At 42.1% G+C, this 432,500-nt stretch overlaps 12 protein-coding genes across 13 annotated transcripts in view; 4 read left to right on the forward strand and 8 right to left on the reverse strand.

Annotated features, from left to right (window-relative positions):
• Positions 1-1,579, reverse strand: part of LOC311055935 (OX-2 membrane glycoprotein-like) — a 4,953-nt gene extending 3,374 nt beyond the window's left edge. Inside the window, exon 1 of the mRNA XM_084072210.1 lies at positions 1,491-1,579. Coding sequence (XP_083928336.1) covers positions 1,491-1,557 — 67 coding nt within the window. The 5' untranslated portion in view covers positions 1,558-1,579. The remainder of the gene's footprint in view (positions 1-1,490) is intronic.
• A 65,559-nt stretch (positions 1,580-67,138) lies between these two features.
• Positions 67,139-70,122, reverse strand: LOC311055931 (N-acetyllactosaminide beta-1,3-N-acetylglucosaminyltransferase 3-like). The gene is made up of 2 exons (XM_084072205.1): positions 70,101-70,122; positions 67,139-68,373 (listed from the first exon to the last, which is right to left on the reverse strand). Exon 2 carries the CDS (start codon positions 68,361-68,363, stop codon positions 67,164-67,166), a length of 1,200 nt encoding a protein of 399 aa, XP_083928331.1. The 5' UTR covers positions 68,364-68,373; positions 70,101-70,122; the 3' UTR covers positions 67,139-67,163.
• Positions 70,123-100,145: 30,023 nt separating this feature from the next.
• On the forward strand, positions 100,146-171,392 carry LOC311055920 (uncharacterized protein). Of its 2 annotated transcripts, XM_084072190.1 has the most exons (5): positions 100,146-100,172; positions 103,608-103,706; positions 105,242-105,343; positions 169,485-169,739; positions 169,996-171,392. In XM_084072190.1, the coding sequence occupies exons 2-5, from the start codon at positions 103,640-103,642 to the stop codon at positions 171,102-171,104; spliced, it is 1,533 nt and encodes a 510-aa protein (XP_083928316.1). In that variant the 5' UTR covers positions 100,146-100,172; positions 103,608-103,639; the 3' UTR covers positions 171,105-171,392. The 2 variants fall into 2 exon arrangements, with proteins under 2 accessions (XP_083928316.1, XP_083928317.1); XM_084072191.1 differs by lacking the exons at positions 100,146-100,172; positions 103,608-103,706; positions 105,242-105,343 and adding exons at positions 148,369-148,603; positions 158,527-158,626.
• LOC311055696 (uncharacterized protein) lies at positions 139,456-144,993 on the reverse strand (the record flags this gene model as incomplete). Its single annotated transcript, XM_084071962.1, has 4 exons — positions 139,456-140,888; positions 141,144-141,389; positions 143,602-143,703; positions 144,924-144,993. 4 exons carry the CDS (start codon positions 144,991-144,993, stop codon positions 140,266-140,268), a joined length of 1,041 nt encoding a protein of 346 aa, XP_083928088.1. The 3' UTR covers positions 139,456-140,265.
• Positions 159,680-164,132, forward strand: LOC311055697 (uncharacterized protein; the record flags this gene model as incomplete). The annotated part of the gene is made up of 5 exons (XM_084071963.1): positions 159,680-159,827; positions 162,158-162,430; positions 162,665-162,892; positions 163,571-163,653; positions 164,109-164,132. 5 exons carry the CDS (start codon positions 159,680-159,682, stop codon positions 164,130-164,132), a joined length of 756 nt encoding a protein of 251 aa, XP_083928089.1.
• A 2,420-nt stretch (positions 171,393-173,812) lies between the features above and the next one.
• LOC311055928 (nuclear factor 7, ovary-like) lies at positions 173,813-175,779 on the forward strand. Its single transcript, XM_084072202.1, has one exon. The coding sequence runs from the start codon at positions 174,318-174,320 to the stop codon at positions 175,710-175,712; it is 1,395 nt and encodes a 464-aa protein (XP_083928328.1). The 5' UTR covers positions 173,813-174,317; the 3' UTR covers positions 175,713-175,779.
• Positions 175,780-181,687: 5,908 nt separating this feature from the next.
• Positions 181,688-326,154, reverse strand: caskin2 (CASK interacting protein 2). The gene is given in 24 exon segments (XM_084072176.1): positions 181,688-187,533; positions 188,362-188,665; positions 190,009-190,579; positions 190,989-192,262; positions 193,694-193,832; positions 194,966-195,067; positions 196,107-196,217; positions 196,853-196,956; positions 197,849-197,915; positions 198,380-198,525; positions 200,492-200,566; positions 202,708-202,920; positions 208,274-208,391; positions 211,325-211,359; positions 211,362-211,418; positions 215,834-215,942; positions 218,991-219,099; positions 230,019-230,149; positions 233,404-233,499; positions 238,204-238,349; positions 241,312-241,409; positions 263,368-263,419; positions 313,345-314,014; positions 325,915-326,154. Coding segments are annotated over 23 exon segments (4,248 nt in total). The 5' UTR covers positions 313,439-314,014; positions 325,915-326,154; the 3' UTR covers positions 181,688-187,436.
• A 24,557-nt stretch (positions 326,155-350,711) lies between these two features.
• On the reverse strand, positions 350,712-361,358 carry LOC311055826 (butyrophilin-like protein 1; the record flags this gene model as incomplete). The annotated part of the gene is made up of 5 exons (XM_084072092.1): positions 361,225-361,358; positions 355,842-356,186; positions 354,644-354,919; positions 353,588-353,707; positions 350,712-351,385 (listed from the first exon to the last, which is right to left on the reverse strand). The coding sequence occupies exons 1-5, from the start codon at positions 361,340-361,342 to the stop codon at positions 350,712-350,714; spliced, it is 1,533 nt and encodes a 510-aa protein (XP_083928218.1). The 5' UTR covers positions 361,343-361,358.
• A 7,967-nt stretch (positions 361,359-369,325) lies between these two features.
• On the reverse strand, positions 369,326-375,024 carry LOC311055827 (E3 ubiquitin-protein ligase TRIM39-like; the record flags this gene model as incomplete). Its single annotated transcript, XM_084072093.1, has 2 exons — positions 373,522-375,024; positions 369,326-370,330 (listed from the first exon to the last, which is right to left on the reverse strand). The coding sequence occupies exons 1-2, from the start codon at positions 374,899-374,901 to the stop codon at positions 369,326-369,328; spliced, it is 2,385 nt and encodes a 794-aa protein (XP_083928219.1). The 5' UTR covers positions 374,902-375,024.
• Positions 375,025-376,984: 1,960 nt separating this feature from the next.
• On the reverse strand, positions 376,985-387,794 carry st6galnac2 (ST6 (alpha-N-acetyl-neuraminyl-2,3-beta-galactosyl-1,3)-N-acetylgalactosaminide alpha-2,6-sialyltransferase 2; the record flags this gene model as incomplete). The annotated part of the gene is made up of 8 exons (XM_084072094.1): positions 387,711-387,794; positions 386,642-386,813; positions 384,223-384,385; positions 382,186-382,324; positions 380,961-381,064; positions 379,734-379,814; positions 378,704-378,806; positions 376,985-377,164 (listed from the first exon to the last, which is right to left on the reverse strand). The coding sequence occupies exons 1-8, from the start codon at positions 387,711-387,713 to the stop codon at positions 376,985-376,987; spliced, it is 945 nt and encodes a 314-aa protein (XP_083928220.1). The 5' UTR covers positions 387,714-387,794.
• A 12,122-nt stretch (positions 387,795-399,916) lies between these two features.
• Positions 399,917-414,048, forward strand: LOC311055250 (uncharacterized protein). The gene is made up of 12 exons (XM_084071373.1): positions 399,917-399,978; positions 401,145-401,183; positions 401,752-401,820; positions 403,105-403,243; positions 403,352-403,491; positions 404,076-404,417; positions 404,580-404,933; positions 405,676-405,912; positions 409,028-409,168; positions 410,616-410,742; positions 412,288-412,388; positions 413,772-414,048. Exons 2-12 carry the CDS (start codon positions 401,150-401,152, stop codon positions 413,783-413,785), a joined length of 1,698 nt encoding a protein of 565 aa, XP_083927499.1. The 5' UTR covers positions 399,917-399,978; positions 401,145-401,149; the 3' UTR covers positions 413,786-414,048.
• A 12,235-nt stretch (positions 414,049-426,283) lies between these two features.
• The window catches only part of LOC311055831 (uncharacterized protein), a 32,779-nt gene continuing 26,562 nt past the window's right edge, over positions 426,284-432,500 (reverse strand). Inside the window, exons 10-13 of the mRNA XM_084072097.1 lie at positions 429,726-429,899; positions 428,094-428,237; positions 427,875-427,921; positions 426,284-426,884 (exon numbers count right to left, since the gene is read on the reverse strand). Coding sequence (XP_083928223.1) covers positions 426,301-426,884; positions 427,875-427,921; positions 428,094-428,237; positions 429,726-429,899 — 949 coding nt within the window. The 3' untranslated portion in view covers positions 426,284-426,300. The remainder of the gene's footprint in view (positions 426,885-427,874; positions 427,922-428,093; positions 428,238-429,725; positions 429,900-432,500) is intronic.

Genomic DNA, 432,500 nt, shown 5'->3' on the forward strand with positions numbered 1-432,500 from the left:
TGACGCATCATTTAGAAGCTCCAATCACTTTTTGGCAGCTGGTAAAATGTTTTTCTTTCCATGGGTTGTAGGTCTACTGGCACTTAAAAGGTATTTAAACTAGTAAAAAAGAACTGGTCAAAATAGTCCTACAAAATTGAGAAGTATTTCTTTATATTATGCACAACTTTGTTTATTAATCACATTCAACCAACTAAACACATAGAAACAATGAAAACAATACTACAGCCAGTGGTGGAGTAAAAGTAAAACAAATAATTGGTATCAAAATGTACTTAAAGAAAGTAGAAAGTACTCATTATGCAGGATGTGCGATTTCACAAGTTTTCAAATATATAAAACGTCAAAAGATCTTTTGAAAATAGCAGATCTACAAGCTCACAATGCGTCACATCGCGACGCATTGTGAGCTTGTAGATCGGCTATTTTCAAATGGCCGAAATGTATATAGGGCTGAAGTGGTTAGTGTATGTTTTGTAATAATAATCAAAATCTACAAAGTAACTAGTAACTAAAGTTTTCAAATAATTGTAGTGGAGTAAAAGTACAATATTTAACTCTGAGATGTAGTGGAGTAGAAGTAAAAGTGTGGGAAATTGGAAATACTCAAGTAAATTACAAATACCTCAGAATTTTACTTAAGTACAGTACTTGAGTAAATGTACTTAATTACTTTATACCACTGACTACAGCATTGCCTATGATCATGTAAATGTCATGCCTGATTGTTTGACCCAGATAAAAGCAGCTGCTGACAAGCTGCATGGGTGCTGTAGCTTGACACAGCCCGTGTGCACTCTTGCGGTAACACTTTTTGGCAGAAAATCACTTTTGGCCGCAACATCTGTTTCAATCCCATATCAAATGACACAAACATCCTGGCAAATGACACAAACATCCTGGCAAATGACAGATGGCATACAAAGGGTTGTCAGAGTGAAGATCAGACCCCATGGCTCCATTGTGCATGCGGGCCACTAGTACAATTCTATTTTATTCTGTTCTAATCTAATCCATAAAGTACTATTATATTCTATGTTACTATATTCTAATTCATAAAGATGTAATCTAACAAATTGGTGGATAAACAATGTTTTTCTTTCAGATGAGGTTCTGTAAGAAAGCTGGGGCATTACAGATGTATTCATCTGTAAGCAAAATAGTGTTTGTGTAGTGTAAACTATTGTACTTTACACCAGATGGCTCTGTCTGACCAAAATCTAATTAACAATGTCATATTAGAGCTCTCACATTGTAACCACTCATATATGTTTTTTTAATTCATTAACTTTCACCCATAGTACTATGATAGATAATGCTTTGTAATTTTCACAAGTAGTCTGAATGAATACAATACAGAAGTTACTATCTGGGATAATTATACAGTCAAATTTAAAAGCTATTTATATAAATTGAGCTCTATCTAACATTAACCTCATACCTAAAACAATGTACCTATAAGATAAGAACATGCAATTATTTTAACATACCTTCTGAGACGAATACCAGTAGAAAAACAGCATGTGTGTGAGTGAGGTGAGCATTTCTATGTAACATTTCACTGATCCGAGATGCGGCTGTGACTTGACTGAGGCTAATAGGTCTGTGCAGTGACACAGACCTTAGAGCAGGGGCTGGCAAGTAAGTTTGGCCTCGGGCCAATTTTTAAGCCATTAGATGGTGGACCAGGACCTGCTTCTTTCCACTTGACAGTTATTTGTGGCGTGTGTCACCGTAGTAGTACAGTAGAACACGATGGGATAGCTTTAGAAAAAAAAGAAGAAAGGAAACATTTTAAAATACCATAGGCCATATATACCACAGATGATGCATAGTTTTTTTTAAAGTTTTTCTATCCCCAATAATTTCAAATTATTATTTAACAGCTAACAGTTCATAAATGGAACATTTTAAAAGTTGAAAGAAAAGCTGTCACTTGCCTCGTGAGGTCACAATGGTGGCTGCCATGCAGAGCAGCAGTAGGAGGAGGAGGGACCATGTCAATGTAGCTCCTTGACTAGACTGACACAGAGGAGTCATCACAGTGGTACGCAGCTGGAGGGCCGCCCACAGAAGACTTTACCGTGTCGATCATTTCATTTTGCCTCATTTGTTCCCCTTCTAGAATTTGTTGTGAGCAATGGTACGCTGAACCAGTCTGACCATCCTCATATGATAGTATTTGATATTACAAGGTTCTAACTTACTGTCTGGATTCCTACTGACATTGTTTTTGTTTCTGACCGCAATAAAATGTGACGTGTCTGTGTGCAGCAGCCAGCTGCAACTGCTCATGAATCCGACGAAATGGCATGCAACTAACATAATCAGATCAACCGGCTCAAGGGTGCAACCATTTTTCTAACATCGAATAATAAAGTGTTTGAATTGTGGCGATTTACGGGAGTAACTCGGTTACATTTCTTCCACGGTCCTGTGAAAGTTTAATTCATAATAAATAGCCTAAAATAAAAACATATTGTATTGTATGTGCATTTGAGGTGACGGAGCACCTTCTAGATTTCCCGGAGCGCAGCAGGTAGGTACCGGAGCTCGGCTCCTGCCCGCTCCGGCACAAATTAAGCCCTGGCATGTGCCATCACGCAAACTTATGATGTAGGCCTCTACGTGCAGGTCAGGGGTCTGGCGCAGGTCCGGCACGTTGGATAATCACGTGACTCCCATAGGAAATGAATGTAAATAGCCACGTCCCTCTGCCTCCCCACGTTGATCCCATCGAAAATGAATGGGCCAGCGATTAGTTACAGAAATAATTATTGTTGCAAAAAGGCCAATGTTTAATAAAGTCCTTAAAGCTGAAATAATGCAACTGATGTACTTTCCTAGAATTACCATGATTCAAGTGTTCTCAGTTATAAAGATAGTAACTACACAAACATTCACAGCATTGTTCTTTAAACATACATGAAATATTGGAAATTGAGTCATGTGAGGGTGCATCAATTTTTTTTTGAGGTGTGTTTTTTCCTGTGAAGCTGTGCATTGGGGCAGGTGGATGTGGGTTACAGGGAGTAGATTGCACCTCTCTGAGTTTTTAGATGTGTGCAGTGGTGTAAAGTAACTAAGTACATTTACCCAAGTACTGTACTTAATTTTGAGGTAGTCCACTACATCTCAGAGGAAAGTATTTGACTCCACTACAATTAAACTGATTTTGATACAAAGAATACAAAAGCCCTATTTTATACTTAGGCAATTAAAAAATAGCTGGTTTATAAGCTCACAACGTGTCGCGTTGTGAGCTTGTAGATCTGCTATTTGACAAAGTATATTTGTATGCCAATACCTTTGCAGGGTTCTTTTTTAGGCCTTGGTGGTTTCATGTCATTAAAAATGTGCAGGTTGGAGAGAGCAATGTGTTTACATCTGCAATAGAGAGGGGAAGTGATACTTGGTAAGTGATACTTGTGCCCCCTGGTTGAAAAGCTCCTACACTTTACTATAGAGACTGACTGTATGATCTAACAAAAAGTTGTACTGCTTATAAATATGAATAACTCAACAAGACAAGTCTAATCTCTAACCATCCTGAGGCCACATGATTCTGTTCTGTTCTGTTCTGTTCTGTTCCATGTCAGAGTTGTGTGAACCAGTGGTTCTCACACTGTGTGTGTGTGTGTGTGTGTGTGTGTGTGTGTGTGTGTGTGTGTGTGTGTGTGTGTGTGTGTGTGTGTGTGTGTGCGTGTGCGTGTGTGTGTGTGTGTGTGTGTGCGCATGTGTGTGTGCGTGTTTGTGTGCCCGCCCACTGCATGTGTGTGTGTGGGTAGGGTGGAAAAGTGTATTAATGCCAGTATGGACCTTTAGAGCAGCTGTGAAGCAGAGGTCACGCTAGGGTTTTAAACTGCCTCACAATATCCAAAATGATTACAGTTTACTCGGACATCTGCAGTTGTGTAAATGTACTTGAAGCATTGTATTTTGAATTGAAAACTATTAACACACAAATTGAATATAGCCAAACAGCTTCTTGCACAAATAGATTAATTAGACTACAAAGTGCGCATTTTGTGCGTGCTGCATGCGTAATGATTTCTCAATAATACTGATGCATCATCAGTTTATGAGAACACATTTTCTTCAGAATAAAAAACAATCAAAAGGTATTGCACAACAATGGCCACTTCAGAATAATCATTCATAACGTTGAATCTTGGTTGGTTAAAGTTGACTCTGATTCAGTTCTAGGACATAATACTGTCTAGTCACTCGATCATTATGAATATTGGGGGGGGGGGGGGGGGTATATTTTTTGATAAACGGCAGGAGGCAGTGTCTCTGTAGGTAGATGCCACTTGGGAATTGGAAGGTTCCCAGTTCGATGTAATGCACCTAAAAGCGCTTATAAGCTGCTAGGCCTATAGATAAATGCACCATTTAGAAATAAAGGGTGGCAAAGGATTGTGTACAGTTAGATACTGTATGTCAGCATTGTGTTTTACTAAAAGACTACATTTCTCAACTGTTTAAGCCAGATCTGTTGCTGTCTCAGAAACAAATAAACATTGCCACCCTGTGGTAGATCAACAGTTTCTGGGGTTACCGGGTTGTCAACCTGGGAAGCCATCGGCTAAAAAAAAGAAAAGAAAAATCTGTCTTGAGAGATTACTTTAACCCTGACATCCCAATTTTGGCCATGCCATTATGGGCCAAAAAAAGAAAACAAGATAGCTGATCTACAAGCTCACATCATGTTGTGAGCTTGTGTTTTATTGTGGTTGAGTGGCTATAAATGCCTAAATACTGTTTTAAAATGTGTACCACAGTGGAATAGACACAATTGCACATTAGTAGTCCATTAGTTGCCTATGCATTTAGGGCTAATAGGCCTATGTGCTTCTCGTAATATTATTGACCACTTATTTTGCATGTCCATGGCAAAAAATAAAAAATATTGACGAAATCACAAGCTGGCATGGTGCTGACCCCAGGTTTACAGATGTAAAAAATCAAATAAAAATAAGGCGGGTGAAATTCTTTGTTGCAAAAGCCCCAAAATAGCAGTGGCATGAGGCAGTTAGACGTAATGCCAGATACATAAGGTGCATGGTTTAAGTGGGAGAAAATATTATGAGGAATATAAGTACAATATAAAAAAAAGTCATAGTAGGCCTATTTAGTCAAATTAGTCATATAAATAGAAGAATAATCCTGTGGTGGCCTGTGTTGTCAGGACAGCCTGGCAACAGGCGGTGCTCAGCGCTTGTTCAACAGTCATGGTATGCAGTGAAATATTAAATAAAAGTACCATGAATCAGTGGTGGAAGTTTGTTTTTAATTACTTATGTAAAAGTAGCAATTCTACAATATAAAAATACTCTGTTACAGGTAAAAGGCCTGTATTAACATTTTTACTTGGTAAAAGTACAAATGTATTGGCATCAACACATAAAGTACCAAAGTAAAATTACCAAGAAATCTTTGAAAATATGTCAAACTTTTTCAAAAATAGCCGATCTACAAGCTCACAGCACGTCACATTGCGTAGGGGTGCTTGCTATATTTAGGCTAAATCACTTTTGGAACCAAATGGTTTGGTTCCATTTGTACACTCTCAGAGTTATACCCTCTCAAGGAACCATGAGGGTCCCTGGACCACACTTTGAGACCCACTATTCTAGTGAGCCAACCTGCACAATATCAGCACCCTGACTCTGTTTGACCAGAATGGAACAGAGCCTTCATTAGTATCATTGGTAACACCTGTGAAGGAATTAAGAAGAGGCCCAATTTCTTTCCAATATGTCTGCTGTGCATAGAGCCCATTAGTTGCGCTTCAGCTTTGAGGACAGAAATGTGGTGCACTGGCGCCCTGATGTTCTGCCATTCTCATGAATACAAAAATGGTAACGGAGGAAGCCGAGAAGGTTCCCCACGTGTGGAAAACGGTCAGGTCTTAATCTCCCCGTATAGAATGAACCGGAGACAATAAGGCAATTAACTCCCCTTCTCTCTCCCATTCACAGCTGTCCCATCACTCTGGCATCAAGTCGCCACCTTACTGAACATAAGGGTACAAAAGCAGCACAAAGTAATACAAAAATAATGCAAATAATACAAAATAAATAAATATGGCTGGCCGTAACAGTATTGCATTGCATAGCTGTGTTCATGACAAACAAACCATATTATTATACAGTGAGTAGCCTATCATCCTTGTGCCCACTAGATGGCAGTACTAAACCACACATGGCAACCTGTTGAACTATGAGTAGATTGTGTTCTGCAAGCCATTGATTTATAAAGACCCTACCTGTGTAACTGTGACATATCTAGTGCAGTCAATTCTCTTTTGATTTATTGAATACTTTATTAATATGCTTATTAACAGTACAGGTAGTACAGTCAAAGGTTATGCTAAAATGATAACACAAAAAGCCCCAGGGGCTTGTTCCCATTGTGGTCCTTTGTTTTCAATTCATCGGTAACAGGCTACATATAGGATAATACAGACAATGCAATCCAAAAACACTACAAAACATCATGGATCATAGGGTATATTGACAGAGAAATTGGGAGGGTGCGGTGGTCAGGGGATTCTACTAACAAGGTGTTCCGGGAGTTAAACTGTGTTCACTTGTATTTTTCTTCTTAATGTAAGGGTTGTATAAATTGTATTTTACATTATGACTATTATGTAAAATAAATCAAATACAAAAAAATACAAAATGTATCTAAATTTAAATAATTTGATTTAACTTTTGTCCTTTCACGACAGAAAAACATTCGTGAAAGGGTTAGTGTTTCCTGTCTGCCCTAGTTATTTTTACCTGTCTTGTCTCATTTCCCTGTAATTGATAGAAGGTAGAAACATAGAAACAGTCTACGGGCCAGGCAGGCGCCATTGATGCGTATGGGAGGCAAAACTTGATCAGTAAATTCGGTGAAATACATTGGAGTCAATGAGAGCCAGTTGGACCAGCTTGTGAACAAACACAATTTCTTAACAATTGGGACTTTGTGCTCTTCTATACCTCAATATAATTACAAGGTTTACACATCGAAAAGCAACACAGAAGAAATCAATGTGTCATATGTCTTCTTTTATTTTCCTGCATGGGCCGAGTATTTCACAAAGGTCTCAATTGTGAAATAGTGTGTGTTCAGAACCTGGTCCACTTGGCTCTCATTGACTCCAATGCATACCAGGCCTGCAGTTTGCCTCCCAGTGCGACGAATCTGCCGGCTGGAATTGCTGGATAGCGAAAATGACGTCGATGGCCGTATCTTCTTTTTATTCAACTTGTCTCCATCCTCAGTTGTCCTGCTAGACCCTATTAGCCAATTGTGTCTTAGCTGTCTGTTGAGTTCACCTGTGTCTTGTTAATTGATAGATTGCTTGAATATTTTTAGGCAAAAAAATGTAAAACAGCACAATTACATTTATAATACTTTGTAAAAGGTCCGTCCAAAAAAGTCCTTGCGGTCTTGTTTCCATTGGGGTCCTTGGTATTCAATTCATAGACATATATAGTAGCAACCAAACAGTTCAAATATCAACACAAAAATACAGAATTACAAATTATGTACAAACAAAACAAAAATGCAGAAAAGAAAATAACATGTACAAAAAATGGGGCGGGGGGGGGTGGGTCTGTCTAACAGGAAAATGATACCTCCTCTTTTGGCCTTCAGAAAGGTGAGTTTTTAAGGCTGTTTTAAATGAGCCCAGCGAACTGATTTTTTTGAGGGAGGGGGCAAACCTGGGTGGCAGTGCTGTAGAAGGAGAATTTGCCCATGTTTGTTTTATGGGTGGGTGGTACCAGATTGTTGTTAACGCTCCCTCTAGGGTATATTTAAACCCTGTGTTTCAGTTGGCTCCTTTTTTGTATCATGTTATCCTGTGTCATCCTCATGAGTTATTCATCCGTGTACTTGCCTGCCTGGACTGAGGTTTGTGTGTTTGATCTGCAGGGTTGAACAGTTTTTGTAAATCAAAACCCTTATCAAACCATTTTTTGTCTCACTCCACATTTTTCATCTCACATGTCACGCATTCCTGACATTCTTCAGCTGTAAGGCTGTTAATAGCAATCGCTTTTGTGTTGTCCATAATATCCATAGTAAGAAGATGTGCACGCTAACCAGAGCACAATAGGTGACATTAACAAACGAAAGTGTAGGTAAGTGCAAATGTGTGTGGTTTCAGGATCCCTGAGGTGTGGCACTTTTTTCTGGCCAAGTCACATTTGTGTTCCTCCTCTTTTGTCCATCTTTCTCCATTTCCTCCTTTTCCACTTCCACTTCCAATTGCCCGGCCCTGACCATTGCTGTAGCTACAGCAGCTATAATTGATAAGACTACGGCAATTCAACTGTGATGATTACACCAACACACAATGACAGCAACAGCAGCACATAGCCAGTAACCTGTGAGGATCGAACAGATGATAAATAGTCATATTGCATGTAATGAAAACACTGAGGATAAATGGCACATCGATGAACAAGAACTTACTGCAACCACTCTGATCTGCTTCACATTTCTCCAACACATCTGGGAAAAGAAAGTATCACAGTAATAGGCTCCATGCACAGCAGCCATATTGGGAATTAATTGGGCCCCTTCCTTACTTCCTTCACAGGTGTTACCAATAATACTAATTAAAGGGGAAATCCACCCATTTTCAATATTTAACTATGTCATTAATATAGCATAAAGGAGTTGTGTGGAAATAAGAAAAAAGTTCCCCCCTTTCTGTGTTGCCTTGAACTGGAGGATTGATTGTGGGTTTAACATTGCAAATTACAACATGATGAGTCATCACGTTGTAATTTGCAATGTTAAACTCACAATCAATCCTCCAGTTCAAGGCAAAAAGAAAAGGGGGGAACTTTTTTCTTATTTCCACACAACTCCTTTATGCTATATTAATGACATAGTTAAATATTGAAAATGGGTGGATTTCCCCTTTAAGGCTCCTTTCCATTTAGTGTAGCACAGTGGTTGTCTAATTTTCAAGGACCCCCATAACTCTGAGAGTTACACACCCACCATAAGGGGCCATTTGGGAACCAAAATGAAGTGTTTCTAGTGACCCAACATGCACAATATCAGCACCCTGACCAGAATGGAACAGAGCCTTCATTAGTATCATTGGTAACACCTGTGAAGGAAGTAAGAAGAGGCCCAATTTCTTTCCAATATGGCTGCTGTGCACAGAGCCTATTAGTAAGAAACATCATTTATCTTTCCATCTAACAATCTCTATGCTTTTGATCATGAACCTTAAATGAAATTATGGAAATTACACCATTTCTCACCATGTTTGTCCTTATAAATGACCCTGGACGCCTCCTTGACAACCCCGGAAGGCAGACGCACCAAACAGCGGACCTGTGTAGCGTTGCTACGGAACCTTTCCAGAGAGACAGTGCTGGTCACTGAGAAGGTACCGTTAGAATTGGCTGTATGGACGGTGGTGTAGTTTGAAGATCCTACGTGTGCGGGGACCTCCAGAGTTACTGTCGGAGCAGAAAGGGCCACAGCTGAGCAGGACACAACCATAGGCTCTGTGCTGTTGGGTTTTGTGACGTGTAATCTGGGCTAAGGTTGCTCTGAAAAAACAAACACTAATTTAATCACAATTGCAGTGGTGGTGGAAGTGATATTTCACTCAAGTAAAAGTATCAATACCACAATATAAAAATACAAGTAAAAGGCATGTGTTCAAAATGTTACTTGAGTAAAAGTACAAAAGTATTGGCATAAATATATACTTAAAGTACCAAAAGTAAAAGCACTAAAATGTTTGAAAATAGCAGATCTACAAGCTCACAGCGCGTCGCATCGCGACGCGTTGTGAGCTTGTAGATCGGCTATTTTCAAATAGCCTATGTATAGAATAGGGCTGAAGTGGTCAATGTATGTTTTATAATATAAAAATGTACCGTATATCTGCAAAGTAACTAGTAACTTAGGTTTTCAAATAATTGTAGTGGAGAAAATGTATAATATTTGCCTCTGAGATATAGTGGAGTAGGAGCAAAAGTACTGCAAACTGGAAATACCCCAGTAAAGTAAAAGTACCTCAAAATTGTACTTAAGTACAGTACTTGAGTAAATGCACTTAGTTACTTTCCGCCACAGTACAATTGATGTTTTTAGTTCTTGCTATGGGGTTCAAGTCAAGAGACTGTGATGGCCACTCTAGAATCTTCCAGGGCTTCCTCTTGCACAAATGCACAGACTCATGCATGCACACACGCACACACGTCTTACCATAAACTGTCAGGCAGGTTTTCCTAAAAATGGCTCCTTCAGGATAGGCGTTAAATAAACATCTGTAACAGCATTCATCTGCTTTGGTTACATTTCTGATCACTATGGTACTATTCTGCAGTCCTCTGTCTTCAAACTGCACTTTCTCCTGAAAGGGAGGATTGATCTTGGTGCCAAATCGCTTGTTACACGTGGCAACATTATCTGTTCCTCCTGGTAACATTTTCTGCCATGTAACTTGAAGGACGTTCTTAGATTGTGTGAGTTGGCAGGTGAAACGGGCGTCCTCTCCCACCATGGTCCTTACAGTGTCCTGTGTTTTTATCATCTCTGATAGACCTGTAGAGAGAGGAGGTGACAGTTATAAAAACATACCATTGACTTTATAAACAGGTAGTGCAAAGCTGATCTACAAGCTTGTAGATCAGCCATTTTCAAATGGCGGAAATGTATATAGGGCTGAAGTGGTTAATGTATGTTTTGTAATATTAAACAAAATCCACAAAGTAACTAGTAACTAAAGTTTTCAAATATGTAGTGGAGTATACAATTTGGATCCGAGACGTAGTGGAGTAAAAGTAAAAGTATTGGAAATACTAAAGTAAAGTACAAATACCTCAAAATTGTACTTAAGTAGAGTACTTAAGTAAATGTACTTAGTTGCTTTCCAGCACTGGAAAACATACGCACGAAAGAGATATCACTGGAGACAATGTGATATTCTCTGGGATCTGAGAGGCGTACATGCACAGACCCTGACAAAGCAACCGCAAACTAACCCCTGAGGCTGAGGGAAAAACCCAACCAATAATAGCAGCCTCTGGCTTACATTTGAGTATAGGTTGTTGTGTAGGCCTCACTAGCTGCAGATGCCAGCTAGCCCACCAGCTAAACATTTCCCAACAAACTCCACAGAGAAGGCGTTGTCTTTATGGAGTTTACTGGTTCATTTTGTGAAACTGTAACAACAATACAGACATTTCCAAATTACTGTTACAATACAGAAAGCATGAGACAAACAGAGCTAATCTACAGACAGAAATAACTTTTGCTGCTGTAAAATATATTTGGATGAATGCAAACATAACATAACCTGTTATCACATAATCAAACATTCAAGTTACACATAACCTCCTATCACATAATCAAACATCCAAGTTACTCACAGACATTGCTTTTAGCAAGAGGGGAGACAAACAGCATGTTCACTGGAGCTGGAGACATGACTACTGACTGCAGGCAGCAAGGGTGTAGTGTATTGTACCTTGATTGAGCAGCACAGGTGTAATATATTGCGCCTTAATTAGTCACAAGAAAATCAAGAACATAAGAAACCCTGCACATAAACCACAGGGTGGTCCTGTTTCACACAATTATCAATTAAACATGACCACTACAATGTAGGGGGCAGAACACTCCCCGCTGGGGTCTTCAAAGATCCCACACTAATTAACAGAATCAGTCTTTGGACACAGAAGCAGGACTACTTCTGTAACAGGACGAGAGAAAGTCTTTTTAGTTCCGTCGTTGATGACTTATGCTTCGACCCTTCGTACCAGGCTATCTCCTCCTGGAGAGGTCTTTGTGATGATGGCCATGGGCCATCCATTTCTCTTCGCTTGCTTGTCTCTCAGGGCGAAAGTGTGTGCTATGTGGATCAGGTGTGCCACTGCTGTGATGAGCGTGCTGTACTTGGAGAAGCATTCAAAGTGTTGAGGGACTACCACATCTCTGGTAACGTGTGTGAGACTCATCACCTGGGGATGTACCTCAGAGTCCGAGGCAGGGGCGATGAGGTTGTAAGCCTCGTCAGGCTCAAATGGGTGCATGGATGATTTCTGGGGAAAGGCTGGGCCTGTGAGTAGGACCTCATTTAGTGACACTCCTCCACATTGCATGCTGGAGTCGAAGATCACACAGATCTTATCTGGCTTCCTGGGGTGGTACACGTCGAACAGGGGCAGGTACCAGCACTCCAGTCCTTGCTGTAAGGGTGGTGCAAGCGGTGTTTTTTCCTGTGAGACAAGGAGGTCGTGTGCTTGTTTCCGGTTGTTAGGCAGCCATTGTCTAGGCGACCGGAAAGGTAAAGGTCCGAACCAGCTTTTGGAGCTGTCCCGCTGGAACTCGGTCTGCAAGATCTGAAGAAACCATTTGTCCTCCATCGAGGGTGCAAGTTTGTGATCGTCAGCAGCACGAGTGAAGATCGATTGGCCCAGGCTGGCTCCTACAAGCGCCATTGAGCTGTATGTGGAGGTTAATGCTGGATGGTGTTGATGCTTAGGTGCTTGACTGAACATCTCCTTCTCTTTAATTTGGCTGCTGCACGGCTGTAGATGACCTGTACGCCCGTTCTCTAGGATGCAGGTCTTGTAGCTGCTCACCTGTAGTGTTCTGTGGGCACCTCCAAGGCATAGATCGCCGATGACGACCCATCCTAGGTCGAGCCTTTGGGCGAACGGTGCATTGTCCGGACCACTAATCTGCTCGCGGACCTTGTGTACCCTCAGGATATCTCTGCCCAGTAGGAGGAGTATGTTGGCGTCCGGATCGAGCTGTGGTATTTCGTCGGCGATGCGCTCCAGGTGAGTAAGATGACGGGCTGCATTCGGGGTAGGTATCTCGGAGCGTTTGTTAGGGACTTGGTTGCACTCGAGGAGTGTAGGTAGAGGAAAGCTTAGCTTTTGGTCGGCTGACTCCACAGTGTAACCACAGGCTCTTCTCCCCGCAGTCTCTTTAAGTCCAGCGTATGTCTTCAGCGTGTATGGGTAAGAGCACCCTGAGATCTTGAAGACATTGAAGAAATCGGACCTTACAAGAGAGCGGTTGCTCTGCTCGTCCAATATAGCGTACATTTTCTTGGACTCCTCTCTGCGACCGGTTGGATACACACTAACGAGGCATATCTTGGAACATGCTCTCGCACTGAGTCCTCCACCACCCACTTGTGTGCAACTTGAAGTGACCTCCTCGGAATCTGCTTTGTCCTCCTCCCCGCCATACTCTGAAGAGGGAGGGGACGACTTAGACTCCCAGGTGGCTGGTCCTGGGTGGAGCGCAGCTACATGGCCGGTGCTCCCACATTCCACACATTTCACCTCAGTTGAGCAGTTCCTGGCAAGATGCTCAGTAGAGGAGCAGCATCGGAAACAGATAGAGTGTTCTTTCAAGAGCTGTTTGCGTTCTTCTAAACTCTTTTCCCGAAAGCCTCTGCATCTCTTTAGTGGATGCGTTTTTTTATGTATGGGGCAATGTTTGTTTGGTTCTATAAGTTTTTTAGCTTCTCCAGATTCAGGTTTTGCTGTTGAGGACACTTGAGTCTTGTGAACATTCACAGATGTCTTCACAGGCCTCTCCCACTTGTTCTTCCCCTCAGTTGAAGCTTGAGTGAAGAAGTTGAAGCTGGGATCTGTGCGAGCTTTAGCTTCTGTGCGAATAAAATCTACAAAGAACGGGGGGTAACTGACACGATGTTCCCGATTGAATCTTGACCCGACACTGATCCACTTTTCTTGAATATTGTGCGGTAGTTTCTCAATGATTGGATTAACCCCTCTGGAGGTGTCAAGGTATGTCAGGCCTGGCAGGTAGCCATCCAGCTTGGCGGCTTCCAGCTCTGACAGCAGGTCTGCTAGATCCCGAAGTTTCAGTGGATCTTTCATTGTAACATTGGGGAAGCTCTCAAGCTTGCTGAAGAGAGCCTGCTCGACGGCCTCAGGTGCACCGCATGTTTCGTCGAGTCGCTCCCATGCCATCCTCAGTCCAATATGCGGATGTCTGATGTTGACTGCTTTGATTCTTTTTACCTGTTCTTTAGAGTCTTTCCCTAGATACTTGGCCAGCAGGTCAAGTTCTTCTTCGGCAGACAGGTCTAAACCAGCGATGGCACTGTGGAACGATGTCTTCCACGCCCAGTAGTTCATCGGCTGGTCGTCGTATGCAGTGAGTCCTGAGGTCACCAGGTTGCTGCGGGCGAGATACCTTGCAAGGCCACTGGTTTGAAAGTGGTCATAACTTGGTCCATTGGGCGTTCCATGAACAGGCTGATATGTGGGAGATGGGGACTGCTGATTGAAGCTCTGTTGTTGCGGTACCCAACTTTGCTGAGGAGCCTGATGTGCATAACGAGGTGTAGTGGTGACAGGAGCAGCAGCTTGCACATGGCTATGTTGAGGAGCATGTTGTATATGCTGAGGTGTAGTGTAAACAGAGGCAGCACCTTGCATTTGGCTGTGCTGGGGAACATGTTGTACATGCCGAAGTGCAGTGTACACAGGGGCAGCACCTTGCATTTGGCTCTGCTGAATAGCATGCGGTGCGTGATGAGTTGTAGCGTTGTCGGGAGCAGCGACTTGCATCTGGCTTTGTTGTGGAGCGTGAGGTGTAACATGGACAGAGGCAGCGTTTTGCATTTGGATAGCATTGTGTGACTGGTAATGTTTGCGTCACACCATCTCTCTTAGCTTGGATTGACACCTCGCTCGGAGGAGGGCCCTTTGGAATAACATTGTCAATTTGTTCTGTGTCAGACATATCACCTGTAGTCATCCTGCTGGCCTGGTCTTCCACATAGGCAGCGGTGCGATGGTGTTGGCTATTTTTCAGCGACCTGGATACCTGACTGCGTACCTCAAAATCCATTTCAAATAAACCAGCCTGCAATGACTTTGCCTCTGCTATGGCAGCATCCCTTTCTTTTTCCTCATCTAATGCTTCAAGAATGGCTTGAATGCGTGCCGACTCGACCTTTAGTGCAACTGTCCTTTCTGAATGAGCTGCCCTGGCTTGTGCTGCTTCAGCTCTTGCATTTGCCATGGCAATTGCTAGATTAGCCTTTGCACTGGACGTTGTGCGACCTGATTGTGAGCCCACAGAGCGAACATCTTCTTTTCTTTTGCTTGTGTTGGTTAATTCGTCCATTATGAAGATGTGTTATGAATGACAGAAGGAGAGTTAAAGCTGGCGTGAAGGGTATCGACTGTCCTTTTGTTAGCCACTTAGCTCTTTGGATTGTGTAGCTCCGATTGACGGCTGTCCGCTTCTCCACCACAGGCTGTGATGCTGTCTTTTCACTGTGTAGGCCTCACTAGCTGCAGATGCCAGCTAGCCCACCAGCTAAACATTTCCCAACAAACTCCACAGAGAAGGCGTTGTCTTTATGAAGTTTACTGGTTCATTTTGTGAAACTGTAACAACAATACAGACATTTCCAAATTACTGTTACAATACAGAAAGCATGAGACAAACAAAGCTAATCTACAGACAGAAATAACTTTTGCTGCTGTAAAATATATTTGGATGAATGCAAACACAACATAACCTGTTATCACATAATCAAACATTCAAGTTACACATAACCTCCTATCACATAATCAAACATCCAAGTTACTCACAGACATTGCTTTTAGCAAGAGGGGAGACAAACAGCATGTTCACTGGAGCTGGAGACATGACTACTGACTGCAGGCAGCAAGGGTGTAGTGTATTGTACCTTGATTGAGCAGCACAGGTGTAATATATTGCGCCTTAATTAGTCACAAGAAAATCAAGAACATAAGAAACCCTGCACATAAACCACAGGGTGGTGCTGTTTCACACAATTATCAATTAAACATGACCACTACAATGTAGGGGGCAGAACAGTTGTCATCTAAGTGTGACAGGGTCAAAGCAGGGGGGTGAAACCAAATTGTAACATTTTTTATTGATGATGAAAAACCTGTATTACGCACTTAAAAACATCATTATCTTAACTATATTTCTGCACTGCATGTTTTATGGTTGACAATGTATTTCCCCCCGGTCCCCGAGCCACTTGACATTGGACTCCCCTATAGGCTGTGTGACATTGGCCTTGTGACAGCGGACGGCCAATGTCCCCAGGTCACGCTGGTGGCAGAGCGAATGAGGGCGGAGTAGGGTGTGGCCCACCTTATTCAAAAGTGAGCGCGAGCCACTTGGACAGCAGAGAGACAGGCATACAGGGCAGTGTGGAAGTGACAGCCAGAAGGGACGGTTGTGCACAGGAGGAGCAGACATACCACGGAGCAGAGGTGGGGAATACAGTGATCGCGGCACGTACCAAGCCACCAGCAGCGGACGGTGAGCAGACGGCGCAGTAGCAGCAGAGACGGGGAGGACAGACAGACGAACCAAGGAACGGAGGAGAGGTCCAGTGGCGATAACGTTGCGCGCTTCACACCCTCAAAGCCAGACGTACAGTCTGGCGGGCGAGTAAGTGTCCTTCTATGCAACGTTACCTTTATAAACCCACGGTCCTAAACCTCATATGTGAAATATACCTGAACAGATGAACTGGTTCTAGTTTCTATGATTGCAGGCAATACGCACGAAGACAAGAAGAGACAGTGATTCCTGGCCTAAACCCCCGCTCCAGTTAAACCCCATATAAGGACATTCCCACCTTTTGCATTGAACCGTGATGAGTATATGACATATAGCAATTGAATTGGCACTTGGCACTTTACTGCTTCAGTAATAGTTGGCACTTTAACGCTAAATTCATTATTTATTTGCTATAGTTTGCACAAGCCCTGTCTGTTTTTAGTGTTTGGTGATTGTCTGTATTCCTGTATTTTAGTTAGTTAGTGGGCGCATTAGGAGGTTGAGGTTTTAGAATTAGTGTTATATTTTGTTTATGCTTTTCAATATTTTATGGCTTATAGACGCCACTGTATTAGCTTAATAAAATAGATTACCTTTTTATACAAACCTGTTTCCGTCCAGCTTTCTCCAAGGGATATGTGTTGAAGTGTTGTTCTCATTTAAAAGTATTGTACTTACCTGGGTAAACTCGAACCTGTGAATAGCCTAAGAAAGAGTGTTACAGAGGACCCTACCTCTTAAATAAAAAGGTGGCGTAGTCTTGCAGTACCTAACAAACAGTATTATTCTCACAGTAATTACGCACCCCGCACTTTACCGTGCAACTGATATTTTATTGTTGTGAGTTTAATGTGTATTGTTATTTATTTATTATTGAGACAAAGTAAAGAGTGTCAGCATTCTAAAAAGAAGTGGCAAGTTACATGTGACAACCTGGCCACCGTCACATAAGGGCGGATTCAGACTATGGTCCCGGGTGCGCACCCCAGACCACAAGGCAGATGTTGTGGTAGTGTGAATGTAGCGTACCGTTCCCCGTAACGCATCACCGTACCGTACCCGAAACCACCTGGGGAGGTAGTCTCGGGTCTGATTGCTGCGGACTGGGGAGCGGAACGCTGCAATGTGAATCCATCCGTACCGACAGGAGGAAGTGGACTGCTAATCATATATCATTTATATATTTTTATAATGACACATTATTTTAGCTGGGTTATACCTTCTCATAGTTCTACTTGAATGTTGACAAGAAATAATAATCCCGCTAGTGTTTGAGTAGCGCGAGCCGTGGAAAAACATAAACAAAAAACACATGTGTGGCGAACGTGTATATAAGGATAAATACCGGTATACCAAGGATTAGTCCTTGACGTCACTGCTAAAATACCAAGGATGCATCAGTGACGTCACGATCATCATCATCATCATTCGTGACTACTAATTGAAGCCGAGGCCGAATTGGGCCAAATCGCATGGATGAGCCCTGACAGCACATGGTTGGTGCTACAGACTCCAAATTTCGCACACAGATAGCTCAGACCTTTGCCTACGATCTTAGCTAGGCCTCGACCCGACCCGATATGCGGTTTTCCGGAACCAACGCGAAAGGTTCGGAATCTCCATATGCGGAGTCCTGACTACTAATTGAAGCCAATGGACGCCGAATCCAAATTGGCCCGAATCGCATGGATGAGCCCTGAAAGCACATGGTTGGTGCTACAGACTCCAAATTTCGCACACAGATAGCTCAGACCTTTGCCTACGATCTTAGCTAGGCCTCGACCCGACCCGATACACAGTTTTTCGGATCCGGCACGAAAGGTTTGGAATCTCCGTATGCGGAGATGACTGACATCGGGCTGTTCCGGAGCAAGCGCTGACTCATTGTGACATCACTTCATAAAAGGCATCACATGCACTAGATGAGTCAACAAAAAATCTCTGAGTGTGGCATAAACTATAGTCTTTCTTCCTCTCACTCCGAGGTGACAGATGAAAGTATATAAGCCGGCTTCTAAGCTAAGTCCAGCACTCTTGACAGACCTCTGCATATAGTCTATAAGCAGCTCTCAAAAAAATGAGTACTCCAGAAAAGCTACCAAAGCTAAACAGAGATGTCCATATATCACAGACACAGATAGCTCCATATATGGGCATAAATGCACACACAGATGGGCATAAATGGACACAGGCAAACAGATGGCCAGAACGGGTCCTATGACAACAGGTATAATGGGGTTTGATTTAAAGGGTGGAGCATTCATTCCCTATTTACATCGTTCCTGTGTAGGCCGGTCCCCGACTAGACCCTCGGCCACCCGAAGGGCTAGACCCTCGCCCGACCGAAGGGCGGCCGAGCTTCTAGTATTGATAATAATAACAGAGACGCGAGAGACAACGTTACATTTTGAGGTTTCAAAGACCAACGTACACACTGCTTTGGTTGTGTATTGTTGTTCTGTTATTATTATTATTATAACTCAAGACAACGTCAGGAACACAGTCAAACTTTATTATTCACTCTTAACTCTGACAAGTGACTCTTCTTCTGTGAATGACATTCTCTAGCTCCCAAAGCCCCATAGTCAACAGCGCCCCCATGAGGCACATATTTACCATTACTGTTAAATTAAATGGTCTCGGGTGCGCAAGAATCTTGGCCAATGTGAATGCTGCCCAGCTGGGAGAGGCCAACCATACTCGGGAACGATTCGAATCGAATCAATCGGGCCCAGTCTGAATCCGCCCTTAGTTGCTTTCCACCACTGGAAAACATACGCACGAAAGAGATATCACTGGAGACAATGTGATATTCTCTGGGATCTGAGAGGCGTACATGCACAGACCCTGACAAAGCAACCGCAAACTAACCCCTGAGGCTAAGGGAAAAACCCATCCAATAATAGCAGCCTCTGGCTTACATTTGAGAATAGGTTGTCATCTAATACCCTCATATCAAACCGTCCCCCCATAAGTACTCTGATAATGAGTACTACACTATGTGTCATGCTATAGAACAGGGGTCGGCCAACTTTGATGATGGAGAGGGCCACTATATTTCCACACTCACTCCAGAGGGCCACATTGCATATACTGTCTCTCCGTATTCAAACGCTTTTCACACAAAAGTAGCAAAAAGTAGCAAAAATTGCCGTTCTACAAGCTCAAAACTGAGCTTGTAGATCTGCTATTTTTGCTACTTTTGAATTGGAATCCAGAATTTTGTTTTTGCTATTTTTTAATTGGAATCCTGATTTCTTTTTAATTTAATTTCAAATGCATTTAGTTATACTCATGTTAACTTTCTGAACTTAAATACAAATACATTGGATGTCAAAAAGACAATAGAATTTTAATACTAGTCATAAGCTTGATTTCTGTTTCTTACAATCTATCCTATGAGGGGCCGTTCAGGCCATAAATAATGAAACACTTTCACACACGCTAACGAGACAGTCTTATACTTACTACTGAAATGCTTGTACATTCAATTTTGAGACACTTTCACACACGCTGATGAGACACTCTTACATATACTACTGAAATGATATACGTTCAATATTGAAACACTTGCACACTCACTACTGAAACACTCTCACATACATACATACTTTGTAAATCGATGCACGTTCATATATGAAACTTTATACATACTCATCTGAACACTTACGCATACATATGAGAAACACATACACATACATATATACTTCTGTGTCATATACACATGCATACGAAATGCTTGCACGCATACAAGTTAAACATTTATACATTTATATCTGAAACACTCACACATACACATATGAAAAGGCTGCATGTATATTGCTGAACACTTGTACATTTACAACTGAATTTCTTGTATATTATAACAAACTAAAATGAAAACTTTAGATGCATGTGCAAGCCTTTCACATGTATTCATACAAGTAATTTCAGTAGTATGTATAAATACATTCAATAATATATATACACATAATTTCAGTGATATGTATAAGTGAGTTCAGTATAATGTATAAAAGAGTTTCACATGTGTTCATACAAGTGATTTCAGTAGTATGTATAAATGATTTCAATAACATACATACACATAATTTCATTATAATGTATACAAGAGTTTTACATGTATTCATACAAGTGATTTCAGTAGTATGTATAAATGATTTCAATAACATACATACACATAATTTCATTATAATGTATACAAGAGTTTTACATGTATTCATACAAGTGATTTCAGTAGTATGTATAAATGATTTCAATAGTATATATACATTCTTTCAATAGCATGTATAGATCATTTCACTATTATGTATACAATAATTTCACATGTATGCATACAAGAAATCTCAGTAGCATACGGAAGTGATTTCAGTAACACCGGAAGGCACAGGCAGGTAAAGACGCGCGCGCACACCAGGAAGTCCCAGAGAGAAGAAGAAGCACAAAGGCAACATGGCGGCGAACGGACTTGGAGACAGAGGACTGACTGATAGTACAATGGCCCTTATCAGGGCTATTATACAATCACCCACTTTGATCAATTCGATATCGAATAGTAATACTAATATATCACCCGCGCAGCAGTGTAACAGTGAGGCAGTGAACCGCGAAATAACCTCTCTGTTAACACCAGGTAGCACTAGCAGTATGATGCTAGGTAGCAATAGCAACATGCTACCGGCGTTTGGATCAACAAACCGCAGTATGCAACAGCCTGCGTCCGACATGAGGACCTACGTTCCCCGCTATGAAACGAGGGCAACCTTTAGCTCTTGGAAGTCTAAGCCAAGACAACGGTAAGAATAGTCGTTTTATTTGCCATTTTTTTTAAACCGAAGTACAGTACTTAAGCTGTTTACTTTTCCAGTTTTTCCTTCGTGGATATAGTCTACATGATTCTCTGGTTTAATGAAACAGGCTCGACTTCTGACGCATTCAAGATCATACTTGAATATTAATGATAAACGATTGATAAACCACGCCTGAACATGTTTAATGCATTCCTCATTTGTATGAAGAGCTTCCGTGAGTTTTCTCGAACGCTCTGCCAGCCGCTCTGCTAGCCCCATAGACCGAAATTCCACTACCATGCGAGGTCTCCAACTTTAGTCAAAATAAACAAAACTATTTCACCATTCAATGAAACAAAGGCAGTTTTGTGTTGTTAAAAGTCTATTCTCCAGGGTGGCAAGGTTCTTCTATTTATTTAATTTTTTTTCGTTAACTAAATTAAATAAAAACTATAATAAAAGAAAAACGATAACTAACTGAGACTGTATTGTGTTTTAACAAAACTAACTTAAACGAACTGAAATTATAGCCATAATGCCCCCTTTGTTTTCCTTTTTCTCTATATTTATAAGATTGGATTGAAATTATTCGATTCATTCACCAGTTTAAGGGTGACGGAGTGGGTTCGCCCCAAAACACAGTCACCCCGGGGCAAATCCGTCGGTATTTACATGGTATGGTACGGGGGGAAATGTGGTTGAACGTGTTTAGGGGCGAGTGTTCCGGTCATTTGTTGTTTGCAGCATCACCGTGTTACCCTGGGGATATGGCGACGGTGGAAAAAGTTGGGAGAAAGTATCAGAGTCGATATATCATAACTCTATGATCAGAGTCCTATATGGGATTTATTTGATTTAAACTGCAAGAAAAACAATAACAATATGTGGAGCAATTATCAAGGGGAAAACCCCCACGACGAATCTGAAGCGAGTAGTGGTGTAGAGTAACTGAGTACATTTACTCAAGTACTGTACTTAAGTACAATTTTTAGGTACTTTTACTTTACTGGAGTATTTACACTTTTCAGTACAAATGTACTTATACTCACTACATCGCAGAGCCGCTAAATATTGTACTTTTACTCCACTACAATTATTTGAAAACTTTAGTTACTAGTTTCTTTGTAGGTTTTGATTATTATTATAAAACATTATACCCAATTCAGCCCTATATACATTTCGGCCATTTGAAAATAGCAGATATACAGGCTCACAATGCGTTGCATCCTGAGCTTGTAGATCTGCTTTTTTCAAAAGATTTTTATACATTTTGAAAACTTTTAAAAACTATAATGAAAAATCCAAAACTATTATAACCTTGCAGAGCCTCTCAGCACCCCACCTTCTCTGTATAATACACTTTATGGGCAGAACATTTATTTTATTTACTCCACTGCGCCCTCTACAGATCTGGTCAATATTAATTACCATTGTCCAGATCTGGAGAGCGCAGTGGAGTAAATAAAACTGCTTTTGTTTCGGTGAGTATCTAAATAGTTTTGTTAATAGTTAATGTTATTTAATAGTCCCCCTAGGTAAAAGTATTTACACCAGTGGGATTATTGCTGGATGGTAGATAATGTCGAGCTGGTCATTTTAAAAGTTACATTTAGGGTCTGACACTGATCCTAGATCAGCAATTAATGCAACTTTTGCCTACCTCTGTTGACATGAAGTGCCACGTTTTTTTTTTGTGATAGTTGGTGTGCCTGCTGTCCCATATCAACATTAAGTTTAATTATTACACCACATCAAAATGTAATATTTCCATCAGATTTTTATTGTCCATAGGCTATAACAACTTTTCATGTTATTTTCTTTCACATCAGGATGTAATAATCATTAGTCTCAGAGCAATAACCCCACTCTCTCCCCTGTCAATTAGCATATCAGACTGTATAGGATCTGTCTCTCACAAACTCAATGCTGATATGTGTTTACTTTGCACCTAAGACAATGGCATACTCAACCTCTATGCTTGTCTCAAACAATGCCTTAAGGCAGACAGCTTCTCGTGTCATACTGCACCTTTGGATCCTAACAAAGTCACTTACAAATGCATCACATTGCAAATAAATATTAAACTACAGTGCAATATCAATAGTCTTGTGTTGGCAGTGTAGCCAAATGTAACTTACTCATCTGTGCTGTGAACAAAACGAAAACTTTTTTTCACGTGCATTGGCCTTGGCTTGTCACAATTATTACATTTTTGCCTTATCGTGATTACTTGAGAGATAATCATTTATCTTGTGTGATCGCCATTCTTGAGCTTGAAGATCAGCTATATCCACTATTTTAACACATTTAGGCTCGGCCTAGTAGAAACTACTGAAATATCCTACTTAGATAATGATAATGTATGTGTTTGACTATTGTTTGACTATTGTATACATGCCTGTCATGATTCCTCATGTTTTTCAGAAAGACACCAAAAACGCCTTTTCACCGCACATTCAACAAAGATATAATTCTGCTTCATGGTCCGACAGACGACGTAGTCGTCAAGCAGGCGACCAAGGAGAAATTATATGAAAGAGGACACATCCTGAACGCCTTTGAGTTCGATAAAAGCTGGGACCATGTGGACGTTCTGTGTCAGATAAGGGATGGCTTTAAGGGGAAGATTCCCGACCTTGTGAGGTAGGTAATGATGTGATGATACAGGGCTCCTACACAAGTATGGAAAAGTATGGAATTTGAATACTTGCCAGGTGTGGATGAGTATTGAAAAAAACTGTACCATTACCTACCCTCAGTAATCAGTGATGTATTCTGTGCACAGCTGTGAAATATTGATGGCTTGTGGCAACAAGCTCATAGCACCAGCGTTGAGGGACGGCCAGGAGTTGGATGCGAGTTTGATCCATAAGGTCTTCAAATTCAAGACTCTATATGTGAGGCCCTCCCAGGCACTTTGGGTATGTATAAAGGTGCTATCTGAAACTTAAGAGCTTTAACATTTTCCACTTGGTCATATACAGTTATTATTATTGACAAGTTGCATTTAGGCTATAAGTTTTTTACCAAAACCAATTCTGGGGGGTAGGGGGGTGTTTTAACATCTATTTTACATCCTGATTAGACTGAACATGGATAGATACTTCATTTGTCCTTGCAGAAATTCATTTTGTACCAAGCAGCCATCAGGATACATAAAAACACAATACATAGACAGATCACACAATATTACACAGCTTCTCCCTTAAAGAGAGGACAATAGAATATTTACATTACACATTTTATGCACAGAACTGAGATGGCCTGTTTGTTCAGAAGTCCTATACATCGGTACATCGTACCGTCGTCCTGATGGTAGAAAACGGTATGACGGTGCGCTCTATCCCTAGCAATAGCTTTCCCCTTCCCAGGTTTCCAAGTACCCAGGTCTCATACATTGCTGTCATACTCCAGCTATCTTGCTGAATACATAATGATTTTATGGAGTTTGTTCTTTTGCCCTCTTTTAAATGAGTTCTCTTTTAGTGAACCCAGTAGAAATGACCAACATGGAACACAAAACAAACAATTCAATCTTAAATATATAATTTTTGCAAGTTAGCACAATATTTCATGATGTAAAACACCACAGCACGTTTGTTTATTAACTGCTGTGACTTCTATCCATTTGTCATCCATTTGTCAGCCTGAAGATTCAGACAGAAGTTCCTCCGAAGAGGATGAGGAGGTTACGATGGCGGTGCCATCAGTCACCACCAGAGCAGGTCACAAGCGTACCCACCCTGTCGGCGACCACCCAGATCCCTACAGCCTTGCACCAGCAATGGCCAGCAGCCTGGCATCGTTCAGCACCACACCCCCTAGCCCTAGACTGATGAGCAATATGGCCGGCAGCCTGGCATGGTTCAGCACCACACCCCATAGCCTTGGACCGATGAGCAACATGCCATCGACCAGCACCGCGCCCCCCAGCCCTGTAACGATCAAGACCCCAAGCCCACCATCGACCACCAACCTCTTTGCAGAGAGTAGCGATTACAGGGCTTACTTATCAGTTCTCAACGTGTCCAGTGATGATGATGAAGAGGACGAGGGACTCTATGCTGCCTGTGTCGCCAGCTTGGAGGACCAGATGTAAGTAATATAGAATATTGCCTTTTAACCCATTAAGACCTGAGGCCGATTCTAAAAAATCTTAGTTTTCGGACATGTCAAGGATCCCCAAAATGATATGTATTTGGGGGTGCAGTACGTTAGTCCGACAGCGCATTCCTCCGACAGCGCAGCGCTCCGACGTTTCAATACTAAACCCGAACCAAACCCGCACCCTAACCCTAACCGCACGCGGATGCCACATAGTCGGAGAAAAGGTCTGTCGGATTATCGCATGCCTCCCTGTATTTGGCCGCGGGCCCCCATGTCAAAATATTTAGTTCCAGGGAGCCCCAGAAGCAAAGATTTGAGTTACAAATGTTTGCTTGAAAAATATACATATGCAAAGATTTGCACGCATTTTCATGATTTTTCAAAGATAGCAGATTTACGTGCTCGTAGTGCCAGGCTATGAACTTTTATATCTGCTATTTTTTAATAGCCAAAGTATAAAATACTGGTTAAAGTGGTTAAAATGTGATGTTACACAGATGCTTTCTAGGTCTTAATGGGTTAATAAAGACTTATTGCTGCACTGATTAAGCAAAAATAAATCTTTTTAGAGTTACTTGGGATCTTGATGATATCTCTAACTTAATTTTGTAGGAATATAATTGTATCTATATCAAAGGTAGTGATAGGTAGTAAATTATATTTAATATGTCTATATTTACTAGATCGGATTAAGATATGCCAATATTTTACTGTATGTTTTTATTGTATGTTTGCTTTCAGACAAGGAAGTTCCCCTGGAAGTGTCCCTATTAAACAGATCTTATCTGAGCTCGGTTTAAAGATCAACAACAAATTAATCAGCCGTTTCAACATCAACCGTGCCAGTGTGTTGGATGGTGCCATTCGGGGGTTCAAGAGAATATCCTATGACCCAACACACAGGATGAGTGTTCGATTTTCTGACGACAAAGGTAGAAACGAGGAAGCTGTTGATCTGGGAGGTCCTAGAAGAGAGTTTCTAAGACTAATGACAGAATCGCTTATCCGGTCACCAATGTTTGAGGGGAACTTAACAGAGGGGAACTTGAACCTGGCTCTTGATGCATCAGGTATATCTTTTTGGAAATCAATGACCACTAAATGCTGTCTTATATAGGCTCATTTTGTAAGCTATTTCAAATGGCATCATTTGAAAAGGTAAGCCCACTAACTTAACTTTTTATTTTTATATATAGCTGACAAAGAAGACCGTTATTACATCGCAGGAAGGGCTATTGCAGTCAGTTTGGTGCATGGAGGACCTTCGCCAAATTGCTTTTCCAAAACCTTGTTTAACTGCTTAGTCCGTGGGCCCGGGAATTGCAGACCAATCTTGGAGGATGTTACCAATTCTCGAATCCATGACATCATTGAAAAGGTTTACATTTTCTTTTCATTAGTAAAATTGTTGTTACTGAGTGTCTCACATTGCATCAGTGGAAGGGGACAGTAAGCAAGGATTATGGGGATAACATTTGTCAAAAATAGAGCATCTCCAAGCTCACAACGTGTTGCATACGTGACACGCTGTGAGCATCTATGTGGATGCGCTATTTTCTTATAGATATTTAGTGTAGATTAAAAGGAGGGAACTAAAACAACTGATGAACTAAAACAAGCATTTTTAGATTTCAGAATCGACTACTCAGGACGAACTCACCCAATCAACTGAGCCACACCACGACTTCCTTGAGAATGCAGGCTGTTTGAACAACCGGCTCAAGATTGATGACAAGGACAGACTTGTAGAGGACATACTGAGGTTTCAAGTAATCAATCGAGTGCGCGCTCCGTTTGAAAGGTATTTTAAATTGAAATAATGTTTCATGTCCAAGACACAGAAGAGTGTACTCTTCATTGAGTCGTCTTTGCTCTTATGCTGTGTCATTTAGGTTCAGAGAAGGGTTGAAAACACTTGGAGTCCTTGAAATGATGCAGAATCATCCCGATTCGTTCAGACCAGTGATGTGCTTCAGTCCAAAGCCCCTCACCGCTGACGACGTTGATGCGTTGTTCCAGATCCGTTATTCAGAGGTGGGGAGCAACAAGAGACCAGCAGAGGAAAGAGTGGTTGCTTGGTGGAGGGACTACTTACAAGATGTTGAAGGTATGTGCGTGTGTCATATGTGCAGTTCTAAGAAAAGGTCTAAAATGATCTAACACGTTTGGTCTGTCTCATTATTTCCGCAGAAGAAGATGGGGCGAAGAAGTTGGGGGACATCTTGGCGTTTGCTACCGGATCTGATGCAGTACCACCGATTGGCTTTTCTCCTCAACCATCATTGGACTTTCACCCCAGTGGTGGAGTACAAAGGTTCCCTGTTGCCAACACCTGCATCAACTGTCTCAAGCTGCCTATCTACAGCACTTATAATGATTTTAAGAGCAACTTCGACTATGCACTAAGAAACACTCAGGGCTTTGGCATGGCATAGAATTTCATTAGTCTTTCATTGCCAGATGATCAGAGATCTCCAGCTACTTATAATTGGTACATTAATATACCTCTAACAAACCAACGCCCACTGCTTTAATAGAGGTTTCTGATTTATGATGAACAGTAGAGGTTTGAATAGACTTGGATTGTGATTCAGTTGTCTTCAAATTTCCAAATTATTTTCCACACAATTTTGGTCCCCAAGTTTTCGATGTCGCCAGACGTATCACTAGGCAGAGATTTCTGATCATCCCGCTACTCAATACTATTGTATGAGACTAGCTGAGTTGTTGTTGTTTTGGAATTGTTATGTCTTGTTTTAATCAGTTTGATGTATTAAGAAGAGATCAAGAAAACTTGTCGCCTTCCACTTCCACCTACAGCCAGCAACGGCCTTCCAGGTCAAGGCTGTCCAAGATATGATCTAACAATTGATCAATTTAGTCAGTGCATGAGACTTCAGACATAGGCAACGTCTTGATGTCGGGCCATTGGAATACACGTTAACCAATGAAGAACTAATATCAACAATAAGGGAGATATCCACGAGCACCCCGAATGCTGGTGAGAGATGTTATAGGAAGTCTACGTGCACGTGGAATTCGTATCTGAATGCTGGTGAGAGATCTGAAAAGATATTAAAAACATCAGGACTCAAACTCTTATCAGGTCCTTCCTTAGAGCAAACCAAAGACAAAATGTAATTTTGGCTAATGGTGTGGTCACCAAGCTCTCTAAAATATCCTGGGTTTTGCTGTATGTGTTGAATACTGTGAAGCACCTTAATTTTACTTTATCTTTTACTTACTGTTTACAGCCACAGTTTGATAACGGCAAAGCACAGCCGTTGCCATTGTCTATGTTTTCCATTGTTGAATGAGCAGTTGTTCAAATCAAATTTGTTCAATGAGTTGAAGGGTGGGTATTGTTGCATACTGTATTGTAGTGCACCCTTGTGTCAAGGGCTCCTCCTTTTGCACTTAACTGCACTAAACCTTAAGTATTGGAAGAGAAGTGTTGTCATATTGTTGGTTGAAATAAGTGTTCCATAGCTCTAGATTCAAATGATAACCATTAGTCCTGCAGTGTTTGTTCAGTAACATGGGTCTCACCAGCTCTTTGGTAAACAATAAAAATACATTTTCAGATTAGGATACAAGTGAAATTGGAAGTGGTAACAACATTAGCAGACAAAAGTTGGAACTGGGACACTAAATTTGAAGCTGATGAATATTTTTTGTGCTGTGAGACCGCAGTTACTGAACAAACACTATTGCAATGATGAATGTTGGAATGAAGAGTTTAACATTGAAAGTGTTTTGCACAAAAAAGTTTATTTTATTTTTATTTTTTTTACTTACAGATGATGCTCAAAGCGTTATTTTTCTAACTTTGTTTGAAGACTGTTTTATAACGCCACTGCACAGCAGCTGCCATGTTCTTTGTCTGCCATTTTTGAATAAGCACTTTTGTAAAATCAGTTTTGTTCATTGAGCTGAAGGTGGTATGTTACATACTATACTGTATTGTACTGTAGTGCACCGTTGTGTCAAGGGCTTTTGCACTTAACTCTTAAACAACCTTAAGTATTTGAGAATGTTGTTGCACTTTAACTCTTAACGAGCTTAAGAATTTGAGAATGTTGATAGAAAAAGACAAGTGGTGTGATATTTGTTGAAATAAATGTTCAATAACTCTAGATTCAAATAATGAATAACATAGTTATAACATAGTGTTTTATTTCAGTAACATGGGTCTCACCAGCTCTTTAGTAAACGCAATCAAAAATAAGTGTTCATGTCGGGATACAAGATAAAGAAGTGAAACTGAAAAAAAAAATTGTAATTGGGACATTTGAAGCTGTTAAATTATCTTTGTGCTCTGAGACCCCAGTTACTGAACAAACACTATTGCAGTGATTACTGTTGTAAAATAGTTTGAACGTTAAGTGTTTTGTTAAAAAAAGAAGAAAAATCAATTGCACTTATTGAATGTTTATATTTTATTTTTCACTTGCAGGTAATACTCAGTGTTTGCAGTCACTCAATTTATTTGTTGAATGAGCTCTTTAGTCAGTTGATCAGCTAGTGCCGGGATATGAAGTAGAAAAGCACCTTGTGTTACTTTATACAGACTCATATCCACACATTACATGTTTATTAAATAATAAGATCTGCCCAATCTCTTCATTCACTCTGTCCTCTTGGATGTCTTGCATGCAAAAATTGTAAAACAGACAGGAATAATTGAATTCCATGGTTTCCATCATCCAATAAGGGGTCAAATAATTGTAGCATTTCGTGCATAGTAGTGTTGCTTACATGAATGCTGTTTTCAGGAACCTCAACATTGTTCCTGCTCTCCACTGCAGGTAGTGGTTCATCATTAATTCCTAAATATTCATCTTCATGAAACACACCACCTATAGCTGTGTTGTTCCTTCCAACGTGCCTGACAACACCTCTATGCCACAATTGCAAAGGAGTTTGACCTCCTTGGGTAGAAAGTCCATGACTATTCCACTGGCTCCTGAATTCTCTGACTGCCCTTTGAACCCGAGGTAAATAAATGTAATGCAAACAAAATAAATGAATATCACAGAGAGAGTGAAGTATGCCTTCGTTTTCCATAAAGGTAAACAAGTCAGAGAAGGTATATGATGGCGCGACTGTACAGTGGTCCATCTTTATGGGACAGTAATATTGTGAGATCATGAACCCTAAGTATAGTAAATGTTATACTTTTATTATTTGTAAATTAGCTTCAGTGTAACTGGCTATTAGCAGTGGTTGAAAGTAACTAAGTACATTTACTTAAGTACGGGTTTGAGGTACTTTTACTTTACTGGAGTATTTCAAAAGTTTACTTTTACTGCACTACATCTCAGAGGAAAATATTGTACTTGTACTCCACTACTTTAACATGAAAACCTAAATTACTACCGGTAGTTACTTTGTAGATTATTATTACAAACCCCCCCCCACCCCCACCCACATTAATAAAAACAGAACGTGTTATTAAATAAGTTTGAAGAGGCTTAATGGTGATTATTTAGTGAATTATGGTTCATTTGTTTGTTTTGTTTTGTTATTGTTGTGTTATAACATTGTATAATTTAATCTCGCAGTAATATATTTGTTTTAAGTTAAATAGAGAGAAAAACTAAAATCCACTCTATATTAATTATATTCATATTTATACATTTCAGAACAAAAGCTCAGGTCTATCATAATAGACCATTGTTCCATTGTAAAACAAGTAAAATAAAATATTCATATAAAAAAAAAAAAAGTCCATTAGCCTATGCATGTTTGTGGATCTTTGGTAATGCCTCATGAATCATTTCAACTGAAAGCGGATAACACTCTCTGATTTAAATAAAGCAAACCTTTATTTTATTTTACTTTGACTTTAGCTGTCAAGATATGTGTTCTTATAAATATTATCAGTGACCTAGGTTTCAATTTATGGAAATGGAACAATATACAATTTAATATATATGTTTAATATATGAATGTATATTTATTGCATAATATTTAATATACCATTTTATGTCATGTTATATAGTATTAGTAAATGCTACACTAGATGCATAAGAATATATAATATACAATGGATATATCGTATTTATATAATATATTCTACTCTAGTTTGGGTTCCCAAACTTTTCAGCCCACGACCACAAAATAATGCGGCCATTGACCCCACTTAACCCTGGAGGTAGTTTATGCACATAATGACCCAGAATAATTTCGCGACCCCACAGTCATAAAGTCAGTGTCCCGCGACCCCAAGTGGGGTCGCGACCCCAGCTTTGGGAACCCCATTGCGGGAGGTCTGACCTAACCCGGAAGTGTGGCATTTCCTAACTAAACAAAAACGTCTGCTGAACAAATTAGAAGTCATAAGGTTGCTACAGAAATTAAATATGAAACTGCAACTTTTGTATATTTTGATCAGTCTGCAGGCCTTGTTAGTAATTGGCGATCGCGATGATGTTATTGCTTTTTTCAATAGGGTGCTGAACTGTATTCAATGCCTACAGCAAGACCCAGGAGAGCAGAGATATTTTAGAGAGCTTGGTGACCACAGCATTACCCTAAATTATTATTTGTCTATGGTTCACTCTAGGGAAGGACCTGGTGGAGAGACTGTTGTTGTTTTGGAATTGTTATCTCGTCGTTTTAATCAGATTATTAATCAGTTTGATGTCTTAAGAAGTAGAAGAGATCAAGAAAATTGTCTTCTTCCACTTCCACCTACAGCCAGCAACGGCCTTCCAAGTCGAGGCCGTCCAAGATATGATCTGACAACTGAACAATTTAGTCAGTGCATGAGACTTGGTTTCAACTGGCAGGGAATTGCTTCTCTTTTTGGAATTAGTCGCAGGACTGTCTTCAGACATAGGCAACGTCTGGGTGTCGGGCCATTGGAATACACGTCGTTGACCAATGAAGAACTAATATCAACTATAAGGGAGATATCCACGAGCACCCCGAATGCTGGTGAGAGATATGTTATAGGAAGTCTACGTGCACGCGGAATCCGTATCCAGCGCTGGAGGATTCGTCTAATTCTGCAGGAGATTGATCCCATCGGACGGGCATTGAGACGTGGTCAAGCCATTCGCCGAAGGGTTTACAGTGTGCAAACTCCAAACGAGTTATGGTATGTGTCTATGACGGGTCAGGGGTGTTGAATTAACTAATAATAATAATAATAAGCCTGTAGGTAACCCATAGAAGACATCATAGACTCTATGATGTCTTCTATGGGCTACCGACAGGTTTATTATTATGTTATGACTCGCCTATACCTGCGGGCGTCCACTCGTGTCCACTACAGAGCGAGTGTGTGGTGGGCATTAGTCAGTTCAACCCTAAACTGGCGTTGACCAGACCAGTGCACTGTTGACAGTATTCTTATGGGCTCACACTAAATATCTTTTCCAACAATAGAAGATCTACAAGCTTACAGAGCTACTAGATCGGCTATTTTCAGGGAATGTTACCCCCGCCCAGAATAGGGATAGAGTGTGACCCCATATTAAGTCAGACGCCTGTTGATCTATTAATGTTTTTTTTGTGTGAAAAGCAGTCTGCTGCAAGCCAAATAACAAATTCATATAACCAAATGATGAAGCCACTATTGTCATGGAAACGATCTTAAACTAAACAAATCTGACCTCTGAAGCTTGGTGCTGAGGGTGCAAGATGGAATTAACTCTTAATTAATAATAGCACTAATAGCCAGTGGTGGAAAAATTACTAACGTGTTTTAATCAAGTAAAAGTATCAATACTGAAATGTAGAAATACACCGTTAAAAGTCCTGTATTCAAAAATGTACTTGAGTAAAAGTACAAAAATAATCGGCATCAAAATATTCTTTAAAGTATCAAAAGTAAAAGTACTCATTGTGCAGAATGTCCCATTTCACAACTTCAAAGTGTATAAAAAATATTTTGAAAAATGCAAATCTACAAGCTCACAATGTGTAGTGATGCATTGTGAGCTTGTAGATCTGCTATTTTAAAATGGCCGAAATCTATATAGGCTATATATATACTATATATTGGCTGAAGTGGTTATTGTATGTTTTGTAATAATAATATACAAAGTAACTACCGGTAGTAACTTAAGTTTTCATGTAAAGTAGTGGAGTACAAGTACAATATTTTCCTCTGAGATGTAGTGCAGTAAAAGTAAACTTTTGAAATACTCCAGTAAAGTAAAAGTATCTCAAACCTGTACTTAAGTGCAGTACTTAAGTAAATGTACTTAGTTACTTTCCACCAGTGCTAATAGCCAGCTACACTGAAGCTAATTTATAAATAACAAAAGTATAACATTTACTATACTTAGGGTTCATGATCTCAAAATATTACTGTCCCATAAAGATGGACCACTTGTATCATTTGCCATGAAGATGGACCACTGGTATCATTTGACCCTACAGAGCCTGCTTCTCCAGGATTGTAAAAGCTGTCTCTCCTTTCTTTTATACAGGCATATGGATGGGAACCATAAGTTGGTGAGGTGGAGAATGGTGTTCCATGGCTGTGTTGATGGGTACAGTCGCGCCATCATATACCTTCAGTGCCTGGACAATAACAGGGCATCAAGTGTTTTGCACCTGTTTCAGCAGGGCGTATCTGATTTTGGTCTACCTTCGAGGGTGCGTAGTGACCATGGTAGAGAAAATATAGAGGTAGCCCGATTTATGTTGAACAGTAGAGGTTTGAATAGAGGAAGCATGATCATGGGGCGCAGTGTACACAACCAAAGAATCGAGAGGCTCTGGGCAGAACTAAATAGAGTCTGTTCATACTACTTCTCTGACTTGTTTACCTTTATGGAAAACGAAGGCATACTTGACTCTCTCTGTGATATTCATTTATTTTGTTTGCATTACATTTATTTACCTCGGGTTCAAAGGGCAGTCAGAGAATTCAGGAGCCAGTGGAATAGTCATGGACTTTCTACCCAAGGAGGTCAAACTCCTTTGCAATTGTGGCATAGAGGTGTTGTCAGGCACGTTGGAAGTAACAACACAGCTATAGGTGGTGTGTTTCATGAAGATGAATATTTAGGAATTAATGATGAACCACTACCTGCAGTGGAGAGCAGGAACAATGTTGAGGTTCCTGAAAACAGCATTCATGTAAGCAACACTACTATGCACGAAATGCAACAATTATTTGACCCCTTATTGGATGATGGAAACCATGGAATTCAATTATTTCTGTCTGTTTTACAATTTGTGCATGCAAGACATCCAAGAGGACAGAGTGAATGAAGAGATTGGGCAGATCTGATTTAATAAACATGTGTGGATATGAGTCTGTACAAAATAAGACACGGTGCTTTTCTACTTCATATCCCGGCACTAGCTTATCAACCGACCAAAGAGCTCATTCAACAAATAAATTGAGTGACTGTAAACACTGAGTATCATTTGCAAGTGAAAAATAAAATATAAACATTCAAGTGCAATTTTTTTTCTTTACTTACAAAACACTTAATTTTCTTTTTCACCACTTCGAATTTCACTTGTTCATCTTGTATCCGGACATGAACACTATTTTTGATGTGTTTACGAAAGAGCTGGTGAGACCCATGTTACAGAACAAACACTGCATAGCTATTATTTGAATCTAGAGCTATTTAACATTTCAACAAATATCACACCAGTTGTCTTTTTCTTACTCTTTGTTACGAGTTAAAGTGCAAAAGGAGCCCTTGACACAACTGTGCACTACAGTATAGTATGTAACAATACCACCCTTCAGCTCATTGAACAAAACTGATTGTACAAAACTGCTCATTCAAAAATCGCAGACAAAGAACATGGCAGCTGCTGTGCAGTGCCGTTATAAAACAGTCTTTAAACAAAGTTTAAAAAAAACAAACACTTTGAGCATCATCTGCAAGTAAAAGGAAAAATAAAATATAAACGTTGTACTTTTTTGTGCAAAACACTTTCAATGTTAAACTCTTCATTCCAACATTAATCATTGCAATAGTGTTTGTTGAGTAACTGCGGTCTCACAGCACAAAGATTATTTATCAGCTACAAATGTAGTGTCCCAGTTCCAACTTCTGTCTGCTAATTGTGTTACCACTTCCAATTTCACTTGTTTATCTTGTATCCTAATCTGAAAATGTATTTTTATTGTGTTTACCAAAGAGCTGGTGAGACCCATGTTACTGAACAAACACTGCAGGACTATGGTTATTATTTGAATCTAGAGCTATGGAACACTTATTTTAACAAACAATATGACAACACTTCTCTTCCAATACTTAAGGTCGTTAAGAGTTGAAGTCCAAAAGAAGGAGCCCTTGACACAAGGGTGCACTACAATACAGTATGCAACAATACCCACCCTTCAACTCATTGAACAAAAATGATTTGAAATGGCAACGGCTGTGCTTTTCCGTTATAAAACTGTGGCTGTAAACAGTAAGTAAGAAATAAAGTAAAATTAAGGTGATTCAACACCTACAGCAAAACCCAGGATATTTTAGAGAGCTTGGTGACCACACCATTAGCCAAAATTACATTTTGTCTTTGGTTTGCTCTAAGGAAGGACCTGATAGGAGTTTGAGTCCTGATGATGTTTTTAATATATTTTCAGATCTCTCACCAGCATTCAGATACAGATTCCGCGTGCACGTAGACTTCCTATAACATATCTCTCACCAGCATTCGGGGTGCTTGTGGATATCTCCCTTATTGTTGATATTAGTTCTTCGTTGGTCAACGACGTGTATTCCAATGGCCCGACATCAAGACGTTGCCTATGTCTGAAGACAGTCGAAGTCTCATGCACTGACTAAATTGTTCAATTGTTAGATCATATCTTGGACAGCCTTGACCTGGAAGGCCGTTGCTGGCTGTAGGTGGAAGTGGAAGACGACAAGTTTTCTTGATCTTTTCTACTTCTTAAGACATCAAACTGATTAAAACAAGACATAACAATTCCAAATCAACAACTCAGCTACACTAGTCTCATCCTATAGTATTGAGTAGCGGGATGATCAGAAATCTCTGCCTAGTGATACGCCTGGTGACATCAAAATTGTGTGGAAAATAATTTGGAAATTTAAAGACAACTGAAACGCAATCCTAGTCTATTCAAACCTCTACTATTCATCATAAATCAGAAACCTCTATTAAAGCAGTGGGCATTGGTTTGTTAGAGGTATATTAATGTACACATTATAAGTAGCTGGAGATCTCTGATCATCTGGCAATGAAAAACTATCTATGCCATGCCAAAGCCCTGAGTGTTTCTTAGTGCATAGTCGAAGTTGCTCTTAAAATCATTATAAGTGCTGTAGATAGGCAGCTTGAGACAGTTGATGCAGGTGTTGGCAACAGGGAACCTTTGTGCTCCACCACTGGGGTGAAAGTCCAATGATGGTTGAGGAGAAAAGCCAATCGGTGGTACTGCATCAGATCCGGTAGCAAACGCCAAGATGTCCCCCAACTTCTTCGCCCCATCTTCTTCTGCGGAAATAATGAGACAGACCAAACGTGTTAGATCATTTTAGACCTTTTCTTAGAACTGCACATATGACACACGCACATACCTTCAACATCTTGTAAGTAGTCCCTCCACCAAGCAACCACTCTTTCCTCTGCTGTTCTCTTGTTGCTCCCCACCTCTGAATAACCGATCTGGAACAACGCATCAACGTCGTCAGCGGTGAGGGGCTTTGGACTGAAGCACATCACTGGTCTGAACGAATCGGGATGATTCTGCATCATTTCAAGGACTCCAAGTGTTTTCAACCCTTCTCTGAACCTAAATGACACAGCATAAGAGCAAAGACGACTCAATGAAGAGTACACTCTTCTGTGTCTTGGACATGAAACATTATTTCAATTTAAAATACCTTTCAAACGGAGCGCGCACTCGATTGATTACTTGAAACCTCAGTATGTCCTCTACAAGTCTGTCCTTGTCATCAATCTTGAGCCGGTTGTTCAAACAGCCTGCATTCTCAAGGAAGTCGTGGTGTGGCTCAGTTGATTGGGTGAGTTCGTCCTGAGTAGTTGATTCTGAAATCTAAAAATGCTTTTTTTAGTTCCCTCCTTTTAATCTACACTAAATATCTATAAAAAGAAAATAGCACATCCACATAGATGCTCACAACGTGTCACGTATGCAACGCGTTGTGAGCTTGGAGATCCTCTATTTTTGACAAATGTTATCCCCATAATCCTTGCTTACTGTCCCCTTCCACTGATGCAATGTGAGACACTCAGTAACAACAGTTTTACTAATGAAAAGAAAATGTAAACCTTTTCAATGATGTCATGGATTCGAGAATTGGTAACATCCTCCAAGATTGGTCTGCAATTCCCGGGCCCACGGACTAAGCAGTTAAACAAGGTTTTGGAAAAGCAATTTGGCGAAGGTCCTCCATGCACCAAACTGACTGCAATAGCCCTTCCTGCGATGTAATAACGGTCTTCTTTGTCAGCTATATATAAAAATAAAAAGTTAAGTTAGTGGGCTTACCTTTTCAAATGATGCCATTTGAAATCTCTTACAAAATGAGCCTATATAAGACAGCATTTAGTGGTCATTGATTTCCAAAAAGATATACCTGATGCATCAAGAGCCAGGTTCAAGTTCCCCTCTGTTAAGTTCCCCTCAAACATTGGTGACCGGATAAGCGATTCTGTCATTAGTCTTAGAAACTCTCTTCTAGGACCTCCCAGATCAACAGCTTCCTCGTTTCTACCTTTGTCGTCAGAAAATCGAACACTCATCCTGTGTGTTGGGTCATAGGATATTCTCTTGAACCCCCGAATGGCACCATCCAACACACTGGCACGGTTGATGTTGAAACGGCTGATTAATTTGTTGTTGATCTTTAAACCGAGCTCAGATAAGATCTGTTTAATAGGGACACTTCCAGGGGAACTTCCTTGTCTGAAAGCAAACATACAATAAAAACATACAATAAAATATTGGCATATCTTAATCTGGTCTAGTAAATATCATATTAAATATAATTTACTACCTATAACTACCTTTGTTATAGATACAATTATATTCCTACAAAATTAAGTTAGAGATATCATCAAGATCCCAAGTAACTCTAAAAAGATTTATTTTTGCTTAATCAGTGCAGCAATAAGTCTTTATTAACCCATTAAGACCTAGAAAGCATCTGTGTAACATCACAATTTAACCACTTTAACCAGTATTTTATACTTTGGCTATTAAAAAATAGCAGATATAAAAGCTCATAGCCTGGCACTACGAGCACGTAAATCTGCTATTTTTGAAAAATCATGAAAATGTGCAAATCTTTGCATATGTACATTTTTCAAGCAAACATTTGTAACTCAAATCTTTGCTTCTGGGGCTCCCTGGAACTAAATATTTTGACATGGGGGCCCGCGGCCAAATACATATCATTTTGGGGATCCTTGACATGTCCGAAAACTGAGATTTTTTAGAATCGGCCTCAGGTCTTAATGGGTTAAAAAGCAATATTCTATAATATAATAACTTACATCTGGTCCTCCAAGCTGGCGACACAGGCAGCATAGAGTCCCTCGTCCTCTTCATCATCATCACTGGACACGTTGAGAACTGACAAGTAAGCCCTGTAATCGCTACTCTCTGCAAAGAGGTTGGTGGTCGATGGTGGGCTTGGGGTCTTGATCGTTACAGGGCTGGGGGGCGCGGTGCTGGTCGATGGCATGTTGCTCATCGGTCTATGGGGTGCGGTGCCGGTTGATGCCGGGCTGCCAGCCATATTGCTCATCAGTCCAAGGCTAGGAGGTGTGGTGCTGGTTGATGCCATATTGCTCATCAGTCCAAGGCTGGGGGGTGCGGTGCTGAACGGTGCTTGGCTGTAGGGATCTGGGTGGTCGCCGACAGGGTGGGTACGCTTGTGACCTGCTCTGGTGGTGACTGATGGCACCGCCATCGTAACCTCCTCATCCTCTTCGGAGGAACTTCTGTCTGAATCTTCAGGCTGACAAATGGATGACAAATGGATAGAAGTCACAGCAGTTAATAAACAAACGTGCTGTGGTGTTTTACATCATGAAATATTGTGCTAACTTGCAAAAATTATATATTTAAGATTGAATTGTTTGTTTTGTGTTCCATGTTGGTCATTTCTACTGGGTTCACTAAAAGAGAACTCATTTAAAAGAGGGCAAAAGAACAAACTCCATAAAATCATTATGTATTCAGCAAGATAGCTGGTGTATGACAGCAATGTATGAGACCTGGGTACTTGGAAACCTGGGAAGGGGAAAGCTATTGCTAGGGATAGAGCGCACCGTCATACCGTTTTCTACCATCAGGACGACGGTACGATGTACCGATGTATAGGACTTCTGAACAAACAGGCCATCTCAGTTCTGTGCATAAAATGTGTAATGTAAATATTCTATTGTCCTCTCTTTAAGGGAGAAGCTGTGTAGTATTGTGTGATCTGTCTATGTATTGTGTTTTTATTGTATCCTGATGGCTGCTTGGTACAAAATGAATTTCTGCAAGGACAAATGAAGCATCCATGTTCAGTCTAATCAGGATGTAAAATAGATGTTAAAACACCCCCCTAACCCAGATTTGGTTTTGGCAAAAACTTATAGCCTAAATGCAACTTGTCAATAATAATAACTGTATATGACCAAGTGGAAAATGTTAAAGCTCTTAAGTTTCAGATAGCACCTTTATACATACCCCAAGTGCCTGGGAGGGCCTCACATACACAGCCTTTAATTTGAAGACCTTTTGGATCAAACTCGCATCCAACTCCTGGCCGTCCCTCAACGCTGGTGCTATGAGCTTGTTGCCACAAGCCATCAATATTTCACAGCTGTGCATAGAATACATCACTGATTACTGAGGGTAGGTAATGGTACAGTCAAATTATTAATTGATCAATGATGATGAAGCCGATCAATACGATTGTTTATTGTGCCTGTTAAGAGTCAAACATGTGCGATGTATACAGTAGGACCATGCACACATTCCAGTTGAAACATACCTCTGTGCTAATTGGAATAAATTGATAGCATAACCCCAAAGTAGTGAACGTAAATTCATTGTGATCTGACAGGCTTCTATCAACTTAAGTTCTCTCCATACTCATCAAATTCCATACTTGTGTAGGAACCCTGATTTAATAACTTTATACATGTCTTACCCCTTTCAATACTTATCCACACCTGGCAATTATTCAAATTCCATACTTTTCCATACTTGTGTAGGAGCCCTGTATCATCACATCATTACCTACCTCACAAGGTCGGGAATCTTCCCCTTAAAGGCATTCCGTATCTGACACAGAACGTCCACATGGTCCCAGCTTTTATCGAACTCAAAGGCGTTCAGGATGTGTCCTCTTTTATATAATATCTCCTTGGTCGCCTGCTTGACGACTACGTCGTCTGTCGGACCATGAAGCAGAATTACATCCTTGTTGAATGTGCCGTGAAAAGGCGTTTTTGGTGTCTTCTTTCTGAAAAACATGAGGAATCATGACTGGTATGTATACAATAGTCAAACATACATTATCTATGAAGTAGGATATTTCAGTAGTTTCTCCTAGGCCGAGCCAAATGACTACTTACTGCAATTCAAAATTGCAAAAAGAAATAGGCTAGATCTTACTGGTTCGCACAATGTTGATTTAACCACTTGAACACCAGCATCCATACAATTAAATTAACCTCAATTCCACAGGGCAAATACGACAAATAACTCTGACTGAAAATGGCTGACAATGACCAATAGCAATAATCAATATAAATGTACTATGGCCAGCTAGGCCATATTTAATCATTTTATACTCTAAATGTGTTTAAGTAGTGGATATAGCTGATCTTGAAGCTCAAGCATGGCGATCACACAAGATAAATGATTATCTCAAGTAATCGCAATATGGCGAAAATTTAATAATTGTGACAAGCCTAGGCCATGTACGTGAAAAAAGTTTTCGTTTTGTTCACAGCACAGATGAGTAAGTTACATTTGGCTACACTGCCAACACAAGACTATTGATATTGCACTGTAGTTTAATATTTATTTGCAATGTGATGCATTTGTATGTGACTTTGTTAGGATCCAAAGGTGCAGTATGACACGAGAAGCAGTCTGCCTTAAGGCATTGTTTGAGACAAGCACAGAGGTTGAGTATGCCATTGTCTTAGGTGCAAAGTAAACACATATCAGCATTGACTTTGTGAGAGACAGATCCTATACAGTCTGATATGCTAATTGTAGGGGAGAGAGTGGGGTTATTGCTCTGAGACTAATGAGTATTACATCCTGATGTGAAAGAAAATATGTCTAAAGAAGAAGAAAAACATGAAAAGTTGTTATAGCCTATGGACAATAAAAATCAGATGGGAATATTACATTTTGATGTGGTGTAATAATTAAACTTAATGTTGATATGGCACAGCAGGCACACCAACTACCAAAAATAAAAACGTGGCACTTCATGTCAACAGAGGTAGGCAAAAGTTGCATTAATTGCTGATCTAGGATCAGTGTCAGACCCTAAATGTAACTTTTAAAATGACCAGCTCGACATTATCTACCATCCAGCAATAATCCCACTGGTGTAAATACTTTTACCTAGGGGGGCTATTAAATAACATTAACTATTAACAAAACTATTTAGATACTCACCGAAACAAAAGCAGTTTTATTTACTCCACTGCGCTCTCCAGATCCGGACAATTAATATTGACCAGATCTGTAGAGGGCGCAGTGGAGTAAATAAAATAAATGTTCTGCCCATAAAGTGTATTATACAGAGAAGGTGGGGTGCTGAGAGGCTCTGCAAGGTTATAATAGTTTTGGATTTTTCCTTATAGTTTTTGAAAAGTTTTCAAAATGTATAAAAATCTTTTGAAAAAAGCAGATCTACAAGCTCAGGATGCAACGCATTGTGAGCCTGTATATCTGCTATTTTCAAGTGGCCGAAATGTATATAGGGCTGAATTGGGTATAATGTTTTGTAATAATAATCAAAACCTACAAAGTAACTAGTAACTAAAGTTTTCAAATAATTGTAGTACAGTAAAAGTACAATATTTAGCGGCTCTGCGATGTAGTGAGCAGAAGTAAAAGTACTGAAAATTGGAAATACTCCAGTAAAGTAAAAGTACCTAAAAATTGTACTTAAGTACAGTACTTGAGTAAATGTACTCAGTTACTTTGCACCACTAATCGTTTCAGATTCGTCGTGGGGGTTTTCCCCTTGATAATTACTCCACATATTGTTATTGTCTTTCTTGCAGTTTAATTCAAATAAATCCCATATAGGACTCTGATCATAGAGTTATGATATATCGACTCTTCTCCCGACTTTTTCCACCGTCGCCATATCCCCAGGGTAACACGGTGATGCAAACAACAAATGACCGGAACACTCGCCCCTAAACACGTTCAACCACATTTCCCCCCGTACCATACCATGTAAATACCGACGGATTTGCCCCGGGGTGACTGTGTTTTGGGGCGAACCCACTCCGTCACCCTTAAACTGGTGAATGAATCGAATAATTTCAATCCAATCTTATAAATATAGAGAAAAAGGAAAACAAAGGGGCATTATGGCTATAATTTCAGTTCGTTTAAGTTAGTTTTGTTAAAACACAATACAGTCTCAGTTAGTTATCGTTTTTCTTTTATTATAGTTTTTATTTAATTTAGTTAACGAAAAAAAATTAAATAAATAGAAGAACCTTGCCACCCTGGAGAATAGACTTTTAACAACACAAAACTGCCTTTGTTTCATTGAATGGTGAAATAGTTTTGTTTATTTTGACTAAAGTTGGAGACCTCGCATGGTAGTGGAATTTCGGTCTATGGGGCTAGCAGAGCGGCTGGCAGAGCGTTCGAGAAAACTCACGGAAGCTCTTCATACAAATGAGGAATGCATTAAACATGTTCAGGCGTGGTTTATCATTCGTTTATCATTAATATTCAAGTATGATCTTGAATGCGTCAGAAGTCGAGCCTGTTTCATTAAACCAGAGAATCATGTAGACTATATCCACGAAGGAAAAACTGGAAAAGTAAACAGCTTAAGTACTGTACTTCGGTTTAAAAAATGGCAAATAAAACAACTATTCTTACCGTTGTCTTGGCTTAGACTTCCAAGAGCTAAAGGTTGCCCTCGTTTCATAGCGGGGAACGTAGGTCCTCATGTCGGACGCAGGCTGTTGCATACTGCGGTTTGTTGATCCAAACGCCGGTAGCATGTTGCTATTGCTACCTAGCATCATACTGCTAGTGCTACCTGGTGTTAACAGAGAGGTTATTTCGCGGTTCACTGCCTCACTGTTACACTGCTGCGCGGGTGATATATTAGTATTACTATTCGATATAGAATTGATCAAAGTGGGTGATTGTACAATAGCCCTGATAAGGGCCATTGTATCAGTCAGTCCTCTGTCTCCAAGTCCGTTCGCCGCCATGCTGCCTTTGTCCTTCTTCTTCTCTCTGGGACTTCCTGGTGTGCGCGCGCATCTTTACCTGCCTGTGCCTTCCGGTGTTACTGAAATCACTTCCGTATGCTACTGAGATTTCTTGTATGCATACATGTGAAATTATTGTATACATAATAGTGAAATGATCTATACATGCTATTGAAAGAATGTATATATACTATTGAAATCATTTATACATACTACTGAAATCACTTGTATGAATACATGTAAAACTCTTGTATACATTATAATGAAATTATGTGTATGTATGTTATTGAAATCATTTATACATACTACTGAAATCACTTGTATGAATACATGTAAAACTCTTGTATACATTATAATGAAATTATGTGTATGTATGTTATTGAAATCATTTATACATACTACTGAAATCACTTGTATGAACACATGTGAAACTCTTTTATACATTATACTGAACTCACTTATACATATCACTGAAATTATGTGTATATATATTATTGAATGTATTTATACATACTACTGAAATTACTTGTATGAATACATGTGAAAGGCTTGCACATGCATCTAAAGTTTTCATTTTAGTTTGTTATAATATACAAGAAATTCAGTTGTAAATGTACAAGTGTTCAGCAATATACATGCAGCCTTTTCATATGTGTATGTGTGAGTGTTTCAGATATAAATGTATAAATGTTTAACTTGTATGCGTGCAAGCATTTCGTATGCATGTGTATATGACACAGAAGTATATATGTATGTGTATGTGTTTCTCATATGTATGCGTAAGTGTTCAGATGAGTATGTATAAAGTTTCATATATGAACGTGCATCGATTTACAAAGTATGTATGTATGTGAGAGTGTTTCAGTAGTGAGTGTGCAAGTGTTTCAATATTGAACGTATATCATTTCAGTAGTATATGTAAGAGTGTCTCATCAGCGTGTGTGAAAGTGTCTCAAAATTGAATGTACAAGCATTTCAGTAGTAAGTATAAGACTGTCTCGTTAGCGTGTGTGAAAGTGTTTCATTATTTATGGCCTGAACGGCCCCTCATACTATCCTGTGAATAATGAGTTATATACCGCATGTGCATGACTGAATTACGTGTATCTGCCTGGGCATGTCATTGCATGTTTACCGCATGTGCATGTATATAATGTCTGTAGCTCCTACTCCTGTTTTTGTTCTCTAAGCCTTACATGTCTACATTATTAATGCATGAAGTCTGTTAACTTGTTAGTACTCAGGCGGGGTGGGAGCGGCCAGTTTCAGGAGAGCATATGTCTTGTGTTTTGTTTTGTCACGTTTGTTTTGTCCTGTTTATGTACAGCTTGCATGGATGTATCTGTTGTATTGTATCGTCCATTGTATTTCTTTGTATTTCTGTAAAGAGGACCCTCTCTAAAATGAGATGAAACATCTCAAGGGGCTATCCTTTCAATAAAAGGTACTATATATACTATGACTAGTAGATAAAAGAATTCAGGATTACAAAAAAAAGCAAAAATAACAGATCTACTAGCTCAACATGTGTGGCACTGCGACGTGTTTTGAGCTTGTAGATATGCTATTTTTGCTACTTTTGTGTGATATGGAATGACGAAGTAGGGCATTAATTACGGAAAAAGTTAAAATACAGAGATAAGAGGTTTCTGCCCGACAGTATATGCAATGTGATCTCCATCATCAAAGTTGCATCACCCCTGCTATAGAACATGCATACATAAGGACTGCTGAACCACACACTATTGGCCAGTATCCTCCATTGTCCCAGCATCCAACTGTATACAAAACTGCAACTACTAGATGCATGCCATGATTGGGCCTCAAGGAGTAGGGCATCAATGTTTTTGCTTTAAAAAATAATATGTCTTTAACAATTTAGTATATACAAAACAAATATTTAGATTATGTTTTCTAAGAAATCTGGGCATTAAAGATGTGTTAATCTTTAAACAAAATCATGTTTATAAAATAAAGTACATGGCTTAACATAGAGCTCACCGATTGTAATCATTCATATATTTATCATCTATCATGTGGTGATGCTGCTTAGTACGTCTCATAAGTCACTATATTATGGATAATTATATTGAGACAAATTTGGAGGCTATCAATATAAATAGAGCATCATCTACCACTGTTATGAACTAAATCAATTTAGCTACAGTGGGTGACCATTGACTTTGTCGCTTTTCATAAGAGAATCACTTCACTCATTTGCCTCACCCGCTTTGCAGTAAATTTAAGTTCCAAATACTACCACAAGGTGCCGCTTTGGAGTCACTTTTTTTGTGACAGAGAGACAGACAGACAGACATACATACAGACAGACAGACAGACAGACAGACAGACAGACAGACAGACAGACAGACAGACAGACAGACAGACAGACAGACAGACAGATAGATGTCTTATATTAATAATAATAATAATAATAATAATAATAACTAGCAATAATTACGTGTGCTTAGAGCGTTTAAATTGGGTTTTCTGTTCAGCGTCGGGCAGTCAGGAACGCATCTCTGTCATTTTAGAAATGTTCAGACACACATTGGTTTCTGTCTGTCTGTCTGTCTGTCTGTCTGTCTGTCTGTCTGTCTGTCTGTCTGTCTCAAAAGTCCGTGGAGAGAGAGAGAGAGAGAGACAGACAGACAGACGTCTTATATGTTTTTTTTTCTCGCATCAATTTCTGTATAGTATCATTGTACCTCTTTCCTCTATAAATGAAATAGTCTAGTTAGTGTAGCGGTTAAAACTGATGTCGCGTGATTTTACGACCCGGGTACGAATCCCACGCTATAAGCATGCTGATCTGCTATTTTTACTTTTACTTCTACTCCACTACATCTCAGAGGAAAATATTGTACTTTTACTCCACTACCATTATTTGAACGCTTTAGTTACTAGTTACTTTGCAGATATAAATCATTACATTATAAAACATACATTATTTGCCCTATTTCACATAGTCTATTTGAAAATGGCCGATCTACAAGCTCACAACGCATTGCGACGCATTGTGAGCTTGTAGATCAGCTATTTTCAAATATTTCAGTACTTTAAGTATATTTGCCAATACTTTTGTACTTTTACTTTGATTGAACTCAAGTAACATTTTGAGTTCATCCATGACCGTAACAGACGACCGTCACGAGGCGTTTGTTTTCATTCTTATAAAACCGCGTGGCTCATTTATATGCACGTGAAAGTAACTAAGCGGAAAGTAACTAAGTACATTTACTCCATGTCCACTTGTTGCTGACGGTGCGTGGTAGTGTAGGAGCAGCGCTGTAAAAGCCCCAAGCGTCATCGGTGCAGGAAAGATGCGTATTTGGTTGTACACACGGAGACGCAAGGGTGGCGTTTTCAGTCGGAATTCAAATCATGATGCAACACTTTGTGAGCTTTTATGGGACACTGTTGTACAACAAAGTAGAATTCATTTGTGAAGAAAGAAAAACCCATTAACAGTTGAAAATAGCCTACACCCTACACCATTTCTGCCCATCCCTCTAACTTCATGTAGGCGCATTAAAAATATCAAAATTGGCCGCTCTGAATTTGTATCTGAACAAATACTTTGATAGAAGAGATAGGCCTACAGAGGTACTGTAGGGGGAGGGGGAACCTGATAGCAGAGTTCCTCACTTGGCTTATTTGGAATAGGCTGCATACATTAACATAACCGGTTTGGCAAGAGACTGGGCCAGTGTTGTAGGCTAGTGCTAATTTTGGAAGTGGGGGAGCGCGGTTCTTGAGCGGATTGGAGTTTTTTTTGTTACTTTATTTCGGTTTTAGGGTTAAGCTCTGATCCACCCGTCCCCCCCTCCCACGAAAGCCCCCCGACCCCCCGCACGCAACCACTCCGCCGCGCTGCGCCAGGCCGCGCTGCGCTAAAACGCACTGTCTGTGCCTGTGGTGGCCAACTGAAAGCTATAATAACATAGTAGTATGACAAGGGTGCCATTATATTCAATGATATTCAATTGTTTTGTGGAAAACACATGGCTCATCATGCTTAATTAAAGAGAGACTAACTTGCCTTTTCTAAGTGCTTTTCATTGTTTGGACAGAAGAAATTGTAAACATTTAGCCAATATTCGATCATCATTAAATAACAGACAGTGAACTGGTAAACTGGTGACAGCATGGATAGCACATTAATTCTTAAACAATATTGAGGAGGAAATAATTATAAACGAGGAAATAAAATAAAACAAACCAAAAAGACGCCAATAACCCCTGTCTTATAAAAACTGCCAAAGTGGCTCGGGGTTATCTGACATGACAGGCTGTGCCACTTTGGTTTTTGTGCTTTCTGCCGTGCGATGTGCTCGCAGCCAAGTCTTGACATAAGGCTCTGGATTCCAGGACCTGAGCGGAGGTCCATGCTGTCTAATAAACATCAGAGCCGACACACGTTCTGTATGCAGTCGCGAACGGAGTGATGTTATTATGAGGTTCAATGTTCATCAAACTAAAGAGAGAGAGAGAGAGAGAGAGAGAGCAGTGTCCCATAAAGTAGTAGTGGAAATAGCCGATCTACAAGCTCACAAAGTGTTGCACCATGATGCTTTGCGAGCTTGTAGATCTGCTATGTTTTAAAATAAAAGTCTGTCTGTTGGTTTTATGAATATTAATCCATTATACATACATTATATATATATAACGCACTGGCCAATACAAACTAATAGACGAGAATGAATAATTTGTATGCTCATCGCGTGGGATTCGAACACGGGTCGAAAAATCACCGGACATCAGTTTTAACCGCTACACTAGCTGGGCTGTTTCATTTATAGAGGAAAATGTTGGAATATTACTACACAACAATTGATGCGAGAAAAAAAAAACATATAAGACGTCTGTCTGTCTGTCTCTCTCTCTCTCTCCACAGACTTTTGAGACAGACAGACAGAAACCAATGTGTGTCTGAACATTTCTAAAATGACAGAGATGCGTTCCTGACTGCCCGACGCTGAACAGAAAACCCAATCTATTGGCAAGAGAAAAAAATACGTTTATTTTCCCGTCTCGTTTTATCAATTAAGACGTTAAAATTAAACTAATGTTAAGCGCAGCATCATGCTATCTAACTTTATTTGCTTAATATTTTGCTTAATATAAATGTCACATCTTGTACTGTAAGCAACATACAGGATCTTTCTCTGTCTTTCTAGGAAAAACAGTGCCTAAAAACCCCAAAACAAACAATTTTGCTATTCAAATGAGCTATTGGCATGATAAAACATACGTTTACATTTTCCAAAGCAAGTGTCAAAACATAATACAAAAGTGTAAAGTAATGTATGTACAGTTTGGAGAGGATATACAGTAACTAGTAACAAATATATTCTTGCTGTCTGCTGTGGGCTGTAGGCAGTAGACCGCTGCTGCCCCTAGTGGCACAGAGTGGAAATCATACATGCCCTGCATGAAACGCATGAGAAGAATGAAAAAAAACGACAAAGTCAATGGTCACCCACTGTATAAGTCAATGAAATGTAATTCACTTAACTCACCTTCTGAGAAGAACACCAGTAGAAAAACACCACGTGTGTGAGCGAGTTGAGAAATATTAAACATTTTACTACCCGGGAGTTGTGACTTGAGGCTACGTATCCTTCTGTGATGTAGCTACACAGACCTGAGAGTTTATGACACAGATCTTTCAGTGTGTGACCAATTCATTCATGTCTTTGACACACCTACACGTCCCCCTCGAGGTTCAGACTCCATTGAAGCATTCAAATGTGCTGTTTGTATTACTTTAACAAATAAATATGCGTGATAACAAACAAACAAATCTAAACTAACACATTTCATGTCTTATTTTTAATCAAGATAGCCAGTTATGACAATTTGAGTTACATCGTTGTGTTAGAGGGTTACAGGGGGGTTTACTTGTTCGTGCAAATATCAATGACCCAGCAGCAGCTGAGTCATACACACTGTATTTGAGCAAATTACATCTCTTGGCTGATTAAGTAGATAGCCTACAATAGCCGCGGAAGAGCCATAACTATATATTGTGCAAAGATTGTATAAATATTCTCTCTCTCTCTCTCTCTCTCTCTCTCTCTCTCTCTCTCTCTCTCTCTCTCTCTCTCTCTCTCTCTCTCTCTCTCTCTCGTGTGTGTGTGTGTGTGTGTGTGTGTGTGTGTGTGTGTGTGTGTGTGTGTGTGTGTGTGTGTGTGTGTGTGTGTGTGTGTGTGTGTCTCTGTCTGTCTGTCTGTCTGTCTGTCTGTCTGTACATCTGTCTGTATGTAGGCTACTTCTCATCTGTGGCTCTGTCTGTCTGTCTGTCTGTACGTCTGTCTGCACGTCTGTCTGTCTGTCTGTATGTCTCATCTGTGGCTCTGTCTGTCTGTGGCATTGTCTGTACATAATGTAAGCAGACTGGCCGCCCAACCAGAGTAACCAGAGACCTGTTCTCAAGCGTGAACTGCTACGTCCTGCTAAACCGCGCCCCTCCGGGTGAAACACCTGGTTTCTGTGAGTCCCATCCCCCTACCCTGACGAAGAGTACTTTTTCCACCACTGATTCTCACTGACATCATCACATGTGTTTGTGAAACAAATGGGTAAATAGATAAGATTGCGTGTATCATCAGATCACGGGAACCACCTGGATACATCATGCTGCACAATATCCAATCTGAAGCCTACTCTGTCCACAATAACAAGGTTATCAAATACCACATCTGGGTGATCTAATGTCTGTCTGTGAGTCATTTGTTTTCTATCCTGAAGTTAGGGCATGAGATCAGAGCACTGGCCTTTTACATTGCTTTGTTTAGCCATGACACGCACGTCATATTTCATTAGATAATTGAAGGCGAGAGAGAGAGAGAGAGAGAGAGAGAGAGAGAGAGAGAGAGAGACGCACGCACGCACGCACGCACGCACGCACGCACGCACGCACGCACGCACGCACACACGCACACACACACACACACACACACACACACACACAAACACAGAGAGAGAGAGAGCATGTTTATACAATCTTTGCACTATATATAGTTATGGGTCTTTTGGCTATTGTAGCCTACTTAATCAGCCAAGAGAGGTAATTTGCAATTTAATTGCTCAAAAACAGTGCGTATGGTGCTGGGTCATTGATATTTGCACGAACAAGTAAACCCCCTTGTAACCCTCTTACACAATGATGTAACTCAAATTGTCATAACTGGCCAAACCTTTTGTTCAAATTATTTTGGGGTCAAACCATATTTACACCATACATTATATTATTATATTGTATTTATTTTTTTAAACTGTGCACTGTAGCCTATATTCTCCATTCACATTAAATAAGTAAATTACAACTTTTATGAATATGATTAATATGGGTCTGCCTCCTCCTTGTCATACAGTACCTTGCTTCGTGACATGAAGTCAGCACTCCATGATACGTTGCATGAAATACAAATAAGCCCAGACAACTGGAACCACAAGGAAGCCATTGCATTTGCTGCTCATCCCACTGGCTTTCTAGCACACAGACATCAGCAACATCGTTTCACAGGTTGAATTATTTTGATTCGAAATGTTTGAAAAGTTGTTGTGTGGCCATCAGATGTCACCCCTATACCATGAAGGGGTGGGGGTGAAATCCAATGGTGTAAAGTAACTAAGTACATGTACTTAAGTAAAAGTTTGAGGTATTTTTACTTTCTTCGGTATCATTTACAAATTTCAATACTTTTACTTCCACCCCACTTCACCTCAGAGGAAAGTATTGTACTTCCACTCCAATACAATTATATGAAAGCTTCAATTACTAGTTATTACTTCGTAGATTTTGATTATTGTTACAAAACACACTAACCACTTCAACCGAATATATCGTCGCTGTCTGGCGGGAACCAGCCAACTCCATTTCTTTTTTTTCATAAATCAACGCTATTGAACACCCTTTACGTCTGTGTAAAAAAAAGAAGAAAAAAAAAGAAAAGTATTAAAAAGCGCTTCTGACAAAACCTCCCAGCTCCATTGGATCCTCAAACCAACCAACCAACTCCACCCCCGGCCTCTCCTCTCCGTGCTGCTGCCGTCGTGCCGTGCCACAGCGCACACAGAGAGGACAGAGGCAGAGCTGGTGCTGCGCAGCAGATAAACAAAGTAATGAGGCAGGTTTTTTTCCCCGTAGTCTGTTAAAACTATGCATGCAGTGTACCTGTCAAGCTTAGCACTGACGCTAATGTTATGAAAACAAGTCATTCTATTTCTAAAATCTAGGAAGAGTTTTCTGAGGAGATCAATGTGACAAGAAATTTGTTCATGGCATTTCTCTCGCTTGTTCTACTGAAACTCCAACTCTGTGAAACCCTCTTTGCAGAAGTTATTGTAATATTTAAAGTGCTGTTTATTACTGTAGGCCTATAAAATAAGTGTCATGAAGCATCAGGGCATTAATTCACACCAGGGGTGCAATGCTCAGTGGACGGGGTTGCACGCCGAGCAACCACTTATTTGGCCAGGGGGACGCGCAGGCACACGCATAGATTTAAAACTACTTTAAATTCACACTTCATCAAAGTTTACAAAGGCTCCCGACTCACGCCAGACATTAACATAGGAATTAGCCTATCTGCATATCAATTATCCATTGTGTGACCACCTGTACTGTAGGTGTTAAGCGACGTGCGCGTCACGTCATTAAAATAGAGAGCAACCACTTCTCAAATGAGCATAGCATCACTGATTCACACGTTGTGATGCATTGTGAGCTTGGAGATCCATTTTCAGCTTAGCCCCATTTGGAACCTCTCCCTCCGCAGCGATTGGAGTTATTGTCAGCTGTTCTTATCAATGACCGACAAAACTCCTAACTCCACTTGAGCTGGATTTGGGTAAAGCGGTGATAATATAATGACACATGCAAATATCTGACAATGTATTAAGTCATTATACCAACTTTGATGATTCAGTATGCTTTGTTTTAAAAATATAAGGTTTTCTTGATTCTGAAAATTCCTGAAAAGTTCATGAAGTTAACATAAGTTTGAAATTAAATAAAAATGTTACTTTTCAGGATTCCAATTCAAAAATAGCAAAAATAGCCGATCTACAAGCTCAAAATGTGTCGCACTGCGACGCGTTTTGAGTTTGTAGATCTGCTACTTTTGCTACTTTTGTGTGACAAAGAATGGCGAAGTATGGCATTAATTTACAGAAAGAAAGTTAAAATACGGAGATAAGAGGTTTCTGCCCAACACCTCCCTGAGTATAAGCAATGTGGCCCTCTGGAGTGAGAGTGGAAATATAGTGGCCCTCTCCATCAACAAAGTTGCCCACCCCTAGATTAGATCCTTCTGTACAGTTTTAGAAACGTTTTAAAATTCTGCAATCGTTTATCTCTGAAGAATTGATTAATATGAAGAAATTGAATAGTTTAAAAAAAACTATGATCCAGTAATTTTCTGGCGAAAATTTACTATTACTTTACTTTACTTGTTTATTTGGTCGGGACAATGTGTGTTAATGTACAAGATGAAAATTATCTCATGTAACCATGCCGGATTTAGCTGGAAGCTCATTTCCATCCACAGTCCCCGTTTTGTTTGTTTATGTAAAATACCTTTGCTTTGGTTATAAATGAATCTGTGATCTGCAGCCATTTGGAAGCTGCAGAAACCATTACCCTCTGACAGCTTTGAAATCACAGTGTGGTTGATGGCTGACAAGAATTCTAAACTGAAGGTAAATGATGTTTTCATGGTGCATACTGTAGTCTCATGTGTAGGTTAAACTGGATTGAGCTCTGATTGGGATCAACACTTTTAGTTCTGTCATGTTTAACTGTTGATTATATTACTTAATCTTGCGAATGTCAATTTTAGCTTCTCCAGCCATCAGTCCAGCCCTTTGGGATTTGGTGCATCATTACCATCAGTGTCATGAAGGGTAAGGAGTGGTCTTTTAATATTGATGCTTCATTTTTGTTATCTTGCTCCAACCACCACCCCAGCCAGGGGCGCAGCCATGGGTGGGCCTGGGTGGGGCCGTGGCCCACCCACATAGAAAGCTGGCCCACCCAATCGATTTAGCAAAAAAATAATGTTTTGGGATTTTTTTTTTTTTTATAATATTTTTTAAAAGGTAAAATCAGGCAAAAATATGAATTAAATAACATAACCCTAACCTAACCCTAACCCTAAAACCGAAATAGAGTAACAAAAAAACACCCCCAAATCTGCCCAATAACCATAAACTTTCGCATGGGTCGGGGACAGGTCGGTGACACATGCACGCGCATGCATGCGTGCCCACCCGCTCCTGCCTAGGCCCAGCCTATACTAGCGTTCCCAGCATCCACCTGTGGGCTCTAATTCTGTATGAAAATGTTCAGAAATAATAGCATTATCTACAAGAATCAATGTGGTTTTATTTGTAACTAACTTATAGTTAGTATAGTAGTAGCAGTGGAATGTTGTTGGGACCTGTTCCGCAAATTGTGCTACAATCACACAGGGGTCGGCAACCTTTTGACATGCAAGTGCCATGTTTTTATTTTCTTGACAGTCAGTGTGTCATGTCAACATTAACCCATTAAGACCTGAGGTGATTCTTAAAAATGTTTTCTAAATCCTAACAGTTTTTTGAAAAAAATCTAAAAGAAAGATTGTTCAAGATTTTTCAAAAATAGCAGATCTACAAGCTCTGAGTGCCGCGCTATGAGCTTGTATATCTGCTATTTTTGAATAGCCAAAGAAAAAGTGACACAGATGCGTTCCGGGTCTTAAGAATGATGACACCACATCAAAATCAAATATTTCAGATGTTGATTGTCCATGTACATGCTGTAGGAACCTTTATTTATTTGTCTTCTTTTGAAATATTTTCAGAATTAGACTCCAACCCGATGCACCCAATCTCCCAGACTCCCTCCCCAGTCAGAGTTCGGAGTTTGAATGAATGTAAAATTACGTGCAGGATGTAATTTGCATACAGATGTATGAGGGGACTTGATTTAATTGACAACATTGTTTTTTTTTTAAATATTTAACTTTAAGAAAAATCCTCTTTCACACTTGTGGCAGTGTGCCAGTGTCCAGTGACCACCCTGCCCTGTGCCAATGTTGGCACCCGTGCCTATAAGATTGCCCACCCCTGAAATAATAACATGATATATTAAAGCCAGCTCACAATGTGTCCCAATTCACCATGTTGTGAGCTTGTATATTGGCTATATTCAGCGTTCATTGTACAACCAGGTATACAGGGTTTAAGTGGTTAATCAGTTCACTTAAAGCAGGGGTCTTCAACGTTTTCAGGCCAAGGACCCCTTGGCTGAGAGCGAGGTAAAGCAGGGACCCCCATTATATATTGTATAGATTTTTTTTCTCTTGCAGCTTCATAGACTTGTTTCACAGCACTATCATGTTGAATTCATGTTAATGTGTATTTCCAGTACTGAGTATACCTGACCTTTCACTCTGTACTTAGCCTGCTCTTTTCCCCCCTATACTAAACCACTTTGCCGAAAATAGCAGATCTACAAGCGCGCTGCGAGGCGTTGTGCGCTTGTAGATCTGCTATTTTTGTCTAAAGTTCTCCTCAGAATAGGGATGCTTGGTTGAAGTGGTTAATGTAAAAATCACACAAGGATTTGGCAGACCCCCTGTAGTAACTCTGAGGACCCCCTAGGGGTCCCAGACCCCCTGTTGAAGACCTCTGACTTAAAGTCAGTATGAGAACACATAACCATAGCATGCTCATGACCAGAGTCGTCCCACAGTCCCATGTGACGGTGCCATCGTATTGAACTGTACGCGTCCGGATCCCCCTGCTCTCCTGGAGGCTCTGGGACCTGTCTTCAAGCTGAGCGCCATACGACCCGTCATGAACGTGTCGACGCCCACCTATGTCAACACATCCTTCGCCATGTTCGGTATTCTCGGCGTGGTATGTCCTCTTGCAGTGGTGGGAAAAGTACTCGTAAATGTTTTACTTAAATCTATACTAGGTCACTTTTTCAAAAAAAACTCAAGTTAAATTGTATGTCTTTTGTGAGTGGCACATGTTTCACAACACCCACTCCATGAATTCCATGAAAGCTCCACTGGCTAAGAGAAACGATCCGCAGATAATATAAGACAATTAAAAGAACGTTTTTTGAAACGCTTCCGTCTTCCGGTGAAAACAAATGGAATTCTGGGTAATGCAGGATGCTTTCACTGTATTGTGATACATATGCCGTCTAAAAGTGGCACAATTATGTTTAATTTCTGCAAAATGTAATTATTATGTAAAGAATCATATTTCTTAATTATTATTATTTTCTTTTTTTATAAAAACAAAAAACAGGATGAAAAAGCTCAGCTTCTGACTACATACATCTACATAACTTTAGTGAGTATTTTATCTTAAACAATGCAAAACAATTACTTGTGGCCGACCACTATTTGGACGTTACTTAATTTCTTTCACTGTGTTCTACTCTCTGACAACAATGCAACATTCCAAAACTCAGTGATTACAATACAAATGCAATACTGCATTGTCTATGACTTCATTATTAAAGGAGTAGTTCACCCCAAAAAATACTTATTTTATATCAATTACACACCCCATGAAGCATTTTAATTCATGGACATTTCAAAGTTGTTGTCGCGTTCCTGAGCCAATGATTTGATTACCGGGTCATCGGTCAGTAGGTGGTCATCAAATGATTGGCTTGGAATGCGACAAAAACTTCATCTCCATGAATTCAAGGCTTCATGGGGTGTGAAATTGATAGAAAGTAAGTACTTTTTTAGGTGGACTACTCTTTTAACCCTTTAAGGCCGGGAAGGGAACGCATGTGTGTCATTTTAAGATTTCTTTGGCTATTCAAAAACAGCAGATCTACAAGCTCATAGCGCGGCACCGAGTGAGCTTGTAGATCTGCTATTTTTAATCTTTGCATCTGGGGGTCCCTGGAACAAAATATTTAGGAAAATATATTTAAGAAAACTTTAGGATTTAAGACATTTGTAAAATTCCCAGAAGCAAAGATTTTAGTTAAATGCAGGCCTGCTTTGTGTACAGCACTGTAACACTGGTTTGTTGTTTTAGTCGTGGATGAATGAGTTCTTCAGCTGGGACCCGGTCCAGTGTGGCGCCGACAGCATTACTCTACCCAGAACAAGGTTTTGGGTTCCAGACGTGGTGATCAACGAATTGTGAGTCCTGTTACATGTACTACATGATTGTGTCTTAACAAGTAGAGTCGTTCCAATACCAATACCAGTATCGGAGAAGCTTCCGCCTGCCGAAACTGCCCAAAAATGCTGGTATCAGTATCAACGAGTATGCCAGTCTATGCCAATCCGATACCATGTCATTTATAACATGATATTTTCATTTTGCACTGAACAATTATTTTCAGTTGATGTTGCAGTACTGTTTTATACTCTTACTGCACTATTTACATTAGTATTCTACTAACTTGTGGCTGCACTTTAACTATTATTATGGAATTGTTATGTATTCCTAGTTTGTTCTTTTATTACACGTTGGTACCGTATCGGATCAGTACTACTCGGTAATGATAGCCTGGCATTGGCCAGTGAGCCATTGGCATCCAGGGTGTGTTTGTGCACAGTTTCGCAGCGACCGGGCCAACGGTGCCAGAGATTAGCTGCTAACACACAGACAGGACACACACACACACACACACACGGACACACACACACACACACACACACACACACACACACACACACACACACACACACACACACACACACACTCACACGGACACACGGACACACACACGGACGGACGGAGGGTAAAACATACTCTCTCGCCATGCCTTCGGCCTGGCGGAGACAACTAAGCACTAAGACAAAATATATTGACAATTTTGTCCACACTTTTCGGGATTCAAATTCAAACGCATCAAAAGTAGCAGATCTACAAGCTCAAAACACTTCGTGCCGTGCTTAGAATGAGCTTGCGGATACGCTACTTTTGAGTGACGCTGTGGTATGATCACGTAGGGCGTTAATTTGCAAAAAAAAAAAAAAGTTAAAACGTGGAGATGAGAGGTTTCTGCCCGACAGGAACACATCATAACCTTACCCTTTTCCTCTTTATTGTCTCCGCCAGGCCGAAAGGCATGGCGAGAGAGTATGTTTTGCACCCCGTCTGTCTGTCCGTCCGTCCGTCCGTGTGTGTCCGTGTGTGTCTGTCTGTGAACAGCTAATATCCGACACCGTTGGCTTGATCGCAGCGAAACTGTGCACACACACTCCCTGGATGCCAATTCAGAACCTCTGCCCCAAACTTTTCACATGGGCCTGTTATAGCCCAGCAGGAGGCCGCTTTTTCCAAAACACAGATTATTTTTTTTGACAGTACTCCTACAGATTTTGTCCAAACATCACGCAAATCAGTACACAGTATCTCTAGTCATTAAACAAAACCGTTATTTCCGATTTCATTCATATTCCATCCTGATTGGCTAAAAATAGCTTCCAAAGTTTGCAGGAGTGCTCAGTAATTTCCCTGAAATTCTGCACGCACATTCCCACTATGCCGAGGAAGAAATTTCTATAACCCAACCTATAACCTATAACCCAATTATTACCCCATCTGCATAAAACTTTTTCACATCTGCCTTTTATAGCGCCACAAAGAGGCCGACTTTTGTAAAACACATTTTTTTATATTAGGGGAGAGTGGGGTAATGCGAGACATTTTTTACATTTTCTCCCCTCTAGGTGAGCTAAAATGATATATCAGTAAAATGTTCACATTTCCCATACATTTGGGATGTTTCCTAACAATGGAAATTATCAGAATGTATTCAAGACAAAGGGCAGTGAAAATATGATTGTTTAAAAAAAAGTTTTTTGGTGTCTCACTTTACCCCAGGTCTGGGGTAAACCGAGACAAACCAGAAACATCAGTGGGGTAAACTGATCCACTTACTTTTTTCAGTTTAAAACTACCATAAAAACACATGTTCTAACAGTTAGAATACCGACAGCTAGCTTGACAACCACACATTCCAGAACTAATGTCAGATAGTAACAGAATCATGGCAATTGGTCATTAAGCACATTTTGCTCTACACAATTGGAAGGTGTCTCACTTTACCCCAACCGAGACAAACCAGTTTTAACCAATCAAACCAATATTAGATTATCAAACCAATTGGATTATCAAACCAATATTAGATTAAACTATGTTTAAGTACTAAACTTAACTTTGAGACAGTTTCCCACTGTACCCCAAGCCATTTGTCTCACTTTACCCCACAGCCACATTTTGGTGAAAAGGACCACTTTTAGCAATTCTGGCTAATCTTCAATTAGCATTAATCACATGGATGTATAGGTTTGTAGTTCATCAACATGCATGACATACGTTTTTCTACCTGAATCAATTTTCTTTGACACAACAGCTGATTATGTTGACAGCCCAAAAAATTACTTTTACATGCAAAAAACATATTTTAGTGAAAAAAACATGCTTACTACAGCACAATGAGGTCCTCTCCTCCATGGTAAGTGGGAAATGGGAGGGGCTTCAAAATCTAATGGTCATATGACCACACAGGTGTTGTGGTCAGGTGATAAGGGGGGTGTCTCACTTTACCCTGTGTCTCACATTACCTCACTCTCCTACTCCTTCCCATTTTATCCAAATTTCACGCAAATCGGTCCACATGATCTCTATAGTCATGCAATCAAGACGGATCTGTTTGATTTTTCATATTCCATCCTGATTGGCTAAGATTAACATCTAAAGTTTGCAGTAGTGGCTTGTTTTGAACAAAATGCCGCAAATCATGAACGCAGCGTCTGATTGGGGTGAAACCTTCCACGCACATTCAAACTATGTTGAGGAACAAATGCCACCCTTTTAACATTGGCCTGTTGTAGCGCCACCAGCAGGTCAAATTTAGCAAAACACATTTTTAGAACAAAATGCCTCATATCATGAATGCAGTGTCCGATTGCCGTGCACGGCCTAGGAAGAAATGGCACCCTTTTCACATTGACCTACATTATTATAGTGCCACCAGGAGGCCAAAATAACCTACCTGACCTGGCGGAGACCTGTGCTCCGAGGAGCACTTTTTCTAGTTTCCTTGTATAATCTCTCCTTTGGTCCCTCTTCTCCTCTCAGAGAATGAGGTGAGATTGACACTTGGGAAACCACTGGAGGGAATTCTGAAGCTTTCCAAGGAGGTGATGACAACCATGGGAGAATGGGAGCTGATGGACATCACATGCACTAAATATGTAATGCATGGCTACGATAAGCTTGCATTCCATGTACGTTTAAATCTTATATCTTTTTTTGTTGTTGCTTTTTTCCCCTCCAGTTTAGTCGTTATGCCAATTAATTCCTCCCCACGGACATTTGTGTGTTGTCACTGCTCTTGTATACCACTAAGTAATCTCTCAAGAACAGATTCTGCTCTCCGCTTGAATCTGTCAGGGGGTTCGTCATATCGCGTACGCACTGGCCTACAAGTGGGCGTGCCTTCAGTTCAGGAAGCAGGCCGCGCTTTACCCAATAAAATGTAGTGGGCGGGATTTATGTGTGTGCCGATCCTTCCCCACTAGAAACAAACCGAAACTCATTTAACAATAGCGTCCTCGGAGCAGACAAAACCACGGAAAGATATTCACATTTTAACTTGCTCTTTCATCATAGAAACAAGTGGGCTTATAACCAAAACGATCCATGTTCTCTGGGAGAAGTGGTGTTAGTGTTCCGTGTAGAAATATTGTTAGTGGGAATGAAAACATAGTCGCACCACCGGAAGTGAAAGGCTGAAGGCAGACCAAAACCCTGGTTTCCTTGCGCACGGGTGCTCCATTTAGCTCCCCCCAGAGCTAAGAGTAAAAAACAGCAGGGAGCGCTGTTTTTCCTTTTTTATTTGGCGAAGGGTTCCCAGATTGGTATACCACTGACTCAACTGCCAGCGGGGAGTCCCCACCGGGAGGACGTAGGTCCCGCCCCAACACTCCCTCCCGACAGGTGCCGCCCCCCAGCCCGTAGGAATACGTGCAGTGATCGCCTTCCCCGCCCCGGCTTCCCTCCCCTGAAAACGGGCCAATTGTGTTCGTGTAGAGACACTCGCGGTGGTGGGCAGGCATTTTACCACTGCGTCACCGGAGCACTTTAAATCTAAAACCTTAAACATAGTCTATGCCTGGAATATACTGATTGCAGAAATTATGATTTGCAGTAATAATATCCTGAACCCGGAAGCAGTGAACCTAGAGGATTGGTTTGTTCTTTTCCCTTGTAGTTCAGACTGAGACGCAGGGCTACTCTCTACGTGGTGAACCTCCTCCTTCCCAGCTGTCTCCTCATCACGGTGGACCTCTTCAGCTTCCTGCTGCCTCCCCAGAGCATCGACCGCTCCTCCTTCAAGATGACCCTCATCCTCGGCTACACCGTCTTCCTCCTCATGATGAACGACCTGCTGCCGGTCACTGGAAGCAGCGTACCTCTCATAAGTCAGTATAGTGCAAGCTGTCCAGGCTGTAAAGGCCAGAGGACTGCTGTAGCTATAGCCTTCTGTACGGCTTAACTGGAATGTCATGTTTCTGAAAGATCATGGATTGTGTGTGCGTGCATACGTGGAAAAAGTACTCAAATTCTTTACTTAAATAGGTGGTGCCATGGTTTTGCACCTTTTCTGTTTTTTATGTGTCTATGAAGTTGATAGAAGTTTATTAAGCCCCCTGGTGGTGTTTTTATGGTGTTTTACATTACGTTACATTACGGTCATTTAGCAGACGCTTTTATCCAAAGCGACTTACAATAAGTGTATTCAACATAGGTAGGGAACGAAAACTACTAATCACCAGAAGTTTTAAGTACATTTCCTGCAAAAACAAGCAACCAAGAGTATACCTAGCGCTAAGGTAAAAGTGCAATATATCAGCTACCTACTTTCTTAAACAGATGAGACAAAAAATGGCAAAATCAAATGAGCACGAGCTAAAACAAATAAGTGTATCGACTAAACAAGATCCAATAAAACAATACAAAAATAAAACAAGAGTTCGTACAACTCGTTTTATGTCTTCTCTGACTACTTTGAGTTTCTTCCTGGAGGCTGAAACCTTGAGGGTCAAACGTGCCAATAGAAAAACAGCGCTTTAGTGACATAGTAAAAGCGTTTTTATTCTCAAATAGCCTAGGTATGAAATAGGGCTAAAGTGGTTAATGTATGTTTTATAATCTAATAATTTATATCTGAAAAGTAACTAGTAACAAAAGTTTTCAAATAATTGTAGTGGAGTAAAAGTACAATATTTGCCTCTGAGATGTAGTGGAGTAGAAGTAAAAGTATAGACAATTACTCCAGAGATACTCCAGTAAAGTAAAAAGTTCCTCAAAATTGTACGTAAGTACAGTACTTGAGTAAATGTACTTAGTTACTTTACACCACTGCAGACTAGACAGCATTGTTAACAAAACAATGCTTGTCTGTAAAACACTAGAAATACTCTGTTAGGGCGCGCTCCCACCGCACTTTTATTTTACCTCTGGGGTGGAATCTGCCAATGCTTTGTCAATGCAAATGCGTGGATTCTTGGGAAAAATCCGCAAGCCCAGGAGTCCACGCATTTGTATTGACAAAGCATGGGGCGGAATCTGCCAATGCTTTGTCAATGTAAATGCGTGGATTCACGCAACAGCGGATCTTTCCGCATGTCGCTCAGACCGTGCGTTTAGCCGCTCTACACGACTTGTCCATTTGAAGCATAAAACTGCTGGAGGCAGGAGCTGATTTTCCCCCTCTGTCCAATCGGGTGAGTCGAAGGCGGACCATCCCAAGACTCAGGAAGCACCATGGTGCTCAAGGCAGAAGGCGGTGGGGCTGGGGGGCATACGTTAGTCCGACAGACCATTACTCCGACTATGTGGCATCCGCGTGCGGTTAGGGTTAGGGTTCGGGTTTGGTATAGGGTTAGTATAGTAAACGTCGGAGGCATGCGCTGTCCTACGGGGAGGGTCTTGAAAGTGTGTGACAGGCGCGTCACTCCCGTTTTTTAGAATCCGCTGGCTGCGCACAACCTGCGTTTAACGCTAGCCGACCATGTTTTGGTGGGAGCGTGCCCTTACAAGTAAAAGGCCCATGTTCAAAATGTTATTTGAGTAAAAGTACAAAAGTATTGGCATGAAAATATACTTAAAGTACCAAAAGTAAAATTACTAAAATGTTTGAAAACAGCTCACAATGTGTCGTGGTGCAACACGTTGTGAGCTTGTAGATCTGCTATTTTCAAATAGCCTATATATAAAACAGGGCTTACATGGTTAATGTATGTTTTATAATATAATAATTTATATCTAAAAAGTAACTAGTAACTAAAGGTTTCAAATACATGTAAATGCACCATTTACCATTTTGTATTTATTTTACAAGACAGTAACTATGAACAGTTAGAATAGCATTCACCTAAACTCTCATTAGTATTGATGACAATAATATTTGTACCAGCATATATTCCCTGCTCCATAAACAACCCCATACAGAAATATACATTAAAAATATATATTACACATATATATAATACATTTCAACTTAAATTAAAAATAAGGTTTTACAGAGATTGAAGATAGTTTTATAATTACATGATGTTATCATGGTTATATGCTTGAAGCGAACCTGTGAATCTAGTTACGCATTCCATTGTCCTTCTACAGATTTGTAGTTATCTTCTTACAGTATTTGAAAAAAATAAAACATCCTCTCACAGTAAAACATTAAGAGTGGACACAAAACTGACCATGTAGTCGATCATTCTAAGGCACATTAAGATATGAAAAAAACAATCATAGTACAACATCATTTTAAATTGCTCCGTGAGCAACCATTCTTATTTCACTTAAACCCTATATACTTCATTGACCAGAGTCCACCGGGAACTACTTTTTTCCCATGTCCATCAAATATCTTTGGAAAATATCTGATCTACAAGCTCACAATGTGTCGCAACGCAATGTTGTGAGCTTATAGATCTGTATTCTTGACACACACACACACGCACGCACGCACGCACGCACGCACGCACGCACGCACGCACGCACACACACACACACACACACACACACACACACACACACACACACACACACACACACACACACACACACACACACACACACACACACACAGCTCATGGTTCAAGGATAACAATAAGTGCCATCCAGCAGTACCATTCATTCACTACAGCAGTGATTCTCCAAATTATTAATTGACTAATTGACAAGACAGGTTTGACACACCCTTTGCCCAACCCTTAACCTCACGAAACACTATGCCTAACCTTACAGTAACCAAATGTTTGTTGTGACTCGTGACATGCTTTGGAGTAAAAAAAAATAAAGGAAAAGGACATCCACGATTCCACGGTAGGATTTGAACCTGTGATATTGGGAACCAGGAGCTAATGTCTTCACACTCTGAGCCACACAGCTCACTGTTCAACCCACTGTTTTGGATGTTATTTGAAGCGCTATCCATTGATAGTGCTACAAATAATTTGAAGCACTATCCAATGATAGTGCTACAAATAGTACTCTATGGTGATGATTTGGGGAGGAAACATTACAGGGCTGCAATATGTGACGAGTTGCGAGTGAAAAAACTTTACCCAGGCCACGGAGGCTCATAGCAAGGGACCCCCTAAAGGACCCCTGGGAGTCCCCAGACCCGACTTTGAGAACGACAGCACTTCATCATCGTTTACATTTAAGGAACAACTAGTCTCGCAGTAGACAGATTATGGGCACAACTATGAAAGAGTGGTGAAGTACCAAAAAGAAGAGGAGGGGCGAGATCCCAAAGTGGCGGTGGCGGGCGCCGCGGCGGTTGTGGCGGACGCCGCGAGCGCCGCGCCGGTTGTGGCGGACGCCGCGAGCGCCGCGGCGGTTGTGGCGGACGCCGCGAGCGCCGCGCCAGTTGTGGCGGACGCCACAACCGCCGTGACAACCGCCCAAAGCGCCGCGAGCGCCACGTAGGGTCCGCCATCCGGGCGCCGCGGCGGTTGTGGCGGACGCCGCGAGCGCCGCGCCGGTTGTGGCGGACGGCACAACCGCCGCAACCGCCGTGACAACCGCCCCCCCCCCCCCCACCTGTCCCCCCCCCCCCCCCCCCCCCACCTGCGTGCCCCCCCCCCCCGCCCCGGGACCCCCCCCCCGGGACGCCCCCCCGCCCAAGGGGTGGATAGTAATAATTGTATATTTTGCGCATTTGATCCAGAGCAGTTGAGATTTGATTCGGCCATATCTTTCTGAATTTAACTTGTATTTTTATAATTGTATTTTTTATATGATCTGTAAAGTTTATATTTTCATTTGCTACCAGGCATGAATTTATTATAATTTATTATGTTTTTCCTTATTTTCTTTCTTTATTTACACGTGCGTAATAAACGAAAATGTTGAGATTTCATCCGCCCAGATCTTTCTGAATTTTTCTTGAATTATTATAATTTTAATGTTTATATGATCCGTAAATTTTATATTTTCATGTGGTATCAGGCATGAATTTATTTTAATTTATTTTATTATTTTATTTCATTTATTTACATGTGCCCGTCCGTCCGTCCGTCCGTCCGTCCGACAGACAGACAGACAGACAGACAGACAGACAGACAGACAGACAGACAGACAGACAGACAGACAGACAGACAGACAGACAGACAGACAGACAGACAGACAGACAGATATATAGATCTGTCTGTCTTCTTATTGACGTAACCATGGTAAATATAATTAGCTTGCATAATGTTAATAGCCTAATATAATAATATAGCCTATCATAATTATGTTTGGTTATAACCGTGTAGCCTACAGTATAATATATTTATATTATCTATCTATCTATCTATCTATCTATCTATCTATCTATCTATCTATCTATCTATCTATCTATCTATCTATCTATCTATCTATCTATCTATCTATCTATCGCGCTGCAGAGCTTGTTGATCGGCTGGCTGTCTGTCTGTTGCATTTAACCAGTGAAATGAATGAGGATGCGATGAGTTGTGAGTTTATAGATCAGTTATTTTCTGACCGACACACCAGGTTCATTGACCAATGACCCAAGCTTAATTTATGCACGTAACATAATATACAGACAGACAGACAGACAGACAGACAGACAGACAGACAGACAGACAGACTGTTTCTGTCTGTCTGCCTGGAGAATAAGTGTGCTTATATTATTAAGTTCTGCAAGCACTTAAGTTGCTCTAACATATATGTTGCAAGGTCTATTAACAATAATAATAATAATAATAATAATAATACTGCCACCGGTGATAAAAACACAATGTATTGACACAAGGAATTAACAGTCAGTCACACTTTTGTGGATTAGGCTACAGTAAAATTGTAATGACACATTTCAAGGTGAACTCTGCAGCCGCACCGAGACCCTCCAAGCCATCGGAGAGAACCCCTGCTCGTAAAGCAAATATATAAGAGATTAATTTACACTTTGCATTTGTATATATCGCTTTCTATGAGGACATTATCTGAATATGACTTATGACCGATAAGAGCTATAGAGCTAGCTTATAAGAGCAAAGAGCTGAGTCCAATAGTTAGATGCGTGTGTAATTGCGCGCATGTAAATAAATGAAATAAAATAATAAAATAAATTAAAATAAATTCATGCCTGATACCACATGAAAATATAAAATTTACGGATCATATAAACATTAAAATTATAATAATTCAAGTAAAATTCAGAAAGATCTGGGCGGATGAAATCTGAAATGCTTCGTTTATTACGCACGTGTAAATAAAGAAAGAAAATAAGGAAAAACATATCTAATAAATTATAATAAATTCATGCCTGGTAGCAAATGAAAATATAAACTTTACAGATCATATAAAAAATACAATTATAAAAATACAAGTTAAATTCAGAAAGATATGGCCGAATCAAATCTCAACTGCTCTGGATCAAATGCGCAAAATATACAATTATTACTATCCACCCCTTGGGCGGGGGGGCGTCCCGGGGGGGGGTCCCGGGGTGGGGGGGGGGGGCACGCAGGTGGGGGGGGGGGGGGGGGGGGGCTGCGCCAGAAGAGCGCAGATATGGTCGATGGATCGGATGGCGGACCCTACGTGGCGCTCGTGGCGCTTTGGGCAGTTGTCACGGCGGTTGTGGCGTCCGCAACCGCCGTGGCGCTCGCGGCGTCCGCCACAACCGCCGCGGCGCTCGCGGCGTCCGCCACAACCGCCGCGGCGCTCGCGGCGTCCGCCACAACCGCCGCGGCGCACGCGGCGTCCGCCACAACCGCCGCGGCGCACGCCACCGCCACATTAGGATCTCGCTGTCTCTCAAAAAGAAAGTGATAAAAATATGAATTGACCAACCACAGACCTCTTTAGACAAATCATGGACCAACAACAGACTTCCATTAAAGCCCAGCCAATCAGAGGCTTACCTGAGTTTTTCACTGGTAAAACCTGGACTGACCATGTGGGACTAAGGAAAACCTAATAGGTGAAATCCAACCCACATTTTATGTTAGGGTCACGTGCTTCGTCCCACATGACATATATCTGAGGTGGCATGAACCTGTGTACCAGTAGAGTCTCCCTGTAAAAGCAGGGGTGATATGGATCTAGACTTCGTGCAGGGATGCGTAGTCCTGCAGTCTTAACACCCATATGGGAAGCAGGTTTGAGCCCTGCTTTGGCCAAACACATTCCAAAGTACACATCGTCAATGGGGAGAAAGGTAATGGTCTTGGACATGTTGTATATGACCGAGGCTGTGTATCCTGACAGGAGGAACCCACCACCACCACAGTACGGAGGGTACGATTCTGACTTCTGCACCTGAATGGGGATGTAATATTTGCTCGCTGGCGTCCGGATGGGACCCGCGATCGGGATTAGGTGCCCAACAAAGAGGTGCTTGCTGTTGTCTTCCTTGTTGTCATCCATGGTGCCCAGGAGGTACTGCACCATGTTGTCTGTGTTGGCAAAGATGTCATCATCCCCGTTGAGGATGAATTGGACATGTGGACAGTTCCTGTACATCCACTCCATGAAGAGGAACTGCTTCAGAGTGAGGTTGAAGAAGGAGTCGTTGAAGTCCCACTGCACAATGTCTCTGTGCTCGTGTTGTTCCAATTCTAGCATCCGATTCAGCCTCTTATGCTCGTACCCCCTGCCTGTTGTTCCCAAGAGGAACACCCTACGGATCTTCTTGCCCCTCACTGACCTCTCCTCTCCCCAGGTCTTACGTAGGACTTCTCGTCGGTCGTAGTTTCCGGGAGAGCTCTTAATGGCGAGCAAGAAGAAGACATCCTCGGATCGTTTGCCGCCCCCGCATTTGTCAGGGACATCCAGCAGCAGTGGGAAGTGACGGCAGTGTCGGTAGTACAGGAAGTCTTGGATGTGACCGGGAAGAGAGGAGAAGCCTGTCACGTTGTCGGCCATGGATTTGTTCCTCTCGCAGGTTGGCCAGGAAGGTTGAGAAGAGGTCCTATGGCCGGCTGTCGTTCTGCTGTCAGCTTCCATCCTTGTCGGAGCGGCTGTCAGCTGTTCTTCCATTTCCACCTGGACATACTTGGCAAGATGGTGGACGCCCTGGACGGTGTCTTCTTTCTTGAAAAGGATGATCAAGCATAACGTCCAAAGCAGCACTAAGGCTATCCGCTCCACCCTGCAACACAGCTTCCTTCTCATCCTCGACACTCTACAATGGGACAGACAAAACAATGTCACACCACACTCACCACAGAAAAGGCTGTTCTGCTAAAAACTATAAAAATAGCAGATATACAAGCTCATAGCGCTACGTGCTTGTAGATCTGATATTTTTTGAAAAATAGTGAACATTTTGGCAAATCTTTGAATATTAAAGATTTCTCTTTTACAAGTTCTGGGGGTCCCTGGAACAAAATATTTTGAGATGAGGTCCACGGTCGAATACATTTAAAAAAAAACAAAAACGGTTAGGATTTAGAAGACATTTGGAGAATCCCCAGAAGCAAAGATTTGAGTTACAAATGTTCGCTTTAAATATATATATATTCAAAGATTTGCACAAAATGTTCACAATTTTTACAAATAATAGCAGATCTACAAGCTCATAGCGCGGCACTCGGTGCCCCGCTATGAGCTTGTAGATCTGCTATTTTTGAATAGCTCAAAGACATCTTAAAATGACACGGTGATGCGTTCCCGGTGTTAATGGGTTGGCCGGTGAAACTGGCATTTTACCCAAACATCCGTGAACCTGTGTGCATGTGCATTCACTTTTAAAAGAAAAAGAGCTTGTACATCTACTATAAAGCAGGTAATCTACTATAAAGGGCACAATAAAGTGACCAAAGCAGGTAAAAATACACATGATGTAAAAGTAACTTAATCCCGGTCAATATAGTTTGTTCATGCTTTGACAGACAGGTCTTCTTCTGAAGTAGACCTGTTGGTCGAAACAGACTGCAAGGAAGTTATTTTACAATGCGCGCGGACTTGTTTAACAGCATGGCTTTCACAGACTATTAGATTACCGGACATTTACTTCAGTGGCGTCAGTTCAGCAAAAGCTAGGGTATGGCAGCATGCACGCGACCTATGGCAGCATGCACGCGCGCCGGGGTGACCTCATGCACGCGCGCTGAAATTTTTGTGCGGTTCTGGGCGGGTTGGGTTCGTTTTTTTCCAGTTTTTGGTTACTTTATTTCGGTTTTAGGGTTAGGATTCGGGTTAGGTTAGGGTTATGTTATTTAATTCTTATTTTTGCCTGATTTTCCCGATTTATTATCAAAAAAGTACTTTTTTTTTCTCCCCTGGAGCCAGGGTATGGCAGCTGCAATAGCCTGCCATACCCAATTGACGCCCCTGATTTACTTGTAACAGAGTATTTCTACATTGCAGTATTGATGCTTTTACTTAAGTAAGATATTTGAGTACTTTTTCCACCACTGCCTACATGGCTGGACTGGAGGCTCAAGTTGAACTTTCTTAGAGCTGTCATTTCTGTAGAAAACAGGAACTAGGCTACATGGCCATATCTAGTGTAATTTGACATCATACACTGACAACAACTTAATTTATGCTTCTATTTTCCATAAATGTCATGAAGTTTTACGTACTGTCCTGTCCTTAATATTTGTAATTGCGAAATGATATATTTTTTTAAATATTAGACGGTATAGGCTATATAGGTATATTTTGAAGAAGTCAATTCCGGCTGTATACAATTAATAATAAGTCTTAAGAAATACACTGACATTATGTTGTTTTGACATTGTGTGATTGTAGTGATCATTATAGGCTACAGTCAGAATAGCCTCATTAATTGTCGTCATCTCACCATCACCCTTCTAAATTAATTGGAACATAATCTGCCTCTTCTCCTGACAGATTAAACTAGATTATAGCCTGTTAAATAGTTGTAAAGAAACTCGTCCTTACCGTTAACAATGTTTAGTGGTCCCGAAGGTGTTGTTCCTCTGTAGGAAGTATAATGATCTATCTCAGCATAATGATTGTGTGCATGTGGAGCCAGAGCCAGCCCAGCTCGCCTATGTGCGTTGTGCGTTTACTCCTGCCGTCCTGTCGCTGCCGGCCCGTCGACCCCAGTAATCATATCGTTTTAAAGATTACCAGGTGGAATGCAACCATACAAGAATCGCAGTATGCAAGGCATGCAGTGCTAGAATCGCCAATGGAATTGCAACTACTTTGAACGTCAATCGACATTTGAAGAAGGTGCACACAAACAAGTCGATCCAGATATAAGTGACATGTAGCTAATGCTACAAGAAAACTACTCTTCTATGGCCATGCATGCAGTATCTCATAATAAATGAGTTTCATCTGTAATTCATGTAGGTCTACAAGGCATTTTATGACATCTGTTAAACCCATTAAACCGCTGAGTGCAAAGTCACCCAGGCTAACTGAACGCGCAAAGAAACAGTACAAGGTGAAAGACTTAGAGGTCAAGAGGAGTGCCCGAAGGGATAAGAGAACCTTTGTGGAGAATCTGGCAAGTGAAGCAGAGACGGCTGCAGCTAAAGGACAACTCAGTATAGTGTATAGGATCACCAAACAGCTAAGCGGTCCAAGGAACATCTACACTAAACTAGTTAAGGATAAGCAAGGTAAACTGATAACAACTGAAAGGGAACAAGCTGAAAGATGCGCTCAACACTTTGAAGAAGTGCTCAACGGACCAGAACCTGAAGAGCCTGCAGATCCAGAACCCCTGGATGACATCGCTATTAACACCGATCCTCCCTCCCAAGCTGAAGTACAAACGGCAATCAAGGTCATGAAGCGGGGAAAAGCCCCTGGAATCGACATGCTACATGCAGAAATGTTGATGGCAGATATCACCACAGCCTCCAGGGTGCTGACCGATCTCTTCGCCAAGATATGGGAGCAAAATGCCATACCAAGGGAATGGAGCAAGGGCCTCATATGCAAGCTCCCTAAGAAAGGTGACCTGAAAAACTGTGACAACTGGCGAGGCATAACACTTCTGTCCGTCCCTAGTAAAGTTCTTTTGCAGGATCCTTCTTAAGAGATTTGATAGTGCCATAGATGTCAAGCTTAGAGAGGAACAGGCAGGATTTCGCAAAGGTCAAGGTTGTATCGATCAGATCTTTACCTTACGCAACATCATCGAACAGTGTATTGAGTGGAACGCACCCTTGTATATTAACTTTATAGATTTTAAGAAGGCATTTGACAGTATTCATCGCGAGAGCCTATGGAAGATCCTACGGGCATATGGAATACCTTCCAAAATGGTCAACATCATTGGAAAATTCTATGAACACTTTGAATGCAGTGTCATCCTTGATAATACCTTGACAGAGTCATTTCCCATTAAATCTGGAGTAAGACAAGGCTGCATCCTCTCCCCTATTCTGTTCCTGATTACCATCGACTGGGTTATGCGTCAAACTACATCAGACCGTCCCCGTGGAATCCAATGGACCCTGTTCTCCTTTATGGAAGACCTTTGCAGACGATCTGGCAGTCATGTCATCCACTCGTAACCACCTCCAGGAGAAGTCTGACCGGCTAAGCAATTATGCAAAGCGAACTGGTCTGTACATCAACCAGAAAAAGACCCAGGTGATGTGCATCAATGCCCCAACAGCACCTCCAATCACCATCGATGGAGAGCCGTTGGAATGTGTAGAAGACTTTACATACCTCGGAAGCCTCATAAGCAGTGAAAGTGGAACGCAAAAAGACATCAAGACGCGTCTCAACAAAGCAAGAGGTGCTTTCAGCCAACTTCGCAACATCTGGAAGTCTAAACAATATAGCCTTAAAACCAAACTCAGGCTCTATAATAGCAATGTTAAGTCTGTCCTGCTATATGGCTCTGAGTGCTGGAGAGTAACAAAACAGGATATGAGAAAGGTTGACGTCTTCCACAATAGCTGCTTACGTAGGATCTGCAACATCTTTTGGCCAAATAGAATCTCAAATGAAGAACTTTATAAGAAGACAGGCAGCGTGCATATGTCCCTTGAGATAAGGAGACGGAGGTTAAGATGGCTCGGTCATGTATTGAGGATGCCCAATGAAAGGCTACCCAAAGTTGCCTTGAGATGGACCCCAGTTGGGAAGAGAAACAGGGGTAGACCAAAGATCACCTGGCGAAGGACAGTGATGACGGAGCTGAAGGAGATGGGTCTTTCCTGGGACGAAGCACAGGCCAAAGCACGAGACAGGATTCAGTGGCAGTGTATGATTGCGGCCTTATGCCCCAACCGGGACGAAGAGGATAAGTAAGTAAGTAAGTTAAACCCATTAAGACATGAGGCCGATTCTAGAAATGTCAGACACACACAAACAGTTTTCTAAAAACTATATCAGTGGTGCTCAAACGTTTTTCATGTCAAGGACCCCCGAAATTATATGTATTTGGCCACCGACCCCCATCTCAAAACATTTTGTTCCAGGGACCCCCAGAAGCAAAGATTTGAGTAAAAAAAAAAAAAAGCTATAGCTATGAGCTTGTATATATGCTATTTTTTAATAGCCAAAGAATAAAATAATGGTTAAAGTGGTTAAAAGTATTGTGATGCTATATTAACTCAAATGACACGGATGCTGTCCTGGTTTTAATGGGTTAATATGCTATTTTACAGATGAGGCCCAGCACAAGCAACACTTCACAACAGCCTCCAATCTCCCAGTTCATGGACACCGGTGTACATCAGTACAGCTCCACTCATCCAAAGCAAAAAGCTATCACCAATGCCATACTGTCCCATTTAGTAATAGGCTCGATGCACAGCAGCCATATTGGAAAGAAATTGGGCCTCTTCTTACTTCCTTCACAGGTTTTACCAATGATACTAATGAAGGCTCTGTTCCATTCTGGTCAGGGTGCTGATATTGTGCATGTTGGCTCCCTAGAAACACTCCATTTTGGTTCCCAAATGACCCCTTATGGTGGGTGTGTACACTCTCAGAGTTATGGGGGTCCTTGAAAATAAGACAACCACTATGCCACACTAAATGGAACAGAGCCTTAATTAGTATCATTGGTAACACCTGTGAAGGAAGTAAGGAAGGGGCCCAATTCATTCCCAATATGGCTGCTGTGCATAGAGCCTATTGACTGCAACTTGCCCTTATAGACAAATTGTTTGGTTAAAACTGCTACTATGTGACTTTCCTCTTCTACCCCGGATTTGAACGCGGCTTCCTGTGCAAGTGCCGACATTTTTACCATTGTGATAAATTCTGATAATAGAGACTGCCTGCTTGCTCAGGGGATAACATGAATGTGTGTCAGATCCTGTGTCTAGGTTGAGACATGGCCTTTTTACATGATCTAAATGGCTCAATAGAAGAGCAGGGAGACTAACTACAACCACTCCGATATATGGTATTAACATACTCTACCATACAGATGGAAAAAAATAATTTTATTCATTACAAATGTTACAGAGTACAGTACAGTATCTGCTTTCTGTTGGCCTGGAAGAACCCTTGTTTCAAAATAAACGCAAATTCTGATTGGAAACAAAACGGTTAGGACTTGGACTTGATTTGGGACTTGCCTGTGTTGACTTGGACTTGACTCGTGACTTGAGAGCAAAGACTTGAGACTCTACTTGGACCTGCAACATATCTGATTCAACCTGTTGCTGTTTTGTTGTCATGTTGTGTTCTATTGTTGCATACTAATGTGATTCAAGCTGTCTATTGTGGTCATATTGCGCAGTATGTTGTGTAGGCCTACTAATGTGATTTGTGTTCTATGTTGTCATTAGGACCCAAAGGCTGTTGTGTTGTGACTGCTGTTGAAGGTAGTGAGTTGTGACAGGGTACAGCAGTATACAAATACTAGGCTGTGTATGTTGTGTTGTGCTGTTGTTGAAGTTGTGAAAGGGTGCAGTATACGTATGCTAGGTAGTGAGCTGTGACAGTGTACTACTGTAGGTTGTGAATTGTGACAGGGTGGATGTATTGTTTCATATGATTGGCTTGGCGGCAACATCTCTTGTTTATGTAGGCCTTTTCCTCATGAACGTTATTCCTCTTTCTTTCTTTCTTTCTTTCTATTCAAGCTCTTGTTCTATTGTTGTCAAATTAGGACCTAATGACTGGGTAACTAGGTTGCTTATGTTGTGTTGTTGAAGTTATGTTGTTGTTTTGAATATTGGAAATACTCCATTAAAGTAAAATGACTTAACATTTGACCTAAGTACAGTACTTGAGTAAATGTACTTAGTTACTTTACACCACTGGCTGCATGAGAACAATGCCATGTTGACTTTCATCATTCATTCCGCTCTCCTTCTCTCCCTTGTGTGTCTCTCTCTCTCTCTCTTCCCAGACGTGTTCTTCTGTCTCTGTCTGGCTCTGATGGTGGCCAGCCTACTGGAGACCATCCTCATCACCAATCTCCTGTGTGACTCCAGTTGGAACATCACTCCGGTCCCCGATGGGTCCAGGTGTTCGTCCTACATATCCTGGGTCCTCTGCTAGGCCTTCCTCCAAAGCCCAAAGAAAAAACAAACTCAGGTATGGGAATAGTATGGTCAGTGGTGTAAAGTAACTAAGTACATTTATTGCAATTTGTAGGTCTTTTTTTTACTTTACTGGAGTATTTCCAGTTTTCTGTACTTTTACTTGAAAACTTTAGTTACTAGTTACTTTGTAGATTTTGATTATTCTTACAAAACATGCATTAACCACTTCAGGCCTATATACATTCCGGCCATTTGAAAATAGCCAATCTACTCTAAGCTCACAATGCGTCGCATCGCAACACATTGTGAGCTTGTAGATCGGCTATTTTCAAAATATTTTTTATACATTTCAAAAGTTGTGAAATGGTACATTCTGCATAATGAGTACTTTCTACTTTTGGTACTTTAAGTACAATTTGATACCAATACTTTTGTACTTTTACTCAAATATATTTTTAATTCCGGACTTTTACTTGTAGCAGTATTGATACTTTTACTTAAGTAAAACATGTGAGTACTTTTTCCACCACTGATATGGTAGTAGTTATATGATCATAAAACAGTTTTATTCTACTATAGCACCCTAACCAAGTCCACATTTCTATATACATCTGATTCTGTTCGTCCTCAATGGAACGGCGACGTTTACAAACTCTTCTCATGAAAGCAACACAATGCATAGCATCCAATGAAAGGAAATAGCCACGTACATTTCTCTTTTTCGCTGAGCATACATGCACTGAATAGACACCTTAAGAGACGACGTCACACTGATAAGAACCAGTATGCACGCGCAGGTCGGCAGCAACTGAACCCCACCGCTCATAAGATGCAAAGTGGTCACAGTCTCACGTGTAAAAATGCATCCCATCTAACATTCAGATGCTGTTTTTCTCCCCGTATGGAGGCAGAATGCTTAGGATTTTCACTGTGATCTCTCGCTCTTGAAATATAATCCTTGTTTTCTGTTGTGTGTAAACAATAATAACAATTCAAAGCAGTTTTCCCACAAACCCCACCTCCAGTGGTGGTCATAAGAACGGAGGGAGCACTCTATGATCATGGCACCAGAACCTGCTTGGCTGGCGCAGCTGCAGCCCGTCAAACCTAATTTATGCTCCGTCCCGCTAAGGTGTCGCGCACAGAGAACAGCCGAGAATAGCAGACGACCTCCAAGCTCACAGCGTTTGCATCCGCGACGCGGTTGTGAGCTTGTATCATAGAGGTATAATAAAACTAGAGGGCGGATTGCCCCGCCCCCAGCTATCATTTCAATGAATGTGCTCACTGGCGTTTTGAAGCACCCGGAAGCCTGCCGGAAGTAGAATTATTGGTTCGATTTTGACCACACGTAGAATTATGAGCATGCGCACTAGTGTCCTTTTTGCGTTCTACGGCAGCCCGTGTGTCAAGGATTGAACGCGAGATATTTATTAAATACTCTCGAGATGCCTATGTATATGTAAATGCATATGTATTTATGTATAATATGTTTACATATTTATATCTATATATATAAATATCTCTCAGTATGTTTTGCTCGCGCATGTATTTTCCCGCCTGCAGTTCCAGCTTTGGCCACTGGGGTGGCAGCTTCAATGTTTCTCAGCAACTCTGGGGGCTTGGCTTGTATGTCAGCTGTTCTCGGTGCGCAATACCGTTGCGCGATGAAGTATATATGTCTCGCTAGGGCGCACCTCACTAGCCTACACACAGAGGAGGTTGAATGAAGTGAAACCAGCGCACCCCAAAACAGCAGGTTTGGGGATCTGTTGGGAATTGATTACATGAAACAGTCACCTGTGTGTCCAGTCTCAATGTTTGTAGACAAATAATTGGTCTATTAGGAGTAGGCCTAATGTACCTGCATGTGCCAGAAGGGCCAGATGATGTCAGTTCAGAACTTTGCCGTTTGTATACACCCCGTTCACTCAAAGCTAGTGATATTTACCTCCCATGACCAGCTATTCTACACTAATGTCATGCATGCCTGTTTCCTAGAAGTGAACGCCTGCCCTCTGGTGGCAGTGGAGGACATGGCTGATGGGAAAGCTCCAGAGGAGAGGGGGCCTGAGGTGGGGGATAGGGCCCTGGAGGAGATGAGGAGGCTGGGTAAAGACCTCCGGGCCATCCGCCTCCAGGTGGATCGGCAGCTGACAGGGAACCAGAGGTCTGAGGAGTGGGTCCGGGTGGGTTTCATCGTTGACCGCCTGCTCTTCATCTTCTACATCATCTTCATAGCGGCCAGCTTCATCACCATCATCTGTATCTGGGCCAGCCCACATGCAGCTGATGTGCACTAGATGACCACTGTTTGTTACAAGGCCCATTATAGGCTCTATATGCACAGCAGCCATATTGGGAAGAAATTCACAGGTGTTGCCAATGATACTAATGAAGGCTCTGTTCCATTCTGGTCAAACAGAGTCGGGGGGCTGATGTTGTGCATGTTGGCTCACTGGAAACTCTCTCCTACACCAGTGGGTCTGAAATTGGGGTTCAGGGACCCTCATGGTTCCTTGGGGGTGTTCCAAATGGCCTCTTACGGGTGTATAACACTGAGAGTGTACCAATGGAATTTGGTTCCATTTGTACTTTCTCAGAGTTATGGTAGTTGTTGAAACTAAAAAATCTGAGAACCACTGTGCTACTCTAAATGGAACAGAGCCTTCATTAGTATCATTGGTAAAACCTGTTAAGGAAGTGATACTATGGCTGCTGTGCATAGAGCCTATAGAGTACAGAAGTCCTGATGTCACTCGTTCATCCCCTGGGTCGTAAAGTAATTTCTCTATGGAGAATAACATTGGTAGCCTGGGATCCAGCCTGCTTCGCTACGTTCGGCGGACTTTGTTTTCTCTCTCCGCTTCTCAGTCTGGAATGCCTCCTATCTCCAAGGGAGGCGGGACATGCCAAACGTCTCGAATCGTGCCGTGGCTTCTGATTGGTCTGTGGTGCGGGGCGGGACAAAAAAAACACTGTGATCGTTGTGATTCGTCATTCATTTGAACAACCTCCAATCAGCAACGACGTTGCCTAACGTAACATTATGTAGTTCCAGTGTAGTTCTACAAAAGGAGTCAATAGGAGGCATTCCAGACTGATAAGCGAAGAGAGAAAAAAAAGTCCACCGAACGTAGCGAAGCAGGCTGGATCCCAGGCTATAACATTGGGTCATCTTAGAATTGTCTCATATAAGAATTGTGGTCCAAAAAAAAAATAATGTCTCGTGATATTGTTAGGGAGGAGGCTCTGAATCGTTTATGATAGCCAGTCACTCATATTTGATACAGTCTGTTTCTGGCGAAAATGTAATTAATTCGGCGTAAATAACATTAGTGTTTTCTCACCGTCAGTTGATGCTTCATATCCATAAGAGTAAAATCATTTGTTTATTTTTGGAACACAGTTCTTATATGACGCGATATTAAAGACGTCTATGGGAATTCAGAATGGGGGTGGAAAACCGCAACCCAGGTAGGATGCATAAATTACGTCAGACATCGGTGCATTGTAGACCAGGGGTCTTCAACGTTTTGCAGGCCAAGAGGACCCCTTAGCTGAGAGAGAGAGAGATGAAGCAGGGACCCCCCACTACATATTGGATTCATGTTAAATGGGTTGCTAGACATTTAACGACTTAACCCCTCAATACTTTGTAAACTTGATCTTTGCTCGGTACTTGGTCCTTTTTTTTTTTTTGAGGGGCCGTACATAATTGTAACATCCGTGGCCATGGGGTCAGCACTTTATATTTGAAATATGAACCTTATAGATGTTGTTTGACGTCGACATGCACGCACGCACGCACGCACGCACAGACAGACAGACAGAGAGACTTATAATTTAAATAATGTTATCTGCTATCTAATGTTATCTGATTTGAATAAAGTATTCAATCAATCAATGCGTGCATCAAACATCTGTTCCACATTGTGTGTAATACAAATAAAACAGCTTGATGTTGCTTCTATTGCTCCGGATTCGAACCCAGGATCTCACGCTAGGAGAAAAGCCTTAATTAGCAGTAAACCGCTGGACCACCAAACAGCTGAAAGACAAGATGAGAGATGTGTGTATTACCCCAAAATGTGGCTAAGTATACAAAAGGAATACAATACGCTATGATTTATAGCCTATTAGGCTGTTTCAAGAACTGTAAATGCTTAATTATTCTATTCCCTCAGAGTCAAGGTTTTTGCTGAACCTGAACAGAAAACTCTTGGTTAAAGATGAATGTTAATTCCGCGTAGCGGCCCGCATTTCTAGTTGTATACATTTGAAAACTTGTGAAACGGGACATTCTGCATAATGAGTAGCATACTTTTTACTTTTGGTAAGTAGGCTACGTTTTGATACCAATACTTTGGTACTTTTACTCGACTTTCACATTTTGAATTCCGGACTTTTACTTTTAACAGAGTATTTCTACATTGCAGTATTGATACTTTTACTCTTAAAAATGTGAGTACTTTTCCCACCACTGCCTGTGACCAGGTCAGTCTACACTGATAAACCAGCAGTGCTTCCCAAATGGTGTGTTGAGGCACACTGGTGTTCTGTGAGACAAGTCCAGGTGTGATAACCACACACTATTATTGCATTATACGCAATACAACTATACAAAAATATTTATTTTATACTAAAATAGCAGATCTACAAGCTCACAACACATCGCAGTGCCTAACGTGAACTTGAAGGTCTGCTTTTTTTGCTATATGGACACAGGTGTGCCTTATGATTTGGACTTGGGAAACCACCGTTCTACCACATCATTTCACATGCCAAGCAATTGGTGTCTCATCAGTCAAATGTATCCCAATGAAAACTGCACAGTAAAATCATCTGTGTTCAATTTAGTTTTCCTAAGATTGTACAAATGTAGCCAAATGGACCCGTACGGGTCAGACAACACTGATGTTAGTGGAGTAGAAGATTAGGCTTAACACCTTATGTTGCCCCCAGATGCATCTAATATGGGACTATAGCTTGGAAGAATTCCACTGTTTTTTGAGTTGTCTCCAAGAGTTGCTGTGCAGTTTTGGCTTCATAGATGTGTTTGACAAACACTTGAATCTTTGCCTGCCATGACATTTTATGACAGGGACAGAATGGTTGATTGAAAGTTTTGTGAGATTGCTATTATGGTTCGGGTTCAAGTCGTACTGGCATCACCATTTCCTTTACCTCTACGAACAACCTACAGCAGACAGCCTGTTGACACACTCAAGCTATAGTAAATAATATCTCAGACGTCTTGTATCTCCATATATCTCCGTAATACGACGGTTTGATGCCTCGGCATGCGTTGGCCAATCCCCAGTTCAGTCATGCATGTGTGACCATGCCTTTATACTCTAGGCTAATATACTTAATGCATATGATTAAATGTTCAAATTATGGACATCTACTTTGATTACCAGAAAATCAAAACACAATGTCAGAGCCGGCTATCTCTATGGTGCCAAAATGAGGCCTATTATAAAGAGGCACTTCCTTGGCTAATACTGTCTGCACATGCATAAGACATTTGGTTGATGATCTGTCCAGTGGTTTCCAAGATAAGTCCTAGAAATAAACATACAGAAACACACAGAAGCGGAAACATAATCTCCCTTGCCGAGCACTAGCAGAGATAATGGGCCTCTTCCTTATTTCCTTCATAAGTGTTACCAGTGATACCGAAGGCTCTGTTCCATTCTGGTCAAACAGAGTCAGGGTGCTGACATTGTGCATGTCGGCTCACTGGAAACACTCTTCTACACCAGTGGGTCTCAAAGTGTGGTCCAGGGACCCTCGTGGTTTCCTGAGGGGGTTTCAAATGGACCCTTATGGGTTTGTAACTCTGAGTGTACAAATGGAACCAAATGGACCCGTAGGCTACAACACTGATGATACGTGATGTATGATACGTGTTTTTCTTTATTAGTTATTCTATTTGTAGTGGCTCATAGGAATAGACTATGTGACAACCAGGAATAGTTTGGTGACCACAGGAGAGACTGGTGACAGCCGGAATGTAGACGGCATCCCGGGAGCAGTATGGGTTAGCGCCCCAGGCTGTGTCTTCCGTGAGGAAGAAGCCCAACAAACCCACGGTGAGGCCTTTAGGAGGGCCATTCAATCAATCCGCAAGTGGAGCCTGCAGTACCACCACGGCCCAAGGAACCATCACACCAGAAGGAAATGTTTGGATCGGGGCGGTGCACCTGATCTGGCGCAGCGCTCAGGTCCTGGACCTGGTGAGACGAAGGAGGAGCCCGGCCAGGAGACAACCCACAGAGCCTAGTCCCTCCACGTGCCAGAGCCTCCCCGAGTCTGGACTGAGTGGCCCTGTCTTGCCCTATAGGACTGACCGTGGGTAGCTACTGGGACGTAAGTCGGGGCTTGATCAACCCTGGCTGGGTCACCTGGCGAGGGTGTATGTTCTATGTTGCGAGACCCGAAACACCCGATGACCCCAGGCTACAACACTGATGATACGTCCCAGTTGCATCCATGTGATGTTTTTCTTTATTATAAATCATTACTTAATATAAATGATTGCACTGACTGTGGCGGCCAACCATTGTCTAATTTGGATGGACCTGGGTCCACCCGTCACCACAGACCACCCTAGAAGGTCTAGGTCCACCCATCACCTCAGACCACCCTAGAGGGTCTAGGTCCACCCATCACCTCAGACCACCCTAAAGGGTTTAGGTCCACCCATCACCTCAGACCACCCTAGAGGGTTCAGTTCCACCCATCACCTCAGACCACCCTAGAGGCTTTAGGTCCACCCATCGCCTCAGACCACCCTAGAGGCTCCAGGTCCGATATCACAGGTCCGATATCACAGGGAAACAGTGATATCATAATGATTGTAACACATGAATTATCACACATTATAAATGATTACATAATAAATTACTTATGGTCAATTATAAAATAATAAAACCTCTTTCACAAACATGGCTGACTGACTTCCAGTCAGATGGATATTAATACTAATGTTATGAGGAACTCTGAATGTGTGTGTGATCATTTATTTAATGTTTCAATATAGTATAGAACTGAAAAATTATGTTTGTGTTTTCTGATAACAGAAACTATACAAAGTAATTTGATGAACCGCCCACACTAATTGGGAATCCCTCTTCCTTTGGTGTGTCGCCCAGGTGGCCCTAAACCCTGACCTTTAACCTAAAAAAAACTATGGCTATAAACCTAACCTTAACCCTAACCTCAAAACCATGTCAACCTGGGCAAAACACTGGGAAAAGACAGAGTCTGCACACTAATTATTGTTAGCCTTGGCTATGCAATTAGCATTTTTCATTTGTGAACACATTTGTCAAAAAGGTTAATGATGTCATCATTGTGCTGCTGTTATGAGTATTTAAAACCAAGAGGCAAATTTCTCCTCTAGTGGCTCCAATTGAGATTGTATATCTTCCTATATTAACAATCTTTGTCTAAAAGCTGAATGGACAAACATGTATTTCCTCCTCTCTCCACCAAGGGGCAGCGATGACTCTCTGCTTCTCTGAAAACACTCCCAGGTGTTCTGTGAAAAGACAATAAACCAATAAGAATCAGAATGTATTAACTGTGTGAACATGTTAACACTTAATAACCCTTAATAACCTAAAAAAAACGTAATAACCTTCCCTTATAATAATAAATTAAACATTCCCAAATGATTAGTTAATGTGTTATTCATAACTTGTTAAATGTTTGTTAATGGTTATTGATTTAATGATGAAAACTATGCTATAAATAGTTAATAGATCATGAACAAGCCTCCCAGCACCCTCCCTGCAACTACAGTAAACATCAAAGCAGAAACAACTCAGTCCATTCAAAAAACGTTTGACCAATACTTTGTCAATAGTTTATCTTAGTAGGAAGGGCCGCTCAGTTGGTAGAACACTCTCCTTTGGACCACAAGGTTCTGTCTTTGATCCTGCTGGTGATGGAATGATCAGTGTTTTCAATGAACTGAATCATTGGGTAGGCTACAGTTCATTGAAATGTTTAGTTCAATGAACTTTAATCATTAGGTACAGTTCACTGAAATGTTTTGTTCAATGAACTGAATCATTGGGTACAGTTCACTGAAATGTTTAGTTCAATGCACTGAATCATTGGGTACAGTTCATTGAAATGTTTAGTTCAAAATAAATTATTGGTTCAGAGTTTGGCTGCATTGTGCCGTCTCTTCCCTGAACTGAATCGCAGGCACTTCACTTCCTGACTGGATCACCTTGATGTCCTCTCAGGCTATGGGATCTAAACTGTGTCTGTAAAACATATTTATATTTGATTGATGATGAAAGGCCAAACTACCAGTACCTATCAGTGTTGTCTGACAACAAATCATTTGATTATTAAATATGATTATTAAATTCATTATTACAAGAAATTAAGCAGAAGACAAATGATAATGTGAATTCACACGACCGGGATGGTTTTCTAGTTTTATACATTTTTATACATAAAAAAACAAAGTTTCCTTAAAAGAAAGAGGAAGTGAACCTGGGTGTGTGGGAGGAGTCTAAAGATTATCATTTGTTGTCGACACCAGAATACGACCTGATGGAAGAAGAAGAGACAATTAAAACACACAAATAAATGTAATGTATTGTGTGTATTCCTCCATAAAATGCATAAATGTACACACAATAACACAACAACACAACAACATTATGGTTCAGTCATCAGGGTCACATGAGTTCTGATGTTGCATCAGAACTCATGTGAACATTTGACACTGATGTATGAAAGATAAATGTGACAACATAGAACACAGTTTGACCTCTAGGTCGTCTAAACTGGTCTAAACCGGTTAAGCTTCTAAACCAATATAAACCAGTTTAGGTTGTGGCTTTACATGTTTGTTTGTTTGTTTGTTTGTTTGCATTTATGTGAGGGTTCCACATGGCATGTGATCCTCAGTTGATCTGACTTCATTTCTTCCACTGGTAGTATAATAATTAATAATTAATTACACAAGTCATGTTAATTAAACATGTTAACTAAACATGCTAATCACCTTGTTTCTTCCACTGGTAGTAGATGAATCCAGACAGGAACAAGACCAGACCCAGAACCAGACTTGATGCTCCCATGGCGACCTTGTTCTTCACTGACTCTGGCATGGAGTCATCTGACAATACAAATATTATATTAATTATATTATATTATATTATATTATTACAGTAGATAAAAACACCTTGATCCTCACTGACTGACATGGAGTCATCTGACAATAATATGACAACAACCAAACACTACCTCATCGGCCTACCTCATCTAGACAAGACACTTAAGCTCTAAGTAGGTGAGGCTCCTGTCATGACCTTCTCATTAGAATGGTAACTTTTTTATGATGTTTTAATGTAGGCCTATTTAGGTATTTGTATTGTGTTTTTTTTGGAGTGTTGTTTCTCCTTTCTGCAAAACAAATATCTTACATTTTTTTTTTTTTTTAAATCATTTTTGTCCCACGATTTTGTAACCCACATTTTTTCACCCAGTGCCAATTTCCTATGTAATCCTGGGCACTACCTACCCTCTGCCAGCCTAGGGAGAGCCCAAGCTGAAGCTCATGCCTCCTTCAATGCATGAGGAGCAAGCAGGCCGCTTCTTATCACCGGACAGGGGGGAGTTTCCCTGGTTGGACATAGCGCGTGGAAGGAACACGTTATTCCAACCAGTTCCCTTCTCCTCCATCAGGCGCCCCGGCTGACCAGGGGGAGGCAGTATAGTGACCAGGATTACTACATGTTTTTGTGAGGGTATTAACTACCCTAGGAGACACGGGGAGAACATGCAAACTCCACACAGAGTAGGCCCTTTCAGCAACCCCACCTAGGGTATGGGTGCCGATGACGTGGAGGAAAGAACACGCCCACAGCGTCCCTGGCGGGAATCGAACCCAGGACCTTCTAGCTGTGAGGCGACAGCGCTACCGACTGCGCCACCGTGCCCCCGAACAAACAAATACCTTACAAATAGAGAATAATCCTTGAACCCTTAAAACAGAGTGTAGTTTAACACATTACAGTATATTACAGTAACTGACCCCAGTCCATCATGATAGGTGCAGTCAGGCTGGGATGTTTCACCATGCATGTGATCTTCTCTCCTGATCTGTAACACACACACACACACAGACACAGACACACACACACACACACACACACACACACACACACACACACACACACACACACACACACACACACACACACACACACACACGATCACGCGATTCCTCCCGAGTCCCGACCATGTTTATACGTGTGTTCGTTCATGCGTGCAACCAATTAATGGGCCCTATTTTTTAAAGAATATAATAGGTGTCTATTAGATGTGTATTTCTATGTATTCAGTAGGTGTCTATTAGGTGTGTACCTGGGTGTGTACTCCAGGTAGGAGTGGTACTGGTAGTACCAGTCTCCATCAGACAGCCCATCGGTAGAGGAGAGACCAGAGGTCAAAGGTTCTTCGTCTCTCAGCCAGGTCACCAGGATCACTTTAGGATAGAAGTCGTAGCTGCTGCACCTCAGTATATGAGTGTGTTTACCACGACCAGGGGGAGTCTCTGACTTCAGTCTCACTTTAGGCTCCACTAGATAAATAAGATTATTATTATTATTATGGTTTCGAGGCCTATCAGGCTCGAAGCCTTATTGAAACCCTTGGCGTTCTTCTTCCGCCGTTTTTTCAGTTCTGGCCTAACCGTGTGGTCGCTTTTTAGGAAACTCTGCAATATGGTAGAGGGCTATGCCAAACGGTAAACGAAACCACAACTATCGGCCAAAGGGTGGCGCTATTTCACTCAATTGACTTTGAACAGGTACAACTCATGCCCTGTTTGACCTACAGCCATGAAACTTCGATACTCACATGCGTCTCCTCATGCCTAACAACTTCCATACTCTGACTTTTGACCTCTGACCTTTAGATTTCCCACCATTTTGAATTATATGAAAAACAGTAAAAATCTATCTCCTCCTGGGATCTTTGAGCAATCTGCACGAAACATTTTACACATGAGCTTTGGACCTATGCCGACAAACTGGCAAAGCGGATTTTCCATAAGTGAAAAAATGAAGCTTTTATCACTCATCACCAATCACACCTGTCTTCACTCACAACTCATTAGTGGCCTGGTGTCTTTTTCTTTGAAATAATGTTTAGTTTTTCAAATATTTAACTTTAAGCGCCCAATGCTACACTATTGGCCATGGCCATTTAAAGGGTAGCAACATTAACAAACAAATGAGTCTATACCTGTAACAATGCTCTATACACCAGGGAACCAGATTACTCATATGCAGTGTTGCCTTTGCCAGGATTCGATCCCATGACTTTGCGGTTCAGAGTCAAGAGCTCTTCCAAATGAGCTACCCAGACACAAGACACGAATATACATTGACATTTCATGAACGTGCAACTTTTACACTACAGATTTTTTTTTACATCACTCTCCGATTTAATCAAAAAATCTAAGCTGTGTGATATATACATTTTGAGTTAATACCATTAATATCAACCCATGTCCCTCTGCACTCTAGCAATTAGTGCACCTGGTGATACCTAGCCTGTCAGTCATTGGCTCCTCAATGGTGCTGAAAAGTGTACATGTACATTTATTCAAGTACCAATACAAGTGCTTAAGCACAGTACAATTTTAAGGTACTTTTACTTTACTTTCCATTTGTGTTACTTCTACTCTACTACAATTACAGCATATGACAGCTTTAGTTACTTGTAGATGTAATTATTAATACAACACCTACAGTAACCACATACAGCTGATCTACAATGTGACGCGTTATGAGCTTGTATGTGTATATAATAAGCAACCCATGCTGTATGATAACTTACATGAAATCCAATTCTGTCTATCCAATGGCTCAGTCAGTACACTGTCTACCCGCAAGTCTGTAGGTCCCTGGTTCAAACCCCAATTTAACCAGTCCAAATGTAATTTACTGAACAAAAATCATGACTTTGTTAATTAATGCATGTTCATATATCTCTCTCTGCCTCTGCCTCTGCCTTTTCCCTCGAAACCGCTTATTGCTGCTTGCAGCTATATTTATTATTATATACCAGTCATAGGAAAATGTCATCATCATTAATAATTGTATATCATCCAAATGATCCAGAAAGCCGCAACAAGCTTGGTCTTCAACCAGCCAAAATGTTCACGTTTCCTGGCTCTCCCCCCGTTCTCCACTCCCTACATTGGCTCCCACTTGCTGCCCTCACACTGATGTTGGCCTACAAAGCAACCAAAGGTATGACATCCCCATATCTTCAAGCCTGATCCAACCCTACAACCCCTCCCGCTCACTCAGATCAGCTAACACAGGGAAGCTGTCAGAATCTTCCCTAAAACACCCTGGACAACGCTCCACGCGTCCTAGACTCTGCTCCCTTATCTAAAACACCCTGGACAACGCTCCACACGTCCTAGACTCTTCTCTCTTCTCTAAAACACCCTGAACAGCGCTCCACACGTCCCAGACTCTTCTCCCTTCTGGCTCCCAAACTGTGGAACAAACTCCCCATTGCAATTAGAACTGCAGACTCACTCCCAATCTTCCATCGTAACCTGAAGACTCTCCTCTTCAGACTCCACCTCAGCCTGTAGCACTAGACATAGCCTCAACTACCTTGCAGTCTTATGCAAAGGCTAAAATGTAATTTATATAGCATGTTATGTAGACAGATGCCAGGTTCATTGTAGACCTGGCATCCTATAGTGTGTATAGTTTCAATGTACAGAATATATCTCTGCTGTCCGGCAGGAACCAGCTAACCCCAAAATGTTTTTTTTTTTTAGGAAATTTCAGGAAATGAAAAAAAGGGGAAAAAATGGAGTTAGGAGGTTTTGTTTATCATTGATAAGAACAGCTGAATGGACTTTCAAGCTCACAATGAGGTTCGGGGTCAAAAGGGGGTGGAGCCTGGAGTCAGCAAATCCAGCTAACTCCACCCCCCTTTGCTGGAGTTTTTGTCAGAAGAACTTTTTAATACTTTACATTGGTTTAATATTGGTTTTACCAACACAGACGTAAAGGGTGTTCAATAGCACTGATTTATGGAAAAAAATGCAAAAGCTGAGAAATGGAGTTAGCTGGTTCCTGCCGGACAGCAACGATATATATTATACTGTTTAGACTGATGATAGATTCTTGGTTTACCTACCGTATGATCCTAGATGACTATTTCTATGCATTTGATGTATTGCCTTGTTTTCCTTGCTTACTGTGAATCTCTCTGGATTAAGAGTTTCTGATAAATAAATGCCTACATTGTGAATTGTAACTGTAAATGTCAGTGTTTGGCCACCAGATGGCACCAGAGAACAATGTTTCATAGAATACTGGACATTCTACAATATTCTAGTTTTTCTACAAAGTAGAATGCAGAATAAAGCAAGAAATATCATCTAATGAAAATAGCTTGAATGAACAAGTGTAGAAACAAATAAAACAACACACATAATCCTGTAGAATATTACTAAAGTGATTAAAAACATACAAAACAAACTAGTAAAGACAATAATTAAAATGTAAAATCAGGTGGTGTAATGAAGTGTATAGAGGTGTGTTTTAGCCTGCATGGTCCTTTTTAAAATTCTACGTTCTAAGTAAGTAAAAACATTAATCCTGGTGTCTCTATTTTAGGCAGGTCATTATGTAGGTGAAAACATGTTTCATGTTATAGTTTAAGAGGTGTCGAGTGTTGAGTGCTGCTCTGAGATCAGCTCACCTCTCTTGTTCAGAACATTGGAGTAGTCGATCTCAGCGTTGTGTTTGCAGAATACCTCTGGTTGTGCTCTCATCACAGCCAGTGGACCTTTATTGAGACGCTCTGCCTGCTTCACACCAAGCTCAGTGTATCCAACCCACTGATCTACTCTGCTGTCCCACCTGATGAACTCATCACCATCGAAATTAAATGACTGTATGTACTGTATGTCCTTCAGCTCACTGGAATTAAACACACAGTGGCGAGCCACATAGAACACATATCCATCTGGAAATAGACAATTAAAAATGTCATTAATGTTCACTCTTATTATCATCTTATTAATATTATATAACTGCCCCCTATCGCCCAAATATGTCAATACATAAAGTCTAAAATAGGTTCACGCTTGCGAAATCTGTCAATACATTTTTTTGAATATATTGAATATCTTAAAGGGACTACACCATGAATTTAAAAAATAATAATAATATTTAATATCATATTGTTTATGTCCCTCAAACGTTTTTCAAAAGGTTTGAGCCTAAATCAAGCCTCAGATATACTCATTCCAACTAACTTCTCTCTGGCTTATAAAGTACTTTCACCTGCAATACCACATTGTCCTGTTTGGCTGTTTGGGGCGCTATTGAGACAGTTTGTATGCATGTTATCTCCTGGTTCTGTGTGGAAAGAAAAGAAAAAAAAGATTTTATTTTTATTTTTTTTAATATATATATTATTATTTTTTGGTTGGAACTGAAAAACGGGAGGAATTGTTCCCTGATGTAACGTAGGCACAGGGACCAAATCAGTTTGGCCTGTTTTTAGACCAATTTACAGAAAACCCCAGATTTGCTGTGAAAGCCTGAGTGTTCAAACTGGGGTATTTTTGAGGATAGAAGAGAGGTAGGGGAGACCAAAAACACACACAAAAGAAGAAAAAGTTAAAATTCATGGTGTAGTCCCTTTAAATACAATGCATTTGATTGAGCTACCAGTTAAGTTTTGTTGTCTGTCTGTCTGTCTGTCTGTCTGTCTGTCTGTCTGTCTGTCTGTCTGTCTGTCTGTCTGTCTGTCTGTCTGTCTGTCTCTGTCAGACCCCATCATGTATTCCAGGATAAGAGATACTGTAACATGTTTTATTTTGATGATAACTGTTGTCTAATCGTATATCTGCGCACCTCGAGCACATATTCATGTTTACTAAAAATACATATTATATAGAAAATATTTCACCATAAAAAACACAAATGCTTAATATACATGTTTGAACATTTTCATTCATGTTAAATACATTCAACCGTTTTAGTTAATAACTATTGTGTTAATAGTATTCATGTACCTTTCACTGGTGGTTTCTTCAAGGCAGTGCGAATGTCGTTCAGCTGGGCTATGCAGTATGCTTGATCATTCAAAGCATATTCATAAGCTCCTGGGTAGGTCATTGGATCTACGAACGGAGGCTGAGGCTCCACCATCTTCCTTTTGTTGTAGTCTGCGTACACCAACACTTCACCATCCAGTGCAATCATGCTCTCTTTATACGAGTCTTTAACTGTGTCTGAACAGCCAACGATTTTAATGTCCTCATGGAACACTGGGGAAAAAAACAAAGATGACATTAAATTCAACAACAAACTTTGACATGTTTGCAGTGGTGGAAAAAGTGCTCAAATATTTAACTTAAGTAAAGGTATCAATACTGCAATTTAGAAGTACTCTGTTGTTATGTAAAAGTCCGGAATTCAAAATGTACTTGTGTAAAAGTACAAAAGTATTGCTATAACTAGAAAAAGTGCTCCTCGGAGCATAAGTCTCCGCCAGGTCAGGTAGGTTGTTATGGCCTCCTATAATAGGCCAATGTGAAAAGGGTGCCATTTCTTCTTAGGCCTTGCACGACAATCGGACACTGCATTCATGATTTGAGGCATTTTGTTCCAAAAATGTGGTTTGCTAAATTAGACCTGCTGGTGGCACTATAACAGACCAAGGTGAAAAGGGTGGCATTTCTTCCTCGGCCTAGTGGAATGTGCGTGCAAAATTTCACGGAAATCGCACACTACGTTCATGATTTGAGGAATTTTGTTCTAAAGGGACCTATCGTGCAAACTTTGGAAGGCAATGTTAGTCAAGTCGGATGGAATATGAAATATCGGACACATCCATGTTGATCACATGACTATAGAGATACTGTATACCGATTTTTGGACAGAATCTGAAGGAGTAAGAGCAAAAAATGTGTATTACAAAACTAAAAGGTGTGAAAAATGCAGGGCAAAGGTTTTTCTTTGGCCTCTAGGGAGTGTGGGTGCAAAGTTTCACACAGATTGGTGCAGTTATAGCTAAAAACGTGAATCGGCCTGTTATAGCGCCACCATGGGGCTGATGTGGACGTTTTCAAGTGCCATTTCTTCCTGGGCCAAGTGGGAATCTCTGTGGAAAATTTCACGGAAATCGCATGCTGCGTTCATGATTTGAGGCATTTTGCATAATGTACCACTCCTGTAAACTTTGGAAGCCAATTTTAGCCAATCATGATGGAATATGGAAAATCAGACAGATCCGTGTTGATCACATGACTATAGAGATACTGTGTACCGATTTGCGTGTTTTTTTTGACAAAATCTGTAGGAGTAATAGCAAAAAATATGTTTTGCAAAAGTCTGCCTCATGGTGGCGCTATGACAGGCTGATCTGAAAAATGTAGGGCAGAGGTTCTGTTGTGGCATCCAAGGGGTGTGTGTGCGCAGTTTCACAGCGACCGGGTGGCGGAGATTAGCTGCTCGCAGACAGAAGGACGGACACACACACACACGGACGGACGGACGGACGGACGGACGGGGGGCAAAACATACTCTCTCGCCATGCCTATCGGCCTGGCAGAGACAAAAATGTATTTGAAGTACCGAAAGTACTAAAATGTTTGAACATAGCTGATCTTATAGCCTATGAAGTGAAAGGTTGGATATTAAAAGTAGCTTCCCGTCAAACGTTTTACTCACACTGAAACAGATTCAAATGTTTATTTTATTATTCATTATTATCATTCATGATATCTGTTTTAATGTTTATGTATTTGGACCAACATTCAAGATCCAATACTGTGTGTGTGTGTGTGTGTGTGTGTGTGTGTGTGTGTGTGTGTGTGCGTGCGTGCGTGCGTGCGTGCGTGCGTGCGTGCGTGCGTGCGTGCGTGCGTGCGTGCGTGCGTGCGTGCGTGCGTGCGTGCGTGCGGCGTGCGTGCGTGTGTGGCATTTGTTTGTATTGTGCATTGTTCATATTTGTTTTTATATAACATCTGTAGATATAAATGTATAATACTAGAAGTTCGGGCCGCTACGCGGCCCGAACGTCTAGCGTGACGCGTCGTTCACTTTGCAGTGCCACCTTACAGGCACCTCACAGTGTGAGAGAGAGTTTTGTGCTCTCCTAAATCCACGGCAGGCTTTGAAAGTACCCACTTCAGAAAGAGGTGACGTGCATCACCTCTCCAATGACCAAAACCCACTTTGTGATTACTCAGACCTGGTATGGCAGACCTGTGGGGAGTGTGCAGTGGTGTACAATGTGAAAAGATAGTTGAAATCGCAGGAGATGAAGTTAGCAGTTTATTTGTGTAAAGGGTCGTCGGCGTGGGTTGTGTTGAGGATGGAAGCCGTCGAACTGGTGCATCCTACCTATTTATAGGTAGGATGTGATGTCATGCTGTCGTGACATTACGTCACACTGGCGTGTCTCATCGTGATGTCACGACCGTGATGTCATATGACGTCACACTGGCTACATACAACGTTACAGACAACCGACATGGCGCAGGATTCAAATTGTATATATAGATTATATAATAACATAAATATAATGTACTTACTTCCTGGGATCGCTTTGACATGAAGTACAGAGGAGAGGATGAGGAGGGTGGCTGTAATCTTCATCATCACTGATCAAAACTGAACTGAATTGAATAGATGAGAATAAACAGTCGTTTACTGAAAGTTCTGGAGTCGCATTTGACCTCACAACTCAAGCCAGGAGGAGTCAGGGAGTCCTGAAGCCAGGAGGAGTCAGGGATCAAAACGGGAACCTCTAATGAACTCACAGACGCTTCTCTAATCCAAGCCTCACTACATCTCACTGATGAAACCATCAAATGTCTTTAAAAACACACTGGTCATATGATCAAAGTGTCACATGTGATCTGTGTGTGTGTGTGTGTGTGTGTGTGTGTGTGTGTGTGTGTGTGTGTGTGTGTGTGTGTGTGTGTGTGTGTGTGTGTGTGTGTGTGTGTGTGTGTGTGTGTGTGTGTGTGTGTGTGTGTGTGTGTGTGTGTGTGTGTTTGTGTGTGTGAAGCTTCTCACCGGAAACTTCCCAAACGTTAATTTCACTTCATGATTCACTCAGCAGCCAATCGGGATTAATATGTTATTAAACATCACCACAACCTGACAGACAGACTGTACTTTTTATTGTTAGGGACTGTTTTTTACCCCCCCTGAGTGACTGGAGAAAATGCAATAAACCATATGTTTATATTCACACCAACAGTAGGAGATAAAATGAACTAGAAAATAAAATAAACTAATAATATGACTCTTGTACTAATAAATAAGATACATAATAAACATTCATTCATTTGAATGAATGAATGTTTATTATGTATCTTATTTATTAGTACAAGAGTCATATTATTAGTTTATTTTATTTTATTTGGTTCAACATTGTAGCAGCAATAACAACAACATCAGGTCTGGCAGGTGAGCCAGTAGGGTACAACAGTATATCTTCCCGGTGGGGGCTCCACACTGGCAGGTGAGCCAGTATAAAGTACAACATTATGTCTTCACTGCATAGTATATATGATCCATATGTGTCACAGATACATTCAGTGATAGGTTTCTGTCACACATTCTGAAGAAGTTTCCTTATACTTTTTAAACTTATTGTATTTTATATATAATGATGTACAGTATCTATCTATCTATCTATCTATCTATCTATCTATCTATCTATCTATCTATCTATCTATCTATCTATCTATCTATCTATCTATTTATCTTTCTATCTATCTATCTACCCACCCACCCATCTATCTACCTACCTACCTACCGACCGACCCACCCATCCATCTATCTACCCACCCACCCACCTACCTACCTACCTATCAATCAATCAGGTGCACTGATGCTCCAATCCACACCAAACGTGGCACAAACACTGTTCAGATCTGTCAAGAGATAAAAAAGAATGGAAACCGTTGCTCTGATCAGCGCAAATTAGGACTGGATTTAGTCTATAATTAATTTACTTTTAATCATTTTAAGCTAAGGTGTTCTACATTCTCACATAAATGAGTCACATTTGACCTTACAACTGAACAACTTATTGGTCAAAGGTCAAAGGTGACATCTTGCAGCATCGGAGTGGTTAGAGGTACACACCACACACACACACACACACACACACACACACACACACACACACACACACACACACACACACACACACACACACACACACACACACACACACACACACACACACACACACACACACACAGATCACATGTGACACTTTGGTCACATGACCAGTTTGATGTCTTCCTCCACCGTGTGTGTGTGTGTGTGTGTGTGTGTGTGTGTGTGTGTGTGTGTGTGTGTGTGTGTGTGTGTGTGTGTGTGTGTGTGTGTGTGTGTGTGTGTGTGTGTGTGTGTGTGTGTGTGTGTGTGTGTGTGTGTGTGTGTGTGTGTGTTTGTGTGTGTGAAGCTTCTCACCGGAAACTTCCCAAACGTTAATTTCACTTCATGATTCACTCAGCAGCCAATCGGGATTAATATGTTATTAAACATCACCACAACCTGACAGACAGACTGTACTTTTTATTGTTAGGGACTGTTTTTTACCCCCCCCTGAGTGACTGGAGAAAATGCAATAAACCATATGTTTATATTCACACCAACAGTAGGAGGAGAACATAAAATGAATGAATGTTTATTATGTATCTTATTTATTAGTACAAGAGTCATATTATTAGTTTATTTTATTTTATTTGGTTCAACATTGTAGCAGCAATAACAACAACATCAGGTCTGGCAGGTGAGCCAGTAGGGTACAACAGTATATCTTCCCGGTGGGGGCTCCACACTGGCAGGTGAGCCAGTATAAAGTACAACATTATGTCTTCACTGCATAGTATATATGATCCATATGTGTCACAGATACATTCAGTGATAGGTTTCTGTCACACATTCTGAAGAAGTTTCCTTATACTTTTTAAACTTATTGTATTTTATATATAATGATGTACAGTATCTATCTATCTATCTATCTATCTATCTATCTATCTATCTATCTATCTATCTATCTATCTATCTATCTATCTATCTATCTATCTATCTATCTATCTATTTATCTTTCTATCTATCTATCTACCCACCCACCCATCTATCTACCTACCTACCTACCTACCGACCGACCCACCCATCCATCTATCTACCCACCCACCCACCTACCTACCTACCTATCAATCAATCAGGTGCACTGATGCTCCAATCCACACCAAACGTGGCACAAACACTGTTCAGATCTGTCAAGAGATAAAAAAGAATGGAAACCGTTGCTCTGATCAGCGCAAATTAGGACTGGATTTAGTCTATAATTAATTTACTTTTAATCATTTTAAGCTAAGGTGTTCTACATTCTCACATAAATGAGTCACATTTGACCTTACAACTGAACAACTTATTGGTCAAAGGTCAAAGGTGACATCTTGCAGCATCGGAGTGGTTAGAGGTACACACCACACAGACACACACACACACACACACACACACACACACACACACACACACACACACACACACACACACACACACACACACACACACACACACAGATCACATGTGACACTTTGGTCACATGACCAGTTTGATGTCTTCCTCCACCGCGTGTGTGTGTGTGTGTGTGTGTGTGTGTGTGTGTGTGTGTGTGTGTGTGTGTGTGTGTGTGTGTGTGTGTGCGTGTGCGTGTGCGTGTGTGTGTGTGGTTGAAGCTTCTCACTGGTAACTCCCCAAACGTTAATTTCACTTCCTGATTCACTCTAATCAGGATTATTATTTTATTAAACATCACCACAACCTGAGGAGAACATAAAATGAATGTTGATCTCTTCTGACGTTTATTATAGGTGAATCTATCGCCCTATTTCACGTCATTCATGTCAGGGGTCCATATGTGTCCTCTTGGGGGTACAAAAATACCCTTAACGAAAGAAAGATTCAGCTACTATGTTTTTTTGTGTATTTTTCATATTAACTACTAGCCTACTTGTTTACAATCAAGCTGTCAAAAACACAGAGTCGGGCGTGAGTTGTTTTCTCTCACTCTCTGTCTGTCTCTCCCCTTTACCTCCTTCCTCCGATCAGAGAGTCAGTTTCCATATGCAACGGAAAACACTGTATACAAAGCTTCATATCTGCATGAAAGCATCAAATGACCAATGTAGAAAAAAATAGTTAAAGTGGCTAACTAACCACAGAGTGCAAAGAAAGTGTAGCCTGTCAGACAACCCAAAATGCGACACCTCTGGCAAACAATGATCATACTGGCATGAAATGTGACACAAAAAAACTGTGAACAAGTTGAATTTCTAGTCTGCAGTGCGGGAAAATGTACTCAAATGTTTTACTTAAGTAAAAGTACCAATACTGCAATGTAGAAATACTCCGTTACAAGTAAGAGTCCGGAGTGAGTAAAAGTACAAACGTATTGGTATGAAAATATACCTGAAATACAAAAGTAAAAGTACTCATTATGCAGAATGTCCCCTTTCACAAGTTTTCAAATGTATTAAAATCTTTGGAAAATAGCAGATCTACAAGCTCACAATGCGTTGCATCGCGATGCATTGCGAGCTTGTAGATCGGCTATTTTCAAATGGCTGAAATATATATAGGGCTGAAGTGGTTAATGTATGTTTTGTAATAGTAATCAAAATCTACAAAGTAACTAGTAACTACATTTTTCAAACAATTGTAGTGGAGTAAAAGTACAATATTTTCCTCTGAGATGTAGTGGAGTAGAAGTAAAAGTACTGAAAATTGGAAAGTTAAAGTACCCCAAAATTGTACTTACTGTATAAAGTACAATACTTGAGTAAATGTACTTAGTTACTTTACACCACTGCTTGTCTGGGAGATCATGCTCTCAATGTAGGTGGTAAGAACTGGTGGAAAAGAGCAGGAAACTGGCACCAATAAATAAGTCACACCCAGTGTTCTATCATGGGAACACACACACACACACACACACGCACACGCACACGCACACGCACACGCACACGCACACACACACACACACACACACACACACACACACACACACACACACACACACACACTTAGAATTAATCACTACTGATAAACTTGCCGCGCTTCTCTGATCGGTAGCTCACACTGTGTTCAATATTAGGTTTTTTTACATGATGTAAAGATGAGAAGTGTTCAACACTCTGGTGATGCCATTACAGTTTTCCAACTAAGATCTAATATGAATCTGGCAACTAGGGGATACATTAATTCACGTGAGGTCAGCACGAGATCTCAAACGTTCCTCCGCTCTCCTAAGGAAAGTGTCTGTGACTGTGCGTGCATGTCTCAAACACCAGCAGACGGCATGCGTAATGTGCGTAATAAGCGCATGCATCGATAGACAACAACATCGTTTATTAGACATTATCAAAATGATTAATTAGTGCTTTGTAATTCAATCAATCAATCAATCAAAGTGTATTTATATAGCACGTTTCTTTCTTTTAAAAATGTCGACTGATTCGGTGACCTGCAGAGAGTCCGGCAGGCTGTTCCAGAGGCTAGGACCATAGTAGCAAAAAGCTGCTTCCCCATGCCTTTTTGAGCTATAGCCTCCGGAACATCTAGGAGACCGGTGCCAGAGGACCTAAGGGTTCTGCGGGGAACATACCAGGAAATCATTGCAGACAGGTAGGCCAGAGCACCTCCATGTAATGATTTAAAAAACAATAAAAGGATCTTAAAATCAATTCTAAAACTAACAGGCAGCCAGTACAGGGATTTTAAAATAGGTGTAATGTGTGCTCTCCGTCTGGTCTTTGTCAGCACACGTGCAGCTGTGTTCTGAACGGGCTGCAACTGACTGACTGCTTTTTTGGGCAGACCCAATCTGGGAACCCAGAGCCAAATGAAAAATGAAATGGATCGTTTTGGTTATAAGCCCACTTGTTTCTATGATGAAAGAGCAAGTTAAAATGTGAATATCTTTCTGTGGTTTTGTCTGCTCCGCGGACGCTATTGTTAAATTAGTTTCGGTTCGTTTCGAGGGGGGAAGGATCGACGGACACGTGAATCCCGCCCACTACATTTGATTGGGTAAAGCGCGGCCTGCTTCCTGATCTGAAGGCACGCCCACTTGTAGGCCAGTGTATACACGTTATGACGAACCTTCACGACAGATTCCAACGCAGAGCAGAATCTGTTCTTGAGAGATTAGGGGAGACCAGACAGGAGAGCATTGCAATAGTCAAGCCTGCTAGTAATAAAACAGTGCATTAATTGTTCTGTATCAGCCTGAGAAAGAAATGGTTGAACACTGGCGATGTTTCTCAGGTGATAAAATGATAGTTTTGTGACGTTTCTGATATGGGCCTCCATGTTTAGCTCAGAATCAAATATGACCCCAAGGTTTCTGACGGCAACCCGGGATGGAGAGGGTTGGCAGCCATAACCACTTCTTCTGAGGCCACATTCAAGAGGGTTTAAAAATCCATCAAGGCAGAATGAGAAGCGGCAACGACGACACAACGCATGGAAGTCACTTCTGGTCAGACGCAGGAGGAGCCAGGCCCGGAGGCAACCCACAGTGCCCAGAGCCTCCTAGTGTCACCAACACCTGCTGCCAACAGCTCACCTGCTACCCTAAGCCCCCAAGAGACAGTGGGGGCAGTAGCATGCCACTTGGACACAGGCCGGTGTCTGATCAGCCTTGGTTGGGACTTCTGGAGGAGGGTGCTTGTTTCAAGACCCGAAACACCCAGTGACTCAGGAAACGACACTGATGATGTGTCCAAGTTTGTGCATCAGTAGATGTTTTGTGAACCTATATAACATTTGTTAATATAACAGAACCATACCTGCAGACAGGACTGATGAAATAGGATTGTGGGTGTGTTTTTATACCTTTGTGTGGCCCTAGATCTTGGCACACAATAATATGAAATCTCATGATTAGTTACACCATTTTAGGTCAGCCTGACACAGTCCAATTCATCCATTACAATCAATCTATCTTCCCAGAACATTATGGTACAATAACCATAATGGGAAACTATTTGGAACATACATTGCTTTGAAATAACTTGTGATAATCTTACTGTGTCACAGTCTGAATATACCATACAGTCTGGATTTATCATAGACATATTGATATAGTTACATAGTTTGAAAATTATATGGATATGTTTAATACAAGGTATATGTTGCATCCTATAACATGGTATAATGTTAGTTTATGTTGTATCCTGCATTTCTATGAGAAGTGATCAGACCTGTGCAGCATCAATGTGCACTGATGAAAGCTGTGAGGGCTGCAACTACTATCCATGACTTTTAAGCGATTCATCTGATTACTTTTCTGATTAATCAAATAATTGAGAAGCTGCTTCACCACTTTTCAACATATCTTCATATAATAGGGCCTCACTAATGCTCATGATAAAATTATTAAAAAAAATTCTAATCAGTCTGTGTCTCAGAGGAGGGCTGTAGACAGTTCAGAAACCCGTCTACCAGTGACATCATCGATGGGGAATCCAAGCTAATAGAGACTGCAGGCTTTGTATTCCTGGAAAGTTGCAATGCAATAATAGATTCCATTGTTCTCGCCTTAATAAAAATCTGTAATCTGTAATCTTTTTGGAAAAAAGAATCCTTCCTAACGATGATGTCACTGGTAGACGGGTTTCTGGACTGTCCACAGCCCTCCTATGAGACACAGACCAAGTAGAAAAAAATTGTATCATTTTATCATGAGCATTAGTGAGGACCTATTATATGAAGATATGTTGAAAAGTGGTGAAGTCGTCCTTTAATAATGTTTTTACTTCTCAACAAATTGATTGACAACATCAGCCCTATGTTATACTATGTTGCACAACAGTGTCTGTGAGACATGTGAAAATAGCTGATCTATAAGCTCAAAACGCATCGCACTGTGACGTGTTGTGAGCTTGTAGATCTCCTATTTTTAATATTTTTGGATTTTAAATGTGTGGGAAGATTTTGCCTATAATGACATATCCAAAATAGGGATTGATTATTAATTGGTTAATTTATCAAATTAATGATAACAATTATTTTTCAATAATCACTTAATTTGATTAGTTGGATGAACTGTTGTACTCCTAGGTGGATGTTCTCTTGTCTACAGGTCAGGAAGGTCACATAGTGTTACTGTATATAAACAATGGACAGTACCCATAGAGTTAAAAATGACAGTACCCGAGACCAACAGCAGGGGGCAGCTATACACCAACTGGCGTCTAGACAAAGTGGTCGTCAGAAGAAGAACATACCCACAATGCAGTAGTGAAAACAACATGGTGTGTTGACTGACTGTTGTTGACACTTTAAAATACCATAGATTTATATAAAAGTAAAATACAAAGAAAAGTAAAAACGTGTCGTTTCTAAACAGTGTCGTCGTTAAGCAGCAGATGTTTGTTAGCAGCTCAACCACTGAAACACAGCAGGTAAAGATCAACTCATTCATGTTGGGTTTCATCTATCACCTACTATATTATACCTCTATGCCTCCACCCCAGATTGTTCTGAAATGTCACCAGTAAAGCCCGTACTTCTCCAAACATGTACAAATGCAAAATATAAGGTGATTACCCGCTTGCCCCAAATGTTAACTTGGTGTCCGTCGTGTTTGTGCAATGTATTAGTCCATATTCTTTGACAAAGAAGTGTTTTAATCCCGTTTGTGGCCGATTCTGCCGGAATTATCAATGGGCGTTAGTGAGGGGGCGCACCCGGTGAAAGCCGGAATTACACTCGATGTACGGGATTAAAACACTTCTTTGTTAAATACATTGCACAAACAGGCCGAACACCGAGTTAATATTTGGGGCAACTGGGTAAACACCTTATAATTTGCATTTGGAGCTTACATTCCAGGGTAATCTAAGTAAGATTCTCGTAGAGATAAAAACATGTAAAAATCGATAAAATACATCTACGAGAGTCCTTATATAAGGCTATAGTTCCATAGCAGCAGCAGCAGCAAGACATTGATATACGTTGTTTTGTAGCATGTTGTTGTTGACGTCACTATTATCATTGTAACCCTATAGTTACATCAGTTTTATAGCATTACTGTGGTTATCTCCATAATAAGCAATGAGGTGTAAACGTATCTTGTAAACCAGTAGGATCTTTACTCTGTCCACAGTAATGTTGATGTGATAGTTTCCCTGTCTTTCATGGGCTGCAAATTGACAGTTTAGCTCCAAACTCACCTTTAATTGACAAAGGTTTTCTCCTAATTTCTTCAAATTATATAGCGTGTATACTTCATAAGTTTATTGTTAAATCACAATTTTACAAAAACGGCAAACACGCCAAGGGAACATTGATTCAGCTCTAAATACTGAAAAGAAGGGAACAAAACTGGCACTATTGTAATTGATTTTTCATGAAGAATAAGGCATTCTAATGACATATGCAAGCTTTGGTCCTATGTAAGTCTGCCTCCGAGCAGACGTGAGAAAGAGCGTGCCTCCCGTCAAAAAAGATGAATGAATCAGACTATTTACATAAAAATATGAGCGTAAACAGCTTAGTGAATCATGCCCGACGGGTCTAATCGGAATGCATCATTATTCAATACGTTGTAGATCTGCTATTTTCAGATCACCTACGTTTTATAGGTTTAAACTGGTTGCACTGATTTTGATGCTGTACATTTTGCTGGGGCTCCCCTGGAACCCCCTCAAGGACCCCTGGGGGTCCCCGGACCTCAGTTTTACAACCATTGTTCTCATCTAATCTGTAAACCATTGGTTCTCAAAGTGGGGTCCGGGGACCCCCAGGGGTCCTTGAGGGAGTTCCAGGGGTCCCCAGCTAAATGATAGATTTAGATTAGGCACCAAATGGACCCTTATGGGTCTGTAACTCTGAGAGTGTACATTTGTACACTCAGAGTTAAATTGACATAGATTTTACAATATAAATTGTGGTCCAAGTGATAGAAATGCCTTTAAATGGGGGTCTGTAGCCCTAATGCATGTCAAACTGGGGGTCCTTGAAATTAAAATGCTTGAGAATCACTGCTAGAGACGTAAAATATCTTCTCTTATGGGGGTCCCTGGCATATCTTTTGAAATGGGGGTCCGCGGGCTAATAAGTGTCAATTTGGGGGTCCTTGACATGAAAAAGTTTGAGAACCACTGCTGTAAACAACTGTGCAGAGCCATGGGCGGTCCTTTCATGAGGAGGGAGGGTGGGGACTAGGATAAGTGGGTGGTCAGCGTGTGTCGTGTTCCTATCCAATCGTGGCAACGCCCCCTTTTTTGATGTAGTAGGAACCGCATGGTTCCGCGGCGTGCAACGTTAAACATTGGATTTACAATCCCAGCGCCTCTGGATTGAATCCCTCACCCGCTGTTGTTTATTTATCTAATCTAAAATGTGTCACAAATTATTTTATTAGGATTAAGGTTAGGTTTAGGCATAGTTTTTGTTGCTCCCCGCGAAGCGGACCACTCGGCCCACTTGGTGAGAAGACTACAGCCCCTAATATGAAATTAGGAAGTAGTTAGGCAAAAACAATGTTAGAACGACGCACTGTCTCTAGTGGCTCTACGTCCACTAGAGCCGACTCAGCGCAATTCGAGTCATGTACCGATAAGGACAGAATCGTAATTTAAAAATGTAAAATTTAAGAAATATTGTTAGTGGGAATGAAAACATCAGCACACCACCGGAAGTGGAGCGCTGAGGCCAGACCAAAACCCCGGTTTCCTTGCGCACGGGTGCTCCATTCAGCTCGTCCCAGAGCCAAGTGAAAGAGTAAAAAACAGCAGAGGGCGCCGTTTTTCCTTTTTATTTGTCGATGGGTTCCCAGATTGTAATTGTCCATACGTTTCTCCTTCACGCCCACTGCGTGGGGTTCCAGTCCATGAACATAAGTCAGTGTCGGGTCCTATGTTGCCTAGAACAGAAACACTATAATTAGACTCCAAGTTATCACTAAGTGGGGAGGTTTGCTTACCGCCTGTGCACCTGTCTGGTCAACGTGGGACCGGCTTCGAATGCTATCAATGCATTGAATGGGAGATTATCACGTTTTATCAGACCATTGAATGGGCGAGTAGGCGATATACGGACCTACCCGCGATTTGTCAGACCATTCATTGGGTGTAATCAGGAGCTACTGACCTACTTGGAGGCGGAGCAGTCCCCACAACAAGACTTACGATTCTGTGCCTATCGGTACATAACTCCAACGGCGCTGAGTAGGCTCAGGCGAACGTCGCACCATTCAGGACGGCAACTCGTCGCTTTAGCACCCTCGGTGGTCCTTCACGGGTCTCCAGTTCGCCTGAGACTGAGCGCCTCCGTCATGGTCCGAAACCAAAACCGAAACTGAAGTATTTAAGTCATCTCCGTTGGTAGGTCAGTATGTCTTGATAACACCCAATGAATGGTCTGATAAATCGCGGGTAGGTAAGTAGGTCGCCTACTTCGCCCATTCAATGGTCTAATAAAAGGTGATAATGTCCCATTCAATGCATTGATAGCATCCGAATCAGGTGAACGTGGAGAGTCAGGCCACACTGGGGCAGAGACGGTGCTTTTGTTCTGCTGGTGCGCTCCCCAGCTGGGCAACGCAGGTACGCTCAAATCAGGTTGATTCCATTGGTGGATTGGCAGGTAGTGTCCCGCGATGACGCAGCCCAGCTGGGGGCGTGGCCTGCTTGGCCCCGCAGCGCCTCTGCCCCACTGACTCTCCCTGTTGAGGTGCTTACCTGACAGGCGGTTGCCTAGCGACACTCCAGTTTACTGTACAAGTTTTGGAAAAACATTCTTTCTCCTTATATTATATTGATACCCAATGATCATGTTTTAGGGGAAGTAGAACCATGGAACCCTAAAGTCCTTATTCAATTCCTTCATTTCAGACCAGTGTGTGGAGTCCAGACTGCAGGTGAAGATGAACTCTCCAGACTCAGCCAGGGACATTTCTATTAAACAGGAACCTGAAGACCACCCGCACCTCAGTAAGTTTAATGTTCTCTCTTTCTTAAAATGTTTCTGTTCTATTGTAGAGCTGTCGCAATATAATTTCTTTACTCTGCAATAATCATGACAAAATATATCATGGTGCATCGCAGGAGTCCATCTTTTGACACATTTCCATGTTAGTCCAGGGGCCAACACTGATATTTTTACAAATTGGTACCACCTAAGGTGACCGTAAAGTTTTTGTATTTTTGTCTTCCTACATGTCTCTAGTTTATATTTTGGTATGATAACCCTTCCAATCTTGTAGCTTAATGGCAGTTATCACTACCTACCGGCTAATGTATCCAGTAGGAGACACAAAGCAGAATCTTTGTGTCTCCTACCGGAAATACACCCGGGCATCAAATTATTGTGACAAAAAACAAAATATATCCATGTCTTCAAGGCTTCATGGGGTGTGCAATTGATAACTTCTCAGATTGTTGGTGTTTGCAAAAAGACTGCTTTCCATAAGCTTGTATAAGTTGACCCTCCTTATAGGGTGGTCATAGCTGAATGGGTAGAGAGTCCCCCTGGGAAACTTAAAGGAGGAGTTCACCCAAAAAATGATTTATTTTCTATCAATTGCACACCCCATGGAGCCTTGAATACATGGATATATTTTGGTTTTGTCGCAATAATTTCATGCCCGTGTGTATTTCCGGTAGGAGACACAAAGATTCTACTTTGTGTCTCCTACCGGATACATTAGCCGGTAGGTAGTGATAACTGCCATTAAGCTACAAGATTGGAAGGGTTATCATACCAAAATAGACATGTAGGAAGACAAAAATACAAAAACTTTACGGTCACCTTAGGTGGTACCAAAATATGGCTTGGCCCCTGGACTATGTGTAGTCTTAACTCATTCAGTGCTATTGACGTGTAACACGTCCATTTTTTCTGAAGCCGAGAGTGCCAATGACGTGTAACATGTCCAAACAGTGTTTACGCTAGATGGCACTGTTCCCCAACCTGTGATCCACCATTTCACTCTCAGGCACACAAAGAAACAGGAGATCACGTCATTGCAAAATCTCAGTCACCATACGCTTCCTTGTTATTCGATTTGGGAAAACGTCTGTATCTTGCCTCCCTTGTTCTCGTCTGAATTTTTGGCCAGACATGCTATATTAAACGGCCAATAACTAGAGAATGGACAGTCGAAATGAGACGTTTTGATTTTAGATTTTTTTGCGGAAGCACATTAAAAATCTCCGTGTTTAGCAACGATCGGGGGATCGATCATACTGGAGATAAATATTCTGTGACTACTTAAAAAGGTGAGACAAACGAGAAATCGCACTACTGGCCATTATTTATTTATTTACTTGGCACAGCATGAGTTAAGTTAAGCATGAATGATTCCCTAATGTGAATCCTATAATCTTTGCACCCAAGATTCATATGTTGGAGAGTTGGGCTTATTTTTTTGGGCCATTTTGCCTGTAGCGTCTGCAAATATTATTGTTATTCTTGACACCACTAGGTCTCCAGTTATTAAAGTCCTTATTCAATTGCTTCATTTCAGACCAGTGTGTGGAGTCCAGACTGCAGGTGAAGATGAACTCTCCAGACTCAGCCAGGGACATTTCTATTAAACAGGAGGAACCTGAAGACCACCCACACCTCAGTAAGTTTCATGTGCTCTCTCTTTCTTTCATATTGTCTGTTCTGTTGTAGAGCTGTTACAATAATAACACAGATCTTCAATGGGCTTTTTCCTCAGTACGTATTGTCACTATACGATACTCTCGGCAAAAAAATATAATGACAATGATAATATCTGGATATTCATAGCCATCATTAAATATCACTCAATATTCCTTTTTAACATGTTTTATTCTCATTACAATATCCAAAAGCACGTCCTCTTTTTCACAAATGCAATACAAAAGAAAAACTGCAACAAATTGTACATTTTTCTACAGAGTGGCCGTAGACCAAAGCATAGATCACATACTTTAAATCACACATGTTCGCTGTGTGACTGTTATAAATATTGAGCTCAAACTCATCTGTGATTGGCTCAGAGACACCCAGCTCCTGTTTCACTGGGTATTACGTTAAGATATGGTTGCAAAAAGCTGGTCTATAAAGGACGACTTCACCCATTTTTAACCTATCTTCATATAATAGATCCTCACTAATGCTCCTGATAAAATGGTGTCATGTTTTTCCTACTCAGTCTGTGTCTCATAGGAGGTCTGTGGACACTTCAGAAATCCATCTACCAGTGACATCATCAGTAGGAAGGTTTCTTAGTTTTTCTTCAATATTTTTTATTTTATTTTTATTAACGCAGGAACAATGGCTTCCATTATAGCATGCTAACTTTCCAGCAATAGAAAGCCTGTAGTTTCTATTAGCTTGGATTCCCCATCGATGATGTCACTGGTAGACGGGTTTCTGAACTGTCCACAGCCCTCCTCTGAGACACAGACTGAGTTGACAAAAATGTTGCCATATTATCATGAGCATTAGTGACATTCAATTATATGAAGACAGGTTGAAAATGGGTGAAGTCGTCCTTTAAGTGGTTAACAACATTTAAATACGTATCTTCTTCAACTATTTCCAGATTTCAGTGCATTGCACGTCACTTGAAAGCTTACAGTCTGCACTTTGGTAATATGTAAAAAAAAACAGAATAATATAATGACCATGACTTGCAGCACATTCTATTGGATGTGGAAAGAAACTTGCTTGACCTATTGGCAGCATGCACAAGAAATGTGGCGCTGATCGGTACAGTGGTTTGTGAAATTAGCCCTAGACACACAGACAGATTCACAGACTCCTTTATAGACATACTCTACAGGGCCTGGTCACGAAAATAAGTGTACATACATTTGAAACTACGACCCATTAACTTTCACCAGACATGTCAAGCTTTTGTGTTTGGAGGTTCTTCTGTTGCATAACGTCATGCACTACATGGCATGAGCTATGATTGGTCTACTTTGGAGGTGACACACATACATACTGTACATAGAGACAAATACAGTTGTATATAGCTTGGCCTACAGCCTCACTTACTCCCAAATCAGAGCTCACATATTGATTGATTGAACACTTTCGAGCCTGCTTTAGAGTTTCCAGAACCACCTGCAACAACCTGTACTTATTTAATAACTGTTTTGTCAGTCTTAGTAGGTAATAGCTATTTACATGGAAGATAGAACAATAGATATACATTTTAGGTGTTCACTATCATGTTATTTTCCTGCTCCTAGCCATCCTGCACATGGTTGTGTGTAAAGAGGAGGATTCTCCTGAACAGAAGAGGAGCCCCAGTCTGCTCCAGGAGGAACCAGAGCCTCCACAGATTAAAGAGGAACAGGAGGAGATACTTCAAAGACCAGAGGAGCCTGATGGATCAGTGTTGACATTACTAGCAGTGAAAAGTGAAGTTGACGATGAACACATCTCTTCACACTGCTCTGAAGTTGAAGTTGAAGTTGAATCTGACACTGAAGTCACTGAAGACAGTGATGATTGGGGGGAGACAAGTGGAGGTGTTCACACTGGAGAAAAACCTTTCCTCTGTAAACTGTGTAACAAGAGTTTCAGCCGTTCATCTAACCTGAAGCGACACCAGCGTGTCCACACTGGAGAAAAACCTTTCCACTGTAAACATTGTGACAAGAGTTTCAGTGAGTCAAGTACTCTGAAGACACACCAGCGTATCCACACTGGAGAAAAACCTTTCCACTGTAAATATTGTGACAAGAGTTTCAGTGACTCAAGTGCACAGAAGATACACCAGCGTATCCACACTGGAGAAAAACCTTTCCATTGTGAACATTGTCACAAGAGTTTCTTTCAGTCAAGTCATCTGAAGACACACGAGCGTATCCACACTGGAGAAAAACCTTTCCACTGTAAATATTGTGACAAGAGTTTCCGTGACTCAAGTGCACAGAAGACACACCAGCGTATCCACACTGGAGAAAAACCTTTCCACTGTAAACAATGCGACAAGAGTTTCATCTGGTCAAGTACTCTTGAGGCACACCAGCGTATTCACACTAGAGAAAAACCTTCCATTGTAAACATTGTCACAACAGTTTCAGACAGTTATATGACATGAAGTGACACCAGCGCATCCACTCTGGAGAAAAATCTTTCCACTGTCAACATTGTGACAAGAGTTTCCGTCAGTCACGCCAACTGAACACACACCAGCGTGTCCACACTGGAATAAACTCTTGTCACTGTGTTAACAGTGTGAGAAGAGTTTCAGTCACTTAAGTGCTCTAAAAAGATATCGGTGCATTCACACCAAGGGGGAGGAAAAACACTTTCCACTATAAATCAGCTCACTGGGAGGATCAAATTAAACAGCTGCATGTTGTCAGGGAGTTGAATAGACAAGCAAAAGTATCATGGAGATTTATAATGCTCCTGTCAATAGAAGTCTCCATTATGACTCATCTTGTGGAGTCTTTCTCCATCTCTTTAGGGGTTCTTATTTTAAACATTAATACAATTAGTATAGTGTTAACGATTGATTGATTGATTGATTGATGTACTTTATTTAGTAAGACATGAGAACAACAGTATATGGAAGTACTAATTCACAATACAAGATCTACTAAACTGGAAGACTCATTAAAGCACTAAGCTTGTTTAAAATGAGATACTCATGCACACAAATCATGATGACATATAAGAGACAGACAGATATACACACTACTATACAGAACGTCATACAATCAGCTTACAATCAGGTTGCTGGTATGAAAAATGAAAAAACCCGACCCACGCATCACTAGTGAGTAGGGTTTTACACTCCTTTACTCCTTTTGGTAGGGCATTCCACATTTTTGTTGAATAGCATGAGAACGAGTTCATTCCCTTTGTTGAGCCAAATCTGGGTTGAACATGATTCGTGGAGCTGCCTCTGGTGTTATGATCGTGGACTTCTTTAACGTTTTGGACCCTTTTCCAGGCCCATTGTAAGTTGCTGTACCCCTATCCTCAACCCGAAGCCATCCAATCCTAGCAAAATGAGCAGGGGTTAGATTGGTTTTGTAATTGAGGTCAAGAATTAGCCTTGTTGTTTTGGGATGTTTGGAGCCTTGTTTTTGGAGCCTTTTTTTCTTTCTTCTTTTACTTAAAGGCATTCCAAATTATTGTGGTGTTATTTATTCATATTATAAATGACCATGTAAACCATATTGATTGTATAAGGTAGGACTGTTTCTCCAGAATTTGAGTTTTATATCATGATTTGAGGTCATTGTGCTGTGTGCTATTACATGCTCAATGAATGGGGCACCATTTCAATTACCTTTCTTATTTAATATCAGTTAACTAAGGCTAAAGTACTTTGCATGTATGTTTTATGAATTATGACAGTAATTGTTACACTTAATGAAATAGCTATGATCATTATTAACTCATTGAGTGCCAGGATTGCCAGAATTATTTCAGAATTGATTCTGAAAAGTGCCAGAGTTTTTTTCACAGAAAACAAAAAGTGCTTAGGAAGCGAGATACTGCCTTTTTCAGTTCTAAGTTAAACAAGGAGTGGATGGAGCTGCACACCTTCAGATGATGATATCTTGGGTTCTGAACATGTTTTTCAAAAAAAAAAAAAAAAATCATTTTTATGCTATTTTTTTAAAAACACGTCAAACACGTTAATGGCACGTTGAGCCATAGCGCTAAAAACGCGTGAAACACGTTAATGGCACTCAGTGAGTTAAGTTGGATTACATTATTAAATTGTGATCTGAATCGGAATCAGCTTCAGCTTTATTGTCACATAACCGGTTTAGACTACAGAAATAAAAAAGTGGGTGAAATTATTTTTTGTGCAAGTTCTATCGTTTGTATTTCCAAAAATGAAAGGGTAGAAGAAGAAGAAGGGGGAGATCAATCAAAGACACAAACAATGATCTACGTATTTACACATAGTACCTGGGGTAAGATATAAAGGTGTGTGAGCATAGCAGCAGATGTATACTGTACATGATATACTATGGAGTGGACGTTAAGGTCTGTTAAGTATGTCAATCAATCAAACCATTTAAATCATTTTAATTGTATGCTGGTTAACTGAGGGATGTATTTTTTTTTTATGATTCATGACTAGTAATTACACTTAATGTAATGACTATGATCACTATTAAGTCGTATTACATGATTAAGAGTGTGATGTGATGGAAAATTAAAGCCTGTGCAAAGCCCTATAGCACACACAGATGTGCAAGATGTTTTATTACTATGCTATAAGCCTAATGGATTATTATCAGGAAGGTGAAATACAAGCTATGATCTCTTAACATTACTACACTGCTCAAAATAATGAAGGGAACACATTGATCCCTTCATTCTTTTCAGCAGTTTTTGTTAGCAGTATGTACACAGTTCCTGAAAACTCAAAATAATTAAGGGATCAAAGTGTTACATTTCTTTGAGCAGTATATTTGGGATGTGTGGAAGTGTGGTGACATCTGGAGAGACAGAGGACGGCCGGAGAGACGGCAACCCGGGGTGGAGAGGGTTGGCAGCCCTAACCACTTCTTCTGAGGGGAAGAACCCAAAGCAAGCTACATACTGAGGTAACACTTTTTGATGTTTTAATTGAGGCCAATAAGTAGCCTTAGTAGTTTGTTTTGGGATGTTTGGAGCCTTGTTTTTTTTAGCCTTTTCTTCTTTCTTCTTTTACTTAAAGGTATTCCAAATTATTGTGATGTTATTTATTTATATTATAAATGACCATCGTTGCACGTGAAGTCAATGAGTCCCCTGCTCCTCCATTCTCAAAGCCAGCAACCAGCAGCTTGTAGCCGTCCGCCTCCGAACCCACATAGAAATTGGAGTTAAAGGCAAACACTGTGTTTCCCTCAAAGTCTTCATGGCCACCCTCAGCTGGTACCTTTTGTTCTTGGTCAGGAGATGCATGTTCTCCAGTCCCAGCCAGTACTCGCCTGATGCGTCTCCAGTGACAAATACCACAAAGGAGTGTGTACTATATTATAATCATTATAATTATTATATAGGGTTAGGGTTAGGGTATGTTCTGATTTTCTGAATAAACATAAAAAAGGTAAGTAACCCATTTTCACAAAATAGATGTATCATGACCGTCTGCCTAGGATTCTGTTCAAACAGTCTCAGTAATAAAGTGATATGCACAATTATGAATTATGTGAATTCATATTATTTATTCATTTTAGAGTTTTGGGGGGCTTTTTATGCCTTTATTTTAGAGAGGGATAGGGAAAGTAGGCTGGCAGGAAATGGGGAGAGAGATGGGGGGGGTGACATGCAGCAAAGGTCGTCTGAAACGGGAGTCGAACCCGCGACACGCTGTCAGCATTGCATTGCAGCCTAGGGTGCCTGGACAGCCACTTTACGGCACTGCACAGACCGTGAATTTTTTTAATTGTCTAAGTGGGTGAGGTTCCTGGCAACACACCAAGTTTACGATACTGAATCAACTTCCTTACTGGAAACTAGCTGCTGTCTTTGGAATGTGAACTGACAGAGGATTCCTGTAACACTGACTGAGAGGAACCAGGATTGACAGCTCGTCATGTTGCATTGTGACTAGTTTAGAGCATACATGGGCAACTGGCGGCCCGGGGGCCACATGCGCCCCCCACCTTCACTTAATGTGGCCCGCAGGTTAATATAGGATTACTGATATATTATTGATTTCAGCTGTTACAATTCCAAACATGCAAACATGACCAACTTTAATTACTTCAGTCTATATTAGTAGCGTAATGACTATTAAAATGCATTTTTCACATACTGTGTATTTGTATTTAAGTTCATAAAGTTAACATAAGTATAACTAAATGCATTTGAAATTAAATAATAATGTCACTTTCCATGATTCCAATTAAAAAAATAGCACCAAAACAAATCTGGATTCCAATTCAAAAATAGCAAAAATAGCAGATCTACAAGCTCAAAAAGCGGCAGGCTGCGACGCGTTTTGAGCTTGTAGATCGGCTATTTTTGCTACTTTTGTATGACATAGACTGGCAAAAAAGTTAAAATACGGAGAGACAGTATATGCAATGTGGCCCTCTGGAGTGAGTGTGGAAATATAGTGGCCCTCTCCATCATCAAAGTGTGTGTGTGTGTGTGTGTGTGTGTGTGTGTGTGTGTGTGTGTGTGTGTGTGTGTGTGTGTGTGTGTGTGTGTGTGTGTGTGTGTGTGTGTGTGTGTGTGTGTGTGTGTGTGTGTGTGTGTGTGTGTGTGTGTGTGTGTGTGTGTGTGTGTGTGTGTGTGTGTGTGTGTCCAATCCAGCAAGACAAGCAAGCAGGGCATGACTTGAACGACCAAACTAGACATTCAACTTGATGTTCCTGTCTTGTTTTATGTCCATCCCAGAGGAAAAATCTGCTTCTCATTTTAATCTCAGATGCTTCTCTTGAGCAACCAGCTTTTATTTCTCATTTGAAGATCACTTAAAGATCACCTATGGATTTTATGGCTCCTAACTTGAATACTAGGATCCGTAAGCGAGACATAGGGGGAGACATTAGTATATACATTAGAGCTGTATTTGAGAGATAGATGAGGAATAGACAAGATACAATAAGAGCTGTATTTGGGAGATAAATGAGACATGGGCGAGATACATTAAAAGCTGTATTTGAGAGATACATGAGACATAGGCGAGATACATTAAGAGCTGTATTTGAGTGATAAATGAGGCATAGGTGAGATCTCCCTATTGGCTTTGTTAAGTCTCTTTAGCTTCTCATTGAGACATACATTAGCAATAATTGAGATTTAATTTCCCATTTCTCATTGAGGTATAAATGAGTGAACATGCTAATAAATATTTAAAAAACAGCATTAATTGTGGCAAAAACACATTTATTGAAGTATCCACAAACAGCAGGCAGCTTTAACATATATTTATATGTACAAAAACAAAAATGTATTGGCATCAATTTACATAAAAGTTGAAACTTAGGTATACTGGGAGTGGGGAGACTAAAACTAAGACGAAAAATGTTCTACCTTTTTCCACTGACAAACTAAATGGAAACTAAATAAAAGCTATGATGACTAAATATACTGACAATTTCGTCAACAAATAACTAGACTAAAATGTTAGGAAGGGACTAGTGGACAAGCGATCTAGTATATGTCATCTTACAATTAGTTGCATGCTGAAAATTGCAGATCTACAAGCTCACGTGTTGCGGTGCAACGTGTTGTGAGCTTGTAGATTGGCTATTTTCAGCAAGTGTAAAAACAGTCATTACGACGGCATCAAGGCCCGACAAAATACATTTTTAGTCGACTAAATCAACTGTAGATTTAGTCGACTAAAATCTTATGACATTTAGTTGACTAAAACTAGACTAACACTAAAACATTCCAGGTGACTAAACTAAGTGAAAACTATTCAAGAGACTAATGACTAAAACTAAAATCTGCTGCCAAAAACACTGGGGAGTACATAGTCCTTTGCAGCACGGCTTCGGCACTTGTTGGTCATGGCTTTCTTCAAGCCCTCTTCACTGAAACCATTGGTCCATGATGCCAGAGAGGAACACCGCAAGACGTAGTCTGCAGACAGAGAATGACATGACACAAGTCAGTCAACATGGGTTTCCCCCGGTTAAATATATACATTTTAAAGACTATATGACTCTACAGACTGAGCACAGCATAGCCACAGACGAGGCCAACCTGGTTCAGAGTGTACTGTACGTCCCACCAGCGCAACATGTTGGAACATGCATTTTTTTTACTGCACAAAGGCAGCCAAATTGCCCAATGATAATGTATTGGTGACATCATAAATTGAGAATATAATTTACAAAACCAAGATTTGTCAAGGATCAAGTATATTTATATGTCCCAAGCTGGGCCTTTCACAGCAGATAATAAACGCCCTAAAACACAATACAGTAAGACAGACATGTGTATATTGTCACAAGATACCCCCAACAATCTTTTTAGCCCCCTTAAAAGGAGAATTCCATGCTAGAATGCTTTCTTACCTTTCTTTGTAGTTGTTACGTCCCCACCAAAGAGGTCCAGGTGTTTATTTTGTGCAAAAACTCCTTATTGCCTATTTCCCCTACCGTAGGCCCTCAATGAATTGCATTGAATGGAATGGGAATTGAATGGGGCTATGGGGTGTTGTGCTAATTCGCTTATTTCCATCGAAATAAGTAGTAAAGTGTGCCGCTTGGGATATTATTTACATTATGGAAAGAGGATATATACAAAAATAATAATAATTTTGAGCAAAAGAAATAAGCGAATTAGCACAACACCCCATAGCCCCATTCAATGCAATTCATTTAGGGCTCATGGTAGGGGAAATAAGGCCAATAAGGAGCTTTTGCACAAAATAACACCTGGACCTCTTTGGTGTGTACTTAACAACTACAAAGAAAGGTAAGAAAGCCTTTTAGTATGGAATTCTCCTTTAAGGGCATTTTTCTGTCTAATACCTAGATTATCATACCAGCAAATAGCAGCAAAGTATATGACAGATTCAATGAAGGCTCTATATCATTGATTTGTTTACCTGAAACCTGGCTAACTTCCTTAAACAGAAAAGGCACTGCTGGCCTTTCTTGCAAACAATTTCAGTATTGGAATCGAATTTCAGACGATTGTCGATTATGGTCCCAAGATATCTATAAGTGGTTACCAACTCCACTGACTGGCCATCTATAACACTACTCTGAGGAACTAGTGGTGTGACAAATACTTACTGAACAGTGCATCCCTCTTCGCCTCATCCAGTTTGTTCTTCCCCTCTGGGATGACACCATGCTTTCCGCATATGACGGCATTGCGGCACTCCTCATGGGTGAAGAACACCTCGAACAACGCGTGGAATAGCCTCTTGCAGTCCTTCCTGGCACGCTGGTGTATGGCTGCCAGCTGCACAGAGGAAATCAACTGTCCACAGCCTGTGAATAGAGAGCGAGCAATTAACCAACTGCATTTTAAGACATCAGTTTTGCACTTGTAAGGCTCAGCTACATTGACCCCTTTCTGCGCTCAGTGCACCATGAAAACAGACAACTGTGACCTTCTGAAAACTTCACTATCTAGTTGCAGCTCACAACACGGATCACTCGCTACCAAGAACGTCAGGTTCAGTGTGAAATGTATGGCAAACGTAAACATCCATACCTGGATATAGCTCCTGCTGCCCGAGACTGGACACTCCAGACTCTAGGTCACCAGGGTGATAAAGCCCTTCAGTGCGTCTAGTTGCTCAGAGCCTAGAACAAAGACAAAAAAATCTGAGTCTACTGAGTGTATTTGTAAAACAATAAGATTGAGTACTGTTCTATATAGCTCTACAGTATATTCTGATAGCAGTCATTGATGAGTATTTGTTCAGTAGCAGGGGTCGATCTCCCCTGCTCTTCAGTAAACAGAAAATGTAGGGATATTTTGGGATACCAAAGTTTTCCAGTCATGTCAGAGAACTCACAAAAGAGGTACAGGATAAAGTAAAGTTTCAAGTGAGACAAAGACATTAGCAGACAACTGAAAACTGCAACATTACAGGCAATAAAACTTACTGATACTGGAGAGCACAGTGGTTATCCTCCTCAACTGGAGCTGGAGCTTCTCCACCTCAAACCGACAAGAGTCGCAAGGCTGCCACCCTTGACCCTCTGGTATGCTCTGGTCCGATGGATTTGGTTGACCTGGAAAGATTGAAAGCACGTCAAAAACTGTAAAGAAAAGTAAAAAAAAAAAAAAAGTAGAATGCAAAACTCATCTATGAATCCTGAATTTGAAGGACAACAGTGCCAAGTCTGCTGACACTTAGCTGAGGAACCACACCTTCTACTGGAGCATCACTGGACGGAGATGGAGGTTGCAGTACACTGGGTGTTTCTTGGTTCCACTGATCCAAGTCCATATATGTAGCTGCATACGGCTGTGCAGAAAAGAGAAAAGGCCCTTAATTGTACTTGGTCAAAAATCATCAAAACTATAGGCTACTATACAAGCTCATAGCGCAGCACCGAGTGCTGTGCTCCGAGCTTGTAGGTCTAAATGGGTTAAGAAAGACATACCTCATCAACAGGTCGGCAGGCCTGTGTAGAAGAGGCTGGAGGGTATGGCTGTAGATCGGGGTAAAAGGTATCACAAGGTTGCAGAGACATAGAAAAGTAACCTTAGTTTGTAGTCTGTCAAAGATCTTTAAAAAATAGCTATGCCTTTATGCAATGCATTGTGGATTTTAGATAGACCAATCAAAAGCAATGTGGAATGTAATACAAGTCACAAATAAATTCAATCTAAAGAAAACATACCTCTTCAACAGGTCGACAGGCCTGTGTAGAGGCCGGAGGGCATGGCTGTAGACCATAGTTAAATGGGTCATAAGGCTGAGAGACAGAAAAATGACATTAGTTTGTAGTCTGTCAAAGATCAGTACAAATACATTTACTAAATGAAGTTGTGTTCAATGGAGTGTTGTGTTCATCACATAACATTCACCACAGTATAAATACACCCGAGATCAGTTGACTCAAATTAATTCCCCCCTCCTCCCCAACAAACCTTCTCATCCACAGCTTTGCCCTGCGATACTGTTAAATTTGAGCAGAAGTTGTGGTCTCTTACTACTAGTGAACCAACACTTACAGTATATCTGAAATATTACAAAGTCACAACTTAAATGTAGACATTAAATGTATTGAAAACATTTTACCGTGTCAAGAGCTGGGCCTGGGGAAAGACCGGTGTGGCCCAAGGGCTAGCCCCACTTGAAAACGGATCATAAAGCTGGAGACATAGCAAAATAATATTAGCGGTAGTTTGTAGTCTGTCAAATTGAAAATCTACAGCCAATTGTAGATTAACTAACCAACACTTACGACATTTGTATCTTTAACCCATTTTGTACGGGACTCCTTTTGGTGTTTTAAGCATTATGTTATACTTTAGCTATTGAAAAATAGCAGATCTACAATCTCATAGCCCGGCACTTTTTGAAAAAACGTGAAAATGTAGTGCAAATCTTTGGATATATTTTTTCAGAGCGTTTTTAACTGAAATCTTTGCTTCAGGGGGGTCCCTGGAACAACATATTTTCAGATGGTGGTCGGCAGCCAATTACATATAATCTTGGGGGTCCTCGACATAAAAATGTTTGAGAATGACTGACATAGAAACAGGGTTTTTTCAGAAAACTGTCAGGATTTAGAAGACATTTGTAGAATCGTTCCCAGGTCTAAATGGGTTAAGTAAAGACCTTACATAGTATTGAAAAGAACATTGTACCGTGTCAGGAATCTGTGGACAGAAGCCCTGGGTATGGACTGGTGTGATGGCCTTAGGGCTTGCTAGCTGTGGTGCAGACCATTGAGCAGAAGGCTGGAGAGACATGAAATCTAACATTAGAAAAAAATATCTGAAAATAAACCAAAACAAAAAAAGAGAAAAAGGGCGTGGAACCAAAACTCTTGAGGCATAAAACTCACACGGCAAACAAGTCCGTTAAGGAGATGTCAAAAGTCCATTCAGGCAGGATGTCTAAACCAGCAGGCATCCACCGGGGTGAGGAACTCATGGTTGGAAATCAGTGACATGACAATCTGGAAGGGCACAAAAAAGAACAATATAAGTATTGAAAGCTGATTATGAGGTGTAGGTGGGAAGACAAGCAGAGAAGGTCAGGTATCTACAGGGCTGAGAATTGGGGACAGTTGTCATGTGAGACAGGTGATGAGGAAAGGTGTGTGGACAGTTAGAAGATGGCAGGTCTGGGGAGGTGAGGGGCAATCCAGAAACTGCCCTGTGATCCTTTCTTCTTACATTAGTTGACTTTCCCTTTTCTGAACAACACCTAATAGGTAAAGTCCTTTTGCACACCTACTTACAAAGGACATGCAGTTACACAGGAGATGACAGCCAACGTAGAGAAGAAAATAAGTGGTCCTGCACACCATATTCAATTACTTAAGATTTATTTGCTTAGCTACCTAATGAAGGTCAGCTAATCGAAACGTTCTTACAAATAGATAAATAAAATGTAACTTAAGACAGTGTTCTGACCACTTCTTTACTTCTGAACAACTCCTAAAATCAGAGCCTGAGATAGAGATCTAAAAAAAACTAATTAAGTAATAAAACTCTACTAAAATATGACCATGACAATGTCATTCATATAGTGGGGAAGAGAATGGTCCAAATGTTTTGCACATAACTTACACTCAAAGCCAATCGAAGTCCATCAATTGCTTCAGGAGGGAGGAGACAGGAGGACAAACCCACTTTTCTGGCTGAGCAGCTTTGTTGTTTGGTGCCACCGCCAAATTGCGCCAATGGGTTGATCCCAACGAAACATCTGAAATCACAAAACACATATGGAAAAGGTGCACTCACAGCTGTTCTACAAGAGAGCACATCTTTTGAGTTACACATGATGGTTCTACTTCAAGCAGAAAGTTACCTTTGAATGAATTCCAGTGTGTAACAGGCGTGCTCCTCCTGGTACACCAAAGTTGTAATAACTGGAAAACTGCCATTCCAGCCAGGAAGTTGATCTGTGGAGCCACAACGACCGACCTCAATGCTCAGCATCCATTGTGTAGCTGTGAGAACTTCACCTAAAGATAATTTGACATATATGGTTTGCATGTTAACAGTGTTTGTCTGTTGCTTTCCACATAACAATAGACTGTTAAACTAAAACATGACCTCCATATAGTCTCCGTATTTGCAATGCTTTAAAACAGATTAGAAAAAAACAGTAAAAAATGTGCAGACTAAACTCAGTGTTAATTTAACTGTCTTAAGCAGGGGTCTTCAACAGGGGGTCCGGGACCCCTAGGGGGTCCTCAGAATAACTACAAGGGGTCAGAATTACTACAGGGGGTCCACCAAATCTTTGTGTGATATGATTATATGTTAATTTAACTGTCTTAAGCAGGGGTCTTCAACAGGGGGTCCGGGACCCCTAGGGGGTCCTCAGAATTACTACAGGGGGTCCGCCAAATCTTTGTGTGATATGATTATTTATTTTACCTTAACCAATTGAACCTTAGCATCCCTTTTGTGAGGAGAACTTTAGCCAAAAATAGCAGATCTACAAGCTCACAACGCCTCACGCTGCAAGCTTGTAGATCAGCTATTTTTGGCAAAGAGGGAAAAAGAACAGACCAAGTAAACAAAAAAAGTTGAATCTGAAACACAATTTTATACAATATAGAGGGGGTCCCTGCCTCATCTCTCTCTCAGCTAGGGGGTCCATGGCCTGAAAACGTTGAAGACCCCTGGTCTTAAGGATCCATTCATTCCATTGGTACATTTGTACTCTCTTTCCCTAAATTAAATGATTTTACTTTGTACTGTAGGTTCAAAACAAAATTCATAGATGTAATAATAATAATAATAATAATAATAATAATAATAATAATAATAATAATAATAATAATGAATTACAGTCAAAACAAATGAGGCCAACATTAGCTCTCACTGATGTGGTCTGATTTATACCTGAAATAAACAATGACATCATGCACCACATGGACATTAATATGCTAATGCCATGTCTAAGACTGTGTTGCATGCCCCAAAAAAACTGATTTGAAAGCTCACAATGCGTCGCTGTGAGCTTGTAGATCAGTGATGTTTGGGCATGCGTGAGTCTGTATAACCCCCTGTATTATGACAGTCATGACGAAACGTCAACCTGGTGTTTGCACGTTCTCCATGTAATGCCCTACATCTACATTAACGTTCAGATTTCAAATATAAAGTGCTTACCCCATGGCCACGGATGTTACAATCCACTTCGGGTCGGTGTAAGTACCCGTATATTCCGGATTGTTAAAAAAAAAGCATTTTAATCCGATCGGTGGCCATTTTGTCATAGAGTTATAATATAACAGAGTGCAGTACTCCTCCCAACCGATAGGGTCAAGTAGTTGAAAGCGTACAGAAATACGGAGAAAATGGCCATCGATCGAATTAAAATGCTTTTTATTGAACAATACAGACGATACGGGTATTGCCGAGTGCCCGAGTAGACTTGTAACATCCGTGACCATAGATTGAGCACTTTATATTTAAAATCTGAACGTTTATGCAGATGTACAGGTTGTAAATGGAGAAAGTGCAAAGAACTGGTTGAAGTTCGGCCGTGACGCTCGTGATGGACGAGCGTCGTGTGATCCATAGCTAATACACGACAAATGCACGACGTTTACGATACTAACAAGTTGGATAACACTTTAATTCCATAAAGTAATTCATCTTACCTGTTATCTAGTAGAGTAGAAGCACGGAAGCAACTGGTTTGTAAATACATGTTCTCTTAGCCGACGGTTAGTTTCTCTGGCTGAACCCGACCGGCCGTTTCAAAACTGATAAGCTCCGCCTTGAACAGCTGCGTGACGTAATGACGTAATGTCGCACTGTAGGTCTGGTCAGGTTCTCAACCTGTGGGTCGGGACCCCCAGGGGATCCCCACCTGATTGGGGGGGATCTGTAGGTGGCAGTGACAGTGAAGTGACAATTTAAGTAACCCTTTTAATACCTAAAAAAAAAAAAAAATACTGCATCAAAAGTAATCAACAAACTATATTAAAAAAATGGTCGAAGAAAAAAAAGAAAATAGCTGATCTGCAATAAGAAGTTATAGATTTTTGAAATAGTTCAAAGTTAAGCTTTTCTCACATTTTTCAAAAATATATTTTTTAAATTAAAAAACATGTTTTCAGACTCAAAAGAGGACGCTGAATCGAATAGGCTAGGTCTCGATTTTGTATGACCCTTATAAAGTGGTTTAAACAAGCGTTAAAATGTCATAAACTTGGAAGCTTTTTTCACAAACATATTATTATTATTATTATTTTATTTTGACCCTTCCACCCTCTTATTTAGATCATTTTGAGTCGAATGGTAGGTTACACAATAGTCTAGTATTGTTTAATAGGGAAGTTATAGATTTTTGAAATAGTTCAAAGTTTATCTTTTCTCACATTTTTTAAAAATATTTTATTTTTAAATTTAAAAACACTTTTTCTGACTCAGAAAAGGACGCTGAATTGAATGGAATAGGTCTCGATTTTCTAGGACCTTGGGAAATACAAAAGCTCACCAAAAAGATTGGACGTTGACTTTTGTCACAAAAGTTAGCACAAAATCTGGAACTAATCGCTCCAGATATTTTTAAAAAATCTAAAACTTCTCTCCATCCATATTGAGAGTAAGCCGGATATTTTGGCACCAGCCCTGATTTTTTTTGACACTGATAAAGCTCAAAGTTCAGCGAAAAGACTGCAAAGGTCAACTCTTGCTAAAATTTTAGAAATTATATTTTTCTTCGAGACTCTGGTTTTAGACAAATATGATGACACTGATTCCAAATATTTACGTTTTATTTTTCTCGGAAAACAGGAAGTGCCTCAAAAGGCCACTTCCTGGTTGGTTTTAGGGTGTTCCAGGCCCGTGATTTCCCCGATATATTTTTTTCCTAAATCTACACGTAAAATAATGCCAAAAGTCGAGATGATCAAACCCTGATATCAAATCATGATTTAATTATCCTTTAATTGGCTATGGTTACGGCTTCGCTATCTTGCTCAATATCTCGAATACGATAAGGACTTAGGGTCCACTTTTTGGATATGTTGTAGAACTGGCTGAGACGCACGCATGGATGTCTTGTTTGTCCCGTTACGGCACTTTTTTTTTTTTACTTTGTCCTTTGGTATGGTCTTAAGGTTTAAGACTCTATGAGCCTTCCAAAAGTATAGAAGGTCAACTTAGGAGTGTCGTACCGTGACAAACAAGTAGATCTGCGCTGAAAATAGCAGATCTACAAACTCACAACGCGTTGCGATGCGACCTGTTGTGAGCTTGTAGATCTGCTATTTTCAAATAGCCAATGCAGCCATACAGATCTGCAAGCTTAACCGAATGACTGTTAAAGAAGTTTGTTTAAATTAGTTTATAAAATGATATATTTTCACAGCGATTATTTATTAGTGTAGATATACATTTATGAGTGGATTATGTGTCCAGATGCCTCTCAGTCAAACAATGCTTGCTCCGCAGGTCTAGGATGGAATAAACGGGTGCAGCCAACGTCAACAACTGGTCTCGACCAGACGTGAGATTTCAGCCTACCGTAGGATAAAGCCCACGTCAGGATATATTGATAAATGCCGAAAGGTGCGGTGATCTCGCCGTACGCCCATTATTTGGGCTGCACCGCGTTGATAAATGAGGGCCAAGGTGTGGGCCAACATGCATGCTGTTCAGTTTGTCTTTCAGAAGGGGGGGGGGCTGTATGGTGTTAAAGGCGCTTCGAAAATCAAAAAATAATATCCTCACAGCACCACTTTCCTTGTCCAGGTATGTACTGTGGTCGAAGCTATTGAGGTCAGAATTAAAATCCCTGTATAAGGTTGCAGGCACCCCAACTTTAAGCTGGTTCCCTAGGCCTAGTAGAGCCTAGGGAAGTTGTTTATGATACTAGTCACCTATTTCTTGGATTATGAACGTTGTCCCAAACGTTCATAATCTATCACGTGGTTTCCCAGTTTTTGTTGCCAGACCCAGGGGGTCGGCCTACATGAGGCTTTGTCCGTCCCCCTTTCGTCCATACATGGGCATAACTCGGTCCCTTTCGTCCTTACATGGGCATAACACGGTCTGTCCCCCTTTCGTCCATACATGGGCGTAAAAGTCTGTCCCCCTTTCGTCCATACATGGGCATAAAAGGGAATTTATTCTGGGTCTGGCAGAACCAGGTCTCCTGGTCTTGTTGTATTTGTATTTCATAGTAAGTCCCAGAAATAATGAATTAATTCCTTATTGGTGTCAAATGAGATATCCTGAAGGCTTTAACAAATTGTTAATAATAACTGAAATTAAATCACTGATACTGGACATTTTGTCTTGTGGAAAAAGGAGAAATGTCCAATTACATTGGACTTTTTTAGATTTGAACATAAATGGTAAATGGTGCATTTATATAGCGCCTTTATCAAAGGCACTTTACATAGATTGTGCATCAATTCACCCATTCACACACCGATGGCGGCGGAAACCAAGCAATGCACCAACCAGCACATCAGGAGCAATATACTGTAGAGGTTCAGTGAAACCGGGTTTGAACTGGCAACCTTGTGGTTACCATCCAGCCACAGTGAGCCACTCTACCCCTGAGCCACTGCCACCCATAAATATGAATAAATATGCTTATAATGACTTAACTATTATATAATTGATATGTGCTAATTGGATCACCAAAATGATTTGTCTATGATGAATAATAAATTAAGGAGTCTTTTGAGTCATTTCTAGTGGTCAGACTTTGGTAGACCTTTGATATGTTATGAATAATTAAGGTCTGGTGCCTATCTGAGTCTTATGGGATTTGATCGATCTCAGTATTAAAGAGCTCTAAATGAGATTATGTTGAGCTCTCACTCTGAGCTATATTTGAGAAGCAACAATTCTGCTATACTGAGCAACATTTAAGCCATTTTTGATATCTCCTGTATAGCTCAACAGAGCTCCATCTGAGACATACTGAGTCTATTTCTCAGGAGAAAACAATGAGAAACATACATTTGAGATGCAACAATGCTGCTACATTGAGCAACATTTAAGCCATTTTTGAGATATCCTGTATGGCTCATCAGAGGTTCCATCTGAGACATACTGAGTTTATTTCTCAGGAGAAAACGATGAGAAACAGGAGCCATAAGCTGAAATCTCCTTTTTGCCTCACATTTATCTCATTTATGGCTTAAGAAACAAATGAGCCAGAGATGAGAGCTCAAACTTGGATTATGCTTTCCTCTGGGATGTTTCTTTTTAAATATTTGTTTTGTTTTTTTCCCATGATAGAACACTGGGTGTGACTTATTTATTGGTGCCAGTTTCCTGCTCTTTTCCACCAGTTCTTAACACCTACATTGAGAGCATGATCTCCCAGACAAGCAGTGGTGTAAAGTAACTACATTTACGCAAGTATTGTACTTACAGTAAGTACACTTTTGGGCTAACTTTCCAATTTTCAGTACTTTTACTTCTACTCCACTACATCTCAGAAGCAAATATTGTACTTTTACTCCGCTACAATTGTTTGAAAACTTTAGTTACTAGTTACTTTGTAGATTTTGATTACTATTACAAAACATACATTAACCACTTCAGCCCTATATATATATATCAGCCATTTGAAAATAGCCGATCTACAAGCTCACAATGCATCGCGATGCAACACATTGTGAGCTTGTAGATCTGCTATTTTCCAAAGATTTTAATACATTTGAAAACGTGTGAAAGGGGACATTCTGCATAATGAGTACTTTTACTTTTGTATTTTAGGTATATTTTCATACCAATACTTTTGTACTTTTACTCAAGTAAATTTTGAATTCCGGACTCTTACTTGTAACGGAGTATTTCTGCATTGCAGTATTGGTACTTTTACTTAAGTAAAACATTTGAGTACTTTTTCCCGCACTGCAGACTAGAAATTGAACTTGATGGGTAATGGGAGAGGACAAGTGTCTCTTGTTCTCAAAAAAGTATGGTTACATGAAATTAATGAATCTCTATATACCAATACTTTTGTACTTTTACTCAAGTAAATTTTGAATTCCGGACTCTTACTTGTAACGGAGTATTTCTGCATTGCAGTATTGGTACTTTTACTTAAGTAAAACATGTTCACAGATGGAAGAAGGCAGAGGTGGGGGGATGGGGGGGGGGTTACAATTTCCTTTTGGCAAACCACCAGTATTTAAATATTCTTCTGTTTTCTTCCTCATGCCTTCAACTCATTCCCCATAGAACACTGGGTGTGACTTCTTTATGGGTGCCAGTTTCCTTCTTTCTACCACAAAGTTATTTAGCAACAGTAGGAGGTACACTCCAACAGCTGTAGCCAAAAGAAATAACACCTGTGCACATCTTATTTGAAAGGTTATTTGAAGGTGTCGTAAGCTCTCTAGGTATATCCGTAATAATCATTATAGGCAGTGGTGTAATGTAACTAAGTACATTTACTCAAGTACTGTACTTAAGTACAATTTTGAGGTATTTTTACTTTGCTGGAATATTTCCAATTTTCAGTACTTTTACTTCTACTCCACTAAATCTCAGAGCAGGCAGATATTGTACTTTTACTCCACTACAATTATTTGCAAACTTTAGATACTAGTTACTTTGCAGATATAAATAATGATATTACAAAACATACATTAACCACTTTAGCCCTATTTTATACCTAGGTTATTTGAAAATAGCCGATCTACAAGCTCACAACACGTCGCGATGCGACGCATTGTGAGCTTGTAGATCTGCTATATTAAAAAACTGTTAGTACTTTTACTTTTGGTACTTTAAGTATATTCTGATGTCAATACTTTGGTACTTTTACTGAAGTTACATTTTGAACACAGGCCTTTTACTTGTAACAGAGTATTTTTATATTGTGGTATTGCTACTTAAGTAAAATATCTCAGTACTTTTTCCACCACTGATTATAGGGTGTTTCAGTATCAAGCCCCCCCCCCCCCCCCCCCCCCTCATGCTAGAACTGCTACCGAACAAAAAATTATGGTGGATATGAAATTGACCCACGACATGAAAGAAAAAAAGGGGGGAAAGCCTTTGATATGTTTTCAATTTTTTTCTTTAAAAAAAAAAAAAGTATATAATGACTGAGAGCTTGAACATCCAAACTAGATATTCTGTCTTTCCCTTTCTACAAATGTTTAAAAGACATAAAGCAATGAAGTGTGTTATATCTGATTGATGATGAATCAAAGTACAAATCATGTTTGTCTTTGCGTACATCTCTTCATTCATAGGAATATGACAGTGAAACGATATGTTACTTTCCAACACCTTCAAACTAAATGGTTATCATTAAAAATACCCATGAGAACCATGACAGGTCACCATTGTAATAATATGAGACAGACTTGTGATGTATACTATGAGTTAAACCATTTAGACCGGGAAAGAATCTGTGTCATTTTTAGATTTCTCAAAAAATAGCAGATATACAAGCTCATAGCGCGGCACAGAGTGCCGTGCTATGAGCTTGTAGATCTGCTATTTATTTATTTTAATTTGTGACAATCTGTGCAAATCTTTAAATATATATATATGTTTAAAGTGAACATTTGTCAAATATTTTGTTCCACGGACCTGCAGAAGAAAGATTTCAGTTACAAATGTTTGCTTTAAAAAATATATATTCAAAGATGTGCACACATTTTCACATTTTTGCAAAAATAGCAGATCCGCATGCTCATACGAGCATGTAGATCTGCTATTTTTGAATAGCCAAAGAAATCTAAAATGACAGAGATGCGTCCACGGATTGAATGGGTGAAACATTATCAAGAGTCCCAAAAAGAAAAACTATTTCTTCAAACCATGAAAAGTGTAAAATGATATATACATTTTCATCGCTACAGCTTTCAGGGAGTCATCATCACTCTCTCAGGTGTATAATAGATGTTCAACAATGAGGTGTTTTCCCCAAAAGTATGATGCACCATTAACATTATACAGTTTCATGCATGATATGGTTAGACTAACTAGATCAAGATTAGATTCGATTAGATTAACATTCTCGAAGAGAAAAGATTAAGAGCAAATATTGCATCATGTGTTTTATATTTCAAAAATGTATCCTAAACCTAGACATGTTTAAGAAACATGATCTTCATTGCGACGGCTTTCAGGGAGTAATGATATTCCTTCCAGCTGCGCCAGATAACACCTACTGCAAAACGAGGTGTTGTCCCCCAAAGGTGTAAGTGGACCCGTCCCGAAACGGGACTGAGGCAAACTGAACCCGGTCGGAAAAGAACAAAAGGACAATTCAAATGTATAAGACCCGGTCCGAACGAGTCTCCAGACCCGTACTGGACCCGGAGGTCATTTATAACTACAAATCACCGTGGTATCCATATTAGCCATGTGTGTCAGTCACCTCCTGTCGTACTCCTGCTCCCTCCGCCCCAACAGAGTAATCACAGGGGAGCAGTGGTGTAAAAAGTTCTCCATTTTTTACTAAAGTAAAAAGTATCAATACTGCAATGTAGATGTAGTAAAAATCCGGAATTCAAAAGTTACTTGAGTACAGTACTTGAGTAAATGTACTTAGTTACTTTAAAGTTTACAGTATCACAACTGCAGACAAGCTGTGTCTGCTCTGTTGTTTCAGACACACAGAGAAAAACCTTCACCGACTTTATACCGCCCGTCCCAGCAGATAATGTCCATAAACATGCTCCACACAGATGACGTTCCAACTTGCATCTTCCCGGTGGCTTTTGTAGCTTTTGTTTCACCTGCTTAAAAAACTCCATGGTGTTCCACTTCAGCAGCAGCGCAGTGCGCTTGAGATTGGCTGCGTTTCAAACAGCTGTTAACATTAAACGGGGCTCATTCAATATGCGAGAACAGACGATATGGATTTGGAAGCGTAATTACAACGCATATGTTTCATTTTAAAACCAAAGGTTAACGAGACTAACCCATTAAGACCTGATGTCTTCTAAATCCCAAAAGTATTCTGAAAAACATATGTCTCTATATCAGTGGTGCTCAAACGTTTTCATGTCAAGGAACCCCAAAATTATTTGAATTTGGCCGTGGACCCCCATCGCAAAATATGTTGTTCCAGGGACCACCAGAAGCAAAGATTTGAGTTACAAATGTTTGCTTTAAAAATATATATATTCAAAGGTTTGCACAAGTTTTCACGATTTTTCAAAAATAACAGATCTACAAGCTTGTTGTCCCGATCTTTGTCAAAGGTTGAGAATTTCTGTCCATTGTGATATGCCAGTGAGTGGGTCCCCTGCTCATCCATTCGTGCAGCCAGCAACCCCAGCAGCTTGCGTAGCCATCAGCCTCAGAACCCACAAAGAAAGTGCAGAAGGAAAGCAAAAGGCTGTGTTTCCCTCAAAGTCTTCCATGTCCACCCTCAGCTGGCACCTTTTGTTCTTGGTAAATAATCGCCATCCAATATTCTCTGGATGACTGTCCACTTCCCTCCATCTGTGTCCATGTCACGGTAGACCTTGACAGGTGTAGCAGTGGGGTAGATAGAGATCTACATCAGAGTCCAGAAGCAGGTTGAGATCACAACGAGAAGCAGAGTGTGACTGTTACAGCCAGTAGCATAACTGCAACGAGTATCATTTTGAAGTCTTTGAGTTGCACCTTGTTTTTCAGATCAAAGGACTTCTGAGTGTGCTGAGTGTGTGTTCAGCTCCAGTAAAAGTTCAATGCAGTCTGAGTTTGAGAACCGTCCTTTATAGTTAAGAATGGTATTACAAATATTCAGCCACCAGACAGGTCTGACGTATGACTTGTGGTTGCCAATCTATTTTAGTGATGAACAATGTTTTGTTCATACATTGTCACGCAAACACACCCATACACACACACACACACACACACACTCACGCATGCGTGCACACACACACACGCACGCACGCACGCACGCACGCACGCACGCACGCACGCACGCACGCACGCACGCACACACACACATACACACACACACACACACACACACACACACACACACACACACACACACACGTCATTCAAAACATATGAGGCACAAGGGGGAGGCCATAGCTGAATGGTTAGAGAGCCTGCCTCTACCAGAGGGTTCGATTCCAGGCCTCAGAAATGTGTCGAAGTTTCCCTGAGCAATACACTTAACCCCTAACTGCTTCTCGAGGCACTGCCCCCAAGACCATGAAGATGACCTGGAACCAACTGGAGAGAACAGCTCAAGACAGAGATGCCTGGAGATCACCTTGTTGACGGCCTAATGCCCCAGAAGGGGTAGTAGGCATAAGTTACTAAGTAAGTGAGTAAGACCTGTATTGTTAGGGGGATGCATTCCAGATCATGTAAAGAGTGCTGCGTTAATCCCTAGATGTGCAGAAACCTGTTTATTAATTGCAATGTGCTTGCACAATGCACATGCAACTGCCATGTGAATGGCACGTGGCATAAGACTTTCAGAGGTCTTTTAAGTCCAGTTTGTCGCCTCCCATTCTCTCTCTCTCTCTCTCTCTCTCTCTCTCTCTCTCTCTCTCTCTCTCTCTCTCTCTCTCTCTCTCTATGCAGGAGATAATGAAACACCTTCCTGCTATCTACTTAGATAACGCCCAAAGCAAATTCATTCATAATTGATATTTAATAGTTTTGTTTTCATTGCGTGTTATTTAGACAGATGCCTTGTTGACCTGGCATCCTAATAGTGTGTATAGTTTCAATGTACATATAATGTATTTTCTGATATTATAATAATGTTTAGACTGATGATAGGTTAGGCGTGAGACCTATTCTGAACCTGAAGGGTCTGAACAGATTTCTGAAGGTCTTCAATTTTCGAATGCTGACAACGGTGACGTTGTTACGCTCGATTCGACAGGGAGATTGGTGGACAAGCATAGATCTCAAGGATGCCTATTTTCACGTCCCAATCTACCCTCCACATCGGAAGTTCCTACGCTTTGGCTTCGAAGGCAAAGTGTACGAGTACACGGTGCTCCCTTTTGGCATGTCACTGAGCCCCCGGGTTTTTGTGAAATGCACAGATGCGGCCATAGCCCCACTGCGGCAGCAGGGTCTCCGTCTGGCGACGTACATCGACGACTGGCTGCTGGCAGCGGGCTCGAGGGAGCAGGTGGCACGGCACACGGAGATAGCCATTGCGCACCTGACGTTCCTGGGGTTCACGATCAACGCTCAGAAGAGCGTGTGGATCCCATCCCAACAGGCCACCTTCGTGGGGATCTCACTGGATTCGAACACACTGGTGGCGCGCCTGTCTCAGGACAGGATAGCCGGCTGTAACCCCCATGTCAAATTAGGGTGTACACATTATGACATAAAATACATAAATATGAACCAGTTCATTAAAATGAATAAATAAGTCATTAAAATATGAATGAGTAATTCATTAAATGCATACATGATAAATAAGGATTGAAATGAAAATGGTTTGATAAAGTTTGGAGTCAACAGTAAAACTGTACATGTACAAAAAAAGAACACATCCCTTTAAGGAAGACAGGTTACTTTCCCTTTAAGGACACAGTAATAGGAGCTGAGAGTGGAAGGAGAGAGAAGCAGACACAGAACGTCAGAAAGTAACTGAAATTAATTTGAGAAAGAATAAATTGATAAAAAACGTTTGATACAGCCATAAAGAGTGTCTAAACACCTTTTTGAAGTGGTTGGTCAGACTTAGAGCAGCACCTGCCTGGTTTGTGCTGGTGTTTGTACAGACCAAGTGTTTTGGTGAGTTAAAAACAAATGCATTTGTCACTGCTGAATATTTGTACTTGCACCTTTTTAAATGGAAACGTTTTGGATATTTTGTAAGAGTAACTGTGTATTGTGTACATTTGATGGTAAAATGTAAAGACTTATTCATGTAAAAAACGAATTGTTTGGTCAATGGGCAGCTTAGCTGGGCAGCCAGCTGACAGCAATCAGTCATCAATTTGGGTCTAGTTGTCCACTGCAGCTAGTGTTAATTGGCCCACAGTACCTGCAGCCCTTTGTTGTGTGATCTGAGTCATTGCTGATTGATAGTGATTTATTTTCTTTATGACCAGGTTTTTTGTCCCTGTTGAAAAACAGGATAAGGATATTTCTTGGAGATACAAGATGGCGAGCTAGGAAGCCCAGGATTCAAGGAACCGATCTACACCTCAGTGCAAGGGTCCACTTTGCACTGTCAGACCACTGTGAAACTCACTGCCAGAGCGGTAGGAGTGTTGGGATTTATATTGGATTTTTCCAATCTATTATTTTTATTTTTGGACTGAACACAACTGGAAAGCACAACTTGAACTGAGAAAAAAAGACAAGTGTCAAAGTGCTACGTTTTTTGGATTTAAGACACAAACTGAACTGAAAAAAGACAGCTACAGTGTCACATATTTAGTTGATACAGATTTTTGAATTGATCTCTATAACCTGTTGAAATATAACATTGTTTTATTTTATGGTCATAACATCATGTGATGTAAAAGGTATTGAGAACATTGTATTTTGATTTTTGAAACAATTACTTACCTCTACCTGTGGAATTGAAATACTGGTTTTAGGTATTATTTTACCAGTGGAGAAAAGGGAAAGAGAGTTAACTCGAGAAGAATAGTGACCAAATAGGAAACTAAAATAACTAAACTTAGTTATAAAATAGGACACTAAATGATCTCTAATTAGAATAAAGTAAATAGAAAAGGGAAAGTGAGAAACTTACCTTTAGGATACCTGCAGGATATTATTATTAGATTTTTGGGATTTAAAGGTGATTGTTATGTGTATGTTGTATGTTTTGTCTAGTTACAAGTCAAGTTTGCCGGCTTTTCATTCAAAGTAAGTGGTCTCTGGTCTAATATTTTATTGTTCCCCACTCACAAGAACCTAGAACTAGTCCAGTGGTCAACCTCGGCGATACGGGTGCTACACGGCTTCTTGGCATGTGTACGATCTCTGCGCTTGGGGCATCGAGTAACGTACAGGACATGCATGCAAGCAGCGGGTCTCATGGCTTCGGCCATACACCTGATCCGGCTGGGCAGATTCCACATGTGACCTTTTCAGATGTGGATGCGGGCTCTAAGGATCCCGCACACCATGGGTTCTCGGAAGGTGGTAGTGTCACCACGGTGTGTGGTGGCACTCCGACCATGGTCACAAGCAACCTTTCTGTCCGAAGGGGTCAAAATAGGTGCAGTGGTGGTTGGGGGGCTGTCCACGAAGGCTACTCAGCCAGGGGGAAGTGGGACTCCGTTTTGAAGGAGGCCCACATCAACTACCTGGAACTGCTGGCGGTCTTCCTCGCTCTCAAGCACTTCGAGAGCCGCATCGTGGGGTGTCATGTCCTGGTCAGAACAGACAATACCACAACGATGTGCTATGTCAACAAACAAGGAGGCTTGGGTTCCCTTGTTGGGCTTCGTCTCCAACAGGGGCTTCGCCATCAGCTCCTTCAGTCTTACGGCAGCTGGCCCCTGTAGAATCGACACAGTGTTGAGCGCCTCTGCTGCTGAGCCTGAGGCTTTATACAGAGAGATCAGGGCCTCGGTGTGCCGCCTCCTGGAATGGTCGGCGAAAACGGGCCGACCATTCCAGGAGGATCGCATCGGATGTGCATCGTGCTGCGACAGCTTGTAGATCTGCTATTTTTGATTAAGAAGTTTGGTGGTGTATAGGGCAAAAAAACAAGTACAGAGCCAAATGTAGAATGATTAATGCTTTAATCTCAACGTCAATTTTAATGTTTTCCGAATGAGAAATGTATAGGCTAATATAAGCACATCATGCTGCTACCCCTAAATTGCTTAAAGAGGCCCTGACCCCGGTTGGTGCACCCCTACTCGATATGATCAATATGTCTCTGGTGACGGGCTACGTACCACAGTCCTTTAAGGTAGCTGTCATCAAACCCCTCCTCAAGAAGCCTACTCTCGACTCAGGCATTTTGGCTAACTATAGACCTATATCGAACCTCCCATTTCTCTCTAAAATCCTTGAGAAAGCAGTCGCCAAGCAGTTATGTGATTTTTTACATAACGACAAGCTATTTGAAGCTTTTCAGTCAGGATTCAGAGCACACCATAGCACTGAGACGGCATTGGTGAAGGTCACAAATGACCTCCTGATTGCATCCGATAATAACCTTCTCTCTGTACTGGTTCTGTTGGACCTCAGTGCTGCATTTGATACTATTGATCACCATATTTTGTTGCAGAGACTTGAGCATCTGGTTGGCATTAAGGGTGCTGCATTGAACTGGTTTGAGTCCTATCTGTCTGACAGATTTCAATTTGTAAACGTTAACGATACACCTTCACTACGCGAAAAGGTTAAATACGGAGTCCCACAAGGCTCTGTACTTGGACCAATACTATTCACTCTATATATGCTTCCCTTAGGTGAGATAATTAGGAAACACTCTATAAATTTCCATTGCTATGCAGATGATACACAATTATATCTATCAATGAAGCCAGATGAAACAGATCAACTGGCTAAACTTCAAGCATGTCTTATAGACATCAAGAGTTGGATGACCCGTAATTACCTACTCCTCAACTCGGACAAAACTGAAGTTATTGTACTCGGCCCTAAGCACCTCAGAGATAAATTAATCGATGAGAATTTTACCCTAGATGGTATTACCTTGACCTCCAGGGCCACTGTAAAGAATCTGGGAGTCACGTTTGACCAAGACATGTCCTTTCAGTCCCACATAAAACAAATTTCAAGAAATGCCTTTTTTCACCTGCGTAATATTGCAAAAGTTAGGCACATTCTGTCCCAAAATGATGCAGAAAAACTTGTCCACGCATTTGTTACTTCTAGGCTGGACTATTGCAACGCCTTACTATCAGGCTGCCCAAGTAAGTCCCTAAATAGCCTGCAGCTTGTCCAGAATGCCGCTGCGCGCATACTGACAGGAACCAGAAGAAGAGATCATATCACTCCTTCATTGGCCTCTTTGCACTGGCTCTAGCTAGGCAGATACCGGGAATAATCGTTCACTTCCGGATAAAAGCGCCAAAATTGGTACACATACTCCTTGGGTAGTACTGTTTTGATAAAACCCGTTAGCCACCTCAAAATTCAAGATGGCGGCCATTTTTCAAGATGGCCGCCATTTAATATACAGTAATATTACATTTCCCAACAAAATCCCATAGATACAAGCGCCAAAATTGGCAAACATACTCCTTGGGTATTGCTCTTTTGATAAAAACCAAAGATTTTAAGATGGTGGCCATTTTTCAAGATGGCCACCATTGAATATACAGTAATTCGCAGTAATTTCACAATAAAATGTCATAGATATGCACCAAAATTGGCACACACACTCTTTGGGTATTGCTCTTTTGATGAAACCTGTTACCCATGTAAAAATTCAAGATGGCAGCCATTTTTCAAGATGGCCACCATTGTACAGTAGGCTATATACAGTCAAATCACATTTAGAAGTAAAATAGTTTAGAAGCAAGCACCAAAATTGGCTCATATACCATTCTTTTAATAACATATTAGCAGCCACCTAAAAATTCAAGATGGTGGCCCTTTTTCAAGATGGCTGCCATTTAATATACAGTATTGCTACATTTTGCAATAAAATCACATAGATTAGCGCTGAGAGACAAGCGGATCTTGCAAGTGTAGATTACAAGTAGTAATAGCGCCCTGGGATCACCCTTCGTCTAGTCTCTACCCTTCGACCTGTTTGGCTTGGGTAACCCTGCCAGGAGTACAAGACTCCTGCCGACATAGTTCTAGGGGTCATGGACACATGCAAACTGCCCCACCACGTGCTCCTTCAGCGCTGATCGGGTAGGAGGAATGGCTTCATATGGTCTCTGCTTCTGAGCAAACATGTCCAACCTTGCATCATCAACACCTTCAGCTGCGCTTGATCTGTCATACATCATGAGCGAACTCTCTCTCCTCCATCCTGATACTCCTGGACCTGTCTGCAGCGTTCGACACAGTGAACCATCAGATCCTCCTCTCCACCCTTAAGGGGATGGGTGTCTCAGCCTCTGCACTCTCCCTGTTTGCATCCTACCGGACGGGTCGCTCCTACCAGGTGATGCTGAGAGGGTCTGTATCAGAACCACACAGACTCACTACTGGGGTTCCCCAAGGCTCGGTTCTGGGTCCTCTTCTTTTCTCTCTCTACACTACAACTCTTGGTGCTGTCATCCACTCCCATGGCTTTTCCTACCACTGCTATGCCGATGACACCCAGCTGATCCTCTCATTCCCCCCCCTCTGACACACAAGTGGAGGCACGCATTGCTGCTTGTCTAGCTGACATCTCGGAGTGGATGTCGACGCACCACCTGAAGCTCAACCTGGACAAGACCGAGCTGATGTTCCTCCCGCAGAAGGGCTGTCCGCACCGAGACATGGCCATCACCATTGATAATGCTGTGGTGACGTCAACTCGGACTGCGAAGAGTCTGGGTGTGACCCTGGACGATCAACTGTCGTTCTCGGCAAACATCGCATCAGTGACACGGTCCTGCAGATTCCTCCTCTACAACATCAGGAGGATTCGCCCCTTCCTCACGGAGAAGGCAGCCCAGGTGCTCATCCAGGCTCTTGTCATCTCCCGCCTGGACTACTGCAACTCCCTCCTGGCTGGTGCTCCGGCATCTGCCATCAGACCTCTGGAGCTTGTTCAGAAAGCTGCAGCTCGTCTGGTGTTCAACCGCCCCAAGTTCTCCCACACAACTATCCTTCTCCGTTCTCTACACTGGCTCCCCGTAGCAGCTCGGATCCAGTTTAAAACCCTGGTGCTAGCCTATAGGGCAGTGAAAGGAACAGCTCCTTCTTACCTCCGGGCTATGGTCGATGCCTACACCCCTGCCCGACCACTTCGGTCTGCCACCTCGGGGCGACTGATTGCCTCGTCACTCAAGGGTCCTTCTGGTCGATCGACACGGTCACAACATTTTTCTGTTCTGGCCCCACAGTGGTGGAATGAACTTCCCACTGATGTCAGGACAGCAGAGTCACTGCCCATCTTTCGCCGCAGGCTGAAAACACTACCCTTCCTCTTTGTCTTGTACAAGAAAATGCTACACATAATAGACTTATAACATAGCATGATCCCCTAATTTAGCAGAAGATTAGGATTCCGGGGCTGATATATGGTACAAGGAAGCCAGTGAAGTCAGTCCATGGGTCCAGATTCAGATTCTACATAGTGAAAAATGTATGATTTGACACCAAGATTACTCAAATAGGACATATTATGGTGATTTTATTCAGAAATGCATTATTAGTGTATATTCAATGGCGGCCACCTTGCAAAATGGCCGCCATCTTGAATTTTTAGGTGGCTGCTAAAATATTATTAAAAGAATGGTATATGAGCCGATTTTGGTGCTTGCTTCTAAGCTATTTTACTTCTAAATGTGATTTGACTGTATATAGCCTACTGTACAATGGTGGCCATCTTGAAAAATGGCTGCCATCTTGAATTTTTACATGGGTAACAGGTGTCATCAAAAGAGCAATACCCAAAGAGTGTGTGTGCCAATTTTGGTGCATATCTATGACATTTTATTGTGCAATTACTGCGAATTACTGTATATTCAATGGTGGCCATCTTGAAAAATGGCCACCATCTTAAAATCTTTGGTTTTTATCAAAAGAGCAATACCCAAGGAGTATGTTTGCCAATTTTTGCGCTTGTATCTATGGGATTTTGTTGGGAAATGTAATATTACTGTATATTCAATGGTGGCCATCTTGAAAAATGGCCGCCATCTTGAATTTTCAGGTGGCTAACGGGTTTTATCAAAACAGTACTACCCAAGGAGTATGTGTACCAATTTTGGCGCTTTTATCCGGAAGTGAACGATTCGCCTGTTTTTCGCCTGTTATCTGCCTAGCTACTCCCGGTTAAATACAGAATAGAGTTTAAAGTTCTCCTCCTCACATACAAGGCTCTCAATGGACAGGCACCAGTATATCTCAAAGAACTCATCGAGCCCCGTAAACCAGCCAGAACACCACTGCGTCCACAGTATGAAAAAATGCTTACGGTTCCAGTAAACCCCCAAAAAACTAGAACAGGAGGTAGAGCATTTAAGTTTCAAGCACCTCAGCTGTGGAACCTTCTCCCAGTCTCAGTCCGTAAAGCAGACACACTCTGTATATTTAAAACTAGACTAAAAACCTTTCTCTATGATAAAGCCTATAGCCGAAGTGTATAGACTCAGTCCCCCTATAGTCATCCTCTCTCCCCCACCTTCCCCTTTCTCCTCTCTCCCCTCGTCCTCTCTCTTCCCGTCCTCCCTTTGGTTGTGTGGGTTTGTGTCCCATTGGTACAATCGTAATTAACCCTGTACGGATTCACGCTCTAGTAAGGCCTGCCACTAATTCTACAACCGGGGACTCGTTCCCCGGAGTTTCTTCTACCACCCACGTCGCAGGTCCATGGACTATTACTATGGACCCCCAGCTGCGGCTCAAGACTGTGACTGCGGACCGGGCCTGGGCCTCTCCATGGAGTCTATGGACTGTTACTACGGACCCCCAGCTGCGGCTCAAGACTGTGACTGCGGACCGGACCGGGCCTCTCTCCATGGAGCACGACCTGGACACGACCGTGGACTTCTACTACACTACACTATACCGCATATTATATTATCTTAAACATTTTTATATTATTCCATTATATACTGCATACACACTATTGCTGTACTATATTATACTATCATATGCTAGTATCTTACACTATTATATTTGCTATTATTGTTATTGTTACTGCTTGCACTGTATCTCTTTCTGTCTCTCCTCTGTCTCTCCCTTTCTCTCTCTCTTCTTTCCCCCAACACGGTCGAGGCAGAAGGCCCCCGCCCTAGAGCCTAGGGTCTGCCTGACGTTTCTTCCTGTTGAATTAAGAGGGAGTTTTTCGTTGCCACTGTCGCAAAATTGCTTGCTCAGGGTGGGATGTTGGGTCTCTTCTCTACATGTAAAGTGTCTTGAGACAACTTGTTGTGATTTGACACTTTAATAAAATTGAATTGAATTGAATTGACCCCTGACATTATGCAGAGTATAGGCTATAAGCATGAATATTCTTTTATTGCTCAATGATGAGTTTGCCTATTTGTTACATAACTAACAGAGTTTGGGTAGAGTTAGGGAAAGCGTTCACAATTACACACTACAATTTTATTACACTCCTTCTTCTTATCACATATAGCCAAAATATAATGTAGGTTATACACCTAATAGAAAATTGGACAACGTTTAGCTGTTTGTCAGAAAAGAACGCTCTAGTTCTGCTTTGATCAGGTTAATGTTAACGTTACATTATCGGCTGCCTACAAGCATCGTTGAACTCGTGGCTCAACGTGCCCTCGGTGGCTCGTTCTAATTATTAATGCTTTGATCATCTCATCAATTGTAAGTCTAGAATGACAAATGCAATGAATACAAGAGTATGTTACGTTATATGTAGGCTACAGTATATATGCTACAACAAGCAGAGCCACAGTTGAACAAAGTTGGCTCGGGCAGGAGTCGATCCCGTCCTCCCGTGCGTGTGGTTTTCTGTGATTGGCCGAACGTTAATATGGTAGCGCTCCGACCTCGACATCCAGGCGATGTCTTTGGCGCACCTCGCTAGTCATTGGACTCCCAATCCACTGACATTAGAAGTTTGAGTTCAATTCCCGCTTGGTGCAGTACTTTTTCAAACAACCGCAGACTACTTTTTTCCGCCGATAAAGTATAGTTTTGGATCGGACCGCGACGGAGGCACGCCGACTCAGCAGACCTTGAGGCCGAGGAGGCGTGCGTGCCCACGCCGACCGGCCGATGGTCTGCTAGTCGACTAAGCGCCGTCCGAGTTATGTACCGATAGGCACAGAATCGTAAATGATGTTGTGGGGACTGCGTTTTCCCCAACTCGCCTGTCTCTCCCCGCCCCGCCCCCCGCTACTGAGACCGGGGGTAAAAGGGCAGGTCGCGTCTCTATCGCCAGATCTCAGTCGGTAATGAAGTAAAAACCAGGCATGCAAACAGCCCCGAGGTGAAAAAGGTGACATGTTGTTGTTTTTTTCGGGTCAGGTGTCACAACACAATTGCCTTTGACAATTGACAATAGCTCGAAACGGCTATTGTAGCTGAAAAGCTACAAGTTCGAAAAACGCCACCATCATATGTGCAGACATTTTGCGACCTGCACTGAACGTAAACACTCAAGACTCGTCAGCATATTTAGCGGCTGGGTGAGTGTTTATGTTAATTAAGGGCGCTGTGCGCAGTATCTGCTATTTTGCCCCTTGACTTACCAAGACTCACCGCGTAGGGCTAAGACGTCCCTCTCTCTCATCCGCGTTAATTCATTATTCATAAACAGTTAACATTGTTTTCAACATAACTTCTGAGTTTGGTTATTGTACCAGAATGTTCTGGAAAACAGGAAACAGTTCTGTAAGATAGATTGATTGTAATGGATGAATTTCAATGGGTCAGGCTGACCTAAATCTTTATTAACAGTTTGCAAATAGTACAGTGGTACGATTATACAATCATGCTAAAAGGATAACTCAAAAAGCCCTAAGGGCTTGTTTCCATTGTGGTCCTGTCGTGTATTCAATTCATCGAGGCAATTTAAGACATCCAATAATATACAAGACATCATCAACACTAATATCAATAAGACACATATGTACTGTAAACATGGGGGGGGGGGATTTCTGGTGTTAAGCTTAGACCAGGGGTCTTCAACGTTTTCAGGCCAAGGACCCCTTGGCTGAGAGCGAGATAAAGCAGGGACCCCCATTTATATATTGTATAAAATATTATTTTTTTCATAGATTTCATCGTCAGCTTCATAGACTTGTTTCACATGTTGGATTCATGTTAATGTGTATTTCCAGACATGTAACCATGCACTTAAACAATACTTAGTAAACCTGACTTTTCACTCTGTACTTAGTCTGCTCTTTTTTCCCCCCTACACCAAACCACTTTGCCGAAAACAGATCTACAAGCGCACAACGCCTCGCAGCGCGAGGCGTTGTGTGCTTGTAGATCTGCTATTTTTGGCTAAAGTTCTCCTCAGAATAGGGATGCTTGGTTGAAGTGGTTAATGTAAAAATCACACAAACATTTGGCGGACCTCCTGTAGTAACGCTGAGGACCCCCTAGGGGTCCCGGACCCCCTGTTGAAGACCTCTGGCTTAGACTTTACTAGGACCAGTTACACATTGCAGACAGGTGCGCTTTTATGGTGGTTTTGAAGGAGGGTAAGAAGTCACACTTTTTGAAACGTGAATCCTGTGATATATCGACGTCATACCGTATCGAGATATTTTAAATATTTGTTTAAAAAACAATGTCACCTTTAATTTGTTATCACGTCACAATCTAATAATGTAATACAACTTAAAAATGATCATAGCAAGTGTAATAATTACTGTCATAAGTAATAAAACATTCAGTTAACTGATTATTTAATGAGTAAAATAATTGAAATAGTGACCCATTCATTGTGCATGTAATAAAATACAGCAACATTACATTGAATCATAATATAAAAACTGTAAGATTCTAGAAAAACTGTTGTTTTTTGGAGTTCAATGGACAGGTGGAGCCAAATTGGGAGGTTTTCATTTGTTACTTTCAATGGTGTTACGTCACATTCTCTTTTTATTATAGTATAAATGAATAACACCAAAATAAATGTAAAATACTTCAAGGTAAAACATTTCTTTTTACATTTAACACTTAAAAACAATTTGTTGAGGTTTTAAAAGAAGAAAACAAAAGGGTGGACATGTCTCCTAAAGAAGAGTCCTAATGGAAACTGTCTGTTGACAGGAGCAGTATAAATATCCATGATATATTTGCCTGTCTACCCAACTCCCTGACAACATATAGCTGTTTAATTTGATCCTCCCAGTGAAGTCATTTATAGTGGACATTTTTTCCCTTTGTGTGAATGCACTGATGACTTTTCAGAGCACTTAACTGACTGAAACTCTTCTCACACTGTTAACACTGTGGCAAGAGTGTTTCTCCAGTGTGGACACAATGGTGTTTCTTCAGGTCAGCTGACTGAATGAAACTCTTGTTACAATATTTACAGTGGAAAGGTTTTTCTCCAGTGTGGATACGCTGGTGTCTCTTCAGGTCAGATGACTGATTAAAACTCTTGTTACAGTGCGTACAGTGGAAAGGTTTTTCTCCGGTGTGGATACGCTGGTGTATCTTCAGGTTACCCGACTGATTAAAACTCTTGTTACAGTGTGTACAGTGGAAAGGTTTTTCTCCGGTGTGGATACGCTGGTGTATCTTCAGGTGACCTGAGATATTGAATCTCTTGTTACAATGTTTACATTTGAAAGGTTTTTCTCCATCTGGTTGAGTTAAAGTCTTGGTAAACTGTTGATGACTGTAAGATCCTGGTTGATCAGTGTCTCCTTGTTCCTGGCTGGTTGTAGAGCTGGTGATTTGCTGACAGGCTGATGAGGTGATCTGTACATTCCTCAGCATTTGGCAGTAGAGGTCATTGTGTCTCCTCCTGATGTGTTTATGAAGGAATACTTGAGATGTGAAGCAGTATGAACACTCAGAACAAGAGAGGAACTGAGTCTGGGAAGACTGGAACTTCACTCCTGCGAGGGGGAGGGGGGGAGGGGGGGACAGAGGGGAGAGAGAGAGGAGGAGAGAAGGGGAGAGGGAGGTTAAAAATGGTGAGTACACATACAACTTGAAAGCTTCCATCATCAAACAAGTCCGTTGTTTAGGAGAATTACAGCTCCCCTGTTAATATTTCTGATCTAATTGTATTTTTCATCGACCTCTTTTATTCTAACTCCCAGTTTTCCTGACCCATGTAAGTCCTGTCCCTGTGTTTAACACTGACTGACCTCCACTGGTCTCCTCCCAATCATCACTGTCTTCAGTGTCAGATTCAAGCTCGACTTCAATTTCAGAGCAGTGTGAAGAGATGTCTTCATCATCATCTTCACTTTTCACTGCTAGTAATGTCAACTTTGACCCATCAGGCTCCTCTGGTCTTTGAAGTAGCTCCTCCTGTTCCTCTTTAATCTGTGGAGGCTCTGGCTCCTCCTGGAGCAGACTGGGGCTCCTCTCCTCAACCATGTGCAGGATGTCTAGGAGCAGAACAATAACATGATAGTGAATAGTTTTTTATTTTATTTTATTTTATTAGACGTTATACAGGAGAAAAACACATGTTACATCATGTTCATCATAGAAACGTCAAGGATACAGACACAGAAAAGTCTTGCGACTTATTTTCATTGTGGTCCTTGGTCTCAGACAAACAACACTGCAACAAAATACATACATGTAAACAATATAATAATAAATAAAACAATCAATTGCTACACAACCTACAGCATAAATACATATAATCACATTGCTAACATAAGTGACCCTACTATTCGGCAACGTTTTCTAATAGCCATGCTTTGACCCTTGTCTTAAAAAGGAGATGGCTGCTGGTGCTCCTTATGGTCAGGGGTAGCGAGTTCCAGTTAACTGCTCCTCCAAATCTAAATGAGCGTTTTCCCATTTCAGTGGTGAACGTGGGCATGGTCAGGTCTGCTATGCTGGCTCTGGTTAGGTGGGAATGGGCTTCGCTACGCTTCTGAAAAAGGTTACATAGGTACACGGGGGCGCTGTTTATATAGATGTTATGCACCAGGTTCAGCTGGAAATGATGTTTTCCAACATGGTCCCTTGCAGACAGCCCCAAGACAAGCCTGACCAACCTATTTTGAGAAACCTGCAACTTCTCTTTTAGGGCTTTGGTTAGGCCACCGTACCATGAGCCAATGGCATAGTCAAAACAACATAAAACCAGTGAGTTTGCTAATAAGCGAAGACTGGCAGAGTGCAGAAACTGCGCTTTCCTGGCAAATAGAACTAGTGGATTCCTAAAATGTCCGTGTTCCCAGTACAAAGTGAGCCATCACCTACTTTGATTGACCAAACATTGACTAACTACAGGTTACTACAGGTGTTTCTGAAAAATCTTTTTGTTTTAGCAAGGTTTTAGCAAAATACATATTTTGTATTTATTTGTAATTTGAATGAAAATATGTAGTTACTTTACCAAACAATTGAATGATGCTGTTACAGCAAATTTTAATCATTGTCTCTGTGTTCGGAGTGAATTAGACAAACCGCTGTACCGATCAGCACCAAATTTCTGCACAATGCCAATGCAGACCAAGGAAGTGTTTTTCACATCTGAATAGAATGACTTAAACCCTCTATAGTCTATACTTAGTGAGATATTGTGAGCGTATAGATTGGCTATTTTCAGCGAATTGCCCCAGTGAATAGGGATGCTAGGTTTCATGTGGTTACATTTTAAATCAAGAAACAGATAAAGCGTGACAAAGATCTGTGTTATGTCACACAAATCAGACTAAGTTACAGACCCATTTGTAGATGTCACGCTTCCTACAGAGCCACGCCATGAATTTGATTTTATTTTGATTGAACTACGACCCAAGTTTCAACCAGGTATTGCAGGCTTTCATGGCCAGAGTTGCTTCTGTTTGATGACATTAGCTGTGATTAGTCTACTTTTGAGTAGATTCACTTTTTGTTGCCACCGTACTCTGACTCCTCTGGTGCGATATCTACTTAGACCAATAACATTTAAATAAGTAATGGGTCGCACTCAGAAGGAGTTCTCCATGTCCATGTTCTCCAAGTCTACAATGAAGGACAAATGTTTCGGCTATCCAGCCTTCGTCAGTGTACTTTTGAGTAGGCATACAAACAGTGGATACAGACAAACCCTGTTCTATATGGTCTGGCCTACAGCCACGCTGAAATGTGCAATGTAAAGTTATATGCTGCAGTTTTTCTTTTACATTGCATTTGCACATAAGAGGATGTGCTTTTGGATATAATAAAGTGATAACCATACATGTTAAAAAATATGTATTTTTATTAGTATTAATCTTTTACCCCTTTTTCTCCCCAATTTACTCATTATACCAATTAATCCTCAACACACACTTTGTGTGTTTCCACTGCTGCTGTACTGTATGCGAATGACTAAAATGCCAGTGAGGAGACCCCACCGGGAGGACGTAGCACCTCCGTCCTATTCCTCCCGCCCCAAAACTCCCTGCTGACGGGTGCCACCCCCAGCCCGTAGGAATACGTGCAGTGATATCACACGGCTTCCCTCCCCCGAACACGGGCCAATTGTGTTCGTATTCACCTGTTTCCTAGGCTGTGTGTTTGCCACCCGAGTGCCCTAAAAATATATTTTTTTGAGAGAAATTATTTGTAATGATGGAAAAAATGAAAGAGAGAGAGAGAGCACATGAAACTTACTGAGGTGTGGGTGGTCTTCAGGATCCTCCTGTTTAATAGAAATGTCCCTGGATGAGTCTGGAGAGTTCATCTTCACCTGCAGTCTGGACTCCACACACTGGTCTGAAATAAAGCAAGTGAATAAGGACCTTAATCCAAGACCGGGAATGCATCTGTGTCATTTTAAGATTTCTTTGGCTATTCAAAAATAGCAGATATACAAGCTCATAGAGCGGCACCGAGTGCCACGATACAAGCTTGTAAATCTGCTATTTTTGAAAAGAAATCTTGAAAATGTGTGCAAATCTTTGAATATGTATATTATTATTTTTAAGCGAACATTTATAACTGAAATCTTTGCTTCTGGGGATTCTAAAAATGTCAAATGTTTTTTTGTTTTTTTTAAACGTATGTTGAGGACCACCATGTCAAGGACCACCCAAAAGTATATGTAAATTGTGGACCCCCACCCCATCTCAAATGTTTTGTTCCAGGGACCCCCAGAAGCAAAGATTTGAGTACAAAATGTACATATGTATTCAAAAATGTGCACACGTTTTCACATTTTTTTCTCCAAAAAATAGCAGATCTACAAGCTTGTATATTGTAATCTTGTATATCTGCTATTTTTAAATGGCCAAAGAAATACAAAGAATGACACAGATGTGTTCCCGGTCTTAATGGGTTAATAACTGGAGATCCGTGGTGTCAAGAATAACAATAATATTTGCTGAAGGTAAAGGCAAAATAGCCTTATTTTATAGTAACTATTTTGGCCTGATGGTGGCGCCAGATGAATCAGGTCATGAGACACTCTGTTAGGATTAATCTTCCAGGGAGCATGCATGCACAGAGGAAGCTTCATGGCAATCTGTCCATTAGATTTATAGACATTTTGTGTGCAAGTGGCTTAAAAGTGGAGTTAAAGGAAAGGCGTTTGAGCACCAAAATCTGTCAGATTAATCCTTGCTGGGTGCATTAAAGCCAAGGACTATTCACTGTAACTGTTGGAAGAAGCTGCATTCAGTCAAAGTTGGCACTGTGTGCAATGTGTAGTGGAAAAGCCGATATGATCAGAAACAATCATACAGACTATGGATTTGCATAAATGAATAATTCTAAATAAAACAGTGTACTGTTCTTGAATTTGTTCTTCATGTATTTGTATTCTTCTTATTATTTTTTCAATTACTTCCTTTCTATCCTATTTAATGTGTATTTTACTCCACACTGATGAAGCACAATAATTTCACTGCCAATAGTATTGTTTGTGTATGTGACAATAAACACCTTGAAGCTAGAAAAAAAGGGAAAAAAAGAGACAGACAGAGAGTGAAACGTACTGAGGTCTGGCTGGTCTTCAGGTTCCTCCTGTTTCACTGAAACGGGTCTGGTTGGGTCTGGAGAGTTCATCCACAGAGTCTGGAATTAAACAATTAAAATCCTTAAGTTCAGATTTCATTACAAAGACTTTAAGAGAACGTCTCTTACACGCAACTTCATCAATAACAGACAATAAAAAAGGAGTAACATAGTAATCACTTGTCATTTGGCAAGTAACTTTTTCACAGAACATTTCCTGAATATTATATAATAATATCATAACCTTTAAGGCCCGTTTTCAATATGTTTTGCAGTCATTAATATTCTGTGGAAAATATAATTAATATCATGTACCTCTCTCTGATAGAAAATATTAAAGGCAAGTAGAACGATTTCCCCCTTCGTTTTAGGTAAATAATTCTAAATGATTTAGTCATGATTTGTTTAAATGAAATACTAATAATATTAATATTAATAATACAAACATTGTTTTCTTTTTTCAGGTAAACACTGTTCAGGTTCACTACCATAATAGTGAAATTACCCTTTTCCTTCAGGTCAATTGATTGAACATTTTATTAACAGTTTGCGGAAAAAAAACACAGAAAGTACAGTTCTATACAAGGTCTGCTAAAAGGATTAAAAACCAATTAATCACTATGGCTTGTTTCCATTGGGATCCTGTGTATTCAATTCATCTAAACATGTAATGAAAAAAACACCATATGAACTAGCCTCATTCGGTTCCATAATATTTTGCATTAGAAGATGCAATTCAACATTTGACAAAAAACATTTTAATCCGTTAGCCAGCCATTTTCTCCGAATTTTCTACGATGCTTTCAACTATGCGACACTACTGGTTGGGAGGTGTATTGCACTCTGATACATTACAACAAATATATATATATATATATATATATATATATATAAAATGGCCGCCGATCGGATTAAAATGTTTTTTATTGAACAATACGGCAGATACAGGTACTTAGACCTTTACCGGCTCAACTTGTTACATCCGTGGCTCAGGGGTCAGCACTTTATATTTGAAATCTGAACGTTTATGTACATGTGAGAGTTGTAAATGTAAAAACATCGAAAACCAGGAACAAGTGGGCCCATTACAAACATGGTAGGACTGTCATGTTTCAGGGCTAATGAACGAGTAGTAATCAAAAAAGTAAAGTAATCATAATAAAGACAACAGTTCGGGGTGGGGGGGGGGGGGGGTTACATTCCTATTTTAAACAACAACAACAAACATACCTTCCTCAGTAATGTATCCTGGTAGAAAACAGACTTGAACACCTCTAATGTGGAGTGTACCCACTTGAAGCTAGCATAGCATTAGCATTAGCGCACCACCACAACAACAAAGCAAAGTCTTTGAACGTCGTGTGTAAATTCCTCCCGTTTCACAACGTGCCAGCCTGTCACTCTTTACACAGACTGTCACACAAAGACACACTCAGACAGAAGTTACACAAAGGTGTGTTCACTGCAAACTTATATTATAACACAGACTTTCTCTGTATCAGTTCGTTCACTCTCTGCTCTGTTTATTTGGCTCTAATGGATGTGTTTCAACCCGGACGAGAGAGAGGGACGGACACGGTCCTCGGCCGTGCCTCTCTCTCGTCCGGGTTGAAACACACACACACACACACACACACACACACACACACACACACACACACACACACACACACACACACACACACACACTCTATTCTGAGTTCCCGCAGAATGCATATTTTTTCTTGAATTTATATTTGCAGGTATTGTAGGTGTTGGGGAAGATACTTTTAAGACACAGGTACATACTATTACTTTCTCTGTAATTAATGTGTTAATAGATTTTCCTTACTTTTGTGTTACTTCCACAAAACAACCTCAAATAAAACACAATAAAGGGACTGAGCATAATATTAAAGATAACATCAAAGAGTGCCACAATGTTATTATTAAGAAACTATTTTTGACGATTATCAGTGTTATGAAGAACTGCAGCAGCCTGTAGTCAAAATGTGTGACACACAGACACTGTAATAATATTAATATTGTGTAATAATGTTAATAATTTTTCATATTATAGTTATGGTAATTATTCAGACTTCACTACAGAGACAGATTTTGCTGTTGTTAGTTTGGACTCTCTCCTGTGACCAATCTGGTGTGGTTAAACCTGTCAGGGTCAACTGACACCAGATTAGGACCCAGGATCACTGAATCACTAAGCCTCTCCACCACGGCAAGGTCACAGCAAAAAGAGAGGAAGGTGGCCCTTAAAAGGGCCGTTGGGGGGGAGGGGGGGTCGGTGCAGGGTCTTGAGATGATGAATCATTCATTCATGATGGAGGAATATGATGGAGGCTGCTCATATTCCCCCATGATGGAGGAATATGATGGAGGCTGCTCATATTCCTCCATGATGGAATATGATGGGGAATATGGTGGAGGCTGCTCGAGAGAAAAGAAGTCGGCCACAAGAGACTCATATTCCTCCATGATCTCCTCCTTCTCCTCCTGAATGGCCTCCCATTCATCCGCCTTCTTCTCCCACTCTTGCAGAGTCTCTTGAAGAGTCTCCTTCTGCTCCACCTTGCGGAGAGAAAAGAGGTCGGCCACAAGAGACGCCCATTCCTCCATCCTCTCCTCCTTCTCTTCCTGAATGGCCTCCCACTCATCCTCCTTGATCCTCCACTCCTCCTCCCTGCACTCCTCCATCTCCACCAGGTCTGACCACAACAGTGTAACTACAGCCATACTAATGGATCAGTCGTCTTCTCTGTTGCTTAGGTTCCGTTCTTTCTCTGTGACAAGAAAGAAGGAATGATCTTCTAACGTCCTGTAGACGCTTTATATACTGTTGGGCTTGTGTATGTGTTGTCATGGCGACATCTCCACACGGCCGAAAGCACGTTGTTCTGTTGATAATCTGCAATGACGTCACGTTTTGTCAACGTTCAACCCCCTATGTAACAGTGGCCTATTCTTTCTTTGTTTTCTTTCTTTCTTTCTTTCTTTCTTTCTTTCTTGATGTTTGATTGTTCAATGACTTCATGTGGCCAGTCTGTGACACCATTCATGTCTATGACTTCAGCTTCATTCCAACTGCAATTCACTTCCCCTTATAATCCACATAAAGTAAACTGACACTGGTATAATCCGCAGGTACGTCCATCAGGAAGGGCAAAAAAAAGTCGGAGTCACTTGTCCCAGGTCCCTCATGCCTTGTTCAGCAGTCTGACGGTAGGGTGGAAGATGTTCATGAACCTGGTGGACGTGTTGCTCTTGATACTGCGGTAGGCCTCCTTGCGAGGCCGCGGTCGTTGTATTACGGTAGCCTATTTGTATTGCACAATTTGTACAGGGCTTACGGTACGCTCAGGGTGTGACGTCATCACGTTCTCAGTGAGCCAAATAAACACTAAACAGAGCAGAGAGTGAACGAACTGATACAGAGAAAGTCTGTGTTATAATATAAGTTTGCAGTGAACAACCCTTTGTGTAACTTCTGTCTGAGTGTGTCTTTGTGTGACAGTCTGTGTAAAGAGTGACAGGCTGGCACGTTGTGAAACGGGAGGAATTTACACACGACGTGCGCTAATGCTAATGCTAAGCTAGCTTCAAGTGGGTACACTCCACATTAGAGGTGTTCAAGTGTGTTTTCTACCAGGATACATTACTGAGGAAGGTATGTTATGTTTGTTGTTGTTGTTTAAAATAAGAATGTTGTCTTTATTATGATTACTTTACTTTTTGATTACTACTCCTTTCTCCTTCATAACATGAAGGAGAAAGGAGTAGTAATCTTACTACTCCTTCATATGATGATTTTGCATAGTATTGTATATCTTTCTTTCATTACATGTTTAGATGAATTGAATACACAGGACCCCAATGGAAACAAGCCATAGCGCTTTCTTGGGTTTTAATCCTTTTAGCAGACCTTGTATAGAACTGTACTTTCTGTGCTTTTTTTTCGCAAACTGTTAATACAATATTCAATGCATCAATTGACCTGAAGGAAAAGGGGTATTTCACTATTATGGTAGTGAACCTGAACAGTGTTTACCTGAAAAAATAAATAAAACAATGTTTGTGTTATTAATATTAATATTATTAGTATTTAATTTGCACAAATCATGACTAAATCATTTAGAATTATTTTCCTAAAAAGAAAATAAATCGTTCTACTTGCCTTAAAGAGGGAACATTTTCTTTATCAGAGAGAGGATTACATGAAGATATTAATTATATTATATTATTATTGCCCAAATGACAAGTGATTACCATCTTACTCCTTTATTATTGTCTGTTATTGTTGAAGTTAAATGTAAGAGACGTCTCTCTTAAGGTCTTTGTAATGAAATCTGAACTTTGGGATTTTAATTGTTTTATTGAAGACTCTGTGGAGTCCAGACTGCAGGTTGCAGATGAACTCTCCAGTCCAGACCCAACCAGACCCGTTTCAGTGAAACAGACAGGAGGAACCAGAAGACCAGCCAGACCTCAGTACGTTTCACTCTCTGTCTGTCTCTTTCTTTCTTCCCTTTTTTTCTAGCTTCAAGGTGTTTATTGTCACATACAAAAACAATACTATTGGCAGCTGCATTGTTGGCAGTGAAATTATTGTGCTTCATGATCAGTGTGGAGTAAGATAAAATACACATTAAATAGGATATAAAGGAAATAGTAATTGAAAAAATAAGAAGAAGAATACTAATACATGAAGAAAAAAATCAAGAACAGTATACTGTTTTATTTAGAATTGTTCATTTATGCAAATCCATAGTCTGTATGATTGTTTCTGATCATATGGGCTTTTCCACTACACATACACAGTGCCAACTTTGACAGAATGCAGCTTCTTCCAACAGTTACAGTGAATAGTCCTTGGCTTTAATGCACCCAGCAAGGATTCATCTGATAGATTTTGGTGCTCAAACGCCTTTCCTTTAACTCCACCTTTAAGCCACTTGCACACAAGATGTATATAAATCTAATGGACACAGATTGCCATGAAGCTTCCTCTGTGCATGCATGCTCCCTGGAAGATTAATCCTAATAGAGTGTCTCAAGGACCTGATTCTTCTGGCGCCACCATCAGGCCAACATAGTGACTAGAAAACAGGCTATTTTGCCTTTACCTTCAGCAAATACTATTGTTATTCTTGACACAACAATGGGTCTCCAGTTATTAAAATCCTTATTCACTTGCTTCATTTCAGACCAGTGTGTGGAGTCCAGACTGCAGGTGAAGATGAACTCTCCAGACTCATCCAGGGACATTTCTATTAAACAGGAGGGTCCTGAAGACCATCCACACCTCAGTAAGTTTCATGTGCTCTCTCTCTCTTTCTTTAATTGTTTCCATCATTACAATATCTCTCAAAAATATTTTTTTTAGGACGCTCGGGTGGCACAGTGGTAAAGTCCCTGCCCACCACCACAGAGGTAGTGGGTTCGAATCCACCGTGGTGCATCCGGCTTTCTCGAGTTTATACGAACATAATTGGCCCGTGTTTGGGGGAGGGAAGCCGGACGGGGAGGGTGATATCACTGCACGTATTACTACGGGCTGGGGGCGGCACCTGTCAGCAGGGAGTTTTGGGGCGGGAGGAGTAGGACGGAGGCGCTACGTCCTCCCGGTGGGGGCTCCTAACTGGCATTTGAGTCATTCGGATACAGTACAACAGCAGTGGAAACACACAAATGTGTGTGTTGAGGAATTAATTGCTATAACGAGTAAATTGGGGAGAAAAAGGGGTAAAATATGAATACTAATAAAAATGCATCTTGAGCTTCTTGATTTAAAATGTAACCACATGAAACCTAGCATCCCTATTCAGAGGGACAATTCGCTAAAAATCCGATCTACACACTCACAATATCTCACTAACAATAGAGGGTTAGCTCACTAAGTATAGAGGGTTTAAGTCATTCTATTCAGATGTGAAAAACACTTCCTAGGTCTGCATTGGCATTGTGCAGAAATTCGGTGCTGATCGGTACAGCGGTTTGTCTACTTCACCCTGAACACAGAGACATACAGATGCAAAGACTCACAGACTGAACACAGAGACAGACAGATTCAAAGACTCACAAACTGAACACAGAGACAGACAGATTCAAAGACTCACAGACTGAACACAGAGACAGACAGACAGATTCAAAGACTCACAGACTGAACACAGAGACAGACAGATTCAAAGACTCACAGACTGAACACAGACAGACAGATTTAAAGACTCACAGACTGAACACAGACAGACAGATTCAAAGACTCACAGACTGAACACAGACAGACAGATTCAAAGACTCACAGACTAAACACAGACAGACAGATTTAAAGACTCACAGACTGAACACAGACAGACAGATTCAAAGACTCACAGACTGAACACAGACAGACAGATTCAAAGACTCACAGACTGAACACAGAGACAGACAGATTCAAAGACTCACAGACTAAACACAGACAGACAGATTTAAAGACTCACAGACTGAACACAGAGACAGACAGATTCAAAGACGCACAGACTGAACACAGACAGACAGATTCAAAGACTCACAGACTGAACACAGAGACAGACAGATTCAAAGACTCACAGACTGAACACAGAGACAGACAGACAGATTCAAAGACTCACAGACTGAACACAGAGACAGACAGATTCAAAGACTCACAGACTGAACACAGACAGACAGATTTAAAGACTCACAGACTGAACACAGACAGACAGATTCAAAGACTCACAGACTGAACACAGAGACAGACAGATTCAAAGACTCACAGACTGAACACAGACAGACAGATTCAAAGACTCACAGACTGAACACAGAGACAGACAGATTCAAAGACTCACAGACTGAACACAGACAGACAGATTCAAAGACTCACAGACTGAACACAGACAGACAGATTCAAAGACTCACAGACTGAACACAGAGACAGACAGATTCAAAGACTCACAGACTGAACACAGACAGACAGATTCAAAGACTCACAGACTGAACACAGACAGACAGATTCAAAGTCTCACAAACTGAACACAGAGACAGACAGATTCAAAGACTCACAGACTGAAGATACACCAGCGTGTCCACACTGGAGAAAAACCTTTCCACTGTCAACATTGTAACAAGAGGTTCAGTCAGTCAGGTTCCCTGAAGAGACACCAGCGTGTCCACACTGGAGAAAAACCTTTCCACTGTCAACATTGTAACAAGAGTTTCACCCGGTCACGTGACCTGAAGACACACCAGCCTATCCACACTGAAGAAAAACCTTTTCACTGTAAACATTGTGACAAGAGTTTCACACAGTCATCTGACCTGAAGATACACCAGCGTGTCCACACTGGAGAAAAACCTTTCCACTGTCAACATTGTAACAAGAGGTTCAGTCAGTCAGGTTCCCTGAAGAGACACCAGCGTGTCCACACTGGAGAAAAACCTTTCCACTGTCAACATTGTAACAAGAGTTTCACCCGGTCACGTGACCTGAAGACACACCAGCCTATCCACACTGAAGAAAAACCTTTTCACTGTAAACATTGTGACAAGAGTTTCACACAGTCATCTGACCTGAAGATACACCAGCGTGTCCACACTGGAGAAAAACCTTTCCACTGTCAACATTGTAACAAGAGGTTCAGTCAGTCAGGTTCCCTGAAGAGACACCAGCGTGTCCACACTGGAGAAAAACCTTTCCACTGTCAACATTGTAACAAGAGTTTCACCCGGTCACGTGACCTGAAGACACACCAGTGTGTCCACACTGAAGAAAAACCTTTTCACTGTCAACATTGTAACAAGAGTTTCACACGGTCATCTGACCTGAAGATACACCAGCGTGTCCACACTGGAGAAAAACCTTTTCACTGTAAACATTGTAACAAGAGGTTCAGTCAGTTAGGTTCCTTCAAGACACACCAGCGTATCCACACTGGAGATAAACCTTTCCACTGTAAACATTGTGAAAAGAGTTTCAGTAAGTCAGGTTCCCTGAAGAAACACCAGCGTATCCACACTGGAGAAAAACATTTCCAATGTAAACATTGTAACAAGAGTTTCAATCAGTCATCTGTCCTGAAGAGACACCAGCGTATCCACACTTGAGAGAAACCTTTCCACTGTACACACTGTAACAAGAGTTTTAATCGGTCGAGTAGCCTGAAGACACACCAGCGTATCCACACTGGAGAGAAACCTTTCCAATGTAAACAATGTGACTAGAGTTTTTCTTGTTCAGGTAACCTGAAGAAACACCAGCGTATCCACACTAGAGAATAAACTTTCCACACTGGAGAAAAAGCTTGTATGCGGTACATAATGTTTTATTGATACTAGTGTTGATGATGTCTTATATATTATTGTATATCGTTTCTGTCCGGCAGGAACCAGCTAACTACATTTTTCTGTACACTTTCTGTACACTTTTTTTTTTTCAAATCAGTGCTATTGAACACCCTTTACTGTGTTGATTAAAAAATATTGAACCAATGAAAAGTATTAAAAAGTGCTTCTGACAAAAGCAGCGAACTCCATTGGATCCTCAAACTTTCTGCTAAACCAACTAACTTCACCAAAGGAGGGTGGAGTTAGCTGGTTTAGCTGACTCCAGGCTCCACCCCTTTTGACCGCCAACCTCATTGTGAGCTTGGAGGTCCATTCAGCTTGTCTTATCAATGAACAAAATCTCCTAAGGGTACGCTCTCACCAAAAGTTGGCTGGCCGCTGTTAAACGCAGGTTGTGCGCAGCCACAGTTTTTTGCAGCCAGCGGATTCTAAAAAAAACGCTGTGACGCACCTGTCACTCACATTCAAGACCGTCCCCGTATCCCGCACCGCCACTAGACACTAGCCACTAGACAAGAAAAAATGCCTTTGCACTTTCACACTTGGGGTTCGTACATCTACATACACATTCAGATTTAAAATATAAAGTACTTAACCCATGGCCACGGATGTTACAATCATGTACGGGCCCTCATAAGTATCCGTATCTTCCGTATTGTTCAATAAAAAGCATTTTAATCCAATCAGTGGTCATTTTCTCCGTATGCTTTCAACTGTGCGACCCTTGCGGTTGAGAGGTGTATTGCACTGTTGGTACATTATAACTCTGTGGGAAATTGGCCACCAATCGGATTAAAATGTTTTTCTATTGAACAATACGGAAGATATGGGTACTTCTGAGGGCCCGTACATGATTGTAAAATCCGTGGCCACGGGGTAAGATTATTTTAAATCTGAATGTGTATGTAGATGTACGAACCCCAAGTGCAAAAGTGAAGACTATTTTTAACTGACAAGGCTATTAAATATATAGTTAGAGTAATATTATTACACTAAATATATTATTACACTAACCTAAAGCCTTTGCGACCGCACTGACTTGTAACCAGGCCAGTTCTTTAATGTTAGTCATATGGAACTCTTTCATGGTCAAATCATAAAGTACTGGGTGAGATGCAACAGCTACAACCAGTTGGTCCACTGAGAGCACTATGTTGCTTCCTGAGTCTTGCGACGGTCCGCCTTCGACTCACCCGATTGGACAGAGGGGGGAAATCAGCTCCTGCCTCCAGCAGTTTTATGCTTCTTTGTGTAGAGCGGATAAACGCAAGGTCTTCGCGACAAGCGGAAAAATCTGCTCTTGCGTGAATCCACGCATTTGCATTGACAATGCATTGGCAGATTCTGCCCCAGAGGTAAAATAAAAGTGCGGTGGGAGCGTACCCTAACTCCTTTTTTTTCTTTTTTTTTTAATTTCCTGAAAAATTAACATTTTGGAGTTGGTTTCTGCCGGAGACATTAAACCTATTTGTTTAAGCATTCCCTGCAAATTGATGAGAGGCTTTCAAAGATAGCTCACCATATTTAGCTGACTGTGTCATCAACGTCTATTGACCAATGAGAAATGTGAGACTTTAGCTTGGAAGAATTGCAGGTTTTTCTTTTTAGTGACTATGGGATGTATTCCACTGGTTTCCAGTGGTGGAAAAATTACTCAAATGTTTTACTTAGGTTAAAGTATCAATACTGCAATGTAGAAGTAGGTACTCTGTTACAAGTAAAAGTCCGGAATTCAAAATGTGCTTAAAAGTACAAAAGTATTGGTATCAAAATGTACTTAAAGTACCAAAAGTAAACATACTAAAATGTTTGAAAATAGCCGATCTACAAGCTCACAACGCATCGCGATGCGACGCGTTGTGAGCTTGTAGATCGGCTATTTTCAAAGTCGATACGTATTGTCACATTTCAATATTGCGATATATCACGATATATCACAGGATACACTTTTTAAAAAGTGTGACTTCTTACCCGCCTTCAAAACCACCATAAAAGAGCACCTATCTGCAATTTGTAACTGGTCCTAGTAAAGTCTTAACCTGATCAGGTTAGTAAAGTCTAAGCTCAACACCCCCCCCCCCCCCCCCCCCCACGTTTACAGTACAAATGTGTTTTATTGATATCAGTGTTGATGATGTCTTGTATATTATTGGATGTCTTAAATGATTCTTTTAGCATGATTGTATAATCGTACCGTTGTACTATTTGCAAACTGTTAATAAAGATTTAGGCCAGCCTGACCCATTGAAATTCATCCATTACAATCAATCTATCTTACAGAACTGTTTCTTGTTTCCCAGAACATTCTGGTACAATAACCAAACTCAGAACTGTCTGGAAACAGTTGAAAACAATGTTTCCTGTTTATGAACAATGAATCATCGCGGATGAGAGAGAGGGACGTCCTAGCCCTACGCAGTGAGTCTTGGTAAGTCAGGGGGCAAAACAGCAGATACCGCACACTGCGCACAGCGCCCTTAATTAACATATAAACACTCACCCAGGTGCTAAATATGCTGACGCGTCTTGAGTCTTAAGTGTTTCCGTTCAGTGCAGGTCGCAAAATGTTTGCGCATGTGATGGTGGAGTTTTTACTTCATTACCGACTGAGACCTGGCGATAAGACATGCAAGGTCTTTTTTTTTTCAAAGTTGGAATAACTTTAATTAAATGCATTACACCTCACAATCATTGACACTCTGACACATGCAACACTGTGAGAAAGGTATATCAACCTTGCCCCACACATTTACAACTTTGTGTAATACGAAATGTCAACTCCCTTATATAGTACACAAAATAATGGTACAAACAATTTAAACAAAACATTACTGGTTTGATAGAGATCATAATATTTACATACAGCAAAAATAAAATCATGTGCCATGTTCCAATACTGTAGCCCTCTTCTCTGGAAAGCTGTAATTAATAGACTTTGTGTCAAGTCATTCAGCATCCTTCTTTCCCCTGGAATGATATAGTGAATTCTAGGAAGGCTTATAGACAGGTTGGGGGAAAGATGACAACGCATTCCCATAGCTTTAGACCTGAAAAGGAAACATTGTAAGCACTAAGGGGGGGAAATTGTCCTCCATGAACTCTAACAATGTAATATATGACTTAATAGTGATCATAGTCATTCCATTAGGTGTAATAAGAAACTATTTTTGACGATTATCAGTGTTATGAAGAACTGCAGCAGCCTGTAGTCAAAATGTGTGACACAGACATTGTAATAATATTAATATTGTGTAATAATGTTAATCATTTTTCATATTATAGTTATGGTAATTATTCAGACTTCACTACAGAGACAGATTTTGCTGTTGTTAGTTTGGACTCTCTCCTGTGACCAATCTGGTGTGGTTAAACCTGTCGGGGTCAACTGCCACCAGATTAGGACCCAGGATCACTGAATCACTAAGCCTCTCCACCACGGCAAGGTCACAGCAAAAGGAGAGGAAGGTGGCCCTTAAAAGGGCCGTTGGGGGGGGGGGGGTCGGTGCAGGGTCTTGAGATGATGAATCATTCATTCATGATGGAGGAATATGATGGAGGCTGCTCATATTCCCCCATGATGGAGGAATATGATGGAGGCTGCTCATATTCCTCCATGATGGAATATGATGGGGAATATGGTGGAGGCTGCTCGAGAGAAAAGAAGTCGGCCACAAGAGACTCATATTCCTCCATGATCTCCACCTTCTCCTCCTGAATGGCCTCCCATTCATCCGCCTTCTTCTCCCACTCTTGCAGAGTCTCTTGAAGAGTCTCCTTCTGCTCCACCTTGCGGAGAGAAAAGAAGTCGGCCACAAGAGACGCCCATTCCTCCATCCTCTCCTCCTTCTCTTCCTGAATGGCCTCCCACTCATCCTCCTTGATCCTCCACTCCTCCTCCCTGCACTCCTCCATCTCCACCAGGTCTGACCACAACAGTGTAACTACAGCCATAATAATGGATCAGTCGTCTTCTCTGTTGCTTAGGTTCTGTTCTTTCTCTGTGACAAGAAAGAAGGAATGATCTTATAACGTCCTGTAGACGCTTTATATACTGTTGGGCTTGTGTATGTGTTGTCATCGCGACATCTCCACACGGCCGAAAGCACGTTGTTCTGTTGATAATCTGCAATGACGTCACGTTTTGTCAACGTTCAACCCCCTATGTAACAGTGGCCTATTATTTTCTTTCTTTCTTTCTTTCTTTCTTTCTTTCTTTCTTTCTTTCTTTCTTTCTTTCTGTTAAGTGTTCTTATTTGATGACGCCCTTACTCTGTCTATTACGGTAGCCTATTTGTATTGTGTTGCACAATTTGTACAGGGCTTACGGTACGCTCAGGATGTGACGTCATCACGTTCTCAGTGAGCCAAATAAACAGAGCAAAGAGTGAACTAACTGATACAGAGAAAGTCTGTGTTATAATATAAGTTTGCAGTGAACAAACCTTTGTGTAACTTCTGTCTGAGTGTGTCTTTGTGCGACAGTCTGTGTAAAGAGTGACAGGCTGGCACGTTGTGAAACGGGAGGAATATACATACGACACAAGAATGTTGTCTTTATTATGATTACTTTACTTTTTGATACTACTCCTTTCTCCTTCATAACATGAAGGAGAAAGGAGTAGTAATCTTTCTACTCCTTCATATGATGTTTTTGCATAGTATTGTATATCTTTCTTTCATTATATGTTTAGATGAATTGAATACACAGGACCCCAATGGAAACGAGCCATAGCGCTTTCTTGGGTTTTAATCCTTTTAGCAGACCTTGTATAGAACTGTACTTTCTCTGCTTTTTTCGCAAACTGTTAATACAATATTCAATGCATCAATTGACCTGAAGGATTATTATGGTAGTGAACCTGAACAGTGTTTACCTGAAAACAAAAAAAACAAAAACAATGTTTGTATTATTAATATTAATATTATTAGTATTTAATTTGCACAAATCATGACTAAATCATTTAGAATGATTTTTCTAAAAAGAAAATGAATTGTTCTACTTGCCTTAAAGAGGGAACATTTTCTATCAGAGAGAGGATTACATGAAGATATTAATTATATTATATTATTAATTATATATATTATATTATTCAGGACATTTTCTGTGAAAAGGTTACTTGCCCAAATGACAAGTGATTACCATCTTACTCCTTAATTATTGTCTGTTATTGTTGAAGTTAAATGTAAGAGACGTCTCTCTTAAGGTCTTTGTAATGAAATCTGAACTTTGGGATTTTAATTGTTTTATTCCAGACTCTGTGGAGTCCAGACTGCAGGTTGGAGATGAACTCTCCAGACCCAACCAGACCTGTTTCAGTGAAACAGGAGGAACCAGAAGACCAGCCAGACCTCAGTACGTTTCACTCTGATTGATTGATTGATTGATTGATTGATGTACTTTATTTAGTAAGACATGAGAACAACAGTACATGGAAGTACAAATTCACAATACGAGGTCTACTAAACTGGAAGACTCATGAGCTTGTTTCAAATGAGTTCCCCACGCACACAAATCATGATGACATATAAGAGACTGACAGATATACACAACTACTATAGAATGTCATACAATCAGTTTACAGGTTACTGGTATGAAGAGTGAGAAATATGTACAAAAGAAGAAGGAGAGAGGGGGGGGGGGGGGTAGGTTAGGTTAGGACTTAGACAGGGGCCATTTTCCAATTGCAGCCTCCTGAAGGTGTATCTTTAGGGCAGTTTTGAAAGAGAGTAGGGTTTTACACTCCTTTACTCTCTGTCTGTCTCTTTCTTTCTTCCCTTTTTTTCTAGCTTCAAGGTGTTTATTGTCACATACAAAAACAATACTATTGACAGCTGCATTGTTGGCAGTGAAATTATTGTGCTTCATGATCAGTGTGGAGTTAGATAAAATACACATTAAATAGGATAGAAAGGAAATAGTAATTGAAAAAATAAGAAGAAGAATACAAATACATGGAGAAAAAAATCAAGAACAGTACACTGTCTAATTTAGAATTGTTCATTTATGCAAATCCATAGTCTGTATGATTGTTTCTGATCATATGGGCTTTTCCACTACACATACACAGTGCCAACTTTGACTGAATGCAGCTTCTTCCAACAGTTACATTGAATAGTCCTTGGCTTTAATGCACCCAGCAAGGATTAATCTGACAGATTTTAGTGCTCAAACGCCTTTCCTTTAACTCCACTTTTAAGCCACTTGCACACAAGATGTCTATATATCTAATGGACAGATTGCCATGAAGCTTCCTCTGTGCATGCATGCTCCCTGGAAGATTAATCCTAACAGAGTGTCTCAATGACCTGATTCTTCTGGCGCCACCATCAGGCCAAAATAGTGACTAGAAAACAGGCTATTTTACCTTTACCTTTAGCAAATATTATTGTTATTCTTGACACAACAATGGGTCTCCAGTTATTAAAGTCCTTATTCACTTGCTTCATTTCAGACCAGTGTGTGGAGTCCAGACTGCAGGTGAAGATGAACTCTCCAGACTCATCCAGGGACATTTCTATTAAACAGGAGGGTCCTGAAGACCATCCACACCTCAGTAAGTTTCGTGTGCTCTCTCTCTCTCTCTCATTCTTTCATTTTTTCCATCATTACAATATCTCTCAAAATATACATTTTTAGGACGCTCGGGTGGCGCAGTGGTAAAGTCCCTGCCCACCACCACAGAGGTAGTGGGTTCGAATCCACCGTGGTGCATCTGGCTTTCTCGAGTTTATACAAACACAAATGGCCCGGGTTTGGGGGAGGGAAGCCGTACGGGGAGGGTGATATCACTGCACGTATTACTACGGGCTGGGGGCGGCACCTGTCAGCAGGGAGTTTTGGGGCGGGAGGAGTAGGACGGAGGTGCTACGTCCTCCCGGTGGGGGCTCCTCACTGGCATTTGAGTCACACAAATGTGTGTGGTGAGGGATTAATTGGTATAACGAGTAAATTGGGGAGAAAAAGGGGTAAAAGATTAATACTAATAAAAACACATATTTTTAAACATTTATTGTTATTACTTAATAATATCCTAAAGCACATCCTCTTATGTGAAAATGTAATGTAAAAGAAAAACTGCAGCATATAACTTTACATCGTAAATGTTTTTTCAATGTTGCTGTAGGCCAGACCATAGAACAGGGTTTGTCTGCATCCACTGTTTGTATGCCTACTCAGTACACTGACGAACATGGACATGGAGAAGTCATTCTGAGTGCGACCCTATTAAATGAACTGTTATCTCTTCTGTCGTATCTGTTCAAAAGTAGACTAATCACAGCTGATGTTCATCAAACAGAAGCACCTCTGGCCATGAAAGCCTGCAATACCTGGTTGAAACTTAGGTCGTAGTTGAAAATCGAATTCATGGCGTGGCTCTGTAGGAACCGTGACAACTAGAAATGGGTCCGTTAGTCTGATTTGTGTGACGTAACACAGATCATTGTCACGCTTTATCTCAGCTTCTTGATTTAAAATGTAACCACATGAAACCTAGCATAGAGGGTTTAAGTCATTCTATTCAGATGTGAAAAAGACTTTCTTGGTCTGCTTTGGCATTGTGCAGAAATTTTGTGCTGATCGGTACAGCGGTTTGTCTAATTCACCCCGAACACAGAGACAGACAGATTCAAAGACTCACAGACTGAACACAGACAGACAGATTCAAAGACTCACAGACTGAACACAGAGACAGACAGATTCAAAGACTCACAGACTGAACACAGAGACAGACAGATTCAAAGACTCACAGACTGAACACAGAGACAGACAGATTCAAAGACTCACAGACTGAACACAGACAGACAGATTCAAAGACTCACAGACTGAACACAGACAGACAGATTCAAAGACTCACAGACTGAACACAGAGACAGACAGATTCAAAGACTCACAGACTGAACACAGACAGACAGATTCAAAGACTCACAGACTGAACACAGACAGACAGATTCAAAGACTCACAGACTGAACACAGACAGACAGATTCAAAGACTCACAGACTGAACACAGACAGACAGATTCAAAGACTCACAGACTGAACACAGACAGACAAATTCAAAGACTCACAGACTGAACACAGAGACAGACAGTTTCAAAGACTCACAGACTGAACACAGAGACAGACAGATTCAAAGACTCACAGACCCATTACTAGATTTTAAACTATGATGCCTGAATGGCTGATTTTACACTTGGTTGTGCTCTAAAAATAGCCGATAGAAGCTCACAACGCGTCGCGAGCTTGTAGATCTGCTATTTTCAGAGCACAACACCCGAGCACAACCAAACATAAAATGAATTGTCTTTTAGTTCTACTGGATCTCTTCTCCACTAGTCCCTCACTAACATTGCAGTCTAGTTTTTATTTGTTAACAAAATTGTCAATATATTTAGTCATAGTTTTAGTCATCATAGCTTAGTTCTTATTTAGTTTTCGTCAGTGAAAAAAGGTGGTCGATGAACATTTTTTGTCATAGTTTTAGTCGACGAAATCAACCCTGTTCTATACCGTATACGGCTTGGCCTACAGCCTGATTTATTCACCTGTCTGTCTCTCTGTACTACTCAGTTACTACTACGTTTTATGGTTTAATATTGTTTCATAATTTAATGATAAAATTAAAATGCTGTGATAACATTATTCAATTGTTTGATAAAGTAACTAAATATCTAAATTCCAATTATGAATAAAAGTCAAAATATGTATTTTGCTAAAACCTTGCTTAAAAAAATGATTTGTCATGTAGCAACCTGCTGTTAGTCAATGTTTGGTCAATCAAATTAGGTGATAGCTCACTTTGTACAGGGAACACGGACAAAGGATAAATATATGTACATTTTAGGAATCCACTATTCACTATCATGTTATTGTTCTGCTCCTAGACATCCTGTACATGGTTGTGTGTAAAGAGGAGGTTTCTCCTGAACAGGAGAGGAGTCCCAGTCTGCTCCAGGAGGAACCAGAGCCTCCACACATTAAAGAGGAACAGGAGGAGCTACTTCAAAGACCAGAGGAGCCTGATGGGTCAAAGTTGACATTACTAACAGTGAAAAGTGAAGATGATGATGAAGACATCTCTTCACACTGTTCTGAAATTGAAGTCGAGCTTGAATCTGACACTGAAGACAGCGATGATTGGGAGGAGACCAGTGGAGGTCAGTCTGTGTTAAACACAGGGACATGACTTATGGGGTGGGGAAAACTGGGAGTTGGAATAAAAGAGGTCGATGAAAAATACAATTAGATCAGAAATATTAACAGGGGAGCCGTAATTCTCCTCAACAACTGACTTATTTGATGATGGAAGCTTTCAAGTTGTATGTGTACTCACCAATTTTAACCTGCCTCTCCCCGTCTCTCCTCCTCTCTCTCTTCCCTCTGTTCCTCAGGTTCCCTGAAGACACACCAGCCTATCCACACTGGAGAAAAACCTTTACACTGTGAACATTGCGACAAGAGTTTCATTCAGTCATATGACCTGAAGAGACACCATCGTATCCACACTGGAGAAAAACCTTTCCACTGTAAACAATGCAACAAGAGTTTTAATCGGTCGGATAACATGAAGACACACCAGCGTTTCCACACTGGAGAAAAACCTTTCCACTGTCAACATTGTAACAAGAGTTTCACCAACGTATCCACACTGGAGAGAAACCTTTCCACTGTACACACTGTAACAAGAGTTTTAATCGGTCGGGTAGCCTGAAGACACACCAGCGTATCCACATTGGACCTTTCCAATGTAAACATTGTAACAAGAGTTTCAATCAGTCATCTGACCTGAAGAAACACCAGCGTATCCACACTAGAGAATAAACGTTCCACACTGGAGAAAACTCTTGTTTGCGGTACATATATGTTTTATTGATACTAGTGTTGATTACGTGCAAACGGGGGCAAACTGGTGACCTTTAGATTCCCAGACGGCTTCTCTACCACTCAGTTACTGGCGTCCTCATACTGCATACGATATAAATACTAGGGCTGCCTGCAACCATCTATCAATTACTTTTTAAATGAATTAATGAATCAATTAAATGAATAATTGAGAATGTCAATGTATCGATTAACCACTTAAGTTATATTTTGAACTTCTTCACTTTATTCAAGAATGTTGAAAATAGCAGATCTTTAAGCTCACAACGTTTCGCTTTTAATGACATGCCCAATATACTGTAGTGATTGATTACTATTCAATGATTGCATGTGATTAACTGTAGCTCCTCTAATACTGCACACAGCTTTCACAGAACGCAATCCGTTCTATCCTGTTTGTGTGTCATCCATCACAGTTGAACCACAAGAGGACATGAGCGTCCCAGACTACATGCAGTGTGCCGAGGACCACCAGACCGTCCTGGTGGTGGTCCAGCCGGTGGGCGTCGTGCATGTCAACTGTGTGCTCTACAAAGAACGGCAAATTGGTGGCATAGACATTTTAAAAGGAACCCATGTATGAAAAATAAAATAAATATTCATTAGTTAATGAATATCTTTTAAAAAAAAGCACTCCTATTCACTGAAGTGTCGATCCGACCGACAAAGACTGGAGGTTCATGTGTATCTCATTGACTTATAGATTATTTGTTTCCTTTACTTTTTTCCTTTCATTTGTACTTGAATGTGCACACATTTTGTACAAAAACATTGCTGCTCTTATCTTAAACAGTTACATTGCTTTCCATTGTTTCTTCCAAGAAGTGGCATTCTGTATGTGGTCACCTACATAAGGAATTGAATCAGAACCAATTAATCAGAATTAATTGTCTGAAAAGAAAAAGAAAAAAAGGTAGACTTGATTTCTAATCTTTTGTGGGTTTCACTGTGTAGGACTGCAAATTACAGGCTGTCTAATTAGGTTTCAATTTGTTGGACAAAGTATCAGGTATACTGATAGCTATAACATTCACTGTGTCACCTGACTCAGAAGACTAAAGCACATTCTGACCTTTACTTTTGTCAACTTATTTCACCAAAGCTTGTGGGTTGAGTGAAATACTGATCTTAAGGTTTTTGTTATCTCCTTTTATCATTTGTCTGTAATTGGCAATCTTCACACAGCCATCAATAGATTAGTCTCTCACCCTCAGTGGAAGGTCTGATAGGTCAGTTACTTACACTTAGTTTTTCTTCTATAAAAGTTTTATCGGCAAAAATTGCAAAAACAAAGAGAATGCACCAAACTAATTGCAATGAAAAACAAATCCGAAATCAGGCATCCCCTTCCCCTCCAGAGGAGAAGACTGATATTGAAGCTACCTTTTTCTTGTTGTACTCCTTCCACTGGGTGGAGTATAAACAGGCAACTACTTGACTTTTTTTTGTTCAGAAATTGTGAATTAATTTACATTAAAACGTGATCAAAACATACAAATGGAGGTATATGTATGTTCTGATACATTACATTGACACAGGGACAATTCCCCCTTGTCGGACCTCAATTCTGATGCGTTTCGAACCACTTCTGAGAAGAATGAGTGCCGTCACCATGAGACAAAAAGGGGATTTTCTGGTCTTCTTGTTCTTGTTGCCTGATGTGGTTATTGGATACTTGGGGCTATATTTTTGAGCAATTGTGTTTAAACCACAAGATTGTCAGGCGTCAGGTCTTTTCAAATCTTTCAAATCTGACTAATGTTATTAGTATTAAGAAACTATTTTTGATGAGTATCAGTGTTATGAAGAACTGCAGCAGCCTGTAGTCAAAACAGACACTGTAATAATATTAATATTGTGTAATAATGTTAATAATTTTTCATATTATAGTTATGGTAATTATTCAGACTTCACTACATTGACATATTTTGCTGTTGTTAGTTTGGACTCTCTCCTGTGACCAATCTGGTGTGGTTAAACCTGTCGGGGTCAACTGCCACCAGAATAGGACCCAGGATCACTGAATCACTAAGCCTCTCCACCACGGCAAGGTCACAGCAAAAGGAGAGGAAGGTGGCCCTTAAAAGGGCCGTTGGGGGGGAGGGGGGGGGGGGGGAGTCGGTGCAGGGTCTTGAGATGATGAATCATTCATTCATGATGGAGGAATATGATGGAGGCTGCTCATATTCCCCCATGATGGAGGAATATGATGGAGGCTGCTCATATTCCTCCATGATGGAATATGATGGGGAATATGGTGGAGGCTGCTCGAGAGAAAAGAAGTCGGCCACAAGAGACTCATATTCCTCCATGATCTCCACCTTCTCCTCCTGAATGGCCTCCCATTCATCCGCCTTCTTCTCCCACTCTTGCAGAGTCTCTTGAAGAGTCTCCTTCTGCTCCACCTTGCGGAGAGAAAAGAAGTCGGCCACAAGAGACGCCCATTCCTCCATCCTCTCCTCCTTCTCTTCCTGAATGGCCTCCCACTCATCCTCCTTGATCCTCCACTCCTCCTCCCTGCACTCCTCCATCTCCACCAGGTCTGACCACAACAGTGTAACTACAGCCATAATAATGGATCAGTCGTCTTCTCTCTTGCTTAGGTTCTGTTCTTTCTCTGTGACAAGAAGGAATGAAGTTTTAACGTCCTGTAGACGCTTTATATACTGTTGGGCTTGTGTATGTGTTGTCATGGCGACATCTCCACACGGCCGAAAGCACGTTGTTCTGTTGATAATCTGCAATGACGTCACGTTTTGTCAACGTTCAACCCCCTATGTAACAGTGGCCTATTATTTCCTTTCTTTCTTTGTTTTCTTTGTTTTCTTTCTTTCTTTCTTTCTTTCTTTCTTTCTTTCTTTCTTTCTTTCTTTCTTTCTTTCTTTCTTTCTTTCTTTCTTTCTTTCTTTCTTTCTTTCTGTTAAGTGTTGTTACTTGATGACGCCCTTACTCTGTCTATTACGGTAGCCTATTTGTATTGTGTTTCACAATTTGTACAGGGCTTACGGTACGCTCAGGATGTGACGTCATCACGTTCTCAGTGAGCCAAATAAACACTGAACAGAGCAGAGAGTGAACGAACTGATACAGAGAAAGTCTGTGTTATAATATAAGTTTGCAGTGAACAAACCTTTGTGTAACTTCTGTCTGAGTGTGTCTTTGTGCGACAGTCTGTGTAAAGAGTGACAGGCTGGCACGTTGTGAAACGGGAGGAATTTACACACGACGTGCGCTAATGCTAATGCTAAGCTAGCTTCAAGTGGGTACACTCCACATTAGAGGTGTTCAAGTATGTTTTCTACCAGGATACATTACTGAGGAAGGTATGTTATGTTTGTTGTTGTTGTTTAAAATAATAATGTTGTCTTTATTATGATTACTTTACTTTTTGATTACTACCTTTCTCCTTCATAACATGAATGAGAAAGGAGTAGTAATCTTACTACTCCTTCATATGATGTTTTTGCATAGTATTGTATATCTTTCTTTCATTACATGTTTAGATGAATTGAATACACAGGACCCCAATGGAAACAAGCCATAGCGCTTTCTTGGGTTTTTAATCCTTTTAGCAGACCTTGTATAGAACTGTACTTTCTGTGCTTTTTTCGCAAACTGTTAATACAATATTCAATGCATCAATTGACCTGAAGGAAAAGGGGTATTTCCCTATTATGGTAGTGAACCTGAACAGTGTTTACCTGAACAAATAAATAAAACAATGTTTGTATTATTAATATTAATATTATTAGTATTTAATTTGCACAAATCATGACTAAATCATTTAGAATTATTTTCCTAAAAAGAAAATAAATCGTTCTACTTGCCTTAAAGAGGGAACATTTTCTCTCAGAGAGAGGATTACATGAAGATATTAATTATATGATATTATTATATTATTATTGCCCAAATGACAAGTGATTACCATCTTACTCCTTTATTATTGTCTGTTATTGTTGAAGTTAAATATAAGAGACGTCTCTCTTAAGGTCTTTGTAATGAAATCTGAACTTTGGGATTTTAATTGTTTTATTGCAGACTCTGTGGAGTCCAGACTGCAGGTTGCAGATGAACTCTCCAGTCCAGACCCAACCAGACCCGTTTCAGTGAAACAGACAGGAGGAACCAGAAGACCAGCCAGACCTCAGTACGTTTCACTCTCTGTCTGTCTCTTTCTTTCTTCCCTTTTTTTCTAGCTTCAAGGTGTTTATTGTCACATACAAAAACAATACTATTGGCAGCTGCATTGTTGGCAGTGAAATTATTGTGCTTCATGATCAGTGTGGAGTAAGATAAAATACACATTAAATAGGATAGAAAGGAAATAGTAATTAAAAAAATAAGAAGAAGAATACAAATACATGAAGAAAAAAAATCAAGAACAGTACACTGTTTTATTTAGAATTGTTCATTTATGCAAATCCATAGTCTGTATGATTGTTTCTGATCATATGGGCTTTTCCACTACACATACACAGTGCCAACTCTGACTGAATGCAGCTTCTTCCAACAGTTACAGTGAATAGTCCTTGGCTTTAATGCACCCAGCAAGGATTAATCTGACAGATTTTGGTGCTCAAACGCCTTTCCTTTAACTCCACCTTTAAGCCACTTGCACACAAGATGTATATAAATCTAATGGACAGATTGCCATGAAGCTTCCTCTGTGCATGCATGCTCCCTGGAAGATTAATCCTAATAGAGTGTCTCAAGGACCTGATTCTTCTGGCGCCACCATCAGGCCAACATAGTGACTAGAAAACAGGCTATTTTGCCTTTACCTTCAGCAAATACTATTGTTATTCTTGACACAACAATGGGTCTCCAGTTATTAAAGTCCTTATTCACTTGCTTCATTTCAGACCAGTGTGTGGAGTCCAGACTGCAGGTGAAGATGAACTCTCCAGACTCATCCAGGGACATTTCTATTAAACAGGAGGATCCTGAAGACCATCCACACCTCAGTAAGTTTCATGTGCTCTCTCTCTCTTTCTTTAATTGTTTCCATCATTACAATATCTCTCAAAAATATTTTTTTTAGGACGCTCGGGTGGCGCAGTGGTAAAGTCCCTGCCCACCACCACAGAGGTAGTGGGTTCGAATCCACCGTGGTGCATCCGGCTTTCTCGAGTTTATACGAACACAATTGGCCCGTGTTTGGGGGAGGGAAGCCGGACGGGGAGGGTGATATCACTGCTCGTATTACTACGGGCTGGGGGCGGCACCTGTCAGCAGGGAGTTTTGGGGCGGGAGGAGTAGGACGGAGGCGCTACGTCCTCCCGGTGGGGGCTCCTAACTGGCATTTGAGTCATTCGGATACAGTACAACAGCAGTGGAAACACACAAATGTGTGTGTTGAGGAATGAATTGGGGAGAAAAAGGGGTAAAAGATTAATACTAATAAAAATACATATTTTTAAACATTTATTGTTATTACTTACTAATATCCAAAAGCACATCCTCTTATGTGAAAATGCAATGTAAAAGAAAAACTGCAGCATATAACTTTACATTGTACATGTTTTTCAGCGTGGCTGTAGACCAGACCATATAGAACAGGGTTTGTCTGTATCCACTGTTTGTATGCCTACTCATGCGACCCATCACTTATTTAAATGTTATTGGTCTAAGTAGATATCGCACCAGAGGAGTCAGAATACGGTGGCAACAAAAGGTGAATCTACTCAAAAGTAGACTAATCACAGCTGATGTCATCAAACAGAAGCAACTCTGGCCATGAAAGCCTGCAATACCTGGTTGTAACTTGGGTCGTAGTTGAAAATCAAATTTATGGCATGGCTCTGTAGGAAGCGTGACATCTACAAATGGGTCTGTTAGTCTGATTTGTGTGACATAATACAGATCTTTGTCACACTTTATCTCAGTTTCATGATTTAAAATGTAACCACATGAAACCTAGCATCCCTATTCACTGGGGCAATTCGCTGAAAATAGCCGGTGTACACGCTCACAATATCTCACTAAGTATAGAATATAGAGAGTTTTTTTAGCAGGAATTTGGTGCTGATCGGTACAGCGGTTTGTCTAATTGACCCTGAACACAGAGACAATGATTAAAATTTTCTGTAAAAGCATCATTCAATTGTTTGGTAAAGTAACTACATATTTTCATTCAAATTACAAATAAAATACAAAATATGTATTTTGCTAAAACCTTGCTAAAACAAAAAGATTTTTCAGAAACACCTGTAGTAACCTGTAGTTAGTCAATGTTTGATCAATCAAAGTAGGTGATAGCTCACTTTGTACTGGGAACACGGACATTTTAGGAATCCACTATTCACTATCATGTTATTGTTCTGCTCCTAGACATCCTGCACATGGTTGAGGAGAGGAGCCCCAATCTGCTCCAGGAGGAACCAGAGCCTCCACAGATTAAAGAGGAACAGGAGGAGCTACTTCAAAGACCAGAGGAGCCTGATGGGTCAAAGTTGACATTACTAGCAGTGAAAAATGAAGATGATGATGAAGACATCTCTTCACACTGTTCTGAAATTGAAGTCGAGCTTGAATCTGACACTGAAGTCACTGAAGACAGCGATGATTGGGAGGAGACCAGTGGAGGTCAGTCAGTGTTAAACACAGGGACAGGACTTACATGGGTGGGGAAAACTGGGAGTTAGAATAAAAGAGATTGATGAAAAATACAATTAGATCAGAAAAATTAACAGGCGAGCCGTAATTCTCCTAAGCAAAAGACTTGTTTGATGATAGAAGCTTTCAAGTTGTATTTGTAATCACCATTTTTAACCTGCCTCTCCCCTTCTCTCCTCCTCTCTCTCGTCCCTCTCTCCCCTCTGTCCCTATCCCACCCTCGCAGGAGTGAAGTTCCAGTCTTCCCAGACTCAGTTCTTCTCTTGTTCTGAGTGTTCATACTGCTTCACATCTCAGGTCTTCCTTCATAAACACATCAGGAGGAGACACAATGACCTCTACTGCCAAATGCTGAGGAATGTACAGATCACCTCATCAGCCTGTCAGCAAATCACCAGCTCTACAACCAGCCAGGAACAAGGAGACACTGATCAACCAGGATCTTACAGTCATCAACAGTTTACCAAGACTTTAACTCAACCAGATGGAGAAAAACCTTTCAAATGTAAACATTGTAACAAGAGATTCAATATCTCAGGTCACCTGAAGACACACCAGCGTATCCACACCGGAGAAAAACCTTTCCACTGTACACACTGTAACAAGAGTTTTAATCGGTTGGATAACCTGAAGATACACCAGCGTATTCACACTGAAGAAAAACCTTTCCAATGTACGCACTGTAACAAGGGTTTTAATCGGTCGGATAACCTGAAGATACACCAGCGGGTTCACACTGGAGAAAAACCTTTCCAGTGTGAACATTGTAACACGTTTTTCAGTGAGTCAGGTTCCCTGAAGAAACACCAGCGTATCCACACTGGAGAAAAACCTTTCCACTGTAAACACTGTAACAAGAGTTTTAATCGGTCGGGTAGCCTGAAGACACACCAGCGTATCCACACTGGAGAGAAACCTTTCCACTGTAAACACTGTGACAAGAGTTTCAATCAGTCATCTGGCCTGAAGAGACACCAGCGTATCCACACTGGAGAGAAACCTTTCCAATGTAAACATTGTAACAAGAGTTTCAAGCAGTTATGTGACCTGAAGAGACACCAGCGTATCCACACTGGAGAGAAACCTTTCCAATGTCAACATTGTAACAAGAGTTTCAAGCAGTTATGTGACCTGAGGATACACCAGCGTATCCACACTGGAGTTAAACCTTTCCAATGTAAACATTGTAACAAGAGTTTCAATCAGTCATCTGCCCTGAAGATACACCAGCGTATCCACACTGGAGAGAAACCTTTCCACTGTATACAATGTGACAAGAGTTTTTCTTGTTCAGGTAACCTGAAGACACACCAGCGTATCCACACTAGAGAATAAACGTTCCACACGGGAGAAAACTCTTGTTTGCGGTACATATATGTTTTATTGATACTAGTGTTGATGACGTCTTATATATTATTGTATATCTTTGCTGTCAGGCAGGAACCAGCTAACTCCATTTTTCTGTACACTTTCTGTACACTTTTTTTTTCAAATCAATGCTATTGAACACCCTTTGTCTGTGTGTTGATTAAACAATATTGAACCAATGAAAAGTATTAAAACGTGCTTCTGACAAAAGCAGCTAACTCCATTGGATCCTCAAACTTTCTGCTAAACCAGCTAACTCCACCCAAGGGGGGTGGAGTTACCTGGTTTTGCTGACTCCAGGCTCCACCCCCTTTTGACCTCTAACCTCATTGTGAGCTTGGAGATCCTTTCAGTTGTCTTATCAATGATGAACAAAACCTCCTAACTCCTTTTTATTTTTTCATTTCCTAAAAAAATAACATCTTGGAGTTAGCTGGTTTCTGCCAGAGATATTAAACCTATTTGTTTAAGCATTCCCTGCAAATTGATGAGAGGCTTTCAAAGATAGCTCACCATATTTAGCTGACTGTGTCATCAACGTCTATTGATCAATGAGAAATGTGAGACTTTAGCTTGGAAGAATTGCAGGTTTTTCTTTTTAGTGACTATGGGTTGGGAGCTTTGAGACTATGGGATGTATTCCACAGGTTTCCAGTGGTGGAAAAAGTACTCAAATGTTTTACTTAGGTTAAAGTATCAATACTGCAATGTAGAAGTAGGTACTCTGTTACAAGTAAAAGTCCGGAATTCAAAATGTACTTACAGTACCAAAAATAAAAATACTAAAATGTTTGAAAATAGCCGATCTACAAGCTCACAACGCATCGCGATGTCACACGTTGTGAGCTTGTAGATCCGTATTTTCAAAGTCGATACGTATCGCCACGTTTCAATATCGCGATATATCACAGGATACACTTTTCAAAAAGTGTGACTTCTTACCCAACCACCATAAAAGAGCACCTATTTGCAATTTGTAACTGGTCCTAGTAAAGTCTTAACCTGATCAGGTTAGTAAAGTCTAAGCTTAACACCAGAAATCACCCCCCCCCCCCCCCCTGTTTACAGTACAAATGTGTTTTATTGATACCAGTGTTGATGATGTCTTGTATATTATTGGATGTCTTAAATTATCCTTTTAGCATGATTGTATAATCGTACCGCTGTACTATTTGCAAACTGTTAATAAAGATTTAGGTCAGCCTGACCCATTGAAATTCATCCATTACAATCAATCTATCTTACAGAACTGTTTCCCAGAACATTCTGGTACAATAACCAAAGTCAGAACTGTCTAGAAACAGTTGAAAACAATGTTTCCTGTTTATGAACAATGAATCAACGGGGACGAGAGAGAGACGTCCTAGCCCTACGCGGTGAGTCTTGGTAAGTCATGGGGGCAAAACAGCAGATACCGCACACTGCGCACAGCGCCCTTAATTAACATATAAACACTCGCCCAGGTGCTAAATATGCTGACGAGTCTTGAGTCTTCAGTGTTTCCGTTCAGTGCAGGTCGCAAAATGTTTGCGCATATGATGGTGGCGTTTTTACTTCATCAGATCAGACAGCGCTCAGACAGTTGCCAGTGGAAAAGTTAAAGAGGAGCGCTGTCTGATTTGAAATGACTACTGATTGATTTGATGGGTTCAGTTTCTGACATTGAAGTACCTGTCCATGTGTCAAGTTACTTAGGCTAATAGTTTGAATCTCAAATTTTAATCTATGCAATTAAATATAATGAATGAATTATTAATGTAAAGGTGTGTGTGTGTGTGTGTGTGTGTGTGTGTGTGCTAGCTATAGGGCTTTACGTAGGCTTTCATTTGCTATCACATCACACTCTAACAATGTAATACGACTTAATAGTGATCATAGTCATTCCATTAGGTGTAATAAATACCGTAATAAATCATAAAAAAATATTTATGAGGAACCAATATAGTTATAGTTTATTGATTGATTGAATACTTTATTAACAGTTTGCAAAAAAAAAGTACAGAGGTACAGTTATACAATAATGCTAAAAGGATAACCTGGGGGCTTGTTTCCATTGTGGTCCTATGGTGCCCCATTGGGTGTGTAACATAGCAGCTCAAGAGATGAGGCTCGCAACTCACTTTTGTGCTCCAGGGTTTATTCAAACATAACAGCTCATGATACGACGTTTCGACCCTTTCGGTCTTTTTCAAGTATATATGATTATATATATACTATATACTTGAAAAAGACCGAAAGGGTCGAAACGTCGTATCATGAGCTGTTATGTTTGAATAAAACCTGGAGCACAAAAGTGAGTTGCGAGCCTCATCTCTTTCTCTCATTGTTACTGTTTCTACAGTTAAAGCTCAGCACCAAAAGAACGGAGGATGTGCGTTATTTGTTTTTTCTAACATAGCAGCTCAACCACTGAAACACAGTAGAAGATTAACTAATTAATTCATGTTGTTTCGTCTATTTGTAAACCTTTAAAACGTATTTTTGTTTAAGAATAAACTTTGAAATGCATTGTACATTATTAATTCATTGGGCATTTATGAGGCTTCTGCGGGAACTCAGAACAGTGTGTGTGTGTTTCAACCCGGACGAGAGAGAGGCACGGCCGAGGACCGTGTCCGTCCCTCTCTCTTGTCCGGGTTGAATCACATCCATTAGAGCCAAATAAACAGAGCAGAGAGTGAACGAACGAACGTGATACAGAGAAAGTCTGTGTTATAATAGAAGTTTGCAGTGAACAAACCTTTGTGTAACTTCTGTCTGAGTGTGTCTTTGAGCGACAGTCTGTGTAAAGAGTGACAGGCTGGCACGTTGTGAAACGGGAGGAATTTACACACGACGTTCAAAGACTTTGCTTTGTTGTTGTGGTGGGCTAATGCTAATGCTAAGCTAGCTTCAAGTGGGTACCCTCACCTCTTTCGGCACACGCACAGAGAGACAGACGATAAGATTCACCTTCAGATCAAACACAGAACTTCCAGTGAGGAGGACAGACTGTCTTTCCACAGCTACAGGAGGGAATACTGACCCAGACCACTGGAACCTGCTGAATGGACTTTAACACGATTCAAAGTGAAAGTAAACTTCAGCCTTCAGGGAACATTCTAGAGGAGGGAGTGTTACCACCACTGACTGGGTGATTTCCTTTATTGAGCAGTGTTTGTTGCTTCATTCAAGGACAAAATGGCATCCAAGTCGTTTTTCTCAGAAGAGGATTTTTCCTGCCCGGTGTGTCATGACATTTTTAAAGATCCTGTTATCCTGTCATGTAGCCACAGCTTCTGTAAAGCCTGTCTGCAGGAATGGTGGACAGAGAAGGTAATAAAGGAATGTCCAGTTTGTAAGGAGAGACATTCAGTGGATCCACCCAGAAACCTGGCTCTGAAGAACCTCTGTGAGGCCTTCATACAGCAGAGACATCAGAGAACTTCAACAGGGTCTGAGGTTCTCTGCAGTCTGCATGCTGAGAAACTCAAACTGTTCTGTCTGGAATGTCAACAGCCAGCATGTGTTGTGTGTCGAGATTCTAAAAAACACATCAATCACAGTTTCAGACCCATCGATGAAGCTGCACAGGATTACAAGGAGGAAGTCCAGGAATTACTGAAGCCTTTACAGGAGAAACTGGAGGTCTTTAATATAGTTAAAACAAACTGTGACCAAACAGCAGAACACATTAAGGTCCGGGCCCGGCACACAGAGATGCAGATGAAGGAACAGTTTAAGAAGCTTCATCAGTTTCTACAAGAGGAAGAGGAGGCCAGGATCACTGTACTGAGGGAGGAAGAGCAGCAGAAGAGTCAGGTGATGAAGGAGAAGCTTGAGGGTCTGAACAGAGAGATATCAAGTCTTTCACACACAATCACAGCCATAGAGGGGGATCTGAGAGCTGAACACATCTCATTCCTGCAGAACTACAAGACCACAGTGGAAAGAGTCCAGCTCACACTGCAGGACCCACAGCTGGTCTCAGGAGCACTGATAGACGAGGCCAAACACCTAAAGAACCTGACCTTCAGAGTCTGGGAGAAGATGAAGGACATTGTCTCCTACACTCCTGTCATTCTGGACCCCAACACTGCCTATCCAGAATACACCCTGTCTGATGATCTGACCAGTGTGAGATATGGAGAGAGACAGCAGCTTCCTGACAACCCAGAGAGGTTTGACGACTGGCTCCGTGTCCTGGGTTCTGAGGGCTTTAACTCTGGGACTCACAGCTGGAATGTTGAGGTTGGAGACAGTACATACTGGTCAGTGGGTGTGTTAGCAGAGTCTCATCAGAGGAAGGGAAACAGTGGGGGTCAACTCTGGAGCATATGGTTATCTGAAGGTAAATACAAAGCAGGCTCACCAGAGTCAGTCACTGATCTCTCAGTGAAGCAGAACCCCAAGAAGATCAGAGTCCAGCTGGACTGGAACGAAGGAACGCTGTCATTCTCTGATCCTGATACTAACACACACATACACACCTTCACACACACTTTCACTGACACACTCTTTCCATACATTGGCTCTGATCGTTCTTTGAAGATGTTGCCATGGAAGATCAGTGTAACTCTGGAACAACGTAGTTAGACATGATGATGATGATGATGATGATGATGAACATGACAAAGACAAACTTTTGAGTCTTTAAGGGGAATACCAGTAAAGTTTTGTATCTATATAATGTTGGTCGAGGGCAGAGGAACATCTTGATGTCATCTGTGATGTCATCAACATATCTATCTATTATGATTATGTCATGTTATGGATCATATCCTCTGTCTATAGTCAACAAGAAATCATTATAAAGTGTCCATGGTATATGATATATTTTCTATGTATTCACATCAGTAATGCTAGCAATACTAACAGGATTATTTGAATGATTTTAAAGGAGTTAAGGTACTTTAATATAAAATACTCATTATGATCATTTTTACTTTACTGTACTGAACAATTTCACACATTTTCCTCATAAAATATATAATCACCTCTTTGGATGAATCTCAAAAGGTTTTAATGAAAATCTTCATTCATGATCTTTTGACCTATTCTGCTGCAGCAATATGACTGACTATTTTTGCTCTGAGTTCTAATACAATATTGTTTGTAAAGAAAAATCATTACAAATCAAATAAACGTCTACCACACATTTCTTATGTGATTTGAGTTCAGTTGCATCAAAAAACATATATTTGTTCCACATTTATGACATTTTATATGATGGTTAACAAAGGTCTGTCTGTTAAATATTACAGACGTTTTATGAGAACACAAGGCCTGAGGTAAACTAACCTGCAGTCAATTGAATCAAAGATAATACAATGACAACACACACAGAGTAAAACTTGGTATTGTAGGTTAAAGATTCATTTAGTCACTCACATGACCATTCTGAAATGTTGCTTGACACAATAATTGTGTTTTTAACACAAAGTTTCTACTGATATTAATCAGTTCAGACTATGTAATTTTCTTCCATGGGAACCTGATAAATATGTTGAAATAAGAGCAGGGAAACATTTACATTGACATCAATGGATTCAGCAAGTATAAAATCTAATCATTTAATTTACTGTCAGTTTAAGGCTGCAGGACATATTGACAACCATATCAGATTCATTCAATTCAAACCATTATTTATTCTCGAAAGACATTGAGGTTGCCCTCATTTGCAGTGTCGTCGAGTACACAGTACATGACAGCACAATTTCGTTTTCATATCCATATTCATATCAATGATAAAACAAAACAAAACAGAAACTTTCCGCTATTGTGTGATACAACACAAATTTAATTAGCATCACATATATATATATATATATATATATATACAGGTATATATATATATAGAGCATGTAGACCGGCTATTTTCACTATTTTTGAAAATGTGCCTATAATGATGATATGCCCAACATAAGGACTCCAGGTTTAAAGTGATTATAAGTGTCTGTGGGTTTCATGAATAATGAACCAATTAAAAGTATTAACAAGAACTTGTGACTAAATAATAACTTCATTGGATCCATTGAAACACAGGTTATGTTTTTACATTTCCTGAAAAGTAAAAATTTTGGTCATACAAGGTTTCTACCTGACAGCAGCGATATGTAGTGAGAAGTTTTGAAGCAATATAAAAGGTGCATTTTTTGTGTGAAATCTATTAGACATGATATGATAACTGGACGTTTGTACTGGATTTAATTGCATTTCCTCCAGACGTTCCTGATATATCACACTCACAAGAATGACAGACAAGGGGTCACAATGACTTTGACCTTTAACCACCAGTTCTAGCATAAAAGACAATACAATATATAAATGAAACAATAAAGCCCCCAAAATAATAATATGGGAAGAAGGGGAAAGGTGATTCTCTCTCATAAAACTATGTTTTCAGAAGAGATTTAAAGATGTGGCTGAATTTTTTTTATCAGGCAGGGTGTTCCACTTTTAATGACATGCTCTATGCATTTTAATTGTCCTTCTGCTGTTTTGATTTCCTGTTTTGTTGTTAAACAAGTGCCCACAATAAGGACGCCAGGTTAAAAAGTGTAGAACAGATGGGAGGATTTTCATGAAACATGGTGGTGCTAATGATCAGTAGGCTAACCTGAAGAGATGACTAACTTTTGGGTGGAAAAGGTCAATGGCACCATGAGTTGGCTGAAGTATGAACTGTACAGAGTGCAATATTAATAGTTACTATTGTTTTTATTATTATTATTATTATTATTATTATTATTATTATTATTATTATTACTATTATTTTTTTTATTATTATTATTATTATTCTGGCTGAAATATTTGCTGAATTCCCATTGCCGAATTCCCCTACTCTCGTTTCTTGTTTCTCTCCATTGTCATTAAAGGCTTACAAATGCCCCATAAAAATACATTCTGTATCTGTGCTGCAGCCTGCTCAAACATAGAATGTATGGAAAATCAATAAATCTACACAGTGATCGAACAGTACTTGTATCTTGAGCAAACAGCCCATGTGTCAGTTAGTGGTGACTTGCTTACCTGCAGACACACAGGCGGGAATAGGGTTTCCCCGGGTTGCTCTTCTTGAAGTCGGCCACCGTGTCGGGTTGGTAAACACTGAAACTTATCCTCCACTCCTTGTCACCTGTCAAACTGAACACACAAAGCACAAGATCATCATGTTCCCTCTACACCATGTTCCACTGTTGTGCAGTACAGTAGTCTGTGGTAAAATACTGTTAACTAGAAAAAGTGCTCCTCGGAGCACAGGTCTCCGCCAGGTGGCGCTATAATAGGCCAATGTGAAAAAGGTACCATTTCTTCCTAGGCCTTTCATTGAGGCATTTTGTTCCAAAAATATATTATTACATATTTGATACAGCCTGTTTCTGCAGAAAATTGAATTCATTCTGCCTTAAAAGTCTTAAAAACTACACTTCTGGGTCCGAAATCACTGTCCCTACAGCAGCCGCGTTCATGGAAAATGTAGACGTTGGGGGTCGTTTGACTCGTTTCTAGAGTTTATTGTGTTACTCTTTGGGTACATTTGTACATTTCCACCTTCAGTCGATGCTTCATGTGAGGAAAATTGCCCGAATGATTTGTTTATATTAACACAGTTCTTATATGAGGCGATCTAAGATTCCCCTATGGGGATTTCAATACAAAAAATAACGCTATAAAAGGCAGATGTGAAAAATACAGGCCAGAGGTTTTTCCTTGGCTTCTAAGGAGTGTGGGTGCAAAGTTTCATGCAGATCAGTGCAGTTATAGGTAAACAAACTGGCCTGTTATTGCACCACCATGAGGCTGATTTGAAAAAAATCTAGTGGCATTTCTTCCTCAGTCTTGTAGGAATGGGAGTGCAAACTTTCTCGGAAATCGCACGCTGTGTTCATGATTTTAGGCATTTTCTTCAAAACGGGCCAATCCTGCAAACTTTGGAAGCCAATTTTAGCCAATCAGAATGGAATATGAAAAATCTGAAAATCATTTCCGGGTTGATCACATGACTATAGAGATACTTTGTACCGATTTGCGTGATGTTTGGACAAATCTGTAGGAGTACTGCCAAAAAATAAGTTTAACAAATATCGGCCTCCTGGTGGCACTATAACAGGCCAATCTGAAAAATGTGGGGCAGATTGTCTGGCATCCAGGGAGCGTGTGTGCACAGTTTCGTTGCGATTGGGCCAACGGTGCCGGAGATTATAGCTGTTCACACTTCACAGACACAGGACACACACGGACACACGGACGGACGGACAGACAGACAGGGTGCAAACGCCTTTCGGCCTGGCGGAGACAATGATGTCATGAGAACAGACTCTCAACAACACATACAAAGCTGCATAGCTGTAGGATTTGTTCATTAATTAAATCAAATGTACTTTGTTGACTATAGGGTCCCACAGGGGTCTGTAGCCTACTCGGGGAGTCAGGCCCCCTACTTGTTTCCCTCTACACCAAATCTACAAGTTCACAACAGATCTTATTGTGATGCATTGTGACCTTGTAGATCGGCTGTTTCGTCGAATGTTCTTTTCACTATTATGGCATGCCCACAATAGGAGTTTGAGATGTTATAATAATTGTATCTAAATGGATGTGAAGTCAAACGCATTGTGACATTTGTGTATCTTAAATCAAAAGTTTAAGGTAAAAACATTACCTAGATGCTCCTCCGTCCAGCAAGTTTGATGATTTTACTATGCTGATTAATTAGCCAGACCAATACATCAGTCTGGCCATTATTTGACTTTTTGAGGAAGTATCGCTTAACACCTACATTACACATTGGCTGCCAGAATTATTTATTTATTTTCTACAATAGACTGCCAGACTTTTGCAATGAAAAAACAAAAGTACTCAGGAGCCGAGATACAGAATTTTTAAGTTTTAAGTTAACAAGGAAGTGGATGGGAGTCTAAATCTTCAAAAAATCATATCTCCTTGGTCTTTGGGTCAATTTTTTATATTTTTTATTTTTTAATAAAACACAGATCTGCGTCTTTGGCAGCCTGCGTTCTAAGGACTCAATAGAACGCAGATCTGCGTTTTGGCAGCCAATGTGTTGTTAACAGACACGCATACAAATGTACAATTGTATAAATGCATATAGCCCCATTTGGAACCTCACTCTCCACGATAGCTCCGAGATGAGGTAGAGGTATAGAGTCCTCTAGTCCAAACAGTGAAGATCACCTTTTTCGCAAGATCGTACCCAAAAAGTAACGGTAGTCCAAGACACCTACAGATGTTTCACATTTCGCCGGAAAGTAAAATTGAACCGACGGGGTTGAAAAAAACGTTTAAAAGGCTTATTTAGTCAGCCTGTGCCATGTTTTCCCATTCAACCCGGGTGAACCCCCTACAGCAGGTGCCAGTACTGCTTCCGATTCAGCAACAATGCGAAAACATGGCACAGGCTAAATAAGTGTTTTAAACGTTTTTTGTATGTATGTTTCTTCCTCTTTTGAACATAACCTTGGTGGTAGCGATATCTGTCACATTTAAGTATAGTTTTTAGATCATGTTGGGGGGGTATTTTATTTGTCCCAAAAAAAAAGGTCAACACCTTTAAAGGCATTGTAGGGAGTTCAGACATAATCAAAGAAAAAAACTATTGTCAAACACCGCCCCTCCAGCAGTTCTTTTCCCCGACCACCAGGGGGTGACGCAGGGGGGACTTTTTAAATGAGTCATGCCCAAAATAGGTTGCCTTATGCGGATACAATTCGCGGAAATGCCCGACCCTACGGTTCTCTGAATTTATATTTTTAAATAGGCTCTTTCATGATAAATTGACCACATATATGAAGCTAAACAACTAAATTCTATCCAAACGATTTTTTAAAAGTAAATTATGTGCCTCAAAAAAGAAGTTTGAGAGCGTTTTAAAACCGAAAGTAAAAAGTTGATACGGGCACGGACGCGCACGGACACGCACATGCGTGCGTTAATTTACGACCCGGACATAAACAACATGAACATAAACAGAAGGGAAAATACGGATTTCAGACAGAGGACTGTGTTTCAATGAAGGAAAACACCCCAGCATCATTATATAGTGGCTGATAGAGGGGAGAAAATGCAAAAAATATATATATACATATTTTTTAAATTTAGGCTTAATGTTCCCTACAATCCCTTTAAGTTAAAAGTGGACTGCTACAAATGTTTCAAATTGTTACACCTCAAAAAACATTTCAGAAATGCTGACTACTGACTAGCCTAAACCTGTCAGTCCAATGAATACACTGAATAAGTCGTCTTATTTTTGTCCTCCACTCTGAATCCCACTTTTGTCACTTTCAGCAAATTGGTCAAGCAAGACATCCAGAACCTTGTTAAATCATCAGATGAAGTAACTACTGTAAGCACCGCAATGTGACAGTAGTGGAAATAAGAGTTTTAGAGGAACTAAGACAGAATGACACAATTATTATCAAGCCTGCAGACAAGGAGGGCTCAATTGTAGTCCAAAACACCAAAGATTACTAAATATTATAAATTATGGTTGACTTATGATAAGAATGAAGCTTGACAAGTGAGAGGACATTTTCACACAACATGAAGAGGGTCATAAGCACAGGCCATAAGCATGTATTTAATGTGATCTGTAAACAAATGATACAGAAATGCCAGGAGACATAAAACAGAACATCAGCATAAGGGACAGTAATCTGTAAGAGGCTGTTTCATAGTCACAAGACAAGTGTCCGCTGACAAAAAGGACGCATTTTCAAGTCGCGTTGTCAACACATTTTTCAACTGAGAATACGTCATCTTTGTCATCTGAAGCCTGGTTAAGGGTGAGGTCACATATGTACGCCTGAAACAGTCACATCCTGTTCACAATATTGTTTTTCCAGGGATGGTTTGGGCAGGTGCAGCCTGTGATTTACTGGGACAGGAGTGCTCCTTTTGGGGGTGCTCCTTCCATTCCGACATCTCACCACTCCGACTAGTGGCTTCCGCGTGCGGTTAAGGTTAGGGTTAGGGTTAGGTATAGGGTTCGTCAACGTCGGAAAGGCGACATGTCGGAAAGGAGAAATGCACCCCTCCTTTTGCTTCACACGATAAACAGTTCTTTCTGATGGCGCAGTTGAAGACGTGCGACGCCATTGGCTGCTCCGACGCCATTGGCTGCTCAGCGCAGGCACTCATTCGCCCGGTGGCTCGCAGCCAGCAGCCGTCCTGGTTGAGGTAATAAAAACAAGCACTCCTCTTCCCACAGCCATCCTTTGAAAAACAATATAGCGTCGTGTTCAAGGGGTGTAGCTTCCGGTATAGCGTTGGCGTGTCACGTGCCGTCATGTGTGGAGTTCAGCAATTGAACTCCACACACTGTTACAATGGTTGGCCACTCCCCCTCAGTCACGCATGTGTGACCATACCCTTATACTTTTGTCGCGTGACGGTGTCTCACAACAAAGTGCACATGTCGCATAGCAACAGGTGAGCTTTGAGATTGACTGTTTTTGGTGTGACACCGACACACAACGAAATATAAATTCGGCAGGAAAAAAACAGAGACAACATGAAAAACATTCACACATCATTCTTTTCTTTCTAAGGTGCGACTAGACTAGTCTTTTCTGACAAACACTGTTGGTCACTGACAGTGCTGTAAGCTCCAAAAGAACACAGCCAATTAAGCCATAGCAGATGCAGCCGCTAGAACAGGCTTAAGGTCAGTTTATATCGTCTGTCGGGTTGAAACCTCATATGTCCAAAAACTGTTACTTTTCAGGATTCAAATTCAAAAATGGCAAAAGTAGCAGATCTAAAAGTTCAAAATGCGCTGCTTAGCGCTGCGTTTCGAACTCGCAGACACAAAAAGTTAAAACATGGAGATAAGAGGTTTCGGCACGACAGCGACGACATGCTTTACGTGACAGGTGTTGTACGAAGCGTCACAGTGACGTCTAAACGACAATGTGTCACAGAGGCCTTTCACAGAGGTTGTCACATACGGACCTCTGGAAAAATGTTTACATTTTGTGGTGACACTGTCAGCGAGTCGCAGACGGTATGAATGCTCAAAACTCGATGCGATGCGGCGCGAGACACGTGTCGCTCAAAACATAAACTAACCTTTACGCCTGATTTGTACTTTTTGCCGGTGTCACACACTGAAAATAGCAGATTTACCAGCTCACAACACATTGCACTGCGACCTGTCGGGCGCGAGCAAATCAGCTATTTTTTGTGCGTGGCACAGGCATGAAAGTGAAACTACGGATAACAGTCTCAACAATAGGTGTGATTTTCTTTTTTCCTGAGGGTGAAACAGAAAGGACAATCCAAGGCAGACAATCCAGTGGGTCACGTTCACACAGAGGTTACCATCTTCACAGAGCAATCAAACATGTCACAAGATTAATAATAAAAAGGTTATAAATGAAAAAAAAAACATAATAAAAGACTAAAATACAGCACTAAATACCTTTCTTGTTTGCTTTATGTATTATTACAGCAATATCATGCCAATTATGGAACGTATATCCATACAATGCAAGCTTGACAAGAAAAAACTAAACAGAAATACAGTTATGATCAGGTTATTCAGTATGACAATAAAAGGACAATGACAACAACCCAGGATTCAACATCTTTTGAAGGAAATATTGTAAAGTCTTTTAAAAATATTTTGAGGAAAAAACTGTACAAAGGACTTTGGTTGAATATGAATTTGCTCCTGTATAATACCTCTAGTATACAATATACATATTTAGATAACTCTTATTTAAATACTAGTTGGACTAAATTAAAATGAATACTTTTCCCAAAAAATAGTGTGTATACAACTGATATCTCACATGCCATATATTCCACTGTACAGACAACCATCTCATAGTGAACAGTGTTGAAGTAGCTAAACATGCTTTGTCGGGCGAAGGTTTTTCATCCCTTTGTACAACTCGTTGGCGCCACCTAGGCTCTTGGAAAACACAAGACAAAACGTGGTCAGGCGATCACTTGGTACAAAACGGCTAAAATATATATATTTTCTTCTCGGTATTTAAAATATTACAAAGAGAGATTTTGAAACGGTTAGACAATATTTTTTTTCTTGAATTCATCAAAAATAAAAAATAACATGAAAAAAATAAAAAAAATCCATGTCACTTGACGGATACAGCTCCATAACGGTTCATTTATGCTCCGTCATACGACAGTGCAGTGCGCTGTATTAGCCAATACAAGCTAACGACGCTACACATCCGTGACGTGTTGTGAGCTTGTAGATCAGCTATTCTCGGTGAGTGACACCATTGTACAACAAAGTATGAACGGATTCAATATGATAGTAGTGTGTGGCAGTAATGTAAAGGAATGCTTCCTTCACGCTAGGGGTGGCACTGAACTGGCAACCTCCCTCACAGCCTCCAGGGCATGTCTGTCCACTGGCCAATCACAGCCTCCCTGTCATGTCTCTCCACCGACCAATCACAGTCTACCTGGGTAGGGTTCATGACTGGCAGTGCACAAGGCTAGCCTGGTAAACCCCTCCCTCCGGAAATCTCATTTGCATTTGATTTCAGTAGTGAGTCTAGCAAGAGAGCCTGTTTAGCTTTTTGCCTGTGGGCTGGAGCTGGGCGGGAGTAATACCATTGACTGACAACCCCTTCAGCCAATCAGCAGTTTGTTCCCCCACCACCAGCTAACGTGACGCAAGGGGACTTTTGAAAGGGCCATGCTTTATTCGGATACATGCGTGTCACTGCCCACCACTACTGCCGGTTCTCTGATTTTTTATTTTTAAATAGGCTGTCATGACTAATTGACCACATATATGAAGTTAAAACTAAACAACTAAATTCAATCCGAAAAATTTCTTAAAAGTAAATTCCGTGCCACAAAAAAGAAGTTTGAGAGCGTTTTGAAGATTTAAAACGGAGCGGACCCATTTTCAATGGCGGACGTTCCATTTCGGTCAGCTGCACTCGGCTCCATTCGGGTTCACTCGGGCTCCACCTGATTGGCCAACCTCCGCTGTCAATCACAGAACAATGAGCGAGGACGCTGATAGGCGAGTCCATTTTGTGGACGAGCAAGAAACGCCCAGATAAGCCTTCAGGCCAGACCCAATTCCTGAAAATCAAATGCAAATGAGATTTCCGGAAAGGGGGGGGGGGGGGGGGGGGGGGTTACCAGGCTAGCACAAGGCACCACTACACAGGCAAGATAGAACCTTTCTAGTGGTTTTCAAACGTTTTGTGCGAGAGGCACGTCTCAAGGCACAACAGCGTTCATATTCTTTCCAAATAACTGCTATAATACATGTTATCAGTGGTGTAAAGTAACTAAGTACATTTACTCAAGTACTGTACTTAAGTACACTTTTGAGGAATCTTTAGCACATTCTGAATTCTGGACTTTTACTTGTAACAGAGTACTTCTATATTGCAGTATTGGTACTTTTACTTAAGTAAAATATTTCAGTACTTTTTCCACCACTGCATGTTAATCACTCTTATTTCACTCAGAAACATTTCATTTTTATTTAGTAGTGCCAAATTAAAAGTTTAACCACCAAAGCTGTATTATGTCATTTTAGTTTAGTGAATACAATTTTATTTTGTCTAATCTATATGGTAGAGTATGTTAATACAATAGAACTTTAAAAAACTTGGATGTTTGTATTTGGTCTTCTATTGAGACATGGAGATCCTGTGTCTATTTCTCCCCTGAGCAAGGCAGGCAGGCTCTATTAGTTCAGTGGTAAAAATGTCAGCGCTTGCGCAGGAGACCCGGGTTCAAATCCCAGAAGAACAGGAAAGTTACATAGTGCCACTTTAAGACCTTTTTCATAGAGTGCACAATGTGTGACATCACAATGCGTTGAGAGCTTGTAGACCTGACAATTTAGCAATGTTTTAAAGGGGAAAAAAAAGAATTTCCGCCTATAAAGACATGCCCAAAATAGGGACGGCAGATTCTAATATAATGTGCCACTGTATGGTGTGAAATGAATGCACACAAAGTACTGATAGTAAAATTAATTATGAGTTATGAATACAAATCATTCGTAACTTTTTGTACATACTGTACATTGCAATAATAATAATAATGTGCGGTTGTCATATCTGAACTTGTCTCATGGCACACCAGTGTGCCTCCACACACCGTTTGAGAACCACTGAACGTAACGTTAAAAACTGGCGTCAACGTAAAGCCCAGCATGTGCTCCTTCCGATGTCCGAACTTTTCTTTCGGAAAGGGAAGGTGATATAGCTGCAAATTGACGTCCTTCCGAACCTTTGATGGCCGTTCTCAGAACTTTTTTTTCACGGAACTAGTGCTCCCTCCAGATGCCCTGACTCTCCCAACTATAAGTTCAGAATGGCTGTCCGAAACCGGAAGGTTCTCCTACATCGGAAAGGAGTGCCGTACGCCTATCAGGCCCTCGATTCGTAGTGTTTGTTTCCTCTTCAGATGACCACCAGTGGGGGCATTGGCGCTGTGAGAGACAAGATGCCCCCAATGTTAACACAGCAGTGGTCCATTGGGTCAACAACGTTCTTTGTGCGTCCGTCTGCGAGCACCGTCTCTCAACATTGGGTCTGGGGGACCACCGGGGACCCTTAATGGACCCTTACGGGTCTGTAACTCAGAGCGTACAAATGGTTCCATTTGTACGCTCTCAGAGTTACTGTAACACCTAGGATTTTACAGTGTGGACCAGTGTTGATTTCGTCGACTAAAACTATGACGAAAAACTGTCGAAAAATAAATAAAACCTAAATAAAAACTAAGCTATAATGACTAAAACTAAGACTAAATATGTTGACAATATCGTCAACAAATAAAAACTAGACTAAAATGTTAGTGAGGGACTAGTGGAGAAGAGATCCAGTAGAACTAAAAGACAAGTCATTTCATGTTTGGTTGCGCTCGGGCGTCTACAAGCTCACAACACGTCGCGCTGCGACGCGTTGTGAGCTTGTAGATCGGCTATTTTCAGCATGCAACCAAGTGTAAAATCAGCCATTACGAAGCCATCAACGCACCGCCAAAATACATTTTAGTCGACTAAATCAACAGTAGTGTGGACTAGAGGTCCGAGAGATAAAATAAAATGGGGGGTCCGTTGGTCTAATGCATATCAAACTGGGGGTCCTTAAAAAAACAAAAAAAAACGGTTGAGAATCACTGGTATGTCCCCCTACAGATCAACCAATGTCTTTTCATTGTCTGGTTCAGAGTTCTGAGAGAGGGACGAGCATTGTAGTGTGTTAGTACTTCCTGAGGTGATGGGGGGTGGGGTCACACGGGTGGGGGGGTTGGGGGGTGGTAGAGGGGGGGGGGGGGGGGGGTTTAGTCCAACATGGCATCCAGCTGGTCTGCCAGGTCGTCAAACATGTTCCCGATGTCGTCCAGGATGGTCCCCGCAGACTTCACCGTGTTGGCTCCACTGTGGGAGGAGAAGAACAACAACGTCACACGCACGGCATGACAATCGCCACCAAAACTAGGGTCCCGAACTTGTAAATGTATTTTCTGTTTGCTAAAGAGCCGGAGCAGGACTCCTGTTACTGAACAAACACTCTATAGCAATGATTACCTTCTGAATACAGAGCTGGGTATAGAATTTAACATTTGATTTAAATAACAACAAAAAAAGAATACTGCACCTTTAACTTTAATCATACAATGAACAAGATAACAAGTAAATATATGCTACACGCATTAACAGAATTTTATTTAATTTAACCACTTTATTCCTATTACAAAATAAATAAAATATTCCAAAATATGGACATTTGAAAACATTTTGATTTTAAACGTAACAAATAGGCTCTATGCACAGCAGCCATATTATCACTTCCTTCCCAGGTGTTACCAATGATACTAATGAAGGCTCTGTTCCATTTAGTCTAGCACAGTGGTTTCCACGACCCCCATAACTCTGAGAGTGTACAAATGGAACCAAATGGACCCGCATTTGTACACTCTCAGAGTTACACACCTGTAAGGGGCCATTTGGAAGCCCATGAGGGTCCCTGGACCCCAACTGTAGACCCACTGGTGTGACAGAGTGTTTCCAGTGAGCCAACATGCACAATAGCAGCACCCTGACTCTGTTTGACCAGAATGGAACAGAGCCTTCATTAGTATCATAGCCATATTATGAATGTCTTCATAATATGGCTGCTGTGAATAGAGCCTATTGGGACATATGGGCTGCATAACTGTCGATAATGACGACAGCAAAGTCAAACAACGACTAGCATGTGTTTACCCGTCGGAGGCGTCCTCCAGGGTGAGTTTTCTCTCCACGGCCTTCAGAGCTGCTTCCAGTGAGGTGCTGGTCTGCTCCAGCCTCTGCTGTTGCACCACCACCGTGGAGCCAGCAGGGGGCTCCGGCCCCAGGCCCAGGGCCGGGCCCACCACACACACCTGGGGCTTGGCTGCTACCGCCGGATGGCTCTGAGGGGCCGGGGCCGGGGGAGCGGGAGTGGAGGGAGCGGACGGAGGAGAGGCGAAGGCCACGCTCTCCACCACGCTGATGGTGACGCCCACGGACGAGGGCGTCGCCACCGCAGCTGGAAGGCAAGGATGAAAAACGTAGTTAAAAACGTGGTACGACGCAGGGACAATATACAAGCTCGAAACGTGTCGCTGAACGCCGCGTTTCGAGCTTGCGGATCTGCTACTTTTGATGCTTTTTGTGTGACGCTGTAGAGGGATCGAGTAGGACGTTCATTTACGAAAAAAACACACAAAGGTAAAATATCGTCAAATATCGTCGCCTAAGTTTTTCAGGAAAAAATTAAAACTGATCCAAAACAAAACTATATGATATTTCTTAATCATTTCACCCAAAACGTTTTAACAAATTATGACTATTAAAATAAAAATAACACTGTCTGTCAGTTACGTAACATAAGAGATTTAAATAGGTTTACATAGGATTAAACCTGACTTGTTGATGATTTACTGATTTACTCCAGACTCCAGGCAATTGTTTTGGCTTAAGTCACAAAAACATGTTACATTAGGCCCAAAAAATTGCCTATTTTAGCCTAAGTCACACTAGGGAGATAGGCCGGGAGGGAACAGCGTGATCCTTTTCAATTAGGAGATAGGAGATTTTACCAGAGGTGGCCAGTGTCATGAGGAGCTGACTTAGGCTAAAGTAAAAAAAAAAAAAAAAATTACGTAGGCCATTAGTTTAACACATTGATTGCCAAGATTGCATAAACTCGTTCTTTCAAATGCATCACTTGATGGCCAAGATCGAGTTGTCCAAGATCGAGTTCTTTCCAAAAAAACTTTTTTTTAAAAATTCCACCCTAACACAGCTTTGGAATGATCGATCGTCACTCAGAGAAGTAGTATGTGGATGTGACGTCATCGAAAAAAAGGTCACATCCATTCATCCAAACGATGGGATTTTCAGAAAAACACCTCTAACTCAGTTTATTTTTTTTGCATTGAAAACCACCAAAGCCCCAAAATGTCTGATTCCTTCCCAGGTGTTACCGCGGTTGGAACATTATCGTCCCTGTGGATTCACAGATCCCTCCGCCAACCCATTGGAACTTTTTTTCGTGTTTTTTTTTACACAATGTATCTTCCATGGCGTTTCAACGATCGTTGATTTAGAACCCTGCAAGGCCCAGTGTGATCGCACGATCACATGTATGTTTTATAAAGAAATGAGTTTAAATCATTTTTCTTTTCTGTTGAAAACTCAACTTGAAAAGAATCTGGGCCTTGCAGGGTTAAGGTAATTACGCTGGCATGGGGATAGAAAACCGTTTAATATCTTGGCAGTCAATGTGTTGTTAAGAAGGTGACGATATGGAGATACAAGGTTTCTGCCCAACAGTTCATGCATTTTTCAATAAAAACATCAATCAATCAAATGAATCAGTGTGCTCACCCTGTGCTGCCAGCAGGCTGTGGCGGAGCGGCTTGGGAGCGGTGACGGGGGGCTTGGAGGAGACGGGGGGCTTGCTCGGAGACCCCGCGACGACGGCGGGGAGGGTCTCCGTCGTCCTCTCCGCGGCAGCCTCGCTGATCCTCAGACTGACCTCCTCCTCCTCCTCCTCCTCCTCCTCGCTCTGGGAGCGCTCACACCCCCCTCCCTCCTCTCCCGTAGGGGAGCAGTCCCCCCCGCCCTGCTCCTTGTCCTTGGGCTTGTGTCGCCGCTTGACCGTGTCCGACTCTTTCAGGTTGAACTCGGGCAGCTCCGGGGGGGGGGCCTTGGCGGCTGCGGCGGCGTGTAAGAGCTGCTCGGGAGGCTCCAGCACGGCCTCGGCCCGGGGCGGCCCCCCGGTCTTGGGCCTCTGCTTGATGGTGAGGTTGCCCTCCTCGGCGAACGGGATGCACTCGCTGGAGCTGTTGTTGTTCTGGGCCTCCAGCTCGGCCGGGGGGGGGGCCTTGCCGCCGGGCTCTTCCTCCTCCGAGTCCGATTTCACCCCCCTGTCGGGGTCCGCGTCACCGCTGTGGGTCTGGGGGGGGGGGGGGGGGGGGCAAGGTGATTATGGTTAACTAAAACTAATGAAATAAAACTATAGCAAGCTACTGTATAAACAAAATAACAACAATGACAACAATCATAAACTAAACCGAAATTTAAAACAGAAAGTTAAAAGGAGATAGAAATAAAAGAGTCAGAAGCTCTTGTTAATACTTTTAATTTGTTCAATATTTATACAACTACTTCATTTTTTCATAATGAGACGCATCGTGAGCTTGTAGATTGGCAATTTTCTCTACTTTTACTCGACTATGTCATACGACAAAGCAGGGCATTACTTTATGAAAAAAAACAACAACCTTGGAATACGGCGCTAAACATTTTTTCGTAGGAGGTTTCTGCCTACGCCGACCAATAGAAAAACGCTCAGCTATACCAACCTTGTCAGGAAGACACTCGCTCTGCACCCTCCTCCGGGCTCCGCTGGCGTCCGTGGGCTGGGCCAGAAGCGTCAGAGGGGGTGGGGCCTCCTGCTGGAGGAGGTCTAGTCTGTGCGGGGGGGCGGGGCTCCTCCTGCCCTCCATGGAGACCTCCAGAGACGCCGCCATGCTCCTCACGCTCCTCAGGGTCTCCGTCTCCACGCCGCCACCGGCTGCCGTGCCGTTGTCGGCGTGGAGCTCCACGCCGGCGCCGCCGCTCACGGAACTCAGCCTCTTGGGCGGGGGAGGCGGGGGACCCTTCTTGCGGGCGCGCACGGCGAACGACTGGCTCCGCCCCACCGTGCCGCCACTCTTCTCCGGGCTGGACTGCAGCAGCAGCCGCCGCGCCGACTGTCCGCCGCCGCCGCGCCCGTGCCGGCGGCTGAGCGTGGCGTAGGACGGGACGGCGCCGGGGGGCGGGCCCAGGGGCCCGCCGTCGTCGTCCTCGTCGTCCTCGTCGTCCTGCTCGCCGTCCGACAGGGCGTAGCGCGTCAGGCTCTGCGTGCGCTGCTTCTTGCCGAGCGTGAGCGAGCGCTCGTGGAGCTTGGAGGCGGAGCCCCTGCCGCCGGCCTCCAGGTGGGCGGAGCCGCAGTGGGAGTGCAAGTAGCTGAAGCCCTTGAGGGGGGAGGAGTCGGCGGTGGCGGCGGGCGGAGGAGGAGGCGGGGCTTTGGGCTTGGCCGGGATGGCGGGGTACTTGAAGACGGTGGCGGTGCCCAGGGGCACCTGTTTGGGCAGCTGCTGTGACCTCTGGTCCCAGCAGCCCTCCGGAATGTTCCTCTCCCTGGCCGGACTGCCCTCCAGGCTGCCGCCGCTGCCCAGGCTCTCCTGGGAGCGGCTGTGGGGGCTGACGGAGGCCATGGGGGGGTCCTGGGAGCGCCCGGACCCCCGGGAGCGGGCGTCGATGCTCTCCTGGCTCTGGGACATCCTCATCCTGAGGGCCAGGTGGCCGCCGTCCTGGTGGCAGCCCCCGTAGTGGCTGGACATGGCCGTCTGCAGCTCGGCACTCAGCTCGCTGTCCTGGAAGGTGGTCATCTTGGGGGTGTGCGGCGAGGGGCACGCCTCCCCTCCTCCTCCTCCTCCCAGCGAGGAGTCGGGCGGCTCGATGGCCACCAGGTGCAGGGCTCCGGGGGGCTTGCGGCGCAGCGTGCCCCCCAGGCCCCCCGACTCGGCCTGCATGATGGCCCTCTGGATGTCACACAGCTTCTTCACCGCGAGCATCAGCTTCTTCTGGTGGCCTGTGGGCGGGGCAGGGACCAGGAACATTGTTGACATTAGGGCTGCAACTTTGATTGACTGATTGATTGATTGATACTTGATTAAGAAGTTAGTTGAGTTTGAATAGGGGTTTGAGATCTTTAACCCATTAAGACCTGAAGCCGATTTCTACAAAATGTCTTCTAAATCCCAACAGTTTTCTGAAAAAACGTATGCTTCTATATCAGTGGTGCTCAAACCTTTTCATGTCAAGGACCCCCAAAATGATATGTGTTTGACCGCAGACCCCCATCTCAAAATATGTTGTTCCAGGGACCCCCAGACGCAAAGATTTGAGTTATGAATGTTCGCTTTAAAATGATATAAATATATTAATTTGCACACATTTTCTCGATTTAAAATAGCAGATCTACAAGCTCATAGCGCGGCACTCGGTGCGCTATGATTGTATATCTGCTATTTTTGAATAGCCAAAGTGTAAAATAATGGTGACACAGATGCTTCTTCAGGTCTTAATGGATTAATGTCTATTGGTTAGGCAGATTACATTCATTATTTTCATAGCGATGGTCCTATCGATAGCTTTTTTATTAATAAATACATGAATTAGTCGAGAAGCATGTTTTTTTTATACCAAGCAAAACAGTTTTGGGTGAAGTATTCCTTTTTTTTTGTCGCATTCCTAATATAAGCCAATAATTTGATGACCAGCGGACCGGTAGGCAGCGGTTCCGGTAAGAGACACAAAATAAACTCTTTGTGTCTCCTACCAGAACCGCTGCCGGTCATCAAATTATTGGCTCAGGAATGCGACAAAAACACAAAAATATCCATGAATTCAAGTCATGGGGTGACTAATCGATAGAAAAAAAAGTCACTTTGGGAGTGAACTATCCCTTTAACCCATTAAGACCTGGAACGCATCTGTGTCACTTTCAAGGAGTAGTTCACCCAAAAAATTACTTATTTTCAACCAATTGCACACCCCATGAAGGCTTGAATCCATGGATTTATTTTTGTTTTTGTCGCATTCCTAAGCCAATAATTGTATTCCCGTCTCCTACCGGCTAATGTATCCGGTAGGAGACACAAAGTAGATTATTTGTGTCTCCTACCGGATACACACCCGGTCATCAAATTATTGGTTTAGGAATGCCACAAAAACAAAAATAAATCCATGAATTCAAGGCTTCATGGGGTGTGCAATTGATAGAAAATATATCGTTTTTTGGGTGAACTCCTCCTTTAAGATTTATTTGGCTATTTTGCCGCGCTATGAGCTTGTAGATCTGCTATTTTTTGAAAAATCGTGGATTTTTTTTAAAAAAGATTTTTTTTCAAAAAACTGTTGGGATTTAGAAGACATTTGTAGAATCGGCTTCAGGTCTTAAAGGGTTAATGGGTTAAATGTTGCACAAGTTAGAAGTTACATAAACATGTGTTCTCCATACCCAGCTTGTCGATGCCGATCTCTTGCAGGTCCTCCCATGTGAGGTCTCTGACGATGCTGATGGAGTCGTAGCCGTTCTCCGACAGCTTCTTGTGGTACTGAGGCAGGCCGATGGTGCTCAGCCACTCCCCCAGGTCAGACTGGAAAGAGACAGGAGATACAGTAAGCCACCGATTCTCAATCTTTTTTTTTTCCTCACAGTTTGACATCGTCGTCGTCGGCTGGAAAACCTTGTACGTTCGAAACCCTTCCTTTTGTGTGTGTGCGCGAATGCATAGTAAAACAAATAATAATAATAATGCATTTTATTTATAACGCACTTTACATTCTTGCGAATCTCAAAGTGCTAAAATAATCACATAATACGATTAAAAGAAAACTTCACTGCAAAATGTGATAGAAACGTTTCTCACAGCACTTAGAAATATTGAATCAAAGGCACATAATGTAATAGCAAAGTCATAATGGCAATAAAAGTTCTAACATTACATAAAAAAATAAAAATGTTTTGTCTTTAAAACCAGCAAATATATGTTCATGATTACTATCAGAATTTAAAGCTATTTAAACACTTACATTAACACATTAACCGCCATGAACGTAGTCCTACAGTCCATTAAATCCACCGTTAAGCGCCGAGACCGTAGCCCTACGGTCCGGGTGCTTTTTCCTTTTTTTCGTTTTCTTTTCAATTTTAGACACGGACCATTTTCAGTGTAACACCACCGGAAACGGAACTATTTGCGATCCGGTTTTGCCGTTCCCGTCGGCCTCCATTCTAAAGCGCACACTAAAACTCCATTTTCTCCCTTGTAGTTTTTTCTCCTCGGTCATCACTGTTTAACATAAACCGTTCTAACTACAACATGGCGGCTCTGTTTGACACGTGGTCTGCACTGGTAGACACAGGGACATCTGCACGATGTTTACAAACAGTGCATCGCGCATTCTTTAGGATTTTAACGGGGTCTATGGCGACGTGAAAAAAACAAAAAACACCAATAAAACCTTGGCACTGGTGAGTACATTATGAGATTAACCTCTGGCGGTGGATGTGTTAACCAAAAAGTATCACTTACACCCACTCTAAGGCATCTAATGACTGCAGGACTGGATTAATTAATGAATTAAGTAATTCATTCATCAATGAAGTACTGCACTCTCTGATATCAGCTGGTAGGAGCTTTCTGGCTAAACTGTGCAGACTGAAATGTGACAGGACAGTGCCCTCTGGTGGAGGAATAGAGTACAGGTAAGGTGTGATTCTTCTTACGGGGATGTATTCAGGAAGCCACTCAGGAATGCTCAGGTTGCTGATCTCTATGGAGATCTTCTTGCGGTGGCCCGGCTTGGTGACTCCGATGGCAGTCAGGTCCTGTAGCAACACACCGCACACACAAGATATCAGAAAGAAGAGCGCTACACATGAGTCAACGCACATGCACGCGCGCACACACGCACGCACGGTCGCACGCACACGCGCACACACACACACACACACACACACACACACACACACACACACACACACACACACACACACACACACACACACACAGTTCTAAACATTTGACTGATGAGACAATATCAATGGTATGCAGAATGTTCAAAATTGCATTCAAAAGCAATTAAACATAGTGCCAAGCATAAACAATACTCACGCATACAACATAGGCATGTAACGGTATGACATTTTACAGTACGGTATCAAAACAAAATACTGCAGTATACGCTATTTCACAGTATTATCAGTGATTATTATTCTATTTATATCCGCTATTTATACCACTGTAATACCGTAATACGGTATACCGTTACATGCCTACTCATAAATGATGCACGCTTTTTCTTCTCTATATTAAAAAAAAAGTGTTGTTTTGTGGCCATCCAGTTACCCACCTACCCCTTGCTGTGTGACCCACTTATGGGTCGCGACCCACAGTTTGAAAACCACTGTTTCTAGGTGCCCAGAATAGTGTCTGTGATGTCTGTGTCTGTAGCTCTGAGAGTGTACAAATGGACTAATAATGTCTGTATGCAATGAGTACTGACACACTATTGAATTATCCCCAATAAAAAAGTGTTATAAAAAAAAAATTAAAAAATGGACTAATAATGTATATCGTTGTCGGGTGGAAACCTTGCATGTCCAAAACCGTTCCATTTTTATTATTATATTTAAAACATCTTAAAATAGTGAAAATAGCCGATCGACAAGCACACAACGCCTCGCACAGCGAGGCATTGTGCGCTTGTCGATCTGCTATTTTCACTACTTTTGTGTGACGCTCTTGTATGACGAATTGGGGATTTGATTTACTGCCAGCTATATCAAGAAAGTCCTAGAAAGGGACAAAAGGTTGAGAAAAACTGGTGTGTAGACCCAGGAGCGCGTTTGTGTCTGTGCGGCGTACCTCAGGGGTCATCCTGCTGATGGTGGGCACATCGTAACCGGCGGTGATGAAGTTTGTGGTGTACTGCTCCAGCTGGAACTCACTGAGCCACTGGTAGATGGCCTCGGCGTCCTGCGAGACAAACACAGTGACATTCAGACTGTTTGTTTCATTTCAGGGCACCAAATACAGTATATAATATAGCCACTTATGATCAGACAATAGATGAAGAAGTCACCTGTAAATAATTTCCTTACCATGGACTAATTAGTAAAAGGATTATCTACTTGAACTGAACAGAGCTGCAAAGGACCTTCTTTAAGTTCACTGCCTTGTTTTGTTCCACTGTGATGTTTAAAAAGGAAAGGAACTTTTTTCGCCGGTGCCTTACCCATTATCCCTAAACTTCTTTGCCATTTTTTACTATTTTTAAAAACATTTTGAAATAGTTCAAAAAGCCTACAAGCTCACAACATGTCGATGTAGATCGGCTAGTTGAAAATGTTTTAAAAAATACAAAAAAATGGCAAAGAAGTTTAGGGATAATGGCTAAGGCACAGGCGAAGCCTGATATACAATTCATCGTACGAAGGTGTCGCACAGAGAACATAGCGGACCTACAAGCTCACAATGCGTCACATTGGACTAAAACTAAACTGCAATAAAGCACCAAACCGAAAAGAAAAAAAAAGAATGAATGTATAATATGTAATGAAACATAGTAACTCTGGTAGAAAGTGGAGAACATTGCGTTGTGGTCTTGTCACCTTGCCCTCCAGGAGCTGTTGAGGTCGTACAAAGTGCTGGGTGAAGCTCTGCTCTGCTGGTCTCTGCATGGTGGACGCCTGCTGCCTGCGTGGCGTTCCTCCTCCTGAACAATGACATCACACAACATCACGTCACAACCACGAAGGCTCACTCCTTCAGACTCCACCTCAGCTCTTAGCACTTGACCTACGGTACGTATGGCGACCATGCAGACATACCGTGGTCATTTGCTAAACGTAATTTAGATAGCATGTTATTTAGGTGCTAGGTTCATTGTTTACCTGGTATAGTTTACCGAGGCACTACTGACAAGTGATTTCCTTGTTTATTATCACTCTGGATCAGTGTTGATTACTTCAACTAAAACTATGACGAAAAATGTTCGTCGACTACCTTTTTTCACTGGCGAAAACTAAATAAAAACTAAGCTAAGATGACTAAAATGTTAGCGAGGGACTGGTGGAGAAGAGATCCAGTAGAACTAAGACTAGTGGAGAACAGATCCAGTAGAACTAAGACTAGTGGAGAACAGATCCACTAGAACTAAAAGACAAGTCATTTAATGCTTGGTTGCGCTCGGGTGTTGCGCTCCGTTGTGAGCTTAGAGATCAACTATTTTCAGCATGCAACCAAGTGTAAAATCAGCCATTATGACGCCATCAAGGCACCGCCAAAATACATTTTAGTCGACTAAATCAACTGTTGATTTAGTCGACTATAATCTTGTGATATTTAGTCGACTGAAACTAGACAAAACCAAAACATTTCAGATGACTAAAATATGACTAAAACTAAATGGAATTGTATTCAAAAAGAATTGCTGACAAAAACAACACTGCTCTGGATGAGTGTCTGCAAATGCCATAATTGTAAATAGTATGTCACATAAACACAAGACCATTTGTTTAAGTGTTGATTCAGTCCAATGAAAATCCTCTTACAATATTGTTGTATTTATTTTAATTCAAAATAAATGTAATGAAGGAGAAAGCTACCTGAGAGCTGATCAGGCTGTTTGCTGGAGTCCGGTTGTCCCACATCACCAGCAGAGGGCACCAGTGGCTACACCAAAGAAAAAAAACAAATTAAAGCCAGTAGGATTTAACTGTGGGACAGGGTACCAACAGGAGCGGAAACCTATGGAGATTTCAGCTCTCTGAAGCATTAAAACACATGTAAAAATGTATCTTCAGAGCCTTAAAGGGGTATTTAGACTATTTTTAACCTAAATCCCATGTGAGGTGATCAAGTATAAAGTGTGGTGAAAAAAACGAACAAACAGACAGACAAAAACAATATCACATCACATTGTTTCGCGTCATCAGGCGCATGCCACGTTTGACGTCATTGAACATACATACACTTACAAGTTTCGTGGGAGAAACACACCTAAGACATTTATTTTGACTTTGCATTTGCTCACTCACTACTGTATACGATCTCCTCGCATCAGAGCAAAGGGATTCAGGTTCAAAATCGACAATATGTCCCATTAGCTACGCAGCTTATGAAGAAGCGAGCTGCACCTTGCTGGCGTTGTCGGCATGATGGCTGGTGTTATTATGGTGCAGTCCGTTGGTCGCTGCCGCGTTGCTCTCCGTGCTCTGTCCACTTCCTGCGCTACGCGTGCTGCCCACACTGCCTGTGCTGCCCACACTGTTCCTGTCTCCAGCTGGAGAGAGAGAGATAGAGAGACAGAGAGAGAGAGAGAGAGAGAGAGAGAGAGAGAGAGAGAGAGCGAGAGAGAGAGCGAGAATATTAATCTTAACTGGAATACAAGTTAACTGCTAAAGCTTGATTTGGTGTCCCCCAGGGGTCTATACTCCCCCCTCCTATTTTTGCTATACACCAAATTATCTAAAATAGCCGATCTACAAACTTGTGAGCTTATAGATCGGCTATTTTTGAAAGATCTTTGACATCTTTTGAATATTTTCGCCTATAATGCCATGCCCCAGAGTATGGATGCCAAGTCGAAGCTGGTCGAAGGAAGGCTTCTCCCTTTTCATTCCGTCTCTATCCACCTAACTCGTGCCGACACAGAGGTTCACATAGACGGAAAACATCCAAGCATTGGCCTGAATGAAGATGGCGGCACAGTCACAGCATTGATTCAGCGGGGGAAACAAGCCTACGGTGGGCCAGGGGTATAAGTACGGTAGCTGGGGTTGGAGGAGAGTAAAAGGTACACGGCAAAATTCGTAGCGTTGATTTAACTCCGACTGGATCTGTAACGTCTCCATAGGTCAATAGGCTCTTTGCACAGCAGCCATATTGGAAAGAAATGAAATCACAGATGTTACCAATGATGCTAATTAAGGTTGTGTTCCCATTCTGGTCAAACAGAGTCATGGTGCTGATATTGTGCATGTTGGCTCACTGGAAACACTCTGCTACACCAGTGGGTCTCAAAGTGTGGTCCAGGGACCCTCATGGTTCCTTAAGGGGGTTCCAAATGGCCTCTTACGGGTGTGTAACGAGTGTGTAACTTGAAATTAAAAGGCTTGAGAACCACTGTGCTACTCTAAATGGAACAGAGCCTTCATTAGAATCATTGGTAACACCTGCGAAGTAAGTAAGGAAGAGGCCTGCTGTGCATAGAGCCAATTTCTTGAGTTAATTCAACACTTCGGATTTGACTGCATAGGACGCTTTGCTGGCCGCCATTGGAAGCCGCGGCAGGGAGGTGGCGGTATGCGTTTGTGGCGTACAGTAGCGGGGAGCAAACAGCTGCAGGCACGGCTAGATGGATGGATGGAGGACACAGTAACGCAGCCAGGAGCTTCAGCCTCTAGGGGGAAACAGAGCTACTCTGTGGGTTGGCAGCCTACTGTGGTCTATGAGGCGTTACCGTTCAGCTACGGAACAAGATACCTGCGTTAGTTAAAGGAACACTCCGCGCCCCAAAATCACTTATTTTCTATCAATTAGTCATCCCCATGACCCTTGATTTGTGTCGCATTCCCTTCACGGTGAATGAAGAATCCAAAAATGAAGATAATACTTGACGAATTCAAGAAAATAAGGGGTCAGGATGAAAAAATATATTCGTAAACTCCAAAACAACTATATCCAGTCATATCCTTGTTACTTCCAAAACACCACATTCTCACTCAAACTTTACTGAGCCGGGGCGTGCACGTGGGGTTCAACACAAGCAGAATTCACGCTCGCTCCTTGTTCTTGCATGAAACTGTTTAGCTTGGAAGTGTTTGAAATTGTACATTTTGTGTTTTGGAAGTAATAATGACACAACCTTGGATTACACTGAGTGAGAGTTTATGAACAGATTTTTGCTATAGTTATCAAAGCAGGTATTTTCCTTCATTTTTCAACCAAAAATTCTCCATGTATTCAAGGCTACACAGGGATGAATTACTGGGGAAAAAAAGTCATTTTTGGGGGTGAAGTATGGCTGCCTAGAGCTACAGCAGGGATGGAGTGGTGCTGCCCCCTCATGGCAGCAGAGGGGAGAACGCAATGAGCTCAGCCTGAAGCACACACACATCATCATCATGGTGGTTTGACGTGTAGTGGGGGTAGGGCACAGCGTAAAGGGAGGGGAGGGGTGGTGGGGGGGGGGGTTATAGGCAGGCAGCTACGGGGCCGGGGAGAAGATGAGGGGGACGGAGTCTTACCATTTCGTGAGTTCCTGAGCACCCAGATGTCCTCCAGAGGACACCCAGGCCAGGAGAGGCAGCTCGGAGACACACCTACCGGACACAGACACTGTGTTGGGGCCTTGGGGAGTACGTTCTGTCACAGGGGGGAGGGGCTAGGTGACGTTGGTGGTGGGTGGGTGGTGGTAGTGATGGTGTGGTGTGGGGGGGGGGGGGTGATGGGTTTGGAACAGTGATCACACACACATGTACGTAAACTTACTGTGGTGCTGAGAGATCCCAATAGAACAGGTATCCACGTATGACGCTATAGTTTGATTTTGATTTTTTTTTTTTAAGCTTATCCGTGTATATGATTTCCCTGTGTGAATTGTCAAACATGAAGTTTCTGACCAATGTGATTTTGGACCGTTGGACTTTCTTGTGTAAATGTGAACATCACTTGAGGCTCTGTCATGGCGCCGTTTGTTTCCTATGATTTCTTGACTATCATATCTGTTGTGTTCTTGGATCATGTGGACATGTATTGTCCACAAATATTTTAATCTATCCTATACAGCAGGGGTTCTCAAACTATTTTATACCACAACCCCATATTATGAGGGAGTATTTTTGGCGACCCCATCACGCCCCCGGGAACTGAAATGCTATGATCTAAACTGGAACATTTAGACAAAATATGTTGTTAGAACCACCAGAGTTTCTTGATCCACCTCTCGATTTTATCTTTGGCCACCGGCGGTGGCGTTTTTCTCCATAGCGGTAACTGGTAACTGGTCTGGTTGTCTGTCTGTGAGAATGATCTCCCCGCACGGCAACGTTAATCTAAATTTAACTACGCGAGGGTACAGATGGAACCAAATGGACCCGTGGTCCTGTACCCTCTCGCTCTCCGACTAAGAAAAACAGCCAAAATGGCTCTTTTAAGCCACCCACTCATATTGAACATAATTCTTAAGTAAATACTTTATGAACAGAGCTATATCAGTTGTGTGCCTGCCTCAGCTTCAGCTAGGGCTTGTGTGTGTCTGTTGTCTAACTTGTCTTGTTGCTGCTTGATTGTTCTCAGTCGGTGTTGAAGGCGGAGCTGTGTGTGTGTGTGTATGAGGAGTCAAGCTAATAGTTTGTTTGGTCGCGAAAACCTCACTTTTTTTTTACCGTTTCCTTCCCACGACCACACTTTGGGTCGCGACCCATAGTTTGAGAGCCTCTGCTATACAGTATGTATTCCTTTTCTACTGTATAAAGATGAAGTTGACTGTAGACACACAAATATCTTCGCAAATGGTTTGTTAGGTTGTTAGGCAATGGTTATTGGCCTACAGTATTTCACCCATTTCACCCACACACTAACCCACCCAGCGAACGCTGGGTGACGAAACCCGAATGCGCTGATCGACGTGTCGTTTTGGGATGTGTTGGTCAGCACAATAACCCCTGTCAACCCCCCCGGGCAAGCTGACAAGACTTTCTGCTTGTTATTTTACAGTATATTCTGCAGAATTGGTTCCTCATATCGTCTCATGTCCAAAACTGTTACTTTTAAGGATTAAAATTCCAAAACCTCAAAAGTAGGAGATCTACAAGCTCGAAACGCGTCGCGTTTCGAGCTTGTAGATCTGCTACGTCACACATGTTTGTCTTAAACACATTGCCTGCCAAGGACGTAAACATACGTCCAGAGAAGGACTGGACGGATGTGACGTCATCCCCCAAAAACCTCACCGGCGTCCACTCCTATAGTAGGATTTGTCGAAAAACATCCTTTTTTTTTGGTGAAAACGAGCCTTATTCAACGGGCGATAGCGACAAAATGGCCGATTGCGGTAAAATAGTTTTTGTTTACTTCCGTGTCTACAACGTGGCTTCTGCGGCTCTCCAAAAATCGTCAATTTAAGGTAAAAAAAAAAAACGCTGGCATCATGGCATGGGGATATAAAACTATGTTTTAAACTCAGGCAGTCAGTGTGTTAACCACCCAAGCCTTCTAAGTGTTAGAGTACCGAATTAGAGTTACAACTGCACTGTGACCGCTTTTTTCCCCCATCTACACCATATCTCTTTGCCGATATACAACCGGGGGAAGGTTCCCCCAGAATATGGTTGCTGGGGTTCAAGTGGTTAATATGCATCCATCTGAGGTACCGTGTGTGTGTGTGTGTGTGTGTGTGTGTGTGTGTGTGTGTGTGTGTGTGTGTGTGTGTGTGTGCGTGCGTGCGGTCACCAAGGTATACCTGCGTTGGCACCGAGCCCGTTGGCGTGCGCCAGGGCCACGTGCGCGCCGGCGGCGGCGGTCGGGACGTACAGGGTGTAGGAGTCGTCGGTCTGGGGGGCCGGGGGAGGGGGGTGGCCCAGGCCGGAGGAGGAGGACAGGGGGGTTCTGGAGGAGGAGGACAGCAGCTGCTGGCGCTGGGTGGGCAGAGAGGCGTGCCGGGACAGCGTGCCCCCTGGAGGTCGGACACAGGGAGGACACACAGGAAAGAACAGGAGGGGGGGCAAGGAGGAGGGGGGGTTAGCAAGCTAGGTGCGGGTCAGTGGTTTACGTGGTGATAATGTCTGCCCCGCGTTCACACGGCCGCCACTTGGCCATTACATCATCCGAACGTGATGTAAAAAGCCTGGGTTATACTTGCGTTGCGTGTCCCTGTCGCGCACAGAAAATAACAGACCTCAGGCTCGCGGCGCGCCGCGAGCCTGAGGTCTGTTATTTTCTGTGCGCGACATTGGCGCGCAACCAAGTATAAACCAATAGAAGTGCAGTGATACTTTGGTAGACGTTTGGGTTGGGTGTGTAGTTAGCATGCCATGATGTAACTCCACATATTCGTGAGATATCTTCAATAGTTGCTCCGTTGAGTAGGAATTGATCCTCCAAAAAATAGTCTCCTCATTGACTTGCATCGCACAACGAGACACAGCTCTCAAAGTCACTCACATAGCAAATACATGAACGCAAACAGTGGATTCTGATACAATATTACCATTCCAAACACAGCTGTTTTTCTATCTTTCTTTCTTTTTATATAAACATGTCAACTTCCTGTTGATTTTACTGTTCTTTCTAATTCATCAACTATGCTATAGTTATCAAAGCAGGTATTTTCTTCTTTTTTCAACCAAAAATGTGAACTAGGAAGTTCACATTTGTATTTAAATAAATAACATTAAAAACCTTATTTATGGTCAGAATCCACTTTGTTTGCGTTTGTTTACGTGCTAAAAGAGTGACTTTGAGACCCTTTTCACTGCAATGTAGGTTTTTGGGAATATCAATTTCTAATCAACGGAGAGCAACTAAGATACCTCTCACTACACAACCCGAACCTCTACCAACGTCTCGTTCTCCTTGACGAGCAAAATGGCTGCTGTGTGAATCACGGTCGATTGATGGAGTGATGATGGATGCGGAAGGAGGAAAGAGTGACAGAGGTGGAGCGTGGGATGGTTCTGGAAGCATGGAGGATTAGTTTCAAAACGAGGGCCTCTGTGGAGGGATACTGGGGGACGTCTGGGTTCCGTGCAGTGGCGGAAAGTAACTAAGTACATTTACTCAAGTTCTGTACTTAAGTACTTAAGAGGTATTTATAATTTACTGAGTATTTCTAATTTTCAATACTTTTACTTCTACTCCACTACATCTCAGAGACAAATATTGTACTTTTACTCCACAACAATTATTTGAGAAGTTTAGTTACTAGTTACTTTGCAGATATAAATTATTATATTATAAAACACATGAACCACTTTAGCCCTATTTTATACATAGGCTATTTGAAAATAGCAGATCTACAAGTTCACAACGCGTCGCGATGCGACGCGTTGTGAGCTTGTGGATCGGTTATTTTCAAACACTTTAGTACTTTAACTTTTGGTACTTTCATTATATTTTCATGCCAATACTTTTGTACTTTTACTCAAGTACATTTTGAATCCAGACTTTTACTTGTAACTGAGTACGTCTACGTTGCAGTATTGCTACTTTTACTTAAGTAAAACCTCGGAGTACTTCTTCCACCACTGGTTGCGTGCTCTCTCTGCCACAACGCCTTGTGACTCCAACATAACCGACCACTAAAAAGGGCAGACGAGACCATTTCATTGTTCAGAGTTACGACTATCGACGATTATATTACACACACGTGCAAACCAGCTGAAGTCGGATGTTCTGGGAGCAAACATCAGGCCTTTTCCATGTGGTGTTTTTGTAGAACAGAGATTTTCAACCTTTTTTTCATGTCAAGGACCCCCAGTTTGATATCTTCGCTGTCGTGCAGAAACCTCTTATCTGTTTTTTCCGTAAATTAACGCCCTACTTGATCAAACTACAGCGTCACACAAAAGCCTCAAAAGTAGCAGATCTACAAAATCGAAACGCGGCGCTTTCGAGCTTGTAGATCTGCTACTTTTGATATTTTTGAATTTTGATCCTGAAAAGTAACAGTTTTGGGACATAACGGTTTCCACACGACAGAGAGGATATGCATTAGGCCACGGACCAGTTTGATAAAAAATGTTTTATCTATGGGACCCCCAATCTACACTGTAAAATCCTCAAGTGTCTGAGAGTGTACAAAAGTGGAGAAACAGTGCACTACAATTTAGTGTAAAGTTGACAAACTTGACACTACAGTACACTGTACAAGTAGGCCTGTCCCCGACTAAGGATTTCTATTCACCTGTTTCCTAGGCTGTGTGTTTTCGACTTCCTGTCGATTTGATCCAATGAAATCCAATGAAACTGGTCAGATGACCAATGATATCCAATGAAATCGACAGGAAGTGGAAAACACACAGCCTAGGAAACAGGTGAATAGTCGATTCCGATTGGCCAAATGTTGCCTATAGTCGAAAGATTTTTTTGAAAAACGTCATGACTGGCACATCATGCAAAAAAGATGTTATGCAATAGAGGAACATTCCATTTGGGCTGTAGTGGTGCATAATGTCTGATTTAACGTACACTTGCTTGGTTTCTCCCAATAAATCATGATATATATCCTATTTTTGGCAAATAATTAGTTAATTAATAGAACAAATAGGGCAATCTCGGTCGCATAATGCGAAAATCTCTTTTTTTTTTCATGATTCGACTAAGAAAACGGCAGTCGAATCAGAGTCCCTCGATCGATTAGTCGACTATTCGAATAATCAAGGTCAAGCCTACTTGTACAGTGTACTGTAGTGTCAAGTTTACACTACAGTACACTGCACAGTGATGCAGAAGTGTTTTCAGTGTAGTGAGCCCCCGGTACACCACATGTGGTCATTCACGTGGGTCCCAGGGACAAATGTGTGTTTGTGTTTTTAACTCGTGTTTGATCTTGTATATGGTTATAATTATAATCAATAGATGGCATGTTGTGTAGACAGATGCTAGGTTCATGCGTAGACCTGGCATCCTATAGTGCAGGGGCACTCAAACTTTTTTATACCACGACCCCATATTATGAGGGAAATATTTTGGCGACCCCGTTATTTTTTATCAAGAAACCCCTTTGTTTCTTGATTAAAAAAACATAGTTTGAGAACCGCTGCTATAGTGTGTATAGTTTCAATGTACAGATTATATATATTTTTTAATATTATACAGTTTAGACTATAGGTTTAGATTATAGGTTCTTGGTTTACCTATGATCCTAGATTACTATTTCTATGCATTTGATGTATTACCTCGTGCTTTCCTTGCTCTGGGTTAAGAGCGTCTGCTAAATGCCTAAATTGTAAATTGTATAATATGTAGCTACAGTGACATCACGCCCTAGGACGTGCTAACAGGGAAAGTGAATCAATGTCATGTGAGTGTTGGAGATGCAACCAAAGGTGCTTCTTGCTGGCATGGATTTGGCCATAGTTTTGCGATGGGACATAACAAAGATATCAGCTGTGTGTGATCCACCTCACAAACACAATGCTGATACCAGTGTTGTTTGCACCTTCAAGACAATGGGCGAACTCGGCCAAGAAATATTTCGAGTAAACTCCAGGAACAGACCCCAGTTTGAGAACCACTCAAACTTTTTCATGTCAAGGACCCCCCAAAATTATATGTATTTGGCCTCGGACCCCCATTTCAAAATGTTTTGTTCCAGGGACTGGAACAAAACAACAACACAAAAGACTTGTAAAAGAAAAACATATTTTTTCAAAAAATAGCAGATCTACAATCTGCTATTTTTGAATAGCTAAAGTATAAAAGGTCAAAGTGCTTAAAATGATTGTGATGCTATATTAACAATGCTATAAATGTGTGTGTGTGTGTGTGTGTGTGTGTGTGTGTGTGTGTGTGTGTGCACTCAGTCACACGTGTTGGTGTGTGACTGACACACACACACACACACACACACACACACACACACACACACACACACACACACACACACACACACACACACACACACACACACACACAGCATGTTTCAGCAAGTTAACCATACACTAGCTCGTCATTTGGCTTTCCTGTGACGCATGTCTTCCAATCATTCCCAGATAACTCACAGACAAGCAGTGCCAGACGAGTGCTTACAGAGTCCTTTTTGCACAGGCGCTCATTTTCTAAAAGGGCTAATTTGTTCGTTGGGACAAGTATGAATTAGACTTAAGCAGCTCTGTCACTGTCAAGTGTACTTCAGGACTTATCAGAAGTAGCGTAGCATGGCGTGTGTGTGTGTGTGTGTGTGTGTGTGTGTGTGTGTGTGTGTGTGTGTGTGTGTGTGTGTGTGTGTGTGTGTGCGTGCTAAGTCAGCACTACCAACACGCCCAGACAATGAGTGATATTTCACTATTTGCATGTTACCAGTTGTGACCTTTTCTTGTGCATGTGTGTCAAGAGTGAGTGAGGCTTTCCTAAAACACCCTGGACTCCTAGACTCTTCTCCCTCCTGGCTCTCAAACTGTGGAATAAACCCCCCCCCCCCCCCATTGCGGTCACAACTGCAGACTCACTCCCAATTTTCCTCTTTCACCTCTTCAGACTCCACCTCACCCCCTAGCACTCCTCTCTCCTTGCATCCCTTCCTGTCACCTTTTTTCGACAGATGCTAGTTTTGCTCCATGCCGAAATGTAGGTCACATTTTTCTGTTGTTTGTATTCGTTTTTTCTTGACCACTAATGTTTGTCTGTTTACCCGGTATCCTAGTGTTTACCTGGTATCCTAGTTTTTTCTTGAGGCACTCCATTGTTCTCTTTGCACTCAATTGATGTATTTACCCTGTTTGTTGACTATTCATGCTTACTCTGATGTCACACTTGTAAGTCGCACTGGGTAAGAACATCCGCTAAGTGCCTAAATTGTAATTTCAAGTTGTGACGGGGGGGGGGGACCCAATAGCCGAGTGGTGAGGTTGCGTACCACATGGGCTCTAATGCCTGACAGCGAATCCCTGGTTCGATTACCGGCCGGACCATTTCCTACTTATCAATCCCCTGCTCTCTCTCTCTCTCTCTCTGTAAACAGTAAACAGTGGCTCCGTTACGCAATGACATGACAGCGAATGCACGACTACAGACACGCGCACGCACGCACGCACGCACGCACGCACGCACACACACACACACACACACACACACACACACACACACACACACACACACACACACACACACACACACACACACACACACACACACAGTGTAGTATTGCGTGCTGTGTTTGTGTGATCATCAGTGCATGTGTGTCTGTGTTTCAAATGAAGTGAGTGAGAGTGAGCCTGAGTATGACTGAGTGTGTGTGTGTGTATGACTGTGTGTATGACTGTGTGTATGACTGTGTATGACTGTGTGCGTGCGTGCGTGCTCCTCACCGGCTCGTCTGCTGATGACCTCCACGATGGAGGGGGGGAAGAAGCCCACCCTGTCTGTCCCTCTCTGGGTGTCATGAATGTGTCCCTTCCAACGCCCGTCTATGTGCTGCTCCAGAACCTGCAGCAGAGAGGAGAGAACCAATCACATCACACCAAGCCCCCGACCAATTATAACGTCTGCAGGCGACTGTATGCCTGTTTCCACAATTTTGGAAAGTTTGCAGAAGAATTTAAAAAAAAAGTATTAGTATTATTAGTATTATGGATAAAATAAAGTGTGTTCCAATGGATCCAATGTAGTTATCATTTAGTCACAAGCTCGCTGTTAATACTTTTCATTGGTTCAATATTCATTAAACTCAAATTGTTTGTCCAAAACATTGGACGTACAAGGTCTCTGCCCAACAGTGACGATATGCATGTTGTTGAAGCTTTCAAGCTAAATAGGAAAATGTTTATTTGCACCTTATTGAAGCCCTGAAGCAAATGGAGAGCTACAGTCTTTTCTTTGGTTTTAGCAATCTGACCTTTCTGAGAGCGCCGACATTCCGCTTGGGGAGTGGCTGAAGAGGCTACCACCTCATAAACTAAATCAAAGGCCCGAACTAACATTAAAACAAACATTCCCCCCAAATAAACAGGCCTTTACAAATAACTCTAAATCAGTGGGGGGATACGATCAAAAAATATGATCAAACTAAACAAAATAACCAAGAAATGCAACGCTTTAAGACTGTATTCCCATGGCATCTTCCACAGTTGCAATTTCCACACACCTGCCTTCGTTAAGGGGTTCCTGAGATGCTGTGTGCTTGGTGTAACACCAACACCTACCACTAGGTGCTGCCAAACTATTTACACTGAAACAATTCAAAACAATAGGAAATTATAAGATCTAGAAATGGGTCAAACAGGTTATTATATCTAGCTGTCAGGTGGAAACCTTTGTACGTCCAAAAGTGTTAATGGAGTGGAAATGTAAAAAAAATAAAAATAACCTATGTTCAAATGGATCAATTGTAGTTATTATTCAGTCACATACTTTTATTTGGTTACATAAAAGACATTCATAAAATACAAATAAACAGAGGCACCTAAACAGTTTCAGCTTGGTGTCCATATAAATAAAATGAAAATAGAACATCTAGAAGCTTGTGGGCAGTGGTGGAAAAATGACTCACATTTTTTTCTTTTTTTTTAAGTAAAAGCATCAATACTACAATGTAGAAATTTACTTGAGTAAAAGTACAAAAGTAATGGTATCAACATATACTTAAAGTACAAAAGTACAAAAGTAAAAGTAAAAGTACGAATGTTCCATTTCACACGTTTTCAAATAGTAAAAGTACAATATTTGGCTCTGAGATGTAGTGGAGTAGAAGTACAAGTATTGGAAATTGGAAATACTCATGTAAAGTACAACTACCTCAAAACTGGACATAATTACAGTACTTTGTAATTAATGTACTTTGTTACTTTACACCACTGCTTGTGTGGCATTGTGAGGTAATGGTGTGAGGTAATGTTACTGGCTGAGATGAATGCCCCCGGGGCCACTGTTGTGACTGTTCTCTGTTACTAAAGGAATAGGAAGCTAACCTTCATGCCTCACTGATACACTGACACACACACACCCACACACTCACCTTGAGAAAGGACAGAGTTCATTGTGTTTGTGTGTGTGTGTGTGTGTGTGTGTGTGTGTGTGTGTGTGTGTGTGTGTGTGTGTGTGTGTGTGTGTGTGTGTGTGTGTGTGTGTGCGCGCGCGTGCGAGTGACTGTCATGCAGTAGTTCATCGTTGTGATGTGTCACCACCTGTCTCTGACATAACATAACGAGGCCGTTCCCCCACATTAACAATAACTGTACCTACTTCAACCGATAGTTCATGTTGGCACGGAAGGCAGGAGGTTTTCTAGCTCACTCCCCGGACCCCCCCCCCCCCCCCCATTCATTCGCTAACAATTTAATTAATACATACACCCACAAATCAGTCTGTCTGGTCTTAGGAATGGTGTGTGTTGGCGTAAGCGTCACTCTCAGTGTCCTTAATGAGGTGTTACCAGTGTTGATTACGTCGACTAAAACTATGACCAAAAATGTTCATCGAACGCCTTTTTTCACTGACGAAAAGTAAATAAAAACTAAATGAAAAACTAAGCTATGATGACTAAAACTAAAATATATTGACGATTTCGTCAACAAATAAAAACTAGACTCAAATGAAGAGATCCAGAAAGAGAAGTCATTATATGTTTGGTTGCGCTCTGAAAATAGCAGATCTACAAGCTCACAAGCTTGTGGCTTGGCAATTTTCAGCATGCAACCAAGTGTAAAATCAGCCATTAAAACGCCATCAAGGCACCGCCAAAATACATTTGGGCGACTAAATCAACTGTAGATTTAGTCGACTACAATCTCGACAAACTCATACTTGGTAACACCATCTGGTTAAATGTTTGTAACAAAACAGGGGATCAGAACACTTTGTAGCCACATATGGGTTACGTACAAGGAATGTGCCTTGGGCTTGTGTTGCTACGACAACACAACATAAACAAAGTTGTGACAACACTTAAAAGTCATACTTTTTGTAGTCTTTTTTTGCCAACAATGTGATAGCTACAGTATGTGGTCATGCAGCTTCTACGAACTATGATTCCCAGAAGTCCATTCTAAATGATACTAGTCTCCCCTGGAAACACCGCCCCAAAACACACGGTGTCTGAGAGCGGAAAACATGTTTGGAGAGCAACAACAATGTCATCACAGACATGAACTTGAGCAACATAGCAAAAACAGAATGTCCACAAAACTAAAAAAAAACAATACAGAGTGTTTAGGTGCACGGCCCAAAACCATGATAAAAAGACAAAGCAGGCAGCACTCAGTAACGTCCATTTTCAACAATATATTGGCCTCACTGGGACACACAATGGACGCGTTTCGAACTGATCTTCCTCAGTGTTATTAACTTGAGCAACGAGGGCAATTTATAAACGTATGAATCGTTCTGCTCTTTCCACCCGAAAGCCCCAGAGAATGCCTCACCATAATGACATCCCCAGCGCGGATGTTGAGAGCGGTGGGTCGTGCAGGTTCCAGTAGTCTTTCAGAGCCCTCACCTGCAAAACACCTGTTGCATCTGACATGAGGGAAGGACACGAAAGAGAGAGAGAGAGAGAGAGAGAGAGAGAGAGAGAGAGAGAGAGAGAGAGAGAGAAGAGAGAGAGAGAGAGAGAGAGAGAGAGAGAGAGAGAGAGAGAGAGAGAGAGAGAGAGAGAGAGAGAGACATTTAAAATTAGCTATAGGAAATCACATACATACGTATCAGGCTAATTCATATTTCGTCATCGCCAGTGGTGGAAAGTAACTAAGTACATTTACTGAAGTATTGTACTTAAGTACAATTTTGAGGTGCTTTTACTTCACTGGCGTATTTCCAATTTTCTACTCCACTACTACAGTACATAAATGGTGCATTTATATAGCCAAAGCGCTTTACATAGATTGTGCATTACATTCACCCATTCACACACACATTCATACACCAATGGCGGAGGAAACCTCAAGGCACCAACCTGCTCATCGGGAGCAATTAGGGGTAGAACTTACTCTTAGAAGTACTCTTACTCAAGGACACTTCGACACTAACTTTGGGGGAGTCCGGGATCGAACTGGGAACCTCGCGGTTGCCATGCGGCCGCTCTACCGGCGACTCTACCCCTGAGCCACCCCTACATCTCAGAGGCAACTATAGTACTTTTACTCCACTACAATTATTTAAAAAACTTTAGTTACTAGTTACTTTGTAGATTTTGATTATTATTACAAAACATACACTAACCACTTCAGCCCTATATACATTTCAGCCATTTGAAAATAGCCGATCTACAAGCTCAGTAAAAGCCTATATGTCGGGCGCCGAAAATAGCTGCTCAACACTGGTGCGCAACTAAGCATAAATCAGGCTTTATCCAGCGAGCGGATATCCGCACATATATCTTCACTGTTGTCCATGCCTGCCTACTCAAAAGACGAGAAAAGAACAAGGTCTGGGAATGTGATAAGAGGACAGGGACAGGAAGTACACAGAAATATAGGGGAGCGAATTGAGCTCTGCTTTCAGGACATAGACACGGAGCCAGTGGTGGAAAAAGTACTCAAATGTTTTACTTAAGTATAAAAGTATCAATGCTGCAATGTAGAAGTGCTCTGTTACAACTGAAAGTCCGGAATTCAAAATTGAATTGAGTAAAAGTACAAAAGTATTGGTATCGAAATGTACTTAAAGTACCAAAAGTAAAAGTACTAAAATGTTTGAAAATAGCCGATCTACAAGCTCACAACGTATCGCATCGCGACGCGTTGTGAGCTTGTAGATCTGCTATTATCAAATAGCCTAGGTATAAAATAGGAATAAAATAGGGTTAATATATGTTTTATACTGTAATATAATAATGTATATCTGCAAAGTAACTAGTAACTAAAGTTTTCAAATAATTGTAGTGGAGTAAAAGTACAATATTTGCCTCTGAGATGTAGTGGAGTAGAAGTGAAAGTATAGACAATTGGAAATACTCCAGTAAAGTAAAAGTACCTAAACATTGTACTTAAGTACGGTACTTGAGTAAATGTACTTAGTTACTTTACACTACTCCTGCATGGACCTTATAGTCTGAGACTCTTGAGAAGAAGACAGTTTGCAACCGCATGGGGTTTAGAGGGCGGCCACAGCGCTGTCACAACACTACCAGCACTTTTTTTTTTGGGGGGGGGGGGGTGAGTCATGTCTCATGTCTCCCGGGCGCGGTGCCCACGCACGCCAACGCACATCAATAATTAATCTGCGACGCGTGTCGGCTGGCTTTGTAGGGACTTCTTCATGTCCCGGAGAGAGAGAGAGAGAGAGAAAGAGAGAAGGCCGGTAAAAACAAGACGAGAGAGTGGATCTCTCTCCCTGCCGGTGGCTGGGAGGCACACAGGCGTGTTCCCGCACTTCCACACAAGTGCTCATTACGCGCCCCGGTTCCCATGCTTGGAGACACACATCAAAGGCCCAGGCAGAGCGGATTACAGAGCGCATAACACAAACACTGACACACAAGTATGCACGCCGCGAGGACACGGATACGTGCCCATGCGCGGGCCTCTCGTGCAAGTATGCGTACTTACACACACACACACACACACACACACAAACGCACGCACGCACGCAGACATTCACATTCAAACACTAAACACTGAAATCAGACACGGGCAGTGGTGGAAAAAGCACTCACATGTTGTACTTAAGTAAAAGTATCAATACTGCAATGTTACAGGTAAAAGTCCGCTAATCAAAATTTACTTGAGTAAAAGTATTGGCATCAAAATATGCTTAAAGTACCAAAAGTAAAAGTACTCATTGTGCAGAATGTCCCATTTAAGTTTAAAAGTTTAAAAATGTATACAAATGGCCGAAAAATATATATAGGGCTGAAGTGGTTAATGTATGTTTTGTGATAATAATCTAAATCTGCAAAGTAACAAGTAACTAAAGCTGTCAAATAATTGTAGTGGAGTAAAAGTATAATATTTGCCTCTGAGATGTAGTGGAGTAGAAGTATTGAAAATGGGAAATACTCCAGTAAAGAAAAAAAAAATCCTCAAAAGTGTGCTTAAGTACAGTACTTGAGTAAATGTACTTAGTTACTTCACACATAAGGGTGGGCAATGGGCAACCTTTTCACTGAAAAACAGCCTTGGAAAACATTGTTTGGTGTGATGATCAGTGATCACCCAGTGCCAGACAGTGAAAACCACAATTGCTTGGATTTCTCGTTATACGCTGCTACTTAGAATAATGAAAGCATAGAATGAGTCAACAATTTAAAATGAAGATTAAAGGTTAACTCATTCACTGCCAATGACATCTTTTGACGTCTTTTTTTACATATTCTTTTTATCTTCCATTCACTTCCAGGTTAATTTATTTCGGAAATATTCTGTATCTCGGCTCCTGTGTGTTACTATGTATTTTTGGCGAGACGTGCTATTTTCAGCGGCGTATAACAAGCGAACGGGAGGTCGCCGTGACATTTTTTTTCTTCTTCCCGGAAGCACAGTGAAACCCTCCGTGATTGGCAACCGTAAGGGGATCGATCGTACTGGAGATAAATATTCTGTGACAACTAAAATCGCTGGCAGTCTGGGCTTTATTTATGTATTTACTCTGGCAGTGAATGAGTTAAGATAAATCTAGGGAGAAACATGTAATGCACGTCAAACACTAGTCCAAACTAATCACCTGGTAGATTAAAAATGAAGTTGTTGACAACCCCTGCTATATATAGGCTAATTCTGAGAGAGGGGGCACACACCCACACCCACACCCACACACACACACACACACACACACACACACACACACACACACACGGGGGAAGAGGTGGAGATGAATGCTGTTTGCTTGTCCGCAGATGCATGAAGTACAGCATGTTATTTAGATAACATGCTGTTTGGACAGATGCTTGGCTTGATGTTTACTCGCTGCTGTCCCGGTTCGTTACCTTGTAGCCCTTATAATTGTTTTCTTCTTGGTACTCCATTTACTTGACCGCTTACAGTAAATATTCTTTGGTGTTTGCGCAAGCTGATTAATGTTACATAACCACCCCATGGGTCAAACACAGCTGCATTGTGACTTTATAGAGCTTACAGCTGGTCTGCACTGGGAGTCGACGTCTGCTCCGTCTCTCCCTCCTCTCCGTCAGGCACGTAAAACTAGAGCCCGACCCATGCAAGATGTTTGGGTCCGACCCCCACTTTTTGGACCACAGATTACTGAGGTTTTGTAGCAATATTTTGTAAGAAAAAAAGAAGACAAGAGAGTCAATCCTTTCCAAGATTATCTTTTTTAAATGTCATATGGTGAAGTGAGAGAGGGAACCAACGTTCCGAGTGGGAGGGGGAAAAAGGTGGGGCTAATGTTGTTTTTAACGTTCTCTTTTACTTAAACCAGGGATTTTTTACGTTTTTCAGGCCAAGGACACCCTAGCTGAGAGACAGATGAAGCAGGGACCCCCTCTATATTGTCTAAAATTGTGTTGCAGATTAAACTTTTTTCCCTCTACACCCTATACCTCTTTGGCAAAAATAGCAGATCTACAAGCTCACAACGCCTCGCGAGGCGTTGTGAGCTTGTAGATCGGCTATTTTTGGCTAAACATTCTCCTCAGAAAAGGGATGCTAGGGTTCCCGGACCCCCTGTTGAAGACCCCTGATTTAAACTATTCAATTATCTCGTATTGTTGTTGTTATGTTGGGCGTGAAGTCCTGTACATGTTTGTATGTTTATCTGTATGTACAGTACGAGATACAAAAACAAATACTGTATAATTCCCTGTCTAAGAACACTCTATATTCTCCATGCTGAATAAAAAAAAACTCAAAAGGAAAAAATAAAAATAAAAACATAGACCTTACACTTACACCTCTGCGTGTCTGTCTGCATGTGTACATGTGCGTCATGCTGTTGTATGCACTGCATACTATGACTCGTGTCCCACTCCCCCTCACCTCGTAGTAGCTGTTTGATGTCCTTGCTGGCGTGGGAGGTGGTGAACTGGTTGACGATGTCCAGGGCCGTCTGGTTGTACGTGTTCCTGATGTTTACATCCACCCCAGCCTGGGGAGGAACAGGTTAAACATTCATTAATACAGTACACACAACTATGACGATGTTGACATCTACCCTCGCCTTTAACCAGTGGTGGAACAAGTACTCGCATGTTTCACTTGAGTAAAAGTGTCAATACGGCAATGTAAGGAATACTCTGTTACAATTAAAAGTCCGGAATTACAAATTTACTTGAGTAAAAGTACAAAAGTATTGGTATCAAAATGTACCACATGTCGAAAGTGCTCATTATGCAGAATGTCCCATTTCATAAGTTTTCAAATGTATACAAATATTTTGAAAATAGCCACATTGTGAGCTTGTAGATCGGCTATTTTCAAATGGACGAAATGTATATAGGGCTGAAGTGGTTAATGTATGTTTTTGTAATAGTAATCAAAATCTACAAAGTAACTATTAACTAAAGTTTTAAAATAATTGTATTGGAGTAAAAGTATACAATATTTACCAGGACCTCTAGTACAGCTGGTTTTATCTCCTACCGGTACCTAGTACTGCTGGTTTTATCTCCTACCAGGACCTCTAGTACTGCTGGTTTTATCTCCTACCAGGACCTCTAGTACTGCTGGTTTTATCTCCTACCAGGACCTCTAGTACTGCTGGTTTTATCTCCTACCAGGACCTCTAGTACTGCTGGTTTTATCTCCTACCGGAACCTATAGTACTGCTGGTTTTATCTCATACCGGGACCTCTAGTACTGCTGGTTTTATCTCCTACCAGGATCTCTAGTACTGCTGGTTTTATATCCTACCAGGACCTCTAGTACTGCTGGTTTTATCTCCTACTAGGACCTCTAGTACTGCTGGTTTTATCTCCTACTAGGACCTCTAGTACTGCTGGTTTTATCTCCTACTAGGACCTCTAGTACTGCTGGTTTTCACCTTCAGATGGGCGTCCGCGGCCAAATACATATCGATTTGGGGATCCTTGACACAAAAAAAGTGTGAGAACCACTGAACCAAATGCCTCACATGTGAATGTGATGAGGTAGTACTAGTGTCCCCTCACGGGCCAGTCACACGGAACATGACATCTTTGCTGAGGAAGTGACTTCATGAGAGAGACAAATGGGTCACAGGGGACGAGGAGGAGAGAGGATTATACAAGACACTACGGAGAGAGTGATTGTGAAATCAACCTTCACAGCAAAATCCTGTGGTAATGTTTTTAACTCTGAGAAGCGCACAGATGTGACCAGAAGTGTATGGTTACATCTGTGTCACTGGCTTTGCACTGTAGAACAGATTTCAGATATGATGACAGCTGTTGTTGCTCATTTTCCTTCTAACTTTTCTGATGTCCGTTTCGTCTCAAGTCTCACATATGAAGCTTTTTAGCTGACACTCATCCAAAGCAACTTAAAGGAACTCGTTGCCTTTTTTCAGCATCATCTCTGAGTATGGGTCTTCAGTAAAGCTCGCTACGGGACGGTGTCATTTTTGTCGACACACACTGTGTCTCAGAGGTGACATCATCTGTGGTCATGTCAAACATTTCTTTTCATCATTGTATTAATCCTCTGCTAAGCAGAATCTGTCAGCACCACTGCCCTAAACGTGTAGTGTTGTTGTTAGTAGGAATAAACACAGAAGCACCTGGGAGGAGGTGGACTAAAAAAGGGGAGGAGCCCAACCGAGTTCCTGTCTCTACACAAAAAAGGAGGTGTTGCCCCCAGAGGTTTAAGGCATGAATGCAAGAACAATGGCTTCCATTTCAGCATGCCAACTGTCCAGGAAGATAAAATGGCTGCAGTTTCTATTAGCTTGGAATGCCCATCGATGATGTCGCTGGTAGGCAGGTTTCTGAACTGTCCAACAGCCCTCCAATGAGAGTGAGTAGACAGAAATGGTGCCGTCTTATCAGTGAGGACCAATTAGCCTATATGAAGATACGGTTGAAAATGGGTGACGTGCTACTTCAAGTTAATTTGTGATTTCATCGAAAAACTAGTCTGAAAACAAACGCATAATATGGAATATGGCTGCATTCTCAAGGTCTAAATTACAACGTCTGAGAATCCCACACGGATCATCGCAGTCATCACACTCATTACGCTGTGGCAAAGGCAGATTATAGTCAATTATAGTCAATGGGAGCAATTAAAAGGGGAACTTTGCAGATTTTGTTTGCGTGAATCCATATGGTTCTATTGTGAGGAGGACATAATGTGGAGTCACTGAGTCCCATCGTTCTACGTCGGCCGGTGACATGTTTCCAGTGCAAAGAGAGAGAGACAACGTACACAACAGAACACATGTAGGAGTCCTTGTCACAACAGGGCGACAGGAATCACGTTAAATAAGGGTGCGGTTCTCTTTAAGCAGTGGGTGGTCTTTATATTGTGTATAACGTAGAATAAAGCTGTTTTTGGTGTTATCGCGCTGATGTTCTACATACAGCCAACCATACATTGCAGATTAACCTTTGCTTTTATGAAATATCCGAGACGACCATTAGGGGTTTATGGAAGAAGCTTCCTAACGCGTGTTCCATTGCCAACAGGCTCTATGCACAGCAGCCATGAAAGAAATTGGGCCTCTTCTAACTCCCTTCACAGGTGTTACCAATGATACTAATTAAGGCTCTGTTCCATTCTGGTCAAACGGAAACTGTGCTGACATTGTGCATGTTGGCTCACTGGAAACACTTGAGGGGGGTTCCAAATGGCCCCTTGTGGGTGTGTAACTCTGAGAGTGTACAAATGGAACCAAATGGACCCGTAAGGGTCCATTTGGTTCCATTTGTACACTCTCAGAGTTATGGGGTTCCAAGAAATTAAAAGGTTTGAGAACCACTGTGCTACACGAAATGGAACAGAGCCTTCATTAGCATCATTGGTAACACCTGTGAAGGAAGTAAGGAAGAGGTCCAATATGGTTGCTGTGAATAGAGCCCATTCTCTTAAAATAATCTTCTAATAATCTTCAAGCTCGTAGATCGGACCTATTTCCAGTTCCAAATGACTGAATGAAATCAGTGGCGGTGACTGAGAACTTTAAAAATCCACGCCGGGGCGTTCCTTGGACGGGACTTACGTCTAGCAGCAGTCGGACCACCTCCGTCTTGCCGTAGAGGGAGGCCTCGTGGAGGGCGGTGCCGGCCTTGGTCGTCTTGTTGATGTCGATGCCCGCCTTCAGCAGCAAGCTGGCATACAGGAATGTAGAGAGAGAGAGAGAGAGAGAGAGAGAGGGAGAGAGAGAGAGAGAGAGAGAGAGAGAGAGAGAGAGAGAGAGAGAGAGAGAGAGAGAGAGAGAGGGGTAGAGAGAGAGAAGTTAAAACCAGGTACACAGACGTTGGTGGCGTGCGCATAGACCCACGGGGCTGCACTCTCTCCTCAGACATGGCTTAAGAAGGACTTCTGTGATCAGGGTTGCAGTCAGACATGAAGGCCGCTAAGTCTGAAGAGATCTAGGGGTGTACTGGGTTCTCAACGTGGGGGTCCCTGAGGAAGTGTGGGGGGGGGGGGGGTCCCCATGCAGTTAACACATGGGGTGCCAGGTTTTTTTAAAAACAGAGTACACTGAGTGCCAGGATTTTTAACCATTTTTGAGGAGCCGAGATACAGGCTTTTGAAGTCATAAGTTAACCAGGAAGTGGATTGGAGACTAAATCTTCGGAAAATGATATCTCCTGGTGCTGTGAAGAAAAAAGAAAAGAAAAAAAAAATGTTTTTGTTTTTTTTTCCCCCACATTTTTTTCCCCCCCAAAAAACGTATATATACGGTTTTGGCACTCCATGGTTGTATTCCCAATGTGTTAAATGATTGATAGTCAGTAACAAATGAACCCTTTGCAGGAGGTCTATAACTCGGGAGAGTGTACAAATCAGTACAAATTTGTACTGAGTTCAATGCAGAGTGAGGATTTACAGTGTAGATTGGTCCGCGGTTGGGAAACGCTGGACTTATGCATATCTCTGCCAGAAACCAGCTAACTCCAAAATGTTAATTTTTCCGGAAAGGAAAAAAAAATGGAGTTAGGAGGTTTTGTTCATCATTGATAAGAACAGCTGAATAGACCTCCAAGCTCACAATGAGGTTGGAGGTCAAAAGGGGGTGGAGCCTGGAGTCAGCAAGTCCCCACTCCGGTGAAGTTAGCTGGTTTAGCAGAACGTTTGAGGATCCAATGGAGTTAACTGGTTTTGCCAGAAGCACTTTTTAATGCTTTTTATTGGTTCAATATTTTTTTTTACCAACACACAGACATAAAGGGTGTTCAATAGCACTGATTTATGGGGAAAAAATGCAAACGCCTCAAAATGGAGTTAGCTGGTTTCTGCCAGACAGCAACGATATCAAACTGGGGGTCCTTAAAATGTAAAAAGGAGAATCATTGCTCTTAACAGTATCACTGAAGTCAGGTCTAATAGTCCAGGCTCAGCTCTGTTGAGTGTCTGAGGATTCAGACAGACAGACAGACAGACAGACAGATAGACAGTGCGTTACAGTAAAAACGTGACACGGACACTCCATCATTTCCATGGGAGACTTGTTTTACGGCGAAGCCTGGACAGCGTCTGGGATCTCTTTGTCTCAGCGAGGTGCACACACACACACACACACACACACACACACACACACACACACACACACACACACACACACACACACACACACACACACACACACACACACACACACACACACACACACACACACACACACACACACACACACACACACAGCTCGAATGCCAGCTCTCTTTCAGTCACATGGATCTCTGGTATTAGGGAGGAATGTGAGCGGGAATTTCAGAGCCGTTCTGGGAATTCGAGGCACGGCAGGCAGATTGAGAGAGTGGTGGGAGAGCTACACGCTCTCTCTCTCTCTCTCACACACACACACAGTAGTACCATATGAGCGCTACAGTTGACTGGCCCCAAACCCCCCCCCCCCCCCCCCCCCCCAACGCAAAATGTTTTGGCCACAAACCAATAGCCCTGCCCTGCACTCTGAACAATCTCTACATCAGTGGTTCTCAAACTTTTTCATGTCAGGGACCACCCAAAATTATATGTATTTGACCGCGGACCCTAGCCTGGTAAACCCTCCCTCCGGAAATCTCATTTCAATTCGATTTCAGAAAGGTGTCTGGTCTGAAACGCCTTTCTCCAATAATCGCTCTGCTCGCCGAGCCGACGAGCCTATCAGCGTCGTCGCTCATTGTTCTGTGATTGACAGCGACAGTTGGCCAATCAGGTGGCGAGTTCGAGTGAGCCCGAATGAACCCGAGTGCAGCCTGAGAGCCGCCGAAAAAAGACGAACGGCAGCCATTGTTGTTTGTGCGAGTGCCTTCACTTCTTACTTTCAGTTTTATAACGCTTTCAAACTTCTTTTTTGAGGCACGGAATTTACTTATAAGATATCGTTTGGATAGAATTTAGTTGTTTAACTTCATATATGTGGTCAATTAATCATGACAGAGCCTATTTAAAAATATAAATTTAGAGAACCGGCAGGGGCGGGGAGTGACACGCATGTATCCCAATAAGGCAACCTATTTTCGGCATGGCCGTCCCAAAAGTCCCGTTGCGTCACATAGTCTGGAGCTCGTCAAATTGAACTGCTCATTGGCTGAAGGGGAAAAACGATCATTGGTTGAAGGGGTTGTCAGTCAACGGTATTACTCCCGCCCAACTCCAGCCCACAGCGATTATTGCAGAAAGGCGTTTCAGACCAGACTCCTTTCTGAAATCGAATTGAAATGAGATTTCCGGAGGGAGGGTTTACCAGGCTACGCGGACCCCCCATCTCAAATATTTTGAGATATATATTCAAACATTTGCACACATTTTCACGGTTTAAAAAAAAAATAGCCAAAGTATAAAAGGTTAACATTATTGTAATGCTATATTAACAGATTTTGCTGAGGACCCCCTGGAACACCCCCCCCCCCCCCCAAGGACCCCATCCTTACAGACACACATTCCACTGAGTCTGTATCAGAATGACATAGGACCGTATACACTATATGCCCATATATGGAGTATGACTGATGTCATCAATGTGACGTCATAGTACTGATGTCATAGACTTGTATGATCCCTCGGCAAGGAATGGAGCAGCCGACCAAAAACGAACGGCAGCCATCTTTTTTGACCGCAGTGTTTTCTACTCTCTTTTAAACTTCAAAACGCTCTCAAACGTCTATTTTGAGGCACGGGATTTACTTTTAAGATATCGTTTGGATAGAATTTAGTGGTTTAACTTCATATATGTGGTCAATTAATCATGACAGAGCCTATTTAAAAATAAAAAGAAAGAGAACCGGCAGGGGCGGGCAGTGCTACGCATGTATCCGAATAAGGGAACCTATTTTGGGCATGGCCGTCTCAAAAGTCCCGTTGCGTCACATCAGTCTGGAGGTGGTAAAAATGCACTGGCTGAAGGGGAACACAAATACTGCTGATTGGCTGAAGGGGTTGTCAGTCAACGGTATTACTCCCGCCCAACTTCAACCCACAGCCAAATTGCCGAATGGCCGATCATGCCAGACTCACTCCGGCCGAGGTTGAGGACCACTGCCTTAAAGCACAGCAAAAAGGAGGACACACTGAGCCACCGGGCGATCATGAGAGAGAAGTGTCTTCTCTCTCATTTACCCGCCAGATAACTTGTCCTAATCTCCCCCCCTGCTAATGGCTGTGTTTCATCAGAGTGTGAGCAGAGTGACATCACAGGGGTCATGTGACCCGCACTAACACGGTGACATCAGAACTGTTAACTATCAGCGGGTGGCAAATAACGGAGTGGCAAGTCTCTAGAGTTTCTTGAGTAAGCAGAAAATACATTTTCCGGTAGGGATACCAATTTTATACACATTCAGGAGAGACAACTGGAAACTGGAACGGGAAGATGACAACATTTAAGCTGATAAATTATCTCTGGAGAGTTTTCTCTCCCGATTGGGTAAAATGTGTATATCGGCCTGAAAAAGTATTTTCCGTTTACTAAAGCAGTGTTTCTCAAACTTTTTTTGTGCCAAGACCCCCAAATTGACATTATTATATTTGGCCGCGGACCCCCATCTGAAAAAAAATGTGGGGACCTCCAGAAGCAAAGATATATTCAAAGATTTGCAAAAATGTTCATGATTTTTCAAACATAGCAGATCTACAAGCTCATAGCGCGGCACTCAGTGCCGCGCTATGAGCTTGTATCTGATATCTTTGAATAGCCAAAGTTAAAGTGGTTAAAATTATTGTGATGCTACATTAACTACTTTAGCTCGGGCCCCCCTTGGTACCCCACCCAAGGACCCCTGGGGGTCCCCGGACCCCCGCTCTGAGAACCAATGTGCTAGAGCTGGAGAGACCCGCCCCTTGTTACTGAACAAACACTCTAATGCAATGACCACTTTCACCTCCGTTTTAACCCATTAAGAACGCATCTGTGTCACTTTTTCATTTGAGCTAAAAAGCATCTATATATACAATTTGAATCCTGCGCCATGTCGGTTGTCAGTATGTACGTACGTTGTATGTGGCCAGTGTGACGTAATCTGACATCACGCCAGTGTGACGTAATCTGACATCACGATGAGACGGTCGTCCCGAATATGGACACAACGCCAGTGTGACGTAATCTCACGACCCTGACATCACGCCAGTGTGCGCCAGTGTAAGGCTGTCGCATTCTCCCATGTGTCGTTTCTGATTGCTCTACATTACTAACAATGCCTACAACTTCACACAAACATCACTGTCTTCACTCTCACATGATCCATGGTGGACGTCTCACATTGTGTGCTTGACTCCTGCCTTCGCCTTTTCTCCCATTCTGCAGGCTCTGCCATGACAACCTGTGGGCCTGACGACGTCGCCACTGTCTTTCACACCATTTCATTCTTATACACCTTTTACACCAATAAACTGCTCACTTCATCTCCTGCCATTTGGTCTCTCTTTTAACATTGTACACCACTGCACACTGCTCACAGGTCTGCCATGCCAGGTGTGAGTAATCACAAAGTGGGTTTGGGTCCTTGCAGAGGTGATGCACGTCACCTCCTCTTTAGGTGCCTGTAAGGTGGCACTGCAAAGTGAACGACGCGTCACGCTAGACGTTCGGGCCGCGTAGCGGCCCGAACTTCTAGTTATTTTACACTTTGGGCTATTCAAAAATAGCAGATATACAAGCTCATAGCGCGGCACCGAGTGCCGTGCTATGAGCTTGTAGATCCGCTATTTTTGAAAAATCGTGAAAATGTGTGCAAATCTTTGAATATATATATTGTTTAAAGTGAACATTTTTAACTCTATTCTTTACTTCTGGGGGTCCCTGGAACAAAATATTTTGAGATGGGGGTCCGCGGCCAAATAGATTATAGATACATTTTGGGGTCCTTGACATGAAAAGGTTTGAGAACCACTGACATAGCAACATACGTTTTTTTCATAAACTGTTTGTTTTAGGATTTAGAACACATTTTGTAGAATCGGAACCTCAGGCCGTAATGGGTTAATAAGTGAACACTCAGAGTGACTTTATGGTGTAGCGCGCTGGACAGGACGATGAGAGACTGTTTCTAGAGAGGAAGCCGGGGTGTTCGCCGTGGTGGATAAGTGGAGTGGACCGTCTAATCCGGCCTCCGTAACTAACTGACCCATATAAACTCCTGGGACACGCATTAGCCCATTTAGACCGGGAAAGCATCATTTTTAGATTTAATTTGGCTATTCAAAAGAAAAATGCAGATATACAAGCTCATATCGCGGCACCGAGTGCTACGCTATGAGCTTGTAGATCTGCTATTTTTGATTTTTTTTGAAAATGTGCGCAAATCTGCCCGATTCTACAAATGCCGTCTAAATCCTGACAGTTTTTTTGAAGAAAAAAAAAAGTATGGCGCTATTATATCAGTGGTTCTCAAACGTTTTCATGTTAAGGACCCCCAAAATGATATGTATTTGGCCGCGGACCCCCATCTCAAAATATACTGTTCCAGGGACCCCCCAGAAGCAAAGATTTGAGTTAAAAATGTTCGCTTTCAAAAATATATATTCAAAGATTTGCACAAATGTTCCCGATTCCAAAAGAAAATAGCAGATCTACAAGCTCATAGCGCGCTAAGCGCGGCACTCGGTGCCGCGCTATGAGCTTGTATATCTACTATTTTTGAATAGCCCAAAGTATAAAAGGTTAAAATGATTGTGATGTTAAAGTGGTTTACACAGATGCGTTGCCGGTTTTAATGGGTTAAGAGTGCAGCGAGACTGTAAGCAATGACAGAAGTGGGTCATAATAATGACAGCGTCTCGCTCCGCTAGACTCCCTCTCTCTCTCTCTCTCTCTCAGGCTGGTGGCGAATCAGCTGGTAGCCAGACATGGGAACACACTGTACCAGCAGTGGTTCCCAAGCCTTTTTTTGAGCTCTGGAACCACTAGAGCAGTGATTGATTCTCAAACTTCTTTTCATTTTGAGGACCGCCTGTTTGATATGCATTATGGCACGGACCCCCATTTTCCATACAATTTTCTGTCTAATCTGTAAAATATGAACTCAGAGAGAACCAACTTTGAGAACTACTGCATTAGAATAAGTCGTCAAGGACCACCCCAAACCCCACCTCACAACATATATTTTTTATGATATAAGAAGGCATAACAGTCTTATATGTATTAATTTATTCATTTAACATTAATGATCTTAAAGCTGGATTTATACTTGGTAGTGCCTAAGTGTCGCGCACCAGACATTGCCGGTAAACAAGCTTGAGCGTGCTATTTTCGGTGCGCAACACTACGTGCAACTAAGCATATCAAGCCTTTAACAGTCAATGTTTCAGTCAATGCTTTTATGAGTTACAATTTCTTCTTAAACTGTACGGACAATTTTTAGCGGCGCTGGCGCCGCTCTATACATAGTATAGAGCGGTCCTGCTCTATACCTGGCTTTTCCGTCAACGTTCTGATTGGTCAGGTCTGTCAACGTTCTGATTGGTCACGCCCGCCAAGGTTCTGATTGGTCAGGTCCGTCAACGTTCTGATTGGTCAGGCCCGTCGAGGTGATTTTTAGCTCTATACCTGACTTTGTCCGTGTTCACCGTCAACGTTCTGATTGGTCAGACCCGTCAACGTTCTGATTGGTCAGACTCGTCAACAAAGTGATTGGTCAAGCTTCACGTGACACATGGCTATAAACACATTATAAACACATATCGATGACATAATGTATCAAAGGCGCCGCTACCTTCACACAGAGTGTGATTTTTTTTATATGTTTAACAAAGGTACAACATACAACAAAAAGTAGGAGGGGAATGATGTTTTTGCCCCATCTGTCTGTCTGTGTGTGGATAATCTCACAAACCACTGCACAGAACAGTCAGTGCCAAATGTCTTGTACACACTGCAGTAGGCCAAGGAAGTAAATATATCAATATTTTCCAAATATTCTGAATTCGGAATATTCTCAGATCCAACAAACCTGCAAGCTATATTTGGACATTAATAGGACATTATGATGGCAGAGATTCTCTTCACTGAATGCGCCTTTCTAGTCAAGTATTTGTTAATAGTTGATCAACAGTTTTCCATACAAGTAGAGGGTACTATGGTGATCAATATCCATATTAAGTCGATCAACAGGTATCTGCTTCCCTGATTGGCCAACCCAACCATTCGGCTATGCGGATTGGCCAAGTTAGCGTGACGCGTTTGTGCTGTTGTACCAACAAAAGTGGCAGCATGCACGACGAGGCAGCATTCTTTCACTAGGGCAATGCTAAATGAATCTAGTTGGATTCACTGGTCTGCTGGCGTGAGCGATGCTACGCTCGACGGTGCATCAGGTCAAACCAGGACCAAAGAAGCACTGTGTCGCTGTAGCAGCAGGGCACAATGTGTACTGTTTTGATGTTGATGATAGTGTGCACGTCTTCAACACACGGTAATTGTTCTCGATGAAGGTATATTCAGACAGCTGGAATAGAGTGAACAAAAAAAGAACTAGAAAAAGTGCTCCTCGGAGCACAAGTCTCCGCCAGCAGACTTGGGAATGTTGGGAATGTTCTACTTCTTATGTTCTAATTCTTACAAAAAATAGAACATGTTACTGTGTCATAGTAACATGACACAAGTGTCCTATCCGTCTGTATAACTGTCCTATCCGTCCTGTCTGTATAAGTGTCCTATCCGTCCTGTCTGTATAAGTGTCCTATCCGTCCTGTCTATGTAAGTGTCCTATGTAAGTGTCCTATCTGTCCTGTCTGTGTAAGTATCCTATCCAATTGTCAGCCATTGCTCAGCCATTGCTTAGCCATTTCGTGATTATTCCTGTCTTACCTCACTTTGAAAGAGGCTAAGACTCTTTCAAAGTGACACATGTATTTATAGGCCGCTATATGTCACTAGCCAATCAGATCACACTATTTCACCGTATTGTCACGTGTCACGTGAGGCTTGACCAATGTCAGCTTGACATGTGGAAAGTGAAAACAATGTCTCCTGGCGGAGACAAAAAGCAAGGAACTCACCGCTGTACTGATAGAATGTGTCGCCTACCTCTGGGGCGGGTCTACTCGCAAAAAGAAGTACTGCAACGAGCTTTACGCATTTGATGTCAACACCTACGGATGGTCCGAGCCCAAAGTTTCCGGAGCGCTTCCAGAGGCGAGGCGCTCACACTCGGCCTGTGTTTTGGGGAAGGTCATGTATGTCCATGGAGGATGCAACGACCTGCCTGGAAACTATAATGACACCTACAAGCTGGACACCGCCACGATGGTCTGGCCTTTAATCAACGCCAGAGGCACTCCGCCACCTGCTTCGTCGTGTCACTCTGCCACCATCATCGGGACAAAGACGTTTGTGTTTGGGGGCGGAGAGGACCGCAACAACGACATCAGAGTGTTTGACACAGAGAGCAACAGCTGGCTGAGCACACCTTCTGCACAGCTTCGTCCAGAAAGACACTGGGGTCATGCGGCCTTTGCCTACGACGGAGAGCTGTACATATTCGGTGGCCACAACTCTTATCTGACTCTCGGCGATCTGTGGAAATTCAACCCAGAGACCTTCTCCTGGAGGAAGGTTGAGCCCAAGGGGAAAGGCCTGTGTCCGATGTATGAGGCGTGTTGCTGCACGGTTGGAGATCGCGTCGTCCTCTTGGGAGGATACAACGTCTTCATGGGAGTTCCAGGGGAGAACCTGTACATGTTGGACCCAAGTCCTAGTCTGACGACTTCATGCAAGCTAGAGGTTATTCGGTACGGTCTAGAGCGGTCGGAACTCCGGCATCACATATGGTGGGAACTGGCAGCCATGACTACTGGCAGCAACATAAACGTGCTTGAGCCTGCTAATACAATCTTTAGTGACATGTTTTGGGAGATTCACTCATTAATTCATTCAAATATTTATTCATTCATTCGGTACAGAATGGTTCCGGGGATATGGTAAGTATGGTAAGTGCCCTAAACACTTGCCCCCCCCCCCCCCCCCTCCCTTACTGTCCGTATTATCATGTGTGCCAGGCTGTGTAAGAAGCTGTCTTTGCTCGACACTGATATGAGGATGTTGTCATGTTCTGACAATCTGAATGTTACAGGATCAGGCACATCCTCCACCGACTAAGCAGCATCATACATGTCCCGGTTGTCCTGATTATTTTTGAGTGGTGCCGAAGGCAACCACTCCTATACGTGGCTTTGTCTGTGTGTCCGTATGTCTGTATGTCCGTGTGTCCACCAAGCTAACATTGGTCAAGCATCACGTGACACGTGACAATATGTTGAAAGGGTGTGCTTTGATTGGCTAGCGAGACGCATGACGAAATAGAGCCCTATAAATAGGTGTGTCACTTTGAAACATTGTTTACATGTTTCAAAGTGACATCAGTGCCATCAGCCAAGCTAACATTGGACATGTTAGCTTGGCTGATTGAACATGTTAGCCAAGCTAAGCAAGGCACCACTCACTTCACACAGGGTGTGATTTTTGGGGCGGTGTAGCCGCCCCCTATAAGTGAGTTTTGGACACCGACCAAAAAATGTGTGTACCCCCTAACCCTTCCATTGTTAATGCAAATCGATACTTTTTTCATATCAGCCAATCACATTACAGCTAGTGTCATCACCACTAACTGTAATGTGATTGGCTGACTTTGCAAATTCAGGACTGTGATTGGCTAGAGAAACACATGACACATGTGCAGCCCTATGAATAGCAGTATGGACTTTAAAAAAGGTCATTTATCCTTTTTTTTAAAGTGAGTCAGTATGTTGTGATGACCACACACCGCCCACTTCACACTGGGTGTGATTTTTTTTAACCATGTACAGTATATGCATGAATACTGTATGTGTGTATGTGTGTGTGTGTGTGTGTGTGTGTGTGTGTGTGTGTGTGTGTGTGTGTGTGTGTGTGTGTGTGTGTGTGTGTGTGTGTAGTAATACTTTCAACAGCCCCTCAAACAAAAAATAAGAAAAAAATGTTATAAAATGCAGTTATGACCTCATGGTATGGGAGCTGAAGTGTCAACTCATCAAACTTTCATTGTAGTTGATAGTCTATGCATGTAAAAGAGTATATTTCCCTGCACATCCCTTAGTCACACCATCGTGTGTGTTAATGTGCATATTTTCCTTTCTTTCCACAAAAAAAAAAGTCCCACCCCACTGGGGAATTTGGCATTGTCTCCGCCAGGCCGTAAGGCATGGCCGAGACTAGGTTTTGCACCCTGTCCGTCCGTCTGTCCATGAGTGTGTGTCTGTGAGCAGCAAATCTCCGGCACGGTTGGGACGTTCGCAGTGAAACTGTGCACACACACTCCCTGGATGCCAGAGCAGAACCTCTGCCCCAAATATTTCAGATCGGCCTGTTATAGCGCCACCAGGAGGCCTATTTTTGCAAAACACATTTTTGACAGTACTCCTACAGATTTTGTCCAAACATCACGCAAATCGGTACACATTATTAGTCAAGTGATCAAGACGGAGGCGTCTGATTTTTCAAAATTCCATCCTGATTGGCGAATTCCGAACATTGCTGGCCCACAATAACCTACCTGACCTGGCAATACGTATTGTAGGCTATGCACACTTTAAATGGAAGGTATCTCACCGTATGATGTCCTTGTGTCCGTTGCGTGCAGCGAGGTGCAGAGGGGTGGTGAAGCCAGAGTCTGATGGCTCCTTCCTTTCCCCCTCCAGGAGCGCTACCACCATGTTACTGCTCAACAACAGCTGGGCCACCTGACCAGAGAGAGAGAGAGAGAGAGAGAGAGAGAGAGAGGGATGAGAGGAGACGAGGGGTCACGGAAGAGATCGCAAAAGCCACAGAGAGTACACAAGGGAGAGAGAGAGAGAGAGAGCAAATCCAATCACATCATAGAGCAGGGGTCTTCAACGTTTTCAGGCCAATGACCCTAGCCTGATTATCAGACAGAAGCTGCGTGGAGCTTCAGTCTGACATTGGCTGCAGTGTCCGCGATTACCAGAGGGAGGGGATTCGAATTTCCCTAAACCAATCACAAGAAATTCACGGATCCGTCTACATCTGACGTCATTGTACAGCTTGTTTTAGCAGATATTCACTGATTGGCTTGTCGTTAGACCACTCCCACCTCCGACTCTGATTTGTCAGGTATCTCTTCGATCGCGAAAAGCCATAGGCTGACATTATAATGCCAGACCAAGAGGAGCTCACTCAGAGAGTGGGCGGGGTCTATGGTCAGGAACCAGGCTACACTGACCCCCTAGCTGAGAGAGAGATGAAGCAGGGACCCCCTACTCTATAATGTATAAAATTGTGTTTGAGATTAAAGTTTTTTTTTTACATAGTCTGCTATTTTTTCCCTCTACACCGATAGCCTCTTTGCTGAAAATAGCCGATCTACAAGCTCTCAACAGCTTGCAAAACAGATAAACATGCATCAAAAAAATCATTGAGTGTTTGAAAAAATGGTCCTATGGGTCATGCACACGCACGCACGCACGCACGCACGCACGCACACACGCACGCACGCACGCACGCACGCACACACACACGCACACACGTGAGCCTCTAACAGTTGTGGGACTTTGGGGGCTCGTGTGATTTAGAGCGAGCCTCCACCCCCCCCGCAGGTGACCGTGAGGTAATGCCTGAGCGACCTAAGCGCCATAAACGGTTCCAGACGTTTGGCATCGGCACGGCGAGGCTATACCGACCCCATGCAGCTCTGCTGGAATGTTCACTCAGTGTGCAGAACATTAGGGAGGAACGCATAGCCAATACTGGATAACAGTTCATCCGACGGCTTGGGAACAACATGTTTAGATGTTTGCCGTTCCTAGCCGCCAGCAGGACTGTAATGCTTATACAATATGTTGTTGCGCGTCAGTGCTTATGGATGCTAATGCTAACTTCACTTAGCCCCGCTTAGCTTATGAATGCTAGCGCTTCGCACTAGTGACGCCGTAGGTAGCGTCACAAGTACAAAGCGCTATAGCTGGCGGTAACGTAGCTCTGACATGACGCACCAAAGCCTATACCGCTTGTGCTATAACCACGGCCCACTTCCGTGGCGCACGCGGAACTGCCTCTCGCCTACAACAACTGCGGACTATTTTTTTGGCCGATAAAGTATAGTTTTTGACCGCGACGGAGGCGCCGAGCGAGCTAAAGAGAAAAGCGAGCGAGTTGCCGCGCTGAACGTTGCGAAGTTCGCTTGAGCCGACTCAGCGTCGTCCGAGCTATGTAGCCTACCGATTAGGGACATAATCGTACGTCATGTTTTGGCGAGAGCGTTTGCCCCAACGGCCACTCAAAGTGGCTACTGGCCAATCACAGCCCGTCCTTGCACAAGTGACATAAGGCTTTGGGATGACGCCGCACTAGTGAAGCCATAGCCATGTTAGCATTAGCTGGTGGTTAACATGACTCGTTGTCAAGACAAGGAGATGAGGAGAAAGAGAGAGAGAGAGAGATGAACATGGGTAGCTGAGGAGAGCAGCTGCCATCGGCCACGCCCTGACAGCACCACTCAGCAGCTGATGTCTGAACACATCCCTCTGACACCCTCACACGTGCTCACAATGTACACACATGCACCAAACGCACTATACACACACAGGCCCGCATGTTTGTGTTACTTGTGAGGGCATCAATCTTTTATCTACAAGCTCACAGCGCTTAACCAGCACACAACTAACTATAAATCAGACAAACTCTAACACTATAACCTAACCTCTAAAAATGCCTAACAATAACGCTAACCTGAATATTTGACTAATTAATTGTAAGCATACAAATATTGTTTTTACCATAAAAAGGACCAGGAATATTGTTCTCACAATGTCTAATTCTTAAATGCTACTATAATGTACCTGTGGAGACATTTGGCCCTCACAAGTACACACACACACACACACACACACACACACACACACACACACACACACACACACACACACACACACACACACACACACACACACACACACACACACACACACACACACACACACACACACCAGAGGTCATTGCGGGGGAGCACATGCAGACATTGTAAAGCCCTCCCAGTGAAACTGAACTCAACCCTCCGGGGAGCAGAACTCACAGGCTTCTCTTTCACGTCTCATTTAACAAACTCACACCAGCCACAACACAGATGTCTACCAGCCAGCTGTGGCGATGACCCACGTCTGTGCTTCTCAAGACAAGGACCCCCACATTAATATGTATTTTGGCCACGGACCTCCTTCTGAAAATATTGTGTGACAGGGACCCCCCCACCTACAAGATTGTTAGAAGACATGTTTGGCCCAGATACATGTTTTTTATGAAACTCCATCCAGCACCAAAAGGCTACCTCAGAATTAGGAATGCTTCATGGGTAGGTGTCCGTGTTCACACAGTTAATGTGTGTGTGTGTGTGTGTGTGTGTGTGTGTGTGTGTGTGTGTGTGTGTGTGTGTGTGTGTGTGTGTGTGTGTGTGTGTGTGTGTGTGTGTGTGTGTGTGTGTGTGAGTGAGTGAGTGAGTGAGTGAGAGAGTGAGAGAGTGAGAGAGAGAGAGGGTCTTTTTCATAGTTATTGTTGGAACAAATTGAAGACAGTTAAAAGACAAACAGAACAATGTAGAGACACGGAAAGACTCTGTGTGTGTGTGTGTGTGTGTGTGTGTGTGTGTGTGTGTGTGTGTGTGTGTGTGTGTGTGTGTGTGTGTGTGTGTGTGTGTGTGTGTGTGTGTGTGTGTGTGTGTGTGTGTGTGTGTGTGTGTGTGTGTGCGTGCGTGCGTGCGTGCGTTAGTCCAGCTGTGCTGTCCTCAGTAACACTCTGGCCCTCTATGTGGGCCCCTGATTCTGCTCCTCATCACCAGTGGGTGAGGGAACACTCGTGTACACACACACAGACACAGACACACACACACACACACACACACAGGGGAGGACACACATGCAGACACAGGCGTGGTGGCGCACACACACCTCGACACGGCTAGCGTTAAGGGAAGGTCAAAGCTCACCTTCACCCGGCCAAATTCACAGGCCAGGTCCAGCGGTGTCTTCTTGACTTTGTTCACCAGGCACGGGTTCGACTGGTGCTGCAGCAGCATCTCCGACTGCGGACGGACACACACACACACACACACACACACACACACACACACACACACACACACACACACACACACACACACACACACACACACACACACACACACACACACACACACACACACACACACACACGTGATACATTCACATGGGAAATCATTGCTGTCGGGCAGAAAACTCTTATCTCCATGGCCTGTTTTAACTCTTTTTTGAACAAAAAATGCATTTTCAGGTCGGGTTACCAATTTTATCCAATCGGGTTAGAGAACTCAGTCTCAGATTAAAACAAGTGAAATTGGAAGTGATGACACAAAGACATTTGTCAAAATGTGACCGAATTGGTACCTGAGCACTATAAAAAAATACGCTGATAAATGTACTCTCCTGATTGGCTGAAATGCGTCACCTACGTGACAATGTATTTTCTATTTAACTCATTGAGTGCCACAATCCGTCAAATCCGTCACGTGGCCTGACGCCCAGAGCGCCACAATCCGTCAAATCCGTCATAAAAAAAAAATCAAAATAAAATAAAAAATCAAAATAATTTTTTTTTTTTTTTTTTTTTTTTGGGGTGGAAAAACATGTTCAGAACCCAAGATATGATGATTTGAAGATTTGCTGCTCCATCCACTCCTTGTTTAACCTATAACTTAAAAAGGCTGTATCTCGCTTCCTAAGCACTTTTTTTTTTACAATGAATTTTGACTGTGGCACTCAGAGACAAAATTAAAAAAATAAGCATGGCATTGAATGAGTTAATAAAGAGCTGGAGAGACATGGAGACTGCTGGTACTGAACAGACACTCTATAGCAATGCTTACTATCAGAATATAGATAAGCGTATGCAAAATAATACCAAATATTTGAATAAGTGCTTCACGATTATTTCATGAATCTAAAAAGTAATCAATAGAATCAAAATGAATGGATAGTTGCAGCCCTACATGATCATAGCAATGGTTTATGGACACTATGGACGATGATGATGTATTTTTGAATTCTAATTCAACCCTGTCCTTAAACAACATTCTGTAGCAGCAACACAAGACGCCAAAGGCTGCAAAGAACCTTTGCTTGAAAGACCGATACAGTATGTGGTTATGAACACATATCATTGTGAATGTCACCGGACTAACAAAACACCCTCTCCCTTCACTTCCCACCGCTGTCCTGCTGGGGAGATGCAGGGTCGAGAGAGGCCTGTCACTATTATTACATAATTTGTCTGTGATCAGATAATGTCTCCCCCGGCAATAGAGATGCTAGGGTTCAAGTGGTTAAAGTTGTTCTGTGCAAATTTCCAAAAAAAGACTTTTAGCAGCCTCTGCTGGTCATTACCGTCACTGCAGGCCGTTCGTTTATCCTCTGTTACCCAGAATTCCATTCGTTTTCACCGGAAGACGGAAGTGTTTCAAAAAGCGTTCTTTTAATTGTTTTATACGATCTGTGGATCGTTTCTCTTAGCCAGTGGAGCTTTAGTTACCGTGAGCTGTGTTTTCTTTTTCTGTTTTTTTTTCGTTCTTCAAATCATACAATCTCTTAAAATCAGCGTGAGTTTCCTTTTGTTATTAGCGCGGTAGTTCCTGGCCAAACAGGAAACCGGCGCGGTAGTTCCTGGCCAAACAGGAACCCCGTGGATTTCCGCTTCCATTTCCGGCCAGATTACGTCATTTTCGAGGGAACGTCAAGCTCGACGGCGTTCAATAGAAAATATATAAATAAAAGGCTTTCGGGGGTGAAATTCTTGGAGTGGGTGTTGTGAAACATTTGCCACTCACAAAAGATATACAATTTAACTTTAGTTTTACTGAAAACGTTACCTAGTATTACTTTAATGTAAAGAAAAAAAAAATGCAAAGTACCTATCACACAAAGATTTGGAAGTTACCCCTATAGTACAGGGGGTCCCGGACCCTACTACTCTGTTAATCCATTAAGACCGGGAACAGCTCTGTGTCATTTCAAGATTTCTTTGGCTATTCAAAAACAGCAGATATACAAGCTCATAGCGCGGCCGAGTAACTCAGATCTTTGCTTCTGAGAAAATTGAGAACCACTGATAAATAGCAACATTTTTTAAAACAAAAAAAAACTGTTCCTCAGAAGAATCCTCAGAAGCAAAGATTTGAGATCAAAATGTGTGCTTTAAAACATATATATTCAAAGATTTTTCAAAAAAATAGCAGATCTACAAGCTCGTAGCGTGGCACTCGGTGCCGTGCTATGAGCTTGTAGATCTGCTATTTTTGAATAGCTCAAAGTATAAAATAATGGTTAGCGCAAAAAAGAATAAACAGTATGCGTCATGCGTTCATTTGAGAGCCGTTAGAGGGGAGTCCCCTCCATGTGTCAGTCCTCGTCAACATTCATACAACTCCATAGATAGGTAGAAAAGCATCTATACCGATAGCTCAAAACAAGTCCATCATGTAACTACCGGATTCCCCTACTATACAAGTCGCCTTGCTAAACTAATGGCCTAAGTCATTTTTTGAGGAAAACGATATTTTTGCCTAAATCAGCTCCTCATGACACTGGCCACCTCTGGTAAAATCGCCCATCTCCTAATTGAAAAGGATCATGCTGTTCACTCCCCTTTTAGTATAATGGCCTAACTCCTAAGTGTGACTTAGGCCAAAATAGGCCTTTTTTTGGCCTAAGTCACATGGTTTTGTGACTTAAGCCAAATTATTTACTGATTTAGGCCATTTTGTAAAATATTTTGCTTTTTTTTTTGGCCTAAGTCAGATTTAATCCTATTTAAACCTATTTAAATCTCTTATGTTACATAACTGACAGACATATTTCTATTTAGTTATTTCTATTTAAATAGTCATAATTTGTTATAAACATTTTGGGTGAAATGATTAAGAAATATCATATAGTTTTGTTTTGGATCAGTTTTTTATTTTTCCTGAAAAACTTAAAAAAATGACTTAGGCCATTAGTTTAGCAAGGCGACGAAGTGTTCTTTACAATTCTGACCACTGCTGGAACAAAAGAACTGCATACAGTAGCTTCTCAGTGAAAACAAAAAGTTTTTTTTAAACTCGTTGAAAACACGACAAGTTTCGAGCTAATTTTGGAATTTGAGGACGTATGAGGTTTCCCCCCCGACAGAGACGATTATATTTTTGCTGTCATGCATTTTCGCTGTATTCACCCTTTCACAGACTGCTTTAACCACATGAATCCCCACGCAGGGCAAGACCTACAGTATAGCCTGTTGAGTGTCTAAACGGAAGTACCGGAATTTTCCGGAAGTGCCACCCAAGGAAATGACCCTGACGCTTTCCAAATCTGCTTACGTTCTCCGTCAATGAAACAACTTTTGTGATTGGTCGAACCCTGGTTCACGTAGCCTATGAGTAAAGGCTGGGAACGAGGCTACGTGAACCCTGGTTCACGTAGCCTACAAAAATCTACAACAAATATTTTAAAATGTCAACAGTGACTTAAAGAGGTTAATCCATTGCATGGGGTTTAGTAAAAGCATCCAGGTGTTTGGACTTGTGCTGTAGATTAGAGATGAGTGGCTATGATTTCAACATGTTCCCATCGGTGGCAAACACTAGACAGGTTAACACACGGCTCTCCTTCATTCATGCATAGCCCCGGTGTCTCTCACACACACACACACACACACACCACACACACACACACACACACACACACACACACACACACACACACACACACACACACACACACACACACACACACACACACACACACACACACACACACGCACACATGCACGCACGCACACGGGCTCAGGCTAGCCTAGGAGACCCTGAGGGGGTGGAAGGAAGCGCCACCATGTGTGGTTCTCTATGATTGGAGGGATTGGGCCAGGGGGGGGGGTACAGTATTACAAAGAAAGAGAAGCTTGTATAATACAGTGATAGGATTGCACAAGGATCAGAAGGGAAGGGAGTGGGCCTTAAGCCTGCAGCGTACCCGAAAACAACAAAGTCAAACTTTTTTTCCAGCTTCAACGAGGTGAATGAGAACAGACTGAGGTCGATGAGGGGCAAAAAGCGAACAGACGCAGTGCTAATTGCTTCCGAGATTTTTCTAACTCGACCTAAATCAGCCCAGAGACGCCGATATGAACATTGTGTGTGTGTGTGTGTGTGTGATTGGTTAATTCCAGTGGTGGAAAAAGTACTAAAATGTTTTTACTTTGGTAAAAGTATCAATACTGCAAGATAGAAATACTCTGTTACAAGTGAAAGTCCGGAATTCAAAATGTACTTGAGTAAAAGTACAAAAGTATTGGTATCAAAATGTACTTAAAGTACCAAAAGTAGAAGGTACTCATTGTGCAGAATGTCCCATTTCAAATGTATAGAAATCTTTTGAAAATAGCAGATCAACAAGCTCACAATGCGACACATTGTGAGCTTGAAGATCTCCTATTTTCAAAAGGCTGAAATGTATATTGGGGCTGAAGAAGGTAATGTGTGTTTTGTACTTTTGAAAAATGTTGGAATTGTTTATAATTGATGAAAAGCTGTCTCTTTTAAAAATGTTTTACTTTTTTAAAATCTGTATTATCTGTAATAATCGTGTTTTTTTTTATGTAGTAAAACAAAAAAGAAAACAGGGATATTTACTCAGGACCCATAAAAGTTGGTCCGCGACACAAACATGCGTCCCGACCCAGTGTTTGGGAAACGGCGCTTGTGAAGTGCAGTACTCACCACCTCATAGTGTCCGTACTGCGCCGCCAGGTGCAGGGGGATGTGTCCGTCCTGGGACACCCCATTGACCGAGGCCCCCGAGCGCAGCAGTGTCAGCACCGAGTCCGCCTTGCCCTGCCACGCCGCGTAGTGCAGCGGACGCATGCCTGCAAGGGGGCGGTAGAGAGCAGAGGAGACAGAAGGACTGTGGTTAAATGTTGACCCATTAAGACCGGGAACGCATCCGTCTCATTTCAAGGTTTCTTTGGCTGTTCAAAAATAGCAGATCTACAAGCTCATAGTGTGGCACCGAGTGCCGCGCTGTGAGCTTGTACTGTAGATCCGCTACTTTTGCAAATGTGAGCAAATCTTTGAATATATATTTTTTAAAGCAAACATTTGTCAAATTTTTGTTCCAGGGACCCCAGAAGCAAATATTTGAGTTACAAATGTTTGCTTTAAAAATCAAATATTTGCACAAATTGTCACGATTAAAAAAAATTGCTGATCTACAAGCTTGTATATCTGCTATTTTTGAATAGCCAAAGAAATCTAAAATGAAAGAGACGCGTTCCCGGGTTAAAAAAAATACGATACTATGGAACACGATCGACTGATTTGATTGATCGATCATTAAAATAAATGAAAATGCACACGGCCCACCCATCTGACCACTTAACACGGCAGCCAAACGGCTTTGTCCTCAAAACGGCTTTGTCCTCAAAACCCCACCTTCAGTGGCTGCCATCAGACCGGAGGGAGTGCTCTATGATCATGGCACCAGAGCCTGCTCTTGCTCGCGCAGCTGCAGCCCGTCAAGCCTAATTTATGCTCCGTCCCGCGAAGGTGTCGCGCACAGAGAACGCACCGAGAATAGCAGACCTCCAAGCTCACAACGGTCGCATCCGCGACGCGGTTGTGAGCTTGTATGTCAGCTATTCTCAGTGTGCAATAGGGCATAGCAGTGGTGGACATTTTCTGGTTCCACTCCAAAATAGTCAATGCATTTTCCCATTGACATTTCCAAAAATATTTATATCAATAAATTTAAGGCTAGAATCAAGCCATCCAGGGTCCTGGTGAATCATGACCATGAAACAACATTTTCTGTGATTCTATTTGTATTTTATATTTAATTTATGATATACTATATTTAATAAATATCCTTTGTTTTGCCGTTTAAAAAAAAAAAGTTTTATGGTCATGATTCACCAGGACCCTGGATGGCTTGATTCTAGGCTTAAAATAATTGATATAAATATTTTTGGAAATGTCAATGGGAAAAAATGCATTGGCTATTTTGGAGTGGAACCAGAAAATGGCCGCCACTGCTATGCCCAATACCGTTGCACGATGAAGTACATATGTCTTGCTAGGGCGCACCTCACTAGCCAACACACAAGAGGAGGTTGAATGAACCGAAACCAGCGCTCCCCAAAACAACAGGTTTGGGGATCTGATGTTGGGAATTGATTGCATGAAACAGTCACCTGTGCGTCCAGTCTCAATGTTGGTAAACAAATAATTGGTCTACACAGGTTGCATAATAAGTATTTAATTGAACAGTATATTACACATAACAAAGTTGAACTGAACTGAACTTGCTTGTCGTTTAGACAGATGCTAGGTTTGATGTTTACCTGTGATCCTAGGTGCTTTGTAGCACTGCTTTGTTTGTCTTTGCACTCTATTGACTAGGGTTCACATAGCGTTTCCTCTGGTCTATCACTGTGAATGAGGGAGTCTGATCTCCCAAACGCTTCAATTGCAAACGGTAAAAGCTGGGTTTGTTGGAGCCTTTCTCCTCCAGTGCATCTGTATGCAAGACCGCAGACACACTGTATATCGTCTGTGTCGGGTGGAAAGCTGTTACTTTTCTGGATTCAAATTCAAGTATCAAAAGTAGCAGATCTACAAGCTCGAAACGCGTCGCTTCGCGCCGCGTTTCGAGCTGTAGATCTGCTACTTTTGATGCTTGTGTGTGACGCTGTGGTGTGATCAAGTAAAGGGCATTAATTTACAGAATTAGAATCTCCAATACAATATGGAGAAAGGAGGTTTCTCTGTCCTGACAGCGACAATATACCTTCTGGATGTGAGCAGTACATGCACACAGGCTGGGTCAGATATGGTTTGCTGTCGGGTGGAAACCTTGTATGTCCTTGAATGTTCCCTTTTTTATTATTATTATTTTAAATAAAAACATTTTGAAAACAGTGAATGTAGCCGATTCTATAAGCTCACAACACATCGTCATCAAGTTTCGAGCTGTAGATCTGCCATTGTCACACTACTTCCGCGCGGCACTCTTGCATGATGAGGTAAGGCATCAATTTATGGAAAAGTGTAAATCATAAAAAGTTGGAGATACAAGCTTTCTGCCCGACAACAGCGATGTATACCATCTGGACGTGAGCAGTACGCGCAGACAGCCTGAGACAGATATGAGACAGATTATGCATCTTCCCACACAGTACACTAACATGCAGCTTGTTAATCTGCTGTGATGTGCTGTGCCAGCTGAGTTCAATGGGAACATACTGTAACGGTACAGTCAGACGCTGTAGAGCAGCGGTTCTCAAACCTTTTCATGCCAAGGACCCCCAACATGATTATGTATTTGGCCGCGGACCCCCCCCATCTGAAAATATTTGTTCCAGGGACCCCGCCCCCAGAAGTAAAGATTTGAGTTACAAAAAGTTTGCTTTGGCAATATATACATTCAAAGATTTGCCCACATTTTCACCCCGAGGTACCCTTCATGGACCCCTGGGGGTCCCCAGACCCCACTTTGAGAACCAGCGCAGTACAGTACAGTATCTACACAGTACACCTGCATTAGACAGGGTTATTATCAGCATTTTGCAAACATTGAATTTGTTTGCAATGCCTTCGAGCTAAATCTCTGTTCATGTAAAGTTAGACTGTTATTGATCCCGTGGGGGAAATGACGTTGCAGCTTCACCCAGCTGATGGCTTCTTAGATGCTCATGATGAACGCTCTGGGGGGGGTTGGGCACTTACTCAGGGACACTTCGACATGCGGAAACGGCGGACCACTAGGCCTCGCTGTGTGTGTGTGTGTGTGTGTGTGTGTGTGTGTGTGTGTGTGAGACTGGGTGTGTGTACCGTTGCTGTCCTTGACATCCACGGTGGCCTGTGCCTCCAGCAGGGCATTGAGCAGTTCGGTGGTCCCAGTGAGAGCCGCGTGGTGGAGGGCCGAGAACCTGGTGACACACACACACACACACACACACACACACACACACACACACACACACACACACACACACACACACACACACACACACACACACAGGCATTAGACAATACATTCAACATTGGTTCTGTTACATCTTACGGCAGACACAAGTGCACTAACATTGGCTATTCAAAAATAGCAGATCTACAAGCGCACAGCGCGGCATGAAATGGCACACTGCGAGCTTGTACATCTGCTATTTTTTTTTATTACGGCCAGGTTTAACTCAGGCTTCAGCCATAGCACACTTTGATGTGTTGTGTGGTTCTCAAACTTTTTTCATGTCAAGGACCCACACATTTTCAGCAGCAAATGAAAACCTCACAATCTTGAAATACCAGAGTATGATTCACTTAAATATCAGAGCTTGAATCAACCTGTAAAGTATGAAATGAATGCATAAATATGTAGGTAAGACGTAAGATTAGAGCGAGCAGCGCTAGCATACGCTAACAATGACCTCCGTTTCGCCTATAATGTTGAAAAATGTCTGTAAAATACCATACCGTACATTTTACTTTCATTGCATACACATACAGTACATACATTTATACATGCGTATCGTCTCTGTCGGGTGGAAACCTCATATGTCCAAATAGAGCAAAAGAAGCAGATCTACAAGCTCAAAACGAGCTTGTGGGTCTGCTACTTTTGCTACTTTTGTGTGACGCTGTAGTGTGATCAAGTAGGGCGTTAATGTACGGAAAAACACAAAAAGTTAAAATATGGAGATAAAGAGGTTTCTGCCCGACAGCAACGGTTATGTTTAAGCGATGGAGACCCAATGGCAGCGAACAAACAGACCAAGGCAGAACGATGACAGCTACAGAGGAAACTACGTCCTTAAAGATGTCTGAGCCATCAGCAAGCCTTCTTCAGTACTTGGGTTCAAAACACTGGGTTCAAAACACCACAGACTCCATCTGCCTCCCTGCTGGGTGGGTTGCATTTAATTGCATTTAATTAACCCCCCCCCCCCCCCCCACGGTTTCACTGTAATTTCGCTGAAATAAAAAATAAAAAAGGACCTGGGATTCAATACGTCAGTGAGGGCCGCAAGCTAAGCAGAAGCAGGCGCTGTTTGCTAGGGGCCGCGAGGGCGGGGCTTAGGCCTGGGCGTGCACACGAGAACACACACACACACACACACACACACACACACACACACACACACACACACACACACACACACACACACACACACACACACACACACACATTGAAGCATTAAGTTTGGGGACCCCAAAAGTTCATTGAGGGGTTCCACGAGGTCCCCCCAGCCCAGCTATATGACTGATAGTCAGTGGTGGAAAAAGTCCTAACATTTTTTTACTTAAAGGGACATTTTGCAACCAGATCTTATTTTAATGAAGTTTAAGACTCAAGAAACAAGATCCTGTTTTTTTTTTGTGTATAATCTGTGTTTTTATATATCTAGTAATCTTCGAATATTTTGTGACGTTATTTACGTCACGACCATATGGTCTCATTCCTTTCCGCACTACATGTTGTCTCGACGCGTCTCAGTCAGACCAGCTCCAAAGACAGCCCCAAGGGGTGTCCCCAAGATTTGGTCCAACCTTGAACAGTCTTGGACTCCACCCCATAGAGTTGAGGCAGCCAGCGGGTTAAAGTACAATATTTGCCTCTGAGATGTAGTGGAGTAGAAGTAAAAGTACTGAAAATTGGAAATACTCCAGTAAAGTAAAAGTTCCTCAAAATTGTACAGTACTTGAGTAAATGTGCTTTACACCTCTGCTGATACGGGTCTATACTGTAACTCTGAGTGTACACATGGACACTTACGGGTCCTTGAAAAAAAGTTTTCACATTCAAGGACCAAAGAGGTGAAGGATTCGCACACCACACAGAATGTAAGGATGACTCCGAACATAGAAAAACATTTTTTTTACATGCTCAACCCAGAAGTGCTCAAGTGCAAAGTGATATGACAAACGTTTCGGTCACAAGGCCATTGTCAAGACCGACGATGGTCTACCCTGGAATTCATTACTTTCAAGGACCCCCAGAACACGTATACAAATGGAACGAAATGACGACCTAGCCTTGACGATCATGCAGTCTTGTGCACAAAACATGTAATTTAGATATTATTTTGACAGGTGCCAGGTTCATGTCGTGTTGACCTGGCATCCTATAACTTGTATAGTTTCAATGTACAGATGATCTATTTTTTGATATTATAGTGCTTTGACCGATCATCAAAAATCACAATTCTTCAACAGTACATTCTTTAATTGTGTGGACATCTTGTAAAGTAAGTAATGTAAATATTTAACAATAATTTAACTCTTGAAAGTGTAAAATGACCCCTACAGGTCCATTTGGTTTCATTTTGCGCTCTCAAGAGTTAAAAGATCCGATAAGGGTCCATTTGGTTACCAATTCTCCATCATTTAGCTGGGGACCACCTTGAAACCCCCTCAAGGACCACTGGCACAGGTTGAGAACCACTGCTCTAGTAGGATGGGGGGGGGGGGGGGGGGGGCTGGCACGGTACTGTTAACACATGAAAGGCAGGGGATGGTGTGTTGGAGACACATGGGTACGGATGAGTTCCCCTCCTTTCTTTACGGTGTGTGAGCGCTGTGCCGCGTGTCGGGGCACGCCAACGCACACCGATGCCCTCCCACCGATCCAAAGCACTGATTCATACACTGCACGGCGAGCCCAGACACTTCACATATAAATCACTGCTTTACACAGTCACACACGCACACACAAACGTGCAATCGTGCACACACACACACACACACACACACACACACACACACACACACACACACACAAATGCGCAATTGCACACATACACACACACACACACACACACACACACACACACACACACACACACACACACACACACACACACACACACACACACACACACACACACACACACACACACACACACACACACACACACACACACACACACACACACGTACTTGTGCGAACATCAATATTTTAGGATGGGGATTTTATTAATGCCATTTTCACAACAAAAAAAAAGCCATTTTTAAACCTACGGCTAAACGCCGAACATAGCCGTTCTACAATCTCACACCCATTTTCGCTGCATGACACACAGGTTCACGTTGGCACACACCTCCCGCCTACACACGCACACACGTCTACTTGTATGTGTGTGTGTGTGTGTGTGTGTGTGTGTGTGTGTGTGTGTGTGTGTGTGTGTGTGTGTGTGTGTGTGTGTGTGTGTGTGTGTGTGTGTGTGTGTGACAGTCTAACGGTGAATTACAGCTCATGACTCAACAGGCTGCAGGTAGCAGAGTTCAGCGTGTTGCTCTCTTGCTCATGGCTGCTGGACCCAAGTAACTACGACCCCTTTTCCCCATGCGGAAATAATAAACACGTCATAGTTACAATTCTGCATTCATACCAAATGGAATCATGTGGATCCCAGGGCGGGGGGTCCCCAGATGATTAGCATAATGTGCAACATTGTTTTCTCACTCAACAGTAAACAAACAAACATACAGTAACAGTAGTAGTGTATACAGGGTATATCTGCACATTTACAGTATACTTTTTAATACCTCTAAAATGAAGAAAACAAATAAAATAATGATCAACTATATCTATACTATAACAAATGATCAAACATTGGCCAAACTGTTAAATATTACCTAAGAAAGAGGCAAATATTGTGAAAATAGCCGATCTACAAGCTAAAAGTTGTGAGCTTGTAGATCGGCTATTTTCACAATATTTATCTGTGGAACAGAGTCAAACGTAAATGTAATGCCTCACGTAATACAATTCCAATGCTTGCCAGGACGGGGGGTCCCCAGTTCAAATATGATTATTTTAATTTTGAGAACCACTCGTCTAGGACAGTGGTTCTCAACCAGTGGTCCGGGGACCACCATTGGTCCTTGAGGGGGTTCCAGGGGGTCCCCAGCCAAATCAATAGTTAGGAACCAAATTGACCCTTATGTGTCTGTAACTCTGAGAGTGTACAAATGGAACCAAATGGACCCTAACGGGTCCATTTGGTTCCATTTGTACACTCTCAAAGTTAAATAAACACTAATGATGATGATACAGTGTAGATTGGGACCCCCAGGAAATCAAAATGGTGGAGTCCCTGGCATATATTTTCAGATGGGGGTCCTGGGCTAATATGTGTCAATTTGGGGGTCCTTGACGCGAAAAAGGTTGAAAACCACTGGTCTAGGATATATCTATATGTATGACTCCAAATGTGGGCAAGGTTTCAGGCCAATCAAAGCCCCATATTTGACTTCCATTAAGAAATTAATATATACTAATTTCCAAAAGTATAAATGAACGTCTAAAGAAACATTAGTTGAGGTAGTTCTGTGGCCTACTTGCGCCGTGTGCACAACACATTCTGCTCTTCTCAGTCCTGCAGTTCTGTGAGACTAGCTCTGGAAACACACAGACCACAAATGTGTTTTCAAAACATATTTTAGATTTTGGAAAATGTAGCTAGTTACTCACAAATTACCTACCTTATATTATCTATACAAATGTACGCGCACACACGCACACACACACCCCCCCACACACCCCCCCACACACACACACACAGGTTTACTACAGCAAACCAATCCTTAATACAGACCACGGACACCGCAACCACAACACCCCAGCCCCAACACACACACACACACACACACACACACACACACACACACACACACACACACACACACACACACACACCACAGGCAAAGGAGGCAGAGGTACAGTATATGCAACATGTGGAAACAACCATCCAGACATGACGACAACTAAACAGATGGAGAGAGAAACAGAAGTGACTGAATGAAAGGGAGGCTTGTTTTGAGATGAGAAGATGATCACACTCCCCTCTGTGTAGCCTCATTCATACTTTGCCATACTAAGTTGTCGCGCACAACAAATAGCCAGTCTACAAGCTCACGACACAAGCTCACAACGCATCATGTCGGAAACAAATTAACTACTGAGGGCTCGCCTCTTCACTGGGGTCCACCAAGGAAAATACTCTGCCCCCTCCTTTTTCCCCCTATCTACACTCTTATGCCGAAAATAGCCGATCTACGAGCTAAACATGGAGCTGTCCAAGCACAGACAGTCCCCCCCCTAGGGGACCCCGCGTTCAAGAGGTTACCCTTCACTACTTGTCCAACGTGACGTGTTGTGAGCTTGTGGACCGGCTATTTTCAGCACGTGGCATCATACAACGAGTCCTGACCTATAGGACACACATTTTGGGACACAATTGTGTGTGTGTGTGTGTACTTGTATTACTATAAGATAAATGTCCCCGCAAGTATAGTAGAATTAGAGAACTAATGGTCCTTCCTGGTTGAAAAAAAATCAGATATATAAGCTCACATCGCTTGTAGATCGGCTATTTTCGGCTGTAGGGCATAGGTTTTTTTTTTTATGCCCCAAAAAATCCTTGCAAAAAATGCATTCATGAAATTCATGAAATCACCGTCCTAAAAATCACCTCAGAAGCATGGTATTACAAATGTTTGTGTATGTTTGTGTGTGTGCGTGTGCGTGCGTGTGCGTGCATGCGAGGGCCGAAACGTGTGAAAAGCCAACAGGAAGACGGCCTGCTGTCCTTCCTGTGAGCCCCCCCCACCCAGCTGGGTGGTGGAGGTGGGCTCCAGGTTAAAGCTCATCCATCAGTTTTCACCGCCGACATCTTGCACGGTCTGGTCTCGTCCGCTTCCCAACATCCTGCTTTTGCGCGGGTGGACACCCTCCTCCCCCCCCTCCCCTCCCCTCCCCTCCCCTAGTAGCCCTACAGTGACTCTGCTATCTCCGCCCTCCAATCAAAATTCAACCATTTGGAGACGTTCTTTTTATTTTTATTGCCAGGCCTCCGGGTGGGGGGGGGGGGGGGGGGTATCCTAATTATCCAGTGGTGTGAAGTACATTTACTCAAGTACTGTATTAAAGTAATTTTTGGGTATTTTTACTTTACTGGAGTATTTCCAATAGTCAGTACTCCACTATAGCTCAGAGGCAAATATTGTACTTTTATTCCACTCCAATTATTTTAAAACTTTAGTTACTAGTTACTCTTATGCGGGCTAAAAATCCTTGATTTTGCGACGAAATGTGCGTTCTTTTTGCAATTTTATGCGGTGAAATTGCGGGAAGTTGCGAAATATGCGGAAAGTTGTGAAATATGCAGCAATATGCGATAAGTTGCGAAAAATGCGAAATATGTTAAAAGTTGCGAAATATGCGATGCGAATCGCATATTTTCCCAAATGGCCCTTTGCGGGTGTGTAACTCTGAGAGTTATGGGGGTCGTGGAAATCTGAAATTCAAAAATCTGAGAACTACTGTGCTACACTAAATGGAACAGAGCCTTCATTAGTATCACTGGTAACACCTGTGAAGGAAGTGATAATATGTGCATAGAGCCTATTGCACTAACACTAACACTTACTCGAGCAGTTGAAGAGTTAAGATCGGCTATTTCGGGGCACTACACCGGCGAGCAACAAATAATCGGGGGTTATATCTCCGCCCGGCTGGGTAGTTTTAGCTGTTACCAATTAACCCCCCACGCGCGACACGGAGCTGAACACAGCACTTCCTGTGTCTGTCGGTGCGTCCCGACGATTGGCGAGCTACAGGGCTCTGTGCGGCGGACTGGCGGGGCGGTCCGCGCGGGTTGACCTCGAGACAACGGGGGGGGGGGAGCTGGCAGCGGTGAAAGAAAGCATCAGGAGAGAAGGGGAGGGGAGGAGGTAGACAATCCCCTCCTCTGTGTCCTGAGGTCCTGGGCCCCCCCTGGTTCTGCTCCTGTGGCACCTGACGGTATACTCCTCTGCAGAGACCCCCCCCTAAAAAGACCTCTTGTGTTCTGTGGTCTACGGCTCCCTCCCTCGTGTATCACTCGCTCTTATGATAGCGTAATAACACGGTTATAACTCTGTTATTCAGTGGTGTAAAGTAACTACACTTTTACTCAAGTACTGCACTTCAGCACAATTTTTGAAGTCATTTTACTTTACTGGAGTATTTCCAATTGTTTACTTTTACTCCACTACATATCGGAGGCACATATTGTACTTTTACAATTTACACTTATTTGAAAACTTTAGTTACTAGTTACTTTGCAGATATATAAATGATTACATTATAAAACATGCATTAACCACTTTAGCCGTGTTATACCTAGGCTATTTGAAAATAGCCGATCTACAAGCTCACAACGCGTCGCATCTAAAATGTTTTCAAACATTTTAGTACATTTGGCACTTTAAGTACATTTTGATACCAACACTTTTGTACTTTTACTCAAGTAAATTTTGAATGTGGGACTTTTCTTGTAAGAGAGTACTTCTACATAGCAGATTGATACTTTTACTTAAGTAAAACATTTGAAAATGTAGCTAGTTACTCACAAATTACCTACCTTATATTATCTATACAAATGTACGCGCACACACGCACACACACACCCCCCCACACACCCCCCCACACACACACACACAGGTTTACTACAGCAAACCAATCCTTAATACAGACCACGGACACCGCAACCACAACACCCCAGCCCCAACACACACACACACACACACACACACACACACACACACACACACACACACACACACACACACACACACCACAGGCAAAGGAGGCAGAGGTACAGTATATGCAACATGTGGAAACAACCATCCAGACATGACGACAACTAAACAGATGGAGAGAGAAACAGAAGTGACTGAATGAAAGGGAGGCTTGTTTTGAGATGAGAAGATGATCACACACCCCTCTGTGTAGCCTCATTCATACTTTGCCATACTAAGTTGTCGCGCACAACAAATAGCCAGTCTACAAGCTCACGACACAAGCTCACAACGCATCATGTCGGAAACAAATTAACTACTGAGGGCTCGCCTCTTCACTGGGGTCCACCAAGGAAAATACTCTGCCCCCTCCTTTTTCCCCCTATCTACACTCTTATGCCGAAAATAGCCGATCTACGAGCTAAACATGGAGCTGTCCAAGCACAGACAGTCCCCCCCCTAGGGGACCCCGCGTTCAAGAGGTTACCCTTCACTACTTGTCCAACGTGACGTGTTGTGAGCTTGTGGACCGGCTATTTTCAGCACGTGGCATCATACAACGAGTCCTGACCTATAGGACACACATTTTGGGACACAATTGTGTGTGTGTGTGTGTACTTGTATTACTATAAGATAAATGTCCCCGCAAGTATAGTAGAATTAGAGAACTAATGGTCCTTCCTGGTTGAAAAAAAATCAGATATATAAGCTCACATCGCTTGTAGATCGGCTATTTTCGGCTGTAGGGCATAGGTTTTTTTTTTTATGCCCCAAAAAATCCTTGCAAAAAATGCATTCATGAAATTCATGAAATCACCGTCCTAAAAATCACCTCAGAAGCATGGTATTACAAATGTTTGTGTATGTTTGTGTGTGTGCGTGTGCGTGCGTGTGCGTGCATGCGAGGGCCGAAACGTGTGAAAAGCCAACAGGAAGACGGCCTGCTGTCCTTCCTGTGAGCCCCCCCCACCCAGCTGGGTGGTGGAGGTGGGCTCCAGGTTAAAGCTCATCCATCAGTTTTCACCGCCGACATCTTGCACGGTCTGGTCTCGTCCGCTTCCCAACATCCTGCTTTTGCGCGGGTGGACACCCTCCTCCCCCCCCTCCCCTCCCCTCCCCTCCCCTAGTAGCCCTACAGTGACTCTGCTATCTCCGCCCTCCAATCAAAATTCAACCATTTGGAGACGTTCTTTTTATTTTTATTGCCAGGCCTCCGGGTGGGGGGGGGGGGGGGGGGTATCCTAATTATCCAGTGGTGTGAAGTACATTTACTCAAGTACTGTATTAAAGTAATTTTTGGGTATTTTTACTTTACTGGAGTATTTCCAATAGTCAGTACTCCACTATAGCTCAGAGGCAAATATTGTACTTTTATTCCACTCCAATTATTTTAAAACTTTAGTTACTAGTTACTCTTATGCGGGCTAAAAATCCTTGATTTTGCGACGAAATGTGCGTTCTTTTTGCAATTTTATGCGGTGAAATTGCGGGAAGTTGCGAAATATGCGGAAAGTTGTGAAATATGCAGCAATATGCGATAAGTTGCGAAAAATGCGAAATATGTTAAAAGTTGCGAAATATGCGATGCGAATCGCATATTTTCCCAAATGGCCCTTTGCGGGTGTGTAACTCTGAGAGTTATGGGGGTCGTGGAAATCTGAAATTCAAAAATCTGAGAACTACTGTGCTACACTAAATGGAACAGAGCCTTCATTAGTATCACTGGTAACACCTGTGAAGGAAGTGATAATATGTGCATAGAGCCTATTGCACTAACACTAACACTTACTCGAGCAGTTGAAGAGTTAAGATCGGCTATTTCGGGGCACTACACCGGCGAGCAACAAATAATCGGGGGTTATATCTCCGCCCGGCTGGGTAGTTTTAGCTGTTACCAATTAACCCCCCACGCGCGACACGGAGCTGAACACAGCACTTCCTGTGTCTGTCGGTGCGTCCCGACGATTGGCGAGCTACAGGGCTCTGTGCGGCGGACTGGCGGGGCGGTCCGCGCGGGTTGACCTCGAGACAACGGGGGGGGGGGAGCTGGCAGCGGTGAAAGAAAGCATCAGGAGAGAAGGGGAGGGGAGGAGGTAGACAATCCCCTCCTCTGTGTCCTGAGGTCCTGGGCCCCCCCTGGTTCTGCTCCTGTGGCACCTGACGGTATACTCCTCTGCAGAGACCCCCCCCTAAAAAGACCTCTTGTGTTCTGTGGTCTACGGCTCCCTCCCTCGTGTATCACTCGCTCTTATGATAGCGTAATAACACGGTTATAACTCTGTTATTCAGTGGTGTAAAGTAACTACACTTTTACTCAAGTACTGCACTTCAGCACAATTTTTGAAGTCATTTTACTTTACTGGAGTATTTCCAATTGTTTACTTTTACTCCACTACATATCGGAGGCACATATTGTACTTTTACAATTTACACTTATTTGAAAACTTTAGTTACTAGTTACTTTGCAGATATATAAATGATTACATTATAAAACATGCATTAACCACTTTAGCCGTGTTATACCTAGGCTATTTGAAAATAGCCGATCTACAAGCTCACAACGCGTCGCATCTAAAATGTTTTCAAACATTTTAGTACATTTGGCACTTTAAGTACATTTTGATACCAACACTTTTGTACTTTTACTCAAGTAAATTTTGAATGTGGGACTTTTCTTGTAAGAGAGTACTTCTACATAGCAGATTGATACTTTTACTTAAGTAAAACATTTGAGAACTTTTTTCCACCACTGCTGTTATTACACTGCTATAACATTATTAGAATTTAACTCTGAGAAGAGGGGTACAAATGAATAGAAACAGTACCCTCGCAGAGTTACACATGTATAAAACTCTCTCCCTCTCTCTCGTGTTTCGGGGAGAACAAGGCGGTCCCTGACCTCGCCTCTCATCGCCGTCGCCTCTCACAGAAAAAAGCACGAGGGGAGATATTTATGGAAGGTCCCTCTCTCGCTCTCTCTCTCCCCAACCAACGTTGGCTTGGAGTGCCATCCCCATGCACTGGAATGCTTCGGGGTAGGATATCAAACGCACAGCGTTACCACACACACACACACACACACACACACACACACACACACACACACACACACACACACACACACACACACACACACACACACACACACACACACACACACACACACACACACACACACACACACACACACACACACACTCCAGAGCTGGTGGGGACAGAGAGGGAGAGTGTAGGAGGCTGTCAAATGACATTCCTACTGATAGTGTCACATTCCTGGGAGGACCTGGCCACTCAGTCAGTCTGCCTGTCTGTCTGTCTGTACCAGGAGTCCCGCACGGAGGGTCCCTGCCCCCCCCCCCCCCCCCAGCCTGACTGTCAGCGTCCGGATGCTACAAGCTAACTTCCAGTCTCAGTCGGGTGCTAAGCTGTTCAGCAAACACCCCAACCCCCCACCACCACCACCACCACTCCACTGCCTTCTGATCCACTGCCGCCCATATTTATTATGGTTATCATTTTGGAAAAGCACTTCATTTCAATTCTATCCATCAACTTGGAGATCGTTGCTGTCGGGCAGAAACCAGCTAACTCCATTCTTGAGATTCCATTTTTTTCCCCCATAAATCAGAGCTATTGAACACCCTTTATGTCTGTGTGTTGGTAAAAAACATATTGAACCAATGAAAAGTATTCAAAAGTGCTTCTGACAAAAGCAGCTAACTCCATTGGATCCTCAAACTTTCTGCTAAACCAGCTAACTCCACCAAAAGGGGGAGGAGTTAGCTGGTTTGGCTGACTCCAGGCGCTTGGAGGTCCATTCAGCTGTTCTTATCAATGATGAACAAAACCTCCTAACTCCACTTTTTGTTTTGTCATTTCCTGAAAAATGAACATTTTGGAGTTAGCTGGTTCATGCCCGACAGCAGAGAGATATTAATACGGTACATTAACCATCATTCCCCCGGTGCAGGATTCATTACAGTGCCTTCAGGCCAGTGGTTCTCAAACTTTTTCATGTCAAGGACCCCCAAATTGATGTGTATTTGGTCACGGACCACCCATCTGAAAGTGTTTTGTGCCTGGGACCCCCAGAACAGAAGATATATGTAAAAAATAATATGTATATATTATTTTTATATGTTTTGAAATTCAAAAATGTCCACACATTTGATATTTCTTTCGATATTTTTCAAAAATCGCAGATATACAAGCTTGCAGCGCGGCACGAAGTGATGCGCTGTGAGCTGGTGTATCTGCTATTTTTAAATAGCCAACATGTGCATGGATAAAGTGGTTGCAAATAGTGCGACACATTTTGCTGGGGACCCCCCTCCAAGGACCCCTGGGGGTCCCCGGACCCCTACTTTGAGAACCACTGAACTTGGGAGACGTTAATATGGTACATTACCCAGCATTCCCCAGTGCAGGATTCATTCTGGGTCGCGGTGCCTTCGGGCTACAAAGAGGAGACAGTGCTGTGTCAGCCTCTACACCAAACTAAACTCTGCATGTTAATCCAATTAGGCCGGGAGAGAATCTCTATTAAAAAATAGCAGATATACAAGCTCATAGCGCCGCACCGAGCGCCGCGCTATGAGCTTGTAGATCTGCTATTTTTGGAGGGAAAAAAATGAACATTTTAGCAAATTTGGTCGATGTGATGTCATCTAAATCCTAACTTTTTTTTTTTAAACTTATGTTGCTATACTATCAGTGGGTTCTCAAACGTTTTCATGTGAAGGTCCCCCGAAATTATATATATTTGGCCGGTGGACCCCCATCCCAAAATATTTAGTTCCAGGGACCCCCCGAAGCAAAAATTTCAGTTAAAAATGTTCGCTTTAAAAATATATATATTCAAACAGTTGCACAAAGTTTCATGATTTTTCAAAAATAGCAGATCTACAAGCTCGCAGCGCGGCACTCGGTGCCGTGCTGCGAGCTTGTAGATCTGCTATTTTTCTGCTATTTCTTTTTACAGCCAAAGCAATCTTAAGTGACACAGATGCGTTCCCGGTCTAAATGGATTAATTCAACTTTCAAAGGATTTTTTTGTTACTGTGCATGTGTGGAGTTAACAGTGCATGGCTTAGGTTAATTCCCCATGTTGCTTTTATGAGCCATGTTTTTTTTTCCTTCTTTTTTTCCCCCTTCTTTCCTGTGACAGTACACCACAGAGACATGGCTTTATTTTACACTACAACTTTTTACAAGGAGCGCTTTATGAGTTCAGGTTGCGGTACGTTGGCACATGCTAAACAATATGGAGTCTGTATAAATAGTCCCACACCGACGAGACGCGCAGTACCCCCACACCCCCTCCCATAGGGCACTGGGTTATAAGCAGCTACGCGCCGTGTGTTTGACATGGCTCTGACTGTCAATAAACCATTCACTGGTTATAGCTGGGGGAAAAAAGAGCATTCTAAGCAGTGTTAATGTTTGTCTACCTTTTTTCACTGACAAAAAAAAACAAATAAAAACTATGCTACGATGACTAAAGCTACGACTAAATATACGTTGCTGTCCGGCAGAAACCAGCTAACTCCATTTTGACACTTTTGCATTTGTTTCCATAAATCAGGGCCATTGAACACCCTTTATGTCTGTGTTTTGGTAAAAAAAAATATTGAACCAACGAAAAGCATTCAAAAGCGCTTCTGACAAAACCAGCTAACTCCATTGGATCCTCAAACGTTCTGCTAAACCAGCGAAGTCCACCGGAGTTAGCTGGTTTTGCTGACTCCAGGCTCCACCCCCTTTTGACCTCCAACCTCATTGTGAGCTTGGAGGTCCATTCAGCTGTTCTTATCAATGATGAACAAAACCTCATAATTCCACTTTTTTTTCCTGAAAAATGAACATTGTTTCCCGGAAGAGAACAAGGCTGTGGTTTCTATCAGCTTGGAATCCCCATCAATTATGTCATCGTTAGACAGGTTTCTGTGCGGTCGACAGAACATTAGTTAACCCTTTGCCTGCCACTGACGAGGGAACTTTCAGAGTTCTGCCGAGACGCAGCCTGCCACTGACGATTTCTGACCAGTTTTGTGTTTTCAGTGGTTTTTCCACACTGGTACACAGACAAGCCAGGGTCTTCTTCACAACGCATGCTCCCCACCCTCCCCGGCTGTCATTACAAAAGACTACAGCTTCCAAACGACAAAACTGGAAGAAGTGTTTTTTTTTGTAAATTGCGTTACCGAAGTAAAAAATACACATTGTTTTCAACCTCTTTCAAACTCATTCAAAAATGCGCCGCATCGTGCCACGTTTGTGAGCTTGTAGATCAGCTATTTTTGAATAGCCGAAGTATAAAACAAGTGCTTAAGTGCATGTTTTTTTGTTATAATATTCTAAATCTCACGTAACTCTTGAGAGAGATTACTAGTAACTAGACCCATCAACATGTAGTGGAGTAAAAAAAAAAGTACAATATTTGCCTCCGAGATGTAGTGGAGTAGAAGTATAAAGTATTGGGAAAATGCCCATGCTCAAGTAAAGTCAAAGTACCTAAAATTGTTCTTTAGTAAATGAACTTAAGTTACTTTCCACCGCAGCCAAACGGCTCCTCCTCCTAGCCATCCATCGTGGAAAAAGTACTCAAATTCTTTGCTTAAGTAAAATTACCCATACTGCAATATAGAAATACTCGCGATGTGACGCGTTAACGCGACGCGTTGTGAGCTTGTATATCTGCTATTTTCAAATAGCCTATATAGAAAATAGGGCTAAAGTGGTTAATGTATGTTTCACGATATCATAATTTATATCTGCAAAGTAGTTCAAAGTTCAAATAATTATAGTGGAGTAAAAGTACAACATTTTCCTCTGAGATGCAGTGGAGTAAAAGTAAGTGGAAATTGGAAATACTCAGTACAGTACTTAAGTAAATGTACTTAATTACTTTCCACCACAGCCCGGCAGCACGGGCATGCAGCCCGCCGACCCATTGCAAGCAGCGTTCTCCATGGAAACCACACACACACACACACACACACACACACACACACACACACACACACACACACACACACACACACACACACACACACACACACACACACACACACACACACAGGCTGCCTGGCTGACGCACACATGAGCCAAGCCTGGAGACTCAAACACTAATTTGTCTCACAGGGGAACGAACGCGGGCGGAGAGAGAAAGAGGTGGCCCTTCTTTTCACATGTTACAGCAGCACAGCGGGGCGGTTTGTTTGCACATTTTGGCTTTTCTCAGGAATGGGGGGGGGGGGGGGGGGGGAGTACACACACAGGGAGGAGCGGGCGCACACACACACAAAAACACACACAAAAACACACACACACACACACACACACACACACACACACACACACACACACACACACACACACACGAAGGCAAGCATATAAATACCCTAAATATTTACACACACGGGCACTGACGTACATGTGCAAATCCATGCACACGCACGCACAATACAAACATCAACATTTTAGGATGCTGATATTTTAACATTTTTGCTATTTACTATAAGCCTAAAGCCAAAAAGAGTGCTGATCTGCAAGCTCACAATGTGTCGTTGTGAGCTTGCAGATCGGCATTTTATTTTTTCGGTGCACGACAGCATAACTTTAATATCCTATAACTAACCTCACCTCCAGATGTCTTAAACTAACCTGAATATTTTAGACCCATCTCTAAGAATATGTTTTCTTGTGGGGACCAGGACAATCACAATGTCTATTTCTCAAGATCTACTATACTTGTGGGGGCCTTTGGTCCCCACAAGTATAGCAACACAAACACACACACACACACACAGGACAAATGCACACATTCAGCATGCAGCTACAGTAAATGAGTTAGGTCACGTCTAATATTATCTGCCACACCTCCACTAAGTCAGCGTTGAGTAACAGGCTTGCAACAAGTCCGTCTGTCTGTCTGTCTTGCCAACAGCATGGTACAGACCTAGAGAATGTCTTCTCTAAACAGCACCATGCACCTAGAGAAAGGAATTAAACTGTAATATAATGTAATACTATATCGTCCCTGTCGGGGCAGAAACCTGTTATCTCCATATTTAAACTTTTTGTGTTTTTTTCGTAAAGTAACGCTGTACTTTATCACACTACAGCAGTGCAAATGGACCCTTGTGGGTCCATTTTGTTCCATGTGTACACTCTCAGAGTTATGGCCGTCCTCGAAATTAAAAAGACGCGGAGTCCACATTATCATGCTCTGACAGTGTGTTAAACCGGTTCCGGAAAGGGTTTCAAATGTGAATGGAACCGATTCCGGTTCCTCAATGTTGGATCCGGTTCATACCGGTTCCGGATCTCAACAATTGACATTGAAAAAATAGCCGATCTATAAGCTCACAACGTGTCGCATCGCGACTTGTTGTGAGCTTGTAGATCTGCTATTTTCAAACATTTTAGTACTTTTACCTTTGGTACTTTAAGTATATTTTGATACCAATACTTTAGATAAATGTCTCCTGAAGTTAAACATGCTTCTCAATTCAAGATGTCCTGCTTTACATGGTTATATTATATCCATATTTTTGATCCCTTATGACATTAACCACTTTTATACTACGGTTATTTGAAAATAGCCCATCTGAAAGCTGATTGCATGTCCTATTGCAAAGTGTTGTGAGCTTGAGGATCTGCTATCTTCACTGAATAGAAAGTAGGGACGCTCACACACACACACACACACACACACACACACACACACACACACACACACACACACACACACACACACACACACACACACACACACACACACACACACACACACACAGCTAACTAACAGGCACAACAGACTGGTGATATTAGCACAAAAGTGTGTGCGTGTGTGCGCGTGTGTGTGCGTGTACAGCCATAAACCTTGTACATGGCGGCCATAAACTTGAAAGATTAACCTTGTAAACACAGTGACTGACTGCATGGCTGCACGTAAACATGACCTGGCATAAACTAATGGAGGCTGAGAGCGTCACAGGGCCTATGGGCTATTATTGTGTGTGTGTGTGTGTGTGTGTGTGTGTGTGTGTGTGTGTGTGTGTGTGTGTGTGTGTGTGTGTGTGTGTGTGTGTGTGTGTGTGTGTGTGTGTGTGTGTGTGTGTGTGTGTGGGAGGGGGGGGGGGGTGTTGTGTTAAGATGCTGGGCTCTGATTGCTGCGTCTCACATCTGTGTACTTAGACGACTCCATTTGTACTCTCTCAATTGCATTTTAGAGCTACACACCAGGTCTTATTTTAATGAATAAAATGTTACTTCAACCAATATGTATGGTAGAGTATGTTAATACAGTCAATAAAGTTATTTGAAGCAGATGGCACACCGGATTGGAAACTAGAAGTGTTGCCATCTTTGTTGAAGTTTAGACGCAGTTGCAATGACCTCTTTCTGTCATGAGAGACACACGTTAACCACATGAACCCTAGCGTCCATATTCTGTATAATATATACGGTAACATTATTAGGGTTACTATCCGGAACCGAAGGAACCGAATCCAACATTGAGGAAAGGTTCCTCACATCTTTGAGAATGTTGGATCAATTAAACTTTTTTCTAATTTCAAGGACCGCCATAACTGTGTGAGTGTTACGGTTAGTTATATCCTTAAAGCAGTGGTTCTCAAACTTTTTCAAGCCAAGGACCCCCAAATTGATAGGTATTTGGCCACGGACCCCCCATCTGAAAATGTTTTGTGCCAGGGACCCCTAAAAGAGAAGATCGGTGTAAAAAAGAAAATCGAAATTATTTGAACTTTACCAAACATTTTCAAAGAATTTCAAAAATAGCAGATGTACAAGCTCACAGCGCGGCACAAAGTGACGCGCTATGAGCTTGTAGATCTGCTATTTTTGAATAGCCAACATATACATGGATAAAGCGGGTAAAATGATAATGATGCTATGTTAACGACTTTAGCTGGGGACCCCCTGGAACCCCCCCAAGGACCCCTGGGGGTCCCCGGACCCCACTTTGAGAACCAACGCCTTAAAAGGGAATCGTTAAGGAACCGGAATCGTTAAAATCCTAAAAAGGATCCCAACACTAGTGAACATTGGGTGAAGTATAGGCGAACACGCCAAACATAGCAGATCTACAAGCTCTACAAGCAGCATGAGCTCGTAGATCTGCAAACAAGGAGGGGGCCGAGGATAGAGCCATGGGGGATCCCGGTCAACGGCGTACCGTATATGGGGTTCAAGTGGTTAAAACTTAGGGATGGTAGCTTTACCACTCAGCATTTTGCTGGTCTGTGTTTAAAGCAACGCAGCGCGATACCAAGAGCACTAATGAATAATGAAAGACCCTTCCCCTCCACTTCATCGAGACTCACATTCCCCACGGAGGCTATTAGATACAACTCACTCACACTCACACACACACACACACACACACACACACACATATTTCTATACTTGTGAAGCACATTTTAGGACATACATTTTATAAATGGCACTTTTTTGTAACCCTAACCATAAAGCCAGAGTTACTTGCACAGCTGTGCCGTGCCTCGGAAAATAACAGATCTACAAGCTTGCAACACATCGCAGCGTGACAAGTTGTGAGCTTATAAATCAGCTATTTTTGGTGCACAACACCGGCGTGCGACTTAGAATAAATCAGCATCTCTAACCCTAACCTCAAAATGCCTAACCCTAACCCTAAGCCCAAACACCAACCTGAATCTTTTCCCAGTTGTAAGCCTTTGACTCCCCAAATCTTTTTAAACCTAAAAACAGCAATGTATCTATGTAAGGACCAGGAGAAGTGTCCTCAATGTTCACCGTTCGCCGCTTCATCTCTCCCAATGTATGACTGAATCATTGTAAAGTAAGTAAGTGAGTACTTAGAAAAGCGCTATAAAAATGCAATTCATAATTATTTCACAAGTATAGTACTACAAGTACACACACACACACACGCATGCACGCACACGAGAGAAGGAGGGAAAACAGCTAATTATCTCTCATCTCTCAGACATAAGCTAATGTCGCACGCCCCCAAAACATATCATCACATACGTCTTAAAAGCCAAACGTCATTTCCCCAGCTCATTTCTCCTTCCTCTGGCCGTCTCCAGACAGTCCAGACAGCCTGGCTGTCATCACCCGCACTGAGCTCTTTGTAAACAGCGCTATCTAATCACCACGTCCCAGCCCTCTTCTCCCCAAGCCCACTGCTGACCTCCATGACCCCAACGAGGGGTCCGGTCCAACCACCACCCCCCCTCCTCAAAGCCCCCCTTGTCCTCAGAGTTTTTTTTTTTTTTGGTGCGGCACTTAAACATGACCAGGGGCTGCATGGCTCAGTGATATACAGCGTGCCAATGTCGACACTCCACTAAAAACCTCATTTTTGTCCAGGGTTTTCTTTTGTTTTTACTGCTCCCTCGGGGGGTCATGGGGGTTTATCTAAAAGAGGGTCCTCACGTCTGCTTGCTCTCCAGGGCTTTTGTGAGGCCGAACGCTGTTTACTTAGGCCAAGAAGGCTCCGACTTTGACAGTTGTTTTGTCCGGAGGGGAGGGTCGGGTTATTAAGTAATTTATATCGCCGGTTGTAAACAAAGCCCGGCACTCAGTTAAATCCTATAAGTGTTCGTTTACACTCCCAGAGTTACAAAGTAAATGCTAAATATCAAATATTAATAGAATATCAAATAGATATGATAGCGAAATGAGAAACTGTTTTACTTAAATTACAAAATGTACTGATTGCAAAATCATAATATATCACTTCATAAAAAACATTTGCTTATTTAGTCATTTATCTTTTATTTCATTATCAATTAAATTCTAATCTCTGGGTTTCTGTGAAAGGAAGTGCTTTAACTTTGGCATAACTTTAGGTTAATATATATATATATAATAATAGAAGTGCCAAATATGGCTGTATGTGCTCCATGAGCGAGGAACCACACGATACGATTTTTTCACGATTTTTTTTAACACAAAATGTTTTTCCAGACAAATGGAAAAAAACATTTTCTTTTATTATTTCTCTTTCACAAGTCCAGTATTTTCTTCTCTTTTTTTTGTTTTTACAATACTGTGTTTTCTCTTATCCTCTTTTCAATACAGTAACAAATGACTGAAAACCCTTTTTTTCATGAATTCTCTTACAAAGATCCTGGATTGTCATTTTGCATCACGATCATTTTTTTATTAAATTGTCTCGGCATTCTAATGCGTAGACACAATCAAAGTAGAGTCTGCCTAGATCTTTAACCTCCCGAACCCTATAGCGGACCTACGGTATTCTGGGCACGGCATTTGGCTATTCAAAAATAGCAGATCTACAAGCTCGTAGCGCAGCACTCGGTGCCGCGCTACGAGCTTGTATATCTGCTATTTTTGAATAGCCCAAAGAAATCTTAAAATGACACAGATGCGTTCCCGGTCTTCATGGATTACCAGTACCAGCGCACTCATTTGCTAACAGGAACTGCTTTGTTTGTAGTTATTTATTAGCAATACTTCATGTGGTCAGTCGAGGTGGTCAGTCATCTAAGACAGTGGTTCTCAAAGTGAGGTCAGGCGGGGGACCCCCAGGGCTACCCTGAGGGGGCTCCAGGGGGTCCCTGGCAAAATGCGTTAATAGAGCCTCAAAATCAGTTTAACCACTTTTAACCCATTGAGACCTGAAGCCGGTTCTACATGTCTCCTAAATCTCAACAGTTTTCTGAAAAACCTATGTTTCTATATCAGTGGTGCTCAATCTTTTTCATGTCAAGGACCCCCAAAATTATATGCATCAAAATATGTTGTTCCAGGGACCCCCAGAAGCAAAGATTTTAGTTAAAAATGTTCGCATTAAAAATATATACATTCAAAGATTTGCACACATTTTCACGATTTTTCCCTATATTTAAACCCTATATACAGAAAATAAATCTACAAGCTCACACCATGCACTGGTAGCTAAACGAAGCAAAGGTTCTACAAAAGTTCAACATGACTTTCTGAATGTATTCCAACCTACAGAGAGCCCAGTGAAGCAGAACGGTGAGACAATACGGAGAAACCAAGAACGACGTGCTGAATTAGATCTAAAGCCATTCCCACAAAGAGAAATATTGATGAGGGAAGGAGCCAGACCTTGCTTTTCCCTCGGCAGCTTAATAAGGGGAAAGGAAGTAAAAACATTACGACTCAGTCAGCGTTTTCCACAGTTCCACAGTAACGTTGGGGTAACGTAAGGTTTAGCAGACGGACCGCGCAGGCCCTGGATTCTGGGAACCCAGCTGGAGGTATAGAAAGGAAAACAACAGCCCCTGACGGCGCTAAATGACATGTTTTGAGCGGTGTGACACCTCACGCCTGTCCTCCAGACAACAGTCACCACTTCATTTGAACACACGCTGACTCGGCTAAACGCGTCAGCCAACGGCCGAGCCGACCGCCCAGCAGCACATACACAGTACACACACACACTGCTGGAAGTACTGCAATGCACCGTTTCCCAAACGGTGGGTCGGGACCCATGTCTGGGTCACCGAGCAAATGTTAAATAGAAATAAATATCCCCCTATTTTTTCGTCAAACTTTTTCCACGACTGAATAACGACTGTAGGAAATAGAGCTAACATGATTAAAAACAGGTTTTGTAATAATAATCTAAATATGCAAAGGACGCGTAACTAAAGTCAAATAATTGTAGTGGAGTGGAAGGTACAATATTTACTTTGAGTAGAAGTAGTGGAGTAGAAGTAAAGGGAAATACTTCAGTAAAGCAAAAGTATCCTTTTTTTACAGTACAGTACTTGAGCAGACAAACTTAGTTACTTTAAACCACAGAGTATAGCGTTGCTGGCGGGCAGAAACCTCTTATCTCCATATTTTTTTACTTTTCCCGTTTTTTTGGGGGGTAAATTACTTCAAATTACAGCGTCACACAAAAGCCTCCAAAGTAGCAGACCCACAAGCTCGAAACGCGGCGCGAAGCGGCGCGTTTCGAGCTTGTGGATTTGCTACTTTTGGATGCTTTTGAATTTGAAAAGTTACAGTTTTGCACATATGAGGTTTCCACCCGACATGAGACGACAGGCAACGTAGCTTGCAAAGGGGCCAAAGAGGCAACGTGCCCCGGCGTTCCATGTGTGTGCGCTTTAGCCTCAGTTTCTCATTGCGCTACATGAGCCGTGCGAGCCAGGGCCCCCGTTGCATAGTGGAAAATAGACGTTTTATAGACGCGCAGGGGAACAGCATAATGACTGGATTCGGCGGTTGAACTTGGCCCGAACGGAGGCCTCGCCACGGGGAGCGGGTCCTGAAAAGAAGTGTTTTTTTATAGCGTCGACCTCATCTACTTACCCGTCAGAGTCCTGGTAGTTGACATTCAGCCTCTTGGTGGAACCCAGCAACTCTGCACACAAACACACACACACACACACAGACAAAAACAATGATTATGCAGGCCTTTTACACAGCTGGTTACCAGTCAATTAATAAGTCCTATAAATAGACGTAACATGCGTAGAGACGTATGCCGACGTAGCCGTCTTACTGGTCCGCTCAACCAGCCAGAACTCCACTGCAAGAGACCTGAAAGGGAGTGGCTCCCACACTGGGGGGGAGGGGGGGGGGGGGGGGATTATTTTGGGGGGATCCCCAGATGATTGGCTAAATGCGCAACATTGTTTTCTCACTCAGCAGTAAACAAACCAACATGCAGTATAAGTGTATACAGTGTATCTGCACATTTCTAAAGTGACGATTTAATGACTTTTAAGAACTTTTTAATACCATATTGGCCAAATATTACGTAGGAAAGAAGCCAACATTGTGAAAATAGCCAACAAGCTCAACGCCTTGCAGTGCGAGGTGTTGTGAGCTTGTAGTTCGGCTATTTTCACAATATTTTTCTGTGGAACCGAGTCAAACTAAATGTAATGCCTACAATTCTAAGTGCTTGTCAGGGTGGGGGGTTCCCCAGTTCAAATATGATTATTGTGGGGTTTGCGGCACTGAAAAGTTTGGGAAACCTTTGCTGTAAGGGTCTATTTGGTCTCGGGGACAGCCTTGGACCCCCTCAAGGACCCCTGGGGGTCCCTGAACCTCATACTAAGAACCAGTGTAATATACAGTGCAATCCAATACTTCTGTAAATGCTCAAAGCTCTGATTGTGATGTGCTGAGTCAATGTGACCTTCAGGATGACCTTGGCTCCCGGGGGGCTCAGTGACTGTTCCTCGAAGTGAATGCGTCTTTTTCAAGCGTCCGCGTGACATTAACAACGGCGCGCCGATTAAACGCAAAGCCTGGGCCCGCTGAAAACCGCACCGAGCAGAACGGACGGCTTTGTTTGGAACCCCACACAGATTCGACGGGAAAGCGCTCTGGGTCACGTGCGGCCGAAAACTCCGCCGAAATGCGAGAGAAGAGGACCTTTATGACAGTGCACGCGAGGTCATTCCACACAAAGCCCTCCCACAATTCAGTGTGTGTGTACATGTATGTGTGCATGTGTGTGTGTACAGTACTAACATGCTAAGTCTGAGGTGCTTTGATAGATATCTTCCCGTGGGGGAATTACAGCAGTTGAGTTACAAAGGTTACAGATACAGAGCAAGGAAAGTACTGTCAGACACAGCAACACAAAGGTAAGAAATAACGATAAGAAGCACCATATCAATAACAGTATATGATAGTATAGACCACTGTTTCCCAAACAGTGGGTCGGAACCCATGTTTGGGTCGCGGACCAATTTTTATGGGTCGCGAGTAAACATCCCCTTTTTTCGTTTCCTAAACTTGAAAAAATATACGTTTCAAAAGATTTAAAGAAGAGTTGAAACAAAAAAATGTCATCAATTAAAAACAATTCCCACATTTTTCAAAAGTATTTCATAAATAGAACACGTTGAAGAAGTAGTGAACGCAACTTGAGTTTGAAGTTCTGCTATTTTCACTAGTTTGGGTCCCCAGGCAAACGTTTAAATTTCTCTTTTAGGTCTCAAACCACTGGTATACACCTATACAACTTTCCTGTACTATGCAGAAATAACAACACCCAACACCAGGTCACAGTGTCCTCACAGTATCCCGCCCCCAAAACAAAAGAAAGTGTCAGCGACAAACTGTGCAACCGGTACAAACGCAAAGAAAAGCGACAGTGCTTGTGTGTGCGCGCGCGTGTGTGTGTGTGTGTGTGTGTGTGTGTGTGTGTGTGTGCGTGTGTGTGTGTGTGGTGTGCAAGGGCGTAAGGGTCGCGAGGCGTGTGTGAGGGAGCGCTGCGAGCGACGCCTCACTGTCTGCCTCCTCGCCCGGAGGACGGATGGACATCTCCGTCATGTGCGACACCGGGGTGCGAAGCCTTTTTTGTTTTTTTGTCTAGAGTCCCCCCGCAGTGTGACAGAGACATTGTCCCCTCCCTCTGGGTCTCAGAGGACGGAGGGGGGGTCTCTCTCTCTCTCTGTGTCTCTGTCTCTGTCTCTATGGCAGAACATCAAAGGGGTCTGCGGTCCCCACTGTCTTGTGACCTGGCCGGTAGAAGTCACGCCGGGGTCGAAGGTTAACAAAACACCCTCGGGACAGAGACACAGAGTGGGGGGGGGGGGATTTATGACAGGGGGCGGCGGCCTTGTCACCCGATCGGTCAGAAGCACAATTGTTGTTTTTTGTGTCGTGGTTGGGTGAATACAGCAACAACAAAAAAACGCACAGCTGTCATAGACCTGTTGGGGGCCGTGGTCTGATTGGCTGATGGGGTTTAGGGACCCCTGGGGTCCCACATTGAGATTGATGGTTAGGAACCAAAAGGACCCTTACGAGTCTGTAACTCTTGAGAGTGTACACATGGAACGGGTCCATTTGATTCCATTTGTACACTCTCAGAGTTAAAGTAACACTGAGGATTTTACAATGCGAATCGGGGTCCCAGAATTTTTAATGGTATCAAATGGCATTAAATGGCTTAATTCCTACCAAACTGGGGGTCCTTGAAATTAAAAAAGTCACCGAGTCACCGGTATACTACATCCGTGTGTGTATGTTTGTGTGTGTGTGTGCGCGCAAGGTGAGTTTGACCCCAGCAGAGACCGTTTACTATCAGAGGTCACAAGAGGTAAAAGGTCAGGCCACAGGGGGCTAATACAGAACAGAATTGCACACACACACACACACACACACACACACACACACACACACACACACACACACACACACACACACACACACACACACACACACACACACACACACACACACACACACACACACACACACACACACACACACACACACACACACACACACACACACACACGTAGAGTGAGAATCATGAGAATGACTGTTTGTGTTTGGTCACTACAAAGTCAAACAGCATTGCTCTGTTTACTGTAAGCCCTAGAGATACTTGGTCGTATGGCGAATAGTGAAAATAACTGATCAACAAGCCGACGTGTCTCGGGGAGATGAGCTGTGAGCTTACGCAGACCCCCCATTTTGGCAATTTTTGAAAACTTTGAAATCTGTTTGACATTTCTTTTTAAACAATTGTGGATCTTTTTTTTTAACGTTCACCTATAATGATATCCCCTAAGTGGTTAACGAGGCGAACCTGACTGGAGAGTTGCCTCGATATGTCAATGATGGCTAAGTTAGCCAGAGTTAAATGCTGAATATTGCAGCAAGTAGGCTGGATTGACTTTCATCTGCTGATGTTTGCGTTTAAGTTATTTTTAATGTTTGGAAAGAGAGAGAGAGACAGAGAGACAGAGAGACAGACAGAGAGAGAGGGGTGACAGCAGAACTGGAGTGTTGTTTTAGTTTCGACATTCGCAGGGACTCCATATCTCTTTATAATTTGAGCTGAAAGTAGAACCGTACCATGGATTTGCTGCCACAAGAATGCCGGGGCAACGGCAGCGCTTTTTGCCCCCGTCTGCAAATTTCGAGAAGTCTCCCTGGGACCCGTGGCACACGCAACCGAGCCATTTAAGCCGGTACAAACCGGCTGAAACGGAACCCGTTGTAAAAAAAAATCTCGGGTCTAAAAATAGACAACCGCTGTGAGTATCAAAACTATGATTATATGTCTGTTCCATAAAAGAACAGCCAACGCCTCCGAAAGTCTTTTTGTTTCTTTTCAGGCCCTCCTGAACGGCTGCACTTGTGCAATAAACGAGCACGGCTAAAAATCACAGGACGCCATTTTATCCCACAGCTGTCACCCATGGCGTGCTGGAAGAGACCGGGCCAGGATTTCTTTTGAACCGTCCTCCGAAAAGGAACAGATCAAGACACCGTGTCAAAAACTGGTTCCCTGGGAAAAAAAATGGCAGCCTTTGATTCCCACACCGCAATCTGCACTTTTATCGCCAGCGGAACAATCTGCTGTTCTAATTATAAGCAGCCCGCGGGACTGGCTTTTTAAAAAGGGGAGCCATATAAAACAACACACGCCGTCATCTGGCTGATAAAGTGGGACTCCATCCAGCGCAGCGGCGGTCGTGTCATGTCGCGTGTGGTTTCAAATTGCACGGCTCTAGCATTAGTCTGGTATGGGGCTCTCCGCTCCGGCATGGCTCGAGCTCAATTCTAACGCCTGATTCATGTCATAAGTTAGGTGCGAAAAAAAAAAAAAGAAAATCTACTGTACAAGCTCACGACATTGTGAGCTTGTAGATAGGCTCTATTCAGAGCAGCCATATTATGAAGACATTCACAGGTGTTACCAATGATACTAATGAAGGCTCTGTTCCATTCTGGTCAAACAGAGTCAGGGTGCTGATATTGTGCATGTTGGCCCACTGGAAACACTCTGTTACACCAGTGGGTCTACAGTTGGGGTCCAGGGACCCTCATGGACTTCCAAATGGCCCCTTACAGGTGTGTAACGGGTCCATTTGGTTCCATTTGTACACTCTCAGAGTTATGGGGGTCGTGGAAACCACTGTGCTAGACTAAATGGAACAGAGCCTTCATTAGTATCATTGGTAACACCTGTGAAAGAAGTGATAATATGGCTGCTGTGCATAGAGCCTATTGGACAAGTTGCATGCTTCCCCCTCGGCTTTTAGGGTGCGGTCAGTGTTGCCATGTCCGCGAATTATAAGCAAATATTTGGGCTTTCTGCGACTTCTGTTAAGTCGCTTGGAAATATTGGTAGTTGAATTGGTTCAGAGATGCTCGTAGGCCTGCGTCCTGCGTCGCTGACGCACCATATTGCGAAAGGACGCATTCATGACAACTCTAGTGCGTCCATGGGACGCAGCTCCGATTAGCTCCGATAATATATAATATTTGTCAGCTGTGATCTACATGGACTCTCTCGGTTAGGCACCGTTGGTGGAGAAGTATAACTCTCCGGTTAGACACCGTTGTACTGGAGAAGTATAACTCGGTTAAACGGCGTTGTGTGGCAGAAGCAGCAGCACAGCCCCTCGCTGTTAGTCTACGCTACTCACACACAGAGAGAGAGAGAGACGGCATGAGGACCTGCTCTTAAACGTGTTAAAACGTCTTGGATAGACCACTGTCTGGAATAATAACTGATCATCATACATACAGGTCTACTACTAATCTCTGTTGCTGTTGTCATCTTAAATTGACCAGCCAAAGTAAAATCCCCGATTTTAGAGTGTTCTCCCACTTGCTTGGAGATCAGAGTGATGTATGTGGTGGATTAATGCATGTTGCCAATCAGCTGTGTAACATTAGCAGGTTAACGATGGCTCGTTGATCCTATGCATTTGACCCTGATTTGACCACAAAGGCAAACAAAAGCACTAATTAATGGCAGCTGTAAGTAACCGGTTGTCTATCGTCTGTGTCTTGTGTATGTTTAATAGGCAACTGGATGTTTTCTGTAGCTTAGAGATATCATAACAATTAATTCCCTGAAGAGGGTAGACCCTCTCCCTCATGCTAAACTTAAAGTGACTTATAAGGTTCCACTTCTCCTCAAAAAGACAACTTTATTTTCCTTTCTCAATGACAAGCCTAATAGTATTATTGCATGTTGACTATGTGCAATAACTGCAAGCCAATGTTCATAGGCATTGTCAGTATTTGTCTTCATTATTTCTTGAATTCCTATTTCTTTATTTGCCAATACTTCCACTGTAAGCCAGTGTTTTCAGTCTACACAATAAATAGTAAAAATAAATTCTACATTCATAAATAATACAAAATAAAATAATAATAATGATTAAAAGGTTCTATGATTAAATGTATTCTATTGGTCAAAGGTATGTTAAATCCACCTGTTGCCCACTACTAGTATTTCTTACCATAAGGTGTGCTAATACTACAGAATCATATACATTTGAAAAAATATATTTATGATTTTTTAATAAATGTATATATATCGGTATCGGTCTTGAAAAGCAGGAACGGGTCGCACTGATCTAGATCTGCTATTTTCACAATATGTATCTGTGGAACTGAATCAAACTAAATTAAGTGCCTCAACTCCTAATTCCTCAGGGTGGGGGGTCCCCAGTTAAAATATGATTATTTTGGGGGGTCGCTGCCTGAAAAGGTTGAGATCCACTGCATCAGGATATAATGTACACAGTCACACACGCATAGAAGATATGGAGATTGGAGATCAAAGAAAACGATAGGGGGGGGGACGTGTAATTGGGGACCCATAAAATGTCCCTGGGACCCATCTAAAAGACCACCCTTGCATCCCAGGACCCATTACATTGAAAACCTAGCAACATCACTGTTGGTTGAAGTGTTTTTTTGGGCTTGTTCTAAAAGTGTAGTTTAAACCAGTGGTTCACAAACATTTTCATGTCAAGGACCCCCCAAATGAATATGAATGTATGCGGACCCCCATCTGAAAATACCATATTTGTGTTGAAAAAATGTTTGATGATCAACTTTTTTCAAGAATTGTTTTGAAAATAGCAGATCTACAAGCCAAGCTACTTTATACGTCGTCTTCTTACATCGGCTAGCCGATGTATATCTGTTTAAAGTGCTCATGTGGCCTAATATAGTCGCTTCTTTCGGGCTTTGTTTTCATAGACCCGGTCGCTTATTTCTCTCGCACAACCTGGCAACGTCGGCCGCGGTATTTCTCCCCGTCAGATATGACTCATCTCCGTGCGTGACAGCGGTCAAGGACCCCCGTTGGAGAGAGATCCAAACCTTCTGGCAAAAAAAGGAAAACGGCCCCACATGACTTTAAGGCCAAACTGCACTTCCTCCAAGCTCCTAATCATATCGGAGACGGCCGGCTGTTTGAAGATTGGACGGCTTTCAGAGGAAAACCCTGGACAGCCCCATCAGTGTCTGGAGAGTTCACCCCCCCTCCCCTACCCTCCCCTCCCCACCGCCTGTGGCCTTCCCCTGGCACGGGAACACAGGAAGCTTAAACAGCATGTGTGTGTGTGTGCGTGTGTGTGTGTGTGTGTGTGTGTGTGTGTGTGTGTGTGTGTGTGTGTGTGTGTGTGTGTTTGCCCAGGGAAGGAGCATGGCCACTTTCTTATCTGCTGGAGTGAATGGATGGGGGGCGGGCACTGGTGTAAAAAGCACTCAAATGTTTTACTCAAGTAAAAGTATCAACACTGCCGTATAGAAATACAAATAGTAACTAAAGTTTTCAAATAATTGTAGTGGAGTAAAAGTACAACATTTGCCTCTGAGATGCAGTGGAGTAGAAGTAAAAGTACTGAAAATTGGGAATACTCCAGTAATGTAAAAAATACCTCAGAATTGTACTTAAGTACAGTACTTGAGTAAATGTACTTAGTTACTTTACACCACTGATGGGGGGAGCAGCCTGGGGACTATTATATAGGCTACTCACCCAGCACGCAGCCATATAATAGGCTCCCTCGCCTTAGGGAGGGAGGGAGGGTGTATTTGTGCCTTATCTGAGCTCCGGGACAGAGGGACAATGACGATGGTCTGGTGGTTGGTGGGAAACAAAAGTGGCCCCGTTGGCTTCTTGGCCGGACTGCACCGCCCCCCTCCCCCAGTTACAGTGTCGTGTTTGGACAAGGTTGGACCACGAGGTCCACAAGTTACGCCGCCATCAGACGAGATGTAAATACAGATCTGTTCGATCGGTTTGCTTTAGCTGTGTACAAGCCACATAACATTGACACTGTGTAGACCATACATGGGCAACTGGCGGCCTGGGGGCCACATCCCCCCCCCCCCCCCCCCCCACCTTCACTTAATGCGGCACGCAGGTTAATATCACAATACTGATATATTATTGATTTCAGCTGTTACAATTCCAAACGTGCAAACATGACTTGCCGCTTTAAATTACTTCAGTCTATATTAGTAGCTTATTGACCAGTATTAACATTCTATTGTATTTTTTATGTCCAATGTATTGGTGTTTAAGTTCATAAGGTTAACATAAGTATAACCAAATGCATTTGAAATTAAATAAAAATGTTACTTTTCAGGATTGCAATTCAAAAATAGCCCAAAAAAAAACAGGATTCCAATTCAAAAGTAGCAAAAATAGCAGATCTCCAAGCTAAAAACACGTCTCGGTGCGACGCGCTTTGAGCTTGTAGATCGGCTATTTTTGCTACTTTTGTGTGACATAGAATAAGTACGGCATCCATTTACCAAAAAAAAAGTTAAAATATGGAGATAAGAGGTGTCTGCCCGACAGTATATGCAATGTGGCCCTCTGGAGTGAGTGAGGAAATATAGTGGCCCTCTACATCATCAAAGTTGCATCACCCCTGCTGTAGATGGCTAATGCAAATAGGCACAGTAGCTAGTGCTAGCTCTACTTTCTGTCTCGTCCACGTTATCAAGTGTTTGGCATCAACGCTCTCAAACTCAGCACGTCCACCCTTCCCGCGGACCCCGCCTCTAGCTCAAGAGTTCTCACACTTCTCAGTGCCGCGGCCACCCCCAAAATAATCATATTCGATCGACAAGCGCTTGGAATTGCAGGACTTGCATTTAGTTTGACTCCGTTCCACAGATAAACATTGTTCACAATGTTTGCCTCTTTCTTACGTAATATTTGACAATTTGGTATTACGTAATATTTGACAATTTGGAGCGGGCACTCGCTTGCCTGGCGGCTGGCTTTGGCGTGGCGCCTCACGAGCCTCGATGCCTTCGAGTGAACCAAAACAAACCCTCTCCCAGCCCCTGCCCTCCCCCCTCCCCCCAAAACAAATTGGTTTTGGAATGACGTGCATGCAAGACACCAAGAGAGACAACCGACAGCGCTAGAAGCAGCATTCGTTACGTGGTTCAGAGGGGGTCGGTGTCGGCTGTGATCTTCTTCGTTTTTAATCCAATCCTGCGCAGCTAATTACATTCCAACCGTTGCTTTCTCTCCTGAGCCTTAACAACTTCAAGCAAATTACCGAAGTCCCTTCGCCCCCCAAAATAGCCGATTGACAAGCTCAAAGCGCGTTTGCAGTGCGACGCGTCGGGAGCTTGTAGATCTGCTGTTTTTGGCTAACGTTCCGCCCAAAATAGGCATGCTAGGGTTCAAGTGGTAAAGTCTCTCTCTCTCTCTCTCTCTAGCTTTGATTTATGCTCATACGATGCTGAAAATAGGCGATCTATGAGCTCACAGCTTATTGATAAGCTCCGTGACATGTAGATCGGCTATTTGTGGCACGGCACCCAGCACACAACAAAGTACGAATCCTTTGATCCGAGCAGCCTCGTCCTGCAGAACATGTGTGCATGCGTGCGTGTGCGTGCGTACCATAGACTGTATAAATGAGATGGACAAAGCCACTCCGCTGCTTTCTACAGAAACCGAAAATGAAGCCGATTGTTCCAAGACTGTAGGTCCGCCATCTTTCAATATCGCGTCATATCGCGTCATATCCTGCAGAATGAGACCAGACCATTATTGGTTGGCTAGCTTGTCAATCAAGAGCGGGGGCGGGGAATGAATGCTATTGGTTGTGTACCGTAAATTTCGGACTATAAGCCGCGACTTTTTTCCCATTTTTCGACCCTGCGGCTAAATCTAGGGATTTTACACCCGCGGCTTATAGTCCAGTGCAGCTTATATATGTACAAATCATTCAATTTAGCTGCTGCGGCTTATATTCAGGTGCGGCTTATAGTGCGAAAATTACGGTAGTTTGTCAATCAAATCATCCCGCCCCTCCTAGAAAATAGCCTACTTTATCGTCAATTTTAAAATAAATAGGACCATAATTTAGCAAAACGCATATCCTGATGATTGAAAGGAGACTTTAAACTAGCGACTGGAAGCATATAGAATTTATGACAATTTTTATTACAGTAAGAAAATCTAGTCTAAAGTTTGTCAAAAAACCCATTCACTTAAGTTAAAATAAATTCTTTCTGACACCGCAGGTCGGCGCAGGGTAAAACAGCGCCACTCTGGCCATTTATAAGCTTCCGTGTCGGCCTCATCGTAAATATCTAAGACTTGCCCCTTGGTGCGTACACAGGCAGGGCATCTGAACGCACTTCCTTCTAACCCTAACCCAGGAAGAGCTGCTGGGAGGGGGGTGCGTTGGGGGGGGGGCGGCGTGATTAGAGAGCAAGGTTGTCGTTTCCTGACAACTAGCTCCTTCCTCGTCATCACTTTTTTTCACTTCCTCCATCATGCGGCCTTCACGCGGGACCCCCACCCATGGCTTCACGTGGGACCCCCCACCCATGGCGTACCACAAATTAATCTGATGTCCGTAGAAGGGAGAAGAGACGATGAATTGATAAACACTTAAAGTAGTGGTCCTTGAGGGGGTTTCCAGGGGTTCCCCGGCAAAATGAGGAACAGTTTAGTTTCACTATTATGTCACCAGCTGGAGGTTATTAACCCAATGAGAGAATGTATCAGAATGAACGTTCAGATCGCAGGTTTCACTCTCTCCGCCTAAACTAATAGAGATGTAGAATTCTAGACTAAATCTAAAGCTAACCATAAAAAAAAAACTTTCTCTTATGGGGGTCCCTGGCACAAACACTGGGGGTCCAAATATATGTATCAATTTGTGGATCCTCGACATGAAAATGTGTGAGAACCACTAGTGAGTGTGTGTGTGTGTGTGTGTCTGTGTCTGTGTCTGTGTCTGTGTGTGTGTGTGTGTGTGTGTGTGTGTGTGTGTGTGTGTGTGTGTGTGTGTGTGTGTGTGTGTGTGTGTGTGTGTGGCGCTGCTAGTAGATTTGGCTGTGTTCCAGTGCGAGTGCAATGACCCCTGACCTCTGGGTAAGTGCTGTGTGTGTGTGTGTGTGTGTGTGTGTGTGTGTGTGTGTGTGTGTGTGTGTGTGTGTGTGTGTGTGTGTGTGTGTGTGTGTGTGTGGGTCGCATGAATGAGCGGAGAGGCTCTCTGCAGGAGAGCGTTCTTACTGGAAACCCACGGAGAGGAGGCGCACCAGAGGAGGACACGCAGGAGAGAGAGAGCGCATGTGAGCCTAGCCTTGGTTATACTATACTTAGCTGTGCACCCGTGTAGCGTGCCGGAAATAGCCGATCTACAAGCTCACCATTGTGAGCTTGTAGATCGGCAAAGACATTCGGCGCAGAAGGGGGTAAAAAAAGGAAAAGTACAGACCCCGGGGGGAACCCCAAGGTCAAGAGGGCACTTCATTTGTCCAGTAGTGCAACTATTACCAGAGGTGGATTATTTTTATCTTTTTACCCAAGTAACAGTATCAATACTGCAATGTAGAAATATTAAAATGTACTTAAAGCACCAAAAGTAAAAGTAATAAAATGTTTGAAAATAGCCGATCTACAAGCTCACAACGCGTCGCAATGCGACGCGTTGTGGTATGTAGATCTGCTATTTTCATGTATAAAATAGGGCTAAAGTGGTTAATGTACGTTTTATAATATAATAATTTATATCTGCAAAGTAACTAGTAACTTAAGTATTCAAATAATTGTCGTGGAGTAAAAGTACAATATTTGCCTCCGAGATGTAGTGGAGTAGAAGTAAAAGCATGGACAATTGGAAATACTCCAGTAAAGCAAAAGTACCTCAAAATTGTACTTAAGCACAGCACTTGAGTAAATGTACTTAAGTTACTTTACACCACTGTTACCAACGCGACGCAGTGTGCGCGGCAACGCGAGCGTAAATCAGGAGTGACCTGGGAGGGGGCGTTTGAGTGTAACTTCGGCCGTGACACGGGTGTCAGAGTGTGGGGGGGGTGGATGGGGGTCTGATGTTGACACAGCCTCTCCTAGGCAGTGGGAGAGTTGTGGTGGGGGAACAAAGCAGGGACTTTGAGCGAGAGAGGGGGGAGGTCTACGTCTACGTTTCCTTTCCCCAGGACCATTGTTCCTCAGAGTGGGAGGCTCCATTGTGGAGCCCCCCCCTCTCTCTCTCTCCCCGGGGGAACGTAAAAAATAAAATGAAAAGTGAGGGGAGGGGGGTTTTAGAGTGATGGAGACGGAGAGAAAGAGGGAGAAAGCGGGTGGAGGGAGGGATCGAATCCCTCCGGCACTCTCTGAACTCGCGTGTCCATCCAGCCCTCTATTTACTCTTAGATTTCTGTCGTCCTCTCTTTCTCTGTAACCCCCAATCTCTATTTTTCGTCTGGTAGAGTGGCTAGACCTTCTATCCTCCCCCGACTCCATCCACCGCTCTGCTTCTAGGGGCTGAACAGCAAACGCCTACAACGACTGTCGACCGCACCACTGCAGCCTGCCATGTCTCTCTAATACATTAGCCTCTGAACTTTAATGACCTGTGGTCAATTCATATCCAAAACATTGAAAGAAAACAGCCGCACGCACACGCGCACACACACACACACACACACACACACACACACACACACACACACACACACACACACACACACACACACACACACACACACACACACACACACACACACACACACACACACACACACACACACACACACACACACACACACACACACACAGAGAGAGAGAGAGAGAGAGAGAGAGAGAGAGAGAGAGCTGCAATGAAACAACCGGCTGATCCAAACACTTGTAATACAGTATGTGTGCAATATAAACTTTCAAAAAGTATATTTTCCTCACGTTGATACTAGAGGTGCAACGGTTCAGTTAGCCCACTGTTCGGTCCACACCTGAGTCGCGGTTTCGGTACAGTAATAAAAAGAAGAAAGAGAATGTTTTCAAAATGTTCTCTTTATTAGCAATAAAAAAGTGTTTTCTATTCAAACACATTCTAGTATTGTCTGCCTTTCATCATTTTAAAGGAATAAATGTTCCTTATATCGTTGACTTTACATTCATTATGCGCAATACAAAAAATGCACCTTATGTCATATATGCTTGACAAGTGTGGGTCACTATGCTTCACAAACAGTGGCTCATCTTTGGGTCGTGGACCAATTATCATGGGTCGCCAGTAAATAAATATCCCCTTTAACAGAGAGTATAATGATGAAATGCCACAAATCGGGACGCCAGGTTGGAAGCTAGTTAATCAGGTTTCCTGTACCCTGTGTCAGACGCAGGCCTACATTTTGACGAGCAACGACCTGATCGACCAGGCGGGACGTTTCAACTCCACTGCAGAGGAACACATTCCATCGGCTAGCTGCTCGTCCTCGCTGCCCACGCATTGACGCAGCCCCGACGCCTCTCGTGGCTTATGCTCACGCCACACGCTTATCAGCCGACCGGAACGCCGTGATAAGACCCACCCACGTCAGGCACGTAACGTTATGTACAAAGAAGGGCAGACAAGAACAGGCTCCATTCCTCCTTCTACCCTCTCCCTCGCGCTCCTCTGTACGTCCCGTTCCGCACAGCCATCGCAACGCTAAACAAATCAACGCTCTAAAGCGCTTTTCAGACGGGCAGCGTCATTTTCTTTTTATTACCCATTTTTATCCCCAATAGGCTCTATGCACGGCAGCCATTTTGGAGAAAATTGGGCCTCTTCTGACTTCCTTCACAGGTGCTACCAATGATACTAATGAAGGCTCTGTTCCATTCTGGTCAAACAGAGTCAGGGTGCTGATATTGAGCATGTTGGCTCACTGGAAATACTAGTGGGTCTCAAAGTGTGGTCCAGGGACCCTCATGGTTCCTTGAGAGGGTGTAACTCTGAGAGTGTACAAATGGAACCAAATGGACCCTCCCGGGTCCATTTGGTTCCATTTGTACACTCTCAGAGTTATGGGGGTCCTTGAAATTAAAAAGTTTGAGAACCACTGTGCTACACTAAATGGAACAGAGCCTTCATTAGTGTCATTGGTAACACCTGTGAAGGAAGCAAGGAAGGCAGGCCATTAGCGCATTAAGATCTGTGTCACTTTAGATTTCTTTGGCTATTCAAAAATAGCAGATCTATGAGCTTGTAGATCTGCTATTTTTGAAAAATCTTGAAACATTTTTTTTTAGATTTTTTTCAAAAAACTGTTAAGTACAAAAACTTAAGAATCGCCTCAGGTCTTAATGGGTTAATGCAGTTAGTTTGTTAACCAGTGGTGTGGTCCATGGCATATTTACAGGTGGACCGCCTGTAAATATGCCAGTGGTAAAAAAAAATCTAAATATTTGAAACAAAAATTCACTTGTCAAGAACAAAAGGGGGTTCCAACGTGCCTCAAGCTAGGCTCAGGCTGGTCCGGTGCATCTCAGGAGCAGAAACATTTTCTTGTATTGACAGGGTGCAGGCAACAGATTTGACAATGTTTCAATGTTACTACACATCTTTGTCAGGTCATTTGAAAAAAAAATGATTGTACCTTTTGTTAAATGCATCAATATGTTGAAATACTATTTCATAAAGCAATCAAATTCTTCTATGTGCAATGCCTTATACGCCTTGTGCGCAACTAAGTATAATTCAGGCTTTAAGATCATTCATGTGAAATAGTAATTAAAATGTAATAAAAAAATAGAAATGACTGTTATGCCTTACTAAACATATAATATATATATATAGACTGGTGTGGGGGAGGTGGGGTGGACCTTGAGGTTTGTAAGAAACATGCCAGTGGTCCAGAGAACCACTGGCTGCTCTAATGGCTCGACAAGAATGTCAACAACGCACGAGCACGTCCTCAAATCCCCAACAACAACAGAAACGCTCGACTGCGTGAATGAAAGTTGGCGTGGGGGGTTTCACTGCAGATGAAGTACAGCCCCCCCCCCCCAGCCAGCCAACCAGCGGAGATACTTCAGGGAGGGAGGGGGAAGCACGGACAGTAACACCACGGTATGTAAATAAAAGGGCTCTGCAAATGCGCGCCGAGGAGTGTGCGGTCATACTCGCACACCACATGCTGGAGTGGCCAACCCAAACACAGGAGCATGTGAAAGCTGAGTTGACACGCGCGTGCGCGCGCACACACACACACACACACACACACACACACACACGGTCTGTGTGCATGCATGATTGCCCAGAGATATTCAAGACTGATTTACATGTCATCGCATGAAGGCGTCGAGCACAAATGGGTGATTAGAGTTAAATGAAACTAAACTAGAAACAAAACTAGGTGTGAAAAAAAACACTTCAGTTGACAAATACAAACTAGACAAAAAAATGAAAACGAAAAGAAACTATGTGTTTATAAAACTGATATGTAGAAAACGTATTGTTGGTCAAATGCGGCGATAGAACAAGCATGAGGAGGGCTTTGGTTCCCATGTTTATTGAGACTGAGATGTCTCCAAGACTATGAGTCAATTACCATCACAAACTGTTGTGTTTGTATTCATACAGTAAAACTGAAACTCAAAACTAAATCCCCCGAAAAATGTAACAGTAAAAACTAAACTGAAACTAGCAAACCTGCTTGCGAACCAAACTGAAACTAAACTGCCTTGAAAACAAAAACAACACACAAAACAAAACTAAGGAGAAATACTACACTACACACACACACACACACACACACACACACACACACACACACACAAGGGGGGGGAGAGTTTATGGGAAATGGCGATCGTCAGTGGGTCAAAGAGGCGGTCTGTGTGGAACGGCCTACGATGACCTCAGAGGGTCAGGCTGCGATCCTCAATGACTTATATGGTCAAAGACTCCACAGAGACGCCACAGTCACACTGTGCCACGAGGACCACTCAATGTGACACAGGGCAGACACACTGACCGTCTGTCGGCCCGCTGTCACCGACCGGCTGACTGGATGGTGTGTGTGTGCCTGTGTGCGCGTGTTTGTGTGTTACAAGAAATTAGGGGAAACGATTCCCTCTATCTCACAAGAGGTCAGGAGGGTCAGGGGAGGATTAAGGTTTATTAGGGGGCGGTGGGGTGTTGGGTCAGTGAGGTTTTTTTTTAGCCCCGGTCAGCCTGGGCGGTCAAAGGGCCAAGTAGCGGGAGAGAGAGCGGGAGAGAGAGAGAGTCGGTCCATATAATGCCATGCTGCAAAAACACCAAAAATAGTCGATCTACAAGCTCAGACCAACATAATAATTATAATATACTATGACGGGACAAGATCGAGACGAAGACTGCAATCTGACTGATTACTGGGATTTATGGCATAAAAATGGGACTGATGCCTATGCTTGCCTATCCTATTCTATGACGTTGCAAGGTCCGTTAAAACACCACTGAACCAGGCTAGCTGTTGTCAAGATGCAAAGATCAGTCCGGTTGTTGTGAGCTTGTACATCATGTTTGGTGGTTGTAGATCTGCTATTTTCGGTGCATGGCACCAGTGAGCTACCAAGTATAAAACTTCACTGAGGCCATTTCGATTGCTTCAGGCGACTCAAAAACACAGCGCCCCGTTAGCTCAGACAGTAGAGCACTCGCCTTTGGACCGCAAGGTTCTGGGCTCGATCCCGTACGAGTAGCACAGCTTGCTATCGTCAACCCATTAACTAAGACCTGGAACGCATCTGTGTCACTTTAGATTTCTTTGGCTATTCAAAAATAGCAGATATACAAGCTCATAGTGCGGCACCGAGTGTCGCGCTATGAGCTTGTAGATCTGCTATTTTTGAAAAATCTTGAACTTTTTTTTTTTTCTTTTTTTTTCCAAAAAACTGTTAGGATTTAGATTTTTTTTTAAGAATGGCCTCAGGTCTTAAAGGGTTAAGTACTGGGAGGTGATGGTAGGCGGGGCGCTCCATCACCTCCATCACCGAGCAACCAATCTCTCAGGGGTTTGGCACATTAGACACCCTCGCTCTACGCCGATAGAGACAATAAGCCACTACTTCCTTACCCACTAACTTACAGATAGCGGAAAGCCGCTATGCGGTCGGAACAAACAATATTGTGCATGAGAACAAAGGCCTACATAGAATTCACTTCATTATAGTCTGGGGGGGAAAACTCGACGTCACACTCTTCAAACCGATGCTTCCTATGCACATACCTACTGCATGAATGAGACACTTCATTCTGCTGACCAGTGGTGTAAAGTAACTAAGTACATTTACTCAAGTACTGTACTTGTACTTAAGTTTAATGTTGAGGTATTTTTACTTTACTGAAGCGTTTCCACTACATCTCAAGAGGCAAATATTGTTCTTTTACTCCACTACAAGTATTTGAAAACTTTAGTTACTAGTTACTTATATAAGATACAGATACAGTATCTTATATAAGTATGAATACATTATTTATACTTATATAAGATATAAATTATTATATTATACAACATACGTTAACCACTTTAGCCCTATTTTATACATAGCCGATCTACAAGCTCACTATGCGTCGCAGCACGAAACGTTGCAAGCTTGTAGATCGGCTATTTTCAAACATTTCAGTACTTTTACTTTTGGTACTTTAAGTATATTTTGATACCAATACTTTTGTACTTTTACTCAAGTAACATTCTGAACACAGGCCTTTTACTTGTAACAGTCTTTTTATATTGTGGTATTGCTACTTTTTACTAAAGTAAAATAGCTGAGTACTTTTTCCGCCACTGCTGCTGACCAAAGCAAATTAGGATTATTGCATATTTCCTTCCCCCTCGTGAATACAATGTTCCATGAACCCGAGTGCAATCATAAAAGGATTACTGATATGACACCGCAAGGACCTGATATTTGCTGTAACATCATTAGCGAGACTTGTTTAAAATGTTTACTCGTTCGGCGTTTGTACATTAAATTACTTCCGGGAATTGGCTGGGTGCGTAGCTGGCCAATCAAAGCGTTTCACCCCAATTATTCCCGCCGGTCACTGAGTTCACCGTATGCTTGTTTGTGCATTCAAATGGTTCAAAGACACACGCTTTATCTCAGTGGTTCTCAAAGTGGGGTCTGGGGACTCCAGGAAAATGTGTTGATGTAGCATCAATATCAGTTTTACCACTTTAAACCTGTAATACAAAGGCTAGTTGAAAATAGCCGATCTACAAGCTCACAACACTTCGCTAGCAATGTGACCACTGTGAGCTTGTAGAGCTGCTGTTTTCAAAGGATATGTGAAAAAAATCTGGCACAGATTGGGTGTCCACAGCCAAAAGCATATGAATGTGGGGGTCCCTGACACAAAAAAAGTTTGAGAACCACTGCTTTCTCGGACATCAATATGAGGATCTGGTTTTGTCGGTAAAACCTTACAGTATATGGGTTAACTGTGTAGTTTGGGGGGGGGGGGGGGGGGGGGGTTGGGGGCTAGTAGTGTGTGTAGTTGTAGAGTTCGGTGAAACGGTAATCGGTGTCTCAAACAGTTCTCAATATAATAACGTTCCGATCGGTATTGGATATAAGGATATTATGACATCACCAAATATCGTTCTCATGGAGAGTGAGCATTATCCAGGTGCAACGTATCCATGAACAGCAACCTTCAACAAAGAACATCATGGCTGCAGAGCAGCAAAGGTGAGGCCTGCCAGCAACACACCAAGGACGTTCTAAGCCAACTCCCTCCCCCATACTGTCAGGGAATCCCAGCAGGACTGTCCCATTTCATTCACTATCCAGGGCAGTTCCTCGTTGACAACACCACGGACTGAATTTTTTTACCTATTTCACAGCAACCATTGTGATGGGTAAACACAGCTGAAGGTAATGACATTAATCGCGGGTGTGTTTCATTTACAGTAGGTGTTGCTGTACCAGCATGCACACCTCTTGTACAGTACAGGTAACATGCTGGCACACAGAAACACACCCACAATTAACATCATTACCTTCAGCTGTGTTTACCTACTAAGTATGTGAAAAGTCTGTTTTGCGCTTGAGATGAATATTGTGTAAGTGTACAGTGGTAATAAAGCAGTAACGATAGACAGCCAAGAGCCAACGCACGAACAACAAAAAAACATGATAGCGTAAGCTAAACGGTAAATGGTCCAAAGTGCTTCACAATGTGCGTCTCACTCACACATTCACACATTGACGGTGGAGGAAACCTTGCAAGGCACCGACCCGCTCATATAGGGAGCAGTTAGGGGTTCTATTTTTGAAAAATCGTGAAAATGTGTGCAAATCTTTGAATATATATATTTTAAGCGAACATTTTTAACTCAAATCTTTGCTTCTGGGGGTCCCTGGAACAAAATATTTTGATGGGGGTCCGCGGCCAAATACATATAATTTTGGGGGTCCTTGACATGAAAAAGATTGAGCACCACTGATATAGAAACATACGTTTTTCAGAAAACTGTTGGGATTTACGAGACATGTAGAATCGGCTTCAGGTCTCAATGGGTTATGGGGGGGGGGGGGGGGGCAGGGTTTTGAACCGGGAAACTTCCAATTCGTAGACGGCTGCTATACCACCAACTACCGCCCCAGGTTAATATAGGAGAGGAAGTCTCGTGGAAGCAGACGATAATCAGTGTCTCCAATCGTCTGGCTACGCAAGACTATTATCAAAGGTATATCCACTGAGATGCCTCCACTGTTGATATTTGATTCCAATATGTCTGTCAGACGTGCTTTTAGGGTTGGCCGTGGGCTAAACGGGGTGTGTTTGCGTCCTGTCGAAGGGGAAGCCCAGAGACCAGAGAGCGCCCGGCGTCCAAGTGCTTGAAAACCGACACTCTCCTAGTCGACGCAGCCAGACCCTCGACTGGATTTATGACCCCCCCGCCCCCAGCGTTCCAGTAAACCAAGTTCATGTCCAAACCAAACACATTCCCTTAGGTTTTCTACATCCAAGAGAGATGCTTTGCTGATATGTCTTTAAAGTCAGGAGGAAAATGAAAACTTCCCAGAGAGCACTCTGTGTGTGTGTGTGTGTGTGTGTGTGTGTGTGTGTGTGTGTGTGTGTGTGTGTGTGTGTGTGTGTGTGTGTGTGTGTGTGTGTGTGTGTGTGTGTGTGTGTGTGTGTGTGTGTGTGTGTGTGTGTGTGTTGCTGACTCATAATAAATCAGGAGCAGTGTTTGATGGCTCTCACAGTGCTCTTGCCGCAGGGCCTGCACACATCTACGTGTGTCTGTGTGTGCAGGTTCCATTGCGTGTATCGATGTGTGTGTGTGTGTGTGTGTGTGTGTGTGTGTGTGTGTGTGTGTGTGTGTGTGTGTGTGTGTGTGTGTCCGTGCAGATTTGAATGGTATAGAGCTCCTAGTGTGTGTGTCAGTGTGTGTGTGTGTGTGTGTGTGTGTGTGTGTGTGTGTGTGTGTGAGTGCCTCATTGCAGAGTACGCGTGTATTCACTTTTCTGCACGAATGCACACAAACAACACACACTTGCATACATGAGCACGCCACTACTAGCTATGCGTGCGTGCGCCTTGCTCCCTGTTTGAGAGTTAATGTCTGATTTAAACACAGTTGCGCACCAAGTCGTGCAGTAGAAATAGCCAATCTACGAGTGCCGATGGCCTAGCAGTGGTTAAGGCGTGTACCATATAAAGGCATCGAACCGATTCCCGCACCCGATGGACCCTTTGCTACGAGTCGTTTCCTGTCGATACTCCACTGTACTAAAGTCAGAAAAGTATGTAAAAAAAAAAGTTTAACAAAATTAAGAAATAGCCAATCTACAAGCTCGCGCTGTGCGACGCATTGTGAGCTTGCAGATCAGGTATTTTCAAAATAGTGTTTATACATTTTGAACTTGTGAAATGGGACAATGAGTTCTGCACAATGAGTACTTTCACTTTTGGTACTTTAAGTACATTTTGATACCGATACTTTTGTACTTTTACTCAAGTACATTTTGAATTCCGGACTTTCGCTTGTAGCACTTCTACATTGCAGTATTGATACTTTTACGTAAGTAAGAAATGTGAGTACTTTTTCCACCACTGCCTGAGAGATAGCCTTGCTACTGAGCGAGCGCAGGCCTGTCACGGGCCTGTCACTCTGTGTGTGTAAACTAACGGACACATCCGTGACTAAGAGACGGCCCGAGACGAAAGGCCTTTCTGGGACACAGTGATGTGGCTGGGCAGCTGCGAGGCAGGCCGCAGGGGAGCTGGGACTAGGCCCGCGGTACGTATACTGGTCCTCATGTCCTGCTATGGAGGCAGTAGAAGCACACACACAACCCTGGAAAGAATCTAGCTACAGTATTTCAGCCAAACGCTGAAGGCTGAGGATTCCATTTTTCTCCTGACCAGAGGTCACAAAATTACACAAAGTTGTCGACCAAAGTTGTGTAGTTTGATGCGCGTACAAACCGCTGTAGCCCAGGCGTTTCGGGCCAGAATCGTGCACTTTACGATACAAGCATGAAATTTGGCACACAGTTAGAGCATGCCATAAGGAACATTTTTGGCTATAGGGCCATCGCAGATTTGTCCTGTGGTAACCATGGCAGCCATTTTCCAAAATGGCCTCCATCTGCTGTTATTTTACCAATAACTCCGGTGCTAGACCACCTAGGATGTTGATTCTGGTGACTAATCCTACATTCTCAAGTATGAGGAATACAGTGGTACTATTTAGAATTGTGCTGTGGTAACCATGGCAGCCATCTTTCAAAATGGCCACCACCTGCTGTCATTTTACCAATAACTCAGGTGCTAGACCACCTAGGATCTTGATTCTGGTGACTAAACCTTACATTCTCAAGGATGAGGAATACAGGGGTACTATTCACAACATGCTAGTAACTACCTAACTAACTACAGTACATGAGGAGGCTGATACTCGCGTCATATTACACCTAGAAGATGCTGTGAAGGAAGGGTATAGCAAGGTGACAATACGCACAGTAGACACGGATGTGCTGGTCCTGGCAGTAACGTCAGCCCAACGCCTCCACTTGACTGAGCTGTGGGTTGCTTTTGGAACAGGGAAAAGTTTCCGTAACTTAGCAGCTCATGAGATGGCAAGGGCATTAGGCCCAGATCGATGCTTAGCCTTACCCATGTTCCATGCCTTTACTGGATGTGACACAGTGTCATCTTTTGGAGGCAGAGGCAAGAAGATGGCATGGAAGACCTGGAAAACCTATGGTGACGTCACACGTGCCTTCAGTTCCTTAGCTGCCATCCCACAGAAAATACATGACTGGATGGAGCCTCTGGAGCGATTTGTGGTATTGCTCTATGACCGCACTAGCGGCCAGGCATCAGTGAACGGGCACGGAAGCAGCTATTCACCCAGATGGGCAGAACAATTGATGGACTCCCCCCAACACGACTCAACATACTGTACAAAGAGGGCAGCCTACCAAGCTGGCCACTGTTGGGGACAGGCGATGGTTGCAGCCCCTGAACTCCCATCCCCAGGTGAATGGGGGTGGAAGAGGAAGGAGACGGGTGAATACAAATAATTTAATCCACTTCTTTACACTTGTAAACCTGTGATCTGACAATAAAGCTGATTCTAATTTTGACAGGAGGATGGGAAGTGCACTGGAAAACACAGAAGCGAGCCTGGCCTTTCGGGAACTCCTCCGCTGTGGTTGCAAAAATGGATGCAGTGGACAATGCAGATGTGTTAAGGCAGCACTTCAGTGTACTGCCCTTTGCTACTGTGGTGGACTGTGCAACTAACATTGTGTAGATTATCTGGCTTTATTGAATAGACCCCTTAACAGACGACGTCACACTGATAAGAACCAGTCTGCACGGAACCAGTATGCGCGCAATGAAACCCATTCTATCAGGTCTCGCTAGGACACGCCTCACTAGCCAACACACAAGAGGGGGTTGGGGTGTGCTGAAATCAGCGCACCCCAAAACAACAGGTTGAGAATTGATTGCAATCACCTGTGCGTCCAGTCTCAATGTTGGTAAACAAATAATTGGTCTATATGCCATTAGGTTATGACTCATGAGTACTCTGCCTTTGTTGTGTCTTATAGTCCATTGAAAATAATTATGCAATACTACTACTAATAAAAGAAACAGTGAAGTACTGCATTCTTGACTCTCACGTGTCAGTTTGAAAACATGTACTGTATAGGCCTACTACACCATTACATATTTTGATGGGTTTACTATTATTTAATTAACTGAATGCCAGATATATGTAGTTAGGTAGTAGCATGTTGTAAATAGTACCGCTGTATTCCTCATCCTTGAAAATGTAGGATTAGTCACCAGAATCAAGATCCTAGTTGGTAGCACCTGAGTTATTGGTAAAATGACAGCAGGTGGTGGCCATTTTGAAAGATGGCTGCCATGGTTACCACAGCACAATTCTAAATAGTACCACTGTATTCCTCATACTTGAAAATGTAGGATTAGTCACCAGAATCAGGATCCTAGGTGGTCTAGCACCGGAGTTATTGGTAAAATAACAGCAGATGGAGGCCATTTTGGAAAATGGTTGCCATGGTTACCACAGGACAAATCTGCGATGGCCCTATAGCCAAAAATGTTCCTTATGGCATGCTCTAACTGTGTGCCAAATTTCATGCTTGTATCGTAAAGTGCACGATTCCATCAAAATATGGCCCGAAACGCCTGGGCTACTGCGCAAAAATACACTGGAAAGAATCTTACGAGACGCAGTGCCATGATTTTGGTACTTTGTTTTTTTTTTTGTCTGTTTTGAATTCGTCTAAGGTCACAGTGTGACTCTTAACCCTTTAAGACCTGGAACGCATCGGTGTCATTTTTAGATTTGAGCTAAAAATAATTATTTTACACTTTGGCTATTCAAAAATAGCAGATATACAAGCTCGTAGCGCGGCACTCGTAGATCTGCTATTTTTGAAAAATCTAGAAAATTTGTGCAAATCTTTGAATATATATATTTTTAAAGCGAACTAACTCAAATCTTTGCTTCTGGGGGGTCCCTGGAACTACATTTTTTGAGATGGGGGTCCGCGGCCAAATACATTACATTTTGGGGTCCTTGACATGAAAAACTTTGAGAACCACTGGCATTTTTGTAGAATCGGAACCTCAGTTTTATGACCATGGATCTCAACGTGCATGCGAGGTTATGATAAACGTTGTGTAGGACACGGTTACGGTAACTGCATACACACACGTTTTGGGTTGAGGATTAACCCATTAATGGGTTACGGTGGCGTAGAGAGAGAGAGAGAGGCTGGCGGGTTAGTTAGGGAAAGTTTGCCCTGGCACTGGGATGAGAAGAGAAATGCAAACCCCGCTGTTTCATGACAAAGAAAGACGAGAAAGTGATTTAATGATACGTTTGTAAAACGACTAGTTCCACCACAGCTATAATTTGCTAGGTTAGATGCTACGGGGCGCACATGTGTTAAGAAAACACTGCACTGCTCAGCATAATTAAAAGGTAGGAAAAACCTCAGAAAGTTCGGCTTCTTCGGGATCCAATCACGGGGGTTTATTTTCTGCCCCCCCCCCCCCCCCCCCCCCCCCCCAAAAAAAAGGAGGGAAAAAAGCGGAATGCACCCGTGTGTGTCCGTGTGCGAGTCTGGCTTGAGTAATATTATTAAAAATAATATTATTAAATAATAATATTAAAAATATTATTATTTACCCTGTGCCACAATGCAGCTGAACACAATAAAAAGGCCCAAAACCGCAGCCAACACCATGGAACTTAAGATATGTCTGTGCCAATGTCCCCTGGAACACTGTACAAGCATGAGCGTAGTTAGCATCCAAATGGGCACTTAATGGGGTCTGGAACTTCCAGAGTGTACAAATGGAACCAAATGCAGTGGTGTAAAGTAAATGAGTACATTTACTCAAGTACTGTACTGTACTGTTGAGGTACTTTTACTTTACTGGAGTATTTCCAATTGTCTATACTTCGACTTCTACTCCACTACATCTCAGAGGCAAATATTGTACTTTTACTCCACTACAATTATTTGAAAACTTTAGTTACTAGTTACTTTGCCGGTATAAATGAATACATTATAAAACATACATTAACCACTTTAGCCCTATTTTATACCTAGAATATTTGAAAATAGCCGATCTACAAGCTCACAACATGTCGCATCGACGCGTTGTGAGCTTGTAGATCTTCTATTCTGGTATTATTTAGTACTTTTACTGTTGGTACTTTAAGTACAAGTACAACATTTGAGTACTTTTTCCACCATCGACCAAATGTACCCTTAGGGACCAGTCGAAATTTACAGAAGGGGGTCCCTGGAGGAAAATAGGGGAGGGTCATGCCTTTCTAATTTTAGTACAAGGGAGGGTCAGCTAATTTTACTTTGAATCCAAGGGAGGGTCATGCAATTTTGAATTGATAAAATAGTCAGTTTTTTATATAGGCTACCTTTTTAGTACAGCAGAACAGTGGTCAATGACCCCTCTCTAGGATTCAAATCCAGTAACATCTTGGTCTATTTAGAATAAATGACGGTCGTTAACAAGCCATCAACGCACAGCGAGTGTGAACGACCCAGTCAAATCTATTCAGTGTCTTAACGATGGTGGTTGAACAATTAAGCAACACTTCAACAGGTGTTAGGCATATTAGAGAGATGCATTATCCCAATTTCCAACACAGAGATATCCTCTTTTAAATGTGTTTTTGTTGCTCATAGAATTACATACACCAGGTAGGTTACAATGACCAATTTATAACTGGTTATTCATAATCATTTAAAGTAATTCTGTGCATGTGATTAGGGTTAGGGTTAGGGTTAGGGTTAGTTAATTAGGTTTTAATTAGGTTAATTTGGATCTATATGGACAGTTGTGCAGATGCCAGCCTAGCTGCACAAGTAAAACCAGAATCATCAGGCCATAATTGATAGCCTAATTTGTTACATGTAGGCCATGGGTTTTCAACTGATTATGAACCAGGGACCACCACCCTGACTGAGAATCAACCTGGGCACCACTGTTGTGTTGGGAGGGGGGATATGGGCGTGGTGTGGGGGAAAACGCTTGAAATTAAATAATGACTGTTAAGGCCTTCATTTAATTTGTTAATTCGAGGTGAATTAAATTAAAGCCCTTAACAGTCATTATTTAACTGAGATTTGCTAGTGGTCCAGAGCTCAGAAAAGATTGATAACCACTGATCCATTCCTTTCCCATGGTTGCCCCTATTCTGTTCTCTTAACCTTCCATATTAAACTCATGTTAACTGATTCATTGCAACATATATGAGCAAGCACGTGCAATTGATATGGGCACATTTCCTACTAATGATGACTCAACCAGGTAAACCGGTAGGCCTACAGTTTCCCTTGAAATTCCCATTTCTGTGGAAGTTCTTGAAATCTGACTTCCAAGTAACTGACAACAACATTTATGCGTCATCATACATCATGCTGTTTCTCAACTAGTGGTCGATAAAATAAAATATAATACAAATCTTCACTTTCCTACATTACTAAATGCATGGTCAGGGACCACATGCAATACCTTCACGGACCACCAGTGGTCCACAGACCACCAGTTGAAAACCCATGATGTAGGCAACAGTGTAGTCACTGTAGTTAATAATTAAAAGTGCAGAGTGACAAAAGTTGTAAACTACTGAATACCAAATACTCAACTTTCTTCAATCTGACCAGGATTCAATGGGTTTCCCACATGTAAGTTGAGAACACTGTCCATTCTGCTACCACTACAGACACTACACTGTGCGTTTAGCAAGACGTATACAGTAATGTTCTAATCAATGTGGAATGCAAAACATCAGACATATTATCAGTTTTAAATGTCATGTTGTTGTATTTGATGGGGAGGGTTAGGTCTGTCAAGATACACTAATTTCACGATACTACATGATGTTGGGCATATGATATTGATATGGTACATTATTAATGTTCTTTTCTCATGTATCATCAAAATTAGCCATCATCTTTAGTTTAAAATAACAATTATAAAGCACTTTAAAAACAATTACAAAGTGCTTTGTACAAAATAAATAAATGTGTGCAAGCTTAAGGGAGAAGTGGAGTTCTCACTAACTATAAAGGAGGACACATAGACACTAATATAACAAATATAATATAATACTGCATAACTATAAATTCCACAAACTTCATATTTTTGTCATCTGGACTTTACCAACCAAGTGCAGCCTAGTTATTTCCAACAGCTCAAAAAAATATATATAATACCAGATACAGTATAATACCATCTTAGATTAGATAGGCCTATTTGAGAGTGCAGAGGCATAATTGCTCTGATGCATAATTACTGTGATTATGATAAGCTTTACATTTCATATCATACACCATACAGCAAGAACTCCTATAACTTTCACCGGCAAAAAAAGTTTTTTTTTTTTTAATTAAAAAAATAATTTAAAAAATATTACGATACAGTATGACATCATGACCATACCTATCGTCACATTTTAATACCACGATAGGCTATTTCGTGGGACAATATATCGTGACACTCCTATAGGCGGGGTGGGTTAATCTTTTTTTTTTAAACACTTGGGGAGGGTCATTGATTTTTTTTTTTAGTCAAAGGGAGGGTCATGGCATTTTAAATTAGGGCACACGCATTTTCTCCAGGGGTACCCTTCTTTAAAAATCGACCTGTCCCTTACTCTAAAATTGGAACCAAATCCCACAGACCCGTAAGGGTCCATTCGTTACACTCTCCGAGTACACTTTAAACTGAGCATTTCATGGTGTAGAGAGCGCCAACAATGGATCAGCCCCAGAACCGAAATAGAACCAAGGATAATGTCCCTGACCATATCCTATTCTGTCTCGAACCGAAACAACGGACGGGGGAAACGCGGTATGACACCCTAACGGGAAACATCTGTGAGCAGGGCCTTCAAGGCTCTCTGCACCTCAGCCAACTGATTGTTACAGCATGAATGTTACATCATGCTATTTGCGAAAACCCAACGGCACACCTGAACATTTGATATGAAGACAAAGTCATTACTAAACTATATAGCCAAAATAAAACAAACAGGGTTGAATTTAAGTCGGTCCCCAGATGATTAGCTTAATGTGCAACATTGTTTTCTCTCTCAACAATAAACAAACCGTGACAAGTGACAATTTACAGACTTTAAAAAAAAAAAAAAAAAAAAATGTAATGCCAAAACTCCAAGTTCAAATATGATTATTTTAGGTGGTTGTGGGAAGAGAGAGAGAGAGAGAGAGAGAGAGAGAGAGAGAGAGAGAGAGGAGAGAGAGAGAGAGAGAGAGAGAGAGAGAGAGAGAGAATGACGCACAACGCTGCAACTTTATCAATGAAAAGACATACTGTACACACACACACACACACACACACACACACACACACACACACACAGCATGCTGAATGAAATACAACCACCTACACTCTGATAAGAGCCAGAGCCTCATGGGAAAAAGACAAACAGCTAGCGGTCTGGCGGGGGTCATAAATTAATGAGGTTTATTTGTCATTGGTCACAGATACAGATACATACAGGTTACAATGAAATATCATGGGCCGCAGCAACTTAGTCGCGCAGCCACTAGCTTCCCTTTTGTCACCAGTACAAGTACAGTTACAACAAAATAGTGTTTTTGCGTGAAGTGCACGGGCCGCAGCAACTAGGTCGCGCCGCCACTACCGATAAACGATGTCTGTATATGATACTGTTCTGTACATATACACAACACAATGTCTTTGTTTGCCTTCTGAAACATTGACGGTATAGAGGGAAAACACTACAGCCAGACCCATATTATTCACTTTTTTTGATGATTTTTTTTTTTACATTTTACAACATTTTCTAATAGTTGTTCGACTGTAACCTGGTAAACATCCCGGTCGCGTGAACTGACTACCATGGGTCTTCTACAGACCGGTCTGGCCCCAAGCGCTGGGAGGGCGTTTTGCAGAAACCAAAAAAGTGGAAGCGCCATTCAGCGTCTGTCAATCACAGGGCCAGGGGCCACGCTTGGGGCCAAACCGGCCTGGAGAAAACACATGATCATGTGAATAGGCTCTATGCACAGCAGCCATATTGGAAAGAAATTGGACTTCTTCTTACTCCCTCCCTCACAGGTGTTACCAATGATACTAATGAAGGCTCTGTTCCATTCTGGTCAGGGTGCTGATATCGTGCATGTTGGCTCACTAGAAACACTTCATTTTGGTTCCCAAATGGCCCCTTATGGTGGGTGTGTAACTCTGAGAGTGTACAAATGGAACCAAATGCACCCGTAAGGGTCCATTTGGTTCCATTTGTACACTCGCAGAGTTATGGGGGTTCTTGAAAATAAGACAACCACTATGCAACACTAAATGGAACAGAGCCTTAATTACTATCATTGGTAACACCTGTGAAGGAACTACGGAAGGGGCCCAATTCATTCCCAATATGGCTGCTGTGCATAGAGCCTATTCACGCGACCGAGATGGTTTACCAGGCTAGTGCGCTTGTAGATCTTAAGACTTATATATACTTTGTCACCATACAACTTAAGTGTTTAAAATAGCAGTGAGGGCTTTCACCGTGTAGTTTTCTGATCTGCTTTCGAGTCAGAACTACTAAAATGAGGATGTTTTTTTCTCTTTTCTTTTCCTTTAAGTGTACATACCCAAAGTGACGGGGAGTGTGATTGTGGTTGCTATATGCCAAGCTGCCTGAATCAACACTGTCTAATGAGGAGGAGAGAGAGAGAGAGAGAGAGAGAGAGAGAGAGAGAGAGAGAGAGAGAGAGAGAGAGAGAGAGAGAGAGAGAGAGAGAGAGAGAGAGAGACAGAGAGACAGAGAGAAAGAGAGAGAGAAAGAGAGAGAGAAAGAGAGAGAGATATGTGTGTGTTGATCCAGCTGGAAGCTGCTGACAGCGTCCTAATTCACACCAGCCTGAAGAAAAATAGTGTCGCTGTCGGGTGGAAACCTCATATGTCCAAAACCATTACTTTCCCATTACTATTACTACTACTTGACCAGCAGCTCTTGTTAATACTTTTCATAGGCTCTATGCACAGCAGCCATATTGGAAGGAAATTGGGCCTCTTCCTTACTTCCTTCACAGGTGTTTCCAATGATACTAATGAAGGCTCTGTTCCATTTCGTGTAGCATGGTTCTCAAACGTTTTTAATTTCAAGGACTCCCATAACTCTGAGTGTACAAATGGAACCAAATGGGGTCCATTTGGTTCCATTTGTACACTCTCAGAGTTAGGGGCCATTTGGAACCCTGTCAAGGAACCATGAGGGTCCCTGAACCACACTTTGAGACCCACTGGTGTCTCCAGTGAGCCAACATGCACAAATTCAGCACCCTGACTCTGCTTGACCAGAAATGGAACAGAGCCTTAATTAGTGTTATTGGTAACACCTGTTAAGGAAGTAAGAAGAGGCCCAATTTCTTTCCAATATGGCTGCTGTGCATAGAGCCTATTGGTTCAATATTTATAAAAACCCACAGTCAGACGACACTTAACTAATTTCATTTCACATTTACGGAAAATAAAAAAATTGAACTATGGAGATATGAGGTTCGTTCCCGACAGCAATAATAATGCTAAACGAGAGCATTACAATGCCCCAGTGCCACCCTGAGTCCAGGAGAAGGATGGTCTAGATGAGTGGGACTGATTGGAGGGCAAGACGCTAATGGGGGCTAATGGCCCGGTTGACAGTATAATGGAGGGCTCCATTGCTGCACGATGGTAGTGGTGGTACGCATAAGCTCACCCCCCCTATGGGCAGCGGTGGAAAGTAACTAAGTACATTTACTTAAGTACTGTCCAACTTCCAATAGACCAATTATTTGTTTACCAGCATTGAGACTGGACGCACAGGTGATTGTTTCATGCAATGAATTACCAACATATTGTTTCGGGGTGAGCTGGTTTCAGTACATTCAACCTCCTCTTGTGCGTTGGCTAGTGAGGCGCGTCCTAGCGAGACAGAATGGGGTTCATTTGGTGCCGGCCTGCGCGCACATACTGGTTCTTATCAGTGACGTCGTCGGTTAAGGGGTCTATACTTTTACTTCTACTCCACTACATCTCGGATGCAAATATGCAGATCTATAAGCTCACAATGTGTCGCGATGCAACGCAGTGTGAGCTTGTAGATCTGCTATTTTCAGAAGATTTGTATACATTTGAAAACTTGAAATGACATTCTGCCTAATGAGTGAGTACTTTTAAGGACATTTTGATGCCAATACATTTGTACTTCTACTCAAGTACATTTTGAATTCCGGACTTTTACTTGTAACAGAGTATTTCTATATAGCAGTATTGCTACTTTTACTTAAGTAAAACATTTAAGTACTTTTTCCACCACTGCCTATGAGGCAGTAAACAGTGGTGGGTAACCAAGTACATTTATTCATTCATTTTAGAAGATATTTTTGGGTCTTTTCTGCATTTTTCAGATGACAGGCAGCAAATGCCGTCGGGCTCGGGAATCGAACCTGCAACTTGCTGTCATGCTGCATTAGAACCTTTATGTGGTATGCGCCACTATAGCCTGGGTGCCAGCCTGCTTCGCTACGTTCGGCGGATTTTTTTTTCTCTCTGCGCTTCTGAGTCTGGAATGCCTCCTATCTCCAGGAGGCGGGACACAGCAGCCAAGGTTCGAAACCTACCGTGGCTTCTGATTGGTCTGTGGTGCGGGGCGGGACAAAAAAAACGGTGTGATCGTTTTGATTCGTCATTCGTTTGAACAACATCCAATCAGCAACGACGTTGCCTAACGTAACATATGTAGTTCCAGTGTAGTTCTACAAGACGAGTCAATCGGGGGCATTCCAGACTGATAAGCACAGAGAGAAAAAAAAATCCGCCGAACGTAGTGAAGCAGGCTGGCACCCAGGCTAGCGCCACTAGGCCACTAGACCAACATTGACATGCCCAATTGTGGGCATGTCATTATAGGCAAAAATAAAACTGATATATAACAATTTTTGTCAATAAAATAAATAAATACCAGATCTAATAAGCTCACAATGCATCAAAGCACGACGCACTACGAGCTTTAATTTTGACTGTAAACAGAGTAACAGAGTATTTCTATATTGTGGTATCGCTACTTTTACAAAACCAGGAAAGCGTCTGTGTCATTTTAGATTGTTGCGTTGGCAGATCTACAAGCTCACAGCACGTCACACATTTTTGAAAAATCTTGAAAGTGAGAGAACTACTGATTTAGAAAGGCATTTGTAGAATCGACCTCAGGGCTTAATGGGTTAAGCAAAACATGTTTTAAGTCCAAGTACCAAGTACCACCACTGGCAGTAAATACCCAGAATTCTTAATGACAGCCCCCCACCCCCCCCCCTCTCAATTTTTGTGTGATGAATGAAAAAACTAAAACAAACGCGTTGCATTGTCTCGTGCTTTAAATGGCCGCAGGGTGAGGTTTCTGTGCTTTGTTGAGCGCCTTCCTCTCCCGGCGCTAAAGAAAACACACTTCACACACACACACACACAACGCTCCTCCTCTGCACATCTTGTTCACAGGAAGTTGAGGGAAAACCCGGCCCACCCACCCACGCCCCCGCCCCATCCCATCCTTTGTTCCTAATGGACTTTTCCTCTCCTGACCCAAAACTTTCATCTGCACGACCCGGTAGCCCATGACGCCGGTGGTGAAAGAAGTACTCTTTTTCTTTTTTTACTTAAGTAAAAGTAGCAATGCCACGATATAAAAATACTCGTTTACAAGTATTTTATGTTCAAAATTTGACTTGATTAAAAAGTACAAAATTACTGGCATCAAAATATAGTTACAGTACCAAACTAAAAGTCAAAAAGATTGACAAACTTTCATTGAAAATAGCATACAGTGGTTGTAATAGCAGTATATCTAAAAAGCTAACAACACGTTGCATCGCATTGTAGATCAGCTATTTTTGAAGAGACGAATAAAATAAGTACAAGTATAAAATAGGGCTTAACTGGTTAATGCGTGTTTTATCCATTTTCTAATAATCGCAGTGGAGTAAAAAGTACAATATTTGCCTCAGTGTAAAGCATTTGAAAAATGGACATACTCAAGTGAAGTAGAAGCACCTCAAAATGATACTACTTGAGTAAATGTACTTAAGTTACTACTTTCCTCCCTTGCCTGGCAGCGAGGAAGGCCAGGACCCTCTCCCTTTCCTCGCTCCCTTCTTCCTCTCCCGGTCCTGGGAGCGAGTGAGCGAGCGAACACGCGGCCGGGGGGAACATCATGTGACATGTTGGTTTTGTGGCGAGTGCTGGGCGCGCCCGCATCAAGCCTCCACTTACTGTAATGGAGATAAGGTGACATTCTGAACGTTCCCTTTCATTCCTCAAACGGTCTTGTCCAGAACAAGCGCTGCTGTTGGGATCCCAGATGAGATGGTGACAATATTGAGCACATCACCAGCCAGCACAAGTCATTTCTTTACACTGCTGGCTTCCCCTTTAACCACTGAATTAAAAAAATGTGATTCTTAACTCTTTCCCTGACAGACTTATTTCTGGCTGCGTTTGCCCACTGCCAGCAATTTTTTTTTTTTTTTTTATCCTTTCAACTGGTCACAGAAAATGTATATTCATTATGATCGTTTGATAAACAGACACGTAGGTGTGTGCGTCCATTTGTACACTCTCAGAGTTACAAACCCGTAAGGGGCCATTTAGAAGCCCATGAGGGTCCCTGGACCCCAACTTTAGACCCACTGGTGTAACAGAGTGTTTCCAGTGGGCCAACGTGCACAACATCAGCACCCTGACTATGTTTGACCAGAATGGAACAGAGCCTTCATTAGTATCATTGGTAACACCTGTGAATGTCTTCATAATATGGCTGCTGTGAATAGAGCCTATTCTGAACAGCAAAAGAAAACACATGGAACCGCATTCCGAGGTGGTTTGAAATGTGTGTTTCAAATCTGATTTCTAAACATGCGTCTCATTCTGGACACTCACACGCCGAAGCCTGATTCACACTCGTACGCTTGGTGTCACTAATACAATAAAATAGCCGATCTACAAGCCCACGACTCACTGTCACGACATTACGTCGTTACAACGGCCACCACGGACAGATACCGTAGGTCAACAATGTCTGACTGTGAATACAATAATCTGATCTTATCACTTGCAAATAACAAGTGTGGACAGCCAGTCCTTAAAGATTAGATTTGAGAAAGCTGTGCCGGGTTCCACGTCTTAGGCTCTATGCCTGAGAGCAAACATTGGATTAATATTATCCAATCTACAAGCTCACGTCAAAGCAATGCGACGCGTTGTGAGCTTGTAGATCAGCTATTTTGGCCAAAGAGATTTGGTTTAGAGGGGGACAAAAGTGAGCGGACCAAGACCCCTGGGGGGCCCCGGTCAGCTACCGTAAGCGGTTGTAAGTGGTTGTGTTGCTTTTTCTAATTGTGTACAGTTGGGTTTTGTGTCGTTTTTATGCCAACGTTTTTTACTCCGTAGCACGTTGTTGAGAAACATTGGTGCATTTGTCTCCAACAGGGGGTCCTCAGAGTTACTACAGGGGGGCCGCCAAATCGTGGGGTAACATTCAATTAAAACAACAAACAGTGCAACGACAGTGCTGTCAAACAAGTGTATGAAGCTATCTATGAAATCTATGAAAAAGTTGAATCTGCGACAATTTTATAAAATATGTAGTGGGGGTCCCTGCTTCATCTCTCTCTCTCTCTCTCTCTCTCGCTCTCTCTCTCGCTAAGGGGTCCTTGTCTTGAACAACACTGAAAGACCACTGCATTAGTGCATTACAATTATTATTCATAATAATTTCTCTCCTGCATCTCCTGTCTCCCAACAAGAAGTGACACTACTTATTAGGGGTGCGTCGATATATCGTCCCACGATATATCGCGATACGTGTATTTGAATTTTTTGCAATAATAATAATGCAAAAACAGAAGTATTTGTTTGCATTTGCTTTTTTTCCCCACCCATTTACATATATATTATATTTTCAGAAGCCCCCCCCCCGCCATATATTTTCATAATATATTGCCATATATTGTGTATCGTATCGATATCATGAGCCCAATATCATATATCGTATCGTGAATTGGGGGGCGGCCATAGATGAATGGTTAGTGAGCCCGCCTAGGGAGCCAGAGGCCCTGGTTGCCCCAGGTTCGATTCCAGACCAGGACAGCATATGTGTCGATGAAATGAAATTTGTCCCTGAGCAAGACTCTTAACCCCTAATTGCTCACAGGTTCTCATTGGAAACAAGACCGCAAGGACTTTCATGAACGACCTGTTAAAAGGAATTATCCTTATCCTTTAATTTTGTGTATCGGCACACCCCTACTACTTATGTATTGACAACCTTCCAGTGCAACACCGTTTGAAGTCGAGCTCCATCTCCCGGGGAGAGCAACAGTACTGGGCTAGGTCTGGGCTGGCTGGCAGCCTGCCAAAGCATCGGGGAAGAGGAGGAGGAGGAGGAGGCCCATGCCCCGGGCCTCCTTTGTCCTCCACTAAGAAAGCTCCAGGAAACGTAGTGGGACATGCTCGTTGTATTCTCCAACCCAAAGCGGTGTCAGATTCCACAAAGTGGCAGCAAAAGGAATCGAAGGTATGGCCGCGGGGTGCGCATTCCAGTCCTGTGATGACATCGCCCCCGCCTCTATTCTTCTCCTCTGCTCCGCATTCAAATCCGCGCAACCGCCGCGCTGCGCTGCCCCGTGTGGACAATGGCTGGCAGAGATGCAGCACGACGTCTTGGGGGAAATATAGCTGTGAAAACCTGGGCTGTGTCCACAGCTGCTGCTCATAAGTCACGCCGCCGTGTCCCGCCCGGCTTCTACAACGTCTCAGGGACCCCAAATCAACCCCGTAAAATCATCAGTGCTTTTTCTTTTTACTCTGAGGGTGTACAAATGGACCCATTAAAAGGAGTGGTTCACCCAAAAAATGACTTTTTACACACCCCATGAAGCCTTGAATTCATGGATTTTCTTTTGTTTTCGTCACATTCCTAAGCCAATAATTTGATGACTAGCGGAGTCTCCAGTAGGAGACTCAAAGAGCCTTTCTCTCCTATTGACCGATGACCCGGTCATCAAACTATTGTCTCAGGACAAAAATTGGGTGTGTAATTGATAGAAACTAAGTCATTTTTTGGGTGAACTACTTCCTGGTTCACTCTCAGAGGTACAGACGCCCGTAAGGGTCCATCTTTTGGACCCCTGGTGGTTGAGAAAAAAAGTGGCTTAGCACTGGTGCCTGCAGTAGAAGTAGGGAACCCAGTAGGCTGAAAATAGCAGCTTTCCACTGTAATGGTGAGAACACAGCCTACACATGCATGTGCTGTGGAAAAGCTGTGAAGTCTAAAAGCCCTGGTTGGGGGGGGGGTCTCTGATTCTGACTGGATTATATCCACTCTTTGGCTATTCAAAAATAGCAGATATACAAGCTCATAGCGCGGCACCGAGTGCCGTGCTATGAGCTTGTAGATCTGCTATTTTTGAAAAATCGTGAAAAAATATGTTTTATATATATTTTTTAAAACTGTTAGGATTTAGAAAACATTTTAAGAATCGGACTCAGGCCTTAATGGGTTAAACCCCAGCATCCTTATTGTGGGGAAGACTTTCGCAGAGAATAGCCGATCGACAAGTAACAGAAAAGACGCTGGTATAGAGCACTGAGGTCTAACATCACTGCCGCTAGAGGGCGCTATCTCCCTGGGTCGCGGCGTAATTGTTTGTATTGGAATCTTAGATCACGTCATATAAGAACTGTGTTCCAAAAAATACTTGAATATTTAATTATATTATATACCATATTTAATAATATATATATATTTTTTTGCGGTTTTCAAAAAGAATTTGCAATATTTTATGGGAAGAATGAATGGTAGGGTTAGTGTCGAAGTGTCCTTGAGCAAGACACTGAAAGAGTGTCTTGCAGGTCGGTGCCTTGCACGGTTTCCTCTGCCATTTGTGTGTGTGAGTAATGGGGTGAATGTTCTTTGGAGAAAAAAGCGCAATACAAAATGCACCATTTAACAAACGAAAGAAAGAAAGAATGTCTAACCCGGTCGTTCTGATGTTGCGACTTCAGAATCTGGCCTGAAGTTACGAAGTAGCAAAGGGATAAACAAAAGACCTTGTCTGGAAGAATTATTACATAATACACAAGCAAAGACAGACAGACAACCCACACACACGCGCACGCATGCACGCACACACACACACACACACACACACACGCAGACACACACACACTACTGTGAACCACTACACATAATGCAGTCTAAATCCACATTCATTATCATCTCGTTTTCATTTCAAAGGCTGCATTAAGAAAAGTTAGAGTGGGCCCAATTACGCAGCGTGTTGCTCCATTGCCTGTGGTAGTGCTTGGTAGTGCCATATTATTAATCACATCAAAGCTGGACTTTTCTTTCTTTCTTTCTTTTCTTTTTTCTTCAGTTTAGCGGAAATTAGGTCTCCCTCCTAAATGTCCATGTTGTAAGTTTAGTTGGCACATGGGGGGGTTCTGGACATCTCATTTTAGTTCTGCATCACCGAACTGTAACAACACTGACTAATCAGAGGCAAGCTTTGATCCCCTTTTTTACACTGTAAAACCCTCAGTGTTCATTTATCCATGTGCAACTCTGACTGGTAGAGTATGTTAATACAATATAACTATGTAACAATATGACTAGTATCTGTATTTCTAAGGTTGAGATCCTTTAACAATTCCTATAGAGGGTTTCAAATGGACCCTTACAGGTCTGTAACTTTGTGAGTGTACAAATGGAACCCAATGGAACCGTTATGGTGGTCTTTGAAATTAAAAAGTTTGGGAACCGCCGGTATTGTAATCGTATAGCAGACGTTAAAGGGATAGTTCACCCCCAAAATGACTTTTTTTCTATCGATTAGTCACCCCATAAAGACTTGAATTCATGGATATTTTTTTGTTCCGGTAGGAGACACAAAGAGTCTCCTTTGTGTCTCCTACCGGAACCGCTGCCTACCGGTCATCAAATTATTGGCTTAGGAATGCGACAAAAACTAAAAAAATATCCATTAGTCTCCATGGGGTGACTAAACGATAGAAAAAAAAGATTTTTGGGGGGGGTTGAACTATCCCTTTAATGTCTAATCTCATGTACATACCTGCTGCTATTGGGGACCTACCGAAAGTGCTACCACTTTTGTGTCTAACCTCGTGCACCTTATGTCTGACCTCATGTGCGTGTACGTGCTGGTGGCAGCTGGATTATGCTGTGTATGTAGATATCTTAGATTTTGGCCTATTCTCAACATGTTTCTTCGTTTTTCTTTCTTTTTCTCCTCAGGCTGAAAAAGGGCTGAATTGTTTTTGTTTTGTTCAGAGCCGAGTGGCTTACATTTGGCAACACTTACAAAAAAAAGAAGTAATAATAATACTGATATTGCACAATAGTTAATTGAAATGGCTGTAATGTGATGCATTTGTATGCGACTTTGTTATGGTCCAAAAGGTACAGTATGATAAGGTCAGCCGTCGGGTAACTCTATGCACAGCAGCCATATTGTGAAGACATTCACAGGTGTTACCAATGATACTAATGAAGGCTCTGTTCCATTCTGGTCAAACAGAGTCAGGGTGTTGATATCGTGCATGTTGGCTCACTGGAAACACTCTGCTACACCAAGTGGCTTTAAAATTTGGGTCCAGGGACCCTCATGGTTCTTTAAATGGTTTCCAAATGGCCCCTTACGAGTGCGTAACTCTGAGAGTGTACAAATGGAACCAAATGGTTCCATTTCTACACTCTCGTGGAAATTGAGAAATCTGAGAACCACTGTGCTACACTAAATGGAACAGAGCCTTCATTAGTATCATTGGTAACACCTGTGAATGTCTTCACAATATGGCTGCTGTGCATAGAGCCTATTTTCATATTTTCAAATACGGCCCTCTTTGAAAAGCGTTTGGACACCCCTGGTGTAATGTTAACCTTTACTTATCCTTCCTAACTCCGCTTGTCCTTTTCTTCCCGGCCCCCGGGACAAAAGCCCCCCTGACAGCTAGTGGCCCCGAGGGGCCCTCGGGTTCCAACAGAGACACTTGTTTTGTTTCTCCAACGTCAGAGGTACGACCGACCTCCTTTAAAAAAAAAAAAACAGGCCCATGAGGGACCCCGTCCGCTTAGCGAGCCAATTAACCATTTAACACACAAACGGCACAGTTGACGGACAAACATCACGCCCCCGCTAAAAGTCCAGCAGGAGAATGTCACGGTCTGGCTAAAAAGGGTTTTAACACTTTCCCTGTAAACACGCCAGTGTCTACAAAAAAAGAAAAGCGGAAAGTTTCCTTCCTGTTTCGACCTCTTGTCCATGCTAAGGCTATTGTGATGAGGGGTCCGGGGGCCTCCCCACAAAAAAACGTTATGTAGCAAGAAGGGGCAAGAAGAAGCAAGGGACTGGCTGAACAAACATGCTTATGTGTTTGCTCAACCCTTCCCCAAAGTAAAGTAGACACACTGGATAGGGACATGTCAAGCTTTTGGGGTTTGGCGGAGAGCGCGTTGGTGCACAGTCAAAATCCTCAGTGTATTTAAAATGTGGTGAAAGTGATTTATTTCTTAATTTTTTGATCAAATAAGAGTTGAATAGCTCTACATTTTGAGCATTCATTGTTAAGACTGTTTGTTCAGTAACAGGAGGTCCTCCCCGTCTCTCCAGCTCTTCAGTAAACCGAAAATACATTTTCAGTTTGGGATACTCATTTTATCAAATCAGGAGAGAGAACTCCTACATGATACAGGCTATAACAAAGTGAACAGACAGAGTTGCAACCGGAACACTATACAATTGAAGCTGATAAATGCTGTTTGTGGGGTTCTCTCTCCTGATTGGATGAAATTGGTATCCTGACCTGAAAATGTATTTTCTGTTTACTAAAGACCTGGAGAGAATGATAGAGCTTTAACCTTTTAACCTTTTGTTGTTGCGTTATATAAAGCCATATCACTTACAGCAGTGGATTTCACCCTTTTTCATGCCAAGGAGGGCCCCTAAAATGATATACATTTGGCCACGGACCCCCCATCTGAAAACGTTTTGTGCCAGGGACCCCCCAGATGCAAAGATTTGAGTCAAAAATGTTCGCTTTAAAAAATATATATTCGAAGATATGCACACATTTTCAAGATTTTTCAAAAATAGCAGATCTACAAGCTCATAGCGCACCGAGTGCCGCGCTATGAGCTTGTAGATCTGCTATTTTTGAATAGCCAAAGCTAAGTGGTTAAAATGATGGTGACGCTATGTTAACTAATTTCGCTGGGGACCCCCTGGTACCCCCCCCACCCCCGCCGCCCCAAGGACCACTGGTGGTCCCCGGACCACTGGTTGACCACTGACTTACAGGACCTTTAACTCAGAGAGCCAAATGGACCCATTATTTTGTACACTCTCCGAGTTACAAACGGTTAAATTGACATGGAGGACTTCACTGCGCGGGGTGTGAAAATGGTAAAAAATGGTGCATTTAAACATGAACTTGAAAAGCTTCCACGTGAACCATGTCTGAAGTTTCTTCAGTTATTTTCCATTCGTCAGCAGGAAAGGCTTTAAAAACTAAATTAACTTGAAGAGGAAAACAAAAAAGGGCCCGCGAGGGTTTCGTTACACTCCCTGTGTAACGGGGGGGGGGGGGGGGGGGGGGGGGGGGAGTCAGGGGAGGGGAAAGGTGGAAGATGATTGGTCCAGTTTGAGTTTGAGTTTAAACCAAAACATCATGAATAATGCATGGGGGATAATGATGTAGCATGGGGCTAGCAAAGCGGGCCGGGGGGGGGAGACGCGCACAGTGGGGGGTCCTTTTTGGGTGCACTTTTTACTCTCAGAGTTCAATTAAAGCTGCAATCCGCTGGAACGAATGAAACTAAATTCAATTTGTATGTGAATAAAACATTCTTTTCATCTGTATGATATTATGTTATAGTGCGTTGTTGTTGTCGGGCAGAAACCTTGTATCTCTCCATAATTTCACTTTTTATATTTTTTGTAAATGAATGCCTCACTTCTTCATCCTCTACACATACAGTGTCACACAAACGTAGCAAAGTTAGCAGATCTACTAGCTCAAAACACAGGTTTTGAGCTGCTAATACAGTACATGTGCAGTGGTTGGAGGTGGTCTCCCTCCTCTTCCATTGAGGCATTTAGACCCTGTAAAAGCAGTAATGCCTGAAGCCCATGGGCCCAATATCTCCCTCTGGACAAGCAGGGGTTCCATCTTGACAAGGCGGTAGGTAGGTAGGTAGGTGGAAAAACTACATTTTTTTTTACTTCAGTAAAAGTATCAATACTGCAATGTAGAAATGCTCTGTTACAAATAAAAGTCCGGAATTCAAAATGTACTTGAGTAAAAGTACAAAAGTATTGGTATCAAAATGTACTTAAAGTACCAAAAGTAGAAAGTACTCATTATGCAGAATGTCCCATTTCACAGGTTTTCAAATGTATAAACATCTTTTGAAAATAGCAGATCTACAAGCTCACAATGCGTCGCATCGCGACGCATTGTGAGCTTGTAGATCGTCTATTTTCAAATGGCCAAAACGTCCTGTATATAGGGCTGAAGTGGTTAATGTATGTTTTGTAGTAATAATCAAAATCTACAAAGTAACTAGTAACTAAAGTTTTAAAATAATTGAAGTGGAGTAAAAGTACAATATTTGCCTCTGAGATGTAGTGGAGTAGAAGTAAAAGTACAGAAATTTTGAAATACTCCAGCAAAGTAAAACACCTCAAAATTGCACTTAAGTACAGCACTTGAGTAAATGTACTCAGTTACTTTACACCACTGGTTAAGTACTAGGCATAGGTTCTCTCTCACAAAAGAGCCGCGGTTTGAATCCCGCGTTAGGTCATGATAAAACTTACGGAACGCCGCTTTAACACGGAAGGATTTAGAAGTCCTACTGGGATCAGAGGAGACAGAGAGACAGAGAGACAGAGAGACAGAGAGACAGAGAGACAGAGAGACAGCTGCTTGCTGCTCACTGCGCTCTATCATCATCATCCTCATCATCATCCTCCTCATCACCATGATGCCGGTTTGAGTTTAGTTTCCCAGGCTGTCTCTCTCCAACGGCCCTGGTTCTTTTCATCCAGGGAAACACGGGGAACAGTTTTACGAGCCCTATTGTTGGTTTCGAGGGTTTTTGTTCAACACTGAACATCACTGAACCTCTAGCTTCGGTGATGGAGTTTCATGTGGCACGCTTGTGTTGTAAAAAGAAAACATAAAGATAGATGGAAATGATGGAGTGGGGGAGGGGGGAGGAACTGCTTGTTCCTCGTGATTTAAACGCAGGCGACGTCTAAAACCCTTTCCTTCAGTTTGATTGATTGTAATTAGAAAATAAGTTGTGACGTGCTTTTTTCTAGATTAACCCCTTGGATCCTGGCATCCGTATATTCTCGGCAAATATTAAGTAGTTCGTCTATTTTCGGCGAAGAGAATTGGCGTAAAAAGGGAAGCCCCGGTCAACTAAGTATATAGGGTTTCATTTGTTAGAGAATAAGTTGTAAACTATTTCCTAGATTAAAAGGCACAATTTTAACGGCTTTAATTGGCTATTATGTCATAGGTCAACCAACATAATTCCCACTCGGCTTAGCCAAAGCTACACTAATTAACATCTTACGAGTCAATGTTTTTACATCAATTTAAGGCTTAATGTCACCATTCCCGTTAGCTCCAAAAACACCCACAAGAGTCTGTGGTTAATGTCTGCTCGTCACTTCGCGCCACGCTGCCAGCTTGTGCATACGATGTTCTTTTTTTTCCATTTTTGAAAAAGCCTGAAAGTGTGAGAACGACTGAAGGCATTTGTTTACAGCTTCTCTCATTCCACGACTCTCTAACACTCTACAGTAAATTGCAGATTATAATAGATTCTGCTTACATGACACTGTAGTAGCGCTCCCATCGAGGGCATAAATAAATCCACGTGAGTGAAAAGAACACCAGCATATCATGAAAAGGCACGGCTAGACCCTCCCCCCCCCCCAAAGAGGGGAATAGATCTACAACCAAGTAGATTTTAGACACGTTCTTTTTTTCTGGCTAGTGATACCGTTGTGGGCTTGTAAAGTAAGTCGTTAAGTAGCCTCGGGTAGCCATGATATGGCCCCATAGGTCAGGAGCCTATCTCCTGTTTCCATAGCGTGAGGCAGTTTGATGTCCAAATACAGCCCCTGGACATGATGCTAGTATGTCACTGGGACTTAACCCCAATCCAACCCTTGATGCTGAATGCCAAGCAGGGAGACAGAGACACTAGGTATCATTTTTATAGTCTTTTGACATGGTTTAGCCGGGGAGTGCACCCCCCAAGGCCACTGATTTGGTGGCCTAGGGATCTGCTGTTTTCGGCAAAGAGACGTGGGGCCCTATCTTGGCCTTACCCATTATGCCTAAATATTTTTGGCTTTTTTTACAAAAGAAAAAGTGAAAATAGCCGTCGACACATTGTGAGCTTGTAGATTTAAAATGTTTTTCAAAATAGTAAAAATGCCTAAAAGGTTTAGGCATTAGGGGTAAGGCGGCACGCAAGACAGGGCCCTTGGTGTATATGGGGATTAAAAAGTAGTGGGCCAAGTTAATGACCGGATTCCCTGGGGGATTCCCCACCGGTCAAGATGCTATCCGCTATTTTGAAAATGTATGACAATTTGTGAACATTTTTGAATGTATATATATTTTAAAGCGAACATTATTTGTAACTCCAATCTTTGCTTCTGGGGGTTCTACAAATGTCTTCTAATTTCTAAACCCTAACAGTTTTTTGGAAAAAACATATAACGACCTCCAACATTATGAATTTGGCCGTGGACCCCCATCTGAAGATATTTTGTTCCAGCCCCCCCCCCCCGTCCACCCCCCCGTCCACCCCTAGAAGCAAAGATTTGAGTAAAATATATACATTCCAAAATTTGCAAAATGTTTACATTTTTTAAGAAATTGTAGAGCTTTTTGAATATTTTTGAATATATATTTTTGAATAGCCAATAGTATACAAGCTAACAGCGCGAGGCGTTGTGAGCTTGTAGATCGGCTATTTTTGGCAAAGCGGTATAGGTGTAGAGCAGACAAAGTTAAAAAAAAATAATAAAAAAAACACAATTGTATACAATATAGAGGGGGTCCCTGCTTCATCTCTCGCTCTCAGCTAGGGGGTCCTTGGTCTGAAAACGTTGAAGACCCCTGTGTTACAGAGTACAACGGGGGGCTTCAGTCCCCCCGGGGGGGGCAGGCAGGCAGACAGACAGACTGAGGGGAGGACGGTTCAGTGATTGCTGCTTCCCCTTTTAATGGGCTGCTGGTGTTAGCCACAGAACAATGAGCTCAAGTGGTCACGTAACACGTAGGTGATAAACTGGAAGGGGCTGGCAGGGAGAACAATGGGGCGGAGGTAATCTGACAGTCTGGAGGAACACCCTCAGGGACGGAGGGACAGACACACACACACACACACACACACACACACACACACACACACACACACACACACACACACACACACACACACACACACACACACACACACACACACACACACACACACACACACACACACACACACACACACACACACACACACACACACACACACACACACACACACACACACACACACAGAAGAGGTTTATAGGCCTGTCAGCCTAGAAGCCTCCTATCTCCGTATTCTAACTTTTTGTGTTGTTTTGTAAATTAAAGGAGCAGTTCGCCCCAAAAATGACTTATTTTCTATCAATTACTCACCCCCATGAAGCCTTGAATTTGTGGAGATTTGTTTAGTTTTTGTCGCATTCCTAAGCCAATAATCTCCGGTAAGAGACTCTTTGAGTCTTCTCCTGACGGATGACCCGGTCATCAAATTATTGGGTTAGGAATGCGACAAAAACTAAACAAATCTCCATGAATTCAAGGCACGGGGTGTGTAATTGATAGAAAATAAGTCATTTTTTTTGGATGAACTGCTCCTTTAAAAACGCTACTTGAGCACTCTACAACGTCACACAAAAGCCGAAAAAGTAGCAGATCCACAAGCTCAAAGCGTGGCGCGAAGAGACACGTTTTGAGCTCGTCCCTGGCACAAAATATTTTGAGGTGAGGGTCCGTGGCCAAATAAATATTTATTTTGGGGGTCCTTGACACAAACAAATATAAATGTCATAGTGCTTCGAAACCGCCTGGCTGAGGTGGAGAACAAGGCAGGAACATAAAGTGACTTCATGTTTGTCCCTGTCCTAGGCCTGTCACAATTAATCACAACATAATCGTCTAATTTCAATTATTGTATTTATTATTTTACATCATCGTTTCCATGTTGAAAAAATGTCATACATTGAAAAAAGCTGAAATGGCAGATCTACAAGCTTACAACGCGTCACTTTGTGACTTGTAGAGCAGCTATTTCTGGAATCTTTAAGTTTTTTGAAAGAATAAAATGACTAAATAATCATTTTTGACTACGAAGCCTAAAAGGCAATTTATAAAAGAAATTCATATGTTCAATGCCAAAAACACAATTCAATCGTTAATCGCAATTATTTGTGCGACAATTCATCGTCAACTTAAATGTTGTAATCGTGACGGCCCTACCCTGTCCTAGCACCTCTTCACCTCCCTGTGCTCAATCTTCAGCCCAAAAAGGCCCAGAGCGAGGCTGGACACTGGTGGTCCGTACGGAGGGGTCGATAGGTTATCGTCGTGATAAAGCATGACCTCCTGTTGGCCCTGGGCTAGAGGGGGGCCCTCAGCCCCTCAAGACCCTCTCTTTAGCTGTCAGGCGCCATCTCTGTGGTGAAGCACTTAGTCACGCAAATAGAAAAAAGGAACGAGAAGCCAGGACGAATTCTAAATTTAAAAAAAGCAGGGATTGTTCCAAGTAGAAGTGTAGCTGTAGGCAGTACAATAGGCATGTGACGATTTATCATGTACATCGATTGAAATCGATTCAAACTGGTGACAATCTAAATCGATTTAAAACAAAATGTATCGCGGTGCAAACAGCAGAGAGAACAAAATACTGGATCTTTGTAAGAGGATTGATAGAGAGTTTTCAGTCAATTTGCTAATGTATTGAAAAGAGTTTCAGAGAAAACAGAGTATTGTAAAATAAAAATCATAAAAGAGAAGAAAATACTGGATTTGTGTAAGAGAAATAATAAAAATGTTTAAAAAAATCGGCGATTTGTCTGGAAAATAATTCTGCGTACAATGATGCCAACGGACGCTCCACAACCAGGTGTTCTGCCGTGTCCTCGTAGTCGGACTAATGACTAATGTGACTCTTGCTCAAATGCTGGGACTTTTTCCCTCTTTATATCGTCTCGGTCGGGGGAATCAGCAAAAGTAGCAGATCTACAAGCAAAAAAAAAAACAGTCTGGCAGAGCAGAGTTTTTGTACTTCAAAGCGAAGTTCATAAAGGCGGTGGATAGATGCAGCAAAGTCGTTATTGACAATGATGTGTCGTCTCCAACCATCAAACTCTTCCACGAGCTTCAACGTTCAGCTGTAACACCGACATGTAAAGTAACTAAATACATGTACTCAAGTACTGTACTTAAGTACAATTTTGAGGTACTTTTACTTTACCGGAGTATTTCCAATCGTCTATACTTTTACTTCTACTCCACTACATCTCAGAGGTAAATATTGTACTTTTACTCCACTACAATTATAGTTACTTTGAAGATATATTACATTATAAAACATACACTAACCACTTACGTTATACCTAGGGTTAGGGTTAGGGTTACCCGTGGCGCCATGACGCGTTGTGAGCTTGTAGATCAGCTATTTTCAGCACAGGACACTGTCGTGCCGCCATGTACAAATCAGGCCTTAGTCGTTTTCCTCCCAAACCCCTATCATCATCTCATCACAACTTCCAGAGCCTTTTGTAGAGGTGATAAACTCTAGCGTAACATTAGGCCTCATCCGCAACCCTTCCATTTCGCAATTGCAGGCGTGAAAATCCCCCCCTTCCAAAACAGCCAACGCTGTCATTTGGGGGGTAATTACACGCGCTAAGGAAGGGACGCAGCGCTTAGTCATTGTGTCCCAGAGGAGGGGAATTTCAGGCCAGGTGTGACCCGACGAGCCGCTGTGTGAACCTGCGGCGCGTTTTCTTCTCAGTGCCGGGCGGTGGGGCGGCCAAAACCCCTATTCGGAAGAAGAAACCTGTCAAGAGAACGGCGAGGATAAAGGAAACGTCGAACGAGGAGTTTGACGGGGGTGCCATTGTTGTAACCTGAGAGAACAGTCCATTGTGCGAGAGACGGAGGAGGATTCCGAGGGACTCGATATCTAAAAAAAAAAGGGAGCAACCCTTTCTCCGGTTGTGTTGTCTTTGAAGCCTTTGAGGAAGACCTGACCCCCCGTCATATAGGTGGGGTCCCACCCACATCGAGATGCCCCCCCCCCCTCCTCCTCTACCTACCCTGAGGGCCGAGAAAGCTGTCTTCTGGAGGAAGCCTTAGGGCTGTGCACGCTAAAGCAGCTCTCCCGTGAATTAAAGCCAAGGGAGAGATGTTGAGGACAGGCTTTCGGCGTGCAGGGGGGCCGTGTTCATTACTGTGTCATCAACATGGGGGGGGGGCTTGATCGGTCCTGGACGACGCTAATCCTCTGGGATAGATTTCCCTGTAAGCCAGGGGTATTCAACAGGGGGTCCGGGACCCCTAGGGGGTCCTCAGAGTTACTACAGGGGGTCCGCCAAATCTGTGTGATACTGTATGATCATTGTCTTTTATATTAACCACTTGAACCCTATTCTAAGGGCAACTTTAGCCGAAAATAGCCGATCTACAAGCTCACATGCCTCGCGCTGCGAGGCATGTGAGCTTGTAGATCGGCTATTTTCAGCAAAGAGGGGGAAAAAGAGCAGACCAAGTACAGCGTGAAAGTTTACTAAGTATTGACGGTTTAAGTCGTTAAATGTCTGAAAATACACGTTAACATGAATCCAACATCTATGAAAAGCTTTAATCTGCAACACAATTTTATGTAATACATAGTGGGGGTCCCTGCTTCATCTCTCTCTCAGTTAGGGGGTCCTTGGCCTGAAAAGGTTGAAGACCCCTGATGTAAGCTTTCGCTGAAGGTGGGGGGGGTTTTACTGTGTGGAGTCACCTTGGCTCCACAGACCCACACTCACCTCGACACCAGGCACGCGGCGGCAGCGAGGGCGAGTGATGCGTCTGTGTGGTGCAACGTAGGCACCCCGTTCTACCTCGGCGCGATCGGTTCAAATCACTCGCCGACGCGACCGCGCTCGTATTCCAGCCGTTCTCACACACACTCCGATTTCATGAGCAATTTCTCCCATCGAAAATAACCCCAGGAAAATCAAACATTACCCGGGCCGCAAAAAAAGAAAACGCAACTTGCGCGTCGAGGGGGTTTGAATATTCATTGAGCCGTCAGAAGAGCGAAGACGGAAAACTGGTTCATTAGTCAGCGAGACGCCTCGGTGGTTTGCGGGGATCATGTCTGAACGGAGAGCTGTCGGGTTTTTTTTCGGCTGGCTCAACAGCTATTGTCAGAGAATCCCCCGGCATCATGGGTTTGGAGGTTACAGATTTGCAGAGGTTTAGTGGCTATATGACAGGTGTGGCATCGACGCAGCCACAGGCAGAACTCTGCAAACCTGCTTGTATAAGCATGTTCCCAAAAGCCTTGTACCGCCCCTACTACTGTCTGCAATTTGTGTCTGGAAGATAAAAGGAAAGCACACACTGTATCTGACTAACGCACAGTCTGCATCATTTATCTGAGATGAAAGCTAAACAAGGGAAACTCTCGTGCTGTTACTGTGCATTTAGGTTCACTGTAGATGGTTATGACAGTAGAGGAACAATATGTGCTATAACAGGGGTTCTCAAACGTTTTAATTTCAAGGAACCCAGTTTGGTGTGCATGCAGGCCCCAGACCCACATAACTCTGACAGAGTAAAAAATGGAACCAAAGGGAAGTTACAGACTCGTGGGGTTCCATTTGGTTCCTACTGTAGCTCTCAATCATTTGGTTGGGGACCACCCTCAAGGACCCCTGGGGGTCCCCAGACCCCACTTTGAGGACCACTGTACTACACAACCCACAAGAGAAGCTTCCTTGTCCATTTTTGGCCATTGCTGGTGTTCCTGCAATTCCCATAATGCATTTAGTGGGCAAGCACAGCCTATAAAGGCAGCCATTATATCAACCTGATTCATATTTTCTGAAGTCAAGGTCGCAATTTTGCCATGAACTCAGCAAAAGCAAAAGGTTGTGGCCACTGTGGAGGCTACTGTATGAAACAAGGTTTCATAGTTTTCACATTCACAGATGTTATACTGGTGACATCACTAGGGAGAACTTTTCAGGACACAGAGAACACTTGCTCAGTATTATAGCCCTTATGCTGTTTTTGGTGTCCAGGGGGTCCCCAGCAAAAGTAGTTAATATCGCGTCATTTTAACCAACTTTATACTTTAGCAATTCAAAAATAGCAGATATACAAGCTCATATGAGCTACTATTTTTGTAAAATCGTGCACATTTTTGCAAATCTTTGAATATAATGATAATGTTTTTTAACACATGGGGTGCCAGGTTTTTTTTAAAACAGAGTACACTGAGTGCCAGGATTTTTAACCATTTTTGAGGAGCCGAGATACACAGGCTTTTGAAGTCATAAGTTAACCAGGAAGTGGATTGGAGTCTTTGGTCGTATTCTGGTTCGTCTTCATGTCGTAAAATCGGGGCGTTTTGAGAATATTTAAGGGCGTGTTATTTAAATGACGCTCGGTTTCAGCCATGACATTTATCAACGCTGGGACCAAGTGTACGCTCGGATCAGCTGTGTAGGATGCGTTGATAAATGTGACTTCGACGTTGGTGTACGGCCGAATATATGGAAAAATATATGGCGGTTTATACGCTGCGTTGATAAATGAGGGCCAATGTGTTTAACTGAAATCTTTGCTTCTGGGGGTCCCTGGGACAAAATATTTTTGAATTGGGGGTCGGCGGCCAAACACATTTTTGGGGGTCCTTGACATGAAAAAGTTAGAAAACCCCTGATATATAGCGACATATGTTTTTCAGAAAAACTGTTAGGATTTAGAAGACTTTTAAAAAAAAGTCTTATAATGAATGGGGTTATTATGACAACAGATTTAAGTATCAAACGTCACTCACTGTTCCTGTTGGCCTTGAGCTTGGACAGGAGCTTCTGCGTGCAGGGCAGGTCTCCACTCTTCACAGCCTGCAGGAGATCCTGCTCCTTCCCCATGGTGGCGAGCAACGCCGCAAATACAAAGTCCGCCTCCTTTTTTCTCCTCACAGACACATGCTGCCGGGCCCCGGAGGAGGAGACATCAAGCTGCCTCAGGTAAGACAGACGCCCCCCACACCCCTTACAACCCCCCCTCCAGCGACCGACACACACACGGCCCAGAGGAAATTAGAACAAAAAAAAAAGACCCAGACGGGCGGCAGACGATCCGCCGGAGGTCGGAGGGAAAAGCCTTAGATCGGAAAACCCGCCGCGACACGTATATCCCGGTTGCCCTGCGTCCCAGACGTCGAGGAAAAAAGTATTCCGCTCCTTAATTTCCTGTAGGCAGACGACTTTTTTTCGGTGGGCTCGATTTTTTTGGGGGGGGGGCGGGAGGGGTGGGTTGGAGAGTCGTTCTTTCCAGAAGCTGCCAGCTGTGGGGTTTTGGAGGAGGCTGCTGTGTGGAGCTATTTGGTGATGGGATGGTGGGCGGGGGGGGGGGGGGGGGGACCACTGTGGGATGCTGTGGTCGGAGGGGCCCAGAGAGAGGGCCTGGCGGAGCCTCGTCAAGCAGCAGCAGCAGGACACGACCTGGAGGGAGGAGAGCAGAGAGAGAACAGCTCAGCTAGTGTTGTAAAGCAGTGATTCTCAAAACTTTTTCATGCCAGGGACCCTCAAAATTGCTATATATTTGGTCACGGACCCCCCCATCTGAAAATATGTTGCCAGGGACCCCCCAGAAGCAAAGATTTGTGTTAAAATGTTTGCTTTAAAATATATATACATATTCAAAAAACTTCACTAATGTTCAAGATTTTAGAAAAATAGCAGATCTACAAGCTTGTACATCTGCTATTTTTAAATAGCCAAAGTATAAAAGGTTGAAGTGGTTAAAATGATTGTGATGCTATATTAACACATTTTGCTGGGGACCCCCTGGAACCTCCCCAAGGACCCCCGGGGGTCCCCGGACGACACTTTGAGAACCAATGTTGTATAGCAGTGATTCTCAATCTTTCTCTTTTTTTTTTATTTCAGGGACCCCCAGTGTGAGACGCAATAGGCCACGGGAGTCACGGGACCCCCGTTTGATACCATATTTCATCTCTGGGACCCGATTCTACACAGTGAAATCCTCAGTGTATTAAGAACTGAGGCCGATTCTACACATATGCCTTCTAAATCAGTATTTCTCAACACTTTCAAGATTAAAAAAAAATGTTCAAAAATAGCAGATGTACAAAGTTTTATATCTGATATTTTTTGAATAGCCAACGCAAAGGTCTAAAATGACACGATGCTTTTCCGGTTTTAATGTGTTTAATTGTACACTCTGAGAGTGTATACAATTGAAAGTACACTCGGGTTGAAAGTAGTTAAACGTAGGGCAAATGAAAGTGTTTCGGTTAAAACAAAACGGTTTGTTTGTGAAAAAGTCTAAGCTCAATATTCAGATAGTTACTAGTAATCATTACTATAGTGTTTGTTCAGGCCCCCGCCGTCTCTCCAGCTCTTTTCCACAGAGAACACATTTTCAGATGGGTTGCCATTTTCAACCAATCAGGAAAGAATACCCATTCATCAGCTTGTATAGTGTTCCAGCTCCAGTTTTGTCTGCAGGATACAGGATACAGACCCGACCTATAAAATGTTTGTTTCTGTTTGCTTAAAGAGCTGGAGAGCAGGGGGAGACCCCCCGTTACTGATCAAACACTCTATAGCAATGATAAGCATCAGAAGAGAGAGCTATCTAAATATAACCAAAGAAAACACTTGCTGCACCTTTAAGTTAATGGATTGAATACTTCTTTCATACCTCTGGTTCAGGCTCAGCAGCACTAAACCACATCCATTCCACACTCACGTCTGCATATGGCTGTAACGGGGGGGGGGGGGGGCTCTAACCACAAAGAAACCCAACCAACCCAACACAGGATTTCCCCGTGTCTCAATCCGCTTGGAGTTTAATCGTAATTAGATAAATTTACCATGAAACGTTACAGCGATGTAAAACAACCTAAGGCACCATGATTCCTCGCCCCCCCCCCTCCCCTCCTTTTCTAAACAAACCCCCATCCACCCACCCACCGCCGACTGGCTGGGAGATCAGTCGTGCACGCCGATGCTCCTCAGGAAAAGAGGTCGCAATATCCTGAAAACTAAACAGAAAGTGTCCTCATATAATACTCTCCCCACACACACACACACACGCACACGCACGCGCACGCACACGCACACGCACACGCACACGCACACCAGCAGTACCAGCCTTGTGACAAGACGGTGACACTTCAGCCAGCCGCCGCAGCATTGTGAGCTTGTAGATCGGCTATCTTCAAATGGCCGAAATGCATACAGGGCTGAAGTGGGTAATGGATGCTTTGTAATAATAATCAAAATCTACAAAGTAACTAGTACAGTACCTACATTTTTCAAATAAGTGAAAGTAAAAGTACAATATTTGCCTCTGAGATGTAGTGGAGTAGAAAGTAAAAGTACTGAACATTGGAAATACTCCAGTAAAGTCAAATGACCTCAAACATATGTGCTTAAGTACAGTACTTAAGTAAATGTTCTTGGTTTACTTTCCAACACTGACTGGTGCTAACCGGACCTTTATTGACAAAAGGTCTCAGAGACACCGACTATCCGTATTAAGCGTGCCTGTGTTGTATAAATATTGATGAGGCATCCACAACAGCCTAACATCACCACCACGCCAGCTGCTGTTGTTTACAACTTGCCCTCACACTTCTACCGTACATTTTCTATGATCGCTTTGACTGGATTCACATTCAACTGGAGATCGGGGGAACTTAAAGACTCTTCCACCCCGGTGGAACGCACGACCCACGCTAAACGGAGGACGATGCCGCACACACCGGAAAAAAGCACGCTCTACAAGCTCACCGCATGTCGCATCACAACGCGTCGAGAGCTTGTAGATCGGCTATATTTACGGGAGGGAAGAAATGTAATCACTTGGATCTCGCGGGATCCCCGTGAGAAAGACGCGGATGTCCTTATCTAAATTCTCAGGAATAGCAGATGCGCAAGCTGCGAGCTTGTACATCTGCCATTTTTGAAAAATAAAATAAAAATCTTTAACATTAACCCTTTCAGACCTGGAACGCATCTGTGTCACTTTAGATTTCTTTGGGCTATTCAAAAATAGCAGATATACAAGCTCATAGCGTGGCACCGAGTGCCGCGCTATGAGCTTGTAGATCTGCTATTTTTGGAAAAATCTTGAATTTTTTGTTAGGATTTAGATTTTTTTTTAAGAATCGCCTCAGGTCTTAATGGGCTAATATTCCCTTCTGGGGGTCCCTGACACAAAATATTTGAGATGGGGGTCCGCGGCCAAATACATATCATTTTGGGGTGGCGGGGGGAGGGGTCCTTAACATGAAAAAGAACCACAGCGTCATAGGGACAAGCCAGCCCTGTGCATATTATGAAGGTTATTGTCCTCATATCACCAGGAGAGGGAATGCTCTGGCATGCAGGGCCACATCATGCGCTGCTGCTGTTGCTGTATAAACACTAAGTGTGTTTGGGGGGAAAAAAGCAGGGATCACCACTGAGATATGGACGGTTCCTGGCTTGCTACCCCCCCTGTGTGTGTGCTCCTCTGTTCAGCGCTGTTTTCCTGGTTCCAACTTGTTTCATTACATAACCACCACCGTGAGCCTGAGAGAGAGTACACCACACACACACACACACACACACACACACACACAGAGCACCGACTGGGCGTAAGCAAGGCTGTCATTCCTAATCACTGTGATCTCGTCCCCCTCTTCTCTTCTCTTCTCTTCTCTTCTCTTCTCTCTCCCCCTCCAGGGCCTAGAAGGCAGGCTTTTCATGCTCATTGCATTGATGACAATGGACCACATTTATATAGCCGCCCTTTCTAGGCTTTGCGACCCATTCAAAGTACTTTTACAATGTACTTCGCAGTCGTTCGCACGGCGCACGCACGCACACACACACACACACACACACACACACACACGGTGCAGATCAGGGGTCTTCAACAGGGGGTCCGGGACCCCTAGGGGGGTCCTCAGAGTTATTACAGGGGGTTCGCCAAATCTTTGTGATAGGATTTTTTTTTTACATTAACCACTAGAACCTTAGCCTCCCTATTCTGAAGGGATTATCCGAAAATAGCAGATCTACAAGCTCACAACGCCTCACACCAAAAGGTCAAGTTTACAAAGTATTGAGGGTTTTAAGTCGTTAAATTAGCATGAATCCTATATGTAGTGGTCCCTGCGGCACCGAGTGCTGCGCTATGAGCTTGTAGATCTGCTATTTTTTTCTTAAATCATGAACATTTTTGCAAATCTTTGAATACATATATTTTCAAAGCGAACATTTGTAACTCAAATCTACGCTTCTGGAGGTCCCTGGAACCAAACATTTCACAAATGTTCGCTTCCAAAAATATATATATTCAAAGGTATACAAAATGTGTGCTAAAGTTCACGCTGATGTTCACGATTTTTTCAAAAAATAGCAGATCTACAAGCTTATAGGGCTTGTATATCTGCTTCTTTTGAATAGCCAAATAAATCTAAAATGACAGAGATGCCTTCCCCGGTTGAATGGGTAAAAAGATAGTACGATGGAGGGCGGAAAGTCTTTAAAACAGTCATTTTCGTATAAGATTCATTTGTTCCAGCAAAAGGTTTGTAGCCGATCTACTCACTTGTAGATCGGCTATTTCCAGTGTGAGACGCCAGCACACAGCAGGTGTTACGCATGACATGGTAATGAGGCACGCATTCGCACACATTCACACACATCTTCTTGCTCGAGGGCACTTCGACACACAACCAGAAAGAGGAGGAGCCGGGAGCCTTCAGGCTACAGACGACCGCCACTACGCCCAACACACACACACACACACACACACACACACACACACACACACACACACACACACAGGGAATAACATCCACATATCGTGTTGCTGTCGGGAGGAAACCTCAATATACAAAAACTTGTTACTTTTCAGGATTAAAATTCAAAAATAGCAAAAAAAACAGCCGAACGCATCGCAGATCGGCTACTGTTGCTACTTTTGTGTGACACTGTAGTATGACAAAGTAGGGCATTCGTTCGTCACACAATAGCATCAAAGCGAGCTTGTTTTGAGCTTGTAGATCTGCTACTTTTGCTCATTTTGAATTTGAATCCTGGAAATTATCAGTTTAGGACAGGGGTCTTCAACAGGGGGTCCGGGACCCCTAAGGGGTCCTCAGAGTTTCTACAGGGGGTCCGCCAAATCTTTGTGGGATAGGATTTTTCTTTTTACATTAACCACTTGAACCCTGGTATCCCTTTTCTGAGGAGAACTTTAGCCAAAAATAGCAGATCTACAAGCTCACAACGCCTCGCACTGCGAGGCGTTGTGAGCTTGTAGATCGGCTATTTTTGGCAAAGAGGGGAAAAAAGAGCAGACCAAGTATACAAAAAAAGTTTCATCTGAAACTCAATTTTATACAATATAGAGGGGGGTCCCTGCTTCATCTCTCTCTCAGCTAGGGGGTCCTTGGCCTGAAAACGTTGAAGACCCCTGGTTTATGACATATGAAATTTCCACCCCGACAGAGACGATATGCTACATTATGCGAGTTTGAGAGAGCGAGCAACTTCCACAGTCTTGCCAGGCTGATCTCAAGTGCAACACTTTGATTCATTTAGTTAACTTTCACCTCTGTTCCCTAAAGCAGTGGTTCTCAAACTTTTTCATGCCAAGGACCCCCAAAATTGATATGTACTGTATTTGGCCGCGGACCCCCATCTGAAAATGCATGTACCAGGGACCCCCAGAAGCGCAGATTTGAGAAAAAAATGTTCGCTTTAAAAATATATATATTCAAAGATTTGCACATATCTTCACGATTTAAAACAAAATAGTAGATCTACAAGCTTGTAGCGCAGCAAGAAGTGTCGCGCTATGAGCTTGTATATCTGCTATTTTTGAATAGCCCAAGTTGAAAAAATATTGTTAAAGTGGTAAAAATGATTGTGACGCTTTTTTAACTAATGTTGCTGGGGACCCCCTGGTGCACCCCCCCCCCCCCCCCCCACCCCAAGTACCCCTGGGGGTCCCAGACCCCACTTTGATAACCAATGCCCTGGAGTACGGTGAAATTTAAACTAAATCACTTCCACCTCTCTTACCCTGAAGTACAGTATTGTTTAAATGGGGATTATGGAACATGTCTTATGTAATATAGTTAGTGGCTTACTACAGTATGAAAGAGTTGCAGTGCTGTGTATTACACAGGGAACAGTAATAGTAGGTACACTGCAGTGCACAGCAAAGAAAGTACTGCTATGCACTAAAGATAACATACAGCTATACAGACAAGATAGTACCTTTTGTGTACTATACAGTCAAGATAGTATTATCTGTGTACTATACAGTAAAGAAAGTACTATGTGTGTGCTATACAGTAAATGTAGTACTATTTGTGCTAAGACACAGTGTTTAATTCTGTGATTCAGTGTTTAGGAATTTGGTGGGACATGTTTACATTGTATAGCCCAGCACACTGCCAGCAAACAGGGCTGCAGAGTCCAAAGCCATCAATCGCAGTGTGTACGTAGCGTTTTCCTGCGACTGATAGTAGCATAAAGCCTCACTATGAATCATATACGAGATGTATCTCCTTGTATCCAGGCATATCATACACAGACGTTGACCATATCAACCCGTTTCACTGAATCTGTATCTACTTTGTTGTACGATGATAAGATATGCAATGTCCCTGCCTTATTATTTGTTCACAAAGGCAATGGGATGATGGCATTCATTAACGCTAGTCAACAGATTAACTACTTGAACCAGGGGTCTTAAACAGGGGGTCCGGGACCCCTAGGGGGTCCTCAGAGTTACTACAGGGGGTCCGCCAAATCTTTGTGTGATAGGATTTTTTTTTTACCTTAACCACTTGGACCCTAGCATCCCTTTTCCAAGGAGAACTCAGGAGAGCTCACAACGCCTCGCAGTGCGAGGCGTTGTGAGCTTGTAGATCGGCTATTTTTGGCAAAGAGGTGTTTGGTGTAGGTAGCGGGAAAAAAGAGCAGACGAAGTAAACAAAAAAAGTTAAATCTGAAACACAATTTTATACAATATAGAGGGGGTCCCTGCTTCATCTCTCTCTCAGCTAGGGGGTCCTTGGCCTGAAAACGTTGAAGACCCCTGACTTGAACCCTATGGCAAAAATAGAGCATCTACAAGCTTTTGAAAAATGTTCAAAGATTAGTAAACATTTTCAAAAAATAAGAATGTGGCATAATTCGGGCTCTGATATGGAGGTAGAACTTGCCAGCCACAACGTGCGTACCAGTGCCATGGCCTAGCTCCCGAAATGCAATGTCGTTGTTGCATTTGAGTTCAGAGCACAGAGGAATGTGGTATTTCTGTTCCATGAGAGCTCCTTTTTTTAAAACATAAATAAATTACTCAATTACAGGCCAGGGCATCCTGCAAAAATAATACTTTTTGCGAGTGTAAACTAGCTCTCCCCTGCCCCTTCACTAGGATGGGATCTCTTCAAACTGCACCACCAATCTATCATGCCTTGACACCAGCAGCCACATCATTGAAAAGCCGGGCCACTGCCTTCAATAAACATAATGTTGGAGAACTCTTGTTGTGACCTAGCGGTGGATGCTTGGATGTCAAGAAGAGGGTAGGGAGAGAGGCGGCCCGGGAAACCGGAGGCTGTGAGCTTGTATATCTGCTGTTTTTGAATAGCCAACGTATTACAGTTGATTTAGTCGACTAAAACGTATTTTTGGCGGTGCCTTGATGGCGTCGTAATGGCTGATTTTACACTTGGTTGCATGCTGAAAATAGCCGATCTACAAGCTCATGACGCAGAGCTTGTAGATCTGCTATTTTTAAAATGACTTGTGTTTTAGTTCTACTGGATCTGGATTCTCCACTCTTCCTCTACTTCCCCCTACTCTTTGTTGACGAAATTGTCAATATATTTAGTCTTAGTTTTAGTCATCGTAGCTTAGTTTTTATTTCGTTTTTATTTCGTCAGTGAAAAAAGGTAGTCGACGATAGCCGATCTACAAGCTCATGACGCAGAGCTTGTAGATCTGCTATTTTTAAAATGACTTGTGTTTTAGTTCTACTGGATCTGGATTCTCCACTCTTCCTCTACTTCCCCCTACTCTTTGTTGACGAAATTGTCAATATATTTAGTCTTAGTTTTAGTCATCGTAGCTTAGTTTTAATTTCGTTTTTATTTCGTCAGTGAAAAAAGGTAGTCGACGAACATTTTTCGTCATAGTTTTAGTCGACGAAATCAACACTGCAATGTATAAATGGATAAAGTGGTTGAAATGATTGTGACGCCAACCAGACCACTACAATCCCTTCCACTGCACCAGGGGCTTCACACATGACACCTGGACTGTCCACTTATGCCCTAAAAGGTGCTCCAAGTGATGTTTTAAAACAAAGTTCGTTGATGAAAAGTTAAAAACTCGATATTCCGATTGCTATAGTGTGTTTGTTCAGTTAACAGGGGTCTCCCCCGTCTCTCCAGCTCTTTAGTAAACAGAAAATACATGTTCAGTTGGGGTTATTAAATGTCATCCAATCAGGAGAGAGAACCCCATGATGATCATTTATCAGCTTGTTGTGTTCCAGTTCCAAAGTTGTCTGCTCATTTATTTGTTTCATCACTTCCGATTACACTTGTTTATCCTTTATTCTGTATGAGTTCTGTATTTTCTGTTTACTAAAGAACAGTTATTAACAAGACAAATATCACTTACAACACCTTAAAGCAGGGATGGGCAACTTTGACGATGGACACTATATTTCCGCACTCACTCCAGAGGGCCACACTTTTTTCGCCATTCTATGTCACACAAAAGTAGCCGATCTACAAGCTCAAAACGCGTCGCAGTGTGACGCGTTTTGAGCTTGTAGATGTGCTATTTTTGCTATTTTTTAATTGGAATCCTGTTTTTTTGTGTGCAATTTTTGAATTGGAATCCTGAAAAGTAACATTTATATATAATTTCAAATGCATTTAGTTATACTTATGTTAAGTTAACTTTATGAACTTAAATTAAAATATACATTGGACATAAAAAAAATACTTTTAATACTAGTCATTAAGCTACTAATATAGACTGAAGTAATTAATGCGGGTCATGTTTGCATGTTTGGAATTGTAACAGCTGAAATCAATAATATATCAGTATTCCGATATTAACCTGCGGGCCGCATAAAGTGAAGGTGGGGGGCCACATGCGGATGTGGCCCCCAGGCCGCCAGTTGCCCATGCCTTAAAGCATTATTTTCATACTTCAGCTATTTTCAAGGAATTGTGAAAAATGTTGACAAAATATTGGATGCAAATACAGGGACCGCAGGGTTAAGTGGCACTAAAGCAATATCAGCAGACAACATTAGTGTCCTCTCCACCGTCCAGTAACATTTTCCACATCTATTTTCATATACTATTGAGTAGCTATCGGACATACTAAAAACTCTCACATACTAATTTGGCACATTATATAGTATACTATGGCTAGTCGTACACATCCATAGCCTACTGTACTTCCACTTAAATGTAGAGTCGTACCGATACAATTGTTTCCTACCCGATACCGATTCCCATAACTTGCGTATCAGTCGATACCGAGTACCTACCTAAAATATCTAGGGACAGTGGTTCTCAAAGTGGGGTCCAGGGACCAAATGGGTTCCTTGAGGCGGTTCCAAATGGACCCTTTACAGGTCTGTAACTCTGAGTGTACAAATGGAACCAAATGGACCCTTACAGGTCTGTAACTCGGAGAGTGTACAAATGGAACCAAATGGACCCTTACAGGTCTGTAACTCGGAGAGTGTACAAATGGAACCAAATGGACCCTTACTCGGAGAGTGTACAAATGGAACCAAATGGACCCTTACAGGTCTGTAACTCTGAGAGTTATGGGGGTCCTTGAAAACAAAAGACTTGAGGACCACTGATCTAATTCAAATTCCATTAATAATTGTTAATGTGCAGCTGCAAGTTAGTAAAATAATAATGTAAATAGTACGGTAAGAAACAGTCGTGCAACATCAACTGAAGCAATCAAAATATGACTGTAAATTAAGTATAATCATGTGATAAATTGATTAAATTCCGTGGTATTGGATAGGGCATAGACTGGCATACTCGCCGATACAGATGCCAGCATTTGAGGCAGTATCTGCATCTTTTCCAACTGTACTTAAGGTAGGGTAAGTGATATTGTTTTGTTATTTTTTTGTTTTTTGTTAAAGTACTATATTCACAGGGGTCTCTCCAGCTCTTTAGTAAACAGAATTATGTACATTTCAGGTAGGTGACAACATTTAAGCCAATGGGGGGCACGGTGGCGCAGTCAGTAGTGCTGTCACCTCACAGCTGAAACGCTGTGGGAACTGGTTGGAATAACGTGTTCCTTCCACGCGCTACGTCCAACCAGGGAAACTCTCCCCTGTCAGGTGACAAGAAGGTCAGTTGGTTCTTATGCATTGAAGGAGGCATGAGCTCGGCCCTGGCCTCCCTAGGTTGGCAGAGGGAAGGTAGTGCCCAGGATTACATAGACAATTGGCACTGGGTGTAAAAAATAAGGGTTACAAAATCGTGGGATAAAAATTTAGTAAAAAAAAAACAAACCTTTAAGCCAATCAGGAGAGAGCACTGAAAATGCATGTTATGTTTAATAAAGCGCTGGAGAGACATGGGAGACTCCTGTTACTGAACAAACACTATAGAAATGAGTACTATCAGAATATAGAGCTATTTAACACTTATTTTAACCAAAGAAAATCACTTACCCTACCTTTAAATGTTATGAACTTTGAAGCTAGTGACTTGCACGCTTGATAAGCCAACTTTTTTGGTCACAGTCACACAATGGATGAGGGCTCCCTCCTAACAGTGTGGTGACACAACTGTCAGTTTGTCTCTCCATGCAAGCTTGGAAGGTGGAATGTGGAGTCAAGTATGGAGCAGACCTCAGTGTGCCACAAACACAAACACAAACAAAATCTCACTTCACACGCACACGCACACACACACACACACACACACACACACACACACACACACACACACACACACAGCTGTTTATTGTTACTATGTTTAAAACTAAAACTAAAGCTGATGTTATTAGTCAAGCACATAAACCATGTTTTCTAACCCTTGTTACGTCATGGGGAAGAATTGCATTATTATTATTATTTCACAAAATTGTGTTTTATTAGGCTTTTTTTTCAAGAGTGTCGCTTTTTAAGGCCCTACCAACCCCATGTGTTATCCTGGGGCTCAATATCTTCCATATTCTGAAAGTCACTAATTAAGCCTAACCTCAATCGAATAAAGTAGAAATAACTGTTAAACATTATAACAACATGTGTTGTCCATGGATGCACACACAGCAAGTGGCCTATGTATAAACAGCTTCATTAAATAACATTAAATAGCATTAAATAGCATAGCCAGTGGTGTAAAGTAACTAAGTACATTTACTCAAGTACTGTACTTAAGTACAGTTTTGAGGTCTTTTTTACTTTACTGGAGTATTTCCAATTTGCAGTTATTTTACTTCTACTCCACTACATCTCAGAGGCAAATATTGTACTTTTACTCCACTACAATTATTTGAAACTTTAGTTACTAGTTACTTTTCAGATATACATTACATTATAAAACATAAAATAACTAATAGCCCTATTTTAGCTGTAGTATACAACCCTCATAGACGTATTTATGATTCTGACGTTTACGATTGAAAACGTCAGAACCATAAATACGTCTACGAGGGTTGTATACTACAGCTAGTCCTATTTTATACCTAGGCTATTTGAAAATAGCTGATCTACAAGCTCGCAAGGCGTTGTGAGCTTGTAGATCTGCCATTTTCAAAAGATTTGTATACATTTTGAACACTTGTGAAATGGGACAGTCTGCATAATGAGTACTTTTACTTTTGGTACTTTAAGTACATTTTGATGCCAATACTTCAGTACTTTTACTCAGGTAAACTTTGAATTCCAGACTTCTACTTGCGTTTCTATATTGCAGTATTGATACTTTTACTTAAGTAAAAAAATGTGAGTACTTTTTCCACCACTGCCAGACAGCCAGCCAGCCAGCACATTTATCTGTTCTGACGCGATTTATTTCATTGATTTTGTCGCTCTTGGACGCGTTCACCTTCAGTGCTTGTTGTCGGCAAGCGACACCACCACATTATCGAAGGCGCAGAACCATTAACTACACACACTTGATCCCTATGGATCCCCTGGAGGATCGATCTCGGGAATGGGATCCAGGCGATCCGCGACCTTTGGATCATTTTGGAACATTTGGATCATGAGGACTCCAGCCAAGCCATGTGCATATGTATTATTATTGTGCCATATATCTTGTAATAACGCATAAACAATCCATCTGACTCACCTGATCATGTATTGGAGCTTATCAAATATTTTAACTTTCCCCAAAAAAAGTTTGTCTGGAAGTTGCTTTTAGTCCCAAATCCTGGCATAGAAGGTCTTCAAAAAAATTAAAATCCAGGGATTAAGTTTTCTTTTCAGTGTCTGATCGTGAAGTAGACGTTTTGTAGCCGTTTTTGTTTCACGTACAAATACTACTGTAATGATCTAAAGTTATAGTTGTTGAGGCCAGTGAGACGTTCTCCTTCACTACTACAGAGTGTCACCTCGCTCTACCAGAGAGAGAGAGAGAGAGAGAGAGAGACAGAGAGAGAAACAGGCTCCTCCTCAAAATGCGTTCGTACCTCCCACTAGCACCGTGTACATATATCCCATGGGCCGGGGGGTCGCGTTGCCAGATCTTTTGAGAGAAACAAGCAGCGACGTCTATGAAAACAATCCCAAAAGAAGCCACTGTAGTCACATGAGCACTTTATCAGCTCTTTGAAAAAAGCCAATCCACAAGCTCAAAACGCGTCGCAATCGCGACGCGTTGTGAGCTTGTAGGTTGGCTTTTTTCAAAAAGACATTGAAAAGAGAAAGTTAAATATATGGAATATATTTGAAAATTAAAAGAAAAAAATCAGATAGGGGTCTAAAACTTTTTTTTATTTTAAACAAGCCCTAAAAAAACGCAACCCGCAACTACCAATATTTACAAGTAACTTTACAGAAAAACAAGCCCTAAGTCGCTTATAATAAAGAGACATGGCAACACTGAGGGGGTGGGGTGGCTGTCATCATAGATATATCTATGGTTGTCATGCCAACCTACCGCTCGCTCACGGCACACACTGCAATCATCGGTTGCGTGCCAACCATCTACCCAATTAGCGCGCACACTCCCTCCGGACTATGGGATATTCACCATTCCAAAAGAGGCAGGGGCTGTCTGTCATTAATTATATTGTGTTGTTTGTTGTTGTTGTTGTTGTTGTTGTTGTTGTTGTTGTTGTTGTTGTTGTTTGTTTGTTTGTTTGCATTTGTCTTTTTTTAAATGATTTTATTATGGTAATCCAATACAAATCTTTGAATTGACTATGTTATTATGTTATTATAACAAATAATTGAATCAAACAAAAATACAAGTATTAAAAGAAAAGATAAATATGTACAATTTATATACAGTATGATACATCAAGTCATGATTTGTCATTTTATATACAATCATCTATTTAAAGTATTATGGACAGCCAAATGATAATATCTGGGAAGTAGCCTATGCCTGGCAGTGGTTCTCAACCTTTTAAGGCTGCGACCCCCCAAAATAATCATATTTGAACTGGGGACCCCCCACCCTGATAAGCACTTGGAATCATAGGAGTTGAGGCATTACATTTAGTTTGACTCGGTTCCACAGACAAAAAAATGAAAATAGCAGATCTACAAGCTCACAACACCTGGCATTGCGAGATGTTGCGCTATTTTCACAATGGTTGCCTCTTATTTCTTATATTATTTGACCATGTTTTACCAGTTTTTGTAATAAAGTTTGTTGATTACTTTTTTCTTTTCTTTTCTTTTTTAGAAATATGTATTTATTGTTCAAACGTTTCTGGGGGTCCCTGGAACAAAATATTTTGACATGGAGGTCCGCGACCAAATACATATCATTTTGGGGGTCCTTGACATGAAAATGTTTGAGAACCAGTGATCTATTGTTCCGAAAAAAGGATTTGGGTGAGAAGACTGGCAGGCTTTGATGCAACCCTAAATTCCCAACAAGTGTTATTATGTGTAAGCTATTCCACAAGCTCTGTGTAAGCTTGTCCATTAGGGGTGGGATTTTTTTTGTTGTTGTAAAGGTCTGATAATTGTCTACAGATATTCACACCTAAATATTTAAAGTAGCCTAGTTTTCAGACATGTTAAAGGGAAGTCACGTTTGTGGAATTTGAAGAGCCAAATTGTTTATTGGAAAGCATTCACTCTTTGAAAAGGTTTATAGCCTGAAAAATCTGTTCAATAGTTCAACTGTCTGGGGTGTAACGGTTAACGGATCAGATATAAATAATAATAATTAATCTGCATACAATGAAAGAATGTTTTCAACAAAGGTTTGTTGATTATTTCTGATGCAGTAATGGAGCTCAGTAATGGTCTCTTCCTTTTGAGAACCACTGCCCTAGAACATGGGCCTTCAACAGGGGATCAAGGACCCCCTAGGGGGTCCTCCGAGCTACTACAGTTTTTTGTGTGATATATAGGAACAGATATTTTTGCCGCATGTTCGCCCCATGAATAGGAGAGAGAGAGAGGGTTTAAGTGGTTAATTATAAGTGGTTGGAGGTTGGTCTTCCTACTCTTCCATTGAGACATTTAGATCCCACTGGTGTCAGTCAGGTAGGACATCTACTGGTTGACAAGCAGTACTGCATGAAGTAGGGGCAGTGGTGGAAAAAGTTGTCACATTTTTAGCCGCATGCTTGCAGCGGCTCTCTAAACAGCACCAGTCCTAGTCGACACCCGAGTGATAAAGTGTCGACACCTATTGTCATTGGCTGTCCTGGCTGTCCATCACACTTCCCCCCTTTTAAGCCCCCCTTTTAAGCCAATGGGGAGACGCAAATGTAATGGACACGTTAGTCAATGAATTTTACTATTTTAAGGGGGCTGTAAGCGTCCATTTGGTTCCATTTGTACACTTGGGTGGTTGCGTCGTTGTGTACATGTGCGGTGCAGCGGTGAAACAATGGCGTCAACGAGTGAAACGCTCAAAAGTTTCACTCGTCCCCTTCTACCCAAGGTAACAAGTCTCTGTTGACAATTTTAATAATCCAATTGATAATAATCCGTTTGGGATCTCCCTGTGAATGAATAACTAGTGTTGCTGAGCGTGTCCGTCCCTCAGTCTAGCGTTGCCGAAAATGGCAGATCTACAAGCTCACAACGTGGTGCGAACAGACGCAGTGTGAGCTTGGAGATCGGCTATGTTTGGTGCGTGACACCGTCGTACGATGAAGTATTAATTGCGCTTTTAAAGTGACAGTACACACATTAACCGTTTCTTCAATATTATTTTACAAAAGTAAAAAGGTCACTTGCCTTCTGTCTGTTAGAAAAGTACTGTATTTGAAGGCCCTAGTAAAATGTAGTGCAAGTGATATATTTTGTTAAAACAAAATAAAAAGAATAGAAAAAATAACTATGCATTTTTTGTTTATAAAGAGTTGAAGACACATGGAGATTTCATAGTAATTATTACAGTACTATTCATAATATAAAGCCATTTAACACTTATTGCACATTATATGAATGGTTGTTTTAATGATAGGCAAAAATATTTTTAACTTTTGTCATCTTCATTTAATTTTAGATAGTGGTCAGCCACAAACTAACTGTCACAACTGGCCAATAAAAAAAGATACCGGTTCTGTTCAGAATTATTCGTCTCACGTCTTTTTTCTTAATAATAGAAAAAGATCGATAGTGGGCTCGATAAAAGCTCGGTTCGATAAGCAGGCTCGATAAGGTGCTCATTATCAATAAAAATTAACGAGCTCCATCCCTAAACAAGAGAGCTTCAGGCCGAAGGGTTCGCCTACAAATGCTAGCATGATTCATTACACCCAGTTTGGCTATTAAGTTATTATTTGGCCATGTTCACACTGACTTCAATCTTAACTATGTTGGGAAGACCCGTGTGGTGTCACAAAATGTTGCCACCACTTATATAAAAAACATTACAGCGTTAATCTGCCACGCTAAATGTTGCCAGGTTTGGCGAGAGACAAAAGCAATCCAAAAAACAAGTAATCAGGTCTATGAAAAGATTGGGCCCAAAAAAGCCTGCCGCATGCGGCTTTATTATGACTTTGGTCATTCTTGTTTACTTAAGTAAAAGTATCAATACTGCAATGTAGAAGTACTCTGTTACAAGTGAAAGTCCGGAATTAAAAAAATACTTGAGTAAAAGTATTGGTATCAAAATCTACTGAAAGTACCAAAAGTAGAAAGTATTCATTATGTAGAATGTCCCATTTCACAAGTTTTCAAATGTATAAAATCATTTGAAAATAGCAGATCTACAAGCTCACAATGCGTCGCATTTTCAAATGGTCGAAATGTATATAGGGCTGTAGTTGTTAATGTATGTTTTGTAATAATAATCAAAATCTACAAAGTAACTAATAACTAAACTTTTCAAATAATTGTAGTGGAGTAAAAGTACAATATTTGCCTCTGAGATGGAGTGGAGTAGAAGTAAAAGTACTGAAAATTGGAAATATTCCACTAAAGTAAAAAAAAAAAAATACTTTGTTACTTTACACCACTGAGTAGGGGAGATTGCCTCATACATGGTATAGTGGTAGATGTTTGGTTTCCCATGTGAGAGGGTTCGATCGGGGTTCGGATCCCGGTTGGGATGGAAAAAGGAATTGCAGATTCAAGCTTTAGTGTGTTTCTACAAGGTGTTGGTCAGCTCCCCCCTGCCCTCTTGTACAAGTGGAGGACTTGTTTGTGGTCCAGGACGTCCCACAACCAGCTCTCCATCTTCATGTCATGGTTGGCGAAGAAGACCAGAGGCCTCTTCACAGAGTCATAGTAGTGGTCCGAAAAGTCTGCGTAGTTGCTGGTTATGAAGCCATAAGCAGACACCTAACAGGAAGATAGATAGATAGATAGATAGATAGATAGAGAGATAGAGAGATAGAGAGAGAGTGAGAGATAGAGATAGAGATAGAGATAGATAGATAGATAGATAGATAGATAGATAGATAGATAGATAGATAGATAGAGATAGATAGATAGATAGATAGATAGATAGATAGATAGATAGATGGATAGTGAAAATAGCCGGTCTACATGCTCAACACATCACATCTTGATGTGGTGTGAGCTTGTAAATCTGCTATTTTTGCTACTCTTGCCAAGTATGAAATACAGCTTTCATTTTTGAAAAACAAAAAAGAAAAAAAAAAAAAAAAAAAAGTACACTTGGGTGGTTGCGTCGTTGTGTACATGTGCGGTGCAGCGGTGAAACAATGGCGTCAACGAGTGAAACGCTCAAAAGTTTCACTCGTCCCCTTCTACCCAAGGTAACAAGTCTCTGTTGACAATTTTAATAATCCAATTGATAATAATCCGTTTGGGATCTCCCTGTGAATGAATAACTAGTGTTGCTGAGCGTGTCCGTCCCTCAGTCTAGCGTTGCCGAAAATGGCAGATCTACAAGCTCACAACGTGGTGCGAACAGACGCAGTGTGAGCTTGGAGATCGGCTATGTTTGGTGCGTGACACCGTCGTACGATGAAGTATTAATTGCGCTTTTAAAGTGACAGTACACACATTAACCGTTTCTTCAATATTATTTTACAAAAGTAAAAAGGTCACTTGCCTTCTGTCTGTTAGAAAAGTACTGTATTTGAAGGCCCTAGTAAAATGTAGTGCAAGTGATATATTTTGTTAAAACAAAATAAAAAGAATAGAAAAAATAACTATGCATTTTTTGTTTATAAAGAGTTGAAGACACATGGAGATTTCATAGTAATTATTACAGTACTATTCATAATATAAAGCCATTTAACACTTATTGCACATTATATGAATGGTTGTTTTAATGATAGGCAAAAATATTTTTAACTTTTGTCATCTTCATTTAATTTTAGATAGTGGTCAGCCACAAACTAACTGTCACAACTGGCCAATAAAAAAAGATACCGGTTCTGTTCAGAATTATTCGTCTCACGTCTTTTTTCTTAATAATAGAAAAAGATCGATAGTGGGCTCGATAAAAGCTCGGTTCGATAAGCAGGCTCGATAAGGTGCTCATTATCAATAAAAATTAACGAGCTCCATCCCTAAACAAGAGAGCTTCAGGCCGAAGGGTTCGCCTACAAATGCTAGCATGATTCATTACACCCAGTTTGGCTATTAAGTTATTATTTGGCCATGTTCACACTGACTTCAATCTTAACTATGTTGGGAAGACCCGTGTGGTGTCACAAAATGTTGCCACCACTTATATAAAAAACATTACAGCGTTAATCTGCCACGCTAAATGTTGCCAGGTTTGGCGAGAGACAAAAGCAATCCAAAAAACAAGTAATCAGGTCTATGAAAAGATTGGGCCCAAAAAAGCCTGCCGCATGCGGCTTTATTATGACTTTGGTCATTCTTGTTTACTTAAGTAAAAGTATCAATACTGCAATGTAGAAGTACTCTGTTACAAGTGAAAGTCCGGAATTAAAAAAATACTTGAGTAAAAGTATTGGTATCAAAATCTACTGAAAGTACCAAAAGTAGAAAGTATTCATTATGTAGAATGTCCCATTTCACAAGTTTTCAAATGTATAAAATCATTTGAAAATAGCAGATCTACAAGCTCACAATGCGTCGCATTTTCAAATGGTCGAAATGTATATAGGGCTGTAGTTGTTAATGTATGTTTTGTAATAATAATCAAAATCTACAAAGTAACTAATAACTAAACTTTTCAAATAATTGTAGTGGAGTAAAAGTACAATATTTGCCTCTGAGATGGAGTGGAGTAGAAGTAAAAGTACTGAAAATTGGAAATATTCCACTAAAGTAAAAAAAAAAAAATACTTTGTTACTTTACACCACTGAGTAGGGGAGATTGCCTCATACATGGTATAGTGGTAGATGTTTGGTTTCCCATGTGAGAGGGTTCGATCGGGGTTCGGATCCCGGTTGGGATGGAAAAAGGAATTGCAGATTCAAGCTTTAGTGTGTTTCTACAAGGTGTTGGTCAGCTCCCCCCTGCCCTCTTGTACAAGTGGAGGACTTGTTTGTGGTCCAGGACGTCCCACAACCAGCTCTCCATCTTCATGTCATGGTTGGCGAAGAAGACCAGAGGCCTCTTCACAGAGTCATAGTAGTGGTCCGAAAAGTCTGCGTAGTTGCTGGTTATGAAGCCATAAGCAGACACCTAACAGGAAGATAGATAGATAGATAGATAGATAGATAGAGAGATAGAGAGATAGAGAGAGAGTGAGAGATAGAGATAGAGATAGAGATAGATAGATAGATAGATAGATAGATAGATAGATAGATAGATAGATAGATAGAGATAGATAGATAGATAGATAGATAGATAGATAGATAGATAGATGGATAGTGAAAATAGCCGGTCTACATGCTCAACACATCACATCTTGATGTGGTGTGAGCTTGTAAATCTGCTATTTTTGCTACTCTTGCCAAGTATGAAATACAGCTTTCATTTTTGAAAAACAAAAAAGAAAACTAAAGAAATTAAAATAGGAGATACAAGGTTTCTGTCCGACATATGAGGCATACAAGTGTGATTCTGTATTTCTAGTTCACGTAAAAGTTTAAATAATAATAATATATTTATATATATATAGCAAACATTTTTCATATGATGCTAATTAACACGATAGGGGAAAGTTTCTGTTCTGTTTTGTTTTATCATTGATGTGAATATTGATGTGAAAATGTAATTGTACTGTGATGTACGGCACTGCAAATGAGGGCAACCTCAATGTCTTTTGAGAATAAATAATGGTTTGAATTGAATGAATCTGATATGGTTGTCAATGTCCTGCAGCCTTAAACTGACAGTGAATTAAAGGATTTGATTTTATACTTGCTGAATCCATTGATGTCAATGTAAATGTTTCCCTGCTCTTATTTCAACATATTTATCAGGTTTCCATGGAAGAAAATGACATAGTCTCAACTGAATAATATCAGTAGAAACTTTGTGTTAAAAACACAATTATTTTGTCCAGCAACATTTCAGAATGGTCATGTGTGTGACTAAATGAATCTTTAACCTACAATACCTCTAAGTTTTACTCTGTGTGTGTTGTCATTTTATTATCTTTGATCCAGGTGACTACAGGTTAGTTTACCTCAGGCCTTGTGTTTTCATAAAACGTCTGTAATATTTAACAGACAGACCTCTGTTAACCATCATATAAAATGTCATAAATGTGGAACAAATATATGTTTTTTTTATGCAACTGAACTCAAATCACATAAGAGATGTGTGGTAGATGTTTATTTGATTTGTAATTATTTTTCTTTACAAACAATATAATTGTATTAGAACTCAGAGCAAAACAGTCAGTCATATTGCTGCAGCAGAATATGTCAAAAGATCATGAATGAAAATTTTCATTAAAACCTTTTGAGATTCATCCAAAGAGGTGATTTTATATTTTATGAGGAAAATGTGTGAAAGTGTTCACTACAGTAAAGTAAAAGGATCATAATATAGTATTTTATATTAAAGTACCGTGACTCCTTTAAAGGACTACACCATGAATTTAAAAAAGAATAATAATATTTAATATCATATTGTGTATGTCCCTCAAACGTTTTTCAAAAGGTTTGAGCCTAAATCAAGCCTCAGATATACTCATTACAACTAACTTCTCTCTGGCTTATAAAGCACTTTCACCTGCAATACCACATTGTCCTGTTTGGCACGGGGCGCTATTGAGACAGTTTGTATGCATGTTATCTCCTGGTTATGTTTTTTTTTTTGGGGGGGGGGGGGTGGAACTGAAAAACGTGAGGAATTGTTCCCTGACGTGACGTCACGCCAGGGACCAAATCGTTTGGCCTGTTTTTAGACCAATTTACAGAAAACCCCAGATTTGCTGTGAAAGCCTGAGTGTTCAAACTGGGGTATTTTTGAGGATAGACGAGAGGTAGGGGAGACCAAAAACACACAAAAAAGAAGAAAAAGTTAAAATTCATGGTGTAGTCCCTTTAAGATCATTCAAATAATCCTGTTAGTATTGCTAGCATTACTGAAGTGAATACATAAAATATATATCTTATACCATGGACACTTTATAATGATTGATTATTGACTACAGACAGTAGATATGATCAATAACATGACATAATCATAATAGATATGTTGATGATCACAGATGACATCAACATGTTCCTCTGCCCTCGACCAACATTATCTATCTATCTATATATACAATTTGAATCCTGCGCCATGTCGGTTGTCAGTATGTATGTATGTAGCCAGTGTGACGTAATCTGACATCACGCCAGTGTGACGTAATCTGACATCACGATGAGACGGTCGTCCCGAATATGGACACAACGCCAGTGTGACGTAATCTCACGACAGCATGACATCACATCCTACCTATAAATTCTAGGATGCCGTCAGATCGCACCAGTTCGACGGCTTCCATCCTCAACACTGTGAGGTGCCTGTAAGGTGGCACTGCAAAGTGAACGACGCGTCACGCTAGACGTTCGGGCCGCGTAGCGGCCCGAACTTCTAGTATATATACAATTTGACGCGGCCCGAACTTCTAGTATATATACAATTTGAATCCTGCGCCATGTCGGTTGTCTGTAACGTTGTATGTAGCCAGTGTCACGTCATATGACATCACGGTCGTGACATCACGATGAGACACGCCAGTGTGACGTAATCTCACGACAGCATGACATCACATCCTACCTATAAATAGGTAGGATGCACCAGTTCGACGGCTTCCATCCTCAACACAACCCACGCCGACGACCCTTTACACAAATAAACTGCTAACTTCATCTCCTGCGATTTCAACTATCTTTTCACATTGTACACCACTGCACACTCCCCACAGGTCTGCCATACCAGGTCTGAGTAATCACAAAGTGGGTTTTGGTCATTGGAGAGGTGATGCACGTCACCTCTTTCTGAAGTGGGTACTTTCAAAGCCTGCCGTGGATTTAGGAGAGCACAAAACTCTCTCTCACACTGTGAGGTGCCTGTAAGGTGGCACTGCAAAGTGAACGACGCGTCACGCGGCCCGAACTTCTAGTACAGATACAAAACTTTACTGGTATTCCCCTTAAAGACTCAAAAGTTTGTCTTTGTCATGTTCATCATCATCATCATCATCATCATCATCATCATCATCATCATCATGTCTAACTACGTTGTAGTTAGATGATGATGATGATGATGATGATGACTCCTGTAAAGGCTCCTGTAAAGGCTCCTGTAAAGGCTTCAGTGATTTCTGGACTTCCTCCTTGTGATCCAGTGCAGCTTCATCGATGGGTCTGAAACGGTGGTTGATGTGTTTTCTAGAATCTCGACACACAAAACACGCTGGCTTTTGACATTCCAGACAGAACAGTTTGAGTTTCTCAGCATGCAGACTGCAGAGAACCTCAGACCCTGTTGAAGCTCTCTGATGTCTCTCCTGTATGAAGGCCTCACACAGGTTCTTCAGAGCCAGGTTTCTGGGTGGATCCACTGAATGTCTCCTCTTACAAATTGGACATTCCTTTATTTCCTTCTCTCTCCACCATACCTGCAGACAGGCTTTACAGAAGCTGTGGCTACATGACAGGAGAACAGGATCTCTAAAGATGTCACAACACACAGGACAGGAAATATCCTCTTCTGAGAAAGAATTGAGGATAGTCAATGTTACACTTCAGTTGTTGTTTGCACAGAGTTAATTCACACAGAGTTAATTCTGAAAGACCAAAGAACCAAAGAACAGACATCATTGAGAAATATGGTTCTCAAATGGGAGGTCTTATTAACATATCTGCAAAAGTTCAATTGTGTTGTTTGTTATACAGTATTTATGTATTTATTGTATTTTATTTACTTCTACATCATATAATGTGTGTTGTGCCCACAATAATAATGTTTGGGAACAAAATCGGTATTTTGAGGCCACAACTTAATGAAGGTGTGCACACAAGATATAAGATAAGATATTAATTCAGTGTGCATAACCTTGTGGATTAAGTGTTGTTTGTGTTTATGTCGTTGTCAAAATCTTATTATGGTTCTTGGTTGTTGTTATCTGTGTGGACTGTTGTGTTATTGTGTTTGTCTGCAGGGTTGTAATGGCACACAGACCAGTCAGATATGCTATGCACAGCATATAATAGTATAGTATGTTCAGTAGGCCGCTAGAATCGAAACATTACCGGTACAATTTGAATGCACTTATATTAACGTTACTGCGTGTGTTGGTCTTGATTTGTTTAAATTAAAGTCATACCCCTTTTAAAGGGAAAACGAAGAGTGGTTGAGATAAATGCATCACAGAATCATATAGAATTAAATTATCATTATAACAATGCAAATTTAAAGCTCTGTGAATCTCTATATCCTCTCATGAATAGTAGTGTAACCACTGGCACTAGGGATGCACGATTATGAAATTATGACCGATATCCGATTATTTGCAGGGCCGATAGCGGCCGATATCGTTTCCGATATATTATGTTTATATTTAGCTCATTCCTTATGTATGTATGTATGTATGTATGTATGTATGTATGTATGTATGTATGTATGTATGTATGTATGTATGTATGTATGTATGTATGTATGTATGTATGTATGTATGTATGTATTGTGGGGCGTCGCTAGGCAACAGCCTGCCAGGTAAGCACCTCAGCAGGGAGAGTCAGTGGGACAGAGGCGGTGCACGGCCAGCCAGGCCCCGCCCCCAGCTGGGCTGCGTCATCGACGGGCGTTACCTGCCCGTCTACCTGTGGAATCAGCCTGAAGTGAGCGCAGCCGTGGCACCCAGCTGGGGAGCGCACAAACAATGTAAAAGCACCGTCTCTGCCTCAGTATGGACTGACTCTCCACGCTGGCCAGACAGGTGCACAGGCGGTAAGCGACCCCCCACTTCTTATCCTCCTCCTCATTTACCTGGTGTTATATAGATCGGAGTCTAATACCTGTATCTCTCTGTTATAGGCAACCTAGGACCTGGTGTAAATTGCGCAGAGCGCCTGTGGACAAAGGATCCCCCGCAGAGAGCGGGCGGAGGATTACGCACAGACTAGTATTGCTCACTGAACCCACGTTTGGGTAGTGTTATGATTTGAGTGTTGGATTTATGATTTGAAACGTATAACTAGACGGCACCGGGTTGGAAACCCGTGAGCGTGCCGTATTCATTAATAAAAAGCCCAGCGAGGCCTTCGCACATACTGTCTCCGAGTGTTGGTTTGGTTCAGTCTTCACAAGTGCGAGAGAATACGGGTATAGACTGATCCACGCCAACACCTCTGATTATGGAGCATGCGCAGGCACTCACCGCGCTCCTCAAGAGCCAGACTGAGCTACAAACAGCAGTGCAAAAGTTAATGGATAAAATGACCCGGGACACCGTCCTTACACGGGCACCGGGCGATGTACTCACCAAATTGTCTCCGGACGACGATGTCGAAGCATATCTGGAAGTATTCGAACGCACCGCCATTCGGGAAAGGTGGCCGGTGGCCGACTGGGCCTCCCTCCTCGCGCCCTTCCTAACCGGCGAAGCCCAGCGCGCATGCAGGGACCTGACGATGGCTGACGCCCGGGACTTTCCAAAACTAAAAGCCGCGATTCTGGCCACCCACGGCTACAGCCTACCCGCCCGGGCCCAGAGGTTTCACAACTGGGCCTACCAGGTGGCCCAGTCTCCCCGACCGCAGGTAGCCGCCCTGCTAAGAGTGACGCACAGCTGGCTGACCATCGGGGGAGATCCCCCCGCTATTGACCGCCTGGTGATAGATAGATGCATCCGATCGTTGCCGCCTGATGCACGGAAGTACGCCGCTCAAGTCAGCCCCAGCTCACTGGAAGAACTGGTGGCACTCCTGGAGAACCACCAGGTTAGCACGGAGATGCTAAAAGCCACGAAGCCCGACCCGCCCCGTGGAAGTCCAGAGGAGCGCCCCGGCCGTGAGCGGAAGAGGACGCCGCCGCCCAACCGCACTCCCCGCCCACGAAGGAACTCGGCCTCCGACCGGCCTGCTCGAGGCCTACCGGCCAGACGCTGTTACGTCTGCGGCAAGCAGGACCACCTGGCGCGCAGCTGCCCGGACCTCTGGGACCGAGACGTCGCCATGCCCACGGCTTCCAGCGCCGACGGAGCCCGCGCCTGCCTCCATTCGGGGAGTGGCCCGAAGCGCCAGACTACGCTGCCGGTGAAGGTGGAAGGGACCGACACGCACGCTCTCCTGGACTCGGGGAGCGCCGTTACATTAGTCCACGCCGCCCTGGCGGGGCCAATAGACGAAGCCACAGTCCCGGTCACGTGTGTCCACGGTGACCTGCGCCGCTACCCGGTGAGCCGCATTCACATCCAGACGCCCCGGGGAAACGCCGTGGTACCAGCGGGGGTGGTGCCCAACCTCCCCGTGCCGCTTCTAATTGGCTCGGACTGCCCTCTCTTCGCCCGATACTGGGGGGCCGGCCTGACGCGACCACCGCTCCGCAGCCGCCACCGCCGACGGCCACAGCTCAGCTCGACTCCTGGCCGGCCCGCCTGCCCCGCCTTCGGAGGTCCCAGCGACGCCTCCCCCAGCGGCGACTCCACAGGAGGAGAGGCAGCCGCGGGTGAAGAGAGAGGAGAAGCTCGCGCCCTGGCGGAGATGACGCTCGAGGAAGACGAGCGCGCGGACCCGTTCGCAGAGTTCCCACTCCCAGAGGAAGCCGCCTCGTCCCGGGGGGGGGAGTTCGCCACGGCTCAGTGGACAGACCCGAACCTAGAGATGGCCAGGCAGCACGTCGTGGCCATAGACGGACGCAAGAACGAGGGGGTGAGTGACCTTGTGTCGCCATACTTTAATGTGAAAAATGGATTGTTATATCGGGCCGTGTTAGTTAGCGGGGAAGAGCTAGTGGAACAGCTCTTGGTGCCGAAACCGTATGTCACTCGAGTTCTATATTTAGCCCACACTCACCAGTTCGGGGCCCACTTGGGGGTGAAGAAAACGTATGATCGCATATTGGCTCGCTTCTATTGGCCCGGGGTGAAACGGGCTGTGGAGGATTTTTGCAAGAGCTGTCCGGAATGTCAAAAAATGTCTCCCCGTCCCTCACAACGTAACCCCCTTGTACCACTGCCGATTATCGATGTGCCGTTTTCGCGACTAGCTATGGACATTGTGGGCCCACTCCCCAAGTCCGCCCGGGGCCACCGTTACATTCTCGTCATTGTGGACTATGCCACCCGCTATCCAGAGGCCATACCATTACGCACCGCGTCAGCCAAGGCTGTTGCGCACGAACTGTTAATGCTCTTTAGTCGGGTGGGAATTGCGAACGAGGTACTCACGGACCAGGGCACTTGTTTTATGTCTCGAGTTATGACACTACTGTACCGCTGGCTAAAAGTGAAACGCATACGCACATCGGTGTATCATCCCCAGACTGACGGACTGGTGGAGCGGTTTAACCAGACTCTAAAAAAAATGTTGAAAAAGTTGATTGATGTTGATGGCAAGGACTGGGACCAGTTAATTCCCTACGTCCTGTTCGCCATCAGAGAGGTGCCCCAGGCTTCCACAGGGTTCTCTCCGTTTGAACTGGTGTATGGGAGGAGACCGCGCGGCCTGTTGGACCTCGCCAAGGAAGCCTGGGAAAGCCAGCCGTCTCCCCACCGGAGTGTAATCGACCATGTCGCGCAGCTGCAAACACGAGCAAAGAAGATTTGGCCACTGGTCCGCCAGCATATGGAGCAGGCACAGAGGGACCAGTGCCGCACCTACAACCGGGGGGCCAAGCTCCGGGAGTTCCAGGTCGGGGAGAAAGTGTTGGTACTGGTCCCCACCTCCGAGTGCAAGTTCCTGGCCCAGTGGAAAGGGCCCTACGAGGTGGTGGAGAAAGTAGGCCCTGTCGACTACCGAGTGAGGCAGCCGGGTCGGCGCAAAGGCCACCAGATTTACCACGTGAATATTCTAAAACAGTGGCACACAGCGGGCCCGCTGCCTTCCTCGGTCCTACTGGCCACCACCTCTCTGCGGACCCCCGCCGCCGTGCCGACAGGAGATGACTTGGCCCCGTCGCAGCGCCAGGACCTGAAGGAGCTGCTGGCGCGCAACGACGACATCTTCTCCGAGCTGCCCGGCCGGACCACCGCCATCCGCCATGACATCCGCACCAACCCCGGCGAAATAGTGCGCCAGCGGCCCTACCGGATACCGGAGGCCCGGAGAGTGGCCATCAAAGAGGAGGTGAAGAAGATGTTAGAACTCGGCGTAATAGAGGAGTCCCACAGCCCCTGGTCCAGTCCAATTGTGATCGTGCCGAAACCTGACGGGACCTTGAGATTCTGTAATGACTTTAGGAAGCTGAATGAAGTCTCGGCCTTCGATGCTTATCCCATGCCACGAGTCGATGAGCTGATCGAGCGCCTGGGACCGGCCCGCTTCGTCAGTACACTGGACCTAACGAAGGGGTACTGGCAGGTGCCCCTGACGGAGAGAGCCAAGGCCAAGACGGCGTTCTCCACCCCCGAGGGCCTCTTCCAGTACCGCGTCCTGCCGTTTGGAGTCCATGGCGCCCCCGCAACCTTCCAGCGGCTAATGGACCGGGTCCTGCGGCCCCACCGGGACTATGCTGCCGCGTACCTTGACGATATCGTCATACACAGCCCTAGTTGGTCCCAGCACCTCCTGCACCTCGACGCCGTCCTGGGCGCCCTAAGACGAGCCGGCCTCACCGCTAACGCCAAGAAGTGCCGGGTGGGTCTAGCGGAGACTGACTATCTTGGATACACCATCGGACGAGGGTGTGTGAAGCCCCAGGTCCGAAAGGTGGAGCGGATCCGGGACTGGCCCCGGCCCGCTACTAAGAAGCAAGTAAAATCATTCATGGGTCTAATCTCATATTATCAAAAGTTTATTAAAAATTACGCTACTATTGCAGCACCCCTATATGAGCTGACGCGCCAGAGCCTGCCCCACCACGTCGCTTGGACAGCGGAGACTGAGGCGGCGTTCGTCACGCTGAAGGCTGCACTATGCGAGGAACCGGTGCTGATCGCCCCGGACTTCCAGAAGCCGTTCCTCCTCCACACCGATGCGTCCGGCACCGGAGTCGGAGCCGTGCTGGCGCAGGTGGTGGAGGGAGACGAGCACCCGGTCACGTTCATCTCCAGGAAACTCCTCAAACATGAACGAAACTACGCCACGGTGGAGAAAGAGTGCCTCGCCGTGAAGTGGGCCATTCACCACCTGCGGTACTACCTGTGGGGGAGGACCTTCACGCTCGTCACGGACCACGCCCCGTTGAAGTGGATGGCCAGGAACAAGAACCGAAACGACCGGGTCACCAGATGGTTCCTTGAGCTCCAAGACTACCACTTCACCGTGGAACACCGTCCAGGGAAAGAGATTCCCCACGCCGACGCCCTCTCGAGGCTGTACGAGGAAAGAAGTGAAGCTCCCGACCCAGGCACGGAGCTTAGGGGGGGGATATGTGGGGCGTCGCTAGGCAACAGCCTGCCAGGTAAGCACCTCAGCAGGGAGAGTCAGTGGGACAGAGGCGGTGCACGGCCAGCCAGGCCCCGCCCCCAGCTGGGCTGCGTCATCGACGGGCGTTACCTGCCCGTCTACCTGTGGAATCAGCCTGAAGTGAGCGCAGCCGTGGCACCCAGCTGGGGAGCGCACAAACAATGTAAAAGCACCGTCTCTGCCTCAGTATGGACTGACTCTCCACGCTGGCCAGACAGGTGCACAGGCGGTAAGCGACCCCCCACTTCTTATCCTCCTCCTCATTTACCTGGTGTTATATAGATCGGAGTCTAATACCTGTATCTCTCTGTTATAGGCAACCTAGGACCTGGTGTAAATTGCGCAGAGCGCCTGTGGACAAAGGATCCCCCGCAGAGAGCGGGCGGAGGATTACGCACAGACTAGTATTGCTCACTGAACCCACGTTTGGGTAGTGTTATGATTTGAGTGTTGGATTTATGATTTGAAACGTATAACTAGACGGCACCGGGTTGGAAACCCGTGAGCGTGCCGTATTCATTAATAAAAAGCCCAGCGAGGCCTTCGCACATACTGTCTCCGAGTGTTGGTTTGGTTCAGTCTTCACAGTATGTATGTTTAAATATATGCAAGCCTATTGACTGACTTCTAAGTAACAAACTAAACTATGACATCATTTTTGTATGCTATAATAAGCCATCTGCTTGATACAGAATTATTTAAATCATTGTATAACACAAAACCATATCACTGTCTTTTTAGTTTGGCTCAATGACCCTGCTGTTATAAATTATATTACAGTTATTGTGTTACCTTTTACTGCATCCATGTTTTCCGGAGTCAAGCCGCTATCATCATCATCATCATCCTGTTAAACACATTCATGTTACACTTAAGTGCTATTGAACAACTTTATGTCTTGTATAGTATATATTACTGTATGTCTTGTACAGTATACATTACTGTATGTCTTGTATGATATCTATTACTGTATATCTTGTATAGTATCTATTACTGTATGTCTTGTATAGTATCTATTACTGTATGTCTTGTATAGTATCTATTACTGTATGTCTTGTATTATATACATCACTGTATGTCTTGTACAGTATTGGCTACAGTAGTCCATTTCAACCTGAAACCATATACCACACTGTCCACCTATATGTACATTCCTGTGAGTCACCTGTGTGTCTCTCCATCACAAACTCCATCAAACTAGACAGTGTTACATTGTGACAACTATAACTCACCTGGGTCAGCTGAGGTTCTGTCATCATGTGGTTATATGAAAAATAACAAAACAAAATAAATGTTTGAATGAACACAAGACAAAATCAATAACACAATGAAAACAGAATAAAATCTAGAGAAAGTGCTCCTCGGAGCACAGGTCTCCGCCAGGTCACGTAGGTTATTGTGGCCTCCTGGTGGCACTATAATAGGCCATTAGGCCTTTCACGGCAATCGGACACTGCATTCATGATTTGAGGCATTTTGTTCCAAAATGTGTTTTGCTAAATTAGACCTGCTGGTGGCACTATAACAGGCCAATGTTAAAATGATGGCATTTGTTCCTCAACATAGTGTGAATGTGTGTGCAAAGTTTGACCGCAATCGGACGCTGCGTTCATGATTTGCGGCATTTTGTTAAAAACAAGCCACTACAGCAAACTTTGGATGTGAATCTTAGCCAATCAGGATGGAATATGAACAATCAAACAGATTTGTCTTGATAACATGACTATAGAAATCATGTGTACTGATTTGCATGAAATTTGGCTGAAATCAGAAGGAGTAATATAAAAAAAGTGTTTTACATAAGTTGGCCTCCTGGAGGCGCTATAAAAGGCAGATGTGAAAAATGCAGGGCAAAGGTTTCTCCTTGACCTCTAGGGAGTGCGCATACAAAGTTTTACACAGAACGCTACAGTTATAGGTAAAAACACGAATCGGCCTGTTATAGCGCCACCATGAGGCTGATCTGAACATTTTTGAGGGGCATTTCTTCCTCGGCCTAGTGGGAACGCGCTCGCACATTTTCACGGAAATAGCATGCTGTGTTCATGATTTGAGGCATTTTGTTCAAAACGGAGCACTCCTGCAAACTTTGGAAACCATTTTTAGCCAATCAGGATGGAAAATGAAAAATCTGAAAGACCTGTTTCGTTCAATGACTATAGAGATAGTGTGTACCGATTTGCGTGATGTTTGGACAAATGCTGTAGGAGTACTTAAAAAATGTGTTTTGCAAAAAGCGGCCTCCTGGTGGTGCTATAACAGGCCAATCTAAAACATTTGGGTCAGAGATTCGGCTTTGGTATCTAGGGAGTATGTGTGCACAGTTTCGCAGCGACCGGGCCAACGGTGCCGGAGATTAGCTGTTCACAGACAGACACACGGACGGACGGACGGACGGACGGACGGACGGACATACCGACGGACACACGGCGGACGGACAAGGTGCAAAACATACTCTCGCCATGCCTTTCGCCTGGCGGAGATAATAAATTGCAGTGACTAAAATACAAATACGTTAAGCATTCCGTAGATGTTCCTACGACATAAAGGTTAGGCTGTATCAAGGTATTATGGTTATCCCAGGTTATTTAGAAATCCTAAATATATGATTGCCATTAAAAATACAAACTCTGCTCTTTCTATTAAACTGACAAGTCATATTTTTAAGGATTTCAGGAAAGAAGAAATACAAATCACTTTCTGCCTAATTGAGTCATCTAGTTGACTTAGGCAATCATGAGAAAAAAACGAATTTTGCCCAAGTCATGTTTATCTGCCTTTATTTATATCTGCATAACTCTACTCTCCTAACACTGCTGATTCACTCTATCTTATTGCTTATGTCCTCAGCCTATCAGAATGCTTGTCAAAACAAGAATGACATAAAGTCATAATATCCCCGCTTGCGGCAGTCTTTTTTTGCCCCAATCTGCAGCACAAAATGTAAAAGTGGTCTTTAAAATGAAATCTCAGCCATTCCAATTAGAGATGCACGATATTGTTTATTTGAGACCGATACCGATACCGATTATTTGCTGGGTCATGTCGGCCGATACCGATCCGATACCGATATATTATATATTATATCGCATTGTTGATTTTTTTTTATTTTAATTTGTTTTACTGGTGGAAGTTGATGGTAAATCCCCCTCTCCACTAGCCCTACTGTGATGAAAAATATTTATGGAATAAATAAATAAATTATATATATTCTTCTAAGTAACAAACTTAACTATGACATAATTTTTGTATGCTACAAGCCATCACAGACTTATTTGAATCTTTGTATAACACAAAACCATATGTTATGTGGCCTATGGAACTAAGATCATTGAAACTAGTTTGTTATTAGTGTTATTCGTCTGTTGCCTAAATTAATTAGCCTCTGCTCTAAACCGAGGGTCTTCAACAGGGGGTCCGGGACCTCTAGGGGGTCCTCAGAGCTACTACAGGGGGTCCACAAAATCTTTGTGCGATATGATTTTCTTTTTTCTACATTAACCGCTTGAACCCTAGTGTCCCTTTTCTGAGGAGAACTTTAGCCAAAAATAGCCGATCTACAAGCTCACAAGAGACGTACTGTAGGTGTAGAGGGAAAACGGAGCAGATCAAGTAAAAAAAAAAGTTTAATCTGAAACACAATTTTATATAATAAAGAGGGGGTCCCTGCTTCATCTCTCTCTCAGCTAGGGGGTCCTTGGCCTGAAAACGTTGAAGACCCCTGCTCTAAACAATGAAGCCCCCCTTAGCTCTCCCAATCAAAACATAACATCAGCAGTGAGTTTAGGAGACGAGGCGACTCAGGCGAGTAACGAGTGTTTGTTACGTCGATGTTAAATAAGAAGGCTGAAGGCAATGTACACATTCGTGTTGAAAATATTTCCTCCGCAGTATCCCTACTCTAATCTAATTTAAGATGTACAAGAAACCCTCTGACTGTTCTGGGTATGAACTATGGACGTGAAGAGTTTGTTTGCTGTTAGTTTGACTAAATGTCTCTGTTCACGCAGCCTAGCCTAGCCTCTGCCTGCGTGCACCGTCTGAGTAGCCTGGGCAGCATTCCATTTTCGGGTATATGATCCGGTCGGGAGCGGAAGTAAAAAAAAGAAAAAGTGGCCGGATAGGCAGAACCGGAAAGACGTCTCACCCCAAAATAGGTCCGTGCTAATAAAATCCTTGATACGGCATTGTTTAGCTTATTTTTTAAATGTAAATGTGCGTGCACTATCCGGAGACTATTTAGCGTCGGTATTATCCCACGGGGAAATTCTATTCCATTTAAACCGCAAAACCGGATGGGCAGAACCGGAAAGAGGATTCTTTTTTCTTTTTTTTTTTCAGTAGGCGTGGTCTAGACCGGATCATATGTTGTCTTCTGGAACGCAGACCAGGCTTTCCTCCGAGGTGGAAAGACTGGTGATGCGAGGTTACCGTCTGAGAGGCATGCAGAGCGTGTGGAGGGGGGAGGGGCAACAGCTGACTCTTAAAGAGACAGGCAGACAGACTGCTCTCGGGTATTTTATTAATGCTTCTCAATATGGGGGAATTTAAGCGGGTTTATTTTGAGATCGGTTCGATACCGATATGGCATTATAGATTCCGATACGTTACCGATGATATCGTGTATCTCTAATTCCAATGCAACCAAAATGACAGACCTGGTTGCTTATTTCTCTCTCAAAAATCTGGCAACCGTATCATTATTTGGACCAACGAAGAAGAAAATGCGGAAGCGATCCTGGCGTGTCTAGTCCCATAGCTTGGGAGGACGAGGCCGCCCGTTCAGAGTATGGAAAGTATCCCCATTGGCTTAAGCGACAGCCAATCACGCAAAAAAAGTGTCGAATACTGAATACATGTCGGAAATCTGTTGCGTTGTACTCAGTGTGAAAATAGACCCGCAGCTCTGCAAGCGGGTAAAAATGTACTTAAAATGACTTAAGTTATCACTTAAGCAGAAAGTGATTTTGCAATGTAACAAGCATTCTGATGAGGACAAAGGCAATAAGGCTCAATGAAGCAGCAGTGTTAGGAGAGTAGAGTTAGGCAGAAATGTAATTTTGACCAAAAACGTACGTAGGCAACCAGTGCACCGCAGTACCAAGCCACGGCACTCAGTGTCACCTGCCGTCCCTACCAGCAGGCCCGGAGGCGACAGAGGCCAGGGCAACTACCAGGGACGGGGCACCACTTCCGTTCACCAAGAGGCCCCAGGGGCCTGCCCCAGGAGCAGGGTCGCAAAGCCACCGATAAGAACGAACACGGGAAGCAACAGCAGCAATAGCTGCCCTGAAGACCAACGCCACCTCCCGCAGTTCATCCCATGTTCTGGGAGCCAGGTCGAGTGGGGTGCACACGGTGCACACACTCCACCACCAGGCCAGGCGGCTAGGACTTTGCACATTCAAACATTACAAAATGTAAATGTTAACATGCAACTGCTGACCGAATGTTTCAATAAAAAGGATTCTAAGTCAACACAGTCTGATTCTTTCAGTAGGGTTGCTAACTGTATAATTGAAAAATGCCCAGAACATAAGAGATATGAACCTGCTGCCCCCAGAGTCTCAAGGACATCTCAGGGCAGCAGGACAGGTAATTTACATGGGAAAAGCACAATAATCTTTTATCATAAAAGGGGGTTGCAGCCCAACCACTGTTTGACCACCATAGAGCACCATGGCACCAAGTCTGGCCAGGCGCAGAAAGGTAAACTCCCCTCTCCTTCACAAAACCTCAGGATAGGTTTTGTGCGGAACCCCAGAGTGGGCTAATCGCACGTTCTCGAAGGGGTGCGTTCTACAATCTGTGCCGGGACCTTCAGCTTTTGTAAGACTGTCACAAACGTGGGGCCCAGCGGGTGACGTCCCGCAGATGGAGGCCCTCTCCCTGTTAGGGGGATGGGCCACAGTAGAGGTACCCAGACGCCAGGCGTAAAGCAAGGTTCACTCTCGCTACTTCCTAGTCAAAAAGAAAGGGGGGGGGGGGGCTGCGGACCATACTCGACCTAAAGGCACTGAACGAGTACCTGCACGTGTTCAATTTCGAAATAATAACAACGGCGTTCCTCCTACGAGGAGACGGGTTTACGTCCATGGACCTAAAGGGCGCATAGTTTCACATTCTCGTTCATTCGCCACACAAGGACCCCTGTGGTTAGTTTTCAAAGGCAGGGTTTACGAGCGCACGGTCATGCCGCTCTACTTGTCTCTTAGCCCACAGGCGCCCATCAAACGTGCACCAGCGACGATCGCCCCTCTGAGGAGAGGAGGCTCGTGTTTACCAACGCACACAGACAACTTGGTGCTACAAGCAGTCTCGTGAGCCGAGACACAGCGGCACACACCACGAGAGGTGGTTCACCCCTACCACTGGAGGAACCAAACGCTTCCTCTCAGTAGGGGCTCCGGTGGACGGGATCGCCTCCGAAGAGGTGGCCACCACGGTCGCCAGCCTAATGGGGTGGGGAGCCACCCGCAACAAGCAGAACCTTGCATGGTTCCGCGTGCTGCACGTGTTGGCACACGGACCGGCTATCTGGAACACACCACGGTTGCTATCTCTCGAAGCATCGTATGTGACTGGAATCCAGAACAAAGGAGCGGACCTGCTGTCCAGGGTATGGTGCCATCGGAAATGGTCTCTACACCCGGACATAGCAGAACTAATCTGGGCTCGTTTTGGGCAACCAAGATAGATCTATTTGCCTCACAAGTCGACAAGAAATGTTGCTTGTACGTCTCAGTGTGGGGAGCAGCTACGCTGGGCCTGGACGCGCTACCGTACCAGTGGCCCGGGACATTGCTGTATGCCTTTCCCCCACTGTCCCTCCTCGCTCCCGCACCCACGAGAGTGTGGGATGAGTGGAGGAGTGTGATATCGGTGGCCCCAGAGTGGAATCACTGACGCTTGGGGATCACACCTGGGGGATCACCCGGGGGCGGGGTCCTTTGCCCACACCGGAGAGCCTGGCTCTCTGGGTTTGCCCGTGAAAGGATTAACCTGGGCACCGAAGGGTTGTCTCAGAGTGTCATCTCGACTATACAGTGTGTATAGCCTGATGTATATCTTATCAGGCCCCATTGACGGTCATTCTGTCCTTTCTACAGGACTTAATGGACAAGGGCAGGGCCTTCTCTTAAAAGTCCATCTGGCAGCCATTTCGGCGTGTCACATTGGCATAGGTGGAGACACGGTGGGTCAACACCGCCTAGTAGGTCGGTTCATGAAAGGGGCAAGACGTCTCTTGCCAGTATCCAAGTCCCTGGTGCCATCCTGGGACCTGTGTCTGGTGCTGGACGCTCTGTCTAGGGCGCCGTTTGAACCGATGCTCCAGATTAGCATGAAGCATCTGGTGCTCAAAACTGTGTTACTGGTGGCCTTAGTTTCTACTAAGAGAATCAGTGACCTTCACGCCTTGTCAACACATGGTGAGTGTCTGCAGCTTGGTGATGGCGACAGCAGGGTGGTAATTAAAACCAGACCTGGTTTTATCCCCAGGAACCTGCTTGCACCCAGTGTCCCTGTGAACTTGGTGGGGTTTCATCCACCCCCGTTCTTGTCACAGGAGGATGAGAGACTGCACTGTCTCTGCCCGGTGAGGGCACTGAGAGTGTATGTAAACAGATCAAGGACTTTGAGGAAGTTAGATCAGTTGTTTGTGGCTTGGGCGCCACGCATGCGTGGTAAACCTGTAAGGATAAGGATAATTCCTTTTAACAGGTCGTTCATGAAAGTCCTTGCGGTCTTGTTTCCAATGAGAACCTGTGAGCAATTAGGGGTTAAGAGTCTTGCTCAGGGACAAATTTCATTTCATCGACACATATGCTGGCCTGGCCTGGATTCGAACCTGGGGCAACCAGGGCCTCTGGCTCCATAGGCGGGCTCACTAACCACTCAGCTATGGCCGCCCCTAAGTCGTGTCGAAACTAACACTTTCCCACTGGGTTGTGCAGGCCATTCAGTTGGCCTACTCCAGTAGTGGTACGTTGCCCCCAGTGGGTCTGAGGGCACACTCCACGAGGGGTATGGCGGCATCCTGGGCTCTGTTTAGAGGTGTCTCTATTCAGGACATCTGTGATGCAGCCAGCTGGGCTTCGCCCTTAACCTTTGCCAGGTTCTGCAGCTTGGACGTAACTGCGCCCCCAGTGGCACATACGGTCCTAAGTGTCACTTCCAGGCATTAGGTATACCTTGGGCTGGTAAAACGAAACATCGGGATAAAAATCAGGGAGTTTATCAAATCTCTCTCATACCGTAACTTCTGTTCTATGAAATACGAAGCGAGAGGTCTTGCAAAGACCCCCTTCTTGTTAAAGGCAGACGAGAAGTGTTATTCTGAAGGAACAACTTAAGATCTGCCCCCTAATTATTTAGGACGGAGTGCGGGACCTCCGGTCAGGGGAGCTAATCAGAATCCAGCCAACGATATTGTCTGGAAGTGTATCCAATGCTTCTGTGTTCACGTCAGGGGGCGCTCTCCCATAGCGAGGCCTCTCGCTCCATATTTCATAGAACCGGGGTTACTGTAGTAACCTATAGTTACTCCTCCAATATCAGCTCGATTAATGACTTATTTCTCTCACCTTGTCTCCTTACTTCTTCTTGGAACATCTGGTTGGTGTAGTGGCTTCCACCGTTCTTCTCCACCATCTGGTTGATTTTCTCCAGCAGCTCAGTGACCTGAGAGGGATCCTTACTTTCGTTGTCTAGGACATGATAAAAACCACTATATTTGCTGATTAATCCTTGTAGTTCTGGAGAATCATTCAAAAATTCTTCAATTGTTTGACCTTTAAGCTTGTCACCATGAGTGAAGAGAATCATGATGTATTTATCTGAACTTTGTCCAAATGCTTTCTGAATCTTTGCCACAACGTTCCTCTCCTCATCTGTGAATCTCCCTAGTATGATCACAGCCAGGAACACATGAGGACCAGGAGCAGCACAAGTAATACAGTTTCTGACCTCTTTAATGGTTTCAGTATTACTGAACCCAGTGTCAAACAAGCCTGGAGTGTCAATAACAGAAACCTTTCTACCAGCCACTACACCACTGGCCTTATTACAGCTCAATGTCACAGAATCGGGTAAAAAATTGGATTGAAATGCTTCAGGAGAATCAGGACCCAGGATGGTGTTTCCTGTGGCACTCTTTCCGGCTCCAGTCTTCCCAAACAGCACAATCCGAATTTCTTCATTATTTGTTATGAGATCTGATAAATGAAGAAAGAAAGAAAGAAAGAAAGAAAGAAAGAAAGAAAGACATCAATTACGGCATACGTAATGTATGATTTTATCATTTGAAGTGTGTTATCATGTTATAGCAACAGATTGAGAGTTTAGGTATTGCATCACTTAATGTTTAGGCTCTCTAAGTTATAGAAAGCTATCATCACTCTTACTAGAATTATTGTATTTTACACATATTTTATTTGGCTAAATGGTGTAACAACAGGCCTAGTCAGCAATGTGTGACAGTTACCTGTCTGTCTTCCATCCAATAATCAACTGTCTGTCTACTTATAGTCTGTGACTGAACGCTGTGCTCAGTGATAATATTCCTACAGCTAGTGCACACTTCTTTCAGTACTAGATGAGCAGATCTTTAGTTTGAGAACCTGTTCCTCTTGACTGGCTCCCACACAGCTCCAACCTTTTGAAGACAAGGCCTGGAGTTTGAGAAGCTGAGTTAACTCTTTTTTGTCCTTTGGCTTGAGAAGTTCTGTTTTGACTTTATTAAATACACTTTAATTTTTGCATAAAATGTTTCCTTGGTCTTTGTCTGCATCTGGGTTCTCTGTCTGCCTTGACAAATTATAAAAACTAGAGGTTTTTAATTATATTAACTAGAGGTTTCTATTATCTAGATGTTTTTCCCCTTGAGTGGTCCTCTCCTCCCCCCTCTCTCCCCTCCTCTCCTCCCCCCTCTCTCCCCTCCTCTCCTCCCCCTCCTCTCCTCCCCTCTCCTCCCCTCTCCTCTCCTCTCCTCTCCTCTCCTCTCCTCTCCTCTCCTCTCCTCTCCTCTCCTCTCCTCTCTCCTCTCCTCTCCTCTCCTCCTCTCCTCACCCCTCCCCTCTCCTCCCCCTCCTCTCCTCTAATTTTTGGCCATAACCAAATGATATATTTAGCATAATTTCTCCTGAAGTAAACATATACAATGGTAAATGGTGCATTTATATAGCGCTTTTATGTGCTTTACATAGATTGTGCATTACATTCACCCATTCACAGACACATTCACACACACACACACACACACACACACACACACACACACACACACACACACACACACACACACACACACACACACACACACACACACACACACACACACACACACACACACACACACACACACACACACACACACACCCATGAGATAACATAATCAAGCCTGAGGAACCGAATATAACATGGAATGGATGGCCACCATGTTCTGTTCTGTCACCCTATTACTTTGAATGGTGTGCTTGTTCCTGATAGCTGATGTCTACCTCTATTAGAAGGTCAAGGAGTACAGTAATACCATCTAAAACATGGTTATCAAACTATGGGTCAGGACCCCTAGTGATCAAAAAACACTGATCACTGTTGTGTTGTGTTGTGTTGTGTTGTGTTGTGTTGTGTTGTGTTGTGTTGTGTTGTGTTGTGTTGTGTTGTGTTGTGTTGTGTTGTGTAGCACAGCCTCCCCTTTCCCCCCCCTTTTCTAAGTATGAACATGTTTTAATGAAATCTCATATTTTAAAACACTTTAGATTGCTGTATTTCAAAATGATTCTAAAAAATCCATTCACACTGATAAAATAGTATAGATCATGACATTAAATGACAACGACAAATGACAACAAACTAACTAAAATAGTTTATATTAGTAGTAGTATAATACACATACTGTTAACTCTTACAAACACTATATATACATTCACTACATGAACACATGTTTGATCAATATAATCAATATATAGAAGAAGGTTTGACATGATCTGTACAAGTTGAGATGTGAGACAGTGATCAGTCAGTGTGGAGACACTAATAATTTACATTTTCACATTGTTATAATTATAGATACATAGATGTATTTATCATTGTTATCGTTATAGATACATAGATGTATTTATCATTGTTATCATTATAGATACATAGATGTATTTATCATTGTTATCATTATAGATACATAGATGTTTTTATCATTGTTATCATTATAGATACATAGATGTATTTATCATTGTTATCATTATAGATACATACATGTATGTATCATTGGTATCATTGTAGATACAGTAGATGTATATCATTATAGATAGAGAGATGGATGATTTATCAAATATAGATGTATTATCATTGTATATATATATATAGATGGATGATTTATCAAATATAGATTTAAAATAAATAATCAGCTGAAGACTCACCAGGGTGCTTCTTCTTCCAGTATAAATATCCCAGTCCTGCTGCCACTAAGATGATGATCAGTGTAATAATCACTGCAATCACAGCTCCAGTTGATCCACCATCTGTGGGAATGTCACTCTCTGAAACAGAGTGAGTTTGATTGATTGATTAATTGATTGATTGATTGATTGATTGATTGATTGATTGATTGATTGATTGATTGATTGATTGATTGATTGATTGATTGTAAACCACATTGGTGGAGTTATAGTTGATGACATATTTTGTTTAAACGTTTTGCCTGTCAAAGGATGTGAGAAGAATTTGCAATTGGCGATTGGCTTGAGGTAAATCATCGTTCACCTCATCTCTACACTGTGTAGGTGTTGAACAAGTTATTGCCACTAGAGGGGGTAACCTCCCCACATTGTTATCTCAGAGAGAAATGTTCTGGATTTATCAACTCAACACCATGCAACCACAGAGCTTAAACCATGATGTCTCCTACAAACCCTTCTTATAAACATGGAATGTGTTCTGTTAATCTTATTGGAGTTTCTGAGGTCACTATGAATTTGTGTTTTTCTGATCTGTTTTGATGTTTGAGTCCCTGATGTGGTCATTCTGTGCCGTTTTACATTAATTCAACCATGATGTATACTCTGTCTAAAAAAATAATTATAATGTCTAAAAACAAATAATGTCTAAAAACAAATAATGTCTGTGATTACTTAATGATCTGTGATTTTGTGAACTGATATTGTGAAATGCTGTATTGATTGGGATATGGTGTAACTGATTTTGTATTCATTTTTATTTTATAGTTGTAGTTTTTTTTACTTTAATTAGTATTTTAGTTGTATGTATGTATGTATGTATGTATGTATGTATGTATGTATGTATGTATGTATGTATGTATGTATGTATGTATGTATGTATGTATGTATGTATGTATGTATGTATGTATGTATGTATGTATGTATGTATGTCTGTATTGTATTTGATTTGTGCAGGAGCCCAAGAAGACTAGATTCATGTGTCTCTAATGGGGATCCTTTAATAAACATAAACATTACCTGAGATGGCATACTGTGTCTCAACAGTGTGGTTGATGTGTGGCAGGTGAACTCTACAGGTCACATGACCTGGTAGTGTCACTGTCACATTGCTCTGGACATCATAACAGTGTGGAGAAGGTTTCTGCGTCACTGAGGGTCCAGCAAGGAGGAGGTTTCCATCACCGTCCAGCCAAGACATCTCAGGTTGTGGATACCAGCACCCAGAGTCACATGTGAAAGATAAACCACCGTCTGTTGGTCCATTTGAAGAGATCACTGGATGAGACACATTCCCTGCAACAACATAAAAATATAAATATGATAATCAATATATCCATCCATCCATCCATCTATCTACAATGCTGACAACATTTACAAATTTAAAATCTAAAGCTATGGATCCTACAACAAGAGAGAACATGTAAAACATTATTTACAGACACAGCTCAAGTTCTACTGTAATTACATTGTTTGATTGATTGATTGAATACTTCATTAACAACAGTGTTTCCCCTAAATGCATGTAACAGTGGCAGGTGAAGCTACAAGGTTCCTTAATTTTTGAGCGGTGTAGCCGCTCCTATAATTGGGTTTGGGAAAGTATTGGGACCCATCCGTCTTTCGCTGTACTGTGATTGGCTGATTGGTATTCAGACCCTTTGCTCAGTACTGTGATTGGCTAGCACATTATTATAACAAACAATGAAATGGGTACAGTAATCAACGTACATGTTAAATATAGGTCATGAAACTAATAAATAATTATGGGTGTGATTTTTATATACATTATTATTATTATTTCTTAATGATGGAAGACAGCTCTGTCTTATGTCTTTATAAACTAAAGTTATATTATTTGTGCTATCAGTAGGCCTATACGGACGCTTCATGTCTTCGGTTGAGGTCAAAGGTTACACCTAGGTTTTTAACGGAGGATTAAGAATGGGATATTGCCTGCCTGCCTCAGCTGCCTGCCCGCCCGCCCTAGAAGAAGGCAGAGATAAAGTGATGCTATGAGTGATACAGGTATTTAAGGGTTTTCTTAACAGGCACCACACAGGTTACAGTGTTGTGAGAAGGAGGTTTATTAATGGTTGTTTCTTTGCTCTATGGAGTGCAGTGTTGTCTTTGATGTGAAGTGTACAATGTTTAGTTGAAGTGTGACTCAGGCCTGTTGGATCTTTGGTCACAGCATCACTAGGACAATAAAACTTACCAACAAGGAGCTGGATCAAAGTGAAGCTGTACTGTAGTGGAGCAGAACATCTGTAGGTCCCCTCATCTGAGAGCTTCACCCTGGACAGTTTCAGTGACATGTTACCATTAGGAAGCTGATTACGGAACAGAGACGTTCTATCTTTGTACAACGGGTTCAGTTCTTGGCCATGTTTGTAATGTCCATCTTGGAGGAGATGTATGAGGTACGGCTTCAGGTCAGGTCTGGACCACTCCACTGTCTTCCTGGCCATGTTGAACGGTGGTTTAATGAGACATGGAAGGATCACCTCATCTCCCATTTTGACCAGGATGTCCTGAGAAGAGCCGATCACCTGATGTTGTCCTTAAAACAAAACCAAATGAAGCATGGTGTTAGTTCATGATGAACACTGGACTCATACTGTTATCAGCTGTCAGTCAGTCAGCGGCATCAATTCTGCAAAAGCTAAGGTATGGCAAGGTCATGTGACAGCATTAATATCAAAGGCCACCAAACCAGGGCTGCCAAGTTTCAGTAAAATCTAGGAGTGAGACTTTAGTGTCATCACATGCACGAGCGCCACACATGCATGCATGCGCGCGCTAAAAATAGCCAATGGTCACAAATGTCTTGCGACACGATGTCTGCTATTTTCGGCAAGCAACATCGTCGTGTGATGAAGTAGCAGATTGTGAGCTTGTAGATCGGCTATTTTTGGCAAAGAGGTATTTGGTGTTTCTTTTTCCTCGGTTGCTTTCACTGTTTTAAAATACTTGCTTAAATCTGCACACTTTGTAGCTTTTGCACAGATAGCTCTTGTATCCTCTTATTATGTTTTTGAGCTCCTGATTATTTTTCTTTCCCCAAGTGAATGAAATCACATGTTGGCTGGTGGGTGTGATGGAATACAAGAACGCCTCGTCCCAAAACACGCTCGCCCCGGGTATATCCGGCGGGCTCGGTCGGCGAAAGTAATGGGGGCGAGTGTGTTTTGGGGCTGCGTTTCTCGTCAATGTGAGGGTGTTTTAGGACGACGGTTCAACCGTCGTCCTAAAACACTCTCACCCCGGGTCTAATCCGGCGGCCACGGTCCGTGAAAAAAATGGGGCAGTGTGTTATACGACGAGCGTTCCGTTTTCCACCCGGTTGCTTTTTTTTTTTTTGCTGTGAGAGGGGGAAAAAGCGTGTGAAATGGCAAGTGTGGCGTGAGGCGTAAGAATAGGTTAAATTGCGTGACTCTCACTCTCAAAGGGTGACACTCTGCCAAACACTCATAGGCTATATTAGTATAACTAAACAATGTGTGCAAATGGCTTCAGACAACATAAGGTTTTTCAAATGCAGTCTCATCCCTCGACTACAAACTGAAATGATGTAGGCCTACACAATGTGCTAATCATTTCTTTGACATACGCATTCTGTTTTCAGAGTGGAATGGCTAGATAGCAGAACAGAGAAATAGCCTGCCTGTCTTGATAAGCAATCGATTCGACTGATTGTATTCATTAGCCTACTATGCACGACAAAACACAACAGTATCACATGAACAGACCCGTTACAGATCAGACCAGTTTCACTCCAAATGCAGCAAATACAAATTGAAGAGAATATGCCAGCAGTAGCCTAAGCCTACTAATGCCTTAAAAGTGAGCATATACACATTTGAAGACACACAGACATAGGCCTTCACAACAAGGAAGCAAAAGTATAAGAAATACCAGTTCTGTCTTACTTTAAGATGACCGTGTCTGAATTTAATGAAAACAGACATGATAATTAGTCCATCAGTGGATACTATTATTTTATCACAACCAAAAGTAAACAACTGTCTGCCACCAACTTGAAAAAATGTGCTGCTGCTGCTAATTAACAATAATGCATTGCACCTGTGCTGACCTACTGAACCGGGGAATATACCATTTGTCAAGATTGAAATACTAATAAGGAATAAATAGCCTGGGATCCAGCCTGATTGACTACGTTCGGCTGATTATTTTTTCTCACTTCGCTTATTTGCTCGTATTTTAATGACGTAGACAATCCAGGAAGTGACTTGCGTTTTACATTGGACAACACTGGTCCCGCCCCCCCTACAGACCAATCAAAAGCCGCGGTTCGTTTTCTGCCGTCTGCGCAGGGAGATAGGAGGCTTTCCAGACTGTATAGCGAGTGAGAAACAAAATCCGCCGAACATAGCGAAGCAGTCTGGATCCTAGGCTAGGATACATGTGTTGTGGAGAATCTAATACGATAATTTTGTTCTAACTTGCATTTGATGTATGATGACATACACCCCCGAATGCTAAAATTGCCATTCGAATGAGTTTTAAAAAAAATATATATATATATATCTATATGTGTTATATTTATGTATTTATTTATTTTCCTGACCTACCAATGCGAAAACAAATGCTTTCATCACGTCACGCATGAATCTGATCAACAATAAAGTTTGAGTGCATGACACTGCACACAGAAAGTTAAGAACGTATAGTCGCTGCCATTATACCAGTGTGTGTGTGCGTGTGTGTGTGTGCGTGTGCGTGTGCGTGTGCGTGTGTGTGTGTGTGACAGTCAGGGGAGGATTACCCAACGGGCCGACTGGGCCCAGGCCCAGGGGCCCCTGAGCTAGGGGGGCCCCTGAGCTTGAGCTTTTTTACATACATATAATGAAATATTCAATCAATCAATCCGCATGACCATCACTGTTATTAACTTTGCAGGGGCCCCTGCAAAGCCCTTATGTACACACACACACATATATATATATATATATATATATATATATATATATATATATATATATATATATATATATATATATATATATATATATATATATATAGTTGACGCTTTGAAGCAGTGGTTTTCAACCTTTTGACCCCCCAAAATAATCATAATTTTGAACTGGGGACGTTGCAAGGCATTGTAAGCTTGTAGATCTGCTAAGTTCACAATTTTTGCTTCTTATGGTATTTGATGATTTGGCCAATGTTTGATCGTTTTTTATAGTATAGTTGGTTAGATACTTGTGATTCAGTAATGGTCTTTCCCCCCTTTTATTATTAATAAGGTCTTAGAGTGCATAGAGCCCGCAACAACTTTATTTTAGCTTGGAGTCCCTTTGTTGATTTTGTTGAAGAATTTTCCTTTAACTAAAACTGTTCAGTTAATTGTTATTATTATTTTTGTACATATTTTATCTGTGTCCGACTTGTGATGTGAAAAACTGTCCCTGTTATATAGAATAAGGAGAGGTATCTCTGTCTAGAATTGTGAAAATTGTATTTTGATTGTAATCTTGTCCCACTGCTTTGTTTTTGTTTTTTGTTTTTTGTCTTTTCTTTGGAGCCTAAGGGGGGAGGGGGGAGGGGGGGGTTGTATGTGTGTTTATATAGTATTGTATGTTATATCAACGCGATCTCTTTTTTGTATAAAATGCTATACATTTGTACGTGTATATACGTGTATGTAACATAAAAACTATAAAATAAAGTTGTAAAAAAAAAAAAAAAGTCCTTAAATTGTCACTTCACTGTGATCTGGGGAACTCCCCAAAATCATGTCGGGTCTGGGTCCCGACCCACAGGTTGAGAACCACAAGCATGGCCATGACATACTGTATATGGGCATGGCTTCCTGCTCTGAAACCCTCTCTGCGCATCTCAACCAATCAAAGCGACTTTGTGACGCGTAAACCAAGGAAGCTATTTGAAAACACCGCGGTGGCTTGAAAAACAGGATAACTGATACAGGCTTCTAAATAACCAAATTAAACCGTTAATTAAAAACGGCTAGATTAGAGTACATCTAGTGTCATTAGCAACACAAAGGAATATAAGGCAACGCTTGGCACAAGGTAAGACATGGCTTTTTAAAAAAAAACTGTGCACTGCCTTTTATTATGTTGTTAATAGAAGTGGCTTAAACGTATTTGTGGGTGAATTTGGTTAAATGTGTGCTGTTGGCTTTAATAGCCTGTAGATCCTGTGTAGTGGAAATACTGTGACAGTCAGTTGACAGGCTGGAAGAGTGTGTTGATACTGTTGTCCCCAGATTGCTGGTTTTATTGTTGTTTGAGTTATAGTTAAAGCATGCATTATATTAGCCTATCTGTCACCGTGCAGAGACGTTTTTAACCGAAAAAAAACCCCTAATCATTTCCCTTAATAACTGCAATATAACCGATTTTTTAAAAATATTTAAGTTATAGGTAAAACATGCATTATATTAGCCTATATGCCGCCGTGCAGAGACGTTTTTAACCGGAAAAAAAAACTATTAGTTTCATTTAATAACCGCATTTTGAATTGCAGCCACCTGAAGGTACTTTTTTGGGGCAGTTTTGAAGGAGAGTAGGGTTTTACACTACTTTTGCTAGGGCATTCATTCCACATTTTTGTTGCATAGCAGGAGAACGAATTCAATCCAAAAATGTGGAATGCCCCACCAAAAGTAGTGAAGGAGTGTAAAACCCTACTCTAACCCTACTGCCCAGGATGGAATATGGAATATGGAATATGAAAACTCAAATACATCCGTCTTGATCAAATGACTATAGATATCATGTTTACCGATTTACGTGAAATTTGGATAAAAAAAAGTAATATATAAAAAAATGTTTTACATAAGTCGGCCTGCTGGTGCCGCTATAAAAGGCAGAGGGCGAAGGTATTTCCTTGGCCTCTAGAGAGTGCACATACAAAGTTTTACACAGATCGGTGCAGTTATAGGTAAAAACAAGAATCTGCCTGTTATAGCACCACCATGACGCTGAGTTGAAAATGTTCAAGTGGCATTTCTTCCTCTGTCTAGTAAGAATGTGTGTGCACGATTTGAGGCATTTTGTTCAAAACGGAGCACTCCTGCAAACTTGGAAGCCATTCTTAGCCAATCAGGATGGAATATGATAAATCGACCCATTTCGTTTAATGACTATAGAGATCCTTTAATATGTACCGATTTGTGTGACGTTTGGACAAAATCTGTTAAAAAAAATTGTTTTGCAAAAAGCGGCCTCCTGGTGGCGCTATAACAGGTCCATGTGAAAGATTTGGGGCAGAGGTTCTACTCTGGCATCCAGGGAGTGTGTGTGCTCAGTTTCGCTGCGATCAAGTCAACAGTGCCGGAGATTAGCTGCTCACAGACGGACGGACACACGGACGGACGGACGGACGGACGGACGGACGGGGTGCAAAACATACTCTCTCGCCAGGCCAAAGGACAAGTAAAGAAAAGGGGCAACAGCAACACATTGTTGCCCCTTTTTTTCCAAAACTTTTTCCCCCCAATAGACATTATCTGCCCCTCCAATAAGGGAGGAAATCCCCCTGTCTATCCATAACTACTGTAAATAGTGTAGAGACCCTCACAGTAAATCCAGGCATAAGTATTAACATACCTGTGACAGATGTGTTGTAACAGCTGCTCCAGATCAGCAACATGTAGAAATAAATACATGATTTTACAGTTAAAACACTGAGTTTTAAAGATAAATGTGAGACGAAGTGAAGCTCCATGTTTTGCTGCTCCTTCACAAAGGATCAGATCCTTTTTACTTTCCATTTCATCTGTGGTAAACGTTACAGAGAAACGTTCCGGTATTCACCCAAAACGTAAAAAAAAACAGACGTCCGGAGACTGGGTTGGTTACTGGAAGTTGTGTTTGATCTGAAGGTGGATCTTATTGACTCAGAACAGTCTGGCAAGAGGCGGAGCTTTGACACACCTGTTGCAAAGTTCACCCATATACACATGCCCACACATGGAAGCAGGCACACACACATGCACACACATGAGCAGGCACGCACGCACGCATGCGCGCGCACACACACGTACGTACGCACGTACGCACGCACGCACGCACGCACGCACGCACGCACGCACGCACGCACGCACACACACACACACACACACACACACACCCACACCCACACCCACACACACACACACACACACACACACACCGACACACACACACTGGCATGCATACTCTTACTGACACAAATTCACCCAGAATCTAAAGCCACATATTATATATTTAGTTGCGCAATGAAAATAGGAGATCTCCAAGGTCACAATGCGTTGTGATGCGACACGCTGTGAGCTTGTAGATCTGCTATTTTCAACACCCGACATCGGCACACAACTAAGAGTAAATTAAGCATGTATGTATGCCCCACACATATTGGTTGAATGAGATATGTCCATGTCAAGGCAAGTCTTTAATTTATGGAACAATAGTGAATGGAATGAAGAGATGATGTTTTTTATGGTCTCAGAGTGAACTTTGACTGTTCAAAGTACTTTACAAGTCCCCCCATGAACTCTTTCACACAGTGACAGCAGATACAGGCATGTAAGTTAGTATATGATTCAGTGTCAACACACACCTGTATTCATAGTGAAAATAGCAGGTTTACAAGCTCACACGCTTGTAGATTGGCAATGTTCTTTTTTTGGGGGGGGGGGGGGGGGGGAATACAAACGCCAGCTTGAAAGTGTTAAGAAGTTCTATTTTCAGGGTATTGGGAAATTAGTGAGTACAAAGAACTAATATAGTAAACTAGTTGTCACTAAATCCCAAGGCTGGGCTCTCAGCACACCAGGTCCTCAGAGAACCACTGCTGTAGACAATCCTTGTCTGTTTTAATATATTAATATTGGTTTTGCACTCCCTGTCATGTTATTTGGTTATTCATGATCATAATTCGCAATTTACACACTGACACACACTTATAATTTTGATACATGTAACACTTGAGTCAAGTGTTACATGTATCGTCGCTTAACACCTACACTGCAGGTCAAACAATGGACAATTGATATGCATCTAGGTTCATTCCCATGTTAATGTACCTGGTGTGAGTCGGGAGCCTTTGTAAACTTTGTTGAGGTGTGAATTTAAAGTCGTTTTAAATCTATGCGTGTGCCTGCGTGTGCTCCTGGTCAAATACGTTCCTGCACGCCGTGCAAGGCCGTCCCATGAGCATTGCACCCCTGCACCACTTGACTGTGTCCATATTATTAGTGTTCCATTTTTTTATTTCATTGTATTATTTTTATTATTAGCACAGTGTGATGGGGCACGTCACACCAACATTTCACACATGTCTGAGTATGATCTGGCAATGTGATACACCAGCAACAAAAACAGGAACATACCGGTACTCGGTATACATTTTCATAACATAGGGCATAGGCTACTTTATATGCTTACTGGCAGTAAGAAAGGAGTCAATCTTTTTTGTTTGTTTTCCCATGTTTAATAAACCTGCCTATATGTGCTAATTTTAGTGAAACAGGTTTAGAACATTATTCATTATTCACTCACATATTCACCCAGCGTGGTATGGAGTTATTTGCTGTCAGACAGGTGCAACACAGCACCATCTGCGTGTGTGCAGTGTGTTAGGAGCAACATTTAAACATGAGACATGTCATATGATTCTCACAGTTAGTCCTTACAAGTCATCCTGGCATGTAGGAGTCTTTAAACAACTAGAAGCCACTAACAAGGATTGAAGGAAACCTTCACAGTCACACGTCAATCTTTCACAGTGGTCATGTTACATGACCACTGTGAAAGATTGAAGTGTGTTTCCATTTCTAGTAATGTAATTACTAGAAATGCAGGTGTCATCAGCAACATTAAGAGTGAAATGAGAGATACAGGTAAGATTAAAGGTCAAGAACCAAACCAGGATAAATCAAAAAATAAACTGAAATAAAAAAGTAAGTCTTAGATTGAGCTTAGATTCTGCCACTAGACATCTGTACTGCATCTGAATGAGTGAACATAGGTACAGTATCAGTAATTATAAATACTTACTATTACATAATCAATCAACTTGGAATATATTAATTAATATAGTACATTTGTACAATTCATTTATGAATGACTAAATTAATTCAGACTGTACTATATACAATTTGAATATACATCTGTACGAGCTAGCGTGTTTTCTTCCCCTTGTGTGCCTACAACTTGCATGTCCAGAATAAAACCTAACCAACATAATAATGTGATGTTGTGTGTGTTTGTGTCCATGTTGTACCAGCTTACAGGGTCCAGTTCCTGACCGGCAGACTGTCAAACTGATGGCCTTATTATATTATATTATTATTCTAAATGACTTGGGGATGAGTAGCCCTGATCTCCTCAAGGCAAAACACAGGCTGAGGCACAGCCAAGTAGGAGTACAACTTTATTTTACCCACCACTGGGCTGTTTCAAATAATGAGCAGAGCAGAGGAATTGAGCATCAACTATCTACGATTATCAATAGCTACTGTAAAGTATAGAACGAATAGAAGGTTTGGCACAGAGACTTGTGAGTTTTGTTCAGAACATGAAGTTTGCTTCATATTAACTTAGAAAACTTACTCATCACCAGGCAGCCGCGCTTGGAGTTGGTTTGTTTCAGAGGATAGACAGACACTAATAACAAATATAATGCACCTGAGAAACTTTGGTCAACTTCATTATGTACTTGCATAATTGTCATGGTCTTTTGGTCGCAAACAAATACCTAGTCTACTTTGGATCTGATGTATAGGGTTCTGTGCAGACTGCAGTCCATTTGGAAACACTTGGTTGGACCCTACTTGATCGTAGTGTCACTGTTGCCTGGTCCACTCCAGGTCCATTCTCCTAACATTATCAGAATGGCAGCTGCTAAATCCTTTGATCTCTGATGACTGTAACATTCTCCATGTCCTCCTCTTCAATACCTTCGGTTTTGGTCAAACTACCCCCCAACTTGGAAGCACCAGGAGGTTGTTTGTTTATAATTATACACAACGAATCTTTGGATTTGATGATAAACTCCCGCGGTTGTTAGTTTGAGTCGGCGGGGGTCTATCACTTTCTGTTTCTTTTCCTTGGTAGCTTTCACTGTAAAATACTTGCTTAAAACTGCACACTTTTCAGCCAGCACCGATAGCTCTTGTATCTGTATTATGTTGTTGAGCTCTTTCCCCAATTTCGACTTGTAAACAAGCCGGTGAAACCACATGTTGGATGTTGCTGTGTGGCCGCGATAGAATACAAGAACGCTCGTCCCAAAACACACTCGCCCCGGGTATATCCGGCGGCCTCAGTCGGCGAAAAAAATAGGGGCGAGTGTATTTTGGGGCGAGTGTGTTTTCACCGTGCATTGAGGAGGAAGGCGGTGCTGCGGACCAAACCATTTTGGGATTTACACCTCCTTCAGTGACTATGTGTTCTGTACACACATACATGAATAACATCTCCTTAAGGTTTTATTCATTATACTGTATATATCTTTATATACGTGACTTTAGCTACTTAAGCCCTATTCAAAGATTGTCCAAAATAGCCAACGTGTTGGGAGCTTGTAGATCGGCAGTTTTTGACAGTTTTTGTCTATAATAACATGCCTGAAATAGGGACACCAGGGTGAAAAGTGGTTCATATCCTGCTTTCTAAAATCCCCATTTGTATCTGCCCACAACTGTATAGATGTTCTAGTGAATCCAGGTTGTTAGTACATTGGCAGTCCTGCCAAACTGAGCATCCGTCTGTATTCTGAACACCCGTCATTCGAACCCGGGTCTTCCACGTGGGAAGCCAACATCTTAACTGCTAAGCCAAAGGGATATCACTCGGGGGAGATATTAGACTTTCAGGTCATCAGGCTGAGGTAGTGAACCACCCTGTTACACATATATCCCACTATTGTACTGAGATTTTGTGTTCAATGTAATCATAACCAGTGACTCTCTTGTTAAAAGTGCCAGAGCTTTCAGGATTGTGATGTAAGATTGCAGTTTATGTCTCCATGTTAGTGCACACTAAGTGGAGAAACTCATCAACAGGCCTCTTAAACATGAGCAGTGTTGTAGTCTCACCTATAGCCACATGATCAGGATCAAAGAATGGGTGGAAACTATTTACAACCAGAACCATTGCACATATTTGACTGTGGTCCTTCATATTGGGGCGGTATCAGGAGGTTTTCAAAGCACTGGGTGTTTAGGCAGCAACAGAACTAATGGTTGTGTTTGTTATGTCTGCCGTTCAGAAACCACTGTATGTAGGAACTGAACTACTCTGATAAGTAGTGAGCATGGTGTCTCCTCAGTGTTTTTGATGTTTCGACTTTTGCTGAGAATATTAAGTTGACATTTTTATTTTACAACAAATAATAATAATCTCTGTTGTCCACAAAGCTACAATCCTTAAGTTCTCTGTCCGTTGTCTCCCTCTCCTAAAATAAAGTTTAATATAAACTCTCGTTGCAGATCATTATTATTTTATTACATATCATATAGACAGAGAATGATAGAGAGAGTGATGTCTTTATGCTCTCAGATTGGACTTTGACCATTCAAAGTGCATTACAAAGCAGGCCTCACATTAACCCTTTTCGGCGGAGGCAGCCATGTACGTCACCTGCCTGCTCTTCAGGAGCAGTTTGTTGTTCAGTTTCTTGTTATATTATGTAAAACAGTGGTTCTCAAACGTATTCATGTCAAGGACCCCCAAATTCTGTGTATGTATTTGACCCCCATCAATCTGAAAGTATTTTTCCCCATACAAAATTTGTGCTGTTAAAATATAATTCACCATTTTTCAGATTTTTGTTTTTTAAATAGCCGATCTACAAGCTCACACGGTGTCACAATACAATGTGTTGTGAGCTTGTAGATCAACTATTATCAAATAGCCAAAGTATAAATAGGGTTAAAAGGCTCAACTAATTTTGGTGCTCTATTAAGAAATTTAGCTGGGGACCCCCTAGAAGCCCCTCAAGGACCCCTGGGGGTCCCCGGACCCCACTCTGAGAACCACTGCTGTAGAATATAACATGAAGGTCGCCACTGAAGCACAGTTGAACTGCTGGCTCTGCCTCCTGCTGCAGTGATGAAAGCAGCGGTCTCTCCATAGACAATACATTGAACCTCAACTCTTTCTCAGAACGCAGAAGTGAAATACCTGCTGGTGTAAATTCAGCATAACACCTGTAGTTGATCACAATGACCACTAGATAGATTTGAGCTGATTATTCAGACTAGGTGGCTATGGATGAGGTTCCTTCTCTGCATGTTTTTACAAAGATGTATTGATGTTAATGTTAGCATGACAATAATGACAATTATCAACCCAAAGCCATTTTGAAAACAGTTTGAAAAGCATTAAACACACGCACAAGCATGCACACAAGCTTATACGCTCTTAGACAAACACATCATTTAATCAAACACAAATAAAAAAAAGTATTAAAAGACAAATATGTACAATTTGTTATATACAGTATGATACATCAAGTCATGATTTGTCATATTATATACAATACTTAATTTAAAGTATTATGGACAGCCAAATGATAATATCTGGGAAATATGTACTGTATGCCCCAGCAGTGGTTCTCAACCTTTTAAGGCAACGACCCCCCAAAATAATCCTATTTGAACTGGGGACCCCCCACACTGACAAGCACTTGGAATTATAGGAGTTGAGGCATTGAGTTTGACTCGGTTCCACAGACAAATAAATAGAAAATAGCAGATCTACAAGCGCACAACTCATCGTGTTGCGAGCTTGCAGATTGGCTATTCTCACATTGTTTCCTCTTTCTTATATATATTATTTGTCAATTTGGCCAATGTTTGAGCAGCTTTTATTGTATAGTTTGTTGATTACTTTTGATGCAAGTAATATAATGGTCCTTTTCTTTCTTGAGAACAGGAGAGAGAATTGGGTGTCGTTAGAGGATTACGCTGCTGATTCTTTTCTTGAATCTTTTTGTTCTATTTTGTGAGGACGTGAAAATCTGATGTACAACTTCCCATTTGTTCTATGGGTCAACTCATTGTCCTTGCAAAAGCCCTATGTAAAACATGCGATACATGTCCTCACAATAGAATGATAGGATACAGGTGAAAATATTAAAAGATCATATTTAAGATTATTTAAAGTTATATTTAAGATTATTGATTATTGAATATATACAGTAGATATGATCCATAGCATGACATCACCATCATAGATATGTTCATGACATCACAGATGACATCAACAGGTTCATCTGCCCTCGAGCAACATTATATAAAGACTCAATAGGGCATAGCCAGTGGCAGCCATTTTCTGGTTCCACTCCAAAGTAGTCAATGCATTTGTCCCATTGAGATTTCCAGAAATATTTATATCGATACATTTAAGCCTAGAATCAAGCTATCCAGGGTGAATCATGACCATAAAACATTTTTTTCTGTGATTAAAAAAATAAACTAGAAAAAGTGCTCCTCGGAGCACAACTCTCCGCTGTTGGGAATGTTGGGAATGTTCTATCTGTATAAGTGTCCTATCCCTCCTGTCTGTATAAGTGTCCTATCCGTCCTGTCTATGTAAGTGTCCTATCCGTCCTGTCTGTGTAAGTGTCCTATCCTTCCTGTCTGTGTAAGTGTCCTATCCAATTGTTACAGTATCCGCCATTTCTCAACCATTTCGTGATTGTTCCTGTCTTACCTCACTCTTACCAGACTTGTGTTGGGAATGTTGGGAATGTTCTAATTCTTATGTTCTAACTGTCCTATCCATCCTGTCTGTATAAGTGTCCGATCCGTCCTGTCTGTATAAGTGTCCTATCCGTCTGTATAAGTGTCCTATCCGTCTTGTCTGTATAAGTGTCCTATCCGTCCTGTCTATGTAAGTGTCCTATCCCTCCTGTCTGTGTAAGTGTCCTATCCCTCCTGTCTGTATAAGTGTCCTATCCGTCCTGTCTGTATACTGTAAGTGTCCTATCCGTCCTGTCTGTATACTGTAAGTGTCCTATCCGTCCTGTCTGTGTAAGTGTCATATCCCTCCTGTCTATGTAAGTGTCCTATCCGTCCTGTCTGTGTAAGTGTTCTATCCGTCCTGTCTGTATAAGTGTCCTATCCGTCCTGTCTGTATAAGTGTCCTATCCGTCCTGTCTGTATAAGTGTCCTATCCGTCCTGTCTGTGTACTGTAAGTGTCCTATCCGTCTGTGTAAGTGTCATATCCCTCCTGTCTATATAAGTGTCCTATCTGTCCTATCTGCCAATTATGTATCAGCCATGCAGCCATTTCGTGATGGTTCCTGTCTTACCTCACTTTGACAGTGGCAGAGACACTGTCAAAGTGACGCCATGTATTTATACAGTATTTCACCGTATTGTCACGTGTCACGTGAGGCTTGACCAATCGGTGTGTCATATTTAGAAAGTGAAAACAATACTCTCCTGCGGAGAGTAATAATAATAATTATTATTATATGATATACTATATTTAATAAATACCCTTTGTTTTCAAAAAGTTTTTTTTCACAGAATCAAACGTTTTATGGTCATGATTCACCAGGACCCTGGATGGCTTGATTCTAGACTTAAAATAATTGATATCAATATTTTTGGAAATGTCAATGGGGAAAATGCATTGACTATTTTGGAGTGGAACCAGAGAATGGCCGCCACTGCTATGCCCTATAGTTTGTCTTTGTCATCATCATCATCATCTTTAACTACGTGGTTGCAGAGTTACACTGATCTTCCATGGTGATATCTTAAGAGGGAGAACATTAACATTGTTAATGTATGGAAAGAGTGTGTCAGTGAAAGTGTGTGTGAAGGTGTGTAAGTGTGTGTTAGTATCAGGATCAGAGAATGACAGCTTTCCTTTGTTCCAGTCCAGCTGGACTCTGATCTTCTTGGGGTTCTGCTTCACTGAGAGAACAGTGTCTGACCCTGGTTGGGAGAATGCAGTGTATTTACCTGCAGATAACAAAATGCTCCAGTGTTGACCCCGGCTCGTACCCTTCCTCTGATAAGACTCTGCTAACACACCCAGCCACCAGGTTGTAATGTCTCCAACATCAACATCCCAGCTGTGAGTCCCTGAGTTAAAGCCCTCAGAACCCAGGACACTGTGCCAATGGTCAAACCTCTCTGGGTTGTCAGGAAGCTGCTGTCTCTCTCCAAATCTCACACCGGTCAGATCATCAGACAGGATGAGATGTGGATTGGCAGTGTTGGGGTCCAGAATGACAGGAGTGTAGGAGATAATGTCCTTCATTTTGTCCCAGACTCTGAAGGTCAGGTTCTTAAGGTGTTTGGCCTTGTCTATCAGTGCTCCTGAGACCAGCTGTGGGTCCTGCAGTGTGAACTGGACTCTTTCCACTGTGGTCTTGTAGTTCTGCAGGAATGAGATGGGTTCAGCTCTCAGATCCTCCTCTATGATTCTGATTGTGTCTGAAAGGGTTGATATGTCTCTGTTCAGACCCTCAATCTTCTCCTTCATCATCTGACTCTTCTGCTGCTCTTCCTCCCTCAGTACAGTGATCCTGGCCTCCTCTTCCTCTTGTAGAAACTGATGAATCTTCTTAAACTGTTCCTTCATCTGCATCTCTGTGTGCCGGGCCCGGACCTTAATGTGTTCTGCTGTTTGATCACAGTTTGTTTTAACTTTATCTCTGTTGTCCACAAAGCTACAATCCTTAAGTTCTCTGTCCGTTGTCTCCCTCTCCTAAAATAAAGTTTAATATAAACTCTCGTTGCAGATCATTATTATTTTATTACATATCATATAGACAGAGAATGATAGAGAGAGTGATGTCTTTATGCTCTCAGATTGGACTTTGACCATTCAAAGTGCATTACAAAGCAGGCCTCACATTAACCCTTTTCGGCGGAGGCAGCCATGTACGTCACCTGCCTGCTCTTCAGGAGCAGTTTGTTGTTCAGTTTCTTGTTATATTATGTAAAACAGTGGTTCTCAAACGTATTCATGTCAAGGACCCCCAAATTCTAGCCGATCTACAAGCTCACACGGTGTCACAATACAATGTGTTGTGAGCTTGTAGATCAACTATTATCAAATAGCCAAAGTATAAATAGGGTTAAAAGGCTCAACTAATTTTGGTGCTCTATTAAGAAATTTAGCTGGGGACCCCCTAGAAGCCCCTCAAGGACCCCTGGGGGTCCCCGGACCCCACTCTGAGAACCACTGCTGTAGAATATAACATGAAGGTCGCCACTGAAGCACAGTTGAACTGCTGGCTCTGCCTCCTGCTGCAGTGATGAAAGCAGCGGTCTCTCCATAGACAATACATTGAACCTCAACTCTTTCTCAGAACGCAGAAGTGAAATACCTGCTGGTGTAAATTCAGCATAACACCTGTAGTTGATCACAATGACCACTAGATAGATTTGAGCTGATTATTCAGACTAGGTGGCTATGGATGAGGTTCCTTCTCTGCATGTTTTTACAAAGATGTATTGATGTTAATGTTAGCATGACAATAATGACAATTATCAACCCAAAGCCATTTTGAAAACAGTTTGAAAAGCATTAAACACACGCACAAGCATGCACACAAGCTTATACGCTCTTAGACAAACACATCATTTAATCAAACACAAATAAAAAAAAGTATTAAAAGACAAATATGTACAATTTGTTATATACAGTATGATACATCAAGTCATGATTTGTCATATTATATACAATACTTAATTTAAAGTATTATGGACAGCCAAATGATAATATCTGGGAAATATGTACTGTATGCCCCAGCAGTGGTTCTCAACCTTTTAAGGCAACGACCCCCCAAAATAATCCTATTTGAACTGGGGACCCCCCACACTGACAAGCACTTGGAATTATAGGAGTTGAGGCATTGAGTTTGACTCGGTTCCACAGACAAATAAATAGAAAATAGCAGATCTACAAGCGCACAACTCATCGTGTTGCGAGCTTGCAGATTGGCTATTCTCACATTGTTTCCTCTTTCTTATATATATTATTTGTCAATTTGGCCAATGTTTGAGCAGCTTTTATTGTATAGTTTGTTGATTACTTTTGATGCAAGTAATATAATGGTCCTTTTCTTTCTTGAGAACAGGAGAGAGAATTGGGTGTCGTTAGAGGATTACGCTGCTGATTCTTTTCTTGAATCTTTTTGTTCTATTTTGTGAGGACGTGAAAATCTGATGTACAACTTCCCATTTGTTCTATGGGTCAACTCATTGTCCTTGCAAAAGCCCTATGTAAAACATGCGATACATGTCCTCACAATAGAATGATAGGATACAGGTGAAAATATTAAAAGATCATATTTAAGATTATTTAAAGTTATATTTAAGATTATTGATTATTGAATATATACAGTAGATATGATCCATAGCATGACATCACCATCATAGATATGTTCATGACATCACAGATGACATCAACAGGTTCATCTGCCCTCGAGCAACATTATATAAAGACTCAATAGGGCATAGCCAGTGGCAGCCATTTTCTGGTTCCACTCCAAAGTAGTCAATGCATTTGTCCCATTGAGATTTCCAGAAATATTTATATCGATACATTTAAGCCTAGAATCAAGCTATCCAGGGTGAATCATGACCATAAAACATTTTTTTCTGTGATTAAAAAAATAAACTAGAAAAAGTGCTCCTCGGAGCACAACTCTCCGCTGTTGGGAATGTTGGGAATGTTCTATCTGTATAAGTGTCCTATCCCTCCTGTCTGTATAAGTGTCCTATCCGTCCTGTCTATGTAAGTGTCCTATCCGTCCTGTCTGTGTAAGTGTCCTATCCTTCCTGTCTGTGTAAGTGTCCTATCCAATTGTTACAGTATCCGCCATTTCTCAACCATTTCGTGATTGTTCCTGTCTTACCTCACTCTTACCAGACTTGTGTTGGGAATGTTGGGAATGTTCTAATTCTTATGTTCTAACTGTCCTATCCATCCTGTCTGTATAAGTGTCCGATCCGTCCTGTCTGTATAAGTGTCCTATCCGTCTGTATAAGTGTCCTATCCGTCTTGTCTGTATAAGTGTCCTATCCGTCCTGTCTATGTAAGTGTCCTATCCCTCCTGTCTGTGTAAGTGTCCTATCCCTCCTGTCTGTATAAGTGTCCTATCCGTCCTGTCTGTATACTGTAAGTGTCCTATCCGTCCTGTCTGTATACTGTAAGTGTCCTATCCGTCCTGTCTGTGTAAGTGTCATATCCCTCCTGTCTATGTAAGTGTCCTATCCGTCCTGTCTGTGTAAGTGTTCTATCCGTCCTGTCTGTATAAGTGTCCTATCCGTCCTGTCTGTATAAGTGTCCTATCCGTCCTGTCTGTATAAGTGTCCTATCCGTCCTGTCTGTGTACTGTAAGTGTCCTATCCGTCTGTGTAAGTGTCATATCCCTCCTGTCTATATAAGTGTCCTATCTGTCCTATCTGCCAATTATGTATCAGCCATGCAGCCATTTCGTGATGGTTCCTGTCTTACCTCACTTTGACAGTGGCAGAGACACTGTCAAAGTGACGCCATGTATTTATACAGTATTTCACCGTATTGTCACGTGTCACGTGAGGCTTGACCAATCGGTGTGTCATATTTAGAAAGTGAAAACAATACTCTCCTGCGGAGAGTAATAATAATAATTATTATTATATGATATACTATATTTAATAAATACCCTTTGTTTTCAAAAAGTTTTTTTTCACAGAATCAAACGTTTTATGGTCATGATTCACCAGGACCCTGGATGGCTTGATTCTAGACTTAAAATAATTGATATCAATATTTTTGGAAATGTCAATGGGGAAAATGCATTGACTATTTTGGAGTGGAACCAGAGAATGGCCGCCACTGCTATGCCCTATAGTTTGTCTTTGTCATCATCATCATCATCTTTAACTACGTGGTTGCAGAGTTACACTGATCTTCCATGGTGATATCTTAAGAGGGAGAACATTAACATTGTTAATGTATGGAAAGAGTGTGTCAGTGAAAGTGTGTGTGAAGGTGTGTAAGTGTGTGTTAGTATCAGGATCAGAGAATGACAGCTTTCCTTTGTTCCAGTCCAGCTGGACTCTGATCTTCTTGGGGTTCTGCTTCACTGAGAGAACAGTGTCTGACCCTGGTTGGGAGAATGCAGTGTATTTACCTGCAGATAACAAAATGCTCCAGTGTTGACCCCGGCTCGTACCCTTCCTCTGATAAGACTCTGCTAACACACCCAGCCACCAGGTTGTAATGTCTCCAACATCAACATCCCAGCTGTGAGTCCCTGAGTTAAAGCCCTCAGAACCCAGGACACTGTGCCAATGGTCAAACCTCTCTGGGTTGTCAGGAAGCTGCTGTCTCTCTCCAAATCTCACACCGGTCAGATCATCAGACAGGATGAGATGTGGATTGGCAGTGTTGGGGTCCAGAATGACAGGAGTGTAGGAGATAATGTCCTTCATTTTGTCCCAGACTCTGAAGGTCAGGTTCTTAAGGTGTTTGGCCTTGTCTATCAGTGCTCCTGAGACCAGCTGTGGGTCCTGCAGTGTGAACTGGACTCTTTCCACTGTGGTCTTGTAGTTCTGCAGGAATGAGATGGGTTCAGCTCTCAGATCCTCCTCTATGATTCTGATTGTGTCTGAAAGGGTTGATATGTCTCTGTTCAGACCCTCAATCTTCTCCTTCATCATCTGACTCTTCTGCTGCTCTTCCTCCCTCAGTACAGTGATCCTGGCCTCCTCTTCCTCTTGTAGAAACTGATGAATCTTCTTAAACTGTTCCTTCATCTGCATCTCTGTGTGCCGGGCCCGGACCTTAATGTGTTCTGCTGTTTGATCACAGTTTGTTTTAACTTTATTAAAGACCTCCAGTTTCTCCTGTAAAGGCTTCAGTAATTTCTGGACTTTCTCCTTGTGATCCAGTGCAGCTTCATCGACGGGTCTGAAACTGTGGTTGATGTGTTTCTTAGAATCTCGACACACAAAACACGCTGGCTGTTGACATTCCAGACAGAACAGTTTGAGTTTCTCAGCATGCAGACTGCAGAGAACCTCAGACCCTGTTGAAGCTCTCTGATGTCTCTCCTGTATGAAGGCCTCACACAGGTTCTTAAGAGCCAGGTTTCTGGGTGGATCCACTGAATGTCTCTCCTTACAAACTGGACATTCCTTTATTACCTTCTCTCTCCACCATTCCTGCAGACAGGCTTTACAGAAGCTGTGGCTACATGACAGGAGAACAGGATCTTTAAAGATGTCATGACACACAGGACAGGAAAAATCCTCTTCTGAAAAAAACGACTTGGATGCCATTTTGTCCTTGAATGAAGCAACAAACACTGCTCAATAAAGGAAATAAGCCAGTCAGTGGTGGTAACACTCCCTCCTCTACAATGTTCCCTGAAGGCTGAAGTTTACTTTCACTTTGAATCTTGTTAAAGTCAGCTGACAGAGTCAGCAGCAGGTTCCAGTGGTCTGGGTCAGTATTCCCTCCTGTAACTGTGGGAATACAGTCTGTCCTCCTCACTAGAAGTTCTGTGTTTGATCTGAAGGGGAATGTTATCGTCTGTCTCTGTCTGTGTGTGTGTGCCGACAGTGAGGAGTGTGCTGTAAGTTTCTGTTTCCTGCTTCTGTCTGCTGATCTGATAGGGGCGGTGCTTTGGCACACTGCAGAAGTGTTGCAAAGTTCACACACACACACACACACACACGCACGCACGCACGCACGCACGCACGCACGCACACACACACACACACACACACACACACACACACACACACACACACACACACACACACACACACACACACACACACACACACACACACACACAGTCACACACACACACACACACACGCACGCACGCACGCACGCACGCACGCACACATGACAATTATCAACCCAAAGGCATCTTGAAAACAGTTTGAAAAGCATTAAACACACACAAGCTTACGCTCTCAGACGAGCAACTAATTTAATTAAACAAAAATACAAGTATTAAAAGACAAATAATGTAAAATTATTTATATACAGTATGTCATGATTTGTCATTTTAAATTCAAGTATTATGGACAGCCGAATGATAATATCTGGTAAATATGTACTGTATGCCCTAGCATTGGTTCTCAACCTTTTCAGGCTGCAACCCCCCAAAATAATCTTATTTGAACTGGGGACCCCCACTGACAAGCACTTGGAATTATAGGAGTTGAGGCATCACATTTAGTTTGACTCGGTTCCACAGATAAAAATTGTGAAAATAGAAGATCTACAAGCTCACAACACCACGTGAAGCTTGCAGATCGGCTATTTTCACAACTTTGATCTCTTTCTTATATTATTTGTCAATTTGGCCAATGTTTGTGCAGCTTTTATTGTATAGTTTGTTAATTACTTTTGATGCAATTAATGGTCTTTTCCTTTTCTTTCTTGAGAACAGGATAGAACAGGTTGAGAACCACTGCCCGAGAACATGGGCCTTCAACAGGGGATCAGGGACCCCTAGGGGGTCCTCCGAGTTACTACATTTTGCTCACAACGCGTCGCGATGCGATCCCTTGTGAGCTTGTAGATTTGCTACTTTCAAACATTTTAGTACTTTTACTTTTAGTACTTTAAGTGTATTTTGATGCCAATACTTTTGTACTTTTACTCAAGTAACATTTTGACCACAGGCCTTTCAGTTGAGTATTTTTTATAGTGTGGTATTGCTAATTTTACTTAAGTAAAATATCTGAGTACTTCTTCTACCACTGTTGGTCAGTAGCCTGGTTCCAGACAAATCTACCATTGCAAAAAAGAAAGTGCACTCGCCAGATTAGGTCTGGCCCCTCTCAATAGAGATTGAATAGGCTCTATGCACAGCAGCCATTTTGGAGAAAAACACAGGTGTTACCAATGATACTAATGAAGGCTCTGTTCCATTCTGGTCAAACAGAGTCAGGGTGCTGATATTGTGCATGTTGACTCACTAGAAATACTAGTGGGTCTCAAAGTGTGGTCCAGGGACCCTCATGGTTCCTTGAGAGGGTGTAACTCGAGGGTCCATTTGGTTCCATTTGTACACTCTCAGAGTTATGGGGGTCCTTGAAATTAAAAAGTTTGAGAACCACTATGCTACACTAAATGGAACAGAGCCTTCATTAGTGTCATTGGTAACACCTGTGAAGGAAGCAAGGAAGGGATCCAATTTCTGTCCAATATGGCTGCTGTGCATAGAGCCTATTTCTCTCCCTCCGAAGTTGTGAGGGACCAATCAGGGCCCAGTATGCAAATATGGGGCGAGTTTATCACCAGAGGCATTTTTTTTATTTGCCCCTCGGAAATGCAGGATCCACACAGAGACTCCAGACTAATATCCACGCAATGATATTAGTCTGGCCATGCCAGGCTAGGTCAGCTCCCCCCTGCCCTCTTGTACAAGCGGAGGACTTGTTTGTGGTCCAGGACGTCCCACAGCCAGCTCTCCATCTTCATGTCATGGTTTGCGAAGAACACCAGAGGTCTCTTCACAGAGTCATAGTAGTGGTCCGAAAAGTCTGCGTAGTTGCTGGTTATGAAACCATAAGCAGACACCTAACAGGAAGATAGATAGATAGATAGATAGATGTGGGTGTAGAACAGTGGTTTTAGTAGAACTAGTAGTGTAGACTGATGACCTGGGGCCAGTTGCACCACCTCAAACTAAGTTCAAACTTAGCCTAGTTATAGATATACATTTTTTTTTAAATGTGTTTTTTTTGCAAATCTTTAAATATATATATTTTTAAAAATATATATATATTTAGAGATTTGCACACATTTTCACGATTTTTCAAAAAATAGCAGATCTACAAGCTCATAGCGCGGCACTCGGTGCTGTGCAATGAGCTCGTATATCTGCTATTTTTGAATAGCCAAAGAAATCTAAAATGACAGAGATGCGTCCCCAGAATTACTGGATTAAAGGAGGAGTTCACCCAAAAAATGACTTATTTACTATCAATTTTACTATCAATTGCACACCCTATGAAGCCTTGAATCCATAGATTCTTTTTTGTTTTTGTCGCATTCCTAAGCTAATAATTTGATTCCCGTCTCCTACCGGCTAATGTATCCGGTAGGAGACACAAAGTAGATTATTTGTGTCTCCTACCGGAAATACACACAGTAGGGCTTTCACGACTAGAGATTTTTACAGGTCGACTAATTTGACCCAGTGGTAGTCGACTAGTCGAAATTTAAATTAAAAAAAAAAAAATTACAAAAAAGAAAAAAGAAAAAAAAACTTCTTTTTTTTTTTTTTTTGGGGTGGCACTGTTTTAATACCATCCTACTACTATATTACTATTATTATTATCCTCCTGCCCTTATTCTTATGGCGTTTTAAGGGAAGCGCTTCTGGCACAGCAGCACAGCACCACAGCAGCGTCTCCAAGGATCCTCATTTCCCAATAATAGGCTTTTATTGGGCATGCTTTTGACCCCCTTTTGATAAAAAATAAAGTCAGGAGGATAATAATAATAGTAAGATGGGCCATTACTATAGCATTAAAAATTAAATAAATAAAAAATAAATACATTTTCAACTATTCGACTAGTACCAACAAGGTCGACTAGTGGTTATACTAGTCGACTAATCGACTAGTCGACTAGTTGGTGAAAGCCCTAACACACGGTCATCAAATTATTGTCTTAGGAATGCCACAAAAACAAAAATAAATCCATGAAATCAAGGCTTCATGGGGTGTGTAATTGATAGAAAATAAGTCATCTTTTGGGTGAACTCCTTTAAGCTATAACTAGGCTAAGTTTGAATGTAGTGTGAGGTTTAGTGGGGTGAGGTTTTGGTGCAACTGGCTCCAGGAGCCAGTTGCACCAAATGTGTGCAAATCCTTAAATATATATATTTTTTAAAATATATATATTTAAAGATTTGCAAAAAAGGATAATTTTTTTTTTTAAATGGCAGATCTACAAGCTCATAGCGCCGCACTCGGTGCCGCGCTATGAGCTTGTAGATCTGCTATTTTTCAATAGCCAAAGAAATATAACTAGGCTACGTTTGAACTTAGTGTGAGGTGGTGCAACTGGCCCCAGGTCACTATAGTAAAACTAGTAGTGTAAAAGACTGACCTGGTCACAGGTGTGCAGGGCCATCATCAGCATCAGTGCTCCAGTGCTGGGCATGTACAGGTGGCCTGTCCTGCCGTACCTCTGTAGGGGAGACTTCAGGAACCTCGGGAATCAAGATTTCTTATGTTTTTTCATAAATTAACTATTGTATACTTTGTAGTTAGTATGACATTGTTGCTCAAAAGTAGCGAAAACAGTGTGTTACGTCTGTCTGTGGGTTTTGTAAATATTTAACCCAAAAGAAAAGTATTAAAGGGGTGTAAAAGTGACATTTTATTTTCATATCGGATATTATCTCCCTGACTCTCCAGCTATATAGTAAACCAAAAATACCCCAGGATACCAATTTTACCCAATCAGGAGAGATATTTCATACAGGATACAGGATAAACAAGTGAAAATGGAATTTAAAAATCACACCCTGTGTGAAGGTAGCGGCGCCTTTGATACATTATGTCATCGATATGTGTTTATAATGTGTTTATAGCCATGTGTCACGTGAAGCTTGACCAATCACTTTGTTGACGGGTCTGATCAATCAGAACGTTGACGGGTCTGACCAATCAGAACGTTGACGGTGAACACGGACAAAGTCAGGTATAGAGCAGGACATATTAAGCTGAAAAATGGAGTTTGTGCTGCTCTTTCTCCTGATTTGATAAAATGTGTATCCCGACCTGAAAATGTATTTTCTGTTTATTAAAAATTGCTGGAGAGTCCCCTGTTACTGAACAAGAGCTTATATAACTATTAGCTACATTGGATCAGGCTCTGTGTTCCATTTCCTGAATATTCCACCCAACAGTGACAATATATGTTTATATCTTATATACAAGCATTAGACTATGTAGCTATGTGTGTGTGTCTCTCTCTCTCTCTCTCTCTCTCTCTCTCTCTCTCTCTCTCTCTCTCTCTCTCTCTCTCTCTCTCTCTCTCTCTCTCTCTCTCTCTCTCTCTCTCTCTCTCTCTCTCTCTCTCTCTCTCTCTCTCTCTCTCTCTCTCTCTCTGATTGACCACAGCTGTTCTTTACCTTTGTGTCACATATGTAATAAAATCTGGGTGGATCATCTTGAAGTACTCAGGAGGTTTATACCCAAAATACCTCCAGGGCCTGTTGGAAGGAAACGGCCTGGTTACATAAGAATGTAGAAATATAGAGTACTGAAGTCCTGACCTCACTCGTTCATCCCCTGGGTCATCAAAGTAATTTCTCTATGGAGAATAACATTGGGCCATTTTAGAATTGTCTCATATAAGAATTGTGGTCCAAAAATAAACAAACTGTCCCGGCGATATTGTCAGGGAGGTGGCTCTCGTTTATGATAGTCAGTCAATTATATTTGATACAGTCTGTTTCTGGCGAAAATGTATCTAATTAGGCAGTGGTAACATTAGCGTTTTCTCGCCGTCAGTTGATGCTTCATATCCATATGAGTCAAACCACTGGGATCTTTTGTTTTATTTTTGGAACACATTATTTGGTGTGATATTAAACAAGTCTACAAAAACATGTAGTAACCCTGTTCTACTGGAAGGGAACTGGTTGGAATAACGTGTTCCTTCCACGCGCTACGTCCAACCAGGGAAACTCCCCCCTGTCAGGGGACAAGAAGGTCAGTTGGCTCTCATGCTCTCATGGTGAGGGGAGTGTAGTGCCCAGGATCACTTCGAAAATTGGCACCGGGTGAAAAATAAGGGTTACAAAATCGTGGGATAAAAAAAAATAATAGTAAAGAAAAAAACAAGTCTATGGGAATTCTGAATGGGGAAATAAACCATGACCCAGGTTGAGTAAATTATGTCAGACTTCGGTGCAATAGCACTAAGAAACAAGGCACAAGGCCAGGAATGAAGCAAGAAAAAAAAAATCATCATCATCATAATAATACAGAGCAAGAGTGTGAAATCAATGAATATCTATTTGGCAAAATATAGAAGTATACAAATCAATGTCTTGTTGTCAGAAATGACATGTGTAATTGTTCCAAACTTTACTAAGGATACACTGCCATCTACAGGCCACAAGGGACAACTACACAACACAAAAATCCTGTATACTTAGATGACCCAGGGCTTTATACTTTCCCTTCTCCTTCTTTCCCTCTACACCAAATCTCTTTGGAAAAAAAAATGCCGATCTATACAAGCTTGTAGATTTGATATTTTCATTTCACCCCAGAATACTATGTTCATGTGGTAAAAAAAGGGTACATTACTGAAAATGGTGAGAGTTTACACCCATAATGAACGGCCGCACCTGTCCCCAGCGTCTTCACCAGAGGTGACGGTGAGGCCCTGAAGAGCAGCTGTCATCATCACGTAGTCTCTGAGGTTTGAGGGGATGAAGATGTATCGCACCTCCTGCATGTTGACATGGAAAGACCATTTGACCCAATGACTCGGTTCGGTGAAGACAAAATAAAGAAATAATATTAATAATAGGCTCTATATATGCAGAGCAGCCATATTGGAAAGAAATTGGGCCTCTTCTTACTTCCTTCACAGGTGTTACCAATGATGCTAATGAAGGCTCTGTTCCATTCTGGTCAGGGTGCTGATATCGTGCATGTTGGCTCACTAGAAACACTACATTTTGGTTCCCAAATGGCCCCTTATGGTGGGTGTGGATTTGTACACTCTCAGAGTTATGGGGGTCCTTGAAAATAAGACAACCACTATGCCACACTAAATGGAACAGAGCCTTAATTAGCATCATTGGTAACACCTGTGAAGGAAGTAAGGAAGGGGCCCAATTCATTCCCAATATGGCTGCTGTGCATAGAGCCAATTCCCAATGTTCCGATAACATCACTTAAGGCAGAGGCTCTCAAAGTGGGGTCCGCGGACCCCCAGGGGTCCTTGAGGGGGTTCCAGGGAGTTCCCGGCAAAATGAGTTATACCTCGTACAGCATCAAAATCAGTTTGACCACTTTAAACCTACATGCATCGGCTATTTGAAATATAGCAGATCTACAAGTTCATAATGTGCGATACAACTGCTGCCGTATAATTACACATACGTATGCATGCATATGTCATCAGATAAGTCAAATAATAGCCGATACAGCATATAGCAATGCCCCCATACAATATTTGTGTTGTTAAAAGTTTTTTTTTAAATAGATTGTTTGAAAATAGTAGATCTAGAAGCTCAGCTATTCTCAAATAGCTCAATGGTTAAAGTGATTAAACTCAATTTGATGATATATGTCAACTAAACTTGCTGGGGACCCCCTGGAACCCCCTTAACCCATTAAAACCTGAGGCGATTCTTAATTTTTTTTTCTAAATCCTAACAGTTTTTTGGGGAAAATTTTTTTTTTCAAGATTTTTGAATAGCCAAAGAAATCTAAAGTGACACAGATGCGTTCCAGGTCTTAATGGGTTAAGGACCCCTGGGGGTCCCCAGGACCCCACTTTGAGAACCACTAATATGTGGGCCAAACCCATACATGGGTGTGGTGGCTCTAGAATGGACGTACGGGCCCCTGTGGAACCTTGGTGAATCCCTCCGTGTGGTATAACATGAGTGAATGTTTCATTGTGTTGGTGGTGAAACCATAGAAGGAAGTCTTTGTCCCCACGTCTTCTTCAAAGGCCTTGGTCACAGCCCCATTAACTCTATAAAAAAAAACACATTTAGTTATCAATATGCTTAAAGCTGCACTGTTGTACCCCAGATTTGAACCCAGGTTGTGCAAATACTGATATTTTTTTTTACCACTGAGCTAATAGACCCTGCCTGCTTGCTTGCTCAGGGGTGAATTTTGTGTCAAACCAGAAACAGGACTGTGTCAAAGGTCATGTCAAACGTAGACACAAGAACAGGGAGACCAAATACAACTTATACTTATAAGAAGTATAAGAAGTGATGGTGGAATATTATGGAGTATTATGGGAGTATTAACATACTCCACCATACAGATCGACCAAAATTAAATTTTATTCACAAAAAAAACTTACATTACATAACTTACATGCTTCACAAGGTTCATTTATACTTGAATTTATAGATAAAAAATATATAATAGATATAATTATATTTGCAAAAACAAAAGTGTTGACGCAAACGCATCGTCACATTTAATACCCATTTTATACTCAAGGATGAGCTGGTTAGAATTTGGTGGTCAAAGGTCAAAGTCACTGCGACATTCACTGCATATACTGTACATACTAGTGCTGGTATGTGCCTAACTACAGACTAAATCATGGCTGCCCATCACACTACTATCTCTACACCAGGGCTCCTATACCTTGAGGAACTAGTCTCCCTACAACCCTCGACCCGCAACCTCCGCTCTTCAAACACCAACTTCCTGGTTATACCCCTAAGCTTATGCCCCCATGTTTTAATTGTTTTGTTTTAGTTTCTCAGATGTTTTTAATGGTGTAATGTTTCTTTTTATGCAACTGCCTATTGTAGCACTTTGAGATTTTTCAAATGTAAAGTGCATTATAAATAAAATACATTATTAAATGGACCCTTATGTCCTTATTGAACAAAATGGTAAGTGTCCATCATAAATACTGATGGTTTTACACTGTAGATTGGGGCCAAAAAAAAAAAAAAAAAAAGTCACACCCAGTGTTAAGGAAGTGGTGCCTCACACCCAGGGGTTGCAAATACTGCTAATTAAACATCAGGCATGCTGCTGTCTCTCTCCCTCTAGGGTTGCAATTAGCTCTGGTCCAGAGCTAGGTTGCAATGAAATGCAGCTGTTTATGCCGTACTTATACAGATGTATTCTCAAAGAGGCAGATTTGGCTTAAATCTTTCATAATGTGGTTTGTTGTAACAAAAACATGTTGTAATTACAAAGATAAATGGTCATACGACATCTAAGCCAAAACGTAGATCATATGTCCAGATTAAGCAGTGTTTTGGTACTGAGCCCTATGTCAAACCCTTTTTACCCAGAAACCAGCGGTCATTGTGTGCTCAGCTGAGAACTGGTATTCTGCCTCTAATTGCTATTGAGGTAGGTTGGTTCTCAGCTGTGGCAGAAGAAAAAAGAATAATTATGCAATGTATGTGACCTGAAAGATGTCGAAAATGAATTCCATGTTATGTTTTATTGTACTCTGTATGACGATTTGAGGGTTCCTTTATCTGATGTAATGACATGTACAGTATGACGCTTGAGTGTTTTAGTTCATTATAGTTAATTTGATCATTGTTTGTGAATTATCATGTCGGTTCATTGTTCATGTCAAATGAAATGTAAAAGAGTCCTGTAAGTCTTTATAGGCTGGGCTTCCTTCCAGCATGACATTTAACACAAAAATAAATCAAATCAAAATCAAAAAATGTAGAAGTGGCTATGATCGCTTACATTTTTTTTTTATGGCGGTCTGTGGCCTAATGCATATCAAACTGGGGGCCCTTATAATGAAAAAGGTACATAGTACATAGGCTACCTAAAGACTAAATCATGGCCGTCTATGAAACATTGTAATATGTACCTACCTAAAGACTACATCATGGCTGTCTATGAAACACTGTAATATGTACCTACCTAAAGACTACATCATGGCTGTCTATGGCGTGTCCTTGCTTGGATCCCCTGAGGATGCCACCATTGCCGACCACTGCACAGCGCACACACTGCTCCTGTAGGGGGCGCTCAAACAGAACACTACTGACAGAGCTGTTCAGAAGGGCCAGGCTGGATCGAACAACTGAAAACATCACAGAAAAACACAAAGACAAACTTGAAGTTTGAGTTTACCATTCAGAGACATAAAGAACATTGGGCCCGATTCACTAGGCTGGTCGTAAATATCAGTGTAAATAACGTGTAAATAAAGTGACTAAAGGAGGGTGTATTTTATCTAACCACAAAAGGGGTTTGTAAATCCATGATATGTGCGGATCACAGTTGTTCGTCAAAAACAAGGCTCCAAACATCCTAAAACAAACTTGTAAGGCTACTTCTTGGCCTCAATCACAAAACCCATCTAACCCATGCTCATTTTGCTAGGATTGGATGGCTTAGGGTTGAGGACAGAGTACAGCAACTTGCTATGGGCCTGGTCTTCAAGATCACACCACAACATTGGGATCCCCCTGTATTTGTCAAAATACTTCCAAAATGTTAATCAAGTCCATGATCATAACACCAGAGGCAGCTCCACAAATCATGTTCAATCCAGATTTGGCTCAACAAAGGGAATGAACTCGTTCTCATGCTATTCATCAAAAATGTGGAATGCCCTACCTAATGGAGTAAAGGAGTGTAAAACTCTACTCACTTTCAAAACTGCCCTAAAGATACACCTTCAGGAGGCTGCAATTGAAAAATGGCCCCTGTCCAAGTCCTAACCTACCCCATGTCCTAACCTAACCTACCCCCTCTCTCTTTCTTCTTTTGTACATATTTTTCACTCTCCATACCAGTAACCTGTAAACTGATTGTATGACATTCTATAGTAGTGTATATCTGTCTGTCTCTTATATGTCATCATGATTTGTGTGCATGGGGATCTCATTTGAAACAAGCCCAGTGCTTTATGAGTCTTCCAGTTTAGTAGACCCTGTATTGCGAATTTGTACTTCCATGTACTGTTGTTCTCATGTCTTACTAAATAAAGTACATCAATCAATCAATCAATCAATCAATCAATCAATCAATCAATCAATCAATCAATCAATCAATCAATTGCCTGAAGGTCAGAGGTGCGTTCATATGGAAGATTCTTTGCATTGCTCCTCACCCCCATTTAAGACCATAAAGCTGTTTGCACTCAAAATATGGGTGTAAACAGCCTAGTGAATCGGGCCCATTAGTTTTAGTTATCAGTGGTTCTCAACCTGTGGGCCGAGGCCAACCACTGGGCCGTGAGGATATTGCAAGTGGGGCCCCCACATGATTTTTGGGGGGTCCCCAGATGACAGTAAAGTGACAGTTTAAGGACTTTTAAGACCTTTTTAATACCAAAAAAAAGAAGAAATTATATGAAAAAAGAGCATTACTGCATCAACAGTAATCAACAAACTGTTATATGAAAACTGATCAAACAATTGGCCAAAATAATCTAAGAAAGCTAACAACGCAAGGCATCGTGAGCTTGTAGATCGGCTATTTTCACAATATCTATCCGTGGAACCGAGTCAAACTAAATGTAAAAGGTTGAGAACTACTGGTATAGATAATATAAAAAATATATCAAAAGATACATAGATAGAACGATGCAAAAACAAACTAGAAAAAGTGCTCCTCGGAGCACAGGTCTCTGCCAGTTCAGGTAGGTTATTATGGCTTCTTGGTGGCGCTATAATAGGCCAATGTGAAAAGGTTGGCATTTCTTCCTCTGCCTAGTGGGAATGTGCGTGCAAAAGTTCACGGAAATTCATGCGTTCATGATTTGAGGCATTTTGTTCCAAACAAACCAATCCTGCAAACTTTGGAAGTCAATATTAGCCAATCAGGATGGTGTACTGTCTACCGATTTGCATGATGTTTGGACAAAATCTGTAGGAGTAAAATAAAAAAAAGGTTTTGCAAAAGTCAAGCGTCATGGTGGCACTATGACAGGCTGATCTGAAAAATTTGGGGCAGAGGTTCTGAATTGGCATCCAGGGAGTGTGTGTGCACAGTTTCGCAGCGACCGGGCCAACGGTGCCGGAGAGATTAGCTGTTCACAGACAGAAGGACACACGGACGGACGGACAGGGTGCAAAACATACTCTCTCGCCATGCCTTTTGGCCTCGTGGAGACAAAAAATGGTCACGGTATGTTATCTTTGAAACCTTGAAAAATGAGTTGTCATTGTGTTAAATATGAACTTTATAGTATTTTTATCCAAGCCGGATTTGATTGATTCATCACCAAAATAAACAAGCTCTGAAAATGCTCTGAAGGCCAGACAAGGTTGATAACCACTGGTACCATTCAGAGACACAGGTAAAGAGCATTGGGTTTTTGAGTGTATACCGTTCACAGACATGCCCTTCCACCCATAGGGAGGTGCGTGGTTGCCCAGTCTCTGCCAGGCAGACTTGTGGAAGCTTCCGGCCCACTGCAGAACGGGCACTGAGAAGTTGAAGTGTCGTCTCAACTGCTGATCCCTGCGTACCGCCTTCCTCAAAGAGCAGCGTCCTTCTGTCTGAAGAGCAGGAGAGAGAGGTCCATCGAGTCAATACTTTATGCACACGTGTGTCATTGGCAGCTTTAATTGTTGTTTGTTTGCGGGGCGCCGATGGCCTAGTGGTTGGGTCGCGTACAGTGGTGTAAAAGTAACTAAAAAGTACATTTACTTAAGTACCGTACTTAAGTACACTTTTGAGGAATTGTTACTTTAATGGAGTATTTCCCATTTTTGTTTTTTCACAGGTGTTACCAATGATACTAATGAAGGCTCTGTTCCATTTAGAGTAGCACACTGTAGTTATCAGACTTTTTCATTTCCACGACTCCCATAACTCTGAGAGTGTACAAATGGAACCAAATGGACCCTTACAGGTCCATTTACAATTATTTGAAAACTAGTTTAGTTACTTTGTAGATATACGAGCTCAGAGCAGCGAGCTTGTACTGTAGATCTGGTATTTTTGAAAAATCTTGAAAATGTGTGCAAATCTTTGAATATACATTTTTTAAAGGGAACATATATAACTCAAATCGTTGCTTATGGGGATTCTAATGTCTTCTAAACAACAGTTTAAAAAATAACTTAAGTTGCTATAATATCAGTGTCCCTCAAACTTTTTTCATGTCAAGGACCACCCAAAATGATATGTATTTGGCCAGGGAACCCCCCCCCCCCCCTCAGAAGCAAAGATTTGAGTTACAAATGTTTGCTTTCGAAAATATATATTTTGACACATTTTCACGATTTTTCAAAAATAGCAGATCTACAAGCTCATAGCGCGGCACTCGGTTCCGTGCTATGAGCTTGTACATCTGCTATTTTTGAATAGCCAAAGTATAAACTAATGGTTTTAGTGGTTACACGGATGTGTTCCCGGTCTTAATGGGTTGACAGAAAATTTAACCACCCTACCATGTACTGTTGTGTTGCTGTGGTGAGCTTCCAAACACTCTCTCCTTCAACATCCTCAGTCCAACTGCTGCCAAAGGCATTCTGCTGACTCAAAGTGGAGAATAACTAGCATGTTATTTGGAGATGAGAGATGCTGATTATCAATGCTAGTTATAACCAGTGATGGAAGAAGTACTCCGATGTGTTTTACTTAAGTAAAAGCAGAAATACCACAATATAAAATGACTCTGTTTACACGTAAAAGTCCTGTATTCAAATCTTTCCAATACAAAAAAAGTATGGCATCAAAGTACTAAACGTAAAAGTACTCAGACATTTAAGATTGGTCAAATGTTTTGGAAAATAGCAGATCTGCAAATGTTGAGAGGCTGTTGGAAATGTTTTATTATACAACGTAGCCTATAAAATAGAGCTTAAGTCACACATGGGCAACTGGCGGCCCATTTCACTTAATGCGGCCCGCAGGTTAATATCGGAATACTGATATATTATTGATTTCAGCTGTTCCAATTCCAAGCATGCAAACATGAACCGCTTTAATTACTTCAGTCTACAGTATATAAGTAGCTTAATGACTAGTATTAAAATGTTATTTTCCAAAGTATTTGTATCTAAGTTCATAAAGTTAACATAAGTATAACTAAATGCATTTGAAATTAAATAAAAATGTTACTTTACAGGATTCCAATTCAAAAATAGCAAAAATAATTTCAGATTTTCATTAAAAAAATAGCAAAAATAGCAGATTTGAACTTGTGGATCTGCTATTTTTGCTACTTTTGTGTGACATAGAATGGCCCGACAGTATATGCAATGTGGCCCTCTGCGTGAGTGTGGAAATATAGTGGCCCTCTCCATCATCAAAGTTCCCCACCCCTAGCTTAAAGGGGAATTTTGGACCACGGTTTTCTTACCTTTTCTATGCACGTTTTAAGCTGTGGTGGACACGGGATGGAGTTACGACATTTTTCTACTGTACCATTCATCCTAAGATATCACACAACGTCCAAAATTCCCCTTTAAGTGGTGTTAATGGGTGTTTTGTAATAATAATCTAAATATACAAAGAAACCTGTAAGTTAGTTTTCAAACTAAGTTACAGGTTTGGAAAGTATAATATTTGCCTCTGAGATTTAGAAGTATAAAATATTGAAAAATGGGCATACTTAAGATGGCACCATTGCTCCCATTGGTGGGCTATGGACAGTTCAGAAACCTGCCTACCAATGACGTCATCGATGGGGATTCCAGACTAAACTGCAGGCTGTAGATTCAGAAAATTACAGCCTTTTTCTCCTGGAAAGTTAGCATGCTGAAATATAAGCCATTGTTCTTGTTGCATTAATAAAAAAGAAAAAGAGTTGAAATCGTGTTTAAATGAACTCATTTGTCCTCAGAGGAGGGCAGACAGGGAGCAGAAATGTGCATTGGTCTTAGATGTTGTCAATGATTTGCCAATATTGCACCTTCAAAACTCCACAGGAAGTTTTATTTGTGGCAATTCCATACTTTTATACTGAGAATCACCTGAGAAGCAGCTGACTTTTAAGGTTTCCGTTCAAAGTTCTCCTATAAGCAGGGTTGGATTTACTGGGAGGATTTATCCCTGCTTGTGGTCTGACTGAATTACATGCATTTCCTTTTTGGGAAATGTGGACGGTCTGATATGTTTGATAATATCACAATTTAACAACTTCATTAAAATGTATATTGACCACCTGTAAGGCATTGTTGCCTGTACAGATGAGCAGTGGTGTAAAGTAACTAGGTACATTTACTTAAGTACTGTATACTTAAATCACTACAAAGAATACATCACATGGATGCACCTGGGATGTATCATCAGTGTTGTAGCCTGGGGTCATAGGGTGTTTCGGGTCTCGCAACATACACCCTCGCCCAGGTGACCCAGCCGGGGTTGATCAAGCCCCAACTTACATCCCAGGTAGCTACCCACGGTCAGTCCTATAGGGAAAGACAGGGCCACTCAGTCCGCTTCTTCGGAACTACTCTGCCTGAACACGGGGAGGCTCTGGGACGTGGAGGGACTAGGCTCTGTGGGTTGTCTTCTGGCCGGGCTCCTCCGTCGTCTCACCAGGTCCAGGACCTGAGCGCTGCGCCAAATCCGGTGCACCGCCCCGATCCAAACATTTCCATCTGGCGTGATGGTTCCTTGGGCCGATACCACTAGATTGGGCCGTCTAATGGTATTAGCTCCACTTGCGGTTTGCTGGAATGGCCCTCCTAAAGGCCTCACCGTGGGTTTGTTGGGCTTCTTCCTCACAGAAGACACAGCCTGGGACGCTAACCCATACTGCCCCCGGTATGCCGTCTACATTTCCGGCTACTACTTTAGCCCTATTTTATACATAGGCTATTTGAAAATAGCCAAGCTCACGACGCGTCGTGAGCTTGTAGATCTGCTATTTTCAAACATTTTAGTACACTTAATTTTGGTACTTGAAGTATGTTTTGATGCCAATACTTTTGTACTTTCACTCAAGTAACATTTTGAACAGATGCCTTTTACAGAGTATTTTTACATTGAGGTATTGATACTTTTACTCGAGTAAAACAATTTTGTACTTTTTCCACCACTGCAGACGAGCAGGTAGAAAGGTTAGGAAGTAATTAAGGCTTATATCTCAGTATCTATTACGGTAGCCTCGCTATACAGCCTCTGCCTCATTTTCACATTGTGCCAGAGACCATACGTTTTGTAACAGCTGCAATCTCTGGGTGCATTTCTTCTCCCTAGCATGGCTTTGCAGCAGCCATAGTGTGAAGAAATTCACAGGTGTTACCAATGATACTAATGAAGGCTCTGTTCCATTCTGGTCAAACAGAGTCAGGGTGCTGATACTGTACATGTTGGCTGACTGGAAACACTCTGCTACACCAGTGGTTCTAAAATTGGGGTCCAGGGACCCTCATGGTTCCTTGAGGGGGTTCCAAATGGCCCCTTGCGGGTGTGTACAAATGGAACCAAATGGACCCGTAAGAGTCCATTTGGTTCCATTTGTACACTCTCAGAGTTATGGGGGTCGTGGAAATGAAAAAGTCTTTGAACTACAGTGTGCTACACTAAATGGAACAGAGCCTTCATTAGTATCATTGGTAACACCTGTGAAGGAAGTGATACTATTGCTGCTGTGTATAGAGCCTATTACAGCTCTGAAATACATTCCCTTGAAGTGGCCAGTGAAATCACCTATATACAGTAGGCTACAGAACACAACTGTAACAGGAGGCCAAATATTGGTAAGCTGAGAACTGCTGCAAACGCAAACTGTTTGACCCACAAACCTGAGTGAGTGCAGTGCACCATGTCCTGTAGCTATACCTGCATGTCCCACTGTTGTCATGACAACAGGACCACCCCCCAACGCACGCACGCACGCACACACACACACGCACGCACGCACGCATGCACGCATGCACACACACACACACACACACGTAAGTCTAGAGCGTTTAAGTAATTTAAGTACATAAAAGTTATGGATTGCAGCTTTACATTTTGAGCACACTTGACTGTACCAGACTCAATTTATTATGTCATGTCTATACAATAGCAGAGTGTGAGCTAGATACAGTGGTGTAAAGTAACAGTAAAGTGTAAGTACATGTAATGAAGTACTGTACAATCTTGACGTATTTTTTTTTTAATGGAGTATTTCCAATTTTAGTACATCTCAGAGACAGATACCAGGTACTTTTACTTCACTACAATTATTTGAAAACTTTAGTTACTAGTTACTTTGAAGATTTTGAATATTATTACAAAACAGACATTAACCACGTCAACCCTATATACTTTGGCTATTTGAAAATAGACGATCTACAAGCTCACAACGCGTCGCAATGTTTATACATGATGAACTTGTGAAATGGGACATTCTGTATAATGAGCACATTTACTTTAGAAATGTTAAGTCTATTTTGACGTCAATACTTTTGTACTCTTACTCAAGTAAATTTTGAACACAGACTTTTACTTGCAACAGAGTATTTCTACATTGTGGTATTGTTACTTTTACTTAAGAAAAAAATATACTTCTTCCACCAGTGGCTAGATCTACCACGAGTCTATGATAATTTACAGACTATATACTGTAGGTCACTTACCTGTGAGAAAGGTCGAAGCCAGTGTTACTGTGGTATTGACCGTACATAATAGTCAATATAAAACAAATGGTAACACCCAGTAAAATGAGCTTCATGAAAGCTGTTCTCATTATTCTTGCCGTCTGAAGGGAGTGTTTGAAAAAACATTTGTCATAATCCCATGTCGTTTTTTGTCTTCAGTGCAGTTCACTGTTCCCACGACAATGAATGAAGTTCACAACCAGTCAAGGGTCACTAAGACACTAAGCTCAGGTGACATATTGCTTTTTACAACTGTGTCAACAACACACTCCAGTCCTTCCAGTGTCTGACTTATGTGTCTGATATATATGTGTGTGCGTGTGTGTGCGTGTGCGTGTGCGTGTGCGTGTGCGTGTGTGTGTGTGTGTGTGTATACGCACGCACGTGAGCATGCATGCACAGTGGTATGTAAACACAGGTTCACAACATCTAGATGGTGTTGATAACTACCTGGCTAGGGCAGTTTTGCTTGTTGTTTTCAGTTGTGAATGTTACCTATTTTGGTAAAACAATGTTTTATGTGGCTCACAAGTACGCAGGACCACAATGGAAATAAGCCCTTAGGGATTTCTTGTGTTATCCTTTTAACGCCATTGTATAATCGTACCACTGTACTATTTGCAAACTGTTAATAAAGTATTCAATCGATCAAAGGGTCGATCATTAACCCCCACATTAATATGCATTTGGCCACGGACCCCCATTTGAAAAAGGTTCCGTGCCAGGGACCCCCAAGAGACGATTTGCGTTCAAACTATATAAAAGATAAGAGGTTCCCTCATGTGCATGTCAAATTATTGTATTTCTTCGCAGACCCCCATCTGGTGAAAATAGCCGATCTGCTATTTTCAAATAGCCAATGTACTGTAGTATAGGTTTAAAGTGCTAATGTACGTATAAGTAGCCTAGTCGCCTCTTTGGGGCTTGTTTTCATAGAACTGGCTGCTTATTTATTTCACAACACCTGGCAACCACACCCGTTTTGCCGTTTCCTCCGTCTACATGGAGACGGGACATGGAGTGTTGTCGAAGATTTCCACCCTGAAAGATGGTTTCACTTAGTTGCAGATTCAAGCCCCGCAAACACCATTCCCGAGTAAAAGGCCACTTGGCCTTTGGTGTTGTACATTTTTTGAGGGCACAAAGGCCAAATGCCAGGGCAGGAAGGCCATCAAATAAAACAATGATTTTTAAGTCCACGGAAATAAAATCATTTAACTTCAAGGATGATTTAATTTGAACAGAACAGTATGTTTTGTCCATACCGTCATGCTGAAAAGTGGCCCACAATTATGCACCACCAGGGAACACAGCCCCGCCTTCAATTCTGTAGTGGGCTGCTATACCTTAGTTCAGGGGTCTTCAACAGGGGGTCCGGGACCTGTAGGGGGTCCTCAGAGTTACTCCAGGGGGTCCCCCAAATCTTTGTGACATTAATTTTTTTTCTCCTTTAACCACTTGAACCCTAGTATCCCTTTTCTGAGGAGAACTTTGGCCAAAAAATAGCAGATCTACGAGCTTGTAGATCGGCTATTTTTGGCAAAGAGTTATAGGTGTAGAGGGAAAAAAGAGCAGCAAAAGTTAAACACGATTTTGTACATTTTCTCCCTAGCATGGCTTTGCACAGCAGCCATAGTGTGAAGAAATTCACAGGTGTTACCAATGCTGATACTAATGAAGGCTCTGTTCCATTTAGTGTAGCACAGTGGTTTACATGACCCCCATAACTCTGATAGTGTACAAATAGAACCACATGGACCCGTAAGAGTTACACACCTGTAAGGGGCCATTTGGAAACCCATGAGGGTCCCTGGACCCCAACTGTAGACCCACTGGTGTTTCCAGTGGGCCAACATGCACAATATCAGCACCCTGACTCTGTTTGACCAGAATGGAACAGAGCCTTCATTAGTATCATTGGTAACACCTGTGAATGTTTCCATAATATGGCTGCTGTGAATAGAGCCTATAGACTTCATAGTAGTTGCAGTTCTAGTATTAACCCTTTTAAGACCGGGAACGCATCAAAAAAGCAGCATTGTGTGTATGAGGGCTGATCTACCAATGTAAAAAGTTTCTGTTAGCCTGTGTTTCCCAGATGAAGCCCTGTCTGAAGTCCTACCTCCACACTGTGCAGAAGAACCAGCTGTTGATGAAGACCCCGCGGGCTCCGTGGGTCGCACAGCGGTGATGAAGAGCTTCATTAAAACATCAAGACGTCATGGTCAGTCAGCACCGTGTTGGTTTAACGTTCACCTTACAGGATTACCTTCTGAGAAAAGTAACTCATCACATTACAGGATTACTGCCATTTTAACCCATTAAGACCTGGAACGCATTTGTGGCATTTTTAGATTTCTTTGGCAATTCAAAAAATGGCAGATCTAAAATCTCATAGCACGGCACTGAGAATGCAGGGTACGAGAATGCACTTAAGACTTCTGGTGATTAGTAGTTTCGTTCTCTATGTATGGTGAATGCAGTTATAGACCATATTCACACGGCGGCCATATCGGAATTTAACATTGAAAGTGCCGCCACCCGGGGTGGCTACTTTCATTGACTTCATAGAAACATGGCCGCCGTGTGAATATGGTCTATTGTAAGTCGCTTTGGATAAAAGCGTCTGCTAAATGACTGTAATGTAATGGTCAAATGGCAATCCCCCCCCGCCCCACTATAATAATTTATTTGACCCTACCTCTCGAACACAAGGTTGCACAGACGTGGCGAGCTGCAGGCACACATCAAATTAAAAAAGACATTTTGTTTCTAGTTAACTTAAGATTTTTCTTTTCTTGAAATTTGTCTTTTGTTTTGTCTTTTTTCTGTATTTTGAAACGAAAATCTAAAGCAAATATTAGAAAGCCTGGGGAAAAAAGGTATCTGTTGCTTGCTCAGGCCAGACATTTATCTCATGGTAATTGTGGTCTCTCTTCATGCATGTTTCTCAGTGGCATGGGACGGTACGATGGAGAGGCAGCCACATGGGAAATTGTGGGAGAGATGTCCACCGGCGCTTTCTCCGGGCTCAGCGGTGTGTCTCTCAGGTTGGAAGGACAAAACGTATCTGAGGCACATGCACAGGTAGACATTAGTACACCGTGTTAGTTTTACTCTGAGAGTGGACAAATGACTAGACAAATGTGATTTTGAAAACCATGTTGGATGACAACTAGGTGAATTAGCCCTCTAAGCACATGGTTTCCTCGCCCATGCAATAAACTGAACGTATTCACCTGGTTTTCAGGGAGAACCCGCTCATCCAGAGACTACTTCGTCCAGCAGGGGCAGACTTGGGGATCTGGAGGCCGTAGGCGAACCCTAGTCTGAGGCCCCTGGCTACGGCTCACACACAAGATTGTATTTTTTTTTTACCCTCACATTTTATATGCATTAACAAATTATGCTGTGATTGTTATCTTAATAAATGGGAACCTCACCCGACAGGGCCCACGGAAGGACAGCCACAAACCGTGGATATCAGCAGAGTCACTGAAGAAGGTTGAGGAGAGGAAAGAAAAGAAGGCAGCCCTAAACAGCAGCCGTACAAGAGCTGAGAAAGTTAAGGCTCAGGCACAGTACAGTGAAGCAAATAAGAAAGTGAAGAAAAGCATAAAGACAGACAAGAGGAACTACATAGAGGCCCTTGCATTAGAAGCAGAAGAAGCAGCTAGACATGGGAACCTCAAAGACCTGTATGACACCACCAAAAAGCTGTCAGGAAAGACCAGCAAACCTCAAAGGCCGGTAAAGGACAAAGAGGGAAAGCCGATAATTGGTGAGGAAGGACAGAAGAGAAGATGGATGGAACACTTTGAGGAACTGCTTAACAGACCTGCTCCACAAGATCCACCGTATATCCAACAAGCAGACAGGGATCTGCCAATAGACCTCAGTGCACCAACAAGAGAGGAGATCCGAAGTGCCATTAAGAAGCTTAGAAACGGCAAGGCCGCAGGCCCAGATAACATCCCGGCAGAGGCATTGAAGACAGATACTGAGACAACGGTAGCGATGCTCCACCCCCTCTTCAAGAAGATCTGGGAAGAGGAAAACATCCCCTCTGAATGGAAGGAGGGCTACCTCGTCAAAATGCCAAAGAAAGGGGATCTCAGCAACTGCGCTAACTACAGGGGGATCACACTACTTTCCATCCCGGGAAAGGTTTTCTACAGAATCCTACTCGACAGGATGAAGGACGTGGTGGATCCTCAGCTAAGGGACCAACAGGCTGGTTTCCGCAAAGACAGATCTTGTTTAGACCAGATTGCCACGCTGCGCATCATCCTTGAACAATCACTAGAGTGGAACTCACCGTTGTTCATGAATTTCATAGACTACGAGAAGGCTTTCGATAGTGTGGACAGGGAGACCCTTTGGAAGCTTCTCAGACACCATGGAGTACCAGAGAAGCTGACCAACATAATCAGAAACACCTACGAGGGAATGACCTGCAGGGTGATCCGTGAGGGTCAACTCACCGACGCCTTCTACATAAGAACGGGAGTGAGGCAAGGGTGCTTACTATCGCCATTCCTGTTCCTGCTGGCTATGGATTGGGTGATGAAGCATTCCACAGCTGGCAAGAAAAACGGTATACAGTGGACAATGTGGACTCAACTTGAGGATCTCGACTTTGCAGATGACCTGGCCCTTCTCTCTCACACCCAGCAGCAGATGCAGGAAAAGACCAGCACCATTGCATCCAACTCGGCTCGCCTCGGCCTTAACATCCACAGAGGGAAGAGCAAAGTCCTGAGAGTAAACTCTGCCAGCAATGCATCCATCATGCTGGAAGGTGAAGCACTTGAGGAGGTTGACGAGTTCACCTACCTCGGCAGCATCGTCAACAAGCAGGGTGGGACAGATGCTGATGTGAGAGTCAGGATTGGAAAGGCCAGGGTAGCTTTCCTCCAACTAAAAAACATCTGGAGCGCAAAAGACCTGGCCATCACAACAAAGATTAAGATCTTCAACAGCAATGTGAAGTCAGTCCTACTCTATGGTGCTGAGACGTGGAGGACCACAGTAAACACCACAAACACAATACAGACATTCATCAACACCTGTCTGCGACGAATCCTCCAGATCCGCTGGCCTAACACCATCAGCAACAAAGAACTGTGGCAACGCACCAACCAAAAGCCAGCAGATGAAGAGATCCTCCAACGACGTTGGAGATGGATAGGCCATACTCTCCGTAAACCAGCCTCAAACACCACAAGACAGTCCCTCAAGTGGAACCCCCAAGGGAAAAGAAAGAGAGGTCGGCCACGAAACACCTGGCGACGTGACCTGGAGGCAGATGCCAAGAAAATGGGCCACACTTGGGGACAGCTTGAGATGTTGGCTCAGGACCGTGATGCTTGGAGAACTCTTGTTGGCGGCCTAAACCCCAGACGGGGTAATAGGCGTAAGTAAGTAAGTAAGTCACCCGACAGAAATTGACGTTCGGACATTTGATTATTGAACACGTCAAACGGTTTCCCTGTGCCCAGCCGAGTGCCTAAATGTTTGTTCAAGATGTCACTACACAAGTAAAAGATTACAGTGCAGAAGAGATGTCAGGCAGTGGCAAACAGATGTTGTGTTTTAAAAGAAATAAGAGTGGCAGTAGACCTGCAGTTTGTTCCAGATATGTGGCGCATAAAAACTAAATGCTGCTTCCCCATGTTGGTTTTAGGGACAGAAAGCACATGTATACGAAGAGCTTGTTTAGAAAGGCCCTTTTGAATTTCTTACAATACCTCTTGTCAACTAGTGTCCTACTTTAAAATACAGGTTGTCTAAGATAACATTTTATTAAAAAGGAAAAAGCTTCTGATTGCTTTGATTTTAGTTCAATTTGACTGTCCCAGGACCATCAAATGATGCATAATGTGATGCGTTATTAGACATTTTGTCCATGTAACAGGATAATAGATTTCACATAGTGTTGCTCTGGAAAGGGAAGTCTGGAAATCCATGTTGGAACTGTTACCCCCGCGAAGATGGACGGATGGAAATTTTCTATATTATATGGTATATCCACTGGGGGGCAGTAAAGCATTAAAAAACGGCAGAGTAGATAGATGGACAGTAAGGGAAATTCAGTTAATTCATATTCAATTCATAGCAGCAGCACGGCATTATGACACAGTCTATACAAGTAAGAGTAGAGAGATACAGGTAACACTGAAATATATATATAACAATTGAATCATGTTGCACAAAAATAATAATTCAAAACATTGTCTAAACTTTTCAAGATTTTTCAAAAACAGCATAAATAGCAGATCTACAAATATTTTCAATCATTTTAGGTTGGAACAGGTTTTTAGTCTCTCCAGCTCTTTAGTAAACAGGAAATAGTACTAAAATGTTTGAAAATAGTAGATCTGGGTATACAGGTATAAAATAGGGCTACAGTGGTAAATGTTTTATAATGTAGTAATTTATATCTGGAAAGTAACTTGTAACTAAAGTTTTCAAACAATTGTAGTGGAGTAAAAATACAATATTTGCCTGTGAGATGTAGTGGAGTAGAACTAAAAGTACTGATAATTGGAAATACTCCAGTAAAGTAAAAGTACCTCAAAATTGTACTGAAGTACAGTACTTGAGTACAGGTACTTAGTTACTTTACACCACTGATTGGCCATATAGTGGGCATAATTTAATTAGTATATATATTCATAATGCATAATATTCATTCATTCATTGTTGATACACAATTATTGATTGATTGATTCATTAAGAGACCCATTGCAGATTTAGTGCCATAGACACTATAGGCTTTTGTTTGTTTGAAACTTGTTGCTGCTGCAGCTATGACACTTGAATCAACAAAGGTTTATTAGAACAGACATTTACATATGGTTACGTACAGGAGGAAGATTGCATTTGCATTTTGTCAAAATATACAAGATACACAAGTACAGATACAGTACAGTGTACTGTATTCGGTTTTGTTACATCATATAAAACAAATATAAATATCATGGTGGTTTGACATGCAAACCTGTCCTCCATATTCCATGCAAAATTCCCTCATAATTATGTGACAATGCACTGGGTATGAAAATCATTTCCTACAAAAACAATTCCTACAACCAATTGTCATGTGTGTATCCTCACACACACACACACACACACACACACACACACACACACACACACACACACACACACACACACACACACACACACACACACACACACACACACACACACACACACACACACACACACACACACACACACACACACACACACACACACACACACACACGTGTGCCCACACACACGACCACTAATGCACCCACGCAGACACACACACACACACACACACACACACATTTGAATTCTTTATTTATGTCCACATAAATACAAGGTCTAAAGGACACAAATACTGGTAGTGCAATTTGACACTGTGGGTTACTATGGCATAAGTGCCGAAAAAAGGCAATCACAGTTACAGTTATACAGTTATACACACACACATAGGGCCCAACAGGCAGTATACAGCTTAACACACACACACACACACACACACACACACACACACACACACACACCCACGCCGTCACATACACGCACGCACGTGTGCCTTTCTGCCTACTGACACACGCATGCACGCACACATGTCCTGCATACATTTGTTATCATTCATATAAAAGAAACAGTCAGTGTGAAATTGTTTAGTTAACACATTTATGTATTTAAAATTGTGAAAACCAATGAGCTTTGTACTTTTATTGCTGGCATACATTTATAACAGCAATTTTCAGGTAACTATAAAAAGCATGTTTTTGTTTTGTTTTGTATGAACTGCAGACCCTGATCCCTGTGTGGCATTCTGTTTTAATGTCTTTATTTCATGTGTTTAATGTCATTTCTGTGTATTTTGTATACTGTGAACAACACATGTTAGGTGAATACATGTATGTATTTTGTGTCTTGCTGTAATCAGGCTTCCCATTATGGAAAAAAATAAAGTGTTGAACTTTCTGGGAGGAGTATTTGATCACAGACAGAGAAGACGTCATCGTCATATTAATGTATGCTGTGTGGAGATACCTATGCATATTTACCTGCCCTCGGTCAAGGCTGGAGGGACAATAAGCAGCTATCACACGTACGTACAAATATTTACTCTTGTGAAACAAATTCAGTCCAGACATAAACAGACCTGCACTGTGTAACCTTTTTAATGAACAAAATTACATTTTGTCCAGTCTGTATGGTAGAGTATGTTAATACAATATAACTTGTAGCAATACATACTGCTCGTATGTATTGCGTTTTGTTTTGTTCTGTTTGTATGCCTGTATAGACCAATTATTTGTTTACTAACATTGAGACTGGACACACAGGTGATTGTTTCACGCAATCAATTCCCAACCTGTTGTTTTGGGGTGCGCTGGTTTCAGCACACCCCAACCCCCTCTTGTGTGTTGGCTAGTGAGGCGCGTCGTAGCGAGACCTGACAGAATGGGTTTCATTGCACGCATACTGGTTCTTATCAGTGTGACGTCGTCTATTGCCGTGCTCTGTTTGTTCTTTTTAATTTGTGCACACTTTGGTCAACTGCGGTTGTTTTTAAATGTGCTATATAAATAAAGTTTGATTGATTGAACTTATACAATCGGGGTGGTTGTATTTTGACTCCCTGCTCTTCTTTTGAGACATTTTGACCTGATGGTCATGATTCAATTTATCCCCTGAGCATGCAGGCAGGCTCTATTAGATCAATGGTAAAAATGTCAGCACTTGCGCAGGAAACCGGGTTCAAATCCGGGGTAGAAGAGGAAAGTTACATAGTGCAGCTTTAATTAAAATAGCTTTAAATTAAAATGTTTATTTAGAAAAGCTTTTAAAAATATCCACTGAATTGATGTAATGCTTTGTAATTCAAATGCATATTTTGGTTCTTTCCAGTAATTACACACATTTTATTCTGGCGGTTTTCAAACTTTTTGTGTCAAATGCAAATCAAAATCTCAAGGCACACTTGTATCCATAGCGCAAATAGCAGATCACAACGCACTGTTAGCTTGTAGGTCTGCTATTTTCACTGTTTAAAGAAATTGTGAACTAAAAATAAAGGGAAAATAAGGAAGAATAATTTACTTGATAAAGTAAATTGAATCTTTAATAACGTAATGTCATGTAAAGTTGTATATATTGTAATAATAATGTGTGGTTGTCACATAATACCAAGGAAAACCTGGACTGGGTCTCACATCACACCAGTTTCAAAACCACTAAACTTGTTCCCTAATCCATTCCATGTGTTTATAGTTACCATGACAATGTTGATGCCACTGCTGTTGCTTCTGGGTAAGTGTCTGTATGGTCATGTTGTTTGTATAGAATCCAGCTCAGACATGTCAACTCATATACTGTACAGTATGTCTAATTTATTTAGCATAAGGGAATGGGGGCATAAACCAACATTTCATGATATGATATTCAGCTTCATGATATTGTCTGTAATTGTCTCCGCCAGGCCGAAAGGCATGGCGAGAGTATGTTTTGCACCCTGTCCGTCCGTCCGTGTGTGTGTGTGTGTGTGTGTGTGTGTGTGTGTGTGTGTGTGTGTGTGTGTGTGTGTGTGTGTGTGTGTGTGTGTGTGTGTGTGTGTGTGTGTGTGTGTGTGTGTGTGTGTGTGTGTGTGTGTGTGTGTGTGTGTGTGTCCATCTGTGAACAGCTCTCCCACTCCGTTGGCTTGATCGCACTGAAACTGTGCACACACACTCCCTGAATGCCAATTCAGAACCTCTGGCCCAAAATTTTCACATGGGCCTGTTATAGCGCCACCAAGAGGCCACAATAACCTACCTGACCTGGCGGAGACCTGTGCTCGGAGGAGCACTTTTTCTAGTTTATGCTATCTTTTGTTCTTCAGCATCCCAGGCTTCCCTTATGTTGGAAACCTACCTGATTGATAAGGAGGGTAGAAGCATTACTCTTGAGGGTGAGCATATCTACCATTTTGATACATATTTTGATTGACTGACTGACTGACTGACACACACAATTATCTGCACAAAAGCATGATTGAACACTATAGTCAAAGTAACACAAATGTCAGAGATCTTATTTCCAATGTGGTCATACTTGATGTATATTTGATGTAACATGGGAATAGCAGAGGGAATTAAAACAATACAATACAATACAATACAATACAATACAATACAATACAATATTACGGTGGTCTGTTATGTAAAGAATAGATATTTTCCTGAAAGCCTCTTCATATTTACTTCACTTAAATGGTACATCTGTCAAACAACATTTTCCTATTTACATACAGTATGATTTACATATAGTATAATTTACATACAGTATCATTTACATGCTGGGCCTATTTCTCTCTTTCTTTCTCGCACACTCCTCCACGTCACGCCCCATGGACTACACTAGGCTATATTTACCCCTTTTCTGAAACCCCCCCCTTTTTTTTTAAACGTGTGAACAATTGCCAAAACATAAAATAATCACACGAACGATCCATGTCAATTTAGTTTGAATATTTGATATATTCCATTTCAAGCAGAAGCAAAAATACATAAATAAAAACAACACATAGCTCACATGAACACAACATAGCCTATGTTTATGACAGAAATGCACAAACGTCCAAGGCTACCATCTGCAATTTTGCTGTTGAACCCTTTAAGACCGGGAACGCATCTGTTTCATTTTAAGATTTCTTTGGCTATATAAAAATAGCAGATATACAAGCTCGAGCTTGTAGATCTGCTATTTTTTGGAAAAATCGTGAAAATGTGTGCAAAGTTTGAATATGTATATACTTTTTTAAAGCGAAAGTTTTTAACTCAAATCTTTGCTTCTGGGGTTTTTACGCAAATGTCTTCTAAATCCTAAAGTTTCTAAAGTTTTTTTTATTTTTTATTACTTATGTTGCTATATCATCAATGGTTTTCAATTTTTTTTTCATGTCAAGGACCCCCAAAATAATATGTATTTGTCCGCATACCCTCTCCCATCTAAAAATATTTTGTTCCAGGGACCCCCAGAAGCAAAGATTTGAGTTTAAAATGTATATAAAAGATTTGCAAAATTTAAAAAAAAAAATTAGCAGACTGTGCCGCGCTATGAGCTTGTAGATCCGCTACTTTTGAATAGCCAAGGACATCTTAAAATGACACACATGCGTTCCCTTCCCGGCCTTAATAGGTTAAAATGACTTTGTCCTCTTCTCTTCTGTTATATTTCCATGTGTCTGCATCAGAGTGCAGCAGGGAATTCCTCTTTGATGTTAAACTTGACGGTGGAGACTTGGAAAGTTCTGACACTGAGGACGCTGATGATGAATGGAGTTGTAGAGAGAAATGTACCAAGAAATCAGAATGTCAATATTTCACATTCCAGTAAATATACATACATTTTACATATGTCTACTATACCCACAGGATATTTTATGTTATTACATAGTAACATCTATGTATGTACTTGAATTCCCTTTTGTCCATTTACAGGACAAAAGTACTTAGCCATGGCAATTTCAACAGAGACGGTGATCGTGATTGTAAGCTGAAAACCTCTGAGGGGCCTCTGAAGACTGTAGCTGAAAAGGGTGCAATTTCAGGACGCTCACTGAAGAACTGTCGTGGCAAAGGTGACCTCTGTTTAAGTTTAATGTTGTAAGCCTTGTGATGGAGATTTAATTCCCTCAATATCACTATTATCTTTTTTTAAAGATGAAACGGAGGCCTTAAAGGTAGGGTAAGTGATTTTCTTTGGTAAAAATAAGTGTTAAATAGCTCTATATTCTGATAGTAATCATTGCTATAGAGTGTTTGTTCAGTAAGAGTAAGAGGCTCCATATCTCTCCAGCTCTTTATTAAACAGATAATGCATACAGACGCAATTGGAACTGGAACATCATAAAATAAATTAAGCTGATAAATGGGTACTCTCTCCTGATTGGCTGAAATGTTGTCACCTACCTGAAAATGTATTTTGGAGAGACATTTTGGAGAGACATGGAGACTCATGTTATGGAACAAACACTCTATAGCAATGATTACTATCAGAATATAGAGCTTTTAGTTTTAACCAAAGAATATCACTTACCCTACCTTTAATTAACTTACTAATAACCAAACAATCCAAATGAGTTGTCACATCATCTTTTCCTCGCATTAATACTCACATTTCTTTTTTTTTTTTCCCTGTCAATTTTAACTGATTAAAACACAGTACTGTATCCAGCCAAGACATATACCCTGGTGAATGAGCCCCAATCCTGGACAGATGCTAAAACATACTGTGAAAAACACCACTCCAATTTGTCTGTCATACACACCGAGGCAGACTGGAATCAATCCAAAGCGGCACTGGAAAGCTTCACCGATTCAGTTTGGATTGGTCTCAGATATATACGTAATATATATAAATGGCAGTGGTCAAATGAAGAGGACTACTTGTATTTGAACTGGGCAAACGGTAATAACGAATGTCACTCATGTGCAGCTTCTGATGGAAAACATTGGTTTTCACTTCACTGTAACAGAATACTCCCACAGTATGTGTGTCAAAACGGTATGATCATCCTTATCTATCTATCTATCTATCTATCTATCTATCTATCTATCTATCTATCTATCTATCTATCTATCTATCTATCTTAAGTTCATTTGAAAAAGGATTGCTAACTGCCACATGTAATGAAAAACGTGTCTCACTTTCATATTCACTTTTAAGTTACTCATATCAATGGAGCAACTGTGAAGCAATACATCCTACAGACAGACCCAAAGAACCAAAACGGTGCGATGAAAGCATGTCAAAGACAACAGATGGACCTAGCAAGCATCACTAACAAGAAGGAGCAGGAGGCCTTTAATGAAGTCAGTAAAGGGAAGTGCTGGTTTGGCCTTAAATGTAGGTATATAACAAATGGCATCCTTTGGTACTGGTCCAATGGTACTGGTCCATTTCCTCCGCTGAATGATGAGACAAGAATACAGCATGGTACATGCATGACCATGAAGGCTGATGGGAACTTGAAGGCAGAATATTGTACTATAAGTCCGAAAGCTTTCCTGTGCAACGGAGGTGAGTATGCAACTGTACGGCCGCATGAAGCCTGATTCATACTGAAAATAGCAGACCAACAAAGCTTGCAAACACATCGCGGACACTCCGCGTTGCAAGCTTGTTGATCTGTTACTTTTGCCGCGTGACGCTGTCGTGCGATGAAGTATGAATTAGGCATAATAACAGTGTCACTGAACTGTTACTGAAAAATGTGCAGCTTCCATATCGAACGCCAGTGGTGTAAAGTAACTATGTACATTTACTCAAGTACTGTACTTAAGTACACTTTTGAGGATTTTGTACTTTATTGGAGTATTTTCCATTTTCAATACTTTTACTCCACTACATCTCAGAGGCAAATTGTACTTTTACTCCACTACAATTATTTGACAGCTTTAGTTACTAGTTACTTTGCAGATATATATTACATTATAAAACATACATTAACCACTTTAGCCCTGTTTTATACATAGGCTATTTGAAAAAACACAACGCGTTGTGAGCTTGTAGATCTGCTATTTTCAAACATGTTAGTACTTTTCCTTTAAGTATACTTTGAAGCCAATACTTTTGTACTTTTACTCAAGTATAATTTTGAACGCAGGCCAATTGTTACTTGTAACAGTAGTTTTATATTGTGGTATTTCCACTTTTACTAAAATATCGGAGTACTTCTTCCACCACTGTCGAATGCCTATTGTGTTCCAACCCAGACATACATCTGTGTTTGTGTCCTCTCCCTTCTGCCCTTCTGACGCAGAACAGCGCACCATGGATCAACTGACCACTGCGGTGACTACTAATAATCCTCCCTCCACTGAAACCCCCACCACCCCCGCCCAAGCACCGACACCCTCAACCACACCCCCTACGCCTGAGACTCCCACCACTACACCAGCCGCCTCTGAGACCCTGGCTTCATCTACTCCTCCCTCAGCCTCCACCATGCCCCCCACAACCCTCCACGCTCAAGAGTCATGCTCCCCCGTAACTAAAGGTAAAATGACCACACAGTGGTGTAAACTAAGTAACTCATTACATTACTTGAGTTACTCAAGTACAATTTTGAGGTACTTTTACTTTGCTGGAGTAGTTCCCATTTTCTCTACTTTTACTTCTACTCCACTACATCTCAGTAACAAATATTGTACTTTTACTCCACTATTGTTTGAAAACCTTAGTTACTTTGAGTTTGCATGTTCTCCCCGTGTCTCCCAGAGTAGTTAATACCCTCACAAAAACATGTAGTAATCCTGGTCACTATAACGCCTCCCCCATGACAGCCGGGGCGCCTGATGGAGGGGAAGGGAACTGGTTGGAATAACGTGTTCCTTCCACGCGCTACGTCCAACCAGGGAAACTCCCCCCTGTCAGGTGACAAGAAGGTCAGTTGGCTCTCATGCACTGAAGGAAGCATGAGCTCGGCCCTGGCCTCCCCAGGCTGTGGGGGACTGGTGTAGCGCTGGTGTAGGGCTGGTGTAGCACCCAGGACCACTTAGGAAATTGGCACCGGGTGAAAAAAATGGGTTACAAAAATCGCGGGATAAAAATTATATATTAAAAAAAAAGAAAACTGTGACGTGGTGTTTGCTTGTAGATTTGCTATTTTCAAAAGATTAGTTTTTTTTAAATACATTTTACACATAATTATGAAAACTTGTGAAACGGGACATCCTGCATAATGAGTACTTTTACTTTTGGTACTTGAAGTATATTATGATGGCGATACTTTCGTACTTGAATAAAGTACATGAATATGGGTCTTCTACTTGTAACAGAGTATATCTACATTGCAGTATTGATACTTTTAGTTAAAGGAGCTACACCATGTCCTGTTTGGCACGGGGCGCTATTGAGCCAGTTTGTATGCATGTCATGTCCTGGTTCTGTGTGGAAAAAGTAAAAAATAAAAAATAAAAAATAAAAAAAAAAAAAAAAAATGAAAAAAAAAAATGTTTTTTGATTTTTTTTTTTGGGTTAGAACTGAAAAACGGGAGGAATTGTTCCCAGACGTGACGTAGGCAGGGGGAACAAATCTGACGGACTGTTTTCAGACCAATTTACATAAAAACCACAGATAGCCTATGAAAGCCTGCATGCTCGAAGTCGGGTATTTGTTGGAACAGAAGAGAGGTGGGGGAGACCAAAAACACACAAAAATGAAGAAAAAGTAAAATTCATGGTGTAGACCCTTTAAGTAAAACCTGTGAGTATACTACTTCCATCACTGCTTACACTCAAATGGATAAATGAACACTGAGCATTTTACTGTGCAGTCTTATCCACTGTCCCATGCTATTTGGCTTCAGTGTGGACTGAGGCCAAACAACACTGGTGTGGCCTTTGATTGCAGGCTTATCACTCTGTTTCACATTCGATGTACAAAAAAATGCTACTATTGGTTAGACATTTGCCATCAAAGCAAGACTTTGAAAATGACCCCCACCCACTAGCAGGTACACTTGACTTGCAGTCGCAGTATCAATTATCAACTTCAAGAGGATCTACAGCACACATGCATAGGTATACACAGAACGCAAACACCATTAACACACCTGCATTTCAACAGGATTATAGAGTTTCCAATGATGTTCTGCACACGTTGCTGTCGGGCAGAGTCTCCATATTCTAACTTTTTGTGTTTTTTTGGAAATTAACGCCCTACTTGATCACACTACAGCGTCACACAAAAAGCATGAAAAGAAGCAGACACACGGGGCGCCTGCTGGCCTAGTGGTCCAGGCGCATACCACATACGCTGGTAATCCGGCTTGACAGCGTGTCGCGGGTTCGACTCCCGATCCTGATGATCTTTGCTGTGTGTCATCCCCCCCATCTCTCTCCCCATTTCCTGTCAGCCTACTGTCCTGTCAAATAAAGACATAAAAGCCCCCAAAAATATCTTTAAAAAAAAAGAAAAAAGAAGCAGACACACAAGCTCGAAATGCGGTGCAAAGCGACACGTTTTGAGTTTGTGGATCTGCTACTTTTTCTATTTTTGAATTTTAATCCTGAAAAGAAACAGTTTTGGACATACAGTATGAGGTTTCCACCCGAGACAACCTTTTTGCATGCCCCTCTACAGTCCTAGATAAACTGCCGAGATAAACGTGCACTTAAAAGGCTTTTCTTGTGACGTCTAAGTGAATGTTTTAGGCTGTATTTGATAGAATAATTTCTATCAAATATTCAAACTAAATTGACATGGATCGTTTGTGTGATTATGTTATGTTTTGGCAATTGTTCACACGTTTAAAAAAAAAGGGGGGGGGGGGCAGAAAATGGGTGAATATAGCCTATAGTCTATCTAGTCCATGGGGTGTGACGTGGAGGACTGTGTGCGAGAAAGAAAGAGATAAATAGGCCCAGCATGTAAATGATACTGTATGTACATCATACTGTATGTAAATCTGTTTTCAGTATGACTTTTTGGGTCTCTGCTATTAACATGAATGACTAAAGGGTCATTTCCAGACGGCAAGCAGCCAACGCGTCTATGTAATTCACTCTCAATGAGAGGCGGGCGATTATTTGGGACGGTGAGGCAGGCGGTCCTGTGAAATTTGTGCGAGCGTGCTCGTTTGTGCACACGTGCACGGGCGGCAGGAGCTGGATTGTGGTGAGCTTTTGTTTTCACCGCACCGCGCAGGAGGACAAAACAACAATGATCGCAGCGCGATCACCGCTGATACGAGCGGTACCGCCCGCGTGGACCGCTTGCCATGTGTTACGACCTTAAGCCCTTTGACAAGAAATGCAATGTTAAAAACAGCACAATTCATGCAAAGGCTCTGGATACTGGGCCCTCCGAGCTCTTGGGCACCAGTTGGCCTGTGCGGTAAATCACCCATGAGTACAATCTGGCTATGCCAAATACTGCTCTGTTTAAGCTTCAGTTTGTGGATTCAAATAAAGCATTAACGTGTGTGTGTGTGTGTGTGTGTGTGTGTGTGTGTGTGTGTGTGTGTGTGTGTGTGTGTGTGTGTGTGTGTGTGTGTGTGTGTGTGTGTGTGTGTGTGTGTGTGTGTGTTTGTGTGTGTGTGTGTGTGTGTGTGTGTGTGTGTGTGTGTGTGTGTACGCACACACGTTCTCATCTTTCCCGTGTACACCAGGCAACTTACATTTCCACGAGGATCCTCTGGACTGGGTGGCTGCTCTGAGGCTGTGCATTGAACATGGAGGCAGTCTGGTTCACATCACCAACGACACTGTGCAGGAGGAGGTCAAACTACTGCTGACCTGTGGTGGAACAAGTACTCACATTGTTTACTTAACCCATTAAGGCCGATTCTACAAATGCCTTCTAAATCAGTAGTTCCCAAACTTTTTTCGTGCCAACGACCCCCAAAATGATATATGGCAGTGGACCCTGATCTGAAAATGTTTTGTGTCAGGGACCCCCAGAAGAGAAAAAAATCTAAATTATTCGAACACTTTCAATATTATCATTTTTTATTTCAATAATAGCAGATGTACAAACTCACAGCGTGGCACGAAGTAACACGCTGTGAGCTTGTGCGGTATATCTGCTATTTTTTTTATAAAATAAAATCAATCTTGAAACGTCTAAATCCTAATATATATATATATATAGCTAAAATCTAAAATGACACAGATGCTTTAAGGGTAAAGTAAAAAATAGCAATACCACAATGTACAGTAGAAATACTCAAATTTCAAAATTAAAAATTTTACTCGATTAAACCACTTAAACCCTATATGGTTGTCCGGAGTCCCTCAGGGCTCTAGACTAGTGACTTTTCAGTTTTCACTCTGCATTAAATATCTTCACAGGAAAATAGCAGATCAACAAGCTCACAACGAGTCGCAGCTATCTTCTGCGAAAGTTTCCCCCTTTTAAAAGTGCAAATATGTTGGCATCAATGTATAAATAAAGTACAGTTCAAAATCTTTCAAAAATAGCAGATCTACAAAAAAAACAGAATAGTGCTAAATTGGTTATGGTATGTTCTGTAATAATAATCTAATCGTACACATTCACAAACTGTACAAAAGGTATCTTGTAACTAAAGTTTTCAAATAATTGTGGATTAGTAAAAATATTTGAGCTGTAGTGGGATAGATGGATTGACACATTGGAAATACTCAAGTAAAGTAAAAGTCAAACATCGTCTCTGTCGTGGAAACCTCTTTATGTCCAAAACTGTTACTTTTCAGGATTCAAATTCAAAAACACTCTAAGTTGCAGATCTACAAGCTTGTGGATCTGCTGCTTTTGATGCTTCTGCGTGCTGATGCTGTAGTATGATCAAGTAGGGCAGTGGTTCCCAGGGGTCCTTGTGGGGGTTCCAGGGGGTCCCCAGCAATAGTAGTTAATACAGCATCACAATCATTTTAACCCCTTTATCCATTTATACGTTGGCAATTCAAAAACAGCAGATCTACAAGCTCGTTGTATCTGCTATTTTTGAGCATTTTTGAAAAAGAATTCAAGTGTTTGGAAAGTTTTGAATATTATATATATTTTTACACAAATCTTCTCTTCTAGGGGTCCCTGGCTTAAAAAAAAAATTCAGATGGGGGTCCACTGCCAAATGTGGGGGTCCTTGGCATGAACACGTTTTAGAACCACTGAAGTAGGGCGTTAATTTACAACAACAAAAAAACAGAAAAAGTTAGAATTTTGAGATTAGAGGTTTCTACTTACAGTAGTAACTTTTCCTCCACTGCTATTGGCAGACAGAAGTATCCCAGAGGGAGCGTGGATCGGCATGGAGAGGAACATATTTGGATGGGAATACCCCATGACGTGGGACTGGGTCAGTGGAGCACCAGTGGACAATCTGGAAGCCCACCGGCATGAAAGGTACGGAGCAACACATAAGTACAACCTTTGATATTCACATATTAATCCATATCTAAACAACAATATGAGTTTCCAGTGGTGGAAACTGGAAAGTAATATATATACTCCAATTTTCAATATTTTTACTTCTACTCCACTACACCTCAGAGGCAAATAGTGTACTTTTTACTCCACTACAATTATATGAAAACTTTAGTTACCAGTTACTTTGTAGATTTTGATTATTATTTCAAAACAACATACATTAACCACTTCAGCCCTATATTCCTGCTATTTGAAAATAGCAGATCTACAAGCTCACAATGCGCCGCGGTGCGACGCATTGTGAGCTGGTAGATGTGCTATTTTGTGAAAACTTGAAATGGGACATATGAGGAGTACTTTTACTTTGGTACTTTAAGTATATGTTGATGCCAATACTTTTGTACTTTGACTCAAGTACATTTTTAATACAGGACTTTTGCTTATAAAACTACATTGCAGTATTGATACTTTTACTTAAGTAAAACATGTGAGTAGGCTACTTTTAACTTCCATAACTTTTTTTTATAATTTTTATCCCACGATTTTTGTAATATGGAAATGTCTTAAAAAATAGAAGTTTTTAAAAGGTGACCCCTGTTGGCAGCAGAGTGGAACTGCACAGTGAGGAGGAAGCTAGTGTAGAATTAACACTGTAAATGTCTAGCATTCAAAACCAAATATAATTCCAGTGATCTGGAAGCATCTACTGTAAAGGTTAAATGATACATTTTTTCTTAGCTTTTGTTTTCTTGCTTTCTCCCCAATTTGAGTCAATGCCGAATGCACCGCGGTGGACATTCAATGAAATTAGATGTATATTGATGATACAATTGTCCTAATATTTGTTCATAGGGAGTTTGGGTGAGTTTTCCATATTGCACTTCCTCCACTCCTAAAACAATCACGTCTGCAGACTGGATCAGGCTCCAAAGTTTAAAGTGTATTGGTTCCTTTCCACCATTGGACCATGGCTTTTCGTGTTGCGCTTCCTCCACTCCTGACATCACAAATCTGCTCAATGGAATGTCAGTTATTTGTTTATAACTCTGAGAATGCCAAATAGGCTCTATGCACAGCAGCCATATTGGAAAGAAATCGGGCCTCTTCTTACTTCCTTCACAGGCGTTACCAATGATACTAATGAAGGCTCTGTTCCATTCTGGTCAAACAGAGTCAGGGTGCTGATGATATTGTGCATGTTGGCCCACTGGAAACACTCTGCTACACCAGTGGGTCTCAAAGTGTGGTCCAGGGACCCTTGTGGTTCATTGAGGGGGTTCCATTTGTACACTCTCAGAGTTATGGGGGTCCTTGAAATTAAAACGTTCGAGAACCACTGTGCTACACGAAATGGAACAGAGCCTTCATTAGTATCATTGGTAACACCTGTGAAGGAAGTAAGGAAGAGGACCAATTTCCTTCCAATATGGCTGCTGTGCATAGAGCCTATTACAACATCAGTACAATCCACCCATTTTAACATCCACCATTTCCAATGATCTGTTTATCCTACATTGAAAGCTTCCCTGTGGACCGATACAACAAATACTGTGGGAAGTTCACCAGTGAGCTGAAGTGGCTGGATGAATGCTGCTGCCACAAGCTGCCTTTCATCTGCCAAGGTGAGTTGTAGAGCATGTTGCTAATGCTGCCAAAACACTGTGGCAAATAGGCTCTATTCTCAGCAGCGATATTATGAAGACATTCACAGGTGTTACCAATGATACTAATGAAGGCTCTGTTCCATTCTGGTCAAACAGAGTCAGGGTGCTGATATTGTACATGTTGGCTCACTGGAAACACTCTGTTACACCAGTGGGTCTACAGTTGGGGTCCAGGGACCCTCATGGGCTTACAAATGGCCCCTTACAGGTGTGTAACTCTGAGAGTGTACAAATGGAACCAAATGGACCCTTACGGGTCCATTTGGTTCCATTTGTACACTCTCAGAGTGGGTGCAGTATGTTAGTCCGACAGCGCATTCCTCCGACAGCGCAGCGCTCCGACGTTTCCAATACTAAACCCGAACCAAACCCTAACCCTAACCCTAACCGCACGCGGATGCCACATAGTCGGAGAAAAGGTCTGTCGGATTAACGCATGCCTCCCCTCAGAGTTGTGGGGGTCGTGGAAACCACTGTGCTAGACTAAATGGAACAGAGCCTTCATTAGTATCATTGGTAACACCTGGGAAGGAAGTGATAATATGGCTGCTGTGCATAGAGGCTATTACACCTATAGCCACTTTCAAGTTGCATATATTGTCGCTGTCAGGCTGAAACTTTGTATCTCCATAATTCAGCTTTTTATATATTTTCTTTCTCTCGCCCCCGCCCCGTAAATGAATGCCCTACTTTGTCATACTACTGTGGGTTTTATAAATATTGAACCAATGAAAATTATTAACAAGAGCTTGTGACTAAATAACTACTTTGGATCCATTGGGACAATTTTCTTAAAACTAGGCAGTTTTGTGCCCATATGGAGAGTAGGATAGGATGAGGTTTCCACCCGACAGTGACAATATTCAAGTAGTAGCCTAACTATATATCACATTGTTTTTTATTAAACCATTCAATTAGATTGAATCATCGTCATTTAAATCTCATACTGACATTTATTCGGCTATACTTTTAAAGGGATAGTTCACCCCCAAAATGACATTTTTTTCCTATCGATTAGTCACCCCATGGAGACTTGAATGCATGGATATTTCTTTATTTTTGTCGCATTCCTAAGCCAAAAATGTGATGACCGGCAACGGTTCCGGTAGGAGACACAAAAGAGTCTCCTTTGTGTGTCCTACCGGAACCGCTGCCTACCGGTCCACTGGTCATCAAATTATTGGCTTAGGAATGCGACAAAAACATATCTATGAATTCAAGTCTCCATGGGGTGACTAATCGATATGAAAAAGGTGAACTATCCCTTTAAAGTGGTTACGCAGAAGAAAAACAGCAGTGCTCATGTCACATTGTTTGTGTTCTGTGTCCCTGTACCAATAGGAGGTCGACACTAGATGGTGCTGTTTACACTGCAATGGAACCCAACTCATTCTGACGATACTGGATTCACACATACATCATTATTTAATCATGCAGTTTGCTTTAAATTTGTTATGCTTATTTATCTTATATTTTCTAAAATGGTTATGTAGGTTTTAATTGACATACATTATAATCTGCAATTTACTGTAGGCTCTAAACTTTATAGAAGGTTTGAACTAGGCTTTAGGTTGAATAAGTACTGTACCTTTAACTGTTACTTTGCTTGAGTATTTAATTACTATCCCTGGAACGACATATTTTGAGATGGGGGGTCCGCGGCCAAATACATCGTATTTTGGTGGTCCTTGACATGAAAAGTTTGAGAACCACTGATTTCAGCAACAGAAGTTTTTCAAAAAAACTGTTAGGATTTAGAAGACATGTGTAGAATCCCCCAGAAGCAAAGATTTGAGTTACAAATGTTCCCTCTAAAAAATAAATAGTTAAAGATTTGCACACATTTTCACGATTTTTCAAAACAATTGCAGATCTACAAGCTCATAGCGTGACACTCAGTGTCGCGCTGTGAGCTTGTATATCTGCTATTTTTGAATAAGCCAAAGAAATGTGAAAATGACACAGATGTGTTGCCGGTCTGAATGGGTTAACATTATTTAGCTTAGACTGCCTTATATCTGACCTCATCGGTTCTGCATGCAACGTCTCTGAGCTTATTCACCTGTTTCCTAGGCTGTGTGTTTTCCACTGTCGATTTCATTGGATATCATTGGTCATCTGACCAGTTTCATTGGATTTCATTGGACGGATGAAACTTGCACATACTCCTTGGAGGTCAAGTAAACAAATTCTCACATCGGCCTGTTATAGCGCCACCAGTAGGCCGATCTTTGCAAAACACATTTTTTAATAATTACTACAGATTTTATCCAAACCTCACGCACATTGGTACTCATTATCTTTATGGTGATTAAGACGTATCTCTCAGAGTTTTCATATTCCATCCTGATTGGCAAAGATTTGCTTCCAAAGTTTGCAGGAGGGGCCCATTTTTAACAAAATGTCTCAAATCATGCACGCAGCGTCCGATTGCCATGAAACATCGCTGGCCCATAATAACCTGGCAGAGACCTGTGCTCCGAGGAGCAACATTTTGAGCTGGGTGTTCTGCCCCCATCTCAATGTTCAATGACGACGATGTGCTTTCCTTCTTTTATCTTTGTCTTTGTCTGGTGGGGCACAACCACCCAGCCACTTTCATCTGAATCATTTGACACCAAAGTTAAAGTTATTATTCCTCTACACTTAAAACACTTAAACCCTATCGTCCATGTGACAAGGGTGAAATGAGGGGTTCTTAAAACTTTTGTAATTTGTTTTTATTGGTGCTTAATGTGTATAATTGCCTCATTTAACCCCACCATCTTATTATTTTTGTACCAATTATTATTACGCACTGTATTGTTTATAATTGTTTTCCCCATGATCCCCTGGTCACATGTATTGAGAGACATTGAGTGGCAGAGCGGCAGTCACGCGGTCACGCCCAAGGCCACGGTCATGGCCAATGTCCCCAGACAGACTGTCACCACGGACAAATGAAAGAAGAGGGAGGTGTGGTTTGGCAGGTACAAAAGCGGAGGCGGGACCGTTTGAAAGAGAGAACAGAGCACCCAAGTGACAGAGGCGTCAGTGAGGAGAAGGACAGCAGAGGGGAAGGTTGTGCCGAGACACGGAGTAGAGGAGTGCATAGATGAAGTAGACATACCAGCCACCTAGGAGTTTGGAAGCCGAGGTGTGCCTACATTCAAAGGAGAAACCAAGAGGAGAAAGCGATCGAACCGAAGGGGAGGAAGAGGCGAGTGAGACCAGACCATATGAGAGACGAGTGAGACCAGACCATATAAGGAGCGCTGAGACTGGAAAGTGGCGATAACGTTGCATACGCAACCAACTCAGCGCCAGGTGTAAAAACCTGGCTGGCGAGTGAGTATTCGAACAAGCAACGTTGAATCCCTGTATAACCACTGCCTGAGACAACGCAAATGTATCGTGTAAATGCACAGTGAACTGGTCTAGATCTCTATAATTGCAGGCGGAGAGAAAGAAGAGAGAAGACGAAGACGACTGGCCTCAAACCCTTTCCCATCTTACCCCCATATATGGACATGCAGCATTACCCCTGAACAAACCGTGTTGAGTATCTTGAAGCACTTTATTGGCACAGCACTTTACTTGAAAAGTATTTGTTGCACAGAAACCCCCCATGCTAAGGAACCCTTGTGATTAAGCCCCGCGTAATTTGCACAACTTTATAATTTATTTTATAGTTGTTGTGTAGATTAATTGTGTTTTGTATGTTTATATAGGTTTTATTAGTATAGTGTTTATTTGATTGTTTTTAAGGCACAGAAGCCAATGTATTAGGGACCCAATAAATATGACTTACCTTTTTTGATACACTGTATTCGTGTCCAGTTTCTTAAAGGGATATTCTCATGCCAGTGTTGTATTCTCAAAACCAAAAGTATTGAAACTTACCAGTTAACCTCGAACCTGTGAAAGCCTGAAGAAGAAGTTAAAGTGTATTCAAAGGGGACTTCCCTCTATAACAAAAGTGGCGTAGTCGACAAACAATTAGTTCAGATAGGACTCACAGTAATTACGCACCCAGCACTTTATTGTGCATTTATATTTTATTGTTGTGAGTTTTATTCTGGATTATTTATTAAAGGAGAAGAGTGCAATAGTACAAACAAATTGCAAGTCAAATGTGATACAATTTCGGCCCTGTTCACATATTTGGCGTTGGCGGCAGGACTGGTTGAGAACAAACACATGAGAATACCCTTAAGAGAAACTGTACTGTTTTGTTGTTTTTGTTGCTTTTTGTTTTTTGCTTTACGGATTCAGAATGATGATGATGGCGGTGTATCCCGGTGCCCCATGGTTACCCACCTTTGGTGGAACAGAAGGCGAGAGTAAATATAGGGAATGGAAAGACCAGATTAGAGGATTATTAAGTACCCAGGAACTACCAGAAATCAGGAAAGTTGCTATTATAATTAAAACGCTAACCAACGAAGCTAAACGGCAGATTAGTGTGGTTGAGGAGGGCGAACGCGACACAGTGGCAAAAGTTTTTAAATACTTAGATGCTGTATATAAAGAAACTGTCTCTGTCGCAGAAATGCGCTCACTATTCTATCGGTGCGCACAGCGCGCAGGAGAGAATGTACAAACTTACACCCTGAGACTTAGAGAGCTGTTTTGTGGGCTGCGGCAGCACGACCCAAGCACCGCTCCCTCCGAAGCCATTCTTCGTGATCAGTTTGTTATGGGTTTAGCTGAGGGCCCCCTGGGCCAAGCCTTAAAAATATATGCTCGACGACACCCAGATGAAGATTTTGCTGCTTTACGCGAAGAAGCCTACCTGTTAGCTGCTGAACATGGAACTACTGAAATAACGTGCCACGCTGTTAATCCTATTTCTGTCCCCTACCCTTCTCAGGACCCTGCTTGGAGAGAAAAATTAAAACAGGAAATCATGGACGACGTAAAAACTCAAATGCAAGGATTCACGCAGGAACTCATGAAAGAAATCAGACCGCTCCTCCGCACTGGCACCAATGACGCACGAGCGCGCACTCCACCGCCACCTGAGCGACGGTATACGGCCTCTCAGCGCTACGAATGGGATGAAGGAGGTAGGCCGATATGTAGCCAGTGTAGACAGGCGGGTCATATAGCGAGATTCTGTAGATCCGACCGAAGTCAGTTAAACTAGTACGCCCTGTCGCCGAGGTCCGGGGGGCAGAGGTGCAACGTTCACAAAAAAAGTTAAGGGCCAATGAAGTGTTTGTGGGGGAATGTCCGACAATTGGGATAACAATGGGGGGAGTCCAAATGAGGGGTTTATTAGATACGGGGTCTCAAGTCACATTGATGCAGCAGAGTTTGTTTAACGAAAAGTTCTCGCAAGATAAAATGGAAAATGGGCCTCTGGTGTTTAGCCTACGGGCAGCAAACGGCCTTGATCTACCCTATTCTGGCTATGCCATATTCGATTTAGAATTAGAAGGACTGAAAATACCGGGAAGAGGAATCGTAATTGTAAAAGATGAACATTGTATTGAGCCGCTGATCATTGGGATGAACGTAGTCCACGCAGTGTGGCATGCATTATTTAAACTCTCTGGGAGGTCTGTGTTTCCATGCCAACAGGAGAGGACACCATGGAAAAAAGCATTCGCCGCCTGTAGGAGAGTGGAGGCAGTGACCCACGAAGACGGAGCATTGGGCTATGTGTGGCCTGTCGGCCGACGGAGAATCCGAGTCCCCGCCCGCAGTGAGTTAGTAGTATGGGGCCGTGCCTGGAAAGGTCCAAATGGAGCCGAATACGAGGCCCTGATGGAGGCCATGCCGGAAGGAACTGATCTGGGAGTGGCCCGAGCGTTGGTCACCGTGCGTAATGGCCGAGTCCCCGTGCGCATCTGCAACCCCCACGCGTATAGCGTGACCGTGGGCAGACATCAAAAGTTAGGGAAGCTATATCCAGTGGAGGAGGCCGACGTCCGTGGACGACGAGACCTGAACCTGTCCCTAGGAACCGACGGAGCCGTGGAAGTGTCCCTGGTGAGCATCGAAGACGAGGGACCCGTGAAGACCTTACCTGAGGAGATGGAGGCGTTGACCCGGCGAGATGACCTACCTGACCAGCAGAGAGAAGAGCTGCATGCGATGATGTGTAAATGGAAGAAGGTGTTTGCAGTCCATAATGAAGATTTTGGGCAGACGGACGTGGTGCAACACCAAATACCAACTGGAGACGCGGCACCCATCCGCGAGAGGCACCGACCGCTGCCGCCCTCCATGTATAGAGAAATGAAGACCTTATTGAGTGACATGCTGGACAAGGGAGTGATAAAAGAGAGTTGCAGTCCCTGGGCAGCGCCCATTGTCCTGGTGAAGAAGAAAGATGGCAGCTGGCGTTTCTGTGTCGACTACCGTAAACTGAATGCCGTGACGCACGAAGATGCCTTCCCTTTACCTCGGATTGAAGAGACTTTAACAAGCCTGACCAAGGCTCAGTGGTTCTCCACACTCGACCTGGCCAGCGGTTATTGGCAGGTGGGTATGGACCCTCGGGATCGAGAAAAGACAGCGTTTACCACCCCTTTAGGACTGTTCGAGTTCCAACGTATGCCGTTCGGTTTATGTAACGCCCCCGCGACCTTCCAAAGATTAATGCAGCGATGCTTGAGTGGCCAGGTGACAGAGTCATTATTAGTGTACCTCGATGACATTATTGTATATTCACCTGACTTTTCCTCTCACATGCAGCACCTTGACCAGGTTTTCGAGCGGCTGTGGAGACACGGATTGAAACTGCGCCTCGATAAATGCAAGCTTCTCCAACCGGAGGTAAAGTTCTTGGGCCACGTTGTAGACAAAGAGGGAGTGCGCCCGGACCCTGAAAAGTTGGCTGCGGTAAGAGACTGGACCCCACCCTCGACTGTCCGCGAGGTCCGCGCTTTTCTAGGTCTGGCTGGTTATTATCGCCGCTTCGTGTCCTCATTTGCTGCCATAGCTAGGCCGTTAAATAGTTTGTTGATCGGAGTCCCGAATGATGTGAAGTCCCATCAGTGTAAAATAGAGTGGTCCCCTGAATGCCAAAACTCGTTTGATGCTCTTAAAACTGCCCTTACGCAGGCTCCAATACTGGCTTATGCAGATTATGACCGACCGTTTGTAGTGTATACTGATGCGAGTGGCCGCGGGCTCGGCGCCGTTCTGGCACAGGTCCAAGATGGCCAGGAGCGAGTAATCGCCTACGCCAGCCGAAGTCTACACCCTACCGAACAAAATGATGCAAATTATAGCTCCTTTAAATTAGAACTCTTGGCACTTAAATGGGCAGTGACCGAAAAATTTAAAGATTACTTAACTGGCGCTCATTTTACGATTTATACAGATAACAATCCTGTTGCGCATCTTCAAACAGCTCGACTAGGCGCGGTGGAACAGCGCTGGGCAGCCCAGCTAGCATCATTCACCTATGATATAAAGTACCGACCTGGAAAAAGCAATGCGAACGCAGATGCCCTGTCTAGGTTCCCTGTTCAGCCTGTAGGAGTGGCCGTAGTGGAGTTGGCACCGGTGGAGAGAGAGGACGGGTGGGCTGGAGCTGAGTGGCGGGGAACACAGGATCGAGATCCGGACATCCAGATGGTGAAGAGTTGCGTAGAGCGGAGGAAACTGCCTACCCTTATGGAGAAGAGGAGTTGGTCACGGGAAGCCAGGCAAATGTTACGACAGTGGGACCGGTTGCGCATCAGAGACAATGTGTTGTATAGGCAAGTGATTGATCAGCATACACAAGAATGTTACTTACAGCTTGTTTGTCCAGGGGCGCGACGAGAGGAGGTGTGGAAAGGACTCCATGAGGCCTCGGCACACGCCGGAGTGGACCGGACTTTGGCGCAGCTTCGGCGCCGGTTCTACTGGCCGGGCATGGAGGGGGCGGTGCGACAGTTCCAGCGAGGTTGTGTTGCCTGCAGCCTACTGAAAGACAGGATAGAGCCCAGGGCCCCCTTACAGCCATTCGAAGTATCGTATCCTATGGAGGTAGTGGCTATTGATTTTCTCACATTAGGTAGGCCGAATGACGCATGGCAGAATATTCTTGTAGCAACCGATTTATTCACCAGGTACAGTTGGGCTATTCCAACGCGTGACCAAACTGCGCCCACGACTGTCCGTGCGCTTTGGACACATATTATTCAGCCATTCGGTTGCCCGGCTCGTTTCCATTCGGACCGAGGCCCGAATTTTGAATCCGAATTAATGCAGCAATTGTGTCATACATACGGTATTACTAAGAGTCGCACCACCCCTTACCACCCAGCTGGTAATGGGGGGGTGGAGAGGTTTAATCAAACACTGTTAAACATGTTGCGCTCTCTAGATACTGATCGCCAAGGCAGATGGAATGAACACTTACCTGAGTTAGTACACGCTTATAACAATACTGAACATGGTGCGACAGGTTATGCGCCTGCGTACTTAATGTTTGGTCGCCACCTGAGGCGTCCGGTAGATGTAGCATTAGGAGTACCGTTGTCACAAAATCGAATGGGAGTGGGAGATTGGGTGCAAGATCACCAGAAACGAATGGCCACAGCGTATAGGACAGCCGAGAAAAAAATGGTGCATATAGCCGGACAGCGTAAACAGGTCTATGACCGCCGAGCCGGTATGCCACCATTGTTACCTGGAGAGAGGGTGTGGGTACGAAACCGGAACCGACAGGGACAAGGTAAACTGGGCCCATGGTGGGACCCAGAACCTTTTGTGGTATTGGAGAGGGTGGGGGATGCGGGCCTAGTATACAGGATCCGACCTGAAAAAGGAGGGCGAGATAGAACGATCCATAGGAATGCATTAAAAGTGTGTATAGCCCCCAGGTCACCGATGGAGAGCCCCGAACCTGCCCCAGTAGCCGAACCGGTGGGACCCATATGGCCGCCTTATGTAGGGTTTTTCCCCGGTCCTAGGGAACCTGAAGGTCCGCGGCGCTCTGGAAGAGCGAACCAAGGACAGCCACCTGAGAGGTACGGGCATGACGTTTAGAACCAGTTGCCAGGGACTGCCAACGAAAAAGTAGGGGGGAATGTGACAAGGGTGAAATGAGGGGTTCTTAAAACTTTTGTAATTTGTTTTTATTGGTGCTTAATGTGTATAATTGCCTCATTTAACCCCACCATCTTATTATTTTTGTACCAATTATTATTACGCACTGTATTGTTTATAATTGTTTTCCCCATGATCCCCTGGTCACATGTATTGAGAGACATTGAGTGGCAGAGCGGCAGTCACGCGGTCACGCCCAAGGCCACGGTCATGGCCAATGTCCCCAGACAGACTGTCACCACGGACAAATGAAAGAAGAGGGAGGTGTGGTTTGGCAGGTACAAAAGCGGAGGCGGGACCGTTTGAAAGAGAGAACAGAGCACCCAAGTGACAGAGGCGTCAGTGAGGAGAAGGACAGCAGAGGGGAAGGTTGTGCCGAGACACGGAGTAGAGGAGTGCATAGATGAAGTAGACATACCAGCCACCTAGGAGTTTGGAAGCCGAGGTGTGCCTACATTCAAAGGAGAAACCAAGAGGAGAAAGCGATCGAACCGAAGGGGAGGAAGAGGCGAGTGAGACCAGACCATATGAGAGACGAGTGAGACCAGACCATATAAGGAGCGCTGAGACTGGAAAGTGGCGATAACGTTGCATACGCAACCAACTCAGCGCCAGGTGTAAAAACCTGGCTGGCGAGTGAGTATTCGAACAAGCAACGTTGAATCCCTGTATAACCACTGCCTGAGACAACGCAAATGTATCGTGTAAATGCACAGTGAACTGGTCTAGATCTCTATAATTGCAGGCGGAGAGAAAGAAGAGAGAAGACGAAGACGACTGGCCTCAAACCCTTTCCCATCTTACCCCCATATATGGACATGCAGCATTACCCCTGAACAAACCGTGTTGAGTATCTTGAAGCACTTTATTGGCACAGCACTTTACTTGAAAAGTATTTGTTGCACAGAAACCCCCCATGCTAAGGAACCCTTGTGATTAAGCCCCGCGTAATTTGCACAACTTTATAATTTATTTTATAGTTGTTGTGTAGATTAATTGTGTTTTGTATGTTTATATAGGTTTTATTAGTATAGTGTTTATTTGATTGTTTTTAAGGCACAGAAGCCAATGTATTAGGGACCCAATAAATATGACTTACCTTTTTTGATACACTGTATTCGTGTCCAGTTTCTTAAAGGGATATTCTCATGCCAGTGTTGTATTCTCAAAACCAAAAGTATTGAAACTTACCAGTTAACCTCGAACCTGTGAAAGCCTGAAGAAGAAGTTAAAGTGTATTCAAAGGGGACTTCCCTCTATAACAAAAGTGGCGTAGTCGACAAACAATTAGTTCAGATAGGACTCACAGTAATTACGCACCCAGCACTTTATTGTGCATTTATATTTTATTGTTGTGAGTTTTATTCTGGATTATTTATTAAAGGAGAAGAGTGCAATAGTACAAACAAATTGCAAGTCAAATGTGATACAATTTCGGCCCTGTTCACATCCACATTGTGGGGCAAACAGTCAAAGAAAACGTGTCGCTGTGTGACACTTTGTGACCTTGTAGTTTGGCTATTTTTGGCGAATAGATTTGGTGTAGAGGGAAATACTAGCGGTCCTAGTAGAGCCCTGGGGGACACCGGTCAACTCAGTATAGGCTATAGGGTTTAAGTGGTTTTAAGTATGGCAGAAGGGAAGAGCCCTATGTATGAAATAACTGTATTGGTCATGATGGAAACTAGTCCACCATTTTGAGTGGTATTCTGCCATGTTGAGTGTTTGGTCCATTTTCAGTGGTGTTGGAAGTGAGACGTTTCTACACCAAAGCAATCATGATACCAGTTTAATGTTTTCTGGTCTTATAATCCTCTCCAGGGAACTCTTTATTAAAACTGGTCTCACAACTAGACGAGTCAGTGTGGCTTTGTTCCTGTGTTTGCAATATATTAATCTCTATAACCAGATATCTGCATTTGAACACAAGATCTGTAGGCAAGGGACACTTTTTATTTGTTGTGAGTGAAATGAATCAGTGGTTCTCAACCTGTGGGTCGGGGCCGCCAGGAGGATCCCTACATGATTTTGGGGGGTCCCCAGATGACAGTGAAGTTACAATTTAAGGACTTTTAAGAAAAGAAAAAGAAAAATACCATTATTGCATCAAAATAATCAACAACCTATACTATAAAAACTGGTCAAACATTGGCCAAATTGTCAAATAATATAAGAAGGGCAACATTTCTGTGGAACCGAGTCAAACTAAATTGTATGCCTCAACTCATACAATTCCAAGTGCTTGTCAGGGTGTGGGGTCCCCAGTTCAAATATGATTCTTTTGGCGGGTCACTGCCTGAAAAGGTTGTGAACCAATGACATAAATGACAGTTTGATGTCAGATTTGAGAGGTTAGAGCTTCCAGACTGAGACACATCTTTAGAACTCGGATTTGAATCATTTTTAACCACCTATGAATGTGGTTCAAACCTGATGAGCAAAAGTTTTCATGCGTCAAATCATATTTGGGCAGCCAGTCTGAACAATAACCAATGTGTGTTGTGTGAAAATAGTCCTGGCAAAGAACATCTTTCTACTGTCCTTGAGACTTCAAGGAAAAAGACGTCCAAAAACCAAGACTAATAAATAAATGAAGAACATCAGATATAGAATCAGATCATCTTTATTTAAAAAAAAAGAAAAAGTTTAAAAAGCAACAGACCATAACAACAATGTCACATAATGTACTATTAACTCAATGCATTACTGGTTGGTTATTACAGTATGAGAAAATATGAAACAAATACAAAACATGGGTTAATCTTCACACTCTGAAGCCCATATGAATCATATTTACAAAGTCTAAATATTAACAGGTTCACAAATGCTCACAATTTGGCAAATTATCAGCGGAATGGAGCGAAAAGATTTAAAGACATTTCCCACTTTATAAAAGGTAAAAAGGCTCACATAAGACATAGTGTACTATGCTGTCCATGTTGTATCATTATTCCACTAGTTAAGAGTCACATGTTGTTATTACTCTAACTAGCCTCACTTGTGAGCAGTGAAAACCTGACATGGAATCAACATAATGACTTGGAGTTGTGTCAGTGGAGTGGAGACTCAATACAACTGAAGTGAGATTATAAAAACAACAAACATCACATCCTGGTGTCTTTGTGAGTAAGATGAACATTTGTTGAAGACAATGGCCCCGATTCACTAAGCGATTTACGACCATATTTTGTACTTACCGGCATTTAAGACAAATCCTACACCTGCAGTCAGATTCATTAATGTTTTTTGGTCTGTGTTTTGAGCGTCAGGTGCGCCCGTTCTCAAGTCAACCCCGAGGCTGTCTTACCAGGGCTGAAATGTGCGTATGTCTTTAGAATGCTTTATTCTTCATGCCAAAATCAATTAGTGGCAAACCTCAAATAAAATATATATGTGCCCAACATTTGTCAACACACATATATAAAAAAATATGTAGATTCCACCGCTTTTTATTTATTTTCTAGGCTATCAGTTGTATTGAGAGCTGAATTATTAGGTCCCTCAGTGTGTTTGCCAGCGGGCCATCTCAGCCAAAGTGTCACGTAATAATGAAAATGGGCGCAGTGCATGCGCCCCAGTGCATGCTGGGAAATGTGTGTTATTGTTCCTATTTGTGTTATTATTTGAATATGGGAATGCGTAGTGGGGTTATGCAATGGGTCATTGAGTTTAGTGTTTTGTTGTGGTGCTATTTGGTGATGTATGGTATTTTATGTAATTTGTTTGTAAAACCATGAGTGTAAATGTCTGTTTGTTTGGTCAGTGTCTCTCCCCTTTTCTCATCCTTGCATATGACGTGAGTGTGTTGTTGATGGTTGCACCAACCGAGAGTTGTCATGGCTCTTACAGACAACTAAATCTCAAGCCTCCACGTTACATTGTTCTTCCATTCGTGTAGGTTAATTTTGAAAAAATATTAAATTTCATTTTTCAGAAGTATATTGAATATACTCATTTGTACTTTTAATGATGTAGTTTGGAAACATTTAAGTTGTACTTAGTATAGTAAAAGTTGCACTAAAGATATGCTCAAACATATCATTAATATACTTTTATGTGCTTTTGCCCCCCAAAAAATGTAATTTAATTAACAACAATTTAACAATTTAATTACAAATATACGTATAGTATCTGAAGTACATTTTTGCTGATGTCATTAAAGTGTACTATCATTCAATTTATAGTGTATTACCAATACATATCAAGTACTAAATAAATAAATATAGAGTACATAGCAATTATGCTTAAAATATACTTTCAATGTAATAATAGTATATTCTAAATTAACTAACTGTGTACATTTAGTTAAATTGAGTTGTAGTTGAAATACATTATTATTACATTGAAAGTATATTTTAGCACATTTGGATTGTAGTTTAAATACTGTATTATTACATTGATAGTATACTTGAAATTATTAAAAGTATACTGCACATTCATTTATTTTATACTCCAAGTATATTTGTAATACATTGTATAGTTTAAGCATAATTGCTATATACTCTATATATATTTATTTAGTACTTGATATGTATTTGTAATGCACTATAAATGTAATGATAGTATACTTCAGCAATTGTATTTCAGATAAGTAAATTTGTAATTAAATTGTATTTTTTTTTGGGGGGGAAGTACATACAAGTATATTAAAGATATGTTTTAGCATATCTTTAGTTCAACTTTTAATATACTAAGTACTACTTAAGTCTTTCCAAAATAACACAATTTAAATGTAATTTATAAAGTACAAAAATAGTATATTAAGTATACTTCTGAAAAATATATTTAGTATATATTTTTTTCACTTGGGATAGGACACAGGATGTTACTGAACCTCCTACATCTGACACAGAGACACTGAGGAACCAAACCGCCGTCCAGACCTCCTCCTGCACCCAAACCCAGCATAGAGTGGTTCAGTGAATGTGGACTGGAAGGTGTAAAGGTGGGTCTGTGTGTCAGAGAACACTTTGTAGAAAGACAAAGTACCAGCAGGCCAGTCTACATACACTGCTACTCTGTGGGAGTCAGAGAGACTGACAGGGAGTACAGTCTTCTTATTATTGTACCAGATAACATACGTGTTGTTGACATCATCATCATCATCATCATCATCATCATCATCATCACACACAAGACTCCAGGACTTGTCATTGCCTCCTAACATACAGTCATCACCCATTCCTCTGCTGTTGATTCCTCTGTATGTCACTGATATATAAACCCTTCCACTCCACTCTACCTCCCAGTAACAGCGTCCAGTCAGACTCTCTCTACACAGAACCTGTCTATGGAAGTCAAATCTGTCTGGATGGTCAGGATATGGTTGCCTCTTATCCACACGTGTCACCTTCTTGTTGTTCTCAGACAGAGAAAGTTCTCTGTGTGCTGTGTTTGGATCCAGTGTGAGTTCACACACATCTGATGAGGAAAATATAATGAATAATTATGAATTGTTACTGTGTGTGTGTGTGTGTGTGTGTGTGTGTGTGTGTGTGTGTGTGTGTGTGTGTGTGTGTGTGTGTGTGTGTGTGTGTGTGTGTGTGTGTGTGTGTACAGTGTGTTCTTTACTGTGTGTGTGCGTGTGTGTGTGTGTGTGTGTATGTGTGTACTGTGTGTTCGCGAGTGGCCGGCAGGCGGGGGGCGAGAACTGCAACTGTATGGGCAAAAGCGTTAGTTACAGTTCCATTTGGTTACACTCCCAGAGTTATCTGTTGTATGCAGTTCGGCCCGGGAAATACAGTATGTGAAAACATTTTTATGAACAGCAGCGGCTCTGCCTTTTCTCTTCATTAAATATTATTGGCTATAATTCATGAACAACAATTCTACCTCTTTACCTCTTTACAGCAGTTGCGCTCATTCTGTTTTTCAAAGTGACTGTCCCACTCAGCAGTTATTGATTGGATTTAACATATTAATTTGGAATGAGCAATGCCTTTGAAGTGAGGACGAGAGGTGCGCTGATTAGACAGACTGACAGTCTCGCTTTGAGACAAGTCATCTTTTAGCTCTTTTAGTCATGTTTTAGCTCGTGCTCATTTGATTTTGCCATTTTTGTCTCATCTGTTTAAGAAAGTAGGTAGCTGATATATTGCACTTTTACCTTAGCGCTAGGTATACTCTTGGTTGCTTGTTCTTGCAGGAAATGCACTTAAAACTTCTGGTGATTAGTAGTTTTCGTTCCCTACCTATGTTGAATACACTTATTGTAAGTCGCTTTGGATAAAAGCGTCTGCTAAATGACTGTAATGTAATGTAATGTAATCTTTCGTGAGAGAGCGAGAAAGAGAAACAGAGAGATGGCGAGAGAAATAGGATGTAAATGAATTAATGTCACATGCTGCTCTGCATATGCGCTGTTCATCTAATTTCATATGATTTCATGAATAAAACAGAATACACACTTACACTTCCTCAAGCCTGGTTTCAGCATCTTCTCTCCACCATGTTCGACACTGGGGCTGATGGAGAGACAAAGTTAGGCCTGCATATTCTATTTGATAATACACGATGATTGATAATGATTTACACCATCACAAATTAAACAACGCTATACAGCATCACAGTATGATTTCCCTACTATAAACCTACTGTACTAATACACATTTTCACTGAGTCTCTCCAAACCTGAGAGTCTGCAGTTCTCCAGCAGAGCACATCATCTCTCCTGGGTGATTGTAGCTCAAATCCAACACTTTCAGATGTTTGTTGGAGCATAGAGCTGACAACAGGTAAGACCAGCCTTCCTTTGTGACCAGACAGCCTGACAACCTACAAGAGCACACGCACGCACGAGCACGCGCATACACACACACGCACACGCACACGTGCACACACACACACACACACACACACACACACACACACACACACACACACACACACACACACACACACACACACACACACACACACACACACACACACACACAGACAGACAGACAGACAGACAGACAGACAGACACAAAAACACTTTACATTAATCAAACTCTGACCAAGGTCCCTGATTTGGTTTGGTTACATATCAAATGATGCTAATTAGTTGTAGGCTATACCTGATGTAATGGCAGCTATCAGATACAACTCACTGATGTCATTCAGAGGGTGACACCGATTACATCCCACATGTTCTTCTAATGGTTATTATTGTCTGACAGTGTTTATGTCATTGATAAAATCACTCTGCAAGTGATCCAAACAAGGTTTCTGTTATCCCAAATACGTGTACCATTTTTAATTTAATATCATGTAGACAAGCTGAGCACAATCATTTTCCAATATTGGACTAATTTATATTTAAGCCTGCGCCACTCCCTTCTTCCCAACCATTGAACATTTTTATTGTGGGAAATGAGGAGGGAATAACTCACTGTTTATACTGCTCTGCCTAATAGCCTATAACTCATAATTCATAAACCCATGTTTGATACATGCATGCACATTTGTTTTATGCACATGACTTTTTCCTTTTCACAATTAAAATAACATTGCTGCCTACATGCATACAAATACACGATCAATACAAATTACACTCAAAGCTGGGAGGAGGACTGGTAGTGTCTTCAGTACAGGGGGGGCTTTCACATAGGAAGGGGCCAAGCTTTTTTTCTAGTTCAATGAATCAATGGTCCAAACTTGTGCAACTCAACAAGTTGTCTTTAACAGCTTGAAAGATATACTATATATTGTTGTCTGTGCCTCACAACACACACACACACACACACACACACACACACACACACACACACACACACACACACACACACACACACACACACACACACACACACACACACACACACACACACACACACACACACACACACACACACAGAGAGACCAAAAAAGAAAAGTAATTAGGATTACTCCAGAATTGTCATCTGTTGGACAAGTTCATGAATACTGACCTGAGGGTCTCCTGTGTGGACTCAATGGTCCAAACTTATGAAACTCAACAAGTTGTCTTTGTATTTGAAAGTTTGACAGACCAATCAGAATATGCTTGATGCTCCCTCCCTTTTCACACAAGAATCACAGACCTTCATTATTTTATATTATATAGCTAGCCCCCCAACTCACTCACACACACACACACACACACACACACACACACACACACACACACACACACACACACACACACACACACACACACACACACACACACACACACACACACAACCGAAAAGTTATTAGGATAAGCTCCATGTGTAATTACTCCAGAGTTGTCATCTGTTGAACAGGTTCATGCATACTGACCTGAGGGTCTCCAATGTACAGTGTGGACTCCCCAGTCCACCACATAGCTGATTCACGCCTGAATCGTGCAGATCATTATTGCTTAGATCCATTTCTTTCAAACCAGAGGAGCTGGAGCTGAGAACTGATGATAACTCCTCACAGCATCCCTCTGACAGGTTACAGCCATTCAGCCTGAAGAAACAGTAATGATCACATCATTGTTTCTACTTTATGTTGCAATGCTCTAGTTTAATAATAAGAGTTATGGTGAGAGGGGGGGGGGGGGGGGGCTCAACACAGGCCAATAGTCATATGTCATATGTGTTTAATACCGGGATTCCCGGGATTCGGGAATTTATTTACCGTCCCGGGAATTGAAATCGGTTCCCGGGATCCCGAAGGTTGTTTTTTCTTTTTAGAAATTGCTACTAATTAGTAGAAAGGCCTATCTACAGCGCGGAGGAATTATTAAGGTTTCGAGGCCAATAGGCTCGAAGCCTTATTATATCTGTAAGAGTTCATTATTCTTCCGCCGGTTTTGCCAGTTCTGGCCTAACCGCGTGGTCACTTTTTATGAAATTCGGCTTTATGGTAGAGGGCTATGCCAAACGGCAAAAACCCGAAACTCACAAACATTGGCCAAAGGGTGGCGCTGTAGCACTCAATTGAAATATGCCAACTTTGAACAGGTACAACTCATGCCCTGTTTGACCCACAGCCATGAAACTTCGATGCACACATGCGTCTCCTCATGCCTAACAACTTTCACACTCTGACTTTGGACCTCTGACCTTTAGATCTCTTTGGACCAATGCCGACAGACGTGAGCAAGCGGATTTTCCATAAGTGAAAACGTTAAGCTTTTATAAGCCAATGAAAATTGCAGTTTTATGACAATTATTCATCTGCCCCTAAAACTTACATGCAGACTCGCATTTGTTTGACACTTTGCAATATTGTAGAAGGTCATTCCAAGTATCACTGAAACCAATCTTACTCCAATTGGTCAAAGGGGGGCGCTATAGCAATTTTTTGAAAATGCAAACTTTAAACAGGCAAAAGTCATGCCTCGTTTGGCCGACAGCCGTTAAACCTGCTTACACATGTGCCTTGACTCATGAGGAACACATGTATCACTTTGACCAGTAAGCTCTGCCCTTAGATTGTCTGCAATTTTGAGCAGTTTGAAAAACATTTAAATCCAGGATTTCTGAGCAATTTGCGTGAAAGTGTGTCATGTGTGTGAACTCCCTTTTCACTAGTTCAGGTGTGTAGGTTCAATAGCTTGATAGCTTAATCATCTGCCTTGAAACCACAGGGTTGCTGGTTCGAATCCCACCTCAAGTAGACTTCATTATAATTGCATTGCACACAACATGACTGTATCAATGAGGAACATATCTATCACTTTGACCAGTAAGCTCCGCCCTTAGATTGTCTGCAATTTTGAGCAGTTTGAAAAACATTTAAATCCAGCATTTCTGAACAATTTGCATGTGTGTGAACTCCCTTTTCATCAGTTTGGGTCTGTTGGCCCAATGGCTTAATCATCTGCCTTGATACCACAGGGTCGCCGGTTCAAATCTCACCTCATGCAGACCTCAACTCAATTGCATTGCACACAACATGACTGTATCAATGAATAAACATGGAATTGTTAAATGAAACGCTTATTGAGACTCAATGTATGATGTACTTCATTCCCTCTTTTGTTTTGTTTTGTTTTGTTGGATTCTCCCTTCTCACTGACCAAGGCTGTGGATTGAATAGCTTGATCAATACAGTGTTAGTCTCATGTGCCAAAGGTCCACGGTTCAAACCCCACTCGTCACAGTTTACATTTAAATTGCATTATACAAAACATGACCCTGTTAATTCAGACATGTGCAATTTTTAAACAATACCATGAATTGCTTTTGAGAGTAGTTGTTTTTTATGTATGACATACTTTCTTGTGAAAATAGCTGATCTACAATCTCACACCTTTTTAGATAGCAACGCGTTGTGAGCTTGTAGATCGACTATTTTCACTAGTTTCCATTCCGAAATGTATTGAGCAGTTTGAAAAACATTTAAACCAAGGATTTCTGAGCAATTTGCGTGAAACTGTGTCAAATAAATGTTTGAGGCCCTTTTTCACAGGTTCAGGTGTGTTGGTTCAATAGTTTGATCGCTTAATCATCTGCCTTGAAACCACAGGGTCGCCGGTTCGAATCCCACCTCATGTAGACTTATAATTGCATTGCACACAACATGACTGTATCAATAAATGCATGTGCAATTGTTAAAAATAACGAGAAATGTATACTTGAAAGTAGTTATTTTTAATGCATGACGTACTTCATTCGCCCTTTTGTTTTGTTTTGTTAGATTCTCCTTTCTCACTGTCTGATCCTGTGGATTCAATAGCTCCACCAGTAGAGTGTGAGCCTCATGTGCCGAAGGTCCCTGGTTCAAATCCCACTGATTACAGTTTACATTTAAATTGCATTGTACAAAACATGACCCTGTTAATTCAGACATGTGCAACTTTTAAACAATAACATGAAATGCTTTTTTGAGATTAGTTGTTTTTTTATGTACAACATACTTTCTTGTGAAAATAGCCAATCTACAATCTCTAACTTTTCAGATAGCAACACATTGTCAGCTTGTAGATCAACTATTTTCACTACTTTCCATTCCAAGAACACAAAACAAAACTTTATTGCTAAATATTTGTCAACCAGTAATCTAGAGTAGTTAGCAAAACAGAGGCTTGGTTCATAACGGACTGAAAAACCTATAGATATC

Source organism: Gymnoscopelus microlampas (genome assembly GCF_963454915.1).
Source record: "Gymnoscopelus microlampas genome assembly, chromosome: 11".
Lineage (NCBI taxonomy): Eukaryota > Metazoa > Chordata > Actinopteri > Myctophiformes > Myctophidae > Gymnoscopelus > Gymnoscopelus microlampas.

Bases quoted from the DNA above. Each gene is read 5' to 3' on its own strand.
- LOC311055931 (XM_084072205.1), bottom strand. From the start codon at position 68,363: ATGAGAAGGAAGCTGTGTTGCAGGGTGGAGCGGATAGCCTTAGTGCTG.
- LOC311055250 (XM_084071373.1), top strand. From the start codon at position 401,150: ATGACAATGTTGATGCCACTGCTGTTGCTTCTGG. The intron at 403,492-404,075 runs GTGACCTCTGTT...ATTAAAACACAG, and splicing joins GAAGAACTGTCGTGGCAAAG to TACTGTATCCAGCCAAGACA. The intron at 409,169-410,615 runs GTACTCACATTG...TGCTATTGGCAG, and splicing joins GCTGACCTGTGGTGGAACAA to ACAGAAGTATCCCAGAGGGA.
- LOC311055920 (XM_084072190.1), top strand. From the start codon at position 103,640: ATGAACTCTCCAGACTCAGCCAGGGACATTTCTATTAAACAGGAACCT. The intron at 103,707-105,241 runs GTAAGTTTAATG...GCTTCATTTCAG, and splicing joins TGAAGACCACCCGCACCTCA to ACCAGTGTGTGGAGTCCAGA. The intron at 169,740-169,995 runs GTCAGTCAGTGT...CCACCCTCGCAG, and splicing joins TTGGGAGGAGACCAGTGGAG to GAGTGAAGTTCCAGTCTTCC.
- LOC311055928 (XM_084072202.1), top strand. From the start codon at position 174,318: ATGGCATCCAAGTCGTTTTTCTCAGAAGAGGATTTTTCCTGCCCGGTG.